Source organism: Dipodomys merriami, unplaced genomic scaffold, assembly GCF_024711535.1.
Source record: "Dipodomys merriami isolate MVZ:Mamm:240054 unplaced genomic scaffold, mDipMer1.0.p SCAF_19, whole genome shotgun sequence".
Taxonomy (NCBI): domain Eukaryota; kingdom Metazoa; phylum Chordata; class Mammalia; order Rodentia; family Heteromyidae; genus Dipodomys; species Dipodomys merriami.
The window spans coordinates 14,748,117-15,277,500 of record NW_027203270.1 but is presented as its reverse complement, the minus strand read 5'-3'; the positions used below and the strand labels follow the sequence as shown (position 1 = coordinate 15,277,500).

The following is a 529,384-nucleotide window of genomic DNA, read 5'->3' as shown; positions in this document are numbered from 1 at the left end:
TCAGGAGCCTGCTTCTGCTGCCACTTGTATGTGTGTGGAGGACCCAGAGGCAGTGCTGATAATGGGTCTGCTTGGCAGAGCTGTGGTAACGTGGGAGGTGACCAACACATGAGGAAGTGTGACCATCCGGGTCCCCCAGGGACGTTGTGACAGCAGCCCAGAGCAAGCCAGGCGCAGATGGCAGGGCGCTCAGGCAGCTACCCGCCTGAGTGCCAGCCACCCACTCTTAGGCGCACTCATGGGCCTGTGGCGGGGGCCCTCTGGCAAAGCTGTTTGCAGCACAAATCCAAACTGCAAGGAACGGGAGGACCAGGAGACAACCAGCACGGAGAGACAGATGGCTGCCTACAGCAAGCACAAGCTGCCCACCCAGGAGGCAGGTGCCAAGGATGCTGGACTTGATTGGCATGGATGGCTGGTTCCCATTGGAGACTGGCTGGGAAGGAGGGAACCTCTGATTCTCCCTCACCTTTTGCAGGTCCAGGGGTGTTATTGGTCACCTCCAGCATGGGTGTGCTGGTGATAAAAGCCATTCACATATTCCTTCCAGTCAATCAACAAGCAGAAGGCAGGGTGCAGGTGGAAGGACTCTAGACCCATCCCCAGTAGACAGAGGTGGGTCACCAGCCAGGATCCTTTGGGATAAGACTTGGGAAAAATCAAAGACTCCCTGGTGGGAAAAGGTTCTAAAGTGATCAGAGCAAAGACATTTCTTTGCCAATTTCTCTTTCCATCAACAAACAATTCCTGAGCACCTGTATATGCAGAACGCTGCAGGGGAAGCAGTAAGTGTTGGCTGAAGCCCGACCTCTGCTGAGTTATAATCATGGATGACGGTGAATCTGGGAATGCAAAGCAAAGGCTGAACAGAGGGGAAAGGAGGCTCTAATTGTATTAATCAGCTTTCAATTACTTACAAATTGGTCTTTACCCCTGCCTAGCTCGGCTCCCCCACACCCCCTGGCCAGATAACAAAGCCTTCATTCTCAGAAGCCTTTTAAGACACTGCTACCTGTTAAAGGCTGGGGGAGTGACTGATTTTGAGAATCCGGAGGAATCTAGATTCCAATTAACCTTTCTACTGATTGCAGGACAACCTGGAGTGAGTCACTCTAATGTGTGGGTTTTTTTCTTTTTCTTATAGATGAGGAAGAAAGGTTAAACAATAAAGGAATGAGTTTATAGTTTGCAATGCTGGCTTAGAAGCCATCATTGCAATTTCTCCAAACCTCAAGTGACACCCCCATGAATGCAGGTGAAAGATATTGAAAAACTCAAATGCAGAAGGATGGCAAAGTTGAGTCTATAGTGTCATGGCCCACCCAGGCTTGCTGGCCTTCCAGGGGGCAGAGGACAAAGTCTCATGCCTGCTGAGCAGCTTTCCTGACCTAGCAGGGCTGTAGGTTTCAGGTATCACACATCCTTTCTTCATCTCTTCTCCAATCGTGTCACCATCTCCAAGAGACATGACTCCTGGACACAACCAGGGTATCCAGGAGAGGTACAAGAGGGAAGGTGACTTTCCCTAGGTCAGGCTCTGTACAGGAAAACAGAAAATAGGGCTGAAGAGATAGCAGAGCCAGGAGCTGAAGTCTTTCACAACTTCCCCAAGGGCTCTTGAGGACCAGCACTCAGGAAAGGTGGACATGCCTTCTCCCAGGTACCAGATGTCCCACATTAAAAACACCATACACAGAGAAAGGGCTAGGAGAGATTTTCCTATCACCTCCTGGTCATCCTCATCTTCTATGCACTCTGCATCTGAAGATGGATGAATGGAGTTGGGGAAGACTGAGTCTGGGAATATAGTCCATAGAAGTTGTGGGGGGGCCTGTGCAGTGGCTCATGCCTGTCATCTTAGTTACCTGGGGGACAGATTTGGGGGGATTACAGTTTGAAGCCAGCCTAGGCAAAAAGTTTGTGAGACCTCCATTTCAATCAATAAAGCCAGGTATAGTGGCTCATGACTGTCATTGTCATCCCAGCTGTGCAGGTGGCTGGTGCTGGGAGGATCATGGTCTGAGACCAGCCCTGGATAAAAAGATGAAATTGTACCTGAAAACTAACTAATAAGCAAAAGAGGCTGGAGGGCATGGCTGAAGTGGCAGAGTTCCTGCCTGGCAAGTGTAAAGCCCTCAGTTCAATACACACACACACACACACAGAGAGAGAGAGAGAGAGAGAGAGAGAGAGAGAGAGAGAGAGAGAGAGAGAGAGACAGAGAGACAGAGAGACAGAGAGACAGAGAGAGAGAGAGAGAGAGAGAGAGAGAGAGAGAGAGAGAGAGAGAGAGAGAGAGAGAGAGAGAGAGATAGGAGGGTTAATACCCCTCAGAAGACTTAGAAGTGTGAGTGAATATGCATGCCAGGCTTCAGGGACAATTAGACAATTGTTTGGTGTCTGGAAAGATAAAGACTGGTCTTCTCTGAAATACAGACAAGAGAAGAAAACAAGCAGAATGAGGAAAGAATGAAGGATTGCAAGGAAACCAGAGAGGAGAGGCAGCAGCCAAACTCAGCCTGGGTGCCAGAGAGAGCAGAGGGGACCTCAGAGAAGGTGAAGAGGCTGGAGAGGACAGGTCCACCTGTGGTCACAGGAGCTTCAGATGGTATAGCAACCTTGGAAAATGAGAAAGTGTCTCGGCCCCAGAGGAACTCCCTCAGACATTTCTACAGAAATGCTCATGTGTTCCAGGTGACATACCTGGTTAGAGAACACTCACCAAAACCATCTAGCATCTAGAGCAGAATGGTAATCATGGAAGTAGAGGGAAGAGGGGAGTCACTAGAAGAGAACAGGTACAGCAGTAAAAGCAAGGGGATGGTGAATTTCAAAATCACAATGTTGAATAAAAGAACCAAGTGCATGGGCTGGGAAGATGGCTCAGTGGTAGAGCACTTGCCTTGCATGCATGAGGCCCTGGGTTCGATTCCTCAGCACCACATAAGCAAAAAGAAAAAAGCTGGAAGTGGCACTGTAGCTTAAGTGGTAGAGCGCTAGCCTTGAGCTGAAGAGCTGAGGGACAGTGCCCAGGCCCAGAGTTCAGGCCCCATGACCGGACCCAAAAAAAAAAAAAAAAAAAAAGAACCAAGTGCAGAAAAATGCACAGGGTTCCATCTTAATGCTTTAAAAGGTAGGCATATATTCAAAGACAGACATGGTGATGATCTATATCGTGGCTCAGGTGGTGGCTAGTTGCTGTTCATTAACATTGTGTGTGAGAGAGATGGAACCTATACACAAGCCATGTTATGATTCTCTAAACTGTATTCACACATCTTTTGCTTTTGAAAAGGATGGAGGGAAGTCTTGCAATGTTGCTCAGGCTGGGCTTAAGCAATTCTCCTACATCAGTGTCCTGAGTAGCTGGACTATAGAGGTATGTCACCATGCCCAGCTTACACAAATACTTTTCAAGACACTTTCCCATTTAGGCTATAAACACACATAAATACACTCCCACCAAGATAAAACTCAGCAAGCTACCTAAGTCATACAAAACAAAATCAGTTATATGGAAGAAAAACTTCTAAGATTTTTTTTTTCCAGAATGGAGGGAATTTTTTTCAGAATGGAATAGAAGAAGATGAAGACTACAGAAGGCAGAGGATGGAAACACAACCTTGCCAAGACCAAAATACCAACATCTGGGGCCAAAGCAATGTGCTAGAGCACACTAAGAAGCTTTCTTGGGTTAAACACAGAAACGTTGTATGTTTGTTCTGGATGAAAAGTCAATGAAAATGGCCCCTGTACATCCAGACAAAAATGTTCATTTCCAATAGGCAAAGAGCCCCAACAGATTTATCTTTTTTTTTTTTTTTTGGTCAGTTCTGGGGCCTGAACTCTGGCCTGGGTGCTGTCCCTCAGCTCTTCAGCTCAAGGCCAACATTCTACCACTTGAGCCACAGTGCTACTTCCAGCTTTTTCTGCTTATGTGGTGCTGAGGAATTGAACCCAGGGCCTCGTGCATGCAAGGCAAACACTCTACCACTGAGCCACCTTTCCAGCCCCTAACAGATGATTTAAAGCAGGATAAAAGTGGCAGACTTCTCTAGCATGTCTCTGTCGTTGCCTTTGACACGTCCTGTCATGTCTCACACAAGATTCACCCCTTCCCTTCCTCTCCTCTGTGACTTCATACACTGCTCTGCTTGGACTTCTATGCTGTGTGCTGAAACTGTCATCCAGTTTCCATGTTCTTTCCTGGGTAATCCTGACTTTTGGCAGTACTGGGGTTTGGCCTCAAGGCCTTGTTACTTGCTAGATAGGTCTCTTTCACTCGAGCTACACCCCCTGCCCTTTTCAGCTTTAGTTATTTTTTTAGATAGGGTCTTGCATTTTTTTTGCCTGGGTCTAGCTTGGGCTGTGATCCTCTGACCTAAAATCTCTCACAAAGCTGAGATGACAGGTGTGGATCACTAGGCCTAGCTGAAATACTATTTAGCCAGCCTATTGAAGAAAGGTTTCTTTAAAGCTTAAACATGCTGGGCGTCAGTGGCTCATGCCTGCAATCCTAGCTACTCAGGAGGCTGAGATCTGAGGATCACAGAGTAAGAAGCCAGCCCAGGCAGAAAAGTTCAGAAAAGTTTGTGAGACTCTTATCTCCAATAAACTACTCAGAAAAAGCAGGAAGTAGCACTGTGGCTCAAGCAGTAGAGCGCTAGCCTTGAGCACAAAGAGACCCAGGGACAGTGCCCAGGCCCTGAGTTGAAGCCCCAGGACTGGCAAAAATAAATAAATAAATAGCTTGAACACATGTCAGTTTATTAATCCACCAGCAAACTGACTAGCTAAGTGACTAAGGAGTGTTCCAGTCCTCAGACAGAGTAGAGAGGAGGAGGTCTGTAGAGTGGGAAAATGAAATGCTGGTGAGAAGCTAAAGATAAGGGAACACTGGCGGCCATTACTAGAAATGACAGGGCTCACTGCTCCAAGAAATGATGGAAGAAGTATAACTCAATTGACTTTTTACAATTCACTGATGGTGTTTCTCATTTGAAGAAAGGAAAAATGGTTCCTTTGGTTCTTCTTCAAGTTTTCCTGGACAATTTTCAAAGGTCCTGTATGTCCAATTTGGCTTCTCTTACAAGTTTTAATTAAATAATTATAAAAGTACCCTTATCTACAGTCTCTTTCTCTATTTTCCTATTATGGTTCATTCCCTGGGTACCAATGCTTCTAATTGTCATGTCTGCTGGCTCTTCCTGGCACTGTTGCTTTTCTTTCTGTGGTTGGTAGACAAAGAGGGTAAGACCCACTGCACTGTCAGTGTGAAAGATCACTATCAGTTGTATTCTCAGTCAAGTTGTCTTTCTGCATAAAGGCAACAATTATCAGCAAGGAACTCAGAAAGCAGACTATCGCAAGCCCTTGTTTTTAAAAATTGCACTGAATTATATACTAGCTAATGATGAGATAAATGAGAATAATAACAAGGGTCTATAAGAAAGGAAATCAGTGCTGACATTTCCTTTTGGCTTCTAGGACTGTCTTCTGAGGCTAGAACAGAAGAGGCAGGCAAGGGGTGTGGGTGGGAGGAGTGGAAGGCTTAGTGTTTCCCATGGGGAAATAAATCAGGGTGCCTGGAAAGTGTGCATGAGGCCCTGGGTTCCAGTCTCAGCACTGCACAAATAAATAAATAGAATGAATAAATAAGGCCACATAAAGTGTAGACAAAGAGGGGCTGGGAAGGTGGCTCAGTGGTAGAGCGCTTGCCTTGCATGCATGAGGCCCTGGGTTTGATTCCTCAGCACCACATAAGCAAAAAGAAAAAAAGCCAGAAGTGGCGCTGTGGCTCAGGTGGTAGAGCGCTAGCCTTGAGCTGAAGAGCTGAGGGATAGTGTCCAGACCCAGAGTTCAGGCCCCACGACCAGACCCCCCCCCCCAAAAAAAAAAAGTGTAGACAAAGAGCTATAATAAGAGGAAGAAATGGAAAGAATGTCCTCCATAAGTATCAAGTTCATATGACAGAATATCACTGAGATGATATTTGTATCATTTTTTTATATTTGGCTGTTTGGTTCTGTTTTGGCAGTACTGGGCTTTGAACTCAGGGCCTCAAGTCAGCTAGGCAGGTGCTCTACCACTACAGCCATGACTGTCAGCCCTTTTTGCTTTGCTTATTTTTCAGATAGGGTATCATGTTTTTATCTGGGGATAGCCTCAGATCATGATCCTCCTATATAAGTTTCCAGCCTAGCTGCAATTACAGATGTGAGTTGCCTTACTTGGCTTATTGAAATGATGGTCTCATTAACATTTTTCCCAGGCTATCCTCAAATCACAAATCTTCTGATTTCTACCTCCTGAGTTGTTGGCATGAGCCATCGTGCCTGGCCCTTAAAGAAAATAAAAACGGGCTGGGAAGGTGGCTCAGTGGTAGACTGCTTGCCTCATATGCATGAGGCCCTGGGTTCGATTCCTCAGCACTACATAAACAGAAAAAGCCGGAAGTGGTGCTGTGGTCCAACTGGTAGAGCACTAGCCTTGAGCTGAATTGTTGAGGAACAGTGCCCAGGCCCAGAGTTCAGGCCCCATGACCGGCAAAAAAAGAAAGAAAGAAAATAAAAACTAAGTGTAGCAACATCCAGAAACATAGATATCCAGGCAACTTTAAATATGATAATAAAACATTACCCCTGGCTCTGATTTTTTTTTATTTTTTATTTTTTGTCGGTTGTGGGGCTTGAACTCTGGGCCTGAGCGCTGTCCCTCAGCTCTTCAGCTCAAGGCTGTCGCTCTACCGCTTGAGCCACAGCGCCACTTCCGATTTTCAGGTGGTTAATTAGAGATAAGAGTCTCACAGACTTTCCTGCCGGGGCTGGCTTTGAACCATGATCTTCAGATCTCAGCCTCCTGAGTAGTTAGGATTATAGGCGTGAGCCACCAGTGCCTGGCTCCTGGCTCTGATATTATAGTGTATAATTTATTCTCAACACAGTAACCAGAATTTCTTTAAAAGACTCTTCCAAAGGCTTCTCATTTTACTAAGTATAAAATCTAAAGTTCGGGCTGGGAAGGTGGCTCAGTGGTGGAGCACTTGCCTTGCATGCCTGAGGTCCTGGGTTTGATTCCTCAGCACCACATAAGCAAAAAGAAAAGAGCCAGAAGTGGCGCTGTGGCTCAAGTGATAGAGCGCTAGCCTTGAACTGAAGCGCTGAGGGACAGCACCCAGACCGAGTTCAGACCCCACGACCGGACTCAAAAAAAAAAAAAAAAAATCCAAAGTTCTTACAATGGTGCACATGGACCACCATGGTCTGATTTTGTCCCCAGCCCTGACATTTTTCCAGCTACACTTGGTTTCCTTGTTTTTACTAGAACCTACCAATTGCAACCCTGCCTTAGGTCCTTTGCACTTGCCATAGCCCCTCTACTTTCCTTCCATAGTGTGCTTTGGATCTCTAAATATTATTTTAGCAAATGAGTCCCTTCACTTGTTCCCAGGACCCTTTCCCTGCTATGCCTTGAATAGTTTTTCAGTATCTATGGAGGAAGTTGCCTTACAGTTGACCCTTCTGTGTTTTCAGTCTATTAGGAGAGCTGTCTTTCCAGGGACACAGAGGATACTCAATAAATCTGTGAATTCCCAAATGAACAAATGCATTAGACTAGAAACTCCCCAGGCACAGCGCAACAGAGACTCATATCACTCAATCGTGTATGTGCCTAAAACAGGAACCTATGCCAGCTCAACAGCACCAGGAACATTTCCCTTGCATCCAACTCACTCCCGAAAAGCTACTTGCAATGACAGCAGGGCTGGTGGCAGGAAAGCACTGGCAGGAGAGGGAGATAAGAGTTCTCGGCACAAAGTGCAGGAAAGTTTCCAGCAGAAAACTCAAGCTCTTCCGTTAGGATCTGCCTTTTGCAATGTGGACCTAACTCCAAGTTCTTATCTCACAATCAGCTACACGTACCACACTGTGAGTGGTACTTAAAACCTGACATTTTCAATGCCCTTTCTGTTTACTTTTCTCTTTATTATGATTAGATAATTTTCTAAGAGAAAAATGGCATCAGGAAACCAATTTCCCTGCCCCATCCAAAAGCAGACAGGAAACGTCAGTGCCTGGGCATCATACCCATTGATTTAGGTACCACATACACCGCTTATAGGGCAGCTATACTAAATGCCTGTGGAATGCCTGGTGCTGCCAGAGCTAGCGTCTCCATCTTGCTAAGCTTTATCAGTGCCTAAGAATTCAAGGGCAAACTGATAGCATAATGGAAAGACTCATATTCTTGGCCTTGGGAAAGATAAGAAAACACATCCAAAGCTATTTCAGACTTTTCTGGGCACAGGAGTGCTCTGCCGGATGTTTCCCTGGTGCAGCAGGTCAGGACTGTTAAGCACTGTGTGAGCAGCTTGTGATGAGGTGGACAGGGCAGCTGCTCCCCATTGATTCCATTGGGATCCACACTGTCCTCCATCCACTTCCTTTATTTTGATGGCTCCTTGACCTCTGACCTCACAAAAATATTTGAAGGAATTTCCCCCCTCATGGATATTCAATATCTGCATTTTAGGGGCTGGGAAGGTGGCTCAGTGGTAGAGTGCTTGCCTCATATGCATGAGGCCCTGGGTTCAATTCCTCAGCATCACATAAACAGAAAAGGTCGGAAGTGGCGCTGTGGCTCAAGTGGGTAGAGTGCTAGTCTTGAGCTGAAGAGCTGAGGGACAATGCCCAGGCCCAGAGTTCAGGCCCCACAATGGACAAAAACAAACAAACAAAAAACAAACCAAATAAACAAAAACCTGCATTTTAAAGATGGGCCTCTAAAAGCAATAAGAACCTCATTTCAAAGGCAGATCTCCTGGTTGGGGGGTGGGGGAGAATTGGGGAGGGAAACATCAATTATATTTTGCATGCTGGATATCCTGAGCCCATGGAATTCTCATAGTAACACTACGAAGTGAGTAGTATCATCACCATTTAGGACCCAATGTGAATGCCCACTTTGAGACCCTGACATCACTATTTCAGACACACAGGTGAAATATTTTTATTTACAACGACACGTGAAACTATTTTTAAAACAAGTAAACTAATTCGTGCTCTGAAACAAAATATGCATCAGAAACCCATACCATTTGCTTTTGTTTATTTGTTTGTTTGTTTCCCTATCTGGCTCAGAGTGGCCTCAGACTCACAATCTTTCTTCCTCAGGTACATATCTATACTAAGACTACAGGCATGTACCACACCTGCCTACTTACTATTTTGAGGAGCTGAACACACTGCCTGTGGACTTGTAGGCAGGTGGTGGCAGCGAGGAGATGGGTTTTCCTGTATATGGGAATTTTAAATGTCCCATGGGAGGTGGGGGACTAGAGCCAAGACACTAAAAATGGGGCTTGTAAGGGAGTTTGCTACCTGGGAGAGGAGGGTGAAACCTTCCGAGGCCAGCCCCAAGTCAGGAATGCATCCCAGAGAGTGGGCAGGTGCCCACACAGCAGGGCCAGAGCCCGGCTCCCATGCTCTGGGAATAATCCCATTATCCCCATGGACAAGCAGCTCATCAGGAACCCAGGACACCTGGCTTCTCCCTAGGGGACTCAGGACTCAGGATGGAGCTGTGGCACCACTCTGCAAGGGGAGCAGTTAAGAGCTATTTTCCAATATGTCTTCCAGATGATGAAATGATGATAGTCAAGGTAATAGTCAAGGGTGTTATGGCTGAGAATTTTCCAGAGCTGAAAACATGGTACAGATCCTCACTTGAAAAGCACATGCCTAGTGTCAAGCAGAATACATAAAAAGACAACACAGATCTGGAGAGCTGGAGACAGAGAAGTGCACCCTCTGCCCAGCTCCTCTGTTTCTGTAGCCAGCTCCATTTGGCTCCAGTCTGATTTCAGGACAGTGAGGAAGCCCTAGGCTGAATCAACTTCCTCCCCATGCACAGGGTTAGACCTGGGATGAGCACCCTAGCACCAGGAAGGACTCTGTGGGTAGCAGCATCCCATCAGGCTATGGCTGTACTTGGTTTCCAGTACACAAAGCCGCTTAGCCTCTGTACCTCCATTTACCCATCAGGAAAAGAAAGACAGGAAGAGCTCCCACCTACAGGGTGTGTGGGGAAGAAACCTATGAACTGATGTAAGGGGCTTAGCACACACTTCAGTAGATGTCAACCCCAAGTAGGCACAACTGTTACCATAGCAACAGAAGCCAGTGTCACATACCTCACTCCGAGTGAGGGGCATCCCACCGATACCAGACACAGAATGAGGGCCCAGGACTGCCTCTGCACAGGTAGGTGGCAGGCCAGCAGTGTGTCCCTGTCACCCTTCTCTCCTGGGTGGTCCCTCTTGACCCCCAGAGAAGTACCTGACAGTGAACAACTGACCAACCCCCATGTGTGAAGCGCTCCACAGCCACCCCAGCCCACCCTGTTCCTGTGCCTGGGCTCTCCCTACCTCTCTCTGCTCACTGCAGATCTTACATAGCCACAGGGGCCGCTTCTGGCCAGGGGTGATCTCGATCCCACATTTGGTGCAGACTTTCTACAAGAAAAAGGACATGGATATGTCAGGTCTCAGCCTACTTCCTCCTCAGCTGAGGGTTGGGGACAGCAGCAGCCAGAGGACACCATCAACTTCTCAGGGGTCCGCTTTTGCTTCAGGACACAAGGACAGAACTCCCCAAAGGCAGAGATAATCTAAAACTCCTTGGCCAACTTTGGAGCAGCAAGTGGACCCCATCCATGCATCTCCATACTAATGATCCATCCACCTGCCCACTGCGCCGCCACCCCCCCCCCCCCAGTTTGTGCTGTTAGCACTACATCAAAAACCAAGCTCACTGATCTTCCCAGTTGCAGGGGTAACAGCAGGACAGAACTGAAAATGACCCAAATGCCCAATACCAGGGAAGGTGCAGAGAGACATGGTAGAGGGTGATGGCAGCCTGCACAGAGCAATCTGTGCAGCCTTCCAGAAATGTGGGCCAAAATACTGTCCTCCAGCAAAGAAATTATACACACATATACAATCATGCAACACACACACACACACACACACAACACACACACACACACACACCACCACCACCACCACCACCACCACCACCACCACCACCACCACCACCACCACCACCACCACACAGAGTGTGCCCAACAGCTCAGGAAAAATACCAGTGATATTTTGAGTTGTACTTTATGCCAGGTCCCTTCACTGAAAAAGTTCCCAGGATTCCTGGGATGATCTTGAGGATGGGGTTCAGTTTTCAGGAGGAACTCAAGGTATGGAGGACTTTGAGAATTTGCCCAAGACCAGGAGCAAGTGAAGATGGGGTTCAGGGCTGACTCTGGAACATTCTATCATTTCCTCCGCATACACAGTCAGAATGTAGATTCTATGTTTTTCCATTTGCGGAGCTGTTTAAGCTCCTGACTTCTAAACACATATTTTGCTTTCCCTAGAGGCACAGCAACAGCCTTGGTGAAGAAGGCCAGGGTAAACACACTGGGAGGCAGAGGTGGACTTGTTGGGGCTCAGCCTGGCTCTGGGCCCACCGGGGAAAGTGTGATTCAATGATGGCACCTCCTCCGAAAGGGGAGGGAGATGGGACTCGGTGCCTCGGCTCCCTGCAGGGGTGAGGACTCTCTCCTGTCCCCTGCTGAGGGACGGTGGGAATCTGTTACTTGGCCTTTTCTGCAGGCTGCCAACTGAGCAAGGCGCACACCTCTCCGAGGAGAGGGAAATGTCACCGACTTGGCTTCCCAAAGCATGTGTCACCATCCTGATTGGGAGGCTGAGCTGGGCTCTGCAGGAGAGAAGGCAGCCAGTACCCATGGAAGGGAAGCTATGACACATCCGTGGGGGCACAATTGGCTGCCATCCCAGGATCAGGTGCAAAAAATGTCACTTCTCTATTTCTCCAAGTAAAATAGGATCTGTTCCAAGCCCTGGTCCTCTAGGCTGGCAGGGAAGTTCCTCTCAGAGCCCATCATCCTGAGGCCATCCCACTGGAGAGTCTATGTGGGGCACAGCCCACTGCTATCTGCTGGTCCTTTGGGCTCTCATGGTCAACTAAAAGGCAAGGGACCCACCTCAGTGTTAGTGTTTGCTTTAGGATCTTTGCCAGGCAGAGGGGGTGTCTCAGGGACCAATCAACTGCATCCCTAGACCATAAGCTACTAACCTGCCCTTTTCCTAGGGCTGCATCTCTTCTTCTCACCCCTTGCCCTTATCCGCATTTCTAGGGCAAGACCAACCATCACTCACAAGGTCTCTCCTCCCTGGGGAAAGGAGAAAGAGGCACTGAAGCCAACTTACTTGGTCTTTCCTCTAGATGCCTAGTGGTATGTGTGAAGGTATTGTGGCCTCAGAGAGGCCAGATTTCCCTGCTATATTCTTTCTTTCTTGTTTGGTGGTACTGGGGTTTGAACTCAGGGCCTTGTACTTGCTAGGCAGGCACTCTACCACTTGAGCCATTGCCCTAACCCTTTTTTCATTTTAGTTAGTTTTCATACTTTTTTTGCTCATGTAACTCACATAGCTGGGATTACAAGTGTGTACTACCACACCTGGCTTTGTATTATACTGTTTATATATATATGGTGTTCAATGGCAGTGTAACCTAAAACACAGAGTACTCTGCCCTTCCCAAAGCCATGGAATGAGACTGTAGTCTTGAAAATCAGGTAGGAATGAAACACCAATAGCTATTATTTACTGAGCCACTAATTATAAAGGAAGGAGTGTTGAGATCCCCCCAATAATGGAGGCTCTGGTGTTATAGGCTGCTAGAGCCACACAGCTAGATAGAAACAAAGTGGGATCTTGTGAAGTTCAGAAGAGTGATCACATACTTCCCTCCTTCTATTTTTTCTGGGAAGGAGACCCATGCTGTTCTGAGTGCACCCCCCACCCCGTCCCCCCCCCCCCCCGCCGACTTAGGGATGGCTGCTCCTGTCCTAGAGGAGAAGGAAGAGGGTGAATGGTGGAAGGGAGAAGAGGCTTCGTGTCCAGAGCTTTGGATTACTGGTTCCTCAGGCTCACCCCCAGCCTGATATCTGGTTCTGTACAGGCAGGTCCCTGGGTATGGCTGAAGTCTTTCAAATAACAGCGAAAAGAAGGCCACACAGAGGATGATACAAGACCAGGGTTTGCTGGATTCAGGTGCAGCCAGAATACATTCACAGGCCTCCTGATGCTGGCTCACAGTTAGTCTGGTCTGTCCTGAGTTCTCTCAGGAAGGAAGAAATCTTTCTAGCTGTAGACTGAAAGCCCAAACTCAGCAGCCTCCATGGCAACTGTAGGCTTCCCCACAGCCTGGTGGCCACTCTCCTCTACATACACGGACAAGGGGAGGGGATGGTGCAGCCTGGGCCCCTGTCTGTATCAGCAGCCATAACGTAAGTATCCTAGATTCAAGCTGGGTGCTGGTGGCTCATGCCTGTAATCCCAGCTACTAGGGAAACTGAGATCTGAAGATCGTGGTTCAAAGCCACCTCAGGCGGGACAGTCTGTGAGACAAATGTCTCCAATTAATCACCAAAAAGCTGAAAGTGGTGCTGTGGCTCAAGTGGTAGAGTGCTAGCCTTGAGCACAAAAGCTCAGGGATAGTACCCAGGCCCGAGTCAAGTTCTAGGACTAGTATAAAGGAAAGAAAAAAGAAAAAAAAGTACCCTAGATTGAGAGGTGGAAACAACAGAACTTTTTTTTTTTCTCATTTCTGGATGTCTGAGCCCCTAATCAGGGTGTGGTGCTGGCATGGTTGGTCCTGGTTTGTGGAGAGCCACCTTGCTGTGTACTGTCATGATAGAGAGACACACTCTGGGCTCTTCCTATAAAGACATCATCCTCCCTCCCCTCCACCCCAGGCGGGGGGAGGGCACCCTCATGAGCTGTCTAACCCAAAGCAAGACCCAAAGGGCTCACCTCCAAGCATCATCCCTCAGAGGTGAGGGCTCACCATTTGGATTTCAGGGACATACATTCCATCTAGCACAGTCCTCTTCAGGACTGGGCTCTTCTTTACATCTGCAGGCTGAGGGCCCTAGAAATGGAATTATATCTATGTCATCTTTCTTTCTACTCCACTCCTGAACACTCCAGCTCCTGCTACCCAATGCTCCATCACTACCTTCATGTGCCTAAGTCCTGCTGAGGGCTCCTGCATAGGCAATGTGGCCTGGCACAGGGGCAGAGGCTTTATGCGAGGGAGACATAGGCCTGGGAAATCTGCCTGCAGCCCCTCTAAGCCTCAACTGTTCCCATCTGTAAAATGAGATATTTGTCCTCAAGGGGTGCTTTGGGGATTGACTGAGATGTACATGCAAAGCTACATAATAAACACATAATAAATGCCAAAGTTATTAGTATTATTAAATAGCCACCAGCAAAGGTGGCTATTTAAAGTGAAATCGGGTTTGGAATATAGTTGTTTAGCATGCTCAAAAGCCCTGGGTTCCTGGGCTGGGAAGGTGGCTCAGTGGTAGAGCACTTGCCTTGCATGCTCGAGGCCCTGGGTTCGATTCCTCAGCACCACATAAGAAAAAAGCCGGAAGTGGCGCTGTGGCTCAAGTGGTAGAGTGCTAGCCTTGAGCTGAAGAGCTGAGGGACAGCGCCCAGGCCCAGAGTTCAGGCCCCACGACCGGACCCAAAAAATAAATAAATAAAAATAAAAGCTTTCTCTGTCTTTAAAAAAAAAAAAAAAAAAAAAAAAAAAAGCCCTGGGTTCCATCTCTCCCATCTCAAAATGATGATGATGATGATGACAATTCAATTAAAAACACTGAGCTCATTTCAAGTACTCACAAGGCTGCCACACATGGCTGGTAGCTACGCTACGACAACAAGAGCCAAGACATCTTATCACATTCTGCTGGCCAACACTGGACTGCAGAACCCAGTGCCCAGCCTCCATGCAGGGCTCACAATCTGCCTCAATAGCCTACTCCTGAGACTCCCTAAGATGCTCTAATCCTAAGATGCTCCCAGGCATCCTGCATCTCTCTATCCCCATCTCCACTTGCCCCTGCTGGCTCACACCAACCTTCCCATTTGCTCACCCAGGTGAGCGTTGCCTGCGGGAGGCCATGCAGAGCACAGCCCTGGGCTGGAAGACAGAGATGAACAGGGCAGAGCCAGGCCTCACTGCGTCTGATCAATAGCTACAGCTCTCTCAGAGGCCGCCCTGCCAAGGGTGCGGGCTGCTCAGCTGCATCCCAGGAGGGACAGTTCAGCAGGGCTTTGAAGAATGAACACGTACACCCTTGGCTAATTCCATCTGACTGATTGAACATCTACATTGTTAGGGGCAGAAAACAAAGCAAAGAGAGAAATCACCAGTGGTACTCCCTAGACAGTGTGTTGAAAATGAACTATACAACTTGTAGGTGGGGACAGGAAGGAAAAACAGAGAGAGCAAAGGAGGGGTAACATTGTCCTACAAGAGGTGTACTTATTACCTGACTTACATAACTATAACCCCTCTGTACATGACCTTTATAATAACAATAAAAAAGAGAGAATTCACAAAAGACTAGGCAAGATGATATATGCCTATACAATTCCACCTACATGGAAGCAGAGGCAGGAGGATTGCTAAAGTTAAGGCCAGAGTAGGCAAATGCATTAAGACCCTGACTCAGAAAAGAAAAAAACAAAACAAAACAAAACAATTGATCAACCAACCAGGCTGGAGATGTAGCATTAGAGGTAGAGGTTGCTCAGCATCTATAAGGCTTTGAGTTTAATCCCTAAGAAGAGGAGAAAAAAAATGTCCTATTCTTTGCCCACAGACTCAGGGATATACAGCCACCAGCCTGGAGACAGGAGCAGCATGAACCAGTCTCCCTTCACAGGTAAGATCAAAGGCTGTAAAGCAGCTCCAGTAGGGAACCCCTACCTTCCTGGCAAGAGGGCCCAGTACTGCCGGGTCCCCAGGAGCTAATGAAAGATGGGTAGAGAAAAAGTCACTCCTGTTGCACCTTGGGCAGGAAGTGTAGCAGTCAGGGCTTTTTTTTTTTTTTTCCAATGTCCCCTCCACTTCTTGTTTTTCAGGGTACTAACAAAGTCAAGAAGGCAGCCCAGGGGCACAACCACCCTGTGTGTGCACAAGTTTATCAAGCTACATTTATATCACTGGCCAAAGGCAGAATCAGGCCCTGCTACCTCACAGTTATCTTCACTTACTGTAGCATCTTTGGCTGGCAGGGAGGACTTGGGGGCTCCTAACAGGCTAGGCCCACAAAATGATATCATGCTCTAGTTCAAATAATACACAATTGCTTCTCTATTAAATCTCAGATTAATAAGAGAATAACAAACTTTTTCCCTTTAGGGCTTGGTTTTTGTTTCTAAGTTCCAACACTGAAAATTAAGAAGCTGGTGTATTTTTTTCCCTAAAAAAACAAAATAAAAGGGCTGGGAAGGTGGCTCAGTGCGTAGAGTGTTTGCCTTGCATGCATGAGGTCCTGGGTTCGATTCCTCAGCACCACATAAGCAGAATAAGCCGGAAGTGGCGCTGTGGCTCAAGTGGTAGAGTGCTAGCCTTGAGCTGAAGAGGTGAGGAACAGCGCCCAGGCCCAGAGTTCAGGCCCCATGACTGACAACAACAACAACAAAAACAACAAAAAACAAACAAACAACAACAACAAAACTTTTGTGAAAGAGTGTGACCAGCTTTCCAACTCACAATGGAGCCTCTGACTGTCAAGAACGGCCCAGGCCCAGAGAAGCCATCTACTTCCTGCTGGATGGGCTTTCCTTGAGTAGAAGTGCTTTGGGCAACAGCACATTGGCAGTCAGGAACTATATTTGAGTGATAAACCACACTCTGCTTCTAGGATGGACTCAGAGCACAAGTGCCAACTAGGCCTTCAGACCAAACATCCCCTCCTCACTCTTGTCTCAATCTCTCCATTCATCCTTTTGCAAATGTATGTCCCAGCCTCAAGATCACAGGGAGGAGCTCCCACATGCTTAGGGCAGGATGACCCTTGAACATGGCACCTTCTCTGGGTCTTTTTTCCTCATCTGTTCATTAATGGTGACAGGGAACCTTTGCCACAGTTGGGAGATTAGGGAGATGATTCACAGAGTGCTGAGCACAATGCATGGTGAGGTCCTTTGACAGAATATCCTGTTCAGTGCCAGAAAATCCTGTTCAGTGAAAGATGCAGCTAAAGAGCCCCCTCCCAGCTATGGTCCCTGCTCTTCACTCTTTGGGTACCCAAACCATCCGAATACCCTCTGAACCTGTCATTTCCCCCTCTCCACCTCTCCCTAATCCACATTGCCACTGCCTGTGCACCATGGGACCCTAAGCAGGTGTCCCCACACCCACACTGGCTGGCCTCCAATTGATTTCAGATAAGCAGCCTGATTGATCTTTCCAAGACACAAAGACAGGATTGCATGTCATTTCTCCCATCCCTACCAGCCTAAAATCCATCAGCCTTCCCATTGCTTTTCATGGAGACCACCCCCTTCTGCATATGCATGATATATCTATTCAGACTGAACCCTATCTCCTCACTGGCTTCTGCTGATACCTAATTCCTGTTATACCGTCTTGCCTTCCACTCTCTGCCCTAGTCTTCTTCAGTCCCTGATTCTTGTTCTGCCTCTGCCACAGAACTTTCACACACACCACAATCTCTGTTTGGGATGAACCTGACCACACTGTCTCCTCATTGACTGAAGCATCCTATAGACTTCAGTTTAAAAAATACCCCTTCCCTGAGGCAGCCTTTCCTGCCTTCTTACCCAGTCAGAACTTCCATTATGGGTTGCTGCCTCTTCTTTTCCATTGTCAAGGTTGTAGTTTTGCCCTCAAGCTGTATGTGCTGGGACAACTGTCACTCCCTCCACTGGGCTGTCACACAGGGCAGAGGCCATGTCTATTTCTGTTCATCTTCCTGTTCTATGGCCTGGACTATGACTGCTTGCAGAATGAGGGAGTGAACATAAGGGACAAAGGAGAGGGGATGTTTATTTATATTTTTAGAATGGAGTCTTGCTATGTTGCTCAGGCTGGTCTCAAACTCCTCAAGAGATACTCCCACCTCAGCTTCCAAAGTAGCTGTAACTACAGGCATGCCACTGTGCCCTGCTTAAGATGAATAATTTTAAAATATTTGAGGTTTCAATTCAACAAATGCTTATTCAATACTGTATGTAAGGCATTGTTTTAGGATGCTTTTGTTTTAGTTTTGGATTAAAAAAAATATGGTAGATCATGCTGGCCATGAATTCAAGTTCCTCCTGCCTCCACTCCAATTGCTGGGGCTTACAGATATTTGTTACCATGCCCGACAGTTTAGGAATTTTGAGGATGAATAAGATATAATTCTTTTGTCCTCAGTGAGTACCCTTCTGAATGGAAAAGTTTATAAATGAGCAAAACCACCCAGCATTTTAGTACATGCCTGTAATTACAATACTAGGAAGGCTAAGGCAAGAGGATTATATTTTTGTGTGCTCAAGATGGGCCTAGACAACATAGTAAAACCCTGGCTCAGACAACCATCACTTAGCTGAAAAATAACTTCCCCAAACATTCAATAAATTAAAGTTGGTAGATGAGATGGCTGCTCTCTAGGAACGAACAATACTGCAAATGTTGACAGACAGCCAGTCACTGGTGGCTAAGGCCTGTAATCCCAACTGCTCAGGAGGCTGAGATCTAAGGATTGAGATTTGAAGCCAGCCCAGGGAGGAAAGTCCATGATTTTCTTACTTCCAATTAACCACTGAGATGTCAGAAGTGGAGCTGTCGCTCAAGTAGTAGAGTGCCAGCCTTGAGCAAAGAAGCTAAGGGATAGTGCCCAAGCTCTGAGTTCAAGCTCCAGTACTGGGCCCCCTACCCAAGAAATGTTGACAGAAGATAATTCAAATATGCTAATAAAGTAGGGAAAAGAAACAGCTGCCTATAAATGGACCCAGCACATTCATACTCAGGTATGTGCTTCATGCCCTGTACTGTGCTTTTGATGCTAGAAATCAAATCTACAAAAGGAAAACAATCTTATTATGTTTAGGTGAAAGCTATACCAACAATAAAGATGATGATATATATAGAAAAAGAGGCCAAAATATTGGCAAAGCTGAATATGCAATGAAATAGAATGATACACATGATCAGTTAAGCAAAAAAGAAGCTTGCTATAGTATGATGCTTGGCCACATACAAATGTATACATGCTGAATGGATTTGTAAGTCTTTAGACACAAAACTATCTGGGAGGAGATAGGCCAACATACTAATCAAATAATGACAAATCAAAATCCATTTGAGACTGGGCCTAGTGGTACACACCTGTAATCTCAGCTACTGGAGAGGCAGAGGTGGGAGGTTCTAGAGTTTGGGACTAACCTGAGAAAATTTAGTGAGACCCTCTTACAGAAACAAAAGAGAAACAAAAGGGCTAGCTAGGGGGCTGGGAAGATGGCTCAGTGGTAGAGCGCTTGCCTTGCATGCATGAGGCCCTGGGTTCAATTCCTCAACACCATGTAAGCAAAAAAGAAAAAAGCCGGAAGTGGCACTGTGGCTCAAGTGGTAGAGCGCTGGCCTTGAGCTGAAGAGCTGAGGGACAGTGCCCAGGCCCAGAGTTCAGGCCCCATGACTGGATCCCCCCCAAAAAAAACAAAACAAAGGGCTAGCTAGGGACATGACTCAAGTGGTAGAACACTAGTATGAGGTCCTGGGTTCAATATCCAGAATTGAATTTAAAAAAAAAAAAAAAGGAAGGAAGGAAAGCCCTGCGCTGGTGGCTCATGCCTATAATCCTAGCTGTTCAGGAGGCTGAGATCTTAGAATTGTGGTTTGATGCCAGCCCAGGCAGAAAAGTCTGTGAGACTCTTATTTCCAATTAACCACCAGAAACTCAGAAATGGCACTGTGCCCCTGCTTTCACTATATTTGATGTCAGTATAACTTGTGGAGGAGATGGGGAAAAACCAGTTGTTTAAGGATACAGGTGGACCTGTTGCAACAATGAGAAGTACAAGTTGTCATGTCCAAAACGAGCTTTACAACGTCGGTGCGGGGGGGGGGGGGGGAGAGGGGGAAGGGGGGGGAAAGGAGAAGGATTGGGATTGGGGGGGAGGGGGGAGGCTGGGAAGGGATGTGAAGGGTAAACAAAGGAGGAGGCTGCAATGCTTGGTAAGAAATCTATGCATTATCCTGCCCATGTAATTGTAACTCCTCTGTACAGTATGTTCACAAATAAAATAAAATTAAATAAAAAAAAAAAAAGAAAGAAATGGCACTGTGGCTCAAAGTGGTAGAGCACTAGCCTTGAGCAAAAAAGCTTAGGGAGGGCTGGGAAGGTGGCTCAGTGGTAGAGTGCTTGCCTTGCATGCATGAGGCCCTGGGTTCGATTCCTTAGCACCACATAAGCAAAAAGAAAAAAGCCGGAAGTGGCGCTGTGGCTCAAGTGGTAGAGTGCTAGCCTTGAGCTGAAGAGCTGAGGGACAGCGCCCAGGCCCAGAGTTAGGCCCCACAACCAGACCAAAAAAAAAAAAAAAAAAAAAAAGCTTAGGGACAAGGCCCTGAGTTCAAACTCCACACTGACAAAATAAATAAATCAATATGCAGAATTATTATTATTATTATTATTATTATTATTATTATGCAAAATGCTTTGGGCAATTATTTACCCCAAGTTCATTTTTTCCTACAAGATCTGGACTTTTGAAAGATGGACTTAAGAAACTGACAGCCTATGCCCAGACAAACAAGAGACAGGACTTATCAGATGACTTGCAGCTCAAATGAAGATAGTCAGGCCTGTGTACTCCCATCCCTCCCAGGACAGGGTCACTGGGTCACTGAGTCCTCTCAACTCAGCCCTACTCAACTGTGAGACATAGTCTGCAGCTGTGCTACCAGTCCTACAGGGAAGAGGGTTGGAGGCAGACATGCACTCAGTATGATATACACATTATAAAGATCTATTCACTATGCTTGGCACCAATGTGGATGTTTCATGTAGAATCTCATTCAATTTTCATGATGATCTGTTTTAAAATCAAGGGATAAGATGCTTATAAATAAGTAACCTGACCATGGCCGGTTTGGGGTGTGAACCTAGATTTGTCTGAACCTTAAGTATAAGCAAGGTCTGGCTGCTTCCTCTTCCTACCTGGACCCCACTTCACCCTCTGTATACCAAGTTAAGACAGGCTTGGCTCCTATTACCCCACCGTTCTCTCCATAAGCCTTGAGTGGGAGAGGGTACAGCCTGGCCCCCCTTACCATTCACTGGGACGTGGCCTGAGCAGCCAGCAAGGCTGAAAGCATGCAGGGTCTGGCCTGTTGAAGGCCTCAAGGGTCCCATCTCCAGAGGACTGCAAATGATGTCACAAACACAGCCTCAAAAGGCACAACCTTAAGAATGCCAGCCTTGCTTGGCCTGAGCTAGGAGCCAGGTGGTCACTGGAAAAGCACTGCAGAAGGAAGGCTAGTCCTACTTCACGTGCTTCTTATTCCATGCCCTGCCTAGGAGCCTCTGGCCCTCTCCCTGTTCCCTGCCAGTAGTCAGGAGAACCAGGCAGGTGGGCCAGGGCCTCCTCTCCTCATCCTGGGTTACCAAAGGCTGTGCTGCCTGCCATACTGAGCAGGTCCTTCCCCTTCCTCAGAGGAGCTACTAGTACTATGAGGACCACCTGCAAGCCCCAGACCCATGTAAGCCCTCAGCTGCCTTTCCAGTTGAAAGAAAGTCCCATCATTTCCTGCTGATTGCAGGACTAGCTTCCAACACACGCCTCCCTCCACCTGCCACTCACAGCCAGTCACCACAGCGTCCCGAGTGGAGGGGAGGGTTAAAAAAGGCAACAGCATCAGCTCGTGATTATTAACATTCACAGAGCACATAATAAGAAATCATGACTAGATGTAGCCGTGGATCATTTCTGGGCCTGTGTCTCGCTGTGTGCGTGTCTGATAGAGGAAATCAGGATACAGAGAACAAGATGAGTCCCCAGCTGGCTGGTTACTGTGGGCAGGGTAGGTGAGGGGACAGTGCCTCACCTCATTAACTCTTCCTAGCCCTGGTGAACCTGTGGGAGACTGGGCTGGGGTTTTCGGTGTATTTTCCAGAAATCCAGGGAAAAGAAGGCATATGAGCTGTTTCAACAAAGCCAAGGGGTGTGCTGGGTGGGCCAAGAACACTACAGGAAGCAATAAGTTAAAAAAAAAACAAACCCAACACACTTGAATCAGGTGTGGTAGCACATCTAATCCCAGCACTCAGGGGTCTGAGGCAGGAGAATGGAAACTTCAAAGCCAGCTCAGGCTACATAGTGAGGCTTTACCTGGAAAAGCCAAAATCTATCTATCAGTTAGTAAATCAATCAAAGAGGTTAGGGGTCACTCCATTAGAAGTTGCGGGTTTCTTTTTTTTTTTTTTTTAATCAAATTTTTTACTTTTTAGTCTTTGTGGAGCTTGCACTCAGGGCCTGGGTGCTGTCCCTGAGTTGTTTTGCTCAAGGCTATGAGCAAACAGCTTTGAGCCACAGCTCCACTTCCAGGTTGTGGGTTTAAAACAGCAAACCTGGGCTGGGTTGTGACTCAAGTGGTAGCGGGCCTGCCACCTAGCAAGCTTAAGGCTCTGAGGTCAAATCTCAGGACTATTTTTTTTTTTTAAAGTCAAAGAGCTTGTGTTTCAGGAGAACTTGTATGGTACCAAGTTATAACACATTTTCTGTGAGGGGTGAGTGATAATGGTAAATCAATATGTAAATCCACACTCACAGCTCCTGGGGTCAGCTCTATCCTGGATCCTTAACACGACTCTAATGCCTCCCAGAGCTGGTATGACGTGCAGGGCCTGGCCCTGTTCCTGAGCCAACTTGCCAATCTGCATCCTGAAATCCTCCTCAGCTCCTTCCAGCCCTAAAAGAAGCTGTCCCTTGTTCTGTACCCCACCTCTCAGCCTGGGCTTTTGGAACTGACAGGGCCTGAGCCTGGCCTGCATCCAGACTGCAGTCCTTATGTTTCCATCTGAATCACTGGGGGACTGACAATAGGTAAAGACCACCTCCATCCCACAGCAGCGGGCCACTCTCTAATTCATCTTCCTTGCCTTTGGAATCAAGCTGCCTTCAGGCGGGGAGGCAGTCAGGTCAGGAGAAGGCCCAAGTGATGGAGGAAATTGGCTCACATAAATCTTGTTCCCTGCCTCATGGTTACTTAGAATTACAACTCCTAATAACAATAATAGCCACCATTTATTGAGCACTTTTTCCATGCTTGGCACCACACTCAGCGCTCAGCACACATAATCATTATCACATTTAGTCTCGCCGACTTTCACATCAGCCCTGTGAGGGAGGCTTGATGATCTGAATGTCATGCATGAGGAATTGAAGGTTCAGCCATGCTGAGGTGCTTGGCCAAGTTCACATACAAGAGGACATGACAGAGCCAGAATGGGCATCCTAGTCCATAATATAGACGCAAGAGCTTGGGCTAGGAGAAATGGTTCATTGGTAGAGCACTTGCCTAGGATATGTGAGGTCCTGGGTTACTTCCCTAGTCCAGGGGAAGAAGATCTAAGACTAAAAAAAATAAGCTTATGTAAAGCATACTTTGTGTTAGATCCAGTGAATGTTCAACATTTACAGTGTGTTTTTAGCTTTTGCAAGAATGGCACAGTGCATAGGTGGCTTAGGGCATTGGTCAGGGGTCTTGAAAGTTAGGAAGAGGAGGGAGGGCCTCACTCCCCATCCCACCTCTTCTGCACTCCAGGACCCTCACATTTATTGAGAAGGATGCTTATAAGTGCAGAAAATGGATGCCCCTGGTTCTGAGGTTGCTAGGGAGAAAGCAGGTGGCCACAGCTGTCCCCTGAAGAGAAACAGCAGCCACTGCCTAGACAGACGCTGGTCACACTAGGAACATGAATGTAGGGAATTGAAAACCCCAGACAAAGCCAGCTCTACCTCCTCCAGCCAGGCCCTGGTTGCATAACCAACTTGTGCTTTCCCAAGGCCTCCCACAGACATTTCTCATCAAGAGGCACCTGCTGCCTGGAAGTCATCTGGCTCAGGCTCTGTTAAAGGAGTCCCATTCTCAGAGACACTGTTGAAGATTTCCATTCTTACATTCTGCACATTGAAAATATCCTGCCCCTCACAGAAGCCCCTGAGCTCATAACAACCAGTGAGTCCCCCTCCAGGAGGATGAAGAAGCCTCATCATGGAGGGAGGATGCTAGCTGTAGTCAACCTCGGCCATTCAAGGAGCTCAGGCTGGTCAGGCAGACCTTGATTCGAAAATTGTATGGTCTCTACACATCTGACCTGGAGCCTCTCTGAGGACTTATGATATTATGAATATGTAGTTAGTCATCATCTTGTTTCCTGACACATAGCTCATAATGTCCCAGGAATCTCCAGTGACAAAACTACCTTTTCGTTGTTTTTGGCCATGGCTGGTGGTTCACACCTTTAATACCAGCGGCTCAGGAGGCTGAGACTTGAGAATCACAATTGGAAGCCAACCCAGGCCGACAAAACCAAGAGACTCTTACCTCCAATTAACCAGCAAAAAGCCAGAAGTAGGGGTGTGGCTGAAGGGGTGGAGTACCAGCTGTCAAGGAACAAGCTGAGAGAAAGTGTGAAGCCGTAAGTTCAAACTCCAGTGCTGGCGTAAACATTATGCTCATGAGATGGTGACCCCTACAATAGCTAGTCACCAGAAAGACCAAGGCATGATGGGAAGTTTGGACTCATACCCCTACCCCTAAACTTAGGAGAGGGAGGGAAGAGAGTGCCCTTTCCCCTAAGGTTTGAGTAACCAACCCTGCTGATATAATGAGGCTTCTATAAAAACAAAGGGCAGGGTGTGGGGGCTTCTGGTTGGTGGGGTTCAGGGAGGTTCCCACAGGACTGTGGACTCCAGGAGACCCATGTCCCTTCCTCTGTATCTCACCCTATCCACCTTGTCATCTGGATGCTTTGTTAAATCCTTTATAATAAGCCTGAAAACTTAAGACTTTCCTGAGTTTGTGTGAACTATACAAGTGAATTAATGGAATCTCAGAACAGGGCTTTGGAGGTCTTCGATTTCTGGACAACTCATTAGCAATTCTGGAAGCCTGGGCTTGAGACCAGCAGGGCTGAGCCCATCCCTGTGGGTCAGGATGGAAAATGAGTCAGCTGAGATTTGCTGGTGAGCTGCTTGGTACTGGAGTCTGACACCCTTGGGTAATCCCAGGTCACAGCATGACTTCCTTCAGTGACAATGTACCAGTAGAAGAAAGCCCTTTGATTAACTTCTCCTATATTTTTTAGGGCCTAACCCCACATTCCCTAAAGTCAGAGCCCTGCTTTGGAAGACTTACTCTCTCCCTGGGAGGGCAAAGCAGGGGCCTCTGGTTAGCCTCTACCATCCCATCCCTGGAGTCTGGAGAGCAACCTTAGCCAAAGTCAGAGCCAATGATGTCAATGACACTCAGTCACCACTTCCTAAAACTGCTACAACCAGGCCCTGAATTGGCTAGAAGACATGGTGAGGTTTACAGGCTGCCAGGGATGATACAAACACTGATGCACAGAGAGATGGACAAACAGATGCGCACATGTTCGCGCGTGCAATGCACACGCATACACACACTTGAGAATCTCCTTGCTTGGTTCTCATGTAACTCTCCAGCCTCATCTACCTTCATCACCAAGTACTTCATGCCAGAACCATACATATTTTCTGTCTGCTCCCAAAGGCTTTTAGTGTGTGTATGTGTGCATGTGTGTGTGAGCGCGTATGCATGCGCTTGCGTGCACGTGTATGCACACGCGCTACTCCTGGGCTTGAACTCAGAGCCTGGGTGCTGGGCCTTTTTGCTCAAGGCTAATGGCTCTACCATCTGAGCCATACCTCTGTCTGTTTGCTGAAAGCTAGCATTCTACCACTTGAGCCACATCTCCACTTCTGCCTCTTTTTTTGGTGGTTAATTGGAGATAAGACTTTCACAGACTTTCAGCTTGGGCTGGCTTTGAACCATGATCCTCAGATCTCAGCCTCCTGAGTAGCTGAGATTATAGATACAAGCCACCCATACCCAGCATCCAAAACTTATTTTGCTTTCCTGTTTGGCCTACGCTGTATCTCATGCCTGGTAAACTTCTATATATACTCAAGACAAACTTGAACATCTACGTGCTCTTCCTTGATTTTTCCCAGAAAGCACCAGTGAGTCACCCTTTATATCCCACAGTGTGACATCCCTAGAGTAGGATTGTATATCTCTGTGACTACCCCTCTGAGGCCATGGTGTTTTTGTTTTGTTTTGTTTTGTTTTTGAAGCTTAGGGATCAAAGCCAGGGCCTTGCACATGCTAGGCAAGAGCTCTACTTCTGAGCTACTCCCCCCAGTCACAACATTTTTCATATTTAATGCTGCAGGTGTCCTGCACATGGCTGGCTAGAAGAGAGGAAGGGCTGAGTGACAAGTATAAGGTGCTATAGGACTTGGAATTTCTGAGGCAGGGAGGCCTGTGATAGTATGTAAGGAGAGAAAGAGACATGCTCAGACCTAGGATTCAGGAAAAGGGCCTTTGCTCAGAACATGGACCCTATTACTCTCCCAGCCAATCTTACCTTCCTTCCATACTCTTAGCAGAGGCTCTTTTCTAGAATATTCCTAAGCACCAATGGAATCCTTAGGTCCTTATGGGTTTTGGAAGGCAGGTCCTGAGTCCTTCCAAGGCCTGACCACAACATGGAGGAGTATGGGAACAACAGGACCAGGGCATCAATGGTTTTTATGCTTTTCCTGGACTCTCTTGGAAGGGTCCAGCTGCGGTTGATACACAGGGCCAGAGCCTGGGAGCAAGGCAGCATGGCACATGGTGTTACTGAGCACTGGAACTCAAGTGATGAGGGAGGACTTTGGTATCACTGTGCTTCCAGGAATAGACACATCAGGAGGTCCCAGACTCACTTGTCCTGTTCTTTGAGGTAGCTCTAAGGCCTGGCTTGTGTCTCAGAACAATTAGGTGCTCAATAAATGTTTAAGTGAAGAAAACTCTAAGAGGTACAGACCTGGGGAGCAGAGCTGGGTGGCAGTTGGATGAGGAGGTACGGCTCAGCCCTGCTTCTATAAGTCCAGTGAGAAGGGAGTAGCGAGAGGAACGGGACATGGGCCTGAGGGAGGGGCTTCTTGGGCTGGTGGGATGGGAATGTAGAAGAGGAAGGATCACTTCTGGGGCCAGGACCCAGGGGGAGGCAGGAGGGACCCAAAACTGAGTACCAGACGGTCATTCCACTGCCCAACTGAAACTGCTGGGCCACCAAGAGCAGATGAAGAGTGGGGAGTCCTGGGTGACTGCAGGATAAAATAGTGAGTCCTGGGCTCCCAGAATCCCAGTCAGCACAGACTCCCCGGCCAAAGTCAGCCCACATCCTCCAGCTCTCCTTCTGCCAATGTGGCCAGAGGCATGTGCACCCCACCCCCCTTGGTAGCCCCACTTGTCTGAGGAATGCACCACTGGTCTCTGACTTCCTGGAGTTACTGTGACTGTCACTAGGTCAGCCTCCGTGCAAACAACCTCCCCCTTCTCCATGTTCTCTCCAGTGTCGTGAATCCTCCCAGCCAGCAAACACCTGTAGGAATCATTTTGTTTTTATCTGAAAAAGAATACAGCTGACAAGATGAACACCCCCAGAGCATCTAACATTCCAGAAGCAACAGCACTCACTAGTGATTAATTAGGGAGCCCAGTGATGTGCTGGCCCAGAGCTCCAAGGAGAACCTGGGTAGATCAGGGCCGTGTAGAATTAGCACACCCAGCCAGAGAGTAGACTGAGGACCCTGGATACCATGTGGAGGCATTTTAGACTTTATCCTGCAAGCAGTAGGGAGCCACTGAAGTCTTCAGATTTCAGGGAAGGGGGAGGGATGATGTGATCAGAGAGAGCTGCACTTGAACTAAATGAACAAGCAGAGGAGCAGAGAATAAGCTGGAAAGGAAATAGGCCTCTGGCAGCAGTTAGGAGCCTGGCAGGGGGCCCTATAGTGGCAGGACTGGCAGACCCGGGAGCTCTTCCTCCCTCCCTGGAGGGCCAAACTGTCTGTGCTTGAATGTGTGGTTCTGGGTAGAAATATCTCTGGCAGATCATCACCCCTGCCAGCCTCAGTTTTTCCATCTGTAACCCTGGGAGAATCATCTCTCTGGATGATGAGGGCAAGGAAAGAATTTGGAAGGTACTAACCTGATTCTTGGTTTTGTTTGTGGTACTAGGATGAAACCCAGGGCCTTGCACATGCTAGGCAGGCGCTCTATGCTAAGCCATACCCCCAGCCCTCGCTTGATTTTTGTTTTTGTCCATTATGGGGCTTGAACTCTGGCCTGGGCACTATCCCTCAGCTCTTCAGCTCAAGGCTAGTGCTCTACCACTTGAGCCACAGCGCTACTTCTGGTTTTCCGGAGGTTTATTGGAGATAAGAGTCTCACAGACTTTCCTGACCAGGCTGGCTTTGAACTGTGATCCTCATATTTCAGCCTCCTGAGTAGCTAGGATTACAGGTGTGAGCCACCAGCACCCAGCTTGCTTGTTGGTTTTATGGTCTGATCTGCAGGGAGCCTTGAGGGGAGGGCACCTGGCCCCTACTTCCCTGGGATTCCATCAACAGGTAAGCTGAAGTCCTTCAGAGTGAATAGCAAACAGCTGTAGGGCAACAGCCCAGGTGGAAACAAAGAGGAAACGAGGGAGGAAAAAAATCACAGGTCTTTGGAAGTGTAGCAGCTGGCAGGGCAGCCAGCCAGGTGTGGCCTGCAGCCCCACGGAGGGCTGGAAATATCATTATCTGCTATTTACCACAACTGAGGACAAGAGGCTGAACAGAATTATCGTTCCCAGCAAGAGCCTTAAGCAGATTTGCCAACAATGTTTCCTACTGCCAGTTTCTCCCAGCTCTGAAATGTAAAGTCTTTGCTGTGCCAGGATGAGTGAGCCTCTCTCAGTCTCAGTTTCCCCATCTGGAAAACGACATACACACTGCCTCTTGCCTGCCTGTGTCCAGGGACACAGGCTTTACAGTGTTATCAGAGGTAGAGGAGGCTCTCAGAGCACATGCCAACCCCACATAGCTTCCTCCTCCTGCTCAGAGGACATGTGAGTTGCCCAGAAAATCCAGCCTGCTTTCTCAGAACCTGCAGAGAGGGCTGAGTTCCAGAGGTACTCCTTGATTGGAAGATGTCACTGCTGCTGGGGCTGGACTGCACCTGAGTTTCCCAGGAGGAAACCGCTGGAAAGGCCTGGGAGAGTCATTTATCCAACCATTTCCTCTTCTAGGAAGATCCAGAAGGCAGATGGAATTTTCATCCAAGGTTGTCACATGGGGAGACCACGTAACTAGCCATGACTAGGCTTGGTCTTGGGTGTGTTTTACCTATGGACTTAGGCAGCATGCTCCACCCTTTTCCACTTTACTATGTCTGTCCTCTGATTTACACAAGGACCAAGAAGGCTTCTGGGAAATAAACCTGAACCATGCCCACTGGATTTTGGACATGGTGGGAAGAGTATCTGTATATGTTGGGCAGGGAGAAGTGTGACCAGAGGGCAACAGGGGACCAAGGCCTGGGAAAGATTCAGGAAAAGGCTAGACTTAGCTGGAAACAAGATGGGAGGGTGTGGGCCCAGTCCTCTCCACTTCTACTACCCCAGAACTGCCCCGCTAAGAGGCTGTGTTGGGAATGTGGGGAAAAACTCCCTTATAACTCCTAAAAATGGGAGAAAATGGGATATATATATATATATGTATATATATATATATATATATCTCCCATATATATATATATATGGAAGGGGCGTTAGCAAGTGAAAAAAAAAGCAATGAAAAAAGACAGTCACAGAATAAGGAGTATATTACAGTCCTCTTATAAATGCTTAAAATGCTTGTGTACATTTGAAAGTGGAGACAAGTGGGGCAGAAGGGGAAAATACTGGCTGCTAAGGTCAGGAGTGGAGGGAATATTTTACTTTCATATGTACTGCTGGATATGTATAATTTTTGAGAAGTTACTAGCAACAGGAACTGTTCCTATGAACTTAGCACAAACTTCCCTCATTTCAGTCTTCACATTCACCCTCTGAGACAAAACACTTTGATTATTCTCTTTTCTAGGTAAGAAACCAAGGCAAAGAGAGGCGCAGGCAGAATACAGATGATTAAATCTCTATGCAACAGTATCACTTTTTTGTTACTATACTAAGATTCGAACTCAAGACTGTATTTGATATTCAGGTGCTCTACCACCTGAGCCATGCCAAACCCATTTTGCTTTAGGTTATTATTATTATTTTATTATTTTGGTCATAGGGGTTGAACTCTGGGCTTGGGCTCTGACCTTGAGCTCTTCAGCTCAAGGCAAGTGCTCTACCACTTGAGCCACAGTGCCACTTCTAGTTGTGTGGTAGGTTATTGCAGATAAGAGTCTCACAGACTTTCCTGCCCAGGCTGGCTTTGAACCACAATCCTCAGATATCAGCCTCCTGAGTAGCTAGGATTATAGGCATGAGCAAACAGTGCCCAGCTAGGTTATTTTTTAAAAAGATAGGATCTCAAATTTTTTTTTAACTGTATTTTTTTGTCTTTTCTTTTTTGGTACTGGGGATCGAACCCAGGACATTGCACTTGCTAGGCAAGCGCTTTGCCACTGAGCTACATCCCAGCCCAGGATCTCAAATTTTTGACTGTGCTGATCTCAGACTGAGATCCTCCTAGCTAAGACACCCACACAGCTGGGATTACAGGCAGATACCACCATACCTAGACTATTTGTTAAGATGGGACTCTCATAAACTTTTTGCCTAGGCTGACCTTGAACTATGATCTTCCCAGTCTCTACCCTCCAATTAGCTAGGGTTACAGATGTGAGCCATAGCACCTGGATGCTTGTTACTTTTTTAAACTTTAGGAAAAGAGGGGCTGAAGGTGTAGCTCAATGGTAGAGTGCTTATCTCAAATGCTTGAGCCCAGGGTTCAATCCTCAATATTAAAAATAAAATACAGAAAGAATTTGTATGAAGATAAAGGGACTCTGTCTCATTCAATTCTTTAACCTATCAGAGCCCCCAAACCACCAAAGTTGGCCCCCTTTGCCTGGTGTACACCAATAATATATAACCCAGATGGAAAGGAAGTCTTGTCCCTTCTCACTTCTGTTTTTCGCTTTGCTGGGCCTAGAACCCAGAGCCTCATGCTTGCTAAGCAAGTGCTCTACTACCTGCTACCTCCCCAGCCCTCCTTCTCATTTTTGTGTGATGGCAGGTGTCCTGAATGGGCTGATGGACTAGGACTGGGGTCACACGTTTCCCTCCAGCATTGCCTGCCTCACAGGTAGGAAAGAGAAGCACACATATCTGTTGCATCATGTTCTTAGTGAGTTCATAGCCAGACATTCTCACCTCTGATCCTGCCCTGGTTCCTGCTAATTAGGGGATTCAGTATCAGTATGTTCTCTCTAGCTCACCACAGTCCTGCTGCCAAGCCTTCCCATGGACTTTGTCCCTGAACCAAGATTCCTGTACCTGCTTGGCACCCTTGGAGGGCTCTGCTGCCCATAGGAGAAAGGCCAGACATCGCATGGGGCTTTTCCTGATACCCTGGACATTCTTTCCCTCTCTCGGTCTATGTTTGGCCCTTCATGGCCACCTTCTGCTCTCCCCCTGCTGCTTTCTCTTTCTCTTACACTGCCTTTCTTGCTCTCTCCCTAGCTGGTTCCCCCATTTGCCCAAACGACAAGTGCTGCACTTGTCTACGGAGCTACAACTACTCCATCCCTGCCCTGGCTGGTCATCCCCTCCTCCCAGGCTGGGCTAGCTCTAGCATCTGCTCCACCCTGGGGTGAGGGCCACCCCTCTTCTCTCCAGGACCTGCTCCCACCTCACTCCCTGCTTCCACTTGTATAGCCCTACCTCATAGTACACTGCATCTTTCAGCAACAGCTATGAGCTCCTGAAGGAAGGCCTGGCACCTTTACCTCCTCACCCTGGGAGCTATAGTGTCCAGAGAGCTCTAGAACTGACTCAATACAGAAAGCTAATGTCAGTCCAGCAAGCTCTAGGCTTTGCCACCAGGGGGCAGATTGGTCCCCAGCCCACCTTTTGTCCTGATGAACAACACACAGGTCTCCACCCAGGGGAGAAGAGAATGGGCTCTGAATAGCACTAAGTGGCAGTTATTTCCTCCTTTCTTTGGAGGACTAAGAGCCACTCTGCAGGCCCCAAATAAGAAAAAGAAAAAAAAAGTGTGCCTTAATGGAGATGTTCCGCTGAGCACCCTGAGCAAGGTGTATGCTCCAAGAAGCTGCACGGGTGGGTGTCTGGTCCAATCTTGCCATCCCAGCAACAGAAGCCAACTCAATTCCTACCAAACAGACCTGGTGACGGGCAAGCAGCCAGAGCAGGCCCCTCAGGGCAGGTGAATTAAGTGACTTTTTTTTCTGAGAATTTAGGAACCATCAGTAGCAGAATGAAAAAAATCCATCTCTATAATGAGGCACAAACACATGTCTTCTACATTGAATCTGGCCAAGGAGGAGAAAGAACACTGTGAGGCCAATTTGAAAGCAACTCAGATGACATGGCTATTTGCTCAAGGTAACTGCAAATGCTTCCATGCCTTCCCACCCCTACCTCCCTTGATACCCAACACACACATAGGTGGCAGCTAAAGGTTTGGAAAGGGCATGGGGAAATGAAAGCCACTAGTTGCTTTGAGCACAGCCTAATTTGGAGTGTGAGGCTGAAAACCACAGATACTTTGTAGCCCTGAGAACTAGTGGTGGGAAAGGTGTGGCCACTATGGAAAACAGTATGGTTACTCCTCAAAAAAAAAATTACCCAAAGGCTTACCAAATTATCCAGTTATTTCACTGCTAGGTATAAACACTCTGCAGGACAAAAAGTGGGTCCCAGAGAGACTTGTACACCTTATTATAGACAGCTTCATTATTCACAATAGCTGAAATCTGGGAGCCATATAGGTGTCCAACCCTGATGAATGCATGAGTCAGTCACCTTTAAAATGCCAGTCCTTTAATAGGCTCATACCTGTAACCCTAGTTACTCAGGAGGCTGAGATCTGAGGACCAAAATTCAAAGCCAGCCCACACAGGAAAGTCCTTATGATTCTTATCTCCAATTCACCACTGAAAAAGCTGAAAATGGAGCTGTAGCTCAAATGGTAGAGCACTAGCCTTGAGTGGAAAAAGCTTAGGGACAGCACCCAGACCCTGAGTTTTACACACACACACACACACACACACACACACACACACACACACACACACACACACACACACACACACACACACACACACACACACACACACACACACACACACACACACACACACACACACACACACACACACACACACACACACACACCCTGATACATGCTTCAATATGCATAAGCTTTGAAGATATTATGTCAAAGGGTCCTGAGAATTACATTTACAACAAGGATTTGGGGATGTCCATCCTGCTGGTCCTTGACCCATTCCAAGTGAGGACCTCATCAGCACCTGAATTCTCTCAACTGTTCATGCCTTCCCATCCAGGAGATCCTCTCAAGGTGTGTCCCAAACCCCAAGGACACATGTAGAGTCCTCAGGGGTCAGGACCTACAGAGAAGAACACTGTGCAGCAGGGCTAGAAGCACCACCTAAGGGTGGAGGGCTGAGCACTAGAAATGAAACTATCCTGGACAGGGCAGGGGCTCAGCCTTCTTCCATTGTCCTCTCCAATGGCAGACAGAGGGGTGGCACTGAAATTCCGTCAGCTCCTCCCTTGGCTTAGCAGACACAAGTCCCCAACTCTGAATCATGAGGCAAGCTGGGGCTTTAGGGGAAGGCTATGATTTGGGGGGAGGGGGAAATGCAGACTCTGCCCAGCCTAGGGTACTGCCAGCTTCCTGCAGGGGTTCTGGGCTGACTCTCAGCAGGACACCTTCTTAGAACAAAGTGGCCCTAAGCCAGTACAAGAGGGAGCAGGTCTGCTCCAGTGCCTTCCTTGTAGCTTTCCTCCATGATGGTCTGAGGCTATGCTACCTCATGGAGCTAGATTTGTCCTAGGGGCTTTGAAGTAAATGCAGGCTGGGCTGATCATATCCGTTCTCTATCAGGCATCAGCACACAAAACCCAGCAAACTTCTCATGACAGCTCCCCTGATCCCACGGTGTGGGGTGCATTTGGCAGAGACCAGGAAAAGATCCAACCACTTTTTTTGGAATGGTAACAATGCTATCCTAGGCTCAGACAGGTCCACAGCCCAGCCTGGCCTTCTTATGGCTGGTAAGCTGGACTCTCAATTAGTCTAAAGCTTGCCTGACTCAGATTCTGAGCAATTAGGCGCGCCAGGCCTCTTTAATTAACCATCCAGCCCCTCTCTCTTCCCACCATGGCCCTGGGATAATGAGGGCAGGCAGCCCGGGCGTGCAGGCCCAATTACAGAGGGATGTGGCTCTGAGGACCGCATCGTCTTCCACCCTCGCGCTCATTAGTGGTAGCTGCTGAATGCTGCTAGGGCTCATGCTGGGGACACATCCAGGTCCCCAGGAGCACCTGAAGAGCTGTCCTTCCCCACTAAGCCTGGCTCTGGACACTTTCCATGCTGGGATGATATCCTCAGCATCCCTCTGCAGTCTGCCAAAGGCCACACACCATTGGGGTCCTAAGACTACAGCCAGCTAGAGGTGAGGAGAAGGGGCCTGGGGGAGTACAGCTTAAGTGGTAGAGCATTTGCGTAGCAAATATAAGGCCCTGAGTTCAAGCCCTATTATCTATCTATCTATCTATCTATCTATCTATCTATCTATCTATCTATCTACTATCTCTATAGTCATGAGGGAGAAAGTAGAGACAGAAGTGAACAGAAGCTCCCCAGAACCAGGCTCCTGGCACCTCATGATCCCTCACATATACCCTGTTAGAGTTCTCTCAGCCTTCCCTATCCCCTAAGATTGCTTCCTTAACTTCTCCACTAACTGTACTTAATTATCCATAATCAACTAACCCTGCTCCACTGAAGAGGAGGGACCTGTGCCTACTTGCAGTGTGACCTAACACTGGGCATCAGTATGGTCTAAGAGGTATTTGTTGGCCTGTGGCTTGCACTTGTAATCCCTAGCTACTTAGGAAACTGAGATCTGAGGATCTCACTTCAAATCAGCCTGGGCATAAAAGTCTGTGAGCCAGCCAGGCACTGGTGGCTCACGCCTGTAATCCTATCATCTCAGGAGGCTGAGATCTGAGGATCTCGGTTCAAAGCCAGCCCAGGTAAGAAAGACTGTGAGATTCCTATCTCTAATAAACTACCAGAAAACAGAGAGTGGCGCTGTAGCTCAGGTGGTAGAATGCTTGCCTTGGGCTGAAGAGCTGACGGATAGCGCCCAGGCCCAGAGTTCAAGCCCCACAACTGAAAAAATAAAAGTCTCTAACATTCTTATATCCAATTAACCACCAGAAAGCTGGAAGTGGGACTATGGCTCAAGTAGTGCCTAGCTTTGAGCAAAAAAACCTTAGGGACAAGGCTCAAACCTTGAGTTCAAGATCCAGGACTGGCACATAGAAAAAGAAGTACTGGTTGGATGGGTGAAAGGGTGCTGTCATCCTTTTTCCTCAACCATTGTGGAGCCACTGTGAGGGCTAAGGATCTGCAGGGGGTTGTGTGTATGTCTAGCTATTTCTCCATGTGATCACTGTCTGGTGTCTGTACCTGTGATCATCTCCTGGGGCTCAGGAATCCACAGAGTACACGTTCTCTGTTCAAATAGTGTGTCCCCCACGTGACTTCTGACAAGCCCAATGTACTTTAGCTTCCCAAATCTCCCAGCTCTGCCCCATGTCTGCTGGTCCCCAGAATCTCACCCCTGGAGCTGCTAGAGCACGTTCCATCCCTCTTCCAAGGCCTCCTGTTCCAAAGCCAAATCTGCTGTCATATCTGTGTCCTCCCTCTTTCAGTGCTCAATTCTCTGTCCTCCAGCTACCAGCCTTGGCTATGGTATCTCCTCCAATCTCCTCCACGGCCCCTAACTAAATCCATGCAAACCTCCACCATGCCCTTTGCTCCCTTAAGACAGGCTCCTCCCAACAACTCTCCTCTTGTTCAGTCCTCCCCCACCCACCTTAACCATCAAGACTGAGAGAAATAACTACTTTGGATGCCTCCTCTCCTCGCTTTCCCTCACCCGAGTCATACACAAGCTAAATTAGTGACTGAGTGTTATGTGTATAAGAGCTAGTGCATGCAACTGAGGTCTTTCCCTACCAGCTCAGGACACCCAATGCTGGATAGTTAAAAAGTGTCCAGAGGCTTTTACCTAAATTTTAGAATTAAGGGATTAACTGTGGCAGCTCCAATTTTAAGTTCAGGAAAACATGAATCTTAGTAAGGCGAAATGGGGTACAATAAACTGAATTGTGCCTTTCAAAATTCTGATGTTGAAGCCCCAATCTCCAATGTGTAGTTGGAGAGAGGGTTCTTAGGGAGTATTAAAATTAAGTGAAGCCATAGGGGTAGGGCCCTAATCTAATAGTATTAGTGTATTTATAATAATAAGAGACACCAGAGCTGCAGTCCAGGAAGTCTTAGGAAAACATTGAGTTTCAGCAATCCCCAAAACCATAGGGAAATAAACAACTGTTGTTTGAGGTGATGTCATCCATAGTGTTTTGTTACAGCAGCAGGAGTTGACTAATCCTGTTGCTGGATCCATGGTGAATAGTCACTATATCAAAGATGACAACAATGACAGGATCCCTTTTTGGAGTGCTTACAACAGATCAGACACAGCAAAGAACTTCCCTGAGCAAGTGAATCTCTTCTCACACCCAGCTGGGGCTGATAGGAGCTTGGTGATCCTGATTTACAGATGAAGTGAGGGAGGCCCAGAGAAGCTAACTGACTTGTTCAAGGTCACTCTGTGGTGGCCAATCTGGATCAGTCTGGTTCTGCAGCTCTAGGTATAAATCTCTCGTGATCCTGCTGTTAGGGGGAGGGAAGCAGCCCTTCCAGGCCCTTGCAGACTCATGGAGATATTTGAACAGGAAGGACAGGGTAAGCTCCTCAGGCCTAAGCAGGAGCCCCTGGCAGCAAACTGCACTGGTGTGGGGACAGTACTTCCTGGCCACCAGGAAGTATAAGGTAGAACAAGTTGCCTCTTACCCTAGCCTCTAACAGTCCAATATTCTCCCTCTTCCCTGAGAACTTCATTCAGCCCCTCTAATTCTTCCCTATCTAATTAGAATACAATGGAGACATTGATGTTGTCTTAGCATAGTGTTTCTGTCCCAGTAATGCATTGTCCCAAACCTATCATCATCTCTCAGTGACTGTCATTACCACAAACTTGTCTCCTGCCTTTCACTTTGTGCTCTCCTGCAGTCCACTAGACATACAGCAGCCAGAGCCACTCTTAAAAACACAGAGCAAGCTGGGGGCCGGTGACCCACACCTATAATCCTAGCTACTCAGGAGGCTGAGATCTAAGGATCACGGTTCAAAGCCAGCCCAAGAAAATCTGTGAGACTCTTACCTCCAATAAACCACTAGGAAACTGGAAGTGGTGCTGTGGCTCAAGTGGTAGAGCACTCACCTTGAGTTGAAGAGTGCAGGAACAGCACCCAAGCCCAGAGTTCAAGCCCCATGACCAACAAAACAACAACAACAAAACACACACACACACACACACACACACACACACACACACACACACACACACACACACACACACACACAGAGCAAACTGGTGGCATGCATGTCATCCTAGCTATTCAGGAGGCTGAGGATGGAGTTTGAAGCCAGCCCAGGCAGAAAAGTCTGTGATGCTCTCTATCTCCAATTAACCAGCAAAATAATTGAAATTGGAGGTATGGCTTGAGTGGTAGAAAGCCAACCTTGGGGTGAAAAAGCCAAGTGAGAGCATAAGGCCTGGAGCTCCAGTCCCAGTACCAACATCGAGCAAACAAATAAACACAGAGCAGATCACATCAAACCCCTAGCACAAACATAGTGCTGGCTTCTTATTAAACTTACAATAAAATCCCAGCTCCTAACCCCTACTTAGAAAGCAATGTGGGATGTGCCAAGGTTACTTCTCTCTCCCTCTGTCCCTAACTCCATTAATTCTTAAAAGAGCCCGGCTGGTTCTGCTGCAGGGCCTCTGTGCATGCTGTTCCCTCTGCTTGTAATACTTATCCTCACAGATCTTCCTGGGACCAGTTCCTGCTTGTGTTCTGGTCTGAGCTCAGAGAAGCTCTTTCCAAGCACCTGACACATGCCAATGCATGTGTTTTAATTCAATCTAGAGCCCTTGGTGCACCTGACATGACCTTGTATTTACTCATTTACTTGTTTATCATTTCTCTTCTCTTACCCTGGATACTTTCCATGACAGGTAGGAATTGGGCTAGCACCTGGAACCAGCTTGCACACAGTGGGCCCTCCCTTTACTATGTGAAGAAAGAATGAATATGAATGAATGTCACATTTTTCTCAAGGACAGATGAAGAGAACCCTGCAAGCCTCCCATGCTGCTGGAGAACCCTACTGTCCCCTACTCCCACCTCTGCCCAGGAGCAAGTCCCCTCTAAAGGTCAAAGGGCTCCTCCACTGCCCCAAGCTGCCTTCCCAGGCTAGCACCTAGTCCTCAGCCAGCTGGCAAAATAAGAACCTCTTCAAATAGAAATGTCCTTCGGACCAGCCCAGTGCTCCAGGGCACCAGGCGGTGGGGGTGGTGAGTCTGGAAGAACATTTTCCCCACACCCCACATCCAGCTGAGGCCCTCCCCTGGGATGGCCACTGTTGCCTAGGAAATGGTTCTCCCGGGAGCCACTGGTGTTAACTCCTTGCCAGCCAGGAACAGCAGCCTGCCTCTGTGTCAGAGGCCATGGATGTTCCCAAGGGAAGAAGATATGGTAGTGCCCTTCCTCACTAAAACCTTGAAATATTTAGAGCTGTTATAGTACTGAGACAAAAGGAAGAAATAGGTAGGAAATTGTTCTCCCAGGGTAGAAGTCACAATTCATTGCCCTACCTGCCTAAGTCCTGGGAGCAAGGCATTCCCAGGTCCCTGCACCCACTCCTTAGATGGTCCATAGTCTACAGAGGAGCTGGCACACCCTGACACTCAAGCCCCCATCACACCTCCACCATGCTTAGACCAACTGATCCACATTTCCAGGACTGATTCACCACACATGACAGAGCTGGGCAGGATGACCATGTCCAGAATCCTGGCTTTCACATTTATTAATTGGGAATCCAGGTTTTGAATAACAAAGGTACCAATTACTTTATTCCAAGTCCATGTTTATTTCTCTGATATTTTCCATCTGTTATAGTCATCTCAACTCTTCCTCGGCTTCTATTACTTCATGAACTCATTTGATTATTACTTTTTAAAAACATGTCCTCACCCAAGGGCATAGCAAGAGAGAACTTTCCTTTTCCCTCTGTCTTGTTCACTGTAACAACTTCAGGCTTACAACAGTCAATGGCACATGGAAGTTACTTGAGGATGCATTCTAGCAAAACTACAGTGAAAACAGAAAAAGGTAACAAGAATAATGTCTTAATCTAAGAAGGTAGAAAAGAGAAATCTCATGAATATTACTGTGCAGCAACTAGTTTAGGCTGGAGCAGGAATAAAAATCTAGGATTTCTGCCAGGGGAAAAAAAATAAAGTAGGCTCTATGTTATAAAGAGTAAAATTGAGATGCTAAATAATCTTGAAGATTGAAAGGTCTATTATTCTCTGAGTAATAAAAAAGAAAGGCAATTAGAAACTCCAGGGAAAAAAACCTAAAAGTTATATTTTAAAAAGTCTTGGACTCAATATGAAACAATTTAATATATGGTACAATGTAATATAAGAAAAGGAGAAAATCTATTTGATTTTTCAGCAAATATCATTCTTCTTTGAATGATCAAAAGAACAGACAACAGAATAGGAACTTCAATTTTACCATACTAGTTGGCCCTGAGGAAAACAGTACTTATCTAATAACAAGTAATAACATTTATTCAGTGTCTGTATGCTGAGCAGGGTTTTGAAAGCTTTGCATTTAATATTATCTAATCCTTACAGCTCTCTTAGGTACATATTATCATTCCCCCTATTTTGCAGCAGGAAGATGAAGCTTGAAATAGATATTTTTCTGAGGTCAAATGGGTGGTATAAAGGCTGGATTCACATCCAAGCTCTGATTCAGAGGTCCATTCTCCAGAGCTGGCCACAGAGTCTAGACTACAGGCCTTCAGGCCCTGTCCTTGACAAGAGAAGCATGAACACACACACACACACACACACACACACACACACACACACACACACACACACACACACACACACACACACACACACACACACACACACACACACACACACACACACACACACACACACACACACACACACACACACACACACACACACACACACACACACACACACACACACACACACACACAGAGAGAGAGTTTCTACTCCTCTTTCTTTCTCCTCTGAGAGCTGGGATGTATGGCTGACCCAGGCTGGGCAGCTAGAATGGCAGAGTCAGAACAGGGCCTTACCTTCCTGCAGTCTTTGCAAAATACTGAGGAGCTCCCCAGGAAGCCCAGCACCTCCCCACACAGCAGACATTGGGAGAGGCCGTTCCCCATCACATTTTGCCTCATGGTCTCCAGCCGCTCCACCAGCCGCCTGCAACGTAGGACGTAGAGTCAGTGCTTCCTGTCACCAATGCAATGACTGCTCAGGCCCAGCTGCAACAGAACTCAATACTACACCAAGTCACAGGCTGTCTCCTTAACTGGTCTGTTCCCTGCCCTATCCTTTCCCCAGCTAACTCCTAATCATTCATTCCTTTGCCAACTATTGATGGAGCATTTACAATGTGACAAGACCAAGGTACTCACGTTCTATCAGGGAAGAAATCCTGAAGAAGAAATCACTTTCAGACAGGGAGAATCCCATGCCATGTATATGGTAGGAGAGTGGGTAGGGACAGGTGAGGAGCCACAGGTATGTCAGAGAGGGCCAGGGAAAACTCTGAACTGAACACATGCACTGAGAGATGAAGGACAGCAAAGACCAATCATGTGACAGAACAGCCAGGAAAGCTTCCTTCCAGGCAGCTGGGACAGCAAGCACTGTGGCTTGGGCTGGGAAACAGTTATCAGCAAGGAGGCCAGGGAGGCTACTCCCACCCCCCTCCCCCACAGCAGCAACAGGAAGATGGGGACAATGAAGGAGGGGGAAGCAAGAGAGGGTCACATGAGTTTACAGGTCACAAAATGGGGTTCTGTTTTTCTAAACTCAATCAGAAGCCACTAGAGGTTTTAAAGAAGGGAAGAGATTTGACCTCAGTGACATTCTCCAAAGCTGTGAAAAGCTGGAATTAGGAAAGCAAGAGGGAAGAAGTCAGTAAGAGGCTAAGGCCACCCTGGAAAGGACAGACCCAGGCTGCATCTCAGAGGCAGCATGGGTGGCTGGGGGGAGGGGGCGCAGGGTGACGAAGGCTTTGGGTCACAGCATCCAGGAAAGTGAGAAGCTGAAGCAGGAAAGAGAAGGGAAAGAACCCAGCTCCTGTCTGAAATGGTTCGGTTCTGGCCATCAGGAGGCTTCCCTGTACCCTGTTAAACCTGATTGACCCCTCTCCTGGGGCTCTACAGGCCTTCATCATACTGTAACCTCCACTCTGTGACAGCCTCTGGCGGAAAAACACTACAGCCTCCTCAGAACTGTTCTAATTTGTGAGTCACTATGTTTGCAGGACACAGAGGACAAGAATCTTGAAAGAATGAAGAACAACGAACAACATGCAGGCATATCATTTCATCTCCTCTGTCAGACTCCTAGTGAGGAAGATGCATTTGAAAGATTTGAAGACTGAGACTCAACAATGTGAAGCCACTTGCTGGGGTTACAAAATTCCCAAGAGGTGGACTCAGGGTCCATCCCAGGCCTGTCTAGCTCATATCCTCAGGCCGTGCAGTATTGCCACTGGAGCTGAGGGACAGCAGACTCAGCAATGACACTGCCTCTACCCATTTGTCCCTTCCATAAGGGACATAGTCCTTCATCTAGGAAACAACAGGGCCTGGGAGCAACCCCAGCTCCTACCCAGCTCCTACAAACTATTTGTTCTTGAGGGAACCTACTCCATACCTCCACACCTCATATAAACACACAAGATGCAATTCCTTCCTCTAAATGATAGATAACCTACAATACTGCTTCTGGATCATTCCATGTCCCTGTACACACATCAAAGCCAGACAACTGGATGGATGAAGGGGCCCATGAATGGTTCCATAGCACAGGGGAGCCTTCCATGAAGTTCCTGGTGGAGTTGGAGCCCCAGGATCAATCACTAGTATTTGAGGTGAGAGTTTGGCAGGGCCCTCAGGGAGTAGATCTGTAGAAAGCTGGGCCTCAGCCAGTTAAATGAAAAAAAAAAAAAAAAAAGAAAGAAAGAAAAAGAAAAGAAAAATCTCAGGAGTGTGAGGTGAGTGAGCCCTGCTTGAGCTGTTATTGAGGTACCTACCAGACATGGTGAACCAACAGCCACCAATCCATCCAAAACTGCGCTTTTACAGTCCCTGATTTACAAACACGATCATCTCACAAACAGAAAAAAGATAAGTAGAAAAAGAACAGGGAGAGCAGAACAGAATGAATTCCTGCTCCATGCCATGTGGTCTGGTCCCAATTGTGTGTTACTACTTGTGCTTTTCTGTTATTTCTCAGATTTTTTTTCTAGGAAATGTTTATTGCTTTTGTAATTCAATGACAACAAAAACAACCCTGCACCACAAAGATCATCGAACTTCTGAGTCCTGGGCAGCTCTGAATATCACAGGCTGGCAGCGCTTAGGACATGCTGGAGGATACCTCCTGCTGGGACCTGGTGGGGCGTTTCGTGTTTCGGAATCCTGCTATGGACAGGGGTGCAGCGACAAGAGGCTCAGTGTGGTTGGCTAGGACTCTGTGACCTGGGGCTCATGTCAGTCACTAACCCTGCTTACACAGAACTTGGAGGGGCTGGCTGGGTACTTGTCTATAGCAAAGAAACTGGGGTCCTCTGACTCATACCCACTGGTGACCCCGTTGTTGGACCCAGTGCACTAGCCTCTTCGCCCCCAGGATCTCTTGCAGTATCCCCCTGCCTTCCTTCCACTGCTGGCTGCTGCCCAGCCGGTCTAGCCCTTACCCGATTCTCTGCTGCTCCATGATGTCAAGCCGCTCAGCCCTCTGGATGACTTGCAGAATGGCCTCCACCTCTGCTGAACTGAGGCACTGGCTCCTCCTCTGTTTCTCTGTCTGGTAGGTATGCACGGACCAGCCTGTGTGCAGCCTGGGAGGGAATACCACCAATGGTTGTGAGGCTTTCCAGTGCAAACCTGGGTCCCTACCCTCAACATATCCATAAATCCCTTCTGAGAATGTGTGGGGACAACCCAGGTGGTATGGGACCAGAGCCCTTAATGAAGAACCATAACAAGAATTCTTAGAAGGCCTGGGAATATGTCCATCACTGAGTTTCAGCTTTACTGTAAGACAATGAGCAACCAGCTGTTCCCCTTCCAGAAAGGGAGTTTCTGGAGGGTCAGAAACTCCCTGCTCCTGCCCCTGCCCCGTCTGGTCCTGGCTGACCTCTCCATCTCCCCTTTATGCTGCTCACTCTTCACTAGAGTCACACTGGCCTCCTGTCAAGGCCTGCATGTATCATGCTCTTTCTACCTCAGGGCCTTTGTACTTGTTTTTGCTTCCTAGAACTTGCTCTGTATTCCCATTTGACCTAAGTATCACATTCAAAGGGAAGTCTCCCTAACCCCAAATTAAGTTAGTCTCCCCTCCCCCACTACTGCCAAGTATCATGGCAGCCACTATAGTAAGTATACATGTAATATCCATAAATCCTTCCATATTTCTGCTTTAAGGCATAGAACCATGCTGGTCTTGTTTGCTGCTATGCAACCAGTGCCTGGCACATGGTAGAACTTTTAATTGTGTAGACTTAGGAGCCTGCTTGTTATTCTAAGAGATTGAAACTTCAAGACTAGCATGGGCTACAAAGTGAGACCCTATATTAAAAAAAAAAGAAAAGGAAGAAAAGGAGGAGAGGGAAAAGAATGGAAGGAATGAAAAGAAAGGAAGTAGAAGAGATAAAGGGAAGAGAAGGAAAGAGAAAAAAGAAACTAGAGGCAGCTGCCAAGACGCAGGAGGCCCTACAATGGAGAGGGGCAGAGAATACCCAGGTCCTGGGGGATCCTGAGGGGTACACTCCTGCTCTGCAACCCTGGACGAGGCACTACTCTTCACAAAAGATTACAGGCAGCACACCCGGGGGAGGATATAAGAACATCCACTCTTCTGGAGGGTGCTCCTCCAGGTCTCCATGGTGAGAGCCAAGGTCAGAGAGAACTAAGGGGATGCTGGAGGGGTCAGTGAGAATCCCTTGGGCCTAGGGCAAGCTGCTGAGTTCTCCCAGTGCCTTGTGCTGGGTAGGGCATGGCATCTGCCTGGCATCACGGGCAAGGAAGATGGGCTGACCTTATCCTGGGTACTATTCCTGGAAGAGTGGGGGAAGCTGGAGGGGGCTGAGCTACCCGGGCAAAGGGGACAAAGCAACTGTGGGGCAAAGCAGCCTGCAAATCACGCATGAAGCCTCTCTTCCCGGGCGTTTCAGATTAATTTTTCCACCCCCTTTGATGTTCAGAGCTGTCCCCCTGCAGGCTCATAATATCTAATTGCAAATTTCTTAAACTTGGTCCCCGTTGGGAAATGCTGGCTCTCATAATTGGCACAGTTTGATAGACATAGGAATTTATCAGACACCAGGGACCCCCCCAGTCCTTGGAGGCCTGGGGAGGTGCTAAAAGGAAGAGAGGCATCTGAGTGCTACCCTCCCTCCTATGGGCACAGGAAGTAGTAGGGGAGGCATCAGATCTAACAGGAGCTGAGGGTCACCAGGCTGAGGGTTAACAGGAAGATTGGGATCCCAATAGGGACCACAGAAACTTGTTGGGAGCAAGAGAAAGACCTGGAAAATTTCAGCGAGGGGAAGTTCTTCATTCCTGACATAGGCTATTGCTCTGAGCCCTGAAGGTAGTGTCCACACATCAAAGGCTCCCTGCCTTAAGGGGCTTTGGAACTTTAGACTCAATGACAGAACAAGGGGCAGGTGAAGTAGTCCAGCCCTTGCAGCTTGCTGGGACAAACTGAAGGCATAAGAGTCACCTAGGCTCAGGAGTGGGTCCCAGTGAGGTGATTTACAGTTAAGGGACAAGGCCAAGGAAGTTAGTCTCACTTCCCTCATCTGAGAAATGGAGATAAATTCTACTCAGTGCATAAATGAACTAAGTGCCCAGCTCAAAGCCCAGAGGACAGCCAGCTCTACCCCCTAGGAAGGATAGGGGTAAAGCAGGAAGGAGGGAGGGATGCGAGGGAGTGAGGAGGCACTCACTTGGCTCGCAGGGCTAGTTGCCGGTCATTGGGACAAACCCACTGGTCACTGCCACTGCCGAAGATGGTGTCAGCCATGGCTTGGAGCAGCAGCCGGGGCACCAGTCACATCTGAGAAGAAGAAAAGAAAGGACAAAGTGTCACTGGCTGTGGTGCTAATGGCAGACAAGTTCTCACTGAATGCAGGCACCAGACATTTGGCACTTCCAACCCTGTATGTCCCTGACTGACACCTGGATTCCAGCAAAACATGGCTCCTGTCCAAGCTTTTGCTTCTGTGAGAAGCAACTAGGTGGGTGATGTGGCTGTGGCTCCAGTGACCGTGACTGGCTGGATATAGAAGGTGAGAATCAGCACAGAGAGAAGATTGCTTTTCATGGGAAGTGTCAACTAAGCTGGCAAGCCCTGGTGGGCACTGGACCCCTGCCCTTTTCTAGTGCCATCCATACTTTGCTCCCTAAGAGCTCCAAACCAAAGACCCAACTGCTCTCTGGAGCAGGGACAAGGACAGGGAGGCTAGTGGTAGACACGGCCTTATCACCTAGTTAATAAAAAGACAGCCAGATGTTCCTATATGTTCCTATGGCTCTTTGGTGATGTGTGCTTTTCAGAGTACATGGGGGATGTGGGGACTGACTCCCATAGACACGTAAGACAGCTGCAGAGAGAAGGGGCATCTTAGTAGCTTTGCCAGACAACATGTATTGTTCTTGGATATTGCATCACAACTCAATACATGGTAGTTTCTAAAAGACTAGTTCTCATGTGGCCTCTGAAACTTTATCCATGAACTTTCCATTTCTGTACATTGTGAGAGAAGGAGGCCAAGAGGCTTAGAATGATGGTAAAAAAAAATCACACATATACAGAGAGAGAGAGAGAGAGAGAGAGAGAGAGAGAGAGAGAGAGAGAGAGAGAGAGAGAGAGAGAGTGCAGTACTTGAACTCAGGGCCTTGAATTCTTGCTCTGCTTTCTTGCCCACAGCTGGCTCTCTACTACTTGAGCTATGTCTCTAGTCCAGCTTTCTAGTGGTTAGTTTGGAGGCACAGTCTCTGTCTTTTCTGCCTATGATCCACCAGATCTCAACCTCTGGAGTGGCTGGGATCTAGGCCTCAGCCACTGGGCCTGGAAGAAAAACAGTTTGACCTCAAGGAGTCTTGAAGTGTCACAATCTCCCCATCAACCTCTGTACTTACACTATTCTTCAAGACCAACATCCGTGATGACCAGCAGGGGGCAGTGTGCAGATGGCAGCTAACTGGCCCACAGTGGTGACCATACCCATGGCATCTAGCACCATAGTCTCTGGGTGTTCAGTACAGATTGGCACCTGTTCTCCCCAGCTGGGCCTGACATTCTACTGTAGGTCACTTCAAGAGAAAGAGGCCTGAACCATCCAAGATTCCAAAGAGCCAGATATGGGACCCTGCAGGCAGGCCTAGCCCTGGTCACAGTCACCAAGGGTCTCCATAGGTGTCACATTGGACCTTCTCACAAATGAGACTAATATATTCCCTAGGAAAACAGGTGGGCTCAACAGTGACATATTCATTAAATAATTTTAAACCTGTGCTCCATTTCTAGCCTTCAGTGCTCTGTGCTCTTTTGTTTTGTTTCTGTTTCTGTTTTCATCTTAATTTCTGTTATCTTGTGAATAGCACAGTCACACTGCTGTGGGGGTGTAAAATGTGTTACTCTGTTCAAAGTAAACATTTAAAACAATTCAGTAGCCCTGTTTCCTTTCCCTTCTCCCTCCCCCTCCCCCCTTTTTTAAAAAAAATTCTGAAAACTTCAAGAAATGGAAGGAAGGGGGTTGCTCTGGATGGCACAGGCTGTGTCCCAAGTAAAACAGGTATCCAGAAAGCAGGGTTCTACTACACAGGCGCACAGTTCCAGTCCTAACCTACAGGGGACACCATGCCCCAGGTATCCCCTCTAGCCCCCACAAAGACGATCCCAGAGCATGATGCCCAGGCTCCCTGTGGCTGGACATGCTGAGGGTAGAGCAGGGCCCTTGGATCTGTTGTGTACCCCTCAGATGCAGGAGAGTGGTGACCTGGAAGGCAAAACCAAATCAGTAAACACTGCAGTTCCTCAACAGGAGGACATCATCTTTTGTAGAAGCTTTTGAACCCCAAAGCTTGGAGCAGAGGAGCCAGGAAGGAAAAGAGGGAAAAAGGGAAGCCTGGGCCCAGATGCTGGGACTTTCACCTCCATGACAGGTGAAAGTAGAGAGGGTGGGGCAATGAACGATGAGGCTCATAGCCCCGAACCCATCTCCCCTAAATGTCTCTCTAGGGAACAAATGCCTTATCCCTTTTAGGTCACTTCCTAATGGGGACCTTTGATAATGAAACTCTCAAACTAACCGTTATCTGTCCTATGATCCACTGGGTCCTTTAAAAAATTTTTTTAACAAGCCATCAATGAAGGCCCATACCCCAGGCTCTTTTGTTCCTCTTCAGGGTGATCCTCAGACCAGCTCTGTTTTCTCTAGATCTTCTTACCTTCTACCATAAATGCAGATGGAGGAATACATGGAGGTGTGAAAGGTGGGAAGATGATCATAGGTGTCAGGCTTCCATGAAAACTTACTAGAAGTCCAGGAACAAGAAATGACTTTGCTGAGCTTCTGTCCCTCTGGAGCCTGAGACAATGGATGGAAAGATGTCATGGAGCTGTTTCTACTCCTTTATTCTAACTCAGCTGAAGGGCCTGGGGAGGCAAGGGTGGCTGGAAGAGAACTGGAGGGCAGCACTAGGCAAGAGGCCAGATGTGGATACTGGGCCCTTGCCTCAACCTTCTCCACTTAGGACGCCATACCACCCATCCTTTTCCCTGCACACTGTTAAGTGCTCAGAGACGTTGAGGGAAACAAAAGTAGTCACCTCCAGATCTGGGGGCTGTGGCATTGGCCGGGCATGTTCATCATGGATGGCCAGTTTGTGAAGCACAAAAAGGTCAACATAGACCTCAGGCCTCCACATTTGGTACTTCTGTGCCCATTTTGGGCTGTGGCTGGTTCCTTGGAAGGCACAGCTGTCCTTCCAACAGAGTAACCTCAGCACAGATCAGGGAGAAGAAGGAACTTGAGTTGGTATGTTTTAGGTAGCTGTCATCAGAGCCAGCTTGGGTTCTTTGAACCTCTTCAGCTGAGCTGGCTGCCAGTTTCCTGACTAATCAACAGACTCCTGTCCTGACCCCCAGCCTGCCCTTTCTCTGGGGGCTCCAATGCCCAACTATGTGCTTACCACCACCTGAAGTACCCTCCTGGGCTCTGTTCCCCTCACAGGGGATCAGCCCATATCTTCTTAAGATTGGGGCCTTACCCATGTATTCTCAGCTAGTTTGGAATCTATCAAGCTACATTTGGCCTTTTTTTTTTTTGGTCGGTTGTGGGGACTGAACTCTGGGCCTGGGCGCTGTCCCTCAGCTCTTCAGCTCAAGGGTAGCACCCTACCACTTGAGCCACAGCACCACTTCCAGCTTTTTCCTGCTTACGTGGTGCTGAGGAATTGAACTCAGGGCCTCATAAATGCAAGGCAAACACTCTACCACTGAGCCAACTTCCCAGCTATGGCCATAGATTTTTTAAAAAGAAGCCTTATACAAACTGTTCCCTAGAGTTTTACCATGTCCCATCTGCCTAAAAGACCCTTCTCTGAAGATCTAGGAATGTCATCCCCTTCTCTGCCCCCTCTCAACAGAGAGTAACCTGGATTGGTCATTACCCTTGTTCCCTAATGGCAATTAATTAGAGTTTCAATCCAGGAGGGGGGAATGAGGGAAAGAGGGTAACTGCTAGGTAGATATGGATAAAAACTGGCAGACATAACATATGGCAGATAGCACATGGCCCATCATGACACTTCTAGTTCCCATGGTGCCTCAAACTCCTGCTGAAATGCTTCTTCCCATTATGCCCTGGGTGTCTGCTCAACCAATGAAAATAGCCAGGGCAGCCCATGCACAAGCCATCAAGCAATCAGCGCAAAGCCCAAGGGAAGAGGTATGAGAGGAACCTCATACTATAAAAATTACCCTCTGAGAGGAATTCACTGGATTCCTCTTTAGGGCCCCTTCCAAATGTAAAGTCTCCCTACTTTCCTTCCACTTTAAAATAAACTTGTTATATTACTTTAAAAAAAAAGAAAGCAGACCTTAGGCTCAACACTGTGGTGCACACCTGTAATTCTAGCTACTCAAAGAGGCGGGATGAGAATCACAAGTTTCAGACCAGTAGTACTGACTATTGTACAGAAAAACCATTAATACTCACCCATTTCTCTCATGAAGTGATGGTGGCAAGGCTCAAGGGTAGAGCAACTCTAAGCCCTGAGTTCAATCCCCAGTACCATAAAACAAACAAGTAGGTAAGTTGAGGCCTGAAAACATCTCAAAAGCAGTGTATGTGTATTATGTGCTACATCCTTATTTTATGTAGCTTTTTTTTCCCCCAGGGCTGAGGACCAAACTCAGGGCCTTGCGTGCGCCGGGCAGGTGCCCTTCGTCTGGGCTAAACCCCCTGCCCCTACATCCTTATTTTAATAGTAATAATTAAACTGGGCAACAATGAACTTAGGGCTGGGAATTGATGGTTAATGCCTGTAATCCTAGCCACTCAAGAGGCCGAAGTCTAAGGATCACAGTTAAAGCTAGTCTAGGCAGAAAAATCTGAGATACTCTATCTCTAGTTAACCAGGAGGGGTGGCTCAAGTGGCAGAGCACCAAACATGAGTAAAAAAGCTAAGTGAGAAGCCAAGTGTTGGTGGCTCACACCTGTAATCCTAGCTACTCAGAAGGCTGAGGATCACGGTTCAAAGCCAGCCTGTGCAGGAAACTCCGTGAGACTCTTACCTCCAATAAACCACTTAGAAAATGGGAAGTGGTGCTGTGGCTCAAGTGGTAGAGCTCTCACCTTGAGCTGAAGAGCTGAGGGACAGCACCCAGGCCCAGAGTTCAAGCCCCACAACTGACAAAAATAAAAATAAAAATGAAAAAAGCCAAGTGAGAGCACAAGGCCTGTATCAGCATGTGAGCAGGCATGTATGTGTGTGCATGTGCATGTGCATGTGCGTGTGTGCGCACACACACACAAACACACACCAAAAGTACTTAGGAAGGAATAAATCAGAGCTTCCTCTTTCTATTACATGGTGGGCTCCCAGGGCTCCTCATCCCTCTCCTCTCCGTCCCTAGTGGCCAACACAGGGCTGTTGCAGCAAATATCTGTGAAGCTCAACTGTGTTGTTTCATTGCCCCTTCCCAGACAAGGAAGAAATCTGAAAACAAACAAGCCAGACTTGCAAAAGAGCAGGCAGAGTGGGGCTCTAGCCATGCTCTGTGACTTGTTGACTCATCTACATTTTGTTCCTAAATATTCCCCTGGGGCAGTCAGTCACAGGCAGTGGTGGCTCCCTGTGACAGCTTAGCTGATTCCCTGAAGGCCCTGTGTGTTCACAGAACCTCTGCAGGAAGCCACAGCCTCCTGGTACCATCTCAGCCTGGCTGAGGCCACAGCTGACACAGGCTGCACCCAGCCAGTTGCTGGGCAGACAGATATGCAGGAGTTCTGCATTACAAAGGCTAGGGAACTTGATGAAGGAACAGGGATCAGGAATGACTTGTGACAATTTCCTGAGAAAATTCCCCTGGAACAGAGGCTCACAGGCTCCTGGCAATGTGTTAACGGGATATTTAATTCTCCCTCCAAAGTTCCCTCCTCCCCACCCCTCCTCCCAAGTTCATTATCCTGGGTCATTGCAGGGAAATGCCACGGTCACAGGAGACTTGTGCCTATTGTCAAGCCATTATTCAACTTCATGTGGCCAGCTCCCCAACACTATATTGTACAAAAAAACCATCCATACTCACCCATCTCTCCCATGAACACTCTTAGCATCTTAACAGAGTTTTTCCTACCAGGTACCAGTGGCTCACATCTATAATCCTAGTTACTCAGAAGGCTGAGATCTGAGGATCAAGGTGTATATGAGCAGATAAATCAGAGAGACTCTTATCTCCAATTAAGCAGCAAAAAGCTGGAAGTGGAGGCGGGACTCAAATGGTAGAGCACTAGCCTTGAGTGAAAAAGCTAAACAAGTACGTAAGGCCCTGATTTCAAGCCCCAGTACCAGCACAAAAACAATCCTTCCCCCTCTTCCCCCCCCCCCAAGCCCACCAAAAAAAGTAGAGTTCTTCCCAATCTTCCTAGGTACATATAGATTCCAGATAAAATTGAGTCCTGATCACTTACATTATTTTGTTTTCTACCACATTGCATTTTCTTTCCCACACTATAAAAGTTCTTCAAAATTGTTTTTTAAATGTAACTTTGCATTCGGAATATATTTTACCATTCCCCCATTTGGAGCTCACAGATTGTTTCCAATTTTTTTTCTATAAACAACACTAACATGGATATCCTGAGAGATACATCTCTATGCCATCTATAATGACTTCTCTGGATAACTTCCCAAAAGGGAAAAGGAGCATGCATTTTTTGGAAATGCATTTTTGAGTCAGCTTTTCTATAGTAACACTCACAGCCACTTGAAGCTGTGAGCTGCAGGCCTCCTGCCTGCTCTATCCAAAGTATGTCTAGAATTGTCCATCAGGGAAAAATCTGCTGGAACCAGCTCTGTACTATTGGCCTAACTGTATTTTGTAATTCTGAGCTCAGAATTAAAAAAGATGGAAGAACCTATCTATAGACCTCCACTTGGTTGCTTTCAATAATGTATACAAGTCCCCCATTGCTTGCCACAAAAAAGGCCTTTTCTTCACAAAACACTCCAATCTACTTGAAAGAAGGTTCCTAAACAGATTTTGCAGGCTCTGAGTTGGGAGAGCCCGCACCAGCTTTAGTGTCTTGAGTGACCCCGGTGAGCCAAACAGGTCATGTAATGCCCTGCCAACAGAACATTCTCTTCTAAGAAGGGGTAAGAAAAGTGTAGCTCAGTAGAAGAGAGCTTGTCTAGACAAGGCCCTGAGCTCTATCCCCAGTACCACCAAAACAGAGAGGTAAGGATCTGCCCATAAATTATCATTAACCCAAGAAGACTGCTGCTGACCTTCTTCAGATGCAACAGCTGTACCAGTATGAAAACACTACCTGCCTGTATCTGTCGTTAACATATACCACACTTGGAATCCAGAATGACTGGCCCTTAGAGCAATGGTATATATGCATGGAACTGGCAGTGGCAAACAGAGCACCCAATACCAGCTGATTTGCTTGGCTAAGATGTCATGAATGTGATCTCAAAGATAGGCATTTCTCAGAGAAATATATCCCCAAGCCCAAGCATGAGGTGTGGATACACAGGACAGAACCTCTCCACAGTAAGAAGAGAAAGAAATAGTTTCTTAGAAGGCTGATACTGGGAAGATCACAGTTTAATTCCAGCCTGGGCAAAAAGCTTGTGAGAGCTCAAAAGAACAAGACGAGCATGGTGACTCATTTCTATAATACTGGCTGTAGGAGGTCGAGATAGGAGGATCCTGGTCTGAGGCCAATCCCGGGGAAAAAAGTGCAAGATTAAAGCAGAAAGGACCAGAAGCATTGCTCAGTTTGTAGAGCACCTGCCTAACAAGTGCACGGTCCTTAGTTGAAACACCAGTACCTTTAAAAAATAACTTAGAGGGGCTGGGAAGGTGGCTCAGTGGTAAAGTGCTTGCCTTGCATGCATGAGGCCCTGGGTTCGATTCCCCAGCACCACATAAGGAAAAAGAAAAAAATCTGGAAGTGGCGCTGTGGCTCAACTGGTAGAGTGCTAGCCTTGAGCTGAAGGGCTGAGGGACAGCGCCCAGGCCCAGAGTTCAGGCCCCATGACCGGACACACACACACAAAAAAAACTTTACTAAAAAATAACTTAGACAAATGGCATTTGGCAGATAAAACTATCCTGATCTCTCATCAGCCAAACCCCTCCCTAAAAGTGCTGTTTGATTTTTTTTTTACTTATAGTTGAAAAGCCAAAAAGCCCAAGCATAAGAGGAAAAGTAAGGACACAGTAGGCCAGCAAAACCCACTTCCCTTCCCAGCATGTGACACAGTCCTGATGAGTGGGGGGCAGGGAGAGCCGGCAAGCTTCATTCCGAGGGCCAAATGTGAGATGGGGCCCAGAGAGCTGGTGGCCAAAGAGGCATAGCCCATACCCAGCTTCCACAGGAAAGAATGCCAGGATAGGTTAGTGATGTCTGCCCTGATGTGGGATGGGGGAAGGCATGCACATTTGCTACTGATGAGTAGATGTGCCTAGATCAGGGAGATTAAAAAAAAAAAAATCAACGGAAGGTAGGGATGTAAAGGAGGGAGAAAAAGCGTGGACAAATAGAAAAGAATACTTGCCAGCAAGCGGGTGCTTCCCCAGGCCTCATAGGCACATGGAAGATCCCTCACTCAGCTCTACACCCGGGTATTAATATTGCAGGGAACCCTTAGCAACAGGCCCTGCCATCTGCTCTGTTACTATGAGACAGGAAACAGGATGATAGCAGTGAGATAAGGTGAGCCCAGACATCAATATTCAATATTCTCCCCTGCCTGGAAAGATTCAGACAAGCACAGGAAGCCTCTGGGGCCTGTCTGAAACCCAGAGGGAGTGGGGGGGGGGGTGGCAGAAAGAACCCACTCACTCAGAAGCTTCCCAGGCAAGACCTGAGTGGATTTAGGAGATGAAACAAGAGCCCTGGGGAAGCTAGTAGTGAACAAATGTCCCTAGAACTCTGTCTGCCATCATATATCCTGCTAGATCTGCCCACTCAGGATACCTTTCCTTCCCTTTTCCCAGTTCCGAACTCCTCATCTCTTGCTCCACCTTTGGAGCAAGAAGTCAGACTGTGTGATTCACTTGCTAGAAAACTTCCAGTGGCCCCCACTACCATGGAGGAGGGGGAGGAGAAACTCCAGCCTCTGGGACCTGGACATGTTGCAGGCAGTCTGCCTTGTCCCTCCCAATCCTCTTACCTGGGACACCTTCTTCCTCCTGTCACCCTTCAGATGCTCAGTGCAATCTCCCCTGGGAATTCTCTAGCCTTTCCCTATTCCTATTTAAACTGATGCCGGGTCCTCTCAGCACTTCAACCTGTCTGTGACCTGGGGTGGGGCCGCTTTTGTAGTCACTATAAAGACCTCAGTGTCGCTGTGTTAGCACATACCTGGAACATGAAGCATGTCTAGTCACTTTTCATGAGTCAACTGCAGCCCAGAACAGCCCAGGTCGACAGTTTGACCCTCTGCCTCCTTCATCATTGACCTCACCCCAACCCAAGCAACAAATAGCCTCACTTTCTAAACAGGCCTGGCCTATACTGTATCTAGGCCCCTCTGAAGTGGGAAATCCAGTGTGTGTGTGTGTGTGTGTGTGTGTGTGTGTGTGTGTGTGTGTGTGTGTGTGTGTGTGTGTGTGTGTGTGTGTGTGTGTGTGTGTGTGTGTGTGTGTGTGTGTGTGTGTGTGTGTGTGTGTGTGTGTGTGTGTGTGTGTGTGTGTGTGTGTGTGTGTGTGTGTGTGTGTGTGTGTGTGTGTGTGTGTGTGTGTGTGTGTGTGTGTGTGTGTGTGTGTGTGTGTGTGTTTTGGTTGTTGTTGTTTTACCAGTCATGGGGCTTGAACTCAGGGTCTGGGCACTGTCCCAGACAGTTGGCCTTTTGCTCAAGGCCAACACTCTACCATTTGAGCCAAAGTGCCACTCAGCTTTTTCTGTTTATATGGTACTTTATATGGTACTAAGGAATCAAACCGGGGCTTTATGCATGCTAGGCAAGCATTTTACCACTGAGCCACATTCCTAGCCCTAGTACTAGGGTTTGAACTCAAGACTAACTTGGCTTGCTTGGCTGGTGCTCTACCATTTGAGCCATACCTCCAGCTCAACTTCTAGCTGGTTAATTGGAGATGGGAGTCTCACAGACTTTTCTGCCTGGTCTGGCTTAGAACTGTGATCCTCAGGAATCTCAAACTCCTAGATAGCCAGGATTACAGATATGAGCCACTTGGCCAATTCTTGAGATACCACTCATCAATGGACCATCCAGGAGCAATGTCAGCGTTGATGTAAAAAATGATAAATAGGAAAAGGGCATAAAGTAAAATTAGGTACAAGAAAAAGAGGCAAGCAGTAGAAACAGGGACACATGAATCATGAAGCAGTATGGGAAAACAGAGCTCATGTGTCAGAGCAGGATTTGAGATCGAGAAAGAGTTTATTCCTTTAATCAGCTCCAGAAGAGGGCAAGGAACAAGTAAACAAGCCAGGGCCCCCACTTATCCTCATAGCTCCCACTCACATCATTCTATAGGGAACTCTGGGCCAAGCTGTGATACCAGGAAAGGGTTAAGAGGTTGAAGGCTGAAAGCTGGACCCTGGAAAAGTCAAATAGTCAAGGCAAGTCAGAGATATAAGTTACTATTCTAAATGTGTTTAAATTAGAGCTGTTTGGACACTAAAAGATCGTGGAAAATAAGATGAATATCTGTGTTATGGTTAGAATGTTTCCCCTCTGCTCACTAATGATAAGGGAGTCAATTATCACTATGTATACAAACCATACCTCATGTTAATGGTTGTAACTACAAGCTAAATTGATACCCTAGTTTTTGCATATACCCATAGTCACCTCCCCTGTACTGAACTAAATAAATAAGCTTGCTAATGGGAACTTGGGATTCAGAAGTCCTAGTGAGTGTGGGACCCCTTGGTGCCCCCTTCCCCCCCTCTCTTTTTTTTCAGTTCTTCTGCCTGATATCCTGTTGTGCTGTCCCTGGTTGAGGGTAGCAATATCCCTCCTCCCAGGTGGACTCTCAGACTCCTGTAGCCCTTTCTGCCTGTATAATTCGAGAAGCAATCAATTCTGGACATCCTATGGTGCACACCTACTAAGTCACAGAGCTAAGCATATATTGTTTTTTCGTGTTTTTTTTTGGGGGGGTCCGGTTGTGGGTCCTGAACTCTGGGCCTGGGCACTGTCCCTCAGCTCTACAGCTCAAGGCTAGCGCTCTACCACTTGAGCCACAGCGCCACTTCAGGCTTTTTTCTTTTTGGCTTATGTGGTGCTGAGGAATCAAACCCAGGGCCTCAGGCATGCAAGGCAAGCGCTCTACCACTGAGCCACCTTCCCAGCCCAGCATCTATTGTTATCCTTGGTAGATCAAGGTACAGAAACCTGTGCTCTTGCAGTATCATTCATTCAATAACCACATACTTTTTAAGTCAGGAAAGTAAATCCTCAAAACTTTCAGAGACCTAAGTGGTGCATTGCAATAGACCCCCAAGTCCCTGCCTATCTCTTTTTCTAACTTGAAGCTTTTTATCCCCTTTTTTCCCTTTCTAGGCTGAAATGCTATGCAAAGCCTCTGTCTAAAATGAGATGCAAAAACCTCAGCTCTTCCCCCTCTTCTTCAAGCTATAGGCTCTACCCACGCTCCCCAGAGGCTCAGCTTGCTTTTGTCATTTCTGAAAGGCCTGGCACAAAGCAGGTAAAACTCCCAAATCAAGAAGCAAAGGTGGTGACTCCAGGGGAAGCATCATCCCTTGATGGCACAGGAAGAGGGGGGCCTCACAGGCTGGCTGTCTGCCCCAGAGCAGCGCAGGGAACCTAGGAACACCACATAGAAGCTGTCTCCTGGGACACTGCCACAAACTACTGCACACTGGATGACTTAGGGGAAATGAACCCCAAGATAAGTATTCGAATGTTTTTTATTTTCATGTGATTGTTTCTAACATATTTATAAGATGATTTCTTTGTTGCTTTATATGTCCCTCCCCCACAGTTTAACCCCTGCTTTCACTGTGATTGATGTTGGTATAATTTGTGGAGGGGAAGGGAAAAAAACAAATTGTTTAAATAGGGATACAGGTGGACCCATTGCAATAATGAGATGTACAAGTCGCTATGTTGAAAAATGAACTTTACAACTTTGGTGGTAGGGGGGGAGAGGGGAATGGGGGGAGATGGAAGGGATGGGAAGGAGAAACAAAGGAGGAGGCAACAATGTTTGATAAGAAATGTACTCATTGCCGGGCACTGGTGGCTCACGCCTGTAATCCTAGCTACTCAGGAGGCTGAGATCTGAGGATCGCGGTTCAAAGCCAGCCCGGGCAGGAGAGACTGTGAGACTCCTATCTCCAATAAACCACCAGAAAACTGGAAGTGGCGCTGTAGCTCAAGTGGTAGAGCACTCGCCTTGAGCTGAAGAGCTGAGGGACAACGCCCAGGCTGAGTTCAAGCCCCACAACCGCCAAAAAAAAAAAAAAGAAGAAGAAATGTACTCATTATCTTGCCCATGTAACCCCTCTATGAGGTATTTTCATAATAAAAATAATAATAAACAAAAACAAAAACAAACAAACAAAAAAACCTCCCTGAAGCAGAAAATGCAAACGCAAGGTAGTAGCAGAACTAAACGCTCTCTGAGGTGAGAGAAGAATGCACACGCTCCATGCTTTCCTGTTTGTGAGCTACTGGGGCCTGCAGACCATCCTGGGCACGCCTTGGCTTTCAGCCTCCACCTCCACAATGTGCTCCTGTCTCTGCTTTTCTTCTTTTTTTCTTTTTTGAAGTGCTGAGAATATTGAACTTAGAGCCTTGCGCATGCTAGGCAAGCACTCTACCAGTGAGCTACGGCATCCCCACCCCCCCAGTCTTTGTTTTTGATCAGACAGGGTCTCATTATGTAGCTCAGGCCAGCCTCAGACTCAGGATCCTCTTTCCTCTGTCCTCCTGAGTGCTAGGATTACACCATCCTGCTCCAGAATGATCTCATCTTAATTATATCTGCAATGACTCTTTTTCCAAATAAAAGTCATATTCTGAGGTGCTGGGGGTTAATACTTCAGCATGTTCTTTTGAGAGATACAGTTCAATGTACAACACATGGGTATAATAGGACCCAGAACCCAATCTTGGAGGGTGGGAGCCACCAGGCATGGTGGACCCATTAGTCCATGTGCACAGCTGTGAAAGCTAGTCTGAGATGCCCCCGGAAGCCCTGGGGCGCTAAAGACCAAGAGAGGAATCTAAATTCTAGCACAGAGAAAAGGCACCATTGACTCAAAAAGAATGCAGAGCCAGGAATGCTGGGTCATGTTACATACCCAGTACTTGGGATGCTGAGGCACGAAGATAAGGAGTTCAAGGCCAGCCTGGGCTACATAGTGAAACTTTTTTGGTGAGGGAAGAAAAAAAAGTCTTTGGTCCCTGGTTTGCCTGTCTTGGAGATTCTTCACAGAGTAACTATCAATACTTTGGATGGGAAATACAAACATTTTCATTAACCTAGAACTGAAATTTTCTATTTCCTTTCATCATAAGTGTGGTCAATATCTAACAGTCATATTTATTGTCGGTGCCTTGATTACCAAAAGGATCAGAAACTTTCTTATCCCAGTACAGAGCTGCAGACTTCCCAAAATACTCAGGTTCACTGCTACTTCAAAATTACAGCAATAATCAGAACCACTGCAAGGCTGTTTACTTCACACAAAGGCAAAGAAGCATACTGGTTGCAATAGCACAAGCTTTAAAAATATTCCATTAACTCTAAGTTAATATAATTGGTTCCCTCTGAATCCTGTCTGTGCAGCTAAACCCATTATTTCACCATGCTGTCAAAACAGAGGTCCAAGTGAACAGATAAAAGAACAGGAAACAGAATTAGAACCTGATTCCATAGTTGGGGAAATAAGATCAAGTCATCAGGGTAAGCTAGTCTCTGCTCAGAACATGCCCAGGGCCTCCAGGGGGCTGCCCAGCACCTGGCTAGGGACATGCAGTGAGAGGCAGGCATTATGCTCTCACGGCATTTAGCCTCTTAATACAGAAATACAACCTGCTTTCATTTGTGTGATTTAATGTGGATCTTCAAAGTCACAGCCAACCCAAATTTCTGCAAAGGAAATCTGATTTTAGCTCAGATTTCTGATCATCAATTGCTTTTTAAAGGATCTCGAGAAACCTCTCCACAAAACAGTGAAACCTCTGCAAAGACAACCTTCCATCCCTTCTTACCTGTCAGGCAAAGTCCCAGTACTCAGGTTTGCTTCCAGGGCTGGCCTTCAACACCTGGGAGCAGCTTCCCTAACAGCTACCACCCTAGTGCCTTCCACAAAGCCAGGCCAGACACCAGCCCTCAGGTGGCTCTTCTGAGGGTTGCCAGGTGCTTCTCCATCCTTCTTCCGTCCAGGCTTTTGGCCCTGACTATTTGCTTAAAGCCAGCAGCCAAGGCAACCCTCAGCTGACCCAGCCTGCTATCTACGGGCCAGCTGTCCCCTCTTGTTCATGGAAACACAAACAGACGTTTCTCTGTTCCAACTCCAAGATTAAGTGCCACACAGCCTGGGTGCCAGCTGTCTGCTTCTCTGTACACTGCCTATGCCCCTGGCAGAGGCCAAGACCCCAAATAAGTGTGGCTGCCCATCCCAAATGATCATGGGATGGATTACCCAGGACTCAGGCAACAGTGGGAGGATCTAGAAGCCAGAACACGGCGTGGTACTGAGAGAAGCAAGGTACCTAGCTAGTAGCAGCAGTTTTGGTGTTTTTGTTTCTGTTTTACAAACAGCCCCCAAATTAAAAAAAAACATCTCTGCCCATATGTACATACAGGTACCTCCTTCACAAGTGTCCACAGATGACAAGGCCACCTGAAGCAAGAGGCTGAGAGACTTTGCTGTGAGGACACAGGCCTGGGGCCTGAGGAAACCATCTCCACATAAGTACATTCAGCAACTCGGGTTCAAACCAAATCAGAAAGCAGGTAGCACCCGCTGCTAGTGATTAGCTCCAAATTAATATGATGACAGATGCCTGACTGACCAAATAGGCCCCAACCTGGATCCACATTCCAGGTGTCCCTGCCAAGGAGCGGAGGAGCTCTCTTCCCAGGAGATAAAGGCACTAGTCTCAAGCTTGGGCTTTGTATCCTGGCTCTGTGAATTATTAGCTAAGTGGCCTTGGGCCATTTCATTTTTCCAAGCCTTAGTTTGGCTCATCCATAGAGAGAGTAGCTGCCTGCGGAGGCTGTTGAGAAGAAGAAATTAGGAGAGTGGTTCTGAGTCAAGCGACTGTTCCCTAACAGACACCTGGCATGTTGGAGACATTACAAGGGGTCCTCCTCATTACCCCCAGCAGGGAGAGACCAGCAATAACTGCTAAACATCCTACAGAACACAGAACAGAGAACGATCTCCATGACCAAGAAATATCTAGGTTAAACAGCAGCCTACTGAACTGGGAAGCCTGACACATGACCTGACACAGTGTGATACCTAGTGCAGGGCTGCTGTCACCATCCTCATCATCATCTCATCTATCCCATTTATCACCATCATTGTTGTCACCATCATCATCACCATTCCATTGTCATCCTCACCCTCACGATCACCATTGCCACCATTATCACCATCACCACCAAGGTTATCATCATCACCATCATCACCATCATTGTCACTACCCCCATTGCCATCAGCACCATTACCACCATCACTGTCATTCCATCATCGCTATCACAGTCACCACGAGTGAAGTCAGTATGATTGGCCTTGGAATTCCCAGCACTCAGAGCACAGGTAAGAGGCATAAATAAACACAAGGCTCATTTCTTTGGGGGCTTCCAAAACCCTCACAGCCCTCAACTCCTTGGAGGGAATCAGAGAAGCAGCTAGGGGCGAAGGAATAGAAGGAGAAAAAAAAAGAATACTGGGAAAAGGGAGGTGGGTGGAGGACACTGGGGGAAAGGGTCTAATCTAGTGACAACACCAGCTGACAATATTCTTGAACACTAAATGTGTGTGAGTTCAAGCATTTTGCATGAGTTAATTCACTTTAACCTCTCAACAACCTAGAAGAAAGTCACTCAGAATAACACATCTCCTTTCCTGCCTGATCTACCCACTGGACTTCTGCTTCCCAGGCAAGAGGGAACAGAGGCATTGCAGGACTGGCCCTTTGCCTGTGACCAGCTCTGCCACTTGTCTCCTAACTCTAATGTGGCCACTGTTTGGGTCTTCTGGGAAATGCCCACAGGGGCTCACTTCTAGGTAGGACAGAGGACTGGGGAACAGGTGTATATACCAGAACAGGAAGTAACTTAGGGGAAGGCCACAAGGCTGTCTGGGTTAGGATTGGTGGTCTGCTGGCAAGGCCACAGCAAAAAACCAACCCACAAGCACCAGTGGCTCACATCTAAAATCCTAGTTATTCAGGAGGCTGGAGATCTGAAGATTCTGGTTTGAAGCCAGCCTAGGCTTCAAACTCTAATCTCCAATTAACTACCAAAAAGCCAAACGTGAAACTGTGGCTCAAGTGGTAGAGTGCCAGCTTGAGCAAAAAAGCTCAGGGGAAAACACCCAGGCCCTGAGTTCAAGCCCCAGTACTGGTACAAATAACACCCTGAAAAAAATAATGCCATCCAACCCATCAACAAATACACACAAACATGCACATGTACACACAGAGGCTATACCATACAGTACTCAATGTTACCATTTTACTTGTCTATTCATAACACCAGTTCTCATTTTCCTCATTAAGAGTGGTATTTATGCCAAGCACAGAGAAGCAAGTGATGGAAGGCCAGGCTCTTCCGGGGCTAGGTGTCTAGCCACTGCTGGCCAAGACTGCCTGCTTCCAAGTATCTTCCACTGCTACTACCTCCTTGGAGCCTCCTGGGATGGCTGCAGGGAGGTTTCTTTTTTCTCTGTGCTTCTCCAGGGCCTGTGTTTTTGGCATAGTCCCAGCTGTGTGTGTGCGTGTGTGTGTGTGCATGTGCATGTGTGTGTGTGTGTGTGTGTGTGTGTGTGTGGCTTGAATTCAGCTTAGGTGCTGACATTTAGCTTTTTAGCTCAAGGCTGGAACTACTTAAACTACTCCTCCATTTCTAGCCTTTTTTTGGTGGTTAAGAGTCTCACGGACTTTCTTGCCCAGGCTGGCTTTGAACTGTGGTCCTCAGATCTCAACCTCCTGAGTAGCTAGGATTACAGGCGTGAACCACAGGCACCTGGCTAGCCCCAGCCTTTATTACCACCATTGTCTGGTTCATTGGGGATTCAGCTCATGCTCTGTCTCTCAGCTCAGGGTGTTCAGGGCAAACAAAATAGAGGTGACCCTTCTCTCCAGGGACCTTCTGGAGATTAACAAGTAGATAAATACATGCACGGATTCAAATTAGGATACCATATAAGCCAGGAAGAAAAAGTACTGCGTTAGTATTGTTGACCTTCTCACTCTTGCACCAGGGCCAAGTGGTGGAGACCCAGTGGACCTTACAGAAATAAATGCACACACAGACAGGCATTCCTCGGAGGGCACTGACAGAAACATTCTGAAGGATGTAGCAGTATTCCCATGTGGAGAACAAAACATTTTCCTATTGATGAAGATTGTGCTGGGTTTTTTGTTTGTTGTTTTTTTGCTCTGGGGAAAGAATTTATTTATTCAAGCCCCAATAATAAAGCTTGAATTCAGGGTCTGAGTACTGCTCTTTGGCTTTTATGCTCAAGGCTGGTGGTATTCTACCACTGTAGTCACAGCTCCAGTTTTAGTTTTTGGTGGTTCATTGTGGAGATAAGAGTCTCACAGACTTTGTTGCCCCAGACTGGCTTCAAACCTCAATTCTCAGATCTTGGCCCTGGGGAAGCACAGTGAAGGAGGAAAGGCTCCCCCTTTAGCCATCCCAGGAGGCTCAAAGGAGGAGGTGGCAGTGGAAAATACATGGAAGCAGTCAGGCCTGGCAGGTAGCGGCCAGACACCCAGTCCAGGAAGTGGCCTGGCCTCCCAGTACTTGCTTCTCCAAATGTTAGAGCTGGAAACAAACTCAGAGAACTTAGGTAGATTAGTGACTGCCCAGAGGTCCCAGCTCCTGGCACTGTTTGGGGCAGTGCTGGGGTCATCCTCTGGGGAGCTGTGAAATGTCAAAGACCACCTTGAATCCCATGCTTTCCCTGAAGTAAGAAGGCTGATAGGGAGAGAGAGCCCAGTCCCCCACAAAACATCCCTCAGGACACACACACACACACACACACACACACACACACACACACACACACACACACACACACACACACACACACACACACACACACACACACACACACACACACACACACACACACACACACACACACACACACACACACACACACACACACACACACACACACACACACACACACACACACACACACACACACACACACACAGGCTGTTAACGATTTTAAAATTGTAACAATGCTTCTCCCTGACTCTAAGTGGTAACATCTTCTAGAAAAACAGATCCTCAGGATTTTTCAGCTGGCATTTCTGTCATGCCTTATCCACAGCATGGCTCAATCGCACTACAGCACTGTTGGGATACCTTCAGCACCTGTTCTTGGCTGATGTGCCTAGCACACTGCCAAGGTGCCTTGCATACACAGAAGAATGTGACAGTGATCTACGTCACCAGACAGATGTTTTTCCCAGTCTGGCCACTCAGAAACACATATTGGCAGCCGGGTACTGGTTGCTCATGCTTGTAATCCTAGCTACTCAGGAGGCTGAGAGCTGAGGATTGAGGTTCAAAGCCAGCCCAGGCAGGAAAGTCCATGAGACTCTTATCTCCAATAAACCACTAGAAAAACCGAAGTGGCACTGTGGCTCAAGTGGTAGAGCGCTCGCCTTGAGCTGATGAGTACAGGGACAGCGTCCAAGCCCAGAGTTCAAGCCCCACGACCGACCAAAAAAAAAAAAAAGAAAAGAAACACAGACTGGCAATTTGGAGTCTTCTATAACCCAGTATGAGTACTGCTTCTTTGCACCCCATTCCTCTGTACCCCACAAGCCATTCCTCTTCTGCAGGTTCCTATAGGGGGACTCCTAGGACCAAACCTAGCATCCATACATAGTAGGCCCTCAAAGGAAAAAATGTAACAACCTGTGTTTGAAACCAAGCTGGGTTTTTGAACTCTTGATAGTAGGCTTCTCAGACAACAGTGGGGAGGGATGGGAAAGTGAGAACTAAATAAATAAGAAGTACCCCAGATGCTGACCGGCCTCACTGGAAAATGAAACCATGACTCCCCCTCCCTGTTTCCTCTCCCCCCCCTTACCCCCTCCCTCCCCCCCCCCCCCCAGCTATCAGTCAAGGCTGTTTTTGTTTTGTTTTGTTTTTAACCAACAATAGTCAGGAAATCACATTCTTCCTGCCCCAGTCAGAACTCTGGCCAGAAGAGCTGCCTTCGGCAGACTCCACCTATTTCCCCAGGAACATTCCAGAACATTCTGTGCTATGCCAGGAAGCAGGTCACTGGGCCAGTCCACTCCTTTCCTCTCAGTCCTGTGCAGGAGAGGCGGCTCCATCTTCAGGCCTCCATTGATACTCTCTGACCTCAACTCAGTCCAGCATCCATTGACTCCCAGAGTCAGACCAAGGTTTGGCTACCTATCGGACCTGCTTCTCTCTGCTGTTTCTGGGCTGCATGCCAGAGGCAGCAGGAGATGGGTTCTGTGGCTCTGGCCTTAGTTTGATCTCTTAATAATCTTTTTACTTAGGCTCCTGACTGATCATCCTGTCTCCAGTCCTGATACCCATCACAAATAAATGAGGCTCTTTATAAAGTACCACGCTGAACCACTTCCCCCCTTGAGTACCTTCAATGGCTCCCACTGCCTCTGGAATTAAATTCAAAGTGCATACCCTCCCATTGATGGTCCTCTACAGGTAGTCTAAACCCACCCTCCACTCCCTTCAGGACTTATCCACCCTGAGAAGACTGAATTGACACCAAGACTCACACCCACATTGCTGGAGCTATAAGTACACTCACCCTCCAATCTCCACTTGGCTAGATGTTCTTCCTCTCTGACCCCATCACCTCTTCTATTCCTTCTGCCATGTCGGAACTCCTCTAAGCATGCTTTTCCCGAACCTGCCTGGCTCCCACGCCATTCTCTACTCCCCATCTTCCTTTTCCTTCACTCACTCTTTTACTTAAATTTGTTTTCAGAGGAAATTTCCTATCTCCAGTATGAATAGAAAATTCTATCATGTGCATAAATAAAAGGCAAGTGGGAGAAGAAAAAAAGAGTTATGTTCTTATATATGAAAACACTCCACCCTGGGTTTGATTCCCAGCAGTGTAAAAAAAAAATCATGAAAAGAAATAATGATTCAAATGTTATAAATGCTCATCTGTAGATCACTTAAAATTCTTTCACACTACAAAAAAAAAGCTGCTTGGGCTATTTACTTCTGCCTCTGTTGTGGCCCTTGTATTTTGTTAGCTTTGTCTCTTGGCTACCTGAGGACTTTTCACAGTCTGTGCTGGTTGACCACAAACATGAGGGCCAGGGTGCCCCCGTTCCAGCCTCTGCACAGGGAGATAGGCAGTCAAGAGTTCACCAACTTGTATTAGTTCTCATTGGGGATGGGGGGGTGGTATTTGTCCCAAGCCCACCTGCTGCTCAAAACAGACAAACCCTCAACACCCCAACTTCATCCCTGTCCACTGGGACACTTGGAAGAAGGGAGTGGAAAGTGTTCAGAGTAACAGTCCTTGGCAAGAGACACTCCTGGCTTTCCTCCAACTGCCTCTTCCTCCTGCAGCAGGGCCCTGGGCAGCCAGGAAAGAAATTTCTGTCAACCATTAACTAAACACTCTCCCATAAGACCCACACTCTTTCCCATGAGTGTACAAATTTCTGGAAAAATCCCATGCAGCAACTGCACCCTGGTTCCTGGGAAAGACAGAAACATCTTCCCAGGTCTTCCGAACCACAAGACCCAGCAACACCTACCAGGAAGCAGGGGTGGCCACCAAGGCCCTGTGGAGCCCAGCCAGGAAGAGGAGGGCCTCCCTCCCACGGTTGTCAGGGGTGACCCAGGCGCTCTAGAAGAATCTCTGAATTGCTGAGACTTAAGTCAATAAGTGGCAGCCACAGGGAACGCCCAGCTGAAGCCAAACCCAGGCCTGGATTCTCCTGTGAGGATGGAAATTTGGTAAAGTCCATCCCATGGGCAGCTCTCTGGTGATCAAACCCCTCAGAGATAGTCTACTAAAACTGAACAGATGCAGGACATTGTTAAAATTTTAATCAGAGGGAGGCCCTGTGGGGGAATATGTGTGTGTATGTGTGTGTGTGTGTGTGTGTGTGTGTGTGTGTGTGTGTGTGTGTGTGTGTGGTGTGTGTGTCTGTGTCTGTGTCTGTGTCTGTGTACACACGCGCACACAGGTTTAAAAAAAAATCTGGAAACTTAGGCAAATTTCCAGGATGTTTTGTTAAAGGGGACATTTTCTGGAAAGGTCTCCAAAGATTCATTATAGGCAGTGGTGGCATAGGACTTAAATAATTAATAAAACAAAACAAACTTCCTGAGGTCTAGAGGGGAGAGGAGGGAAGGAGTATTAGGCTGTGGCTGTGGCTCATGAGAAAAAAGGTAAACAGAGGCCAGGGCAACTCGACCAGTGGGATAAACACTCCCAAAGGATGCACTGGACGAGGGTAATGAGACGTATCTGGGGAGCTCTGACACTCTTGACGTCTGCCTGCAGTGAGAAGGAAGACAACAAGATCTCCATGCTGACCTTTTCACAGTACAGACAAGCTCGAGAAGGAACAAAATGTTTTGGTGATAATAAAAACACAACACTGGCAACCTCGCTGGCTGTGGTGGGGCATGTCTGTAATCCCAGCACTCAGGAGTCTAAGGTAGGAGTATTACAAGTTCAAAGCCAATTTGGGCTACATGGAAAGAAGAAGAAGCTGAGGAAGGGAAAAAAAGAAAAAGAAAAGTCCTGAGAGGTGCTGTATCAAAGGGCAGCAGGTCGAGGCTGGGAAGGTGGCTCAGTGGTAGAGCGCTTGCTTTGCATGCATGAGGCCCTGGGTTTGATTCCTCAGCACCACATAAGCAAAAAGAAAGAAAGCCGGAAGTGGCGCTGTGGCTCAAGTGGTAGAGCACTATCCTTGAGCTGAAGAGCTGAGGGACAGCGCCCAGGCCCAGAGTTCAGGCCCCATGACCAGACCCAAAAAAAAAAAAAAAAGGCAGCAGGTGATGGGGCTGGGGCTGCTACATACTTGGGCACGCTAGGATCCAGCTGGGCCTCTGTACTCCATGTGCTAAGTTCAGCAGTGCAGAAGACAAGCCTCATCTGCCAGGGTCTAGTCTGGCCACTTTGTCTCCTGCCTGACAGAACTCAGAAACTGCAAGTGTCACCAAAATCAGATTGAAACTCATAAAGAGAGTCAATCCCCAGCTTGGGGGAGGGGGCTGATAGCTACATCAGACCCAGATTTGTAGATCCAGAGGCCAACTGGTGTTAGTGGTCAACATCCCCTTGGACTCCCTGAGACAAACAGACTAGTGAAAGGCTGCTTTCCCTGAGCTTACTACCTGCACAGGCAGCTCATTTGAGGGTCCACAGAGCCCATAATGAAAAGTTGCTTTTGTTGAGAAGCACTGACTACCTAATTTGGGCTCACAAATTAATGAAAAGTAGGGGAAAAAATCTTGGCATCTCTGCCTCCATTTTATATGCGTCTTTGCTGTAAGTCATTCTGTAATCACTCTGCTACCGCCAGGGAATCAGGAAAGACAGGACTGATCAATGACAACTTTGTGTCAAGGGACCAAAACTCTCCCTATAGAACAAGAGTGTTGTGGTGTCTCACACCTGTAATCCTAGCTACTCAGGAGGTGGGATCTAGATGGCACAGTTCAAAGCCAGCCTGCAAAGAAAGCTTGTAAGATTCTTTTTTTTTTTTTTTTTTTGGTCAGTCGTGGGGCTTGAACTCTGGGCCTGGGTGCTGTCCTTCAGCTCTTCAGCTCAAGGCGAGTGCTCTACCACTTGAGCTACAGCGCCACTTCCGGTTTTCTGGTGGTTTATTGGAGATAGGAGTCTCACGGTCTCTCCTGCCCCGGCTGGCTTTGAACCGCGATCCTCAGATCTCAGCCTCCTGAGTAGCTAGGATTACAGGCGTGAGCCACCAGCGCCCGGCGCTTGTAAGATTCTTATCTCCAATTAAGCACCAAAAAAAACAGAAGTGGAGCTGTGGCTCAAGTGGTAGAGTGCTAGCGTTGAGCAAAAAAACTCAGGGACAGCCCTCCCAGGCCCTAAATTTAAGCCCCACAATTGGCAAAAAAAAAAGCAAGAGCTCCTCAAGCTCAAGACAGACCACCCTCCAAGCAACAGTGACTTCTAATAACTACCCCAGAAGCCCTTGAGAACAAGGACTGAGCCAATGGTCAGCCCAGTGCTCTATGGTTGGCACTATTTGAACTGTTTGCACATTATGTATTCTTCTCTCCCTCTTCCCCCAGTTCTGTTTAGAGCTAAAGCTCATATCTGTACCCTGAAGATGGCTGAAGATGGGCTGGAATGCTCAGTTTGTCTCTTTCCATGGCTGCTTGAACAGTGCAATAGACTCCCTTGCTCTGCCTTTGACTATGTCTCTCCTTGGTGTCTAGGAACCAGTGGCTGGTCCTGACCTGTGAAGCTCCTGCAGTTTGGGTCTGTGGTCTAAAACTTCAGTTTCTTATAAAGAGGCCTGAGAGTTCCTACTCCACACATCTGAGAACTATATGGATGCCAGTACACTGTTACACAGACATCAACCTCCACAGCCCAGATGGTTGTATACTTGTGGGCTGGGGGGACAATTCTACTTCCAGCAAAGCAAGGCCAGAGACCTTGGCTGATTTTATATACATCTTGCCTAATTGGCATTTCTTTCTCTGGGCCAAAGTAATTATATGCAGTCCTTTGGTCCCTACTTTTTCCTCAGGGATGTTTGTGATTAGGGCTAACCAGTTAGAATATCCTCACTTCCTAGAAAATGATTGGTTTAAGACTGGCATGTAGGCCTGGGAAGGTGGCTCAGTGGTAGAGCGCTTGCCTTGCATGCCTGAGGCCCTGGGTTCGATTCCTCAGCACCACATAAGCAAAAAGAAAAAAGCCGGAAGTGGCACTGTGGCTCAAGTGGTAGAGTGCTAGCCTTGAGCTGAAGAGCTGAGGGACAGCGCCCAGGCCCAGAGTTCAGGCCCCACTACTGGACCAAAAAAAAAAGACTGGCATGTAACCCAGACCTAGCTAGGCAGAATCGTTCCTCCATGCCTGCCCAGTATTACTGAGTAATAAACTTTATGTGTAACAATAAGCTATGCAAATAATGTCAGCTTGGGATAGTCAATGCTTAGCTTGCTGCCACTCAAAACCAGCCTATCTAACAAGTGAAGCTCAGAGGAGCTGAGAAATGGAGGTAAGTAACCCACAACACATTGTCAAACATTACATGTAACCATACCTGAACCATTCTCTAAGGTTCTCAAGTTGCCAGGCTCACAAAGGAGGCTCGCTTTTACTTAAGCTAATTTGAGTTGAGTTAGTGTGTGTGTGTGTGTGTGTGTGTGAGAGAGAGAGAGAGAGAGAGAGAGAGAGAGAGAGAGAGAGAGAGAGAGAGAGAGAGAGAGAGAGAGAGAGAGAGAGAGAGAGAGAGAGAGAGAGAGAACCTGTACTGGGACTTGAAATCAGGACCTGAGCACTGTCCTGTAGCTTTTTTTTTTTGGGGGGGGGTCCAGTCGTGGGGCCTGAACTCTGGGCCTGGGCGCTGTCCCTTAGCTCCTCAGCTCAAGGCTAGCGCTATACCACTTGAGCCACAGTGCCACTTCCAGCTTTTTTCTTTTTGCTTATGTGGTGCTGAGAAATCGAACCCAGGGCCTCAGGCATGCAAGGCAAGCGCTCTACCACTGAGCCACCTTCCCAGCCCCTCCTGTAGCTTTTTTCACTCAAGGCTGGTGCTCTACCACTTGACCCATAATTCCATTTCTAGCTTTTTGGTGGTTAATCGGAGATAAGAGTCTCACAGACCTTTCTTCCCTGGCTGGCTTCAAACGAGTAATCTTAGATCTCAGCCTCCTGAGTAGCCAGTGAGCCACTGGCACCCAGCTGAGCTGGGTTCTTCTTATTTGTAATCATGAGCCCTGAGTCAGGCACCTGGCCAGGGCTAGGAAGAAGTAAGTAGGCATACTACACACTACATACTAAACTGAAGAAGCTGGACCTCTAGCAGCCCTAGAAGTGAGCTCCTGTTCTTTTTCTTTTCTTTTTTTTTTGGGGGGGGGGTCGGCCGAGGGGCCTGAACTCTGGGCCTGGGCGCTGTCCCTCAGCTCTTCAGCTCAAGGCTAGCGCTCTACCACTTGAGCCACAGCACCACTTCCGGCTTTTTTCTTTTTGCTTATGTGGTGCTGAGGAATCGAAGCCAGGGCCTCAGGCATGCAAGGCAATTGCTCTACCACTGAGCTACCTTCCCAGCCCCTCTGCTTCTGTTCTTAACTGTCCTTTGGAGCCGGGGCCTGCAGCAGCCTGGCTTAGAGACACCAAGGCAGTGGCTGTTCTCCTTCAATAACCTAGTGCTCATTCCTTCACGACTGGCTCTTCAGTAGCAGCCATGTGGCCCCTGCCCTGTGGGGTTGTGGTTTCTAGATGATGTGGCAGCTTTTTTGTCACCACCTGATCTGTTCTCTCAGCATTTACCCACTTGTTCAGGCCCCAAGCAGGTCCTGGTCCTTTCCCCATATTCCATGTTCAGGCTCCATTTCCCACCTCTGAAAATTCCTGTTGCTCTGGACTACGGCACCCAGAAGGAAGGTGGAAGGGAATACACCTCTAGTGCTGGCCTGAGAACCTGAGCATGCATGCATGTATTTACCTCTGTCCCTCCTGCACCATACTGCAGTGCAAAAATTGCCAACAACAAGATGCCACACAAGCCTGACCAGGGACATGCCTAATCAAGCCACAAGATTTGTAAGAAGGAGGAAAAGGGAGACAAACTTAATGAGCATACATGAACTATCATAATATGGCTTTTTTTTTTCCTTTAGTGGTACTGGGGTTTATACTCAAAGTCTTGCACTTGCTAAGCAGGCACCTACAATTTGAGCTACATCTCCAGCTCTCTTTTACTTTAGTTTGTTTTTCAGATAGGGTCTTTTGATTTTGCCAGGACCTGCCTCTCACTATCATCATCCTAACTCCAGCTCTTACATAGCTGGACTACAGCATGCACTACCATGCCTGGCCAAAGTACAGCAGTTTGAAAATTAATAAACATAGAAAATAAAAGGTCCCCAGCCGAGGGCTTTAAAAAGCTCAAAGGAGGAAAATGAAGAAACTAAACCATAATGGCAAAAGAAAAGTACTAAAAGAAACCACACTAAAGATAAATGCTACAGCACATTTCATTTTAAACTTTAGAAATATATTGGAAACTGTTATTCTGAGAACCAGCTGTTCTAAATACCTCTGGAGGACCAGGCCAGCGAGAGGGCAGCCTACATGGTTAGAACCACAGTCTTGGGGCTGGGAATGGGGCTCAGTGTTACAGTGCTTGCCTCGCATGCATGAAGCCCTGGGTTCGATTCCTAAGAACCACATACACAGAAAAAAGTAGGAAGTGGTGCTGTGGCTCAAGTGGTAGAGTACTAGCCTTGAACAAAAAGAAGCTCAAGGACAGTGCCCAGGCCCTGAGTTCAAACCCCAGGACTGGCAAAAAAACAAACAAACAAAGAACCACAGTCTTCTAAAGGGTGGCTCCCCAGGGCCCATGGGCAGGTAGGATTGTAAACGGAGTCTGGGGCAAATGGCTATGCATTCTCTCAGGGTAAAGCATCTACTACTTCCAGGCTAAAATCATTTCCCCAGACCTGTCCCAAATCCCTCTCACCCCACAAGCCTGCTGCCTCTCCTACTGTCCAACCAAGCCCAGAGGGACTCCTCCAGCATTGGCTGGCACCTCCTATCATGGCATAGTCACTCCTTCCCACCATGGCTAAGAGCCCTTCACCTGGGTTCTGGCTCCTCTTCCTTCTTGTTCTACCTCTCTGCTTTTGTTCCTGCTGCCCCAAAGGCCCCAGGTGCTCCTCAACTCCACCTCATCCGCAGGAGCCACCAAACAGGAGTCTACCTGAAGCCTTCCTGACTGCCCCTTCCTCCCAAAGGCCCTTCTCTTTCACCTGAAGTTCTTAATTACTGGCCTGTCCATTTTCCTCTAGCATTGAGACCTGTCACCTGACTTTTCCTTCTATATTCTGGACAGTGAGCACCAGTTTTATATTCCCACCTTCTTTATTCTTTCATTCATTCATTCATTCATCCATCCATCCACTCATTCTACAAATATTAACTGAACACCTACTATATACCAGACCCTGTGCTAGGACTGAGGAAACAATGAACAAGGCAGATGCTGTGCCGGTCATCATGAACCTCCTCTTGGAAAGGGAAAAAAAACAATAAACAAACATAAAAAATAATCCTGTGACCAGGGCTATGACAGAAAGGTGCAAGGTGATATGCATGTAAGTGCTGATTTAAATGTAAGACTCCAGACATGTGCTTCAGAAGAAATGACATTGAGCTTGGTGCACCTCAGGTGGCAGAACACTTGCATAGCGTTCATACCACACATTTTCTCCATTATTCAGGATCCCATAGATGAGGAACAGGTGAGACATTCCTTCAGCTCTATAGTCCTAGGAGTACCTTCAGTTGTCTGGTATCCATTTTCTCATGGCCTAAAGAAAGCAGGCCACTGGTATTTTTCTTCTTGCCTTGGTCATCCTTGGCCAGATCTAAGTATAATTCAAAGACAGAAACCTGGGTACTGCTATATGGCATGAATGTATATCCTCATTCTCCCCTCATTTTGACCTTGTAATTAATTTGTGTTTTTCTTGACTTCTCCTCCTCCCCCTCCACCCCTTATTGGCAGTACTAGGGATTGAACTCAGAGCCTTGAGCTTACTCTGCAGGTGATCTATAACTTGAACCCTATCACCAGCCTTTCTGATCTTATTTTTATGAGTTTCTACTTTAATTAAATATACTCATATACATATATACAAGGCAGCATAAATATGCATTTAAATATACATCAAGATAAATGTAAAGTATATCTATTAGTGTAATATATAGCACCTATTTATCTTTTTATTCATATAAATACATATAAATGCATGTATACTTATTTTCCAGCCATCCCCAGTTTCTATATGGAACATCATGGAGGACTAAATGGACAGAGGGATGGAATAGACAGACAAGAAAAACAAGGAAGAAGATTGCCTAGTCTTTGCCTAAATGGAAAAAATACAGTTGGCTTCTGGAAAGAGCTGTATAGATTAGAGATCAGAAGCCAGGAGATGTAAGTATGAAAGAAAAAAAAAATGTCATTCATCTTTACCCCCCACTCAGTGACCTGAGATATTATCAACTACTAAATGCTTCTCACACAGATGCCCCACGCCCCCTCCTTCACATTATGGCTGTGAATTATATGCAGAGGTTAGCAGCTCTGTGCACACCGCTGACAATTAGTATTGGAGGCAGCACTCTAGACAACAGCATTCGGCCATAAATAATAAGACATCAAACTGCATGGCCTCCTTATAAATGCTGAAAGAATTCAAAGCAAATGAAGCCACCAGAACCTGCATCTGTATTCAGAGTGTCCTTGTCCCCTTGAGAGAAGTGGATGATTGAAGGACTTCTTCTAGTGAGAGAGAAAGCTTCAGCCAAGATCACATGGCTCCAGAATGGAAATGCTGCCCCCAGCACAAAGGGCCTGGGCCCTTGTGGCCCTCAGTGGCCTTTGTGACCACAGAGTCCCCACAGAAAGATCAGCATAGTACGCAGCACCTGCAGGCTAGCTGAAAGAAAGGGATGACCCAGCGGGCCTGTGTAGGCAGCTGAACCTCCCACTTGCCCCCAACTGACTCCTCAGATATGTCCTGTCCCCTCCTGTCCCAACCACAAGCCAGAGCTCCAGGCACCAGAACCAGCCCCACTGAGTTACAAACAACAGGTGGAGATGACATGACAGGGACTGGGGTCCTTTCTATTTGTGAGAGAACATGAGCCAGGCCTTTCTTACTGGGAAAACTAATAGAATTCACAAAGGTAATAAGATTCTTTCTAAACTCTGGAATATTCTCTGACTAGTCAGGGACTGAAAGTGAGTGCGAAAGGGGAGGGAAGAGAGACAGTTAAAAGACTGCATTTGCGGGGCTGGAAATATGGCTTAATGGTAGAATGCTTGCCTAGCATGCATGAAGTCCTGAGTTCAATTCCCCAGTACCACAGAAAAGGCCAGAAGTGGTACTGTGGTTCAGTGGTAGATCGCTATCCTTGCATAAAAGAAGCTCAGGGACAGTGCTAAGGCCTCAAGTTCAAGCCCCAGGACTGGCAAAAAAAAGGAAAAAAAGACTGCAAATGAATTCTAATGACAAAATAATATTCAGTTAATTTATAGACACAGACTGATGGGGGCACTCAGTCATGGGGGGGGGCACTTTAAAAAAATAAGGTGACCTGGCAACACTCTCTGACAGTCGTAGCTGCCTAGACACAACAGATATGGTCCCAAGCCTGGAGTGAACCCAGGCCAAGTGGACACATTAAGGTCCCTTCCTTAGGAATCTGGGAAGTTAGAAACTGGGAGTGGGTTCAGTGGCAGAGTGCCTGCTTAGTATGCATGAGGCCCTGGGTTCCCTCTCAAGCACCAAATTTAAAACACAATCACACAGAAAAAGGAATATAGGGAAAAGGCTGACACTGAACCTCAACTCAACTGCTAAGTGGGACAGAAAGATGCAGCATTATTAACTGATTGGGGGTGGGAGGAGGGGGGTGGAGCGGCTGTTTTCACATGCCCAGTTAGGAGTTAGGGTGAGGAAGAAAAGGGGAGAGAACACAGAGATCAAAGCAGACAGACAACAGGCAGCGAGGGATTACTGGCTTCCCTTTAGTCTCAGGCCGTCTTCCCTTTCTAGGTAGTATTGGCAATAAATCCCACTGTTCAATCTATGCTGTTTGCAACCAGACTGGTCAGCTGCACATCTTTTCCTCAATAACCTGGTTAATAAAACAAGCCCTGCCCGTCACCTGGGCCAGCCCTGAGCTGATTAAAAATACCTGGGGACAATCAAGTCAGTGGCTGGGGAGAGTGAAGCCAGAGGCTGCCAGGTCTTCTCGGCTTACCAGAATGACTCTGAACAAAGTCCTCCACAATACAGGTGCCTCTCACCTCTGTTACTACTGCTACCTCCTCAGATCCCTCTCTGAACTTTTCAGTAGATCCTTGAAAATGTCACAATGAGAGCGTCAAAATGCCAGCCCTAGCATAAAACTGACCTGCCTGAAATCCCCCCATTGGTCTTCCTACTGCTCTTAGGATAAAACCAAAACTGGATCCTCTGTGTATCCCTCCAGCCTACAGGTACCCAAACACTGCCGCAGGGAAAATACTTTCCTTAACCTTCACCCCACAGCTCTTTCATCTAATTAATTCATTTAAGAAACTTTTATTAGCACCATTATTGAAATTCACAAACCATAAAACTAACCTTTCTAACGTTTCCAATTCAGTGGCTCACAGAGTTGTGAACCATTGCCACTATGGAATTTCTGAATATTTTCATCATTCTCCTTTCTACAGCCCCTGGAAACCACTGATCTACTTTCTGTCCTATGTATTTGCATATTTTAGACATTGAATATAAATGGGATCCTACAATACATGACCTTTTTATTCACTATTGCATTTTTTTTTCTGTCCTAATCTTAATTATTTCTTTCCTTCTGCTAGCTTTGGATTCAGTTTGCTGGTTTCTTTTTTTTTGGGGGGGGGGGGTTGCTAGTTTAAGGTGGTGGATGATAATGGATTTAAGATCTTCTTTGTAATATAAGCATTTACTTCTACTTCTAATCTATGGATTATTTTTCCATTTCCATTCACCTCCAAGAATTTTGTGATTTCTTCTTTGACCCATTATTTAGAAGTGAACTTACTTTTCACATATTGGTGAATTTTCCAAATTTTCTTTAGTTTTGACTTCTTTTCATTCCACTATAGTCAGAGAACATACATTGTATGACTTCAGTCCTTTTTTTTTTAGCTGGTCTTGGGGCTTGAACTCAGGGCACAGGCATTGTCCCTGAGCCTCTTTGTGCTCAAGGCCAGTGCTCTACCACTTGAACCACAGCACCACTTCTGTTTTTTTTCTGAGTAGTTTATTGAGTCTCATGGACTTTCTTGCCCAGGCTGACTTTGAATCATGATCCTCATATCTCAGCCTCCTGAATAGCTAGAATTATAGGTGAGAGCTGTTGGTACCCAGCTTTCAGTCCTCTTTTACTGAGACTTGTTTCATGGCCTGACATATGTTCTCTTCTGGGAAATGCTTCCAGTATACATGAGAACAACTTGCTATTTTGGGGTAAAGTGTTCTATAGATGTCTATTAAGCCTAACTGGATTATAGTGTTATTCAGGGCTTTTATTTACTTATTGATCCTCTGCCTATTTATTCTATCACTGTTGAAAATGAGACTTGGAAGCTGGTCTTAGTAGCATATGCCTGTAATCTTAGCACTTGGAAAGTGAGACAGAAGGACTGTGAACTCAAGGCCAGAGTGGACTGTACATTAAGTACAAACCCATCCCAGCTACATACTGAGACCCTACTTCAAAAAATACAAAAGTGCAATGAGAAGTACAAAATGTCATGTCAAAACCAGCTTTACAATGTCGGTGTGTGGGGGGGAGGGGGGTATGATTGGGTGGGGGGGAGGGGGGAGGCTGGGAAGGGAGGTGAAGGGTAAACAAAGGAGGAGGCTGCAATGCTTGGTAAGAAATGTATGCATTATCCTGCCCATGTAATTGTAACCCCTCTGTACAGTATGTTCTCAAATAAAATAAAATTAAAAAAAAAAAAAAACACAAAAGTGGGAGGTATGTGAGGATCTGTGGTCCGAGGCCAGTACCAGGCAAATAAGATCCTACTGGAAAAATAACTAAAGTAAAAAAGGCTGGGATGTGGCTCAAGCAGAGGGCCCTGAGTTCAAACCACAGGAGAAGGAGAGAGGGAGAGAGGAAAAAAAGGGAGACAGGGAGGCACGGAGGGAGGGATGGAAGGAGGAAGAGAAGAGAGGGAGAAAGGGAGAGAGAGATATTTCAAGTCTACTGTTGATACATTTCTTCCCTCACTTTTGTTAGCTTTGCTTTCTGTTTTAGAGGTCTGTTACTGGGAACACACGTTTGTTATGGTTTCCTGATTGATCCTTTTTTTGGGAGAGGGGGTCCGGTTGTGGGGCCTGAACTCTGGGCCTGGGCGCTGTCCCTCAGCTCTTCAGCTCAAGGCTAGCGCTCTACCACTTGAGCCACAGCGCCACTTCCGGCTTTTTTCTTTTTGCTTATGTGGTGCTGAGGAATCGAACCCAGGGCCTCAGGCATGCAAGGCAAGCGCTCTACCACTGAGCCACCTTCCCAGCCCCTGCCCAGATTGATCCTTTGATTATTACAAAATGTCCTTATTTGTCTTCAGTAACAATTACTGTCTTAAGGTCTATTCTATTTGAAATTTTTTTTGTATTTTTGTTTTTTTGGGTCAGGTCATAGGGCCTGAACTCTGGGCCTGGGCGCTGTCCCTCAGCTCTTCAGCTTAAGGCTAGCACTCTACCACTTGAGCCACAGCGCCACTTCTGGCTTTTTTCTTTTTGCTTATGTGGTGCTGAGGAATTGAACCCAGGGCCTTGCGGCAAGTGCTCTACCACTGAGCCACCTTCCCAGCCCTCTATTTGACATTTTATAGCTACCTCAATTTTCTTTTAGTTGCTGTTTGTATATGTTTTCCCCTATATTTTCCCTTTCTACTTAATTGTGCCTTTGAGTCTAAAACGTGCCACCTCTAGACAGAAAATAGTTTGCTTTTTCTCAATTGATTCTGCCAAACTCTTGTCTCTTTATTGGAGTGTTAAGCCCATTTGAACTTAAAATAATTACTAACGAGACAGAACTTATGTCATTTTCCTATTTTATATTTTCCATTTCTCTCTTCTTTGGTGTTAAATAGGCATTTTCTAGCATACCTTTCAATTATCTTTTAAGGGTGTGTGTGTATACACAAACACACACACATATATATATACGCATATATATATATATATATTTATGAGAGAGAGGGGGAGAGGGAGAGGGAGGCAGAGAAGAAGAATGGGATTTGAACACAGGACTAGGCTAGCGCTCTATCACTCAACCATATCTTCAGCCCTTAAGGTATTTTCTTTGTAGTTGCCTTGTATGTATGTATATATGTATGTGGTATTGGGGATCAAATTCAGGATGTTGTACATGCTATACCAGTGTTCTGTTACTGAGTTACATAGTCTCGGGCCACAAAACTAATTTTTTTTTTTTTTTTTTTTTGTCGGTCGTGGGGCTTGAACTCTGGGCCTGGGCGCTGTCCCTCAGCTCTTCAGCTCAAGGCGAGCGCTCTACCACTTGAGCTACAGCGCCACTTCCGGTTTTCTGGTGGTTTATTGGAGATCGGAGTCTCACGGTCTCTCCTGCCCGGGCTGGCTTTGAACCGCGATCCTCAGATCTCAGCCTCCTGAGTAGCTAGGATTACAGGCGTGAGCCGCCAGCGCCCGGCACAAAACTAATATTTTAATTTAAAACAACTTGGCTGGGATTAATGCTGACTTAACTTCAATAGAACAAAAAGTTTGTTCTAATATACAGTTACTTGCTGCACGATGATGTCTTAGTCCACAATGAATCACACATACAACAGTGGTCCTATAAGATTATTCACTTAGTGATGCTATGATCATCTTAGAATATGTAAGAACATTCTATGGGAACTGGAGGTATGGCTCAAGTGGAGAATGCCAGCCTCTGAGCAAACAGGACAAGCAAGCACACCAGCCCTAAGTTCAACTCCCTCACACTGGCACAAGAAAATAAAGACCAGCTGGGCACTGGAGGCTCATGCCTATAATCACAGCTACTCAGACAATTATTATTGCTGACTGCAATTGTCTTTTTAGTGGGATAGGAGAAAATTACAATCAAAGTATGTTACACTTTTTTCTTTTTTTGGTGCTGGTACTGAGGCTTAAAATCAGGACCTAGCATTCTTGCTTCGCTGGCTCTCTGTCACTTGAGCCATACCTCTACTTCTGGCTACTTGGTGGTTAATTGGAGATAAGAGTCCTGCTTTACAGGCCTGAGCCATGAGCACCCAGCTTGTTGTACCTTTAAAAGTTTCCTTGCATAGGTACAAGCCTAGTATCCTTTTATTCCAACCTGAAAGATTGACTACCTTTAATATTTCTTACAAGGCATGTCCACTAGTGAAAAATTTGCCCAATTAAAAAAAAATTTCTCCTTCAGTTTGGTAGGACTGTTGTTCTGGATATAGAACTCATGAGTGACAGTCCGTTACATTCAGCATATTGTGTCATCCCATTGCCTCTGGCTTCCGTGGCTTCTGAGAAGCCAGCAGTGAGCTTAACCTGATTATGGAAGGATTAGAATCCTTCAGCTCTGAGCTCAGCCATCCTCTTTCCCTGGGCGATGTCAGTCAGGTTCTTTGTGTCTTTGCTGCCTTGTGTTCTGTAATTCTCGTTTGTCATTATCACAAAGGCAATGAAATAATTAATGATAAAAAATAACTCTTGAGTGGGTTCTCCCACTATTAGAATACAAGCCCAGAGGCAGGCCCTCCCTCCAGAATAGCAGAACCTGGCCTGCTGCAGCAGCTCCTCAATAAATATTTACCCAGTGAATGAATGACACTCACATTTAAAGGGAGATGGATTATGGCTATCAACCCTCCATTCCTTGGAACAGCATTAAGTAGCACCCCTGTGGTAGCCTGCTGGTGGGACTGAACATGGACTACCCTACCCCTCAACTTTGAGTTGATCATGAGACTTGCTTTGACCAGTGGAATATTTGTCAGTATGATGTGAGACAAGGCTTGGCACATGCTTGTGCGAATGTACTAGCTCTCTTGCACTCCTGCCTGTCACCCTTGGGTAGTCACTGGTCCAAATGGGTTCAGTGACACATAAATCAAACTTAAACCCAACTCTGCATAAAGCCAACCAAGTCCCACTGACAGCAGCCTAATCAGTGAGACTCACCCAACCCACAGATCTGTGAGAAAGAAAAAAATACTTGCTGCCATATGCCAGTGGGTTTCAGGGAGGGTGATTACACTACAATATTGTGGCAATAGAAGACCAGGACATATGTGCTGGTGAGTCTGAAGAGGAGGAGGATGTCCTCGGGGAGGTCTCTTGTATGTCCTTCCTGTGGCCCATTATGGGATACAGTCCCATGCCTCTTCTTCTACCCTCCTCCCCACACACACTTGCATCCCTAGTCCATCCCTCTTGCCTTTGGTGTCCTTCCCTTGCATCTTCTTCCACCTCCCCCTAACTTGCTTCTACTGCTCTCCATTCCCCAGGTCCAAACTAGATCTCCACGCTGACATCCTAAGGGGATGCTCTCTAGCTGTTAGCACAGCTAACAGCAATCCTGCAATGCTATGACTGGGATACTCCCCCTTAGCAGCAGTCCAGCATGTGCTGAGCATCTAGTATGGCACCAGGCACACATGAGAGCTTGATGAGAGTAAGGCTTTGTCTTCTTTCTCCCTCCCCCTCCCCAGTTCCACCCCTGGCCCAAAAAGTTGTCTCCACAGCCAGCACACCTATATTCTTCCTCTATCATGGGGAGGTGGGAGGATCCTCCCTGACCTGTCCCAGGGCTGGTCCCTCTGTCTGCCTCAACCCATTCCCCAGACTCAGTGACCAGGAAGGGACGGGGAGCTCCTGCACCTCCTTAAATTGCAAACAGAGCCCATGTGGGATCTGGAATTTTAGTTACTCATTCCAAGTATATAACTGCTTATTTCAAAGAGGGCTGGATACAGTTTAGGGGCTAAATGCATTTTTTTTAATGCAACTTAAGGATCAAAGAGAACAGAGGCCACATTGAAAGCAGAAAAAGATGTCACTAGAAATCTGATGATTCAACTGAGCAACACACACATCTGACTGCAGCTTGGTGGCAGCCACAGAAATAAGACAGGCAGGGACTGCAGAATGAGTGCCACAGAAAATCAAAACTGGCCCTGAGTGTGAACTCCATGCACAGGCAGCAACCAGGCCTAAAGAGCATTCCGAGAAGAACACTGGGGAGACCCCTGTGCCCACAATAACAGCCATTGGCCAAGGGTGGTTCTAGCTGTTCTGTGTGATTTCCCCTTTAATCTCACAAGAATGCCATGGGCATACTCATCATTCCACTTGACAGAGGGGGAACTAAGGCTCATAGAACACCACAGAGTAGGGCAGGGGTAGCCAGGAGGAAAAAGCAGCATCTGAACCCTTAACCTGTCACCAATACAGCTTTGCTCACACTGGGCCCATCACACTCTCCAGACATAAGTGGCCGGCCTCTGGAGCTGGGTGGGCTTTTTCATGAGGCTTCATTCCCTCATTCTGAAAGATCTGTCCTGTCACTGGCCTGGCCCACTTCTCAGGACCCCATTACCTCCTGGGAGCTCACTAGTACCTTCTATGATGGGTTTCCTGGAGTCCCACCTTCCAGTCTTTGAGATGTGATTCACCTTCCTTCCTCCCTCCCTCTCACCTCCTGCACCCCAGCACATTCCCTTTGACATTGATCTGCTCCTGAGTGATGCTCCTAGCCCTTCCTGACTTGCCTCTACCTGCTGTTCACCACCCCAGCCTCTCTCAGAACGCAATGCATGCACCCCAACGTCCCTAACTCTGCCTCTGTTAACAGAGCCCAGCAGACTTCAGGGCCACATAGTGGACTCCTGGCTGCCCTCTTGCTACTGACCTCAGACCTTGATAGAGATTTTCAATTCTATAAAGGCAACTTTAATTCCACAGGTGGCCTTTTCACTCCTAAGCCTCCTCTTTTGCTAAGTTAAATCCCAATTACCTTCTTGAGGGCTACTTAACTACACTCCTACTTCCCACCCTGTGATGACAGAACCTGAGATTGGTTTGCGTGAAGCCTAAGGCCAACCCCATCTACTCTTCAGGACACATTTGTGCACAGTCAGAAGAGGTTTGCATCCACAGAAATGCTTCTCTTTTGCCTGCTTAGAAATCATTGTAATAGCTGGGCATGGTGGTGCAAACCTAGAATCCCAGCAATGAAGTAGCTTAGGAAGCTCCTGAGTTCAAGACAAGTCTGAGCTGTATACCAAGACCCAGTCTCAAACAAAGCAAAATAAAACAAAACATCAAAACAGAAATTATCTTAAACGAATAAGGTTAAAACAAGATATTTCTGGGCCAAATATGGTGGTTCATGTCTATAATCCCAGCTACCAGGGAAGCAGAGGTAGGATGATTGAGGTTGTAGGCCAGTTGGAGCAAAGTAGCTCAAAAGTCAGACATCATCATCTTATAACTGTAATCACAGCTATTTGGGAGGGAGGGATCAGAAAAATCACAGTTTGAGCCATGCAGAAAGTTTGTGAGACTCAAAAGAAAGTAGCTGGGCATGGCACATGCCTGTCATCCCAACTACAGTAGGAAGCATAAATAGGAGGATCACAGTCCAGGCAAAAAGTGAGCCCCTATCTCAAAAATAACTAGAGCAAAAAGAATGGAATGAATGGCTCAAGCAGCACTGTCCCTGCTTAACAAGTTTGAAGCCTTAATTTTTTTTGGGGGGTAGGGGGTTGGGGAGGTGTGTAAAGCCAGAAAAACCTTGAGAGTGAGAAAAAAGTCTTTGTGTTGTCTAGGTTGGGTTTAAGAGTCCCTAAAAAGTAGCTTCTAGAAATGAGAAGGTCCCCAGCAGAGCCAGAATTGGCAGGTGAAGAAAAGCCCCTGCAGAAATCAGCTCTGGACAAAAGGCTGTCTTGGAGAAGTGGGGAGCAACGAAAACTGGGAAAACAGGGGCCCCCTCTCAGGCTGTGGGACCAGCTGAGGCTGATGAGTACCAAGTGCAGGTGGAAATCATTTTACATTCATCTCTGACCTTTGCTTGGCCAGTTTTACCCAGGACACCTTCCCCTTGATCAAATACTTCCCCAGACTCTGACATTAACAAGGACAAGCACTGTGACAATTCAGAGACCCGCTGAAACTGGGACGTCTCCTGTCACTAATCTGTGTGATTCGATGACATTAAAAAAATGAAAAGAGAGCAAGAAAAAGAAACCAGAAGAGAATTCCTTTCCTTTTTTACTTTCAGATGAGGCTATACTCAGAGCAGGGCAATTTAGATGTGAACCTTGTTAGGTGAATAGTCCCTGAGGGGTGGCCAGACAGAACTTTGGATGTGTGGCTGGGAAGGTGGCTCAGGGGTAAAGTGCTTGCCTTGCATGCATGAGGCCCTGGGTTCGATTCTTCAGCACCACATAAGCAAAAAGAAAAAAGCCGGGAGTGGTGCTGTGGCTCAGGTGGTAGAGCGCTAGCCTTGAGCTGAAGAGCTGAGGGACAGTGCCCAGACCCAGAGTTCAGGCCCCCAAGACCGACAAAAAAAAAAAAAAAAAAAAAAAAAAAAAAAAAAAAGGAACTTTGGATGTAATCCTGGTTTTCTGACCACTCTACTAAATGACCTCCCCTCCTCTGGCCCCTCTATACTCCATATCAAGGGGCAAGAGGGGTGAACCTGGCTCCCCCAAATTAAGCCTAGGCAATAGCACGTATGCCTCCATTTCACCTTCTAAATTAAGCCAAGTTCTCCATTAGCTTTCCACTGGGGACTGAGAGAAAATTGTTTCAAAACTGGAAACTGAATTTAAAGTAGGGAGGAAAAAAAGCACCTCATAAAACCCAGATGTTTTGAAGTAGTTTGCTGAAAATTTTTTTTCTTTCGCTGTGGCAGGATGGAACCCAGTGCCTTAGGAATGCTAGGCAAATGCTCTACCTCGGCCTGTTGCAAACTTTTTAGGTTAACTCATAAGTGGCTGCCTGCTCTGAGAGGTCACCTTGTCTGCTCAGGAATCCAACTGTCCAAATGAGGTTATGGGGCTGGAGACTAACTCAGTGGTGAAGTGCTTGCCTAGTTCTAGTTCCATCTCCAACACCAAAAAAAAAAAAAAAAAAGCAAACAAACATAAAAAAATGGGGTCACATAAAAACTCAGAGATGTTTAAAAGCAGCTGATTTATATTCAGAGTTTCAGCAATGTAAGAGGCACACTCCATCCACTAAATGATGGATTGGGCACACTGTATTCGTCAAGGTTCTTTGGTTGTAAGCAACAAAAACCAAGTCTGGCTGATTTAAGCAGAATGGAGTTTAGTGGAGGAATAGAGTCAACGGAAAGCTATAGGTCAGAACCAATGGGAAGGATGAAGGTTCTGAGGTAAAAGGAAACAGGAACCCTGGTGGCTAAAGGAGTCTGAGCCTCAGTCTCATCAGCTCACATGGCAGGAATAAGTGCCTCCAATATCCCTTCCCTCCTGGCTTGTGTGCAAGGTTCAGCTCCCAGAATAGACAACACAGAAATGTACATCAGCACAGGCCAAGGTCCCACAATCTGGGAAATGGCTACGTAGATGGGTCCACTTTGTAGAAAGTGAGACAAGTCCTTTCTGATTTTTGCAGCTTTCAGACCTAGTAATTCCATTCCTTTCAGAGCAAGCCATATAAAGACATAACATATTTGAGGCATATGTCAACATGAAGACTTACAACATTTATGATGGCTAACAACTAAAAAAACAACCCAGTGGTCAAACAACAGGTGGATGGAAAAGCAAATTTTACATACTCACACAAAAGAATACCACGAAGCAACGAAGAAGCAATTAGTGATACAACATCATGGAAGAATTTCAAAAACATTAAGTGAAGTGAGAAGCCTTTCACAAAAAAGCACGGTTGTCTGATTCAATGTATATGAAGTTCTAGTACATGAAAATTTAACCACAAGTAAAAAAAAAAAATCAGAATAGTGGCTGATTCTGGGGGACTTGGTACAGGGAGCGACTAGAAGAAATGTGGAGGAGCGGGCTGGGAAGGTGGCTCAGTGGTAGAGCGCTTGCCTTGCATGCATGAGGCCCTGGGTTGATTCCTCAGCACCACATAAGCAAAAAAGAAAAAAGCCGGAAGTGGCGCTGTGGCTCAAGTGGTAGAGTGCTAGCCTTGAGCTGAAGAGCTGAGGGACAGCTCCCAGGCCCAGAGTTCAGGCCCACGACTGGACCCAAAAAAAAAAAATGTGGAGGAACTTTCTATAGTGAAGGTCATAGTCTTCATTTTGACAGCAGTCTCAGTTGCACAGGTCTATGAATTTATCTCAGCTCACTAAGCCAAGCATATTGGTTCATGCCCACAGTTCCAGCTATTTGGAAGTTTGAGGCAGGATCTTGAGTTTAAAGCCAATCTTGGACATATTGTGATAACCTCTCAAAAAAAAATTGTAAGGGCTGCTCTATCTGAGCTCATCAGATGCAACATGTAAGATTTGTGCACATTACCATGTATACATCTTTTTTTCAGATTTTTTTTTGTGTGTGAAGATAACATACAGAGGGGTTACAATTACATGGGCAAGATAATGAGTACATTTCTTATCAAGCATTGTTGCCTCCTCCTCCTTTGTTTCCCCTTACCATCCATTCCCATCTCCACCATCCCCCTGGTGCCCCCCCAAAGTTGTAAAGTTCGTTTTTCGACATAACGATTTGTACGTCTCATTGTTGCAATGGGTCCACCTGTATCCCTATTTAAATGATTTGTTTTTTTCCCTTCCCCTCCACAAATTATACCAATATCAAATACAGTGAACGCAGAGGTTATACCATGGGAGAGGAACATACAAAGCAACAAAGAAAAAAATTATGGAACGCTTCACAAATTTGCGTATCATCCTTGTGCAGGGACCATGCTAATCTTCTCTGTATCATTCAAATTTTAGTATATGTGCTGCCGAAGTGAACACCCATGTATACATCTTATCACAAAAGAAAAGAACCATAGGAAAAATACTGAATTTTAGCTAATGACAAGCTTGCTGAAATATCTATTCCATTCATCAAAGGATGCTTATTAAGATAGTGAAAAGTGGCTTGGCACTAGTGGTTCACACCTGTAATGCTAGCTGCTTAATAGACTGATATCTGAAGTACTGTAGTTCAAAGCCAGCTGAGGCAGAAAAATCTGTGGCACTCTATTTCCAAAATAACCAGCAAAAAGCTAGGCTATGGTTCAAATAGTAGAGCAGCAGCTGAGCAGTAAACTGAGCAAGCATGAGGCCTTAAGTTAAAACCTTAGTACTGGCCAAAAAAAATCCCAAACAAACAAAAAAACAGTGAAAAGCCACAAGTCCAAATGAGTTGCAACACAGAACAAGTATTGGATTACTGCAACATGAATGCATGTCAAAAATAATCTTGAGTCAAAAATAATCTGATAGGCCAGGCGCTGCTGGCTCACTCCTATAATCCTAGCTACTTAGGAGGCTGAGATCTGAGGCTCGCAGTTCAAAGCTAGCAGGGGCAGGAAAGTCTGTGAGACTCTTATCTTCAATTAAGCACCAGAAAACTGGAAATGGTGCTGTGGCTCAAGTGGTAGAGTGTTCGCCTTGAACTGAAGAGCTCAGGGACAATGCCCAGGCCCAGAGTTCATGCACCACAACTGACAAAAAAAAAAAAATCTAATAGGAAACAAAGGGTAAAGAAAAATACAGGCACATAACTAAGGAAACACAAATAGTCCACCAACATATTTGACCTCAATAATAACGAGCTAAATGCCCTTATGAACCACAACGACCAATCAGGTCACTTGGGCCAAGTTGGCATAACTCTAAGAAAAGTGATACTAATACAGGGAGGAAGTAAGAGCATGGGGCAGCAGGTACATGTATGCACATGTGAGCTTGTCAGTTCTAGAGCTTGAACTCAGGACCTGGGCTCTGTCCCTTAGCTTTTTTACTCAAGACTGGTGTTCTACTTCTTGAGCCACAACTCCACTTCTGGCTTTTTGCTGGTTAATTAGAGATGTCTCATGGACTTTGCTGCCCAGGCAGGTGTCAAACCATGATCCTCAGATCTCAGCCTCCTGAGTAGCTAGGGTTACAGGTATGAACCACCAGCACCCAACTGCTTTTTAGGGACACAGAGCTTCAAACTTAGAGAGGGGGGCAACAGGAGGTAAAGATGCACACAGAGCTGAGCGCTTGTGGCTCACAGCTGTAAATCCTACTCAGGAGGCTGAAATCTGAGGAGCATAGTTCAAAGCCTGGCCAGGTAGTAAAAAGTCTATGAGACTCTTATTTCCAATTAAAGCCGGCCCAGGCAAGAAAGTTCATGAGACACTTATCTCCAACTAACCAGAAAATCAGAAGTGGCACTGTGGCTTAAAGTGGTAGAGTGCTAGCCTTGAGAAAAAAAAAAAAAAAAAAAACCTCAGGGGTAACACCCAAGCCCTGAGTTCAAGCTGCACACAGCCTGCAACCTCCCATTTTCACCCCCAAGTATACATCCTAGAGAAACCTCCTCTGCAAAGGATGTTGAAAAGAGCAGAAAGAGAGAGAAACAGACACAGGTCTACCAACAAGTGCAAGGGATAAAGCAACTGGTACCTTTATGCAAGGCAGGAAAAAGTGACATGCAAACCAATGGAGCTGGTAAGAAATTGAAATACAGTATGATTCCATTTGTAAAAGTCAAATGCATGCAAAATCAAACAATGCATTAAGGCTATAAAGAACAGTAAGTTAATGAGTATAATAGCATCTCCCCTGGGGATAGAGACAGCCTGATCTGTTTAAAGAGCTACATAAAAGCAATTTCTAAAAGGCTAGAGCTACTCTATCTTTTATGCTAGCAGGGAAAAGGTCTAATTTATTAGTCTTCTTAAACTGTATTTGTGTGCTTTATATGCTCTTTTGTGTATATTTTTAACAATTAAAAACAAATCAGTTGGGCTCAGAATATGGCTTAGTGGTAGAGTGCTTGCCTAGCATGCATGAAGCCATGGGTTCCATTTCTCAGTACCACGTACACAGAAAAAGCCAGAAGTGGCACTGTGGCTCAAGTGGTAGAGTGCTAACCTTGAGCAAAGAAGCTCAGGGACAGTGCCCAGGCCCTGAGTTCAAGCCCCAGGACTGGCAAAAAAAAAAAAAAAATCAGTAACTTCCAGCCAGGAGCAGGTAGCAATGTGTCTGTGGTCAGAGCTACTCTGAGGCTGAGGCTGGGAGTTACTTGAGTCCAAGGAATTCAAGGGCTGTCTAGGTGTTACAGTGTGAATGTCAAATGTTCCCTAGAGGCTCATGTGTTGAAGGCTTGGTCCCAGGCCTAGTGCTATTGAGAGGAAGGTAGCATAAATTTTGGAGCTAAGGCCCTAGTTGGGAAAAGTAGGTCACTAGAGACTGCTTTTGAAGGTTCTTTGCAGGCCCTTTCCCCCTCCTTTCCTTCAGATAAGAGACTCCTTTGCCACATACTCCTGCCACCATTGATGTCCCACCTCATGCCACAGAAATAAACTTCGGCTGCAAAAGAACTTTCCTCTTTTAGCTGTTTGTCTCTGGTATTTTTCTTTATCTGACAGAAAACTGACAATGAATATGAATGCATAAAAGGCAGAACACGTTGGTGGCCAACACCTGTAATCCTAGCTATTCAGGAAGCTGAGATCTAAGGACGGCAGCTTGAAGCCATCCCTGGCAGCAAAGTCCATGAGACTCATCTCCAATTAACCAGCAAAAAGCTGAAAGTGGAGATAGAACTCAAGTGGTAGAGAGCCAGCCTTGAATGAAAAGCTGAGCAATAGAGCCCATGCCCTGAGTTTAAGCCCCAGTACTAACATGAAAAAAAGGGAAGAAGGGAAGGAGGGAGGGAGGGAGGGAGGGAGGGAGGGAGGGGAGGAGGGAGGGGAGGAGGGGAGGAAAGTAGGAAGGTAGGAAGGAAGGAAGGTAGGAAGGAAGGGAGGGAAGGAGGGAGGGAGGGAGGGAGGGAGGGAAGAGAGGGAAAGAAAGAAGAGAGGAAAAGAAATGAAAACTCATTGTATTCTAAACAATTCTAACAATTATAGCTTTCATTCAGAAGAATGAATAAATACACAAACATAACCAGGGAAATTTGGAAAAAGAATTTTCATGGCCATGCATTCAAATACATAAAGTCATACTAAAATGTGACAGTAGGGGAGAGAGATTAGTGAAACACCAAAATGCCTGGACATGTCTGTTACTTGCTTGCAAACTAGAATACAGCTCATACAGCAAGTCAGAAGAGAGGAGGGTCTCCCAAATCTGGCAACCTGGGTTACTGGATATGGAGGGGGGCCACGAAGGGAAGAAGGAAAAGGAAACTCTTCACCTTTTGGATGGATTTTGAACATGGTGGTCCCAAGCATTTCAGAGGACAGATACTCAACTTCAATGTATCGTCAAACAATAAATTAAATTTAAACTACAGTTTGTGGAGAAAGAAGTAAATAGAACGATCTGGGCAACCATTTGTAAAGACTTTAATCAACTTCAAGTCTTACTTCCCATCATAAACCAAAATAAATTTTGATTGAATAAAGCTGAATTTAGAGAGAACAGTCCAGAAAGGCTGAACGCAAAAAAGCTGCAGAAGCAAATACAGGGTTCTATTTATCTAACCTTGGGCTGGAGAAAATCTTTCTAACTCACAGGCAAAGGAAGAAATCATAAAACCAAAGGATTGATGAGTTTAATCATGTGCATTTATCAGCTAGGGCCCCTACCACCAAGTGGAACAGACTAGAGCTAAAACCACAGTTACTTATTTCACACAGTTCTGGAGGTAGAAAGTCAAGATCAAGGTGGCTGACTGGGTTCCTGGTAAGGGCTCTCTTCCCGGCTGGCAGACTCCACCTTCTCTCCTCCCCCATGTCCTCACACGGCCTTTCCTGGTGTTGGTGTGCTCTGGTATTGCTTCTCTAAGGACACTAATACTGCCAGATCTGGGCCCTATCCTTATCACCGTTTTCTTCCCTCCTCCCTCCCCACCTCATGCATGCCAGGCAAGTGCTCTAGAGCCACACCCAGCCCTTTATTACTCCTAATTACCCCTCTCCGGAATATACCCATCCTGAGGATTAGGGGTTCACCCTATAAATTTGGAAAAACAGTCCACAAATATTTCAAACTTCTCTATATCACAATAATTAAAGAAAAACACCAAGCTGAAGGACAAATGTTTGTTATATATATATGTCAGCCAATAACCTATGAACAGGAAATAAGCTAAATTAAAGGCAAATTGGGCAGGCCTGTGGCTCACACCTGTAATCCTAGCTACTCACAAAGGATGAGATCTGAGGATCAAAGTTCAAAACAAGCCCTGGCAGAGAAATCCCTGTAAGACTTAATGAGGCTGGGAATGTGGTGATTAACCACTTAAAAACCAGAAGTGGAGCTGTTGCTCAAAGTGGTAGAACCAGCCTGGAGCAAAAGAGTTCAGAGAAAGCACCTTGGACCTGAGTTCAAGGCCCAAAATCAACAAAAATAAATAAAATATAAAGACAAGTTGTAAAAATCCTTTTTATCATGTGATTTCAACTTTTAAACAAGAAATAGAGGTTCTCTGGCGGTAAAGAATCAGACTTTCATTTTCTTCTTTGTGCTTTCTCTATGTTCTAGTCTTTCCATGATAAACACAAATAAGTTTTATAATTTAAAAAAGTAAGCACTATGTTTTTTGGCCGTACTGGGATTTGAACTCAAGACATCCTGCTTGCTCAGCAAGCACTTTACCATTTAAGCCACAAACCCAACTCTCTTGTACTGAGGAAAAACAATATCACAGAGAAAGCTCAATTTTCTCTTGCTCCTCCTGACACACAGCTAATAGTTATTATACAAGAGCTTTTCATATTCTTTTTGTTTTCTGGCCCTTTATATGATTCTACATGTATATATGATATGTTTGTATGCAGAGCATCTCATATATATATATATGTATATATGTATAAATTTTTTTTTGCAGTGCTGTAGGTTGTATTGAAGACCTTCTGCATATTGGGTCAGTTCTACCATTAAGCTCCACCCCCAACCTACGTATGCATCTCTATAGAGAATATCATATTGCATCTACCACTTTGCAAGTTGCTTTTTTCACCTGAAAATCTTAGAGATTCATTTATGTTGGCTATATAAAGATGTAATGCCTTTCCAAGTTGCTAAGTATTCCAAGGTCTGAAACTATGTGTTCATGGGCTGGGAAGTTGGCTCAGTGGTAGAGCGCTTGCCTTGCATGCATGAGGCCCTGGGTTCGATTCCTCAGCACCACATAAGCAGGAAAAAAAAGCCAGAAGTGACGCTGTGGCTCAAGTGGTAGAATGCTAGCCTTGAGCTGAAGAGCTGAAGGACAGCACCCAGGCCCAGAGTTCAGGCCCCATGACTGGACCAAAAAAAAAAAAAAGAAAGAAAGAAATTATGTGTTCATGTGGTCCTGATAAGCACATGCTCTGCCACTGAGCCCTGTGCCAGAGTTTCTTAAGGGTTGTTCCTGAAAAGTAGAATCTGTGTCCTAAGAGAGCCAGCCACCATTTCTACTTTAACAGGTCCTGCCAAATTACATCCATATGATACTGCTTCCTAAGTCTCAGACAGACATCATAGATTTATATTTTTAACCCTATGAAATTTCTCCTTGTTGGTTACAACCTAGCATTTTAATCTACCTGGTTATCCTATGTTCCATTTTCCACTCAATATTCCCTACTATTCAAATAATTGCCAATGATGAAATGGTCCACCCTGGACACTGACAACTGCTTAAAAACCAAACAGTCTCCTGGTCACTACAGGGGACTCTGTGTGTGTGCCAGTACTGAAACTTGAAATCAGAGCTTTTGGCTCTCCCTTAGGTTTTCCTTCAAGGCCAGTACTTTACCACTTGAACAAACACCTTGATTTCTAGCTTTTTGTTGGTTAACTGGAGATAAGAGTCTCATAGAGGCTGGCAATGTGCTTAGTGGCAGAGTGCTTGCCTACCATGCATGAAGCCCTGGATTCAATTCCTCAGTACCATATAAACAGAAAAAGCTGGAAGTGGTGGTGTTGCTCAAGTGGTAGAGTGCTAGCCTTAAACAACAACAAAAAAGCTCAGGGACAGTGCCCAGGCCCTGAGTTCAAGCCCCAGTCTTGGGAAAAAGAAAAAGAGAGAAAGAGGGAAAGAGGGAAAGAGGGAACGAAAGAAAGAGAAAAAGAAAGAAAGAAAGAAGGAAGGAAGGAAGAAAGGAAGGAAGGAAGAGAGGGAGCGAGGGAGGGAGGAAGGGAGTGATGGAGGAAGGGAGAGAAGGAAGGAAGGAAGAAAGGAAGGAAGGAAGGAAAGGAGAGAAGGAAGGAGGGAAGGAGAGAGAAAAAGAGAAAGAGGAGAGGAAGGGAAGGAGGAATGGAGGGAGGAAAGGAGGAAGGAAGGAAGGAAGGACGGGAGGGAGGGAGGGAAGAAGAGAGAGAGGGAGGAAGGGAGGGAGGGAAGGAGAAATTAAAATTAAGTCTCAGATTTGTCTGCCTAAACTGGTTTCCCCACAATCCTCAGATCTTAGCTTCCTGAGTATCCTAGGATTACAGGCATGAGCCAGTGATGCCTAGCTAGAGGGGGCTCCTGAAGGATGCAGGTGGCCCTTCTAACTTCAGATTCCATCAGTAAAGAAGGGAGGGACTTAGCAGGAGGAAACTTTACAAACTCTGGTATCAGTTCAACTGTTTGGGTGGGCCAGACTCAAAAGATGAAAACATATCACCATGTCAATGAGATGTCTATGTGAGCCAGGAAGGGCTGGATACTAGTTCTCATTTAGCCTTCTCACCCAGAAAACCTACCACCAACTTCATCATGAAACCCACCATGGTCATGGCAACAGACTACTGACTGACTGTGGGGTATAAGAAGTGCTTTTATATAAGGTGCCAACGACGGGTCTGCACTCTTACATAAGGTGCTCTGGTATTTTTAGCAGCATGGAGCTGCTGTGTGAATGGAGGAGTTGTTCTTGCCGCAAATGCAGCTGCTTTCCAGGCCAGCAAGGTCCTTCAAATGCTGTTTTACAGCAGTTCTCTGCAGTTGGAGGGCTGAGGGCTATGCCAAACCTGCAGCACCAAATAATCCTGGAGTTCCTTCAGGCTGACCTGATTCCCACCACCAGCAGACAGTGAGAACATCCCTGAACTCTCTTAGTCACCCCCAGAGCTTCCCAGAACAAGACAAGGGACCAGTCCAACACAAGCTAAGTGATTTCCTACCAAAGCCAGTGGATTCCAGGGACAGGAAGAAACCAGAACTGACCTTGGTTCTACTCCCGCTCCCACATTCCCAAGTCAACCCCCTCCAGAAGCAAGGTGTCACTGCTGCCTTTCTCCCTGCTTTGGTACACTTTATTGCTGTATGGCGGATACAGAGAAGAACATATATCAAATGAACAAATTCTGGGCTAGGATTGTAACTCAGTGGTAGGATGCTGGCCTAGCATACCAGAGACTTGCACTTGAACCCCCATATTGCAAGAAAAAAAAATCAATGAGTTCTGACTATATAAACATACCTATATGATCAACATCCATATTAAAAACAAACAAGGCAGGTGTGGCAGCATGCACCTAAAGTCCCACCTAGGTGGGAGACTAAATTAGGAAGATCACTCAAGCCTAGGGGTTTGGGGCCAGCCTGGGCACTGTAGTGAGACTGTGTCTCGCTACACCGCACTGGTGGCTCACGCCTGAAATCCTAGCTACTCATAGCTACTCAGGAGGCTGAGATCTGAGGATTGTAGTTTGAAGCCAGCCAAGGTAGGAAAGTCCATGAGACTCTTATTGCCAATTAATGACAAGAAAACCAGAAGTGGCACTGTGGTTCAAAGTGGTAGAGAGCTAGCCATGAGCGAAAGAACTCAGGGACAGTGCCTAGGCACCAAGTTCAAGCCCCACAACCAACTAAAATCAAGGGAACAAACATATTAGCTTTCTAAGTCCTTTCTAAAGGCCCAGGAAACCACTACCCTAACTTCCAACACTGACTCCGCTTGCCTTTCTTGCACTTTGTATAAATGCAATCACAGTATGTGCTCTGTTACATCTGCTTCCTTTTGCTCAACAATCTGTTTGTGTGACTCATCCCTGTTATACCATGAGGCTGCAGACTTTATTCTCACTGCCACGGTGTTGTCGTCTACATTCACCAGCTTCTATGCTACTCTACCGCTCATAGATAGTGACCGATTTCCACTTCTACTGGCTATTGCAAAAAGTACTATGAACATGCTAGCTTATGTCTTTTGCTCTATGTATCCAGGCACTAGTGGCTCATGCCTGTAATCTTAGCTACTCAGGAAGGCTGAATTCTGAGGATCAAGGTTGAATGCTGTTCTGAGCAGAAAAGTCTGAGAGATTCTTATTCCTGATTAGCCAGCAGAAAGCTGCAGTAGAGGTATAGCTTAAGTGGTGAAGTACCAGCCATGAGCAAGAAAGCTGAGGGAAAATATGAGGCCTTGAGTTCAAGTTCTGGTACTGAAAAAAAAACCCACTAGTGTTTTAAGCCTCAATTCACCCTGTTATTGTTTTGGTTTTGGGGTTGTTTTTTTTGTTGTTGTTGTTGTTGGTCATGGGGCTCAAACTCTGGGCCTGGGTGCTGTCCTTCAGTTCTTCAGCTCAAGGTAAGCATTCTACCATTTGAGCCACAGTGCCATTTCAGGTTTTCTGGTGGTTAACTGGAGATAAAGTCTCATGGGCTTTCCTGCCCGGGCTAGGTTTGAACCCTGATCCTCAGATCTCAGCCTCCTGAATTGCTAGGATTACAGGCATGAGCCTGTCATTGGTTTTTGTTGTTGTTGTTGGTGGTGGTGGTCGTGGGACTTGAATTCTGGGCTTGGGTGCTGTCCCTGTGCTTTTCATCTCAAAGCAAGCGCTCTACCACTTGAGCCACAGTGTCACTTCCAGTTTTCTAGTGGTTTATTGGAGATAAGAGTCTCACAGACTTTCCTGCCCGGGCTGGCTTTGAACTGAGATTCTCAGTTCTTAGCCTCCTGAGTAGCTAGGATTACAGGCGTGAGCCTCTGGCACCCGGCAAGCCTGTCATTGTTTTAACATGGTCCTTCCACTACCCAGAGAGTACTGAGTAGGGTATTGGCCACAGGAATCACTTTTCAGGATTCTCTATATCTACTGTGTGTGTTAATAAACACTTTCCCTTCTGTATCATCAGTTTCTTGGCCTGCAAAATGGGAGCAACAGAGTTTCTAATTTCCTTGGTCAACTGTCTGTAGTGGTTAACACTCAATTCACATTAGCAGCTGAGACCACAGCCAAAGTCACCCTGTCTTTCTAAATACTTCTGAGGTGAAGCTCAGCCTGCCTTTTGCTCACTATAAGATTCATATATGTAGCCAGGCACCAGTGACTCACACCCCTGCTCCAGTGGCTCCTGCCAGGGTATCTGTGAGCAAGGCCCTTAGCGAGGAGGAAAGAGTAGCTGGCAACAAGCATCTGGAATGGTCCTCAGGGGGACCATTCCCCATCCCTTTCCCTTTCCAGCCAGGCAACTGAGATGCCTGGCAGCTGCAGTTACTGTCCTTTAATCACAAAGCATGACTTAAGTGACCTGAACCAGAAACATGGTTCTGGGGTCATTATTAATGGTGTGCCAAAAGCCTGGTCTCAACTTGCTGGGGCACCAACATTACCCAGAAGCCACTGCTTTGGGAAAAAAAAAAGAATTAATGTCTATGCAGAAGGAGAATAGAGAGCAATATTTTATTTAGGCGACAGAGATGGAAAAAGCCCCTGGAAGCGTACAGTGCACAGACCTAGGAGCAAGAGACTTGGGCCTCACACTACTGGTTGCCATGGTTACAGGATTTCACAGCAGGAGCTCATTTTCCTATGACAGTGACCGGTTGGATAAGGGAAGGACATTTCCTAAAGAAACTTAGTTGAAGGCTGTTACTATGTGGGGAGGTAAGGAGGGCTTTATAGGAATAAATAAATAAAATATTTTAAAGTACCCTAAGGAATAGAAATTACCCAAGAACCCTTGCAAAACTGTCTCTTTATCCCATAACTCTTACTTCAAGCCAGGCCTCAAAAGCATGTTTCTAAGTCCTCCTGGGTGATGTCATAGCCTTCCTGCATCACAGGTCCTACCAGTAACTATCTGTCTGCTACACAGTCTTTTCCTATAGTCCAGAAATGTCCCAAGCAGCCAAGCTACTTGCATACCTGGGCAGGTGCTGAGGAGACAAATATGGAACACATATGCCTCCCTGATAAACAGCAAATCCTAGTACCCAAGAATAGCCTTAAGAGTCAGACAAAGCTTCACTTTGCCTACCTGCAAGCTGTGTGATTTAGGCAGGGTCCTGGCCCTCTCTGAGCCTGCATCCGCGCAAGCAGAATGAGGTCAGTAGTTGTAATGCCCACCTCCATAGGTGTAAAAAGCAGCAAATGCATGGAGTAGTGAGCACACAGCCCAACTCAGGACATAGAGCAGCTGTTATGATTAAGAGCCAGAAAAGTGCATCCCCAGCTCCTAATCCAATAGGAGGCTCAGAGCAGAGAACAAAGTATTAAATTGTGTAATGCAACCAATAACCAACGAACCCAGCAGCAGATGGACTGGAATCAGCAGTGAAGTAGTCAAACGCTGAAGCCAGCAGTAGCTCAAGGACATGGGGCCACGAAAGGTGTCCCAATAGAGGTCATGGGGTAGAGGGATGCAAAGCCAAGCTTTGCCAGGAAACAGTACCTAATCAAGTACTACAGTAAGAGCAAGAGGGTGACCAGGAGAGGAAGGGAAGAAGATGCAGGACTGGAAACCGGAATGAGAACATGCAACTGGACTCTGCAGTCGAGGACCAGCTGAGCTTTGCAGAGGAGGAAATCTCTAGCTCTAAAAATTTCTCAGGGGAACAGGTCAATGCAAGGTAAAGGGCTCATCATTCTAAAGGTGACATGTGGGGTAGATTGCCGCATGGACTGGTTGACAGTGGAGAAACCAGCCAAGAAACTTCTGTACTCTGGCCTACACTGATCCAGGCCTGGAAGAGCTGGCCACAAAGGAAGAGGAGAGAGGCAAAGCACTTGAGAGACAAGTAGAACATGGAGGAGAATGAGGGAGACTCACTGCCAAGAAGTGAGGGAGGGCTGGGTACTGGTGGCTCACACCTGTGATCCTAACTACTGAAGAGGACGGTGGTTCCAAGACAATCCAGACAGAAAATTCCATGAGACTGTTATCTCCAATTAACAGCAAAATGCCGTAAGTGGAGGTGTGATTTGGGAGGCTGGGTTTGTAAGGATGCTGGGACAAGCAAGGGAGAGCAAGACTGGGTAAGGGGGAGTGGGTATTCCTTAGACGACTCCCAATAATGACTATAAAGGGACCCTGGAAAAGAACAAAACCAGGAAAGAGCAAAAAAGGCTGCAAAGTGAGCATGGACAGCTTTCCAGACAGGCCAGGGAGGCAGAACAGAAGGCCCACAAAAGAAGTGTCTGGAAACAAGATGACTCCAGGAAAATGGTTTAGCAGCTTCAGCAAAGTGGCAGGGCCAGCAGCCTGGCTGCAGGATTAGGGGGAGTGAGACGGGAGGAGGAGGTGGCAGGTGCAGAGCACTTGTGGGTAAAATGTGACACAGAAAGAAGAAGCCAAGCTTATGGTTTATGGCTCTTGCACTACCTTTTGCCTTTTTTTTTTCAGATGAGAGCCAAGTGGCTAGCAGAGGGAGAGGATGGCAGGGCTTGCAGAAGCTGGGTGTGAAGGCAGAATGATGGTGCTAGCCTTGCTGATTCTCTCACCGAAGCCTCCAGGGCTATCCCCACTGCCCTACCTCCAACGGCTGCCAGATCAAAGGCTCACTGCTGCTGCTGCTCCGGCTGTCACAGATCCTTCCTGTCCGTCCTCCTTGCTCTTATCTGAGAACACATTCCCTCCTTCCGCACCAGCGCCTCTCCTGGTGTTAGGACAGACCACCCAGGTGGATAATCAGGCCGATGGGGCCCCAGGAGCAGCCAGGCAGGAGGCAACCACCCCAGACTTTGCAGTCTTCTCTGTAGTCCCAGAGAGGCGGCTTCCGCGCAACACCTAACAGGTGGCCTGGCCGCTAGGAGTCCAGGTGGAGCCAAGCGCTTCTCCAAAACCTCGGCCTTGACAGTGAGGAGTGGGGTTAGGAGTGGGAAGGGCGCACTGGGGACTCTGGCTGACCAAGGAGCAAAGCTTCCATTGGGAAGGCAGACAGACAGACAGACAGACACGCGCGCGCACGCGCACACACACACACAGAGACAGACACACACACACACACACACACACACACACACACACACACACACACACACACACACACACACACACACGGAGCGCCAAGGCGACAGCAAGTCCAGAAGCCAAAGGTCCAAGGCCCTGAACCCCCACGGCACCCCACACGCCATCACCTGCAGGGTTGGATCCCCACCCTTACCCCCCCCACACACCCCCCAGCGCCGGCCAGGGCACGTGCAGACCCCGCAGGGCCGCCGCCTCAGCCCGCCGCACGCACGTGCGCGCCGCGCGGGCGCGGGCTCCGCCCCACACTTGTAGACCGGCGCTCGGGGGCGCGCGCCGGCGCCCCTCCCCCGCGCGCCCGCCCCGAACTCGGGGCGCACCCCGGGCTCACCTCAGGGCTCCCGCCGGGACTGCGGACCAGGCACAAACACCCCCCCGCGAGCCTGCAGGAGGAGCCCGGCCCAGGCGTTGCCCGGAACCGCGCGGACCCAAGGGCGGGCGCGGCCGGCTAGGGCAGCTCGGTGCCACAGGCCCTGCCCGCGCCCCGCAGGTTCCCCCGGGCTCGCCCCGACTCCCGCCTCGAAAGGGCTCCCGGGTCTAAGCCCTCACTCCTGGGCCACACCCGGCGCGCCCCTTTCTACCCTCCCGCCACGGAGCCAGACGCACGCCCCGGTCTCCGGAGGCCGGGCCCCGAAAACGGGGTGGCCAGCTCTGGAGCCGTAACTCACCTGAGGAACCGGCCCCGGCGCCCCGCGCGCTCCCTGGCTGCCCCCTGGCGGCGGCGGCGGGAACCGCAGGGCCCGCCCCGCCCCGCCCCGCCCCGTTCCCACCTGGAGCACCGCAGGTGCAGGTCATCAAGTAGGTACAGTCCCCCCGAACGGCCATACTGACCACGGGACGGGGCTGCGGGGTCCCTCTGTGTTACTGACTATACGAACATCACTGCCTCTAATTCTCCCGTACCCCACCTGTCAGGCCTGAATTTACAAGAAAGGACCCATTCTCATTACCCCCTGAAGCAAGAGGAAAGCTTGGTAGGGTTTCTGGAGCACCAGCTGAACCGACTCAGTATATATTTTTTGAATGAATGAGTACTGAGTTCATGGAGACTCAGACAGGGGCATCTGGCTACAGTCTTGGAAAAAGTAGTCAGAAAAAGGCTCACATCAGCCTTACCTTTGGCTCTCTCAATTTAAAACTAATTGGCTGTGCTCTCAGTGTCCACCCTGCCTAGGCCTGGGTAACTGGCAAGAGTGGTAGAGGAGCTTAAAAATTGATGGGAGAAACAATTAGGCCAAAGTTTATTTACTTTTTAATTGTGGTACTAGGGTCTGAGCTTACACTCTGTGTTAATAGTGTAAGTATTATGCCCACCTTTGGTCCTCAGGTCCACCCAGACCTGAGCTCCTCCCAGCCCTGGAGTTCCTGTCACACAGCTGGACACTCCCTCTCTCCACCCAGATCCACCTGAGCTCCCACTTAACCTCACTTCCTGCCTCCAGACTCTCCTGCTACCTGGATAGAGATAGACGCCACATAAAATATGGCTCTTCTGGGCTGGGAAGGTGGCTCAGTGGTAGAGCGCTTGCCTTGCATGCTCGAGGCCCTGGGTTCGATTCCTCAGCACCACATAAGCAAAAAGAAAAAAGCCGGAAGTGGAACTGTGGCTCAAGTGGTAGAGCGCTAGCCTTGAGCTGAAGAGCTGAGGGACAGCGCCCAGGCCCAGAGTTCAGGCCCCACAACCGGACCCAAAAAAAAAAATAAAATATGGCTCTTCTAATAAACTTTATAATAATCTTTCTCCTGTCCTTGCCTGCCTCTGTGTGGTCCCCTGGGACGGATGTGAAGGATCCTTTCAAGTAGGCCAGTGCTCTGCCTTTTGAGTACACCCAAAACCCTTTATGCTATAATTACTTTTTAGGTAGGGTCTCTGTCTTGGGGGAAGGGTTTTTTTTTTTTTTTTTTACCTAAACTAGCCTCAAACCACAATCCTACCACCTATGGCTACACAACATGCCACCACACCAGGCTTCGTGGTTGAGATATAGTCTCATTAACTTTCTGCCTCAGCTGGTCTTGAAACCACAATCCAGATTTCTACCTCCTGAGCAGCTGAGATTATAAACTTGAGACCAAACACTTTTTATAATGAAATAATTTCCTGGGATGATCCACTGTCATTCTCATAATATCATTGCCCCAAATCCCAAGGAGGCAGGAACCCCACAGACCTGTCCACAAGCTCCCCTGTAGTGGTTGTTCATACCCCAAGCTAAAGTACTCACAACTTGAGTAGGGAGCCAGCCTCTCTTTTACCCAGGACCACAAGACATCTCCTTCTTGTAGCACCTCCTCTAGTGGGAGGGGGAACTCTCCCAAACCTGGGCAAAGCTTGCTCTTTCCTTCAGGCACTATCAAAGCTGCAGAGGGCCCAGTTGCACCTCTCAATTGTGCTTTGGCTTAGACCAAGGACGCTGGCTCACAGGTCTCACTCACTTAACTCTAGTTCTCTCCACTCCCACACTGCACCAACAAAACTGCTTTTATCTGGCTGTGCCCTCGGGGCCTCTTCCCTGTGAAAGCAGATACTGCCTCCCAGCTAGCTAGGAAACTGTTTCCTCCTCTCCCCAGCCTGGGGGTGGCCTTGTCCTCTGCTCACTGTGGAGGAACACGCCATCCACACACTCATGACTACACGTGCACACCACCCTAGACCGGCCACCAACCAGCACAGCCTCTCGCTTCAAGGTCCTGGAGAGAGACTAGTGATGAGGTTGGCTTATTCTTGGCACCCTCCCCATCCACTCAACAAAACTCTCAAAATGACCTCATCCCTTTTTGCTTCTTGCTCCAAGCGAACTCATTTCTTCCTTCTAATGGATTACATATGGGGCTAGGGGTATTTCTGTAGTATAGCACTTGCCTAATATACACAAGGCCTTGAATTTACTCTCCAGCAATGAAGAAAGAAGGAAAAGGAGAGAAGGAATGCACAAAGGAAGGAGGAGAGAAAGATAAAAAGAGAGAAGGAAGCATGGTGCCAGTGGCTCACGCTGTAATCCTAGCTACTCAGGAGGCTGAGATCTGAGGATTGCAGTTCAAAGCCAGCCTGGGCAGGAAAGTCTGTGAGACTCTTATCTCAAATTAACCACAAGAAAACCAGAAGTGGTTCTGTGGCTTAAATGGTGGAGCACGCATCTTGAGCTGAAGAGCTCAGGGACAGCACCCAGGCCCAGAGTTCAAGCCCCACCACCCATGAGAGAGGGGGGAGGGAGTGAGGGAGGGAAGGAAGGAGGGAAGGGAGAGAAAGAGAGAGAGGAAGGAAGGAAGGAAGGAAGGAAAGAAGGAAGGAAGAAGGGAAGGGAGTGGTATGCCTCTGTGGCACTAGTACCAGCTACTAGGCAGGTAGAGGTAAGAATTCATGGGCCACCTGGGCAACACAATAAAAATAGACCCTATCTAAAAGGAAAAGAAAAAGGATTTCTGGGATTGTGTGTGTGTGTGTGTGTGTGTGTGTGTGTGTGTGTGTGTGTGTGTGTGTGTGTGTGTAGATATAATGTTGGGGCTATAAATCCACCTGTTCTCTGCACAACAGAATGTCTACTGTGCATTGATCTCACAGTGCACAGCTACCACATGAGGCAGCTATGGAAAAAGTGATTAGCCCCGGTCATATAGCCAGGTAATAGCAGAGCCTTAGTCTCAGCCTAGACAGCCAGACTCCAGAGCCTACTGTCTTAGCTACTAGGACTTCTGCAGCTGAATAGGACACAAGACACAGAGGCATGAACCCCGGTGTGGCAGAACACAAAAAGGGATTTTCAGAGGGAACCTGTTACAGAGATGTAAAGGATGACTAGGAGTTTGTCAGGTGGGAAGGCTGGGAAATAGCTGGAACAACAGATGCAAAGGCACAAAAAAAGCAGGAAAGGAAATGTTAAAAGATTGTTTTGTAGCAATGGTGAGGGACAGAGTGGAAAACAAGGCCAGTGGAGTAAGTTGAATGGGTTTATGAGGACCTACTATGTTCAACCTGCCAAGACTGTGGATTTTAGCAAGGCAATGGTTTCCAGCCTGTGTGATTGAATTCTGCAGCTCCATCAAGAAGAGAATATCAATGTGTGTGTGTGTGTGTGTGTGTGTGTGTGTGTGTGTGTGTGTGAGTATGTGTGTGTGTGTGTTAGAGTCTATTGAATCTATTAGACAAGGATAAATAGATATCAGATTACGTAAATTACTCCCACAGGTGGGATCTCTTCTTCACTGAAGACTTTATGAATATGCATGTTGAATGCATCCTCATTAGAGAGTTATATGCATCTGCAAGTGGCACTGATTTTAATCTGTACCATAGCTATTTCTGCCTTAGGTTCTTGCTATGTTCTTTATGGGCCCAAAGACACACTGGTAAGAATTAGTGATTAGGGGCTGGGAAGGTGGTTCAGTGGTAGAGTGCTTGCCTTGCATGCATGGGGCCCTGGGTTTGATTCCTCAGTACCACATAAGCAGAAAAAGCTAGAAGTGTGCTGTGGCTCAAGTGGTAGAGCACTAGCCTTGAGCTGAAGAGCTGAGGGATAGTGCCCAGGCCCAGAGTTCAGGCACCATGACAGGCAAAACAAAAAAACAAAAAAAAGAATTAGTGATTATACCTCAAACTCTCCTTTTCTCCAAGTACTTGGTATCTTTTTGGTCCAATAAACACCAGAACAGCACTGCTGTATGTTTCCTATGACATATCACACACATCTAGTAAGACAGTAGAAAAGGAACATCAGCAGTCTATTTTTTCATATTTCAGAAAGCCAAATGGAAACCGTGCAGTGTTCCTCTATTGGAATCTGTGGAGAGTGTATATGGATGCGGGTCTGCTGCTGTTGGGGACTTTGATCACATGTTGTGGGAGTGTTTGTTAGCGTTACCTGGCACATAGAAGCCTCTGGGAAACTTGGCTCTTCTTTCCTCCTCGTTAAGTCATTCAGTTGGTGGTTTATGTCCACATACATTCATGGATATTCATTTAATACTTTGAGTTCTAATCCAATTCGGATCTATTTTTTCCCCTTAGCTTCTTCTAGCGTGAGCACTACAATAGCTCTCTCAGTTGTCTTCATGTTGACTTCACTGTGGGGTTTGGGGGTTTCGGTGTTTGGTTTGGTGGTTGCTTCCTTCCCTCTTGACATCGTGAAATGTCTGGGACTTGTTTTGTGGATCTCCCTGCTCCAGGTGTATCATCAGCTGTGTCTCCAAGGACCTGTGACTCTTTTTGGGTTTTTTTGGTTGTTGTTGGTTTTTTTTTTTTGTCGGTCGTGGGGCTTGAACTCTGGGCCTGGGCACTGTCCCTCAGCTCTTCAGCTCAAGGCGAGCGCTCTACCACTTGAGCTACAAGCCACTTCCGGTTTTCTGGTGGTTTATTGGAGATAGGAGTCTCATGGTCTCTCCTGCCCGGGCTGGCTTTGAACCGCGATCCTCAGATCTCAGCCTCCTGAGTAGCTAGGATTACAGGCGTGAGCCACCAGCGCCCCCGGCTGTTGTTGGTTTTGTTTTGTTTTGTTTTGTTTTTGCCAGTCCTGGGGCTTGAACTCAGGGCCTGGGCACCATCCCTGAACTTCTTTTGCTGAAGGCTAGCACTCTACCACCTGAGCCACAGCACCACTCCTGGCTTTTTCTGTTTATGTGGAACCGAGGAATTGAACCTGGGGCTTCATGCATGCTAGGCAAGCACTCTACTACTAAGCCACATTCCCAACCCTGTGGACTCTTTATTGGAGAATGGCATTAGTGGTATTAACTTGGGCATCCTCTTTGCTAGTGGACCCCTTTATTTATTTATTTATTTATTTTTCTTGGCAGTGGTGGAGATTGCATCCAGGACCTGGAGCATGCTCAACACCCACTCTACCACTGAGCTACCCTCCAGCCCCTTTTGCCTTTTCTCACCAATGAACCATAGCAGGCCAAGGGATTCAGCCTCTCCCCATTAGGTGTTCTGGTCTGCTTAGGGTTCAGTGTTTGGGACCCTGGTTCCAAAAATAGCCCCTGCCTATAGAAGAGAGATAGGTAGTGTTGGGGGGATCTCAGTCCCCCGCAACTCAGAGTAATTGGCAGACCAAAGTCAAGGTCTGAGAGCCTCAGAGATGGCTAGGTAACAAACCTCCAGCCAGGGAAGGATTGTAAAGGTGCAGCCTGGAGACGTGTGAGCCCAGAAAAAAGTAAAAGTCTGAGGCAGGACTTGACAGACATCACCATGCCAGAGCTCCAGGGGCAAAGGATCATTGTGTGGGTGCTGGGTCCCAGACAGTTTCTCGTTGTGTATGTCTAAATAAAATATTCTACTTTGGCTGGGAATGTGCCTAGTGGTAGAGTGCTTGCCTTGCATGCATGAAGCCCTGGGTTCCATTCCTCAATACCACATAAACAGAAAAAGCTGGAAGTGGGGCTGTGGCTCAAGTGGTAGAGTATTAGCCTTGAGCACAGAGAGGCTTAGGCCCAGAGCCCAGGCCCAGAGTTCAAGCCCCAGGACTGGCAAAAAAAAAAAAAAAAAAAAAAATTTCTACTTTAAACCAGTCAACCTACATGTTTTCCTTTCCCTTCCCTTCTTTACTTCCCTTCTCCTTCCTTCTTTTTTCTTTCTTTCTTTTTGTTTTGTTTTGATAGGGTCCCACTATATAGCCCAGCCTGACCTTGAACTCTAGATTCTCCTGCCTCAGTCTCTCTCAAGTGCTGAGATTACAGGTCAGCACTACCACTTTTGGCTTTTAAACCAGTTTTTCAAATGTGCCCTCACAGCACACGTGGTCCAAAGCACCTGAGGGTTTATGTCTGTAGATTCCCAGTGACTACAAAATGGGAGGAGGGTTCTGTGCTGCAATCTGCATTTTAATTAGTAATTAGTTCTCCCAAGGATTCAGATGTACACTAAGGTTAACTCCTGCCGAAAAGCGTGGGCATCCAGTCAGGGTACCATAATCTGTGCTTATTTTCTTCCTTCCTTCCTTCTTTCTTTCTCTGCCCTGTTTTTATGGTAGTGGTGGTACTAGGGTACCCAAGGACTCACTTTTGCTAGGCAAGTGCTCTATCACTTGAACCATACCCTGAACCTTGTTTTGTTTTTCAGATAGAACTCTGGATTTTTTGAGCTAACTAGCCTCAGATCACAATCCTCCTATTTTAACCTCCCAACCCAGCTTGCTTTGTGTGTGTGTGTGTCCAGGTGTGTGTGTGTGCGTATATGTGTGTGTGTGTGCTACTCCTAGGGTTTGAACTCAAGGCCTAGGTGCTCTCTTTGAGCTTTTTTTTGCTCAAGGCTAGTGCTCTACCACTTGAGCCACAGCTCCACTTCCAGATTTTTGGTGGTTAATTGAAGATAATAGTCTCCCAGACTTTCCCACCCAGGCTAACTAAATACCCATCAGCAAGTCAGATGGCCTAATTACAGGGACCCCGAATTTAGCAGGATACCTAAGACTAGAAGGTGACAAAGTATATAAGTTAAATATCTATTGCTTTAGGACTATTTATTGTGTCCCCTTAGTCCAGAACAAAGCCTATCATTTATCCTTAACTGGGTGGTACACTCAAAAACAAAACAAAACAAAACTAGCTTGTGACATTTTATGACCTTGGTGGCCACATAGACTGGTCACTTGAAAGTCCAACTTGAAAGCCCATCCCCTACCCCCAAATTCCCCTCACATTTTCTACCACCTATGACCAACTGTTACCCATACTAAGGCCAAGACACCCATACTAAGGCCAAGACACCTCCACAAATGAGAATTAAGCTCAAGTCCATACTACAGTCTTGTTCCTCTGCAGCATTAGCACTGATTACCACTCCTGGTTTGTGCCGTTCATTGTCTAGCTTTGTTTTTCTGAATACTTTCCAGGAATCTTCCTGGGGAGCAGGAGCTTTGGGGCTCCATCTCTTCCTCAGAACCAGCCCCCTGCAGGACTTAGCCCATACCAAGCAGCCCACCAAGGCAAGCATTGGATGATATTGCTCAGCTGTCAAACAACAAAGCCTGGCTCTAGCTCTTAACTGTACAAAAGGTCTTGGGGTGGAGGAAGGTTTCCCTGAAGGGATCAGAGGGTAAAGCAACAACAACCACCACAGAAGAAACTTCCGGAAACAGCCTGGGGATGGTGGGGTCAAACCCAGCAATTGAAGTTCTAAAGGAAAGGCAAGTTCAAAGAAGGGGCCCAGCTCTGTGCAAACAGAGTTAGCAGGTGGATGGGTCTCAGCTTCTGGGGGCTTGCACTATGAAAGCCCACAGAAGTGGTCCAGGCAGCAACCTGAGGGGCAGTTGGTGAAATCTTGGAGCAGCCTGTATGCACCAGAACTGTGTGTGATGAACCTGTGCACAAATAGTTTCTGCACATTGTCTTATCTCAAGTTCATGAAGCCAGCTCATGAGCAGCCAACATGGTCCCCCTTTCACAGGTATGGGGAAGCAAGACTGGAAATTGCCGAGGTTACTTACCCAAAATCACAGGGTTGACCAGTAATAGGTCCAGAGTTGAAAACTACCAAATCCTTAGAGCTGGTACTCCACCTATCAACACTGCCTGCCCAGTGCTAGGCCAACCCTGAAAACACATCAGCTCCTGTTTCTTCTGCTGATCCCTTCTGAGCCCCCTTCTTCTGCCAGTCCCCTGGGTACCATGGGCCAAGCCCCCTTGTAGATTCTCTAGAAACCCAGGCTAAGGGGAGGGCAGCTGGGGAAGATAACATTCCTGCAAGGGACTCTTCTCAGAGCTATCCAGAGGATGGCAGGTACCATTCCAATGCTCCCATAGATAGATGGAGGGAAACACTCCTGGAATGGCCAGGTACCTCTTCTGGATCATCAATAGTCACCAGGTCAGTGTCTTTGCCAGGCAAGGTCCCAAGGACACCTCTGTGCTGGATGCTGGGTGCTGGGTCAGAATGCCTAAGCTGGGCGCTGGGTGTCATTGTCAATGCACAAAACATGCTGAATATTTGCTTTGCAAGGATCAAATGCCATCTCTCAGGATCAGCCAGGAGTTGAGACTGTGTCCCCACTGATTCGACACCCAGTCTACTCTGTCTTTTTTTTTTTTTGCCAGTCGTGGGGCCTGAACTCTGGGCCTGGGTACTGTCCCTCAGCTCTTCAGCTCAAGGCTAGCACTCTACCACTTGAGCCACAGCGCCACTTCTGGCTTTTTTTGCTTATGTGGTGCTGAGGAATCGAACTCAGGGCCTCATGCATGCGAGGCAAGGGCTCTACCACTGAGCTACCTTCCCAGCCCTCTACTCTGTCTTAACATGAACCAAGAAAAATAAAGCAGCACATATGCACTAGCAGCTGTGAGAAGTAGTTTTCAAATACTGACTGCTTTAAGGCTATCAACCAGCCAACGAGGTTAAGTATACTAGTTTCTAGGACCGTTTAAAAGATGAGGAAAAACCCAAAGTACAAAAAGGCCACGTAACTAGTAAATAGCAAAACTGGGATTGACCCCAAGCCATTTGCACATTACCAGGATGGCACACAGCCTCCTGGGTTGGGATGGGGCAGCTGGGAAACTTCCCAGGTAAATCCCACCAACTCCTCCCCTACACCCTTGATCAGCCAAGGATTTCTCCAGGCCCCTGGCATCTTTGCTTGTCATTTTTGGAGGGCCCAGATTCTGAAGAATGGGTTTTTAAAATGCCAAAATTGAGGGATGGGCAGGTGGCAACAGTGATCATGGTTCCTTCTATCAATGACAGACTTCCAGTCCTCCTCCTGTTTCTACGTGGCCTTTCAGTGCTCTGGGAACTAACACGGTCCAGCAGTCAATTCAGAGTACTAGGTGGAGAACAGAAGTAAAAAAGTAAAGCCTTTAGTCAGGTCATGAACAGAGAGGAGAAGGAGAAGGATAAAAGGACTTGCATTGTTTCTTGGAGAAGGCTGAGCAGTATTAGCAACAGAGCTGAACTGTCTCCTATAGTGCAGGCGTTGAAGTATGAGATCAGATGTAAACATCTCAAGTTCTTCTGAGAAAAGCCAACTTTCCTGGATTTTTTTTTCTTCTTCTTTTTCTTTTTTTTTTTTGCTTTTGTTTTTGTTGGCTGTGGGTGCCACGCCGACCCCAGTAGAGTCTGCTTAGCATGGGAAACCATCTATCAGACCATGATAGGGGCCTCGAGACCTATCTCTGAGTTTTGGGACTTCACCGAAGTCTACCTCAGAGAATGGGGCTTTACAGAAACCTATCTCCAAGTTTTGGGACTTCACCGAAGTCTACCTCGGAGAATAGGGCTTCTAAGAGGCCTACTCCTGGGAAAAGGCTGGAAAAACCTCTGGGAAAAGATGTGTTTCTGTCTTTCTTCTCCTCATAAGAGTGCCTATCAATCTTTTACTGTTTCTGCTGTTCATTGTACTTACTCATTGTCAACGTTCCCTTATTCAAAGCTCTTTCTTAAGAGTGTTGACGACTCCAATATCTGATGAGTGTCTTAAAAATATGACTAACTCACCAGAGTTAAGTGCTACCCTGAAACCCCTCTTATGAAGGCTAGTAGACAAGTTATAAGCAAATATAAAAGTATTGGGGGTTTCACAAAGTCACTCCAGCAGAAGGAATTATAAGAAATTTACAAGAAGCTGCAGGCACGGCTAGAACAAAAGGAATGTATGGCAGTTGCTGAGATAACTACTTAGGAGAAAGAACTTCCTGGTACTCTCATTTACTAAGAGACTTGCTAGATCTAGGCCTCCGTAACCTTATAATTAAGGCCTCTATAGAAATAAGGTAATGGTGAGATGGTGACAAACGTCGAAACCCATTATATTTCTTAGAGATAAGCCGGAAACAAGTGCCTTTCAGGCGACCAGCTGGTGACCACCTAAGAATGAAGCCCTGCAGCAAGATTGCGTAAACTTTTGCCCCCTTTTCTTATGAAGACTTCTGTTATAAAAGTTTGTTATCCTCTGCATTAAATCGCACTCAGCATCCACTCCTAATGTGTGTGAGTTGTCTGTTTGCCATCTCCCCATCCTATTCCAGGTTCCTCCCCTAGGTATCCTCCGTCGTCCCGACAGAACCCGGTCCGCGGCATGTGGGGCTTGAACTCAGGGCCTGGGGGCTGTCCCTGAGCTCTTTTGTTATAGGCTAGCATTCTACCACTTTGAGCTATAGTTCCACTTCTGGTTTTTGAGTGGGTAATTGAAGAAAGAATCTTGCAGGGATTTTTGTGCCCAGGCTGGCTTTGAATTGCTATCCTCAGCTCTCAGCCTCCTGAGTAGCTAGGATTACAGGCATGAGCCACTGGTGCCCAGCCCCCCCCCCCCATCCTCAGCTTTTTTTAAATTTTAGGCTGGTGTTCTACCATTTAAGCAACACTTATACTTCTGGCTTTTTGGTGGCTAATTGGTGTCCAGAAGCTGGACACTGGTAGCTCACACCTGTAATCCTAGCTACCTAGGAGGCTGAGATCTGAGAATTACCCTTCAAAGAAAGTCTCAGCAGGAAAATCTATGAGATCTTATCTCCAATTAGCCACCAGAAAACCAGTAGAGATGTTGTAGCTCAAAGTAGTAGAGCACCAGCCTACAGCTAAAGAGTGCAGGGACATTGCCCAGGCCCCGAGGTTAAGCCTGATGACCAACCAAAAAATAAAAATTAAACAGAGTCTCACAGATTTGATCCTCAGTTATCAGCTTCCTGAGTAGCTAGGATTACAGGCATGAGACACAGGCACAGGGCTTCATTTGCTTTTTGTGTCCCTTTAGTAGCACTCCAGGTGTATGCATATGAATGGCATATGTCATATGCCTTTTCTTTCTTACACATATTTGTTTCTTTGATAAATATTTTTTGAATGCTTGTTGAGTGCCAGGCACTGATTTTGGTGTTGGAAATACAACAGTGAGCAAAACATCTTGTAGATTATACTGTAGCAAAGACAAACATTATAGACACAAACAACTAGATACAGCTAAGTTGGCAATAGGTGTCATCAAGGAAACTAAGGATATCAAAAGGACATGGGAAGTAGTCAGAAGTGGCTTCTTCGAGTACTTTAGAAGGTGAGTTCTGAATGGAGAGAATCATTGGGCAAGAATGTTTTCTCGGGCTGGAAATGTGGCTTAGTGGTAGAGTGCTTGCCTAGCATGCGGGAAGCCCTGAGTTCAATTCCTCAGTACCACATACACAGAAAAAGCTGGAAGTGGTGCTGTGACTCAAGTGGTAGAGTGCTAGCCTTGTGCAAAAAAAAAAAAAAAAAAAAAAAAAGCTCAGGGACAGTACCCAGGCCTTGAGTTCAAGCCCCATGACTGGCAGAAAAAAAAAAAAAGAATGTTTTCTCAGGCCTGGGGTAAAGAGTTTGCCTAGCATAGAGTATTTCAGAACCTGCACCAAGGAGGTTCAGTGTACAGAAGGAACAAACAATACTATATGGTGAGGGATTAGTAGGGCTGTGCTGAGGGGCAGCAGTATTAGCAGCCTGCTGTTCTATCCTTCACTCCTTTCCTCTCCCAGAGCACTCTCTCTTGGCCTTATCCCATGAGCAGCCTAAGCCAAGCTGTCTCCTTTGTTAGAAGTTTCTGGTTACTACCATAGGTGGCAGTTTATCTCCCAGTGTTTGGAGTTTATTCCCCCACCCCCACCCCACCCCCCAGCTTCATTTCTGGCTTTTTGGTGGTGGTTAATTGGAGATAAGAGTTTCAAGGACTTTTGCTATTCAGGCTGTCTTTGAACTGCAATACTCAGGAAAAGAAGAGGAGGATGGGCTGGGAAGGTAGTTCAGCGGTAGAGTGCATGCCTTGCAAGCATGAGGCCCTGGGTTCGATTCCTCAGCACCACATAAACAGAAAAAGCCGGAGGGGGGGGGGGGAGGAGGAGGAGGAGGAGGAGGAGGAGGAGGAGGAGGAGGAGGAGGAGGAGGAGGAGGAGGAGGAGGAGGAGGAGGAGGAGGTGGTCATTCATTGGCTAGTGACTCAATGGCTGTAACCTAATCCTAGCTACTCAGGAGGCTGAAACCCGGAGATTCACCGTTCAAAACCAGCCTGAGCAGAAAAGTTGGCTAAACTCTGTCCAATTAATCAGTAAACAGTGGCTCAAGCACCAGCTGTGAGTAAAAAAAGTCCAGTGAGAGGTCCTAAGTTCAAGCCCCAATATAGCCTCCTCCCAAAACACACACACACACACACACACACACACACACACACACACACACACACACACACACACACACACACACACACACACACACACACACACACACACACACACACACACACACACACACACACACACACACCAAACAGCATTTTAAAAGGCACAGGTATGAACAAGCCCAGGAATTTAGAATCTCTAGCCACTCAACCTGGTTTTCAACCATCCCAATCACGCATGCGCCAACTAAGTCCCAGGCTCAGCACCTGAGAGCGGCCGCGGTCCCACCACGCATGCTCGGTGTGGGCACAGTCGCCATGGAGACGCGTGGTTCTGGCGGGGCCGTCCGTGTGCCCGCAGCCAGCTCAGCGGCAGCTCAGAGGTCTGGCTGCCCCTGCGCAGGTCGCGATCCAGCTGGCGGATGGCGGGCCACGGTGGGGCTAGGGCCGGGGAGTACGGCGCAGACGGGGAGGAGGATGATGAGGAAGGGGAGGTGTGGCCGGGCGGCGCAGCCGGCTCGCCGCCGTCGGGGTCTAGACTGCCCCCCATTGCAGGAACCACCACAGAGCTGACCAAACGGAAAGTGAAGAGGAAAAAGAAGAAGAAAAAGAAGACCAAAGGGTCTAGCAAGGGGGACGGTAAGAGGAACAGCTGGCGCAGCTGCTCCAGCTCCTATACCTGAGATCACTCTCCCGGGACATCCCCATCCCAGAGACGCCCCCCTCCCCGGAGACCACTGCCAGACCGGAATCAGAAGCTCAGCAGGCCTCGAGGCCCCCACTCCCTCCACGCCACTCAGGGTGTCACAGTGACGACCCTGTGTCCTCAGAGACCCTCCACCCAGGAGCATAGAGACCCCCTCCGACCAGATGCACTCTCCCCATACCACACGGAAACCCTACATCCTGCCCTGGGAATTCTCAATACCCAGAGTCCACAACCCCCCCCCCTCCCCAGGCCCACACTGAGACTTGGTTTGATGCAAACACCCTTTTCAGCTTCCTAGATCCTCAGCCCTAACTCACACATCCTAAACACACCTTCCCTGCAGGAATTTCAAACCCTCCTTCAGAGACACCCCCCACCTTCCACGCTTCCACACGTGGAGACTGGCCCCACTAAAAGACACTACCTGACTACACTCACTCCCATACAGAAACAAAGGCGCCTCTCCTCCCTGTCCCCTCTGTGTGTGTGAAGAACTGCTGCTTCCAGCTTCTGCGTAGACAGCACCACTGTGTAAATGCACTTAAAAGAATCCTCCCTTGTCCTCGAGACTCTAATTAACCAGCAAAACAAAACTGGACTGGAGGTAGGGCTCCAGTGGAGAGAAAAAAGAAAAAAATATAAAACGTGTGGGGGGAAAGAGGAGGAGGAGGAGAAAGAGGAGGAGGAGGAAGAAGAAGAAGAAGAAGCTTTTGGGCTGGGAATGTGGTTTCTTTTTTAGGGGGGGTCTGGTCATGGGGCCTGAACTCTGGGCCTGGGCGCTGTCCCTCCGCTCTTTAGTTCAAGGCTAGTGCTCTACCACTTGAGCCACAGCACCACTTCCGGCTTTTTTCTTTTTGCTTATGTGATGCTGAGGAATATGAACCCAGGGCCTCATTCATGCAAGGCAAGCACTCTACCACTGAGCCACCTTCCCAGCCCTGGGAATGTGGTTTCTTGGCAGAATACTTGCCTAGTATTATTCATGAAGCCCTGTGTTCAATTCCTCAGTACCACATAAACAGAAAAAGCTGGAAGTGGCACTGTGGCTCAAGTGGTAGAGTGTTAGCCTTGAGCAAAAGAAGCTCAGGGACAGTGCCCAGAGTTCAGTCCTCAGTCCTGGAAAAAAAAGAAGGAATGAAGGAAGGAAGGAAAGAAGGAAGGAAGGAAGGGAGGGAGGGAGGGAGGAAGGGAGGGAGGGAAAGAAAAAGAAAATGGGAAGGGATAGTAAGGGGAAACAAAGGAGGAGGCAACAATGCTTGATAAGAAATGTACTCATTGGGCTGGGAAGGTGGCTCAGTGGTAGAGCGCTTGCCTTGCATGCCTGAGGCCCTGGGTTCGATTCCTCAGCACCACATAAGCAAAAAGAAAAAAGCCGGAAGTGGTGCTGTGGCTCAAGTGGTAGAGCGCTAGCCTTGAGCTGAAGAGCTGAGAGACAGCGCCCAGGCCCAGAGTTCAGGCTCCACGACCAGACAAAAAAAAAAGAAAGAAAGAAAGAAAAGAAAAGAAATGTACTCATTACCTTGTAACCCCTCTGTACGGTATTTTATTTTCACAATGAAAAAAAAGAAAAGGAAAGAATCCCTTCCTGTATAGACTCCACTCACTATCCACCAAAAAGCAGCCTTGGACTTCATAGCAGTATGCCAGTCACTGCCACAATCTTTTATAATCCCTAACTCCCTTCAAAGCAGCACCGTACAATGATAGGCCACCTACTGAATGCAGCTAAGGTGCAACTTCCCTATTGTGGGTACGTACACACAGATACAACTAGATATTCACATGTCTGGATCTCCCCTCAAAAACCACCTGCTAGGACCTGGATGTTTTACCCACACAGGAATCTACAGGGGTACTCAGTCTCTCACCAATCCCTTCATAGGTATCTACACAACATGTGCCACAGACCCCATCCTTGCCCTTCACCAAGCTCCTCTCCTCCACTCTCCAAATCCCTCAGTGGAGGCCCCAAGTGCCCACTGGAGAAGAGAGTACAGCAGTGACATGGAAGGCCCTGTCCTGTATGCTGGGAGTCTTCTACTTCAGTGGCTTTGGCCTTCAGGGAAGGGGCTCTGGCATCCGGTCCTGCTAATCCTGGGTGGTGTTTGTGGCTCTTGTTGTGGCTCTTCTGTCTGGGGATGGAAGGAGCAGCCATCTTCCCCAAGTCAGCCTTGTGTTTGGGAAGGGAACAAGGACTTGGGAAGATTAGAATTGCTTCATCAGGTGGAGTCATAATAAAAAGGCAAAACAAATTTTTTAAATAAAAAAATTCTAGCGCAAAAGGCAAGCCAGAAAGTTTAGTATCTCTTGGGTGTAGCTTTAGGCTGTAGACATTACAGTGGCCATGTGGCATGTACCTCAGACTGTCAGCAGGGGACACCAAATAGTTTCAGAAAGGAGTAAGGTAAGAACATATCATGATAGGGGTTTTTCACCCTTCTTTTTCTTTTCTCTTTTCCATTCCCCCTTTTACCTGGAAGGGGTGGGGGGTCTGTCCCCTTCAGCAAAAAGAAGAAAAAGATGAACTGATGAGCGAACCACAACTTAGGGTTTCTATATATGTATCATGTGATTTTGAAGTGCCATTGATGTGAAAGAGAGAAAGGAAGGAAGAAAAGAAAAGATGGCTGGATACTGATGGCTCACACTTATAATCCTAGCTACTCAGGCGACGGAAAACTAATGACTGAGATTTGGAGCCAGCCTGGGCAGAAAAATCCGAGAGACTTTCATTTCCAATTAACCAGCAAAAAGCTGGAAGTGGCCAGGTGCCAGTGGCTCACACCTGTTAATCCTAGATACTCAGGAGGCTGAGATCTGAGGATCACAGTTCAAGGCTAGCCAGGGCAGGAAAGTCTGTGAGACTCTTATCTCCAATAAACCACCAGAAAACTAGAAGTGGTTCAGTGGCTCAAGTGGTAGAGCGCTAGCCTTGAGCTGAAGAGATGAGGGACAGTGCCTAGGCCCAGAGTTCAAGCCCCATGACCTACAAAAAAGAGCTGGAAGTGGAACTGTGGCTCAAGTGGTAGAGCACCAGCCTTGAGCAAGAAAGCTAATTGAGAACATGAGGCCCTGAGTTGAAGCCCCAGGACTGGGCACCAAAAAAAAAAAAAAAAAGGGTGGAGTGGGTGGGGGAGATGAGGGAGGTAGAAAGAGAAGGAGGGAGAGAATAAGGCATAAAGCAGAAAAAATTCCTGATTTGGCCTAGTATCCATTTCACCAGTCAGATTTAGGAAGCATTTCTCTTCTGCTTTTGTTCCGTCATAAAACGTCTAGACTGGTGGTAGAGTCATAGCCTCCTAGGCCTGGAAAGCATTTCAGTGACGTGTGGTGAGGTGGGGGGAGAGGGAGGGGCACCAGGGCACAGTGGAAAGAAAGGGCACTAGGAGCCAGGCCAGCCTTAGATTTCCCACCCCAGTGTGGCACCGACAAATTCATGATACTCTTGGGTCCTCTTGGCTGGGTTGTAATTTAGCATGCAAAAAGTAGGGGGGGAGGATGCTCCTCTTGCCCACAAACTGACAAAACCCTGCAGGCTGAGGGGTGAATGAAGCTGGAGGAAAAGAGCTATCTGTGGAGGCTTGCAGGGTGGGGGGGGGGGCATCTTCCCAGGCTGGGGGGAAGAAAGGGCCACAGACATTAACTTTCTTCTTCCTCCACTCAGCAGAGAAACACCAGAGTCAAGGCCCGAAGACTCAGACCCTTTCCTCATCCTTCCAGGACATTTTAAGTCCCAGCAAAGGCCACAGCCCCAGGGAAGAAAGCCACAGCACGACGTACCCCCAGTGTGCCGAAATAGAAAAGAACCTCCCGAACCAGGTCAACGAAAGCCTGCGCTGGGATGGAATTCTCACCGACCCAGAAGCAGAGAAAGAAAGGATTCGGATATATAAACTGAACCGGAGGAAGCGGTACCGCATTTCAGCCCACAAGGGCTTCCCTCCGGATCCCAGCCCCGAGAAGACCCCTGACAACTTACCCTACCTCTCAGACAAAGACTGCAGCCCCAACCGTGGGCAGGCCCCCTCCAAACTGGAGCCGGCGCACCCCCACTTGGACGGCAGCCCTACCACAAAGCTCACGCCCAATGATTTAGCCAGTGATCTGACAAAGTAAAATCTATTCACAAGGGCTGACCAGCTCCTGTTCCTCCTGCTCCTCCCCACCCCCTCCTCCTCTTCCTTCTCCCCACAAGTTTATGTGTTCAAAAAGGAGAAAAGGAAGACCTGTCTCTGTCCAGTGTGTGGAGGAAGCCAGCATCTAGTTGCCAATGCACATGCCTGACCATCAGCCATTTAGGAAACATGGTACTTTTACAGAACTGCTTTTTTTCTTAAATAAACTAGCATTTCTGTTTGTTATTTAATGTCTCATTATAGCTAGCTACTACCCTCCACCCCTAAGAAGAAAATATAGAGATTATATCATTTTCTTTCTTTCTTTCTTTTTATTTTTTTTGCCAGTTCTGGGGCTTGAGCCCAGCTCTGTCCCTGGCATCTCTTTGCTCAAGGATAACACTCTACCACTTGAGCCACTGTACCACTTCTGGCTTTTTCTGTTTATGTGGCACTGAAAATGGAACCCAAGGCTTCATGAATGCTAGGCAAGCACTCTACCACTAAGCCACATTCCCAGCCAATTTCTATTATTTATTTATTTATTTATTTAGGCAATAGTGAGGGTTGAACTTGGGGCCTTGTGGTTGGTAGGTAAATGCTCTATCACCACACCTCAGTGCTTTTGCTTTTAGTTTGTTCTTTCGATTGGAGTCTCATGCTTTTTTCCTGGGCTAGCCTTGGAGGACTGTGATTCCCCTACCTCCACCTCTTCACTCTTCAGTAGCTAAGACCGCTGGCATGTACCACTATACCTACTTTTTGGTTGTTTTATTTTTGTTGTTGTTTCGTTGTGTGTGTGGACGCACACACGTGCACATACACTGATACTATACTTTACTGTACTACTAATTCTAAATTTGTATTCCTCCCTTCCACAAATACTTTTATTGAGTGAGCACCGTGGATGGTCTTAGTTTGCATCTGCTCAGCTGCAGGCCCTGAGATAGGAATTCAAAGATGAGATTATTTGGGAGGTGAAGGAAGGCCAAGCCAGAGCAGAGAGCCAGCCAGGCAGCAGTGTTAATCCAGCTTTCCTACTGCACCACTTGATCCCTCAGTGAGGCATGGGAAGTAATTCAAAGCCCAGCTCTCCCCACCCCATGGCAGCTGAGGAGGGCTGGGGTATTTGGACTCGCCACAGCATTAGTGTAGAGCTGGTTAAACTAATCTCCCTAATAGGCTGTGAATATCCTTGCATTTCTTGTTTTTTTTTTTCCCCCCTAGTCCTGGGGCTTGAACTCAGGGTTTGGGCAGTGTCCCTGAGCTTTTCCGTGCTCAAGGCTAGTGCTCTTATCACTTGAGCCACTGTGCTACTGGGTCACATGCAGGAGTCTCGGGGCACACAGGAAGTGCCTTGGAAGATGAGCTGTGAATGTGCTTAGTGGTAGAGTGCTTGCCTAGCATGCATGAAGCCCTGGGTCCAATTCCTCAGCACCACATAAACAGAATAAGCCAGAAGTGGCACTGTGGCTCAAGTGGTAGAGTACTAGCCTTGAGCAAAAGAAGCTCAGGGCAGTGCTCAGGCCCTGAGTTCAAGCCCCAGCACTGGCAAAAAAAAAAAAAAAGATTGGCAATGGCTTCCATTGGTGGTGAGGTATGGAGAAGATGCCCAGGTGTGATCTTGATACCATGGAATCATGATTATAATTATGAGCTTTGATCTTAAAACCAACTTTATCTCTTCTTCACCAATCCCTTATTTTCCTCACTATTTTGTGTGGTAGAACCAAAGTGTAGTAATTTCATAAAGCATCTAGACTGGTGCCTGGCACCTGGAAAGCACTCAAGCTGTTGAGAGTTTTGACCAATGACATATTAGGTAGACATAGACCCACAACCACTGGAGAGATTGTCCTGAATGCTGGTGTGGATCTTGCTGCATGGAAGGGTGAGCTTCACAAAATAAACGTGGCTGTGGCGGGCAATCAGCAGATACAAACCACACAACAAACCTAACCTGCAATGGGAGGGGAATGAGGACATAGGAGGATATAGCAAGGGTCTGAAAAGCTGGTGGCCTGGGGGTTTAGACCAGATTGGAGCCTGAAATCAAATGGGAATCTGTGCTGAAGAAGGAAATAGAAGCAATTGGGGAAAATAATGCTCCTATAAATGCAGAAGTAGCTTCAACTTAAACTACTTTGGGTTGGAAGTTTTGGGGTTTTTGATGTTGTTGTTGTTGTTTTGGTGTGGTTTTTTTGATGCCTGCTTTAGGGTTTGAACTCAGGGTCTGGGCATTGTTCCTTTTTCATTCAAAGACTGGTGGTTTACCACTTGAGATATACCTCCATTTTTGATTTTTTGGTGGTTAATTGGAGACAAAAGTCTCATGTACTTTCTTGCTCAGGCTAGCTTCAAACTGTGATCCTCAGATCTCAGCCTCCTGAGTAGCTAGGATTACAGGTGTGAGCCACTGGAGTCCAGCTCTGAATTAGACATTTTAAGGCTTTTCTCAGATTCAGGCTGTATCCATGAGTACTTGTCCACTAGCAATGAGAAGAAAACATCATGAGAATCAGCTTATAGGCAAGCAGATTCGAAAGCCCAGTCCAGGGTTAGCTGTTGGCTTCAAGCATGGCTAGATCCAGAAGTCAATTGTGTTCTCAAAATGTCTCTGTTTGTCTGTCTCTGTCTCTCTGTCTCTCTCTCTCTCACACACACCCTCTGTATTATCTTCATCACCTCTGTCAGATTCATTTTCAGTCCAGTTCTCATCACAGGTGGCCAAGGGGGCCACTCACACCATTACAGTCCTACAAAGAAAGCACTTGCTCCTAATTTCCTCCCAACCCAGTATCCCTGCTAGTCCCAGAGCTGGTCTGTGGCCTGGTGAGGGTTATTTGCCCATCTCTGAACTAACCATAGCCGTCAAGCAAATGGATCACCTGTTAAAGGTTCACAGACCTAGAATATGGAAGGAACCCCACTGGATATATCATTTAAGCAGATTATATATTATATATAAACAGATTATATATTATATAGAATCTATATGGTCTTAGAGTGGTTCCCTAGAGACATAGGAAGTGAAAAGGCTTGCCACCAAACTCCCAAATAAAGAATATCCTGTCTCCTCTCCCCACTTTTTGCGGGGGAGAGGAGGAAGATAAGGTCTTCTCATAATAGTCCAGCCTAACTTCAAATGCACATCATCTTCCTGCCTCAGGCTCCTGAGAGTCGAGGATTACAGGTGTGTACCACCACACCCAGCTCTGAATGATTCAGTTTTGAAAGCCTGATCAAGGGTCACAGGAGTGGCTAGCTCAGGCATGAATTAATCTCAACTGATCCTGGACTGACTGGGCACTTCTCTCTGAACTACTGGTACTTGGCCAATGCCAGTAAATATATAAATATAAAAGCTGTACAATCATGGGTCCATGAGTAGTTTGGGAGCAGAAGGTATCTGACCATCCATCATCGCCCTTTTCAGTAATAATTAGGTTGATGGTTTGCACTTGGTTTGTGGAAACTGGGGTGGGGGTGGGGCGCATTCAGTTAAGCACAGCTATACTGTACCCAGTGACCAGCTTGCAAGACGCCCTGAATAAATAGACTTATGATCTTTACATACACCAGTAGTATCTTGCTAACTTTTAGTTAATTTTAAGTAGTCTCATGAACTCTTTGCCTAGACTGGCCTCAAACAATGATCCTTCCAATCTCAGCCTCCTGAGTTGATGGGATCTGTGCTACTAGACCTGGTCCTAGTACACATCAATATAAATGGGGAGGAAAAAAAATACTGAATATGTTTACTACTTGATGTACTCATTCTGGGAGTTGCATTTAGCTGTATTTCCCCTTGTTTTGACAGTACTGGGGTTTGAACTCACAATGTCAAACATGTAAAATAGGCACTGAACCACTGAACCCATGCCTCCAACTCTTTTTTCTATCATGTCAGCCTGTTCTGAGGTCTCCCTGCTTATGCTTCCTTGTGTCACTGGAGATGACAGGCATGTGTCATCTCCCCCAGACTTCCAATGAGATAAGATTATTATGGGGCTGGGAAGGTGGCTCAGTGGTAGAGCGCTTGCCTTGCATGCTTGAGGCCCTGGTTCGATTCCTCAGCACCACATAAGCAAAAAAAAAAAAAAAGCCAGAAGTGGTGCTGTGGCTCAAGTGGTAGAACGCTAGCCTTGAGCTGAAGAGCTGAGGGACAGCGCCCAGGCCCAGAGTTCAGGCCCCACGACCGGACCCAAAAAAATAAAAAAATAAAAAGATTATGCCTAGGCTAGTCTCATACTTTGATCCTCTGACCTCTGCCTCCCACCAAGCTCAGGGCTTTTTCCATGTTTTTAAAAGTTAGCATCAATTAGCTGCATAGGGGGGTTATATTTTGACATGTCCAAATATACATACAGTACCTTGATCAAACTCACCCGTCTTCACTCTACCTTATCCCTCCTCCCTTCCCAAGCCAGTCTCAACGAGCATTGTTCCATTTTCACACGTGTGTGTGTGTGTGTGTGTGTGTGTGTGTAGAGAGAGAGAGAGAGAGAGCATATTTACCCACCTTCACCCTCTCTGGTCTCCCTCTCCCCTCCCCCTCCCACACCTCCCATTAGAACCCACACCCAGACAGGATCTATTTTACATACTTTCATTCATTTGTGTGTGTGTTGTATGTGTGTGTGTGCTAATGGTTCAAAGGAGTTGCATTGTGGTATTTCACACATGCATATACAACACTTTAATCAGACTTAATCCTAGTGTGATTTATCCCCCTGAATTTACTTTTGTAAAACCTGTCTCCCACCTTAGTTATAATTGTATTATTTATGGTGTGTGTGTGTGTGTGTGTGTGTGTGTGTGTGTGTGTGTGTGTACTGCAGCTTGTACTCAGGTCCTTTGCTCAAGGCTGGTACGCTGTCATTTGAGCCATACCTCTACTTCTAGCTTTTGGCATTTAATTGGAAATAAGAGTCTCTTGGATTTGTCTGCCCAGGCTGGCTTCCAATAGCAATTCTCAGAGCTCAGCCTCCTGAGTAGCTAGGATTATAGGCATAAGCAGTGGCTCATAGCAGCCAGGAAATGTCATTATTTTTTGTTCTTACACATGTGTTGCCTGAGCAGAAGGAATGATCATTTCTCTGTCACACAACTGAGCCTTAGCCGAGGTCACTTGCTCAAATCACACAGCGCCGCAGAGGCTTCATCTAAGTTTCCCATTGTCTTCGCAGGATACTTTTGTCCAGTACCTGCTACACATACAGTTCTCTCTTGGCTGCAGACACAATTCTGATAGTAGCAATTCTATTTCTCAGACCTGTCTCCACCCAGCATGGAGTTAGTCATTTCACAAACACCGCTTCATTTCCACTGCACAGTAATCATTGAGCCGCGAGAAAGTGTTAGGATATCAATGTATCTACCAGGAAACCAGCACAGATTGGGAAAGAGACTAGCCTAAGGTCACACAAGGACTGAGGAGTGGCCACTTCCAGAGATCTTGTCCTTTTCTTGCTGCCACTGATGTCCCCAAACAGGTGGGAGGCAGGCTGCACACATTCCCATAGCCCTGCAACAGCAGACAGAGGGTATTCAAGACAGCCCAGCATCAGGCAGCCTGCATTTGGTGGTGGTTCATATTGGGTGGGTTGGGTTAGAAGCCTCAGGTCCTTTCTGGGAACTGTGGCTGCCAGAGAGACTCCCTGGCCATACTGTGTACATGTTCATGGTCAAATCCAACCTTTGGAATCACTGGTCTAGTCCCCACTTGTTGCCACTACTGAGAGCTTAGGATAGTTGGTACTAGGACTTGCACTCAGGGCTACGAGTTCTAATTTGACTTTTTTCACTTGAGGCTGGCACCCTACCTCTTGAACCACAGCTCCACTTCCAGCTTTTTGTTACCTAACTGGAGCTAAGAGTCTCATAGACTTTTCTGGACAGACTAGCTTTAACCCTCGATCCTCAGACCTTAACCTCCTGAGTAGCTAGGAATACAAGCATGAGTCACTGGCACCTGGCTCAAGCCTGGCTTTTCCCCCCCATGCTTTCTAAGAGACAGGTTATCATGTAGGTCAGGCTTCATTCCCCAAGACACCAAAGAAAAAGACTAGAAGTGGTAAAGAGCAGAGATGCACACTGCAGAGAGAGGCAAAGTCAGCTCTTCTGCCCGTCTTTCCCACACAGACATGAGCTTTAGATTTAAATAGAGGGAGAATTGGGGACAGGAAGACAAGCCTGCCTAATCAAACAGGCCCAGCCCCAATCACAGGTGCAGTCAGATTGTTCATCAATCCGAGGCCCTGCTTTGTAACCATAAAAAAAAAAGTCCTTGGAGCCTGGCAGGAGGGGGCTTCCTCTCCTAACAGTCCTTCCTGGATTAGAGATACAAAATGGAGACTGAGATGTCAACATTCTATGGCTTTTTGTTACCCCGTGGACATTGGCAGGACACAGTGTGGGGTCAGAGCTTCCCAGCCAAAGCAGCTTCTAGGTACTGGTTACAGATGCATGATGGGAATGGTCACAGCCTGCAAAGCTAACGTGGAAATGTCATTATAGTGAAACACAGACATTTGACAGGTGTCAGGGTCGGCCATGTTGGTCCCAGAAGGTTCTGGAAAGGTCTTGTTCTCCACTGTTTGATCCATCACCAGACATTCTACAGCCATGCAGCTGGCTGCCTCATGTGGCCTGGTAGGGTAAAGGTCTCCTATCCCAGACTCAGCACAGCTATTGGCCATTGTGCCTAGTGAGAGGATAATTCAGGCAAGATGTGAAACACAGTTGAAGCCATAGGAAAGTCTATTAGGAAAGGACCATGTCAGGACCAGCCATTTGCCCCTATGTGCCAAATAGAGACACAGCAAAGGGAAGACCAGCATTATTTTGTGTGTGTATTGGCCCAGGGGCTTGAACTCAGGCCCTGGGAGCTGTCCCTGAGCTGTTTTGTTCAAAGCTAGCACTTTACCACTTGAAACATAGCTCTACTTCTGGATTTTTGGTGATTAATTGGAGATAAGAGTCTCATGAACTTTTCTGCATGGGCTGGCTTGGAACCTCAATCCTCAACTCTCAGCTGGTAGTAGGAGTAGCTAGGATTACAGGTGTAGGCAGCCAGCTCCCAGCAAGAAAGAATTTTTTACATGGCCTGATGCCATGGGAAGCATTTCAGCTCACGTTTAGCCATCTTCTAGGTATAGACAGGAGCGTTAGGATTAGAGGAAGCACTGGGGGTAGAGAGCAAAGATATGCATAGAGTCTCAGTTACAGGTGTGGCCTGGCTGATCATTATCTCAGTTCCAGTTCTATTCAGGTTCTAGCAAAGTTTCTACAGCTGTCATTACTTAAGGGGAACAGTCTAGTTCCATTATATTATTTCCATCATATTATTCTATTCTATTGATTATAATTAATTATATTATATCAATTATATTGTAATTAATTATGACATTCTATTATACTTAATCTAATTATACTAATTACAATTCCCACAATATAATTCCATTATTCCCCTTATTACTAATTATGGGTAACTGTCCTTATTTGGGGGGGGTGATCTGTCCTGCAAATTGCTTAGAACAAAGACAAATACAACACGGAGGGAGAGATGCCAGGCTTTTCTCCTGCTCTTAGTGAATTTGTGGGGTACAAGTAAGGAATCAGGGTTTTGTTTATTTTCAGCAAAAGAAAGTCAGTTTAGCTGGGTGCAGGTGGCTTGCTCCTCTAATCCTAGCTACTCAGGAGGCTAAGATCTGAGGATCACAGTTCAAAGCCAGCCCAGGCAGGAAAGTCTGTAAGACTCTTTTTTTTTGGGGGGGGGGGAGGGTCCAGTCGTGGGGCCTGAACTCTGGGCCTGGGTGCTGTCCCTCAGCTCTTCAGCTCAAGGCTAGTGCTCTACCACTTGAGCCACAGCGCCACTTCTGGCTTTTTTCTTTTTGCTTATGTGGTGCTGAGGAATCGAACCCAAGGCCTCATGCATGCAAGGCAAGCACTCTACCACTGAGCCACCTTCCCAGCCCAAGTCTGTAAGACTCTTATCTCCAATAAACCACTTAGAAAACTGAAAGTGGTGCTGTGGCTCAAGTGGTAGAGCGGTTAGCCTTGAGCTGAAGAGCTCAGGGACAGTGCCCAAGCCCAGAGTTCAAATCCTATAACCAACAACAACAAAAAAAAAAAAAAAAAAAAAAGGAAAGGAAAGTCAGTTTAAGAGCCTGTCACAAATCAGGTGCTGTCTCCTAGCTACTTGGGAGGCTGAGATGTGAGATCACAGTCTGAAACTAGCCAGGGGCAGACAAATCCGTGAAACTTTTATCTCCCATTAACCAGCAAAAAGCCAGAAGTGGAGATGTAGCTCTGGTGATAGAGCACTAACCTTAAGTGGAAAAGGCCAAGCAAGAATGGGAGGCCCTGACTTCAAGCTCCAGTACTGGCGTCCACACACATCAAAATAACCTGTCCTAAAGGTACTTTCAACTGACTGAAAGCAAGTTGCTTCAGGGGTGAGCAGAGCAGTGCTTAGGGCTTAAGTATTTATGATGACCTGTGAAGATTCCCGGGATCCAGCCTGCAGGGTGGAGGTCACCTGTGAGTTGGAAAATTTTCATTACAGTACAATGCTTTTTCTCTTTGCAGCTCTTTGCTAACATGTGTGCCTTTAAGGACTTGAAGGATTTTTTCCATTTTAGGTTTCCTTCATTGCACATGGCTCTCACTACCTCAATGAAGTATTCCCTCAGTCATAGCTCCCCAGACTAGCACGCTAGGCTCTGCCCAGTACCCTTGGCCTGCAGCTATTGCCCGTTCTTAGCTTTGAGGAAGGGGTGTTTGAGGCCTGGCTGCTCAAAACACGCTCCCACAACTTGGGAGAAGGTTGGCTGTCTTGTCAACAACTCTCAGGTGTCCCCCTCCTCCCCCTCCCCTGCTGATCCCCTGAATCACAGCCTCACAAAGCTTGAATAATGCAGAATAAATTTGAGAAGCTCTGATTGTTGGAAGATCATTCTTCAGAAAAATTCTCATGTGTCTCATGTTTCAGTGTGTCAGTGGGGACAGTCACCAGACTGGTACAGCCACAAGTACTTTTATTCCAAACTATAATCTCTCTCTCTCTCTTTCTGGGCAGGTACTGGGGCTTGAACATAGCTGTTTCTGAGCTTTTTCACTCAAGGTTAACACGCTACTACTTGAGCCACAGTTCGGTTTCTGGTTTTGGTTTTTGTCTTTGTTTTTGATGATTAATTGGAGGTAAAAGTCTCACAGACTTTTAGGCCTAGGCTGGCTTCGAACCACAGTCATCAAATCTCAATCTCCTGAGTAGCTAGGATTATAGGTATGAGCCTATGTGGCTCAAATAATCTCTTTTTGTTGTTGATGATGTTGTTGTTGTGGTGGTGGTGGTGGTGGTGGTGGTGGCGGTGGTAGTGCGTGGGCTTGAATTCAGGACCTGGGCACTGTCCTTGAGCTCTTTTGCTCAAGGCTAGCACTCTACGACTTTGAGCCAAAGCGCCACTTCTGGTTTTCTGGTAGTTAATTAGAGATAAGAGTCTCACAGCCTTTTCTGCCTGGGCTGCCTTTGAACCATGATCTTCAGTTCTCAGCCTCCAGAGTAGCTAGGATTACAGGTCTGAGCTACCAGTGGCCAGGCATTCAAATAATCTTTGTATTCCTTGTGTAACAGGTGATTAAATATTGCTTTTGGCCAGAAGAGATGACTCATGCCTGGAATTCTAGCTTTTCAGGAGGCTGAGATCTGAAGATGGTGGTTCAAAGCCAATCTAGGCAGAAAAGTTTGAGATGTTCATCTCCACTTACCTACTAAAAAAGCCAGAAGTGGAACTGTGCCTCAAGTAGTAGAGCCCTAGCCTTGAGCACAAAAGCTCAGGGACAGTGCCCAGGCCCTAAGTTCAAGCCCCAAGATGCCCTCCTACTTCCTCTCCCCCCAAATTGCTTCTTACTGAAAAGCATCAATTCCCTACATGGGCCCAGGAATTAACTAAGAGTGGGAGAAAAGCTAGGCATCCTGTCTCTGTCTAAGTCATTCACTAAGGGATATTGGCAAGGAAGGATGGAGGAAACCATTCCAAAGGAAGGAAAGAGCACACACAGCCTTCCCAGAAGTAGAGATAACAACTTCTCCAGAACCTCGTCTCAAATAAGGACTGAGATAATGGTCAGCCAGGCCACACCTGAATGTTTCATCATCATGCATACCTCTTTCCCTCTACCCTCAGTTCTTCGTCTATTTCAACCCATAGCTCATGTCTGTAACTGAAGATGAATGGAGGTGTTGTCTTCCTGTGGCTGCCCATAATAAACCACTTTCTCTGTCATACTCCCTGTCTCTTTATTTGACATAGAGGGGTGAATGGCAGACCTGACATGTGGAAATCAAGAGTTTGGACCTAGGGCCTGAAACTCTGGTTTCCCATGCTCTGTCACTGTGCGCGATGGCCCAGTGTTAGTTGCCTGGAATCTCGTTACATTGCCCTGTGGAAAATGAGGCTCTGGAGCCCAGCACAAAAACACTATTGTGTTCAATACCCTACACTTTGTCTCTGATCCAAGGTTTATCTTTGAAACATGTATGAAATTATGATAGACTGTTAACTTGCCAACAGCATCAAATCATAGAACCTTCTGAGTTCTCCACCCTAGTCTCCACCTCTAGAGAAAGAGACTACCATTTAGCTTTCTTGTTTCTACACTTAAATCATCAGAAGCTGAGTGAAGCTGGGTACCAGTGGCTCACATCTGTAATTCTAGCTACTCAGGAGGCTGAAATCTGAGGATCCTGGTTCAAGGCCAGCTCAGGAATGAAAGTCTGTGAGACTCTTATCTCCAACAAACCACCAAAAAGCCAGAAGTAGAGCTATGGTTCAAGTGGTAGAGTAGGAGCCTTGAGTAGAAAAAGTAAAGGATAGTACCCAGGTCCTAAGTTCAAACCCTAGTACTATCACCAAAGGAAGGAGAGAAGGGAAAGGGAGAGAGGAGAGGAGAGAGTTGAGAGGGAGATAGATAGATAGATAGATAGATAGATAGATAGATAGATAGATAGATAGATAGATAGATAGATAGATAGATAGATAGATACGAAAAGCAGAGGGAAAACTCGGCATTTCTGCCTCCATTTTGTATTTATCTCTATTGCTCTGAGCCTGTCTCTTCCGCAATCACCTTGCATTCCAGAAAGAACATGTCTGATGAACAATCATATTGTGAGAAAGGGCTGGAAGCATGGCTCAGAGGGTAGAATGCCAGCCTTAGCAGTCTCTAGCCCTGAGTTCAAACCCCAGTACCACCACCATGCATACACACATAAATCTTGTGACCACAGTGGAATCTACCCATCCACCCCCAAGCAGGCAGCAAAGACTTTTGAAATTATTTTAATGTGTGTGTGTGTCAGTCTCTGGGCTTGAACTCAGGACCTGTCCCTGAGTTTTTGTGCTCAAAGCTAGTGCTCTACCACTTGAGCCACAGCACCACTTCTGACTTTTTGGTGGTTAATTGCAGACTCTTGCCTCATGGATTTTCCTGCCTGGACAGGCTTTGAACTACAATCCTCACATCTCAATTTCCTAAGTAGCTGAGATTATAGGCATGAGCCCCTGGTGTCTGGCTCAGCAAGGACTTTCCTATTGTGACATAGCTCACCTGACCAATCCTGACATAGCGATCCATCACAACATACTTTGACCAAGACTGGTTAGTTATGCACACTTCTTATTCCTTTTTTCTATAATCTGAAAGTTCATATGAGCACCCTCAAAACAGACTTGGGGTCTCTAAACTCTTTTATGTGTTCTTCCTGCTGTGGCTCCTTTCTCTGCTCTTCATCCCTCCTCCTTATTGTCCAGTTGGGACAGGTGACTGAGTCCCAACTTTGCATTCTCGGATGTTCAGGTGTTAACTTTTCAAAAATCACACAAGAAATGAGTGAGCATTACAAGCAAATTGGAAAATATAGGTTTAAATAAATAAAGTTTTCAGCCAGGCGCTGGTGGCTCACGCCTGTCATCCTAGCTACTCAGGAGGCTGAGATCTGAGGATCGCAGTTCAAAGCCAGCCCGGGCAGGAGAGACTGTGAGACTCCTATCTCCAATAAACCACCAGAAAACCGGAAGTGGCACTGTAGCTCAAGTGGTAGAGCGCTCGCCTTGAGCTGAAGAGCTGAGGGACAGCGCCCAGGCCCAGAGTTCAAGCCCCACGACTGACAAAAAAAAATAAAAAAATAAATAAATAAATAAATAAAGTTTTCAAACACCTGATAGTCCCAGCATTAATGCAGACAGTGAGTCTCATGGGTTTGGTATCCATTCATTACCCTCCTGATCTTTTACTATTAAGGCATCTGCATGTAAGCAAATAAAATTAATGGAGTAATAATACACATGTTGTCTTGTAATGGTTCTCTTCAAAGTATGGCATGAAGAGGGTGAGAGTGGTTGGAACATATTGTAAACATGTACGGAAATGTAACGAGGAATTCCCGGCTGTGTGATCCTTCTACCTCTCTGAACTGACCCACAAGTCACGCTTTGCAATGCCTGCCTACAGCTCCATTCACTGGACCCCATATTTGTAAACATTTAGTTGGTTTCCTCTCTTTTTCTCTGCTATTCTAAACAATTCTGAAATGAATATCCTTATATGCACATTTTAGTACAATTATCCAGTGCTCTGAATACATTCTTGGGAGTGAAATCACAAGTCAAAAGATAATTAAAGCTGAGAGCTAGTGGTTCATGCCTGTAATCCTAGCTAATCAGAAGGCTGAGGGTTGAGGATTATGGTTTAAATCTAGCTCAAGCAGACAAATCCAAGAGACGCTTATTTCCAATGAACCAGCAAAACCAAAACAAAACCTTCAAGTGGAAGTGTGGCTCAAGTGGTAGAGCCCCGGGCTTGAGTGAAAAATCCAAGCAAGAGTGCAAGACCTCAAGCTCAAGGCCCAGTACTGGCACACGCACACGTGCGCACACACACACACACACACACAGATTTGTATGCCTACTTTTTTTTGTCACTACTGGGGTTTGACTCGGGGCCTCACACTTGCTAGTCAGGCACTCTACCACTCAAGCCAGTATTTAGTCTAAGTTCTGATGGCCTTCCTCCCTTCCCTCCATTGTCCTTCACTCTGCTGTTTCTTCCCACAGTCACTCTGTCCCTTCTTGAAAGTGGACGCAAATAAACACACATGCATGGGCACACACAGGCAGGCACACTCAAAGAGTACAACAATTCATTTACACTAACCTTTCAGAGCCTTCCTTTCTAACAAGAACTCTGGTTGGGCGGGGAAGGTGTGGTGCTGACTGGGAACTTCCTGTTAATTGCACTTGTCCCACTTAATTACCTAATCAACAACAGGAGGGAGTGTAATTAGTAGCACCCAAGACTCCTGCATGGTGATTCTGTAAAACAAGCCAGCAAACATAAAGAAGAGAACCTCCCACTCTCCCTTGCTCCCCGATTGCACGCCTACACTACTTATGACAAGGCTACAAACAGTGTTTCCAAGGCTGTCACTAACAGGAACATTTTTCTGTGGTGGCCCATTGTGACAAAAGCCAGAATTCTTTTTTTTTAAATCATTTATTATTATTATTATCTGTAAGTAGTTGTCCAAAGAAGTTCCCATTCTACAAAAGAGTATATGAATACAAGATGTCTGACAACATTGTCACCGATTGCTCCTAACCCATCCCTTCTCTCACTTTTCTTTTTTATTAAGTTGAGATTAGGTGATTACATAAATTTCACATATTTCACAGTATTGTAGGATAGTGATACTTAGTTAAAGTCACAAACACATTTTAACCTTCACAAGGTAAATTGTCATTATCATGGTCTATAAAGTTTGTGAATTCTATGAGCTTTGACAATACAATTATTTCTTCCATATCAGGTGATGTTTACATTTCTTTCCTTTGCTTAGTGTAGGCTGCTCCCTCTTTCCCTCTCATTCCTCCCTTCCCATCACTGTCTCTAGTTTGCTTAGTTCTTTTTCATCTATGTCCAGTGCAGCTGATGCGCCACTTTGTTGCATGTTGTTCCATTTCCCACTTAGTCTAGTCCTCCTAGCTTCTCTCCATTGCATGCATATATACATACATATATATATATATATATATATATATATATATGGTCAAGAACATGGAGTCATTTAGCAATGATATGACAAATGAGTGGCAGTTCTTTGTTTCTCGAGTCCTGTTTACTTTGTCATATCTCCTTGCATTTTGGCTTTATCATCCACATATCAGGGAGACCATATGCTGTTTGTCTCTTGGCTTACCTGGCTCAAAATGATTTGTTGTAGTGGGGCATCTGGGTTGTTTCCATATCTTTTTTTTTTTTTTTTTTGGGGGGGGGTCTGGTCGTGGGGCCTGAACTCTGGGCCTGGGCGCTGTCCCTCAGCTCTTCAGCTCAAGGCTAGCGCTCTACCACTTTGAGCCACAGCGCCACTTCCGGCTTTTCTCTTTTTGCTTATGTGGTGCTCAGGAATCGAACCCAGGGCCTCAGGCATGCAAGGCAAGCGCTCTACCACTGAGCCACCTTCCCAGCCCTGTTTCCATATCTTGCCTACTGTGAACAGTAAAAGCCTGAGGATTGTGGTACAAAGCCAGCCCAACTCCTCCTTCCCCCCGCCCCCCAAAAAATCCTTGAGACTCTGATATCCAATTAATCACTAAAAAGCCAGAAATAGAGCTGTGGCTCAAGTGGTAGAATGCCAGCCTTGAATGAAAAAGTTAAGCAACAGCATCCAGAGGCTGAGTTCAAGCCCCAGCCCCAGCACCCCGCTAAAAAACAAACAAAAAAACAGAATAAAATGCTGCAGTTCCCCAGGATACTAGTGATGGCTTAATCTTTGGAGAGAAATTCAGTGGTTTCTATTTTTTTCGGTCTATTTTCAACTTGTTTATTGCAGTGCTGGGGAATCAAACCCAGGGTCTGGAAACATACAAATGCTTTACCTCTGTGTTAACATCTCCAATCTTTATTTACTTTGTTAAGATAGGGTCTCACTAAGTTGTCCTGGCTAGACTGTCTCTCATTGCTCTGTCCAACTCTTCACCTTCTCATGTCTCATGCTCTTTTCTTGGCTAGAAATGGACGTGTGTGTGTGTGTGCGCACGCGTGTGCGTACACATGCGCACGCGCAAACGCGCAAGCCAGATCTGTTTGAACTCAGGGTCCCACTCTCTTAGTTGGTGGTGGTGGTGGTTGAACTCTGGGCCTGGGCGCTGTCCCTCAGTTCTTCAGCTCAAGGCAAGTGCTCTATCTCTTGAGCCACAGCACCACTTCCGGTTTCCTGGTGGTTTATTGAAGAGTTTCACTGGCTCTCCTGCCCTGGCTGGCTTTGAACTGTGATCCTCAGATCTCAGCCTCCCGAGTAGCTAGGATTACAGGCGTGAGCCACCCGCACCCGGCTTCAGGGTCTCACATTCTTTTTCAGCTTAAACCATACCTTCATAGCTTTTTGCTGGTTAATTGGAAATAAGAGGCCCTCAGATTTGGTGCCTAGGTTACCTTCAAACCTTGCTTCTCAGATCTCACCTTCTGGAATAGCAAGGATTTCAGGCCTGAGTGTACAAGCACCAGGCTTTTAAGCTACATATTTTAAGCTTCAGGAAGATAAGAAAACTACAGAAGCAGGAAGTTCTCAGAACTTCTCTACCTCATTCCTTCCTTGAAGCAGGCTGTGAAAGTCAGGAATTCCTTCCTGGTATCCCTTCCTTGAGGCAGACCATAAATCTGCAGGGAGCTCCCGCTCTGCCTCTCTCCTTCCTTTTCTCTGCAGACCTGCCTGTGCCAGGTGTTCTACCCTAAATCCGGGAGGAATGGAATGTCACACAGGAATGCCAAGAAGAAAGTGAACAAACATGCCCTCCTAAGCACCTCAAACCCCAGTTTGTTACCCTTCTGTCCTCCAGTCAGACCTCTGTATGGCTTTGCAAATTAAACAGATCTCCTTTCTTTTCTTGTGCTGGTACTGGGGATTGAAGTCAAGTTGTCATGTTAAGCGAGTATTCTATCACCTGAGCCACAACCCTAGCTAGCCCCCCCCCCTCCTTTTTTTAAACTCAGGACCTGGACACTGTCACTGAGCTTCTCTTTTTTGCTCAAGGCTGGCACTCTACCACTTGAACCACAGTGTTACTTCTGGCTTTTTCTGTGTATGTGGTACTGAGGAATCAAACCCAGGGCTTCATGCATGCTAGGCAAGCACTCTACCACTAAGCTACATTCCTAGGCCTCTTGTTAGTCTTTTGCTACAGGAGTCTCAACTATAAACCTTTTGCCGGGTCCCCTATAGGACTTATCCATAGGGAAGAGGATAGCCTGAGATTGAAGAGATCCAAGTGTCCAATGAAAAGTATTATTGCTTCCACTGGCCTCCCTTTGTGAGGTACTAGAAGTGAGGACATCCCAACTCCTTGCCCCTGCTATCATAGTCCCTCCATAAAAGAATTACATGTCAGGGGCTGGGAAGGTGGCTCAGTGGTGGAGCGCTTGCCTTGCATGCATGAGGCCCTGGGTTTGATTCCTCAGTACTACATAAGCAGAAAAAGCCAGAAGTGGTAGAGTGCTCAAGTGGTAGAGTGCTAGCCTTGAGCTGAAGAGCTGAGGGACAGTGCCCAGGCCCAGAGTTCAGGTCTCAGGCCCTACCAAAAAAAAAAAAAAAAGAATTACATGTTGGACACACACAGGTGCAAACTCCTTCACGAGCTCCTGTACTGGTGTCTTCTTTTAATTGTCTAATGTCTGCAGGTTCTTCCAGTCCAAAGCCACGGACCACAATAAAATTAAGGGTGGGTTAGTGTGCATTTGTCCTGGAAAGTTGGGGGAGGGGCACACTGGAAAGGGAGGTAGAAAGAAATGACCCTACCTCCCCAATCACAGCTGCGGTCCAGGTGGATGGACTTGAGGAATGAGTGCCTATCTGTTCCAGAATCAAATTCTCTTGTGGGGAAGGGATAAGAAAGAGTAATAGAGGGCAGCTGGGTGCTAGTGGCTCACACCTGTAATCCTAGCTGCTCAGGAGGCTGAGATCTGAGGATCACAGTTCAAAGCCAGCCTGGGCAGGAAAGTCTGGGAGACTCTTCTCTCCAATTAACAACCAGAAAACTTGTGGCTAAAAGTGGTAGAACACTAGCCTTGAGCAAAAGGGTTCAGGGATGGTGCCCAGACCCTGAGTTCAAGCCCTACAACAGACAAAAAAAAAAAAAAAAGAGCAATAGAAAGGCAAATTTGATTGAAATACATTATAGGCATGCATGGGATATCACAATGAAACCCATCTGTTCAATTAATATAGACCATTAAAACAGATAAATAAAATTTCTGTGTTCAGCGCCTCAAATACCTGCGCAGTAACACTGTTTAATGTAATCATGTCTTAACATTTCTCAAAATGAGATGTTTTCTTCATTTTGCTGAGGCAGGGCATAATCATTTTAGTTTAAAGAAAGAGAGGCAGCCAGGAGCCAGGAACTGATACTTGTAATCCAACCTACTCAAGAGACTGAAATCTAAGGATCACGGTTCAAAGCTAGCCTGTGCAGAAAAATCCCCAAGACTCTTAGGTGCAATTAATCAGCAAAAGGCTGGAAATGGAACTGTGGCTCAAACGGCAGAACATCAACGTTGAGCAAAATAGCTGGACAGTGCCCAGGCCCTGTGTTAGTACCAGTAACACACACACACACACACACACACACACACACACACACACACACACACACACACACACACACACACACACACACACACACACACACACACACACACACACACACACACACACACACACACACACACACAGAAAGATAGATAAATAAAACCATCCAGTTCCCACTCCTAATCTGCATATTAACAAGATATTCTCTTCAGCCAAACATTATAATTTACTTTAAAAAGAAAGAAACATCATTCAGCTTATTATTTTTTTAAGATAATTTATTTCTAAATGACAAATCACAAAACAAAACTGGGACAGGTGTCAAGGACCTTTTCTTTTTAACACAGTTTTTGTCAAATACTATTTTGGATTTTCTAAGGTTCAAACCAGGAAAAGTGTCAAATGAAAAGATACTGGTTCACAGGAAGTCTATCTAAAAGTGTATGTGATCTGAAAGGAAAGCAAGTTTCCTCTGAAAATGCAAACCATCCTTAGGACATCAAAGCCATAACTTAAGAGATTGACCCAAAAGCCTTTTAATTAACAAAGTATCTCTCTCCTGCACACTTAGGAAATGCTTATTTTTGAATCAGTGAGTTTGAAAACAAAATCACAGCTTCTACCTTGCAAACAAAAGACTGGCTTCCGCTACCCACTGGTGACACTCGACACTTGATCGGCCATCAGAGTGCCCCGTGTCTCCCTCGCTTCCGGGTTCTAAAACTTTCAAGAAAGCAGGAGAAAATGAGAAAGAAGTACAGTGAATAACTTAACAAAATAAAGCCTGCTTTTCCACTCACAGTACACATCCACCATCGCTCGCTTACTTACTTTACAGATACAGTTCCGGCTCTTTACACACCCAGAAGGAGCCGTCTGAACTTAACACAATCCCTCAAAAAAAAAAAAAATCTTCAAGATACCACAAAACACAGCTATATTCAAAAGCCACATTCTCTCTCCTGCTACGCTGCCCACAAAGTCATTCCCAGCTTGTCTAAATGTCCCCACTGGGGCAGAGCAAAGCCTTGGGAATGCTAACGTACATTTAAAATTTACATTCACCACTAAGTGACATGACAAAATCAGATGAAAATCCACTTTTGCCAATAAAGGCTGCATAATTTGATTTTTTTTTTTTTGCAAGGCACTATTGGTTGCTGTGCACATGACTAAGGAGGCTGTGGGGTTCTGGAGTGTTCCTCTGCCCATTTTATTGGGTCCCTGCTAAGCTGAACCTGGGTAAATTGGAACCATGAAGCCAGCTATGACTCTAACAGCTTGTGTCCATTGGTCAGGGACACAACATGGCAGACGTTGTGGTCAGTGGGGAACTGAGGACAGTGTGGCCTGAGGACTCTGGCATCTTTTTTTATCCATTGTGGAACTTGAACTCGGGGCCTGTGTGCTGACCCTGAGCTTTTGTGCTCCAGGCTAGTACTCTACCACTTGAGCCATGACACCACTTCTGGCTTTCTGGGCTCTGTCACTTTTAAGTGAGAACACTTCTCATTCCACAGCTTTCTGGTAGCAAAATTCCCTGCAGTGGGTCCTGGTGACCCAGGAAGCTCTCGGCTCCACTTTCAGGACTGATGAAGCCATCACAGAAAGCCACAGATACAGCGGGAGGCTGTCCAGAATGACCTGACACTGCTTGGGTGTAGTCAAAGGACATATGTATGGTTTGTTCTTTTCAATATTGGAAGGGGGTAAAAAACAAATCCATCTGACTTTTTCTTTCCTCCAGCATCACAGGGTTGGCAGATTCTAAGAAGCATGGGCGGGGATGGGGCCAGGCCTGGGTGGTGGGGTGATGATGGGGGATAGTGGGCAGGGAGCAGCCTGGTGTGCCACAACCACTTGGCTCTGGCTGTGTTGTTGGAGCTGCGTGGTCTAACCTATACAATGGCTAGGGGACCTCATGGGTTCATGGCTGACTCTGTGATGGCCATTTCTATGTCCACGGTGGTAGAAATGTCCAAGAAGGTGAAGTTTGGATTGTGACATCATTCCACTGCATTGTGGCTTCACACGGGGGTGGGGAGAGGGGAAAGGGGACTAAACCAGATTCTTTGCCTTCTGGCTGAAACCCAATTCTCCCACCATTTGGTCACCACCCAAGCCTTAGGAATCAATCCATCCGGACTCAGTTTGTGCGGGCAACCGTGATGACTGGGTCGCGGGAGCATAGGCCACCGCCACCGCCGCCGCCTCCTCCCGAGGGCCACGGGGCTTCAGCGGGAAGTCCAGAGTGGAAACCTTCCTCATGGAGTTCCAGAAAGTGTTTTTCCAAAGCATCCTTTTAAAATGCCATTTCTCTCCAAAAGAGCCCTCCACTACATTTTGACTTAGGAAAAAAAAAAAAAAAAACTCTAGGAAAGTATTGTGAAACCCCAAAATACCTATCAAGAGAGTTCCTCCAGCCTGCGGAGACATTAACCAGATGCCAAGCACGCAAAGGCTCTTCCAGAGCCACGCCTGGAACCAGCCTAACCTGGAACCAGACAGAAGCCACCAGCTCCCAAACTGGCCATCCGGCATCTCCCCCCCTCCCCCACATCCCCACCCCCCAACCCAAAGCAGACAAGAACAGGGCGAACTTTCCTTCTTAAAAGCATCTCATATTGTGGTTTGGGCTTTTCTTTCCCCTCCCCTCTCCTTTTTTTTTTTTTTCAGTATCATGAAAATGATCTCGAGAAATTCCAAGAGTTTTGGTTAACAGGAAATTCAAATGGAAGTGGAAATAAAAATGAAATGGAATTCGGCTTTCCCCAGATTGAACACATATGGGGGTCATAGCATACTGAGTTCACTCCACTCTTGAAAGCAGCAAAGAGACCCAGGGCTGAAATTTCTTACAGTTGACTTGTTTCCACCCTGTGGCGTCTCCACTGCGGGGCTGTGTGTGCTCTTCCTCACACTCACACTGGCTGCCAGAGCGCCAGCGCACCTCCACCCTCCCTCCTCCACACAGCGCCACTGTCCTTTCCCTCTGGTCCTCATTGACTTTCCTCAATGAAGAAAGCACAGCAACCAACCAGGAAATGTACTGCTGGTAAAAAGCGATTGGAAAATGCAAAACCCAGACCGAGTCTCTCCGTAATGATAAGATGCAGTGATTTTCTTCTCCCCTCTGCCCCCCCATCGGCTGGATTTAGAGGTATCTCCAGGTTAGACTTCTGTGGGACTGGGATTGGAATAACACAAGAGCAACGCTGCCCAACTTGCCCCTGGCTGGTCTGGGGAGGGCAAGTCAGCAGTCATCCGAGAGGCCGTCGCTGCCCAGGAACTCTGCGGCCTCGAGCTCCACGCTGGACAAAAACCTCCTCAGCTTCTTGTGGCTGTTGTAATCCAGGGTGGTGGTGTAGATGGTCTTGGGGTACTTGGGGTAGATGATGGTGGTGCTGAGGAAGCGCATGGGCTTGTGGCAGGGCTCGAAGCGCACCTCGGCCTTGTAGTTACGCCATGTGCAGTTGGGGATACAGGTGACCGTCTGGCTGCAGGAGGCCACTGCCAGGCCCAAGGGCAGCTGCACGTGGTCGATGAAGTGCCGCTCAGAGTCGTACTTGACCAAGGACGTGTACCTGGAGGGGAGACACAGGCAGCATGAGGCTGCTCCTCGCAGCTAGGAAGCCCAGGGACCTGCCTGTGACTGTTTGGTTTTGTTTGTTTTGTGCCAGTACTGGAGGCTTGAACTCAGAACCTAGGTGTATTTTTTAGCTTTGTCAGGCAAAGCTGGCACACTATCACTTAAACCACAGCTCCACTTCTGGCTTTTTTGATAGTTCATTGGAGATAAAGAGTCTCGTGGAAATTCCTGTGTAGGCTGGGTTCGAACCATGACCCTCAGATCTTGGCCTCCTGAGTAGCTAGGATTACAAACGTGACCCTGTGGCTCTGGCTATGACTTTAACTCCCTCCTGGGATATAAATACCGAGCTGTGGCTATACAGAGAGAAGCAGCAGAGAGACTTTATGAAGTCTCTTATTCTGGGCCAGGCAGAATATTCTAAGCACTTTACCCAGAAGATCTAACTTAATTTCCCTCACAAAAATGGGAGCAGGAAAGGGAAATGCAGAGATGAAGGTCAGGGTGCTACGGAGTGGTAGGTCCAGGACTGATCATATGCAGTGCTGGGGATCCAACCCAAGGCCTGGCACATGCTAGGCAAATGCTCTACCACTGAGCCACACCCTTAGCCCAAAGCTGGGACAAGATTCCCACTGCAGGCTGCAGATGCTGGATTTGCTTCTGATTACATAAACCAGGAGCCTTTAAGTCAAGTGGCTTAAACTGTCCTGGCCTCAGTTTCCTCTTTCTGTAAAGGGTGCCCAATAATAAAGGGGCAGAATGTCAACACACAGCAAGTGCTGTCATCTACAACGTAACAGTGTTCTAGTTAATGATGGGCGGTGTACGGTTACATAGCCTAGTTACATCTCAGCCTTCTTAGTGTGTGTAAGAACATTCCATGCAATAATAAAAATGTCTACCTTTCCCTAACATGCCTGTGGTGGAGCAAGAATGACTGTAACCCTTGAACTCAGGGCCTGTGCTCCATCGCTGAGCTGTTTTGCTCAAGGCTAGCACTCTACCACTTTGAGACACAACGCCACTTCCAGGTTTTTGGAGGTTCATTGGTGATAAGAGTCTCACAGACTTTTCTGCCCAGGTTGGCTTTGAACTGTGAGCCTCAGCTCTCAGCCTCCTGAGTAGCTAGGATTACAGGTGTGAGCCACTGGCACCTGGAGGAGGAAAACCCCAAGACTTCTGATTGCTGGTTCTGGGAACTTGGCTATATTAGATCCCAGTATTTGGTCCAGCTTGACCTTTGCTTTAGAAACCACCAGGTACTCAGGGACCTGAGCAAAAGCTTGATTACAGTGTTGATATTCATAAAATAAGCTCCCATTTATATTTATCTATGACTTTACCTTTAAAATGTTTTTTGTTATTATAAAGATGATGTACAGAGAGGTTACAGTTACCTAAGTCAGGCAATGAGTGTATTTCTTTTCGGACAATGTCACTCCTTCCCTCGCTCTCTCCCAGTTTTTCCCTCCCATCCACACCCACTAGTTGTATAGTTCATTTTCAATATAGTGTCTAGTGAGTGCCACTGCTGCATTTGTTTACCCTTAGTCCCTCCATTTCTTTGTCTCCCCTTATACTCCCAAAATCAGATAAATAAACAAACAACACCAAAAAAATGAAAACAGCAACAAAGAAAAAAAGCCTCTTGTTTCCATTTCCTGGAGTATTATTAAATTCCTTTTTGGAGTTTTTTTTTGTCTGTCATGGGGCTTGAACTCTGGGTCTGGGCACTGTCCCTCAGCTCTTCAGCTCAAGGTGGATGCTCTACCACTTCAGCCACAGTGACACTTCTGGTTTTCTGGTGGTTTACTGTATAGTTTTGGTTTTGTTTTGTTTTGTTTTGTTTTTTTTTGGGGGGGGGGTCTGGTCGTAGGGCCTGAACTCTGGGCCTGGGCGCTGTCCCTCAGCTCTTCAGCTTCAGGCTAGCGCTCTACCACTTGAGCCACAGCGCCACTTCCATCTTTTTTCTTTTTGCTTATGTGGTGCTGAGGAATCGAACCCAGGGCCTCATTCATGCAAGGCAAGCACTCTACCACAGATGCACCTTCCCAGCCCTCTGGTGGTTTACTGTAAATAAGAGTCTCATGGACTCCTGCCCAGGTTGGCTTTGAATCATGATTCTCAGATCTCAGCCTCCTGAGTAGCTAGGATTATAGGCATGAGCCACTGGTGCCCAGCTTTTTTGGGGGGGAGGAGTAATATTTTTTATGGAAGTAAAGTGTTTACTTCTCTACATGTATTATTGTTATTATTTTTACAACTTCAAAGACACTAATATATATATATGTATTACCTAAAAAAAAAAACAAAAAAACTACCAAGCCAGGAACTGGTGGCTCTCATACCTGTAATCCTAGCTACTCAGGAAGCTAAGATCTAAGAATCCAGGTTTAAAGCCAGCCCAGGGAAGTCTATAAGACTATTATCTTCAATTAATCACACCAAAAAGCCAGAAATGGAGTGGTGGCTCAAGTACTATAGCACTAGTTTTGAGTGAAAACCTAAGGAAGAATGCCAAGCCCTGAGTTTGAGTTCAAGCCCTAGTACTGACACAAAAAATTTTTTAAAGAACTGCACCTGGCAGCCCCTGGCCATGGGTGGGAGAGCGAGGGGCAGCGTTCTCTGTGAACTGGATAGAAATGCCTCCGCTCTCCCTGGACAAGCAGCAAAGAGGCTGTTGGAACTAATGTCATGAAGTCACATCCTACTTTGTTGGAAACACAAACTTCACAAGAATCAAGGCTTAACTGCTCACCTCAGCAGAGCGACACATTTTTTACTGATCCACATCAAAGAGCCTTTTTTTGCTAACCAACTGCAACTCCTGCTTCAAAACCCCCCAGACACCAAAAGTGAAATCCTTGCTCCAAAAGTCAGATCTTTAACAGAGCCTCTCCATGACTCTTTGCCCTGAGAGTCCTGCATGAGCTCATGCCCAGAGGAAGAAGACTGGTACTTGCTCATCCACACACAGCATGAAACAGCCCACAGCACCTTGAAGAGGGGGACCCAGACAGCAACTCCTGGAAAGAGGAAGCCATATTCCACACCGGTTCTAGCATCCCAGGGCCACTGTATGTGAAGTGCCTAAGGCACTTTGCATAACTTTATGTATCCCAGGAGCTCATTTGTATTTCAAAACCAGTGTTTACATATTTAATTGGTTAGGGAAAAAATATCTACCATATGGTTAATAATCTTTGGTATATTTTCACAATGAACTAAGTTAAAAAATAATTGTCTGTTTTTTTTTTTTAAGTGAAAATGTAAGAAATCAACTCAGGGACTGCTGTATTTACCTTACTTCCTTCGGTGGTAAGGGGTTAAACTCAATTCCTTCACCAAAAGACAGGGGACAGAGCCTTGGTGAGTAGCCAGCAGCCAGGACATGGGGGAGAGATGCTGGGTTCTTCTAGGACAGAGAAGAAGGTGGTTAGAATACCTCACTTGGACCTGGGCCCCCTTATCCTGAATCCGCTGGAGTACAACTTTGAACAGCAAGCCAGGAGGTCTGTGTTCAAATGTCAGGCCCATCCTGAATGCTCAGTACCCTTAGAAGTCATGCCATGCACTGGGACCTCCTCTACACACTCTTCTGTGTGGTTTTGTGAACGGCAGAATAGAGGAAACAGACGCATGACACACCAGGATGGTGGCCAGAGCCAGGGGCCCTATGCCACAGTGACCATGCAGCCAGAGAAGCACAAACCCCAGCTTAACTCTCTGGAACCTTCCAATATACAGCATCCCCTCTGACACTGTCTCGGCAACAGTCTAGAAAGACAAACGAAAAGAAGAAAAGAAGAGGAGTGAAGGGAAGGAAAGAGAAGGGGAAGATGCCACCAGGGATTTTATTTCACTAAGGGTTCACTCCCATGAATCCTTTGCTTCTGGGGTCCTAAGAGCCCCAACCACCCTCAACAGAGAAACCCTTCCATTTGCTATGGAGCATTGAAATTTTCTTCATGTCTCCTCCACTATCCTGAAAACTCAGACACTGGGGTGCAGCCTCCTGAAGGGGGACTATCTCCAGTTTGCACTGATTCATCAGGAGACAGTTCCATCCCAGGCACCCAGTTTGCTAAACTCAGAGCTTCCGTGTTCCGGATGCGAAGCTAAGTACAATGCAGAGTAACCTCAGCAGCAGCTGGTTTTTTTTTTTAGAATCTGTTATTTTCTTTACCTAATTTGAGAGAAGGATCTACACGTGGGCCAGGGTGTAGAGGTGGCAGTCTTACCCCTAGGTCTGCCAGGACAGGAGAGGTAAGCATTTCTAGGAAGTTGGCTCTGAGACCCTCATTCTGCGAGGCCACATCAAGCGGGGCTGCAGGGTACAAATGTGCAAAAGCCAGAGAGGACCAAGAAAGGGAGAAGTGAAGAGCTGTCAAGGTTCAGCTCCTACAGTCAACAAGCCCAGGCTGGGAAGAGTGTGGGTTCAAAATAAGGTCAAGGTTGGCAGTAGTGACTCGTGTTTATAATCCTGGCTATTCAGGAAGTGAAGATCCAGAAGCTGGAGTTCAAAACCAGCTCAGGCAGAAAACTTTATGACACTCCATCTCCAAAATAACCACCAAAAAAAAAAAGCAAGACTGGAGGCATGGCCTAAGTGATCAAATACCAGCTGAGTAGCTAACCAAGCAAGCATGATGTCCAGAAGAAAAAGAAAAACAAAGCTGGGCATTGGTGGCTCATGCCTGTAATCTTAACTACTCAGGAAGCTAACATCTAAGGATGGAGGTTCAAAGCCAGCCAGGGCAGGAAAAATCCATGAGACTCTTATCTCCAATTAACTACTAAAAGATTGGAAATGGCACTGTGGCTCAAAGTGATAGAGCGCTAGCTTTGAGCACAAAAGTTCAGGAACAGTGCCCAGGCCCTGAGTTCAAGCCCCAGGACCAGCACCAAAAAAAAGTTCATAGAGAATATGTGTGTGTGTGTGTGTGTGTGTGTGTGTGTGTGTTTTAAGATGTGGGCACTGGCTGCTTACAAACCTTCTGGAAACAGTCTTCAAATACTGACAGTGGGCCCTGCTCTGCCCTTGGCTGTATGGCTGCCAGACACTCCCCAGTGGCAGAAGCACCTCCCACAGAGTCCTAATGGCTTTGGGCTGGAGGTGTCTGCTCTCTAACATGCACCCAGCAACCTTCTCCCAGGTATCCACGCAAGCATGTGCTGCCCTTGTTCTGTCTTATTTTCCCATCAGACACATCCTTGAGTGCCCACCTGGCTGCAGGTGAAAGATGGGGAAGCTTGTGTTATAACAGGATCATGTATGAGAGGCCACTGAGGAATAAAGCCATGGCTCTGGGAAGGATGCTTCCCAGAGGAGGGGATAAGAGTTGGGCATAGAAGGGCTGGAGTTGGGGTTGGAGGCAGAGCTTAGGTGGTAGAGCGAAAGCATCAGATACAGACTTTGAATCCCAGTCTTGAAGCAGGAAAAAAATGAAGGGGAAGGAGAAGGAGGAGGAGGAGGAGGACTAGAGTAAGGGGTTATGTGCCCGCCAGGTGGAAGAGGGAATGTTGGAAGCGCCCATGGTCTGAGGTCAGGGCAGGTGGAAGATGAGACTAGAAAGGGTGATTCAGGCGCTCTGAAGGCCAAGCAGAAGCCAGTAGGGTCTTGGAATGGAAACAAGAGGTAACAGTGCCTGTTGAGAGACAGCGTCAGTTGGTCATGAAGGCCAGGTACCCTCAAAGCTCCAAGGTGGGTCCTTAGGAACCTGTTGCCCCTGAACACATCACCCTAGGTGGGCGGGCAGTCCACAGCTGCCCTCAGCCCGAATGCTGCTGCGTTTTGTCTGTAGACAGGATGTGGCTTCCCCAGAACTCTACTTAAAGGCAACACAGAGTTGGTAGGTTTTTTTTTTTCTTTAAATACGTTTTATTTAAAGAAAAAAAAAAGAGTAGCATATTAAAAGTTACGGTCCTCTGAACTCTTCACCCTCCCTAATTAAGTTCAGGGTGAGTTGTTCAGGATTAGGGGAGTACAAGGAGGGGGGGATGGGGTGGGCTGGAGGCTTATGGAGTGGCTCCCCTGGGCCTAGAAGGCTGGCTGGGTTTGCTCTGAATCGGGGAGCCCAGAGCACACCCGGCTCCCGGGATGGGATCGGGCAGGAGGAGGCCGCCGGGGGGAGCGGCCGCTGGCCACGGGCAGGGCCGGAGGGCGTCGGGCCTACCGTCAGTCGTCAGCCCCGGGGGCACTGGGGTTCCCGGTCGGCGTCCCGCCCTGCCACGGCAGGAATGTGGTGGAGCCGCAGGCTGGCAGCCCCCGGTGGGGGGGAGACGGCGGCTCGCCTCTCTCCCGGGGCTCCCGCGCCTCCCAGGCGATGACAATTTTCCAGCCACCGGCTCCAGCTGGCCAGGCTCTCCCGGGCGGCGCTCCCGCCCCGGGCTCCCGGCGACAGCCACGCCAACCCGACGGGCGGGTGGCAGCGCCGACGGCGGGACCCGGAGGCGGCGGCGTGCGATGGTCTCCCCGCCCCCCCACCCTCCCGACCCCGGAGCCCCGCAGCCCGAGGGAAGGAATCACGCAGGGCCACTCACCTGGGCCGCGGAGGTCGCCGCCACGTCGGGTTCCAGCGCTCCGGGGACGGGCGCGCGGTCCCCGGTGCCGCCGCCGCCGCCGCCCGCGGCCGCCGTGAGCCCCCAGTGGCTGGGGCTGGGGCTGGGGGGCAGCCCCGAGTCCGGGCTGTCTAGGATGCCGTCTCCCTTTTTCTTCGTGTCCACCAGCTCGGGGACATCCTGCAGGCTCAGCCGGCCCACCATGGTGGTGCGAGTAGGCTGGGGCCCTCAGGCAGCCGGTACTGGGGGTCGCGGGCGATCGTGGGCAGCGAGGGCCCGCTGCCCTCCCCGCCACCCTCCCTGCCCGCAGCCCGCTCGCGGCCCGGGGACTCGGAGGCCGCTGCGCTCCGGCCCCGCCCCGGCCGTCCTGGCCCCGCCCCGTCTCCGCCTAGGCCCCGCCCCGCCCGTCCTGACCACGCCGCGGGGCCGAGCGCCAGGGGCCGCTGCGCTCCCGCCGTGCGCCGCCGAGCCCGCCCCGGGCCGCCGATCGCCCTGCGCTAGGGGCGCCGGGAGAGCCTCGCAGCTGGTGCGCCCGGCGCCCTGGCCCTACTTTCAGCCCCTCACCCCGATCGAGTGGGGGGCGTGAGGATCCTGCTCGCACCCGAGCTCGGGGGGGGGGTGGGCGCGCTTGACCTCTTACTGTCCCCGCGGTGCCCGGGAGGCGCTAATATAACTCCAGACCCGGGACGGTCCAAGAGAGCCCGAGCCGAGTCCCGGGCTGCTGAGGCCTGGGGGAGCGAGCAAACAACTGGAAATTATTAATAGTTAATGCGCTTCGTATGGCTCCAGCCGCCTGTTGGCGCGGCGGGGCGGGCTCTGGTCTGGCTCTCACGTCTGTCCCCGAGGACAGACGGCCTACTTGTAACTCCGTGAGGCTCCCGGGGACGGGACGCCAGTCGTTCCCTCGTCCCCGGTGCTTGGCTGAACAGGCTGTGGCCACATCGGGCAGGAAGTTCTGCGGGGGCGCAGACTCGGCTTCCAAGACGGTCTAGCTCAGGGGGCTGCCCACAGGCTTGCTCAAGTGCCAGGGCACCCCTCCTTCCAGTGAGGGTCACAGCTTTTCACTCACAGGAACTTTCCACCCTGTGCCCCACCCCGGCGGGAGGGGAGAAGCTGGAGACTTTCTTTAAAAAAAAAAAAAAGAAAGAAAGAAAGAAAGAAAAAGCCCTTCCTGAGCCACAACTCCATGTTTGCGGCTGTAAGGCTGAGATCTTCCCAGATCCAGTGTTCCAGGATCAACAGCAAGTGTGCAGAGTCGCCACGTGTCTTCCCCTGGAGGGAGGGGAAGGGAGAGGGTGCTCAGCTGGGGACTTAGAGCTGGTGCTTCCCCCAGATCTACACAGCAGGTACCCACTCTAAGAAGGTGTCCTACTCTGGGCCCGGGTGGAGGGGCGGGGGGGGGGGGAATGGCTTCCCTGCTAGACAAAAGGTAGGCTCTATGTCCCGCACACAATGGTAGCCCCATCCACATACTTGCAGAGATGAAGGGTATTTACCTTACTTAGGGCAGACCTGTTAAATTTAGAGCAGGCAGAAATTTAGAGCGGGCAGATTTGCTGGCAAAGTCCACTCCTTCTTCCTCTCCCCGTTTCACTTTCAGATAAGGAAACAGAGGGACTTATTCCAAGTCACATAGCTTGGAGGTAGGCACGGGCGGCTCACACCTCTAATTCTAGCTGGTTAGGAGTCTGAGATCTGAGATTCATGGTTCCAAGCCAGTCTGATTGAGAGACTCTAATTTCCAATTAACCTCCAAAAAGCCAGAAGAGGAGGTGTGACTCAAGTGATTGAGCTCCAGGCTTGAGTGGAAAAAGGTCAGTAAGCTGGTCCCGAGTTCAAGCCCTGGTACCTGTGCACACACAAGTCATAAAGCTGGTACCAGGCATCTTGTTATGAACAGGAAGCCTGGCACATCCCTTCTACAGACAATGAAGCCGGGTTGCGTGCCTGTGGCCTGGTAGGTTGTTCATTTATTTAGGACATGTGGGAATAGTTTACAAAACCCACACTGTACAGTCCTGGACAAATGGCTAGTGCAAGGACATCTATGCTGCCACACTTGCTTGTTCCTGTGAAACCCACTGTCTGCACATGCTAGGGCAAGCGTGACCCAGAGCATCACAGGAGGGATTGCTCTCTTTTCTGGGCTTGTGAAAGATAATCTGTCAACAATAGGAGACATTTCAAGGCAGATCATGAGAAATCTTTCCCCAGTCTGGTCAAAGTAGGAAAGAAAGATGGCAGCTGCTTCAAAGAAATGGCTTGTTGGATGCTGGTGACTCACGCCTGTAATCCTGGCTACTCAGGAGGCTGAGATCTGAGTATCGTGGTTAAAAGCCAGCCCAGGCAGGAAAGGCCAGGAAACTCTTATCTCCAATAAATCACCAGAAAACTGGAAGTAGTGCTGTAGCTCAAGTGGTAGAACGCTAGCCTTGAGCTGAAGAGCTGAGGGACAGCGCCCAGGCCCAGAGTTCAAGCCCCATGACCAACAACAACAAAAAAAGGAAAAGAAAAGAAAAGGCTTTTTGGTTCAAGATTCATTACCCCAGAAGAGATAGAGGGGAGATTGAGGAAATCCAGCATGCTAGCCAGAGAATCCATGGAGATATCAAAGCTGCCAACATGGGATGGAGGTGTGGCTGAAGTGGTTAGGTGCCAGCCTAGAAAGAGGGAGCCCCTGACTTCAAACCCCAGTACCACTAAAGTAAGTGAATAAATAACATCAACCAACCTAAACTATGATTGCAGGTGTGACCACCAGTGCCCAGCCACTCTACATCTTATTCCAAGCATCCAAAGGATGTTGCTTTAAAAATTCTAAGGAAGGCTTGGGGAGGCTGAGATTGAGAGGACTGTGGTTCAGGCCTTCCTAGGCAAAAAGTTACAGTTTGGAAGATCCCATTTCAACAAGACAAAGCCAGGCCAGGAAGTATAGGAAGGAAATATAAAGAGGAAAATCGTGGTCCAGACTAGCCCAAGCACAGAGCAAGATCCTATCTCAAAAATGAGAGGAAAAAGGGCTTCTGAAGGCATGACTCAAGCTGTAGAGTTCTTGCCTCACAAGCCTGAGTTCAAAACTCCAGGACTGGGGAAGAAGGGGAAACTTGTTAAAGGTGCCAGATTCTCTCACAATCCTCTCTGGCCCTTTTTGGATAGGAACAGCTGGGGTTCCCCTGGAAATCATGGATGAATTATGCAAAACAAGCAGAGCCAAGGGAGACTATGGAGCCTGAGTAAAGTCTGGCCTCTTCTCAAAGCTGTCTTTTCAGAGTAGGGCTACGGTCCCCCAGCCTGGATCATAGAGACACTGCAGGGACACAATGTCCTCAGAGGACTTGGCCTCCGGCCTGAGGCTTCTCCAGGCAGGGGCTGAGGAACGAAAACTACCTACCAATGGATGCCAATCCTTTTTTTCTGCATTGAATTAAGCTGATGCCCAAATGAGAGTTAAGTTAGTGCCTCTGCTAGGGGCTGCTTATGTTAGTAGAACAATCAGTTTCAGTAAAGCCAGCCAGCCAGTGGATTAAAAACACTCCTGGGCATAGGGTGCCAGTGGCTCACACCAGTAATCCTAGCTACTCAGGAAGCTGAGATCTGAGGATCACAGTTCAAAGCCAGCCTGGGCAGGAAAGCCTGTGAGATTCTTATCTTCAATAAACCACCAGAAAACGGGAAGTGGCACTGTGGCTCAAGTGGTAGAATGCTAGCCTTAAGCTGAAAAGCTGAGGGATAGGACCCAGGCCCAGAGTTCAAGCACCAAGACAAAAAAAAAAAAAAAAAAAAAATCCTGGGCAAAGCTTACTGGCTCCTGCCGATACCCATGGCACCTTGCAGCTCCCAGCCTCTGAGTCCCACATCTTTCTGCAGTCCATGGGTCAGAGGACTTGCCTCAGTGTTTAATCAGGTCCTGTCAACCAAAGGCTAAAAAACACAAAACAGAACTTGGCTGGGCTCTGGTGGATTATGTGCTTAATTACAGCTACTCAGGAGGCTGAGATCTGAGGATTGTGGTTAAATGTCAGCCCAGCCAGACAAATTCAAGCCTCTTATCTCCCGTTAACCAGCAAAAAACTGGAAGAGGAAGTGTGGCTTGGCTCAAGTGGCAAAGTTCCAGCCTTAAGCAGGAAAGCCAGACAAGGGCAAGAGGTCCTGATTTCAAACCCTATGACCAGCACGTATGCACATGCACGCACACAAACACAAACAAACCCCGAATCACAAAATGAAAACCCCCAAATAACCCAGAACTTCATTTTATCCCTTAAGTATTTGAAGATTAAACTTAAGATTTTTCAAAGAACATTGAAAGGGACCTGCCACATCCAATAAAGAAGGGAACCAAATAATAGTAAAAATTAAAAAAAAAGATATACTCTAACCCAGCATGGCCCACAAGAGTGGGGTGCATTCATGTTGGTAAGTTAATGACCTTGAGCCTTTGGTTCTCACAAGGGGATACCAAAATCCTTGCTTGGCAGTTTCCGACCTAAGCAAGCTAGATGCATCAAGCGGCTCCTTTTCCTGGGAGATCACCAGTTTGGTTGGAGAGATGGGGTCTGCCCAAGGCCAGTTGGCAGCACTAACCCAGTGCAGCTGATATGGGGGTCAAACCACTGTGCTCTGGCTTCCCCTCATTTGTAGGCTAAGGACTGATTCTCCCAAATGCTTCCTGCTTACACAGAGAAGGGCCTTCCTCGGCCTCTGTAAAATAAAACCAGATGGGATTTTACAAAGAGCTGGGGCACATGGCCTCTTTGGAATCGCATCAATGCACTTGTAGTCCTGGCTCCGTTCTGCATATCCAGACTGGACAGAGACTTGCAAGCCAGAAAAACAGCTTATGGTTGAGTAACTAGAGTTCAGCCTTTCTTGACTCCTTGGGTGAAAGGCATGATAGAAGGGTGTGCTGTCATTATCCCTAGAGAACAAATGGCAGGTCTGGGAGACCACACGCCAAAGGCAGTGTTGAGGGTCTCCATGGTTGCTTTAGGATTTGGGTCGCAGGGACTGCCTTGGAATGGGTGGAGAATGGGAGTCCTTGAAGCAGCCAGGCAGCGGCACAAGTGACAATTGACCTGCTATGTCCTTCCTGGGAGCTTCAGTCTCTTAGGACATTCAGTCTATTAGGACTGCCTAACTCTTCCCTGACTGCCGAGTCGAGGCAGAATTTGCACAGCAGGCTGTGTGGATTTTTATTTTTATTTTTTATTTTTGTAGCTGTGCATAGCCTGGAGCTTCTGGTTTTTGCTGAGGATACGATCACAGGTCTCTACAGATTTTTTTTTTCCAGTTTAGAGCCTTACTGAAAATTAGCTGGGGTTGGAGAAGAACTTGGCATGAAAAGCATTAACAATGAAGGGAAGACAACTGGAGTCTTCTGGTTTGGTTTTTATGCTGGTCCTGTAATCCTAGCTACTCAGGAAGATGAGATCTGAGGATCATGGTTCAAAGCCAGCTCAGGCAGGAAAGTCCATGAGACTCTTGCCTCCAATTAACCACTAGAAAACCAGAAGTGGCACTGTGGCTTAAAGTGGGAGAGTTCTAGCTTTGAGTGAAAGAGCTCAGGGACAGAACCCAGGCAAGCTCATGACCACCACCACCACCACCAAGAGTCTTGTGGATTTAGGCTGGCTTTGAATTGTGATCTCAGCTCTCAGCCTCCTGAGAAGCTAGGATTACAAGTGTAAGCCATCAGTGCCTGGCTACTGCTTGTATGTGTGTGTGTGCGCGCACATGCGTGTGTATGTGCACTAGTACTGGCGCTTGGATCCAGGGCCTCACATTCTCACTTGACTTTTTTCCACTTAAGGACGAGGCTCTATCACTTGAGCCACAGCTCTATTTCAGGTTTTTTTTTTACTGGTTATTTGGAAATGAGACTCTCATCGATTTTTCTGTCTAGGTTGGCTTCAAACTGCAATCCTCAGATCTCAGCCTCCTGAGTAGCCAGAATTATGTAGGTATGAGTCACTGACTCATGGCTCCTATTCTCTTTAAAAATGGGAAAACTGTCTTACTAACTCCACATAGCTTGTTTTACCTTCTGGTTATTGATGCATGTGGCTTTTGGGTAATTACTGCTCTAATCTGGTGTTATCTAGGAGGCTTATGTTTTGTGCTGTATACTTATGTTCTGTTCTGTATCCTAGGTTTCCCAATCTAAGATCTCCTGCAATGGTCTAGTCCTTTTACAGTTTCTGGAAACCTAAGAAGTCTTAGCAGTGAACACTGCCCACAATGGAGGGTAAGGACTCCTCATGGCTCACTGTTCCTGAGGCCTGTCTGTCTAGGCAACTGCCTCAGACAACTACTTCCTTCCTTTAGTGCCATGGAGCACAGGACTTCTCTCTCTCTCTCTCTCTCTCTCTCTCTCTCTCTCTCTCTCTCTCTCTCTCTCTTTCTGGTCTGAGATTGGGACTCCAACATAGTACCTGATGCTTTTGCTCATTGGTTAGTCCTCTACCACCAACTGAGCCATGCCTCCATCCCAAGACTTCTCTTTATATAGGGCTGCACTCTCCCAGGTTCTTAGCTGGAAGCCAAGCGATCGCTTCCACTTTAGGAGCACCCTCAAATTGGTGGGGTTTCTTTTCACACTGGAGGCACAGCCCACACTAACAGGGAACTATCAGCCTTAACATTAAAACTTAGGTGCTTTGGTTTTTCTCTCCTCCTTTTGCCTGCAGCCTGTTAAGATCAAGACACATTGTCTTTATGATGAGGACTATATGAAAAAATCTCCCAGGATTTTTTTGTGCTTAAAATTTAAAAGCAGGGGCTAAGAATGTGGCTTAGTGGTTCCTCAGTACCACATAAACAGAAAAAGCTAGAAGTGGCGCTGTGGCTCAAGTGGTAGAGTGCTAGCCTTGAGCAAAAGAAGCTCGGGGACAGTTCCCAGGCCCTGAGTTCAGGCCCCAGGACTGGCAAAAAAATATAAATAAATAAATAAAAAATCAAAGCACATGCAAGGCTTGTAATCCTAATCCTAGCTACTCTCAGGTTGAGATCTGAAGCTCTTGATATGAAGCCAACCTAGATAGCCAAATCCAAGAGCTGCCAGCCTCCAATTTACCAGCAAAAAATTGAAAGTGGAGTTGTGGTCAAGTGGTAGCGCACCAGCCTTGAGCCAAAAAACAAAGAGAAGTGTGAGGCTCCACAACCACACTGGGCATGTGTGCATGCATGTGCATGTGTACATGGGTGCACACACACACAATTTAAAGACACATGTTTAAAAATAAGAAGCAAAACCAAACTAACCCTAAACCAGACTGCTACACTCTTGTGTACACAGCTTTGGATTTCCAGACATACCTCCACTACAGAATTGCAAGAATTGACATATAAGTTCAAAAGCTATGAACTGAAGCTATTATCTCTATACTTGGAGCCTGAGGACAGTGATATAAGACTGTGAGCCTATTGCTGGAGTACAAGGAGAAGGGCTATAGTAGAAAGAACTGGAAAAATACTCCCTTTAATATCAGACTACATCAATAGGTGTAGAAAGCATGACCACTCATCCTTTGCTTTCATGAATGAGCTATGGAGCATGTTCTCTAGGAACCCTGAGTGCAAAAATGCTGTGACTCAACAGACATCGAAATAGGAAGCTTTCTTGCAAGACACAGCCCAGGTTGGGCCACATTTAGTCTTATGCAATGAAAACCAAAGGTGGAACATCTGCCCATGGGGTTTCTACAGATAGTTTGAGAAGCAGGAAGAAACTTTGTGAACAAGTGAGGAGGTGGAGAGTTGGGTTCCCACACCCTGTGAAGGAGAGCAAAACCACCTTGCAGAGTGCATTCAGGCAAGAGCTGGAATATTTTCAACGTGCATGCCCTTCCATCATTGTAAGTGGGAATATACTAACTATTTTAGGAGAGGATCCTGCAAATATATGAGCACAAATAAGCATAGTATTTACAGAAAGATTTTCACCAAGGATAGGAAACCTGTTTGCATATTGACAGGAGGCTGGCAGTCTCAGTTCGTTCATGTTGCTATAACAAAATATCCCAGGCTGGGTAATTCATTAATAACATAAATTTATTTCTCCTAGCTCTAGAGGATCAGTCCAAAATCAGACTGTTGGCAGATTGAATGTCCAGTGAGAACTGCTCACTGCTTCCAAGATGTGCCTTGTTGCCAACTGGTTATTTGCCAGAAGGCCAAGGGGCTGAACAGCTCTTTTCTGTGGTAGTACTGGAGCTTAAACTCAAGGCCTGAGCATTTCCCTTAGCTTTTTAAAATTTCTGCTCTAGGTACTGTCCCTTAGCTTTTATGCTCAAGGCTGATGTTTTATCACTTGAGCCATCGCTGGACTTCTGGCTTTTTGTGGCCAATTGGAGATAAGGGTCTCATAGCTTTTCCTGCCCCTGCTAGCTTTGTATCATAATCTTCAGATCTCAGCCTCCTGAGTAGCTAGGACTATAGGCACGAGCAACCAGTGCCTGGTATAATCTGATCTATAAAACAACATGCAGCCATTTTTTAAAAATATGGGCAAGGGAAGTAGCTTCAGTAGTAGAGCACTTGCCAAGCATATGTGGGGTCTGAGTTCTACACACATGCAAAAGAGTAGATTTGTTGCCGGGTGCCGGTGGCTCACAACTACTAAGCTACTCAGGAGGCTGAGATCTGAGGATCATGGTTCAAAGCCAGCCCCAGAAGGAAAGTCCAAGACTCTTATCTCCAATAAATCACTGGAAAACCATAAGTGCTGCTGTGGCTCAAGCGGTAGAGCGCTCACCTTGAGCTGAACAGTTGGACAGCACCTAGGCCCAGAGTTCAAGCCTTACGACCGACAAAAAAAAAAAGAAAGAAAGAAAGAAAGAAAAAGGGTAGATTTGTTGAGAACAACAATCTCCAAGTATATTGTTAGTGAAGAAAAATATGCTTAATATTGAATACTTTTGCAATGTATTATTCTCCTCCTTCTATACACAGAAAGTATAGGACAGTCAGACCTCTGTTTTTATTTATCTTTTGAGTCCTAGCATTCAAACTCATAGTCTTGTACTTGCTAGGCAGGTACTCTACCATTTGAACTATGCCCTTTGCCCTTGTTTTGTTTTCATTCTTTTTCTAATAGGGTCTCTAATTGATGCCCAGACTTGCCTGGACCATGATCTTCCTCTTTAGAATTGCCACAGCACCCACCTGAGTTACTGGGTTTGAACTGAGTTTGAACCCTGTTTGAACTGATTACTTGTCAGGTGCTCTACCACTTGAGCCATGCCTTCAGCCTCTCATCCCACTTTTTATTGGTTGAGATGGTACCTCATGAATTTTTTTGCCCAGTCTGGCCTTGAATTCGGATCTTCTCCCAATCTCCAGCCTCTCAAGTAGCTAGGATTTTAGGTGTAGGTCTCTGGAACTGAGTAATAATTTTTTTCTGTAAATGATATCATATTGGCTGACAAAAAGTGTCAAGGAATGGCTGCTTCTAAGGTGTTGAGACTTGGAGATTTAGGGAAGGCAAAAGGAGCCGGTACACCCTGAAATGCCACACAGGAATCAACGAGGATCATGCAAGTACACTGACCTCAGAAAGCAGGTTCACAACTCCTGGGATGAAGGAGGCTGGAGTGAGAACAGTAGAAGGCCTTGGCTCTGGAGGGCCTGGCCAAGGGGAAGGCACCAAAGGAAAGGAGAGAGACCAGGAAGTACTGGAGCCAGTGGAGGAAGTCTGGAGTTACAAGGAGAATGTGGGGTGGGGCAGGAGGACTCTGATATTCAGTGAGTGCAAAGGGAAAGGGAGCTTGGCCTCAAGTGCACTAGGAACTTTGAAGATTCAGGAAGGTGTTGGGATGGAAGCTGAATGAAAGGGAAGCTGGAAGGGCAGCAGGCTTCAGGAAGTATGGAAACTCCGATTCACTTCTGCAAGCTGAGGGCAAAAGGAGCTGAGGTCTGAGGAACTGGAGGAGACTCCAGGGGAGGGGAGAGGAACCTGGGGAGCTGAGAGGAGGAAGGACCAGGACAGCCAACCCTTTCATGGCAGGGAGTAAACAAATAACTTTGTCTGAGGCCTGAGTATCCCATTTCTACAATGAAGGGCTTTGACTAAAGTCCCCAAAGCAGAAAACCAACACACCACCAACCCTCTTGTTCCAATTCAGAACTTCCCCACTGGAGCACTGGGGTCTTGCTGTGGTGCTTGGCAAAGGCCTAGTTTATTGACTCTCTTACCCCCAGGCTGTAGAAGGAGGGAGAAGGTACTGGGTACCCACAATCCCCAGACCCATCTTCTCTGCCTACCAGCTCCTCCTACTGACTTGCCCCAGAGGCAACAGAAATGCCCCTTGTTGGTCTGTTTTACATCCTGAAAAGGCTAGAGAGCTTTGCACAGGTGATTGTGTGAAGCCCCAGGTGTACAGGACTTGAAGTTTGGGGGTCTCAAAGGGGGGGAGTCTGAAGGATTGGCTTGCTCCCACCAATCAGGGTACAGTATCTTAGTTCATACACTTGTAACTACCTTGCACAGTCATTACTTGGCAGAGCTCTCCCTAAACCTTCCCAGAGGCCACAAGGCCTGGGCCCAGGGTTACTTTGCATAGCATCTGGGTGACAGTTCAGGTGCTATTTTGTGGAAGGGGTGGTGTACTTCAAATGAGAGGGTGCTCCTTCCTTCCTGCTAAGGCTCCATCCACTGGGGGGAAACAGAACAGAGCTTGCTAATAACAGCCACAGTTTTCAGACTACTGGGGTGCTAGTGGGCTCACCTGGAATTCAGGGGAAAGAGCCTCTACAAAGATTATAGTCTAACTCCACATCAAGAATGTGTATCTTAGCTGTGTGCCAGTGGCTCACACCTGTAATCCTAGCTACTCAGGAGGTTGAGATATAAGGATTGAGGTTTGAAATCAACCTGTGCAGGAAAGTCCATGAGACTTTTATCTAAAGTAGTAGAGTGCCAGCCTTGAGTGAAAAAGCTAAGGACAGTACATAGGCCCCGAGTTCAGCACACAACACTCCTTCCATAACAACATGGCATCACAGCATCAAAGTACAGGTGAGCTGGTGGAGCCCCTGGGTCTCTTGGAATTTCTGTTTAATAAGCATATTTGTTTGAAAATTCTTTGCTGGACCAAATCAAGATTTTGCTATTTTTTGCAACCAAAACAAAGGGAAATAAATTGGATGCTAGGGCAGAAACAAATTATCATCCATAATCTTAAACAAAATATTCTTTACTGAAATAGTTTCGGTGTTCTCACTGACTTGCTTTAAAAGCTAAAAATACACGAATAAAATTCTCATACCTATTCTTTTTATTTTTAATGCCAATACCAGGCCTTGAATCTCAGTTGGGGGCTGGGAAAGTGGCTCAGTGGTAGAGCGCTAGCCTTGCATGCATGAGGCCCTGGGTTCGATTCCCCAGCACCATATACGCAAAAAGAAAAAAAAGCCGGAAGTGGCACTGTGGCTCAAGTGGTAGAGTGCTATCCTTGAGCTGAAGAGCTGAGGGATAGCGTCCAGGCCTAGAGTTCAGGCCCCATGACTGGACCCCCCCCCCAAAAAAAAGAATCTCAGTTGGCCTTTTTTTTGGGGGGGGGAGGGTCAAGTTTTGCATTCTACCACTGGAGCCATAGCTCCACTTTTGGCTTTTTGGTAACTGGAAAGAGTCTCACAGACTTTCCAGCCCAGGCTGGCTTCAAACATCGGTCCTCAGATCTCAGTTTTCAAGTAGCTAGGATTACAGATAGGAGCTACCAGCTTGCAGCTTATCCTGTCTACTTTGCACACGAAGGGTCCCATGTAAAATTTGGTCTCATAAATTTTGAATCTACTGGTGTAGTATAAGGAGCCCAAATACTAGAATGAGACCACCTATGTCAAGTATCCGGGAGGACATGTCACATTAGCCTTGGGTCTTACTTTCTCTCTCTGAGCCTCTAGGTCTCATCTACAAAATGCAGCCAGTCATACCTACTTAATAGGAATTTTGATCCTATGAGATAAAATAAGAAACTATAAGGTATTCTGGCCCCAATAAATAGTAACTACTTCCTTGTTCCTTACCACTCCTTTTCCTTGTGGTACCCTCCCTCCCCCAACATGTAGAGACAGCATCACCTGACCCCAGACACCCTCACAATGGAAGACTGATACCTAGGGCAAGCCAGATGTGGTTGGCTCTGCCACCAAGGCCCAGAGACAGGGATCTGCTCTGTTAAAGGAGCTCACAGCCTCACAGCCAAACCTTGTTAAGAGTTAAGCAGGGAATAAGTGAGGATCTGCAAAAGCCTAGGTATGAGGTTGTGTGTGGACAGACATTCCCTTGCTATTTTTCCACGGGCTTGATAACTCCTCCAACAGTTGCTGAGGCAGTAGCCCAGTCTTGGGGCTTTGTTTGGTGAGGAAGCCTGAGGAATGTGGCCTCAGTGGCACTGGCATTTCCCCACTCCTTTTCCATGAGCACAAAAGCTATCAGGTGGCTGGAAGCAGCCAGTCCCCTGCTGCTCTTTCACCTGGTGCCCTGGAAAACTGCTGTGCACTTTGCAAATACTTTTCTTGGCCCCGGAAGTGGAAGGAATTGGTTGAGAAGCTGTTCTTAATTTTTGAAAGATTATTCCAAACAGGAGGCACGGAAATGGTGCAAATTCCATTTGATTACAGAGCAGAAGTTACTAGTGCCCTCAGATTAAGTGAGAAACGTTCATGGAAGACAAAGTATTTAACATTAGTGGGCCTTTTTTGGTGCTGGTTCTGGGTGCTGTCCCTTAGCTTTTTCTGTTCAAGGCTGGTTTCTACCACTTTAGCCACAGATCCATGTTTGGCTTTTTAGTGGTTAACTGGAGAGTCTCATGAGTATTTCTGCCTGGGATGGCTTCTAATTTTAATCCTCAGGTCTCAGCCTCCTGAGTTGTTAGGATTATAGGCATGAGCCATGAGTTCTGGCTGTGTGTGTGTGTGTGTGTGTGTGTGTGTGTGTGTGTGTGTGTGTGTGTGTGTGTGTGTGTGTGTGTGTGTGTGTGTGTGTGTGTGTGTGTGTGTGTGTGTAAATGAACTCAGGGCCTAGCACATGTCAGGTAGGCAAGTGCTCTATTACTATGCTACATTCTTACACTATTTTTTTTTAAATAGTATCCACTTAGCCTTGAACTTGTGATCCTCCAGACTCTGTTTCCTGAGTGCCAGGATTAACAATCATATACTACTGAGCCCATCTCTACATAGTTTTTATTTCAACATTACTCAACATTTCAAAAGTCTCATTCTAGCACTTGGGTTCCTTACTCTATACCAGTAGCATTCAAATTTATATACGTGTGGAATCAACATCCCCAAAAGGGGTTGAAAGAGCCAGGTAGGAGCTTTACTTCTGAATGCAGAGATTCAGAAGGTTCCAAGAAAGGTCTATACTGCTTTGAAAGGTAGCGATACCAATATTCCAGTTTATGAACTGCAGCCTTTCCAGTTAGTACAGCCTGTCTAAAGATAATCTTGCTTAGTTTGGTGGTGGCAGTGGTGTGTGTGTTGCGGGGGGGGGGGTGGACTGTAGGTCAAAAAACAAAAACAAAGCCCCCAAAACAAAACACAACAGAAAGTGTGCAGGTAAAAATTTTATCCCCTCTCCCCACAAAAAGCATTTTACCCCTTCTAGGAGCAAATCACTGAAGAATCAAGTCTGGACCAGATGCCATAGGCAAAGAAGTTTTGCGGAGAGAAGCCTCTGCCAACCCTTTTGACTTGTTTTCAAAGGAAACATGTCCCATTTTCCACAACAGGCAGCCCAGCCCGCGGTGTGAGGAGGGAGGAAACTCTCTGTCTACAGGTTTATCCACAAGTGTTACGGAAACAGCAGCTGCTAGGGCAAAAGGGAAGACAGAATGGAGAATTTTAGAACTCTTGAGTACGATGAACCTCACAATTATGTCCTAAAAAGGCAAAGACTAGATACTCCAACGCTTGCTGTTGCGGATGCAGCCGGCACATAGCGGCAGGATATGTCACCACTTGGCCATTTGATTAAAGTCAGCCCAGGAGGACAAGCTGGCCACATGGGATTACAACACCATCCAGCTAGTTGGCCAGCCACAGCCTCTGGCCACAGCAATTGATAATGAACTCTTACCTCCCACTTCCCACTGCCTGTGGCTTATGAAGACATATTCACAATCCAACTGGGCTTGTATGACTTTCACAGCCCTAGTATGGTTGGTCCCCTTTTGTGGATGGTTAAAAACTGGGGCTCAGAGATCAGTGAAACCCCAAGGTCAAAATGCTAGAACCAGATCTGCAGAATGCAGCCTCTGTGGAAGTTTCCATTTCCAGTTGGCTTAGCTTTCTTCATGGGCTACTACTCACCAGCCTCACTCCCCATGCCTGCTTCTCTAAGTGAGGAGGTGGGAAACTGGTGGGTAAGTGATCTCACTCAGCCCTTCCCTTTTGGGTGCGTTACTCAGACTTTCTTTTCTTTTTCTTCTCCTCTTCTTTCCTCCTATTCCTCCTCCTTTTTCTTCCTTTCTTCTTCCTCTCCTTTCTCTCTCTCTCTCTCTCTCTCTCTCTCTCTCTCTCTCTCTCTCTCTCTCTCTCTCTCTCTCTCTCTCTCTCTCTCTCTCTCTTTCTATGTGCCAGTACTGGGGCTTGAACTCAGAGCCTGGGCACTGTCCTTTAACGTTTTTGTTCAAGGCTGGCACTCTACTTGAACATAGCTCCACTTTTGCTTTTTTTTTGCTGATTTTTTGGATTTGCCTGCCTGTGCTGGCTTTGAACCATAATCCTCAGATCTCAGCCTCCCAAGTAGGGAGGATTACAGGCGTGAGCCACTGGTGTCTGGCTCAGTGTTTCTTTTCTCATGAGACTGATTCCTGGCTGAGGGGGGCTGGTGACAAGGAATGGAAACTAGGTAAAGATCCCAAAGCCAAACTGATGGAAGCACTGTAGCAGATTTTTCCACCGTTGAAAGAAACATCAAAACTTCCCCCCAAAGTTTTCATTGCACAATGCCCACCCAGTTGTGAAGGAAACAGGATTAACTGACTGGGTCCAGGAGAGGAGTTGCTTGGCAGCCACATGGGAAAGCAGGCTGAGATTGGAACAGGAAGGGTAGGGAGGAGAAAGTCAACAGTGTGGAAAGTCAGTGCAAGGAGAATTCCAAATCAGAAGCAGAACACTTTACACACATTCAGAGAGGTTGCCACTGCAGCAGGCCAGACCAGGCCAGGACCTGACTCAGGACCTCATGCTTCCTTCTCCTGCATTGCCTTCTTGGGCCTTCAGGAAGTGGGTACATTTCTACCTGCCCCTTCATCAGGGAAAAGGACAGTTGCTAGAGGGATAACTCAAGGTTCATGGGCTTGCTAACTCTTTCCTATAATCCCTTCTGTTTTCTGTCAGCAATAGGGAAGGTCATTCTAGCAAGTGATATCCAGTAATGCCTTAATTAACTGCAGCATTTTCATGCTCCAAGAAATCAATTCCAGATGGGCAAAATGAGAGATATTTATATACAAAAAAAAATAATAATAATCCTGCCGGGTGCTGGTGGCTCACACCTGTAATCCTAGTCATTCAGGAGGCTGAGATCTGAGGATCGTGGTTCAAAGCCAGCCTGGGCAGGAAAGTCTGAGAGACTCTTATCTCTAATTAATCACAAAAAACCGGAAGTGGCGCTGTGGCTCAAGTGGTAGAGCACTAGCCTTGAGCTGAAGAGCTCAGGGACAGCACCCAGGTCCAGAGTTCAAGCACCATGACTGAAAAAAAAAAAAAAAAAAAAAAAAAGCAATTCTTATTTTAAAGAAATTTAGATCTCTCAAAGGTGTAAAACTCTGATGGTCCAAAAGGCTATTTGGATAGATCCAAGGATGGGTCTGGAAAATTTTATTTCACGTATAAAATGCAATGGTACTCTACATCTCCTGGCTTTTCCCGAGTCTGTTTTGGAGGCTACTGCTTCAATGGTCCAATGCACAGTTCTAATGATTTTATTTTTAGGAATCTGACTTGGAGTAGATGAGGAGTGTGGAATACTTGCCTTCACCTTCAAGCAAGACAGTTATTTTGAGAGTTCTCTTCCTTTGGAGAGGGAATAACATTTCCAGCTGTGCACTTCTGGCACTTGCCTCCACATTCTGTACACAAGGAAGGCAGCTTGTGGGTCTAACAGTGTTCTGGATGGAACTGTGTAACATCTCCTGCAGCAGGTGGCAGCCGGGCCTGCTCTCTCACCCTGCCTGCCCAGGACTGCTGTCTCCAATTCTTGTTCCTGTCTGATCTGCACTGACATCTCAGATGGGAGGAAAGTACCTCTTCAAGTGCCTTGGATACTACTAGCCTATTGTTCGGCCGGAGATGTGGGTTTTTTTTTTGTTTGCTTGTTTGTGCTGGGACTGAGGCTAAATTAAACTCAGAGCCTCATGCTCTCACTTGGCTTTTTCATTCAAGGCTGGTATACTACTATTTGAGCCATATCTTTACTTCTAGCTTTTTGGAGATTATTTGGAGATAAGAGTTTAATGGGCTTTCCTGCCCAGGCTGGCTTTGAATTATGATCCTCAGATTTCAGTTTCTTTAGTCACCAATGCCCAGCCAAGATCTTAGACTTTGGCATGGTCCTAACTACCAACACAAAATTTAAATAAAAACTCTATTTTTACAAAATAAGAAAAAAAAGTACATTTATCAAATGGGGTACAAGAATCCTTCCATACAGCAAATTTCTGTCTATTAGAATGGTTCTTAGCAAGAAGAGAACATTATACAGTTATTCCTCTGTAGGCAGGGCTCTGGATCTGTGGACTCAACCAAAGGTGATAAGGTGAAGGTGTGACTGAGTGGAAAAAGCAAATTGAGAACAAGAGGCCCCCAAGTTCAAGCTCCAATATCAAAGTGTGTGTGTGCGCGTGCATGCATGCGCACACACACACACACACACACACACACACACACACACACACACACACACAGAGCAATAGGAAGGTCAAGTGTAGTGGTTTATACCATTAATCCCAGATGTGGAGATAGGGAGAATCAAGGTTAGGGGAAAAAAGTTTGCAAGACCTGTGATTCTAGCTATAACGTAAGTATACATAAGAGGATCAAAGTCCAGAGGCCAGCCTCAGGCAAAAATTTGAGATCTATTTTAAAAAATAACTAATGGAAGGACTAGAGGCGTGGCTTAAGTGATAGAATGCATGCCTAGCGAACACAAGGTTATGAGTTCAGAACAGAGTACAGTTAAAAAAAAAGTATATGGGGGCAGCGAAGGTGGCTCAGTGGTAGAGTGCTTGCCTTGCATGCATGAGGCCCTCAGCACCACGTGAGCAGAAAAAGCTGAAAGTGGCACTGTGACTCAAGTGGTAGAACACTCGTCTTGAGCTGAAGAGTTGAGGGACAGCGCCCAGGCCCAGAGTTCAGGCCCCATGACCAAAAGAAAAAAAAAAAGTATATGGGAGAATGTGCTTAGATGACATGCAAATACAGTGCTATTTTATAAGGAATTTGAGTATCTACAAGTTTTAGTATCCAGAGGGTGGCCTGGGAGCCAGTCCTGTGTGGATACTAACAGACAACTATAATCACCTATAGAGCTTGTAAAAGTGCACATCAGGCCCCACTACAGCTGGACTGACTCAGTCTCTAGACATCTACATTTTTTCAAAGGACCCCAGTGATTCTGTTGTATCCCTCAGGTGAGAAACAGGCTCTGTCTCCACAGGATGCACACTGTGTGCAGTATGCATCAAGGAGACACTTAACATAACTCCTACTGACATCTGTTGGCTCCTTGGGGATTACTGACAATGCAATAAATCAAGAAAGCAACTTCCCTGCCTGTGACCACCAACTGGGAAAATCAGCAGCTTGACATCTCAATGCCATTATGGAGACATCCAGAAAATGGCTCTTTCATGACAAGAAGTATGGATCTATAAACATTGAGTGACAAGAACCAGGTGTAGGAGTCTCCTTGGCTTTTCTAGTTCCCCTAGGTTGATGACAGGTGACTGAATTGGCTTTGCTGCTGGGAGACAGGTCCACAGTCCCTTCTTGGCAATAGTACCTGGACACATAACCTTTTCAGGAAAGACAGGAAGACAGAGGAGCCCTCTGCTGAGCCTCCAACCCCTTTCCTACCTATAAATTTGTCATAGGGTCTTTTCCTAATTGAGTTCAACTAATGGCCATGCCTCTTTCACCATTGTTCTTCTCTGTGTACTTGAATTCGAAATACTCAATACTTGAGTCCTACTAAAGCAAGGACAAAGACTGGTGGAAGCTAAAGAAACGAGGCTCTGGAGATGGGTATGTGGCTGAGCACCAAGCCCAGGGTCTGAGAGAAAAGTTGATGGAGGAGTCAGGGGACTGCAAAAACAAGACCAAAAAAAAAATCTCTTTCTCTCTAGATAGATAGATAGATAGATAGATAGATAGACAGATAGATAGTTTTTGGAGACGGGTTTTACTATATAGCCCAGGTTGGCCCAGACTTTTGTTGTTGTTATTGTTTAGAGCTCAGTATAGTTTAATTCTCCTTCACAGAATGTTGTATTAGACAATTTAAGAAATCTAGATAATGTATGCACATGCACAAAATATGGAAGGTATGAAGGATATAGAGTTAGTAGGGAACAGTTCCTCCTCCCCCCCGAGCCAGAGATCCACAACTTACATTAGGTACTCCTGTCTCCAGTGAAGCAAGCTCAGAGTGCAGATGAATGAACAATTCTAGGAGCTGGATGCTATGCCTGCCTGCAGCTTGCAGATGGGGAAACTGAGACACAGCACAATAAAGTCACTTCAAGTCCACAATAGCACAGTCAGCATGCTTAAACACCCACCCTCTGACTCTTAGCACAGTGGAGGCTAGTGGTTGCAGTGCAAGCTTCCAAGCACCTAGGCCTTGTCCTTCAAAACAGGCTGTGACATAGAGCATGTCCTCAACAAGGGTTCACAAGGTATGTGTAGTGATACAGATATGCATATATACATGCGTATATGTATTCAGACACATGCATGGACATGCCTGAGTTTATTTCAGAGATTTATTTGTATGCAAGTGTGTGTGTGTGTGTGTGTGTGTGTGTGTGTGTGTGTGTGTGTGTGTGTGTGTGTGTGTGTGTGTGTGTGTGTGTGTATACACATTCTGTTGTATGTATATAAATGCATGTGTATATTGCCATGGGAACAAATGGCTTTGGGACACAGCCAGGCAAGTCCTTAGTCTTCCCACAGTCCTTACCTCCCACTGGGCTTCTACAGTCATTTCTAGCTGCTCTAATCCAGAACCCCTGGATCCATAATGACCCACTTTGCTGCATGTCAGGATCACCCAAGCAGCTAGGGCAAGTCCACTGAGAACTGGGTCTGAGTCCAGATTCAGGTTTTGATTCCAGACAATTAGCCTGCTTCTGGGCTTGTGGGTCCTGCAGTGTCTCCCCAGAAGAGGGTATTCCTTCCTTGGCTTGGAACTGTCAATCCTCATGACTCAGCCTTCCAAGTGCTGGGATTCTAGGCAAGTACACCACACCCAGCTGACACCCAGCTCAGGCCTGTTGGGTGTATTCTCTGCAGAGCGCTGAACCCTTCTGCTAAGTGCTGTTCTGCCTGACCAACAATTATAATGCCTGGACAAAAGCTGGTACTAAAGTGGTTACTCTGAGATGGTAGTCAGATAACTGAGCCTGAGTTTCAAGGGACTCACCTGGTCTGGAGCCTATACCCAGACTGCAGGGTAACAGACTGAAGCTGCCCTGTGGGGACATTCTCCTCTGCAGAATCTGAGGTGGGGAGCCAGGGCTCAGGGCAGGCCAGGTTCTAAGCCTGGTTGGTATGAAAGGTGAATATTGTAGCCCTAGGTACTCATGGATATGAGTCTTTCTTGTTAGTAGCACAGTGAGGTACTCTGTTCTAGAACTACCATGGTTGTTTCAAGTGACTCCAGAAAGTACTGTGGATTTGAAAATGAATGAGCAGGAAGCAGATCAAACAGCACAGGCCTATTTATTTGCTTCATCTTCAGCAAAAAGCTTTTCCGAGAGGTTTCTAGCCTCCCCATTTAGAAGGCAATCCCTTCCTTGGAAATCAGGAGCAGAGTGAAACAGGGCAAACAGACTGCTTGAGAACACAGTGATGTGTCAAGCAGAAGCCTCTAAGCCAGCTCTGGGTCTCCCTGCACACCAAGTCAGGAGCCCTATGGCTGACACGACATTGCTGCCAAGGCCTGGTGCACACATCTTGGGGAGACACAGGGGCAGCTCTCCCCTGGGAAGAACATGGGGGAGATATTTGGCCATGTCATGAAAGTTTTCAGAAGCGTGAACCAGGAAATAGTGCCTTTCGTGGAAAGTGCATGTGCTTGCATTGCCTTCATGAAGAAAGGCTGATGTCCTATTCTGCAACCTGCCTTCTCACTCAGGCCATACAGCTGCACCCAGTGACAGGGGGGAAGGGTGGGAACTAGGCTTCCTCAGTCAAGCTGCTGGCACAGGTATGCTATAAGGAACAGAACCCACGTACTGAAGGGAAGATGTATCGTGGGGGTGAGGCAACTTGAGCCAATGACAACTCAACTGTCAAGGGCAGCCTACAAACAGTGAGTACACCTGGACCTTCTCCCACTGCTGCCTCCACGTTGGGAATATCATCTATATCCTTTTTTCATAACCCTTGTAGCTTCTGCTACAAGGACAAAAAGAGAGGGTGCGGGGGAAGGGCATGAACAACCTCAATGTCCCAGGAACTTGGAGAGCTGGGCTCTGAGAGTCATGGGGGCTTCCAAGAACTGGGTACTGAAGGTTGCTGGTACCACCCTTCCCACCTCTTATAGTCTCTTTTTAATTAGTTTCTCAAGTTTGCGGATTCGAGAGGATTCCTGCTCAGGTGTGGGTGCCATGAGGGACAGTGAGCTGGAGCCCTCAGGGCCTGCCGGTGGGGTGGGGAGCCTCTGCCGCAGGAGTTCCAGCATGCTGCTCTGCTCACTCCTCTTCAGCCCCTGAGGGGGGAAGCAAGGAGAGAGACTGGTCAGAAGAAAGTGCGCCTCTGGGCCTGTAGTTGGCCAGCTGTCAACTAGCATAATTCCTCCAGCTTCCCTCCAGGGAATTAGTGGCCCTTGGTTGTGGTCTGGAAAGAAACACCAGATACAACCCAAGGTAGGAAAGAAAGGACAGGTATGGATAGAGGATAACTCTGCCGGTTTTTCTCCCCAACCCTGTCCAGAGCAGAGGCTTGCCACCGGGCAGGGAGGTGCTCAGGATTCTGTAGCTCATGTGGCCAGGATTCGACTTCTGGGAAGGCTTCTTGGAATCCTGTTGGGGGTGGGTGGCAACCTCTATTTTGAGACAGTATTAGAAGGAAGAATGCAATCCAGAGCTCACCTTCATGTCCAGTATCTTCTGGAAGGTTTCTGTGTTGCAGTCTGTAAGGAGTTTGATGTAGTTGTCAACAAATACCACCAACGGTTCATGAGGGGCCATTACCACCTATCAAGAGAGGGGACATGAGAGGGACAAATTCTGAACAGAGGATCTGAACCAGCAGCAATCCCAAACCCAGAAATGTCTCCATGGGCTATTTCAGCTTCAGACTTGATTAGAGCAATTCTAATTGCTCTAATTTCTAAGGTCTGCTGAATCATAAACATCATCTGGATTGATGTTTATTTATTCACTTACTTAATTATGATAGGGTCTCACTGGATAGCTCAGGCTTGGCTTGGAATTTGAGATCCTTCTGCCTCCATATCCCAAAGGCTGGAATTATAGGCACAGAGTCCCAGCACAACTATCCTAGATTGTTTTTGGATGCACAGATTCCTGGGTCCCTCTGAGAATTCTAATTCATTCAGTGAGCCTGTACAGGACATTTGGGACACACAGTCTACTGCTAGGATCCTTTTAGGGGTGCCTAGTCTTTTTGTTTACTCCTGAAAGATGGGAAGTAAAAGCAACTGATGTCAATGGCTATTTTCAAAATCAGAGCTTCCAAAGGTGCCTCGCTCTTTTGAGATGTACACTCTGGAGCTCAACCATCTACTAGTACATAAACTGATGCATTGCTGTCTTCAGACTCACTTCCATTTTGGATTGTGGTATATGACTTTCTCTCCTCAAGGACTGACTTGTTTTGGGTTCCTGAGAATGTACCAAAGAGTTCTAAAAGCAGTTTCCCTCCGAGTCCCCTGAAGGACTGTATGGTCTCCCCTGGGTGCTGCTTCCATTCCTTCAGGCCACAGCTCAGGTCTGTGCAGAATCCATGCCTGGCTGTGGTCCTGCAGCGTCTGTGCCATTGCTATCTTTTACTCCTGTGGTCCTTAGAGTCATTTTGTTTGTGAAATGGACAGCAGCGGCCACAGTGTCAGAGCCTGAAGGTGGGACTCAGTCAGACCATAACAGGAAAGTAACATGTGCTCTCTAGCCCCCCCCCCCCTTGACCCACCAAGCACAGGTGGCAGGCAGAGGCAGATGCTCCAGGCTGCAGACACTTTTGACATTAGTACGTTAAGCACAGTCTTTTGTCAAATGAGGCTTTAAAAACCCATTTACCAATTAGATTCAGTTACTACAACATCTGTCAGAAGTTCATTTAAAGGTGCAAAGCATGAACAGCCAAAAAGGCTTACACGGAAGGAGTATGTGGCAGCTGGGCCCGAAAGCCCTGCTGAGAAGGAAAGGGATCTCTGACTTCTACACTGATTCACTGTGACAACGCCACCTAATTCCTAGCCTTGGCTAAATCTTATTACAAGAGAATCCCATGACAACAAAGGATTCATTTGTCAGGAAGAATTACTTTCTCCCAAGTCCACAGACTTTGAATAACATCTGATAAGGCCAAACTTGAGTCTGACCAAAGAATGTGGAAAATTCTTTGGGACTGGAGGGATAGGCCCAACCCTGAGCTTTGAAAGCCTACACTCCCTGGAGTAAGGGAGCAAGCACAAGAGCAGCAGAATAACAAGAAAGACAAACCCATTACCTTGAGGATCATCTCAGCCCGGGTCATGCCTTTCACCACAATTTTGGTGTAACTGGCAGGTGCCTTCCTCACCACCTGTGAACCAATGGATGGGAGGTCGAGCAGGACCATCTTCAGGGAGTGGGTGTCCAGCAGCAGCTGGGGGGCAAAGCAGAGGGTTATAGCCACCTCACAAGATACACCACCTGGTGGATCCATGCAGATGAATCAAATTTTCCAGACTATCCATCACCTGTATACTCTCATTGCAGAAAACGTGAAACATAAACAAAACTATAAAAGAAAACTTTTTTAAATTCTCAGTGCTCAAGAAAAATAACATTAAGAAAGACAGCTCCATTGCTGCTGGTCACTATATGAGTATAAAAAACTAAATCAGTCATACCGTGTGTGTATAGTTTTATGGCCTTGTTTGTCCATTTACTATAAAGTTTTTGTATTTGGCAGTCTTAAGAATATTATGATTTTTAATAGCCTATGGTGAGTGCATAAATTTCAGATTTTAAATTATTCTCCTATTTAACTTGCACCTAGATTTTTGTTATTATTAACAAATGTTGTGCTGCAGCCTTCTACACATATTCTAGGCGTTATGGGACAGCCTAACCATAAGGACATTTTGAAGTTCCTGTTATATCTATCCAAACCTCTTTCCAAATGGAATATTACCTATTTACAGACTTGCCAGAAATGCAGAATGGGCCCTCAGCCTTGAAAACTGTTACAAAGACCTTACCTACTTACTAGGTAAAAACTGATTAACTCATTATTGCTGTATTTTTTTATGTTTCTGGATGCTCATGAAGAGATGAGAAATCTAACAAAATTTAAGTGTATCTTGGCAACAATACTAAGACATGGCTTTGAAAAGCTGTTTGTTCCAGTTATCTTAGATGCCAGTTATGTAGAAAGGTATCAACGTTCCTTGGACCACCAATTGCTAGGGATGATTTATCACATCTAGTTTCACGAAGTCCTACCCTGATGAAGGGATTTATTGTTCCCACTTGATAAAGGATGGCTTCAACATTCTAGAGCTTTAACATTTTGTTCTACTTATCTCAGAAGATGGCCAGGTTAGGTGGGGAGTCAAATGACCTTGGGCGGTTGGGGCTTAGAAGTTTAGGAGGCTTCTTCCTCTTGCTGCTATCACTGTCCTGTTGTTCCTGGTGACTAGAGGGTACAGAAATGGCTGGCTAAAGAGTGGCTTACTGGGAGAGTGTGGCCCAGCACACCTGAGGCCCTAGGCTCCATCCTCTAGCCCACAATATATGAACAATGAACAAACAAACAAGAAAATAAAGGCTATTCTGAAGGCAGAGGATAATGTGGGAAAATGGAATTACAATGCCCTTTAGAACAAGGTGCTATACTTGCCACTGTTTGCTCCTCATGGAAAGCCTTTCATAACTGGGCAAGTAGGAGGATGAGAATCTTGGGCATACTCTGCTTTTCCCTGTGCTTTGCTTTGGAGAGTGGAATGACTAAAGATTAAATAATGAGAGCATCTAGTAACTTAATGGTCAATGTGATTAGAATTTTGACAATCATATAAAGATTTAGGAAGGATACTAATGGTTTATTCAGAGTAACTCATAAATAACACTCCCCGCAAAAGGTAAGAAGGCTACCCTAAGGACAGAGTAATTTCAGGCAGAACTATGACTTTGAATCAAAGGTCTAAACTCTACAAGTCACTAAAATGCAAAGTGTTAGTGCACTTTAAATCTTTCTAGATTTCTAGACATGAAAACTCTTCAATAGGAAGTGGAGATGTGACTCAAGTGGTAGAATCTAGCCTTGAGCGAAAAAGCCAAGTAAGAGTGTGAGACACAAAATTATATATACGTGTGTGTGTGTATATATATATATATATATATATATATATATATATATATATATATATATATATGTATATATGTATAAAATCTCCTTTCTGGGTGCTGGGATCACAACTGTAATTCTAGCTACTCAGGGGGCTGAGATCTGAGGACTGGGGCTCAAAGCCAGTCTAGACAGGAAAGTCCATGAGATTTTCATCTCCAATTAACCACCCAAAAAGCTGTTAAGTAGAGCTATGACTCAAGTAGTAGAGTGCAAGTCTTGAGCAAGAGAGCCAAGGAAGAGCACAAGGCCCTGAGTTCAAGCCCTGGTACTGGCACAACAAAACAAAACAACAGCAAGAACACAGGATTATTTTGGATCAGTTTCAGAATGCTTGGCCCGTGTGTATATGCAGAACCAATGGAACAAACTTGAGGCCCAGGAGTTTCTTCACCTCCCTGCCACAGGAAGCAGAGAGGACACCAAAAGGGCCAGGGCAGGACAAGGCCTCAGTGACCTACTCCCTCCAACTGTATCTACGTCCCCAAATAGCGCCACCAGCTGGGTCCTAATGTTAACACAGAAGCCTGTGTGGGACATTTCATATTCAAACCCTAACACCCATGTAAAAATGTTCCCTGAATCCACAGTTTGCAAAAGCAAAAGATTGGAAACAATCTAAGAGTCCATAAAAAATAGAATGAATAAACAAATGTTGGCATATTTATGCAATGGAAAAGGAGACTGGAGCTAAAATGAGTGAACACAAATGACACATATCAACATGAGTAAATCTCAAAAGGCATTCAATGAGCGAAAAATGCAAGAGAGGAAATGATACGTACAGTACGATTTATATAGAGCTTAGAAATAAGCAAAACACAACCATGTATCATTTGGGAATACATATACATATAAAATGCCAAACACATATGGGAATGTAAAAATCAAAATCAGAATAGTGTTTACCTCTGGGCTCAAAGAGAGAAGAATGGGATCTACAGGGGCTTCCGTAATTACTGTAACTGTTTACTTTATGTAAAGAAGATCTAAAGCAAACGTGGGAACATGTCACAGATTTTACTGAGCCGAGTGTTGGTGCTGGTGTTCTTTACATTATTTTCTGTATTACTATTAACTGGAAATACTTTTGCTTTTTCTTTCTTAAAAAGCATGCCTTTTGAGTCTTGGCAAGGATTCAATTTTGTCTTCCATGTGGCAAATTTTAAGACCCTTGTCAAAATCAAAGCCATGTTTTAGCATTCATTTGTTGGTAGAAAAAAATCCAATGATTATGTTTTAAAACATATGGGAATACATATGTCTTAAAGTACTTCCTACATTTTCTACTTCTCAGAGATATATTATATGCATAAATAATTGTATAGTTTTAAGTAACAGGAGGAATTCTGAATGAACCATACATAATTCTCCAGTGTTCTGTGTCTTTGGGAGATATGACACTTTCATTCCCTGGCCAGTCACAATAAAAATCTGCCCACCAGACAGCTGAAGAGATGAAAACCTCTGTCTCAGAATTTTAGAAAAGCAACGCAGTCAGAAAAGATGGGAACAAATGAGCAACAGAAAACAAACTTTGTTTTTTGTTTTTGTTTTTCCTGTGCCGATCCTGAGGCTTTAAAGTCAGGGCCTGGGCAATATCCCGGAGTTCTTTTGCTCAAGGCTAGAGCTCTACCACTTGAGACACAGCTCCACTTTCAGCTTTTGTTCTAGTTAATTAGAGATAGAGTCTTACAAACTTTCCTTCCAGGGCTGGCTTTGAACTGTGGTCCTTAATCTCAGCTCCCTGAGTAGCTAGGATTACAGGTGTGAGCCACCAGGACCTGGCCTTAAACTGACTCTGTTGAGGGAGATGGGTTATCAAGGGGGTTGGGCTAACATGGAGAGTGAATAAGGATGAGTACGGTTGAAGCAGTTTACTGGCAATTATGAAAATAGAACAATGAAATTGTTTTAAGAAGGTGTAGTAGATGGAAGGAGAGAGTGACTGAAATAGAATTTGTCCATGTGTGAGAATGTCACAATGAAACTCTGCTTGTACAACTTATGTATGCTAATTTTTTTTCACTTAGCAATTACAGTTTATTATTTTGGCTTCTTCAACACAGATTTATCTCCCTAACATGGCTAGCTGGTAACAAGCAGTACAGATAATACTTACAACTGAAGTAAATAAAGCAAATAATTCCAGGAAATATTAATACACAATACCAAATACGTTCTAATTAAAAAGAAAAGTGTGAAGCTGGGCACCTGTGGCTTACAGCTGTAATTCTAGGAAGATACGATCTGATGATTGCAGTTGGAAGTCAGTCAAGACTTATTTAATTAACTATAAATTTATAAAAGCTAGAAATGGAGCTGTGGTTCAAATGGTAGAGTGCCAGCCTTTAGCACAAGAGCTAAGGAAAAGTACTCAGGCTGTGAGTTCAAGCCCTAGTACCAGCACACACACACATAAGGAAGGAAGGAAGGAAGGAAGGAAGGAAGGAAGGAAGGAAGGAAGGAAGGAAGGAAGGAAGGAAGGAAGGAAGGAAGGAAGGAGGGAAGGAAGGAGGGAAGGAGGGAAGGAGGGAAGGAAAGAGGGAGGGAGGAAGGAAAGAAGGAATTAGTGAGAGACAGAGCAGCTGTCTGAGGAAGTAAAAAAAAAAAAAAGGTCGCATGTATCATGAAAATCTGCTGGCTTTCACCTTTGAAAACCGCTGTTCATTTCTTTAAGGCAGGGGACACTGGAAAGAGGTGGCAATGACCAAATTTGTTTGCACTTAGGAGATAAATTTTGGGATAGTGTTGGCTGGTTTACATTGCTGTTGGGCTAAAGGTTAACCAATAGCTGTACCTATGAAAGTTCATCACCCAGCAGTGGACACCTTTGAAAGGATTACAGGCATGTGGCTACCATGCCGAGACCCTTACTTCTTAAAGAACCTCCTGCAATTTTGGGGAGGTCACCACGCTACCAGCAGAGATGAAACATCTTGAATAGACAAGAGAAAGCAAAGGGGAAAAAAACCCTCAAAAAAACCAACCAAACAAAAAAAACCCCCAAGAAAAAACCACGTACACGTGTGCACACACGCACGCCCACTGAGTTCTTTAGTCTGGCAGCACAGGGAGATAGTGAGATGAGAAGAAAGGATGGACCAAGGTCAAGATATGCCCAGTTTCTTATCTTTCCTCTTTTTGTTTCTTATTTGGGAGATTAAACTCAGGGTCTCTGGCATTCTAGCCCAGAGCTCTACTATTGAGTTACACTCCCAGCCCCCTTCCTGCCTTTAAAAAAAATTAGGTGTGATAGTGTATGCCTATAATCCCAGCTACTCAGGAAGTGAAGGTAGGATCAGAGTTTATGGCTATCTGGGGAATCCTTAGTACGGGGGGAAAAATTAGGTTTGACTTGTACACATTAAAGTACATGAATCCCCAGCATACAGTTCAATAACCTTTTATGTATGCTCATGCTCAACTCCTGACTGAAGGAAGGCACAGGACATTTCTGGCCTCCTTGAAGGCTCCTTGTGATCTCTTCTGGGTTATATTCTCCTCTTCTTTCAACAAAGGTCACCACTCCATTGCCCTCAATCTCTGTACATTGGTTTACTGCTCATAAACATGCTCTGAACATTCCTGTACAGGTCTTTTAGTGCTCATAATTCCTTATTTTTTTTGTGGTACTAAGGTTTGAACTAAGGGCTTTGTACATACTAGACTGACTCTCTACTACTTGAGCAATGCCTCCAGCCCTTTTTGCCTTAGTTATTATTTTTGGGGGGGAGAGGTACTAGGGGTTTGAACTCAGGGCCTCATGCATACCAGGTTGGCGAAATACTACCAGACATGGCTGAGGTAGGCATCCAGCTCTGTTTTTTATTTTGTGCTGGTTCCAGGACTTCAACTCAGATCCTGAGTGCTGTCCCTTAACTTTTTTGCTCAAGGCTCATGCTCTACCATTTGAACCACAGCCCTATTTCTGGCTTTTTGGTGGTTCATTGGAGATAGGGTCTCAGGGCTTTCCTGCCTGGGCTTTGAATTGTGATCTTCAGATGTCAGCCTCCTGAGTAGTTAGGATTATGGGCATGAGCCACAGGTACTCAACTGGAGCTTTTGTTAGATATTTTTATTCACAATCACATTTTCTGAAAAACCACAGGTTTTCTTTATAATCTGTATAATTTTCTTTAAATTTTTTTTTATTTTTGCTTTTGCTGCCCTCAGTAGGAGTTCAAGGGCAATGTAGGATAGAAATGGTGATAGCAGACACTCTAGTCTTATTTGTAATCTTGAGATAATAGTATGGCTAGCCCCTAAACATGATGTTTATGGTAATCTTTTCTATTACTTGGTTCATTTATTTCACATGCTTGTTTAGTGCTGGCGGGTCCCTTCAGTTCCTTGGCTGTGCACCGTGGGGTATGGTTGGGGCTACTTCCTACATTTGTATGGCACAAAGTGAGGACTCTTAATTGAGTGATAGGAGAGGCTGTAGCTCACAGTGGGAAGGATGGCTTCATAGATGTCAAGATGGGCCAGTGCTTAATAAAAAGAGGAGGAACTAGAGAGCGTGGGTAGGTAAAACCTTCAAAAGACTATTTAGAAAAAAAAAAGTGTCAAAGGCAGAGGCTCTACTTCCTGAGCAGGAGCATACATGCCTAAGAGAGGAGGGAGGAAGCTTAGTTCTTCTGCAATCAGAAAATCTGGAAGCAGGGGGTGGAGGAATTGCTTACAAGCATGTGCAGGGCCTTGGGTTTGATCCATAGCACTGGAAAAAAAAATCTGGAAAGGAACTAGTTTAATTCCAGGAAGTATGGAATTGTGTATCAATTCCCCAAGTAAAATCTTCCTTTGGATTACACATGAGTTGGTATATGTGGGGGAAGAACACTTTTTAAAGCCTTGTTATGGGGAATTTTAAACATATGTGAACTAAACAGACTGGTCTCAGGAGCCCTTAAGCACCCAGGACTCAGCTCAACAACTAAAACAATCCTGTCACTTTCATGTCATCTGTCTTGAATCCAGAGGGGTTCAAATAGGGGTGGTTTTGCTTCCCACCTCCACTCCCAGAAACATCTGGCGATGCCTGGAGACACCCTTGGTAATTATACCTGGCATTCCAGTGTCCCTGCCATCTAGTGGGGAGAAGTAACACACACAGCCTAATGTGCTCCACAACAATGGAATCTCTGGCCTAAAGTGCTGGCAGTATAAGCACTAAGAAACCTGGCTGTATTCACTCCCTGTACACCAAAAGGCACAATTCTCTCCCCTCCCATTCGCCTCTTTTCAGTACTTCGGATTTGAACCATGTGGAAAAGGACAAATACTGTCTGATTCCATGCATATAAGGTACCTAGAGCAGTCACATTCAGAGACAGAAAGTAAAGTGTAACTGTTAGGGGCTACAGGGAAGAGGTGAGTTGAAGGTAGAGAGGTTTGGTTTGGAAAGATAAACGTGCCTGGAGCTTCTGGGTGCCAGTGGCTCATGCCTAGCTAAGCTACTTAGGAGGCTGAGATCTGAGGATCATGGTTCGAAGCCAGCCCAGGCAGGGAAGTCCATGAGATTCTTACTTCCAATCAATCACAGAGAAAGCCAGAAGTGGAGGTGTGGCTCACGTGGTAGAGTGCTGACCTTGAGCAAAAAGGAGCCCAGGGACAGCTTCCAGGCCCGGAGTTCAAGCCCTAGGACTGGCAAAAAAAAAAAAAAAAAAGTCTGGAGCTGATATTCCAAAGTATTTTAGACTCTACATATGATAGACTTGAAGGAGTTTTTGAGAGCTCCTGATTCAGGATTTTGATTTACAAAGGAGGTACCTGAGCCCAAAGCAGGGAGGCAGCTGACAAGGACCACTGACAGCAGAGAGGAATGGACCCCAGGTCTCCTTTCTCTATACCACACTGTGCTTCTTTCTCTATTGTAAGTGTGAGTGAGTGAATGCCATTTGAGCTGTATGCTCAGTTACAGGGAGTCATAAGACTAATTAATGACCCTGTAAACCCTACAAGGTTCTCTGAAAAAATAAATCACAAATTAGCCAGAAGCATTATGAATATTGGAGTAGTTCATCCATGAGCCCTTGTAATTGCTCAAGAGGCCTTTGGGGCCCCAAAGATAAATACCTCACTTTATGTCATCATCAGGACAAGAAGGAAGAGCCTCCACTGCCATCTTTGGGATCAGCATTGAGGCGTGGCTTCAGTTTAGGATGTAGCACCTTGTGGCATAGTGGACACAGCTCAAAGGAGGCTAGACGGTAGCCTTGACTTTCACAGCTTCTTTTAAAGCTTAGATTATAGCTATTCCCTGACTTGAGGGAGAATCTCCTCAGCTCATGTACATCTCTGTGTTCACTTCTTACCTAAGTGAGCAGATCTCCAGCTACATGTTGGTTTGGATTTCTGAGCCCAGATGCTCACAGCAAGTCTTTGTTCAGTGAACCTGAACTTCATGTGGCATCCCTCAAGAACTACATTGAGACACCCCAGGATGAGCCTGTGGAGTCCACCTCCCCTTTATCCACTTGTCTTTGCCTAGGGCCTGTGAAATAAATCTCCAGTTCGAGCAGATAGGTTTTTCACCCACATCACAAAAACAAACTGAGATTGTTCTGCAGATCCTGGCTTTCAGTCTGAGCTGATTATTCTAATATTCTTCAAAGAAGAGAAAAATCAGAGGAAAATCGACATGAAATGGGATTCTTGTGACAAAAGGAAAACATCATGGTTATTAGACAACGAATGAGTTTGCAAGGCTGAGACAAAAACTACAAACTCATGAAAACACAAGGAGTTCCCAGTGAGTCAGCCCTGTGCTCCAGGGGGATCATCAAGTCTGTAGACAGAAACGTAAGTGAGGAGTCTAAAGTTTCTCCTAGATACAGATTTTAATCACTCCCTGTCCTCTCAGCTCACACACAGCAGTGAGAGAGAAGAACAGAATGAATCCCAGCAAACATGTGCTAGGAAACCGGAGACAGCATGCTGGGGCATTAGTGTGCTGCTTCTGATGGAGAGAATGAGTTCTGCGCTTATGACATGCGAAGCTCAAGGATTTCAGAACACAGACTGCTGCAGTCAGGCCCAGGGAGATCTGTGTCTGGATCTGTGCAACCTCCCAGAGAGTTTTCCCAAACAACATTTTTGACCCAGCTAAAGCTGGTTAGCCAGTCAGCCAACAGCAAGCAGACAGTGGCAAGCACTGACTAGATGCTTCTATGCTGGCTGCATGTGCAAGACGTAGTAGGGAAAATGGGCAATGAAAACAGAAATGAGGTCACGTCCCTGGGCTTAGGAAGGTTAAAATGAGGGCTGGCCACATGGCACTGTATTTTATTCTTTCTTTTCTTTTTTTTTTTGAGACAGGTTCTGGTTAGATAGCCCAGGTTGGCCTTGAACTTGAAATTGCTGAGATTATAAGTAAGCACCACCAATTCCTGGCCCATTGTCTTGCTTGATCTTCCCTGTTTTATGGATGAGAAAATGGGAGTGCTGCTAGATTAAGTAACTTGTGCAAACACAGGATTCAGCCTTTAACCTTTGTGATTCTAAAGCCCACAACCTGAATTTCATACTGTCCGTGCCTTTTTTATAAACCAGGGGTCTGTTTGCTAACACGAACAGATGAAAACTGCACTGTAACATTTACCAGAGCTTGCTATACCCACATGTTATGTATCTAGTCTGGTTCTCTGCATGAGAGACCACAGCGTACTACACACAACATATACTAACTCAGCATCTTACTGGTGTAGGCCTGGGACCAGCCCAATGGACTGTGACACAGCTGAACTAGTACAACATTTCATTTGCTAGAAGAGAAGGATTTATGGAAATGTCTTGAACTATATAATCATCTTACGTATTTTCTAAGTGTTCACAAGAGAGGTCTAGAAAGGAGTCATTTTAATAAATATGAGCAGCATTTTTGATTAGCACATGAATAGTTTGTATTTAAGTGGTGTTTTGAAAGAATTAGGGGTATTGTCTTTTTGAAGTAGGTAAAAGTGCTCCCTGAACTTAAAATGCTCAAATTTCAGCTAGTCTAAAAACGTTGGAGCAGAAAAGAGGCAACTTTGCTATAGCACCGAACTCAACTCACCAGGGCCATTGTGATATAAACTAAGAATTAGTTTTTTTTTTGTTTTTTGGTTTTTTTTGGTAGGTAGTGGGGCTTGAACTCTGGGCCTGGGCGTTGAGCCACAGTACTACTTCCAGTTTTCTAGTGGTTTATTGGAGATAGGAGTCTCACGGTCTTTCCTGCCAGGCTGGCTTTGAACCGAGATCCTCAGATCTTAGCCTCCTGAGTAGCTAGGATTACAGGCGTGAGCCACCGGTGCCTGGCTGTGTTTTTTTTTGAGACAGTGTCTTGCTATATATATAGCTCATAATGGTCTCAAACTCCCTATCCTTCTGCTTCTACCTTCCAAGTGCTGGGATTACAAATGTGTAACACCATGCTTGGCAGAAGAGTTGTCTTCAAGCACAGAATTGAAGAGGGCAGAGGGGAGATGATCAAAGGAGCTTCTTGGGATCAGCCTCTTAGTTAAGCCTCTCTTTGCTTGGACTCAAAAGGGGTCTCTGCTTTGGCCTCTGTGGATTCAAAACCTCAGAGCTTTTGCTGCTTCCTCTACTTGAAACATTTTCTATAGGCCTCAACAGAACCTTCCTGACCACCTCATGATTACACCCCAAGTAGTAACCCCAAGATACTTTCAGGTACCCTTCTTTTATACTCTTTAGCACACTTCTCTGAGATTGACATTGTCTTCTAACTCATCTGCCAACTTACATAGTATCAATCTTTTCCTACCAAAATGGGAGTGTCGCAAAAGAAAGGCCTTTTCCATTTGGTTCACTGGGCAGACACTGTACCTAGAACCACACTTGGTTCCTAGCAGATGTTCCACAAATAATTTTACATAGATGGGTGAATGAATTAAGAAGCAGTAGTCATAGTGCAGGGGTTAGACTAATGACAAAAGCTGTAAGGCAAAGTGTGAAGTTCATCTCACCTGCTCTGCTCCCACCATGCTAATTGGCTTGCACTTGAAGAGGTGGGTGATGAATTTGGGAATGAAGGAGCTGTGGATACAAACACAGGTAAGAATTAGGCTTACTCTTTCCAGTAAAGAAACGTGTGTGTGTGTGTGTGTGTGTGTGTGTGTGTGTGTGTGTGTGTGTGTGTGTGTGTGTGTGTGTGTGTGTGTGTGTGTGTGTGTGTGTGTGTGTGTGTGTGTGTGTGTGTGTGTGTGTGTGTGTGTGTGTGTGTGTGTGTGTGTGTGTGTGTGTGTGTGTGTGTGTGTGTGTGTGTGTGTGTGTGTGTGTGTGTCCTGGGGCTTGGACTCTGAGACGATGCTATCCTTGAGTTTTTATGCTCAAGCTAGTGTAAGCCTCTTGGAATTTTCCTGCCAGGCTGGCTTCAGACTGTGATCCTCTGATCGCAGTCTTCTGAGTAGTTAGGATTTAGGCATGAGCTACCTGCAGCCAGCATGCAGAAACCTTTTCAAGGTTCTACTCCTTCCCATACAAACTTTGAGTAGAGGGAGATACTATTGCTGCCCATCAGCATCTACTGCTGTCTCTTTCCTTCCAACCAAAGCTGTGGTTTTATTTAGATAAACATGATCTTGGAAGGCTGGGAAAAATTTTCCTATACTTTAGGAGGTCGGTTGTGGGACTTAAACTGTGGGCTTGTGCACTGTCCCTGCGCTCTTCACCTGAAGGCGAGCGCTCTACCGCTTGAGCCACAGTGCCACTTCTGGTTTTCTAGTGGTTTATTGGAGATAAGAGTCTCATGGACTTTCCTGCCCAGGCTGGCTTTGAACCGTGATCCTCAGATCTCAGCCTCCTGAGTAGCTAGTAGTACAGGCGTGAGCCACCGGTGCCGGGCTTCCATGAGACTCTTATATTCCAATAAACCACTAGAAAACCAGAAGTGGTGCTGTGGCTCAAGCCATAGAGCACTCACCCTGAGCTGAAGAGCTGAGGGACAGCGCCCAAGCCCAGAGTTCAATCCCCATGACCAACCAAAAAAAAAAAAAGAAACAAAATACAAGTTCTTCCAAAAATACGCTGAAAACTAGATAGCAACCTAGACAGGAGGGTGACTGATGGCTATGTGAGAGAAAGGAAGAGTGAGATTGTATCAGGTCAGAAGAGCTTTATAGAAAAAGCTGCAAAGTCTGAATCCAGAAAGCTGGGCATATGTAGAAAGTCCACGATCAAGGCAAGATCTAGAATGAGCTGATTAGGAAGTACCCAGAACCCCCAGAGGAAGAGTAGTCTCAGAACAAGACCTGAAGGTTTGGATAGAGTCTGGCTGCCACCCCACCTCACTCCTCTGATGAAGCCCCCAGATTCCAGTCCTGCCCCTCCTTATTCAACCTCTACACGTTGTTTCCTACATGCTTGCACTCACTTGAATAGCTAAGGACTTACTGAACTATTCTTTCACTTCTGTGTCTATGTGTGCATGTGTGCGCCAATACTGAGTCTTGAACTCAGGGCTCTCTTACCTTTTTTATTCAAGGCTAGAGCTTTGCTACTTGAGTTAAACTTCCACTTAACAGCTTTTTGGTGGTTACTTGGAGATAAATGTCTCAATAATTTTTCTTCTCTGTCTGGCTTTGAACTATGATCCTCAGTTCTCAGACTCTTAAGTGGCTAGGATTATAGGCATGATCTTCCAAGCTGGACATCTTAATGAGCCACCAGAACCTCAACTACAGCAAACACTTAGACTCAGCTCATCCTGGCCTCCAAGCTCAAGGACTAGATTTTGCTCAGTAAACAAGTCACCAAGTCAGGAATGGGGATTCCAACATCCAGTTAGCTTCCAGTTCTTCCTTAGAGCTCTCAGATTTTTCCCTCCTGATTACTGCCATGCCCATCACTTGAACACATTTCAATTGTTTCTTATGGGGTCTTCCTGCCTTTGGCCTCATTTCTCTAGCAATTTCAAAAGCAAACTTGACCAAGTTTCTTCCTTAATTAAAACTCCTCAATAGCTGCAAATAAGATCTTATTATCTTTCTCTCTCTTTCCTCCTCCTTTCTTCCCTCCTATCTTCTTTTCTTCTTTCTTTATTTTATTTTTTAAAACAGAGTTTCCCTAGGTGGTCCAGAACAAACTTGAAATACTGGGCTCCAATGATATCCTGCTAAAGCATCTCAGGTCCCTTGGACTACAGACAGTACTTCAGTGGCTATTACTCTCTTCATCTGAATACTCTGTTCTCAGCCTCAGCATGCTGAGTGCTGGCTCATTTGTTAAGCCACAGATCTCTTGGTTCTATAGGTAGCCAATGCCTCTGGGCTTTGGCTTACTCTGTTCCCTCTGCCTGGAATGCCCTTTCCCAGAGTCCTGGAGGTCAGTAGTTATGTATTTCTCTGTCCTTGCTCTTCTCCAGAGCCTTTCTTCCACCATATTCTCAGAGTCCTCAGGCCTCTAATGTCTAATCTATTTTATTATACTTATTTGTATATGCCTATTTCCCTTCACAGTTGACTTAGGCAAATGAAGATAGGGATTGTGACAACTGAGGCAAATCAGCCCTGAGTATGGGACACAGCTCCTGTGAATGTGTGTTGAATAAATAATAAATGTTCTAAGAATGTAGCAGCAAAAAAAAAAAAAAAAAAAAAAAAAGGAATGTAGCAGCAACCTTTTGCATATGTATGTTTGTATGCCGACACTCAGGGCCTGGGTGCTATTGTTTACCTTTTTTGCTCAAGGCTGGCACTCTACCACTTGAGCCTCACCTCTACTTCCAAGTTTTTAGTGACTAATTAGCAATAAAGAGTCTCATCGACTTTCCTGCCTGAGCTGACTTCAAACCATGATCCTCAGATCTCAGCCTCCTGAGTAGGTAGGATTACAGTAATGACTACTGTTTGAGTGTAGTGCAAGACCAGTACTTCCTGCATCAGTGCAGGAAGTTCACAGGTGACTTCTCATTTTATCTCCCAATCAACAGTAACAGATGTGTCTTATCATCTCCATTACTGAACAAGCATCGGCTGTCATGTGATACAAATTGCTGTTTCAACCAGGGGTATTTAACCAGGAAGGCTGTCTTGGATGCAGACATCCAATGGAGGCAAATGAGCCAGGCAGGGAATTGTACTGGGGAGGTCTGGTCCAATGGCATGCCTACTGCTCAGAAGGGTGTGCCAACAAGGCACTATTTGGAAGGGTTTCCTCAGAGCTAAAAACCAGAGCCAGACAAGCAATGTGAGGCTAAATTCTTGACTAGTCCCTGTGCAATGTTTATAACCTAAGTTACTTCACATTGGAGTAGCTGTGGTTGTGGCTGAACTGGCTGCGTACGCTGAACCACAGGGGCTGGGTTGAGGGAAACCTGGGACCAGACACATCTTTGGGGGAAGACATCTCAGCAAAGTGATGGGAAGTTGCCAAGGGCTTCTCCAGGCCATCAGCATGGTAGTGGCTACTGCTCTTGGCTGGGAAGGGTCCCCTCACAGTCCTTACTTCTAAAGCTTCTAGAGTTAGGCTGGGGTTTTTCAAGGGTGAAAGGGCACCACAGATTAAAAGAGAAATATTCTCTAGATCTGAGGCTGAACCTGGCCACGTGTGTGAGATTGGTCTCCTATTCCTAGTTCACTCAGTGTTAACTTAGTTATAAAACTAAAGGGCTAGCCGGGCACTGGTGGCTCACGCCTGTAATCCTAGCTACTCAGGAGGCTGAGATCTGAGGATTGCGGTTCAAAGCCAGCCCGGGCAGGAAAGACCGTGAGACTCCTATCTCCAATAAACCACCAGAAAACCGGAAGTGGCGCTGTAGCTCAAGTGGTAGAGTGCTCGCCTTGAGCTGAAGAGCTGAGGGACAGCGCCCAGGCCCAGAGTTCAAGCCCCACGACCGACAAAAAAAAAAAACAAAAAAAACTAAAGGGCTGTGAGAGAAAAAGTAAGGTGATGCTTGGACTAGGTGATCAATGGACTCCTTATTCACTTCAACATAAGCTCAATCAGACCCCTGAGCGGCCCCACTGGAGATTTCTAGCCACAGTAAATTTTTACAGAGACACTTCTAGCAGTAGTTATGGGGAGTGTCATAATGTGATTTATCAGCAATGCTTTTAATGTACATTAATGAGCACCTAGAGAGAGAAGGGAATGTCAAGTCCTGGTCCATCTGCTACACTGCAAACAGGAATGTCTCCCTGGGGAACCAACTCTAGCCTTTCTTGACAAGGTAGAAACTAGTTAACTCTACAAGCCACTGTTATGGTTATTCTTTAGGGATTTGTGTCTGACAGGGAAAGCCCTAATTGAATACAAACTGGGAGAGATATGGAAAAGACAGAAACTTGGAGTCCTGAATCATCAGTTGGGACCTGGATAAGAACAGCCTAAATACAGTAGCTTAGACAGGGCTGACCTTCCTGTAGGCCTTCCCAGAAGTTTGCCAAAATGCATATTTGATAATTGGTCACAGGAGACCCTGGCCCTCATCATTGCCTGGTCTCATGGGAAACAGTACTGCAGCCAGATGCTGATTGGCAAAGGACCAACTATTTTCTTGCTTCAAAACTCAAGCTAGAAATGGCCACACACGAGGACTTAACAGGAAGACATGCAGTTCAGGCCTCTCCATCTACCTTGGCAATGGAGCTCCCTGACTTGATCTTCCCAATTTCTAGTATCTTCCCTGGACATCCACAAGTTGATAAATTTAGCAGCCACAGTAATAAGTATTGAAGAAGGAAGAAGAAATACAACTAAGGATTCCTACCCTTGGAATGTTTATAATCTGGGCTTGCAGTGTGGCTCAAATGGTAAAGTGCCTATCTAGCAAATGTGAGGTGCTGAGTCCAAATCCTAATATCTAAAAAAAAAAAAAAGGTTTATAGCTAGGTGCCTGTGGCTCATGCCTGTAATCCTAGCTACTTAGGAGGATTATGGTTTGAGGCCAACCCAGGCAAAAAGTTTGTGAGACTCCATCTCAATCAATAGCTGGCCATGGTAGTATATGCCTGTCACCTTAGTGATGGGAGAGCCTGGGTGAAAAAGTTTCTGAGAGCAAAAAGCTAGGCTTCTGGCATGTACCTGTTATCCAGCTAAGGCAGGAAGCATAAACAGGAGGACTGTAGCCCAGGCCAACCAGGTAAAATAACTAGAAAAATTTCTCAAAAAGAACTAGGACCCGGGCTGGGAAGGTGGCTCAGTGGTAGAGTGCTTGTCTCACATGCATGAGGCCCTGGGTTTGATTCCTCAGCACCACATAAGCAGAAAAAGCCGGAAGTGGTGCTGTGGCTCAAGTGGTAGGGCGCTAACCTTGAGCTGAAGAGCTGAGGGACAGTGCCCAGGCCCAGAGTTCAGGCCCCGCCCCATGACCAGCAAAAAAAAAGAACTAGAACCCAAAGGACTGGAGGCATGCGTGGCTTAAGTGGTAGAATGCTTGACTAGCAAGCATAAGGCCCTGAGTTCTAACCCCAGTACCATAAAAAAAGGATAAAAACAAAACAAAAAACAGAAGAAATAACAACAACAAAAAGCTACTCAGGAGGCTGAACTCTGAGGACTGTGGTTTGAAACCAGCCTGGGAAGGAAAGTCTATGAGACTTTTATCTCCATTATCTCTAATAAACTTCAATAAAGTGGGCTGTGGCTTAACAGGTAGAGTGCTAGATTTGCCCCAGGATGGTACACACACGCGCGCGCGCGCGCACACACACACACACACACACACACACACACACACACACACACACACACACTCTTTATAATTTAGTCAGATAAAATGCATACGCCAGATTATTGAAAAACGAATCTTAATTACTTCAATTGGACAATGGGTGGTTATGTCCCATAGTGAGTGAGTGTGTGTGTGTAAGGATTTCCCCCACTCATTTTTGTTTGTCTAGGTGGTTGGTATTTGTGCTGCTGTCACTGCATATACAACTTTAAGTAGCACATCTGGTTTCTTTTTTGGCACAGATTAGTATTAATATTGGCCTGCAGGGACTAGAATGAGGACTGATTGGGCAGAACATATGCATGGTGAGCATGTTGGGTGGTGATCACAGCATTAAAGTAACCCACTGAGTATGATACCGTAATGGTAGATATACCACTGTAGCCCTCTGCCCAACCCACAGCGATACACCAGCAAGGAATCCTCAGAGAAGTCCTAGGTTTTCAGTGACAGTGTGCCAGCATAGGCAGAGACAAATTTCATGAAGGCTGATATGGAGGAGTCTGGATGTGAGGATGGGGATGCAAGGAACAGAGAGTTATGAAATTATCCTGTGAAACTACAACTGTTCTAAAACATGAAGTTTCTTAAGAAAAAATCCTACAACTCAGTGATGAGACTGGGACTTACTTTGCAAATTTAATGCAGAACTGAGTGAAGTATTTCCGCGTGGAAGCCAGGTTGTCACGGATGATGGGAACATTCTGCTTGATGTGAAGAATGACAGAGGTGACATAGGGGCTCTGGTCACCAACGTGCTCCACATTCTGCCACTGCATCTGAAATAGAGTCAGGATATAACCAGGCTGAGACCCTTCACAGGGAAACTATCACATGTTATTTGGACAGCAAAATTAGTTAATTGCTAATTAGCTCATCTTAGGGAATCTGCACTACCTGTTCTGCGTCATGGTGGCTGATTACGAATAAACACCTTGTCCTTGACAGTGGAGTGGAACTCAGCCATCTTTCCTGCACCTACTGGTTCCTGACATGCTCCCAACAGACTTCCTTTCCTGTCTAAGTTACCACTTGCCATAGAACCCTCACAGGCAGAGGAATGAGGTTCTATCCTTCTGGCAGTGGCTCTACTTGCAGAAATGGAAGAACAGGGGAGGAACAACTATGTCCAAGCACATGTTGTTTGAGAAACTGGAGAGGACTGGCCTAATGCAGGAAAGCCTAGAAGAGAATTATTTAATATCTCTCTTTTTTCTCAAGTCAATTGGAAGGTGTTTGAGATTCTTACAAGAATCATATTCAGAAATAATGTGACATTCATTTTGAAATAATCTGGAATTGGAGGGAGAGGATGGGTATATATGATGGTGAAGTTGGGTGACAGGTACACAGGGCTCACTAGTCTGTTCTCTCTCATTTTGAATGTATTTGAAATTTTCCACAATAAAACATCCTTTCCTCCGCCCCGCCCTCCCCCCCCCCCCCCGGTTGGTTGTGGGGCTTGAACTCAGGATCTGGGCACCATCCCTGAGCTTTTCTGCTCAAGGCTAGTGCTCTACCACTTTGAGTCACTGGTGCCCAGCTAATAAAAACATTCTTAAAGGTCTGCATAGAATGTTATGGTTCTAAAATCTTTGGGATTATGATGGGACTTCAATTGAGGAAAGGAAGTAAGATGTCTGGCAAACACTAGTGTGGATCAAATGGCAACAGGGGACAAGACAGGAAACATCATAGGGACTGTAGAGGAGGGAGGATGGGGAGAAGAACATAACAGAACTAATATGGTCTTTGGCAATGAACCAAAAATAGCTCAAGCTATACTCTGAGGAGAATTGGGGACACACTCTGGACAACAGAAAGAAGTAACTATAGTGTCTCTTTCTTCTTGGGAATGCAAAGGGGGCGAAGGCAGCACTGGCTTGCAGCCTGTCCCAGCTGGTAAGGAGAGGGCACTAGTATTCTGCCAAGGGTAGGAAGGTGCATCTTTTTTTTGGGGGGGTCCGGTCGTGGGGCCTGAACTCTGGGCCTGGGCGCTTTCCCTCAGCTTTTCAGCTAAAGGCTAGCGCTCTACCACTTGAGCCACAGCGCCACTTCCGGCTTTTTTTATTTTTGCTTATGTGGTGCTGAGAAATCGAACCCAGGGCCTCATGCATGCAAGGCAAGCGCTCTACCACTGAGCCACCTTCCCAGCCCATGGAAGGTGCATATTTGATGGTAAGTCAAGTAACCCAGAGGCACTGTTCAAAGCATAGGTCGGCAGTTCTGATGTTTAATGCCTTTGGTAAAAAGACACTAGGTTTATAGAACTCCTGGGGAAAGAATCCTTTTGCATATGGTGATTATAGTGCAAAGGACTCTGCTTTGTTCTGAGGTCAGCAGATAGGATAGTTCTAAAAGCTTTAGGCATGTATAAACACAAGACATAGACAAACACATTCATTTTCAGGTAGGGAAACAAGGCCCAGAGACAAATTGTCTTGTGCAAGGTTTCAAAACCAGGTTCTAGAGATAGGTGTGGTGGTGGTGCACATCTGTAAACCTAGCATTTGGGAGACTAAGATAGGAGGATCCTGAGTTTCAAACTAGCCTGGGCTATTAGCAACATACTGTCCAGATAGGAAAAGGCAAAATAGAAAAAAAAAATTGAGATGGGGTCTTGCTATGTTGCCTAGAATGATCTTGAACATCTGTGTCAAGTGATTTTCTCATCTCTGCCTACAGAGTAGCTGGGACACTGGCATGTACCACCTTTCCTGGCAGGAAAAGTAATTGTTTTTAACTTAGAAAAAACAAATACATAACAGAGAAACAATTGAAGCTCTCATATGAACAGCCTTTATATTGACTGCTTTGGTTATGTGTTAGATTTTCCTCATTATCTTATTTGAGAGGTGGTTTTTCCATCTCAGATTAAAGATCTGACCCTTCCAAACAATGAGCATCTTAGGTGATTTTCAGTGAGCTCATAGGGCGAGGCCCAAACTGACAGGTGTGGTAAGTCACTTCACCTTGCATTCCTCAGCTCTGCAGCAAGACCTGGAACAGAATGCTCTGGGTAAACATGGCTAGCTGGGCAGGGCTTCATAACCTCACATCTAACAAACATGAAACTCTTCACAGAAATGACAATTGCTTTCCATAGTGGCAGCACTGTCTAAGATTTTGAAAACAGTTCCTATAGTTATTTAAACATTACAGTTCTCCATTCATATAAGATGAACGTAAGGGGAAGCGGTGACATGTTCTGTCATTGGCTACCAAGAAGCTCTGAAGCAAGACAGAGTCCAGGATATGCATTTTATTCAGGTTCCTCCTGGTGAGTTGTGTGTTCATCACCCAAGTCCTCTTGATAACCACTGGCCAAGCTAGGCATGTTCATGGTGGAATATATGTGCTAAGATTGGATAGACATTCTAGTTTAGCCAGTTAGAATCAAATCCAAAGCACAAGTGGATTCATGATACTGAATTTGAATCAGCTTAGTGAAAAAAATGATTTAAATTATTACAAAGTAATTGTTTTTACTTTCTTTTTACTTTTTTTTTTTTTTTGTGGTGCTAGGGACAGACCCCAGAGCCTTGTATATGCTAGGCAAGTGCTCTACCAACTGAGTTACCGCTACCATATGAGCCTCTGCTCTTATTTATTTATGTTTTACTGTTATTATAAAGGTGATGTACAGAAGGGTTAAAGTCTAGTAATGAATACGTTTATTCCTCTCTCTGTCTCTCTCCTTTGTTTGTTTTGAAATGGGGCTTGAACTCAGGGCCTGGGTGCTCTTGCTGAGTTTTTTTATTCAAGGTAGCACTCTACTACTTTGAGCCACAGTGCCACTTCTGGTTTTCTGGTGGCTAATTGGAGATAAGAGTCTCATAGCCTTTTCTGCCTCGGCTGGCTTCAAACATGATCCTCAGATCTCAGCCCCTTGAGTAGCTAGGATTAAAGGTGTAAGCCACTGGTGCCCAGCACAAGTACATTTCTTTTTGGACAATGTCATCCCTTCTCTAGTGTTCTCGCAGTTTGCTTTTATTTTTTATTTATTTTTATTTTTTAATAATAACTTTTTAAATGTGAAAATATTGTACAGGGGGGTTACAGTTACATGAGCAAGGTAATGAGTACATTTCTTATCAAGCATTGTTGCCTCCTCCTTTGTTTTTTCCCTACCATCCCTTCCCTTCCACCTCCTCAACTACATTTCCTCCTCCACCTCCCCCGTCCCTTATTTTTTATTTTTACTTTTTGTTGGTCATGGTGCCTGAACTCTGGGCCTGGATACTATCCTTCAGCTCTTTAGCTCAAGGTGAGTGCTCTATCACTTGAGCGACAGTGCCACTTCTGGCTTTTTCTGCTTATTCCTCAGCTGAGGAATCAAATCCAGAGCCTCATGCATACAAGGCAATCACTCTACCACTGAGCTACCTTCCCGGCCCTGCTTTTATTTTTTTTAAGTACAAAATATAGTTAGTCATGATTCTGTCCAGACATTGCTTTGGATGGCTGGTGCGTGCTGTCAACCATCTAGATGACTTGGAGTTTATTTAGGTGGTAATGGGAATTGTTTAAAAACTTGTACTAGAGCTGGACACCAGTGGCTCATGCCTGTAATCCTAGCTACACAGGAGGCTGAGCTCTGAGGATTATGGTTCAAAGCTAGCCCAGGCAGGAAAGTCCATGAAACTTTTTTTTTTTTTTTTTTTGGCAGAGGGGTCTGGTCGTGGGGCCTGAACTCTGGGCCTGGGCGCTATCCCTCAGCTCTTCACCTCAAGGCTAGCGCTCTACCACTTGAGCCACAGTGTCACTTCCGGATTTTTTTTTTCTGCTTATGTAGTACTGAGGAATCGAACCCAGGGCCTCATGCATGCAAGGCAAGTGCTCTGCCACTGAGCCACCTTCCCAGCCCCATGAAACTCTTATCTCCAATTAACTACTAGAAAACTGAAAGTGGAACTATGGCTCAAAATGGTAGAACACTCCATGGAAAAGCTCAGGGACAGCGCCCATGTACTGAGTTTAAGTGTCATGATTAAAAAAAAAAAAAGACCAAAAACACAAAACCTGTATTAGGTCCTACCACATGTACAGTGCTTTCCTGGCACCCATACACATCATTTCACTTACTATGCACACATGTTCTCATTTAGTCCTGAAAACAATTTTGTCAATGAGGAAACTCATTGTAACATACCCAAGTTTACAAAGCTGGTAAATGACAGAGTTGGGACAACCAGGTCTGTCTGAAGCCCAAGCACTATACAAGGCTGCTTGCCAATCACTTGTTAAAATACAAAACAAAACAAAACATGGAAAATATTTAAATGGGATAGTTCAAGGTCAGCCCTGCTTCTCAAGAGAAGCTAATGAAATATGCAGTGATCAAATAAAGGTCTCGTTCTGAAAGGAAGCAAACAGTCCACACTGGAAGAACAAGCATCATGCAATGATACCAATAGACATAAGCAATTCCAGGTCAACTTTGCATTTGGTATTTAAAAGTTACTCCTGGGGCTGGGAAGGTGGCTCAGTGGTAGAGTGCTTGCCTTGCATGCATGAGGCCCTGGGTTCGATTCCTCAGCACCACATAAGCAAAAAGAAAAAAGCCGGAAGTGGCGCTGTGGCTCAAGTGGTAGAGCACTTGCCTTGAGCTGAAGAGCTGAGGGACAGCGCCCAGGCCCAGAGTTCAGGCCCCACGACTGGACCCAAAAAACAAACAAACAAAAAAAAAACATAAAAGTTACTCCTCTGCCATGTAAAGGGTTTCCTTCTGTGCTTTTTGACTGTGGGGATATGGGATGGAATGGATTCAACTCCCAGACAGTATTCAACCTGTACTACATGAACAAAAAGAAACAGTTGGCAGAAGAAATATATACCTCAGATGCAGGGCTGACAAAAACAGCAGGCAAGGAAATGGAGATAATAACCATCAGTACCCCAGGATCCTGTATTCAGCTGCAAGAGACAATATGGGGTCCAGAGCATCCCCACTGCTCTACTTCTGCTGCGTCAAGTGTGTGGTCCATGTTGACACTTCCCAGGGAAGGCTGAGATAATAATGATTCCCAGAGCTATCCTCTGTAGCAGACAATTCTGACTAACCCACTGAAGGAAGAATCTAGCTCCACAGCTAGCTTACTATAGAACTGGGTTTTGTTTTCTATTGGAATATAAAGATTAGGAAGAAATCTGAGAAATTAATTTTGCACAATCAAAAATTGAAACTCCTGCTTACTAATTTAGACTACTGAATTAGCATGATACAGAGCATGGTTGGTCTCAGACATCTAGACTCTGGGGTCTAGTGTTGTGGTTTAGGCTGCTGAACCATGGGTCAAAGGTAGGCTCACATATTCACTGCTGCACTCTTTCATGCTTGTCTTGGTTCCTGTGGCTTCTACAACAAGCATTTGCTTTATTTGGTAACAAATTTCTGCGGGCCCTACACTGAACCAGAGGGGAAGGAAACTTTATTACCAGCTACTGTGTAGTGACATGAACTTACTGCTCACGGTGATATAGCAGAGGTTGTAGTACAAGTCCTGCTTTACAGATGGGGAGAGAGGCTCGAGACAATGGGGGACTTGTCTGGTAAGGCATAAGCAGCCAGTTACCAGATCCAGACACTGGTTGTCTAACTCCAAAGCCCTTGTTCTTTCCACAATACTGTTATCTCCCAAAAGAAGGCTTACCACCTTACATGAACTTGAAAGTAGGTGGGGAACTGGAACCAGCAAAATCTCTGTCTAGACTGAGGATGAGATCTATAGATGATATAGGAAGGTGATGGTGGTGAGAGGAAGAGGAAGCAATGACTCATTTTAACTCTTTGCTGGAGGATACATGCTTCTGAGTCTCAGGGGAAAGGTCAAGATCACCCAGAATAGAAAGTGAAGGAAACAGCAAAGGGTTTAGGACGATATGTACATATGTATGTATGTGTATACTCCCTTGTATTCACTACTGGGCCAATGGAAAAGTGATTTTATATACATAATTTTTTCTCCCTTCCTTCCTTCCTTCCTTCCTTCCTTCCTTCCTTCCTTCCTTCCTTCCTTCCTTCCTTCCTTCCTTCCTTCCTTCCTTCCTTCCCTTCCTTCCTTCCCTTCCTTCTTTCTCCTTCCTCCCTCCCTCTCCCCCACCTCTTTCTTTTGTGCTGGCAATGGAGCTTGAGTTCAGGGTCTTGTGCTCTCACTTGGCTCTTTCTGTTCTCATAGCTGGAGCTCTACCACTTGAGCCATGCCTCTAGTTCTGGATTTTTGGTGATAAATTGGGGAAAATCTCTCATAGTTGTCTGCTTGAGCTAGCTTTGAACAAGATTCTCAAATCTAGCCTCCTGGATAGTTAGGACTACAGGCCTGAGCCACTGACATCTATCTCATAATAAAGTAATTTTATTATAAAGTTAAAAATGAATAAAATACTTAAAATAAATATTCATTTGTGGAAATAGAAAAATTTGTCTTGATTAGAAGTGGAAAGTAAACGTGTAGATTTTTTTTATCCATGGTGTTCTGTGGCCTTCTGAAATAGATCTGCATTTTAATGACTGAGGAAAATGAGAACAGATTTGAGGACTGTTCTAGCTATTTCAAAATGTCTTTGGGGGATAGTAAAGCAGTTTCCTAAATTAGTACATGTTCACATCTTGAAACCTAATAGAAATTACATGCCAGACTGTAAGGAAATTTAATTTATTTAGTTTCTTTTTTTTTCCTTTCTAAAACTGCTATTAATGGGAAAAAAAGCTAAGTGTGTTTGATTTTGGCGAGAGACTCAGATTCTTTTGATCTAGTGAGTGACCTTAGTAAAGATGACATAGTGAGAGGGGACCATGGGACCAATGCTCCTTTTAAGGAGTCCATAGATTTTTAAAATCCTGCTTTTAAGGCCATAATTGAACATACTAATTCCTAAGAATTTGCAGAATTTATATTTAAAAGACAAACTCTTCATATTCCCACCCACACATGCCAGATAATTCTCTTCTCAAGAATCAGGAGGCTCAGTTTTATTTCTGGCTTTGCTACCCTAAGCACATGCTTTGGGTATTAAAATGAGAAGAAAATCACATAAACAAATATATATATAAGAAGGGCAATTCATTAATTTTCTGGAGAAAATTACAAAGCTGACTAGAATACTTACTTAGGTTGCTTAATACATTTTCTTCCTTGTAGGAACATCACTGTGTCTGAGCAGAAAAAAAAGCTGAAGTCGGGTACTGAAGTCGGCCAGTTAATCCCAGATACTCAGAAATCTTAGCTACTTAGGAGATAAACGTTGGGAGAACCGAGGTTCAAGGACAGCTTCTCTCCTGTTGGGATGCAGTCTCATAGACTGCATCAGTCTCCCAAGTAGCAAGGTAACAGGCATAAGCCACTGGTGCCTGGTTCTGTATGAACCTACTTATGTGAAATGTCTAGGACAGACACATCTAAAGAGATAGAAAGTAGATTAATGGGGCTAAGAATGTGGCTTAGTGGAAGAGTGCTTGCCTAACATGCAGGAAGCCCTGAGTTTGATTCCTCAGTACCACATAAACAGAAAAAACTGGAAGTGGCACTGTGGTTCAAGTGGTATAGTGGAGAGTACTAGCCTTGAGCACAGAGAGACTCAGGGACTCAGTCCAGGCCCTGAGTTCAAGACCTAGGACTGGTACAAAAAAAAAAAGGAAGTAGATTAATGGCTGTAAGGGGGATGGGGGAATAATTGCTAATAAATATAGAGCTTCTTTTTTAGGATGATGAAGATGTTCTGGACTTAGATGGTAATGACTGCATGACCCACTGAACTGTCCACTCTAAAGGGAGTGAATTGTGTTATAAAAACTGAGTTATAACTCAGTTTTTAAAAAGGAATAAATATTTGAACTGAACCTTACAAGAATGTGCTTGTTGGTACACAACTGTGGGAAGAGAATTCTAGACAGAAAGAATAGGATGAGGAAAAACAAGCCAGACCTGGCTCATACCTGTAATCTTTGTTACTCAGGAGGCTGAAATCAGAACTGTGGTGCAAGTCCAGGTGGGGCAAAGAGTGTGTGAGATCCCTATCTTAATCAACAAAAAGAAGCTTGATGTGGTGATAAATGCCTGTCATCCTAGCTACATGGAAAGAATAAATAGGTGCACTGAGATCCAAGCTGGTCCTGGCAAAAAGAGAGACCCTATTAAAAAAAATAATGAGAGCAAGAAATCTAACTGGGGGCTGGGATGTAGCTCAGTGGCAAAGCGCTTGCCTAGCAAGTGCAACGTCCTGGGTTCGATCCCCAGTACCAAAAAAGAAAAGACAAAAAAAAATACAGTTAAAAAAAAAAAAAGAAATTTAACTGGTAGAGGACCTGCCTACCAAGAGCAAGTCTCTAAGTTCAAATCCAAACCCTACTACTAAAAAAAAAAAGGGGGGGAAGGCAAAAAAAAAGGAAATACATACTCAACAGGCACAACAGTTCAGAGGCTGGACTAGTCTAGGGTATATGCTCAGTAGGGGCAAAAACTGACCTAAGAGCCAGATGCTGATTGCTTATGCCTACCTGGCACTCAGGAGGCTGAGCTATCTGAGGACTCTGATTCCTAACCAGTGTAGTTGAGACTCTTATCTCCAATTAACCACCAACAATCCAGAAGTGGTACAGTGCTAGCCTTGAACTAAAATGTAAAAGGACAGCTCCTAGGCTCTGAGTTCAAGCCTTCAGTACTACCCCAGCCCCAACCCAACAACAGAACCAGACATTGAGCTAACAAGGTAAGAAAGAACAAATGACGTGACCTCTGTCCATCTTGTGAAGGAACCTTCCTGCATCTAATTCACAATCAAAGAACTCTATTACATCTTGGCAAGCCCAACTCACCTTTTTCTCACTAATACAAAACATATTCATTAATATTATTGGTTATTTTGCTTCTTCTTCTCCAAAGAGTACACACTCCTTGAGGGTAGCCTTATCTAAATACAAAGCATTCTGTTGGAATTCCTACCATCATAGCCCTTTGCTCACACTCTCACCCTGTTTGGAATGGCCTCTTAATCACATATTCAATAATTATAAATTCATTTGAAATAAAGAGATTATTCCTTAAGCTCCTGGACCATACCTTATATCACCTTCTGTCTCTCATGTCTCGAATATAGAGCTTGGTACTTATAAAATAGTACTGATCTCTGTATTGTGTTATTACAGTGATCTGGGCATCCCTCTCACCTCTACATATCTTGCCCCTCAACCATTAGGATCCAAGCACCTGAGAATAATGTCTATGCCTTTCCCAGCCTTGCAACTCCAAGCACTATGCTAGCTGAACTGTTCAGCAAATAATAAAAGTGATAGGATCAAGCCAGGCAAGGTGGCTCAAGTGGTAGAGTTCCTGCCTAGCAAAGTCAAACCCAGTGACACAGAAAATAAAAAAGAGGGAGAAAGAGGGGAGGGAGGGAGAGAGAGGAGGAGGAGGAAGAAGAAGAGGAGGAAAAGGAGGAGAAGGTTACACAGAAATAGTCATTTTAAAAATCCTAGAAGAAACTACATGAAACAGGATGCAGGCACAAATAACAGAGGGTGTATGTTGAATCAATTTGTGACTACTTGGCATGTTTATTTTCATCACATGGATTTCATTTTGCTAGAACTCCAGAAGACTCAGACAAAAAGTAATGATCTCCCAGCTGCTGTGTTCCCAAGTCTGTGGTTTTTCCTAGGATATAAACAAAAGATTCTGGAGGTATGGTTAATGTTTGCTAGTGTGGGTCTGGGGGAGAAATAGACAATGGGGTAGTGAATGCTTGAGGGAAATCTACCTAATGAACTGACAGTTCGTATAAGCAACACCTGGAGTGTTAAGCCCACTCCAACTGTTATTTTACTGGGGGAAAAAATGCACTCTTCCTTTGGTCAATGAAAATTCTTTCAGCAGCTGCATTCCAGGCTAAAGTGTAGCAGTTCAGGAGAGATGGCAGCTGGAACAGATCACATTCAGGGTAAAGAGAATGCTCACCAGCAGCTAGGGACAATCAGAGCCTACAGCGCAAAATCTCACAGCCATGTTCTTTGCAGAAACTGCATCAGCCTCTGCCTCATTGCTCAGTGTGCTGAGCAAGAATCAGCAAGAACACTGAGCATACTTATCTGTTTCTGATCATGGAAAGGGCCAGTTCTGTCATAAGGAACTTTATGTGTGCCTACTCCTTAAAACTCCAAAGCCTAAATTCTTTGGTTTTAATACCATTTCTGTTATAGTCTACTCCAAAACCAAATTCAGAATCCTTAAACTTGGCTATTCCTCTTGAGAAGAGGGAAAGTGTTAACACTCCTGAGCACTTATTACGTGACTGGTACCAGCCAGGCCCTGTCATGTTACATCCTTACATCAAGTCTGGGAGTTGACAGCCATATTTCACATACAAAGAAGGCAATGGGCTTGGACAGGTTAAGTCAGTTGCTCACTACCCTCAAAAAAAAAACCTGGAAGAGTTAGGTCTATCTGAGTCAGGTCCTTTCCACTGCCCTATACTACTAGTTAGTATGCCCTAGAAAAATTCTCCAAAATTTATAAGAATGCTGTAAGAGTCCATGATTCTTGGTACTAGCAACTGTTTCTATAAGGAAACAGGTAATAAATGTTTTTGCTTTGCCCATTGGAATTAACCCAGTTCTATGGTTACAACAAAAAAAACAACCATAGAAAGCAGGCAAATGAATCAATGTGGCTGTGTTTCAATAAAACTTTATTCACAAATTCAGGTAGTGGGCCACACTTAGCCTGCCTGCTCTAAGGTTCTAGAGTGGGTGGCTTCATGTTAATTAGGCTTAGAAATAAAAAAAATTTTTTTTTAAAGATCATTTTCAACTTAAGCAACATGGGTGTCTTCAATATTCAAGACAATAAAAGATACAGAGCATGGTACAAGACATGGTCTATCCACTTCTTTTTCTTATTTTTGAGACAGGGCTCAGGCTGGCCTTGAACTCATGATCTTCCTGCCTCCGCCACCAAGAATTGGGATTACAGACATGTACCAGCCCATCAGGAATGTACATTCGTCTGGAGAAAGAAAAGGCACAGACACATAGATTCCAAAAACAGCAAGGGGAGGTAGCATGTGGTAGATGCCAAAGGAGGAGTGGGCTGACTGATAGGCCAACAGGGTATTAGAAAACCAGAGTCCAAAAGCTGATCAAATAGTCTTATATTGGCACCAGAACTCAGAAAGAGTCAGAAAAAAATCTCTCAGTGAGCAAGAATGAAGCATGAGTCAGAGACTACTGCTTTAGCACTAACAGAAATACCCCTTCTGGTGAGACCACATGAAGATTTTTAGCATGTGTCAGACCCTAATCAAAGACTCACCAATCACATGTGCTCGCTGTCTCATTCTTTTTATTTTTTTTTGCCAGTCCTGGGGCTTGAACTCAGGACCTGGGTACTGTTCCTGAGCCTCTCTGTGTTCAAGGTTAGAGCTCTACCATTTGAGCCACTGAGCTACTTCTGGCTTTTTCTGTTTATGTGGTACTGAGGAATTGAACCCAGGGCTTCATGCATGCTAGGCAAACACTCTTCTACTAAGCCACATAACCAGTCCCTCCTGTCTCATTCTTTTTTTTTTTTTTTTTTTTTGTCGGTCGTGGGGCTTGAACTCTGGGCCTGGGCACTGTCCCTCAGCTCTTCAGCTCAAGGCAAGCGCTCTACCACTTGAGCTACAGCACCACTTCCGGTTTTCTGGTGGTTTATTGGAGATAGGAGTCTCACGGTCTTTCCTGCCCGGGCTGGCTTTGAACCGCGATCCTCAGATCTCAGCCTCCTGAGTAGCTAGGATTACAGGCGTGAGCCACCAGCGCCCGGCTCCTGTCTCATTCTTAAAGGACAAGCAATGACCTAAGAAGCAAGATGAAGTGAGTGCTTTGAGGGAAATCAGAGGAGGTCTTGCCATTGTCCTCTCAGCTGTCAGTGTCCATGACACTGAGCCACAGGCCAGACCAAGGCTAAGGAAAACTATCTTTGTCAATTGTCAGAAATCTAGTATAGAGTCAGACCTAAACCATACCTTGCTCATAGCTGTCAGGGCAGGGTCGCAAGCTGCGTCTAGGTCCTGTACCAACAACTGGATACTGCTGGAGATGACACTGCAAATCAAAAAATTGTTGGAGTGACTAACACAACCCTTCTGATGTTTTAGGCCTCTGTGTACAATTTACATTCATTTCATCCAAAAGCTCAAGTTTTTTCTTTTTCTTTTTTTTTTTTTTTGGGTCTGTCGTAGGGCTTGAACTCTGGGCCTGGGCACTGTCCCTGAACTCTTCAGTCAAGGCTAGTGCTCTATCACTTCAGCCACACTGCCACTTCTGGTTTTATGGTGGTTTATTGGAGATAAGAGTTTCACAGACTGCCGGGCGCTGGTGGCTCACGCCTGTAATCCTAGCTACTCAGGAGGCTGAGATCTGAGGATCGCAGTTCAAAGCCAGCCCGGGCAGGAGAGACCGTGAGACTCCTATCTCCAATAAAACCACCAGAAAACCGGAAGTGGCGCTGTAGCTCAAGTGGTAGAGCGCTCGCTTTGAGCTGAAGAGCTGAGGGACAGCGCCCAGGCCCAGAGTTCAAGCCCCACGACCGACAAAAAAAAAAAAAAGAGTTTCACAGACTTTCCTGCCCAGGTTGGCTTTGAACTGCGATCCTCAGCTCTCAGCTTCCTGAGTAGCTAGGAAGTAGAGATTACAGGCATGAGCCACTGGTGCCCTGCTCAAGTTTTTTCTTTTTTCTCTTTTGCAGTACTGGGGCTTGAGCTCAGGGCCTTGTACCTGTTAGGTAGAAGCTCTACACTTGAGCCATCCCTTCAGCAAAACCTGGAATTTCAGTTAAAGCACACATGCAATGGTACATGCTAAACTCCAACCATTTATGCTTTTTATTCTAAAACACAGCAGGTAGAAAGCCTGGAACTTGACCTTCCTGTAGGGATGGTCAGGGAATGATGGGGTAATGATAAAGACCCACCCCACAATCTGTAAGCTAAAAGAAATGCACTGAGGGAGAGGCAGGGGAGGCAGCTGCTTCTAGTGCCAGTAGAGAACAATCCCAATCCAAGAAGAAGGTCCTAGAATCCTGTTAGGTTCTGTGGTACTAAAGCCAACAGCCTGATACTTGCTGCTTCATGAAAGAGAAAGAACAGGCCTGGGGCAAACACCAGCTAGGTACATACGTGCTGAATGTGTCCATTTCTCCTGTCAGATTGATTCGTTCAATCAGACTTACGTCAACCTTTTCTTTGAGTTTTTCTTCTAGCTGTTAGAAAAAAGAGAAACAGAAAAATGTTTAATAATTAGCAAAAGGAGTTTCAGAATAATAGTTAACATTTACTAAGTTTGATGAATCAGATACAACTCTAGACATTTTGTGTGGCTCAGTTAATTCTCACAACTCTAGACAGCCCACGATAACCCTCTTTACAGATGAGAAACTGGAGAGGTCTACCGGAGATAGTAAGCAGTGGGCCTGAAATAAACTTCCTCAGAAGCACATGTAATCTTTAGCCCTGTGTTACACCTCTCTTGAATTACACTGGTAATTCACAGGATTAATTTTGAAAATGTCCCAATTTGAAGATACTCCCTGGCTCATGAACGACTTGCCAATCAGAATCAGAAGCTTTCATAGAAGATTCACTGAAGCCAGGTACTGGTGGTTCATGCCTGTTATCCTAGCTACTCAAGAGGCTGATATCTGATGATCACCATTTGAAGCCAGCCTGCGTAGGAAACTCCATGAGACTCGTATCTCTAATAAACTACTCAAAAAAGCTGGAAGTGGTGTTGTGGCTCAAGTGGTGGCACTCATCTTAAGCAAAAGAAGCTCAGGGACAGCAGCCAAAAAAAAAAAAAAAAAAAAAAAAAGGATTCACTGAACATTATGATAAGCTATGTGCCTTATCAACATGTTGGAGACCAAGTGACTAAACCCACAGAACACTCTTCACTTTTATTAGCCTACAGTAGCCTGGGATACAAATATATGAAGCTGGAATCTGAGGTTCTCAGTTTGAAGCCAGCTTGAGCAGAAAAGTCAGTAAGACTCTTGCCTGCAAGACCGGTTAGCAAGAGGCTGAAAATAGAGCTGTGGCACAAGTGATAGAGCACCACCCTTGAAAAGAAAACATCAAGTGAAAGCTTGAGGCCTAGTATTGGAAAGAATCAAACCAAACCACACAACTATCCCAACAAAACCCTCACATGCTCCTAGAGCCTTGGAGAAAATACAGTTGCCCAGGACAGGGACTATCTGAAGACATCCCTGAGTTTTTGTTAATCTAGTGCTCCTAACCTGCCATACTTATACTCCAATGATAATGTATGCTTTGTGTTCAACTTAAAAGTGCTTTAGGGATGGGTGTTACCTTTATGGGAGGCAATGTATTTAAGTAAAAATTTAAATATACAAATTTTTAATCTAGAAGTTCACATCTAGAAATAATGTTCAATGATATAAAGAGAATGTACAGAGGCATGCACACATTCTTGGCAGCATTCATCATTTTAGTCAAAATTTCCTGGAAGATTACCTTGTGCCAGCCTATTTAACCAAGAGATGGAATTACTCAGTGAATGCTGTTCTCAAAAAGCTCACAGTCTCGTGTTAGTTAAGATTATGGAAAACCTGGATGCATTCTATGCATAGGTTTCAGTGAGGGGAGAATGAAACGGATTGTGGCAGAGGCTTGTGCTTACAAGGCTTCTTTTGCTATTATACTGAAAATAAACCCCAAACTTCTAATCATGACTTGGGTTCTGTCCAGCTCTCTGGCCCCATCTTGCTACTTTCCGTCCTGCCTGCTAGGGTTTGGTTACACTGGCCTCTGAAGTTTTGAGGACACTTGCATACTAGGGTCTCTCTTCCTCAGGGCCTTTATCCCAACATTTATACTTCCTCCCCCTGAAATATCTGAGCCGCCCCTCCCAACCAGCTGGTTGCCTTGGAGTATTCCCACTCCCACTCTCTCCAAGCTTCTCACTTGGCATCTGTTTCCTCTCTAACACATATCATGAAATAGAAGCTAAATCTGGGATGACCTACTTATTATCTGTCTTCCCATCATTTCTAAAGATTCCTGATGGAAAGACACTTGTCCAGTCTATTCACTGCTGTTCATTAACACCTGTCATAGTATCTGAGAAATAATAAGTGCTAAAGAAAGATTTTTTTTTCTCACTAGTCCAGGGCCCCTCACTGAACTTATTTTGCTCAAGGCTAGCACTCTACTAGTTAGGCCAGAGTGCCACTTCTGGCTTTTTCTGTTTATGTGGTATTGGGGGAATCAAGCACTCTACCACTAAGCCACATCCCAGACCCAAGAAAGACTTTTTTTTTCTTTTGAGGAATGGGAGAATAAATGGAATACTCAGTACAAGTGATAAAAAAACAAACAACACTGACATGGAAAGATGTCCATGACTCAGTTACAGACAAAACAATGCTGCTTCATTGTACAGTAATAATGTAGGGTATGGGCCTATTCTTATGCATAAAATTTGGGTGCTGGTGGCTCACACCTGTAATCCTAGCTACTCAGGATGTTGTATTCTAAAGGCTGCAGTTCAAAGCGAGCCCGGGCAGGAAAGTCCATGAGACTCTTATCTCCAATTAACCACCAGAAAACTAGAAGTGGCCCTGTGGCTCAAAGTGGTAGAGTGCTTGCCTTGAGCTGAAGAACTCAGGGACAGTGCCTGGCCCAGAGTTCAAGATTTGCAACCAACAGCAACAACAAAAAAAAGATACATAAAAATTGTTTGGGAGGATATACTACTATCCAGTACACATCAGAATAGCTGCCCCAAGAGTGAGATTATGGGGATGTTTCATCTATTATTTATGTCCCTATAATATTTGAAACTTTACATAGCCAGTCTTGCTTACTGTACTCTCACTGGTCTCTCCATCCTTTGACTTGTTCTCAAGCAAATCCTAGACAGTCTATCATTTCCTCTTTAGATATTTCAAAAACAAAAGTCTCATTCCTAAAAAGTTACCAACTCTTTTAACAGCAAATACTTCTTATCTTGTTTAAGGTTGACATTTTCCTCACTGCTTACAATTTTAAAATACTATGAAACACCAGGCATTGGTAACTCATACCTGTAATTCTAGCTACTCAGAAGGTTGAGATCTGAGGATTGTGATTTGAAGCCAGCCCAGGCAGAAAAGTCCCTGGGTAAGACTCTTATCTCCAATTAACCACTCAAAAACAGGAAGTAGTGCGGTGGCTCAAGTAATAGAGAGATAGCCTTGTGCACAAAGAGGCTCAGGGATAGTGCCTAGGCCCTGAGTTCAAGCCCCACAACCGACAAAAAGAGAAACCAAAAATACTATGAATCAAGATCCAAATAAAGTTGGGATTGGTAATTTATGCCTGTAATCTGAGCACTTGTGAGGCAGAGATGTGAGCTACATATAGTGAGAAAAAAAAGTTTTAAGACAAAAGTCAAACCGAATGCCAGTGGCATTCTAGCCTGGGCAGGGAAGTTCGTGAAACTCATATCTCCAACTAATCAGCAAAAATTACAAAGTGGAGTTGTGGCTCACCTTGTAGAGTGGTAACTTTGAGTGAAAAATCTAAGGGAGATCACCTAGGCCCTGAGTTAACCCCCAGTTCTGGTATTCACACACACACTTGAGCACACACATACACACAATCAGAAAACTGTTTCATGGTGGTACTGTGTACTTACATCAGGAAACACAGTTTTATTCCCTCACCTCTTTTTTGAGGTGGTGATGGGGTTTGAACTTAGGTCCTTACGCATGCTAAGCAAGTACTGTGTTGCAACCTTGAGCCTTTTTCTCATATCAGCAGCCAGTGATGCTCAATGACCAGATCCACTATCCATTAGACTGATCTCCCTTTTCTTCTTCATTATTACCTAAACTTCTGCTGTACAGGTATGACTATCAATGATTTGGTGGATCAGATAGAAAAGGCAGGTAAAAGCTTTCTCTTAATTCACTAGTTTTGATTCATACCTATGGTGCTTAACCTCTTCAAATGCAAGAAATGAATCTTAATACAATCATTATAACCAAATTGAGTTAAACACATTTGTTGTTTTCAATTCCTTGCTATTAAAATTCTAACTGATGTAAACTGGTGTTGGTGTGTTCTATCTCTTGACAGTAGAGCTCTTGAAGGCTGGCTCCCACATTAGTTTCCTATGGCTGTTATGACAAATTATCATTAACTTAGTAGCTTAAAGACAACAGGCATTTATTGTGGAGACCAGAAGCTTAAAATCAGCTGAGAGCAGGGCTGATTTCTTCTAGACATTCTCAAGGAGGCCTCTCTTCTAGTTTTTGGTGCTTGCTGGCAACCTGTGGTGCTCATGGCTAGTTAGATGTAACCTTCCAGTCATGCCTCTATCTTCTCATGGCCCTCACTGCATCTTTAGATCTATGGCCTTAAATATCTCTCATTGTCATTGTATTAGTGCCTACCTTATGTCCAGGATGAGCTTGTCTTTAGGTACTTGTATTGCAAACCCAGCATTTTCCAAATAGGCCATATTTGAATGTACTATGAATTAAGACTTATTTTTGATGGCATATTCAGTCCCATCTGAGTCCTTTGGAGATGACACTAATGGTCTTTTGTTATTTTTCTTGCTTTTATATTACTTGTCCTAATTTCATCTCTATACTTTCTGCTGCACATCTGGAATTAGTTCTTTCTCCAGGAATTTCTATTTTGTTTTAATGAAAAATGGTGTGTACAAATTTCAGTAGAGGTGGCCAAGAAGGAGTTTACTTTTATAATCAGTAAAAAAAATGTTCACTACATTAAAAAGAAATTTGCCACATGTATCAAGAATTATCAAAATGGTTTTTGATCTAATACTTTTAAAATGCCAAAGAATTTGTTCAAGAGAATAACATAGCCAGGAGCTGGTGGCTCAGAGTTGTAACTCTAGCTACTCAGGAGACTGAGATCTAAGGATTATGGTTCGAAGCCAGTCTGGGCAAGAAAAGTCTGTGAGATTCTTATCTCCAATTAACCTCCAGAAAATCGGAAGTGATACTGTGGCTCAAAGTGGTAGAGCACTGGCCTCAAGTGAAAAAGCTCAGGGAGAGCATCCAGGTGCAGAGTTCAAGCACAGAGTTCAGGTGGAGTTCAAAACTGACAGACACAGACCCAGACAGACAGACAGACAGACAGACAGACAGACAGACAGACAGACAGACAGACACAGACACAGACACAGACACACAGACACACAGACACACACACAGACACACACACACACACACACACACACACACAAACTTATGTGTGCACATAAAAGAATGTAAAACATTTAAGACACTATGTTCAGAAAGATGCTCTTTGTAGAATTGTTTATAGCAAATATTTGAAGCAGCATAAATAATTATCAGGAATACTATAAAATAATAGTATTTCTTAATGGAAGATTATATAGCCATAAACGATGATAGTATAAAAGACATTTTAGTAACAGGAGAAATGTTACTATTAAGACACAAATGATAATAAAAGGATATAAAATGAATTAAGACAAGCATAAAAAACTATGTTCATAAAAAACAATTGGAAAAAAATAACCTAAGTTGCTTAGATGACTATTTGAATGTGATACAATTAAGAGTAATTTTTTAATTATTCCTTTTTGTGGACTATGGCTATTTATCTAAAAATACTATATGTGTTGTGTATGTTTTTCTTTCTGCACACACACTAAATGCTTAAAAGTGTTTACCAAAGAACTTGGGGACCTCTGTTTTGAAAGTTCTCTCAGATACTGATGTCCTGCCCTGGGGTTATCTGGCACTAAATGGGTTGCTCTCTCAAGTTCCAAGACCAAACTTTTACAGATCATTCCCTGTGTAACCCAAAGTGCCCCAAGCAGTGATGCTGCTTCCTCTGTCTGCCTGGCTGGCCCTAAATGGTTGGAGTCTTTGTGGGAATATTCTGAATTCATGCCCTGGCCCACAGGAGCTTGAAACTGGAATGTCTGAAGTATCATTTACGACTGTCTTTCTATGATCTAGACATGTGTAAATAATAAATACAAGGAGGTGGAACAGCAGAACCCTCCCCAATCACTCTCGTTCTCTTAGCCTGAGGTGGATCCCAGAGCAAATGAGAAAAAGAACTCCTAATCCCATGCCTTAAGGCTGCATGGAAAGTTACTCTGGCTCTTCCTTTTGCTAAATCAGTTTGCTGAACTTCTGCCACTTAGGGGCTCCTATTGAGGGAGGCATCACCCACCCCTTCCTGCTTCACAGTTCCTGAACGTCAACACCTCAAACAATAGTTATTTGTTTCAACATACTGAAAATACTATAAAATTTCAGGAGACATATCAAAGCCCAAAGGACTGTGCTTTGCTGAGAATGGATTAAATGAGTGACTCATCACCACCAAAGGCTGGGTCCTGGTACCACTAAGTTTATTACTGCTTTTCTCACAAGAGAAACAGTGCTACTGACCTACTTTTAAGAGGTCATGCCCGTTAGGTGGCTTACACAACTATAGGGAGGAGACTGGTCATACTTTCTTGTCTAGTTTCCTTTTAATAGCCCTCTGTAAAATGGCTGCCTGGGCAGTCTTCTGGCTGAACAGTGAATTTTCCTCTCTGGGAGGCCAACTGGTTTGCCCACATAGTAGTATGCAGCCTTGTTGGGATCATCCTCCTCCAGCTCTGCAGCCTGGATGGTTCAGGAGAGGAGGTGGTGTGTGGCACCTGGCTCACCTGCTGGGTGGTGGCTAGACAGTATTCAGCTGTGCTCAAGATGCTGCAGATGAGGCAGAGCTCCTCGAGTGTGAACTTGGCTGTTTCGGAGCCCTCCTTTTCCTTGAGGAGGCTGCTGATGGTTAGTCCTCCACTGCTGCTGGTGGTTCTGAAGAAAAGGAACAGGAACTGGTCAGGTTAGAACTTCTAATTTGCTTCCTGAACTGGATACTGCCTATTTTAAGACAAAGAAAAAAGGGAAGGAAAGGCTGGCTGTGGTTCAAATAAATTCACGTACAATGAGTCCTTTTCCTCCTGACCTTACCTTGACTGTCATCTGTTAGATTCTCTTACCATCAGGAATAGGAAAAGACAATTCCAAAAATGAGCCAGGACTGATTAGTCCTGCTAGCTACAATCATCCGATACTTGCAGAGGAGGCTGCTCGGCTGCCTTGCACTTTAGCTTGGCATTTCCTGATATGTAGAACTCATTTAGCTTCCCCAACTGTTTGTCTCAGTTATAAGAAAATTCTGCAATGGAATGTACATGTTGTACTTGTGGAGGAGTACAGAAAGGAATGTTAAGACACAGTTCCTGCCACAGTTCTGAATGCTTCAAGAGACAGAAAAGGAGTTCATGAAACCCCTTGTGCAGCCTCCATTCCTGGGTGGCTTCTAAAGTAGCAACCACTAATCACTGGTATATAGATGCTTCAGATTCTTCCACTTCCTTTTACCTTGCCCAGTCCCTGGAAGCGGAGTTAGTATTAACAAAACCCCAGCTGAGTGTCACTTGTTCCAGCTGTGATACTAACACTCATGAGAAAACACTTCCAGTAGGGCATAAGACTAGCTGCCGTACAGTCTCAACTCTGTTAGACACACAACACATGCACATCCCACGGCATATACACATGGATGAAACATGGAAAAAAATGTCTGACAAAGAGTGAAATGGGTTCTCTTTAGATGGTGAGACCATAGGTCTTTATTTTCTTATGCTTCTCTGTGTTTTCTAAGCTATAATGAGTTAATAGTATCTTGATCAACAGAGATGAAATTACTTTAAAAATCTCAAAATAACTCTTATTTCAAAGAAGTCTCATTAGTAACTATACCTGACTCCTCAAATCTGTAGAGCCCACGAGTCTATTCTTTTTCATCCAAGTAATAAAATTCTCATACTCAAAAATATCTTAGTGACAATGACAGAAACTGGCTCAACAAATGTTAATTAATCATGGGGATGATTTGTAAATATTAAATTCTGAAGTATTATGCTAGGTCACATTCTATTACAGTAGAAATTTCTATGTAACTAAAAGATCTCTAAAACCCTTGCTGAATGATCCACTTATTTGAAGTGATTCACAATATAACAATTCTTAAATGTTTCAGAATACAGGGGAATGAATGGAATTAGGAGCTATGCTGTGTAATCCCCTCACCACCATCAGACTCTTGAGCATCAAAAGAGGAATATACCACTATAGAGACTTTGGAACCCATCAGACAGAGGGAAAGTTGGATGCATGTCTCCTACCTATCACTCCAGGGCATAATTATGTTGAATGTGACTATTTAATAGCTATTTCCATCATTTCACTTTTCTTGCCAAGTAATTATTGTTGAATCCACATTCATGAAATACATACGTATCTACATTAGGACTGACTCACCAGTGTCCACCACTGTGGTGTGACCAACACTGGCAGCCAGAGTGAGCATCTCTGCTAAAGGTCTCAATCAGCTATGGAATGTTGTTAGGGTGAAAATAGTGTTGGCCCCTAGGGAACTCAAGCAAGACTGTTTTTTCCTTTGACACATAGCAATTCAGTAAACAACTTCAGAGTGGGTTCCCTTGCAGATTCCCATATTTAGGAATACTTAGAATCCTGCTTCATCACTCAGAATGTGAAGAATGGGACTCACTTGGGCAGGTTGCCAGAGAGGATTTTCCAGGCATACTCTCGAAGGTACTTCTGGAAGATGGTGGTCAGGGCTATCATCGGTTCCCCTGTACTGAGCTGTGAGCACTGCACCATGCACTTCTTGTAGTAGACAAAGAGGTCAGCACAGCTGGGGAGTACAGCACCCCCTTCATCTGTATTGGGCTTGGGGGGTCCCTGGGCTTTGAAATCAGCCACAAACCTATCTATCAGCTCTCCAAGGTTCCTAGGAGGAAGAAAAACCTAAGATGTTATTTTGCTTTGAGAAAGATATAGCAAATGTGTTTTGTTTGCAATGTATATAAGCTGTTCCCACAAATAATTATTCCTGATGATGCTTCTTGTGGTTACTGAGGACTGAACTCAAGGCTTTGTGTTTGATAGGCAGGCACACTACTGCATTGAGCCAAACCTCCAGCTCTGAAGCTTTCTAAAATTGGGTCTTTTTTTTGGTGCTGGTCATGGGGCTTGAACATAGGATCTGAGTGCTGTCCTTCAGCCTCCTGAGTAGCTAGGATTATAGATGTGAGCCACCAGTACCTGGTTCGGGTCCATTTTTATCAACAACATGAATAATCACCACCACCACCACCATCCCAACCCCTATAATAATGGTAGCTTCATAGCTTCATACTTTTCAGGGTACCTCATGATCACATTTGGCCTGATGATTGGATATTGTTGGCCCCTCTAGAAGATGAGAAATTAAGACTTAAGAAGTCTGTCACAAAACTTAAGTGGCAGAGCTGTGTTTAAAATCCATTTAAGTAAGTACACTGGTGTTACTATATTTAGTACCATTTCCCCTTTCTACAAATGAAATCCTTAAATAATAATGATAGCGATTAATTTCCAAAGACTTGTAATATACTTGTACATATCAGGGTGGTACTTTATAACCATTATTTCATTGAGCTTTATTTGTTCTTTGCAATAACTTATGAAGTAGGCACTACTGCTGCATTCCTTTTCAAGTTAAGTCCACAAGAGTTAAGTACCTTGTCCAAGGTTATATGGCAAGAAGTGGAGGAACCAAGATTCAAAACCAAGCAGCTTGGCTCCAAGCTATATGCTTTTAACTACTCTGCTTTATAAATAAGGTTATAGTGTCAGCCAAGATTTGGACACATGGACCTAAATGAATCCCAAGGGTGAATGCTGTTAAAAAAAAGAAAGAAAGAAAGAGAGAGAGAGAGAAAGAAAGAAAGAAAGAAAGAAAGAAAGAAAGAAAGAAAGAAAGAAAGAAAGAAAGAAAGAAAGGAAGGAAGGAAGAAAGAAAGGAAGGAAGGAAGAAAGAAAGGAAGGAAGAAAGAAAGGAAGGAAGGAAGAAGGAAAGAAAGAAGGAAGGAAAGAAAAAAAGAAAGAAAGGAAGGAAGGAAGAAAGGAAGGAAGCAAGCAAAGAAAGCAAAGAAAGGAAGAGAGAAAGGAAGAGAGAAAGAAAGAAAAGAGAGAGAGAGAGAGAAAAGAAAACCTAATGCTTTCTTCTTTAATGCACTTCTCAGTTTTTCTTAGATCTTCCAGAATCAGAGATGTAATGAAATATTGGGAGAAGAGAGTAGCTAGGAGCAGCTCTAAGATGCCCTGTTACGGTGATGGAGGTTGTGATCTCTCTCATTTCCCAGTCAAACATCCTTGAGTTTGCCTGGGTTACCCTGAGTTGCTATAAGCACAAATCCAGCAAGGCCATAACCATTTCCTCTGCACAGTTGTGCTGTGTGGACAATAGGAGGTCTCACTCTTGACATGTGGTATCTTTTTAGGCTGCTGGCTAATGCTACAGGGATCCAGCTGTGTTTTTAAAATATATTTATATAATCGGGAGAAAAAGACAAGAACCACACACAGCACCAATTAGCAGGAATAGGAAAAAACTGACATTTTACTCAAGTGCTTTTGTTATTCAGAGTTTACTATATCCAGATGTGGCCACTCTGCCCTCAAAGAGCTTAGGGCTGAGAGGGTAGGTCTTTGTCTGTGGGAGAGTCAGCAAGCTGAGAAGGACCTCATTAGTTGACCTTGGAAAGATCCATAGTCAGCACCCTGATTCCTCACAACCTCTTATGCTACTTTTCCATCTATCCTTCCACTTCTCTTCCAATAGATCTTTCTGCCAGTCACCTCTCTGTGGCCTCTACTCTGCTTCTTCCCACCTAACTGCTTCTTAGCCAAAGTGTTCTCCCTCTTCCTCAACTCCTCAGACCTCATCTGAACAACTCCAATTCAATCCTATCCTCTCTAAACTGGAACTTCTATCTGCTACTTTATTTTTTTAAAATAATTTATTATGTAGTATAAGGACGCCAAAAATTCAAGAACTGTGACAAGCTTCTCCTACTCTGGGCCCATGGGGGGTTGATACTAATCAACACCAGCTCTTTTTCACTAATCCTCAATAAAATGGAGTTGGAATTTGAACTTGGGTTTGCCTGACTCCAATTGTGTCTATTATACCATAAGTACCGATACATGATACTACTGTTGTTACTTTCTCCCTAGCTTAGAGAAACATAGCATTGGTATGTTGTTTCTTCTATCCTCACCCTTGAAGCTTGGGCTTTGTGCCCAAGAACTATGCAAGTCTTTGAGGTTATCATATGACACTCTTTTCTGGGAGTTCCACTGATATGTTAAATGCCCTCAGAATAAAGACCATTGCAGAGCAACATCCATACAGGGACAGATTAAAACAGGAGGAGCGGGCTGGGAATGTGGCTTAGTGTTAAGAGTGCTTGCCTAGCATGCATGAAACCCTGGGTCCAATTCTTCAGTACCACATAAACAGAAAAGGCTGGAAGTGATGCTCTGGCTGAAGTGGTAGAGTGCTAGCCTTGAGCAAAAGAAGCTCATGGCAGTCCCTGAGTTCAAGCCCCAAAACAGGCAAACAACAACAACAACAACAACACACACACACACACCCCATAAAACCAGAGGAGAAATAAAGTCATCTGATTTCAGACTGAGACAAGCTAGAAGAAAAAAAAAACTTTTCTGATAGATGTTTATAGACAGTATTCAGAGAAATGATATTCAAATTGAAATGTCACACAGCAGTGACACTGGGAGAAGATGGTTGTTGAAGAGATGGCCAGGGAAGCAGGCAAGCAGCTTGAAATCCCATACTAGAGAACTTGCTCACTAAAACCTCCTCCAACATATGCACCCCTTATGCATCCTTTGTGCTCGGACTAGGAGGTGGTTCTAGGATGGGCAGTGAGGTTGGAGCACCAAGATTTGGTTTGAGCATGTCTGGAGATGGGTTACATAAAGGCAAACAGAGCCAGTAAGCATACTGAGGATGTTGGGAGCCAAGGTCCTTGCCGTCATGGATGGCTTTACCAACTGCATGGGATGGGTCTTGGATCTGCATTTAAAAACATGGTTGGGACAATGGTAAGGTAGAGTGTGGTATATGGATTAAATTATTCATATCAATATAAATTCCTGATCTTGATGATTGTACTATAGTTACATACATTATATCCTTGTGGGAAGGGGAGGCTGAAATAACCCCTGTGGCGTTAGAAGTCTCAGAATAAGCTCAAGGGCTTTAACACATACATATGCACATGTATGTAATTACACATACATTATTTCAAGCACAAAGCCCTGAATTTAAATAACAGTACTGACTCCCCAAATTTCAAGGTCATGAAAGATTAAGATACTGTTAGTTCATTGGAGTGAAGGATATCAAAGAGACAAATCTGTGGTCCTAGGATAGATCTTGAATAACTTACAAAACATGATTGGGACAACTGTTGAGATGAAATGGGGTCTATGGATTAAATGGTGACTGACATATATATATTATATATATATATATATTTCATATATATATGTGTGTGTGTATATATATATATATATATATATAATATATATGATACACATACATGTTAGTGTGAGTTTCCTGATTACTGTACTGTAGTTATATAGATTGTGTCCTTGCCTATAGAAATGCATATTAATATGGGTCATCTTATCTGCAACATGATATATGATAATTGAATAGTTCAGAAAAAATTTCCATATGAGTGTACATATGAGTGTGTGAGAGAGAGAAAAGAGAAAAAGAGAAAGAGAAAAAGATGAGTGTTAACTGAAAAGTCTGAGTGAAAGACAGAAGCTCTTATGAACAATTCTTGTCACTCCATGAACAATTCTTGTCACTTCTTTGTAAACTGAGATCAATTCAAAATAAAATACAAGTGTACTAGTTATAGAAAGACTCTAGGCTTCTTAATAGCAGTAATGGGGTGAGATGGGCTGTGTTTTTCTTGTTGCTGTTGTTTTGTTTTTTGTTTTTTGTTGGACGTGGGGCTTGAATTCTGGGCTAAGGCATTGTCCCTGAGCTCTTCAGCTCAAGGTGAGCGCTCTACTACTTGAGCTACAGCACCACTTCTGGTTTTCTGGTGGTTAATTGGAGAGAAGAGTCTCATAGACTTTCTTGCCTGAGCTGATTTTGAACAGTGATCCTTAGATCTCAGCTTCCTGTGTAGCTAGGATTACAAGCATGAGCTACTGGTGCCCGGCAGGACTTTGTTTTAACAGAATAGTTATGATAGAGAACTTAAGAGAATAGGAAGAAATGGAGTCAGCATTAACTTCTCTGACTATGAATATCACAGGATGAAGTAAAGACAGGGCTAATGTAGAAAATCTCTTCTGCAAGAGTCAGTTAGAAGAAATCACTACATATTCCTGCGTAGGAGATAAACTCATATCTTCCTTGAAAAACAAACATGGAGAAATCCACTGAAAGCATGTAAGGACAGCTTAACCCAACTTGCACTGGAGGTGGCTACAGGGACCCCCATTTCTTGCTTTCTTCCTAAGTACTGGCTCTACAAGTCTCCTGCAGGGTGCTGCCAAAATGTTCCCTGGGCAGGTGGAGGCTTGAGGCCAGGAGGTTGCAGGTAGCCTTTAATACTGATGAAGCCACCCACACAGGAATCCTGCACAAGATCACAGGGAGGAAGGGTTAGACCCAGTTCCTGAGCACCAGAGAATGCCACGGCCACTATGTCATCTCTTCCACCCCACCATAAAGCCTATGACGAGGTCATTATTAACTTCACTGCAGAAGAGGACAAAGTAGACTAGGAATTAAGTCATAAGCATGAAGCTGATTTAAATTGAGTTTTACCTGGCCCCCAGATCCTCCCTCTTTCCATTGTATTTTCAATAACTCCGAGAGTTACAGATAAAATAAACAGTAACATTTAAAAGATACAAAAATGTCATTAATGAGCTTACAAGAAATATGCTGAGTTCCTCATCTCTCCTTCAGCTTCTAAAAGGAGCCATCTCCCTTGTAAGAACCTATCATGACCAGAAGGGCAGACAACAGAAAAGTCTGTCACTTACTTGTCCTGGGACTCAATGTAGACATAGAGATGAGGCTCAAAACATTTGGAAACAATGCCATGAAATGGATTATCTGGGGCTTTAGGCTTCTTAGGCTGTAAATGAAAAAGAGAAAGAAGGGAGTGGGGGGTGGGTAAAAAAGAAATACTGTATTTGAGCAATCTTTGCAAATTTCCAAGCAATTTCAAAGAAAACATCATTCCAATTCATTCTCAGCTCACAGATAAGAGAGCACGCTGTAACAAGAGTGGGCCCCGGTCCTGCACAATGATTCACCTGAGCCTGTGAATAAGATGCCAGCTTCGTTAGCATCATTTACTTTCTGTGTATGATCAAAGATCTTCTGCTACTTTGATAATATGTACATTTTGTATTTTGAAGTTAGTCAGTATCTGACTGATGTTTTAAAAATCTGTACAGTGAGCTGGGTGCCAGTGGCTCACACCTGTATCCTAGCTACTCAGGAGGCTGAGATCTGAGGATCACAGTTCAAAGCCAGCCTGGGCAGGAAAGTCTGTGAGACTCTTATCTCTAATAAACCACCAGAAAACCAGAGGTGGTGCTCTAGCTCAAGTGGTAGAGCACTCACATTCAACTGAAGGGACAGTACCCAGGCCCAGATTTCAAGCTCATGACTGACATAAATAAATAAATAAATAAATAAATAAATAAATAAATAAATAAATAAATACTACAGTGCTTTAGAATTTGAAACATGCTTTCACACGACCTTATTCTGGTAGCCTACATTACTGTTGCTACTGTGTTTCAAGCATTTTGATGCTGTGTATCCCTCACAATAACCCTTCATGTACAGCTACTATATTTAGATATCTTTCTAATAATTAAAATATAAGTATAATTACACTTTAATTAGTTCTTGTGTGTGTATATGCGCATGCGCACAACACGTGTGCATGGACATGTGTTTGAGATAGGGTCTTGCCATATCCTCAAGGCTGGTTTCAAACTTACTATGTAGCTCAGGCTAACCTCAAATTCGCCATCCTCCTACCTCTCCAGGCCTCCAGAGAGCTGGGATTACAGGTGTTCATTATCACTCCTGGCTTATTATTCCTTTCATTTAAAATTCTTTTTTTCCTTTGAAGGAAATTACTCTGCTGAATAATTTCTGATTTGTGAAAGTTTACATAATATAACATGTTCTCTGATTTAAAATTAACATGTACATTTATAATTGTCTTTACTTATGATTTTGTGTGCACTCTCTCAAATATTGACAATGTTTTCATTTATCACTTTGAAATAACTACATTGTGAAATAGGAAAAAAAGTATATAAATTAGAGAACAGAACTGTACTGAGTTACATTGTCTGATCTGATTTTCCTGTGTGGGGGCCAGAAGCATGGCACAGCAGTAGAGCACCAGATGAACAAATAGGATGCCTTGAGTTCAAACCCTAGCGCTGCCAATACAACAGCAAAACCATTGATTTTCCTCTGTGGGATTGTAAGTGAATATCTTTCTTAGGAAATACATACTTCCAACTTGTTCTGAAGTGACAGGCAGTAGGAAGAACCAGGAGGAAATAGTAAAGTAAATGTAGCAAAATGTTAACAGTTGCTGGCTCTAGGTGAAAGGTATTTGGGATTCCTTGTAATAATCTTACCATTTCTTTTTTAAGTGTGAATTTATTTTTTAAAGGTAAGAATAACAACAAAGAAACTTGGGAAATGCTGCCAATGGCCTGGAGGAAAAAAATCACAGACAATAGTGGGGCATTCTTTAAAAAGGCCTTCACAGGCTGGGAATGTGGCTTAGTGGTAGAGTGCTTGCTTAGCATGTACATAAACAGAACAGGCCAGAAGTGGCGCTGTGACTCAAGTAAAAGAGTGCTATCCTTTGGCAAAAAGCTCAGGGACAGTGCCCAGGCCCTGAGTTCAAGCCTTAGGACTGGCAAGAAAAAAAAAAAAAAAAGCCTTATCAAGCTAGGCATAGTGGTGCATGCCTCCTAGCTATTAGAGAAATCAAGGCAAGAGCATCATGAGTTTGAGGCTAACCCAGGCAAAGCTAAATGAGATTCTTTCAACAAGCTAAATTAAAAAAAAAAAAAAAAAAGGCTGGAAGTATTGCTCCAATGGTGGCCCTGGGTTCTACCTCCTGTAACACATGCACATGAGCATGCACATATATACACATACACACACATGCATGCCATCCAGAGTCTATGGCCCAGAAAATAACTGTGTGGGAACACCATTCCAGGCCTAAGTACAAAGGGGTTTGAATCTGTTTCCTGTGGTTTTGTCAGCTGTCATCACTGGGGAGGATAAAGAGGTTCATAGTTAATGAGGCTATAATTAGCTCAATACTCACACATACATACACACACACACAAACACACACACACACACTCACACACATTTGCTTTTGAATCAGGGTCTGTCTTCTTTCTCCCTCTCCCTCTTTTCTTCCCTCATCCTCCTGTTCCCTCTCTCTTTCTTTCTTTCCAATGCACATAATGGTGCTTAAACTCAAGACCTCTTGCTCTTGCTTTTTTCACTCAAAGCTGGTGCTCTACCACTTGAGCCACACCTCCATTTCTGGCTTTCTACTAAGTAATTGGAGATAAGAGTTTCTTGGATTTATCTGCTTGGGCTGGCTTTGAACTGAGATTGCCAGATATCAGCCTCCTGGGGAGCTGGGATTACAGGAATGAACCATGGGTGTCTGGGCTACTACTGTCTTGAACATCTGAGCTCAAGGGATTCTCCTGCCTCAGACTCCAGAGTAGTTAAGACTACATGTGTTTCGCACTATGCTTGGCAAAACAGATATTTTTGTGTGTGCCAGCCCTAGGTACTGTTCCTGAGCCTTTTGGCTCAAGGCTTACACTTTACCACTAAAACCACAGCTCTACTTTCAGCAATTTGGTGGTTAATTAGTGGTTAATTGGAGATAAAGAGTCTCACAGACTTCCCTGCCCAGCCTGGCTTTGAACTTCTCAGATCCCAGCCTCCTGAATAGGTAGGATTATAGATGCAAGCCATTGGTGCCCAGCCAAAACAGTTTGTTTTTTTTTTGGGTCCGGTCGTGGGGCCTGAACTCTGGGCCTGGGCGCTGTCCCTCAGCTCTTCAGCTCAAGGCTAGCGTTCTACCACTTGAGCCACAGCACCACTTCTGGCTTTTTTTCTTTTTGCTTATGTGGTGCTGAGGAATCGAACCCAGGGCCTTGAGCATGCAAGGCAAGCGCTCTACCACTGAGCCATCTTCCCAGCCCCCCAAACAGTTTTTTAACAAGTGATTCCAAAGGCCTGGACTCCGCATGCTAGGAAATTTTAGGCATATTTAAAATCTATTTATTTTGCTTATATTTTACTTTATATATATACTACACTACAAATAATACATGATAAAAAATCCAAATACGTTTGAAAGACTTGATTGGTAAATATAAGATACAGACTATGTGACAAAGAGAATGATTCATGTAATGATAACAAACTCATCCAGATCGGATCTCATGGGTCCTGTGCTTGATGAGACTTTCAGCACTGCATCAGCTTTCAGAGATCTTCATAGTAGACAGAGCTGGTGCCCCAGCCTAATTTTTCACCTGTTTCATCCCACCTCTGCCCAAAAGTGTCAAGAGGCTGCTTGGTGCTCTTGCAGCACTTTTCAGCACGAGTTAAAGTAAGATGGGGGTGTGGTGGGCTAATAAGACAGCCTGCCTAAGGTTTACTTTTTTCTTACTCCTTCCCCAGGCTGCCTCCTGCCTGTAGCTGCTTTATGGATGTGCTCATGTTTAGCTAGTAGGTGCTGGAATTTCAGCACAGTTCGGTGTCTCCCTTTGCACTATACAGCTTCCCCAAGGGTTGATGCTCAGCTTAAAGAACACACTAAGTCATTTAGCAGTAGCATTCAGGCTGGATTTCTGAGTGTGTGAATTCTGTCCAAAAGCTGCAGATGTTTAAGCTATTTCCTCCTGGAGCTTGATGGAATAATAAAAGGTTACTGTTGTCACAGTAAGGAGGTCTGCAGCTGGGCCCATTTCCTTTTATTACTATCCAATGTAAACAGATTAAATCTAACTGCCCGGATCACCAAAAGGGTACATTTTAAAACCAGAAATTCCTGATTTCTTCTCCCTTTCAGTACCCTTGGTCGCCTCTCAGGTATCATTTTTTTAATCACTTGACATACCTTGGCAGCTAATTGTTCAAGCCATCTTAGAAACTGAATGCTGCTTTTCAAGCAACTCTCCCTTCCCTGCAGCCAGGCATAAACTACAGTAGAAGCTGAACCTGACATTAAGGCCTACTGACTGCAGTTGAGCAATGATGTGAGTAAAGCAGGGACCCCTGGCTGGTCCCTACTATATCCTGTGTATTCCCTCCTATTACACTACAAGGGTCCTTTCTTCCTATGCCCCCAACTCCAGAAGCCAACAGGATGCTGATAAAAGGGAGTTCCTGGAACTCATCTCATTGAGCCAGAGAGACAAGTGCTGACAAGGCAGTGGGGAGGGGGTGTTGGGGACCACGTGTGGGGAGGCATTAGTCACTGGTGTGTATTTGATAACTAATTAGGATTTTTTTCACTTCAGTTTAAGGTTTTATTATGTTGTTATTGTGGTGTGTGTGTGTGCTGGTACTGGAGTGTGTGTGTGTGTGTGTGTGTGTGTGTGTGTGTGTGTGTGTGTGTGTGTGTGTGTGTGTGTGTGTGTGTGTGTGTGTGTGTGTGTGTGTGTGTGTGTGTGTGTGTGTGTGTGTGTGTGTGTGTGTGTGTGTGTGTGTGTGTGTGTGTGTATGTGTGTGTGTGTTGGTACTGGAGCCTGAATTCTGGGCCTCACACTCTTTTTTCATTCAAGGCTGGTGGTGTTCTACCAACTGACTCATGCTTCTACTTCTGTTTGTGTTTAATTGGAGCTACGAGTTTTCTGGACTTTTCTGCTCAGGCTGGCCCCAAATTTTTATCCTTGGATCTCAGCCTCCTCAGTAGCAAGGATTATAGGCATCAACAACTAGTGCCAGCTATATATATTTTTTCTTTTTAAAAGAAATAAAGCTGGGGGCTGGTGGCTCACGCCTGTAATCCTAGCTACTCAGGAGGCTGAGATCTGAGGATATCAGTTCAAAGCCAGCATGGGCAGAAAAGTCCGTGAGACTCTTATCTCCAATAAACCACTAGAAAACTGGAAGTGGTGCTGTGGCTCAAGCGGTAGAGTGCTCGCCTTGAGCTGAAGAGCGCAGGGACAGCGCCCAAGCCCAGAGTTCAAGCCCCACAAGCGATAAATAAATAAATAAATAAATAAATAAATAAATAAATAAAAGAAATAGGGGTCTGGGAAGTTGGCTCAGTGGTAGAGTGCTTGCCTTGCATGCATGAGGACCCGGGTTCAATACCTCAGCACCATATAAGCAGAAATAAAGCTGGAAGTGGAGCTGTGGCTCAAATGGTAGGGTGCTAGCCTTGAGCTGAGGAGCTAAGGAACACTGCCTAGGCCCAGAGTTCAGCCCCCATGACCGACAAAAAACAAAAACAAAAACAAAAACAAAAAAGAAATAAAACCTCAGAGTCAAGAGATTTTGCCTGGAAGTGCACAATACAAAGGGACTCGCAATAGAACTGCTCTGACTACAAGAATCTAAACCACTACTCTCTCCTTTTCTTTTCTTTTTCCTTTTTTTTGCCAGTCCTGGGCTTGAACTCAGGGCCTAGGCACTGATCCTGAGCCTCTTTTGCTCATGGCTAGCACTCTACCACTTGAGCCACAGCACCATTTCCAGCTTTTTCTGTTTATGTGGTACTGAGGAATCAAACCCAGGGCTTCATGCATGCAAGGCAAGCACTCTGCCACTAAGCCACATTCTCAGCCCCTCTCCTAACTCTTCATTGTGATATCTAAAGAGCCATTGGGAATACAATTTGAAAACCACTAACCTTCTCTAAAGATGAAAAATCAGGAAGGTCTAAAGAAAGGATATGACCTATCTAAGCTTACACGGTTGGTTAAGGGCAAACCAGGAGAAAGCATTTTCTCCACCACAGGAGCCTGCAGTTCTATGTGTTGTCTGATGTCAGTGCTCTGTTTCTTTAGAATAGCCTTCCATTTACAATAATCACTTTAACCTTTCACAATGGGTAGGACATTTCTGGAGAAACTGATTCTTGGCAAAACTGATTTAATAGGTAACAAGAGGCTCTATCATAATTGTCATGACATCCAGATATGACCAGCTACAGGGATGGCTTTTCATTGCAGCACAAGAAGCACTTAAGTGTTCAAATCTGACCCGGCAATGGCAGCCATTGGCTATAGGGAGATAGGAGTACCCCACTGGGTGCTCCTGCATAACACAAGTCCCCAGGGTAGGTGGCCCAGCAAAGATACAGGATACAGCATAACAATGACAGCCCTCCCCTCCAACCTGAGCCCTTACTCATATGATGTGAGAACTATACTTCTGTAGAGGTCTTTTATCCTCTCGTGCTAGCCTATTATGAGATGGCTTTTAGTCACCTCCATTTATTCCCACACATCACTGGGATATAGCCTTAAGATAATCCCTCGGCTTCATTCATTCATTTTGGTTCATAAGCTTTACTTCTATAGCTTCCACTTTTGTTTGTTCATTGATTCATTTATTTACTTTCAAAGTCAGGTTGCTCTCAAAGTTGCAATTCTCTTGCTTCAGCCTCCTGAATGCAGAGACTACAGGCATATGACACTATGCATAATTTGGCTTCTACTTTTCTTTCTTTTTGGGGGGGTCCGGTTTGGGGCCTGAACTCTGGGCCTGGGCGCTGTCCCTCAGCTCTTCAGTTCAAGGCTAGCACTCTACCACTTGAGCCATAGCACCACTTCTAGTTTTTTTATTTTCTGCTTATGTGGTGCTGAGGAATTGAACCCAGGGCCTCAAGCATGCAAGGCAAGCGCTCTACCATTGAGCCACCTTCCCAGCCCGGCTTCTACTTTTCTTATAGCACTAGAAATCACACTGAGGGTCTTATGCCTGCTAGACAATTGTTCTGCCCCTGACCTATATCTCTGGTCCCTAGCTTCCACTTTTTCTTTCTTTTTGTCTATACTGAGGCTTGAATTCAGTACCTAGTACTCTAGCTTGGCTTTTTCACTCTACCACATGAGGCAAACCTTCACCTCTGACTTTTTGCTGTTTAACTGGAAATAAGTTTGAAGGATTTGTCTATCCAGGATAGCTTTGAACCTCAATCCACAGATTCTGATTCCTGAGTAGCTAGGTGTGACCCACCAGAGACCAGCTTGCTTCCACTTTTTTTTTTGGGGGGGGGGTGCTGTTCTAGGGCACTGACCCTGAGCTTTTTGCATCCTACCATTTGAGCCATGGCTCTACTTCCGAGCTTTTTGGTGGCTAAGTGGTGATTAAGAATCTCACAGACTTTCATGCCCAGGCTGACTTTGCATTGCAATCCTCAGATCTCAGTCTCCCAAGTTGCTAGGATTACAGGCATAAGCCATTAATGCCTGGCTTGCTTATTATCTGCCCGTCTCTCCCCCCCCCCCCTTCCCCCCTGTCCTGCGGTTTGAACTCCAGGCCTCAGCGCTGTTCCTGAGCCTCTTTGTGCTCAAGGCTAAAGCTCTACAACTTGAGCCACAGAACCACTTCCCGCTTTTTTTGAGTAGTTTATTGGAGATAAGAGTCTCACCGTCTTTTTTGCTCTGGTTGGCTTCAAACCATGATCCTTAGATCTCAGCCTCCTCCGCAGCTAGGATTACAGGCATAAGCCACTAGTGCCTGGCTTTTGCTACTACTTTTTAATGTCATGAAAGTATTAAAGGAATTCTAGCTTCTGACTTTAGAGCTGGCATTCCATCTTAGTTGTTCCACTTGCAAACTATGAAACCCTGGGCAAGTCTTTCAGCCTCTCAGATCTGCAATCCCATCACTATAAACCAGGAGGCTAGGAGCTGCAAAGGCCAATATAAAGTCAAACTTGTAGAAGATTTTTATAAAGCATGATAAAAATGTAAGGTATCCATGTCATCACAATTATTTAATCAATGGACCAAGACACTGAATGAACTGTTATGGGAATTCTGGTTTCTTGGCTCCTGTAGCCTTCTGCCCTCACCATGCCAGGGACTCAAAGTTAGCTATGAAGTCTGCTTACAGGTTTCCTAAAACTGGTCTTCCTAGTCACCTCCCTCTTGGGGGTGTCTGGAGCAAACACCACCATAATTTCCTAGTAGTGAAGTATAAAATAAAAAAGGATCATTAATCCAGAAAGGAAGTAGGTCAATTTGTTGCTCTAACATGTCTTGTCATAAAATGGCAGTGAAACAAAACACTGTTCTGTAGGAGGGAGAGGAAATCTAGTGTTAGATGGAAAAATCTGAAGGAAATTAAAAATGCTAATATGCCCTGAAAAGTAACTCCCCAAAGATGCTATTGGTCACCTCTGGACAAGGGTTTCCATACCTAATGGGATCAGCATACATTGCATGAAGTATCTCTCATCCCATGACACTTCCTGGGACACTTCCATGAGACTTTCCTGGGATTTTTCAGCCTTTCATATGTCATCATGGTACCAGAGGGGAATGCAGTGGAAAGTTATGCTGCTGAGCCCAGGACAGGATGAATGAGGCACAGCAGGATTCTGCTAGCCCTGCCACATGGATGGATGAAGCCTGTGCTAAATGCTGGGGTGGGAAGGCTGTTCGGGAGCAGAACTATTCTTCCTCTGTTGTTTGTACTTTCACATAAAGGTCCTCTCTAAAGCCCACCACCGCTGTAATCTCTGGATGCGGTCCACAGTCACAAGACAGCATCTAAAGCGAGCCAAACCATTTGCACAAAGAAACAACAGGGAAGTCACAGGTGGCCAGCCACAGAGATCGGATGGACTTACTTGGTCTAACTCTCCTTTGTCCATCGCCAGCTCTTCCATCTCTGGTGTGGCCTCATCTTCCAGGAAGGGATTGGTAGACGGTGGTGGGGACTCCAGTTTTTTCTATTAAGGAAACATAAAACAATACCTTCTGAGCATATTTGATAGCCTTCCTGGTACTCTCCTTTTTCAAAGTCTCCCCAACAGCTCAGCCATGAACTCTGGAGTGACTCTTAAACCAAGAACAGAGGGAATATGAACCGCATTCTCATCCCCAGTCCTTCACATTGATTTCTCATCCTCTAGAACCTTTATTGTCCAACCTTCTTCAATTGGATTCTGGCTAAAACTGTTGCTTAGCTGTCAGTGCTCAACTTTTGGGAAGCCTTCCTCATCTGTCAGGTATATGTTAGAAATCTCTCCATGTGATCTGCCCTACCTTACCTAGGTATTTATTACAACTGTCCATTTGTCTTCTCTCCTAAGATTCCATGATGGTAGATATCATGTCAGCCTTATTCCCCTCCCTTATCTTTGGTGTCTAGCATATAACCAATATTCAATAAATAAGAATGAATCCCAACGATGCAAGGGGTTGAACTGAAATTACAAAGCTAATGTCATGTGTTCTGGATTACAGACAGAAGTCTCTTCCCAAGTAAGTTCCATTACAATGACCATAACAGAAACCTTCTTCAGCAAAATGCCTTCCATCTCTGAATGTGATCACTAGTTCAAAATATATCAGAGTAGGACCACAGACTAGTGGGAAAGCTGGGGGCAGGAGACATGGGTTTTGGCTCCAACACTGCTGTGCTGGCCAAACCACCCAGCTTCATCTACTGGATGAGGCTGGAAGAGTCACAGGACTACAAGAAGGATCAAATGTAATAAACTGCGTGAAACTCTAGACAAAACACATGATCCACACAAAGGTCACTGATGAGGTTAATTCAATATAAACCAGTTTATAAATTTTTCACCTAGAGATGCTGTTTATATGTGGGTGTTAGGAATTTCAGGAGAGAAGTCAGATGACAAACAGGATAGAAGTTTGGTTGCTGCTGGGATGAGGTGACCAGCAAGGAATGGCTGCCTAGAGACAAGAAGCTAAGTGGTGATGGAGTTTGGAAGTGTATGAATGTGCTCGTAATATTTTAGCAAGTATCAGTGGAGCAAGCTGGACCAACCCACCTGTAAGCTAGGAGAGACAGCAGATAGTCTATAGGATGAATGACTGCCAAGTGCCAGGATACCATTAGAAGGTATTCCAAACAAACAAACAAAAAAAGCAGAATTTGAACACACACACAAAAAAAAGATGCAATGGGTCTGGTTTGGCCTTCTAAGGTAACTCTATTAAAATTCCTTTAAACTATTTAATTCTTGTCCAGAACACTAGGATGTTCAGCCTCAGGGATGGAGTTCAAATTCAGTACCTTGCACTTATCTACTAAGAGCTACAATTTTACAGAGCTCTGCTTTTTTAATAGCTGAGATCACAGGCATGAGCTACTGTACCTCACCTCTAATAAGAATTTTAAATATATCCAATGCTATGGGAAAATGGCCTATAACAGAAACAGGAAGACGAGTTTGTGAGCCAATGTATTGTTCCAGGCAGGGGCAGATAGGGAGCATGTTCTATGCTAGTGATGTGAAGACAGAAAAGTAGCCAGAGGGGCTGGGAAAAATGGCTCAGTGGTAGAGCACTTGCCTTGCATGCCTGAGGCCCTGGGTTCGATTCCTCAGCACCACATAAACAAAAAGAAAAAAAGCCTTAAGTGGCGCTGTGGCTCAAGTGGTAGAGCGCTAGCCTTGAGCTGAAGAGCTGAGGGACAGCACCCAGGCCTAGAGTTCAGGCCCCACGACTGGACTCCCCCCCCCCAAAAAAAAAGAAAATTAGCCAGATTGGGGACAGATTTAGAAAAGAGAAATAGGTGCTGGTGGCTCACGCCTGTAATCCTAGCTACTCAAGAGGCTAAGACCTGAGGACTGCGGTTCAAAGCCAGCCCAGGCAGGAAACTTCGTGAGACTCTTATCTCTAATTAACCACCAGAAAACTGGAAGTGGTGCTGTGGCTCCAGTGGTGAAGTACTTGCTGAAAGGCTTGAGCTGAAGAGCTCAGGGACTGTGTCCAGGCCCAGATTTCAAGCCCCATGACTGACCAAAAAAAAAAAAAGGAGAAATGGGCTGGGAATGTGGCTTATTGGTAGAATGCTTGCCTAGCATACATGAAGCCCTGGATTCGATTCCTCAGAACTACATAAACAGAAAAAGCTGGAAGTACTGTGGCTCAAGTGGCAGAGTGCTGGCTCAGGGATAGTGTCTAGGCCCTCAGTTCAAGCCCCAAAACTGAAAAAAAAAAAAAAAAGATTTAAGAAAGAGAGAAAAAGGGGGGAGGTGGCACACATCAAGAAGACTTGCTAAGAAAGGAAAAAAGGAAGAAAATGAGTCAAAGATCATTCATTAGCCTGAGCCACTGTGTGACTAGTGCTGTCTTTAACTGAAATGAGGTTCCTTATGCAATAATGAGGACCAGAGTTCAAGACCAGGCCTTGCCACTTAAGAGTGTTACTTAACTTCTTCGACATTCAGAGCTTTTTGTTTGTTTATTTTTTTCTCCTATACCTGCCTGACTATTGTGCCTCTCTTAATAAAGCAACTCAGAGAAAAGAAAAGTACAAACTCTGGGTTTAATGTCTTTTTAACCACCCCAAGTGACATCCTGTCTCATTATCTTGTCTCTTTGGCTCTCTCCAGGAAATGAAAGCCCTTCAACTTACAAGTGCAAAAGCACAGCGCAGGGCTGGGAAGGTGGCTCAGTGGTAGAGCGCTTGCCTTGCATGCATGAAGCCCTGGGTTCGATTCCTCAGCACCCCATAAGCAGAAAGAAAAAAGCCGGAAGTGGTGCTGTGGCTCAAGTGGTAGAGCGCTAGCCTTGAGCTGAAGAGCTGAGGGACAGCGCCCAGGCCCAGAGTTCAGGCCCCACAACCGGACCCAAAAAAAAAAAAAAAGCGCAGCGCAGCTCCTTCTTTCTCTAGCTATTGTCCTGTATATAGTAATGTTATGATATATGATATAAAACCCAAGGGGTGAATGTCACCTCTGATATTAAGGGGGCTGTGCTGCTGCTCATATTAATTTGCTGTAGTAAAAGAACAAGTCTTTGTTCACAGTGGCCACCGGCATGATGGCCCTAGGTGCAAAAGCCACACTTCTCCTTCCTGTCTTTCAGCTGTTATAGACCATTGAGAACTACTAGCTTGTGTTTAGATTTTCAAGTACTCAGGTGACATCTTCCATGAATTGCTGCACAACTACATGAAACCAAAAATTAGCCAAGAACTGAATGAATTTCCAGTTTTAAAAGAATCCATTCTTTTGACTATGATAACTGTTGATCTCAAGTCTACACAGGATAAAATTCCTTATAGAGCAGGTTAATCCCACTGATTAAATCACATGGGATTCTAGCTCCTCCAAAACAGTAAGGGCTGTAGGATGGCCAAAGCTGTCTTACTGTGAGGAGAGTCTGGCTTTGGTCAGGCACATTTCTGAATCAGGTGCATTCCTGCCTGCACAAATCCCTCTTTCAGGCCCTTGCAGGACATACCACATTAACAAAGAAGAAATTCTGAAAATGAAGACTAATCGTCTTCCTTTCCCTGGAGGCAAAATGCTTAACTGTGTTTGCCTTAAAGAGCTGAAGGCTTTGGCTGACAGTTCAGCTCACAGGCTCAGGGCTGCACACCTGCTTTTACTATCCACCCCCATCCCCCCACCCCAACTCCTGCCACCACACGTTGGAACATAAACTACAGTTCTCTGCCTACAACAGCATGTACACCTGTCTGTTTCAATTTCCCACCTTCATGCCTCTGCATACAGAGGGAGCTTGAGAAATATTTGTGAATGAATGCTGCTAAGATGAGAAGTACTCAAGATATCCTTTTCAGAAACAAGGGCCCTGTTCTCCCTGTTCTGTAAACAGAATAAAAGTCTTGTGCACTAGTGCTTGCCTGGGAGTATCAAAAGCATGCTCTGGAATATGGACTGAGGATACCTCTTGGATCTTTCTTGCTTTTTTTTTTTTTTTTTTTCCTTATGTGGTACTGAGGAATTGAACCCAGGGCTTCATGCATGCTAGGCAAGCACTCTACCATAAGCCACATTCCCAGCCCTGGATCTTTCTTTTTAAATATTTTCCTTTCTTTGATTTTTTTTTTCAAGAGCAGATATTACTTCTGGCTTTTGTTTTTTGTTTGTTTTTGGTAGATAGGATATATATCTGAAGAATAATGATTTCTAACTCAAAGCCTACAGTATTCTGTAAAATCCTGAAGTTGCAGTTTAGCACATAACAAAATTCACCAGTTAAAAGTGATTTACAATTCAGTGGTTTTAGTATATGTACAAGTTCTTGAACCACCGCTACTATCTAATTCCAGAACATTCTCACTCCCTCAAGAAATCCCATAGCCACTAAATGTTGGTTCACAATCCTCCCCTTTCCAAATCTTTCTGTCTTCACAGACTTGCTCATACACTTCAGTAAAAGACTTCTTGTGCTGGCTTCTTTTCTTTAGATTAGCAGTACAAAGTTCACTTGTGTTGCAGTACGTATTAGTTTTTAAGGCTAGATAATATTCCATTGTATGGACAGATCATTTTTGGCCATGAACTGACTTTTGGGTTGTTTCCAGCTTTTGGCTGTGAATAGCGCTGCCAGGAACATTCATATACAAGTGCTTACTTTTTTAAAAACACATCTTTTCAGTTTTCTTAGGTGTACAATTAGGAGTAGACACTGATAGTTTAAAAAATATTCAAGCCAGGTATGATGGTACAAGTATACAATCCCAGCACTCAGGAGGCTAGGGCAAGAGGATCCTAAGTTCAATCCTAGACTGTGTTACATAGGGAGATCCAGGACATTTTGGGCTACAACCTATCCCCAAAACACTAAAATAAAAGCCAAATAACCCCTAGTATCAAGAATCAGTGCTGGGCGAAACATCTATTGCATTCGTAAGAATCTATAAGAATTTAGAAAGTAGTACAGCACAGAGGCAGTATGAAATTTGGTAATGCCTTACAATCTACTTGTATTGTCAGAAAACAATCTCAAATGTGAACAAACACTTGCTCACAAAAATGTTGATATGGTTTTACTTATAAAAGCAAAATCAATATATTAAGGCCCACAGTTCTTCATAAAAAGTAAGCAGTCTGTGTGTCAAAGGACACTACCCAGAGGGTGAAAAGAAAACCCAGAGAGCTAGGCACTGGTGTTCATGCCTATAATCTGAGCTACTCAGAAAACTGTGATCTGAGGATCACAACTCCAAACTGGCCCAGGCAGCAAAGTCTGCAAGATCCTATTTCCAAAATAACCAGCAAAAAGCCAGACTGGAGGCATGTCTCAAGTGGTAGAGAAATAGCCCGGGAGTATAAAAAGCCAAAGGAGAAGGCCTTGAGTTTAAGCCCTGGTATCAGTCCAAAAAAAGGAAAAAAGGAAGCCCAGAGAGTCAGAACCAATATTTGCAAATTAGATGTGTGGTATATAATATTTAAAGAACTCCTATATTTCATAAATATAAAGACAACTCAAATAGATGAACAGGTCCTAAGCTATAGCAGGACAGGATAGGTTCTAACACACCACTGCACTGGAGGAAATGATGAACCATAATGTACCATGTATTTGAAAAGCTAGGAGAAAGAAGTGAATTTTTTTTTTTTTATGCTTTTTTTTTTTTAGGTAAGGGGTAGGTTTATTCAGTAGTCCTGCTTGGACCAGGCAAGGGTGGCACTCCACGTGGCTGGGAAGGGCCTGGGAATGAGAGAGAGCTGGGAAGAGAGGAAAGAGAGAGAAAAGAGCAGAGAGAGGGGTAAGAACAGTAGCACTCACGCGGTATTCAGGTAAGGGGTAGACCTGCTGGGACCAGGCAAGGTTGGCACTCCACGTGGCTGAGAAAGAGAGAGAGCAAGAGAGCAAGAAAAGAGCAGCAAGAGCTAGAAACGAACAGAGAGAGAAAAGAGAAGAAGTGAACTTTTTAAAATTTTATTTTATATTTTGGTGCCAGTCCTAGAGCTTGAATCCAGGGACTGCACCCTGTCCCTGAGTCTTTTTATTCAAAACTGACACTCTATCATTTGAGCTGCAGCTCCACTTCCAGCTTTTTGGTAGTGAACTGGAGGTAAGAGTCTTACAGACTTTCCTGCCTGGGCTGGCTTTGAACTGTGATTCTCAGACTTCAGCCTCCTAAGTAACTAGGATTACAGGTGAGAGCCACGAGCACTGGATGATTGAATATTTTCACAATGGAGAAGTGACAAGAGTTGACAGACACGTTAACCCTGATTCAAGCACTTAACAGTATATATAAATATGGAGACTTTATATGGTGCCTCTTAGAGACCCAATTTTTCTGTTTTTCTGTTATCAGGTAAAAATTAAATTTTATGCCTGTATTCCTATCTATTTTGGAGATGGGGACAGGAAGATTGTGGTTCAAGGGCAGCCTGGGAAAAAAGTCAGTGAGATCTATCTTAAAAATATACCAGAACTGAGTGCTGGTGGCTCACACCTGTAATCCTATCTACTCAGGAGGCTGAGATCTAAGGATTGTGGTTTAAAGAAAGTTTGTAAGACTCTTATCTCCAATTAACCATCAGAAAACCAGAAGTGGAGTTGTGGCTCAGAGTGGTAGACTGCTAGCCTTGAGCGAAAAAGCTCAGGGACAGTACCCAGGGCTGGAGTTTAAGGTCCACACCAAAAAAAAAAAAAAAAAGCCAGAGTTCATTTCAGCAGCACATTTGGAACAATACAGGGAAAATTAACATGGCTCCTGCACAAGGATGACATGCAAATCCATGAGGCATTTCTCATAATGAAACAAAGCAGGGCACTGGTGACTCACACCTGCAATTCTAGCTACTCATAGTTCAAAACCAGCCTACCAGAAAACTGGAAGTGGAGCTGTGGCTCAAAGAGGTAGAACACTAGCTTTGAGCTCAAGGCTCAGGGACAGTACCCAGGCCCTGCTTTCAAGCCCCACAACTGAAAAGAAAAAAAAAAAAGAAAATAGCTGGACGTTCAAGCAGGAAAGTTCATAAGATTCTTATTTCCAATTAATCACCAAAAAGCTGCAAGTCAAGCTGTGGCTCAAGTGGTACAACACTAGCCTTAAGGAAAAGAGCTCAAGGACAGCACCTAAGCCCTGAGTTCAAGCCCCAGGACAAAAAAAAAAAAAAAAAAAAAGGCCAGCCTTGGTGGAGCATACCTATAGTACCAGCTATATGAGAGGCCTAAATAGAGGGACTGGAGTTCAAGGTTAGTGCAGGCAAAGTTAATGTAAGACCCTACGTGAAAGACAGACTAAAAAGAAAAAGACTAAGGGCATGGTTCACGTGATATTGTACTTATCTTAGTTCAGTCCCTAGCACTGCAATGAATCCATCAGTAAATAAATGATCGAATGAATAAAAACAATTTTAAAAAATGGGCTAGGAGCTTGATGAATACTCTATTGACCAAGCATGCACAAATGACCCACTCATATGAAGAGATGTTCAGTGTCACAGATCATTAGGAAAAAGCAAACTAATATCCCAGTGAGATACTACTTTACATGATGAGCATAGCTGTAACTTAAGAAGAGGAAAATAACAAGTGTTGTTAAGAATGTGGAGAAACTGGAATTCAACTGTTTTGCAGGTAGGAATGTACAAAAGTGTTGCAGTTCCTCAAAAAGTTAATCCTAGAGTTGTCATATTACACTCTGAGGTATAACCTCACAAAACATGTTTACCTAAAAACATATGCACTAACATTTGCAGTAGTTAAGAAGTAGAAACAACTAGACATGGTAGCATATACCTGTAATCTTAACACCGAGGAAGTAGAGGCTGGAGGATTGTGAATTTGAAGTCAACCTGGGCTATACAGGGAGCTCCTGTCTCAAAACAAAAACAAAGCAAACCAAACCAAACCAACAAAAAAGTGGGAATAATCCAACTGTTCACTAGCTGATAAAGAGATAAAATGTGGCATATCCATTTGATAGGCTATTATTCAGCCATAAAAAGGAATGAGGTATTGACAAATAACAAAACACAGTCTTCGAAAAAACACTGTACTCAGTGATGGAGGCCAGGTACAAAAGACACACATGGTATAATTCCACTTATGTGACATATCCAGAACAGGTAAAACTGGATTAAAAAATAGGGCAGTGGTTTCCCAGAGATAGAGGAAGCAACTGTTACGGGGAACTTCTTTTTGATTAATGGAAATGTCCTGGGATTATACTGTTGACATGAGGGCATAACCTTGTAAATATACTAAAATCCCTACATTGTACACTTGAAAACATGTGATTTTTGTATGTGAAATTTTGTTATGGAAATTATATCTCAACTTAAAAATTAAAACAAGTTCAGGAAAAATGTATTTAAAATACAATGTCTAAGCTTGGAAAGCCTCAAGCAGTAGACTGCCTGTCCAGCAGGCATGGGGCCTTGAGTTCAAACCCCAACTGTCTAAAATGTATTAAAAAACAAAACAAAATCCTCATTTCTAATAGGAAAACAAATGCCCTTTTTTCCTGCTTCTCTATTTTTGCCTATAATTTTTCAAATTTTTCTTTCTTAACTATGGATTGCTTTCTCATTAGGAAAAAAATAGAAGTTAATTTTCCCTTAGAAAAATAAAATAAGAAATTCCTTTAGCATCAAAAAGCCATTTATAAAATATTTCACACTGGCCAGTTCATGCCTTTAATCCCAGCTACAAAGGAAGTGGGAATCAGGAGGATATCAGTTCCAGGCCAGCCTGAACAAAAAGTAAGCAAGACCCTCATCTTGATAAATAACTTGGGCATGGTGATGCATATCTGTAATCCCAGCTATACAGGAGACATAGATAGGAGAATGGAGATCTGAGACTGGCCTCAAAAAAAGGTTTGCTCAAGTGGTAGAGAACTTACCTACCAAGTGTGAGACCTTGAGCTCAAACTTCAGTACTATCCCCACCTCCCCCTAAAAAAAAATCCCACTTATAGGAAATTCAATGGGTAAGGGAGAGATATTCCTTTATTCAAAACAGAAGTCTTGGGAAAGTCCCACTTCTTTTTTATTTATTTATTTTTAATTTATTTATTTTTTGCTGGTCATGGGGCCTGAACTCTGGGCCTGGGAGCTGTCCCTGAGCCCTTCAGCTCAAGGATAGCACTCTACCACTTGAGCCACAGCACCACTTCTGGCTTTTTTTTCTGCTTATGTGGTGCTGAGGAATTGAACCAGGGCCTCATGCATGCAAGGCAAGCACTCTACCACTGAGCCACCTTCCCAGCCCCTCTTTTTTTTGTTTTATTTTATTTATTTATTTATTTATTTTTGGGTCCGGTTGTGGGGCCTGAACTCTGGGCCTGGGTGCTGTCCCTCAGCACTTCAGCTCAAGGCAAGCGCTCTACCACTGAGCCACCTTCGCAGCCCTTTTTTTTTTTTTTTTTAAACCATTACCCTAATGTATTTGCTGAGTGGGTAAGATAACTGAGGTATGGGGTGAGATGCTCTGTGCAGGCTTTCATAAGTAAATGTTCTTGTGCTTAAATTGCATGGTTGGGAACTGTAAACTGGGGATGGCAGCATTTGCCTGTAGTTCTAAGCACTCAGGAGATTGAAGCAGGAGGATTACAAGTTTGAGGCCAGCTTGGGCTATATAGAAAGATCTTGTCTCAAAAACAAAACAAAACAAAACAAAATTGCTCTTGTAGCTTCTCTATAATTTTTAAAACCAGGCTAGTAGCCAACATTGGTAGTTCACCTCTATAATCCTAGCTACTCAGGAGACTGAGATTTGAGGATCATGGTGCAAAGCAGGAAAGTCTGTGAGACTCATCTCCAATCAATCACCAGAAAACCAGAAGTGGAGCTGTGGCTCAAAGTAATAGAGCACTAGTCTTGAGTGAAAGAGCTCAAGGACATTGCCCAGACCCTGAGTTCAAGCCCCATGACTGACAAAAATAAATAAATAAAAACCAGGCTAGTAAACATGAATATTAAGATGATCTCTTTAAGTCCAATGACAATTCTGTTTGGACAGGAAACCTGTGCACTGGCCAAGAGGAAAGAAAATTCCATAGCATACAATGGGAAAAAATTGTTCTATTAAAAAAAGGGGGGGTGAAATAAAAAAAAAAACCCTCTCAAGTTCAGTAAGGCAGTCTTAAAAACCTAACCTCATCTACTCTACTTTCAGCAGAAGGTTGAATATAATTTATTCACCTTCAATCTAATCATCAAGTCACTCAAAATGCACATGGATATAGTTAAATCACATCCAGACATTTGCTTTTAATTTCAAAGCATTTGAATTTTCAGACTACCTTGAATCCTGCCTACAGGGTCAGGAGTTGAGGAAACAGGAAGAAGCACTGGCAGGTCCCTCTCTCTCTCCTTCCCTCCCTCAATGTTGGACATGGAGGATGTGCTGTAACTTGACAGCACTGGTACAACAAAGACAATGCAAGCCTGTCCTTAAGTCTAAAGTGCAACTCTCAAGAAAGAGCAAAGACAATGCTTCACAGCCCTTGGATGGAAGAAGCTGGGCTGTGGCAAGAGCTTCTGGTGAGTTAGCCACTTTCAAGATTATTGTCTCTGTTCCACTGTCTAAGACCTCAGGGCTTAAAAGGTCCTGTGTGACACAGGGAAGCTGGCAAGAGAGAGTAGTGCTGAGGGCAGGTATTGGCCAGGGAAGAAGCAACAAGGCAGGATCTCTGGCCAACTTGGCTTCCTGGCTGACTTATTGCCGGATTCATTTGCTAGCTTTCTATAAAATGTGGCATATATTAAAGTATATCAAGTTATAACTTGGTTCATGTCACAGGCAATTCTGAAGCCCTAACAAAATGGTGGCCAAAAAATGTTTTTAAAGTCTATCCTGGATGTAATGAGCATAGGAGAAGGCAAGGGGCCAGAAAGAAGCAAGTCTTTAGCTGGGTGCTGGCAGCTAGACTGGGAATCCAGTGACCTCTTCCTCATGTTCTGCTGTACACTTGGTCCATGGATATGACTGATGCTCCATGGCCTTCCACTGAGAGTTGTGACCCCTAGCAGCCCAGACTGAGGTGACAGCAGGATCAAGTTCAGGTGAACCTCAGCTATAGTAAAAACCTGAACATCTCCCACAGCCAGACCAGACTGCCTAGTTGAAGAGGCCATAGTGGTTCTACTGTCTTTACAGAGACACATCCCTTAAGGAAAATCCTTGAAGGCCATGGGGTACCCACTGTCAGAAGCTGGTACTCAGACTGGAGGCAGATCATAACATCTGGATATAGAAGTCTGGGGAAGAGTCCGAACTTCCTTAGAAAAGTGAATGATTGGGAGAAGACAGATGACAAATGAGTGAGGTGAAAAGACAGAGCTGAGCTCAATAGGATTTCCCCATCAAGGATTTATAATCTGCAATTCTCTTACAAACGTGACAGGAGAAGAGACAGCATCTGAATGACTGGAAGGGAGATTTACAAATGTTCTGCTAGAGAATTTCAAACAGAAGACCAGACAGGAAAGGACTGAGGAGAAAGGTTCAAGGGTTCCTGGCTGACCAGGAACCACTAACCATTGCAGAGCAGAGCAGCTGCTGGGATACCTGTACCTGGTGTAAGGAGTTAAAATGAACAGGGGCCCTGCTGCCCTGAGAAACAAACACTTCCCACTCTGCCCCTTGAGAAAAAGGGAGTTTGACAATCAGGCAACTGCTACTGTGACAATGCCTTACCTGTTTTCCACAAAAGAACATTGTCTTTGCAAACTAAAGCAAAGTTCACATCAGTTTTTCATGGTCTCTGCCCTTGTCAACAGAGGCCTCTACTGCCCATACTACTTTAGTATTTTCAACCTCTGGGGGATTTCTTGGGCAGGTGAGAACTCCAGTGTGTCTCAGAACAGACCCAAGTTGTAACTACTTGATTCATCATATACAACAGTACCACTTGTTTGCCTGTGATCTTGGAGCTCCAAAGGACAGAAATAAAGGCCAGCCACCCAGACATTGATTTTCTATCCAGCTACTTCAGGAAGGTCTTACCAGGGTTCCATCGGCTAGGGTACAGCCAGAGAAACGTTTTGCAAGAAACCCCTCAAAGTTAGTTGTTCTCTGAATTGCAAAAAGAAGCAACTTCACTTCAATTTCCTTAGCTCTGGTACGCATGATCTTGGAAAGTTCTGCCCTTCAAAATAAAAAGATAAGAACATTTCAAACAAACTGATCATTCATGTAAAATAAGACAAAATAAATAGGTGACATGTAGACACAGTCCATGCTTGAAACCATGAAAACACATCAGATTCCACAAGTACTACGTTTTTTTCCTGTATATGAATTTATCTATGGTAACTGTCATTTATAAGCATTTTAGGAGAATAGCAACAATAGCTCAGAATAAAATAGAACAATTATAATAACATACTATGATGGATGTTATCTTAAAATGTATGGACTGTTTATTTGTAGAATTCTGCCCTGGAAATGAAACAATAGATAAGGGATAATTATTATACATGTAGTAAATAAGAATTTTAAGCTGGGCGCTGGTGGCTTACACCTGTAATCCTACTCAGGAGAATGAGATCTGAAGATCCCAGTTTGAAGCTTGCCTGGATAGTAAAGTCCATAAAACACTTACCTCCAATTAACTACCAAAAAGCAAGAAATAGAGCTGTGGCTCAAGTGGCATAATGCTAGCCTTGAGCAAAAAAGCTCAGGGACAGGGCCCAGGCCCTGAGTACAAGCCCTAGGACTAGTGGGGAGAGGGGGGAGAGGAATGGGAGAAGTAAAAACTTAAGGTAAAATTATGTACCAGTTAAAAAGGGATTTTCATGTTAATTTGATAACATGGTAACTACTACATTTATATCTTCAAACTTTTCAGTAATTTATTGATGATATACATGAAGCACTTATTTTAAAATATTTATGTCTTATATAATTTCACAAATTGTAAGTTTCTGAAGGACAAAATCCTACATCTTCCAGAGTTCAATCAGCATCTTCTCCCCTGGAATTGGGACTCTAGACATACCCATGAACAATAGAATGTCCATTCAAAAGTCGACATGTAGATGGTTGGCCACTATGGAGGTGTTCTGTTTTAGAATGTAGGTTATTAGGGAACAGTGACAAGGTTGAGTTATTGGTAAGTACTAAGCTGTCATCATCTTCCCACACAAATAAAAAGCAAAATCAAACAAAGAGCCTCTAAGTTTATCTGAGAGTGATGTATCTGTAGGACGTGAGCCAAAATTCTAACAATAAAAGCTTGGCAGCAACACTGCTGGAGAAAAAAGCAGGTCCTGGAGCTCACAGGGATCACTGGCTGGCTTTGGAAACCTCCAGTCTCCTGCAGCCTGAATTCTCACATGCCTGTTGGCAAGTCTAAAACTAAAGAGAATGAGTAAACACGTTCTTAAGGAATCCACTTTTCCTTTGCTAACTGGGATTTAGAAAGTGACAACTACAATTAACTGAATAAATACTCATAAAATACTATATAGAGAATCTGAGTCTAAGATAGCAAATGTTATTTCTTAAAACAATAGCTACTTAGAAGGCACAATATCAAAAGTGAATCCTAATGTAAACTATGGGCTCAGAGTGAAGGTTTTACAATAACAAATAAGTAAAGGAGGAAGGCATTGTGTGTAGCAGCAGCTGTCTGCCCAATTTAGAAATTACTCTAAAATTGCTCTAAACAGTCAAGTCTGTTTTTTTTAAAAAAAATAAAGCCAATATCACTTAAAACGTATTATCCCTTATGTGTTTAAAACATGCAAGTTGAAGGTACTTTAAGTGATTTGGTGGAAGACTTGAGGTGGGGTATATAGCTCAGTGGTAGACAGCTACCTAGTCTACCTGAAGCTCTGGGCTTATTATCCTAGAATCAAATGTAACTGTATCAAATGTAACTGCACACACACACACACACACACACACACACACACACACACACACGCACGCACGCACGCACGCACTCGCGCACGCACGCATGCATGCACGCACGCACGCACGCACGCACGAGTTTGGTTCCAGCACCACTTGTCATAGATACATTGATTTCATCTTGCTGGGCTGTAATGTTCTAATACAAAGAGACTGTGTGACTGGGCTATACTCACCGATACTTCAGAAAAGATGAATGAGAGAAGGACTTTAAAATGATTAGAAAGGCTAGATACAGTAGCTGATGTCTGTTCTTCCAGCTACTTGAGAGGTGGAGATCAGGAATTGCACAGTTCAAGGTCAGCTTGGGCAAAAAGTTAGCAAGACTTCATCCTAACAAATATACTGATATATGCTGGGCACTAGTGGCTCATGCCTGAAATTCTAGCTACTAAGGAGGCTGAAACCTGGGGGATTGCAATTTAAAGCTAGCCAGCCAGAAGAAAAGTCCATGAAACTTTTTCCAAAGTAACCAGCAAAAGCTGGGTTAGTGGTATGAGTGGTGGTAGAGAGCCAGGCATGAGTAAACAAGTCAAGAGATTGCAAGGCCCCTAAATTCAAGCCCTGCTATCAGCAAAAAAATAAAAACAAATGTGGTAGTACATATCTGTGGTACCAGCTACTCCAGAAGCCATAGATAGGAGGACTCCAGGCAAAAACATGAGGCCCTATTCAAATAACTAAAGCAAGGAAGGACTGGGCCATGGCTCAAGTGAAAGCTACCTGCCTAGCTAATAGAAGGCCCTTAGTTCGAAGCCCAGTACCAATAATAAGTTAAATAAATAAATAAATATCTGAATTCAGATACCAACATTTTAAAATGATTTCTAAAAATCATTATTAGGGCTGGGAAAGTGGCTCAGTGGTAGAGTGCTTGCCTTGCATGCATGAGGCCCTGGGTTCAATTCCTCAGCACCACATAAACAGAAAAAGCCAGAAGTGGCACTATGGCTCAAGTGGTAGAGGCTCGCCTTGAGCTGAAGAGCTCAGGGGCAGTGCCCAGGTCCAGAGTTAAAGCCCAGGACTAGCAAAAAAATATAAATAAAATAAAAATCATTATTATAAAAATGACATACAGCACAGTTACAGTACATAAGTAAGGTAAAGAGTACATTCCTTCTTACAGGTGGCTCACACCTGTAATCCTAGCTACTCAGGAGGCTGAGATCTGAGGATCACGGTTCAAAGCCAGCCTGGGAAGGAAAGTCTGTGAGACTCCAATAAACCACTAGAAAACCAGAAGTGGCACTATGGCTCAAGTGGTAGAGCGCTTGCCTTGAGCTGAAGAGCACAGGGACAATGCCCAAGCCCAGAGTTCAAGCCCTACAACCCACAAAAAAATAGTCTCATAGATGTTCCTGACTGGGCTGGCTTTGAATAACAACAAAAAAAAAAAGAGTATATTTCTTTTTGGACAATATCACTCATCACTCCTTCTCTTGCTCTCTCCCAGTTTTTCCCTCCTACAAGTTGTATGGTTCATTTTCAACATAGTGTCTAGTGAGTATCACTGCTCCATTCGTTCACCCTTTGTCCCTCTGTTCTTGTAACCCCTCTTGCCCTTCCCCCAAAAGAAAGAAAATAAAAACGGCAACAAAGAAAAAGACCTCATTTCCATTTCCTGGAGTTCATTTCAATAAACATTATTTTATATAATCAGATGCATATAGGCAATTACACCTTTGTGTTCCTCTCCAAAAAATATCCTCTTTGAGATACCAACATTTGTAATGTGTAATAATTTAATATTCTCATATTAAGGAAATTTACCCAACCAATATTTCCTGAGTGTCTGAGTAGAAACCCCTGTCTCTACAAAATAAGGGTGGGTTACACACACACACACACACACACACACACACAAACACACACACACACACACACACACAAACACACACACACTCACTCACAGTGACATACTCAATACAGATGCAGGGGAATATAGGAAAGATACATCATTACTGGTTGGTTGTTAAAGTAAGCCATAAGGAAGTCTGGAGCCAAGCAGGGAACCAAAGTTGGGTGTACAGTTGGTATGAGGTAAAGAGGTAGAATTTCATGCAATCTGGTAGTGGTGTCCAATCTACAGGAAATGGTAGAACCAGAAGACTGATTCTGAAACCTTAATCAGCACCAGAACCAACAGTGAGTTGCAATTTACCTTGTCACATGGCAAAATTCTACGGCAATTCTCTCAGTCATGTACCACTCCCGTGGAAACATCCGGCCATATTTCTCTTCATAATCCACAAGCTGGCGTTTCACCCAGGCATATCGTCTATCAATTTTGTCTAGCCAGGCGACCTCAGGAAGGTAGGGAATGAAAACCACCCCAGTATTTAGAAATAGCGATGATGGTTTAGTCAAACAAGCAAAAAACATAGACCAAGAAAAAGCTACCCTTATTTACTTGAACCAGAGGTTTTTTTGTTTTTTTGGGTTGTTTTTTTTTTGGGTCCAGTAGTGGGGCCTGAACTCTGGGCCTGGGCACTGTCCCTCAGCTCTTCAGCTCAAGGCTAGTGCTCTACCACTTGAGCCACAGCGCCACTTCCGGCTTTTTTCTTTTTGCTTATGTGGGGCTGAGGAATCGAACCCAGGGCCTCATGTGTGCAAGGCAAGCGCTCTACCACTGAGCCACTTCCCAGCCCCAAACCAGAGGTTTTTAACCTAGGATCTAACATTGGTCTATAAATTTCCAGAAAAGGTTTATGTATAGGTGCACTTTGCTGGGCAGGAGATTTTTTTCCAAAAGGACAGTGATCTCAACATGGTTCAGAAGCACTGACCTGTAACTATAGCCCCTACAATTCACTGTTTAACAATTAGCATTATCACTCAGTTGTAGTAACAAAGCATAGACCAGTAGGTTTGAAAGCATTTGTTTCTCAATAAAATTCAAGTGCTACATCAGACCTCATCTGGTCAGTACTTACATCTTGGTTTTCTTGAAAAAGTACCAGATACTCTGACAGATGCTGTTTAATAAACTTTTTGATGATTTCTTGTTTGATTCTGGGGTCCAAAATATTAGCAACCAAACACGCATCTCGCAGGACATTGCTGGGTCCACCTGGCCTCTAGTAAAATAAACAACACACACCAGTTCAAACATCAGAAATGACCTTTAAATATCACAGTTTCTGACAGCTGCTGCTTCTTATTTTTCTCTTATTGTTATTACTCCCTCTCCCTGGACACTCATTCTTTCTACTGTATATGGATATTTTAGTTACTTGCTCCTTAGTGAAAGAATATTAAAATAGTCTCACAGTAGCCAACATAAAATTACTCTGTGATTAGCAGTGAGACATTGTAGAAAACAGGACCAACTAGGATCACAGAAAATCTTGCCATCTGAATAGCAAAAATGAGAGAGGCTTAAAAAAGCAGAGCGCTAGAAGCAGTGTTAGAAACTCTGTTGTACCACTTTCCCTAACAAACTCTACCTTTCTTGTTCTTAAAAGCTCAAACAAGGTGGTTAGCTTTAAAACAAAACCAGACTGGAGACTAGTGACTCATTCTACCTGCAATCCAAGCTAATCAGGAGGTTGGGGATCTGAGAATCACAGTTGGAAGCCAGCCCAGGCAGGAAAGTCTATGATTACCAATTAAACTACCAAAACAGCCAGAAGTGGAACTATGGCTCAAGCGGTAGAGTACTAGCCTTAGGCAAAGAAGCGAAGAGACAGTGCCCAAGATTTGAGTTCAAGCCCAAGGATTGGCACACACAAAAGAACAAAATAAACAAAGCAAAAACCAGATGCTCACACATCAGCCTGTTTCACTGATAGTCAACAACCCAGCTGACCAAAGTTGTAATACTGAAAAGAACAGTGGTAGAGAACTGGGGCTGCAAGGATGCATCATGATGGAAGTCTCTGTTACAACCAAAGATAATTCCATCTCACTGAGCCTTTCTGTATGTTAAGTGAACAAATGAACAAATGTGGTGAATGAGGTCTTGCTGATACAAAGAACATCTGGAATTTATTCATGACTGAGCTAAATAGTCCCCTAGCTTTGGAGAAGTTGCTCAATATCATCTGAAAAATAATGGGATTGAATTAGGATATGGTTCTTCTGGATCTTCAATATTATTATTAATTTTGGCCAATTCTGGCTAATGTTACCTACCTAAATTAAAGCCCAAGTGTTTCACAAGTGTCTGGTCAGCTGCTGGAGACCTTAACTGTTAACATGCAACCTGTTCCAGACTGAGTAGACCTTAGGCTACCACAATGGCTGCTCAGCTCTGGAATCTGGATGCATTTGTTTGATCTGATAGAGAAGGCATGGAGGCCAAATCCTACAAATTTAAAAAATTTCATTTACGAAGCCAGGTACCAATGGCTCATGCCTGTAATCCTAGCTACTCAGGAGGCTGAGATCTGAGGATTGCAGTTCAAAGTCAGCCTGGGCAGGAAAGTCTGTTGAGATTCTCATCTCCAATTAGCCACCAGAAAATGGGAAGTGGCTCTGTGGCTTAAGTGGTAGAGCACTGGCCTAGAGCTGAAGAGCTGAGGGACAGTGCCCAGGCCCAGAGTTCAAGCCCCATGACCGACCAAAAAAAAAATTCATTTATGAAAAAGATGGAAATATATTTTGAGCATCTTGATTCCATTTGCAAACAGAAACACAAAACCTTTAAGAAAAGTTAACAGCAATAACAATAAAGTCAGTCACTGAGCCAGAGAAAGGGGAAGTGGGTAGGGGAGTCAAGAGCGGAGAGGGAAAGCAGAGGAAAATGAGGGAGGGAGTAACACTATTCAAAAAGAAATGTACTCATTATCTTACTTATGTAACTGTAACCCCTGTGTATATCATCTTTACAACTTTTTTTTAAAAAAGGGAAGTAGAGCATTAAAGAACAGTATTTAACTTCACCTGACTTGGTGGAATCTGGGAGAAAACTTATAAAGTAGGCCATGGTTAAATAATGAAAGATGGTCTTCATTCACATCTTCTGAAACTTTCTGAAGTGGTCTGGGATAGTAGAGCATAGGAAAGCAGATTGGTCTAGAAAGAGCCTAATGTTCACAATCAGACTTACAATAAATACTTCCTTATTTTTCTGACCTTGGTTTTCTCTGTGGCCAAAAAAAATAATGGTTTTCCAACAGATACTCCCTCCCTGAGGTACACCAGGGACTTAGGAAGATGAGATTCTTAAAAAAAAAAAGTACTAGCCGGGCGCTGGTGGCTCACGCCTGTAATCCTAGCTACTCAGGAGGCTGAGATCTGAGGATCGCGGTTCAAAGCCAGCCCGGGCAAGAAAGACCATGAGACTCCTATCTCCAATAAACCACCAGAAAACCGGAAGTGGCGCTGTAGCTCAAGTGGTAGAGCGCTCGCCTTGAGCTGAAGAGCTGAGGGACAGCGCCCAGGCCCAGAGTTCAAGCCCCACGACCGACAAAAAAAAAAAAAAAAAAAAAAAAGTACTTCACAAATAAATTCCTGCTTATTAGCAATCAGCCACAAAATAAGAAGACATTAAAATCAGGAGCAAGTTTCCTATAGAACATAATCTCCCAGCTGGGTGCTAGGACTCTTATCTCCAATTAACTACCAAAAAGCCAGAAGCAGAGCTATGGCTCAAGTTGTAAAGCGCTAGCCATAAGTGAAAAAAGAAGAAGAAGAAGAAGCAACTCAAGGACAGTGTCCAGGCTCTGAGTTCAAGCCACAGGACTGGTAAAATTTTAAAAAAGAAAGAAAGAAAGAAAGTAATCTCCTGAACCTAGAGCAACCACCAACAACAACTTCCTACGTTTCTTTTAGTTGAAAATATTTCCAGTTATTGAATTATAGAGCAGATCCAGGAAATGAGCCTTGGCTCCTAAGTGAATATATATCCTCATCTCCACCCACAAAACAGAGTGAGGAATGCTGCTGACCTGGATGCTTCAATTCACCTCTACCTTCAAGGGTTCTCTTTATTGAAATAGCTTGATGAATAGAGAAGAAACTCTTCTGAGCTTTCTGCCCACACTGACACATGAGAAGGATTAGAATGACATCTGCTACAAGGCTGTGAAAGATGGAGTTAATAGCAGTTGCCCAGCACAGTGACAGCCAAGAGAGAGAGAGTAGAGATGTGACAAGTAGAAACAACAGCTCACAAATGAAAGCTTTGAGGCTTTGCGAACAAACACAAATAGCCATACCACAAGTGATCAAAGTAGGCATTAATTTTGAAGACCAGGATTTTGATCACTAAAAATGAGTTTCTCCTGTGGATCTGAGAGTTACATAAGCCCCCGATACTCTTCCCAGTAGTTTTCACCAAACTGAAACCAGTAAGTTATATAACAATCCTAAAAAAACATTGTGGCTTGAAGACTTTTGAAAAATTTAAATATAGCCGTGTTAAAATAAAAAGACGACTTTACAGGACAGACAGAATATAAGGTTTGACATATATAAATTAAACCAAAACAATTCCTTATTTTTCGATGCTGAGATGACATTGTTTTGGGATATTTAAAATAAAGGGTGGTCTCATTAACTTCAACTGTCAGGAAACAGATTTGCCACTGCCAGCAAACTTTTGGAATATGCTTAAAGGACTACTGTAGTGACCATGAACCATGGAGAAGATGGGGATAATATCTAAAGCCTGCAGGGAAAATGCAAAACAATACCTTGGTGCCCTGGGAAGGAAAAGCTTCTTCAAAATCTGCCAAGATTTGCTGTCCTAACTCTGTCTGAGCAGCCTTCACTCTGTGTGGAAAAGGGAACATATTAATGCTCAAAATAATTTTCGAATATGTACATATAAAGGGGTTGGAAATGTTTAAGTCTTTAGAGATCAGCCAGGCCATCACCTACAGCTGTACAGCTAGATAAAGAAAGTCACACACTAGATAGTAGCAGATTTAGGACTAGGATCCTAGACTCTGATTTATTCTCAGCATAAATTTTCTGTTGTTGTTGGTGGTAGTTGTTTTATTTTTCTTTTTTGTGCCAGTCCTGGGGCTTGAACTCAGGGTCTGGGTGCTATCCCTGGGCTTTTTTGCTAAAGCTAGCACTCTACCACTTGAGCCATAGCTCCCCTTCCAGTTTTTTGGTGGTAAATTAGAGGCAAGAGTTTCATGGACTTTCTTGCCCAATCTGGCTTCAAATAGCAATCCTCAGATCACAGGTACCTGGCTTTTCTAATCCTCATAGTTCTAGACTACTCCTCGCCTGCTGTGATATCTATCTATCTATCTATCTATCTATCTATCTATCTATCTATCTATCTATCTATATGTTAATCTCTACAAAATTTCATTGAGGGGAAGTGGTGCTGTGGCTCAAGTGGTAGAGCGCTAGCCTTGAGCTGAAGAGCTGAAGGACAGCGCCCAGGCCCAGAGTTCAAGACCCAGAACTGACCCCCCCGCCAAAAAAAAAAATTCATTGAGAAACTGGGAATGTGGCTTAGTGATAGAATGCTTGTCTAACATGTATGAAGCCCTGGGTTTGATTCCTCAGTACCACATAAATAGAAAAAGCTGGAAATGGTGCTGTGGCTCAAGTGGTAGAGTGCTAGCCATGAGCAAAAGCAGCTCAGGGACAGTGCCCAGGCCCTGAGTTCAAGGCCCAGGACTGGCAAATAAAAAGTTTGTTTTTTTGTCTTTTTTTTTTTTTTTTTTTTATTGAGCATAGTTAAGTTTCACTGAGCTTCAGGAAAATGTTGTACAGCAGCACCCGATCAAACATCAATCCGTTCTGGATTACAGGTATAAAACTACTTTCCTACTCCACAGGATACAGAATAGGAAGAGGGTAACAGATTGCTTCATGGTGGAATTGTTTTTTTTTGTGTGTGTGTTTTAACCCAGAAACCAAACACAGGACCATAAATTAGCCTTTAAGCAAATGAACAAAAAGAATGCTCTCTATTTTTTTTTTTTTTTTTGTCTGTCATAGGACTTGAACTCTGGGCTTGGGGACTGTCCCTCAGCTCATGGTTCAAAGCCAGCCCAGGCAGGAAAATCTGTGAGACTCTTTTTGTTGTTTTGTTTTATTTGGGGTCCGGTCGTGGGCCTGAACTCTAAGCCTGGGTGCTGCCCCTCAGCTCTTCAGCTCAAGGCTAGCACCCTACCACTTGAGCCACTACACCACTTCCAATTTTCTAGTGGTTTTTATTGGAGCTAAGTGTCTCACAGGGCTGGGAAGGTGGCTCAGTGGTAAAGCGCTTGCCTTGCATGCTTGAGGCCATGGGTTCAATTCCTCAGCACCCATAAGCAAAAAAAAAAAAAAAAAAAAAAAAAAAGCCGTAAGTGGCACTGTGACTCAGGTGGTCGAGTGCTAGCCTTGAGCTGAAGAGCTGAGGGGCAGTGCCCAGGCTTAGAGTTCAGGCCCACGACTGGACCCCAAATAAAACAAAACAAAAAAGTCTCACAGATTTTCCTGCCTGGGCTGGCTTTGAACCATGATCCTCAGATCTCAGCCTGAGTAACTAAGATTACAGGTGTGAGCCACCGATGCCCGGCTTCTAAATTATTTTTAAAGCACCCAATGATCAAAGGAATGAACTGTTCATCAAGAAGAAAGGCCACTAAATAAAGATTTAAGTTCAAGAGACTGTGAACAGGAAGACTGAATTGCAAGAACAACTAGTTAGCAAAGAGAGGATAATATTTAATGGTAGTCTACACAGGTACTCAGAAATATTTGTTGGCTTGAATGAGAGAGAAGAAGCAGCTAGAAGTACATAACACGCCTGCAACTCGTCAGTTCTGTCCTTCAAGTTCTCCTCCAGCTGCCCACCCAGCTCTGAGGCAGCTGGTAATTTTCTGATCCTGAGGCAAATACTTACCTTTGCTAAAAGCACCACAAAATAGCATGCTTCCTAGGTTGGTCTCCACCCTGCTATTTCTGGATTAACTTTATGAAGTTTCTAGAAATAGCGAACAACTCAAAACCACAATTTCTTTGGCTACTACAGAATACCTGGCAACCTGATAGGATTTTGTTAGTGAGGGGATAGGCATGACCTAGAACAATATGTTTTATCCTGTTATAATTATGCTTTATTCCAAATACTTTCCAGGATTTTTCCACTACCTGCAAAACGTTTTCAAGTACTTTATATAGTTGTGTTTACATCCCCTTAAGCCAGTTTTCAAGATAAAACTGTGCTAGAATAGTCCCTACCCCATCAGAATCAGGGCTGCCCACCCCAATACATTCAACAGACAATGAATGGGAAACTCCCCTTCACTATGAATTCTTTTGTTTGTTTGTTTTTTGGTCATGGGACTTGAACTCAGGGTCTGAGCACTGTTCCTAAGCTCTTCTTGAGGCTAGTGCTCTACCGCCTCAAGCCACAGCTCCACTTCTGATTGTCTGGTGGTTAACTGGAGATAAGAGTCTTGCTGACTTGGATGGGTCTGAACCACGATCCTCCTATCAGCCTCCTGATTACAGGCATGAACCACCAGTACCCCACCAGTATGAATTCTGATGGAGAAAAGAATGTGCTTCCATAAAACTTTACCTCAGGCATCTTGCAACTCCCAAAGAATGAGCCAGCAGCTATGTCCCATGATAATACCATGTTGCTTCCACAGGCTCAGGCCCTCAGATCCTACCCTGTTCTTGGAAACTTATAGAGTATCAGCTCTTTCTCAGCCAGGGGAACTATTCCTACAGAAAAGGTGTCAGCCCTGGCTAGAAGTAGTCAGTCATGTACTCAGGGCTGCTGACCACCGCAATGACTTCAGTGAGCCCAGCTCTGTCTCTGTCACCTCCATGCCTCTTCCACCACTCCCAATCTCTATGATATTGCTCAAGTCTGACACTGAGGACTGAGAGAACAACCAGAACCCACAATAAGGCTTGGTGCTGTCTTCGTACAAAAGGCAGGGAATTACCAGGCTCCGATTTATAAGGTCTTCAGCTTATGTTCAGAATCCTTATTGTGACAGGCTAGATGTAGCTATATCGTCAGTGAACCGCATGTAATGTCACTTCATTTTTATGGGCCACAACTAAGAACTGTTGTGAAACACACAAGGGTGAGGACAGAGGCCTGTTCTAGATGTCTTTCAGTGTCCTTTCTGGCAGTGATTATTCCCCAACACTCAAGTTCTTCTGTTAGCTGGCAACAGCATTCATCTTTACAGGTAGCCCCAAGTAGGATGTATAATTGCTGGGACAGAATAATAAGTTGTGCCTATAAAGGCTTCCAGTAGTATACTGTTTCTCATGGAGACCCATGAGAAAGAACAACCACAGGCTGGGAAGGTGGCTCAGTGGTAGAGCGCTTGCCTTGCATGCATGAGGCCCTGGGTTCGATTCCTTAGCACCACATAAACAAAAAGAAAAAAGCCGGAAGTGGCGCTGTGACTCAAGTGGTAGAGCGCTAGCCTTGAGCTGAAGAGCTGAGGGACATCGCCCAGACCCAGAGTTCAGGCCCCACGTCCGGACCCCCCCAAAAAAAACAAAAAACAAAAAAACAACAAAAAAAAGAACAACCACTCCCTTGTACATATTACGGCTGGTATCTATCAACACAAACCACAGGAATTTTCAGGATGGCATATCAACTATAGGTTTTACAACTATTGGCTTAGATATAAAGTATCTCCCTAAAAAGCTCATGTGTTAAAAGCTTGGTCCCCAGCTGGTGGTACTCTTGAGAGGTGACTGGATCTTGTGGGCACTTAGTTTCTCAATGAATTAATTTGTGGATGGATTCATAATCTGCTGGCCTAATGGGAAGAAGCTGACCACAGGAGAAGGCATTCCCTGGAAGGGTATATTTTGTCCTGGACCCTTCAACCCTCCTCTACTCCCCACATCCTGTCATTTTTTAGTGCCTACCTATGCTCCCTGAAGTGATGTCCGTTTGACAATACATGGGCCCAGCCAGAAGTGACAGCTCAGTGGCCATTGCCTGAAACCTCTGAAACTTTAAGCCAAAGTAAATCCTCATCCTTTTTTTTTTTTTTTTTCCTTGCTGGTCCTGGGCCTTGAACTCTAGCCTGCGCACAGTCCCTAAGCTCCTTTTGCTCAAGTTTAGCACTCCACCACTTGAGCTATAGCAATACTTCCAGATTAATTGGAGATAAGAGTCTCCTGCACTTTCAGGCCTGGGCTGGCTTCCAACTGTGATCCTCAGATCACAGAGAGTAGCTAGGATTACAGGTGTAAGGCATTAGCACCCAGCTAATTCTTCCTCTTTTTTTTTTTTTTGGCCAGTCCTGGGCTTGAACTCAGGGCCTAGGCACTCTCCCTGAGCTTCTTTTGCTCAAGGCTAGCACTCTACCACTTGAGCCACAGGGCTGTTTCCAGCTTTTTCTGTTTATGTGGTACTAAGGAATTGAACCTAGAGCTTCGTGCATGCTAAGCAAGCACTCTACCACTAAGCCACATTCCCAGTCCCTCTTCCTTTTAAGTAGTTTTGTTTTTCCCTCAGATATTTTATCACAGTGATAAAAACTAAGACAACAATCAATAGCCTAAACAGGATGCTAGAAATAGGTCAAGAGACTTAAAAGAATATTTATCAGTTCTTATTCTTCCCTGGTTTAGAACTTCTAACAAAGAAAAGGCCCTACTGCAAAGAGATGACAGATCAAAGAAGACTTTCAGCAGAGCAAATACATGAGTTAAAATACCACGATTTCCTAGTTATTCCACAATTAAAAGAGAACAGAAGAGATTTAAGTATTTTTCCTTCAGGGTATGGCTCAAGTAGTAAAGTCTGCCTAGCAAGTACAATATCCTGAGTTCAAATCATGAAAAAAAAAATTCTCCTAGCATCCAAAGAAGGTCCGTCTGTTCTGTTGTATGATAGTTACCCAAAGTTGGTTAGTCCTAGTAAAAGTAGATTCATTTCCCTGCCCAGAAAACAAAAGTGGTCTCTGGTATCCTCAGTCCTATATGACATCAGGGTTTGTCTAAAGATGCCTTTCCCTCAATTTGTTATTGGTTTTTCATAAGGAATAGTGGCAGAGGGACACTAAATTGTGGAAAATATCTTGGCATTTATAAGCAAGTAACCCTGACACTTGGTCTTGTGAGTGACAATCCCAAAGGAAATACCCTCAACAGTTTCCAAATAAATAACTGAACTTCCAAATACACAGTCCATGCTGAACAGAATGACTATGTAGCCAGCCAGGTATGGAATTTCCAACAGACATTATAAAGAACCTCAGCCTAAAAACTTGGAGCATTCTGAGGGATGCTTTTAATTTGGAGGATTCCAAAGAATGCTTTTGAGATCACCAAAGATAGGAGAGTTCTCACAGTTTAAACTGAAAAAGAGGCCAAGAAAGAACTTGTCAAGCAGCCAGATAGGCCTGTCCATTCTCTAGTTCAGCTTTTTTTTCACTACTCCATATGACCACCATTCCTCCCTCCCCCAACTTCTCCTACCCACCCACCTCAACCTGCCAAGCTTCTCTCCCTTTTGAGACGTTAGGCATAGTTCTGAAAAATACATTTTAGTTCAAGGTTTTCAAAATAAATCACTGCAAAATATTCCATTCTTTCTCAGGAAATACTAACTGACTAGAAACATTTGCTTTCATGAACATGCTTAAGCCAAGAGGATTTGAAATATAAAGATACTAAAGAAAAAAAATCTTTCCTTCAATGCTACATTAAACATTTAAGCACTGCCAGAGGGTAGTTGGAAGAAATAGCCAATCAAGACCCATGAACTTCGTATTTCAAATGTGCAGGCAAAGACTTTAAAATGCAACTTTCCTTGTGACTTCTACAATTTATAGACAGCAAGATATTAGGTTAAACTGCAGCAATGCATAGGGCGTAACTCTCCTGCCTTTCTCCTCCCTCCATGCAAACAACTCTCCCTATCACTTCCAGATGGTTCTACCATTGCTATGTAAACAGGGAGGAAAATTCACCAGAAATGATGCTAAAAATAAGAAGTCTGGACATTTCTCAAACTTTTAGCACCTCTAAAAACTATTGTAGTCAAACACTGAAAATAAGCTTTCTCATCTTGCATTCTTTTTTTGGATCGGTCATGGGGCTTGAACACTGAGCCTCGGTGCTGTCCCTCAGCTCTTCAGCTCAAAGTTAGCACTCTACCACTTGAGCCACAGCACCACTTCTGGTTTTCTGGTGGTTTATTGGAGATAAGAGTCTCACAGACTTTCCTGCCATGGCTGGCCTTAAACTTCGATCCTCAGATCTCAGCCTCCTGAGTAGTTAGGATTACAGGTGTGAGACACCAGCGCCCGGTACATTCTTTTTGAGTACTACTTAAGGAGCAGATTCTGAGTAAAACTTAAAAAAATGTATTGCAAAGAAGGTGTGAACTAAAAAAGTAAATCCTCATGCATTTTCAGCTCTACATGTTAATGTATGTTTGTACTCCACATGTAATATATGTTTGGAGGACTCGATATTGAGAGGATACTGTGTTCTCTTATTTTAAATGGACTGTCATTCTAACTCTGATCATAAAGTTTCTTCAAATTTATAAAAGTCTATCTTTGGAAAATGTTATTTAAAAAAAGGTAAAGAGCACACAAGAAGCACAGGGAGCAAAAGTAAAATAAACCAGTGCAACCACATCACACGAAAAAGTTTCTGCATAGCAAAGAAAATAATCCCCCAAATAAAAGGGGGCAAAATATTTGGGAACCATATCTGAAAAAGTGTGAATGTCCAACCCACCATAAAAGGAACTCACATAACTCAACAGCACAAAAAAAAATTAAGTGGGCAAAAGACATGAATAGACATTTTCCCCAAACAGGGCTAAAAAAGACTGAAAGAATATGTGAAAAAAAATCATCAGGGAAATGTAAATAAAAGCTCCAATCAGATATTACTTGATACTCATTAGGATAACTATTAAAAAGACAAAAGGTGGGGCTGGAAAGGTGGCTCAGTGGTAGAGCGCTTGCCTTGCATGCCTGAGGCCCTGGGTTCGAGTCCTTAGCACCACATAAGCAAAAAGAAATAAGCCAGAAGTGGCGCTGTAAATCAAGTGGTAGAGCGCTAACCTTGAGCTGAAGAGCTGAGGGACAGCGCCCAGCTTTCCCTCAAAAAAAAAAAAAAACCAAAAAAAAAAGTAAAAAAAATAAAAAGACAAAAGGTAAGTGTTAATAGAGTATAGGGATTAGAACACTTGTATACCACTGATAGGAATGTAAATTGATGCAGCCATTATGGGAAAATAGTAAATTAAAAGCAAAAGAACTATAGGACCCACCAATCCCTTCTTCAGGTCTATACCTAAAGGAAATGAAAGCAACACCCAGAATCACAGATTTCTGCCCTCCCAGGTTCATAACAATACTGTTCACAATAGCCAAGATGCAGACACAACCTAAGCGCCCACTGATAGACGAATGGGTTAAAGAAATTACACCTATAGGTCTCTATTAATCACATCAACTGTGGATCAAAAAACATTTGAAAAGACAAGTGTCTAATGGGACTGAGGATGTAGCTCAGGGAAAGAGAATGAGTGCTTAGTATTCACAGAGGACTTGGGTTCTATCTCCATTTGCCTTCCAAAATGGCTATTATCTATCAATCATACCATCTATATCATACGTGAGTTCTTAGTTGTTCATACGCTTCACAGACTTGATACCGTCAGTTTTCATTTTTATCAATCAGGTGGAAGGAAAGGGATGTATACAGTTCTTTAAAATTTTCATTTTCTTGGGAACTAGTGAGATTTGCATTCTGTTTGATGATTAGCCATTTGTGTTTCCTATGAAGTACCTATTTATGTGCCTGACCTATTGGTCTGTTGAGTTATTCATTCTTTTCTTACTGATTTGTAGGAAATCTCTATATATTCTGAATATCAATCCTGTTACCAGGGGCTGGTGGCTCACGCCTGTAATTCTAGCTACTCAGGAGGCTGAGATCTGAGGATCATGGCTCAAAGCCAGCCTGGCAGGAAAGTCCATAAGACTCTGAACTACAATAAACCACCAGAAAACCAGAAGTGGCACTGTGGCTCAAGTGGTAGAGCACTCACCTTGAGCTGAAGAACTGAGGGACAGTGCCCAGGCCCAGAGTTCAAGCCCCACGACAAAAAAAAAAAAAAAAAAAAAAGCTGTGAGATGGTGGCTCGTGCCTGCAATCCTAGCTATCAGGAGGCTGAGATCTGAGGATCACGGTTCAACACCACCTCAGGCAGGAAAGCCCATGAGACTCTTATCTCCAATAAACCACTCAGAAAACTGGAAGTGGCACTGTGGCCCAAGTGGTAGAGTGCTAGCCTTGAACTGAAGAGCTCAGGGACAGCGCCCAGCCCCAGAGTTCAAACCCCACAAGCGACAAAAAAAAAAAAAAAAAAAAAAAAAAAAATATATATATATATATATATATATATATATATATATATAATTTATCAGTCCTCTTGTGAGAGCTGAGTAGATCTTTTCTATAACTGTATTGCCTATTTTAGAGGCAAGTCTTTGACTATCCTTTCAACTTAATAAGTTCCTGTTAGGACATTCTATTCTTTCTTCTCTATCCAAAAATTGTGACTCTTTACTCTTATTTACCTTTATACCTTTATGCCTTCAGTTCCCCAGCACAGAGCCTAGGATATAGAAAGTACATAGTAAATGCCTGTTAGATAGATGAAGGGAAGACTCAATGAATGGGGAAAACAGGCCATCTCTGCCTTCCTCATTCTTCCCCACTCATGGAGAGCAGGTCTGCCTTCTCCATCCAAGTGTCTTTCTTTCTTATAACTCATAAAGTGCTATGCGTGGGCTTTCTTGGCTGCTTTCTTCCCATTCTGATATGGCAACAAGCCAGCTCTAAGTGTGAAGGGGTTAGGAAGGATGAGGGAAAGGGTGGTGATTTCCTAATACTCTGCCAAGACATTCCTTATAGGTCCTTGGCAGATTGAGCTCATGTTGCAACCTTCTTTTCTGGCTTCAAACAAAACAAACAAAACAAAAAACACATACCAAAAAACCACCTGAGTTAAAGTCCAAAACCAGGTAAGAAAAAAGGTAGTAGACTAGACACTCTGAGGACTCCTTAAAGAAGGAAATCAATGCTTAAGAAAGCTTCCCAAAAAGGAAAGGCATGGAGTGATGAATACCAGGAGCAGGAAGGGTCCTGGGGCTCACCCCTGCCACAAGGGTACCTAAGCCACTATCGACATCTGCATCTTTACCTTGCATGCTCACTCACTCAGTGAGTATGGGCTCTTTGTTCTGAGAACCTCAGCATTAGATAGAGGTGCCAACAACATTCAAGACTCCCAAGTCCAGAAGATCAGTCTCTGGCACACCTACCTGGTAGCCTACCTTTCTTCAGAAGTGTGTGACAAACAACTCTAATCCCAGAATTTATGAGGTTGAGGCAGGACTGCAAATCAAGGGCAGGTTGGGCTACAAAACAAAACCTTGTCTCAAGAGAAAAAAAAATATCTGTGCGGCATACTTAGCTAAGCTCTATATCCCACTTTTTCCCCATTAGCAGATGGCAGTAAAGTGTATTTCTGATGAGACTAACAGAGAAGGTTAAAGATAAAAAATAAGTTGTTAATTGAGAATCACAAAGCATGTACAGAATGCTATTTCCAAGAGAGACACAATGTGCAACAAACTAAAGACCGTACATCAAAAGATAGACAAACAGGCAAATAAACACAAACAATTTACATTCTCTGAAAGATGCAGAGAGTATTATTATGACCTGGAAGAATCAGCTAAAAATCCTAGAAATTAAAAAACTGGATTGTTAAATAAAAGTTCAACAGATGGGCCAAATAGCAGAATGGGCACAAGGGACAAATAAATTAAAACAGGAAAACTGAGTTGAGGAATTCTTTCAGAATTCAGTCTAAAAGGATAAAGAGGCGGAAAATATTTTTCCTTAAAAAAATAAGAAGATGGCAGCAGACTTAGAAGTTCCAATATTCATGTAACAGGAATTCTACAAGGAGAAACTAGGGAAAAAATATTACAAAGACAACTCAAAGGAAAATAAAGAGAACTCTTTCTTACAATTTAAAAAACTCTTTAGGTCAAAAACACAATAAGAACAGAGCAACACCAATAAAAAAGACATCCTATAAATGCCATCTTCCAGCCCTGAATCTCAAAATGTTTTCAGTGCAAAAGAAAATTAAATGAAAATAGATCAGCTCATCTGCTTCTTTCTTTTAGTAGACAGCAATAATACAATGCCACAGATTTGCCTATTTTGCAATACAGTAGATAAAGGTGGCATCAACCAAGTCTCTATCAACAGGCAAACAGATAAAGCCTGTGGAATATACATACAATGAAACACTCAGCCTTAAAAGGAATGGAATTTGGACACATGTAAAACATGAATGAATCTGAAAACAGCATTTTAAGTGAAATAAGCCAGAAACAAAAGGACGAAATACTATTTGATTGTATTTATATAAGGTAATGAGAATAGGCAAATTCATAGAGACAGAAAAAGAAACAAATGAGGAGTTAATGCTTAATTGGTACCTAGTTTGTTTGGAATGATGAAAAAGCTCCAGAAATAGATAGTAGTGATGGCTGTACAATATGATGTACTTAATTGCCACTGAACAGCACTCTTCAAATCTTTTTTTTTTGGTTGGTCATGGGGCTTGAACTCTGGGCCTGGATACTGTCCCTGAGCTCTTCAGCTCAAGGCCAGCAGCCTACCACTTGAGCCACAGCACCATTTCCTGAACTGCACTCTTATAAGTGGTTAAAATGTGGCTGAGGATATAGCTCAGTGGCAAAGCATATGTTTTCTTTTTTCTTTGTCAGTCGTGGGCTTGAACACTGGGCCTGGGTGCTATCCCTGAGCTCTTCAGCTCAAGGTGAGCCACAGTGCCACTTCCCATTTTCTGGTAGTTAATTAGAGATAAGAGTCTCCTAAGCTGAGCGCTGGTGGCTCACGCCTGTAATCCTAGCTACTTAGGAGGCTGGGATCTGAGGATCCAGGTGCAAAGCCAGCCTGAGCAAGAAAGGCCGTGAGACTCTTATCTCCAATAAACCACTCAGAAAAACCTGAGGTGGTGCTGTGGATCAGGTGGTAGAGTGCTAGCCTTGAGCTGAAGAGCTGAAGGACAGCACCCAGGCCCAGAGTTCAAGCCCCACAACCCACAAAAAAAAGTCTCATAGATGTTCCTGCCCCGGCTGGCTTTGAACCGTGATCCTCAGGTCTCAGCCTCCTGAGTAGCTAGGATTATAGGGGTGAGCCACCTGCACCTGGCTAAATCATATATTTTTTGTGTGCAAGGTCCAGTGCCAAAAAATGAACAAACAAAAATGGTTATTATAAGGAATCTGATTCACCACAACTTTTAAGATTAAAAAAAAAGAAAGTAGAACTCTATCATAAAGTAAGTTGAAAGGGTAGTCAAGACCTGTCTCTAAATAGATAATACAGTTACAAGAAAGATGTACTCAGATCTGACAAGAGAATTCATATCCAGAATATATAGAGATTTCCTATCAGTAAGAAAGGGATAAATAACTCAACAGACTAATAAGCCAGGATATAAACAGACACTTCACACAGAAAATGTAAATGGCTAATCATCAAATGGAAAGAACGAAAATCTCATTAGTTCCTAAGCAAATGAAAATTTAAAAGAACTATATATTCCTTTCCTTCCAACTAATTGATAAAAAAAAACTGTTGGCTCAAGTCTGTGATCCTAGCTACTCAGAAGACTGAGATCTGAGGATTCCTGCCCATCCAGGCAGACAAACTGAAAGACTTATCTCCAATTAACCAGCAAAAAGCCAGCAGCAGAGCTATGGATCAAGTGCTAGAGAACCAACCATGGGTGAAAAAATACCAAGGAGAGCTCGTGGTCCTAAATTCAAGCCCCAATACTAGCATAAAACAAACAACAGAAAATTTTACGAAAAGAATTGACAATATCAAATCTGTTGAGAGTAAGGGGAAATAGACACTTACATGCTATACAGATAGTACAATAAGTATATATCTCTATTTTGAAGGCAAATGGGTAATTCTTATATTAAAATTTTCTTTCTTTTTTTTTTTTTTTGTAGGTCATGGGGTTTGAATTCTGGGCCTGGGCATTTTCCCTGTGCTCTTCAGCTCAAGGCGAGTGCTCTACCGCTTGAGCCACAGCTCAAGCTTGGTTTACTGGAGATAATAGTCTCACAGAGTTTCCTGCCCGGGTTGGCTTTGAACTGTGATCCTCAGATCTCAGCCTCCTGAGTAGCTAGGATTATAGGCGTGAGCCACCGGTGCCTGACTATCAAAATTTTCAATACACATAAGTCTTTAATAGAGAATATACCCTAGAGAAAATATTTCTATATGTGTAAAAAGAGGTATACTTTTAAAATTAGAAATAAATGTCCTGGTATATGAAAATGACCAATCTGTGAGGTTTGCAGTATGACAGTCTATGCATAGAATGAGGTAGATCCTTGCTTATCACCTTGATTAGATTGATAAGGCACATATCTGGGTATTTGAGAGCATTAACTAGGGAGAAGACTTATTGTGAATGGGGCCCAGAATAACTAAAGGAGGAAGGAGGAGAAAGCCAGCTAGTATAGGCATTCTTCTGCTTCCTGGTTGCCATGAGGTAAGCAACTCTGCGCTACTATGTGGTTCCTGCCATTATGTTCTGCCTCACCATGGGCCTAGAATGAATGAAGACCAGGGATCATGAGCTGAAACCATGAGCCAAAATAAACCCTTTCTCCTTTAAGTTGTTTCTCTCAAAAATTTGTCACAGTGACAAAAACCTAACACAAAGTCTATAAATACTGATGTGGAAAAAAAGCCCTAAAATACATTATGAGGTTGAAAACAAAAAGCAGTATCAGAAGAACATATCATAACAGAACTACAGATTTATAAAAGTGCAGATTATAACATCTAGAGGGATATCCATTACATTAATGATAGTTACTACATCTAGGAAGAATAATGGAATTTAAGGAAATGTTTTATCTGCATATTGGACTTTTTTAAATAAAAGGAAGTGTTTATATGTATTACTTGTATAGTACAAAAAAATTTTTTTTAGATTAGAAGCCTATAGCAGTCAGGCCTTCCTAAGAAGACAGGATTAAAAAACAAGTGCTGTTAAAGGCCACCTCTTCATACGTACTGTGCTTCAAGAAAGGTAGTGATGGACTGGGAAGGTAGCTCAGTGGTAGTGCCTGCCTTGGATGCAATAGCAGAAAAAGCAGTAAGTGGCACTGTGGCTCAAGTGGTAGAGCACTAGCCTTGAGTTGAAGAGCTGAGGGACAGTGTCCAGGCCCAGAGTTCAGGCCCTACGACCAACCAAAAAAAAGAAAGGTAATGATTTGTCCATCATTGTATCATATTCTGGTGCTCTTTCTACTACTACTACTAATAGAAATAGGCACTGTGTTTCCAATACATCCCCTTTTAGGATCCTCATCTTTCTTCTCTCTACACATCTACTTTTCTTTCCATTGGATCTGAATCCAGGATAAAAACTCAACCATGGTGTAAAGAATAACGTTAGGGAGAAAGTCATCATTTTGTCATCTCTGAAGTTCGAGAGGCACAAAGCATCTTCTAAAAATAGGCACAGTCATATATCCCTTCCCACATACTCTTTTTACCAATTTGACTTTACATCCTTTCATTAGGGAGGGTAGGGGAAGACACATTCTTTCCTCCTGAATCTTGATTATCTTGTGACTATGGCAGAAATGAAACTATGTGACTTGCAAGCCAGTCTCTTTGGATGCTCATTCTTGGAACCTAGCCATCCTGGCATGAGAAAGTTCAAAAATCCCATGGAAGAAAATAGGATCTGAGTTCATAGACTAGCTGAGCCCCTACATGATAGTGTGCACAAGATGCCAGGCATGGGAGTGCGACAGGCCCCACTTCATTTGCCTTACTGATGCTGCATGGAGCATAGACTAACTGTTCACACTAAGCCAGTCCCACGTCCCTAAGCAAAGTAACTGTTTTAGACTAACACATGTTGTGGTAGTTTGTTGCAAGGAACTCACAGAAACAGTTTCCTTCACAAGTGGAAAACTGAGAGTCAAATACACATACAACTGCAACTATCTGACACAGTAAAGAAGCCAGTGTAAAGTAAGACCAGAGAACACTGAGCTGCTTCCTAGAAAGAACTCTACAATGAACAAACTGAGTTAAGTGACAAAGCACAGCCTAGAACCATCTTTCCTTTAAGAAAGACAATTTTCTCCAACGATGTTTTACCTTTCAGAAAGTTGCCGGATCTGTGGGATTCCCATATATTTATGGAAGTGTTCCAGAACATTCATTACACCCTGAAGGAGATTAGCAACTTCTCCATACTGTCTGCGTCTGGTCATGGCTCTGCAAGGAAATATGAAGTTGAAAACTAGAAAAACACTAAGGATACAAGATGCAGATGTAGAAAAATCTATTCTGGCTCTAAAAGACATCAATTTGATTTAATAAACACTTACCAAATGCTGATAAATATTGTGCTGTGTTCACTGGGGGAGAAAGTAAATAAGACTGGGCCCAGGTCCCAAGGTAACTACACCCATTAGTGGAGAGAATCCAGTATGTATCTAACGACAGTGGGTTGAATTAAACTGTCAATAAAAATATGAGTTATGTGATATGGGGTTATAAAAGAACGTGTGGGTGATGGATCTTCATTGGGTGGGAGAGGGGAATCTGGGTAGCCTGGATTTGGATTGGGTAGTATAGGACTAGTGGACTTTCAAAGACCAACCAGCATAATGATGTTACTCTCTGACAACAACAGCATTTTTCTAGAAAACAACAAGGGACATTTGTATGCATTCTACGTATTAAATGTGTAGGTTTTGAGCCAATGACAGTAATTTTATGTCATAGATGTCTACTTGCCCTATTGCTTAGGTTAGTGAAGTTTAAATAAATGATGTGAATAAATTCAACAGTTACATACAGCCAAGGAAGTACAAACTATTAGGTCTAAATTTTATTAAGGTTGGGTTTTGCATTAAAAGGCATTTGGAGAGAGGTGCAAGTTCAAGCCAAGGTGGTGTTATGTTGCTACCATTATCTGCTAACACAGAATACTCTTCCATTCTCCCTGGCCTACTGTCCTGACTGATCACTTTTTTTTTGGGGGGGGGGGTTCAGTCATGGGGCCTGAACTTTGGGCCTGGGCGCTGTTCCTCAGCTCTTCGGCTCAAGGCTAGCGCTCTACCACTTGAGGCACAGCACCACTTCCAGCTTTTTTCTTTTTGCTTATGTGGTGCTGAGTAATTGAACCCAGGGCCTTATGCATGCAAGGCAAGAGCTCTACCACTGAGTCACCTTCCCAGCCCCCTGACTGATCACTTCTTGCAGAATAGACCATGACCCCCCTGCTACCCAGGCAACTGTCTATAGAAGAACTTAGGAAAGAGTCTGCTGCTCCTCCTCTTTGGTTCAGCTTGCTCCTCCACTCTTGCCATATTTATATTTCTTTGAAGATGCTGTTTCTCTGTCCACATGCAGAACCACACTAAGACTGGGGTAGACCACAGAGATGAACTAGAATGTTGGTAAAGGAGGCTTTGGATTACTACTCAGTAGTTAATAACTAGCAGCTTCTTTTGATACTATTTCTATTGTGTTTAGGTATCATTCTCTCTATAAGCCAAACTGGAAGCTATTATTCTTTGAGTTTTTTATTTTTTAGAGGGTTGAGGGATACATCAAAAGTCTATTTTCAAGTGATTTCTGGTTACAGTGTAACTCAGCCTAAGAGAAGCAGGAAAACTTCCCAGGACAGAGGCTGTGGGGAAGGATTTTGGGCCTGGTCACCTTGTCTGACTTAATGGTCTAGATCAATCACATGTAAATGACATATTTCTTGGGGTCACTTTCTTGTGTCTTCTAGGTTCTTCTTAGATTAATACCACCTCACTTTTTTGTTAAGTTTTGAATTCTAGAGGGCATAATGAAAAAAAAAAGACTGAAGACTTGTGGCCTATTTGTTAAAAGTAGGGTAGGACAGTAAGGCTTTCCTGGGCTAGAAAGTGAACAACCTATGAAGCTGTTTTCATGATGTATGTGATAGATTTCCTGTGGGCCCAACAAAGAATTACTTACTCAAGGGAATCGACACCACCAGCCAGCATGTGTAGGTGGTTCAGTGTTGTGATTGATGTGGTCAAATGGCGTTTGGCATGGTCCAACTGCTTAATATCACGGGTGATTTCCTTTACCTAAATATTGAAAAACAACAGAAGATAAAGGAGGATAGTTAACAAAGATAAAACCAAGAGTTGCTCTATAAGAATGCAAATGAGCCGGGCGCTGGTGGCTCACGCCTGTAATCCTAGCTACTCAGGAGGCTGAGATCTGAGGATCGCGGTTCAAAGCCAGCCCGGGCAGGAGAGACCGTGAGACTCCTATCTCCAATAAACCACCAGAAAACCGGAAGTGGCGCTGTAGCTCAAGTGGTAGAGCGCTCGCCTTGAGCTGAAGAGCTGAGGGACAGCGCTCAGGCCCAGAGTTCAAGCCCCACGACCGACAAAAAAAAAAAAAAAAAAAGAATGCAAATGAGATCTGTGAATGTGGCTTAGTGCTTGCCTAGCATGCATGAAGCCCTGGATTCGATTCCTCAGTACCACATAAACAGAAAAAGCCAGAAGTGGTGCTGTGGCTCGAGTGGTAGAGTGCTAGCCTTGAGCAAAAGAAGCTCAAGGACAGTGCCCAGGCCCTGATTCTAAGCCCCAGGACTGGCAAAAAAAAAAAAAAAAGCACATGAAGCAACACACACACACACACACACACACACACACACACACACACACACACGCACGCACGCACGCACGCACGCACGCACGCACGCGCGCGCGCTAGGTTTACCCTGCTGTCCACGAAAAACCCAAACCATTCTTACAACAATCACAATAATTTCCGATCAAACCCTCCAAATTTAATTTGAGCATAGAGGTGCACACCTGTAATCCCAAATTGGAAATGTTTAGGCATGAGGATTGCAAGTTCAAGGTCAGCTAGGACTACACAATGAATTTGAAGCCAGCCTATGCTACACAGAACTGTCAAACCCTATCTCAGAAAGAAAGAAAAAAAGGAGAGATGGAGGGAGGAGGGAGGAAAGAAAAGAAGGAAGGAAGGAAGAAGGAAGGAAGGAATTAAGAAAAGGAACAGGGTGGGTTGAAGGGGGGTGAGAATGTTTAAGGGGATTATGTATTGCATTCATAAACTGCTTTGTTAAATGGTACTTCCTTTATACAACTTAAAGATAATAAAAATGGCTGGGAATATGGCTTAGTGGTGGTACATTGCTTGTCTAGCATGCATAAAGCCCTGGGTTTGATTCCTTAGTACCACATAAACAGCAAAAGCCAGAGGTAGCACTATGGCTCAAGTGGCAGAGTGCTAGCCTTGAGCAAAAGAAGCTCAGGGACAGTGCCCAGGCCCTGAGTTCAAGCCCCAGGACTGGCAAAACAAACAAACAAACAAACAATTAATTAATTAAAAGAAAACTTTTTTTTCTGTGATACTTAAACTCAGGGCCTAGGTGCTGTCCTTGAGCGCTTTTGCTCAAGGCTAGTACTCTAACATTTTGAGACACAGGTCCACTTCTGGCTTTCTGGTAGGTTAATTGGAGTCCCACCGACATTCCTTCACAATGGCTTAAACCATAATCCTCAGATCTCAGCCTTCAGATTGGCTTGGATTACAGGTATGAGCCACAAGCCCCCCACTAGAAAACTCGTTTTACTTTAGCATATCTTCAGATTTGACCCAGGGTCACAAAACCTCCAGTTATAAGAAAGAAATAAACTTCATTTATTCACTCTCAATAGTAATGTAACGTAGAGCACAGAGGATATAAGAACCAAGTTCAGCACATCTCCTCCTTGATAAGGTTAGAAAAGTCTAGACTAATGCAGTGGCTCAGGCCTGTAATCCTAGCTTCCTGGGAGGCAGAGATTAGGACATCATGGTTCAAAGTCAGCCTAGGAAAAAAATTTAGGAGATTCATTTCAACCAATAGATAGGCATGGTAGCACATGCCTATCATTCTAGCTACAAGGGAAATACAATGGCTGGGTGCAGTGTGAATGTCATTCCCAGTGAAACAAGGAAGCAAAAGCAGGAAGATCATTGTCCGGATTGGCTTGGGCATAAAGACAGACCATACTTCAAAAATAACCAATGCAAAGTCAGGTGCCAGTGGTTCAGGTCTGAATCCTTGCTACTCAAAAGGATGAGATCTGAGGATAGAAGTTTGAAGCCAACCCAGGCAGACAAATCAGAGAAACTTTTGTCTCCAACTAACCAGCAAAAAAGCTAGAAATGAAGGTGTGGCTCAAGTGATAGAGTGCCATCCTTGAGCAAAAAAGCTAAGCCCAAGCCTTGAGTTCAAGCACCATACTGGCCAAAAAATTAAAAATAAAGATAAAAATAAATAAATAAAACATTAAAAGCAGGACTTCAAGTATAGGACAGGAATGATGAATCTTCACCAGCAGCTCCACTTGATCAGGAATGGGCTCCCAGGGTTGTCTAGAAAGTGGATGACTGTAGCTGGCCAGAAGTGGGAGGAAAAAGCCCATTAATTGCAATGACTAGATGAGAAACTAACACTAGCTATTGAAGTACAAAAAAGTTTGGAAAACACACTCACCATTTGCTCTGATTTTTCTGCCTTGTCTTTGATATCTTTGATTTTTCCAAAGAGTTGCTGAATAGCTTTCTGGGCCTCTTCAAGTGCCTAGAGTAAGAGAAATAAAGTGAAAAATGAGAAGCTATGTAGAACAGTACCAATCACTACACTGTAATCAATTCCAGCCTCCAAAAGTTCTGTTGATTCACTGCACTTAGGCTGACAATTATATTGTACCAAAATAGTAGTGAGGGAGAGCAAGAGTCAAGCATTTGGAACCAAGTTAATAATACTAGGGACTCCCAATTTGCATCATAAAGTTTTACAGTAAGAACTAAACTATTTCCTTATCAGTGATTATTACATATATTATTGATGTCAAAAATAAAAAGGACAAACACATCTGTCTCCGTATTTGTGCTCAGTTACCATCAAAGTCTGTGGATAGGTGACTTTGTTGGGGTAGCTTTGGGTTTGAAAGTTGTTGTTTTTTTGTCGGTTGTGGAGCTTGAACTCTGGGCTTGGGCACTATCCCTCAGCTCTTCAGCTCAAGATGAGCGCTCTACTGCTTGAGCCACAACACCACTTCCAGTTTTCTAGTGGTTTATTGGAGATAAGAGTCTCACAGACTTTCCTGCCCAGGCTGGCTTTGAACCTCGATCCTTAGATTTCAGTCTCCTGAGTAGCTAGGATTACAGGCGTGAGCCACCAGTGCCGGGCTGAAAGTTCTTAAAGATTTCACTATCAAAAAAAAGTCAGCACTGTGTATGGGGCCTCCAAATTTGTGGCAAATCTTGAAGACATTTATAGTATCCCACTTGGGAACCAATGAAATCAAATCAGAAAGGAATACTTGGAGCTAATAGTGAGCCAAATATCTCTATGGAAATAAAAACCTACAGAGATGGATGTTACACATTTTAAGAATTACAACCCACGTTATTTTCAGAAAGTAGGGGCAGCAGTAGAAGAGGAGTAACAAGTGCTAAAGGTATACACAAGTAGGACACTGGTACTTCCTAGTCCTGTGACTGAAGATGACCTATAGTCCAACTGCTGCCTTGAATTCCTTTAGTAATCAAGAGTGTTAGCCACGCCAATCAGGATTTCATTCATTCTTTCCATTACACAAGTAATATACCTAATACATGCCATATACCTGGGGAGGAGAAGGGAGGGAAGGAAAACAGAAGAGAGAAAAGAAGGAGAGGAGGCCCAGAGTTGAGCCTTCAGCCACTCTAACATGACTGCTTATCACAAAACCAACATGACTGTTGGAAAGAGGCAAGTGATTATGTCTTACAGTATATAAATTCATTTAAAAAAGTGTTTTTGAATTGTTGGATATATAAGTATTAGCAGTCTATAGGGATTATATGTATGCTTTAGAATAAGTACCAAGGACAGAAGGTTTTCTTTTATGCCCTATGGTTAAATCAACCAGCCTTGCTGGGTTACAGGCAGTATTTGATTACTATCTCAGTATCAATACTTGCTCTGTGATACTCTCAAAAGTGATTGGCCAGGCACTGTTGACTCACATCTGTATTCCTAGCTACTCAGTTCAAAGTCAGCCCCGACAGGAAAGTCCACAAGACTATTATTAACCAGCAAAAAGCCAAAAGTGGAGCTGTGACTCAAGTAGTAGAGCACCATCCTTGAGCAAAAAAGCTAAGGGATAGCACTCAGGTCCTGAGTTCGAGCCCAGTACTGGCACATATACACAAAAAAAAGTCATTTTGCTGATATGTGTATCTTTATCTATAGCACGTGGCCAAACCTAAACCACAGCTGGAATTCAACAATCACTGCCAATGGATTAAAAACACCAGGGTGCATAAATGGGTGGAAGCACTGAGACCAGGCTCTGCATGAGGTGAGCTAACAATCCTGGTACAATCACAAGTAGTATGTAGTTCAAAAGCTCAGCATCACATTCTAGCAATACTATTTGGCTAACATGTGATCTAATGCCAGAAATGTTGCATGAAGGTAAGTGAGTCCTAAATCCACTGGAGGTTTCTAAAACACATTTTATTATGGTATGAAAAAGCACCAAAGAGGAGTTTTGGAGGCAGCTGACCACTAGAATGGATTGGCTTTTGGGCACAGCTTGCACGGAATTCGGACATGTAGGTCATGTTATGACACAGTGACAAACACCCTAAAACATATGCTACTCAGTTAGCAAGGCAAAAAGGGTCATGTTCAGTACTGAGATCTAAATCTGCAGATGTTTGTCTCATCCTTTCTGAGAGAAAAGGTTCCTTCCTACTCTAGCTTTGTCTTCTCAAGTTGGCATCCTACCAGAACTGTCTCTACTGAAGCTACCATTTCTTTCTTCCAGAAAACAAATAAGATTCACACAAGCTTACATTTCACAGTCTTCAAGAAAGATAAACTGTCTGCCAGAATTTTTTTTAGGTTGAAATACTTTGGCTTATTATAATAATGTATGAAAGTTGGTGAATGTAATGTAATTCATTTTCCAGAGTCAAAACTCTTCTTCTGAAACAGCCACTCTATCAAGCAAGTCCACTGTCAACCTATACCCTAAATATTTGCTACCTAATCTCTAATAACCGATAACACAGACGGAAGAGTTTTTTGACATTACAATAACCATAAGACCAACCAAAGGATTTTATTTTTTAAGAACTACAAGAATACTTTTACTACCAGAAAATGTACTCAAAGAAAGAATCTGGCACTGTCCCTAGACACTCTTTAAAATAGAATGTGGCTACTTTTCCATTCCAAACTGCATGTGGATTAAAAACAGCATTAATCACTCTGAAATGCCTGCTTTCAATCCATGTTGAGCTTTTTCCTCTGCCTGGAGTCTGACTTGAAACAAGAATGTGGTTCTAATGATGTTATTAGGCAGTAGTTACTAATGTGTCTGTCTTTAATAATTAGAAATCTCTAATTAGAAGATTCAAAGCATCTCATGAGACAGCCTTCCAAACTTAACAAAACCTATTAGAATATCTGGGTATTTATACAACCATTACTCTAAATTTCCCTTGCCCTCTGAAGTAGACCATGAATAGGCTCGAAAAGCCATAGCAGGTCATGGACATAGAAGATAAGCAGCATGGGATCTGGCACTCATTCTACTTCTTCTTTCTCTTTGTTTCCTTTCCTTTTCTTTTTCCAGACCTGTTGTCTGCTACCTGTGTCCACAAAGGAATGACCCAATGGAAATGCCTTGAGAAATAAACATTCCTTCTGGCTCTAGGATGCATCTAATTTTATAATTTGCTCTATCAGAGAATTATATTGAATTTATCCTATAGCCCTCAGGCAGTCTTGGAGATTTTAAGCTAAGATTCCATTTGCTGCCAATGCAGGAAAGAGGAAAGGTTGTTGATTTCAGAAGAACTGGCATAGCTTTAGACTACTCTCTGAAAAAATAAGGTGCTAAGGATCACAGTTACTGGGAAGAAAATTAGATTTTTCTACCATTCTGCTATTATTGTCACTTTCCACTTTCCATTTTATACCTATTTGCTGGTTCCCTTTTCCTTTCTATTGCATGAAAAAGCAAACTACTATCAGTGAAAAGCAAGGATTTTTGTACCAGCAGACTGAGATTTGAGGCTTGGCTTTGTCACTTAACTGTGTGAACTCTGTCTGGCCACTTGACCTCTAAGAGGGATTGTGCCACAATTTCCAGACTAGAAATACTACCACCTATCTCAAAGATTTATAGGTAAGAAGGAACACTGGGTTCAGCAGTGAACATCTGGGAATTGCTGACCTAGTCTTTTTCCCATCTGTCAATCTTCCCTCATGGTATTCTTACAGTCAGCTGTTCAAACTGGGATGATCAGAGGTTTCCTGTGAATTCTCCAGAACTGGATAGAATTGGGAATTAATTCATCTTTCTGGTGAGGTAAGTTTCAAGATATGAGACTGAGTTAGACAGTAGTGAGGCTCCCCAGTAAGGGAGGAAACTCAAACTAGGAATGTGGCTCCATTGGTGGAGCACTTGCCTAGAAAGTACAAAGCCCCGAATTCAAACACCAATACCACCCAAAAAAGGGGAGAGAGATGAGTGGGGAATGTAAGGTCCACTCCTGGATGGCGAGCAGACTCCACCCTCCTCACTGCAAAGTCTCCACCCAGCACCTGCGTTACCTAGGCAACTGGGACACCTGGAAGAGGTCACATCTGTATCCGCTGAGGTCACATCTGAATTTGATGTGGCCACACCTTTCTCCGCCCATACCCTAGATAAGGCCTAGCCCAGGCCCAGATGCCCTCTCTCTGTACTCTCTCTGTGCTCTCTCTGCTCTTTTCTAGCTCTTTCCTCTCTTTTTTCTAGCTCCCTTCTCTTTCCTAGCTCTCTTTCCCACCTTTCCCAGACACGCTCTCTCTCTGCTCTTTTCTAGCTCTTTTCTCTCTTTTCTCTCTTTCCCAGCTCTCGCTCTTTCCCAGGCCTTTCCCAGCCACATGGAGTGCCAACCTTGCCTGGTCCCAGCAGGTCTACTGAATAAACCTACCCCTTACCTGAATACCACATGCATGGTGCAGTTCTTACTTGGCTACCTCTTTTTAAAAACCTAACAGGGAAAGGTGATCTGTAAGAAGAAATGAAGCCAATATATGAAGAGTCACAGAAACAGAATGACACAGAGTGCCATTCTAATCCTGGGCTTCAGCTATTTGACAAGCCCAGTTTGTCTTCCCTCAATCAGATTGTTCAACTTCCTTCAAAACAAGACACAGCTGGATCCTTCCAAATAATCTCCTGTTTTCTGTAACACAGTGTAAACTGGGATTCTGTCTTCAGATCTGGAAAGGGCTGACTAAATGGCAGCTATTAATATAAATCCCTGACCTCTCTCTTAGATGCAATACAGTATTTCACAAAATACTATCTTTCTAATTGCCAGAGACTGTTGATCCATCTTTCTGTAAAAGAACTTTGTAAATAAACTGGCAATATTCAATACCTGACAGTATTTCAGAAGAATAATTTGTGGATCAAGAAGATGTCATTTTGAATCATGTTGCAAATAAAACATGCTTCAAAAAAAGTTTAAATTTTTGTTCATTCCTTCAATAAAATGGAGTGCTTGTTAAAACACAGTGGTATATACCTATAATCCCAGAATTTTGGAGGCCAAGGCAGAAATAAAGAACCATTCAGCATCATTTCCTAAGTAAGCAACTTCTCAAGAAAGCAGAAATTGCTGAGGGCTACATCTGATGAGTCCTAAACAAGCCTAGACAATATCTGTTGAAGGTAGACACCTAAGCTTAAGTAGCTTCTATTAATGGAAAGTCCCTCTGATATTGATGGCTATCCTGGCACCACTGAGAGCTGTTGCTGTGGAAACAGGGTATCCCCAGCCGGGGAAGAGGTACTTTAAGAAGGCTCAGCAAAAATACAATGCTGCCCATTCCCCATGATGATGTTTAACAGTAGCCGAGGCTCAGGCCTTTTGCAGCCACAGATGGCTGTGTGTATACAGCACCATGCTTCCTTGCATCCAACAACACCCCATGCTCCTTCTAGGACTGGCAGCCCTGGTCAGATGCCAGGTTGATGCCCATTGGATGATTATTGTTAACAATGGTTCCTCTATTCAGAAGCCTAGAATATAAAAAAGGTTTTATTTAAAGAATGGCTTCTTTCCAAGTTTGTGAACCAAAAAAAATGTAAGGAGCAAAGGGAATAATTCTCACCTTATTTTTTTCAAAGGTTCCACCTAAGTTACTTTTATTTATGATTTCTGTACACCATAGTCACTGAAAATGTGAACCAAAGAGCTCTTTTTTTTTTTATTGTTTTTAGGAGACAAGCCAGAAGTTAACATCACAAGATGAGGCTGTGACACACATTTAGCAGTGCCCAAACAAGACTAAACATTTACATTATAAAGTTCTGCCTATATCTATTATCACCCATAGCTCAAAATCTGTTGGCCATGGAATAACTGGGAGCAGAGGAGACATGAAAGCATTGTCACAGCTTCCCTGGTAAAATGTAACCCTGAGGATGAGGATATTTAAAGCAGCTAGTCTAAATGGTGGAAGAAGGAAATCTTTAAGCAAAAGCCTCAGCTGCTTTTGCTGAATAAAAGGTACAGAAATTCAATGCTTTTAGGAAATGAGGCACATTTAAAGAAATAACTTGTCCAAGTTTAAAAGAGGTCAACTTCCCTCAAAAAGCTATGACTTCTAACTGCCAAGTTAGAGGTTACTGACTTCATTCTAATTTCCCATTTCTACTAGTACTTCTAATTGGTATCATTTAGTAACTCTCATCTGTATTATGGGTCTTCATTCAGGAGAAACAATCCTTTTAGTGTCACCTGGATGTCTCTTGCAGCTGAGTTTTAGAGACACCTTCTGTTCCAAATGTTCTTTTGAAATGGACTCTCTTGGGACTTCATTTAATGATCTGTTCTCTTTCAGTTTAATTCATTCTCATCAGAACTCAATGACTCCTATGTTTTCAGTCCACACATATACTTCTTCTTTTATCCTCAGGTCCTTTGCTCAGTGCAGTTTCTGGGAGAAACCAGCTGATGAATGGAGCCATGATCACTCCTGGATCCCTTGAGGAATCAGAAAAAAGTGATTCCCAAATCTCTTTTTAAGCATCTGTCATCACTGCTTATAAAGAGAATTTGGGGCCAAGGATGTAGGTCAGTGATATGGAGCTTGCCTAGCAAGCTTGAGGCCTTGGGTTTCTTCCATTCCTAGCTCCCAGAAACTAACAAATAAACAACAGTGAATTTTGTACAGACAAAAATTCAGAATACTAAGAATAAGAAAACCTGGGGGCTGGGATGTAGCTCAGTGGCAAAGCGCTTGCCTAGCAAGTGCAACGTCCTGGGTTCGATCCCCAGTACCAAAAAAGAAAAGACAAAAAAAATACAGTTAAAAAAAAAGAAAACCTGGATCTAGCCAGGCATGGTAGCTCATGTCTATATCTTAGTTTCTTGGGATGCAGAAATTGGGAGGATTATAGTTCAAGGACAGCCTAGGCGAAAACAACAACAACAACAAAAACCCTCACAAGACCCCATTTCAACCAATAAAAAGCGACATACAGTAGTGTATGCCTGCTGGGTGCTAGTGGCTCACACCTGTAATCCTAGCTACTCAGGAGGCTGAGATCTGAGCATCGATGTTCAAAACCAGCCCAGGCAGGAAAGACTGTGAGACTTCTATCTCCAATAAACCACTAGAAAACCGGAAATGGCGCTGTAGCTCAAGTAGTAGAGCACTCGCCTTGAGCTGAAGAGCTGAGGGACAGTGCTCAGGCCCAGAGTTCAAGCCCCATGACCGGCAAAAAAAAAAAAAAGTAGTGCATGCCTGTCCTCTCAGACACAAAAGCATAAATAGGAGGATCACAATTCAGGCCATAATAGAATAACTGCCTGGCAAGCACAAGACCTTAAAGGAAAGGGAGGGGAGATGGGTAGGGGAGAGGAAGGGGAGGGGAGAAGAAAGAAGAGAGGATAGGGAGGGGAAAGGAAGAAAATATGGATCCATGGTTAGACACATTGTCTAAGCCTGTTTCTTCATCTGCAGTGTAGGAAGGACAACTTTTACATGGCCTAATTCACATCTTTGTGAGGATCTAATAACATATATATCAACATTTGGGACAATGTAAGACAAGCATTTATATCATAATAAAACATTAGGAATACAGATTCAAAAGATTTTATATGTTCTGCCAAACAACTCAAAATGTATCTTTGTTTATCGTAATTCAACCACAAGACATATTAGTCTTATAACAGTACATTCCTGATTCTAGAGATCTGGAAAGGTACAGGATGGATAAATAGCCCAGGTATCTGTGCACACAAGGCTGATTTAGTCACAGAAATCTCCTAAGGTCGCTGGGTGCTGGTGGCTCACGCCTGTAATCCTAGCTACTCAGGAGGCTGAGATCTGAGCATCGCGGTTCAAAGCCAGCCTGGGCAGGAGAGACCGTGAGACTCCTATCTCCAATAAACCACCAGAAAACCGGAAGTGGCACTGTAGTTCAAGTGGTAGAGCACTCGCCTTGAGCTGAAGAGCTGAGGGACAGCACCCAGGCCCAGAGTTCAAGCCCCACGACCGACCAAAAAAAAAAAAAAAAGAAAGAAATCTCCTAAGATCAAGTAGTCAATGAAAAATAGAGAAAGTGTCCACTTCTGCCTTAACAGAAGCAGTACTTATGCTATCAATGCTAAAGGACTACATAAGCTCTCATTCCAGAAACAAACAAATGAAAAACATGAAAAAGGGGCTGGGAAGGTAGCTCAGCCGTAGAGTGCATGCCTTGCAAGCATGAGGCCCTGGGTTCGATTCCTCAGCACCACATAAACAGAAAAAAGAAAAGCCAGAAGTGGCGCTGTGGCTCTAGTGGTAGAGCGCTAGCCTTGAGCTGAAGAGCTGAGGGACAGTGCCCAGGCCCAGAGTTCAGGCCCCATGACTGGCAAAAAAAAAAAAAAAAAACATGAAAAAGAAGGGTTAGTAAAGACACTTTAATTTGCATATTCTCTTGCTTTATAAAAGACAGGATTTGGAACATCAAATTGTCAATAGGTACAAGTACAGAAGTAATCTCTTCCTTTTAACTGGGAGCTGTTCCGAAAGTAGCCCTAATAAATTTTGCCGAACACCCCTATTATAAGTGTCACAACAATATCTAAAAAACTAATGAATCTATTCAGAGTCTATCTACAACAGAAAACAGAATCCTTCCTGGCATGTGATCCAATATTAGAGGATGAAAACTTTCTTATAAAGCTTTAATAAAGATGAGTGTAGAACACCAAACCAAAATGACTTAAAAAGCATTGTCTGTGGTTTTACAAAATTAATCTCTTTCCAGAGGAAACCTGAGAGCCTGAATGGATGCAAAGAAAATTCTATAGCTTCATTACAGACTCCTGAACATAGGGAGCTATTAATGGAAATGCTGACAGGACAACCACAGCCCTGAATTCATCCTCTAAACACTTGATTTCCATGAATCATAGAGGGAAAAGGAAAAAAAAAAAGGCCAATTTCTTATGCAAAGGAAGAGTTTCAAATTCTTACCCATTGTTAATAACATATCTGAATATCTGTGTCAAGGGCTTGAAAAGCTTTGCCCTGTCAGCAGATATATTGCAATTTTTCAAATGCACAACCTGAAACGGAGGATGGAATTTTCCTTAACAAAGCTCTGACTACCAGCAATCAAAAGCAAGTGTGACCTGGGAAAGAACCAGAGCAGTTATAGTGAAGAATGCCATTTTCCTCTTTAGATGCACAGAGTCCAGTTTAAACTAATGCATACCTTTAACATGGACACAGGGAGATGGAGAAGTACACTTGACCTTCCTTTCCTGGCTCCTGGAGAGTGCCAATGGAGATGGAGATGGCTCAGAAAAATAACAAACCTCAGTGTTCCTTCTTGGCACACATTTGCCTAAACCTGTTTTAAATAATCATGTTGCAGACAAGTAGGACTTATGTTTCTTAAGTCAGGAAGGAAATAGCCCAACTTCAGGACTTGTTAACTAAATAAAAGAAAAACTACGGGTGGTTTTATTTGGTGTAGGGAAAGCCATCTCTATTATTAGGCATTGAATTCAAAGCTTAAGAATTTACAGTCTCTTTTAAACATAGTTTGTATGGAATGAATGAAGAGAAAGGAAGAAACATTCTTATGTTAACATATTTTGTTTACCTAAAAATGTAAGTATATATTATTAAAGTTCACCACAGTACGGAAACAATGTTTCCAATAGTTTAAATTTAAAAATCCTTTAAAATTACCATATGATCTAGTAATTCTACTCCTTGAAAGAGGGATCGAATGGTTATTTGTATGCCAATGTTCATAGCAAGGTTTTATACTACCTGAAAGCAGGAAACAATCCATGTATCCACAAACTGGTAAACAGAAAAACAAAAGGAGGAAGAGCCATACAGTGGAATATTATTCAGCCATAAAAAGGAATAAAGTTCTGATACATGCTACAATATAGATAAACCTTAAAGTCATTGTAAATTAAATTCAGTAGAACCAAAAGGCCCAAAATTGTTACATTCCACTTATATGCAGTACACAGAATAGGCAAATTCATACGGATAGGGAGGAAATTAAAGGTTACATGAAACTAGAAGAGCTATTTCTTAATGTTCACAAATTTTCTGTGGGAATAATAAATCAGAAAGAGACATAGTGATAAACCAGGCACTGACAGCTTACCCCTACTGGCACCCTTGTGTTTTTTTAAAACTAATGTTGCTAAGTGCTGTGGCTCACATTTGTAACCCTAGAAGAAACTCAGGAGGCTGGGATCTGAGGATCTTAGCAAGCACAGGCAGAAAAGTTTGTGAGACTCTTATCTCCAACTAACCAGCCAGATTGTATAGCTGTGGTTTAAGTAGTAGAGCTTCATCCTTGACTGAAGAAGCTAAGCAAAAGCACAAGGCCTTGAAAACAAAAACAATAAGACAACATTTAAACAATAAGCCCCAGTGCCTAATGCCATTATTTACTTTCATTTCTATCAACTAATGTGTTTCATTTCCTTCCCAAGAGAAGATGACAAAAAGAATACATTTAAAGTGATAGAGTGTAAGAACACAAAGCTTCTTGCTAGTGAGCTAATAATAAATTCATGCTCTCATATAATAGAGATCATGACAACAGTGTGAGGTCCCACCACCTACCTACTTCAGGCCAGGAGAATGCTATTTGTGTTCTTGAATGCTTGAATGAGATGATGTGCTAATTTACATGATGAAAAGCAGTGAATTCTATCTCTCTAGAAGTCATATGCTTTACTAATTTAGTTCCTTTCCTGGGGAAAACTGAAACAGAAAGATACGAAAATACTGCCCTGGACAAAAGAAATTGTTTTTTACACAGGCATTTCATTGATGATGAGGAAGAGAAGAATAGGAAAGCACTAATGGCATGCCACAGAGCTCTGAACCCAAACTGATCTTCCATTCTTTCCATTTATAACTTGAATGAAGACATCCAGGGTACGTCTGGGATATCTGCTAGAGATAAAATTGGGAGGTCCTTGAGATTCCAACAGGCCAATAGGTTGGAACCATCAAGCAAATTTAACAAGATAAAACCAAGGCTGAGACACATGAAGCCTGGCACTTAATTTTAAAGAATCTCTCACACAAATAAAGGAGGAGAAAGTTTAAATGGAGTTCACATAAAAAAGACTTAGGGCAGTATTGAAAACTGCTGGCCCATGATATGTTTTGTTTGGCCTTTGCAGTGTTTATGAAAATACTAAGCCAACATTTGAAAACTGAGAAAGGTACATAAGATTTCTGGTTTCTCTTGAAAAGCTGATAGATCTGGCAACACCACGTCTGCATTCAGATATGACAACAGTTGAGTTAGATTGATGTGTGACTTCAGGAAGGATATTCACTCCCCCAGAAGGTGGGTATGGATCACTTACTAGCCTGCTAAAGCCATTTAGGTTGCTTTCTTATCTCTGGGGAATCTATCTACCACTCTGTCTTTACCTGAGGGTTGCAGATGACTGCCAGCTCAATAGAAGGTAATAGTGTGATACGGCTGCCAAAAATTCTACCAAATGCTAGGGAATAGAAGAACAGTGTCTAAACAAGTGGCTTTGAACTTCGGAAGAATTGCAGACTCCTTAGAGAATCTAGAAAAATCAATGAGCTTTCTTTCCAGAAACATTTATATACATACAAAAATTTATAATTCAGCTGGGTGCTGGTGGCTTAAACCTAGATCCTAGCTACTCAGGAGGCTGAGATCTGAGGATTGTGGTTCAAAGCCAGCCTGGGCAGGAAAGTCTGTGAAATTCTTATCTCCAATCACCAGAAAATGGGTAATGAAGCCATGGCTCAAAGTGGAAAAGCATTGGGCTGGGAATGTGGCTCAGTAGAGTCCTTGCTTAGCATTCATGAAGCCCTGGATTCGATTCCTCAGTACCACATAAACAGAAAAAGCCAGAGACAGTGCCCCAGTTCTGGGTTCAACCCTATGACTGGGGGGGGAAAAAAAAGTGGCAGAGCAAAAAAGCTTAGGGACAGTGCCCAAGACTGACCAAAAAATGTAACAGCAAGCTGGGCGCTGGTGGCTCATGCCTGTAATCCTAGCTACTTAGGAGGCTGAGCTCTCAGAATCAAGGTTCAAAGACAGCCTGAGCAGGAAAGCCCGTGAGACTCTTATCTCCAATAAACCACTAGAAAACCAGAAGTGGTGCTGTGGCTCAAGCAGTAGAGTGCTCGCCTGGAGCTGAAAATGCAGGGACAGTGCCCAAGCCCAGAGTTCAAGCCCCATGACTGACCAATGATAATAATTTTTCATGTGTTTCAAGGAGTTGGCAGATCCTCTGAAAGAACCCTACTTGTTCTTAAAAAGTAGGTGAATTGTCCTTCTTCTTTTTTTTTTTTTTTTGGGTCCGGTCCTGGGGCCTGAACTCTGGGCCTGGGCGCTGTCCCTCAGCTCTTCAGCTCAAGCCTAGCACTCTACCACTTGAGCCACAGCGCCACTTCTGGCTTTTTTCCTTTTGCTTATGTGGTGCTGAGGAATCAAACTGAGGGCCTCATGCATGCAAGGCAAGCACTCTACCACTGAGCTACCTTCCCAGCCCCGGTGAATTGTCCTTCTGTCTGTCATATAGTATGTTAATTCCTGGGAAACATTTTAAGGGGGAGATGCTAACAAACTGCTAACAGAAAATTGTATCAGAAAATTAAGGAAACTTAAAATGTCAGGTTAAAAAAAGAACGTTACAAAGGAACATAATAACTACTTTAAATTTCAGAAGCTGTGATAAGGAAGAGGAATTAGACCTAAGTACAGTGGCTTAACTGGCAGAATCAAGATCAAGAACAGTTTCAAAGAAGTCTATTTCACTATTTCCAGTCAGTCTAAAAAAGAAGTCTCTTACAATTAAAGCTGTACAAACATGTTCTAGGGGTTAATAAAGTAGTGAGCTAGTTTACCACTGCTGTAACTATCCATGTTTCTACTGGATGATGAATTGTCTGAGAAGTTATCTAAAGAATTCCTGAACTGGGTGGAAGCCTACTCGACAATTATCCAATGCGTCTTCCAAATTAAAGTTTAGTGAGCAGAACCTGAGAGGGAAATAATTCTCTTCTCCTCCCAAACCTTGTACAATCCCTTATCAAAGAAATGATCACAATGCAGCCAAGATCCACTGAAGAAACAGAAACCTAGTGGCTGAGCTACTATAACAATGCTATTCTACTACAGACAGAAGAAACATTTCATCTACAGCACGGAGCCAAGGGCACAAGGCTAAGCTTCGGTATGGATACAGCACTAGAGGAGACAAAAATTAGTAATGTAGATGGAAGCCTAAAAAGGCAATCTTGGTGATTCACAGTAAACTTACTGGAAATTGATCAAGGTCTAACCAGTCTTGATATTTTACATGCCAGCTTCTTCCCCTTTTAACTGGCTCCTCTGTTCACAGCTCTTTCTACTTACTTTCCAGCTGTCCATTTTAATTCTTGAGAAGCTGTGTGAATTTCATAGTGCCAGATCATATACTTGTTTGGTTGAACTGACTCATTTTATCCACAAAATTTCAAACATATGGTCATTAATTAAAGTTTTGGACTGATGATTTCAATAGATAAAAGTGAAGAGAAGCCGGGCACTAGTAGCTCATACTTGTAATCCTAGCTACTCAGGAGGCTGAGATCTGAGGATCACAGTTCAAAGCCAGCCTAGGCAGGAAAGTCTGTGAGATTCTTATCTCCAATTAACCACCTGAAAACAGGAAGTGGCGATGTGGCTCAAGTGGCAGTGCACTCACCTTGAGCTAAAGAGCTAAGGGACAGTGCCCAGGCCCAGAGTTCAAGCCCTACAACCAACAAAAAAAAAAAAAAAAAAAAAAAAGTAGAGAGGACACTGAGAGCCAGCAGCTAGCTTATGCCTGTAATCCTAGCTAGGATTATATGATCTAAGGATCATACAAAGCTAGCCCAGGCAGAAAAGTCTATGAGTCTCTTTATCTCCAATTAACCACTAAAAAGCCAGTAGTTGAGCTAAAAAGCTCAGGGACAAGGCCCAGGCCCAGGTTCAAGCCCCAGGACCAGTACACATTCACACACATGTGCACATACATGCACATGCACAAGCACGCACATACACACACACACACACACACACACACACACACACACACACACACAGAGGACTTGGTGCCATATAATCCTCCAGGATTAGATCATTTCAAAGTTGGCACACATAGGACATTCAAAAACTATAAAATGGTTAGCAGAGTACTAACCAGGCAGCTTGCATTTCAGGAATTTCAAGAGATGGCCACATAGTATCTTCAATTTCTAAACTACCTCCTCTCTCTTAATTTTTAACAGAAGTTTTCTGCTAAAAATGTCTTTTAAACTGGGTGCTGATGGCTCACACCTGTAATCCTAGCTACTCAGGAGACTAAGATCTGAGGATCACAGTTCAAAGCCAGCCTGGGCAGGAAAGGCAGTGAAATTCTTATCTCCAATAAAAACCACCAGAAAATCAGAAGTGGCACTGTGGCTCAAGTGGTAGAGTGTTAGCCTTGAGCTGAAGAACAGTGGTCAGGCCAGAGTTCAAGCCCCATAACCGACAAAAAAAAAAAAAGTCTTTTAAGACAACATCAATACAAAGTAAGCATGTTTCCTTATTCAAACAGACTAAAATTCACATCTGTTTATGAGAAAACTTCCTTTTGTCCATATTACCACTCTCCTCCTGAGGTTGCCCAGAAGCTGAGGAAGCAAGTTCTGAAAACAAATTTTTCCTGTGTTACAGGGAACAGGGGAACATGGGCCTCTTGACCTATAAAACTCAGTATTTTGGAACATCCATAATTCTCCCAAGACTGTGCCAGTCAAAAAGAGACTCCCTTAGTAAACCACCAGCCAGAGTAAAGCTTTTAACCCTAGGAGCTGACAAGGACAGGGCCCAAAGCTCCCTGGAAAAAAAAAAAAGCCTCCACTTCAGCTTTACAAACTGTTGGAAAAGACAGATGGAGAAGATGACAGGAAAAGCAATTATTTCTTCTGGGCTTCCTTTCTGTCTGGGTTCTAAGGAGACGAATACAAAATTCCATCACAGATTGAAATGCTATCTAAACATTCTTGAAAATGTGGTCTTGCTCTCTGAAATATGACCTGCCCTGCAGCAGCAACCTGTAACCCATTACCATGTGAAGGTGGACATTCTTGAAGCCTGCCGGACCATTTCTAGGCTGACTGATTTCTCCAATACTGCTACTCTGTGACCAATGTTAAAATGCAAGCAACCAAGGTTGTTTGTTTGTTTGCTAGTCCTGGATCTTGAACTTGAACTTGAACCTGGGTGCTGGTCCCTGATATCTGTCTGTCTGCCTGTCTGTCCATCTGTCTATGTGTCGCATGACCCAACCAAAAAAATCTGATGAGTCATTCACTATTAACAACTGGGACTTTTTGCTAGGTGATGGTGGCTCATACCTATAATCCTAGCTGCTCAGGAAACTGAGATTGAGGATCATGGCTCAAAGCCAGCCTGAGCAGGAAAAGTCCATGAGACTCTTTTTTCTAGTTAAATACCAAAAATGCCAGAGTAAAGCTGTGACTCATATGGAGAGTGCTAGCCTTGAGCACAAAAGCACAGGGACAGAACCCGGGCCTTGAGTTCAAGCCCCAGGGCCAGCACATACATAAACAAAAGAATAAAACTCTGAGATTCTCATAAATGTTTTAAAGTTTCTAGTCAGCCAATCTAAGTGTAGGCTGATGCACACTAAAAAGTAATAGTACTTTATTGCAGAGAGAAGAAACATTCCAGGTAGAAAGCACAGAGCATGGGAGCAAAGGCACAGCATGCATGTAGCACACTCAGCTTTCAGTGTGGATACAAGACAAAAGGAGCAAAAATCAGTTTTATAGGTGGGATAAGCCAGCAAGTGAAAGAACCCATATGATGTCACTGATATGCCAGGAGACAGTGAAGTTTCTGAGGAGGTTGATGATGTGATCAGACATGTATTAGGAAAAGTAAATCAGCAGAATGAGGAGCTCTGCAGGCACAGTATTATCTCTAAGGGACATGTTTACATGGGTTCATCAGCCAGAAATACAGTGCTTCTAGACTCCGTAGATGAGAATAAAACAAAAAACTAAAGACCACGCAGAGTTCAGGAAATACTTCAAGAAATTAACCTGTGTATAAATAAACGCATAGGTGCTAACCAAGAAGATAGATTACTTATTAGTTAGTAGGACAATAGGACTATTAAGAGTGAAACAAAGTCATATAATGTAGGAAAAATAGATAAATCTGAAAATGAAAAAGAAACTTGTAACACCTGCATCCATTAGCAAAGGAAAAACGGTATAGTCTGCTTCCCTGCATCTAAGCAGCATAATGAACATTTCAGAAGTTAGCTCTACTAGCAAATGTCAGAAGACAAATAACAGTACTGAAGCACTCACAACAGTGCACTCTGCCCCTTACTGAATCTGTATTGAAGGGAGAACCAGACACCAGAGAGGAAAGGCTTGCTCAGCATTTCTGTTATAACAGCAATTTCTGAAATATGACACCTAACAAGAAGAACTGAATCCAAATAAAAAAGAAAATGGCTAATAGATAACATCTGGCCTTTTAGTCACTGAGGACTATCCTCTCATGTGCTTCTTTGTCCCTCTATTCCTTCACAACAGCCCTAGAACTGGAAAGAACCTTAAAACTCTGAAAGGAATCCAGTTGCCTGTTGGCCAAAGAAGCTAGGTATAAAGAACTGTAGCTGTTAGCTATACTGTCTTTTGTGGCAGAAAAGTAATGGCAAAACTCCCAACAACTTAGCTGACAGACAAAAGCAGTAATTTGATTTAGCCATAGAACACAAAATAAAGGAAGGCACAAGAGACTTCTGACACTAAGATTAAAGAAAAAGACACTTCAGTTAATTTACTGTAGCTGTTAAGCCCCAGCCCATATAACCCTAGTCTGGAGGACATGGAATGGGACTCATGCCTGGCATAGGTAGCCTACTGCTCCTATGCAGGTGTCCATGCTATACATGGATAGATCAGTAAAATGTTTGGCAAATGCTCTGCCACCTTGCCGTTGGTGTCTTCAAAAATTAGGGGAGGGCTGGGAATGTGGCTTAGTAGTAGAATACTTGCCTGGCATGCATGAAGCCCTGGGTTTGATTCCTCAGTCCCACGTAAACAGAAAAAGCCAGTAGTGGTACTGTGGCTCAAGTAGTAGAGTGCTAGCCTTAAACAAAAGAAGCTCAGAGACAGTGCCTAGCCCCTGAGTTCAAGCCCCAGGAGTGGAGAAAAGAAAAAAGAATTAGGGGAATGTAGTTAGTATGGAGGAATACGTTACTTACTTGCCTTCCATCCTGTCCCACATTTGTCTGACCTCTTACAACAGTTCGAATATTGTCATCCAGTCTCCTAGCAAAACAAGTTAAAAGATACAAATCATTCAAATAATCTCTACCGTAGGTAGACCAAAAAAAAATATTTATCTAAAATTTCTGCAGACTGTAACTATTTATCCCTAACACCAGACCTGAGCGATTTGAGAATGAGGCCTCAGACCCAGGGGGCAGCAAAAGCAGTCTAAGAAGCTAAGTCCAGTGCAGACTGATGAATCAACTTTTGTCTTTAAAAAAAAAAAAATGGCAGTTTTTATTCAATATTCAGAGCTGTCCGGAAGGACAAATAAAACTTTAGTGTTCTTCATGGAGTAAATCAGAAATGACACAGTTGCACAAGTTTTACAGGAATAAGCCAGAGAATTCAAATTACCCCCAACAAAATCCTTCCTCCATAACCTTAGAAGGAGCCAGGATGATGTATGAAATCAGCACTTAGTCTCTGGAGTAAGTGCTCATACACATGCAATGTGTATGAGACCCACTTCTGGCTTCCAGATCCTCTTTTCCCTGTGGCTCAACATAGACCATTGAATGGCACCTCAACCAGAGGAATGTGTGTCAGTCAGTTTCATTATTCACTTGATGAATCCATTCATGATATGGTAGTGAAAAGGTAGAAAAGATCACAAGTGATCTTTGAATCATCAAGGAATTTCCCTTCTCTAAGCATACCCTGGAACTGAGGACTGAGGTCTCACAAGAACTGTTATAGCTAAAGTCCAACAAAACAATAAGGAAGCTTCTTTCTTTCTTTCTTTCTTTCTTTTTTTCTTTTTTTTTGGGGGGGAAGGGTGGTTCTAGAGTTTGAATTTAGGGCCTCATTCTTACTAGGCAGGTGCTATACAGCTCAATCATACTTCCAGTCCTGTTTTTGGCTGGTTTACTTTTGAGATAGAAGGTCTCATATCCTGCCTGGCATATGCCTGGGCACTATTCTCTATATTAGGTTTCTCATTGTGCCTAAGATAACAGATACATGCCTCTGGGCCCACCTTTTGGTTAAGAAGGAATCTTGTGAACTTTTTTGCCTGGGCTATCATTTAACTGCAGTCTTCAAAATCTTTTCTGCTACTTAATGCACCAATGGAACAAAACATTCCTGGGCAGAGGCCTACACTAAAAGACCCAAAGATTATAGGGAAAAAACTCATTTCCTGGATTCAAAATGGATGTTTTCCCACATTAAAAGTTAAAAGCAGGCTGGGAACTGGTGGCTCATGCCTGTAATCCTAGCTATCACAATGTTTAATCCCAGACTATCATCCAGGTCAACCAATAGATTACCTAGTAGGTAACCAACAGATGGACAATCTAAATTCAGCTCCATAATTGCTCCTTGGGAATACAAAAAAGGTAAAGCCACTAGGGAAATAAAGCCATTAAAAATATTGTTTTTGTCTCCTTTTATAGCTAACTGTTTTGAACAGAAGCTTTCTTCCTTTTTAATGAATAATTGAAGACTAGTCAAAGAACCAAGTGGCTTACCACAGGATTCATTTGGAAACCAGCATAACAAGGTTATTGCATGTTATTTTGTTGTTTTGTGTTGCTGAGACTAGCACCCATGCCTCAGGCATGGTAGACAAATGCTCTAGCATTGAGCTATAGTCTTTTTTTTTTTTTTGGGTCTGGTCGTGGGGCCTGAACTCTGGGCCTGGGCGCTGTCCCTCAGCTCTTCAGCTCAAGGCTAGTGCTCTACCACTTGAGCCACAGCGCCACTTCCAGCTTTTTCCTTTTTTGCTTATGTGGTGCTGAGGAATCGAACCCAGGGCCTCATGCATGCAAGGCAAGTGCTCTACCACTGAGCCACCTTCCCAGCCCTTGAGGTATATTCCTAGACCTTGTTTATCAGGGATAGGGTCTGGCTGTCCTTGAACCTGAGATTCTCCTCTTAACATCCTGAGGATTATAGGCTTATACCCTCATACTTGATGATTGTTCATTTTCATTTGAGATTTCAGTGTTCTCATAGAATACTGTAATTCAGCAAGTGATTAACTAAACAAACAATGTTTCCTTAATTAACAATCATATGAAAATACTTACCTTATTTTCAGTCTAATTTTGTTCACGACATCATCTATATTTGCCAGAGACTAAGATAAAGAAAAGAATACAAAGCTGTTATATCACCTAAAATTCTTTTTCTTTCCTTCCTTCTTCTTCTCTTTCCTCTCACTCCCCCACTTCCTTCCTTTCTTTTCTTTTCTATTGGTGCCAGTACTGGGGCTTGAACTCAAGGCCCCAAACTCTCACTTGGCTTTTTCTACCAAAGAATGTACTCTACCACTTGAGCCATAGCTCCACTTCCAGCTGTTTGCTGGTTAGCTGAATATAAGAGTCTCACGGGAGCTGGGCACCGATGGCTCACATCTGTAATCCTAGCTACTCAGGAGGCTGAGATCTGAGGATCATGGTTCAAAGCCAGACCAGGCAGGAAACTCCCTGAGACTCTTATCTCCAATAAACCATTAGAAAACCAGAAGTGGCACTATGGCTCAAGTGGTAGTGCGCTAGTCTTGAGCTGAAGAGCATAGGGACAGTGCCCAAGCCCAGAGTTCAAGCCCCATGACCGACCAAAAAAAAAAAAAAAGTCTCACAGACTTATGCGCCCAGGGTAGCTTCAAACATTGATTCTCAGATCTCAGGCTTCTGAGTATCTAGGATTATAGGTGTGAGCTACCGACACCAACCTAGGTAGAATTATTCTATTTATGAAATTTAAAAAGTTTAATTTCACAGTATGATCCCATGTTGGTTTTTTTTTTTTTAAAGAAAAGCAATAGTTGGCAACTACTACCAGATCTATTTTTTGTGAAGTTTAACTGAAATAACGAACACAGCCATGTCCATTCTCTTACACACTGTTGATGGCTATTTTTGAGCTTCAAAAGCGAAGCTGGAGTCAAGACGATACTGCATGGCTACCAAGCCTAAGGTATTTAATATCTGGATTTTCACAGAAAGTTTGCCAACCCCTTGTATACAGGATTATGACAAATTCATATAACAAAATTAGTAGATAAAATGTGTGAACTATTATGACACATACACGAATAAATCTTACTAAAGAAAAGAGCCAGAATCAAGAGTATATACTATATGATTACATTTACAGTTCAGAAATAGTTAGAACTACTCTTTCATGTTAGAAGGCAAAACAGTGGTTATGGTTAGGAGTAAAAATGATTGTGAAAAGGCAAGAAAGGCCTGCTGAAGATACTTATGGTGCTCATAAGGCTGCTTTCACTTCCTGAAAAGTTATCAAGTTATTCACTTAAGATTTTTATTTTTTTGCTCAAATCAAGGGTGCAGGTAAGACTGCAGGGGGATGGATCCACGAGATCCCAAAACCCAAGACCCCTAAGTGTCAAGCTCTGGTGCATGACGGTTGGCATGCATACCCACAAGCCGTCTCCTCAAAAAACATGCCAAGGCCTGTAAAACTCCCCTCCCCGAGTGAGGACGCTCGCTCGGGAATGGAGAAAAACCCTGGCCCCTTAGAGGAACAGAGCCTCTGTCACCCCCTTAAAAAGAGCAGCCAACAATTGATGGTCAATTTTCTAAATAAGAAAGGGGGAGATGTTGGGAGCCAAAAGTTAAGTCTCTCATACTTGATAGGCTTAACTATCTCACTGGAACAACCTGAGGCTGAGTTTACAGAATCCCACCTTTTCACCCCGCCCTAAATCTACTAACCACCACCTTTGCACCACGCCCTAAGTCCAAGCATATAAATACCCTTGTGTGAAAAATAAAAATTGGCAGCTTGATCAAAGAAAAAAAAATTTTTTTTTATTTTTTGCCAGCGCCAGTGGCTCATGCCTGTAATCCTAGCTACTTAGGAGGCTGAGGATCACGGTTCAAAGCCAGACCGGGCAGGAAAGTCTGTGAGACTCTTATCTCCAATAAACCACTCGAAAACCCGAAGTGGCACTGTACTCAAGCGGTAGAGCGCTTGCCTTCAGCTGAAGAACGCAGGGACAGTGCCCAAGCCCAGAGTTCAAGCCCCACGACCGACAAAAAAAAAAAAAAAAAAAAAAAATTATTTTTTGACTGGGTGTTGGTAGCTCACAACTATAATTCTAGCTATTCAGAAGGCTAGAATTCATTTTTCTTTTTTTGGGGGCGGGGGCGTCTGGTCGTGGGGCCTGAACTCTGGGCCTGGGCGCTGTCCCTCAGCTCTTCAGCTCAAGGCTAGCACTCTACCACTTGAGCCACAGCACCACTTCAGCTTTTTTCTTTTTGCTTACGTGGTGCTGAGGAATCGAACCCAGGGCCTCCTGTATGCAAGGCAAGCGCTCTACCACTGAGCCACTTTCCCAGCCCCAGGAGGCTAGAATTCAGAGGGCTGCAATTCAAAGCCATCTTGGGCAGAAAGTCTATAATACTCCTTCTCCAAAAGAAGTAGCAAAATCTGGGCTGGAGGCCTGGTTCAAGTGGTAGAATGTTAATTGAGCAAGCAAGCCAAGGAAGTGCATGGCTCTGGGTTCAAACCCCAGTATTGGAAAAAAAAATTAAGTTATATGAGTAAACATGGTACTGATAGCTAATGTCTGTAATCTTAGCTACTTAGGAGACTGAGATTTGGAGAATCACAGTTCAAGACCAGCCTGGACAGAAAAGTTTTCAAAAGTCTTTCACAATGGAGAAAGGGTTTGGTGATGTGTGCCTATTATCCTGAGCTAGCTACAATGAGACATTTAAAACAGGCAGATTACAGTTCAGTCATGTGCCAGAGCAGGAAGGAAGATCCTATCTCAAAAATAACCAGCACAGGGCTGGGAAGGTGGCTCAGTGGTAGAGCGCTTGCCTTGCACACATGAGGCCCTGGGTTCGATTCCTCTGCACCACATAAGCAAAAAGAAAAAAGCCGGAAGTGGCGCTGTGGCTCAAGTGGTAGAGTGCTAGCCTTGAGCTGAAGAGCTGAGGGACAGCACCCAGGCCCAGAGTTCAGGCCCCACGACCGGACCCCCCAAAAAATAAAAATAAAAATAAATAACCAGCACAAAAGTGGGCTGAAACTGTGGTTTAATAGTAGAGTTCTTGCCTAGCTTGAGGCCCTAAATTCAAACCCTATAACCAAACAAAAAAAAATCCTAATTCAAGCCAAGTGTGGTAGTACCTGCATATCCCAACACTCAGGAATCTAAGGAAGAATGAAAATACAGATCCAGCCTGGGTTACATAAGACCTTGTCTCAAAGAAAAGAAAAAGATTATGGCATGTTATACCTCAACCACCAAATAACTTTATTTTTTAAGTTATGTAGATCTACTAGGGGGAAAAAGTCTGGAAGGTTACATCCTAATGATGTAATACTAATGGTCATCATCTATGAAACCAGTAGTTTTACTATATAAAAAGTTTTTCTCCTTTTTTCTATGGTTGCTTTTAATTATTATACACTGATTACGCACTGTACTGAAATTACAATAAAGGTTTTCTTGTTAAGATGACAAAAACAGACCATTTCTAACCTTAGAAATGGGAAAATGTGAGGAAATGGTGCCCTCTACTGGAGGATAGAGACTACAACTCTGGAGGAGAGAAAGAAGCATTTCAACTCAAAAAGTTTTCAAAATATAATTTTGTAAATCCTCTTTCCCTCTCCTCTAACAGATATTCCACCTCAAAAAGAACTGGAGATGATATGGGAAGTGTGGTTTTAAATGGCTCCTGTCTAGCGGCCCACACCTATAATCTTAGCTACTCAGGAGGCTGAGATCTGAGGATCTCAGCTTGAAGCCTGCTTGTGAACAAAAGTCCATGAGACTCTATTTCCAATAAACCAGCAGAAATTCAGAAGTAAAACTCTGGTTCAAATGGTAGAGGGCTATCCTTGTGAACAAGAGCTCAGGGACAGAGCCCAAGCCAGGCTCTGAGTTCAAGACCCAGGACTGGCACCAAAATAAATACACATAAACATACATACAAAAGAAATAAAGAAATAAATAGCTCCCAGCTCCCTCTGCTGGTGTGAGGAGTACAGAAGCCTTCTAGGAGCAGTTTTGGTAAGAGAAACAGGGGTATCTGAGATGTCATAATGAGCTGTTCATATCTCATCACTGGAGCAAGCTACAACTCCTCACAATTTTCAGATATCAAACCATTGTCTGAAAGAGAGATAAATCTCAGAAAGAAAGAAGTTACTTTCATTTGAAAACTATAATTCAACTTGATTCAATCCAATCTGATGGTGTCAAATCTGGACTGCAGGTAACTGAAATCCCCACCATACATGTAAACAGCAGTTGTGTCATCAGTTTGGCTCACCTCTGCCATTTCTAATGCAGAATTTGAGGGCAATCTCTGAGTTCTTATTTCCTCATATGCAAACAGACATAACAGTCCATGGCCCCTATCTCTGCTGGATAGAATCCATTCTTCCTCCCCTTCCCCTTTCAAGACCTGAATGCAGGCCTTGTGTTCCTGTTTGGCCTTTTCAGTTATGGCTGGTATTCTACTTGAGCCATACCTCCAGTTCTAGCTTTTTGCTTGTTAATTGGAGATAAGAGTCTTTTGAACTTTTCTGCTTGGCTGGCTTCATCTATCCTCAGATCTCAGCCTTATATGTAGCTAGAATTACAGGTATGAACCACGACATCCAATTTCCTCTTCTTTCTCAGTAGCCTCTGTGTTAAAGGTATCTCCCTAGGAGTACAACACCATTGTTTTTCATGTCACAGTGTAACTTGGAGATCATTGTATATCAGTCAATAGTGGTACTTACTATAACCATTTCTTCAATTTAAAAATCCATAGACATGGTCTCAATCCATGATAATTTTTAAGACCTGGAGACAACCAAAAGTCCCCTAAATAGAAAAATCAAATAAATCAGGCCATACTATTGGATGATTTATTGACCCTCCTGCCACTTGTAAAGACACTGGTCAAGGAAGTTAACAAAGAAAGGACAGCTTTGATACCATGCTAACAAATAGAAAGCATTTATGCCAGGCGCCTGTAATCCTAGCTTGACTCAGGAGGCTGAGATCTGAGGATCACGGTTCAAAGCCAGCCCTGGCAGAACAGTCCAATAAACCACCAGAAAACCGGAAGTGGCACTGTAACTCAAGTGGTAGAGCACTAGCCTTGAGTTGAAGAGCTGAGGGACAGCACTCAGGCCCAGAGTTCAAGCCCCATGACTGACAACAAAAAAAAAAAAAGGAAAAAAAGAAGCATTTCAAAAACTCTTAGGGGGACTGGGAAGGTGGTTCAGTGGTAGAGCGCTTGCCTTGCATGCATGAGGCCCTGGGTTCGATTCCTCAGCACCACGTAAGAAAAAAGCCGGAAGTGGCACTGTGGCTCAAGTGGTAGAGCACTAGCCTTGGGCTGAATTGCTGAGGGACAGCACCCAGGCCCAGAGTTCAAGCCCCATGACTGGGAAAAAAAAAAAAAAAAACCTCTTAGAAGGGTTGGGAAAGTGGCTCAGTGGTAGAGTGCTTGCCTTGCATGCATGAGGCCCTGGATTCGATTCCTCAGCACCACATAAGCAGGAAAAAAAAGCCAGAAGTGGTGCTGTGGCTCAAGTGGTAGAGCGCTAGCCTTGAGCTGAAGAGCTGAGGGACAGCGCCTAGGCCCAGAGTTCAGGCCCCACAACTGGACACCCCCCCAAAAAAAAAAACTCTTAGAAACTCCATAAATTAGATTATTAAAAGAACAAGAAATATCCTATTATTCCAGTGCTTGATCAGCAGTTAGGCAGACCCTGTGGGGACTGCTTTCTATTTTCCAGATTTTCTTCTGGGGAAGACAAATGGAAAAGTGCTAACATTTAAGGTGGGTTCATTTGGCAGCACTGTTCTAGACAGTGGGCAGAAATATTTCCCATGCCAAGCACTGGTGGCTCGCACGCACAATCCTAGCTACTCAGGAGTCTGTGATCTGAGAATCTTGGTTCAAAGTCAGACTGGGCAAACAAACTGAGAGACTCATCTCCAATTAACCATCAAAAAACTGGAAGAAGAGATATGGCTCTAGTGATAGAGTGTCAGCCCTTAGCAAAAATGCCAAGTGAGAGTGAGAGGCTGAGTTCAAACTGCACCACTAGCACAAAAGAGAAAGGAAAAGGAAAAAGAAATTATGTTTCTTAATCCTCTCATTCATCTGAGGCATACCATTCATCCTCTTCCAAGCTGGGATTTGAGAAGTATACTCTTGAAGGCTGACTAGCTGCCCACACAGTGAGTCAGTGGGAGTTTGTATGATTCAAGTCTCTGCCCCGGTCAGTGGTGGCTCACGTCTGTAATCCCAACTACTCAGGAGGCTGAGATTGGAGGATCACAGTTCAAAGCCAGCCCAGACAGGAAAGTCCAGGAGACTCTTATCTCCAATTAACCACCTGAAAACTGGAAGTGGTGCTGTGGTTCAAGTGGTAAAACTCTCCTTGAGCTGAAGAGTTCAGGAACAGTGCCCAGGCCCAGAGTTCAAGCCCTATGACCGACAGAAGTGTCTGCTCTTACTCTTCCATACAATGTTACTCCTTGTATAATGATTTCTTTCTTTCTTTCTTGTGTGTGTGATATGAGGTTTGAACTCAGGGGCCCCAACCTGCTAGGCAAGTGCTCTACCACTCACCACTCTCTCAGCCCTTTTTGCTGTATTTTTCAAATAAGGTATTGGGTTTTTTTTGCCTAGTCCAGTGGGAACCATGAACTATTTACACTTCCCTTGTAAGCTAGAGTGACAGGAATATACCACCATGCCCAGCTCTTTATTGGTTGGGGTAGGGTCCCGCAAACTTTTTGCCTGGGTTGGCCTCACACCATGAACCTCCTGAACTCTGCCTCCTGAGTAGCTTGGATTACAGGCACAAGTCATACAACAGTTGTTGGCTTACTTGTTCTGCATTCCAAAACATCTGACAAGACACGTTTTCTGGCTCCTTGTGACAAGAATGCTCAAGTGTAGAACAGGGCTACTCTGGAATTGGGGGCCAGCTTTGTGGGACTCTGGATGGGCTACCTAGGGGGAAGTGGTATATCCTCTCTGTGAGATTCACTCTTCTGGCTTAATTGTAATGGAATCATACAATTGGATACATTTTAAATGTTTTTATTACTGACAAACATTGCCCTGATTTTAATGATGACTCAGACTGGTTAGAAAAAATTCAGTAATAAAATCATCTTGTGCCACCAGAAGATAATTACTAGTAGTACTTTTTTTTTTGTATGAAAATATATGGCTTTTTAAAAACTAAAATGGGTTGGGCACCGGCAGCTCATGTGGTAATCCTAGCTACTGAGGAAGCTGAGATCTGAGAATCATGATTCAGAGCCAGCCCAGTCAGGAAAGTCGGTGAGACTCTTTTTTTGGTTGGTACTAGGGCTTAAACTCTGGGCTTGGGCGCTGTCCTTGCACTCTTCAGCTCAAGGCAAGCGCTCTACCACTTGAGTCATAGCACCACTTCCAGTTTTCTAGTGGTTTATTGGAGATAAGAGTCTCACAGACTTTCCTGCCCAGGCTGGCTTTGAATTGTGATCTCCTCAGATCTCAGCCTCCCGAGTAGCTACTATTACAGGCGTAAATCACCAGTGCCCGGCTTCTGTGAGACTCTTATCTCCAATAAACCACTAAGAAAACTGGAAGTGGCACTGTGGCTCAAGAGTTAGAGTGCTTGCTTTGAGCTGAAGAGCTGAGGGACAGTGTCCAGGCCCAGAGTTCAAGCCCTACAACCGACAATAAAAACAAAAAACAAAAATGGATTGAAAGTAATTTCATACCTAGGGCTTTTTCCCTACATAATAATATAGATTTAGAGCATTCTGAAGGTTATTAGAAATACTATTAAAATGCTCCATATATCACCAGATGCTGATGGCTCACCCCTGTAATTCTAGCTACTCAAGAGGCTAAGATTTGAGGATTGAGGTCTGAAGGAGGCATGGCTCAAGTGGTAGAGTACCAGCCATGAATGATAAAACCAATTAAGAACAAGAGGTCTTGAGTTCAAACCTTGATACCAGCGTGCGCACATGCACGCGCACGCACACACACACACACACACACACACAACAAAACTCTCTCTATGTATGTTTCAAAACATACATAGAGCAAGACTGGGGCTTAACCTTGGTACCTAACACTCTGCTCATTGGCTAGAGGTCTACCAACTGAGCCATGCTGCCAACCCTGTTGCAAAATTCTTTTTTTTTTTGTTGGTCATGGGGCTTGAACTCTGGGCTTGGGTGCTGTCCCTGTGCTCTTCAGCTCAAGGCGAGCACTCTTAAAGCTTGAGCCACAGCACCACTTCCAGTTTTCTAGCGCATTTATTGGAAATAAGAGTCTCACAAACTTTCCTGCCCAGGCTGGCTTTGAACCGTGATCCTCAGATCTCAGCCTCCTGAGTAGCTAGGATTACAGACATGAGCCACCGGCACCCGGCTTGTTGCAAAATTCTTAATTGTACTATTTTCTTTTCATTTCTCTCTCCTTCCTTCTTTCCTTTCTCCCTTCCTTTTTTCCTTCCTTCCCTCTTTCCTTTCTTTCAAAACCCTTCATTGTACTATTTTCTTTTCGCCTGCCTGCCTGCCGGCCTTCCTTCCTTCCTTTCCTTCCTTCCTTCCTTCCTTCCTTCCTTCCTTCCCTCTTTCCCTTCCTTCCTTTCCTTCTCTCTCTCTCTCTCTCTCTCTCTCTCTCTCTCTCTCTCTCTTTCTTTTTGATACTAGAGTCTCTGTTGCCCAGGCTGTTCCTAAACTCCTTGGCTCAAATAATCATCCTGTGTATTTAGCTCTTGAATGCTAGGATTATACTATATTTTTACAAGTTTTCATTTAGTTTCTTCTAATCAAATTTCCAATAAAAACATGACAAATGATTATCTTCAATTTACTCCTAAGAAATTAAAAAATATTTTATCCAACCTGGCTACTCTTCAGCACCCTGTGGGAGCTCTGGTGAACAAAGAAGGCTAAACTTAGAAGGCTAACCTTCCCTCAAAAACCCCTCCCTCACCCCTTACCAGAACCTGGTAAAAGAGACATCCAAGAATGTGCTTTAGGGCCCCATTCCAGTCTCCAGCAACCACAGACACCCACACCTGCCACTTAACAGAAGTACCTCCACATTCTTCTTAGAGTGACAATAAACCACACATTCTTGATATGCAGACGTCTTTTACACAACTTACTTACCCTCATTTATTGGCAATCTATGGGATAGGCTGTGACCAAGATTTAGCAATAGTTAAAAGAAATGGCAAGTTAGGATATTATTTTCTATTACTTTTTCATGAAGGTCTATGGGAATATAGGTTGGTAGATGAACTATATGTAAAGTGTAATTGGAGCAAGGAAAACAGAAACCATCCTGAGTCATACATACACTTTCAATGATAATCTAAGAAACCACACTACACACAATCAGAAACATGAAGGCATATTTAGATAAGCTATATAACTGAATCTTTGAAATAACCAAAGTCTTGTGTTTTCTTCCACAATTTAAAAACCAATTAGATACACAATTGTTTCAGAAAAAGGTGAAAACAAGGTAGTTTCCTATGGAATTTTCCATCTAATACTTCTTTTTTGTTTAGTTGAGTCAGGGTTCTTGACAAGGTAAGGTAAGTGAAACATTGACATGGACAGATTTGCTATCTTTCCTTATGTGAGTTGTTACCATGTATCTGTGTCTAGTAATTCCTAAAGTTCCCTTCACGGAAAATGTTGAACTATAAAGGCTGCTAATGAAATCTCCAAAAAGACAATCACACAGTACATAATTTTTAAAGCTTTATTTAAAAATTAATATGTTCATTAGAAAAGTTCAGGAAGAGGATGCAGCTTGACAGCAGGAATAACTTCTAATGTATGTTTTACAGCGCCAGCAGGATCACTGTTGTTAGTAACAATTATTTGTATATTTCAATATAGAATTAAGAGAAAATTCTGAATGCTTCCAATACAAATAAATGATAAATATTTGAGGCAACAGAGATATCAATCACCCTGACCAGACCAAAATACATTGAATATATGTGCTGACACAATGCACCCCATAAATATGTACTATTACTGTGTGTCAGTTAAAATAAAAATGTGTGTGTGTGTGTGCGTGTGTGTGTGTGTGTGTGTGTGTGTGTGTGCGCGCGCGCACGCACGCACACTCTGATACTGGGACTTGAACTCAGGTCCTGGACCCTGTACCTTAGCTTTTTTGTTCAAGGCTGACTCACGACTACTTGAGCTATAGCTCCATTTCCAGCTCTTCAGTGGTTAACTGGAAATAAGTCTCACAGACTTTGTTGCCTGGCTGGCTTTGAATTTTAGAACTATGATTTTCAGCCTCCTGAATAGCTAGGATTACAGGTCTGAGCTATCCATGCCTAGCAAAAATGCATTTTAAAAAGCTAGACTAGGGGCTGGGGATATGGCGCAAGTGACAAAGTGCCTGAAAGCATGAGGCCCTGAATTCAAACAAGGGCTGGGAAGGTAGTTCAATTAAAAACAAAACAAATAGAAAACAGGCAAAAAAAAAAGATATTTTGAATTCAAAAGAAGAAAAGTTTGAAAGGATGTATGCCACTATATTAATAATGACGGGCTACATATACAAGTTTTCAACTACACATTTCCACTAGGATGAATAAACATACGCAAAATGTGCTCATGTTTCTACCTTCCTCTGACTCTACCTCTCACTGAAACCTGCTTTTCCTCTTACTCTCAATAAATAGTGGGTAAAGGTGTCAACAACACCTACCCCGTCTGCCAGGCTAGAAATCAAAGTTCAAAATCTCTAACTGGGCCTGTCAAGTCCGCCACACTACCATTTCCCCAGCAAAGCCTCTTTGGATTCCCTAGGCTGCTCTTACTGGGACCAGTATACTTCCTTCCTGGTAACTCTGCTGCACCCCAGCTGAGTGTTCCTCATCTCTGTACACTTCATTATTCTCACTGCAAACAAGGGTGACAAGTGAGTAGAGAATAATGACTGGTGCATAGTAAACATCCAAAATATGTTAACTGTTGTGATTGTTATAGTAAAGGAACAAGAATTTACCCATTATCTATAAATGGTATAATTGTTATGCTAGACTACAAGCTCTGTCTTGTTTGCTCCTTTATCCCAGAATTTTTTCCCCTTATTTTCCCTCCCTTCCCTCCCTCCGCACCCCACCCCAACTGCCCCTCCATTCTCTTTTCTGCAAGGGACTGAATTTAGGGCTTCCAGAATGCTAAGTGGGTACTCTACCACTGACAGCATCCCTAGCCCCACTGAATTTCTTACAGAGGTAGACAGAGTAGATCTCTCTCTCTCTTTTTTAATTAAGTAAATGAAATTTAGATTCTAGATGAACCTTTATCTTCATCCTACAGTACCAAATTGGATAAGTTTTGTCTCCTAAGAAGTTCTCAGACTGTAGTAACCTATTGCATTAACCTCCTAACTGGGCTTTCTGCCTCCTCTGATCACAATGACCCTCTTCCCTCAAATACCCGGAAGATGTACCTAACTGATGTTCCACCTAGAATAATATTCCACCAGACTGCCACAAGCCTGGCTCCTTCATATCTATCAGGTCTCAGCTTAACCAGAACAGTGGCAGAGAGACCCTCCCTTTAGGATCTTTTATTTTTGTTTTTCTTAATTGAAAGGATTCTCTTACCCAGGTCACTGTACTGTAAGACTACATGTGCTTTCCAGCAAATCATTTCCTGACTTCCTGTCTATTCATTTTTCTTTCTCCCTTGCCCCATTCCAGGCTTAGCTTCTTACTCATGGCTGGTACTTTACCAATTGAGTCACACCTTTAGCCCAGCTTTTCCTGGTTGATTGGAGATGGGGGAGAAGGGGCTTGAGCTCAGGTCCTGACACTGTACCTTAGCTTTTTTGCTCAAGGATGATTCATGTCTACTTGAGCTACAGCTCCACTTCCAGCTCTTCAGTGGTTAACTGGAAATAAGTCTCACAGACTTTGTTGCCCATCTGGTTTCAAACTTATAACTACGATCCTCAGATTTCGGCCTCCTGAATAGCTAGGATTACATGCGTGAGCCACCAGCACCTAGCCCAGGCTGGCTTCAAACCACAATCCTCCAGACCCCAACCTCTTGAGTAACTAGGATTACAGATATGAGCCATGAATATTCAGTAATTTATTTCTTGTCTTCCTCTCCACACGAGACCCCCTACCACTAAGAACTACCCTATTATGGATACCATTTTCATTTCTTGCCCATTTCTAAAACAACGCCTGGTACTTAGTGGACATGTCATAAATAATTGCTAAGATTGACTGACTGACTAAATAAGTAAATCTTTCAAGATCTGCCACAAGATTATCTGAGGTTTAGATTTTCATAGGCAGAATTATTCTTTTGTCCCTTACTGTATTGTTCCATATCTCTCCCATAGCATGGGAGATCATGTACCTCTAGAGCAAGAATGGGGTTTCATTCATCTTTGTAACCTCAGAGCCCAGGGCAATGACTGACGTGATAGGTATCCACTGCATATTTGTTAAATAAACAAATGAAAAACTGAAAACTTTAGCTGCCCTTCTCCCAACTCGGCTGCTACTAATTCTGGTCTACTGTGAAAAAAGAAAAAAAAAATCTGCCTAGGCAAAGGACCAAACAAAACAATACAAGACAAAAAAGATAAAAATTTAGTTTTTGAAATAGGAATGAAAGTTGGTTCACGACTCATGCTTATCCAGCCTGCCTCATAAACTTTGGTGGGAGGGGATCCTTACCACCTGATTTTTAATAATATGCTTACTAACCAAAGAGTTCTACTTTACCACAGTTAGCTTGACTTGATTTGAACTCACATTTACTTGTTCATCAATGGCCTTTAGATTTTGTAGTAGAATACAACAACTATACCCCTAGAATGAGCCAGAAGCCACTGAAATGAAAGAAACCTACAACTCAATACTTACTTGCTCTGTTGGGAACAGGGTATTGATGTACTCAACAGCATTGAAGTCTGCTCGATCTAGAGGATCCTGGCTTGGAAATACCTACATAAAAACATGGCAAAACATCATGTTGAACATCATAAATAGCAATTATTTTTATGATTAAAAGAGAATTTTTTGCTGGGCACTGGTGGCTCATGTCTGTAATCCTAGCTACTCAGGTGGGTGAGATCTGAAGATTGCGGTTTGAAGCCAGCCCAGGCAGGAAAGGCTGTGACACTCTTCTCTGCAAAAATCTATTCAGAAAAAGCTGGAAGTGACACTATAGCTCAAGTGGTAGTTTCTTGGAGATAAGAATACTAGCCTTAAACAAAAATGTTCGGGGACAGAGCCCAGGCCCTATATTCAAGCCCCAGGACCAGCACAAAAAACAAAACAAAACATCAACAATTTTTTTAAATAGGAGATTAAATAACTGTGACTTTCTACCTTATTTTATATATTTTTCCTTTCTCCTGCTAGATAGTAAATGGCCTGAAGACATTTTTTTCACCTTATAATGCTTCACACATAATAAATACTCCACAAAATATCTACTGAGGCAAATCTTTAATTTTTAACATTTGTAGTGTTCACATTTTAGTAAAGTGAACAGAATGCAAATGTAAAAAGTTCCACAGATATCAATAAAATTTCAGATAAGGACATGTCAGCAGTCTACTAGTAGACTAAGCCAAATGATAATATCTTGTATTAAGAAAGTCTTGATAATAGACTTATACAATGACTCAGTGATGTGTCAGAGTAAAATTCATTATGCATTTAGGTAGGTGAATTTTTTGTTGTGTTTTTTTTGTTTTTGCAATACTGGAGTTTGAACTCAGAGCTTTGAAATTACAGGCACTCTGACATTTGATCCAAGTCTCTAACCTTTCTTGCCTTAGGTATGTTTCAAACAGGGTCTCTCATTTATATCCAAACCTGCCTGGACTGCATTCCTTTTAGTTATGCTTCCTGAATAGCTGGGATGATAGGCTCAGTCCACCATACCTAGCTTTATTGGTTGAAATGGGATTGGAGGTTCTTCAGGAATTTTTTGCCAGGACTGGACTTAAACCATCCACCTTCAGAGTAGAATTAAAGGTATGAGCCACCTGTTTGTTTGTTTGTTTAATGGTGCTAGTCCAATATATGTTTTTGCTCATATGTGGTAATTAGAACAAGAAGACAGGAGAGGAGAAAGAAAAGAGTAGAAGGAAAAAAGAAAGATGGAGGATGAACAACTTGAAAATACATGATCTTCCTCAAAAGACTCCACACAGAGCTCCCCTATGACCCAGCAATCCCACTTGTGGGCATTTACCCAAATGATCACATACTAAAGCTACCGGCACAACTATGTTTATTGCAGCATTATATGGAACCAACCCAGATGCCCCTCAATAGATGAATGGGTCAAGAAAATGTGGTATATATACACAATGGAATTCTATGCCTCTATCAGAAAAAATGGCATTGCCCCATTTGTTAGGAAATGGAAAGACTTGGAAAAAATTATATTAAGTGAAGTAAGCCAGGCTCAAAGAAACATAGGTCCCATGGTTTCCCTTATTTGCAATAACTAGTATATGTCTGAAACAAGCAGAAAAGGTCAGATAAGTTGAAGTTAGGTGAAATGAACCCCAAGATAAGTATTCAACTGATTTTTCTTCCTTGCGATTGTTTCTAACATATTTATAAGATGATTTCTTGGGCTGGGAAGGTGGCTCAGTGGTAGAGTGCTTGCCTTGCAGGCATGAGGCTCTGGGTTCGATTCCTGGGCACCACATAACAGAAAAAACTGGAAGTGGCGTTGAGGCTCAAGTGGTAGAGTGCTAGCCTTTAGCTGAAGAGCCAAGGGACAGCGCCCAGGCCCAGAGTTCAGGCCATGACCGGCCAAAAAAAAAGATGATTTCTTTGTTGCTTTGTATGTCCCTCCCCCATAGTATAACCCCTGCTTTCATTGTATTTGATGTTGGTATAATTTGTGGAGGGGAAGGGCAAAAACAAATAGTTTAAATAGGGATACAGGTGAACCCATTGCAACAATGAGATGTACTAGTCCTTATGTCGAAAAACAAACTTTACAACTTTGGCAGGGAGGCGGGGGAGGGGAGAGATAAGAAGGGAAGGGGAAACAAAGGAGGAGGCAACAATGCTTGATAAGAAATGTACTCATTACCTTGCCCATGTAATTGTAACCCCTCTGTACCATATTTTCACAATTAAAAAAAAAAAAGAAAATACATGATCTATGTATGGGGGAAAAATAGTGGTAGTCTTGTACATGCCGCACAAGTGTTCTACCACTGAGCTACATCTCCAGCCTGCATTAAAGCAAATGTTATGCTTCAGACAATGTTAAAAAAGGACATCGAGGAGCCAGGCACTGGTGGCTCACACCTATGATCCTAGCTACTCAGGAGGCTAAGATCTGAGGATCAAGGTACAAAGCCAGCCCGAGCAGGAAAGTCCGTGAGACTCTTATCTCCAAGAAACAAACCACTAGAAACCTGGAAGTGTCACTGTGGCTCAAGTGGTAGAGTGCTTGCTTTGAGCTGAAGAGCACAGGGACAGTGCCCAAGCCCAGAGTTCAAGTTCCACGACCGACCAAAAAAAAAAAAAAAAAAAAATGACATTGAGGGCCAGATGTGGTAGCTCATGTCTGTAATCCCAGCTACTCTGTAAACAAGAGCTTGGTTGGACTAAGATTCAAGACCAGCCCAGGCAAGAGTTCTTGCAACCTGCCCCTCCTTACTAACTCAATCAATAAGCTGGGAATGGTGCCACACAGAGGCTATAAGTTGAAGGACATCTATGTGCGGTGGGTTCTGGGCAAAATCACCAGATCCAACTTGGAAATTGAATAAAACAAATAAAGGATGAAGGTGGCAAGCATGAGGACCTAAATTCAAACCCCAATATGGAAAGGAAAAAAAAAAAGAAGAAATGGATTGCTAGCATTCAGATTAACAGAAGAAAGCAAGTCACCTTCTAAGAAATACAGATAACCAGCTAACTACCTTCAAAAACCACAACCTAAATGAACTTGTAACAAGATGGATTATAAAAGCCGTTAAATGATCCTCTGGATCCTGAGTTTTTACCAGTCCAAGATAATTCAAATTTTAGGAAGCAACCTCTTCAGAGAAGATGCCTTCCCTAATTCATGATATGAAATATAATGCCGAACAATCAAAAATGACTCTTAAGAGAGGTAAAAGACAATTGTTAGAAATGTTTAGGGCTTCCCTGATGTCAAGGAGAGGTGAAGGAAGAAGAGGAAGGTAAGAAGAAAATAAACATTAACTCTTTTAAATGCCTAGCATTTCAGTTTCAATAACAGAAACATATGGCAGAGATATATCCCAGGTAAATATAATTTACACATTCTCAACTATATGCTCTCAGCAGAGGGAGTGATGGGAATCAGGCCTGCCATGAATCTATGCCTCAGTGTGAACATAATATAAAATATATGTTTTAAGCCAGGTGCCGGTGACTCACGCCTATAATCCTAGCTCCTCAGGAGGCTGAGATCTGAGGATCGCAGTTCAAAGCCAGCCCGGGCAGAAAAGTCCCTGAGACTCTTATCTCCAATAAACCACTAGAAAACCAGAAGTGGCGCTGTAGCTCAAGTGGTAGAGTGCTTGCCTTGAGCTGAAGAGCACAGGGACAGTGCCCAAGCTCAGAGTTCAAGCCCCACTACCAACCAAAATAAATAAATAAATAAATAAAAATAAAACATATGTTTTGCCCAATAGTTCATTTCCTTCAGCTGGTTTTCATTCATATGTGGAAACTAGACCTAAAAGACATTCATATTCATAGGAAAAGAAGAAGGAAAAAAGAAAGATGGAAGATAAATAAGCTCAAAATACACTGCAACTATATATGAAAAAAATGGTGCTAGGGCATCTTCTTACTACATCTTCTTACTGTCCCTAAGTGTTAATCCTAGGTTTTAATATGTTTTCGTATAAAAAGCCCTTTACTGAAGCCAACTACTTTATCCACTGGTAACTATAAAAAGTGTGATTGGGGGCTGGGAAGGTGGCTCAGTGGTAGAGGACTTGTCTTGCATGCATGAGGCCCTGGGTTTGATTCCTCAGCACCACATAAGCAGAAAAAATAAAAAAATAAAAAGCCGGAAGTGGCACTGTGGCTCAAGTGGTAGAGAGCTAGCCTTGAGCTGAAGAGCTCAGGGACAGTGCTCAGGCCCAAAGTTCAGGCACCATAAGCGACCAAAAAAAAAAAAAAAGAGTGATTGGCCTTAATGCTGGAGGAAAAAACTGACCATACTAGACTTATCAAAGATGTTTATGGGACTGGGGATGTAGCTCAGAAGGAGAGGCCTAGATTATCATGTGCAATGCCCTGGATTTGACCTCTATCACTTGAAGAGGAAAAAAGTCTTTTTAAAGGAGAGGAAAAAAAAAAAAGAGATAGTAATACACTGTACTTTATAAGCAACTTAAGGAATTTTAAGATTAACATGTTTGTAGGGCTTTTCACTTTATGCAATGGCTTTGAAGCTTGTCTCTGGGTAAAATGTGATCCCATTATATGAACCCTCTTAACTCCTTACACATCACTAATCTTTATAAGTTTGCTATTGTGTAATTGTTCACAGAACTTTATTCAATCAGACCACTAAAGTACAAAAAAGTTCTACATTCATCATGATGTGGGCTGGGAATGTAGCTTAGTGGTAGGTAGAGTGCTTACCTAGCATGCATGAAGCCCTGGATTCGATTCCTCAGTACCACATAAACAGAAAAAGCTGCAAGTGGCACTGTGGCTCAAGTGATAGAGTACTAGCCTTGAGCAAAAGAAGCTAAAAGACAGTGCACAGGCCCTGAGTTCAAGCCCCAGGACTGGCCAAAAAAAAAAAAAAAAGTAAAGATGTTTACTTACCAGGTAAATCTCTAGAACTCTTAAAAAACAGCAAAATTCTTTAAAACAGAAAAAAAAATAACTTTTCTGAATTTTTCTGAATTGTTTATTCCATTAGAGCCCACTTAGGTCCAAAGTATAACTGAAATGTATGTTTTTTTTGCTGCAAAAGGAAGTGGGTGGTGAAGCTGTGTGGACAAAGTTTTGCCCATCAGTCTAGTATGTAGTTCATATAATAGAGTCAAACTCTGCTGCAAACTCATATCCAAAAGTAAATAAATTGGACAATATAAATACATTACTAAGTAAAGTAGTAGAACACATTACTTAGTACAGTGGAAGAGTACATGGTATTAATGGTCAATATATGCTAAATATTAATAGAGGTAATATTTACTTAGGAAAAGTTCCCAGTGGTCATTAGTCATAACCGTCCCCCCCCCCCCGAAATCACAACCCAGGACAATTCCTTTAAGAAAGAGTTTTTCTCTTTTTTTCAGGAGCAAAATCCTGTACAAAGAGGTTAAATCATTACTTCTAATTTCCCTTAAATGTTCTTAATAAACTTGCAGAGAGCATTTAGTCAACTAAAGAGTTCCTGCAGAGAAGAGAGCACTCTTGGAAATACTCTCCAACATAACTCAAACTGCAGGAAAATTTCAACTGTTAAGTATGACAAAGGGATCATTATCCTGTGTCCCTCGGCCTACCATTCGCTCGCTTCAGCAATGGCTAATTCCGAGCGACTCACAAGAGGAATGGGAGCAATAAGCCTCACCTGGTAAATGCATGAAGCCTTACAATCCCCTAGACTCTGAGTTTGCCACTCTCGAGGGTCCCTTCTTCCAGGGTCACCCTCACGGAACACACAGCTCCTCTGCCCAAGCCCGCCACGACGTACCAGCTTCCAAAGACAATCGAGGTAGCCTAGAAAGGATGCTTCCCCTGGCTTGGCTAAGAACCTCTTCCCACCCCCACCCCCGTTCTGCGCCTGGGCCCCCGCTTTCTCCTCAAAGATACCCGCCTCCCCCAACACACATACCCGGCAGACAGCAAGTCCCAAGGCCCGGAACGGCCTCCTCAGTCCCCGTAACTTGCTCAGGCCCTCCGGGGGGGGGGGGGGGATGCTCACCTGCTCGATGGCCAGCTGCACCTCAGGCGTGAGCTGCAGCACGGCTTCTAGCTCCTCCACGAACTCCAGTTCCTCCTCCTCCATCATCCTGCCACTGGGTCCCCAGAGGGCCTCGTCCCAACCTGCCTTGAGCCTCCAAATGTCACGCTGGACCCCCAATTGCGACCCTCCAGCTGCAGCGCTACCTCCAGCCCTTGCTCTGTCAGCCAGCCCGGCACTTCCGGGGGGGGCGGCACTTCCTGGAAACGGGGCATTCTGGGATGGCGGAGGACTTGCCTCCGGAGAGACGCTCCCGTCAAGGCCCTGGAATCTCCCGGGACGCCCTTTGGAGCGCGCGGGCCTTCCTTGTCCTCAGTCCGTCCTTGAAATGTTGGGGATCCTCTTCACGTCGTGCCCCACTGACGGACGGGCCCGGACGTGGGAGAGAGCGTGGCCGCCTGGGACGCCCCAGTCAATGGCAGCCCCACCAGGGCGACGACCCAAGGACTTCTCACCCCCGTGGGCCTTGAAGCTGTCGCTCTCCGCAACTCGGGGCGCACCGCGGGCCCCCGATGGTCAGTGGCAGTAGTGTCCCTTGGCATCGAGGGTGAAATGACCCCAGCTGGTAAGTGGCAGTATCGTCAAGGACACTTAGGAGAGATAAATTTGTTCCCTGTGTGCCAAGTCACTAGAATGAGGATTTTTCTTTTTACTTTTTTGGGGTGTGTGTATGTGTGTGTGTGGAGGAACCGAAGCTCCCTGTTGAAGAGGATAAAACAAAACACACAAAAAAAGAGTATACACAGTATTTGCTTTCCGAAACTGAATCACATCAGGGTCTAAATCCCTGTCTACATTCCACTAAGTCCTGTGTGATGTTGAAAAAATTACTCGTCTGTCTTGCTTACTCTGCCCTGAATACAGAAATTTGAAGCTCGTAATACAGGAAATATTAGGGTGTCTAATATACACCACAAAGAGAGAAAGAAGCCAGATCACCCTGTGGAACCACTTTGACTCTAGACACTTAGACAATAAGGGAGTTGAAACCAATGGAAGGCTTGCTTTTCCAGTTCAACATTGGGAAACCTCAGGACGGAAGAGTCCCTGGACTAGGAGGTTATTTTTTGTTTTGTTTTGTTTCGTTTTAAGAATTTTGTCAAAATTGTGAAGGGATGACATTGTCCAGAAAAAGAAAAGAAATGTACTCATTACCTGGCTTATGAAATAGTAACCCCTATCTACAACACCTTAATGACAATAAAATTGTATTTTTTAATTCAAGCAATTATTTATAATAAGGATTGAAGCAATATAATTTGCCTTTTTAAAACTTATCTTGTGTGGTGATGGAGATTGGACTTCCCTTTTGTTTTTAATTTGACAAACTAATTGTGTAAACAATGTAATTACTAACAAAGGAGTACTTAAATATTAAGTCAGGGGACTGGTGGTATAGCCCACTGTTAAAGCACTTGCCTAGCATGCCTGATATTCTGGGTTCAGTTCCCAGAACAGGAAAAAAATACATAGATATCAAAATATAATGACATGGTAAAACATCACAAAGTAATTCAAAAAGCAAAAAATGTACAGCTGCACCCAAGTTTGATAATGAGTGTGTGTTTTGAGACTATTAAAATTATAGTAAGAAATTTTTTTTCTGTATGTTCCCAAATGTCTACAATGAACATGTAGGACTTTTATAATCAAAATATATAAATGTTATTTTTTAAAGAAAAAAGCAATTTTATGTACCTGTCTAGGATACTTTTTCTTTTTCCATTTTTGTTAGTTGTGGGGCTTGAACTCTGGGCCTGGGTGCTGTCCCTCAGCTCTTCAGCTCAAGGCTAGTACTCTACCACTTTGAGCCATAGCACCACTTCTGGTTTTCTGGTGGTTAATTGGAGATAAGAGTCTCACAAATTTTCCTGCCTGGGGTTGTCTTTGAACTGTAATCCTCAGATCTCAGCCTCCTGAATAGCTAGGATTACAAGTGTGAGCCACTGGTGCCTGGCTACTTTTTAATTTTTTTAATTAAGGTATACTTCATATAAAGTGAAATTCACCCTTTTAAGTTTACAGTGCCATGAGTTTTAATAAATACACATAGTCGTGTAACAAGCCATCACGTAGGACATTTCTATCACATCATCCTATGCCTCCACCCCTCATACCTGTTACCCCTATCCCCACCCAATGCTTCCATGCCCTATTATACCTCTGGCAACCACTAACCTAATTTTTTTTTTTTTTTGGTCAGTCATGGGGCTTGAATTCTGGGCCTGGGTGCTGTCCCTCAGCTCTTCAGCTCAAGGCCAGTGCTCTACCACTTGAGCCACAGTGCCACTTCCTGTTTTCTGTTGGTTTATTGGAGATAAGAATCTCATGGACTTTTCCTGCCCAGGCTGGCTTTGAACCTCAATCCTCAGATCTCTGCCTCCTGAGTTAGCTAGGATTACAGGTGTGAGCCATCAGTGCCCGACACTAATCTAATTTTTGTCTTCAGTTTTTACTTTTCTAGAACGCTATACAAATTCTACTTACATGAGCCATACAATATGTCACTTTTCAAAATTCTTCTCTCATTTAGCATAATTCAGTTTGTATTTCATCCACAAGTTATCTGTATCAGTACTTTGTTTCTTCTTGCTGAGCAATATTCTACTGATCCCACAGTTTGTTTGATCCATTACCTGGTTTTAAAACATCTGGCCCCTTGTTTCCACTTGTTAATTTGAATAAAGCTGCTATAAACATTCATGAGTAGATTTTTTGTGTGTGAATGTAAATTTTCATTTCACTTGGTATATACCCAAAAGTGGCACTACTAAGTACATGTACATCTTACTTTTTACTTTATTAAAAATGGCAACCTGTTTTCCAAATGGATTGCTTGTAGAGTTGTTTATTTTACCAGTACTGCGGGGGTTTGAACTCAGTGTCTCACACTTGCTTGGCTTGCTTGCTTGGCTGGAGCTCTACCAGTTGAGCCACATCCCTGGCACTGCTTTTTTTTTTAATGTCAATACTGTAGGGACTTGTGCTCTACAACTTGAGCCATGCCCCCAGTTTGGGCTGTTTATTGGTTAATTGGACATAAATGTCCGTTGGATTTGTTCAGGCTGGCTCAGAATAGCAATCTTCAGATATTAACCTCTAGGATAGTTAGGATTACAGGTATGAGCCACTGGTGCCCAGCTGACTCTACTTTTTACTGGTTATTTTGGAAATGGATCTATTGAACTTTTCTGCCCAACTTGCCATTAATTCTGATAATCTGAATCTTAGCCTTCTAGATTGCAGGCATGAGCCACTGGCATCCAGTTTTTTTTTCTAAGTTCTTTTAGGGTGTGTTTTTTTGTTTTTGTTTTTTTTTTTGCTGTGTATCTCAGGCTAATCTGGAATTCACTGTGTAGTTCACACTAGTCTCAAAGATTCTTCTGCCTTTGTCTCCCTAGTGCTGGGATTACAGATATATGCCATCACACACACTTTCATGATTTATTTTTAATTATTATAATAATATTTCCTAACCCTTATATGCCAAGCACTGTGCTAAGCATATTCCATACATTGTCCAAACAGTGACTGAGATTGGTAGTTATCATTATCCCAATTTAACAAATGAAGAAATCTCTATTGATAGATACTTGCCCAAGGTTCTATAGCTTTCTGTCATTCATTCACTCATTCAAACCTGTTTTTATTTGTGACAGGCTCTAGGCTGGTTGCTAGGAATTTAGGGATGGACAAAATAGACCAAGTCCTGCCTCTACAAAGTCATTTCCTATCTATTCATACAAATAAACATGTAATTGTGGTAGGTCCCAGTGAAAGACAATAAAAGCTTATATTGAGAGATTGTTGGGCTTGGGAACCAGATAAGGCTTCCTTGAGGAAGTGGTCTTTAAGCTGAAGCAATGGATGAGGATAGGAGATAAAGAATGACAAAAGCAATGAAACTATGTATGCAAAATCCTCGAGGATGTAAAAGGTTGGCCAGAGTGACAGGGCCTTGAAAACCAAGGAGAGAATGATACAGGAGGAGGCTGAAAAATTAGAACAGATGGTATAGTCTTGTAGAGATTGTGTTAATAAATGAAAAGCCTTGCTGGGCACGGCTTTTCAAGGTGAGCCTTGCTGGCTCACCTGTAATCCTAGCTACACAGGAGGCTAGGATCTTGGTTTGAAGATAGTCCAGGAAGAAAAGAGACTCTACATCCAATTAACCACCAAAAAGCCAGAAGTGGAGCTGTGGCCCAAGTGGTTGAACACAAGCCTTGAGTAAAAAAGCTAAGGGACAGTGCCCAGACCCTGCGTTCCAGGCCTAGGACTGGCATGCACGCGTGCGCGCACACGCATGCACACACACGCATGCACACACACACACATACACACACACACACATACACACACACACACACACACACACACACACACACACACACAGAAAGCCTAGGGAGATAATAGACCACTTGATGGCTCAGGTAGCAGCACTTGTCTAACGTGTAAAACTGTAGCACTGCAAAGTGGGAAGGAGAGCCTTTGAAGGATTGTAAGCAGAAAAGTGATGACCAGGTTCACCAGGCATGTCACCAGCCTCACTTCCTCCTTTTTCCTTTCTCTGCTTCTTATGTAGTTGTATATTATAGAGATCATGTAAGCAGACTGACCGTGTCCAGTACAAATTTGTGCTGTGTGATTATCAATGATTGTCTTCAAATGCACCCATTATCTAGGGACAATTGCATTTCCCCTAACCCCAAAACCTTGCTTTCTTTGAAGCAAGCTCCTAGTGCCATTATATCCTTCTCTCTCTATTCAGATAATATTAATGAGTTTAAGAGTGTTAAGCAGTATAAAAAGTATAGGGAGTTAAAAGAGGAGAGATATAGCTGCACTGTATGTTTTTAAAAGTACATTAGGATAAGCTATAACAAATTAGATTGATTACAGTAAACAAGGGGAATACCTTTGGGAAAACATTATACTATTTATTTTACAAATTTCTTACTAAAATATTATAAGAGGCTTGGGAATGTAATTCAGCAATAGAACATGAGGTCCTGGGCTAAATAGCACTGAAAAAAAAAAAAAAAAAAGGATTGCCTGGTGTATTCTCAGTTTATATAGCCAAAAATAACCTCTACAGATTTTCTAAGCACTCCCTAAAACTTCTCCAGTGCAATAATATGTAGCTCTTGTTGTTGCTCTATGGCAAAACTCCCAGAGCATCTTGTAGTAGAATATACTAGATCTTCATTTCTGCATGAACTCTTGCTTCCAGACTTCTCTAGGTGCTACTTTATGGACTGTTCTTACTTCGTGGTTTTTCAGGATGACTGCTACTTTAGACACTGGTATTTGCTTTGACTGACATTCGGATGGCTCTGAATGTGTGTGTATCCTAGGCATCACTTTTGTTTTGATTGGTCCTCTCTCTGTGCATGCTCATTCTTGCAAAGCAGATCATAATCTCTAAGTAGCTTCAACAGCTCCCCTGTTCCCACGGTCACTGCTGAGGCACTCAGTCAAGTATAGGTGCGGACTCCCGGGTTAAAACCCTTCCTGTTTGCAACACTGGTTCATCATATTCCCTCATCCTTTCATTTACTCAACCAAGTGATAATTATACAGGCCAAAATGGCAAGCCCTTTTGTGCAGTTCTTATATGTGACAACAACTAAAAAGACTTTATAAAATTGGTATTAGTTGTAGCATAACCATTACAGTATAGTTACCTAAAAGCCTTAAGTCTCTTAAGACTCATATGGTCACTTCAGCCCTCTTCTGGTTCTTTGGCTTTATTTCTGCCTGCTGAGTTCTGATACATTCCCTGAACTGGGTCTTTAGCTGCCACACTTCTGGTCTAGCCCAGTAGTTCTTACTTTTTTTTTAAATTCATTTTGAGCCTGAACTCCTGGAGGAACTGAACAACTCTGTATACATTCTTTCCCTCCCAGAAAAGTATAGTTGCATACTATTTGCATTCAATTTTAATAAAGGAGGTTTGTTTTTGTTTTGTTTTGTTGGTTTTTTTGTCCATTGGGGGTTTGAACTCTGAGCCTGGGCACTGTCCTTGTGCTCTTCAGCTCAAGGTGAGTGCTCTACCACTTGAACCATAGCACTACTTCTGGTTTTCTAGTGGTTCATTGGAGATAAGAATCTCACAGACTGTCCTGCCTAGGCTGGCTTTGAACAGTGATTCTCAGATCTCAGCCTCCTGTGTAGCTAGGATTATAGGCCTGAGCCACTTGCACCCAGCTTAGAGGAGGTTATTTTATTGAATGTTTCTGAACCTTTTTTAAGGTCACACCTTGTGCTAAATATAGAAGTCTTCTCACACCCAGTATTCTGAATAGAAGTATGATCCTCATCCTCTAATTTTATAATCCCTGATAAACCTCTCTTTCCCTCTCCCTCTCCTTCCCTCCATCTCTCCTTTTCTTTCTCTCTCCATCTCCATCTCCATCTCTGTCTCTGTCTCTCTGCCAGCCAAAAGTATTTTTTGCCTAGGTAATTTTTTTCTTTAGCTTAAGCAAACCAGAAAACAAGTAAAATGTGTTTATTTCATAAATGTAGAATTGCTTATAATTGTGATAGCTTCCCCTGTTCTAGTACATACCTTCCTGAGATTCATTGCTGAAAGAGACCATTTTCCCAGCCATCATTAGTTTCTAGGCCTTCTGTATCCCAAAGCTTAGACTTCTCTCCTTAGGGACAGTTACACATTCTCCACTCCTCTTCACTTTGCTTATTCAGTTCCTCTTTCTGTCTGCTGTTGCTTGAACACACTGACATGTTCTTGTTATAGTTCAGCATTTAATGAGCAGATGCAGTAACCTACTGCACCACATGATAATGAATGATTTGAGGGACAAACACTCTATAATGTTTGTTCATAGCTAAATATTTCCATGTATATTATTTTCCAGCCTTCTCTAAAGGTGAAGGACAATGTCTTTGCTCTCTCAGCTGTAACATCTTCTTTTAGTATTTCTTGGAGAAAACAAAGCAATTATTTGCCAAGTGATTCCTTGAACATTATTATTTATTTATTTTTGTTGGGCATGGGGCCTAAACTCTGGGCCTGGGTGCTGTCCCTCAACTCTTTAGCTCAAGGCTAGCGCTCTACCTCTTGAGCCACAGTGCCACTTCTGGGTTTTTCTGCTTATGTGGTGCTGACAAATTGAACCCAGGGCCTCATGCTTGCCTTAAGGCAAGCACTCTATCACTGAGCCACCTTCCCAGCCCTATTTTTTTTTTTTTGCCAGTCCTGGGGCTTCAACTGAGGGCCTGGGCACTGTCCCTGACCTTTTTTTTTTTTTTTTTTTTTTTTTTGTCATGGGGCCTGGGCTCTGGGCCTGGGCATTGTCCCTCAGCTCTTCAGCTCAAGGCTAATGCTCTACCACTTGAGCCATAGAGTCACTTCAGGCTTTTTCTGCTTATGTGGTGCTGAGGAATCGAACCCAGGGCTTCATGCATGCAAGGCAAGTACTCTACCACTTGAGCCACAATACCACTTGTGGCTTTTTCTGGTTTTTTTTGTTTTGTTGGTCATGGGGCTTGAACTCTGGGACTGGGCGCTGTCCACAGTACCACTTTTGGTTTTCTGAGTGGTTTATTGGAGATAAGAGCTTCATAGACTTTTCCTTCCCGGGCTGGCTTTGAACCGTGATCTTCAGATCTCGGCCTCCTGAGTAGCTAGGATTAAAGGCCTGAGCCACGAGTGCCTGGCTCAGGCCTTTTCTTTTTATGTGGTACTGTGGAATCGAACCCAGGGCTTCATGTATGCTAGGCAAGCACTCTTCTACTAAGCTACATTCCCAGCCCCCCAAGTGACGCTTTTATCATCCCAAACAATATAACACTAAAAACACGTTATATGCATGTGTGTTTTTAAGGGTATTACCTCACAAGCTCACACCTATAATCCTAGCTACTCAAGAGGCTGAGATCTGAGGATTTTGGTTCCAAGCTAGCACAGGCAGAAAAGTCCATGAGATTCTTATCTCCAATTAAACACCAAAAAGCCAGAGTGGAGTTGTGTTTTAAGTGGTAGAGGACTATCCTTGAGAATAAAAAGTCAGGGACAGTACTTAGGCCTTGAGTTCAAACCCCAGGACAGTTATAAAAAAAAAGGGGGGGGCTGGGAAGGTGGCCCAGTGGTAGAGTGCTTGCCTTGCATGCATGAGGCCCTGGGTTCGATTCTTCAGCACCACATAAGCAAAAAGCCGGAAGTGGCACTGTGGCTCAAGTGGTAGAGCGCCAGCCTTGAGCTGAAGAGCTGAGGGACAGCGCCCAGGCCCAGAGTTCAGGCCCCACAACCGGACCCAAAAAAAAAAAAGTTACCATTCGATAAATCACTTTATCAGTACAGTGAATCTCAATCAATGTCACTCCTTTCATCACCTAATTTTCTAATAAACCATATTTTGAAAGACACTGGTGGCTCATGTCTGTAATGATAATTACTCAAGAGCATGAGACCTGGAAGATGGTGCTTTTGAGCCACCTAGGCAAAAAAGTCTGTAAGACTCCACTTCTAATTAACTAGTGAAATGCCTACCTGAAAGCATGGTTCAAGTGGTAGAGCACCGACTGTATCCAAAGAGCTCTGAGGCCAAGTTTAAGCCATGCCCCGCCAAAATACAATGCACACAGTATTGAGTAATGTTTCACAGCATTCCACAGACTTAACAATCAGCGCCATTGCTTTCTTGGTGCTTATTATGTTCCCCTCCTACTTACGTAATAAATAATGAATCATTTTTTATTGCAAAAACGCATACACTATAGAAGAAGGAGAATACAGGTCACTATTCTCCCCATTCATCTATGCGCTGAGACAAGCACCTGCACGAATATCTAAAGGCAACAATGAATGCAATTTGGTGAAGGTTTTTTTGCTCACTGCTAGGACTGGAACCAAGGGCCCCATGCATGCTATACTCTACCATTGAGAGCCACCCTCACACTAATTCTTCTTTAAAGGTCTGTACAATGGTCTAGAATCTTTAATTACTATATCATTAGATAATTAAGTAGTTTCTAATTTTTTGCTGTCACAAACAATAAATACTATAACCTTTAAAGATATAGTCTACTAGCCCTATAAAAAGTGCCTGTGTCCTTCATTGTGAAGTACATTAGATATTATCAGTTAATTAAATGTTGTAAAGTTTTATTGATCTTGATACATTTCATCTGCGTATTTTGTTTTTATAATTTGAATAATTATCTTGAGTCATTTGTGTTTCTTAATCATTTGTAGGATCTTATAATATTCATCCTTACTCTATCATATGCTACAAGTATTTACTTTTTCTGTTTACTTGTCTTTTTAACTTAATAGTACCACTTTGGTTTGGAGGTACTGGCGATTGAACTCAGGGCTTTGTACTTGGTAGGCAGGTGCTATTTTAAAAGTAATGTCACTAGGTGCCAGTGGCTCATGCCTGTAATCCTGGCTACTCAGGAGGCTGAGATCTGAGGATCATGATTCAAAGCCATCTTGGCATGGAAGTCCATGAGACTCTTATCTCCAAAAAACCACTAAAAAACCGGAAGTGGCGCTGTGGCTCAAGTGGTAGAGCACTCGCCTTGAGTTGAAGAGCACATAAACAGTACCCAGTCCCAGAGTTCAAGCCCCGCAACTGACCAAAAAAAAAAAAGTAATGTCTTAGCTTTCATGCTTATTATTCTAGCTACTTAGGAGGCTGAGATCTGAGGACTGTGGTTCAAAGCCAGCCTGGGCAGGAAAGTCCAGGAGACTTATTTCCAATTAACCATCATAAAGTCAGAAGTGGAGCTGTGGTTCAAGTGGTAGAGCCCTACCCTTGAGCAAAAAAAGTAAAGGACAAAAAAGAACTTTACAACTTCAGTGGGAAGCCGCGGGGGGGGGGGGGGAAGGGGGTGGTGGGAGGGGGGGAATAGTTGGGGAGAGGGGGGGAAGGAAGGGATTGTAGGGGAAAAACAAAGGAGGAGGCATCAATGCTCAATAGGAAATGTACTCATAACCCCTCTGTATATTATTTTTATAATAAAAAATGTATTAAAAGAAAAAGTAAAGGACAGTGCCTAGGCCCTGAATTCAGGCCTCAGGACTGGCAAAATTTTAAAAAAGAAAAGAAAGTCTTTATGCCCTCGTTGGCCTACTTGTGTGCCCCTGTATCATGCCACTGTGCTTTTTTGCATACATGGAATGACAGAACTATTGGTGAGATGAAGTCTAGTAAACTGCCTTGAGGACCACAATCCTCCAGATCTCAGCCTTCTGAGTAGCTAGGATTATAAACATGAATGAACCACTGACACCCAGCTCGGTTTTGGATTTTTGAGATAGACTTCACTCTAGCCCAGGCTGGGCCCAAATTTATGATCTTCCTGCCTCAGCCTTTCCAGTGTCCTTAGTTCGGATATTTCTTGGTCATTTTTTAAAATTTTGTCTAATCTATGTAAGCTTTAGAAAAAGCTTATTGAGCCCATTAGGGACATGTTGGAATTTTGATTGAGACTACACTGAATATAGATCAATTTTGGGTAGTTGCTATATTTATAATATATTTATAATTTAGTATCATATTTATAATATATAGTGCTATATTTATAATATTGTATAATAGTAGCTATTTTCACATAGGTCCTGCATATTTCTTGTTAGGTCTAAAACACATGATTTTATAAATTGAAATGATCCTCTTTTTTTTTTTTTTTTTACCTGAGATGGGGATTTGAACTCAGTATCTGATGCTTTCACTCATTGGCTGGTGCTCTACCACCTGAGCCATGCCTCCAACCCTGTAAATGGTCCTCTTTTTTCATTAGATTTTTTTTTTTATAAATAAGCTTTTATTGTGAAAATACTGTACAGAGAGGTTACAATCACATGAGCAAGGTCATGAGTACATTTCTTATCAAGCATTGTTGCCTCCTCCTTTGTTTTTTTTTTTTTTTTTTTTTTGGGGTCCGGTTGTGGGGCCTGAACTCTGGGCCTGGGCACTGTCCCTCAGCTCTTCAGCTCAAGGCTAGCGCTCTACCACTTGAGCCACAGCGCCACTTCCGGCTTTTTTTCTTTTTGCTTATATGGTGCTGAGGAATCGAACCCAGGGCCTCAGGCTTGCAAGGCAAGCGCTCTACCACTGAGCCACCTTCCCAGCCCTCCTCCTTTGTTTTTTACCTACCCTCCCTTCCCTCCCATCTCCACAACTATATTCCCCCCTTCCCCTCCTCCCCCCCCCCCCCCCCCCCGTTAGATTATTTTTTTGGTGTTGTTAGTACTGGGATTTTTTAAACTAGGACTACATGCTTTCTAGGCTGGTACTTTACCACTTTAGCCACACCTTAGTCTTTTTCTTTGCTTGAGTTATTGCGCAAATTTGGGTTAGCATTTTTGCCTAGAACCAACCTGGACTGCAGTTCTCCTACTCGTACCTCCTGTATAACTGAGATTAGCATTTGCCACCAAGTCAAACTTGGTGGAGCCGGGTGCTGGTGGCTCAGGCCTGTAATCCTAGCTACTCAGGAGGCTGAGATCTGAGGACTGCGGTTCAAAGCCAGCCCGGGCAGGAGAGACCGTGAGACTCCTATCTCCAATAAACCACCAGAAAACCGGAAGTGGCGCTGTAGCTCAAGTGGTAGAGCGCTCGCCTTGAGCTGAAGAGTTGAGGGACAGGGCCTAGGCCCAGAGTTCAAGCCCCACGGCCGACCAAAAAAAAAAAAACAAAAAAAACTTGTTGGTGGAGATGGGGGAGGGGAGGAAAGTCTCACTACTTTTTGCCCAGGCTAGCCTCAAATTATAATCCTCTCAGTCTCCAACCCCTACCTCCAAAAGCTAGGATTACAGGTATATGTCACCATATCTAGCTAATTAATATTTACTGCTCATAGAAAAATATTGTATATTGGGCTGGGAAGGTGGCTCAGTGGTAGAGCGCTTGCCTTGCATGCCTGAGGCCCTGGGTTCGATTCCTCAGCATCACATAAGCAAAAAGAAAAAAAAAGCCAGTAGTGGAGCTGTGGCTCAAGTGGTAGAGGGCTAGCCTTGAGCTGAAGAGCTAAGGGACAGCGCTCAGGCCCAGAGTTCAGGCCCCACAACCGGACCCAAAAAAACCAAAAAGAAACAAAACCATAAGCCAACCAAGCCACAAATAATTCTACACAATGAAACAGTAGATTTAACATAAAATAAGGAAGGCAACAGCATCATTATGGAATGAACCTGTCCTTCATCTTGCTCAGTATTATTTAAAGTCTTCCAAATTCTTCTAAGACCTCCAGCAGGCAGATCCAGCATGTTACCTGGCAATGTGGAACTTTCCTCTACCTGTTTTGAGTATAAGAATTTTAGCTATGGGGCTGGGAAGGTGGCTCAGTGGTAGTGTGCTTGCCTTGCATGCATGAGGCCCTGGGTTCGATTCCTCAGCACCACATAAGCAGAAAAAAAAAAAGCTGGAAGTGGCACTGTGGCTCAAGTGGTAGAGTGCTTTAGCCTTGAGCTGAAAAGCTGAGGGACAGCACCCAGGCCCAGAGTTCAGGCCCCATGACTGGACCCAAAAAATAAATAAATAAGAATTTTAGCCAGGCTGGTCTCCAGTGCCTCACGCCTATAATCCTAGTTACTCAGGAGGCTGAAATCTGAGGATAACAGTTCAAAAACCAGCCCAGGCAGGAATGTCTGTGAGACTCTTATCTCCAATAAACCACCAGAAAACCAGAAATGGAGTTGTGGCTCAAGAGGTAGAGCATTCGCCTTGAACTGAAGAGCTGAAGGACAGTACCCAGGCCCCGAGTTCAAGCCCCACAACTGACAAAAAAAAAAAAAAGAAAGAAAGAAAAGAAAAGAAAAAAAAAGAATTTCAGCCTGGCTTACAGCTTAATAGTTTTCCAGTCTTTAGGCTAATCACTGATAGTTTATGAGGTCCATTAGAAATAGGTAGTGACATTTAGCTGTGATATATAGTGTGAGCTTGGGGCTGAAGTCCATTTATTATTTGTAATAAAGATTCCTTCCCAAATAAGACTTTTAAGTCTTTTTATAAAGAATCAGCTTTTGCTGTGTTGTTTTTCATTTCTCCCCACTTAGGTTTTACCTATCATCTTGTTAAGAAATAACTCTGAAGAGTTGAAATTAGCTGTGCTTAGTTAAAACCACTATAGACTTAGTTTTACAAAGAATGTCTTTTTCTTCATTTCTGAAATAAATAAGAAGTGCCTAAATAAATGCACTGTTTATTAAAGAGATTAACAGAGTACCACCTGTTCAAAGAAAAAAATAGATGCTTAAATAGCTTGGGTTTCTATAGATAGTAAGAAACAGTGCCAGTAGGGATAGAACTTTATTGTCAATATTCGAGTTAACAGAAGAGAAGGAGGCTTTGTCCATATTATTTTATGAACAAATGTGGAAACCAAGCAGGTATGGTGGTACACATATGTAATCCCAAAACTGAAGAAGCTAAGGCAGCACAGGGAAAGGAATTTGAGGCCACCCTGGACTACATAGTGGAACTCTGTCTCAAAAGAACCTAAAAAACCCAACATTAAAAAACCAGGTGCTGGTGGGGGGTTGGGGAGTATAGTTGAGGAGATGGGAGGGAAGGGATGCTAGGGGAAAAACAAAGGAGGAGGCAACAATGCTTGATAAGAAATGTACTCATTACCTTGCTCATATAACTGTAACCCCTCTGTACAGTATTTTCACAAAAAAATAAAAAATAAAAAAAAAATACTAGCCGGGCACTGGTGGCTCATGCCTGTAATCCTAGCTACTCAAGAGGCTGAGATCTGAGGATCATGGTTCAAAGCCAGCTCAGGCTGGATGTCCATGAGACTCATTTCCAATAAACCACTCAGAAAACTGGAAGTAGAGCTGTGGCTCAAGTGGTAGAGTGCTCACCTTGAGCTGAAGAGCTGAGGGACAGCACCCAGGCCCAGAGTGCAAGCCCCATGACAAAAAAGAGAGAGAGAGAGAAAAACAGGTACTCAGCTGGGTACTGGTGGCTCACACTGGTAATCCTAGCTACTCAGGAGGCTGATATCAGGGATCATGGTTCAAAGCCAGCCCAGGCAGGAAAGTCTGTGAGACTCTTAAAACAAAACAAAACAAAACAAAAACAGATGCTAGTGGCTTCTGATTATAATCCTAACTACTTAGGAGGCTGAGATCTGAGAATCATGGTTCAAAGTCAGCTTGGGTTAGGCAGGAAAGTCTACATGAGACTCATCTCCAATTAATCACCAAAAAGCCAGAAGAGGAGCCGTGGCTCAAGAGGTAGAGTGTTGGCCTTCAGTTAAAAAAAAAGAAAAACAAAAAGCTCAGGGACAGCTTCCAAGCCCTGTGTTGAAGCCCCAGGACTACACACACATAATCATAAAAGCTGAGTGCTGGCTCCAAGCTTGTAATCCTAGCTATTCAAGAGGTTGAAAGCATGCACACACATGCACATGCACACACGCGTGCGCGTGCACACACACACACACACACACACTTTTGTACTTAATGGAAATCTATTCCCTCATTGAAAGATAAAGTATGATAATAAATATCAGACTACTTATGATTTATTAGAAGTGAAGTGTAATTGAAAATACTTAGAAATTCTAAGCTGGGTGCTGGTGGCTCACATCTGTAATCCTAGCTACTCGGGAGGCTGAGATCTTAAGATCTAAGTTCAAAGGTTCACCAGTCCAGGCATGAAAGTCCATGAGACTCTTATTTCCAATTAACTGCCAAAAAGCCAGAACTGGAACTGTGGTTCAAGTAGTAGAGGACTAGGAGAGCCTTGAGGAAAAAAGCTTAGAGACAGTGCCCAGGTCGTGAGTTCAAGCAAAAAAAAAAAAAGTTCTCTTACTTGAATAAACAAATTGTTTATGAAATTACCTATGGGACATGAAACCCAACAATTACTGATCTGATAAGAAAAGCAGCTGAATTTATTCACAGGAATTTCCTGGTTCCTCTAGCGTGTTACAAAGGTAATTTCCTTAAGGGCTTACTATCCTTGAATCTTTTTTAAACCTGGGTTTGGAAATGCTTGCTTTTAGATAGGTGACTGTAAACAATCTAGTTTTTGCATTTGTCATAAAAGAAATGTGTGTATGAAAGTACTTTGAAAAATATAAAGCAGCACACAAAGGCAAGCACTATATAATCAATCCTTTATGTAAGTTATGGTTTTTATTGACAGAATCATTACCATTGTGTACAAGAGCAAAGACTTCCCTATAGTGTGCAGCTGTGGTCACTATTTGCAGAAAACCATGTGCTTGGGGTGTGGCTGTGCATCTAGACTCAGTTTGCTTTTACCGATAGTACAGTAGGAACCCGAGGAATCTACAGTCTGGAGATGGCTGATGGCAGCCAGTTTAGACTTCAGTCCAAAACATGCTGTTGTAGTAGTCAGCTTTCCTTTGCTGTGACACAATACCTGAGAAAACCAGGTATTTTGGTTCGTGGTTTCAGTCTGTGGTCATTTGGTATCATTGCTTCTAGGCCCGGGGGGGGGGGGGGGGTGCTAGGAAGGTAGCTCAGTGGTAGAGTGCTTGCCTTGCATGCATGAGGCCCTGGTTCCATTCCTCAGCACCACATAAGCAGAAAAAGCCAGAAGTGGTGCTGTGGCTCAAGTGGTAAATCACTAGCCTTGAGCTGAAGAGCTGAGGGACAATGCCCAGGCCCAGAGTTCAGGCCCCACGACCGACAAAAAAAAAAAAAAAAAAAAATCATGGCAGGAACCACTAGGTAGCAAAGCTGCGCACCACATGGCAGCCAGAAAGCAGGAGAGAAAGAGAGGAAGTGGCCAGGGATAAAACATATACCTCCAGCTGAGTCCTGGTGGCTCAGGCCTGCAATTCTAGCTCTCAGGAGGCTGACATCTGAGGATCACAGTTCAAAGCCATCCCAGGCAGAAAAGTCTGTGAAACTCTTATCCTCAATTAACTACCAAAAAAAGAAAAAAGAAAGAAAGAAAGCCAGGAATGGAGTTTAGCGACAGCATTCAAGCTCTGAATTCAAGCCTCAGGACCAGCACCAAAAAAACAAACAAACAAAACACACTCTAAGATATGCCTCGGGTGACCTATTTCCAATAGGCCCCACCTCCTAAAGTTTCCACCACCTCCCAGTAGTCCCTTAAACTATGTGGTTTAATACATTGATAAGGACAGAACCTCAACATTTAATCGCTTCCCCAAAGGCCTCACCTCTCACACTACTGCACTAGGGATTAAGCCTTTAATGTAAGAGCTTTTAAGGGACATATCATATCCAAATCATAACAATTATTGAGAAGTCTTAACAGCAAATAACTGTTGCAGGTACCCAAGATAATGATAATCTCTTGCCTGTGCCCAGCGCATAGTGTAACATGTATTTTTGAAAATGTTATTTTGCCTAAAACTCCCTCCAACTCTGTGAGGACAGGTGGAGGAACCCCCATTTTTATGATGGGTCACACAGTTTATGGGTAGTAGAGCCAGGACAGGAACTCAGGTTCTCAGATCCTGAACTCAGCTTCTTTGATCCTAACCTCAGTGCTGTCTGCCATGACTCCCAAACAATCCTTACCAAGTAGGGAGATACACATCATGCCTTTCAGTGCAGGACTGTTCAGATGTTTATAATGAGTGCAAAATGAAGGAGAAATTAAGAGGAAGTTAACATCTTGGCCACAACTTCAGCCTTAGATGCAAGTTACCTCCTTATTTGTGCCATGTTTCTTCAGATGTAGTATGCCTTTTGTTGGTGCCAGCCTAATGGATTGGTATTCATGAAAGGCTTTCAATCTGTGTATGTCTTATTTATATGCTCATTTTCCTTTGTCTTCCAGCCTGTTCCTCTTGTTCATCTGTCATGAATACCAATCTCTGATCTGTATCTCTAGCTCAGGGTAGATCTTGGTCCTTTTTCCTAAGAACTGCATGGGGGCTGAAGTGGGCCTAGGTGCTGTCCCTCAGCTCTTCAGCTCAAGGCTAGCACTCTACGACTTGAGCCACAGTGCCACTTCTGGCTTTTTTGTGCTTATATGGTGCTGAGGAATGGAACCAGGGCCTCATGCATGCAAGGCAAGCACTCCTACCACTGAGCCAACTTCCCAGCCCTATCTTGTTCTCTTTTAATGGATTATCTTTTTATGTTACATTTTTCTTTCCATGTCTCCTCCTAATATTTCATTTCTTGTTTTTCCTCTTTCCCACTCTGTCTCTTTCAATGGTCTGTCCCTGATACAGAAATGAAGTATGATCCTTCAGGATAGAGTTTCCTTTTCTTTATTAGGATTCTTTCAGTCAGTGAATGGATGGAGTTGTCTTTCAGTTCTGTACTTCACTGTGAAGCTATTTCATGTGTGCCTTTCAATCATTTTTATTTATTTTCCTATATTGGGAACCTATGTATCTTTTTTTTTTTTTTTTGGGTCCGGTCGTGGGGCCCAAACTCTGGGCCTGGGCGCTGTCCCTCAGCTCTTCAGCTCAAGGCTAGCGCTCTACCACTTGAGCCACAGCACCACCCAGCTTTTTTCTTTTTGCTTATGTGGTGCTGAGGAATCGAACCCAAGGCCCCGAGCATGCAAGGCAAGCGCTCTACCACTGAGCCACCTTCCCAGCCCCTGGAAGCCTATGTATCTTATAGAAAGCCTTTGAGAATTCTCAAATATTTCATGGGTAAATATGGTATTTAAGTGGGGAAAGCAGGAAGAAGTCATAGGGAGAGTTCCTGTATCTTGTCTCCTAAGTGGGGCTTAGAATAATGGGAGAGAGGGGACCAAATAGCAGAAGAATCTCTCATCCCTGCCAACATGAGCATTTTATAAATTCCATGTTCATGGAGAGAGACTGAATTTGGTATATGTCTTAACTTGGCATCTAGTTACCCAAGTTGCACTCTTGAACCACACAGGAGCAGCTATTTAAACTCCTTACATTCTAATATTGTAGCAGTAGTGAAATCTCCCTGCAACATGACTTAAGAAATCCCAGTTCTACCTTGAGCCTTGTCATCCATTGATGACAAGTGGCTCTCCTTCTGCACTTAGGGTTCTTCATCTGCAAACTGAAGTTCAGTCTACCTCTCCATTATTTTGAAAATTAAGTTCAGTGACATGCTTTGAAACAATATAGTTATAAATAAATGTGCAATGGTGTTAATAGCAGCATCAGAGCATACACACTCCAACCCACACATTTATACTTGCAAGGAAACAACTAGGAGCAGTGGTTAATTAATACGAAACTACATCCAGAAGGGGTCTCTCAGCTTATCAAGTGTGAGGACAATATAATCATTAAGCACACTAAAGTACTACTGAGTTCAAATTCCAGCTCTGCCACCAACAATTTGACTTGGGGCAATTTTTCATTTTTCTGGTCTGGTTCTTATTCTCTCTCTCTCTCTCTCTCTCTCTCTCTCTCTCTCTCTCTCTCTCTCACACACACACACACACACACCACACGGAGGTTAACAAGTTTGTGATCATACATGTAAAGTGTTTGATATAGTGCCTAGTATATAGTAGGTTCTGAAGAAACAGTACATTCCAAAATATTTATTGAACTTTGGAATGTTGTCCAATCTAATTGGGATACAAACGCAAATAAATACTTTTTTGTTTCAAAAGACTCAACTCATCAGGTATGGTGGTACACACCTGTTTAATTCTAGCACCTAGGAGACTGAGGCAGAAGTTCCAGTCTAGCCTGGGCTACATAACAAGACTGACTTGGGGAACAAAAAAACAAATAAAGCTAAGTTTAGTGGGGAAACTTATTAATAAAACCCAACATGCTTACTACTCAAATGCAAAGGCAGTTTAGAAAATGAATTTATAAATCCACCTAGACGAGATATAGAAACCTTCTTAGGGGAGGAAATACTTGACTCCAGATTTTAAAGGGGTTGGGGATTGGAGGTTGAGGGTAATAGCTCAGTGGCGAAGTGGATACCTATTATATGCAATCCCTGGGTTAGATATCCAGCATTGGGGGGGAAACTTTTGAGGGATATGTAGAAATTTTTCTAATGTATGGTACTACTCTGCCTCCTTAGAGTTTAGTGCTTTGACTTTATCATTTGCCGACAGGGGTTTGACTATTTGAAAAGCCAAGATTCAGGTTTATACTTGTTAGCTCTATGGTGAGTCAACTTAAACATTCTGGTGACTTCATTGATTATCATGTTGAGAACTGATCATACTTGCTGTTTTTATACATGAAACATCTTTCATTTTCATTTCATAAAAGACTCCTTAAGAACTGTACAAACAGCTCTCTGGTGTGGAGGACTGGTTAGTTTCCCACCACTTGAAATTATTAGCATATTTGTTGCATGCTGCTGATCTCTGTGCTTTGGAAGTGATGGAGTACTAGTAACCATTTGTCACTCTTTGGAAAAGCCCAATGGTGACTAGGATCCATACGGAGGGAATAGGGAGTCAAATGCAGGAAGATTTGCTTTTTGGAGAAAATGGCAAGTCTACAGATAGCTATCATTTGTCCATGTGTAGAATATAAAAACGCAGAAAGCCTCCTATCCAGTCCAAATGGACATGAATTTCTCATTTCATCAAGCATGTTATCTGGGAATTGGGGAGTTAGAAATGTTGTCCTAAATGGATGAAACTTCAGACTATTTTGGCTTTTTGCTACCTTAATAATATTGGCTAAGTCCCTATGTTAACATGTAGGAAGATGTTAAAAGCTGCCTTCACCCCAAAAGATCACAGCCTAATTAATAATAATAACAATAATAAAGGAAAATTATCTTTTGAACTTCAGAAACATTCTCAACTAAATAATTAAATACAAATTGAAACAAAAGTTGTGTTCAGCCTGGCGCTGGTGGCTCACGCCTGTAATCCTAGCTACTCAGGAGGCTGAGATCTGAGGATCGCGGTTCAAAGCCAGCCCAGGCAGGAAAGACCATGAGACTCCTATCTCCAATAAACCACCAGAAAACTGGAAGTGGCGCTGTAGCTCAAGTGGTAGAGCGCTCGCCTTGAGCTGTAAGAGCTGAGGGACAGCGCCCAGGCCCAGAGTTCAAGCCCCACGACCGACCAAAAAAAAAAAAAAAGTTGTGTTCACTCCATATAGCTTTTATACCAGTAGCTGCCATGTTATTTGTTTTTTACTGGTGTTGAATTTTAGAGGTTGGAGAATGGACAAAATTTAGAACTGGAAGAGCCTTGAAGAGTTTGTTATCCAGCCTCCTCCTCAATTCACAAATGAGGAAATATTGGCTCAAGATGGCTGAGTCCAACTACTCCAGACAAAGCCTTTGAGTAGGACTTGAGTCAGCTTTTTGCATGCTGGTGATTTGAAGAGGCCAGTAGTACCTTTTGATGGTAGTAGGTATACATGAGTTGTTTTTTTATGTAATTATTTTTGTCGGTTGTGGGGCTTGAACTCTGGGCTTGGGCGCTGTCCCTCAGCTCTTCAGCTCAAGGCTAGGGCTCTACCACTTTGAGCCACTGCGCCACTTGCTGTTTTCTTATGATTCATTGGAGATATGTCTCATGGACTTACTTGCTTAGCCTGGCTTTGACCTATGATCCTCAGATCTCAGCCTCCTGAGTAGCTAGGATTACAGGCATGACCCACAGGCACCCTGCTATGAGTTGTACATTAGTTAGGGGAGGAAGATAGAAGCTGAGAGAGAAACCAGCCCGTGTGATTGATGCTAAGTGGAAATGAAGTAGTTTCCAGTTCATTCAAGTTTAGGGAGTCTGGCCAGAGAACTTGTCAACAAGACGAGACACCGAGTACTTTCTAGACCCAAAGCTAAGAGGCAAGAAGGTGCACACAGTATAGAGGGAGAACTGCTGGAATCTGGACAGAAGTTTGTGCTTTCTGGAGACACTGCAGGAGTTGGTGGGTGTGGAGGAGGCATCTTGGACAGGCAGGAAGACCATTCCTGAGGTCTCCCATCTGGAAGCAATACGTAGGCAGATGGGGCCAGATGGGCAGCCAAGCACAAGCCCACCTGTCGTCCACTTCTTGCCTGGTTCATGGCGAGAAGGCTCGCGCGCGGGCCGCGATCACCAGCAGTGCTGAGCACCGAGGGTCCGCCCCACCTTAGCTGAGGGGTCCGGGCGGAGCCGCCCTGACCCCAGCTAGCAGCCCCCTTCGCCCAGGGTGTGGCAGAGGGGAGGGGTCCGCGGTGACGGAACAGAAGTCTTGGGAGCCCCGGCCCTCCGGCCTCGGCCTCGACCTACGCGCAGCGCCCACCAACTCGGGCAGAACCGGCGGAGGAACCCCGGGAGCTCTCGGAGTCAGGGGCGGCCGCGGCGAGACTCCGCCCCGGCCGGCGGGCCCGCGCCTATCAAGGCGGGCGCGCCTGGTCACGCGGGGAGCCGCGGGCGGGCGGCCAGGGCCCCGCGGTGCCGAGTCGCTTGGGCCGAGCCGGGCCGGGGCGGGGCGGAGGTTAGAAATAGGGACGGGCGGGCCGCGCCCGTCGCCCGTCGCCGCGCGGTGCGGAGCCGACCTGAGCCACGCCAAGCGGCGCCGAGCGAGGCGGCCGGACCGGGAGCACCCATGCTGCTGACGCTGGCCTCGGGCTCGCTCTTCTTCCCGGGGCTCTTCGCGCTCAGCACCTGGGCGCTACGCCGCTCGCGGCCCGAATGGACCTTCTCCGACTGCGTGATGATCGGTACCAGGTACCGCGCGCGGAGCCAGGCGCGGCTGTCTCCGTCCCGCCGCCCGTGCGGCCGCCCGGGGCCCAGGCCTGCGCTGGGCTGAGGGCGGAAAAGGGGGGCGACAGGAAGCGAGGGGGCCGCCTCCCTGGTCTCCCAGCCCCTCTCGGCCGTGCTGGCCAGAGCTTCCCAGAGACCCTTGGCGTGGAGGAACGAGGGACGGGGGGGGGGGGCGGCGGGGGGAGGGTGCTGGAGAGGCAGGATGGGGAGGAAAGGGCGTGTGCATCTTCCCGAGCCTGCACCCTACTTGTGCCAGCTGCTCCGGGGTCGGGGCGGGGCAGCCTCCCTACTCACTTTCCTGGGTTCGATGGAGTCAGGTTCAAATCGGCTTTGTGCTGTCTGCAGTCCTGGACTGAGCGCCCTCTTTCCTTTCTCTGTCCACGTTAGGGTGGTTTCTTCAGTGCAGGCTGTGCTGGCCACCGGGTCAGGGATCCTTATCGTCCGCTCCTGCAGCAACGTGATCTCAGACAGGTAACATCCCATCCCTGGTGGAAGAAATACAAATAACAGGGCTGAGGAGCTTTTGTGAAGGTTTCGCATATTAGCGGCTCACAGGTACTACTAGTTCCTTCTCGTGCTGTTAGGTAAATGACTGATCAATTGGGGGAAACTTAGGCATCCTCAGCAGTGGTTTCCTTTGTCCCTTGCTGCTTTTAAGCACCACCAGATTAGGAGAAAGGAAAGTGAAGAGGTGCTAGAGAGCAGGCCTGTGAGTCTGCCTTAGGGTGGTAGTGCAAGGCTGATCCAAATTCAGGGGATGGGGAGGGAAGGGGGTACTGGGTCTTGACCTGGGGCCTGGGCTTTAGCTTTTTTTAAAATCATGGTTTGTGCTCTACGAATTGAACCACAGCTCCACTTTCAGCTTTTTGGTGGTTAATTATAGATAAGATTCTCATGGATTTTCCTACCTGGGCTGGCTTTGAACCTCTATCTATCTCAGATTTCAGCCTCCTGAGAATTATTTTCATGAGGCACTTGGCACCTGGCTTCAGGTTCTTTATAAGTGTGAAATTTTATTTACAACTGGGAGTAGGGATTTTCTTTCTTGTAATGTTATCACTCTGGAACATTCACTAGCAGAGATATGTACAGTGTAATTATAGCAGGAGCCCAGCCCTCTTTGATCAGAGCCACTCTGTCCCCTTTTTCTTGCTCCTGTTTGTCCTTTGGCTTTGCTAAACCTCGTAAGAGGTTTCTTGTGCCTTCAGAAAACTGACTGGTATGTGTATTAGAGCTCAGGACAGAAGCAGGTTAGGAAATGTGCATCTGTCTGCAGGTTTAGTGCAAGAAATTAAGAGAAGAATATTCTGTTTTGTTTAATATTTACAACTTAGTGGTGTTGGCATTTTTTTTATTTTATTTATTTATTTTGGTCTGCCATGGGGCTTGAACTCTGGGCCTGAGCACTGTCCCTCAGCTCTTCAGCTCAAGGTGAGTGTTCTACCACTTGAGCTACAGCACCACTTCCGGTTTTCTGGTGGTTTATTGGAGATAAAGAGTTTCACGGACTTTCCTGCCCTGGCTGACTTTGAACCTCGATCCTCAGATCTCAACCTCCTGAGTAGCTAGGATTACAGGCGTGAGCCACCCGCACCCGGTGGCATTTTTATTTTTGTCATTTTTTCCTAACATATTTGAACTACTCTTACCTTCCAGGTGATTGATATGCAGATAAAGTTGAGCAGCCTTTTTTTTAACTCTTATGTCAATTCTGCCATGTCCTGCTTCTCACTGTTAAGATAGGAGTAAGGAGAGCCTCATTAGGGTGCCTGTTGCATTATAGTGTGTTGCCACTATCTGTATGCTTATGTCTCTGTAAATCTGTTTTATAATTATCGGGCTTAAGAGAAGATGGGCTTAGTGACTTTGATTGCATAAACCAAAGGCTAACAGCACTTACATGGCTGGGTTCAATTTTCATTTCATTTCATTTATTTATTTATTTATACAGTACTAGGGACTGATTTCTGGGCCCCTGCTCTCTACAGTGTGAGCCACTTCCCAGTCCCAAGTATTGTGTGTGTACACATGCTCATTCACACACATATGTGCCTTTCCTGGGACTTGAACTCAGGTACTGGACACTGTCCCTGAACTTTTTAGCTCAAAACTAGTACTCTACCATTTGAACCACAGTTCCACTTGTGGCTTTTTGGTGGTTATTTGGAGGTAAGAGTATTATTGACTTACCCATGCTGGCTTTGAACCAATATCCTCAGTTCTCAGCCTCCTGAATAGCAAGGATTATAGGGATGAATCACCTGCACCCAGCTCAAATTTTATTTTAATTGAACACTTTCTGGCCCTGCAGTGAGCTCTCTCACTATGCAGTGTGTTAGATTAAACTTGGAACCATCTTCTGCTAAGAGGAAATGAAGACAAATGTGACCCCACAGCCCTAGTTTGAGTTAATGAGGCAAACCCTGAGCATCTGCTCTGCATTTCAGGACAAGATGTTCAGACATGGTTAACTTACAGTTCATAACATCATGGCTGTTTTTGTCCTCAGAACCTGGGTGTTTTAGTGGCTTGAGGTAGGGGCTGGGGTAGCAAACCTGTTTGACCTTCAGATTCCTTCTTCCATGTATCTTCATATCTTATATCGTTTGGTTGCAAAGCAGAGATAGACATCACATTTCTGTTCTACCTATGCATGGGTCTACAGAGATGCACAAAGAGCACCTAGGGACTTTCAGATGGCACACCCAAATATTTTTCTATTACATGCCTTCCTATTTTATACTTTAAATAGAATATACAGATGGGAGGGGATATGTATAAATTACCCAGATTTTAGGATGAACATGGTAGAGGGCCAAGGATTTCATTAGCTTCTTCTAGTGGTACAGACACTTAAGTCATAGCTCTAGGCAGTTTCCTTAATTGAAGCATTTATATTTAGATAGTACTTCTTATAATTTAAAAGTACTTTCATCCTTTCAGGGCTTTTTGTTTGTTTGTGCCAATACGCTTAAACTCAGGGCCTCAAGCTCTTGCATCTTTTTCTACCCAAGGCTAGCACTCTACCACTTGAGCCACACCTCCACTTCTAGCATTTTTTTTGTGTGTGTGTGCTGGTCCTGGTGCTTGGACACTGGGCCTGGGCACTGTTCCTGAGCTTCCAGTGCTCAAGGCTAACACTCTGCTGTAGAGCCACAAAATCACTTCTGGTTTTTCTGAGTAGTTTATTGGAGATGAGTTTCATGGGCCTTCTTGCCCTGGTTGGCTTTGAACCATGATCCTCAGATCTTAGCCTCCTGAGTAGCTAGGATTACGGGCATCTGCCAGTGGTACCCAGTTTGCTTCTGGCTTTTTATTGGCTAATTGAAGATGTGTCTCATGGACTTTTTTGTTTGCACTGCCTTCAAGCTGAGGTCCCTAGATCTCAGCCTCCTGAGTAGGTAGGATTACAAGCATGAGCCACCAGCATCAGTACCTGGCCTTTCAGGTTTTTGGTTTTGTTTCTTCTCTACAGCATGTGTACAGCAGATGCTATACCAGTGAACCATGCCTCCTGCCTTTTAGGTTTTTTTGTCAGTCGTGGGTCTTGAACTCTGGGCCTGGTCACTGTCCCTCAGCCCATCAGCTCAAGACAAGCGCTCTACCACTTGAGCCACAGTGCCACTTCCTAGTTTTAGTTTTTTAACTCTCACAATAACTCTGTCAGGAAAGTAAAACGAGGATTAGTGTCTTCAAGAAAGTTAAGTCATAGACTATTACTAGTTAACACTGTAATCTACATTTCTTTTTTTTTTTTTTTTATCGGTCGTGGGGCTTGAACTCTGGGCCTGGGCGCTGTCCCTCAGCTCTTCAGCTCAAGGCGAGCGCTCTACCACTTGAGCTACAGCGCCACTTCCGGTTTTCTGGTGGTTAATTGGAGATAGGAGTCTCACGGTCTCTCCTGCCCGGGCTGGCTTTGAACCGCGATCCTCAGATCTCAGCCTCCTGAGTAGCTAGGATTACAGGCGTGAGCCACCAGCGCCCGGCAATCTACATTTCTTATTAATAAACCTTTTGAAAATTCTACCCGAGTCACTAATTTTAGATTTTACTGAATTGGTACTGGGTACAAAATAGTTAAACCCTAGGTTCCACTCTAGAGGAGTGGCCAGTATATTTCAGCCAATCATTTAGTAGCTCTTTGCTGTTAAGTTTACTTGGAATTACTTTAAGAAAGCGATTAAGACCATAACTAGTCAAATGGGACTAGGCTAATAACTACTAGTGTGGCTGGGTGCCCATGGCTCACACCTGTAATCCTAACTACTCAGGAGGCTATGATCTGAGGATTGTGGTCAAAGCCAGTCTGGGCAGAAAAGTCATGAGACTCTTATCTCCAGAAAAGTGGCACTGTGGCTCAAGTAGTAGAGCACTCGCCTTGAGCTGAAGAACTCAGGGACAGCACCCAGGCCCAGAGTTCAAGCCCCACGACTGACCAAAAAAGAAAAAAAATAGGGGCTGGGAAGGTGGCTCAGTGGTAGAGTGCTTGCCTAGCATGCATGAGGCCCTGAGTTCGATTCCTCAGCACCACATAAGCAGAAAAAGCCAGAAGTAGCGCTGTGGCTCAAGTGGTAGAGCGCTAGCTTTGAGCTGAAGAGCTGAGGGACAGTGCCCAGGCCCAGAGTTCAGGACCCAGGACCAGCAAAAAATAATAATAAATAATAATAATAATAATCACAAGTGTATTCAATATGCATTGCTATTTGTTTGCCTCTGTTTCATTGTATATTGTGTAGTTATGTTGTGGTGAGGGTGGAGTTATTCAGGAACAAAAACTCCAGTGATACCTACTGTATTCCCAGTGTTGCCTGCCTCCTTAGATCACTGGGTAAAGCCAGAGTGCAGATTTGAGGCCCAAGGCATTCACTTTAGAATCCTAGAGAAGTGGATCTTTCACAAGCACAGTGGGTGATTTCCTTGGTGAGGTCGTTTGAGAACTATAAAATTAGTTTCCTCTACCTAATATATGGAAGTTCCATAAAAATTTACATTGGGAATCTAAAGCTTCCCAGCATAGTACATAATTTCAATTTAGCTGTTTCTTTATATAATAGATGTTTAGTTTTTGGGAAGGATGTGTATTATCTTCATAGACATTCTAATCTAGTGTAGGTCAATCAATAATGTATCATTTTGACTCAGCAAGTCTTGATTCAATTGCATCCATAATTGCTAACTCTTGTCCCAGGCAGTCTTCTATCTAATTGCTATAATGTGATCCTTGAACTTCAGGTTCATCATCAGAAATATTTTTCTTAACAAAAGAAATTGAGGTTAGCTGTAGTATATGAAGAAAGTGGCCAGGCCTGCTTCGCAGAAACTATCTGGAATGGGGTTGTGTACAGATGCAGAAGAAAGCTCATGCATTCAAGAGTTTAGTTAGTAAATTCCCAACTGTTGAGCAATTGAGGAGCTAAACTGGAAAGATTGGATTTGTATTTGGAACACCTTCTAACTAATTTCTTGGTGGGGCTGTTGAGTTATTTATAAACTTACCTCCCCATCAAAGTCACCTTATATCACAAAATGCTAAAAATGTATTAGAGATAAAATTTTCATAGCAACTACTTAAAAAGACAGGAACAGTGAATTCCTTTCTGCCTTTCACACACATGAATTCACCTTGTAATTTAGATAAAGTTGTCCACTTTTCTTTCAGTCCCAGCATCTTCATTGTGAAAAGTTTGGGGTCAAGAACTGATTAACTACAACACTGAGGGGAATGTGTTTGAGAAGGGATTGGGTTTTAGCTTTCATAATTGATAACCACAAGTATTTCATGGACCATTCCTATGCTTTTTTTCAGGCACTGGCTTGCCCGAGAATATGTCTGGTTTCTAATTCCATACATGGTTTATGACATTTGGGCCATGTACCTTTGTGAGTGGTGCCGAACCAGCGACCAGAACCTCAGATGCACCCTCATTTTTCGAAACTTCCTGAGTCAAAACCGCCTCATGATCACTCACCATGTAGTCATTCTGTTAATCTTGGTGCCAGTTGCACAGGTATGGCCTTGCAAGACAGTGGTCTTGGTCACTCGTTTTCTCCTGGTGATCTGCATGTGTTGGCCTTTATTTAGTAGTCAAGTACCCCACTCCCTCCCTGTTTTTACTGTACTCTCCTGTACCAGGTGCCTCAGCAGTTCAGTCCCCCTGCAAATAATGGAGGAAAATCATCACATGCGTGACATTCTTGATCCTTATCAACAATTTTTAGCAATCCTCTGGCTCTGTGATTCCTTAACATTTGTCAAAGGTTCTGTCTTTAGTTTAATATAATGTAAAATATAAAATACAACTAGAATGTGAAACAGTGTGACACTGCCAGAGAGTACTGTTGAGTGTACTGTCTAGTACTCACAAAAACACTCTCTCACAGAGCACATAACTCATAATTCTCTCTAGATCAATTTGCCCATTAAAAATCCTCCCACAGGGCTAGGAAGGTGGCTCAGTGGTAGAGTGCTTACCTTGCATGCATGAGGTCCTGTGTTTGATTCCTCAGCACCACATAAGAAGAAAAGGCTGGAAGTGGCATTGTGGCTCAAGTGGTAGAGACTATCCTTGAGCTGAAGAGCTGAGGGACATTGACCAGGCCCAGAGTTCAGGCCCCAGGACAGGAAAAAAAAAAAAAATCCACAGCCCAGCGCTGGTAGCTTATGCTATAATCCTAGCTACTCAAGAGGCTGAGATCTAAAGATCCCAGTTCAAAGCCAGCCAGAACAGGAAAGTCCATAAGACTCTCTAGTTAACTACCAGAAAACTGGAAGTGGCACTGTAGCTCAAAGTGGTAGAGTACTAGCCTTGAGCAAAAAAACTCAGGAACAGTGCCCAGGCCTGGAGTCAAAGCCCAACTACTGACAAAAAAAAAACCCAAAAAACAAAACACCCACAGTTGGGCACAGTTTGTTCAAGCTTGTAATTCTAGCTACCTGAGATCAGAGGATTCTATGGTTTGACGTCAATCCAGGCAGAAAAATCTCCAATTAACTAGCAAAACACCAGACTAGAGGCATAACTCAAGTGGTAGAGCACCAGCCTTGAACAGAAAGTCAAAAAAGAGCACAAGGCCCTGAGTTCAAAGTACCAGCACAAAACCAAACTAGTAACATGTATTAAAGAAGAAACATGGTGACACAGAAAGGAAAATGGTAATTTCCTTAATTTAAAAGCTCATCACAGAAAGGAAAATGGTAATTTCCTTGATTTAAAAGCTCATAGATTGGTAAATATTAGAAATTATTATTGGCCATGTGGCATAGATGAAGAAATGGGAACTCTGAGGCTTACTTACCTCCCATAGTAGTACTGAGTGACAGTGACTATGCTAGATTGCTTTCTTGAAAAGGAAAAAGGAGAGGTAGGCCTCATTCCATCTTTTAAAGAGTCTTTCCTGATTGTGCATACTTTGTTGAGCTGAACAGGATCAGTGCCCTGGCATGACTGAGATACAGGAAAGGCCATAGAGTTCCTTCAAGCTGTCATTGAAATTCAGGTAAAGTTTGGTATGTGATGCAATAAGCTATACCTGCCTTTGCCTCTAGAGCTTGGGGATTAGACCATCAATGTGCTGTTGCCATGAAAGCAGCAGAATATGAACTGTATCCTAAAATATTATCCTCTCCCATCATAGCCTCTCTCCTGGTTACCCTTTTCAATAGCCCTAGTTAGAATTTTTCTTTAGTGGAAGGTTTCTTTACCTTTTTTCTAGCTGGGTGCCGGTGGCTCATGCCTATAATCCTAGCTACTCAGGTGGCCGAGATCTAAGGATCTTAATTCAAAGCCAGTCCAGACAGACAAATCTGGGAGACTTATCTCAAATTAACCAGCAAAAAGTAGAGGTGTGGCTCATGTCATAGAGCACAGGCTCTGAGCAAAAGTAGGTAAGCAAAAGCACTAGGCCCTGAGTTCAAGCCCCAGTACCAGCACAAAAGAAAACTAATTAATTAACCTTTTCCTTTTTTTTGTTCTCTTCCCTTTACTCATCTGCAGAAGCTCCGGGGAGACCTTGGGGACTTCTTTGTTGGCTGCATCTTCACAGCAGAACTGAGCACTCCATTTGTATCATTGGGCAGAATTCTGATTCAGGCATGTATCCATGAAGTGGCAAAAATAGGACAGAAGGGAATAGACTATTTTTCCTTTGGAGATTATGAGGTTTGGAGGAATTCCCTAATGCTAGGAATAGAATATAAAACTATTCCATGGACTTAGTTCATTATCTAAGCCAGTGGGGATGGAACCCAGGTTTTATATAGATGGTTGTATTTTTTTCCCCTAGTACCAGATCTTTTACTTCCAATCAATTGCTTCTATCAGGTGGGTGGCTTAGACCAAATTCAACATCACTACTGGAAAAACTATGACACCATATGTGTGTAGAAATCCACAATGCCTTGTAATCATTTATGTAAGTACCAGAAAACTAGGTGCCTGTCTAGGTGTCAAGGAATATGACAGCCAAGGAATGTGATTCGTACACATTTTTACCTGTCCTTTACCATTGTGACACTACCAGGATGTCCCATCCTTCTATTGACCTTGCATTCTCCTCCTCTTACAGCACAAGCAGCAGCATACCCTTCTCTTCAAGGTGAATGGAATCCTCACACTGGTTACGTTCCTTATTTGTCGGATCCTCCTTTTCCCCTTCATGTACTGGTCCTATGGCCAACAAATGGGACTAAGCCTGTTTCAAGTGCCATTCAATATCCCTTTCCACTGCAATGTGGCCAATGGCTTCCTCATGGCTCCCCAGATCTACTGGTTCTCTCTACTGTGTAAGAAGGCAGCTCGGCTCTTTGACCCTGCCCAAGCCAAAAAGAATGGTTAATTGCTCCCAGGAGGCAGGGTGCCTCCTCCTCTCAGTATTCCATGGACCAAATTGTGCCCTGGACGGCAGATGGATTTGATTTAAAAAAAAAAAATTCTTAACCTCCCTTTTCTAACCTGTCCCTCTTGCAAAAGCACTTTTTTTTCTTGGTGACAGTTATTAGACCATGCCAGACTTCCACTGGCAGCAGAGTAGTTCTTAGGCCTTATCTCAAGAGCACTGAGGTAAAAGCATGGAATGTAGAGGCTAGTGGACCAGGGTGAAGTGTGTCTCACCTAACTTTGGTGGCTACCCACCTTTCCAACACTCAGGGTACTATCCACAATACCAGGCCAGCAGAAGCAAGTGGTGACTTGGTTCTTGCAATAGTATCATCTTGTAGTGTTGGCCTGAGAAAATCATTGTGGATATATAGTTTTTGTTTACTAGATAGCCTGTTAATGGCTCCTGGCCTCATCAACGTCATCGTGTCAACAATGAACTCTCCTGTGTACTGACTTCCAGTCAGAAGATCAGAAGGCAGAGCTGGGAACTTGAAGCACTTGAATAGGTCAGGAGGCCAGCAGAGGCCAGCACCTTTACAGCTGGATAACTTGCTAAAGAAAAAGACCAAATATCAAATCTGTGAGCTTATCACAGTCACAAACACTACTCCGTTTTTAGCACAACCTCATATCCAGCTTTCCCTATTTCCGTATCATAGGATGCTTTTGCAGAACTACAGGGGCAAGTAGCTATTCACTGAGTGACCCCACGGCTAGTACTATCTTTTACAAGCAAAATGGGAATGGATTTCTGCCCTCCCAACTGTGAGATGTCTCATCCATGACACAAAGTACTTTTCCCAGAACCTCCTAAGCCAGGCCAATTCCTGTGTTGACTGCACTGCCATTTAGCCACAGAAGGCTGGAGAGCAAGAGGGCAGCTGGCTCCACCCAAAGCATGTCCCCAGGAGCAACGCCTTCCCCTATGTTTGCAAGTAGGATACTTTGGTGCCAACACTAATCATTCCTTCCCCTGTGGGAAGGCTTTGAGACACTTTTACAAGTGGTCGTAAAAAAAGCTAGAATTTTAAAAGTGCCTTAAAACTCAGTATCCATGAACTTTTAAAGGATTATACAATCATGTCTCAAATTTTGACTGTCTTTAATAGGTGCCATTTAAAAAAATATAATATGCTTTGATTTTTTACCTTTTATTGTCAATGTATCTTTGTAAGTCATCCATGTTCATTAAATTGCACTAACTTTCCATCTTGTGAAATACATCAGCACTGACTTCCTGCAACAACCATCCAAGGTTGGCTAGGAATGTGGCTTAGTGGTAGAGTGCTTGTTTAGCATATGTGAAAGCCCTAGGTTTGATTCCTCAGTACTATATAAACAGAAAAGGCCAGAAGTGGTGCTGTGGCTCAAGTAGTAGAGTACTAGCCTTGAGCAAAGGAAGCTCACCGACAGTGCCCAAGCTCTGAGTTCAAGCCCCAGGACTAGCACAAAAAAAGAACCATCCTGTGACCCAGTGTGGCTGGCTGCCCTATGCTATAGTCTGGTCTGTTTATTCGCATAGTGGCATGCTAATACCTTTAGTCTCGCTCCTGCCTTATGTTAACTCTAGGTCCCAAGAATTCATTTAAGGTGCTAAATTAAGCTGGGCACTAGTGGCTCACGCCTGTAATCCTAGCTACTCAGGAGACAGATCTGAGGATCACAGTTCAAAGCCAGCCCAGGCAGGAAAGAGACTCATCTCCAATAAACCACTTAGAAAACTGGAAGTGGAGCTCTGGCTCAAGTGGTAGAGTGCTAGCCTTGAGCTGAAGAGCTGAGGGACAGCGCCCAGGCCCAGAGTTCAAGCCCCATGACCAAAAAAAAAAAAAAAAAAAAAAAAGAACTAAATTCAAGCTCAGTGATCACAGGTCATTTTAGGTCTAGGTCTTATCATAGGTGAGTCCCAGTTAGGCATTGGGAGGGTTGAAGCCTGATCCTGAGTTACAAAGCCAATTTACTTTGGGTAGGGAGTAAACCTGAGTAGCACCCCATTTTGAATGAGGGCGTGGAAATGTATCGTACATCTTTTCCCTCCCAAAATACACCTCCCCAACCAGTTCTTAACAGTCCTGTAATAACACTCATTCTGCTTTTGCACAGCCCATTGCGATCCCACTCAGCCCCAGGCAGAATGTAATCACACCCATCCTATAAGCACACATCCATTGTTCACCACCCCTGGAGTTAGTCCTGTGTGGGCTGAGTAGTGTTAGGGTTGCCTGGCAGTCCTCCTCTCAGAACACACTCATGTTACTGGTGTTCTCTCCCCACCCAACAATTGTGTTTCTTGCTTCTATCCTCCTGTCCTACAAAGTATCCACTTCTCCAGTGTATGTCACAAGACCAATCAGCAGAACCTGGGCCCAAAGCTCTTTTTGGAGTTGTTGTCCTTTGATTCCTTGTTAGAAAAAAAAAAAAAAAAAGTTTAATACTGGAAGGACTGAAAGAACACACATCCTTTGTATATATGTATGCATGTATGTATATTTTTAAAATTTTGTTGTTGTTGGTCATGGGACTTGAACTTGGTTTGGGTGCTGTCCCTCAGCTCTTCAGCTCAAGGCTAGTGCTCTACCACTTGAGCACAGCACCACTTCTGGTTTTCTAGTGGTTTATTGGAGATAAGAATCTCACAGACTGGGGCTGGGAAGATGGCTCAGTGGTAGAGCACTTGCCTTGCATGCCTGAGGTCCTGGGTTCGATTCCTTAGCACCACATAAGCAAAAATGAAAAAAGCTGGAAGTGGCACTGTGGCTCGTGGTAGAGCGCTAGCCTTGAGCTGAAGAGCTGAAGGACAGCGCCCAGGCCCAGAGTTCGGGCCTCACGACCCACAAAAAAAAAAAAAAATCTCACAGACTTTCCTGCCTGGGCTAGCTTTGAACCGTGATCTTCAGATCTCAGCATCCTGAGTAGCTAGGATTATATGCGTAAGCCACTGTTGCCCAGCTACATCCTTTATTTTTTTTTCTCCCTGCTTTGAATAGTTCTCAGGCTCATTTGTCAAGGTCTAAGGCAGAGAATTTCATTTATGAACATGTTCTGCCCAGCTTTTTCCCCCCCTTTTGCTAGTACTGGGGTTTAAACACAAGACTTTTATACTTTTTTGCTTGGGTTGAACCATGCCTCCAGCCTAGCTTTTTGCTGGTTTCAGAAATAGTCTCATGGACTTTTCTTCCCTGGCTGGCTTCAAACCATCATCTGGATTTCAGACTTGACATTACAAGCATTAGCCAATGATGGCTCACTTCAGTTTGCTTATTTTCCATTTATTTTTGAGACAGTTCTGTGTAATACAGGCTAGCTTCAAACGTACATCCTCCTGCCTCAGCCTCCCAAATGCTAAGATTCTAGGCATGAATTATGATGCCTGGCCTGTTTTAAAGACAACTTGGTATATTTGATACCAATTTATTGCTGAGAGAGACTCAAAAGAGAAGATAAAATTCAAGAGAATTTTATTATAGTCTGTATGTTATAAATACCTAAGAAACTATTTTCTTTTACTGCTATTGCCATATACCTTCTAGCCTGTGTACAATTTCACAAAAAAGTTTGTTTCTCAACTCCAGTGTCCACAGAAGCACCACAGCGAAGCTATTTTCTGCCCCATAAAGATCAGAAGTTGCTGATCTTCTGCAACAGGGTTTGACGCCGTTCCTCAGGGCTAATGTTCTCGGCAATAGACTTTAAGAAGCGCTGCTCATTTACCTTCTGGAGCAAGGAGCTAATAGAAGGGTTAGTCTTGCTTAGGGTTTCATAGCAGGTAAGTATTTCTAAGGCCAACACGTAGAGCGGTTCACAGACCTCTTGCGGGAGCATGGCCATGATGTGCAGAACATGACAGAACATCTGGGTATAAACGAACAGGGCTTCCTGCGTCAGGTCCTGGTCTTGCCCTTGGGCCCAGGGGCCCCCCGACTGTATCAACCTAACTGAGTCCAGGAGATTGGTCAGACTGCCACAGAGGAGTTTGACCACATGGCTCCAGCCTTCCATGGGAAGCCAGTTACGACAGCTCTGGCTGCAGAGAAACTGGAAAGCTCTCAGGAAGAGGACAGAGAGCTGGAGCTCCTGGGCAAAGGGCTTCAGGTTGAGCAGTGGAACAAACTGAATGTATTCCAGGGTGTAAGGGACATGGAGGAGCTGTTTCTCTAACAGTCTCCTGGTCAGCTGATGAAGGCACTGCCATTCCTGGGGGCTGCACCAGGGCATGACTTGCACCAGGGCCACCAGAAAGCCCTTGCTGAACAATCTGACTTCCTCAGGATTGCTCACATCCACCACCAGGACTGAGAGCATCTGCTCAGAGATGCTGCTAGAAATGTAGCAGCACTCCATCCATGCAAGCAGCCCTGTCCCAGGCCCGTAGCCAGGGTGGGCCTGGGAGGTCCACTCTGCCTCAGAAAGCTTACAGATCTCAAAAAGTGTGGCTGGCACTTCACATTTGAAGTGGCCCTCAAAGAAATTCTTCAGTCTCAGGCCCACAGTCCAGTCTAGCTGCTCCAACTTCCGGTGGAGCCAGGACAGGGACTTGATCCAGGTGTCGGGGGAGAAGGTCTCTGCATTGCCTAACACGATCGCACAGAGGAGCTCCAGAATGCGGATCACTAGATCCTTTCCATCTAGAGGGAGGCTCCGCTTCTCCTGAGGGAGCTGCCAGTACTTGGTGAAGCTGTCCAGGAGCTGGCACAAACTGAAGAGGATGGGGAATGGGGAACAGGTCTGGAGCCAGTATTCCTCTAAGCCTGCATCGGCTTCAATGGTCTGGATGAAGATCTTCAGACTGAGGTCTACCACTTCGACATCCAGCATCAGGAAAGGCAGGACAAATTCCCTCAGCACCTCGTCAGGTTCCAGAAGTGCAGCGACTGGGATCCCCTGGGGCTTCACAGGACTCATCAGGCAGCTCAGGAGTTCTAAAAATTGCTTTTCTTCCTTGGGTGTAGAAAACTTTGTCCAGACGGTTTCTTTGAGGCATGACACCACGAATGTGGTGGATGAATTTGGCCCTTGCTCTTCTGTGAACCTAAGGGCAGGGAAGGCGGTGAGAATCTGAGCCAGGAACCTGTGGGTACCAAGGTTGATCACAGCCATGCTGCACATCTTCTTTACCGTGACTTCAGGGTGTAGTATTACCAGACGGGCCACAGAGGCCACAGCTTTAGCCAAGCCCTGCTCCGAGGTACTCTGTGTGAGCTGGTTAAATGTCGTATTGAGGTCTTCCTGAAAACCCTCCAAGTAATCTAGCAATCTTTCAGAGAGGCCCTTTCGTCCCCAGCAGTGCAGAACACCTGAGAGCACTTTGTTTTTGTCTGGCAGTGAGAGGTCTGTATAGCATTCTAAGATCAGGCCAATCACCTGTTTGATCTGAGACTGGGGGATGTTTCTGTCGGTCATGGTGACTTCCATTACTGTTTCCAGCAGCCTCAAAACCAAGTCTGGCTCTCGGAAGAGAGCCCTGTTACTAACAAGGCAGGCCACCCACTCATCAGAGAAGGCCCACTTCTTCTCAGAAGCAAAAATGTAACACATTTCCATATGCCGGTCCATCTTCTGCTCAATGATGGCCATGGTGATGGAGGCTGTGATGTCCTCAACGCTCTTGTTGTTCAACACCCTGCTGGTTTTCTGCAGGAAGTCTTTAACACACTCAGCCAGCTCAGAGACCACTTGCCTCTCCTCCTTGGACAAGCTGGTGGTATCCAGGTAGAGCTTCAAGTTCTGGCTGAAGGAAGTCAAACTGTCACACAACCGGTAGCTATCGTAGTTGGTGCCCTGACTGCTGTTGAGCATGACCTGTAGCTCCTCCCCCCACTCCTGCAGCAGACTGTGCATGAACTCAAACCCAACAAAAATGGTCTCGCTGGGGAGTTTGGCCAGTGAGGTCAGGCTGACATCCCGCTCTGCTTCCTTTACCTTCTCTGCCAGTGCCTGCTGATGGTATGGGTTCTGGGTGTCTGAGTTCCACACAGAGATCACTGTGGCTAGTTTGTCTAGATACATGGTTGCAGACACTTCCTGGGGATCATCGTCCATAAGGGCAAATACTGTCAGCATGTCGGCCAAGTTGGCTAGTGCACAGCACTTCATCCCAAGACACAGGATTCTCTTCTGGATTTTCTTCAGTCCATTAAGCAGCATGGCCAATAGAGGCATGGTGGGACACACGTCTGGGTCTGACTTAAATCTCTTTGGAGGATGGGAAAACTCATCTGAAGAGGGCAAGTACTTATGAGCCATTATTGTAAACTGCGATAGCAGAGGGTCTTGCTGATTGCCCTTATGTTTCATCATTTCCCACCAGACGTCTAGGAAGAAGGCCACATCCTTGGAAGAAGTGTCAACAGTCATGTGCTCCAAAAAGTGCTCTAGTTCGGTGCGGCAGATGGTGGTGGGCAGGGCCATCAGGAGTTGGATAAAGAGACCAGAAGCTTCCAGAGATTTGAGCAGCTCAAAAAGGACTGTGTGGTTGATATTTGGGATCATGTTACCCACTGAAAAGAACACATCCTCCTGCCACCGGGTTTCAGTGTCAGAAGGGCTAACGGGGTAGGGCTGAAGGATCTTGGCCCAGATGATGATCAGAGCTTTCTTCTTCCAGGCAAATGGCTGGGAATGTGCTGTTGCTGAGGAAATCTCCTTCAAGGCCTCCACAATGGGCTGCCCAACATGTTCCCAGTCAGACTTGGTCAACTGCGCCAGTGCTTTAGGGCGGAATAACTGCTCGGCCAGCAAGAAGCCCCCATGCAGAATTGTCATTTCTTCACAGATATTCAAGGGTCCTGTACAGACAGAAGTCAAATAGAAAGGTCTTCAAGATGAGCAGGGGGTGGGGGATAAGCCGATAGGTTAGTTGTCATTATCAAAGTTAGAAGAGACAGAACCATTGCAGAGAGTCATTAGGACTTGGGTGAGTAGTAAACAATGACTTCCAAGCTCTCTAGGCTGGGAACTGAGAGGATAACAGACCATTAGAAATAGGACACCAAACAGTTGAAAGGGAAGACAAGTTCATTTTGGGTTACTTGGAGCACGGAGTCAAGTAGAACATTAGATGTCTTCCAGCAATGGGAACGCACGGTTAAAACTCGGGAGGAAAGTCAGGAATGTGCCTGCCCAGAGGGGTTTACCATAACCAAGGAGGTGAATGATATCCCTCAAGAAGTATGTAAAGGAAAAGACCCAAAGTCTGCAGATGCCAGACCTGCCTGCAAATGACAAGAGTTTGGGGAGAAAGGTTTAAATGTCAAACTATAGGGACCATCCAGTATGGAGTACAGGACATGACAATTGAGCTTCTCAGTGTTGATGCAGACTAAGGAAGACACAGCCCCAAAGCCCTGCCTGCCCTTTTTTCTCATAGCCTTGCTAACAGGTTTCAAACACTTTTGTGCCTTTAGTTACAACTCACCCCATAGCTTCCTCCAGAGGATAAGCTACTCAAGGCTCTGTATCTATGGTAGGAACCAGGGAATAGATACAAGAAATACTGCACTACAGGAAAAAAGCAAAGTGTTACTTCGGTGAGCTATGAAACTAAGAAAGTTATCTTGGGAGTTTAATCAGACACAAGTTTAAATCCTAGCTCTGCCATTCAAAAGTGACACAATCACAGAGAAATTACTTCTCTAAATTTCCCTTTTCCATAAATGAGTAGAATACGTACTTTGTGGCATAACCTGAAGATTAACCAACACGCTAGTCATACCGTTGGTGTCTTCTGCTCCCTCCTTACAAGGATGGGAGGACTTGAATCTTGCTTGCTTCCCTTAGCTCATAAACATGAAAAAACATAGGTCTTGTATCAAGTGTGTCTCCTTTGGCTAAGAAATTAAAGTCAGAGCACAAACACTGCTTAATAAGTATTTCCTTACTCTCTCATTTGGAGCCTAGAGATGCTTCTCAGTCCCTCATATTCCTGAGAGCTTAATTTCCCCATCTTTCCCCCCTAACAATCCTACTTTTTAGCTATCAGAACTTTATGGAGCTGGGAAGGTGGCTCAGTGGTAGAGTGCCTGCCTTGCATGCATGAGGCCCTGGGTTCAATTCCTCAACACCACATAAACAGAAAAAGTCAGATGTGGTGCTGTGGCTCAAGTGGTAGAGTGCTAGCCTTGAGCTGAAGAGTGCAGGGACAGCGCCCAGGCCCAGAGTTCAAGCCCCATGACCAACAACAAAAAACTTTATTTACCTTCTGTGTTTTGAGAATAATGATTATCATATTGGGATATTATTAGCCTTAGTACAATTAAGGTGCTTGGTAGAGTTAACAGACTCATCAAAAAGCACTTATCAGGGGTTGGGAAGGTGGCTCAGTGGTAGAGTGCTTGCCTTGCATACCTGAGGCCTGGGTTCGATTCCTTAGTACCCCGTAAGCAAAAAGAAAAAAGCTGGAAGTGGAGCTGTGGCTCAAATGGTAGAGTGCTAGCCTTGAGCTGAAGAGCTGAGGGACAGCACCCAGGATCAGAGTTCAGGCCCCATGACTGACTGGACCTCCCCCCCCAAAAAAAAAGGATTCATCATTTTTCTGTCTTTATCATTTTTTTTTCTTTCCAATTTTCATAGGTCAGAAGAAATCAGCAGAGAAACACTGATCTCAGGAGACTAAGAAAACAACCATTTATAGCACAAAAGACCAAGGACAGGCACTTCTAGGCAATCCATTTGTGAAGCCAATCCATTTTAGCCCCTAGCAGTTGAGTGGGTTACCCAGGATCATGATGCTCTGGGAGTTAGGGGCCTTTCTTTCTGGCTCAGGCTGCTTTCCAGGAGCACAAGAATGTTCCCTCATGACTACAGATTGAATTTACTGCATTATCAGTTCAACTGAGCAGATATGTGCCTCCTCCCCAGCATATGCCTTCTAGATATGAAGTATGCACACATGCTGCTTGAAAAAGATGCAGAAGCACTGGGTGCTGGTGGCTCATGCCTACAATCCTAGCTACCCAGGAGGCTGAGATCTGAGGATCATGGTTTCAAGTCAGCCAGGGCAAGAAAGTCTGTGAGACTCTCATCTCCAATTAACCACCAAAAAGCTGGAAGTGGAGCCATGACTCAAGAGATGAATGCTAACTTTGAACAAAAAAGCTCAGAGACAGCACTCAGGCAGAATCCCAAGTCCCGGTACCTGCACAGACAAAGTTGCAGAAGCAGTAAACAGCTGGGGAAACCCCCAGTGCTTTATCACTTACGATGAGCTGGTGTCGTTGGAGCGCTTATCAAGTGCTTGCTTACTCTGGCAGGCATTGCACTGAAGGTACACCTCTAAGATCTTTTCATCTTCAAATTAATATTTTGAAGATTATGATTCCAGCTTTAGAGATAACAACAAGACCCAGACACAATGTCCTCCATGTGTCCCAACGAACAAGGTGGTAATGAGACAAACTGCCACTGAGGCAGAGCTCCCAGGTGCTGCCGTTGCGCTCCTGAGAGCTGGCTGGGGACAGGAAGCACAACACTTCACAGGCTACTCATTACTGACACGGCTCAGGGCTGTTGAGAAGACTCAACAGCCTCCCGGGTCTTACCCTGCCTTTAAAAGCACTCGGGGCAGGGCGAGGAGGCTGGGCAAAGCGCCGGCAATTTCTACCCACAACTCCTCCTCTCTTTTCCACACCTCGCCTATAAGAGCTCTGCACCAACTTGCACAGGTTCACAAAGTTATCTCCGCCGAGATGCTTCCCGCCACAACCGAGAGCTCGATGAGCCGCGCTGCGTGCGGGGCACGGTCCCGGACACAGGAGAACTCTCCCGGAGGAAGCCGGCGCAGCGCCCGGCCTCGGCGTCTCCCAGCGGAGACGCGGGAAGGGCTGGAAATGTGTTGAACAACTTGGTACACTTTGAGTGAGGGCAGCGGGCGTCCACCGAACGCGGCCTTCCTACAAGCACGTGCTCAAACCCCGTCCGCTTCCCAGGCACGCAACTGCACAACCGCCCGGGGGTTTCGCGGGGTTGGAAAGGCGCCCGAAGCGGCCCGAAGTGGGCCGCGCGGAGCCACAGGGCTGCCCGGCCACAGCTCGGCCTCCCGACCCCCGGTCTCAGTCTCCGAGGATCCCACCCCCCACCCCCAACTCCCCGAACCTCCCCCTAACCCAAACCCTTCACCCAAACCCACGCTAGCAGCGTGCGCAGCGGGAAGGCCGCGCCCAGTCTTGGAGGGCCCGTTGCTAGGCGCGATAGGGGGAAGCCCGGCACCCACCTAGGTCCATGGCGGCGACGCTGGTGGCGGCGTGGGGGCGCCCCGCCCACTCCGAGGCCGCGAGCCCCGCGCAAGCGCCACGGCACAATGGGCGGGGAGAGAGGTGGGGCCTAGGAACGTGCCTCCGGCCCCGCCCAGAATCTCCGCTCCACTGAGCAGCTTTCGGCCCGCCACTCCTCGCGCACGCGCACTCCGCACCAACGAGCTCGCGGCGCCGAGGCCGCCAGGCCCACAGCGCCCCCTCTCGGCGCCCAGCCTCCCTCCAGCGCACGGGCAGGTACCTTCGGCACCGTTCCCTTACACAGCCCGCGTCTGGGAGTCAAGGCGGCCGCTTCCTCCCTCAGCCCGGAACCCCTGGTTAACTCCGGTGCACACTTCACCCACACCGAATGCTCGTTCCCGGGCTGTCTACCACCCGGCTGGCCCGTGCCACACTCGGGGTCATCCTCTTTGCAGCGGGTCGGCGGGTCTCACGCTTTCCACCCAGCCCCCAGATGAGCACACAATCGTCCTCAACGCTCTTTATACCGCATTGCCTCCTTGGATCGCAGCGACCTTAATTTTCTAGGGTCATAGGCACCTTTGAAGCATGGATGGATAATCCTTCCCAGAAAATACAGTGGGGACAGATCCAATCCAGTGGACCTTGGTCGTTGACCATGCAACTTTAGATGGTCATCTAACTCTTCCCACAATCTCCCTTTCTTCCCAACACCCAATATCAGCCTTATGTAATTCTGTCCCTCCATCCTCCAGTTTCTAGCACCAAGCATCACCTAGAAAAGACAGAGGTACCAGCTTCGGGTACCCTAAATGTGCCAAGTGGAGTTTGAGCTGGCCTGTGCTGCGATCAAGCAGCTGAAGGGGCCCGTGAGTGACGAGGAGAAACTGCTGATATACAGCTTGTACAAACAGGCCACCCAGGGGGACTGCAACATCCCTGCCCCCCCAGCCAATGATGCGAAAGCCATGGCCAAGTGGGAGGCATGGAACATGAATAAAGGCATGTCCAAGATGGATGCCATGAGAATATACGTTGCTAAAGTGGAAGAGTTGAAGAAAAAAGACACTGGCTAGGACACTTTGGCCGACTGAAGTAGCCTGGCTTGTCTGGTAGGGAATGGGCTTCTTAGAAGAAATGTCCTGAAGGGGTAGTAGGGTTAGCTGAAGCATAAATAAAAATCACTTAAACTGCATGGAGTGGCTGTCGCTGTTGAAAAAGAGAAGCTTTGGTGACTAGAGAGTCCTGGTGAGGTATCCAAATGTACTTTTAAAAACACCTCCCAAGTGGCTAGGGTTACAGGTTTAAGCCATTGTGCCCAACTGTTCTCTCTGGATGTCATGAGGACATTATGATCCGTGTAGAATCACTATTCACAATTAAATGTGAAATGAAAAATAACATACCTTGCTCCAAAATGTAGTGGCAGTTTTGGAATTGTAGGCCTTATTGTATATGTATTTGTGTGTGTGTGCACGTGTGCGTGTGTGCGCCTGCACTAATACCGGGGCTTGAACTCAGGGTCTCAGGCTTTTGCTTGGCATTTTTGCTCAAGGCTGGAGCTCTGCCACTTGAGCCACACCTGCACTTTTGGCTTTTTGCTGGTTAATTAGAGTTGAGTTTCAAAAACTTTCTGTTCAGGCTGGCTTTAAACTGTAATCCTTAGATCTCAGCCTCTTGAACAACTAGGATTACAGGCATGAGCCACTAACACCTGGCTTTTTTCCGTGTGAGTGTGTGTGCGTGCGTGTGTGCGTGTGTGTGTGTGTGTGTGTGTGTGTGTGTGCCAGTACTGGGGCTTGAACTCAGAATCTCACACTCTCTCACTTGGCTTTTTTGCTCAAGGCTAGTGCTCTACCACTTAGTCATACTTCCACTTCAATGCCTTATCATTTTACAAATCCTTACAGAACCTGATAAGGAAATCACCATAAGCAGTACTACAAAAAGTCATATGTAACTTTTTTTAATATGTACAAATCATGCATTTATTTTATTTCATATTTCTACAACAGTACCATGGCTTTCTTATAATTTGATGTTTTACATATTTGTTACTAGTCTTATTTTGAAGTAATTATAGGTTCACTGGAAGTCACAAAGATAATACAGTGAAGTTAGGGTATCCTTCACTTAGGTTTCTCCAGTGATTATATTTATAAAATTGTATACTATCAAAAATAGGAAATGAAGGGGCTGGGAAGGTGGCTCAGTGGTAGAGCACTTGTGTTGCATGCCTGAGGCCCTGGGTTCGATTCCTCAGCCCCACATAAGCAAAAAAGAAAAAAAACGGAAGTAGTGCTGTGGCTCAAGTGGTAGAGTGCTAGCCTTGAGCTGAAGAGCTGAGGGACAGCGCCCAGGCCCACAGTTCAGGGCCCACGACAAGACCAATAAAAAACAACAAAAAAAAAAACAAAAATAGGAAATGAACATTGCTACAGTTCATATCTGTATGTTGTCATTTTCCACATATATACATTTATTTATTTCATATTTTATCATATATTATTATTGTTATGTATGGTTTACTATTGCAGGGCCAGTCTCGAAGTTAATTGGCTTCTCTAGTGTGCTGTTGGGCACACTACTGTTTCTGGGATTGTTTTGTTTGTTTTTTGTTCATCACAGGGCTTGAATTCAGGGCCTGGACACTGTCCCTGAGCTTCTTTTGCTCAAAGGTAGCACTCTACCACTTGAGCCACAGTGCCACTTCTGGCTTTTTCTGTGTATGTGGTACTGAGAAATCAAACCTAGGGCTTCATGCATGCTAGGCAAGTACTCTACCACTAAGCCACATTCCTAGGCCCTGCTCTACCATTTTGAGCCACAGTACCACTTCTGGTTTTCTCATGGTTAATTGAAGATAAAAGTCTCACAGACAGGGCTGGGAAGGTGGCTCAGTGGTAGAGTGCTTACCTCGCATCCATGAGGCCCTGGGTTTGATTCCTCAGCACCACATAAGCAGAAAAAGCCATAAGTGGTGCTATGGCTCAAGTGGTAGTGCACTCGCCTTGAGTTGAAGAGCTGAGGAACAGCGCTCAAGCCCAGAGTTCAAGCCCCAGGACCAACAACAACAACAAAAAAAAGTCTCACAGATTTTGTTACCCAGGCTGGCTTTGAACTGCAATCCTCAAATCTTAGCTTCCTGAGTAGTTAGAATTACAGAGGTGAGCCAACTGTGCCTGGCCCACTATTGACTTAAACATATATATGTAACTTTTTAAAAGGAAAAAAAAAAACTAGTGTTAATATGTAATATGCTAACATTGGTGGGTAAAGGGAGAAAATATTTCCTTAGTAAGTGGTTATCTAGAGGAGATGGGAGAATGAAACTGAAAAGAATGAGGATAAGATTATTTTGGTACATTTTGATTGTTGAACCATGTAACTCATATAAGGAAGTCTGAGGCAAGGACACTTACTATTAAAGCCAGAGTTATTTTCCTATTGATTTCTCATAGCTTAAGGGTAAGAAATCTTAGCTTTCATTCTTATGTTGGAGGTCTCCTGAAAACTCTGGCTTCTAAAGCAAAGTGGATCCATGTGACAGGAAGTTGCATCAAGAACACTTACTGACCAGGCCTTTGGTAATTCTAGCCAGATGACAGCAGACCCAGAGTGCATACAACTAACTCTTCACCTCACAGCAGGGCTATTCTAAATCTCTGATTTAAACCCCAGACACACTGACTTACAATTAGTATGTAACACCCAATTAAAAAAATGACTCGTCTAAAACACAACCCTAGGGAAGAGGAAGAGCTGCTAAATTGCTTAAAACGTCAGCTTGGAAAAAATCATATTTCTAATTACCTCATTTTTTTTTCTCCCATAAAAATCAAATTTAGAGGCTGGGAAGGTGGCTCAGTGGTAGAGTGCTTGCCTTGCATGCATGAGGGCCTGAGATTGATTTCTCAGCACCACATAAGCAGAAAAAGCTTATGGCTCAAGTGGTAGAGCACTAGCCTTGAGCTGAAGAGCTGAGGGACAGCGCCCAGGCCCAGAGTTCAGGCCCCACAGCCAACAACAACAACAAAAAAATCAAATTTATATTTCAGCAAGTTTAGCTGGATGAGAGTTTGGGGGAGGCATGCATCAATCCAATATGCAAATGAAGACTCCTCACCCATATAGTCAACGTATTTTTAATGGTTATAATAGTAAGTTTCTTTCGTTCCTTCCTTGCTCAAGGCTGGTACCCTACCACTTGAGCTTTAGCTCCATTTCTGGCTTTTTGATGGTAATTGGAGGTAAAAATCTCTCATGAAATATCCTGCTTGAGCTGGCTTTGAACAGTGATTTTCATATCATGAGCCACTGGTGCCCAGTAAGGTAGAACTCTTTTTCTTTTTTTTCTTTTTCTTTTGTCAGTCATGGTGCTTGAATTCAGGGCATGGGTGCTGTCCCTGAGGTTTTCACTCAAGGCTAGCACCCTACCACTTTGAGTCACAGCACCATTTTTTGGGTAGTTTTCGGGTAGTTAACTAGAGATAAGAGTCTCACACTCTTTCTTTCCCAGGCTGGCTTTGAACTGTGATCCTCAGATCTCCTAAGTAGCTAGGATTACAGGTGTGAGCCACCAGCACCTGGGTAGGCAGAAGTCTTGACCTAAGAAAGATCAAACTTTTGTATCACTCACTAAAAGAACAAAGTTGTGCCGGGTGCTGGTGGCTCAGGCCTATAATCCTAGCTATTCAGGAGGCTGAGATCTGAGGATCACAGTTCAAAGCCAGCCCAGGCAAGAAAGTCTGTGAAACTCATATCTCCAATAAACAACCAGAAAACCGGAAGTGGCGCTGTAGCTCAAGTGGTAGAGTGCTCGCCTTGAACTGAAGAGCTGAGGGAAAGCGCTCAGACCCAGAGTTCAAGCCCCACTACCAAAAAAAAAAAAAGATGAATGAAACTATTGTGGAGCTGGGCAAGGAATTTTTTTTTCTCCTAGTGAAGGTAAGACCATATCTATAAGAAGGTAAACTGAAACTCACCCAGAAATTCCATTCCCTACCCTGCTAGTAAAGGAGCACAGAAGTTATGATTCACCAGAAAATGTAATAGTGTAATTCTGAAACTGGTATCCTCTGAACCAATCTTTTCCAATTTGCTCAGTTTATTCTCTTAAATTTGAATTTGGCCACTATTTTTGTTTATTTATTTTTGTCAGTCATGGGGGCTTGAACTCAGTCTCTGGGCATTCTTCCTGAGCTCTTTTGATCAAAGCTAGTGTTCTACCACTTGGAGCCACAGCGCCACTTCTGGTTTTTGAGTCGTTAATTGGAGTCTCATGGGAACTTTTCTGCCCGGGCTGGCTTTGAACTAAGATCTACAGATCTCAGCTTCCTGAGTAGCTAGCTATAGGTGGCTCTTGTGAGCCACCAGAGCCCAGCTGGCCACTCTTTAAATAATGAGCTTTAAAGACTAATATAACAGCTTGGTTTCAGTAGCATAGAGTATAAAAAAAAAAATTTAGTTGGGCTACAGTGGCTCAAATCTATAATCTTACCCATTCGGGAGCCTGTGATTTGAGAACTGAGGTTAGAAGATAGTCTAAGCAGACAGCCTGAGCAAACAGATCTATAGAATCTTATCTCCAATTAATCAGCAAAATCCAAGACTGGATATATGGCCTCAAGTAGCAGAGTGCTAGCAATGAGCAAAGCAGCTAAGCTTGAGCATGAGGCCCTGAGTTCAACTTCCAGTACAAGCACACATATACACAAATTAATAATATTCATGATATAATTTTTTCTAGTGATGAGAATAAACTTTTTGTGTAACTCATATAGAAAACATATAGGTTTATTTTCAACCTGAAGAAGTCATTTAATCCATATTCTTTTCCCCAAGGATTTAAAAAATTATATAAAGAAATTAGCACAGAATCAGACAGGTAGAGACATTAAATACTTCCTGTTTGTTTTTTTTTCTGGCTACTCAGAATATGAAAGCAAGTTAAGATGGGATGGGAGTATCCAAATATTTTTGTCCAGGGAATAAAATTTCTTTTAAAAAAATTGTAACATCAAGCCTAGTAGTATTGAAATGTAATCCCAGCACTCCATAGGCTGAGGCAGGAGGATCTCCAGCTCAAAACTATTCTGGAATACTCTATTTTCTTAAATGTCAAGACCTGCTACAATAAGATATTAGAGCCGGGCGCTGGTGGCTCACGGCTGTAATCCTAGCTACTCAGGAGGCTGAGATCTGAGGATCGCGGTTCAAAGCCAGCCCGGGCAAGAGAGACCTTGAGACTCCTATCTCCAATAAACCACCAGAAAACCGGAAGTGGCGCTGTAGCTCAAGTGGTAGAGCGCTCGCCTTGAGCTGAAGAGCTGAGGGACAGCGCCCAAGCCCACAGTTCAAGCCCCATGACCGACCAAAAAAAAAAAAAAGATATTAGAACACCATATTATCATCAAGTGCTTGGAATATGACCATTATAGGCAATAGATTTGGATTTATTTAAACAGTTGCTCTGATCAAATCTACATGATTCACAGCTCATCAAAATTTCTCCCATACCTAACTAAGGTTAATATGCCTCAGAGCTGCCCATTATGGACAAATCTAATACAGTTGCATATAGATGTGCCATTCCAGAAACAGTGAAGCTTACAACAAAAATTCTCCTTTACCTAGAGTGATGATAATTCGATTTCATTTCTAAAGTATAGCAGAGGTTTTTCAAAGGTTGAAATACATGTCTTCCCCATCCAGGTCTCCTTGCTTACACAGGACATAGCAGAGTGGTAAGAGCATTTATTGTAAATTGGCACATCAGCTCTCACAGATGCTGAACAAGAAATCATTAGGGCTTGCTCCATATGAGGTATTCCATTAAGCTGAAACTTTTGGTTTCTTTCTGGTAGCAAACCACTCATCACTTTTATCTGCTGCCATTGCCTGTAGAAACACAAAAGAGGTATGCATTTGTTCCAAGTCTGAGGAACAAAGGATACAATATGCTTTGCAACTCACTTCACTGTCCACAGTGAAAAAAAATAACATCATTTCAGTGTGGAGCACCTTGTTCAACATGACAGGAGATGCTATGAGTACTGAGTCATTGCTTGGTGACAGTAAAGACTTTGCAAAGTATGCAGCTGGGAAGTGTGGGTGGCTGCTGCTAAGAGAGCAGGAACCATGTGTGCCAGGCTGTGGGTCTTTGGTAGAACAAGAATCTTTTTGTATATGTGTGTGCCAGTCCTGGGTCTTGAACTCAGGGCTTGGGTGCTATCCTTGAGCTTTCTTGCTCAAGGCTAGTGCTCTACCACTTGAGACACAGCTCCACTTCTGACTTTTTAGTGGTTAACTGGAGATAAGATTCTCACAGACTTTCCTTCCTGGGCTGGCTTTGAACTGCAACCTTCAGATCTCAGCCTCCTGAGTAGCTGGGATTACAGGTGTGAGCCACCAGTGTGACAGCTAAGAAACTCTTTAAAAAACATGTACAGGGGCTGGGAAGATGGCTCAGTGGTAGAGCGCGTGCCTTGCATGCCTGAGGCCCTGGGTTCGATTCCTCAGCACCACATAAGCAAAAAGAAAAAAGCCGGAAGTGGCGCTGTGGCTCAAGTGGTAGAGCGCTAGCTTTGAGCTGAAGAGCTGAGGGACAGTGCCCAGGCCCAGAGTTCAGGCCCCACGACTGGACCCAAAAACAAAAACAAACAAACAAAAAAAACATGTACAAGTGAAACTCTCATACACTTAAGGTATTTGCCTGTATTCTTATGAAACATGCTCAAACAACCCCTAGAGGATAACTAAATAGTATCTGTAATTTAATGCTTTCTCATTCTTAACTTTTTTGTAGAGCTGAGATAGAACCTGGACCTTACACTTGCTAGGCCAACAATGTTCCACTGAGCTACCCTGAACTACTGCTTTTGTCTCAGTACTTATCGTATGCAACAGCCAAACTAGCACAAATTCCTTTTATGTCATCAGAATTTCACAGATAGGTTTGTTCTTGTCTTTGACCTGAGCAACAACTTTATGTGACACTTTAAAATTTCCTTATTAGGTCAAGAACTTTCAAAAACTTTCTTTTAGGTGTAAAACAAGCACTATACAGCTTCTCTTTAGCATATTCAAATCACCAGTACAACTACTTTCATGTTTGGGGACTAGTATTAAGTTAGAATAAGGGTTACTTGAAATCAAGCACTGACATACCAGGACAATTAATCTAATAAGATGCCATAAACTGACTAATGGGGAAGAAGCATAGAGTATGTGTACCTTGGACAAAAAAAAAAAAAAATGACTCATGTTCCAGGTGGGGCAGAGGAGGAAAGCAGGAGATCTCATCATGCTGCTCAGAACTTAAAATGCATATGAATAATTTCCAGAATTTCAATTTAAGTATCTTGGGATGGAGTGACTGTAGATAACTGAACCACAGAAAGAGAAACTGCAGTTAGGGACTATTACAGTGTAATTACTTTCGAGAGCTGTTTGGCACTTTCATATAGAGTAAAAGCAATTCTAGTGGGTATTTACCCAAGAGACATAAAACATGTACTACAAGAAGATTTAAACAAAAATATTCAGAGCAGGGGCTAGGAAGGTGGCTCAGTGGTAGAGCGCTTGCCTTGCATGCCTGAGGCCCTGGGTTCGATTCCTCAGCACCACATAAGCAAAAAGCCGGAAGTGGCGCTGTGGCTCAAGTGGTAGAGTGCTGGCCTTGAGCTGAAGCGCTGAGGGACAGCGCCCAGGCCCAGAGTTCAGGCCCCATGACCGGACCCCCCCCCCAAAAAAAAAAGAAAAGAAAAATACTCAGAGCAGTCTTCCTTAGAATAGATAAACATCTGGAAACAACCCAAATGGTCATCATCACAACAATAAGCAAGTTTTTAATCCCATAAAAAGGAGTAACACTCAGCAAGGAAAAAATAAATACAATCTATACAATTACATGGAGGATTCTCAAAAATGTTTTTGTTCGGGGCTGGGAAGGTGGCTCAGTGGTAGAGCGCTTGCCTTGCATGCCTGAGGCCCTGGGTTCGATTCCTCAGCACCACATAAGAAAAAAGAAAAAAAAAAGCCAGAAGTGGTGCTGTGGCTCAAGCGGTAGAGCGCTAGCCCTGGGCTGAAGAGCTGAGGGACAGCGCCCAGGCCCAGAGTTCAGGCCCCACGACCAGACCCCAAAAAAAAAAAAAAAAGAAAAAAGTTTTTGTTCGGGGAAACAAGCCAGGCACAAAAAATACTTAATGAATGAGTCCATTTGTGTGAAATCCAAAAACAAAACTGACCTATGGTGCCAGAATAGCAGCTGCTTCTGGGAGAAGGTGTCATAAAGACTCAAGGAGGGACTTCTAACACTACAGGAGAGGTACTCGAAGGAGAGGCTTGTCAGTGACATGAAAGTGTGAAGGAAAGAGTCAAGCAAATTTGCCAACTGATAAAGCTTCCGATGATAAAGCTTCAAAGGGCTCTATTTTCTGTTTCCTACATTGATTAACTGAGCCTCTGTTATGCCCACAATTTTCTAGGCTTTATAAACCACACATGCCACCCCTATTTGGCCAATAATGACAGAAGTAGGGAAAGGAGACTCACATCATCCAGTAATTTGCTCCCTTCTGGATCCATCTTAGAAAGTTCTCGAAAACCTTCATCACCAACAAAGCAAATTTCATGTCCATCCTTTATCAATAAAGAGAAAAGTAATTTGGCAAAAACCATCTCTGAAGAAAGCCCTGAACAGCCTGTTCCCTTGTTAAGTAATACTCACAGGGTCAGCCAGAATGACTACTTGTACAGTTGCCTTGCCTGGGGTGTCCAGACTCACCAAAGGAGTCAGGATCTTCTGCTTCTCCCTTTTCATCAAGTCCTCTAAATCTGGCAACTTGAGGAAAGCAAGAAGACAAGGTGAGCAAGGGCCATGGATGAGTTTTATGGCATAGTCCTCATTAGCCTAAGACTATCTGGTCAGAAAGAACCAAGTTACCACTTGTTTGATTTATTATCTCAATGTTCTCGAAACAATCGTTAAACCTGATACCAAAGGCACAATCAGAATGAACCTAAGGAATGAAGGGCAAGGTTCTCAGCTAGGTTGAGCCAACAAGTGAGAGAGCCTTCGCATTTGATCAGGTTAACTAACAGTACCTCTTTCTGAGGACAAGAAAAGGCAATTCTTCCAAAGGCTGCTGCGTGATCCACTGCACCCTTGATGCCCTGAAGCTCCAGCTTACACTGAAAAGAAAAAAGAGAGTGGGCTTGGGCCTTCAGACAAGTAGTTTATGCATGTAATAAAAAAGAAAAACCAACAAAATACCAAAACCTCTCAAAGTCTGGTACTGGTGGACCATGCCTATAATCCTAGCTGCTCAGGAGGTTGAGATCTAAGGATCTTGGTTTGAGCCAACTAGCAAAGTACATGAGACTCTTATCTCTAATTATCCACTCAAAAGCCAGAAGTAAAGCTGTGGCTCAAGTAGTAGAACATTATTAGCCTTGAGCAAAAAAGTTTAGGGACAATGCCTGGTCCTGCGTTCAAACCCCAAGACTGGCACAAAACCAAAACCAAAACCAAAAAAAAAAAAAAAAACCCAAGCCAGAGACTAGTGGCTCATGCCTATAACCTAGCTACTCAGGAGGCTGAGATCTAAGGATGGAATTCAAAACCAGGCCAAGTAGAAATGTCCAAAAGACTATCTTCAATTGACCAGGGGGAAAAAAAAGCTGGGTTGGAGATGTGGCTCAACTGGTAGAGTACCATTAAGAATAAAAAAAACCCAGAGTGGGCTAGGAAGGTGGCTCAGTGGTAGAGCGCTTGCCTTATATGCATGAGGCCCTGGGTTCGATTCCTCAGCACCACATAAGCAAAAAGAAAAAAGCCGGAAGTGGTGCTGTAGCTCAAGTGGTAGAGCGCTAGCTTTGAGCTGAAGAGCTGAGGGACAGCGTCCAAGCCCAGAGTTCAGGCCCTACGACCGGACCCAAAAACAAAACAAAAAAAACCCCAGAGTATGAGGCCCTGAGTTCAAACTTAAGACCTAGCACAAAAAAAATCTAAAATAAGACTAGAGCAGGGTACCAGTGGCTTACACATGTAATATTAGCTACTCAGGAGGCCGAGATCTAAGGATCATGGTTTGAAGCCAGCCCAGGCAGGAATGTCCATGAGAGTTCCGTCTCCAATTAACCACTAGAAAACCAGAAGTGGTACTGAGATGCAAAGACCTTGATTGAAAAAGCTCAAGGACAGTACCCAGGCCCTGAGTTCGAGCCCCATAACTGACAAAAAACAAAAACACTAAAGGAATACAGTAACAATTAAGTCTCTCTCTTACTCTCATCACAGAGGCAACCATTATTTCTGTGTATCTTGCTAGACACAGTGCATGCATTTCTTTCACACAAATTCAGATATCAGCACCATTACACATAATTCCATCCCTGTTCTTCTCCACTTAATGCTACCACACAAGTAAAGACTTGCTTCAGTATTTTTGATAGCTGAAGAGTAATCCATCCTGTGAGTAAATAAAAAATTGAAATATTCCTCTAATCTAGACAGAGGTTTTTATCTTTTGCTATTATAATCAATAACTGATTAACTTATACAATAGCTAAACTTGATACCTAAGCCACTATCAAAATGAACCTAAGTATAAACTAATGCATAAGAATGATGAGTATAATCTACAACCTTGCAAAGAATAGAATTTCTGGAAAAAGTACAAGGACTAATTCAGGTTCAAATGCTAGTTATTAAAAAATATGTATGGAAATAGATGATGTATAAATCTTGTGTGTATCTCTTCTAACTAAGCAATTCCACTTTCTAGAGTTTTATGCTTGCTAGGTACATGTGGTCTACCATTTGCCCTCCCTTCTCTGCCCCTTCCTTTCTTTCCCTCCCTTCTCTTTCAGTGCTGAAGATTAAGCCCAGGTTCTCAAGCTTGCTAGCATTTAGCCATACCCTAGCCCATTCCCCTTCTAAAAGATTATATACCCATATAGAAACAAAGGTAGTTTCTAAGACTCTACCTTAGAGATTAATGTTATTACAATGTTTTATTTTCTTCTTTTTGTTTATTTGCTTAAATACTGAATCACTGTAAGGAAGCTTTGGGAACAACCTTCATGTTAACTTTATCCATAAGCTAAAATGAAAATGAGAGATGTTATTTTTATTCAAGATTACCCACCTGATTATCAGCATAGCCTAGCAAAGCCCTTTTCTTCTCCTCATCTTGTTCATAAATTTTCATTCCCAGTAGATTAGACCAATAGTTCAAGGACTTCTGAAGGTCAGACACTGCTAGAGTTACTTTTAATACTGGGTCTATAGAATAATAAAACAGCAGAAATTTGTTAGTTCAGTGGAATAAGTTTTCAAAAGGCCAAAAACAGTTTAAAACAACTACAAGAACTTAGTTTATAGGGCTAGGATATAACTTGGTGCTGGATTGTACGCCCAGAATACACAATGTCTTGGGTTTGATTTCCAGAATACATTCAGCTGGGTACAGGTGGCTCACATGTGTAAACCTAGCTCCTCAGGAGCCTGACTCTGAAGATCACAGCTCAAGGCTTTCCTGGGCAGGAAAATCCATAAGATTTTATCTCCAATTACTACCAAAAAGCTAGAAATGGAGCTGTGGCTCAAGTGGTAGAGCACTAGCTTTGGGCATAAAAGTTCAGGGACATTGCCCAGGCCCTGAGTGCAAGCTCCAGGACCAGCACAAAAACAAACAAAATAGCCAGGTGCTGGTGGCTCATACCTTTAATCCTAGCTATTCAGGAAGCTGAGATCTGGATCATGGTTCAAAGCCAATTCAGGCAGGAAAAGTTCATTGGACTCTTATTTCCAATTAACTGCCAGAAAAACAGAAATGGATCTGTGGCTCAAAGTGGTAGAATGCTAGGCTTGAGCAAAAGAGCTCAGGGACAGCACAGAAGCTCTGAGTGCAAGCCCCATGACAGACAAAAAAAAAAAAGAAAAAAAGAATACATTCAATAAATGGCAGTAAGACAATCACTTGGTGAAAAAAAGGCACATATGTGAATTAAATTAAAAAATGTATTCTTGATGGGTTAAAGGATTAAATTTTAAAATGAAATGAGAAAATACTAAATACAGGTAATCACATGATGATTTATACAAGTTTGTGTTGAAGAAAGATTTTTTTTCTTTATTTTTTTGGTGCTAGTACTGAGGCTTGAACTTAGGGCTAGGTGTTGTCTCTTAGCTTTTTCTGCTCAAAGCTAGTGCTCTACAACTTGAACCATACTTCCACTTCTGGCTTTTTGGTGATTAATTGGAGATAAGTCTCACAAACCTCTCTGCCTGGGTTTAGGCTTCAAACCATGATCCTCAGATCTCAATCTTTTGAGTAGCTAGGATTACAGGTGTAAACCACTGGCACTTAGTAGATTTTTCTTTAAATCTGACTTCAAAGCTTAAAAAACCATCAAGAACAAAACCCTGTTGGGTTAATTATACAAAATAGAAAACTCATGAATAGTCCAAAAAAAGAATTCCAGAGCTGGGCATTTAGAGCACTTGCCTAGCCATGTGCAAGGACCTGGCTTTCATTTCCAGCACTGCAAAAAATAATAAATAAAATTACGATGAAAAGTAAAGAGTAAACAAAGTAGGGGGAAAGTTTCATAACATATAGGACAAACAATATGTAAATCATGTTAAGTTCTCATAGGAAAAAGATGAAAATCCCAGAAAATTGGTAAAAGACACAAAGTGTTAATCCACACACACACAAAAAAGAAAGAGGCTGAGAAGGTGGCTCAGTGGTAGAGTGCTTGCCTTGCATGCATGAGGCCCTGGGTTCGATTCCTCAGCACTACATAAGCAGAAAAAGCCGGAAGTGGCGCTGTGGCTCAAGTGGTAGACTGCTAGCCTTGAGCTGAAGAGCTGTGGGACAGTGCCCAGGCCCAGAGTTCAGGCCCCAAGACCAACAAAATAAATAAATTAATTAATTAAATAAATAAAACAGCAAATATAAAAAAAAGAGAGAGAAACTGGAATGGTCCATGAACATAGGAATAACTATTCAGTCTGACAAATAATTTTATTGGACACAAAATTATCTTTTCATTATCAGTATTTTTTTCTCAACAAATAGTTTTAAAAGTTATGTTCACTGTTTTATTTTGTGTAGGGAAATTAATCATGTATACTGGTAGGGTGTAAACTAGTTTACTTCTGGGCAAGGATGTGATAGAATGTATCAGTAGCTTTAAAGATGGACATTGTCGAAAGAATGTATCAAAAGCTTTAAAAAATGTACATTTCTGAAATAGCAAGTCCATTTTTAGCAATTCAAAAAAATAAATGTGAATGTGTGGAGAGTTTTCAGCAGGAAGACATTCCCACAGTGTTGCCCAGAACAATGAAACACTAGGAACAACATAAACATCCAACAATACAGAATTGTTTAATTTCCCACAGCAATGGGATTCCTGTAATGGCTTAGAGAGAGAGATAGATCATTACATAGTCTGATAAAAGATTAAAAAGATATACTCTGAAAATTTCACAGTAGTTATTTCTGAGCATGTGGGTAGTATTTGTGTGTGTGTGTTTGTGCAAGAAAATATTATTTATAAAAAGAAAAACTGTTACACCCTAACATTTAGCACTAGTACTGGGATAGAGTTCAGTCATAAGCATACTTGGCATGCTTGAGGCCAAGGGTTCAATAGCCAGCTCAAAAAAAAAAAAAAAAATCCTCAAAAAATAGAATACCTGGCTAGGCCAGGTATAGTAGCTCAAGCTTATTTTTTTTTTTTTTGGTCGGTCATGGGGCTTGAACTCTGGGCTTAGGCGCTGTCCCTGCGCTCTTCAGCTCAAGGCGAGCGCTCTGCCACTTCCGGTTTTCTAGTGGTTTATTGGAGATCAGAGTCTCAAGGACTTTCCGGCCCGGGCTGGCTTTGAACCGCGATTCTCAGATCTCAGCTTCCTGAGTAGCTAGGATTATAGGTGTGAGCCACTGGCACCCGGCTGTGGCTCAAGCTTATAATTCTAGCTACTTGGGAGGTGTAAATCTGCAGAATTAAAGTTCAAGGGCAGAAAAAGAAAAAAAGCCTCACAACAACAACAACAAAAGAAAAAAAAAGAAAAGAAAAAAAAAAAGAAGGAAAAAAATCTTCATGGAATTCCATCTCAACCAATGGCTGGGCACAACTGTACATTTGTACCTATCATTCCAGCTATGAGGGGAAATACAAATGGAGGTCTATAGTCCAGGTTGAAAATGGGAAAATGAGACCCTCTTCCAAACATAACCAGTGCAAAAAGGGCTGGAGATGTGGCTGCTCAAGTGGGAAAGGGCCTGCCTAACAAGTACAAAGCTCTGAGTTCAAACCCTAGTGCTACAAATAAATAAAATTAACAGGAGGAAGCATGGATTTTGCCTACCATCCCATCCCCTGGGGAATGTCTTACATTTCTGGCTTAGAGAGAAGAGGAACTTCTAAATATCGCAGAGGATCGCTGGGTGCCAGTGGCTCACGCCTGTAATCCTAGCTACTCAGGAGGCTGAGATCTGAGGATCTTGGTTCAAAGCCAGCCCGGGCAGGAAAGTCGGTGAGACTTTTATCTTCAATAAACCACCAGAAAACTGGAAGTGGTGCTGTAGCTCAAGTGGTAGAGTGCTCACCTTGAGCTGAAGAGCTGAAGGGACAGCACTCAGGCCCAGAGTTCAAGCCCCACAATGGACCAAAAAAAAAAAAAGAAAGAAAGAAAAATCCCAGTGGACTCTAATCTCTAGGCTCTAATCTCTTTGATTTGCAAGCTTATGACCTAACATTAGGGAAAACATTTTATATTGTAAAGTGAACATATTGTAAAGTAGGGCAATGCCATAACAAGACCATGGAGTTCTCTTCAGTGTCTCCTCCTGCAGGTTCAATTTTCGTTTTCTCCACTGATTTCAAAATCAGTAAATTTCAGTTGACACAGAACCTTCAGGAGTGTGGGGACACAAATGAGAACAGGCTAAAAGTACACAGGAGGGAGTGATTGACAAATGCCAGAGAGACCACAGAACTTGCTGTATTAGATACAGGAACTTAGTCCATTCCAGAGGACAAAAACATTTTGAAGCTCTCCATTAGTCAAGTCCAGGCTGAGTATACCTCATCTGAAATTCAGGGGACCAAAGGTATCTTAGACTTTGGAAAATCTATACCGAACTCTCCATTGGCTATCCATTATCCAAAAATTCCAAAATCTGAAACTTTTTGGCAAGTGATACAGTACTGAAGGCATGCTATTTTAGGTTTGGGAGCATTTGGAATTTTTGGAATAGGGATACTTGCTTTATACTGAAGTATCAAAATTGTCCAGTGGAGTTGGTTTGAATCAAGTAAGGTTTAAAATCAGTATATAAAATAATTGCCTATCAACAACAATAACCATAAAAATCCCTGGAGTCACTAGTGAAGCATAGAAATATTCTCTCTCAGCAAGTCTAACCTCCCACATTAGAATGGATTTTTTGTGATTTTTTTTTTCTTGCTGAGTACCAGATGAAAATCAAGTAGCATTAAACACTGTTAGCAGACTCAGCATTTGAGACCTGAAGCAGAACAATGGAGGGAAGAATTTGACTTTTATGGTTCTCATCTCAGGTCTTACAGGCATACACTCCAGTGAAATAGCAGTGAGAGTTGCCCTTCCTCTTTACCGGCATTTTACTTCTTTTCTTCATTCATTCATTCATTCATGCATTTTATTACAGAGGCTGCTGGATTACCCATGATAAGATCATCTCCTCAGTGAATAAAAACATACCTTTCCAGGTTTCCCTCCTGCTCTGGGAAGCAGTCATTGTGATGCACTGACTTTGCTAGCATCCGCCAGCATTGGGGACCAGCACTGGAGTTTAGGAAACTGATCCCAGCTCAATGGATATGGCTAGCTGGTCAGGGATAAACCTAGTTCTCTTGTCAATGATCAGCTTGGAAAGTCAGATAGAAGAATTCATAAAAAATTTTCTCTGTTCTTTTAAAAGAGCAGTAAATGCTGTTAGCTCACACATATAATCCTAGCTACTCAGAGGCTGAGATCTAAGGATCACAGTTCTAGCTAGCCCAGATAGGAAAGTCTGTGAGACTCTCATGTCCAATTAAATACCAAAAAAGCTGGAAGTGGAGCTGTGGCTCAAGTGGTAGAGCACTAGCCTTGAGCAAAAAAGCTTAGGGACAGTGTCTAAGCCCTGAATTTAAGCCCCAGGACCAGCATGCATGCATGCATGCACACCAATGTGCAGGTCCACTCATACACGTGCATAAACAAGCAAGTAAGAAATAAGTTCTCTGTCTCATACCTTAAGAGAATTTGGGAGGATGTAGCCCCAACTTTTACTCCTAGCCATCCTACATTCATGACAGGACCAGGTCTAAAAGAAATATACTAAGAACAGAGAAAACCAAGAGAGAAAAATTGGGTTCTTGATACCATGGCTGAGCTGCTGAATCAATGGACCCTGAATCTTTCCTATCTGTAAATACCTATTGGGATAGTTAAAAATCTGGTTCTAGATTGAGTTAGCTTTTCTGTTATTTAGAGCTGAAAGAATCCTAAACAGACACATTATCTCTAGGGCACAACCAGTCTACATTCCCTATAGTTACACATTAACATACATTAATATGAGAGTAAAATTTCTCAGACAACAGGTAAAAGCAATAGTTTGTGAAGGACATGCCCTGTCAATATAGAAAAGTCTATAATAAACAACTCTAGTTCTTCTCTCCTTCTATCAAAGATGCCTTTATATAAGTTTTTACCAGTCCTGGTATAATTACCTGACTGAGGAAGACTTTGATTCTGCAAATAGAACTTATATCCTCCTGGGGCCTTAGTTTCAAAAACTCCTTCTTCAACTTCACTGAGGGGCCACTCCAGTTTCCTGGCATTGCTGACAGCCTGGCTAGAAGCAATTGTGATTCCCTGTAACAGACAATAAAACACCCACATAATCACAAGAGATCTTTTACACAAAAATCCCACTACCTTCAGGCTAAATCACTTAAGATTTAATTGACATTCAATCTCTCTTAATTTTTCAAGCAGGTTTTGGAAGGTTCATCTCACAAAGATAAAGACCTTTAGGGATGATAGGACAGAAGTTCAAATATCAGTGAAGTTCAATCCATTTGACACCAAAATTAATGTCTACAAATTTTCAATATGTAGCAAGTTTTCATCTTACCTTGATCTGCTAGCTGTCAGCTACTATTTAAAGTGATGTTTTTAGTTTTGCTCTGTGTGTGTGTATTGCTAGGGATGAAACGCAGAGCTGTGTGTGCTAGCCAACAGATACATCCCCAGCCCAATCTTTATATTTAAAAAAATTTAAGCCAGTTGGGAAGCACTCTAAATTTAATCAAAATACCTAATAATAAATAATGAATAAGGCAGCTTCATTTCGAACCTGGATTATTACAACCCCTTCTATTCCAGTCCTGCCAATCTCTAACCCACTCTGCAGCCACAGTAAATGTCAAAATGCAACCTACAGCCTGTTCTCAAGACAGCTGTCAATCTTGTTTAGCCTCTGCTCAAAATCCTTGATAGCTCTTTATTTTACTTGGATTGTTTATAATGGCCATTTTTTTAGACAAGTGCTAGGTAGACCAGGTTGGCCTCCAACTCAAGATCTTCTAGCCAGTGCGGGAATTATAGGCATATGTCAACACACTTAGCTCCCTGCCACTTCTGACGCATCTCTATGCTTCTCTATTCTAGCCACACTGGCTTCAAGGCACATTCTCTCTCCTCCAACACACACATGGCTACTTTCCTTACTTGCTTTGAATTTTTGCTCTAGTGTCATCTCTTTCACTGACACCCTATTCCAAATTACAATAAGCCATCTGCCAAACAAAAATTTGCTGGGAGAGTGATATTTACCATGAAGTCATTGCCAAGCTTGTAGTTGCCAATGCCATAATTGTATGTTAGTTCTGCAACAAAATGATCGTCCTCAGGCCCAAATCCTACCATTGTTTTACTCCACTTCCCATCATAAGGCCTAGATAAAGGAAAATATATGAATGCAGTAATCACAGGAAAAAATCTGCTTCAGGCTTTTCTCAGAGAACTACGGACAGAGGTGGGCAGCTACTGCTGGTCTATAGATTCTCATAGGATGAGATGACCTCAGATGGTACACTCAAAATAGTGTTCATGGGCCCAACTATAAGCCTTACCTCATCTATTTCATATCTGTTTATTTGAGGGAAAGATTTGTTTACCTTTTCTTTAAAGCAGGGAAAGGAATCCTAAAGGCAATTTTCCAATCTGACTTTATTTCTTCATATATCAATTGGTAAAAATACAAATCTCAACAGGCTTTGGAATTTTCTACTTGTTATGAATCCTAAGCCTTGAAAATTATTATTTTTTATTTATTTATTTTGTTGGTTGTGGGGCTTGAACTCTGGGCCTAGACGCTGTCCCTCAGCTCTTCAGCTCAGGGTGCCAGTGGCTCACGCGTATAATCCTAGCTACTCAGGAGGCTGAGATCTGAGGATCGAGGTTCAAAGCCAGCCGGGACAGGAAAGACTGTGAGACTCCTATCTCCAATAAACCACCAGAAAACCGGAAGTGGTGCTGTGGCTCAAGCGGTAGAGTGCTCGCCTTGAGCTGAAGAGCTGAGGGACAGCGTCCAGGCCCAGAGTTCAAGCCCCATGAACAACCAAAAAAGTAAATAAATAAAATAAATAAATAAATATATATATATATATATATATAAATACACACACACATATTTGTTCTTTGCTTATTTTTTTCCTAGAGCTCCTAAAATCTTTGCTAATAGGGTTATCTTTTGTAGTTCATAGTGATCCCTTCCCAGAGTTTATAAAGAACTGACAGAGGCCCTCTGATAGCCTTAGGATGGGGGGGTGGTTACCAGAAAGGCCAAGTGGCTAGAAGACTAGAACATCTAGCCCCAAACACCTTTGGGAAAGGAAAGTGCTGAAGATTAAGCTCTATTAATTTATGTAAAAGCTACTAAACATTGAGATTTCATGAACCTCTGAGCTGTCAAACACATGGAGGTACTAGGAAGGTGGCATACTCAGGAATAGTATGAAAGCTCTGTGGCTTCTCTCTCTCCATGCATCTGTTCTCTTTTGCCCTTCCTGACTTGTATCTGTCACAGTAAGCCAGGAAGTGTAAATAGTGTTTCCCCAAGTTCTGTGAGCTGTTCTAGCAAATAACATAAGGAAGGAGCTGTAAGAACCCCAGATTTATAGCCATTCAGTCAGAAATACAAGAGGTCTAGATTTGTGATTGGCATCTGTAATGAGGACACTCTTATGGGACTAAGCTCCTAACTCATGGGATCTGACAAGTAGATAAAGAATTGAATAAAATCCATCACCTGGTTGGTATTCAAAGGTGGAAAGTTGCTTAGTGCCTCCTTAATTTACCCCCACTGCCTTATACTCATTCTGACAAACTTCCTTCTGTTCTGGGGTATTTTTTCAGAGCCTAAAAGAGATTTTTAAGATACAAGGTATCATACCCATTACAAGTAGCTTTGCAGCCTTCTTCAAATTCTTCATGCCGAAGAACCTGAGAAGGAAATCAGTACAATTTACAAAGTTTTACTGTATTGCAAATACCACATTTAGTACAAACCAAAGGTCAAAAATATACATAGTCTTTTATAACCTTTATTAAATTTTATTTTTTTTATTATTTTTTTTTTTTGTCGGTCGTGGGGCTTGAACTCTGGGCCTGGGCCCTGTCCCTCAGTTCTTCAGCTCAAGGCGAGCGCTCTACCACTTGAGCTACAGCGCCACTTCCGGTTTTCTGGTGGTTTATTGGAGATAGGAGTCTCATGGTCTCTCCTGCTGGGGCTGGCTTTGAACCGCGATCCTCAGATTTCAGCCTCCTGAGTAGCTAGGATTACAGGTGTGAGCCACCAGCGCCCGGCTTTTATTAAAAATTTTTTTAAAAGGGAGCCGGGCGCAGGTGGCTCACGCCTGTAATCCTAACTACTCGGGAGGCTGAGATCTGAGATTATGGTTCAAAGCCAACCCAGGCATGAAAGTACGTGAGACTCTTATCTCCAATATATATATATATTTTTTTTTTTTTGGGGGGGGGGTGGTCCGGTCATGGGGCCTGAACTCTGGGCTTGGGCGCTGTCCCTTAGCTCTTAAGCTCAAGGCTTGCACTCCTACCACTTGAGCCACAGCACCACTTCCAGCTTTTTTCTTTTTGCTTATGTGGTGCTGAGGAATCCAATCCAGGGCCTCATGCATGCAAGGCAAGCGCTCTACCACTGAGCCACCTTCCCAGCCCTCTTATCTCCAATAAACCACCAGAAAACCAGAAGTGGTGCTGTGGCTCAAGTGGTAGAGCACTTGCCTTGAGCTGAAGAGCTGAGGGACAGTGCCCAGGCCCAGCAAATAAAATAAAACCAACAAATAAAATAAAAGGAAATGTATACCTTTCTCAGATGTAGTAGGGCCTGAGTGCACCTGTAATCCTAAATATTCAGAAAGCTGAGATATGAGGATCATAGTTTGAAGCCAGCCAGGGGAAAGAAAACCAGTGAATCTCTTATGTCCAACTATCAAAAAACCCAGAAGTGAAGCTGTGGCTCAAGTAGTAGAGCAGCAGACACAGGCTCTGGGAACAAGCACCAGAACCAACATAATAAATAATACATACATACATACATTAACACAAAACAGCTTGACAACAACCGGCTACCAAACAAACGGTGACATCTAAGCAGTGCTGTAGTGAAAAAAGTGTCATCCTCAGCACTGGAGAAGTATGATTTGCAGTTCTGGCTGATATGTGGTAGTGTGTATCCCTGAGTAATGTCTGAGTCTCAGTTTCCTAATATGACAGTGAACATTAATAACCTGCTCCTCATTTCCATTCTTATATGATCCTAGACCATAAGCTCTTAGGACACGTAATTTGCATCTTTGTGGCCAGAGAACAAAATAGGAACCTGAATCATAGCAGATTATTTACTTACAATGACTGCTGAACCCATGTGACTCCCTTTGAACTCCACATCTCCTGCATGGTCTCTCTATATTATCTCTCCAATAAACGGAACTCCTACTGGAAAGCCTTCCTCATTGATGTGGAGTTCCCCAATAACTTCCATTAAATGACCCCTGAAAAACCACAGGGTTGGAGACTGGCCTCGCAGTACTGGGGAGAATGGATTTCAACCATCTACTCAGATCTGGACTGTAGTAAGCAAAGAACGAGATTTTGCGTACACCCTTTGATAAATGCACTTTCTCTCGTTGTTTGTTTTGAGGTTTTCTGTTTGTTTCTGTTCCAGTACTGGGGTTTGAACTCAGGGTCGCAAGCTCAAACTCTAGCATAACCTTTTCCACTCAAAGCTGGTGCTCTACCTCTTGAGCCACACTGAGCCACACCTTCACTTCTGGCTTTTTGTTAGTTGGCGATAAGGCTCTTGGATTTGCCCAGGCTGGATTCGAACCTCGATCCTAAGATCTCAGCCTCCTGATTTACAGGCGTGAGGGATCAGCGATCAGCAATAGGTGCACTTTAAATAGGCTGATTATCTTAACGGAAAAGCTACGAACCTCGGGAGACTAGGTTATTAAGCAGAGAGCCTTACATAAGTTTTTGCATGTCTTTCTCAATAGATTGTAAGCTCCCCATGGGCAGAAGCGGGACAAAAATTTGCAAAAGAACTTAAAGAACGAGTGCACATCGCTGGCACGGGCGGACTCGCTCAGAGACTACTCAATCCGTAACCAGGGGCCCACACGTCTCCTGAAGCTAAAAACACTGCGGTGCCACAGCAGAGTTCTCGGCCTACGTCCGACACCCCACGGCTGAGGTTCACGACACACCCGTTTCGTCCCCGCTCCGCCAGGTGCAGCTCAGCACCCTTTCCCAGACTTGCGCGCCAGCCCTTGTCGGCCCAGGTCTGCACCTTCATCCCCAGGACATCCCGAAAGAAACGCGCCGTCTGGGAACGGTTTCCCACTTTGAATACGAAGTGCAGAGCTCGGTGAGCAGCCATGACTCCCACCGCCGAAGCGACCAAGCTCGTACAACGCCGCCCCGCCCACAGGTGGCGCGACTGGCCGGTGACGTCAATAGTCAGCGACGGCGCGCCTCCTTGACGCAAGGAAGATGGCGGTGCTGGCCAAGAGCTCGAGATGTGTGTTGAGACCTTTGCTGCCTTTGGTTCAGATTTGGGACCTCGACGCGCGGCGCTGGGTCCGGGCACTTCGACGAAGTCCTGTGAAAGTAATGTTTCCATCCGGAGAGGTGTTGGAGCGGAGGCGTCTTCCCAGGAAACAGCCCCACGAGTTAGCGTCCGAGGCCAAGTCCCAGGGGCAGAAACCTAAACCACCGCCTCAGATGTCCTCATCCCAGACACCTCGTTCCTGGGAAGAGACAGGGCTGCGCTACGATAAGGCCTATCCCGGCGACAAGAGGCTGAGGTGATGTACCTGACACTTGTCGACTGTTTCCATCCCCCCCCCCTTCACTGCGGGCCTATAGCCCTCTCCCTTATAGAATCCTTCCAGTAGACACTCCGCAGGTTCTTGATGTTTTTGTTTTGTATAAGAATCCCCTTTAGAATTTCTGTCTCTGAAAAGTCTGAACTAGCTGTGTCTCAATCATGATATCGGTATTCACCCATCTTTTCTTCTTTTTTTCCATTCACAGTAATGTGATGACAATAGTTAAGTCCAGACCATTTCGGGAAAAGCATGGGAAGATCCTGCTGGAAGGTCACAGGCTGATTGTCGATGCCCTCAAGGCTGGAGCTGTGCCCAGCGTTTTCTTTTTTAGCCGTCTGGAATACATCAAGGAGTTGCCAGTCGATAAGCTGAAGGGTGTCAGCCTCATTAAGGTGAAATTTGAGGATATCAAGGATTGGTCCGATGTAGTAGCACCACAAGGAATAATGGGTCAGTGATTACATAGTGTTGTCCATAGGTGTAGAAACCTGGAATTTGTTTTTCATTCTTAAAACAAATCTCACTTAAACCCAGCTCAAAATATTACTGCCCAATCTACGAAAACCTATGTATTTTAAGATACTTACAGTGGAGACTGAAGCCAATTTCTTACCATCTATAATGAATGTGTCTCTCTCTAGTCTCTAGGAAGAGCCACACTTCTTCAGACTTTGTGTTCTTAGGGGATTTGTTCCAGCCTTTAATATCAGACTAAAATTTAAAGAACTTTTTGAAAAGTTTAGCTCTCCATTTTCACAAAACTTGCATCAGTATGGTAATAACTGACCTTCCTTGAGACCATTATTTGAGAAGAAGGTATAAAGAGTGAGAACAAAGTTAGAACTTTTTTTCCCTGTTTAGACTAATGAATAGATAACTGTCTTCTAAGAGTTTTCTTTATCTGGTTGAATGAACTTAAGGTTTTATGTGACCACAGAGTCTGCTACAACTTAGGAAGCCTTTTATCCTCATCCTCTCTTTTTTAAGTTTTTTGTTTAAATAATGCTATTTCATCCTTTTTTGGGAGGGGGGGCCGGGAGGTCTGGTCGTGGGCCTGATCCCTGGGTCTGGGTGCTGTCCCTCAGCTCTTCAGCTCAAGGCTAGCACTCTACCACTTGAGCCACAGCGCCACTTCTGGCTTTTTCTTTTTGCTTATGTGGTGCTGAGGAATCGAACCAAGGGCCACATGCATGCAAGGCAAGTGCTCTACCACTGAGCCACCTTCTCAGCCCACTATTTCATCTTATTACGGAGGTGGTATGGAGCCCATGGCCTCTCACGTGCAAAGCAAGGGCTCTGCCACGGAGCTGCATTTCCCACCCCTCAAGGTGTTTTTTTGAGATTGAGTCTTGCTATGTAGTCCAGGCTGCTCTCCTCCTTCCTTTGCCTCCTTATCACAGGTATGGGTCACCACGGCCAGCTCTTTACACCTCGTTTGACATTGGCATTAAATATTTAAGATATGAGAACCAAATGGCAATAAACAAAGAGGTTTCTGAGTAAGGGATGTTGGAGGAGAAAGAGTTACTTTCAAAGTTTTCAGTTTAGGTCAGGGTCACCTCTGTCAGTTGTACAGTGTATGTTCCCTATTTGGGTTCATTGTGTGATTCCATCCTTGAACTATGCAGCCATTTACAGAGAGAAAAAATTCTAGGGGACTATCTATTCTCTTGTCCTGCAAGTCCCAGATTTTTGCCCTTCCATGTGGAGCTCTTAGTCCCAAGATGCAATACTAAAGAACTCAGGAGTTGCTTAGCTACATAACCATACTCCGATTTGATGTACCTATTTAATCCCTACTCTGTTCTTCAACTGTCACTCACTTTTACTATGTGTGCTACTTTGGGCATGTGTGCTAGCATGGCCAGCCATCTTGGACTTATGTAGCTTCCATAGTGCTAAATGATTTCATCATTTCATGTTTTTTGTAAATACATATTAATTAGCTTACCCATACAATGATATATTTTAGATCTGAGGAGGGGAGAGAGTAAGAGGAGACATAGAAACTAGCAGTATTTGTCAAACTTCAAGTTCTCTAGTAATGTAAATAGAACCTTGAGAAGAAATGGGTTCTCATCACCACAAATGTCCTAGTAAAATTAAAGGCCTAAGGTCTCCTGTTGGGTTCAATACAATATTATTTTGTTCATTTCCTAACTTATAACTTCGGTAGTAATTTGTTTACTGAAGTGACTATATAAAGCAATATGCCTATAAAATTTAAAACTACAGTTTATTTTAGCAAGTTTACAAAGGGAATTGATTTTTTATTTGATAATAAGATCTTAAAATGTGTCTGGCCTAAAAAATGTTCCATGCTATTATCACCTCTCCTACTATACTAAGATTCATAAAGAAATTTGCTGTGGCTGTGTGGCTCATCCATGGGATTAACTTCATTACACCATTGGAATTTCATATATTCAGGCCATTTTTATTTTATAGTTAGCCTTTTCTCAATTTCTTCCTTTTCTGCTAAATCATTTCCCTTTGTAAGCTAGAAGGTATAGTGTAGTGATTTTTTTGGAGGTCGGGGGGGTCCGGTCGTGGGGCCTGAACTCTGGGCCTGGGCACTGTCCCTCAGCTCTTCAGCTCAAGGCTAGCACTCTACCACTTGGGCTACAGCGCCACTTCTGGCTTTTTTCTTTTTGCTTATGTGGTGCTGAGGAATCAAACCCAGGGCCTCATGCATGCAAGGCAAGCACTACCACTGAGCCACCTTCCCATCCCTAGTGTAGTGATTATTAAGCAGAGAACTTTCATTAAGAAAGCCACTTACAGTTTTTGTTTTTCCAGCTATCCTAAGCCCCTTGAAAGAGTTTCCCCAGCTTCCAGACATTCAGCATGAGATCTCATGACTCAGTTCCTCCCTCCACTCACAGCCCCTTTATAAACTGTCCTAGATGTTGCTTCCCAGCTGGGATATTTTAAAAAGGAGTCATTACCTTGATGCTTTTTTTGCGGGGGGAGGGGTCGGTTGTGGGGCTTGAACTTGGCCTGGGCACTGTTCCTGAGCTCTTCAGCTGAAGGTGGGTGCTCTACCACTTGAGCCACAGTGCCACTTCTAGTTTTCTGGTGGTTAATTAAAGGTAAGAGTCTCACAGACTTTCCTGTCTGGGCTAGCTTTGAACCGCAATCCTCAGACCTTAGCCTCCTGAGTAGCTAGGATTACAGGCATGAGCCACCAGTTCTTGGCTACTTTGATGCATTTGAGTTCTTATTTTGTTTTTTGTCCATTGTGGGGCTTGAACTCAGGGCCTGGGTGCTGTCTCTGAGCTTTTTTACTCAAGTCTAGTGCCCTTCCACTTTGAGCCACAGTGCCACTTCCTGTTTTCTGGTAGTTAATTGGAGACTCAGCCTCTTAAGTAGCTAGGATTACAGATGTGAGCCACCAGCACCCGGCTGCATTTGAGTTTTTAAATTGAGATTCTTTTTCCCAGGAAATATGCAATGAATAAGAGAAAAAAATTAAAGGAATATAAAGGATTGATAACTGTGTTTAAATATTAAGTTCAATTAAAAAACAAACACCACCTATTGGGAAAATGGAACAAGAAACGTTTAAGGAAAGAGTGTGAAGAAACTAACAGAAAAGGGTCACAAATGATCAGTTGTATTGGGAAGATGTTCAACCTTCCTGGAAATTTGGAAAAATGCTATGTTTGTCTTCTGTTTGTTTTTTAAATGCCATTTGACAAATTGAAACAAATTTGCCCTCTGTTGACCTGGGAGACAGGTATTCATTCATGTGTTTCAGCTTGAATAAAGTAACACATTCTCTTTTGTACTCAAAAAAGAGTATACGTACACTACTTACCCATTTGCTTATGGTGTTTATCCTAGAGGGATTTTTCAGACATAGAGACAGAGTCACACAGGGATATTAATTATTATGGTTTGTAAATAATATAATTGTTAGTAGGGAAAGAGAAATGAACTGTAGTACCTTCATAATCAAACTGCAGCAGTTAGATTAAGATAGCTACAAGCATACTAGCATGGTAAGTTCTTCATACGTATTGAGTACATTATAGAATAATATTTAGGATTTTTTTTTGGTTAGGTATGGAATTAAGGGCCTTGTGCATGTTAGACAAGCAGTCTGCCATTGTGTTATGCCCCTAGTCCTTGTTGGTTGGTTGTTTTTGTGTTGGTCCTGGATCTTGGACTCAGTGCTTGGGCACTGAGCTTTTTTGCTCAAGACTAGCATTCTACCACTTAATCCACAGCTCCACTTCCAACTTTTTTTTTTTTTTGGGGGGGGGGGTCTGGTCATGGGGCCTGAACTCTGGGCCTGGGCACTGTCCCTTAGCTCTTCAGCTCAAGGTGAGCACTCTACCACTTGAGCCACAGCGCCACTTCTGACTTTTTTCTTTTTATGTGGTGCTGAGGAATCAAACCCAGGGCCTCATGCATGCAAGGCAAGCGCTCTACCACTGAGCCACCTTCCCAGCCCCACTTCCAACTTTTTGTGGGGAGTTTGTTGGAGATATGAGTCTTTTAGACTTTCCTGCCCAGTCTGGCTTTGAACCTTGATCCTCAGATCTCAGCCTCCTAAGGAACTAGGATTACAAGCATGAGCTACCAGCACTTGGCTCAGTCCTTGTTTTTTGTTTTTTGTTTTTTTTTGAGTTTTTGAGACAGGATCTCATTATGTAGCCCAGGCTGGCCTTGAGCTCATGATCCTCTTGCCTCAGCTTTCTGTGTGTTTCAATTGTAGACATGAGCCACTATGCTGGGCAAATGTGTATTTTTATGTTGAAAAAGCACCTATGTATGGCTAGGTATGCCCGTGTAGGGTAGGCACACAGTCTGAAAGGATATACTTCAAGATGGAGAAGAGACAAGACTGGGTGAGAATTGGTACTGGTAGAATTTGATGTTGGTTGAATTTTTTGTCAGAATATATTTGTATGTTTCATGTGCAAATGCATAAATAATTGTAAATAAATGAAAAGTCAATTTATTCCCAGTGCCCACATCAGACAAATTAATTTCCTGTGTTGTTTCCTCAGGGATTTTTGCCAAACCTGACCATGTTAAGATGACATATCCAGAGACACAGGTTCACAACTCACTGCCATTATTGTTGATTTGTGACAATCTCCGTGACCCTGGGAACCTGGGGACAATTCTGAGATCTGCAGCAGGGGCAGGCTGCAGCAAAGTATTGCTTACAAAAGGTAAGAACAGGGCTGTGAGTGTGGCTTAGTGGTAGAGTGCTTGCCTCACATGCATGAAACTCTTGGTTCAATTCCTCAGTACCACCTAAACAGAAAAAGCCAGAAGAGGCACTATGGCTCAAGTGGTAGAGTGCTAGCTTTGACAGTGCTTAGGCCCTGAGTTCAAGCCCCAGGACTGGCAAAAAAAAAAAAAAAAAAACCCAAAAACAAAACCAAAAAAGTAAGAATACACATGACCAGGTGGATTGGCCCACCACTTTTGTGTAAGCTAGGGCTGTGAACAGACATGTTTTGAAGATATTCCTGTTTTTTGTTTTTTTTAGTTTTTGTTATTGCTCTTGTCAGTTGTGGGCCTTGAACTCAGGGTCTGGGCACTGTTCCTGAGCCTTTATGTGTCCAAGGCTAGCGCTCTACCACTTGAACCATAGTGCCACTTCCAGTTTTGAGTGGTTAATTGGAGATAAGAGTTTCATGGGAACTTTTCTGTCTGGCTGGCTTCAAACCACAGTTCTCAGATCTCAGCCTCCTGAGTAGCTAGGATTATAGGTGTCAGCTATTGGCACCCAGCCCCTTAGTTTTATGTCCATACACAATGTTGACAAACATCAGTTCCTTCATCTGTATGACAGGAATAATAGAATCTTCTCCATATGTTCATTTTGAGCACTACTTTCCTGGCACAGTGAATACTTGAGCCAATATTGGTTGATTTTTTAAAAATTACTTTGAAACCTAAATTATTAAGAAAAGGATTTAAAATCTACCCAGGTACCAGTGGCTCAAGCCTATCATCATAGCTCAGGAAGCTAAGATCTGAAGCTCGTAGTTTGAAGCCAGCTGGACAGGAAAGTTTGTTTACTTCCAATTGGCCACCAAAAAGCCAGAAGTGGAGCTGTGCCTGAAGTGGTGTCACAAAGAAAACAAAAGAATTTTAAAATCAGAGTAAAGAAATTGATGTCTGTTTTTTGTTTTTCTTCTGGTACTGGAACAGGAACTCTGGCCTCAGGCTCACTTGGCTTGTTCGCTTACAACTGGCAGGCAGTCTGCCACTTGAACCACACTTCTACTTTCAGCTTTTTGCTGGTTAGTTGGAGATAGACTCTCACTGACTCTTCTGCTAGGATGGGTTCAAATCCAAGATCCTTCAGGTCTCAGCCTGTTGAGTAATTAGGATTACAACCATGAGTCACCAATGCCTGAGACTTTTTCTTTTATCGTATGGATGCCAGTTTTAAAACTTGGTTTTATGTCTTGTATTTAATGACCTTGAGTTCTCAAGTTGTTGAGTATATGGGACCTTCCTAATCCTTGAGGGAGAGGAATGCTGGTATCAAAGTGATTATGCTGTTGTGATACATTTCCCTTACCCTCAGGGAAATGTAGTCATACACAAATTAGCCTCATTACATTTCTCTCCTTGCCTGAAGCAGGGATTAATAGACTTGGTTACTCAGACTTGCCAAGCAGTTGGGACATGCCTAAAATGCCTGTCGCACCCTGGGAGTCGAGGAGCATATCATTCATTAGAAACACCATTAAATGTAAACTAATAGTGACAGCTATTGCTGAGACTTGCCTAAATTGCTCCTTTCAACTCTTCCTGGAAATGCCTTCGTGGAGTACAGTTCTGTGCCAGGGTGAGATCTTGGTTCTGGACTCCATTATCAGTACCCCACCCACTCCACGGATAGTAGGAATGTAATGCAAACCCTATGTTTTTCTCATTGACACTAGTGCTGGAGTGAAAGAGGAAAGAGTATACGAAATACTTGTATAGCCCAGTGTCTGGGACAGAAAGAGGAAGAGCCAAAAGCCAGTGGCTCATGCCTCTAATCCTAGCTACTCAGGAGGCTGAGATCTGAGGATCATGGCTCAAAGCTGGCCTGAGCAGGAAAGTCTATGAGGCTCTTATCTCCAAGGAATCACTCAAAACCGGAAGTGGTGCAGTAGCTTTAATGGTAGAGCACTAGTCTTTTTTTTTTTTTGTTGGTCGTGGGCTTGAACTCTTACCACTTGAGCTACAGCGCCACTTCCGGTTTTCTGGTGGTTTATTGGAGATAGGAGTTTCACGGTCTCTCCTGCCTGGGCTGGCTTTGAACCGCGATCCTCAGATCTCAGCCTCCTGAGTAGCTAGGATTACAGGCGTGAGCCACCAGCGTCCGGCTTAGAGCACTAGTCTTAAGCTGAAGAGCTGAGGGACAGTGCCCAGGCCCAGAGTTCAAGCCTCATGCCGACAAAAAAAAGGGGGGGGGGAAGCAGGAAGAGGAAGGAAGTCTTAACTTTACTCTCCACTAAGTGAAGGACCAGACTAGACAGCTAAGCCATCCTTTTTTGTTTGTTTGTTTGTTTGTTTGTTTTTGGGGGGGGTCAGGTTATGGGGCCTGAACTCTGGGCCTGGGCACTGTCCCTCAGCTCTTCAGCTCAAGGCTAGCACTCTACCACTTGAGCCACAGTGCCACTTCCGGCTTTTTTCTTTTTTGCTTATGTGGTGCTAAGGAATCGAAACCAGGGCCTCATGCATGCAAGGCAAGCGCTCTACCACTGAGCCACCTTCCCAGCCCGCCATCTTTTTTTTTTTTTGGCAGGTCCTGGGACTCGAACTCAGGGCCTGGTGCTATCCCTTAGTTTCTTTTTGTTCAAGGTTAGCGCTCTACCACTTTGAGCTACAACACCACTTCCAGCTTTTTCTGAGTAGTTTATTATAGATAAGGGTCTCATGGACTTTTCTGCCCAGGCTGGCTTTGAACCACAGTCCTCAGACCTCAGCCTCCTGAGTAGCTAATATTATAGGTGTGAACCAACAGTGTCTGGCTCTTCTCCATGTTTTATTCTCCTTTCTAAGTCTGGGAGTTAGAGGAGGATGGCAGGTGCGTGAGGTAGTCCTGGTGCAGTTCCCTGGTTAGTCATCTCTCTCAGCTTTCCCACAGTGAGAGTAGACACTGGAAAAGGTCAGGTGTCTGCAATGCAGCTAGTGTTAGATTTGACTATGCATGAGACTATTCTCCTAACCCTCTTACTGCTACATGAGAGACAAGAGATGCAGGAGAGACAGGGCTACTGCTGGGTTAAGGCTCCAACTTCTCTGTGGGTTGCTGCATTTGCTTGCTACTGATGTGCTCCAATCTAGACTGAACATTAAAGCCAGAAGGGGGTCTAAATAATAAATCAGATTGTCTGTTTTGCTTAAATATCCTTAAGTGTTATATTGTCTTCTGAAAAATAAATCCCAAATTTCTCAGTTTAGCATATTCAGCCTTCTTTAAAGAAGGCTTGTCTCCTTTTCCAGCTGGCCTATTTACCTGCTTGCTCTCCTCTTTCTCTGAGTTGTCTTCTGCCTTTATCCTTCTCCAACAAGGTCCTCTTAGCCAGGCACTGGTGGATCACACCTGTAATCCTGGCTATTCAGGAGGCTAAGATCTGAGGATCATGGTTCAAAGCCAATCCAGGCAAGAAAAGTCCGTGAAACTCTTATCTCCAATTAACCACTAGAAAACCAGAAGGGGCACTATGACTCAAAGTGGTAGAGTGTTAGCCTTGAGCAAAAGAGTGCAGGGATAGCGCCCAGGCCCTGAGTTTAAGCCCCATGACCAAAAACAACAAGATCCTCTTATTCTCTTATCACCTAGTAGCCAGACTCAAGTGACTCAAGCCTGTAATACTAGCTAATTAGGAGGTGGAGATAGGAGGATCACAGTATGCCAGACCATACAGAAAAGACTAAATTTTAACTAATAGCTGGGCAAAGTGGCACATGTCGGTTACCAAGCTATAGGAAAAGCACAAGGCTAGGCACAGCGGTTTGTGCCTGTCATACTCTGATACAGGGAAGCAAAAGAAGGATCACAGCCCAACCTGACCTCGGCATAAAGCTAGACTCCTCCTGGAAAACACCAATGCAAAAAGTTGCTGCAGGTTTAAGGTTTAAGTGGTTTAAGTGTATAGTGCCTGCCTAGCAAGTGTGAGGCTCTGAGTTCAATCTTTTGTAATCCCCCTTAAAAAAATAAAAACAAAATGGCTTAATGTCCTGTGGTCTTTTAGATGTTTAGTGTTTTTCCTAAAAGCCTATATATAGTGTTTGTTAGCCTGTTCATGCTTCTTTTACACCTGTTATTACTAATACTATAGTCACCTGATGAACTATTGTCCCATCACCCACTATGCCCTAGGAGGTGGGGGAGGCTTTTTTTTTTGTTTCTTATTGTATGATGTGTGTGTGGATAGTGTCATCTGGATGAGCAAAGTCTACTATCAGTGCTTTTGAGGAATCCTACAGTCCCTGTTAAGTCTTAGCTTAAGAAGGCTCCAATAGAAACACTTGTGCAATATCTCTTTTTTTTTTTTTTTTTTTGTCGGTCGTGGGGCTTGAACTCTGGGCCTGGGCGCTGTCCCTCAGCTCTTCAGCTCAAGGTGAGCGCTCTACCACTTGAGCTACAGCGCCACTTCCAGTTTTCTAGTGGTTTATTGGAGATAGGAGTCTCACGGTCTTTCCTGCCCGGGCTGGCTTTGAACCGCAATTCTCAGATCTCAGCCTCCTGAGTAGCTAGGATTACAGGCGTGAGCCACCAGCGCCCGGCTGTGCTATATCTCTTGATCCAGAATTTAATTCATTTACTCCACAGTCCTTTAGTATGAGAAGGTTTGTTAAATGTGTCCTCTCTTATTTTTTAGGTTGTGTGGATGCCTGGGAGCCAAAAGTGCTGCGGGCAGGCATGGGGGCCCATTTCCAGGTACCCATTATCAACAATATAGAATGGGAAACAGTGCCCAATTACTTGCCCCCAGACACTCGAGTCTATGTGGCAGACAACTGTGGGCTCTATGCCCAGGCGCAAATATCTAATAAAGCCATTGACCACAACAAAGGGGCTGATAGGCGATTCCTGAAATTTCACAAGTATGAAGAGAAGGATGTAGACACTGGAACTGACAAAGACTGGCTCCCTGAACTGGAGGTCCAGAATTATGACATGGACTGGACAGAAGCTCCAGCAGCTGTGGTGATAGGTGGGGAGACCCACGGTGTAAGTCTGGAGTCTCTTCAGTTGGCTGAAAGCACGGGGGGCAAGAGGCTGCTGATTCCTGTCGCACCTGGAGTGGATAGCTTGAACTCAGCCATGGCTGCGAGCATCCTGCTTTTCGAGGCGAAAAGGCAGCTGCGGATAAGGGCAGAACTCATGAGTAGGAATAGGAGTTTCCACTGAGAGGGGCTTAGAAGTTCTCAGATAAAGGATGCCTCCATTCCCTGCTTCCCCATATGCCTGAGGAGGTTGGCAGAGTTAGAAACTGGCTTCCTGGGCCACATAAGGGGTGGAGAGATGGAGGCATTGCTGCCATTATACAATGAATGGGAAAATAAGAATTTCTAGTAGTTTCTGCCTTTCCTCATAAGATCACATTTTTAAAACTTTTATTATTTTTTGTTTGCTGGTACTGGGGCTTGAACTCAGGGCTTTTGACTTGTGATTTGGCTTGGCTTCCTTGACCAAGGTTTGTGCTCTACCATTTGTACCATACCTCTACTTCTCTTATTGACAATGGAAGAAAGAGTCTGATCGACCCAAACTGGCTTTGAAACCTCAATCTTAGATCTCAGCCTTTTGAATAGCTAGGATTATAGGTGTCATGAGCTATCAGTGACTGGCAGAATTCTTAAGATCTTCATTTCCTCCAATTTGGGGGTTAGGCTGTGTGTGTGTGCGCGCGTGCACACACACTAGAGGTGATTTACATAGCTCTGTGCCAGTTTAATTTTGTCTATTTGGATTAATTAGGGTGTGTGGTTCAACTGGTAGAGCACCTGCCTAGCAAGTGTAAGTCTGTTCAAACCCCAGTATCCCCCCTCAAAAAATTGTCTTATTAAGGCTGGGGACATAGCTCAATTACAGCTGTGTGAATCTCTATGTTGTATCACTAGCACCTGAGGATGAGGAACATTTGCCCAGAAAGTTCCTGACGGTACTATCCTTATAGAGTAATGGTCCATCTTGGACCAGCTGGTTGGGGTGTGTTTTGGATGAAGAAGTACTGGTTATAGGTTAGCTGAGTTACCATGTCTGATCATTGACCAATGAGAAATAAACTCCTGGGAAGTATGGAACCAGCAGATTGTATTAAAAATCAGATTGTATTAAAAATGTTTCATTTAAGTGTGATCTGTAGATCTCTATCTTTTCATCTTGAGCTTAGTATGACATTGTAATACACTAATAACCCAGGCACCTGAGGGTACAGTTGTGCTAGCTTTTCTTTGGGCTTGGTTGTGTTCAGGCCTTCATTTCAGCAGGACTGTTTATATCTCTATCTCTCTGCCTGTATGTATGTATTTCCCCCTTCCCTTGCTGGGGAATAGTAGAAACAGTTAATTCACCAAGCTTGAAAGTAACTTCTTGAGGACTATGCAGAAAAGGAAGAAACTGAACTTTATCCTGCAATCTCTAGGAATGTGTTACCCTTTTTGTCTGCTTTCTGCTGGTAGCCTTAGTTTTGTAACACCTGGTTAAGTAAATGAGGTATTGACTTGGGCACATGGCATGCATACTGGTCACCCAGCAACATGGCGAAGCATAGTAATAGGATTGCAGCTCTGGCATAAAATGATATCCTACCTGGAAAATAACCAAGGCAGAAAACAGCTGGGAATGTGGCTCAAGTAGTAGAGTGCCTATAAACTCAAAGACTTGAGTTCATTCCCCAGTACCACCAAAATGAATAAATAAGGTACTTATTTACATTTGCATTTCCTGTCCCCAGGGATGGGGTGCTGTGTCAAGAGGGCTTCTCTGAAGTTAGGGTGGCTGCAGAACCATTGGACACTCTCAAGCCCCTAGGGGACCAGGGCAAGCTGATCTTTATCTACTAGGTGCCAGGGAGGCAAATGGAGAGGGTTCCAAGCACTGCTTTTCCAATCCCAGGGAACAGGGCTGGAGTCAAGGCCAAGGAGTGTGGTTGTACCACTTCCCTTACTACAGTGGCTTCAGTGGTTTGAATTTTGTGTGAGCCCAGCAGCTGTGCATTCCAGGGAGACTGAGTTGCGAGCATGCTCAAGAGCTACGGACCACCTACCTTCCCTTTCGGTTTCCATTGGCTTCCTAGGAAAACTTCATCTTAAGAGATCTATATTGACAGCCATACTGTTTTCCTAGTGCAGACACTTTGGAAGTGTTTGCCTAGTGCTCTGCACAGGTATACAATGTAGGCAGCCCACAGATTCTTGAGACTTCTGCCTGGCCAGCTTTTTAGAAAGTAGACAAACTTAACACCTTTTATGTTACTGTTGCTTACCAAGGCTGGGGCACAATCTGCAGGCAATAAGCTGAAGAGGACTGTAGTGACTCAGTCAGGCTGGGTCTGGAAGGCAGCCCAGAGAATCACACAGCTGAGTTTGCCAACAGTTAAGTTTCCCCCTCAACAGCTTAGAGAAGTGCTACGGAAACAAGTCAGTAAAAGGAAGGTCACTGGACTGGGAAGGTGGCTCAGTGGTAGAGTGCTTGCCTTGCATGCATGAGGCCCTGGCTTCAATTCCTCAGCACCACAAAAACAGAAAAAGCTGGAAGTGGCACTGTGGCTCAAGTGATAGAGTGCTAGCCTTGAGCTGAAGAGCTAAGGGACAGCACCCAAGCCCAGAATTCAGGCCCCACGACAAAAAAAAGTAAGTTCACATTCTGCATGAAACCAGTTTCCTGCGGTTTGTGTCTGTGGAATATGTTGCCACTGATTTGTTTAAAAATCAGCGGAAAAAAAACCCCCATACCTTATCCTTGAGAAAAACAGCCATGTGAAGCACTGAAAAGTTCCTCGAGCCCATTTTACCAACAGGGTAAAGGGGAAAAGGCAGCTCATACAAAGCATGAGTATAATTTAGCCCAGGGCAAGTAGAAGCACCAGAGGCAAATTATCCTTCCCTTTGACTGATTATTAAGGACAAGTGGTAGCTGATTGTTAATTTGCTGAAATTAGAAAATCCCTATCATGAATTCTCATTTGAGGCAAGTGTTTGATCTGTTACCATTTCCCCAGTAAATACAAAAGGAATAGTATATGACCAGAAAAATACTCTGGCTGCAAGAGAATCAGGAATGCTGGTTTAGTTTCTCACCTTTGCATGGCTTGTAGCAAGCACGATGGCCACAAGGTGGCAGGCTGAGCCTCAGAATCCAGTCCCAAAGTTGAAGAAAAGGTCCGACTTCCCTGGGTTTTAACTTGTTTCAAAGAGGAAAAGGAGGGACTTGAGTGTGTCTCCACCAAAGAGCATTTTCAAGCTTGGATTGTCTCATATAATCTTGGCAGAAATAAGAGGCTGAAGTAAAATTGAACCACAAAGGAGAGAAAAGGGACAGAAATGGGAAGGAGTAGAACAGGCATGGCTCTTCCCTATGAGAATATGTCTGTACTGCAGCCCTGGGTAAGGCCCCAATGTCCCAATGTAGGCAACACCTGCTGCTAGATCCTGGGGAGAATCCCATTCATTAAGGCCCATGGGGAGACATCTCTGAGACCTTCCACCACTTGCCCCAAGGATCACAGAAGCTCCAGATGTCACTGTCATCCAAGTTAGGCAGCATTGAGCTCTTTTGTCTTCCCCCACAAAGGCTCCAGAAACAGCACTACCCAAGGGTCCCTGGCTAGTGCTGAAGACCAGCTGCACCACATGGCCTGGGGCCTCTGTCAGCCCAGCTGCCCCCCAGCTGCTCAGTAAAATGGACTCCACTTATATACTCATGTCTTTTCAAGAAAGCACTCACCACTTTGAAATTCCAAGATCTTCCTTTTTTCTTGGTGAATGTACAGTGTGCTAAACTACAAAGTAGTGGATGACCAGTGTCTGGACTAAGGAGCTGTGTCACATCAGCAGTTGTGATCCCTGCTGTGAACCTAGTCCTCACCGGAAGCCTCAGGACCTGTTGATGCTCAACAGCAAGTATGAAATCTGTTCTTCCTCCTCTCAAACGTGGGATTCCCCTTGTCTAAGGGAAGAGCAGCCTTCTCATCGGGATGGTCCATTGCCAATGCTGCTTCCTCAAATTACAAGGATTAGGTTATGGTAAGGGTGCCGGTGGCTCATGCCTGTCAGCTACTCGGGAGACTGAGATATGAGGATCATGGTTCAAGCCAGCCTGGACAAGAAAGTCTGTGAGATTCTTACCTCAAATTAACTAAAAAACAAAACAAAACAAAAAAACCAGAAGTGGAGCCATAGTGAACAAAAGAAACTGAGGGACATTGGGCTGGGAAGGTGGCTCAGTGGTAGAGTGCTTGCCTTGCATGCATGAGGCCCTGGGTTCGATTCCTCAGCACCACATAAGCAGGAAAAAAAAAAGCTGGAGTGGCGCTGTGGCTCAAGTGGTAGAGTGCTAGCCTTGAGCTGAAGAGCTGAGGGACAATGCCCAGGCCCAGAGTTCAGACCCACGACTGGACCCAAAAAAACTGAGGGACAGTAGGGCCACGAGTACATACACACACACACACACACACACACACACACACACACACACACACACACACACACACACACACACACACACACACACACACACACACACACACACACACACACACACACACACACACACACACACACACACACACACACACACAGCAGGAAACAGATGAAGACAAGATGGTTACAATCACACCTGGCAGCAGGCTGCCTGGCTCCACCAAGATAGGAAGGGAGACAATGCATTGACAGCAGGCGGGACATCCACTTCCTCTGATATCCAGAGGACACTGAATTTTTGGCACTGGGTCCTAAACTCCTATCTCCTTCTGGATCCTAGTTCTAGTCTACCTGATTGTCTTGTGTGAGGTATGAGCACCCAGGAATCCTCACTCAAGGCCATCGCTGTTTTGGGCTGCACATTGGTCTAAGGGTCGACGGTGGCTTTTACAAGTTAGCACTGTATTTAATGGGAACCGAACTCTCCCTAGAATGAGTTCCACCCACATCTGTTAACCCATTTCCTAGCATGGGAAGTATTCCAAGACACTGAGGGAGTGGGCCACACTAGTGCCTTGAAAAATGAAGCATACTTACCTTCATTCTTTTACATGATCTTCATCCGTAGGCCCTATCTCTCCTATTAGAGATATCCCGGCCCAACCTTTTTTTTTCCTGAAAAATCTTTCAACCACCCCATGTACTCACAGGCTATAGACATGAATAATGAAACTCACAGTCAACAGTTTAAGGGTTTTCACTTAAGCAGCCTACTTGGAGAAAAAAGGTGCTGTTTCTTGTCCCTGTTGGCACTGGCAATGCAGGCTGTAGGAAAAGTGCTTACTTCAATATAACTTAGGGACCAACTTGAAAAATAATGGCTAAGGGTCCTCAGGTTAGTCTTGGGCTCCTAAGGCCTCAGGAGGCACCCTCTGCAGCCCCTGGACTTTGCCACCTCAATATCTGTACCACAGTGGCACTCCATCACCGTTGGGCAAATATAGGCCTTGCAAGTTGGTAAAAAAGATGGCATTGTGTCTACCCCGTGTGATGGGACCAGATGCTCACCCAAGCTGCCCCAGTGGGACAATTCTACCTGTGTATTTCTACACGTGTACATACCTATGGTTTTTTGCTTTACACTCACCAACTCAATGCCATATTGGGCCCCAGTGGCCTGTTCCAGGCCATCTTCTGCTGTCTGTCTTTGTGTGTATGTGTGTGCGTGTGCATATGTCAGTCATAGGGCTTGAACTGTGGGCCTGGGTGCTGCCTCAGCTCTTCAGCTCAAGGCGAGTGCTCTATCACTTAAGCTACAACACCACTTCTGGCCTTTTCTGTTTATATGGTGCTGAGGAATTGAACCCAGGGCCTCATGCTTGTGAGGCAAGCACTCTACCACTGAGCTATCTTCCCAGCCCCTCTGCTGTCTTATTGCTGCCCAGAGCATGGCAGCAAGATGGAGAACAGCTTTTTAGTGTCTTTAATTAGGCAACAGGAAAAAACAAAGTCATGACTGTAAATTACCACTTGAAACTTGGTTGATGCCAAAAAAGGCAGTGCTGGCTCCCTGTGTTGGGATAAGTGACAGCCACTGATTCCCAGCACACATGGTGATGGAAGGTTGGGTGATTGAGGCTACTCTTCCCTAGCATTTCCTCTCAACACAGCACCAACCTGCACAGAGCTAATCCTTTTCAGTAAAGCTGCCCAGCTGACTGCGACCCACATATCCACTTACAAAGGGGGATTCTGGGGTCAGGGAAAAAGCCCAGGACAGACCACCAAAGTCTCCCAATGGAGCTAATTTCCCCATTACAGTGATCTAAGCAATCAACTCCTCATTGGACTTCGTTCCTTCTGCCCTGTCTCCAAAGATAAGGAACTAAAACGGACTTCATTTCTTTCAAGACAATCAAAATAGGAATTTGCACATCTTCCAAGATGGGGTGGGGAACTTCAGTCTTACGCCTTTACTCACCCTACCCGCTAGAGACACGGGCAGAGAAGCCCCTGCTAGGATATGGTCGGGTTTAAGCATCCCTAGCTCTTGCTCCATTCTTCACAGGGAGATCCATGTGTGATTTTTTTGTGTTCCCCTAACAGCTTCTCCGGGTCCCAAGCGCCGAGCTCCCCTGAAAGAGGAAACTACACAAAATGCCCACAAACCTAGAATTCACCCTCCATCAAGTGCCAAGTGAAGCTAGGAGCCATGATAGCCTGACCTCCATGAAGGAAGTGCCTGACCCAATTCAAACAAGCTTCTTGGCATCAGGAAATCAAGATGATTTGGAAGCCAGGGCCTTGTGCACACATGCCTAGACAAGTGCTCTACTACTTAGCTAGCTGCTTTGCTTTATCCCCAGTCCCGGTTCTTGGGATGGCTGAAACATCGCTCTCAAGGTTTTCCATGCCCCACCACTGTCCACCCTATGAGCAAGAATCAGGTGAAAAAGATTGCTGTTATTAAGGACAGGAAAAGCCAAGTGGATGATAACATCCAGAGATGCCTGCTTTATTTCTTTCTAGGTGATTGCATTTCAGGCTGACAACATCAAATACTCTAATTACCAACTAATTTTTCACCTCTGAGCTACAAATCAACAATTCAATTCAGCATGGGACAACAGTGTCAACAGCTTATTGGAGGAAGCTATATTTTCCAAATAAATGGGTTGGCAGAGTGCTGAGTAGAGCTGAGGGCAAGGAACTGGGATTGTTTAAAGTCCCACCATCTAATTGAGACAGACTATACACCCAACACCCTGAATCCTACGGATAGACTGGTGTTTCTCTTTGTAGTCAGTTCAGCTCAAGAGACTGAGCTACTTGGGACCAACTAAGGGGATCCAAGGCCTCCAGGTAGTTGCCATACCCCCTTGTCCTCTCATTCCTGCCCGGGTCTAAGATATAGCACTTCTGTATCTTGGGAAAAGCTAGGCTTCTGGTTAAGTTCTTGTCACTTTTTTCTGTTTTGAAAAGGAATAATGACAGGTGATGAAATAGGGAAGGGTATATCAACGGAGACTTGGTGGCCTCTGGCCCAATGCTGGTTGAGACAAGTCTGTGTTGGCTGAGCAGTGCTCCTCTAGGAGCTCAGGGCCAAATTCTGGGATGATGTCTAAGGGGAAGAATTCAAAAATGAAATCCCAAGATAGTGGGAGCTGCTTGTAGGAGCAGGCAGCAACTTGGGAAAGGAAGGAAGGAAGGAAACAAAAGAAGAAATGAGAAACTAATCCCATGATAGGAACCCAACAAAAGTAAGCAATTACTATATGAATCATTTGTTTAGCTGCTTGTTTTTCTCACCATAACACCCTACATGCTTCCTTCTGGATTGGGGGCGGGAGAAGCTCCCCTGACCAAGAACCCACTGACAAGCTGCTGTTTCCCATCCAACCAAGACAAACCATGTTCCTTGCAAAAGGATGCTCTCAGATGATGCCTGTTGAGGCCATAGCGCTTTCTTTGCTCCATGGGCATCTGTAAATGTCACTGAGCAGTTCCCTTCTGCTGTCTCAGCCTCTGGGTGTGCATGCTGGCCCCACAGCCAGAGCCAGAGCCCCATTGGCTGTCCCAGCTCACTTATGGTCTTTCATGGAGAGCTAGTGACCTGGAGAGAATGCGGCAGTCCCAGTTGTGGCCAATCATGCCATCCCCACGAGCCCCAAGCAGTCTCCAAACATGATGGGTGCTGCCGCTGCTGCTGCTGTGAGGACTCACACCCTTGGGTGCTGGCTGAGGAGTAAATGCAGAAACAAGGCACCACAGAGAGGTTGGACACGGATTGTTTGATTCAGGATATGCTGGAAAAAAATCCAAGGGTGGAGGAAAGGAAGGGGAGGAGAAGACTGTCTTAAATAACATCTCCAGAGGCCGGAGTCCCACTAGATGGGCTCTGGTTTGAGTTTTTCTGCTAGGAAGTCATTCACAAAGGCCTCCACAATGGCAGGGGTGATCTCCTCCACGTCCATCACGTACTTGGCCCGGGCTGACATGTCCAGAATGGTGAGCAAGGGGGCAGCTTCAGGCAGATTGGTGTAATCTCGCAGGGAGTCAGTCATGTCATCCTAGAAGCCACCAGAAAGGAGAGGAAACATAAGGTTTTAAACAGAGAGACCCAGCCAGGCAGACAACATGGAAGAGGACAGTTCTAAGCATCCTGAAGGAGAGAGGCTCTTGGTGTAGGGAGCAGGAGACAGCCCTTCCTGGAGGTGGAAGAAGCTGGACAGGGTCCTTAAAGGCCCCCCAACCACAAGCCAGCCATCTTTATTAGCATGGATGTAACCTTAGCAGACACTGCTTTTAAATATGTGGTATGGGGGCTGGGAAGGTGGCTCAGTGGTAGAGTGCTTGCCTTGCATGCATGAAACTCTGGGTTTGATTCCTCAGCACCACTAAAGCAGAAAAGGCCGGAAGTGGCACTGTGGCTCAAGTGATAGAGTGCTAGCCTTGAGCTAAAGAGCTGAGGGACAGTACCCAGTCCCAGAGTTCAGGCAACAACCAACAAAAAATAAAAAAAAGAGGTATCAAGCTGGGTGCCATAACTGTAATCCTACTCAGGAGGCTGAGATCAGGACTGGTTCAAAGCCAGCCTGGGCATGAGACTCTTATCTCTAATTACCCACAAAAATGCAAGACATGGGGCTGTGGTTTAAGTAGTAGAGGAAAAGCCTTGAGTAAAAATACTCAAGGACAGTGCCCAGGCCCTGAAGCCCCAGGATCAGCACACACACACACACACACACAGACACACACACACACACACACACACACACACACACAGTCCTTTGACTACTTATTTTTGCAATCAACTGTCAGTTATTTGCAGCTCCACTGTGGATTAGCAATGCTAATTTGGACACCTGGAATGTTGAAAACAGAAACAACCTACTGCCTCCCACAGCCCAGATCCAAGAAAGACCGGGATGCATGAATGTTCACACCAGTTCACTGCATTTGTCTGCAATGGAAACTGGCACTGTCTTATGCATGTTTTCATATCAGAAACTGCCTTAGACATACAGAAGCAAACACAAACCTAAGAAAAAAAAAGCTTTTGTCAGAGAGCAATGATTTGAGGCTACCTTTCATGCTATCGACTCTCACTTGGTGGATAACAGAAAATTGACTTTATATTACCCATCCAGTTGAAATGCACAATATTTAAACTGAGTGGAAAAAAAAAAATCTTGAGTCATCCTGAAGAAACAAAGTTGGGTTATTCCTGGCTGTAAATGGAGATGAGCAGAACATCTACAGCTCTGAGACGAACCAACAATGACTTTCACAAAAGCCAAGGAAGACTGTTGGTGATGGTCACCCCATGCCACAGCCTTCCTGCCCCACCCACCTGCCGCCACCACACACCACCACCACCACCAACACACACAGACACACACACAGACACACACACACACACACACACACATACACACACACACACACACACACAGAGCGCATAGATTTTCCAGCATTGCTGGGTGCATCAGTATCTTTGTCACTCATTGCTTGATTCAAGCACTCCACATGGGTTAGTAAAAGCTTCATGATAAATAAGAGAGACACCTGGACAAACACTGTACATGTTGTTCCTACCAGGAGGCCTAGACGAAGCCAAGCACCCCACTGCCTCCCCTCCTGCGCTTCCACTGTGCAAACCACAGGGAGATGGCTTTAATGTCCATTAAGATGTCAGATGGGATAACTTCTGTTTGCCCAGGGATGGAATCAAGACTAAAAGAAGGGGTCCTCCTTTGCCCTGGGCCCGAGTCCTGGGCTCAGTCAATGCCATGTTCCAGCCTAGCTCCTTTCCGTGGTGCCTTAGACAGGGAACTGGCCCGAGAAAGCCGGGTGAAGTGTACACGAAGCACTGCAGGTGGGGGCTGGAGCAGTGAAGCACAGAGGGGCCTCTGTCTGGCTTTCTGCCCCTTCCTGTTCCCTTCCATCTACTCATGAGTGGGTCTGTGTGTTGGAGCACTGCTCCCAGAGTCACACTGACCTCCCATCAGCCCCCTCTGCTCCTTACTTCCTGCGTGACCTTAGCCAGGCACTTCTTGGAGCCGAGGTCCCGTCCTTTGTCAGCAGACTTAACAGCAGCTCCTAGCACATGGGGATGCTGTGGAGGTGAGCAACTGGCCAGCACTCCAGCCCTGCCAGGGAGGGAGCCTCACTTTTCTCCCAGTGAAGCAGGACAATGAGAAGTGAGGTACAAAAGAGAGGAGTAGGTGAAGCACTTGGCTGAGTGCCTGGGATACAGAAAACCTGCAAATGCTTCTTTTCAGGCAGGCTTCTAAAGCACCGCCCTACCCAGAGCTCAGCCTTTCTTTTCTGCACCCATCTTTTCTTCAGCGCCATTCTCCAGGGGTTAGAGTTTAATAAATGCAGAACAGCCTCACTACTTTGTGTGCAGCGTCTGGTGAGCCCCAGACAGGGCCTGTGAACCCTCTTTGTTTCCCTCCACCCCAGGGCTGGGCAGGGTCATTGGGGCTGTCTCCAAGGGGCCCAGCAGGGCCTCCCAGGGCGGCTATTCAGGAGGTGATGAATGGGTGGCTCAGGGTGTCTGGCCCCTGCCTGTATTTCAGTGCCTCTCCTGGGCTTTAAACAGCATGAAAGGAGCACAGGTCCTACCAACTAACTAGAGGCACAGCCCAAAAGGGCCAAGGGCAGGGATGGCTTCAGTGTCTGTCAGTGCTGGTGAGCATGCGCAGAAGTGTGTATTCTAGGGGGAGTGAGGAAAGCGCCTGCGCCACTGAACACAGCCATCTTGTGGAACATGGGTGTCTGCACGACACAGGTTATCATGCGGCAGGGTAGCCAGGGGCCTGTGCAGGGACCGCCGCTTCACGTCCTGCATTTTTTCACACTGTGAGATATCACTGGACAAATGAGAGGAGAGGAGAGAGGAGAGAAGATAGAGAGACAGAGACATAGAGGGAGAGAGGGAGAGAGAGAGAGAGAAACCTTGTATATAAGAGACTGAGAAAGCTGCAATCTCCAACTTCACATTCCTTGAGCTGGCTGGATGAATGCAGGTCCCAGTGATGACCCAAGCCAAGATCCCTGTAATGTCCAAGCCTTTTTTTCAGGCTGGTGCAGAGGGACTAGCCAGCTTAGTACTCTGTAAAGAATCCAGGGTCTGGTTCTAACCAGTCCCATGTAAGCTTATAAGGACAGACTGGGGGTGTTTGTGGCTGCAGCTGGGATGGGTAGCGGCTCTGGGAGGGCTTCCTCCTGCTCTGAGGCTGCCGAGTGAGAAGGAAGAGAAGAGGAAGGAGCAGGGGAGGAAATGGTTTTCCATGGTTAAATGACACACCTTTCCTTCCTCATGTGTCTGTAGCTGAATCAACACAGACCCAGAGGTCCCTTCAAACCTTCTGCAGCCCGGTATTACTGACCTGCCAGACCAAATCCTTCCTCCACACTCACCTCCCCGGCAACAAAGAACAAAAGAGGTGCCTCTTCCTCTTTGGCTTTGTAGTTGGCAATGATTTTCTCAGCTATTGGCTGAATCAGCTGTTTGGCTGCCTCAGACTCTCCATCATCCTCAGAATCTGTGAGGGGAAAAGAGAAAAGATACTAGGTTGTGAAAAGGTGGGACCCCATCCACCCAAATAAGCCTGAGCAGCAGAAATGCCCATCTGAGCTGCACCAGAACGCAAGTGAACTTCCTTAGGCACAGCATCTTCCTGCACACAGCTGAGTGGACACGCATGTACAAGCAGCAAAGCAAGCAGTACATGGCTGGCATGCTCACCTGCTGAGTAGTCCTAATGTCCCCCAGTAGACAGCCTTTACCAGTGAAATCTTCACAAATGCACCCTAGAAACTGGGCTTTCCCCATGTCAGAACCTGAGGTCCCTGGTAGCTTTTCTGTCGATCATAGACTAAGGAGTCATGACTTGGGATTTCTGGTTTCCACTGGGAATGGCAGAAGAACTGGAAGGGTGAGGACTGGTTTGGCTGGCAATGGTGGTGATGGGAGAGCCACAGATGTTCAAATGCCACCTTCACAGCTGGCAGCCAAACCATCTGGACTGGGGAAGGCTAACTGCAGAGAACGTGGATCTGGCACACCCAGAGAAGCAGCCACACCCAGAATACCAGGTTCATACTACTGAAACCTGTAGCCAAGATCTAGGGTCACGCCCAAGGGACAAAAGCAGGAGAGGGGAGAGCAGGCTCCAGCAGATTCTACCCTGAATATTATAATGCTCAAGAGGCCTGTGGTGTACACAGACAGGGAACACACTCCAGAATTCTCAGGGCATTGTAATCCTAGTAACCCTAGTTACTCAGGAGAGATCAGAAGATAGTAGTTTAAAGCCAGCCAGGCAGCCAAGTTCACTAGGCTCCATCTCCAAAATAATCAGAAAAAAAACAGGCTGAAGGCATGGCTCAAGTGGTAGAGTACCAGTAGTGAGTAGAAAAGCCAAGCAAGAGCACAAAACTCTGAGTTCAAGCCATGACACTGGCATGGGGGGAAAAGTTCCTTTGGGCCTGCTTATTGGCAACCCTGCTCCCAAAAGACCTCAGAGAATGGGCTGATATGCTGCACCTAGTCCTCTCTGAAGCTGGCATGGTGCATCTTATTCACAGTCTGAGTATAGCCATTCAGCTGGAAGGGAGAAGTCCCAGGGCAAAGGGCAAGGTGGCTCTTGGCCAGCAAAAGCAGCCCGTGGGCTGTCGACTCTAGGCTGAGCACGCCCACCCAGCTGAGAGGTAAACTTGGCCACTGAGGCGGGGAAGAGCCAGGCATGTGGCCTAAGCCAGTGCTGGCAGCCACTAAGGCAGTTCAGGAGAGCACAGGGGAGGGCAGAAGCAGCAGGGTGAGCATTGGCCAGAGGGGGTCCAGCTTCCAGCAGCTGCGAGGTGAGCAGGCCCACTCCTTTCAACAATGACTCTGTTCATGGGGGTTAGGGGCATCCTCCAGCCCTGACCTATTCGGCCCAGCTGGCAGTCAGGAGCAACAAGGAAGGAAAGCAGGGCAGCGCAGCTCCCAGACCACCTCCCACAGGGGGAGATCCATGAATAAATCATTGGGGTCAAAAGCAAGGCTGAAAAGGAGACAAAGGCCCAGGCTTAGCTTTGTGAGTGGCTGGAGGCTGTGGGACAGACACACTGGTGAGGTCTATCCTGGATGTCTTCCCCCCCCATCCCCCCTCCCCCGCAGAGGACCCTGTTGGGCTCCATACCTACAAAAAGGACGAGGCAGGGGCCCTCATTGAGCTGCACTGCGTTGGAGTCGGAGAGCTCTAGCACAGGCTTGGGGTGCCACGGGAACTCCCTGCAGTCCTCATCATTGAGCACCTCCACCCGCCCCTGCCGCGTGATCACCTCCCCCTGTGGGTCCAGCACAATGAGCGTGGGGATGCCTGCAAAAGAGACAGAGAGAGAGCTTGGCTGCTGGCCTAGGGGAGGTGAGAGGCAAGAGGCAGCCAGCAGGGACACATCATCAATGAGGAAACCAGGCCTGGAGTCTGAAAGTCCTGGGCTGGATCCAGGCTGAACCGTGGATGGACTAGTGATGGAACTGGCTGAGGTGTGCATGGCACCCTGCAAGTCACTCCACCTGCATGGGCCTTAGTGTCTTCAGGTGCACTGTGGAGGTACTGTAGTTTGCACCCTTACCCACTCCATGGAGAGCACAGTAGCTGGGGGCTAGCTCAGTGGTAGAGTGCTTAGCATGCACAGAGCCCTAGGCTCCATTCCTTCCCCACTCCTGCTGCCCCCACCCACGGTGATGTAACACACACACAGATGTGCCCACCGAGTACTTGCTGCCTCATCAGCAACAGATTCTAGGTGGAACTCACAGGGGCACAAGACCCACCACCAACAGTAAGACAGCCTGGGGCGAAGCCAACAGGAAGGCAGGGGAGGAGGCCAGCTGGCTGCCAGAGAGCAGTAGGCAGGCCCTGTGCAGTCCCCATCACTGTCCCACCAGCGATGTGTGGTGTGGGGAGACCACACACACACACACACACACACACACACACACACGCACACACGCACACACGCACACACGGGGACAAGTCCTCAGAGAGAGCATGTGCAAACCCCATGCGACTCCAAAGAGCAACCTGAGAAAAACTCCATCCTGGGTTCGGGTGCATCTGAATTTGCAGCCAGGGCTGCCCTCGATCGAGCAGAGTCAGCCTCGGCCCCGCCCTTTGGGGACACCTGTCTCTCCACTGGCAGCAGGTCCCTACTTCCCCCAGTCATCTTAGAACTATCCAGGCACCTCTCCTTTGGGGCAGACCAGAGCCTGAATTTTATATGAAAGCCAAGGCAATTTAATATTTATAGATTCCAAAGTATTCGGTCAGTAATTTGCTCCACTGACATTTTACTTCTCCATGGGGGAGGACACCGAGGTACCAGAAATATGGCCCTGGAGCTTTGTAACCTGCCGAGGCAGCCAACCCAGCAGGCATGTGGTGGTGGGCCAGTCTTCAAAAGGAATAAACGAATCCATTATGTTCACAGCTATTAGAAGAAGTGGCTGGACGTGTCAGGAACAGGTTGAGGGAAATGGGCTCCTGAGGACTGCCATTCCCTCACCACATCTCTCACATCTCTCACATCTCTCTCTCTCTCTCTCTCTCTCTCTCTCTCTCTCTCTCTCTCTCTCTCACACACACACACACACACACACACACACACACACACACACACACACACACACACACACACACACACACGAGCCTGCACACCCCTGGGGCTTTAAAAGATGTGTGTGGCAATGAACAGGTCACCTGAGGACTTGCAGTCCTAGCCATTCTGGTCCCCTAGAGGCCTAAGCCCACATCGAGTGTGTCTCCTTCCTAAGATCAGGGGCTGGACTAGAGTATGTGGCCTGAAGAGAGCACGGAGCAGGAGACATCAAAGCCAGCTAGGGGCACATCCCAACCTCCAAAAACCTTTGATAGATGCTGGGCACCAATGGCTCACACCTGTAATCCTAGAAATTTAGGAGACTAAGATCTGAGGATCATGGTACAAAGCTGGCCCAGAGAGGAAAGTCCATGAGACGTTTATCTCCAATAAACCACCAGAAAACCAGAAGTGGAGCACATTTTTGCACTGTTTATTTTTGAGATAGGGTTTTGCTTGCTGCCTAGGAGCATGCCTGGCCCATGATCCACTTATTTTAGGTTTCCTGAAATGACAGATTCCTACCACTGTGTGTAACATGAATTGAGAAAGGGGTCTTGGGAACTTTTCTGACCATGTTGTCCTTGAATCACTAGTCTTCTGATTCCAGCTTCCCAAGTAGCTAGGATTACAGGTGGGAGACACCAGTATCTGGTTTTTGTTTTTTTTCTAAAAAGTCACCTGTAATCCAGGCACCAGTGACTCACATCCATAATCCTAGCTACTCAAGAGGATAACATCTAAGGATCATGGTTCAAAGCCAGCCCAGGCACAAAGTCTGTGAGACTTATCTCCAATTAACCATCAAAAAGCCAGAAGTAGAGCTATGGCTCAAGTGGTAGAACTCTAGCCTTGAGTAAAAAGGTTCAGGGAAGCCAGGTGCTAGTGGCTCACACCTGTAATCCTAGCTACTCAGGAGGCTGAGATCTGAGGATCATGGTTCAAAGCCAGCCCAGACAGGAAAGGCCGTGAGACTCTTATCTGCAGTAAACTACCAGAAAACTGGAAGTGGCACTGTGGCTCAAATGGTGGAGCACTAACCTTGAGCTGAAGAGCTGAGGGACAGCGCCCAGGCCCAGAGTTCAAGCCCCATGAAGACACACACATAAAAAAAAGAAGTTCAGGGACAGGACTGGTACAAAGAAAATAAAAGTCCCCTGTGAGCTGACAATGTGACTCATGAGAAGGCAGAAAATAAAGACTGGGGCTTTGTTCTATTGAAAGTGACAAAAACTCTGGGTGGGCTGGAAGACATTAGCTAATACTAAGGGAGAGACAAGGAAAGTCCTAGGAGGGTGCTGCCTGCCAAATGTGGGTCTTGCACTTGCTAGCCAAGCACTCTACCATATGAACCATACTACGAGCCCTTCTGGTTTTAGTTTATTTTTCAGACAGAATCTCAGGGTAACTTTTCCCAGGCTGGGCTCTGATTGCTATCATCCTACCTTAGTCTTCCAAGTTTTTGCGACCACAGGTGTGAACCACCATGCCCAGCTTGTTTTTGAGATAAAGTCTCAGTAACTTTACTTGGGCTCTCCTCTGAAATCCTCCTGACTCTGCTTCCTGAGCAGCTGGGATTACAGATGTGTACCACACCTGCACTGGGCTGGTGTACTTTTACCTGTGTCATTTTTTCACTTTTGGGCTTAGATCATATATTCTATGTCCCCAGAAAGGGCTCAGCCAAAGCCCCAGGCTCTGGGAAACTGAGCTGGCCCTAAAATGATACCTCAGAATCCTCTCTATTACCATCTCCCTCAAAGCACAAAGAAGAGAGAATAAGGCCTCTGCAGTCAGTTCCAAACCTTCCTCCTGGGGTCCAGGAACCTATCTGTGAGTATGTGTGGCAGTAACATGTTCTGAGACATCGCCTGGTTTAGTTTGGTTGTTTCTCTAATGCTAGGGAAATGGCTGTGTAGCGATGTGACGGGAGTGAGTTGGTTACAGCAAAGAAGCTAAAATTGTCCAGGGTCTAGGGGAGGGGAGGAAAGATCCAGGTAGAGCTGTAGCCAGATCTCTGTGCATGTGGATCCTGTATGATCTGAAGAGGCTGGGAACCATTTCCCAAAGATTGCTGGGAGCTGGAAAGAGAACTGGGAGGAACGATAGATCCTAGAAAAGCAAGTGCAGGACAATATTATGTCATCATGAAAACGATCATGAAAGACTGTGGCCATATGCAAATGGGCTTCAGTATACATTTTTTGTCTTTTAACTCAGCAGGGCGTAGTATATTATTAAGGAAGTGGTGCAGAGTTCAGTGCTATGCATACATTACAACCATGTGTGAGCATGTATGCATATGGACAGAGACAAAAGGAACTCAGAAAGTGGAAGCAATGGTGCAGGTAAGGCAGGAATGTTGGTAAGACAAAATACAAATAAACTTGGATTTTTTGGGGGTGGTAAAACTGGAACTTGAATTCAGGACCTCAACTTGGTGGACGTGCACTTATTACTTAAATCACTCTCACAGTTATTTTCACTTCAGTTATTTTTCAGATAGGATCTTGCATTTTTGTCCAGGCCAGCCTGGACTGCAATCCTCCTACTTCAACCTACTTCAACTACAGGTTATGAAGGTACTTCAAAGCCTCCCACATACCTGGATGACAGGTGTGTACCACTCTGCCTACCTAGATGTTCCTAAGTGTTGTCAAACACAGGGATTAACATAAAATGCGGGAGTGAAGAGCAGTAGATCTGGGGGTACAGATGACAAATACACAACAATAAAGTCAGGTCTCAGCCCATCTATTGCCAGTCCCATTCATTAGATTACTTCTCCCCTTTTGCCTCTTCCTTTTCCAGCTGAGGAAGAAACCATCTGGTTGGGTGAAGAAATTCAGAGAAACCCAAGAGAGGTCAAAAGAATAGGTCTGGACCTCTGAACTGGCCAGCAAACCTGTGTCAGGAGATAGGCACGAACACATGTACAGCCATATTCTTATGAATTCAGAACCCATCACTGTCTATCAACAGTGGAACAGTTAAGGCGACTGGTACAGTCATACAATGGAATGTTTTCCACCTCTAAAAAGAAATTAAGATAGAAGTAAATATCAACAAGGATAAACCTAAAAAAACATAACAGTGGGAAAAGCAAGTTGCAAAATGGTATTCATTACAACATGACAGCATTTTACGAATGCTTCTAAAAGACACATTGAACAAAACTATATATTATTCATAGATTCATATATATGCAGGGAAATGTGGAAACAGGTTATGAAGTTACATATTAAATGTATGGTGGTGTCCTCAGGCAAGAGGTAGGAGGAGGGCAGGTGAGGAAATGGCTCTCATCTTTGTCTGTCATGCTCCCGTTCACTTATATTTGTCTTTGTGTCTTTTCTTTATTTTGTGGGAGGGGGTGGGGGGATGGTTCTGGGGATTGAACACAGGGCCTAGTGCTTATTTGATTATATATATGTATATACAGGTATATATGTACATATGTGTGTGTGTATATGTAGTGGAGGGCATGGGTACTGGGGCTTGAACTCAGAGACCGTGTGCTGTCTCACTCAAGGCTGGCACTCTCCAGTTCTGTTTTCTTGCTGGAGTCTCACAGACTTTCCTTTCTGGACTGGCTTCGAACCATGATCCTCAGATCCCGGCCTTCTAAGTAGCTAGAATTACAGGTGTGAACCACCAGCACCTAGCTTTGATTACATTTTAAATATCTGAGCACAAATGTAAATTCTGGGTGTGAAGTTACATGGATGTTTATTACATTATTCTGTTACTTCTTGCTTTTTTTTCTTTCACGTTTTCACAATTAAATGCAACACACAAAATAAAACTCCAAGGTCCCTCAGTAGATTCTCAGGCAGCCCAAGGCTGCCCTCACCGGCCAGCAGGGCCAGCTCCACATAGCCTATGCCATGACCTTGAATACTGAGATTTGGTCACAGAAACAGCCAGAATCAGTCAGTTGATCTGTACTGACTGAAAATTGCAAGCTCCAGAAGTCTCGTTTTCACCGATTTTCTACTGATGCTGTATCAAATCCCTTTTTTGAAAGAGTCAAGAAAGAGGGCAAAGAAATGGAGAGGAATGGGAAAAGGGAAGGGGACAGGAAAGAGTGGAAGAAGGACAGAACAAGACGGAAAGAGAAACAGAGCAGATGCTGGCGTAAAGGCCCCACACTATGGTCTCCCAGCCATCAGGCCAAAGCCTCTGCTTCCAAAGACTGGGGCAGGGAAAGAAAGGAGAACAAAACCTTCCAGGGACTCCTAGCTTGAGGGAAAGGGCGCTAGGCCTCCCTGCAAAGAACAGGGTGTTCTCTGACAGCCAGGATGGCTTAGACTATGGCTGATGGGATTATTTTTGCCAAGTGTGTCTAAGTGGTCTCCCTAGAAAGGCATTTTTAACCAGCTTATAGGGCTGTAAATTCCCCAGCGTGCACAAAGCACTGGGAGGAGAAAGGCTCTGTGACCAGGATAAGCCAACTTCACCCTGGGGGGTGTCTAAGGAGATGGATGGAAGTCAAATGTCAGGTCCTGGGTGAGTGTAGCCCCCCCCCCCCTCCGATCCCTCCATAAGAACTGCTCTTTTAGTCCTTTCAGCCTGAGGCAAACTCATCCTCCAGGCCTGCAGCAGCTGCTGCCGCCCTGTAAAAGAAGTGACTGGAAAGGCACAGCCTCAAGGGCGTCATCCCCCCAGGATACCTCAACATGCTGTGAGCATTTGGGAAGCCATGTTGTGTGGTGACACTACAATCTAAGGACACTCTAAGCTCTGCTCTCAACAGGCTCAGCGGAGGGCAGGTTCCTCTGGTATTATGTATTTTCATCCAAGCCTGCTAGGACACACACCAGGAAGCCATGAGCAAGTATCTAGTCAGATATCTTCCACTCTGGGAGGTGCAAACAGGCCAGGTGGAGGCATCTAAGCTTGGGTGCAGGCTAAAGAGCACTCTGGTACTGTTCTGTAAAGCAACTTTGTCAAAACAGATGCTAGAGTCTACCCTGAACAACAGGAACCAATATACAAGGGCACGTGCACCTCCATGTTTATTGCAGCACTGTTCACACTAGCTAGGATATGGAAACAACCCAGATGCCCCACCACAGATGAATGGATCCAAAAATTGTGGTATCTATACACAATGGAATATTATGCAGCCATTAGAAAGGACAAAATAATGGCATTTGCAGGGAAATGGATAGAGCTAGAAGAAATCATTTTGAGCGAGGTAAGCCAAGAGCTAAGAGACAAACGGTACATGGTCTCCCTGATAAGTGGATGCTAAATCCAAAATGTTAGGTGATACGACAAAACTAACAGGACTCAAGAAACAAAGAACTCCCACTCATCTGGTCGAGCCACTACTAAATAACCCCATGCTGCTGATCACATGTATGGTATATTTGTGTACACCGTTGTATGTTATAGACTGTGATAGACAATTTGCTCCAGGAAAGTTAGAATGAACTTGTGACGTTAAATTCCACAATACTGTGAAATTCGGGAAATTATGTAATCACTTAATCACAATCAAAAAAAAAAAAAAAAAAAAACCTCGGGGAAGGTAGGGAGGGAAAGGATGGTAGGGGGAAAACAACGGAGGGGGTAACAATGCTCAATACGCAGTGTACTCATTACCTTACTCATGTAACTGTAACCCTCTGTATAGTATCTTTACAATAAAAAATAAAAAAATATTAAAAAAAAAGAACAGATGCTAGAGGCCAAAGTGGAGGCAGTGCCCTGTACACAGGAACATGGCCAGAAGACACATAACCCCATGGACCACACACTCAAGACTGTGTGTGTGTGGGGGGGGGGGGGGGGAAGGGTGCGTGCACACACAATGGCTTTGGAAACTTTTTTTGAATGGCTTTGGAAACTTTCCTTCCTTCCTTCCTTCCTTCCTTCCTTCCTTCCTTCCTTCCTTCCTTCCTTCCTTCCTTCCTTCCTTCCTTTCTTTTTTGGGTCATGGGGCTTGAACTCTGGGCCTGGGCACTGTCCCTCAGCTCTTCAGTTCAAGGCTAGTGCTCTACCACTTAAGCCATAGAGCCACTTCTGGCTTTTTCTGTGTATGTGGTGCTGAGGAATTGAACTCAGGGCCTCATGCATGCAAGGCAAGCACTCTACCACTGAGCCACCTTCCCAGCCCTGAAAACTTTTTCTTTGGGTAGTACTGGGGCTTGAACTCAGGGCCAAGGCATTGTCCTTTAGGTTTTTGTTTTGGGTTTTTTGGGTTTTTTTGCCAGTCTTGGGGCTTAAACTCTGGGCTTGGACACTGTCCCTAACCTTTTGTGCTCCAGGCTAGTGCTCTACCACTTGGGCCACAGCTCCCCTTTTGGCTTTTACTGGTTAATTGGAGATAAGAGCCTGGGCTGGTTTTAAACCGCAGTTCTCAGATCTCAGCCTCCTGAGTGGCTAGGATTACAGGTGTTAACCACCGGTGTCTACATGTCCTTAGTTTTGTTTTTTGCTCAAAGCTGGCATACTACCACTTGAGCCACGGCTTCACTTCTAGTTCTTTGATAGTTAATTGGAATCTCATGAACTTTCCTGCTAGACTGGCTTTGAACTGTGATCCTCAGCTCTCAGCCTCTAGAGTATCTAGGATTACAGGCGTGAGCCACCAGTGCCTGGCTAATTGGAAATTTTAACCAAAGAGTCACACAAAAGCTTAAGAATTCAATCAGAAGTACTTATTTTATAATGCTATGATGACTATGAAAGAATTTACAGCCCCTTCGGTTCAAAGGCAGTTTGACTAGACTAAAGACAGGTAATGATCTGTAGAGGCAAGAAAAAGCAAAATCTAATCAAGCCCTGGAGGAAGCTGCTAGCTTCCAAGACCCCAGGAAGTGCAGAAATGATAGCACTTGAGTCAGGAATGGGAGGGGCAAAATTTTGACAGTGACCAGACCCATTCTATGTATGAGCAAGGACACAGCACTATGAATAGATAGGTCACCACTGGCCTGACTGCTAGCCTTCTACAACCTGGATGTGTGGAGAAGATACTTCCAAAATAATGCAATTATTCCCTTAAAAAGTAGGGATCATTCAAACCTGAAAAAATCTAGAATTATATTTAGAAACAGAAATCAAACTCATGGCATTCACGTTTTGGAGGCACCCAGAAATCTATGCACACTTGGGGTATCTGACTTTAAGATTTAATCTGAGGGCTGAGAATGTGGCTTAGTGGTAGAGTGCTTGCCTAGCAGACATGAAGCCCTGGATTCAATTCCTCAGGACCGCATCAACAGAAAAAGCCAGAAGTAGCACTGTGGCTCAAGTGGTAGAGCGCTAGAGCAAAAGAAGCTCAGGGACAGTGCCCAGGCCCTGAGTTTAAGTCCCAAGACTAGCCAAAAAAAAAAAAAAAGATTCAGTCCGAGAGGCTAGCATTGCTTCTGCCACAAGTTTCCAGCTCAAGGCAGAGAGTACAAATGGTCAGTTACATCAGAAGACAGAATCCTTGCATTTAAATCACCTTTTATATTGTTATCTCCACTCTTCAAAAAAGAAAAAAAGTTCAGGAAGCTTAAAAATGCATGATATAATCCAATAAAAATAGATGAAAACATTGCCCTGAGGGGAAAGCAGAAGGAAAGGAACAAAGCTAGGGTCAAGGTCATGCACAGAAATGGTAAGCTTTGTAAAATTGCTAAAGGTGCTTGCAAATTCAGATGACTTTTCTAGGGGCTAAAAGCAAAGAATTGTGGCCTACAATGAAATTCAAAGTATATAAAAGATTCATACACACACACACACACACACACACACACACACACACACACACACACACACACACACACAACTAACCTGGTACTGGGTATAGCTCAGTGTATAGCACATGTTTAGCATGCATGAGGCCCTGGATTTGATCCTTAACACCAAAAAATAAAGTATGAATATAAAAAATAGGCCAGATGCCAGGCGCCGGTGGCTCACACCTGTAATCCTAGCTATTCAAGAGGCTGAGATCTGAGGATCACGGTTCAAAGCCAGCCCTGGCAGAAAAGTCCGTGAGACTCTTTTATTTATTTTTTTTGGTCCGGTTGTGGGGCCTGAACTCTGGGCCTGGGTGCTGTCGCTCAGCCATTCAGCTCAAGGCTAGCACTCTACCACTTGAGCCACAGCGCCACTTCCAGCTTTTTTCTTTTTGCTCATGTGGTGCTGAGGAATCAAACCCAGGGCCTCAGGCATGCAAGACAAGCACTCTACCACTGAGCCACCTTCCCAGCCCCCGTGAGACTCTTATCTCCAATTAACCACCAGAAAACTGGAAGTGGTGCTGTGAAGCACTCACCTTGAGCTGAAGAGCACAAGGATAGCACCCAAGCCCAGAGTTCAAGCCCCATGACCAAAAAAAAAAAAAAAAAAGGCCAGGAGTAGTGGCTCACACCTGTAACCACAGTTATCTAAGAGGCAGAGAACATTAAGTACAGCGGTTCTAAGGCCAACTCAGGCAGTAAGTTAGTAATATTCCATCTCAATAAACAAGCTGAGCACTGGTAGCATATGCCTCTGGTCCCAGCTACTTGAGAGGCATAGTTAGGAGGATCAAGGTCCAGGCTGGCTTCAAGCAAAAACAAGAGAAGAGACCCTATCTGAAAATAACTAGAAGCAAGAAAGGGCTGGCTCAAGCGGTGGAGTGCCTGTCTAGAAAGCACAAGGCCCTGCATTCACATCCTAAATAATAAGTACAGAGAGTATATAGCTGAATGGTAGAATGCTTGCCCAACATATATAAGGCCCTAGGTTTGATTTTCAGTACTGCTCCCAAAAGTAAACAAAGAAACAAACAAAATAAACCCATTACCTGCTCAGAGAAGCTTGACTTTTACTAGGTACTGTAGGTTAGTTTACCAATGATAAATTCCTTTAAGAGGGATTTCTAAATTAAGGGTTTTGAAGATTTTTAAGGCTGCTGAGGTATAGTTGCCAAATTTCTCTTACCAACAGTTGTCCTGATTCACACTCTATACCAGCAGTCTGCTCTCTTCCTTACACGGGGATGGGATGATCATTTTAAGCAAATATGACAGATGCAAATTCAGTATTTTCATCTGAAATCATGAAATTATTTATGCTGAATATTTTTCAGATCCATACTGGTAAATGTATTGGATAGATTGCCTTCATATATATATATATATTTTTTTTTTGGGTGGGGGGATCCAGTCCTGGGGCCTAAACTCTGGGCCTGGGCACTGTCCCTCAGCTCTTCAGCTCAAGGTTAGCGCTCTACCACTTGAGCCACAGCGCCACTTCCAGCTTTTTTCTTTTTGCTTATGTGGTGCTGAGGAATTGAACCCAGGACCTCAGGCATACAAGGCAAGTGTTCTACCACTGAGCCACCTTCCCAGCCCTACCTTCATATATTTTTATAAATTAGCTGTCTTTCTAAAATCCTATCTGGAAAAAGCTCTTCTTAAAGGATACTGATTCCTTTTTTTGTTGTTGTTGGTCATGGGGCTTGAATTTTGGGCCTGGGCGCTGTCTCTGAGCTCTTCAGCTCAAGGTGAGTGCTCTAACACTTGAGCCACAGTGCCACTTCTGGTTTTCTGGTGCTTAATTGGAGATAAGAGTCTCACGGACTTTCCTGCCTGGGTAGCTTTGAACAGCAATCCTCAGATCTCAGCCTCCTGAGTAGCTAGGATTACAGGTGTGAGCCACCAGCACCCGGCTTATTTTTCAAAAAGTGTAAGATCAGATTTTTCCTTTTTTTCCCCTTTCTGAGTTAGTCAACAAATATCTGTAATGTTCTTTCTCTGTGCCCAACACTGAAATGTCCAAGTTTATTGAGAAAAGAAAGCTTCAGTGACTTGCTCGAGGCCACTCAGTAGTAGGGCAGGGCCAGTGCTGAACCTATATTAAGGTGGTGGCATCAGTCATTTATGAGTGTTCCAAAGCTCAACTGCACCAGAGTCTGTTTATGCACATCTGCACACCCCTACACAGGCTGTAAGGAGAAGAAGTGTGCCCACACCATGGCCCAGGAACCTGTTAGGAGTCAGAGAGGTCACACATAAAGGACACCTGTTGGTGTGTATGATTTTTGCAAAAAGCCAGGGTGTCACAGTACTGTTAGAAGGCCAAGTGTAAAAATCCAGGTTCATCAGATGAGGCAGGGCACAGCTGCACCAAACTATGGCACCAAAGTCATATTAACACTTAGGAAAGACCTGGGGCCTAGCCAGCCATAAGCCAGCAACGGAGCCTGTGACATAGCCTGGTGGGTTAGGCTAGATGGAAGGAACTCCTTTTCCCACCGAACAGTTATGAAGGCAGCCATGTCTAAGTTATTCCAGAGTCATTTTGGGGGTGAAGAAGTGAAATCCCACACGAGAAAGGACAAAGCAAGAGGGGTGCTGGGATGGAATGTAGGCAAGCTCTCTACTATTAAATTTCTCCCTCCCCACTCCTTACACTCCTAATTTGAGTCTTACACTGGCAATTAAGTACTGCATCAAGAAAAAGCGAAGTCTGGAAAGGAGGTATTCACATAAAAAAGAAAAAGAATCTAGTTTGTTTCTCTATAATCATTATGTCTGAAGAATACCACCATTAGTATTCAAAGTCCTAGTTCTCATCATTCAGGAAGTTTCCTCCCCCGAAAGGTGATTCTTACTCAGCTCCAACCATGATGCTTTGGGAACAGGAAAAGTGTTTGTAAGGCTTGTGCTCTACCACTTTGAGCCACAGCTCCACTTCGAGTTTTTGAGTGGAGATGAGTCTCACAAGGACTTTTTCTGCTCAGGCTGGCTTCGAACTGCAATTCTCAGATTTCAGCCTCCTTACTAGCTAGGATTACAGGTATGAGCCACCAGTGCCCAGCTTCCTAGAGATTCTTTGTCAGAGGTTCATCATTCCCACTTTCCAGAGAAAGAAACTGAGGCTCAAGACTAAGTGATGGGACCAAAGATCACTCTTCGGTCCGTATGGAAGTAAGACCACTGCGACAGAGTTTTGGCCAAGTCATTTTGAAGTATATGGTCGATGCCTACGCATATCAGAAGTCACCCTGCCACAGGTGAGAAGCAGTTATCTAACCAGGAGAGTACTTAAAAACAAAACAAAAAAGCAAGCAGTTAGAATGAGGTGTAAGTTACATACCATAAAACTTATCTCAAGTAATTTTTAAGATGGTGAGGAATGTGAACACTTATGGAAATAGAAGTGTTCTTCTGCAAAAAGGAACCAAAGGTGTGATGAGTCCAGGTTATCATCTAAGAAGCCCCATGGGAGCAGGGCCTGGGATGCCTACCTTGGATTCCATAAAGCCGGTTGAGGCGTGACCGCCGGGCTTCATCGGTGTAGGGGACAGCGAGCCAGGGCATCTCACTGAAATACTGTTTGAACGACTCCTCTGATCTACAGGGAGACAGATGGAAAACAAGGCACAATTATCCAGTGTGCAACCACCACCTGGTCCTCTCACCAGTTTCCCAGGTTGCTATGTCAGAATTCCTAATTCTGGTGCTTCCTCTGATGTCAGACCATGGATGGTGCTATCCTGTCCATTCTGGTACTCACCAAGAAGCAAAGGCCTCCACATTGCAGGCAGTGCCAAAGGAAAGTGGCCAGTGAGTCATGTCCTCACCTGTGTCCAGACAACTACACTCATGCCCAACTTTCCTTTCTCAACACAGACAGGCCAACTTTTACAGTGAGCTTAGAAGTACACACTGCCCCATGCCGCATGATTTCAAATTTGCATAGGGAGCTGTGATATGTACAGGATCATACATTTAAAACCAAGTGTATGATTGCATGTGTTAGGAACTCCAGGGAAAACCAATCTACTCAAGTAATAGCCAATCAGAGCCTCCCTGGGGCTGGGCTCGAGGGTGGGGAATGATCAAGAAGGGAGTACAGAGGAACCTTGTGGGTGTTGATTACAAGGGTAGACACAGTAGATAAAACAGTTTAGTTAAAATGTATAGAATGTATGGTGTTGAAATTAGATTTCAATAAAGGTGATTTAAACTGGAAAGCTATTTAAAGCTTTCTAAAAATGTGTGTGCCATGTGGCATGCCATCAGGCTTGCGGGGGCCCACCTCCTCTCCGCCCCCACTCCCCAGGACCACAAAGTAATTAACAGCATGGGAAGTTCAACAGGACACAGTAATGGGCAAAAGGCCTCTGGTGTGCTGGCATCTCAGAGATCCTCCTGTGAACAGGGCCCTTAGGAGGCAGAAGCATCTGGCAACGAAGTCTGGATTGAGGCCAGAGTTCTGAGCTAAAGGATGCTCACTGATGAGTAAAACAGGACAGGAGGAAAGAAGTGGGTGAAACTAAGACCGAAAGGACTTGACTTCCACAGGGAAGAACATCCCCCACCCTCCACCCTTGTTTTTGTGATTATTTATCCATTCAGGTCCAAATGGTTCTAGCCAGAGTGTGTGACCAGAGCTACCAGAGCTAAGAAAATGATTGCATATCCATCCAAGATAGATGTCACATTGCATTAGTTTGTGGCTCTCTTCCATACCCCTCTATATCTTTTCCTCATGATTTAGAAATGGAATAAAATGGAAAACACATCCTAATCTCAAATAATCCAGGCTTGGACTGGGATATGTTTAGTGTTTCCAGCAGTAAGAGGTTTTTCTAGGCTCCCTTCAGACAATTAAATGAGTCTGACATGAAATGTATTGGCCCCTCTGCCAATAATCCCATCTCCTACCCTCCATGCTCCACAACAAGAAAGTAAGCAATGTGAGGCAAAAGGTATGAGTGCTAACCACATCTGGAGCAGTTACAGGACAGTCACTTCATTGGCACACATTACCTGTCTGCACTAACAAAGATGATCTCAAACTGCTGGCCTGCCTCCTTGATCTTCCGGTAGGATTCCACCAGCACCCTGGTGAGGCTTCGGCAGGGTGGGCACTGAAAGACAAGAGCAGGACCAATGATGTGCTATCAGGGGCCAGATAAGCAAGACCCAAGTAGGACTAACCTGAAGACTCAGTTCATAAGAGAAGAAAATAAGCTCATCTCTCTTCTTGGGGAGCATCCAGCCCAGGCTCTGCCCAGCCCATACGGTATGTCAGGAGGCAGCAGTTAGTATAGTTCCTTAGGGACTCTTAGAGAAGCTCATCAGAATGGGCTGGAGAAGTCATTGTCTTGCTGCTGTCATTGTTCATAAAGTGCTTATTGCCTATCAACAAGGTGCAGAGGACAAGAAGGCCAGGGAATACCTGCCAAGTGTTTACATCTCCCGAAGCCAACCATAGGAAGGCTTGGTGCATCCTTCTGCCTGAACTAGGGAGGGACCAAACACTCACCCAGTGTGCGGAGAAATAGACTCCCACGTGAGACCCCTCCAGACTGCTGCTCTCCAACGACTGCTCGTTATTTCTAAGCAAGGGCCCGGAAATGACTTCCCTGAAGGGCTTAGGTCCCCAAGGGAATTCCAGACCTGAAACAAGGCAACAGAGGGCAAGAATGTCAAGGCTCTTTGTGATAGCCTGGGACTGGGAAAGCCTTCTGGCTGCAGGTGCAACCCCATGATCAGATGACATTTGTAAAGACAGTCACAGGACCCTCAGTTAACAAGGAAACCAAAGTGGGGACTCATCCAAAGCCAAGCAAGCCCTGCTACCCTTGAAACAGTGGTCCCTGGCCTGGATGAGCACAAAACCCACCTCCTAAGGGCCATCTTGGGATGCAGAAGGAAGGCTTCAGATGTACAATGAAACAAACAGAACAGACTCCACAGGTAACTCAGAGGAGGTAAGCCAATCCCAGTCCCGGCATCTTAGTGGTTCTTAAGTCTGATTGCACACTTGAATCCACTGGGGAAACTTCAAAATAGAATGCATTTGGGGCCTGATTCCCAGAGATTTGGATCTGGGCTGGGACTTAGGGAACCAAGTAAGAACTTAAGTTTCATGAATGGTAGAGTGAAACCTTCCTATCCTCTATGCTGGACATATTCTGAGACATTTAAACTCCAGACAGGAGAGTAAATAATAGGCTCCCAGCACAACACAGCAGTATTTTCTCACTGGGTGGTCCGAGGCCCACTGCCTCAAAATTGCCCAAGGGGATGGGCAGAAGATGGAAGAGAGAGGCAGGGACCAGTTAAAAGCAGGTGGCAAGCCCACCATGAAACAAAAGAATACAAACCTCTCTGGAGCGGGGAGGAGTAGGACTGTTGTTAAAACAGTCAGAGGGGAGGGAAGACTGTATGTTAAAGGGATCAGCACTTAAACCTGCAAAGGAGTTGGTTCCATCATGCCCTGGTTTTTACAGAGGGTAAATTTTTCTACCTGGGAAGTTTTTTTGTGTTTTGTTTTTTTCTGGGGAAATGGCTGACCAGGGCTTCAGTTCTAACTCGATTGGTGGGAGAAGGGAGATCTCTTGTCACTTCAATACGCATGGACAAGAGCAGATCCTTGTCAGCCACTGGGCAGAGGTCAGAGCAGCCTCCTCAGTGTGCAGCATTGGCCAGCTGGCCAGCAAGTCTGTAGGACTTAGGCAGCACCAAGAAATAAGGTGCATTTGGCACAAAGCCAGGAGAGCCACAAAGGGACTGTGACTTTGCTGTGGTGAGACAGATGGAACACCTTTAATCCCCAATCCTCAGGTCAAAAACCTATTTTCATGTGTATTCTGCCAGCACTGGGGCTTGAACTGGCTCTCAATCAGGCTCACAATTTGTACTCTACCACTCCAGCCATACCTCTATTTCTGGCTGGCTTTTGGCTGGTTCAATCTGAGACTGATTTGTCTTCCTAGGTTGACTTTGAACCTTGATTCTGGAATCTCAGCCTCCCAAAATGGCAGGATTATAGGCTTGAGCCATCTAAAACTTCAAAAGCCACGCTAGCGCTCAAAAAGTTTTAATATTTCAGATTCCAGATTTCTCAGATGAAGGATGTTCAACTGATAGTCTCTGCAAATACTTCAAATCTGAAAAACTTCAAAATTCAAACTATTTCTTCCTTCAAGCATTTCAGATGAGTGACAGCTATATTTAAAGAGGAAAAACAAACCCTCCTCTTTGCCTGCCTCTAGCTGCCAAGTGTCAGCCACTGCTGAAACAGCACAAGAGGTCAGTGTCTGGGTTCTTGCGCTTTTCAACATACTCCTCGGCCCTCCATGCTGAACTTCCTTTTCCAGACTCCATCTGCTTCTGCCCATGAGTTAAAGGCCCCAGGAGGGACATTTGGATCCCTTTAAAAATCTTAACCATGACCAGGAGAATACCATCATTTCATCAAGACAGCATTCCCTAGCCAGCCAACTCAACCACTTATGTATATCACACTAGCATCCTCTCCACCAACAAGGAGGAGGAGGCCAGGGCTGGTAAGTGGGGGAGTCTGGGGATTAGAGCACAGAAGAACACAGCAGGGCTTTACCTTCTGGGTCATCTCGGATCACCAGGAGGCCGTTCCTGCACACAACCTTTCCAGAGGTGGCATCTAGGAAAATGAGTGATGGAATGTTGGAAATTCGGTATTTGTTCCAAAGTTTCAGCTGTAAAAAGAAAAGTTAAAGAATGTAAGTAAAGCCCAATCAAATCAACTTGTGGAGGTCTTTCAAGTTCCGTGGGCCCCAAGAAGGATGCATGAGAACGCAATGGAGTATATAAATAAAGGAATAACTGTCCCAAAGCTGGGCTGCTGGGCAAAGGAACGGGTTAACTACAATCTCACATGGTCCCTGTGGTCTGTAGAGTGCAAGTCCCACCCAGGTTCAGGTAATGACAAAGGTGATGGAGGATCATGCTTCTCCCCATCTCCCTCATGGGCATACTCTCTGAAAAGCATGAACAACATGGCTACTCCTGGGCACAGGAAGGAGAGGGCAAGGAGGTGTCCGAGGGCAACGGGCCTCAAGAGGCAGGCTGAATGAAGCAGAGGGTAAGGCATGCATGACTGTGTCACCCTAAGCAGCAAGGGAGGAGGCAGAGCACCTGCCAAGAAACAGTAGGTTTCCCTGCCTATAGATACCTGTTTCTTGGCAGGAAAGGAGGCCTGTCTCAAACTGGATGGGCCCTGGCAGACAGTTTGCAATGACTAGTACTGTCACTCCACAGAGGTGTGATTCACGATCCAGACCAAATATTCTCAAGAGAAAGATTCAACAGTAAGTAAAATTGTCCTGCCACTGGCATAAGAGCCAATAATTAGCTGTGCAAAGGAGAAGAAAAGGAAGGAGGGAGGGAGGGAGGGAGGGAGGGAGGGAGGGAAGGAAGGAAGGAAGGAAGGAAGGAAGGAAGGAAGGAAGGAAGGAAGGAAGGAAGGAAGGAAGGAAGGAAAAACTAAGATGACAACTATAATTATGGTTTAAAAATAATTCTTGAGGGGAGAGAAGTCATCATTGGAAAAAAAATAAAAACTACAGTAACTTACAAACATTACAGTAAAAAAAAAATTCTAAGTCACCCATCCATGATTCACCACTTAGGGAAAGCTTAGACCATTTTTGGCAGTCCTGGGTTTTGAACTCAAGGCCCTGTGCTTGCTAGGTAGGTGCTACATCATTGGGCTAGACCAGAGCCCAACTTAGGTTGTTTTCTGTTTCCATCAGTCCTTTCGTGTGTGTGTGTGTGTGTGTGTGTGTGTGTGTGTGTGTGTGTGTGTGTGTGTGTGTGTGTGTGTGTGTGTGTGTGTGTGTGTGTGTGTGTGTGTGTGTGTGTGTGTGTGTGTGTGTCTCCTCTGGTCAAACTCAGGGCCTGGGTTCTCTACCTACCACCTGAGCTACAGCTCCACTTAGCTGGCATGGCAGGCATACACTGTCATATTCAGTTTCTTCTGTTGCAATAGGGTCTTCCAGACTTTTCTGCTTGGGCTGGCCTGGATGGGTTGGCCTTGAGGTGTCCATTGGACATACAAGTGATTTCAAGTAGGTACGTAGGATTTATGAATCTAGACTCTGGAGAGAGGAAGGTCTGGAGATAGAAATCAAGGATCATTAGTGACTAGATGTTTTAGGAGGGGACATGACTGAGGAAGAGATCACAGGGCACAGTCAGTGACTGCAGACACCGAGGGCTGAGGGGTGCTAGAAAGGCATGGAGGGTGGAGAGAAGAGAGCAGGCAATGGTGTTAGATGCTGCTGCACAGTGTCAATGGGGTTAGGGGAAGTCAATGGTACAGGAGGAGGAATAGGCACAGTCCTTTCCAGTATGTGCCCCAAGGGGGCCTGTCCCAAACTGGAGCCCTCTTGCCAAATAGGACCCATCAAGAGGAGAACAGCAAGAAAAGCCATATATATATATATATATATATATATATATATATATATATATATATATATATATATGGCTGAAGGGGCTGAAGGAATGATCATAGACAATTTTCCTCAAGATTTTGATGTAGAAGGGCCAGATGTAGTGGGGTATGCCTGCGGTTGCAAGCTGCAACTTCAGGAGAGAGAGGTTAGGAAAATTGGGGTTTGAGGTCAGCCAAGGAAAGAAGTTACAAAGACCCCATCTCAATAGGTAAGCTGAGGGTAGTGGTCTACATCATAAGAAGTAAAGCCACTCAGGAGGCAGAGGATGAAGGATGGCAGTCCCAGGCCAGCCTGGACAAAGCTTGGGACAATATCTGAAAAACTGAAATCAAAAGAACCAGGAACACATTTGTTGCTCTAAGGTTAAATGATCTTTGCTTTCTTAGAAGAAATTTTCCTTGGTCCTGTGTATTATTCAAGGATTATTAGGATCATATCCTCCCTGGGGTTCAGACAAGTAAAAAGAACACTTTGAAGAGAATTCTTTTTGAGTAACTAAATGTTTCCTAAAGCGAACTGCAGCCTGTGAGCCTTAAATAGAAAGGTGGCAGGTACCACATGATTACAATAGGGTGGTTCGATTGTAGGCACCCAGATTACACATGCAATGTATTTATATGATTAGGGTTTGAACTCAGGGCCTTTCGCTTGCCAGACAGGTGTTCTACTATTTGAGCCATACTATACTCCCAGCCAAACAAGATTGATCTTTTCTCTCATAACCTTCTTTGGAGAACTAAGAAACTAACTTGTACAACCCTTAACTTCCCTCCTCCCTAGATGGGGTTCTTTTTTATGGGGTCTAGGATGATAGTGCGTGGGTCTTGGCATGTGTCTTATCCATCACATCTTTGTTTCCTGGTGGAGTCCCACTGATTTAGTGGAAATTTTGCATTTGGACTCAAAACTGGCACTAAAGAGTGGATCTTTTTATAGACTAACCCATCATGCGGTAACTTTATATGACCATGATTTATTTAGGAACTTATTCATCAGTGAGCTCTGTTCATGATTGACATGGACTTTTTCAGGCTGCAGCATCAAGGTTACTCGGCTCCAAAACAGTGGATGGCACAGAATGATCACTGTGGCTTGTGGCCCTGCAGGTTTCAGTGCCTGTGTCAGAAAGCGCCCTTTAGGATGGAGAAATCATGGAGGTCTGTCCTGAGGATCTTCTTATTCTGACTGGACATGGGAAAATCTTGAGCTTAAAGAATGACTCACCTCTGTGCCTTAGGGTAAAAGATGCCAAGTCTACCAATGGTTCAAAAAAGCCTCAAAAACAGGGGCTTCACAACCATTTGGGGGTCACTTTTGAAGATAGAGCTCTGGATATTTTTTACCAGAGTAAAAGGCACACACACGTGCGTGCGTGCATGCGTGCGTGAGTGTGAGTGTGTGTGTGTGTGTGTGTGTGTGTGTGTGTGTGTGTGTGTGTGTAACTTCCCAGAGCTCATGTGACTGCCTTGAAGCCTGTCAGTGGGACTTGCTTGACTGCATGCTGTCCTGGGCCCCAGATAATGCCCCCCACCCTTGTGTTAAGAGTTCATTTTAGTGCAGATCTTGACCTTGACATTGACCTTGACTGGCAAGAGCTATAATCATGTTCCATCTTTACTCACACAATTAAAATCTCCTGCAATACAATACAATACAGCATGTGTTTGAAATCTAAGATATTGGCAGAATGAAAAGTGAGCAATAAAATCCCACCATCCCACTGCTGCTGGGGACCTGCTGGCTTCAGAGTTGTCGAGTGTCAGCAGGGTCCAGTCCACCCTTTCTTTATCTTTGGGTTGGTAATATCAAAGCACCCAGGGCTGAGAGCTAAACTGCACCTGTCTTTAAAGCATCCCCAAGAAACAAATTCATGTTCCTCCTTGGTATCACATTAGAGCTAGGCTGGCCCTCTACCAGTGATCTACCTGCCTCCCTCAACAACCCCATTAGAGTATTTAACCACTAAAATGCTTCCTTACCATCTTAGAGGTCTCTCTCGGGAGAAAACATGGTAGGGTTGGAAACAGGCTTCAAGGGGCTGGGCCATCACTCTGGCCCTACACCTTACTAGCTATCAGTGGGGAAAGAAGAACCAGATTTCAGGCAGTTTTCATCCCCACCTAGCTCAGTCACATCCATGTGGCAAGATAAGCATGAGAGTGAGAAGAGGCCATGTGAGTGGAGACACTAAGCTCCTAAAAACACTGCACACATGGGACACATCATTAACACTGGAATCTATGCTTATTTCTCTCCTTTTGTCAGTCCCCTCAAAAACCATTTCTCTGGCAACAATATTTTACAGCAAATCAATCAACTGTGCAGTTAGTAGGCTGTAAATGAAACGACTTGGGAAATGGGTATTTCCTTCTGAACAAATGGTGTTTTTCCACAATACAAAGATACTTGGGGGCCTGTTTTATGGGATCTGTTCGCTGCTCTCTTCTTTCTTTATTGCCTTCCTCTCCTTTGTAGATTTCCAGATTTTAAAGGAACACCCATTCTCCTTTGTAGATTTCCAGATTTTAAAGGAACAGGCAATTTTATTTTATTTATTTTATTTTAGTCTTTGGAGACAAGGTCTTGCTATGTTGAACTTGGCAGGCTCCACTTAAAACTACTGAGTTCAAGTGACCCTCCTGCCTCATCAACCTGAGTAGCTGGGACTTCATACAGCTGGCCATGCCTGGACTAACTGGAAGTTTTTTTTTTTTAATTGCCTCTGTAGCTTTTGCTTTCCGCTCTACCTAAGAGAATTCAGACACGACATGTAACTCTGGAAAGAATTTCTTTTTGGTTTCCTCACTTCTGGCTCAATGACTAAAGCGTGAAATACAACACAGTGTAGTGCAGCAGGGCAGGCGTGGGAGGAAAAGGAGCTGAGTCAGGTTCTTCCCATCCCCACTGCCTTTGAATCTGAACTCAGAGACTGAATTGAGGGCAAGAGCTCATGTTCCACTGGATTGGGGAAGAGTTTCAAAAAAGGCCAAAGGTATCGTAAGCCCCTTATGAGGGCTATAGTACTGTTGGGAAAGCCAAGTGACTTATACACCTCACATTTGCTTTTATCTCTGCAAAAAAGTTCCACCTAACTAAGGCTCATTTTAATGATCTCTTTGACTCATTGTACCTACTTCTTCCAAGCTACCCAAAGATCAGGTGACCCCAATAGAATATATCCTAGGAAAACCCTGACCCAGAAATCTAAGTATGGATGATTACTAAGCCAAATTTGGAAGCAAGTCAACAAAGATGACAGAGAAGAGAAACAAAGCAACTACAATATTCGCTCAATTTGGCAGAACTCAAAAAGGATGACAAAATGGGCCATGCAGGTTTTCATTCCTGGGCCTGGAGGCTATTTCAGATTCCAAGGTTGTGGTTGGAACACTCATCCTTGGGATGCTGGCCAGAAGAGCCTTTGTATAGTGGCCACAAAACAATGAAGCAAGTATCACAATGGATGGGATTTGGGAGCAGAGGAGAAAGCTGAGCCAACATGCAGGCCGGGTGGGATTAGTCAGCACCCACAGATGCCACAGGGAAACAGACTGGTGATTTCTGAGAAGGCCCCGCTCTTGACAACGACACAGGATCTGCCTCTCGGGCCGAGGACTGAGGCTTGCACTTGACGGAGAAGCTTAGCTTTGATTTCTCAACAGCTGCTGCAGATCTGTGTGATGAAGCCAAAGCTAACACAGATGGAGGGTTAATCAGCGAACTTCTTGGCCAGGTCAGCTGGAGCCTTCTCAGGCAAACTATCCCTGCCCTTCCACCCAGTGCTGACCCAACAGTCAAAACCACCCTTTCTTTCTGTGAGCAGCACTGAAAAACAGAACCTTAAGTGTCCCCACGTTTCCTAAGCAAACAGGGCCAAAGCCCATTACGGACACACCAGAGGGAAAGTACCTCTGTCCCACCTCTAATGTCATTAGCATATTCTGTAGCTTGACTGCCTGGGTCTGAGTCAGCTCTCACCACCTCATAGCTGGTAATCTCAGGCAATCTACTGAACGTCTCTCTGCTTCTTCATCTGCAAAAGTGGGATAACAGAACCTTCTCTCATTGGGCTGTTATGAGGATGAGTTACATTAAGTGTTCAGGCAAAGGCCTCGCACAGGGCAGGTGCTATATAATACATATGTGTTGTGCTATTGTTCATATAGGTATAGTTGTCACCCTGGCATCCTCTTCCAAATTGTCCCTACGGCTTTATCCTTACACCAGCAGAGATCAGGCCAACATTTTGATCTCCATGTTCCTGTAACACGATTCCCAGTGTGCGGAAATTTTCATAGACTGGTAGAGTTGAATGGCCAAACACAAGACCTAGAACACTATGTGTTCAATCAATAAACGATAAGTAATTAATGCAAGGAGGAGGAAGGGACAGCGGGAGGGAACACTGTCCTACACCGCCTAGATGAGACATTTGTCTAAGTAACCAGGTTCAACTATTTAAATGGCTTCTTTTCCTAGATCCTTGGGGGACCAGAATGTTCTTTAAAGTGCACTCCTTCTATGGAGTTATACATAAGTGCCAGTAGAATCAGGGCTCTTCTCTCATTACCTAACAGTGCCTCTGACCTCTGGACCCTACACACTTCCCCATCCCTCTGCTTGGAACTGACATGGGAAATCAGCCTGTGAGGGTAAGGAGCCGATGCAGTGGGCTGGGCCAGGCTGGCCACAATCATCAAGAATTCAAAATCCTCCCAGTGGATTTGCAATAATGACACTGGATTTTTTTTAAAGACAAGATCTTGCTAATGTAATTCAGGTTGGCCTTTTAACTCTCAATCCTCCTGCCTCAGCCTCCTGAGTGCTGGGATTACAGGAGTATAGCACCATGCCCAGTGGACCCTGAATTGTGTGTGGCATGCTTTTCCTGGGGCTTGAACTCAGAGCTTGGGTACTGTCCCTAAGCTTTTTTGCTCAAGGCTAGCACTCTAACATTTCAGGTCACACATGTAAACACAAGAAGGTAAAAAAAAAAAAAAATACTAAAGTGAAGCCAGGTATAGTGACATATGTGTGTAATCTTAGCTACTTAGAAGACAGAGGTAGGAGGACCATAGTTTTGAAACTGGCCCAGGCAAAAAGTATGAGACCTGGGCTGGGAAGGTGGCTCAGTGGTAGAGCGCTTGCCTTGCATGCCTGAGGCCCTGGGTTCGATTCCTCAGCACCACATAAGCAAAAAGAAAAAAGCCGGAAGTGGCGCTGTGGCTCAAGTGGTAGAGTGCTAGCCTTGAGCTGAAGAGCTGAGGGACAGCGCCCAGGCCCAGAGTTCAGGCCCCACGACCGGACCCCCCCAAAAAAAGTATGAGACCTAATTTGAAAAATAAACTAAAAGCAAAAGGATTGGGTTTGTGGTTCAGATGATATAGTGGTTGTGCAAGGACATGGGTTCAAACCCCCAAAACTACAAATAACCAAAACTAACCACAACTGAAAGAAATACTATGGGGGAGAAGGATGAAAGGGGTGAACTTGATCAAGATACATTGTATACATAAACTGCTTCCTTGAATGGCAGCTCCTTTGTACAACTAAAGATAACTTAAAAAAAAAAAAAAAAGCCAAACCAGAAGCAATGTTCCTTGTGGCTCAGAGGCCTGTGTCTGGCCACTAGCACTAACAGTGGGGTACAGTTTTGTTACCTGGTAGTGAAGGCTACAGTAGAATACTGGTGAGGATGGAACGTGAAGTTGGGGAAGAGACTGTTTCCCAAGTGTGGCCAGTGTTGGAAAGCAGAGGAAACTAAAGGAAGATATTCGGAGACTCCTCCTGCCTTTTTAGAAAGCAACTTAGCTACTAAGCTCCTTTCAGAAAGCCTCACCTGCACATCAATTGCCATCATCAGCAATTATAAATGAAAAAGATGAAAGGAGTGGAGCCGTGGCCACAAATACAAAGGCAAATGTGTACACGTTTTCTTCCCATCCTTTCAAAAGTGCTACAGTGCAAAGCATCTCTGAATTCCTCCACGTCACAGCTGGCTTGCAGAGCCAGGCTCCCTAACACTTGGAAGTTGGTATCATTTGTAACACCCATTAAGAGATTCATTTGCTAAGCCATGCAACTTCCTGTCCTAATGACTCCCCCAGCCAGGAGATGAGCAGTTTGCTGGAAGTACAAAGTAGCATATGGCCACCACATTCTTCCCAGCCAGCACCGGAGACAAGGGGAAGGCGGCTGGGTTTCCCCACGCTGCAGTTCTCACAAGCTGACAGAGGGATTTCCTACAGCCCATCTGCTCCCAAAACCTCCACTGGGCAGAGTGGTTTGGAACAGAGGGGTGCCTTGTAATAACAGGCTACAAATAGGGAAGATCCAAAGAAGTGACTGGGAGTTTTCCTATGAGAGGGGGATAAAGAGCTAGAGTGGAGCTGGACTCTGAGAGACGTGTCCCAGCCCTGAAGGCAATCACTTCAGTGGGGAGTCAGGGTTTCTGTGGCTCCGGTCGCTGTGCATACTTCTGCTGACGGGACTCGATGGGAGAGGGTTCAAATGTGTTCACATTCACTGTGAGCAGTGCCTTTTTTCCTTGAACACTGGGGACCTTGATCTACAACCTTCTTTGAGAGACATGTCACCACCCAACCCAGAAGATTAAGGTCATACTGATGAACAACAAATTCTGAGTGTTTTCACATGAGATCTTTACAGGGCCAGGAGGTTAAAACAACGCTGAAAGGCGGAGAAGAAGTGTAGGTATAAACCATGAGAGCGGGGAGGAGGAGGGCCAGCTGCCCCTGCTTAGCTGAAAGATGGTGGTAGATGTTATTAACCTGCCCCAAACAATCCATCCCCTCAGTACTAAATTTAAGGTGACTGAATTTGGTATTTGACCACAGCTGAAAGGAGTGTACACACACGCACACGTGTGTGTGTGTATCCATATATATGGATATACACATGTATCTGTCTTCTCTGCTAATTAAAAAAAAAAAAGCTGAGTATGGTGGTTCACACATACAATTTCAGCTACTCAAGAGGCAGAGATAGGAGAATCTCTGCCCAAGACTGGCTCTGGGCAAAAACAACAAACCCTGTCTGAAACAAATTAAAGCAAAAAGGCCTGGGGGCATGAGTCAACCGGCAGAGTTCTCTCCCATCTATTATATGTAAGGCCCAGAGTTCAAAACACAGTACAACTATAAAAAAGAAAAAAAATAAATTATACTGTTTTCTTTGTCTAAAAATAGCTATACCAGCTCCCCCAGGAAAAAGTATTCAGAACAGACTCCTGGGGACAGGACAACAGGGCCCCCAGCCGCCTCAGGTCTAGCTGGGATGACAAGCCACTTCCTCACAGCAGCAGGCTCAAATGCAGCACTTGGAGGCCACATCCAGCATGGACACCTTGCACACAAGCACCAGGAGCTACAGTGAAACAGGACCAAGGAGGGAGGGGGAGAGACATTGCCCAAAGAGAGAGAGAGACAGACAGAGAGAGAGACAGAGGAGACAGAGAGACAGAGAGAATGAGAATGCGTGCATGCACTACTAGGGCTTGAACTCAGGACCTGGATGCTGTCTAAGCTTTTTTGCTCAAGGCTAGAGCTCTACCACTTGAGTCACAGCTCCACTTCTGGCTTTTTACTGGTTAATGGGAAACAAGGGTCCTATGGACTTTCCTGCCTGGGCTGGCTTTGAACCATGATTCTCAGATCTCAGCCTCCTATGTAGTTAGGATCTCAGGCTTGAGCTACTGGTGCCCAGCTTGATAAGGAGTTTTTAGATGTGAGCCACCAGATCAATAGCAAGAGAGAACTCTAATCTTCTAGAATCCCATGGTCATCATCTTTACTGGACTTGAAAGCAAAGCCTATCTCAGTCTCCCTCACTGGATGAAGGCCTGCAGGGAACCAAACCTTATGCTGCCTGGCATCCCCAGTTCCTTACAAGGTAGGCATTCAGTAATGCCCATGGAAATGCCTTCGGGCTGAGAATGTGCTAGCAGCTTCTCACATGTGACTCTGAAGACAAAAGCATGAGAGACCAGCGAGCCACTGGCGTGTTTTCACACACATTCATTGTGGTTCCTAAGCAGCTACTCGCTAAGTTGCCATCCAAAAAAGAAATCAGGCAAATAGTCTCAAAATGCTGTGCGGCTTCCAGGAGATCAGGAATGTGATTGCATAACGCCTCCCAAACCAAATGCTATAAATTACAAGTCAGCGGGCTGAGCTTTTCCATGTCCACTCTCCAAAATGAAAATAAGAGCAGGAAGTGCGGTTTGTGAGAACGGCGGCAATGTTTATCATCTCAGCGCCACCCGTACCTGTTCCACCATGGAGCCATTAGCACTCAGCACAGCACTCTTTCCAATTTCCTAGCTGATTGTTATTTCATCAGGGTTTTTGCACCCCGCTGCATAGAAAGCTCTGTTTCTTGGCAGAACTTTCTGAGTGCCCAGTTATAAACCCCTTGTTACCACTTTCCTGCTTCAGGAAGTCCCCACTGAGTCCCAGCCAAATGACAAGGAGAGGAAAGGAAACATTTACAATGATGTGAGAAATTCCCCTGGTGGGGAGGGGAAAGGGAAGCGGGGAGGGGGGATCAAAGGAGACAGTTGTAAAGGGTTGATTTGGACTAGATTGGTCCAAGACAGTAACATCACCACATCACCTCACTAGGAACCCAGAAAACTAGGCACCTCTTCGACTCTGAAAATGGTACCCAGCACACTGCTACAGGCCAGCTGTGTCCAGAGTGAAAGGAATGGAATCTCATACTAAGAAGCTGTGATTACCACATACCAAGATGCCTTTCTACAGAAATGAACTGGGGCTTGCATTGTCCCCTCCACCAACTCTTGAAATGAAAGGATTCCACAGCACAATGAAATAAGTAACAGCAGGGAGGAAGAGAGAGGGAGGTGGATTGTTTGGAAAGTAGAAGACAGAGTGAAAAGATGAAATTCAAGACAGATGTGTCAGAGTCACAAACATATGTCCTTGAATTTATGCATTCAAGTGATTCATGTAGAATAAGGGGGAAAAAAAGAGCTACTCAATATAGAAAGAAACACAAGCGTAAACAGAACAGAATGGCACACTCTTCTTTCTTGCCTGATCTTACAAAGAAATGTGAATTAATACCTCTCTTTTTGCTAAATAAAGTTACTATAAAACAGGGTGTGTGACTGTTTCAAGATGAAATACTGGAAATTAAGCAGCGGTTCCCTAGGGTCCCCATCATGCTCAACAGGATGTCAACCACCAACAATTTATGTCCAGTTACTGAATGTTGGTTTCTTATCTCCAAAGGAGGCTGCTGCTGCTGAGTATCAGCAGAATTTCACAAATAGTAGCATTTGTCAGGTTCATGCCTGGCCATTAAAAAATAAATAAAGCAGGAAATTTGCATGGGTGTTTCCATCGAAACACAAGTCCAAGACTGTGGCCAGAAGAGACATTTTTTTTACAACATAGTATCAGTGTTGTTTTACTTCTAAACAGCAAACCCAAAGGAGCCACCACACAATTGGTTCCAAATACCTCATACTGAGGAAAAACACAGACGGCCTGCTTCACTGGTCAACTCCTCTCAGTTTGAGACTTTCAAAGGAGACAAGTACTAAGAACAGCAGGAATGTCCCCAGACGCCAGGATGTGCTAGAGAGAAGGTAAGGCAGAGTCCAAGGACATAGCGCAGAAGATGAGGAGGTCACTGAGTTTTCCGGGACAGGTCAAGTGTCACATTCAGAACCACTGCTCAACAGAACAGATCCACACTATGCACATATCTGGTCTCTTGTCATCAATAGGCATTTAATGAACACCCGCCACTTAGCTAAATATTCATGTCAGATGGCATAGGGACAGAGATTAAGACAGGACACTCTGCCTTCCAGAGATGAAAGGAGCCTAGTAAATAAGCAAACTTGCTTCCTCTCCAGTGATGCTACCCTTCCCTGCCCACACCCCATATCCATGAACCTAGAGCCATGAGTGATAGAAGTAGATATAGACCTTTGATCCAAGACAAAATATATTCTCTCCTGGAAGTGTAGAACTACATATACAAGATATGTTCAGCAAGATCAAAGGTGCAAGCTGGCTACTGGAAGGAGTCATATTGACCCTTCTCATGAAGCCCCTCTCCCTCCAAGTTATTAACCTCAGTGCCCAGATGCTATCTATGCTCGTTTATCCCCACATACAGTGACTCAGCTAAGTGTGGCAGAGATATGAATGGGTAGAGGAGGGCTGTTAGTGGTGGTGGGAACCTGGCACTTTATAGCCTTGAGGGACAAACAATGAGAGTTGACACACAGTACGAGTGACCGAAGAGAAGCAGAGAACAGAGAGAAGCAAATGGCAGAAACCATAGCCCTAAGAAGGGCAAGGGGATCTGCTTCTGCAATCCTGTGTCTGGGCCCTCTTGTCTCCCAGCTGGTCTCTATTTCCTGGATCTGGATGCCCATGGGATTAACAACTATATTCTGAGAGCCCAACCCAATTTACATATGCCAGCATGAGTGAATTTCTGTTCTCTGTGAACAACTTATAACTAAGACAGACATGTGGGTACGTGTGTATGCTGAGAGCCCATGTTTACCTCAAAGACCTCTACCTCTTACAATGCCAGCAAAGGAGCAGCAGAATTAGTCAACACTCGGAACCCTTTCAAATCTCCCTTTCCATCAGCAGGATACATGTCCCCCAGCCCATGGATGCCTGAAGCCAAGACAGTCCCAAATTCTTCAGAGAGTATGTTTTTTTCTGACACACAAAGTTGATGCCTTTTCCCTCTTAACTAAATTCTCACATGATTTTTCTACAACTTTTGTGTTTTAAGTTGCAAAAGCAAAACTAGTTCTGCTTCTTTTTCCTTCTTCACAATTTCACATCCATTCTGATGATAGATTTTAGCAACTTCACCCTATTATTGTTTTTCCTTCCTTAGTAGGTAAAAAAATCTTTTCACCTTTAAAAAAAAAAAGCATTTTACATCTTCTCTTTGGTATCACTGAATTGTCAGTATCACTACTCTAGTGCTTTGGGGTCATTATTGCGAAAAAGAATAATTACTTGAACGTAAGTACTGCCATACCCCCAACAATCAAACTGGTAACAAAAATGGTTACCAAGAGATTAATGGGATGGTAGTGTATACAATGTGGATAATGAGAAACAAAGAAATGACTCCCATCCCAGGAGGGACAGGGTGAGACAGGATTTCACCACGTTGCTCAGAACAGCATACGTGTACTGTAAAACCTATGAACTGCCTATTTGGGGAACTTTCCACATAATATTTTCAATCACAGACAACAGAAACCATGGAGGGTAACAGTTTGGATAAGAGGAGTATCATTCTTTCTACCCTTTCCCTGATCCCTTTTCTACCCTGACCCCAAGAAATAAACCCTTTGTGGGGTAGGGATGCACAGACTGAAGCAAGATGAGTTGCCTAATATGACAGAGCAAATTAGTCCCAACATGTCTTCACTGCCTGCCAGCAGACAGTTCTAGAAAGACTTGCAGGTTTTGTTTGTCTTTTCTTTTTTGGTACTGGGGATTGAACCCAGGATGTTGAACTTGCTAGGCAAGCACTTTGTCCCAGCCTATAACTTGATAATTTTTTTTTTTGAGGTGGTCCTGGGGCTTGAACCCAGGGCTTAGGCCCTGTCCCTGAGCCAATTTGTGTTCAAGGCTAGCTCTCTACCACTTGAACCACAGTTCCACTTCTCAGTACTTGTTAAATGTAAGCCTCAAATACAATGGACATCTCACATATGTGCAGATGCAAGAAAAAAAAAATCAGTCTGCTTCTCTGACACATGGGTCCAAGTTAAGGTGACTGTGAATAAACTCCCTGCCTCACCAAGAAAAGCCCTTTGAGTTTCCAGCCTGTGGCTGCCCTTCAAGGAGTCTCTCTGTACTCTTGTCTCCAGGGGGCACTGCCTTAAGCTAAGTCAGGAGGGAAGAATGTCTACGATTTTTCCACAGACAAGATGAGTAGATGCTTAAAAATAATGTAACTAGCCCCAGAGGTTTTTGTTTGTTTGGGTTTATTATTTTTGCAATGCTGGGGCTAAACCTTGAACCCTGTACATTGTAGACAAGTACTCTACCACTGAGCTACTCCCTAGCCCAGCAGATTGCCCAGGTATGACAGCTCAGAAGACATAGCAAGACATAACTGGGAAGGTGGCTCAGTAGTAGAGTGCTTGCCTTGCATGCATGAGGCCCTGGGCTTGATTACTCAGCACCACATAAGCAGAAAAAGCTGGAAGAGAAGAGAAGAGGAGGAGGAGGAGGAGGAGGAGGAGGAGGAGGAGGAGAAGAAGAAAGAAGAAGAAAGAAGAAGAAAGAAGAAGGAAGAAGAAGAAGGAAGAAGAAGAAGGAAGAAGAAGAAGGAAGAAGGAAGAAGGAAGAAGGAAGAAGGAGAAGAAGAAGAAGAAGAAGAAGAAGAAGAAGAAGAAGAAGAAGAAGAAGAAGAAGAAGAAGAAGAAGAAGAAGAAGAAGAAGAAGAAGAAGACATAGCAAGTGTTCTTCTGTTAGTATCCAATATGGCTCATGGACACTATAGGCCAAGTGTGCCAGCACCTTCCTGTAAGCTGGTTCCAGAAGCTATGGGTGCCACTGGACAAAAATGGCAGAGTATAAAGTTTCCAAAGTTGGGATGGGCTTAACTTTCTCTTCCAGAACAGAAATGTCCCAGTGAATCAGACCTTGGAAATGCCACTAATCACTTGCTTAAGAAACTTAAACGGCTCTGGCCTTCTGAGCAGAAACCACACGCAAATGAGTTCTCCATGAGGAGCTCGGGTTTTCTGGGACACGCTGGCCATTTTAAAGAGCACAATAATTCTGTCAACCTTCGGCAGAACCGAACTGTTAAATGTCAACACGTTTTAAACTGGGCTCCAGACCACCCGTAGATGAAGCTTGTGTCCAAAAGCAGGGAGAAAAGCCGGGTTTCGGCACCTTTGAGCTCCATTCTTGGCTCAGCAACAGGGAGCACCAGCATATCCCAGGCTGGGATGGATGGAGACACCCCTGCTTGCCCTTCTTGGTCAGTGTCAGGCTGCGGGCCCAGGGACAGTGCCCAGAAAACTGGGGTGGGGAGAGGAGAAAGGCAGCTCGGGGTATGGAGGAAATGAGTACTGCCTTGCTCCCCCCTTCTCCATGAAGGGCAGACTAGAAGACACCATGTGAAGCTGGCCAGGCTGTGATGTCATTCACTTCCCTTTAAACTGGGAAAATCATCATCCCTGACACACAGGCTTGCCAAGAGATTAACCCAGATGTGAAATCCAGATGCTTCTTCAGTCACCCACATTACCCAGCTTAGTCATTCAAATGTATCAGTTATTTGTGCCCAACTCTCACTCTCATTTACTTATTTTGCTTTAACTAGATTCTTTTTTTTTGTCGGCTGTGGGGCTTGAACTCTGGGCCTGGGCGCTGTCCCTCAGCTCTTCAGCTCAAGGCAAGCGCTCTACCACTTGAGCTATAGCGCCACTTCTGGTTTTCTGGTGGTTTATTGGAGATAGGAGACTCACGGTCTCTCCTGCCCGAGCTGGCTTTGAACCGCGATCCTCATATATCTCAGCCTCCTGAGTAGCTAGGATTACAGGCGTGAGCCACCAGCGCCCAGCTTCTTTAACTAGATTCTTAAAAGATGTATTCTGGAAGAAAAAGTACTGCTTATCCTAAATAGAGGGTAAGTGTCCAAATTAAAACAGAGAAGAGGGACTGGGAAGGTGGCTCAGTGGTAGAGCACTTGCCTTGCATGCTCAAGGCCCTGGGTTCGATTCCTCAGCACCACATAAGAAAAAAGCCGGAAGTGGCGCTGTGGCTCAAGTGGTAGAGCGCTAGCCTTGAGCTGAATAGCTGAGGGACAGCACCCAGGCCCAGAGTTCAGGCCCCACAACCGGACCCCCAAAAAAAAAAAACCAAACCAGAGAAGATAAAATGATTGAATCTGATCCCGCCCCAGTTGCCTGCAGGAGGCTTTGGGGTTGGTTTTCTGTAAGGAAAGGAAGGTGGGTGAGTTATTCCGTGATTTGAAGATGAAGCCCCATATCGAGACTTTTCTGCTGATAGAACAAAAGACTTGGAATTGGAGAATGGAAAAAAGTATGATGTAGATCAGTCAGGAGTGCCAATCTTGGCAACAGCCTGCCATCCTAAACTCCCGAGGTCTGGTGCCAGCAGAGGCAGTGGCCAGAAAAGGGATCGAGAACCTGGTGGCTGGTGTGCAGCGGGCCCCACAGCCTTGGGAAAGCTCTTTCTTTGTCAAGGAGGGAATACTGTGGGTTCAGACTGTTTCTTCTGCTTTCTGAGGCACTGCAATGCCTCATCCCATGCCCTATCACTGAGAACCCACCTCAGCCGTGTCCAGGGACATCACCATCAAGGGACCTCATGAAGTCCCCACTGACCAGGAAGCAGGCTACACTTGCCCAGCCTCTCTCCTGCCCACAGTGGCGTTTTGCTCACTTTCCAGAAAAAGCCAGGAGGGAATAAGTAGACAGACTTGTATCTAAATGTTCATATTGGTGTCCAGGGAGTTTAAGGGAAAAACTCCACTTCCCTTCCTTCTTCACCTGGTTCCTACAGCCAGAATTAGTATCAGATTTTGGCCCCTGGAAATATGTGGGAACCGAAAGTAGGGTGGGCGGGGGGGGGGGTGAGAAGGAAGAAGAGAGGGAAGGGGAAGGGAAGAAAGGACTGCATAGGCTGTTCCTTCAGGCAGCCCTGGACACAGGATTGGCGGTCAGGTCTCCCGGAACAGGTGGAGTTTTGCTATGCCAAACCCAGCGAAGATTCCCCTGGTAGAGGAGGCCTCTACCAGAATTGCAAAGTATAAGAAAAGTTTCATAGCAATGCTTACTGCAATATTCCCCAGGACCACCTGCACCCGCCCCCAGGAGGTGCAGATTTCTAGGCATTAACCCACTGTATCTAATTCTCTGGTAGGCAAATCTCAACAATGTAAATGTTAACAGCATTCCTAGGTGCCTCTCAGGCCCGCTGATTTTTGAGTCACACATGCTCTATGCACGTCCCTTTGCTGGCACTGCTCTCTCTATGTCTGTTAAATTCTCACATATCCTGTTCATCTCAGGTCAGATAGCCTTTCCTCAACCCTTCCTTCTCCAAGGGTTACTTACTACCCCAAGTCCTTTCCCAGTCTCCTCATTACATGTCCTGTTCTTATCATCAGTGCTTATCACAGTTTTCATCACATACTACATGTGTATGACTTGTCAAAATAATGTGTGGACTACAGAGCTCCATGAGAGCAGGAGGAGTTTTGGCTCACCCAGGTACCTTCCAGCATAGTTGCTGGAACTAAGGAGATGTGCAATATTATTCAGCACACATCTATAATCCCAGCTTCCTACCTACTACACCTGTAGGTCAGAAGGCTAGCCCTAGCAAAAGCATGAGACTCTATCTGAAAAAAACAAAAACAAAACAAAAAAACAAAACAAAACAACAACAACAAAAAAAACCACAAAGGAGTTTGGGAGGGGCTGGGAAGGTGACTTAGTGGTAGAGTCCCTGCCTACCACACCTGAAGCAGTACCACATAAACAGAAAAAAAGCCAGAAGTGGTGCTGTGACTCAAGTGGTAGAATGCTAACCTTGAGCAAAAAGAAACGCAGGGACAGTGTCAAGACCCTGAGTTCAAGCCCAGGAGTGACCAAAAAAAAAAAAAGAGTTTGGGGATGTGGCTCAAGTGGTAGAGTGCCTACCTAGCAAATTAAACATCCTGAGTTCAAACCTCAGTAACCACTCCCCCCAAAAAACAAAAAAGAGAAAAATCTGGAACATCTATGTCTAATTCTCATTTCTTACCATACTCTACTATTCTCATATAGGCTCTTTAGATGTTCTGAAGTCCTGTGTCAGGTTCTGGTAAGAGGGATCTGCCACTGGGTTAGTTTTGAGTTACAGAGACTTTAAATGATCCCACTATTCACATGAGTAGAGTCTTAAGGGTTTATTTATATACTAACAGAATAAAAAGGTGGCAGCCTTTGAGTCTCTCAGGCCTGATCATGCCCTAAGGGCTTCAGGGCATCAATACTCAGGGTCTCAGGCAGAGGGAAGTGAACATTCTCTACCCAGATTCAGATACCTTACCTTTGCCAAGACTAGTAAAAACGTGTCTGCTATCCCAGTGTTGAAATGTGGGCAAAAATCTTCCCCGGCTCCCTCACGTTCTACTGGTAAATATAATTGTTCAAAGTCTTGTTTGATTTAGTACCTTTCGCCCTCCCTTTCTCTCCAGCAAGTACAGACCTGGTCCCATTTCATCTACCACCATTGGTTCTGGCAGCCGAAATGCCCACAAATGTTTAGCTCTGCCACGGGATATGTAGAATAAATTAAGTTGGGGGGGAGGGGGAATCATAAAACAAGCCTCTGCATCTAAAGACTGTGTGTACCTTGGCAGGGGGAATGTGTATGTTACAACAAATCCTATGCAGTATGCCAGAGAACTCAATCAAAACCCGAGAAAGTGATCCTGTCACAGAGACGGTTTCACAGCAGCTCCAATCTCACCTGTCTCTGCCACAATCCCCCATGATGGCCAAGGAAACAAAAGCTCTGAAAATGTCAGTTAAGAGGAGATGGACATCCTATAATTATGGCCTTACAAGCAGGAGACCCTTAGGTAAATTTTCTCCTGAAGGCATTTACCTGAGTGTGTGTGTGTGTTTGGGGGGGAGGGGGAGAGGAGGGGAGGAGGCTGTGGTGGTAGTGATATTGCTGGGGTTTTAATGCAGGACCTTGGGCTTACTAGGCTGGTACTCTACTGATTGCACCATGCCCTTAGTCTACACTTCTGGGATACTCATTGGATGTGTTCTGGTGGGAGAAGAATCTCACTCCACGGAAGGGCAGAATGTAAGATGGGAAACTATCAGGACTTAAAAGTATGGCTCCATTGGGCTTGTGAAGTACATGTCTTTCACTAAAAGAATGTCCTATGTCTGTGGCTAAGCCTGCCCCGCACCCAGATGGCCAAGTTAACGAGCTAGTTAATATATAAAGTACAGCCATGTTATCCACAGAACAGCAGCACTTCACTACTGACAAGAGCCTCTCTTGGCAAAAGACATATAGAGTACCAATTAGTTACTTTGCTTAATACGTGTAGGTTTTATATGCTGGCAGGCCACCTCCACTCTTGTGATCTTGTTACCATGCATGAGAAACCCACCAGCAACAACTGATAATCTGTGGCTTTTGTGGACTTGTGCTCTGTTCAGGCAAGAAAAGGTCCTAAGCCAAAAGCATGAACTCAACTCAAGCTACTGAAGCATGTTTAGATTCTGTGTTAATAGTTCTGTAAAAGTCTCAATCAGAAGTGTTATCCTGGGGGAGCAAATTCAGAGTCAGGCAGGCTTCCATTCTGGTCTTCTTTGAACTTTGTTCTTAATGATCCAGTAACTAGCATCACTTTTGGATGAGCTGGGCACATGCCACACAGCAACAACTGAGAGGCCTGCGTTTACTACTAGTACTGCAAGTTTATCCTCTCTCACTGATCTAGCTAATTAACTGTGGCCACAAGGACTCCACACTAACTATTCTAAAGCCAAGGTTACTACTTTGGGTAGAAGCCTTCCCAGCTTTTAGTTGATTTGGGTCACTTAATTTGTAAATCAAGTAACAATTCTATATGATAAGCCACTTTGTTATGATAATAATTTACCTTGGAGGGTTCCTTAGGAGCCAGGATCAAAGCTAGGCAGTTTATCGAGGGTTTCCTTGGCCAAGGTAACCAAATAAGTTTTACACACTCTGTATTTTGTTCATTCTGAAACCATGTCATACTGAGCAACTTGGGAGCATGTGGCAGAGCAAAACCACTTACTCCCTGACTGGGAAGCAAAACAGGGAGGGAGGAAAGGATTGGAGTCCTCCAATCTCCTTCAAGGGCATGGGAAGAGCTTCTTTACTGAGAAGTTTGCTACTCAAAAAATGATTGGCCAGCTTAGCCAGGCACCAGTGGCTCACACCTATAATCCTTGCTACTCTTGGGAGACTGATATCTGAGGGTTGTGATTTGAAATCAGACAGGGCAGGAAAGTTCTTAAGACCCTTATCTCAGAGAGAGAGAGAGAGAGAGAGAGAGAGAGAGAGAGAGAGAGAGAGAGAGAGAGAGAGAGAGAGAGAGAGAGAGAGAGAGAGAGAGAGAGAGAGAGAGAGAGAGAGAGAGAGAGAGAGAGAGAGAGAGAGAGAGAGAGAGAGAGAGAACACAAGAGTGCACACAGAAGTGGAGCTGTGGCTCAAGTGGTATAGTGTTAAGACTTGAGGGGAAAAAAATAGCTTAAGGATAGCATCCAGGCTCTGAGTTCAAGCCCCAGGACTAGCACCAAAAAAAAAAAAAAAAGAACAAAGACCAAGTTTTTCCAAGAAATAATTGCAGATCCAGTTTCCTGTCTAGCTATAGTTTTAAGAGTAAGTCTAACCCCAAAATACATTTAATGGAACCCATTCGACGAGTTTATCCACATTGACTAATATTTGCAAGCTATCATTTGAAAGTGGGAACAAGAGTCACTCCTTAAATATGCCAAAGGAGTTGAGACCAAGAATACTGGAGAGATTCCTAGGGAGGTCATTTGGAGTTTAGGGGAATTTTTGGTTTGGGTTTTCTTCCAGTTAATTGCTTATAAGAGCTCCTAAATGTCAAGTCAAAAACAACAACAACAAATGTGAGAAGTTAACTTCCCTAATGTGTTTATTTAGAAGAAATCAGTTTGTTCCCTGCAACTCTTATGGAGGAAGGGATTAAAACTTAAGACTGAAAAGGCATAGGAAGCCCAAATCACTCAAGCACAAAACAACAGCTGCTGGTGGGAGGCGGGGAAAGATAAGGAACCCCACTGGCTCCTGGGATTCTGCTGGCCAGGGCTGAACCACCCAGCTTTCCTGGGTGTGCACAATAGACAGAACAGGGCCCAATACCACAGGGATTGGTTACTTTTGCGACAGGGAAGTAACCAATGACCATGGTTACTTCAGGCAAAGGAAGCAAGACCTCTTACAGCTTATTTTTCACTATGTTTTGACTTTTAGACTTCATAGATATTTTATGTATTAGAACAAAAACAAATAAAAAAGCATGAGGAGCAAATAAGGAAGCCGAGTAAGAACAGAAACATATGAACCTAACAAACTGTAGATGAAAATTATGCAGTCCTTCAAGTTCTGTATTCATCCTTACTTGGATAGAGTTGGAAGGCAAACAAAACTAAAAGAAATCTTGAGCTTTAACTTGGTAGGGCTTTCATTGACCACCACATTGGCATTGTACAAGTGTCTCACTGTGAGACAAAATGAACAGAAACACAGGATGACAACAGTAAGGAAGACAGCATGGATGCTAGCTCCAAACTGAACATCTCAAGATGAACTTCTAGAAATGTGTCTTCACTCATTCTGCTGAAAGTGTTGAGAAGCAATGACACATCTAGCAAAAAGTGCATTTCATGCTCCATTCTCAGTTTCTAAGACTATGGGGTGACGCTCAAGTGATAGGAGTGTCTGCCTAGCAAGCACAAGGCCATGGATTCAATCCCCAGTAGTGCCAAAAAAGAAGGCCCGCTGGAAGGAAGGAAGGATTTCTCCACCATAGCAAGAATTCTTTTCTTAGAAAAAGAGCTGATTCCAAAGACTGAAGACCAGATAAACTGAGTCTACACATCTCATTCTGTGCAGAACAAGTAAATGCTTAAGGACTGCTGGAAGCAAGCTAAAAGGATCCAAGGGCCACTCTGAAAAGATTTCCAGGGCTGGGAATGTGGCTTAGTGGTAGAGTACTTGCCTAACATGCATGAAGCCCTGGGTTCGATTCCTCAATAACACATAAACAGAAAATGCCAGAAGTGGTGCTGTGGCTCAAGTGGTAGAGTGCTTCTTTTGAGCAAAGTTCAGGGACAGTGCCCAGGCCCTGAGTTCAAGCCCCAGGATTGGGGGGAAAACAATTCCACCTACCAAATTTGGGATAATTAGAGAATTAAAATATAAGGTTAATGGGCAATTCAATTTAATGAAACAAAACAAGAACAAACTATGACTCAAAGTACAACCAAAAAGAGGATATAGGAGGCTCAGAAAGGACCCATGGAGATGGGGAGAGACTCTTCTTTGTAGAAGAATGCATGTGTCTAAATGTAGAAGAGAGAATTTGAAATGAACATTCTGCAGTGATCATTGTAAAAACAAAACAAAACAAAACAAAAAAAGTCAGGAAACAATCATCCACAAACCAATGGATGCTGTATCCACTGGGTAATAAGATAATGGGAACAAAATATTCCTATGATGCCAAAAAAACAAATCACTAATTGCTTGTTAAAAGGAGACACTACTGTTACAAGGTAGAGATCAAGTGTTTCAACTCCATATCAATAATGATACAGACTTATTATGTCCTTGGTGAGATAAAACAGGAAGGCATATTTGCCTCTTTTTGAAGCTAACCTGATCAGGAAAGTCTATGAATCTTACCTCCAGTTAACCACCAAAAAAGCTCAAGGCAGAGCTGTGGCCTAAGTGGTAGAGCATCTGCCTAGCAAACATGATGCCCTAAATTCCCCGGTACTGCCAAAACAGACATCAACCTTGAAGGTATAACTGCATGGAAAGAAACAAGCCAGAGAAAGAAACCACCAGGGTCTTTGGGCCAGACTTTCCACTGACGATCATTTTAACAGAAATCTTAATCACTCCATCTCTCACCCAAGGCCCTGCTAATTAACGGGTTGCCTAAAGGAGCAAAGAAGAAGCTCAGTCTGCCAAGCTACCATGCAATCTCCTGAAAACGTAGATATCCTAGAACTGCCCACGTTTGTCCACTGCCCCAGGGAAAGTCCAAATGCCCAACCTTCTCACCTCATTTAATGCTGGTGAAAAGATAAAGAACCTGAAAATTAAAGAGCTGATCTGGCATATTATTTCCTGTTCATGCCTCTCACAAAGGCCAGGCTCCTGAGTCCCAGACCTAGAAGCATACCTGGGTTAATTTAAATTACATGATGGAATTAACAGATCATCTTGTCCACATTTACTGAGCAGATGAGAAAACCAAGGATGGAGAAGTCCTGCCTTAGCAAATATCATCCATGCTCCATATCCTGTGCTTCCTTACTATTATGATGTGTTTGCTTGGATCTTTCTGCATTGGGGAGCAATGTTTTCTAGGCAAAGGAATGAGCAGCATCTTAGGCTGGCTGTCAGAGTTACGTTTTCTATAAAGCAATCTTACTCTGTCCCCTGCAAGAAGAACTTTGACACTATCTTTCCAAATCAACAATATTCAATTCTAGAAAGGTATTCTACAGATATGTATGCCTGGCTATGTAAAAATGTTTGTTGTAGCATCATTTGGAATAGCAACAGTCTAAAGAAGGAATGGAACACACTGAGAGAGTACTGGCTATTGAATTATGTTATATCCATTCAATGAAATACAATGCTGGTATTATAAAGACTGAAGCAGGACAAGTCAGCATATGCTGAGAGGGAAAGATCAGCAACATATATTAATAAGTTGTTTTTAAGATCAAGGCTGGGGGCTGGGAAGGTGGCTCAGTGGTAGAATGCATGCCTTGCATGCATGAGGCCCTGGGTTCGATTCCTCAGCACCACCTAAGCAGAAAAAGCTGGAAGTGGCGCTATGGCTCAAGTGGTAGAGTACTCGCTGTGAGCTAAAGAGCTGAGGGACAGTGCCCAGTCCGAGTTCAGTCCCCATAACCAACAAAAATAAATAAATAATAAAGGCTGGGAGCACGGAAGAGCACTTGCCTAACATAGCAAAGGCCCTGGGTTCTATTCCTAGCACTGAAGAGAGAAATATGGGTATTTTTATTTAAAAAAGAAAAACAGAAAAGTCAGGAATTACCAATGTACATGTTCACAGATTAAAATCTGAGGAGTGAAACTTGATATTTCTTTCAGTATAGCTTTCTTTTCTAGACAACGTTTTGCTGAGGCTGGCCTCAAGCTTGGTGTATAGCCTAGGCTGGGTCTCAAACTCCTGATCCTCTTGCCTCAACTGCCCTAGTGCTGTTTATTTTATTTTATTTTTTATTTTTTGGTCATGGGGCTTGAACTCTGGGCCTGGGCGCTGTCCCTCAGCTCTTCAGCTCAAGGCTAGTGCTCTACCACTTGAGCCACAGCGCCACTTCCGGCTTTTTTCTTTTTTTTTTTTTTGCTTATGTGGTGCTGAGGAATCGAACCCAGGGCCTCATGCATGCAAGGCAAGCGCTCTACCACTGAGCCACCTTTCCAGCCCATGCGGTTAAAATTTTAACCAAGTGTCTGTAGTTCTGATTTTACAATTGAAGAAAAGAAGGAGGAGTCTCTTCTTCAGGAAAAGCCTGGCAGCCTCTAATGTGGCTCGCTTTCAGTCCAGGCCCTAACAAGTAAAGACTTTTGTGCTGAATCAGTAACTCAATGGCTAAATGTGAACTAATCTGAGTTTGCTATCTTAGAATTCATGTTCTTAGTGAAACAAATGATTTGAGCCTGGGTCAGGGCAAGGCCAACATTGACACACTGCGTTGCTGAACACCCTCTGCTCTGCCAGCCTTGGGCTGGGGCTGCTGTCAGACACTGGAGTAGAAATACTTTACAGCAAGGAAAACCAATGCAGGCTTTGTCAGCAAGTTCCCCCAGCTGCCTCAAGAAAATGCCTGCCAGTCCCCCCTCAGTTACACTCAGCACAGGGCTTTGCACAGCCACCAAAGTACAGCTGCACAGCTAAGTGACACTGAGGGGTGTTCTCTTAGCCTGGGAGAAGAGAAGAACAGTTTACTCTTCTAGTGAATCCCAAGGCTGTGACTCATAGAGGAAGAAAGGCAGCTGGGGAGACTCAAAAGCCCAAGGAAATGTATTAGTAGCTGATTAACTGGCAAATGGTGTTCAGAACCTGCTAAGATACAATGTCGTAAATGCCTTGCCTGGTCACTAATGACCTGCAGACTTCTAGGAACCGGACTCTTTCTGGAGGACACAGTGGAGACCTGTGCTATACACTGGGCAGGGCTTGAGGAGCTTCCCAGCTGGGGCCCCACAAGAGCCTCAGAGTGACCACCATTCTAGAGCCCACTCACCAGCCTTGATCCTTTGAATAGGTGATTCCCTCCACCTGGGACAACTCTCCCTGCCCTGTTGCCCAACTCCTGCTCCTTCCAGAACTTGATGGGCACCTCGGGCAATAGCAGACTAAGGAAGCCCCTCCTTTGCTCTCCAGGGAGAGCTCGGAACCCTCGACTCCCCCCCCCCCACACACACACACACTCGGGCAGGGTTGTTGTAGCCCTCACAGCCATGCAGTTCACCTTGGGAGGCGTAAATGAGCAAAGGGAACGGTCAGGAAGGGCTAAGGTACTTTCCTTCAGGTCTGTGACTGCAGCAGCACACAGAGGCCTGAGTGCTGGTGCTTCACATGGCCAGGGGTAGGAAGCCCTTCCAAAGCTGGTGCTATCACCCCAGAAGCAAGGTGTCAATGGTGGTAGCACAGTCGCCCTGTCTCAGCCTATATGAAGTCTGGCCTCCTCACAGATAACCTCTGGACTTGGGAGGAACTCATCCATCACATGGTTTCTTTTCTCTCATTTCTTTTCCATTTCATTATTTGTTAGCACACATCTGCTTCTCTTTAAGGGGTGGGAAGTCAGGAGGCACAGGGGTTACATCAAAGGCCAGAGGCCACCAGACAGACAAGGGCAGCTGCCCCTGCAGCTCCTGACACTAACCCAGGAGGGACTCACCAGGCACTGGCTCTTGCTCTATGATCAGGGAGCTCAGGGTAAGGCTCCAGGGGGCTGCCCAATGCATCCCCACTCTCCCTCAACAAGGGCTGGACAGTGATTTGACCGGGGTAGGGGGTGGGGCTCTAAAATGCCTGAGCTGCCAATAGGGCATCTGCTCAAGGTGTTCTGCCCAAAGCTCATGTCCCTGTGTACATCCATGTAGTTTAGACTCTTGAGTACTGTTTCTGCAGCTTTTACCCTTCAAACTTGAGCTTAATGCTCTAAAAGCCACTGGTGCATGCAGCTCTCAATACAAACACTTAGGAAGCAGCTCTACCCGCTTAGGAGGCAGCACCTCCTTCTGTGGATTTCCTGGAGACGTGAGTGGAAAGGAAAATAGAATATGCTAAATAGGTGGAATTCTGACATTGTTTTTTATTTCCTCTGGTCTTCAGTATTCTGTAGACAATTAACTACTCAACCCTGCCAATTCTCCTTCTGTGTGGGCAAGGGACTCTTCCTCTTTTCCCTGATCTCAACCACAAGTGGCAGAAGTGTGCCCTAGTGTCCAGGCAGCCATGCACAGATGCCCCTAGGAAGAGGTAATCCAGAGGGACTTCATGCTTGCGTTAGCCGGCAGTTCTCAACTGGGGTGATTTTGTGTCCCAGGGCGGGGGGACATATAGCAATGTCCGAGGACATTTTTTGGTTGTCACAACTAGAGACAGATGTAGAAGTTGGGGATGTTATTGAATATTCTACAGGCCAGGCACAGAGGCTCACACCTGTAATCTCAGCTACGAGAGAGGTAGAGGAGATCAGATGACTATAGTTTGAGGCCAATCCTGCAAAAAATCCTCCCCATCTCAATTAGTAACCCTGGCATGTTAGTGTGTACCTGTAATCCCAGGTACACAGGAGGCCTATACAAGAGGTGATCCAAGACCAGGCCTCAGCAAAAAGGCAAAACCCTTCCTGAAAAGTAACTAAAAGCAAAAAAGAGCTGGGGACATGGTTCAAGTGATAGAGGGGCCTGCCTAGAAAGCATGAGGCCCTGAGTTCAAGCCCCAGTACTGCTAAAACAAAACAAAAACAACAACATTCTGCAAGAGTCAGCCCCTCCACAATGAAGAGTGATCTGGCTCAAAGTGCTAAGGTCAAAAAACACTAGGCCTCTCTGCTGAATTTCTTTGGTTTCCACTGAGCCCCAATTACTTCCCAATTCCAATTCTCCAGTACAGAAATGGAGTAATGGGTTAATGAGACAAAAAGGAAGTTAACTCAGTACAGGCTAGTTCTAGGTGGGTAGTAATGAATGTCCTCTGTGATTCCAAGATTCACGGGCAGCATTACAGATCTTGTTGTTATTCTCTGGTGGAAGCAACAAGGAGCAGGAAGAATGAATGAAGACCTCTGTGCCCACAAACATTAATGGTTTGGAGCCGCCATACTGGCAGGGTCACACACTTTTTTTGTGTGTGCATGTGTCGGTTGTTGGGCTTGAACTCTGGGCCTGGATGCTGTCCCTCAGCTCTTCAGCTCAAGGCGAGTGCTCCACTGCTTGAGCCACAGCGCCACATCCGGCGTTCTAGTGGTTTATTGGAGATAGGAATTTCGCAGACTTTACTGCTGGGCTGGCTTTGAACCATGATCCTCAGATCTCAGCCTCCTGAGTAGCTAGGATTACAGGGGTGAGCCACGGGTGCCCGGCTTTTTGTTTTTTTTTTTTTGTTTTTTTTTTTTTAAATCATGGTGATCTCTACAGCTGGAGCCATGTTTGGGACTGGTATTCCCCAACAATACACATCTGACAGGCCATCTGCAGTACCCATGCAAAGACCAGTCTAGTATAAGGAGATAAATAAGCGATCCTTTCCTCCTACCATGTAAAGAGAAGTTGGCAAATCATTTGGTCTTCAGTTATGAATTGTAGCAAATGTATTTGCCTTCCACCCGCTTCCTGATTGGGAAAAGTAGATGGTGTGCTAGCTAAGAGGGAAGTACACATTTCTCCATCCCAGCCTGGCTGTGCTGTGCTGCTGATGAACAGCACTTAGTCACTCCCAAGCCTGTAAAGTGCTCTTAACAATGACATGCCATACCATGATGCATCTGTGGTGCGGCTTGCTGGATTTCCTGGGAAACTTGGGGGTGGGGAATGGGGGAGGAACGGGACAATTTGGACATGCTTGTAAAAGTATGTTATGCATGGAATTTCACATACCATATGTGCTGTGGCAAATAAATAAAAACTAAAGAAAAAGAAAAGAAAGTTGAGAGTTGTGGTTCTAATGCAAAACAAAGAAGGCCTGAAGTGATACCAGCTGTAAGTGGAAGATGGGGAGAATGGAAGGTTCCAGTACTGAGCTGAGTCTTTCAGCCAGGCTAACAAACATAGGCCAGGATATTGAAGCAGAGGGGAGAAAAAATGAATCAGATTCCCACAGTTTCAGGACTTAGTCCTTAACACTGACCACCAGTCCTCAACACTGACACTCCCCCTCCCCCCTCCCCCCTCCCCCCCCCCCCCCCCCCCCGCCCCAAAGCCTTCACCACTGCTAGATGCCAATCAACAAACCCAGGTATAGTTGCCTATGCTTTTCTAACTGGCTACAATTCGGAGTTCCAGGAAGTTCACACCTTGGGCTTGATTACTAGCTTGAGTGATTCTTGAACTCAGGTGAATTAGTATTGTTTTTTAAAGATGGCATTATAGACCAGTCTCAAGCATGAAAACTACAAAGCAGTGAAGAGGAACCTGGAGGAGAAGCACTGGGTGAGCTGCAGGGATATGGAGGGGCTAGAGATAAGAAATGAATGCCCGAGTAAACAGACTCCCAAAGTAAAGGTTAAGATGTGAAATAACATCCATTGTCAAAAAGAGAACTACTGAAATTTTATACCAGTCAGATCTAGTAAAAGTGGGACTGGACAAAGACAATGCAGATTGTAATTTAAGCAACACTTGTTTGCTTGAGGTGCTGGGGATTGAATCTAAGGGTCCGCCAAATGCTAGGCAAGTGTACTGCTGAGCTATAATCTCAGCCCTTTAATTTGGTTTCCAATCATACCTCAGAGCTGCTGTGTCTTCTGCAACTCTCTCTCTCTCTCTCTCTCTCTCTCTCTCTCTCTCTCTCTCTCTCTCTCTCTCCTTCGCTTGCTAGCTCACTAGTACAGGGTCTTGAACTTGGGATCTAGGTACTGTCCCTGAGCTTTCTCACTCAAGGCTGGCACTATACCACTTGAGCCACAGCTCCACTTCCAGCTTTTTACTGGTTAAATGGGAATAAGAATCTCAGACATTTCTGCCCAGGCGAGCTCTGAACCATGATCCTCAGATCTCAGTCTCCGGAGCAGCTAGGATTACAGGTGTGAACTGATTTACAAATCTGTTAAGGGCTGGGAAGGTGGCTCAGTGGTAGAGCGCTTGCCTTGCATGCCTGAGGCCCTGGGTTCGATTCCTCAGCACCACATAAGCAAAAAGAAAAAAGCTGGAAGTGGCGCTGTGGCCCAAGTGGTAGAGCGCTAGCCTTGAGCTGAAAAGCTGAGAGATAGTGCCCAGGCCCAGAGTTCAGGCCCCACGACCAGACCCAAAATAAATAAATAAATAAATAACAAATCTCTGTTAAGCCCAGGAACCCAATTCCCTGTCAGCAACACAACACTATCTATTGATGATTCTTTTCATAACAAAGTCGTATTTGCTCCTTATTTATATGGAATAATTCCAGCTCATGGCACATTCTAAGCAATCAAAAGTAATTCTTAATATATTAAACAAACATATTCTTAGTATGTTAAACAATTACTGGGTGAACAGTGATTATGTTTTTAAAATAGCTAAATTTACCAAGCATTACTGGGTTCCTTCCACATGTGAAGGAAGCTCTGTGCTAAAGGCTGTGGATATAGAGACAACTTATACCTGGCCTTGACCTTGAGAGTCTGATCCATAAGAACACGTTCACAAACTATTATACAGGATAATACAAGTACAAAAACTGGCTTAGAAGAAAGAGAAGTTAATATATGTAAAATACTTAGAACAGTGCCTGGGGCTTGTACTTCCTGTCATATAAGCACCAGCTATTTCATTATTTAATCCCATTGCAAATCGGAGCAAATGATAAGGAAAGAAGCCACAGCACCTGAGCTGCTTTTAGAAGAATGAATTGGAGGGCTGGGAAGGTGGCTCAGTGGTAGAGCGCTTGCCTTGCATACATGAGGCCCTGGGTTCAATTCCTCAGCACCACATAAGCAAAAAGAAAAAAGCCGGAAGTGACGCTGTGGCTCAAGAGGTAGAGCGATATCCTTGAGCTGAAGAGCTGAGGGACAGCGTCCAGGCCCAGAGTTCAGGCCCCACGACTAGACCCCCCCCCAAAAAAAAAAGAAGAATGAACTGGAGTTGATGGAACAGATCAGGAGTGGGGTGGGGAAAAGTGTCCAAGATGGATTAAGAGGTAGATAAAGCCCAGTGCCTTTGAGAAACTGCAGAATACAAAGCCTTGGAGCTGTTGAGGAGCACAGTGAGGCTGAATCCTGGAGGGCTAACTAGTATGACTCTAGTTTATGACATCTTTGATACAATCTATAGGATAGGAGGCTAGACCTAAGTACAAGCAGGTAAGGCTATCCCTGGCTAGCTGATGAGTCTAACCTAAAAACCTCATCTGAAGCCAGTACTAGTGGCTGATGCCCGTAATCCTAGTTATCTAGGAGACTGAGATCTGATTATTGTGATTTGAGGTCAGCCCTGGCTGAGAGTCTTATCTCCAATTCACCACCTAAACACCAGAAGTGAAGCTGTGGCTCAAGTGGCAGAGCACTAGCCTTGAGCAAAAAAAACTCAGGGATAGTGCCCAGGCCCTGAGTGCAAGCCCTGGGACCGGCACACAGACAGACAGACAGACACAAACACACACACACACACACACACAGATACACACACAAAAATACAAAGACACAGAGATACACAGACACAGACACACACAGACAGACAGATAGACAGACACACACACAGACACACACACACACACACAGACACACACAGACACACACACAGACACACAGACACACAGACACACTCTCTCTCTCTCTCTCCTCTCTCTCTCTCTCTCTCTCTCTCTCTCTCTCTCTCTCACCAGAACTGAACTCAGCCTTTCTGCATCTGGAAAGAGCCAGTGGGGAGAACCTTTTTCTTCTATGGGTGTCTGTTTCTGGCCACCAACAGAGGGCAGCAAAAAAGGATGATTCAGGAAGAAAGAACCTGCCTAAGTATGTGTGGTTCAAGCCAAAAGTCTCTGGAAACTTCTCTCACAGGTATGGAATTCAACCACAGCATCCACTGTGGTAAAGCATCGTATTGGCTTAGGAAGCGAGTGACGAACAAAAGGACATTGACCCTGCAAGGAGAACCTCTCGGTTGTGTTTTGTTTGGGTAAGGATGGAAGCTACTTTTATTCTAAGCAAATCTTACAAAGCATCAATTTCAGGAGTAAGGTTTCACTGAAATACTTTTTTTTAAATAGTGAGATTGAAGTGATTTTGTGTGTGTGTGTCAGTGTGATGGTTAGAGCCCAGGGCCTCATGCTCGTCTGTATGTGGTATTGTATCACTGAGATATATCCCCAAGAAATGATTCTCTCAATAAAAAACAAAATGTTCTTTATCTTCATTCAGACTACATGCCCTGGTCAGGGTCTCCAAAGCCAACACACACACCCTTAAGCAAGCTCTTTTTTTGAAGGGAAAGGAGAGCGAATTGCCTTTCCATTTCCTCATATATAAAATCAAAGAATTTAATTAAATAACTTTGAACTAACCACCAGATCTGAGGTTTATGATAAAGCTATGATTAGGGCACATAAAAGGAGAAAACATCCTAATAAGTATTTCTTTGTTGTCTGTTTGAGCCTTTCTTAGTTAACTAATGAGTTATACTTTTCCTGGAGAGAAAATCTTGGAAAAGACCCATTTCCCCAACAGGACAGCATTTCCTGCAGTTCACATGTGGTAGAGTATTTTTTTTTCTTTTTTTTCTTTTTTTATTGTAAAGATACTATACAGAGGGTTACAGTTACATGAGTGAGGTAATGAGTACACTTCCTCTTGAACATTGTTACCCCCTCGTGGTAGAGTATTTTTAAAAAATAAAATAAAAATAAAAAAGAACGATTGAACCTAGCTCAGTTAGGCAGGAAAAAAAAATTAAAAATAAGATTTATTTTTTATGATTTAAACTAAACGATCAGACCCAAAATAGAGAGACCACAAAAACCTCACAGTTTGTCAAGTGGCTATGTGAGCAAGTATACTCAAGACACTGAGAAGGAAAAGGAGCAGGAAGAAAAGAGGGACTGTCCCCTCCATCAAAGGGAGGAACTAAGATCTATCACTCAAATTCCTTACACATGGTTAGGAGCAGAGCATCTTTTCTGCCCAGGAAATAATCTATGCCAGGCGTACAACTGTAATTTCAACACTTGGGAGGCTGAGGCAGGAGAATCACAAGTTTAAGGCCAGCCATATCAAGACTCTAGCAGCAGCTGCAGCAGCAACATCTGACCATGAAGTTTACATAACTTTAAGGTGGCACTTGGTCTGATGATAAAATCAACTATCGATGAGGTTCTCCTTCACCAATCTTATAGTCTAGGCCTCAGTGCCAACAGCGTGCTCAGACCAGTCTCTGGGGACTCAAACTTCTGTAAAGTTCCCCAACCAATGCCAGGGAACTAACCCCTGACCTATGCTCTGGACATACACACTTTAGGTCATCAAAAAGCATTACATATTGGGGCCAGGAGCTGGGACAAAGAGTACAGCCTGGATCTGAACAACAGCTTTATCTGTGACTGGTCATGAGCTGTCTTCCTGGGAAAAGTGAGATTGAAAGTTGGTCTGTTTATGTTCCTACATAAATAAACCTTGCAGGACATAAAGAAACCTATGTGCTATGTAGGATGGCCAGTTGGACACCAGTTGTCCAAACACACTGAACAGAGCACTTCAGAGATTAGCACTTTATCACAGTAAATTATATCTTAAACATTCATGCACAAACAGAGGAAAGAATATCATTTGTTCCTCCATCTTCAAGGGGTAAAGGTAATTGAAAAATTCAGAGTGAATGAATGCAGACAGGGAAGGGTGCTTGCCTACTAGATGTGTCCACCTTTCTGCAGGGACACCTCTCCCCCTCCCTGACATTGTCTATTATTGTTCTGTCTCAGTGACCCACTTCAACTTCCTTCTACCCAATTTCCTAAGCCAGAGAACTGGGATTCCTTCCACATGCTTCCCTCATCCTCACTTCTCAGTCATGTCCCAAACAGCTCCTGAACCTACTCCTCTCATCTCCACCCCAAATCCAAAGCCAGAGCCTGTGTCCAAGTTGCTACACCTGTTTCCTGACCAATTCTAATCTGGCTCCATTCCAATCTGACTTTTTTTTGGGGGGAAGGGGTGGCTACACTTAGTCACAGCTCCACTTCTGGCTTTTTTAGTTGCTTAACTGGAAATGAGTGTCTCTTAGACTTTCCTACCCCAGCTGGCTTTGAACTGTGATACTCTCAGATCTCAGCCTCCCAAGTAAGTAGGATTATAGGCAAGGGCCACCAGCTCCAGGCTTCAATATCTCTTTACACAATGATCAAAACCTCCATTTAAAAATTCAACAGGACTTGTGGCTTCAGGAAAGAGGAGATGCAGGACTGGGATGACAGCTGCTTGCTCCTTCTTACCATGTGATATCCCTTCACCAGACGCAGAGCAGAAGCCAGCTTCATGCTCTTGGACGTCCCAGCCTTTAAGACCATGGAACCAAAGAACATCTGCAGTACTGGGTTTTGAATTTAGGGCTTTATACTTGCTAGGCTAGGCCATGCCTCTCGCCCTTAAATGTCTATTCTTTACATATTATTCAATGTTGGGTATTTTGGTACTTTAACAGGAGACTCAGCAAGAAACCAAAACTCATATGACTCTAGTTTCATTGAAGCAGGGAGGGAGACATGGGGTCCACATGGACAGAGAGCTGCTGGAGGACAAGAGGACAAGACAGAACAACAGCCCACCTGTCCTGCTCAAGCAAGCCACAAGAGTCCACAAGCCACCTGGTACCTGCTCAAACCTATTCTGTAGCTGAGAGTTAAAATGCATAGTGAAGAATATAACATCTGGAATTCTCAAAGTATGAAAAAGGATCACAATATGGTTGTCTCTAATGGTTCTGGATTAAAATAGCAAAAATCTTAAGAACCAAACCCTTCAGTGGGGCACTGGTGGCTCACACGTGTAATCCTAGCTACTCAGGAGGCTAAGATTTGAGGATTGTGGTTCAAAGCCAGCCTAGGCAGGAAAGGCCAAGAGACTTTTATCTCCAATTAACCACCAGAAAACTGGAATTGGAGCTGTGACTCAAAGTGGTAGAGTAGCCTTGAGCAAAAAAGCTCAGGGACAGCACCCAGACCCTGAGTTCAAGCCCCATGATCAAAAACAACCACAGGGCTTAGTGGTAGAGGGCTTTCCTAGCATGTATGAAGCCCTGGGTTCGATTTCTCAGTACCAAATAAACAGAAAAAGCTAGAAGTGGGCCTGTGCCTTAAGTGGTAGAGTGCTAGCTTTAATCAAAAGTGCACAGGCCCTAAGTTCAAGCCCCAGGACTGGCAAAAAATTCACAAAGCAAAACTGAGAAGAGAATGCAGGGACAGGCATGTATATGGTCTAGAGGCCACTGTACAAAGAAAAATTGCAAGGCACTAGGTCTCAAAGACACTGCAGGAAGCTGTTAGCAAGACTGGGCTGTGGCCAGCCCTCTGGACACAAGGAGGTCATCACCTCCTCAGAGATGAGGGGGAGGTCTGAGCTGATAGAAGTCAATCCCCAGGGGAACAGAGCCTGAGAACCTGTGGGAATGCAAGGAAAGTGACCCGGACTCTTCCTGGCTGTTGATACCACGGGATGGAAGCCAACGGGGTCTCCAGGGCCATGGAGTACTAGGAGAAGCTGGAGGGTGGGTGGTGGCCTCTCCTGAGGAAGGGCGGAGGAAGCATAAAGTTGCTACTCCCTCTTCCTCCCTATTGTGTGGTCCTAACAAATCTATAGAATTGGAAACTTGCCATTAGAAGTGGAAAGGACCAAAACATAAAATAAAAGCCCTGTGTGGATCTGTCGTACCTTCCTTTCCAATGCCTTCTTTCTCCACACCAACACGGGCAAGACTGTGCCAAGACCTGTGCAACTTGTGGGTACGGACAGGAGGGAAAAACTGGGAGAGAAGGAAGGATTGATGCTGTCCAAAAAGAACTGTACTCATTACCTGACTTATGAAATGGTAACCCTTCTGTACAACACTTTTATAATAACACTTAAAAAAAAAAAAGAACTGTGCTAAGTTGGCCCAGAGGAAGAAGATGAAGGAAAGTGATTTGTTCTCACTAAATCCTAGCTTCTGAAGCACCAGGACCTTGAATGCAGACACACTGCCAGACAGAGGCCTTCCCTCTGCCTGGGTCCCCCTTAATACCCAGGCAGAACTCCTTATGGACTATGACAGAAGTAGTCTTTGTTCTTGGAATTTAACCAGCACAGGCCTCAAATTTCCATTACAACCCCAGCTCTAAATTCCTCCAGCACCACCTTCATGACCTCAGGCTAAAGAAAGAAAAGAGGCAACCCAGAAACATCCCCCTCCCCCCTGGCTAAGGAACTCTTGCTGTTCTCCAGAGAGATCATCTGTGGGCGAAGCTCTGCTGTGTGTGCTTGCTTTCCACAAGCCAGGCCCAGCACAGGGCATCCAGGAAGGGCCACAGACTTGGAAGCTCACTTGGCAAGGACTTAAGGAGGGCCTGTCCCTTGAAGATCTAATACAGAAATGGGGGCAGGCAGGCTGTGAGACCTTGACCTGATCTGTGCATGAGCACCCTTGAGACAAACTGGGTACTGTGGTTAACAGTGAGTGGTGGGTATGATCAGAAAAAGGCAACACGTGCCAGGACTCACACAGACAAGTTGTGGAGCTGCGTCTGGCACTATCCAGGAAAAGGTGAAGTTCTAGATGGTCTCTGGAGAGTTATGCAGGAGACAGGCTTTGCTTCCTTTCTTCCCTGCTTCCCTCCCTTCCTCCTCTCCTCCCTTCCTGAGTAGTGCTGGGGATTAAACCTAGGCCTCATAAATACTAGACCCATCTATCTAGCTTTAAAAAAAAAAAAAGTTTTCTAATTTTGGTTTTTCTAGCCACCAAAGAGGAAAACTCATTTAGACACTAGAAAAGGGATGAATAGTCCATTGTGAATTAATAACCAAACTGAAGGGATATCTAACTCCCGCGTATCTTGGATGTCCAAATACAATAATTTTCTAGAATGTGAACTCTTGAAAGACTGATAATTCCAATTACTAAGCTAGAACTTATATGAAACAAGGGCAAGTTTGGGGCATTTCTCCAGGTATTTAGCTGAGGAAACACTTGAAAAAGTTTGCAAGAGAAAACTGAAAAGAGAATCTTCTTGTAGGAGCCCTCTCACTTAAGATCAAAAGAGACATCAAATTCCAAGCAACCCAGGGCCAGGCCTCCTCCTGAGTGGCATGAAAGGTATAAGGGAGCATTCCATGAACAGGCAAGGTTTTGATGGAGACTACATGAGCAAGATATGCATGGGTGTGTGTGTGTGTGTGTGTGTGTGTGTGTGTGTGAGAGAGAGAGAGAGAGAGAGAGAGAGAGAGAGAGAGAGAGAGAGAGAGAGAGAGAGAGAGAGAAAGAGAGAGATGATGATGATGATGATGATGATGATGATGATTATGATGATGATGATGGGGATGGAACCCAGGGCTTCAAGAGCTTCTCACATACTAAGCAAGTGCTCTGTACTGGGCTATACCCCCAACCCTGGGTATATTTAAACATAGCAGAAGGTAGGCTCTAGAAAGGGTTAAGTACTTCGCACTTCATCTCCTACTTCCCATCTCTGTTTCTCCAATTCCCCACCAATTAGCCACCAACAGTCTCTGAAAGAGAACTGTTTCCTTTTTTTTCTTTTCTTTTTGCACATGCTCCATTCTGAAGAAAAGGCTCCAAACTCATCAAGGAACAGCAGGACTTGCTTTTGATGTTTTTAGACAGTTCTAAACAAAGGCTACAAATATAGTTCAAAACCCTGGCACAGAACCACATTAACAGCAGATGGAGGTTGGGGTGACGTCTCTGCATTTAGGACTCATCCCATCCAATCATGGTGCTGGATTCCTCAACCAAAGCAGCTTCTGGTCCCCAGTGTCAGGCAGCCTGGACTGTACTCAGGAAAGCTAGGCAAGGCTATGTTCTTGTACAGAATCTCTCTAACATTATTCTTGGCTCTCCTGACATTCCTTTGGCTTTAAAAAGTCAATAAATAAAGCAAGTAGAAGATTCCCTGACATCCAGGCTGGACTAAAGGAGTGGGCCTTTACCAAGCCAAGGGGAATATTCAGTCCAAGGAGAATATTCAATCCACTCTGCTGGACACCTGACACTTTCACATGATTTCTCCAGGGGAGGCCAGCAGTATGGAGGGAGGCTCTGCTATAGGAGAATCAATGTTGCTAAGCTACCAGAAGACACTGTAGTGAAGGAATAACCTGGGACACTAAGCATGAAAAAATATCAGCAACAAAAAAGGAAGGAAGGGACAAGGAAAAAAAATCCCAATTGGACAATGACTTTAAAGATTGTGAAGGGAAATTGCTGACTCCTTAAAGTTTGAGTTCCAGAAGCTATATGAAACCCTTTCCAAGAACCACGATAGAATACATACAGAAGCATAGGAATAATAGCTCATGGCCTGATGTGTGCAGCTTCACAGTAGAGAATTTGCCTAGCATGCAGGAAGCGCTGGCTTCTATCCCTAGAACTGAAAATAAGACAAGAGAAGAGATGAGGGGAAGGGAAGGCAGGGAAGGGAGGTAGGCAAGCTTATGTTACTACTCTGGATGAAAACCAAATAGGGAAATGTCTTCATTTCATTCTATTAGTTATTTTAATATTTTTACCTGGCAATCTGTGTGCAAATATTTAATTTTTTTTGGGGGGGAGTCATTTGTGGGGCCTGAACTCTGGGCCTGGGCGCTGTCCCTCAGCTCTTCAGCTCTACCACTTGAGCCACAGCTCCACTTCGGCTTTTTCTGCTTATGTGGTACTGAGAAATCGAACTCAGGGCCTCATGCATGCAAGGCAAGCACTCTACCACTGAACCACCTTCCCAGCCAAAGACTTAATTTTTTATCTAAGAGTCTAATAAGTAACATGCCAATTGACCTGGCCAGGACTCTCCCAAGGAAGAGACCACAGTAAGGAAGGTGGGAAGGTGGGGGAGAGGGGAGGGAGTGGTGGGAGACTGCATACCAAGTTCTGCAGTTAGTCACAAGGTAGTATCTGTCTGAGTGGATCCAGGAAGCGGCCATTCATACCCTCTGGTCACCTCAGCCAACAAGAAGGAAATCTTCGGCACCACCTATTTGGAGATTTTCCAAATCCCAGACATTTTCAGGCCTTTATTTCTTGCAGTGAAACCATTCAGCTTACTTCTCCCATGTGAAGAGGCCAAGAAAAGAATCCCTTTTATTTGTCAGAACTAGCCATAAGGTAAACAAACACAATGAAAGAGTGTGCAGGCCAATTAAACAGGAATGCAGGCTCTGGCAGCTATGTGACCCACTTTTTCCACTCACTGCCTGGGAGTAACCGCCCTTACACAGTGGCCTCTATGGCTTGGGAGGTTGGAGGGCTTTCTGTGTGTTTCTACAAGCCTGCTCCACCTCTTTTCCTTAAGAGAAAAAGTAAAATTCTCACCTAATTCCCATTCAATGGAAAGGAAGCAGGACTGGAAGAACCTGTCTTTTAACATCCTAGAGGCCTAGGTTTGAACCCTTGTATGCTATGAACTTCAGAGTGATACCTTACACAGAGCAAATAGAGTGAGCCTCACCAGGCCTCACTCCCTCAATCACAAGCCAGAGATGTCTGCAACCCTAACATGGGTCACTGAGATGACCAGAGGGAAGCCTCCCTGATCAGACAGCTGGTGGAGGTTGCAAGGGGCTCTGCCCTTTAACTTAGGCTCAGGCTACACTCAAGGGAAGGGTACAAGTACCTTAGAGGTACAGAAAAGGCTAGAAGGCTAAACTGAAGGAACTTTACAATTAACAGAATAATCTAGATCTCAGAATGGGGTAGAACAAGTTTTAATTTTTAAAATTTAAAACACACACACACACACACACTAACAGAATAATCTACATCTCAGAATAGGGGTAGAACAAGTTTTAATTTTTTAAAATTTAAAACACACACACAGACACAGACAGACACAGACACAGACAGACACAGACACAGACAGACACAGACACAGACAGACACAGACACAGAGAGACACAGACACAGACACAGACACAGACACACAGACACACAGACACACACAGACACAGACACACACACACACACACACACACACACACACACACACACACACACACACACACACACACACACACACACACACACATCAAAGGAAACCTTCAAGGAAACTACCAGCCCTAATGAACAAATCCATGAAATGCCAGAGGGGTTTTTAGCTGCATTAGGACCTGTGCATAAACATGGAGACATTTCATACACAAATCACAAAAACCAGGAAGCTGGACATTCTTTCAAGCCTTTTAGCACAAAGAGCCTTGTGGTTAATGAATTCATTCTGGTCAGGAAATAGGTTCAAATCTCTACTCCCCCACCCACCAACTAGGTGACCCTTGACTTCCCGGGAGGATTAAGTGAGAAGATAGAGCACCGAGGCAGGCCCTGCGTGTGATCAATGCTTAATAAGTGATGAAGTTACCATTGTGGCACCGCCCCCAGACACTGTGAGCCTGACACCTGGAGTGATCTGCAATTTAAGGCAAAAAGCAGACTGGAGGAAAGGAGAGATAAAAGAGAAACAGTCTGACTAATCTTGGAGGGCTGCAGAATGCAAACTGAAGGTGGTGCCTGTGGTCTCCAGTCTCAGGCAGGGACTGTTTCAAAGTTCGGTGTGAGGAGCCACACTCCAGTGCTTTGTCTCTGCTCCCCAGGACATATGATACACAATGTCCCTCCCACTCACAAAGAACAGGCAAGAACACAGACAGGGCCCTATCCTTCCCACTAAGCAAAATGCCCCAGACCCAAACTGAGGAAAACACTAACTTCAAAACAACAAAAGCCGACACCTCATGTGTAAAGTATCTTAATTAAACAGTGTCCAACTTGCAAATGTGAACTCAGTGTCTGGACCTACTTATTAGGAACTGAACTTGATTAAGAGTAAATCCCTTTTAAGAAGAGCAAAGAACCCAGCAATTCTTCAGCACATCAAATGCTATTCTCAATTATCCTTTTTCCTGTGAAGTTCACACAGTACCAGCAGGTGGGAGATAATTAAAGTTTTTATAAAACTTGTTTTACATGCCTCCATTGGAAAGCTTTTTTGTTCCACAAAGCTTTTCCTTATCCAGCCCAAGGATGGACACATCAAGGAAAACTTTTTTTTTTCCCCTTTTCCTCCCCAAAAGAATATAGTTCTGTGCCAGGCACAGTAGTTTACACTTGTAATCCTAACTGCTCAAGAAGCTGAGATCTAGAGGATCTTGGTTCAAAGCCAGCAAAGCAGGAAAGTCTTTAAGATCCCATCTCCAAAATAACTTAGAAAAGGTTGGCTGGAAGTGTGACTCAATTGGTAGAGCACTAGCCAAGTAAGGACAGGCTCTGAGTTCAAACCCTGATACAAAATGATAATGTTTTTCTCCTTGCATCTGGGGTTTGATGGCTAGAGACAGATAAGCATGAAGAAAGTAACTGACGAAAAGAACTATTTCTCTTTATTCATGCTTACATTTTATAAGGGAGTGAGTTTGGTTTATGTATTCTCCTCCCATGCCTATTAGGGGAATAGAATCTGTTTCCATTTGACAAGATTTATGTAACAAAGACAATCTGAGGAGCTCATACTGGCTACACCCCACAGCATCACAAACCCTCCACCTGCCAGAAGTGCTGACTTGGAAAGTTTGTATTTTTCCCTGTAAATCTCTTTAACTGCAGTCACCTGATAGCTCACCACCCTGCTCACACATGTGACATCCACAGAAGTCCTTTCCAGTGTACAAATGTTTCCTTTCCCTTCTTAGGTAGTTTTTTGTTTTGTTTAGTTTTGGTCAGTCCTGGGGCCTGAACTCTGGGCCTGGGCACTGTCCCTCAGCTCTTCAGCTCAAGGCTAGTGCTCTACCACTTGAGCCACAGCACCACTTCTGGCTTTTTCTGCTTATGTGGTGCTGAGGAATTGAACCCAGGACCTCATGCATGCAAGGCAAGCACTCTACCACTAAGCCACCTTCCCAGCCCCCTTCTTAGGTAGTTTAATTAATCAAGTCTTCCAGGGTCCATTCTGCTGCCTCTAACAAGCCTGGCATCAAACAGCTAATGGTCCTATGCCATGGATATCAACCAAGAAGATGCTCTGTCTATATGGAGATGAGGACAATGGTGTTTCTTTTCAGAAAGGGGCATGGAGGCCAGGCATGAGTTGTAGCCCTGTGTTCAATCCCAAAATAAAGAAAAATAGGAAGAGAAGGGGAATGAGAGAGATGGAGGGAGAGAAGAAAGGAAGGAAGGAGGAAAGAAGGAAGGAAGAGGCAATGTGGTAGTGAGAGAATAACTAGGATGTTTAAACACAAGAGACTCAAATTTAAGAGTTGGTCTTTTGCTTCTACATAGTTGGGAGACTACCATGCACAACCCACTAATTGTAAGTTTGGACATTTTAAATGGACTCAACTTTCAGGTTTGACTTTAAGAGGGAGAAAGTTAATGTAAGTGTGGGTTATGACTGAAATGTTACAGTTACTATCTCTTGAGCATTTCCCAAATTTTCCCTGTGAGCTCTTCTGCCACTGCGTGGCCAGGGCTTCCTAACCCAAACACAATCTAGCCCTGAAGCCTCACAACCTTCATTTCCCCAGAGGAAGACCTAGATAGCCCTCTGGGCAAGAGTCTGCTTAGCAGGTCTCCTAGTCTCTGCTCTGTGGAAGTATTGTCCTGTACATTACAGAATGTTTAACATCTACTCAGGACATATCAGTAATGTGACAATCAAAAACGTCTCCAAAAGTCAAGCACTGATGGCTTATGCCTGTAATCCTAGCCACTTAAGAGGCTGAGATCTGAGAATTGTGGTTTGAAGCTAGCTGGGTCAGAAAAAGAAAAGTCCCTGAGACTCTTATCACCAATAAACTTTGAAGAAAAAAAAAAAAAAAAGGAAGGGGAACTGTGGATCAAGTGATAGAGTGTAGAGTACTAGCCTTCAGCAAAAGAAGCTCAGGGAAAGTGCCTAGGTCCCCGGAACCAGCACAAAAACAAACAAACAGGGCCAATGCCCAGTCCCAGTACAAACAACAGAGACAGGGCCCAGGCCCTGAGTTTAAGCCCCAAGATGGCACAAAAACAAAAATGTCTGCAGAGCACAGTGGCACATTTTTATAGCAGTGTAACTCTATGCATGGTAACATTATGTCATTCTGTGGTAGTTATTTTTCTGCTGCTGAAACAAAATATCTGTGATAATCAACATTAAAAGAGGAAAGGTTGGGGCTGGGAAGGTGGCTCAGTGGTAGAGCACTTGCTTTGCATGCCTGAGGCCCTGGGTTCAATTCCTCAGCACCACATAAGCAAAAAGAAAAAAAAGCCGGAAGTGGCGCTGTGGCTCAAGTGGTAGAGCGCTAGCCTTGAGCTGAAGAGCTGAGGGACAGCGCCCAGGCCCAGAGTTTAGGCCCCACGACTGGACCCAAAAAAAAAAAAAAAAAAAAAGAGGAAAGGTTTATTCTGGCTTAGGATTTTGGAAATTTCAGTCTATGGCTGGTTAGCCCTAATGCTTTCGTCCTGTGAGAGTCTGTGCCACACAAAGGAAATGCATGACAGATGATCACTTTGTGGTGGCTGGGAAGACAAAGAGGAAAGAGAAAGGGTAAGTTAAGTACTACCCACTATTCCCTTTAAGGGCACCCCTTTGCTTCTAATGGCCAGAAGGACTCTCAAGGTCTTAAAGGGAAAACCCTTAAAGGTTCACCACCTCCCAACAGTGCTAATCTGGGGACTATGACTTTAACAAATAGGCCATTAGGGAACATTCCAGATGCAAATGGTAGAGGTAATGTGTAGCTCAATGGTACAGTATGTGTCTAGCATGTACAAGGGCCTGGATTTGAACCATAGCCACACACAAAGCCAACTCACATCAACAGTGTGTACAACAAGCCCTAATGTAAACTGTAGGCTTTAGCTAGTAATGTACCAATGTTGGCTCATCAACGGTAACATTAGTGTTCCACTAATACCAGATGGTAATGACAGGAGGAGCTATCTGAAAACTTGCTGCTCATTTTTCTGAAGATTCAAAACTGTTCTAAAAATAGTTGATTAATTTTTTAAAGTCTCCATATGTCCCTACAGGGTAAAATTGTTCTGTTCACTCACTGCCATAGAGTAGGAGCTGTGGTGCTCCCATTCAGGCAAAGAACATGGCATCAAAGTGGTCTCCTTGTTTTCTCAAGTTTATCAGCACCATGAATCCAGAGGCTACCTTCACAGCTTTGCCTCTGTGTTCTGAGCTCTTCTGGGGAACCTCTGCTTTACAGGACTGTGCAAACATACTCCCTTCTAATACATAATTGAGGTGTTATTGCAGCAAGTTCAAATCTGTCTGCAGAAAGCACAGCACAGCACATGAACACGGGAACTGTGAGGAAACCCAGATCCCTGCTGGATGCCAACAGGTCACCTTCGGGGTCTCCTTGATTCCTGGCTCTCCCTTTTACCTGTGGCCTGATTTCTTTTTCCTTTCCCCAGTGCCCTTGATAATTCATCTTCTCTAAAGGAAGGAGAAGAAAGAGGCTCCCTGAAGAAGCAGAGAAATGAAAGATGATAATATAAATCAGAAGAGACTGAGGACCGCTACCACAACACAAGCCAAGGTGTGAGGATAAAACACAAGTACATCTCCAAAAAATAAAATAAAAAATCTTCCTAGCTTGCCATGGTATTTCTCTTAATTGTCAACATGAAGAGACTAGGAAGCACATTTCTGGGGGTTTCTCTGAGGGCATTTCCAGACAAGATGAACTGAGGGGGTATGACCTGCCAGGAGTGTGACTGGCACCATCCCATCCAGGGGTAGAGAATGTCTGCCCTCAAGGACAAACGAAACCCCTTTTAATAGAATTAGCTTACATTAGTTGTACAGTGGGGGACTTTCCACACATGTTTACAATATATTCCACTCAATCTCACCCCATGAAATCATTTTTTACATGACAGGGCAGACACGTATGCTTCTCGCTGTTGGCAGCCCTCAGTGGCCTGTCTGTTTGTATTGATAATTTTGTATGTCCTGGAATGATGTTATAGATATCCAAATGGCCCTTGGCAGAAAAAAAGTTTCCCCACCCCTGCATGGGCCTGGATGGATTAAGAGGGGGACAAAGTCCCTCAGCACAGGCTCCTGCCCGCCACTTCCTGGCTACTATGAGTGAGCAGCTTTCCTCTCCCATGCCCGCCTCCATGCTTAGCCTTACCACATACCAGAAACACAGAGCCAGCTGCCTATGGACTGAAACCTCTGAAGCTGTGAACCAAGCCAAATCTTCCCTCCCTTCTAACAAGCTCAAAAAGAGGCTCAAAAAGAGCTCATCTTCCCTGGGTTGGCTATTTTTTTCCTCAACAATGTCACTATCTTCTAGTGAAGGACTCTTAGGGAAAAGAGCCTGTGTGGATTGTTCCTAAACCTCCCAGGGCTTCTGGGAGGACAAGTTGGCTCAGGTATACAGAGCTCTTAACATGGAGCCTGGCACGGGACATGCTTACCAGATGGTTTTAGCTGTTATCTTTGAGTTTCAACTTCACTTTAGACGAAAATCTAAACAGTCATTAAACTCCAACCCCTGGCCCCCTGCTCCCCATTTCTCCTGTCACTAATACAAGCCCAAAGAATTTTTCGTGGAACTGACATTGTGTTCACAGGCAAAGCTATTCCTGGTAATGGAATCTTCTCATCTAGTTCCAAACTCCCTTACACCTTCTCCAACACCAGTTCGGAGACAAAAGGATTAAGCAGACCTGACTTTGAGTCCCCTGCTAACTCTCACTTCTCCACGGCTGCAGCTCACACCAAATATTCTTCCTTTCCTTTCAAACCTATCCCTTTCTAAGCCTGTCTGTTCCGGCTTTCACCTCGCATCACAAAGTCCCTGCAGCCGATAAACACAGGATCAGCAATGGAAACTCCAGCCTGTTCAACAATAGTGCCACTGTCATACACACGTGAGCTTTCGTGAAAGCCAGGGATTGGCAACTCAGGGCTGCCATGCCCAGGAAAATTATTTCCTGTGGGAGAAAGAAAACAACCTTCAGCTAGTTCCTGGCAGGTCCCAGGCAAACCCAAGCCAGGCTCACTGCAGAATGTGAATGTTCCATCTTTGGGAAAGAGAGGTAGAGGTGAGGGCTGTTCCCATTCTCAGTCTTTCCAAGGGGAAGGCAGTTGGGGAACAGAAGGGGGGATCAAACCTAAAGCATCATGCTGAGGATGTATCTCAGTGGTAGAGCACTTGCCTAGCATGAGCTGAGTTTAATCCCTAGTATTGCAAATGGGGGGGGGGGGGGGGAGGTTGTGTATCCAGGCCCAGCTTTTTCAACACTACATAGGAGACAATCAATTAGCAAGATAGATTGTGTGGATGAGAGACAAAAAAAAAAAAAAGAGGAAACTCAATTTCTTTCTGAAAGTACCTTTCAGGGTCAGATGGATTTTTACCCCATCAGTCAGTACAGAAAGGCAATCACTTAAATCTAATAAGGGAAGGAAAATGCTGGGCAGCCTGGTTGACATCCTGCGTGTTCTGCTATTACTGAAAGGAAATAGAGAAATTACAGACAGCATAACCTATTAGCTTCTTAATGCCGGGTCCCCTGGCAATCAGCAAAGATTTCTTCAGTATGGTGGGCTCTTCAGCTCAATGCTAAATGAATTCTTGGTTTAAGGAGGACTTGACACTCTGTGCCTAGTAGTTCTCCAGGTACTGAACTGGCTGGCAATATTTCATTTTCAAGTAACTACCCACACCTTCTGGTGTGAGTATCTTCCCTCCCCTCCCAGCTAGGCATTTTTTGTGCCTCCCTGGGTCCTTCCCTAGGCTCTCCAAGGTGGCAATTTGCCTTGCTAAGGGCTCTGAATTTCTCAAGTTCAGCACTAGGGGCTGGATCATAACTTGTGGGGGTGGGGGGACTGTTCAGTGTATCACAGGGTATTTAGCAGCACTTCTGTCTCTTATCCCCCTGCCTTCCCATGACTGGACCAATATCCCCTAGGAACAAAACTGACCCCAGCTGAGAACCTCTGTTCTGAGCATCGTGTCCTCTCAAGAAGTACTCCTCTTCACCTCCCACTGACTGGAACATCTTTGATCCCATCTTGGCCACCTAACTCCTACTCTATTGTCAGGAACCAGTCTGGATGTCACCACCTCTGAAAAACTACTTTTATTCCCCCATCCTCTGCCAAAACAAAACAAAACAGGTAGGGCTGGGATGTCTCCTCTGCCTGCCCTCCTCCCTCTGTGCATGCTTTTTCTCACAGTTCTGACATGATGGTGTTGCAACCGTCTCCTTCCTTCCTTTAATAGCCCATCTAGCCACTCACTAACTTAACAAACAGGGCTGGGGGCCCTTACATTCTAATAAAGAATGACAGTCAAATAATAATTAACAAGTGGTAGTTATCATTAAGAGCTATAAAGAAAATATTGTCTGTGTCTGGTAGTGCATTCCCTATAATCCCAGCTATTTAGAGGGCAGAAGTAGTAGAATCTTGGTTCCAGGCTAATGAAGGCAAAGCTAGTGAGAACTGATCTTAAAAACAAACAAAAAAAAGGGCTTGGTAGAGTTCAAGGGATATGTGGAGTGGCTCAAGTGGTGGAGTACTTGCCTAGCATGTTTAAGGCCCTGGGTTCAATTCCTACCACAATAACAAAAACTATCTGTGTGTGTGTGTGTGTGTGTGTGTGTGTGTGTGTGTGTATATATATATGTATGTATGTATGTATGTATATGTATACAGATTCTTATCTCTAATTAACTACCAAAAAAGCTGAAAGTGGATCTGTGTCTCAAGATACTAGCCTTGAGGGGCTGGGAAGGTGGCTCAGTGGTAGAGCACTTGTCTTGCATGCTTGAGGCCCTGGGTTTGATTCCGCAGCACTACATAAGAAAAAAGCCGGAAGTGGCGCTGTGGCTCAAGTGGTAGAGTGCTAGCCTTGAGCTGAAGAGCTGAGGGACAGTGCCTAGGCCCAGAGTTCAGGCCCCACAACCGGACCCCCCCCCCCCAAAAAAAAAGATAGTAGCCTTGAGCAAAAAAGCTCAGGGACAGCACCTAGGTCCCAGGACACACACACACACACACACACACACACACACACACACACACACACACACACACACACACACACACACACACACACACACACACACACACACACACACACCACTTTGCTCTCTTCTCTCCAGGCACACACACAGACACACACACACACACACACACACAGACACACACACACACACACACACACACACACACACACACACACACCACTTTGCTCTCTTCTCTCCAGGACTAAGTCATTTTCTGATTTCTTTATGAAGAATTAGGTACACGTTTCTCACTTAGAAAACAGCAGCTTCTCTCACAATAAAAAATAAATTAAAAAAAAAGAAAAGAAAAAACAGCAGCTTCTAGTAGAAAGGAACTGGCCCAACTGATTACACTTCATAAAGTATAAATCAGAGGGTTTTGGGTAAGGTAAAGGATATCTTCAAGTTATAGCTTTTTTTTTTTTTTTTTTTTTTTTTTGTCGGTCGTGGGGCTTGAACTCTGGGCCTGGGCGAAGTTATAGCTTTTAATGCTATCATGTCATTAGAGATATATTCAAAAAGCCTAGGAAGATCCTTTATAATTGGGGGAAACTGAGGCTCAGGTCAGTGAGTGATTTTCCCAAGGCCATAGAATCAGTGAATTAGGAAACTCCAGGATCCATGTTCTTCTTCCCTATTGATGACTGTCCCTTGTAGGAACAGATACAGATGAGGTGAAAATGTCAGGAGAAAATCTCTGAAGACTGTTGGCAAGCCACAGCTAGCACTCAGGAGCCACTTGGGGTGGAAAAAGGAAAGGTGGTGAGTTTATTTACAAGAAAAATGAATCTGCTGGTTCAAGGAGGGGAAAAAATGGCATCAATCTTTCAAATTCTTTACCCCTGGGACTGGGCCTAAACTTTAGCACTTTATTAGCAAGGCCAAAAATCACTCAAAACTGATGCCTGCTAAGAAGGCAGCCAACAATGTTTGCCTTTTCTTGTATTTTTTTCTTTGAAAGGGAAGTTTGCAATATTTAAAAGCTCTGGCTTATTCTGCTGGTTTAGAAGCATCTTCTCAGAAGCACGGGTGGGGAAATTGTGAACTTCAAGAAAAGACTATCTATAGCCGGGCGCTGGTGGCTCACGCCTGTAATCCTAGCTACTCAGGAGGCTGAGATCTGAGGATCGCGGTTCAAAGCCAGCCCGGGCAGGAGAGACCGTGAGACTCCTATCTCCAATAAACCACCAGGAAACCGGAAGTGGCGCTGTAGCTCAAGTGGCAGAGCGCTCGCCTTGAGCTGAAGAGCTGAGGGACAGCACCCAAGCCCAGAGTTCAAACCCCACGACTGACCAAAAAAAAAAAAAGAAAAGACTATCTACATTCTGGTTTTCATCTATTCGACCTCTTTAAGCCTCAATATCACCATCTGCAATATGAAGGGCACAGGTATGGGATGATATTTAAATTAAATGGAGACAAAGGCTCTTGCACAGAAATGGATATGTAGTCAATGTTGGATCTCCTTTTCCTTCTGAAGTTTATTGCAGGGAAGAATCTTGGCTTGGAAACAAAGAGATGTGGTGTCAATTCCCAGCTCTGCTCAATGTGATTCTAGTACTTCAGCTGCCCTCACCTTAGCTTCCTTACTATTAAACTGCAGAGAGCATGTGGCTCAGCAGGACAATGTTTGCCAGGCAAAGTACAAACCACAGTACTGGCATAAATAAATAAATACATAAATAAATAAGAAAAGGGGTGGTGGTGAATGAAATGTTGAATACAACTCTTCCTTGTAACAGTAATCACTGAATTAAAGGCCATGTTACATGGGAAAACAGCATGTTGCCTGGCAAGGGGTAGGTACCCTAAAATGGTTAGCTAAGGCTATGGATATAACTCAGTGGTTGAACACTTACTTGTCTAGCATGTGAAAGGTTCTGAGTTTAATTCCTAGCACCATAAACACACAAGAGACTAATTAATCAACTTGCTACTTCAATGTGGCCCAATGCAGTTGAACCCATCCAGAAGCTGGATAGCGATACCAGGCAATGATTCCAGCTATCCATGGCTAGCTACCTAAAACACCCAAGAGTGTTGAGGTTGAACCTGAAACTGGAGAAAAGTTTGTCTCCCATCAACCCTTTCACCAACTTTTATCGATTATTAACAGCTCCCACATGTTCACAGGACAAATATCTATAATCCATTCCTGATATTAAAGTCAATGCTAGCTGAATCACTTAGAAACTCTAGCAGTAATAGAAAAAAATATGGTTTTGACAATGTTGGGGATTGAACCCGGGGCCTCACACATGCTAGCTATGCAAGTACTCTACTCCTGAGATACATTCCTAACCGCTTGCTTACACAGACACAGATACAGACAAATACATACACACACACACACACACACACACACACACACACACACACACACACACACACACACACACACAGACTTAATGTCAGTAGCAACGTTTTGTATGCATAAGGTTGATACTTCAAGCAGGAGACACCAGACTGTCTTTCTGAATGCTGAAAATCATACTAAAGGGCTTCAGGATACAAAGAACAAGGGGGAGAGCCATGGAGGACAGATGCTTCCTCCCTGGGCTGTCTTCCCTGTCACTCCCTCAAAGGGGTGAACAAGAAAGCTCCCTGGAGGCAACTGTCATGCTCAAGCAAAGCTATTGGCTGTCCAGAACTTGTTAGCTTTCCCTCAAACCTGTGTGCAAAGGAGAAAAGAGGGAGGAAGGGAAAGGTCACAGAACATGAGTACCACCATTCCAGCCTTCTACACCATTCTGCCTACATGTGCTACCCAGCATGCCTCAGTACAACGAATGACCATAGTAAAAGCAGTAACAAAAAACAGCCAACAGTTGCTAGGTCAGTCCCCATTTCTTCTATTCTCCTATAAGTTCTCTATAAAGTAGTAGCTCATTTAAGTATTACTCTTCCCATTTTCCAATCAGCAAATGGTTTCAAGAGGCTAAGGAGCCCGCCTGGTGATCTGAAAAGTGAAGCTCAGTAGGAGAGCACCTTGCCTCGTACATGCAAAGCCCTGAGTTCCATACATACTCCTGAGCAAGAAGAAAAAGGACTCATCTGAAGTCACACTCATTCGTCATGGGTGACTTGACAGTTTGTTTCTCTCCATAGTCAAACAGCCTGATGAGAATAACTTTCTCCTTGAGTGGGCCTCTGAGGAAGTTCTTACTAACATTCATGTCCTTTTGTAGAAAAAGCCAGTGGTCTGTGGACAGGAAAGCGTTAAGGTTACATGTATGGACGTGTACCTCTAGGTTCTCAGTGTTGTGGGCTCAAGTCAGACTTGTAGCATTCACTTTAATGTAAATTTTTTTCTGGAGGTGATTCATGTAGAATTCCTGCCAAGAATTTTAATAATTAGACTGAATTAGATCAAGCTCTGTCCATGCATGCCTAACAACATCTGCTGATTTGTCAGGGATCCTGATGGCCTGCCAAGGCCGGGGAAGGGCAGGCTGGACCTCACCATTGTTCAGGCTCTGTGTGGGGCTCTTTAGTGGAGAAAGGTACAGGCCTGCTCCCATCTGCTCAATACATTCCCCTCCACCCTGCTAACACCTGCCCTGCTCATATCCTCTCCAAGAGCTGCCAGGGACCAAAGGAAGGAATGTAGAAATTAGCAATGGCTCAGAAAATAAATAAACCTTTCCACTTTAAGCTACAGATAGAAAGTATCTCTGTGTTTCTCTCTGATGTGGCCATTTTTAGCTTTTTCCCCCTGCTCTGGCACAACATATTCCCATCAGTAACAAGGAAAGCTTCTCCCACATGGTGGTATGTCTTTAAGAAGAGGGCCAGCACAGTTTGGCGAAGTCCGGGGAGAATCTGTTTCCTATCTTCCTCTCTTCCTGTCCTTGGGTCACACAAAAGCAGACGCAGACCCAGACAGACAGACAGACAGACAGACAGACAGACAGACACACACACACACACACACACACACACACACACACACACACACACACACACACACACACACACACACACACACAAAATGGATCTAACATAGAATCCCAGACACAGATAATCAAATTTCTCCTGGTTGGCTGTGTCATTCAAATCACAGAAATTATATCAAAATTATGAAGAATGGGCTGGGGATGTAGCTGAGTGATATAACACTTGATAGAGTGATAGAGCAAAATAGGATGGGAAAGTACTCTATTCATCATTCAACTACATTCCCCAACTCCTTAGAAAAGAATCCAAATAGGTGCAAGACACACATGCACATGCACACTCAAGACTTTAGAACAAAAGATGTTTTGGGTTTAAAGCCATTTACTACTAAATGGCTTTACCTTCAGCAGCATCAAATGTAAAGGAATTTGGAAAACTGCCAAGCCAACTTCCTTCACAGAGACATCCTCACAGGATCGTCTATCTTAATGCGTAGGGAGTTATTTTGTATGGTGCTCTGCACTAGCTAATTGTTATTACAGCTATTTTTAAGAGAACAGATCATCCTTACAGATGAATAGCATTCCTCTCTTTGGGTCTATAAGCATTTTGCAAACACCTGTCTTTCCTTCCTGGAGGCAATAACACAGGCAGAAATGTATATTAGTGTTTCCTTAGTGCTGTTACCATATCACAAGTCAGAAACCTACACAAAAACTCCCACCACAATTTCTGATATTTAAACTGTTCTGTTAAATAGATATTTGGTACACATAAATGCCTTGCTTGAAAAATACATCACTGTTCATGGTCAGCAAGTTCTGGAGGGAGCTAGCCTTCCCAAGAGAATCTGACAAAGCAAAGGACTCATCCTGGCCCAGGAAAGATGGAGACCAGCTACTCCCACCTCCCAACCCTACCCCAGCTGTTCCCTTCTTCCAGTCTCCAACTCCTAAGAGATTTATCAAATTACCTCTGATAAAGTTATATATCACCTAAATGGTAATTGTTCTTGTCTGAAATATTTTAGAATTGAGAATCAATGTCTAAATATTTCTCAACAGTTGAACAAAAGCCCTATTATAACCCCCATCTGTTATGGTAATTGAGACAATAATACTTTGGGTAGTGATTAAGTGAATAAGTGAGTAGTAATTATTTCATGAAGAGTGACTTAAAGAGAAAAGAAAGCATTCATTGTACCCAAGAACAAATCCTTTCTTCCAAACCCATCTGAGGTACTTGGCATTGGATACCTGCCATGGAGACACTCAGGAGGAGGCCTTTGAGGCCATCAATGATGACATACCCTCACTTTACAACCAAACACAACGCTATCACATTTCTGAAATCCAGATTCTATCTAAACTTGGCCTTTCCAAAAGTGTGCTCCCCGTGATGTCTATAGCCCTTTCACAAAGGGGAGGAAGAATATGCAGGTGTTCCATAGGCAAATGAGTTGAGGAAAGCCTGAATCAACACAAATTCTCCAGGTTCTTCTATAGAGGTACAGCTCAGAAACGGTAACAAATGCTTGCAGGGAAAGAGGGTGTCTAACATGAGCTGGTTCTTTATTGCAAATGTCAGAACTGTGGTTTGCTTAAGTTGACATGGGCATATCTTTAAGTTGACATTTTAGCTCTTCATAAATGGCCTCATATTCACTGGCTGGCAAGGGAATATTGAAGGCAGGGCTGTTTAGCTTCCAGTTTCAGCTTCCTCCTGGAACTATATGTCAGAGCCAACACCATCACTACCCTCAGCACAGTGCTTTGGCCATTAGCCTGTGAGTTCTCTATTCTGCCTCCCAGGTATCCCCAAGCCTCACTCCACTTTCATGAATGCCTGTGGTCTCTAGTCAAAGGCATTCCTGCTTTTATACTTAAAAGTAGTAATTAACAAAAAAAGACACCATAACTCTTCTTTTTGTCTTCACTGAGAGTTCCTAAGATTATTCAGGATAAGTATGCACTAGAAAGGAAAATCAAGCTCCTTTATTCTGACCCCTGAGTTTTCTCTTCTAGAGCCCAATACAGCTATTTTTCTTTTTTGTTATGGTTTGGAGACGAAGTGTCCCCTGGGGACTCCTGTGTTGCAGGCTTGGTCCCAGATGAACAGTGTTGAGGTGATTAGATCATTAGAGCGCTCATCTTATTAGTAGATCAATCTGTTGATGGATTCATGGCTTAATGAGCTGTTGGCAGGTGGTGGAAATGAGGGGCAGCCTAGTTGGAAGAAGTGGGTCCTTAAGGTCTCTATCGTATTTCCTACTCTTTCCTGTCCCAGTCTGCTTCCTAGTTGCCATGAGATAAGTGGGACACCGTATTCACCAGAGAAGAGTGCCAGTAGACACGAAGACAGGACACAGAACACAAGGCATGGAGTAATGGTGCCTGAGCTGATACAGGCCTAAATAGGGTCAGGTCAGGGGACAGGGTCACAGGGAGCTTGAGAGAGAGTTCCTGACCCAGACTGACAGGTCCAGTAACCTATTGTCCCAAGTCCCAGCCCTTGCCTCTAGGAATTTAGCACACCCATCAACTGGGAAGTAGGACTTCCCTGCCTCTACCATGAAGACAAGATGGCCAGTTAAACCCAATACCCTATCATCCATCACGTGGCAAAGATGGCATCGGTTAGATTCAGCATCCCTATTTCACACCAAAACCATGAACAAAAATAAACCTTTCATTTAAGGCATTAATGTCCTATTTTGTCCTAGCAATGAAAAGCTGATTAACACACCTTTGGAGTGATGCCATTATGGCTAAATGTGAACAAAGTATGGTAATAGTTCTGAAATATGGTCCCAGGGCCTCTTGAGGAGGACTGTGGGGTCAGCACTAAGGTTCTTTGATCTGCACTAGCACCAGGCACTGTCAGCAGGCCAAAAACTCACTAGCATAACTGCCATCACAAAACCCTTAGGTGTGAACTGATCCTTACATTTAAAAAACTGGAAGATTTTAATAACTATCCCACCCTGCCCGTAAGCAATCTGTGAATCCTACTCACAAAAGAACTTATCTCCAAATCTGCTTGTAAGTTATAGAATAATGAATTCAATGACACATGGCTTAGGTTTTGTTTTTTCTGTTTTAATCCCATAAGACATGGCAAAACCAGAAATTACAGATGTTTTCAAACTCAAACTTTACATAGCTATCCTCGATAAAATTCTAAAATCCCTAAAATTTTCCATTGCTTGACCTGAAGCAAATTAGAAGATTTTATATTTAATTTTCAGTGACACCAAATGGAAGGTGTTACTTGGAAGCCTTAGAATAATCTTAGCTGGGAGCTGGTGGCTCACCAGCTACTCCTACTCAAGAGGAGATCTAAGGATCACAGTTTGAAGCCAGCCAGGGCAGAAGTCTGTGAGACTCTTATCTCCAATTAATCATAGAAAAAGCTGAAAGTAGCACTGCAGCACAAGTGGTATAGTGTTAGCCTTGAGCAAAAAGGAGCTTAGGACAGCGCCAGGCCCAGAGTTCAAGCCTCAGGACTGGCCAAAAAAAAGAATGATCTCAGAAGAATATTTTCACAGACATGCACTGATTAGAAAAACAATAAAGTCACCAAAACCCTGGCCTGACATCTGACTATACATAAAAGACAGCCTTTCTTTAGTTTTGCAGGAATGAAAAATGGAGGAAATGAATCTTAAACAACTACTGAGTGAGGGTCATGAACTGGACTAACGGGAAACAGCATGCAATCAATGACACACATCTAAGAAATGTTAGCAACTGATATATCCTCCTTAATATCTATGGCTATCCACGATAGCTATTGCATAAGAATCATCACAAAATATTTCTATGTAAAGACAGTCTATTTGTCAAGAGAAAAATCTCGTATGTCACTTTTACCTATTCATAGCAAAGAGTTCATGAAGACTTAACAAAAGCAATTGTTTTTCTTCTCAAAATTCCAGTTATAGATTGCAGCAACATGTCACGCCCTTTAAATCAAACAACCTGTGACTCAAATTCTAATCTTTATAAGTGGCATAGAGAGATGATAAAAATGTTTTCCAAATGCTGTGGGAATTTCTTTATAGCTCCCAAAGCACAATTCTGTCTGTTTCTTTTTAAAGGAATTTATCATTGGTTCCAAGTTAGAGTTCAGTTGCTACAAATACTCAGAACTGATGATCTTTTTTTAAAAAAAAAAGCACTTTCTACATACAGCATTATTGCTTCAATGAAATAATGCCAACAAATGTGGTCAGTATTGTTTCCAGACCCTTCAAACAATTACATTGCTTTTGACGGTCAACCCAATTCTGTCTGTCCATGATCATCTAATTTTCAGTCATTTGCAAAACTCAGAATGACTTTTCAAAGTGATAAACTTTTCACAGTGCAGCTGTGGGCACACCTAGGCCAGTTTGATCAGAATAGAACACGTAACGTGGGCACTGTTTGCAGATCTTCCCACAGCCTTCTTAACTCAAAATAGACCAGGGAAAGAAAGAATTCCCTCACTATCTGAGCAGCCTTTGGGAAGGAACACCCTCCTTTTCTTGTAGGACTGCAGACTTTAAAAGTCCTTGTTCTTGCTTATCTGTTTTAGCTTTTCTTTCTTAAAGTAGAGTTTGCTGATTAACTGCATTCTGCCTATTCTCTCAAAGGACTCCAAGTTCCCACAGTACATATGTATTCAATTTTACTGCTTTGCACTTGATATATTGCTTTGTAACTGTTCAAGGCATTTTTTTGTGAACATTATGTTTCTGTCTCCCAAACTATACTCTAAGCTTCTTAACAATAAAAAAACAACAATAACAAAAAAGCCCTGCCCTTTCTTCCCCCCACCCCATCAACTGGGATTCTTTTTAAACCATGACTGCAGTAAGTCTATAAACTAATTTCAAAGAAACATCTTGATAATATTTCACATTTTTAGCTAGAAACAGTCTGTTTCTCCATTAGTGCAAGGCTTTTTTTTTTTAATGTCTAACCAAAGTTTTGTAGTCTTCTCCAACTTTAAATACAAAATAAGCACATAGTAAAAAATTTTAAGTGAGGGGCTGGGAAGGTGGCTCAGTGGTAGAGTGCTTGCTTTGCATGCCTGAGGCCCTGGGCTCGATTCCTCAGCACCACGTAAAGAAAAAAGCCGGAAGTGGTGCTGTGGCTCAAGTGGTAGAACAAAAAAAAAAAAAAAAAAAAAGTGGTAGGACAAAAAAAAAAAATTTTTTAAGTGAATCTTTCTGCTTCCCCAGATTGCTCAGAGGTTAATTCTCTGCCTCTCCATTGATTTCTTACTAGCTGTCCATGCAAATACATAGACATATAAACATATACATATATCTACACAAATACATAAGATATATATATATATATATATCCATAACTATCATCCTACCCTTCACTGTATCTTCCTTTCCTTTTCCCTTCCTTCCTTCCTTCCTTCCTTCCTTCCTTCCTTCCTTCCTTCCTTCCTTCCTTCCTTCCTTCCTTCCTTCCTCTCTCCTTTCTTCCTCTCTCCTTCCTTCCTTCCTTCCTTCCTTTCTTTCTTTCTTTCTTTCTTTCTCTCTCTCTTTCTTCCTTTCTTCCTTTCTTTCTTTTGTTTTCCTTTCTTTTGTTGGTCCTGTGGCTTGACCTCTGGGCCTGGGCACTGTCCCTCAGCTCTTCAACTCAACGCAAGCACCTTACCACCTGAGCCACAGTCCCACTTCCAGTTTTCTGGTGGTTTATTGGAGATCAGAGTCTCACAGACTTTCCTGACCAGGCTGGCTTTGAACCACAATCCTAAGATTTCAGCCTCCTGAGTAGCTAGGCTTACAGGTGTGAGCCACTGGTGCCTGGTTTTCTTTTTTTTTTTTTTTTTTCCTTAATGCTTTATACCATTTGACTCTTTCCCTTACCTTTACTTTTGTTTTTTTTTTTTGGGGGGGGGGGTCCGTTCCTGGGGCCTGAACTCTGGGCTTGGGCGCTGTCCCTCAGCTCTTCAGGTCAAGGTTAGCGCTCTACCACTTAAGCCACAGCAGCACTTCCAGCTTTTTTCTTTTTGCTTATGTGGTGCTGAGGAGTCGAACCCAGGGTCTCAGGCATGCAAGGCAAGCGCTCTACCACTGAGCCACTTCCCAGCCCTTACCTTTACTTTTTTTTTTTTTTTGGGGGGGGGTCTGGTCGTGGGGCCTGAACTCTGGGCCTGGGCGCTGTCCCTCAGCTCTTCAGCTCAAGGTTAGCGCTCTACCACTTCAGCCACAGCACCACTTCCAACTTTTTTCTTTTTGCTTATGTGGTGCTGAGGAATCGAACCCAGGGCCTCAGGCATGCAAGGCAAGCGCTCTACCACTGAGCCACCTTCTAAGCCCCTTACCTTTACTTTTAAAAAGCGGTGCAATTATCAATTTATATATATATATGGCACATATATATATATATATATATATATATATATATATATATATATATATATATATATATATATGGCATAGATGAATTTTCACTAGCCAGGCAACAAAAGGTAAATTTTGAACAGAAAGGTAGTGAGAGCTTCATATCCCTAGAAATTAAATATCAGTATATTACACATGACACAAACCACAAATCTTTTTGATGGCTGAACACGATTCCCCAGGGAGAATAAATCATCATTTACCTTGCCAGCCTTTCTTTCACACTTCAGACTGTTACAGTTTGGTTTCAGAAAACTGCAAAAATTGCTACAATAAACATCTTTGAACATTCTCCATCTAGGAACATTGCTCCAAGTCTCTTTGCTGATATTTGTAAGATCTGCTGGATAAACTCCTAGAAACTAGACTGATAAGACAAAGATGAAATACTTTATTATTATTATTACTTTGAGTGGCACTGCTACAGAAATGGCATCAGTTTTCACTCACTCTATGTGAGCCCACTTTTCTACACCCTTGCCAGCATTGCAAGTTATGAAGACCTCAAATATAGTACTTCATCAGGTCACTTTTTTCGCCGGAAGTGGAACCAAGTATCCTTTCAAGCTTATATACCTATTTATATTCATTTTCCTGTTCAAATTCTTTGCCCAAAATGGTTTTAAAAGCTTTTTCTGCCTTAAGAAAAATAATAGTTCTAATCTCTGTGATACATGTTGGAAATATCTTTTCCCAATCTATGGTTTAACATTTGATCTGATTTCTGGTATTTCGAACCATGTATAAGTTTTTTTATTGGAGTCATTTCTTTTACAGTCATCAGTGGAATCTAGTGTAATTTTCTGAACACAAATACAGCCATCCCTTGTTATTCATAGAGAACTGGATCAGAGACCCCCAGGGATACCCAAACTGCAGATGCTCCAGTCCTTCATATAAAATGGCACCACATTTTCATATAACCCAAACACATTCTCCCATATACTCTAACTCATCTTTAGATTACTTATAATATTTAATTGCTTATAAGACAATATAAGTGCCACATAAGTAGTTGTATTATTTGAGAAATAATGATAAAGAAAAAAGTCTATTCAGAGCTGGGCACCAGTGGCTCCTGCCTATAAGCCTAGCTACTCAGGAAGCTGAGATCTGAGAACTGTGGTTTAAAGCCAGCCCAGGCAGGAAGGTCTGTGAAACTAACCACCAAAAAGCTGAAAGTAGAGCATTCAAGCCCCAGGATCTGCGTGTACACACACACACACACACACACACACACACACACACACACACACACACACACACACACACACACACACACACACACACACACGCGCGCGCGCGCGCGCGCTCACACAACACAGAGACAGAGAGAGAGAGACAGAGAGACAGAGAGAGAGAGAGAGGAAAAAAGAAAGAAAACCCAGAAGGATTACAGAGAAAAATTTCAGCCCTTGCCCTGCCTGACACTGCAGATACAGCACAACCAACCAGTTCAACAGGCTCAGAAAGGAGAGTTGGGCAATTTTCCAGAGATACCACAACCCAACAGGAGACTCCTCTATGGTCACACCATCCCCAGGAAGTGAGCAAATGTTCACAGAAGATTTTTCTGTCCTGGTACCTTCTCTCCCTTATCCTTCCCAGTAAAAGAACAAACCAAAACATTTTAAAATGGTTTTTCTTTTCACCAGCTATGGCATAAAATCTCTTACATTACAATGGTTTGAATGGCACACCCTCCCTAACTCAGGGCAGATTTCAACTGAGTTTTATTTGTTCTTGGTTTTAGAACTCAATGGCACTAAATTCCATGTTTGTGCAAAGTTTTGGAATGGGAAGACTATTTAATTAATAAACATCTCTTGAAAACCTGCTATTTATCTGGATCTGTAGATAACAGAGCCCTTGCCTTTCAGAAAACAAAGTATGAGAGACCAAAACACAGAGAACAATGACTGCAGTAACCCTTCCTTCCTTCCTCTTTCCTTCCTTCTTCCTTCCTTCCTTTTTTCCTTCCTTCTTCCTTCCTTCCTTGCTTTCTTTCTTTCTTTCTTCCATCCTTCCTTTTTTCTTCTCTTCCTTCCTTTCTTTTCTCTTCTTTCTCTCTTCCTTTCTCTCCTCTCCTCTCTTCCTTTCTCTTTTCTTTTCTTTTCCATTCTTTCCATGATACTGGGGATCAAAACCAAAGCCTTACAAATGCTAGGCAAGAGCTCTACCACAGAGCTACATCTCTAAGTCATTAATTTTTTGATAGAAGGTCTTACTACATATCCCAAGATAATCTTCAACTCTTAATCTTCCTTCCTTGACCACCCAAATGCTGGGCTTACAAGCATACTCCACCATGCTCAGTCTTTGCATTAGAGAATTCACCTATTGCTAAGGAAAAACAGTGAGCAATCAGAAGTCTGGGGAAAGCCCTTAGTAGAATGAATGTGTGAACTACTTCACTGAGAAGCCCAGAAATAAAAAGGAGAATAAGGAGATAGGAGTGCAAGGGGTTTTTAAGGAAGAGAAAAGATTATTTAAAAACAAACAAACAAAAAAAAAAACCAGAAGTTACACAATGACATCTCGAGACAAACACAGGAGTTCATCTTTGGTAAAGCAAGCAGGATTCCTCAAGGAGACAGAAATATATACAATTCAGCAAATGTTTATTAAATGCTACCTTGTGCCAGGCATTGGACTGGGTGCAGACATCTGTATACAGATGAGTACAGAGCTCCAGACCACTGAGTGAGGTAACTGAGAAGACAGGCAAGTTAACAGAGGGAAGATTATGAGCTGAGGAGAATGAGGTTAGGTTAGGGACACTTAAGCCATCCTTGAGGAATTAGGATTCCTGGAGGAACTGGAATAAAAGGCCAAAGAAGGGTTTTCTTCGGGCACCCCAAAATATGAGAAGGGGTGAGATGGGTGAGAGGGAGTCATATTAGAAAAAAATTTAGGGCTGGGAAGGTGGCTCAGTGGTAGAGCGCTTGCCTTGCATGCATGAGGCCCTGGGTTCGATTCCTCAGCACCATATAAGCAGAAAAAAAAAAAAGCCAGAAGTGGTACTATGGCTCAAGAGGTAGTGCGCTAGCCTTGAGCTGAAGAGCTGAGGGACAGTTCCCAGGCCCAGAGTTCAGGCCCCACGACCGGACCAAAAAAAAAAGAAAAGAAAAAATTTTACAGTTGAACCAGGTACAAGTGGTTCATAGCTATATGCCTAGCCTCTCAGAAAGCTTAAGTTGGAAGGTAGAAGTTCAAAGTCAATCTGGACAGAACTCTCCTCAAGGTACCATGTCCAATTAACCAGCAAAAGACCAGGTTGGATGTATGGCTCAAGGGTCAAATAAGCAAGCCAAACAAATGCAAGAAGGCTCTGAGTCCAAACCCCAATACAAAAAAAAAAAAAAAAAAGAAAGAAAGAAAGAAAAAAGAAAAAATATTAGAGTGGAGGATAAGTGAGATTATGATTAGGACACAGAGTACAAAAAAGATAAAATTCTGGCATAAAAGGGAGAATGGGGCTATAGGTCAGGTTTCAGGCCTGTAATCTCAGCATTCAGGACACTGAGGGAGGAGGATTGCAAGTTCAAGGCCAACTAGGGCCAATAACAAAACTGCCTCAAACTACAAAACAAGAAAAAAAACATGCAAATGAATTAATGTGGAGTGTAACAGTCAGCAGTATTAATGAGGAACAGAGAAAGTATTTAGCCAGGATACCTCAGGATTGGAACCTGGCATGGTGCTAAACTAACAAGCTAAAGGAGACAGGTCCTGAGAAGAGGAAGTGCAATACAAATGCAAGACCCTTCCTAGGATCAAAACAGGGCTTCCAGGGTTCCCTTTCCTCTAGTTTCTCTTTTCCTTGTCCCTAGAGTTCTTGGCTCCAAGCAATCCGTTCTGTATTTTTATTTCTGTGCTCCATTTTAAGCCACATTTTTAAAAAGTACTTCTTGAAAGGCAAAGATTGGGAGAAAAATACTGAAACTCTTAAGAGCCCCTGTCTAGCTGCCAAAGCATTGTTTTAGTCAAATGTCAAATGAAAAGGGAGAAGCTGAACGATGATTTTATTTGAATTGCTTCCAAAGAAAAGTAACCTCCAGCAAAACTCTAGGCCTACTTTGCTGGAAATCCTGGCATGTCGACAACAGAAATGGAAGCAGAAAATTGCATCTTCCAGAAAGCACGGTATCAAATAGGGGAAAAAAAACCACAAGGAGCGATAAGCTCTGAGGTTCCTATGGCTCAGGATCCACTTATCCTTTCCTACATTTTTCCCTGCTGAAAATGCAATTACTTAAAACACATTTTTTCCCTTGCGGAGGGCTTAAGGAGACAATGAAAGGTCAAATCTTTTGTTTTAGGTAAAACTAACATGCTAAAATTTAAATTTACTGAACCAAAAAAATAAGCAATGAAAATAAATATAAATATCTTCTCAGACTCTAAAATTAAGAAGGGCTGGGTAGAGGCTGGGAATGTGGCTTAGTGGTAGAGTGCTGCCTAGCATGCATAAAGCCCTGGGTTCGATTCCTCAGGATCACATAAACAGAAAAAGCCGGAAGTGGTGTTGTGGCTCAAGTGGTAAAGTGCTAGCCTCGAGCAAAAAGAATCTCAGGGACAGTATCCAGGCCCTAGGTTCTAGCCCTAGGACAAGCCAAAAGAAGAAGAGGAGGAGGAGAAGGAGCAGAAGGAGGAGGAGGAAGAGGAGGAAGAGGAGGAAGAGGAGTAAGAAGATTACAGGTGACAGTCCCTCCTGGTGAAACATGAAATTGCACCCCTGCTGGATTAGCTACTGTAAATATCCAAGGAAACAAACTTTTCAGTTTAGGGATTCCCAGCAGAGTATGAAGAGCCTTAACATCATGCTCATAAATTACAGCAGCCAACAGGCTTCCAGGCCGGTCACCACTTTAATCTCTTCCTCAGAAATGTTCAAACTAAGTTGAAGGCAGATATTTCCAATGGTCTTTATCTTCGTTCATTAATCACATTTATTAGACACTCCTGTGTCTAATAATCAAATACAGATTAAAAGACTGCTTGTTCTTACTGTCAACGCAGATACGGCACGTTCTATGCCTATGACTTCTTGTTTTACTCATGAGTCTGACTGGACACAAAAGACATTGTCATTTGTGGCAACTGTTCCAGATCCTCCTGGATTCTTCTCAACCTGCTCCCACTCTCATCATGCTGCTGACCCTGTCTTCATTTCCTATTCCAGATTTTCCATCCTTTCTGAACTTAGCATTAATGTCTACGTGCTCATTGGCTTGACTTCCACCTCTTTCTCAAGGACTTGGCGGAGACCCTCATCCTCCATCCTCCATCAGAAGGCCTTGCCTATTCCATCCACTGTCCTCCAGGCCAACCCCAGGTCCAGGCTCTATAAGAGGCTGATACAAAGCACCTCAATAGTGCAGCAGGAAGGAGCAGCTCACAGTACCTTTGCAGAAATCTCTGCATAGGAATGATAGTTGATCCATGTCTCAGAGATGCTCCGAGTAGACCAGGGTGAGACTCACATTTCAAACAAAGGGAATGGCATGTGAGGGAAAGAAAATATGCTTCACAGTCAGCTTTGTTGACAAGAACCCCTAATGGATAATAAAATGTTTACTGAGCTCTTACTTTATGGAAAACGCATGGCCCAGGACAGGGCCTGGCATGTAACAGGAACTCACTAAGTATTTGTAGCATAAGTGAAATATCAGTTTCATTAAAAACAAAATAAAGCTGTGTGTCTAAATCAGAAAATAACCTCAAGGAAGATGGACCCAAATCAAACAAACCACCAAAAAGTCACTATCACCTCTTCCAAAACAACAGAACCTTTTCTTACTGTAATCAAAGAATGACAAGTGAGGTTATGCCAGACCTGGTCATTTGTGCCAGAAACACAGCCACCAAATGCAGGGCCAGAAGGGTCTGGTCTTGATTAAAATTGTTTTCCTTTATAATGTTCAGTATGGAGGAGAAAGAAAGCCAAGTGAAGGATGGGAGTTAAGCACCCTGCACCGTTTGCCATGATGATCATGACCCTGGGCTACACCCAGTTGGACAACTGCACCTATCTGCTCTCAACGATCCTCCCAGTCCCACAGAAGTCATTGTATCGCTCACCTGGAGGCCTCACAGCAAGTCCACTGCTTGTTTCCAATCTACTTTGCCACCTCAAAGCACTGCCTGCCCTCCCCACAACCCCTTCCTTGTCTCTCCTGGCTCTTCAGCATCTGAGTTTGTCCTTCTCCATCTGATACCAGTCCCTGTGCTTGCCCTTAAATGCTGAGGCTTTCTCCTGGTCTTCTCAGGTAAGTCACCTGCTCCCCAACCTGAATGACACCTGGGATGCTCATGACCTCATCTGCTGAGCTGGCTCTGGCTACTGCCTCTACCTAGTCATCCAAGAGACCCTGAAAGTCAATGCTTCAAAACTCGAGGTTATTATTGTTTTTCCCAAACTTGCTTCTTCCTCAGTGCCTTCCTTCCATAACTTAAGGCACGTTAAGGTAGGCCTCCAGTTTTACTCATTAGGTTTGTACCCTCAGGGGCTAGGGCACTTTAACAGTGTCTAGCAAGAAAAATCACAACCATTTAGTGAGCACGAAGGCTTTCCCAGCACTATCTCATTTAATCACAAGAATTCTCAGAGGCACTACTGGTCACATCGTGTATGAGCTGGGGTGGTTGGCAGCACCTGCTCTTCAACTGTCAGCAGATTTGAAAGGTAAACACCCTTAAAGAGACTCTCAACAAGACCAGTGCTATCCAGAAGGCCCAACTCTAGGCCATCTCATATATGACTTAAAGCCTTGATGCACCCTGGCAACTCCTCCTAGATCCTCAGGGTCCTCTATATGTAGTGTGCATGATATAGCCTTACCTTTTGCTGCCCCTACCTAGAAATCAGGTTTCTGCCTCATCAGAGGCCTGTGGTAGCATGAGGAAAACCATGATCATTTTTCCTTCCTAGATTGGTGAAGGCTGGGAACTCAGCATAAAATCTCTCCTCAGAAACTGCATTGACAATTCATTTAAGGCGAGTATTCACTCTGAATACTCATGGAAGAAAATATAAAAAAGCCAAAAACTAACAAGAAGGAAGAGAAATGATGACAAAACATCTACATATTCTTGTCAAAATGGTCAGCTGCCCAACAAGACCTTCGGATCAGACATAAGCAATGTCTTTCAGACATCTTCCACAGCCCAGAAAATGAGAGTTGTTGGATGACCTTTCTTTTCAATATTCTTTTCTATGTTTTCTGAGACTCTACAGTGAATATGTATTATTTTAATAATTAGAAGTATGGCATTCATAAGGAAATGGAAAGATTTGGAAAAAATTATAGTAAGTGAAGTAAGCCAGACCCAAAGAAATATAGGTTGCATGGTTTCATAATATGTGGTAATTACAATGTGCTTATAAATCTACAAGTAAACACACTGGATGGGTTTAAAAAAAAAAAAAAGCTGGGCACTGGTGGTGGCTCATGTCTATAAACCTAGCTACTCAGGAGGCTGAGATCTGAGGATTGTGGTTCAAAGCCAGCCCAGGCAGGAAAGTCTGTGAGACTCTTATCCTCCAATTAACAACCAGAAAACCAGAAGTGGTGCTGTGGATCAAGAGGTAAAGTGCTTGCCTTGAGCTGAAGAGCTCAGGGACAGCGCCCAGGACCAGAGTTCACGCCCCATAACTGTCAAAAGAAAAAAAAAAACAGACCAGGACATGATAAAGTATACAAGTCTTTAGGCACTCATAAGTGGACCAAAGGAAGATATTCTTAGGAAAGCATCACAAAGGCACAATAGCTATGTACATCTAATCATATAAAATAATACTTATCAAAATGAACTCTAGGAAATGGAACCTAGAGGGTTTTGTTATTGTTGTTTCTGTTTTTGTTTTCTTTTTCTTTTGTCTTGTTTGTTCATTTATCTGTCTTTGGGAGGAAAAGGGGGGCACAGAAATGGTGGAACAAAGAGTAAACAAATGCAGCAGTTATACTCACTAGACACTATGTTGAAAATGAACTGTATAACTTCTGGGTGTGGATGGTAAGGAAACACTGAGAAAGCAAGGGAAGAGGTAACACTGTTCTGACCTAAGAGGTCAGAGAGGAAGGGAGATTAAATCCTTCCATCCATGATGCTACCTTTCTCCTTCTTCAAAAGAGGCCAAAGCCATGAAAAGTAAGAAAATATGTCCCAGGGTTGGGCACTGGTAACTCATGCCTATAATCCTAGCTACTCAAGAAACTGAGATTGAGGATCGTGGTTTGAAGACAGACTAGTCAGGAAAGTCTGAGAGACTCTTATCTCCAATTAACTATCAAAAAGCCTGAAGTGGAGTGTGGCTCAAGTGGTAGAGCAATAGCCTTGAGCAAAAATGCACAAGGAAGCTGGGCGCTGGTGGCTCATGCTTGCAATTCTAGCTACCCAGAAGGCTGAGATCTGGGGACAACGGTTTGAAGCCAGCTCAGGAAGTAAAGTCTACAATATTCTCCTCTCCAATTAACTTCTAAAAAACTGGAAGTGGCACTGTGGCTCAAAGTGACAGATCACTAATCTTGAGCAAAAGAGCGCAGAGACAGCACCCAGGCCCTGAGTTCAAGCCCTACTACCAACAACAACAACAACAACAAAAAGGTTGAGCAAGAGTCTGACACCCTTAGTTCAAGCTCCAACAGAGGCAAAAAAAAAAAGGGGGGGGGAAGACACATGAAACAGTTAACCTATCCAACTTTCAGGGATTTTTATAGTTAATTGATTCTTTGACTATATTATTTTTAAAGACATGTAACTTTACCTAGAGAGTTGAAATAAGGAAATACTTATGGATTTGTATAAATTTTCATGTAAACAATATCTTATCTGAGCAAAAATTAGGAAATGAGCTGTTCAATGATGTATTCATCAAATCACTATGATTCTCTAGACACCAGGTGATGTGTCTGGGATGAAACAGCACACTCCCACACACAGTATCTATCTTCATGGAGTCCATGTTCTCATGAGCAGACAGACATCAATCATCTCCAAATAGATATAATTAGAAATCCTGGTAAGTGATATGAAAGAGTTCTACGGGAGACAATGACAGCGCATCCAGACTGGGAAGAGGAACTTATCTATGGCCAGAAATGGGAACCAAGCAACTGTTTAATGATGTGCTGAATGAATAGTTGATAAAACAGGTAGTACTTATGACAGAGCAAATGAAAACATATACTACAATCTGTTATACTTTAACCTTGCTTTGTTCAGTTGTTGTTTTTCCCAAAGAGAATTGCTATATACTGGGAATTAGCACATGCCTATAATCCCAACTCTCCAGGAAGCTGAGGCTCGAGGATCACAAGGCTACCTGGTCTATCTCACAAGTTCAAAGCCAACCTGGTAAGCCAGAAGCTGGTGGCTCACACCTATAATCCTAGCTACTCAGGAAGCTGAGATCTGAGAATGGTGGTTCAAAGCCAGCCTAGGCAGAAAAGTCCCTGAGACTCTTATCTCCAATTAACCACCAGAAAACCAGTGATAAAGAGTGCTCACTTTGAGCTGAAGAACTCTGGGATGGCGCCCAGGCCCAGAGTTCAACTCCAAGACCAACAACAACCACCAAAAAAGCCAACCTGGGTAAATTAGAAATTTTGTATTTTGCCTCAAAAGTAAAAATTTAAAAAGAGGGATGTAGATCAATGGTAAAGTGCTAAGTTCAAACTCTAATACCAGAAAGAAGTGGGAAAAAAAAGATAGGAGGGAAGGAGGGAGGGAGGGGGCGAGGGAAGGAGGGAAGGAGGGAAGGAGTAACAAAGAACGAACCTGAAGTATGAATCTGAAATGTTTCCCATGTTAAAGGTTTGGTCCTCAGACTGACACTCCAGGGGAGGGCCTTGTAGGAGGTCCTAGGTCACTGAAGGCACGCCCTTGAAGGGGACTGTAGGACTCTGGTTCTTCTCTTTGCTTCCCAGTCTTCCACTGGTGAGCAGCTTCCTCCATGACACACTCCTGCTGTGATGTGCTGCCTTGTCTCAGGCCCAAAAGCAACAGGGCCAACCGACCATGGCCTAAAACCACTAAAACTATGAGCCAAAATAAACCTTTCCTTTTTTAAGTTGATTTATCTCAGGTATATGTTACAGTGCTGGAAAGTTGACTGACACAGTGCTATGACTAGAACCAGAAACAAACAGAATTAAGTGTAAGATGTTAGCAGTGAGTTGATTTATGACTCCTTTATTCTTGGTCTCTTTGTGTTGTTCAAATTCTCTCAAAAATATTCTATTACTTGTATGATACTCTTCGTATTTAAGAAGCCTAATTTTGTTTGTCTTGGTTTTTGAGACAGGGACTCACTAACGTTTTGCCCAGGCTCACCTTGAATTGTAATCCTCTTTTTTTTTTTTTTTTGGGGGGGGGGGAGGGAGGATCCGGTCATGGGGCCTGAACTCTGGGCCAGAGCACTGTCCCTCAGCTCTTCAGCTCAAGGCTAGCGCTCTACCACTTGAGCCACAGCACCACGTCCAGCTTTTTTCTTTTTGCTTATGTGGTGCTGAGGAATTGAACCCAGGTCCTCAGGCATGCAAGGCAAGCTCTCTACCACTGAGCCACCTTCCCAGCCCAAATTGTGATCTTCTTACTCCACCAAGTAGCTAGGACTACAGCCACCATGCCTGGTTCAAAGTCTTATTTGATTTTACTTTGTGTGCGTGCATGCACACATGTGCATATGCACTCCAGTCTTGGGGCTTGAACTCAGGACCTGGGCATTGTCCCTGAGCTTTTCTGTGCTCAAAGCTAGTCCTCTACCACTGTGAGCCACAGCTTTACTTCTAGCCTTTTTTGGGGGGGGGATGGAGGTGGGGGTCAGTAGTGGGGCCTGAAATCTGAGCCTGAGCGCTGTCCCTCAGCTCTTCAGCTCAAGGCTAGCACTCTACCACTTGAGCCACAGCACCCCTTCCAGCTTTTTCTGCTTATGTGGTACTGGAGGAATCGAACCCAGGCCTCATGGATACAAGGCAAGCACTCTACCACTGAGCCACCTTCCCAGCCCCAACTTCCAGCTTTTTGATGGCTAATTGGAGATGAGAGTCTTTCCTGTCCAGGCTGGCTTCAAACTTCAATCCTCAGATCTCAGCCTCCTGAGTAGCTAGGATTGTGGGCATGAACCATGGGCACCCAGCTATCTTCATCATTTTTCGGTGCACAGTTCAGCAGTATTCTCACTGCTGTTACAACGATTACCACCAGCAGCTCCAAACTTTGTCATCTTCCCAAACTGAAATTCTGTACCCAGAAAACACTAACTCCACATTCCGCAGCTTCCCAGCTCCTGGCAACCCTCAAACCTCACTTGATATTAAAATGCAAACACTCAAAGATCAAGCCTCATTCACACCTTAGGCATAAATTACTTTCATCTGCTAAGCTCATATCACTCAAAAGAAGATTGCTTGAGCCAATCAGGCAGGACTAGTGACATAGAACTGAAGACAGGCGAAGGTGGCCATTCTGGTTTTAAACAAGAGCTGGGAAGGCAAAGTAACTCCCTGTCTGTCTGCTTTGAAGTTTTGCCCAGGCCCTGTTTAGGTGTAAGGAAGAGCACACTATAGACTTCTGCCTCTCTTCAGTTCAACACTATTTTCTTGGCTGCTGAGAGGCACCAAAGGGAAAGGGGGAATCTAGGAATGTAGCTCAGTGGTAGGGCCTTTCCTAGCATGTGCCAGACCCTGGGTTACATTGCCAGCAACACACGCACGCACACACACACAGACATACAGAGCAAACCAGAAGCCAGTATGGTAAGGAAGAGATACAGAAACTTAACCATTAATGAATAAGGTCTCCCAGAACCTCAAGGCAAGAAGTGTCCTCACAATACTGACAGCTTCCATGAAGCACCTGCCTGGACATGTCCAATGACAGGGTAGGCAGGGCCTGGCATTCCAGAGAAGTCCATTCAGATAGTTTTAAGTTCCCAAGCCTAAACATATACAGAGAAGGTTGTGGAGACTCCTAGCATTCTCCTGATATTTTCTTTTTCCCTCCAGCCCCACTCCCACCATTGTTGGGGTTTGTTGTTGTTTTGATTTATTTTTAGTGTCTCATCTCTTATTATAAGTCAATTCCCTTTGCAACTTTCTCCAGAACTATCTTACATGAACAAATTTTGCCCTGGCTCAAGACATAAGAATATCCCTTAGTATCTCTGTCTCCCTCACTTACTACCCCCACCCCTCCACACACAGTGTACGTAAAGATGGCCTTATTCCCAGCACAGCAAAATCCATCATTCTAATCTTTAATGTATCCCAAACTCCCTTTTTCTGGCTAAGACCTATCACTTCTTTGGACATCTTTACTTCTTCTCTAACATTGTGAATACTAGCAGTTGATGCTCTTTTCAAAGAGCCATTTTTCACAAAGAAAGTTTTAATTGCTTAGGAGTTCCAACAGGGCTGAAATTCAAATCTGTCTCAGCAAAATTGCAAATGACTACCTGTCAGGAATCTTCAGGATTGCTTGAGGCTCCCAAAGAGTGAAGACAGTGTTCGTCTGCAAAATCTAAGTATCTACTGTCTATTGTGCACTTTATTTCCCCTCCCCCTTCTCTGAATTATGGGTAGTATCCTACATATTTTTGGGATTTCAGAGTATGGGGCAGGAAAGGGTCTGCTGGTAGAGACTTGCCCATTCCCCATAGAGCACAGCAGGAAAATTGCCCACAGCAACTGCAGGGGGTGTACATAGGTGCTAACAGAAGGCTGATGGGAGGCTGGGCGGTAGAGGGGTGGAGGGGGGAAAGATACAAAAGGCAGCTAGCAATAAACAGGCTGCTTCTATGGGAGAAGCTGTACCAGTTGGAAGACACTGTGCTCTTGGAGGCGAAGAACAAAAGGAAGGTAAAAGGGAAACATGAGGTAAAAAGAAAAGGGAAGATCATTTCAAAATAACTCCTAGAACATGCAGGAGATGCTTGGTTCAATGACAAGCACAAGAAATAAAACAATTGAAATAACACCATGCTGGATGTGGTGGTGAATGCCTGTTATCCCAGCACTCAGGAAGCTGAGGCAGGAGAATCTCACGTTTGGGATACATATGGAGACTCTTTCGAAAACCATATAAAAGCCTAGAGGCTGCCCTGCCCCATCCCTCACCAGCTGTCTTTTAACTACTCACAACTGTATGTAATGTTCCTTCTGCTACCTAGAACCTCACCAACTCCATCCACCTGTGTTAGCAAAGCCAACTTCTCTGAGAAGCTGAGCTTGTGGTAATCATACAAGAGAGGAGAGGATAAACATCAAGGTAAAGGAAAACCACAGATTGTTAGCTTGCAGTGGACTCTGGCCAAAACTCTGGAAGAATGAATTCACAGGATGGTGGTAAAGGAGCTAATGCAGAGGGGGTTTCAGCACAGAAAGGTGACACAAATGTATTACTATAAAAGAGCATGTCTGTGAACACTGCCTTTAGAAGAGAGCTCTCCATGATGAACACTTCTGCAAAGAGTGATATCCAGCTAACTTCCTATCATATACTGAAAGAGGGGAAACTCAGTACTCTAAGATGTCCGTAAGGGAAGTCAGCAATGTGATTCTGAGGGATCTCCATGAGAACGATAGAGCGCAATAAGGTAGCTAAGGTGATCTGGTAACCAGCTGTGCACATGTGAAGATGAGGTTATCCAATAACCAGTAACAGAGGGAACTTTCCCCTGTATTATAAAGGGGTTCCATTCTGGACATATGTAGCTCATCATTGGCTGGGGGGGGGCAGTTCTGGGACTTAAATTCAGGGCCTCACATGCTCAGCTTTTTCTGCTTATAGCTGGTGCTATACCATGTGAGCCAAACCTCTGGCCTGTTTTTTTTTTTTTTGCTGGTTGATTAAGAACCTCAGAGACTTTTCATTCATGTTGGCTTCAAATCATGATATTCAGATTTCAGCCTCCTGCATAGGTAGGATTACAGGCATGAGCCACTGGTGCCCAGTTCAACATCATTCCTAATCACTTTGAGAAAAGCCATGAGATGTGTAAATTACATGTGCAGAAATCACAAAACTCGGAGATGAGCAAATTACTTTAACACTATAATCAGCTGTGTAAATGCAATACTTAGAGTAATTTTTATGAGCTGTTTGCAATTTCCACTTAATTCCCACATAGTACAGCAGAGTCTTTAAACTGGTGAACTGTATATGTGCTTGCCCTAGCTAGCCCAATGCCAAGAAAATATTAACCTAGTTAACAGCACATAAAAATTAACTGGTTTTGTATAAAATCCAGATTAAAATCTGCTTTAGAAAAAAAAAAGTCAGCCGGGCGCTGGTGGCTTACACCTGTAATCCTAGCTACTCAGGAGGCTAAGATCTGAGGATCATGGTTCAAGGCCAGCTTGGGCACAAAAGTCTGTGAGACTCTTATCTCCAATAAACCACCAGAAAACCAGAAGTGGTGCTGTGGCTCAGTGGTAGAACACTCATCTTGAGCTGAAGAGCTGAGGGACAGCGTCCAGGCCCAGAGTTCAAGTCCCACAAGTAACCAAAAAAAAAAAAAAAAAAACGAGGTGACAGCACTGGACCCTCAGCTAGAGGTATGCATTGAAAAGGGCTCCTCTCTCAGACTGGCTTTGACGCATGTCTTCACACGTGTGCACACATACTCTATTTATGTACCAAACTCCAGTTCAATCTTATCTCACTTTCTTTTACTGATTTTGATTTTATGAGAGTCAGCATCTCATCATAACTTTACAGTGGTAGTGTAGTTGGTACACAGAATGTCCTAAACTTCCTATGTATCTTCCCATCTTTTGGGTTAATTGAAATCATACTACTAGGAAGGCTGAGCTTATTATATGTTATGTAAGGGAGGTCAATCATCTAATAGGAACCAAAGCCAAGATTTCAACATAGGATTTGGGTTAATCTTGACCTAGCCATCCCCCACCCCTTCCACCTTCAAAACCAGCTGTGAATCCAGGCCAATGTAAGTCAAAAGAACAAATATGGACTGCAAAGCACCTGGGCAGTTCTGGAAAAAAAGATAGAATTTAGAATCCTTGCTTTATTTCCAATGTTTTGGTTTCTTTTCTTTTTTCTTTTTTTGTTGTCAAATGTGGGGCTTGGACTTCGGGCCTGGCTACTGTCTCTGAGCATTTTTGCTCAAGGTTAGTACACTATAGTGGTTAATTGGAGATAAGAGTATCATGGACTTTCCTGCCTGGCTGGCTTTGAATCACAGTCGTCAAAGTCAAACTCAGTCTCCTGAGTAGCTAGGATTACAGGTGTGAGCCATAGACTCCTAGCTTATTTCCATTTTTAAACTTATATAAAAGCCCGTGTCAAAGTGTTTCATCCAAAGACAGTTGATTCTCATTTACACCTAATCTCGCTGAACCCATGTAGTAAAACTCAAAGTTTTGCTCACAAAAATGTATCTTGCTTCTTAAGGTCACCTTGGTAACATACTAATTGTTATCTGAGTTATGAGGGGTTAGGGGAAGAGTTGGTTTGGAACCAATCAGTGGCTGGATAATAGAATAAGATCCCATTGGAAATCCAACTTTAAGTACTCAAGAAAAAGTTGCAGGATGACAGCTGGGTGGCAGATCCAAAGAACAACCTGTCCAAAATGGAGGAAGATGGAAAGTCCCAGGAAAGAAGGAGGAGGAGGGGGAGGGGGAGGGGGAGGGGGAGGGGGAAGGGGGAGGGGGAAGGGGGAGGGGAGGGGGGAGGGGGAGGGGGGGGAGGAGGAGGAGGAGGAGGAGGAGGAGGAGGAGGAGGAGGAGAGGAGATGGAGGGAGGAATCAGTAAAATACCTGATTGAAAGTCCTGAGGGGAAAAATAACACAAGGAGGGGAAGAAAGGAAGGCAATTAGAAACCTCAGGAAAAGAAAAGGCTACACAAAACTATTTTCAGAACAAATCACTTGAATTTGCTATGAAGTTTTCCTTGTTGGTAATGGGGTTTTTTTTTTTTTTGGTGCTAAGGATGCTAGAAAAACAGTCTACCACTGAGCCACCCCTACACAATGAATAATATTTGCAGAAACAATAATTCCATTATTGATTGATTGGCTGATTTTCAACTACATACAAGGCATGATTTCAAAGCATGAATTAGTGATAGAAAGAATATAAATATTACCAACCTTGACAAAGGAAAGATACAAAAGACAGGAAGGAGAAGGGCCTGAGAACTAAAGGAGAAAAAAATAGAGAGACAACAACATCACATCGTCAGCCAAATCTTCAGTAGAGACAAGGATTAAAGGCATAAGCATGCTATTTAAAGTTAAAGGTATAAGGTTAGAGACAAAAGCTCAAGGTGTAAGGTCAGTAGTAGAGCACTTGCCTGACACAAAGCAAGCCTTTGTGCATGCCAGTACCACAAAAACATCCAAAGTACTACCAAGAAAACTGTAACATAGTCAAATGACATAGTCATATCAAGAAGACAAGAAGTAAGTTTGATTTCAGTGAGCTAAACAGTCATCAGTACGAGCAGAAAGGCAACAGACAAAACTGAGAAAGAACTGACAGAAAAACAGCAGCAAGAACATGCATTATTTAGAGACACAAACATAATTCCCGAGATAAAAGGGGGAAAAAAGGCACAGTCCTAAAAAGTGGATTTGGGGAATGAGAATAAGCAGAAAGCTAACACTTTATTATAAACCTATTATACTACTTAATTGTGTTTTACCCACAAGCAAAATTATTTTATTTAAAATACTTTTAAGCCAGGTGTATGGTGGTACACATCTATCGTTTCAGCTACTCAGAAGACTGGGCAGGAAGACTGCTTATGCCTAGGAATTCAACCTAGAAAACATAGCAAAACCCTGTCTCAAAACAAGCAGCTGGGCACAGGAGGCTCATGCCTGAAATTCCAGCTACTGACAAGGCAGAAATTGGGACGATCAAGGTTCAAGGCTGGCCCAGGCAAAAAAGTTAGCAAGACCCCATTCTCAACCAATTAGCCAACATGGTAATGGACACCGGTAATCCCAGCTACTTGGAAAGTATATATAGGAGAACTGAAATATGAAGACATCCCAGGCAAAAACACAAGATCATGCCTGAAAAATAACTGAAAGTGGTATTATACCTTCCTACCAAGCTCAAGGCCCAGTATCAGAGCAAACAAATACAATATATTTTTAATCTATTGGGAAGCCTAGAAGAAGAAGAAAAAGAAAAAACAAAAACCTAAGGCACAGCTCATCAGAAAGCTCATCAATTTAGCTAACACTTCAAAGCAAGCAGGAGCCTGAGAAGTGGATCTTAAAGTCTGTTGCCTGGGTCAATCTCAACAGCACCTAAGAACCTGTCGGAGCCAAAGCCGGGTGGCTCACACCTGTAATCCTAGCTACTCAGGAGGCTCAGATCTGAGGATCGCAGTTCAAAGCCAGCAGGAAACTCCGTGGGACTCTTATCTTCAATTAACCACCAGAAAACTGGAAGTGGCACTATGGCTCAAGTAGTAGAGCACTAGCCTTGAGCAGAAGAGCTCAGGGACAGTGCCCAGCCCCAGAGTTCAAGCCCCACCACTGACAAAAACCAAAACCAAAAAAAAAAAAAAAATCTGTCAGAATTGAAACCTCTTAGGTGCAGCCGGACTGTCCTGGTGATTTTTTTTCCCTGCATGCCAGGGATGGAACCTAAGGGTCTTAGACACTTTGCCACCAAGCTATACCTCCAGCCCAATTTGAAAAACATGGGTTTTGAGCAAAACTAAACTGTAAGAGGATTTCTAGTGTGATCATCCTGACCTCTGCTAAGTGCTTGCTACACATGAAGGCAGCCCCAGGTGAAGGCCAGGCCCCCTTCATAAAAATACATGAATTTTCAATCTCTAGAGTTTACCCCTCCAACATCACGACTGGAGAGAGAGGATTCCTGTTCTAATTCAAGTCTACCAGCGGAAGGGCTGGTCACAGGAAGAGGTTTCTGGGAGGGACCTGTCTGCCATAGCCCTATGTGGGCTGTCAGTGGGCCCTGTGACCCTTGGCCAAGCAGCTGAGTGGGTGGGGAGTGGCCTGTGTGGCTGGCTTTGCATAAGTCATCTGCTATTCTAAGGAAGCAAGAGGCCCTTTCCTTAAGGCCTCTGACATTCTGAACCGAGCTCTCAGATATCCTTGGGCTGTTTCTGACTTAAAATAGATGGAAACCAGAGTGGAGAAGTGGCATGAGGCCTCTACGTACACCAGGGATGGGGTGGGGGTAGGGTAGGGCACCTTTGGGGCAACGGGCTTATCAATGCTTCACTTCTGTTTCTGCCTAGAGAGAGCATGGACCCAGAGGAGCAGCCTCACATTGGGTCAGAGTTCAGGAAAGGTACGGAATAGCTGTCTCAAAATTCTTATTTCCCTGTTCAGGATGAGTGGCAGACAGAACAACCAAATAAAGCCTCAGAATCCTTCTCAACACCATTAGTGCTGGAGGCATGATGAAATTCATCACATCCAGCTTAGTAAACCTGAGCACTTTGTAACCAGCAATATCCCCGAAGAGCACAGTACCCTAGTATCTCCTGGTAGAAGCAGGTAACTGTCACTAAGGATTTATAATTTTCTGTATATTTTCCTTCTCTGGTAACAAAATTTCCTGCTTATTACCAAATACAAGAACTAGGACCCCCTTTCATGTCCCCCACATAACTTTACTAGAAAATTAGGCCCAGATTAGGATTGATGGTTTGGCCTGGCCTGTGTGCTGAACTGCCGTTAGCATCCTTATTAAGGAAAATTAAAGTCTAAAGTTGCAAAAACAATTTAGAACTGGTTTCAATCTTTTCTGAACAATCTAGTTGTTCTGTCCTAATCTTTGTCCAGATGTGCACTGAACAGGAAACAAAACCCTATCTCAAAAATAACCAGCACAAAACAAGGCTGGAGATGTAGCTCAGGGCTAGAATGCTTGCCCAGCAAACACAAAGTCTAGAGTTTAATCCCTAGTAGCAAACATACAAACAAATGATGAAAGAAAAAAACAACAACAGGGATTATATCAGTGCTCTGCCAGAATTTTGTTGCAATTGATTTGAATTGCCTGAGATCACAAAGGTTCTCTCTTAAATTCAATCTTCAAGATCACTGAAGGAGCCTGGGAGCAAGTGGCTCACACCTACAATCCAGCTACTCAGAAGGCTGAGAGCTGAGGATCAAGGTTCAAAGCCAGCTGGGCTAGGAAAGTCTGTGAGTATCTCCAATTAACCACCAAAAAGCTGGAAGTGAAGGTGTGGGGCTCAAGTAGTAGAGTACTGGTCTTGAGCAAAAAAGCTAAGAGACCATCCCAAGAGCCTGAATTCATGCCCTAGTACCTGATATAAATATATATATGTGTATACACACATACACACACACACACACACACACACACACACACACACATGTATTTAGTTGAAAGGACCAAGGTACAATGCAATGGACAACATACTAGATATTCCCATGCTCTGATACATTTTGTACTTCTAGTCTGCAGTTATTATACGAAGCCAAGATCTGCATGTCAGCACAGACCACTGTAAATGGTGAATGTGCACAACTAGGCAGAAGTAAGGGAGAGGAGTCTGGCCAAAGGAGAAAATCTGATTAATACAAAGATAAGCAGCCAAGAAATAAATGAAACAACTGCTCACAGGGAAAGCACTAAGGGAAGGGGGGAAGGGGTGGATTTGATGCCTATATTGTGAAAGGGACAGAAAAGCTTTAAGGAGAAGAATGGGGGGTAGGGAGAATTGATTTGCTAATATTAGACTTACCACATGCTCAATTCCCAAATCGCAGCCAAAATGAGGGCCCCTCAACTGCCCAGTCCTGGGCAGCCTTCTGCTTGGATATGCTTTTTACATCAGGACTAGGAAGGAATGCCAAGCAAATCCTATCCATCTCAACTCCTCACTGCAGGGCAAAATTACTCAGAGGGCTTATCTTAAAATTCCCCCTTTCATCTATGCCTCCCACTAACTTAAAACAATGCCTTTAAAACACACAAAGACCCCTACCGTAAATCCATAGGCCTATTATTCACAAAGCTCTTACTAGAAAGCTGTTTATCCTGAACTCTATGTGGTCAGCTTTCGAAAAGATGCCTTCATTTAAAAGCTGCTTTTTTTAAAAAATGAAATAAATACATGGAAGCCTCCACAAATACCAGAACACTATCAATTTGGACTAAATCCACAATTTCCAACACAGGCAGCCAAAGTCTTCAAGCCTCAAGCATAAATATCCCTTGCCTTTTATTAATTAAAAAAATAAACAGATGAAGGAGGATGGGGGTGCACATGCTTCACTGTGCAGTTTAACAAATGACTCGATGTTCTTGAGCTTCAATTAATTTTTAAGTAGGCGTTTGGTTTTGAACTTTATGATTAGAAAAGTCATAAATGCAGACTACGGGAAATTTGGGAAGTACAGTTAAGAAGAAAGCCAGGGGTCACTGCTGGAAAAGCCTTTGAATTAGTAGTGACTTCAAGTCAATAAAATCTCACATCTGGCCAAACTCCAATCCAAGCAAGAACATTCTTCTAACCTGATCCAAGCTGACTCTGGTTGGACAGCCTATTCATTTGCTGCCAATCACCAGTGCACCATTTTGCGGTGTGCTCTAAAACTGCCACAGGACTCCACCCCAATCCCCCAGTTTCTGAGGATTCTCTGACAAAAGTCACCAACTCTCCCATATAATGTGGTCTGTGTGGGCTTAAGAATACTAAGAAGTTGAGAGCTACCACCGGGTTACAAGGCCCACGGGGTGGGGGTAAACCAGAGGCTATTTGTGGCTAGGCAGTCAGGCAATGAATGAAGTTTGCAAAAGGACAGCTCTTGGAAATCCAGAGCTCTGAAACAGGGTCAGTGTATGGCCTGAGGAACACTCAACCAAGTGCCTGAACCTCCCTGGCCAGGATAGACTACAGAATAATGCAAAGTGGTAATGTTCAAAGAAGGCTGTGATAACAGAACTGGCTGTGGTTAGTGTCCTGTCAGTGAGCTCCATGATCCTCCATTCCGTATGTATTTATTATACACCTACTGTGTCTAAGACCCTGAGTTCTCAAGAATATGGTTTCAACCAACAGAGGTATAAGTGGAGGTAGTCCAGGACAGACACCTATTAATGCGATATATATCATAACCAGTTATGTCCTCCAAACTCATCCCAAATAAAACCTACAGTCCTGTGCCATGAGGCCACACTGTCCTCGATACTCCTCCTGCTATATCAATCATCCTCCAAAGGATGGCTGGATCCCTGTGTGTCCTGTTCACGTTAGGCCTAGTACTAAAGTCACATAAATCAGGTCTCAACACTGTGTAAGCACTAGGACACCAGGGTCTGGCTAGAGCCAACTTCTTCCATATACTACAAATTTCTCTTATGGTAAAGACTTTCAGTTTACCTTTGTTTTTTCTCCTCTTAGGGTGGAAGGGCTACCCTCTGTCTGGGACACTGTAGCTGTCAGTGCCTTGGCGAGTGACTGAACATGGGACAGGTACATACATCCCCTTCCATGCTGCTCATGTACCATGCATGACAAGGGCCAGCTAGAGTCCCAGGCGAAGATGGTCTTGTTAGTGGATATGCTATGTCTTGCCATGGTATGTATGGCCCAACGATTTTCTCTTTCCTCATCTTCCATTCCCCAAAAGTGGCCTGAAGCAAAGATGTTATAGTTGGAGGAATGGAACTGGATGAAAGGCACAGGCAGGATGAGACAGAAGAGAAATGGATGTTTGGCCACCTGGGGTGGACAACAGGACACTTAACTACCATGGGGTACAAATTATCCGTTAGGTACGGTGACTGTACCAGATTTCAGAATCCATGGTCTTATGAAGTTTTTGCTTTTTCTATCTTGCAAATACACACAAAATACTGTAAAAGGGCAGTATAGTTAAATTGTGATTGTTCCTATGTACCCACTAAAAAAGTTTACAATTCTATAATGTCTCCAAAAGTTCAGTACTTGTGTTCACCACGACAATACCCACTGAGAGCAATTGGTCACAGAGGACAGAGACCTGAGGCCAAGTGAGTGGCAGACCAGTGATAGACCACACATGCCAGCCATCCTTTGGAGGAAAACTGATATAAGCAGGAGCCAGAACTTTCCCTCTGATAACCATGAGCTGATCTTTGAGGGTTGTTGTAAGAATTAAATGAGCTAATTTCCAGCCTAGGCCTGGTCTGGATAAATAAGTAAAAGAAGGATTGTGATTAATCAGAATATACACATAATTTTTAAAGCTGGGGGGTTGGGGTTGCAAATATGGAAAGTGATGGCTAGATCAATATGCTTAACTATAATAATCATCTCACTATGCAAAGCCATATTGAAACATTGTTTGGGAAGCTATATGCCCAGTATTCAGAAGGCTAAAGCAGAGAGATCCAAAAAGAAATGTGTGAAATTTTAAAATGATTGGCTATTTCATGAGTATGGATTTCACATTTCTGTGAATATTAGTACTGGGTTATTCTTCAAATCCTGATCTTTATAAATACACATTTAATATTTCTGGTTCAAATGACATGCTGTCTGGGATTTGTTTCAAAATATGAGAGGGGGAATAGAATGGGGAGGATATAGATGAGACAAGATTGGCAATATATTGATCATGTTACACTGGGCATATGGGGCTTGAGGGCATTATTCTGGTATTGGTAAAATCTCATTTTTTTTCTGGTCCATTGTGAACTTGAATTTGTCAGCTTGAACTCAGGGACAGGGCGCTGTTCCTGGGCTCTTTTGCTCAAGGCTAGTGTCTACCACTTTGAGCCAGAGCTTCACTTCAGTTTTCTTGACTGGTTAATTACAGATACGAATCTCTCAGGGACTTTTCTGCATGGGCTGGCTTTGAACCATGACCTTTAGATCTCAGCCTCCTGAGTAGCTAGGATTACAGATGTGAACCACCAGCGCCAGGCTAAATCTCATATTTTGAAGCATGTCAAAATTTGGATTTTCAGATTAGGGATGCTCACCAGCAAAGTGCACATAAATACTTCAAAAGCCCTCAAAAAACAAACAACAAAAGAAAAACCTCCCCAATTTGCTCCTAAGCATATCAGATATGAGACTTTCAACTTGTATTCTAAAGTATCTATAAAAGAAAAAAAAATGTTGTTTATTTTGAAAAGGAGAAAGTGGAAGAGGGTCATGGCTAAAAAGAAGCACCCTGGCATTTCAAGAAGGAAATGGCCAGATCCAACAAAGGAATCACTATCCAACATCAACTCACAAGCCTGCTTTGAAGATCTGGAGATCATTAGCTGGTGTGGTAATCTACTCAATGACCAACCAGCACAGGCGCAGTTTAAGGGAAAATGTGGGTGGACGAAGGGCAAAAGGGAAGAAAAACTGAAATATTCCCTGCAATCAAGAATAACCACATGCTCCTCCAGGGTTACTACCAGCACAACAAGCTCCTTTCTTTCTAAATTTGTCCACAAAGTTACTGGAGGGGAGTGGGTGTCTCTTATCCCCCCTCCCCCAACACACACACATACACTCTCTCTCTCTCTCTCTCTCTCTCTCTCTCTCTCTCTCTCTCTCTCTCTCTCTCTCTCTCTCTCTCATACCAGACAATTTCATTCTTCTCTGCACAGATTCCAGGGAGGTATCCTGGAGACAGACATCAAAGGAATGAGAGCTGGCAACTCAAGACAGGTCATACTGTCATGAGGAGCTTTGGGAAACACATAAAAAGAAGATTTACAGGGTGGTATCATCATCATCATCATCACTAATTATTATTACTTAAAAAGTGACTAAAGTTTTCGTTTAAGGACAGCTACCTCTAAGGACTGGCTTTGAAGTCATATAGTCCAAAGTAGCTCTTAGTGGCAAGACAGGCAGGGGAAAAAAATGCTGTATCCAGTGGGGAAAAAAAAAAAAACCAACAAAAAAAAAATAGAAGTATCTATGCTGGTATGCCTAAAGAGTTGGCCTCTCATCACTAAATAATAACCCAGGAGATTTATGTTTGGTGTAAGAACATGAAGAAAAGAAGTGTAATTACTGCTAGACTGGTCTCATGTAGCTGGGCCCAGACTGGAAAAAGACCACTAGCTAGACTCTGGAACACAGAGCAGTGACAGTGGAGCCCAACAGTACACCCTTTCTGGAGTGGCAAGTATAGGAAGGCCAGGGTGGCTTTAGAGCTAAAAAAGGCTTAGACTGTGTAATTGCCTTAATTGCCTTTACAAGCAATATTTGGAAAGCATGGAATAGGAAGTGGGGGGATGTGGTATCTATAGGTGGGCAGCAGGAGTTGTGTGTGGTCACAGTCACAGCTCAGCATTAGCATGAAGGCCCAGTCAAACAAAAATCCCCTAGCATAAACTGACAGATCTCAGCAGTTCACACATACACACAGGAGGAGGAGGAGCACAAAGCCATTCTCTGCAAGGATGCATCTTCTCAGCTCTCATCCAGATGACTCAAGAGCTGAACTGCTGACATCAGTTTATACTAACAAAGTCAAGATCCAAAAGACGTTGGTAAGAAGGGAGAAGGAGGAGGCCCAAGTAGGAAGTCCATGCCCTGGCTACAGGCAAACACAGGATCCGACAAAATTTTCTCCATTCAGGACAGATAAACAATGAAGCATTAAACGGACAGAAACAGCCTGCAACACAGCAGTAAAATGCTGAGTTTTAGATACAATGAGGAAGCTGGGCACTGGTGGCTGCTCACACCTATAATTCTAGCTACTCAGGAGGCTGAGTAGCAGTCCGAGCTAGGGCAGTTAAGTTTATAAGACTCCTATCTCCAATAAACTATGCAAAAATCAGAAAATGAAGCTGCAGCTCAAGTGGTAGGTTGCTACTAGCCTTGAACTGAAGAGCCGAGGGACAGCACCCAGTCTCGGAGTGCAGACCCCACGACCAAAAAAAAAAAAAGTAACAGATAAAAAGTATGAGACTACTTTAAAACATATTCCACCGGGGCCAAAAGCAGCTTCTGTTCTGAGGATATGGCTAGACCAGTGCCCTCCCTGCTCGCATGGGCCCTTCCAGCCTGTCTCATTTGACATCATCCTAGAGGGTTTCTCAGAACTCCTAGAAACAGGATTCCACGGCACAGCCATAAATTCACAGCATATGTTTGCCCCTTGGATTTACTGCAGGTTAGGCAAGCCCTAGACCACATCTTCCTTCCCAGAGCCAACATACTTCACTGTTTTAAAATAACCTGTCAATTTCTCAAGGTAAATATTAGGGTTAGTTCCTTCTGAGGCAGCATAATTCTCTCTTGACAAAAGTATTCATGGATTTTTTTAATGCTTTGCCTGAGACACTTGGCCTGCGGTGACCAATTCCAGCTCTTACTATCCAAGTTCTGAGCCTCCAAGAACAGTCAATGATGGGAAAATGGAGGCTCTACCGAGTTCTACTGACCAGGGATTCTGAGACCACATGAGATGGCCTGAAAGATTCCCCCCCTAAAAAAGTAAAACCTGTTCCCCACAACAGTACATTTTCTCATGCACTTGCTCCAGTCTTCAGGCACTGAAAACAACTAACACTTTGCCATTCCATCATAGATTTTTGCTTCAAAAGATTCTTGTTAACCAAACTTAATTCATAACTTCCAGTTCTATTTTAGGGACCAAATCATCATCATCATCATCATCATCATCATCATCATCATCATCATGTTACCAAAGGAAAATCAGAGATTCATAAAAATCACTATGCAAGGAGATAGTTTAAAATTCATTTAGGTTGGTTGGGGGTACAGTTCAGCAGTAGAGTGCTTGCCTAGCATGCCTAAGATTCTGGGTTCTATTCCCCAGCATTGAAGAAAAACAAAAAATAAAAGAAAGTTATGTAGGATATTGTCATATCAGTAGATGAACAGATAAGCAAATGTAATTTATACATACAAGGGGATAGTACTTGGCCTTAAAGGGGAGGATTCTGACACAGCTACAAGGATAAACCTTGAAAACACTATGTTAAGTGATGCAAGCCAAATGCAGAAAGAGAAATGCTGTATGATCTCAGTATGTGAGAGTCTTAGAGACATCAAATTCGCATCAACATAAAGTAGAATACTGGTTGTCAGAAGCTAAAAAGAGTGAGGGTTAGCGGCAGGAGGAGGGGTAACAAATAATCACTGTTTCATTTGAATAATCTTTCTTTTTTGTTTTTGTTTTTTGTTGTTTTGTTTTGTTTTGTCAGTCGTGGGGCGCGAATTCAGGTTCTGGGTGCTATCCCTGAGCCTTTCTGTCCTCAAGACTAGTACTCTACCACTTGAGCCACGGTGCCACTTCTGGTTTTTGAGTGGTTAATTGGAGATAAAGAGTCTCATGGGGACTTTCCTGCCTGGGCTGGCTTTGAACCATGATCCTCAGATCTCAGCCTCCTGATAGCTAGGATTACAGGTGTGAGCCACTGGCACCAGCATGGAATAGACTTTCAATTTGGGAAGATGATAAGGTTCTGGAGAGCTAGGAGTATGGCTCAAGTGTCAGAGTATCTGTGAGACCCAGAGTACAAAACCTTAGTACCACCAAAAATAAATAAGAAGTTCCAGAGATGGTGGTGATGATGATTACAGAATAATATAAATGTATTAATGCCACTGAACTGCATACTTAAAAATAGTTATGATGAGCCAGGCACCAGGTGGCTCATGCCTATAATCATAGCTACTAGGGAGAATGAGGTTCCATGTTAGCCCAGGAAAGAGTCTGAGAGATCCTTCCTCAACCAATATTTGAGTACTACCACTCAGCTACACGGAAGACTGGAGATCAGGAGAATCATGGCTGTAGTCAAGCCTGGGCAAAAAAAAAAATTGCAGTACCGACCAATCATGGGTGGCTCACGCCTGTAATCCTAGCTACTCAGGAGGCTGAGATCTGAGGATCACAGTTCAAAGCCAGCCCGGGCAGGAAAGTCTGTGATGTTCTTATCTCCAATTAACCACCAGAAAACTGGAAGTGGCATTGTGGTAGAGTGCTAACCTTGAGCAAATGAGCTCAGGGACAGCACCCAGGCCATGAGTTCAAGGCCCCTTGACCAAGAAAAAAAAAACACAAAACTGCAGGATTCCATCTCAATGGAAGAAGAAGTTGAACACAGAGGTGTGTGCCTGTCATCTTAACTAAGCAGAAGCATTAACTAGGGACTGCATGGTCCAGGAACAGGCCTGGGCAAGAAGCAATACTAAATCTCAAAAATAAACAAAAAAGGTTGGAGGCATGGCTCAGCAGGAGAGCATTTATTTAACAAGTACTCTGTTCTACAACATGAACAACAAAAAATGATTAAGAGGAGCCAGGTATGCTGGTTTTACACCTCTACTCTCAGTACTTGGAGGCTGAGGCAGGAGTCCCAGGACAGCCTGGTCTTCATACGACCCTATCTTAAAATAAATAAATAAAAATAAATAAAATTATGACTCATGCCCATAATGCCAGATACTCAAGAGACTGAGATCTTAAGATTGCGGTTCAAAGCCAGCCTGGGCAGGAAAGTTTGTGAGACTCTTATCTACAACTAACTACCAAAAAGCCAGAAGTAGAACCATGGCTCTGATGGCAGAATGCCATCCTTGAGTGGAAAAAAAACTAAGGGACAGTGCCTCAGCCTTTGAGTTCTAGCTCCAGTACCAGTACATATGCATGTGTATGCACACACTTATACCACACACACAAAAAGATGGTAAACGATAGCATTATATTCTATTGCCATTTAAAAAATAATTTTAATAAGTCATTTAATGCAATAATTCTTGACCTAAACAATATTTTCCCCACTGGCTATTTGACTTCTATATGGAGATTTTGAGATCTAGCTAGGGAACTCACAATACTACCCTATCCATATTAGCCTCAAACTCTATGGGGGATCAAATATACTTCTCACTCCTAAGCTTAAGGTTTATACAGATCCGCCGGGTGCCATCCTCCAGAAAGAGTGTCTTTCACATCAGCTGCCAAGTCTGCCCTTTGTTCACACAGCAGTGGTAGCTTCTTCACCTGTTCCTGGCTTCATCCTACCGTCATGCTGGCAGCAACAGGAGGCCTCTTCCAGTTGAACAGATGGCAAAAGACCAGAAGCATGGTGGATTTTCTTGTTGTTCGTTTGTTGTAAGAAAAAAGTGACTAGAGTCTTTTTTTTTTCCTTCTTTCATCTCCAGCAAGTTATCAGGTCTGAAAAAGTTGCTGGTAAACAAGCCAGTTTGTGGAGTGGGGGGTGGGGGAGGAAGCCCCTGCTCTCATTTTCACCTCAAAACCAACAATCTTTGTTTTGGGATTCCCAGGGAGTTCCTATTCCTCATTCCTAGACAATAAACTGACAGAAAACCCAGAAAAGCTTGGGCAGAGGTCAAAATTTTTGAAATTGTGGCCAATGGGGTCAGCCATTTTCTTTCAGCTGAGGGACCCACTGGGGAAAATTTAAAAACCAGTAATAACAAACCACCTACCAACTGTGAAACACAGTGGGAGGAGAAAATTGGGTGCAAAATGGAAATGGACTTTTCAGATGCCCCTAAAGGGCTTTCATCTAGGACTATTTGGTTGTATCAATAAACAATGCACAACAGGCCAGTGATTTGTCCAAGAATGCTAAGCATTTCTCTAAAAAGCCTTGCACTCAAGCCAGTGGCCCAGTCAGAGGCCAGTCCAGTCTTTGTCACTACCCTGGCCCACACCCTCCCATTAGCTCCAAGGCTAATCTTTGCCTTTCTAATTTTTCCAACAAAATTGCACCAGAATAATTCTCCTAGAACTCCACCATTATCATCTCCTACCCTCTATTCAAAACCCTTTAATGGTTGCTTAAGTCATCCCACATTTAGCATATACTTTCCTTGCCTATTTTTAAGAGTCCCCTTCTATGAGCCCCACCCTCTGTGTGGTCTTCTAGTCCTCTACTCTTAACAAGCACCTCTTAGGACCTGGGCTCCAGCTGTAGGCTTTTTTTAACTTATGTTATAGCAGAGTTTGAGCTCAGGGCTTCAAGATCATTGGCACTCTACTTACTTGAGCTGCTCTAGTCCACCTTTTTTTTTTTTTTTTTGTCCATCATGGGGCTTGAACTCTGGGCCTGGGCACTGTCACTCAGCTCTTCAGCTCAAGGCTAGTGCTCTACCACTTGAGCCACAGCGCCACTTCCGGTTTTCTGGTGGTTTATAGGAGATGAGTCTCACAGACTTTCCTGCCCGGGCTGACTTTGAACCACGATCCTCAGATCTCAGCTTCTGGAGTAGCTAGGATCATAGATGTGAGTCACCGGTGCCCGGCCTAGTCCAGCTTTTTGCTGGTTAACTACAGATGAACTTGTAAGGACTATTCTGTCATGGCTAGCTTTGAACCATGATCTTCCAGGTCTCAGTCTTCTTTTTTTGTTTTGTTTTGTTTTTGGGTCGGGTTGTGGGGCCTGAACTCTAGGCCTGGGCGCTGTCCCTCAGCAATGTAGCTCAAGGCTAGCGCTCTACCACTTGAGTCACAGTACCACTTCCGGCTTTTTTCTTTTTTGCTTATGTGGTGCTGAGGAATCATACCCAGGGCCTCAAGCATGCAAGGCAAGCCCTCCCATTGAGCCACCTTCCCAGCCCTAGGTCTCAGTCTTCTAAGTAGCTGGGATTACAGGTGTGAGCCACTGATCACTGGCTTCCCTGAACTGTGTTACATGGTGGGCCAGAAAGTTTATGTGATGGGAAGCTGGCTGTTTTGAGACAGATAGGTCTCCTAAGGTTGAATCTCATCTTGTTACTTGCTGACTGGCATGACTTAGACAATCACCTTAATTTCTTTTCTTTTCTTTTCTTTTTTTTTGTTGGTTGTGGGGCTTGAACTCTGGGCTTGCGTGCTTTCCCTGCGCTCTTCAGCTCAAGGTGAGCGCTCTACCCCTTAAGTCACAGCACCACTTCCGGTTTTCTAGTGTTTTATTGGAGATAAGAGTCTTAGGGAGTTTCCTGCCTGGGCTGGCTTTGAACTGTGATCCTCAGATCTCACCTCCTGAGGAGCTAGGATTATAAGAGTGAGCTACCAGTGCCAGCTTAAATCACCTTAATTTCTGAAAGCCTCAATTTCCACCTTGAAAAATAAGAATTACTGGCAGGTACTGGGGGCTGGTGCTTATAATCCTGGCTACTCAGGAGGCTGAGATCTGAGGATCATGGTTCAAAGCCAGCCCAGGCAGGAAAGTCTATGAGACTCTTATCTCCAATTAACCACCAGGAAACCAGAAGTAGCACTGTGGCTCTAAGTGGTAGAGTGCCAGCTCTGAACAAAAAAATGACAGTACCCAGGCCCTGAGTTCAAGCCCATGGCCAATTTTTTTTTTTTTTAAAGAATTACTACTTTACAAGGCTGTTTAGAGGATCCTGCAGCAAAGAATATTGAAGCCACCTAGGGATTGAGGTTGGGCCTGGCATATTTAACTTTAGTCCCTCTATACAAGCTCCTCCTTTCTTGAAGATCTATTGTTGGGAATAAATATTAGTGCAAGCATTTTGAAAACAGTCAAGTTCTCTATATATGATATGTGAATGACCACTCCTGAGATCACATTGAGAATTTTCCTAAAATGCCCCCACACTTCTGGGGATCTATGTAAGAATCCTTAATTTGTTGTTGACTCCTTTGGCACCATCCAGCCAACTTCTCGTGTTTTCCATGGCTTCCCTCTGTAAACAAGCTCATGAGCTCCCAGGAAACCATGGTCAGCAATTCCTGAGTGCCCCACTGCTTCCCTGTGCAAAACTCCCATGGACACCCCAGATTTATCAGTACAAATAGCACATAGCCTTTAATGTCACAGTCGCCAACCTCAAACCCAGCACTAATACATGCCATTTGGCTAATCTAATGTTTTGCATTGGAACTGGCTGACAACACTCAGAAACCAGGAGATTTCACATCTCACCAGAACCTTCTTCAGAAAATTCCACCAATCCTGGTCTGCATTCCAACACAGATGCCTCCTAGAGACAGAGGAGGTTCTCACCAGTCTGCCACAGTTCGGGTCCCCTCCAGTCCCTGTCCCCAATTTGCTGGGATCTCACCGGCAGCTTACACAGGATAAAGACAAAGGGAATTGTCGTTCACTGCTATGTCACATTCAAAAATAAGTAAAAAAGTCACCAAGGGAGGACAGTGTGTGTCTTTAAGGAGGAGCAATTCACCCCTGTGTCTCCTAAATGTACAAAGTCTGTCCAAATGCCCCCTGTAGCTCATGCATCTGGGTGAAGCTTGCTGCCCTATCATCTGCCTACAGTCCCAAGTGCATCTTTAAAGGAACCCTGGGCAATAGGCACGTTCTCCAAACATTATACCCAGGAAAAATCAATATATACTGAGAACTTGTTTGCTTTTATATCTTTAACCCCAAACTAAAGAAAGGGGATACAGGAGGAGGGTACCAGAAAAACAGAACAGCAACAGCATGCATAGCCATCCTGATGCTTCTTCACATGTGATCTGGGATGCCTTCTCCCACTTGCTGCTGCTACAGGGCCTTCAGTCTTATCAATTCTGCCCCTCCACAAAAATGTTAACCTTTCAGAGATGATCAGCCAATCAGGAGTGCCTTTGGGTAGTCTAGAAAACCACATGCTAGGAATGTCCTTGGGGTCCTGAGACCTTGGCTGTTTTTACCCCGTTAGCTGTTCAAAGGGCTCCTTCTTTGCTGCCAGAAAAACTCCCTGGGGTAGAGGGAAAGGGTGTGTGGCTATATGGATGATGTGTGTGTGTGTGTGTGTGTGCGCATGCATGTGTTAGGAGAGCTGGGTCAACTAAAAGATAAGGGGTTGATGGTTTCTAGGTATTTGAAAGTTCAGAAGGCATTTGCATTAGTCCATTTGCTGTTGCTGTAACAAAATATCTAAAGCTTAGTATTATATAAAGAAAAAGAGCTGGGAAGGTGGTTCAGTGGTAGAGTGCTTACCTTGCATGCATGAGGCCCTGAGTTCGATTCCTCAGCACCACATAAGCAGGGAAAAAAAGCCGGAAGTGGCGCTGTGGCTCAAGTGATAGTGCGCTAGCCTTGAGCTGAAGAGCCAAGGGAGAGCGTCCAGGCCCAGAGTTCAGGCCCCACGACTGGACCCCCCCCAAAAAAAAGAAAAAGAAAAAGAACAGGCTCCAGAGGGAACACCAACAGACTGGGTAATTCTGCCATTTAGTAGCTCAGGGGGCACATTGCTTCTATCCCTCTGGTCTTCAGTTTTCTTCTCTATAAAATAGGAGTTAGCATTATTATGAATAATATCATTCTAATATTATTCATATTAGGATCCTATTCATACTAGGACACCACCTCTATAAAATCAAATCCTCCATCAGTTATTAGACAGTTCAGCAGAGCTCGTGGGCCAGAGTTCAAGTCTTGGCTCAAACAACTGGCAGTAAGATGGGGAAAAACACTCAGTCCATCAGTGGCATGGTCCAGGGCTGTATAAAGATAAACAAATGCAAAGCTCTCGGATAGCCAAACAAGGGAACAACCAGTCAAGGAAGGCCAAAAAGTTCACTTGTGCTTGGTAAGATGGTTCAGTCTCAGCATCTCCTTATGAATGAGGCTGATTCTAGGTCGCCAAGCATTAGAGGATGTAGCAGCAACTGGAACATGTGAATGCAGACAACTATCAGGACTACGGTGAGTATGAAGAGGACTCAATGTTTAACTGAGATGGAGTGGGTATGCGCGTGTGTGTGTGTATGTGTGTGTGTGTGTGTGTGTAACTAGCTATGAGTCTTATACCTTTCTAAACACTGTGAGGAGATGTAAGAGGCTCTCAGGCATTTAACTTGCTATAATTATGTGTGCAACTAAACAGTGCCAGGCACTATGCTCTATTCTGGGATGTAATAGTGAGCATGTAGACTGGGAACGTGTATTGGGGTTTATATGGGGGTTGAACTCTGGGCTTCCACTTGCTAGGCAGGCACCCAACTACTTGAGCCATACCTCCACCCCTGAGAATAGGTGCCTAAAAAAAACTCCTTAGTAGACCGTGAGCTGGGATTGAAAATCACCACTTAATATTGCCCTTGGAACAAAAACTTGAGGTAAAGAGCACAAACTGTGTCTCAAAATGGGGTTCCCCCTCCCCACCCCCTTCCACTGTGCTTTGTTGCAGAAAACTGCATTCCCAACAATCACATTACATCCATTCCTCCATATGTAGAAAAATGAGTGCAGGGAAAGACCTCCTCCTCCCTCCATTGGCCTGCTTGGCTAGCGCCCCACCTCATTCTCAGAAAAGGGCTGCCAAGCCCTGGCCTCCAATCCCCTGAAGCCTCCAGACTTGGCCTGGAACCTAAACTCCAGCTTGGTGGCTGGCTGGGGCTGGGGCTGGGGCTGGGGCTGGGGCTGGCAGATGTGATCCATCCTTCAGCTCCAGTGTCCAGGAGGGACACCGGGGGACACATGGCCATTCAGCTAGCAGCTTGGGGAAGGGAGAGGAGGGGGTGTTAATGCTTAAGGCCTCAGCAGCCAGAAGTAATTGGCCTTAAGTATCAGTCCAGCTTGGAAGCAAACAATTAGTAGGTGGATAGAAGCCTGATGCTTGAGAAATCACTTTTTTTAAAAAAAAAAAAGAAGAAAAAGAAAGGTTGTTTAAAAGCCCTTTAACTCAGAAGGTAGTCCCAACCACCTTACAAATTCAATGCCCTCTGAATCCACATCCATCTGTCACAGCGGGGAATCTTTTAACTAGCAAAAGAGCAAGAGGAGGAATTCAGATCAACATCACTGGACTCCAGCCCCTTTCCCCTGAGGCAAGAAAGAATGAAGAATTTCAAAATCTTTTTATACAATTAAAGAGAGGGATCCAGTGGGGGAGGGGGAGGGGCACAATGATGAAGACGTCTTAAAGGCTTGCTATTTTAAGCACAAAATAAATCATGATGGAAAAGGCCTAGAAGGTATGATTTTCTTTTTAAGATCTTATCTGAGGCAGGAACTGAGTCTAGTATTTGGGCAGAGGGAGGGGACTCTTATCACCCCCTCAGCCCATTCCTCAAAGCAAGAACACTTCAGTGAATATGTCTAAAATTTTACAGCCATGAATGATAGCTTTACAAATAACTCAAATTCTATTATAATGAAGTACAGCAATCACCATCAACTGGATGTAAGACACACTACAAAGAAAAAAAAAAACAGCTGGGCACCGGTGCCTCAAGCCTATAATCCTAACCATTCAGGAGGGCTGAGATCTGAGGATCACAGTTCGAACCCAGCCCTGACAGAAAAGTCCCCATAAATCTTATCTTAATTAACTACTCAAAAAACAGAAGTGGTGCTGTGACTCAAAGTGGTAGAGCACTAGCCTTGAGCAAAAGAGCTCAAGAGCAGCACCTAGGCCCTAAGTTCAAGTTCCATAACCGACAAAAAGAAAAGGGAAAGAGAAGAAAAGAAAAACAGTGAAGTAGTAGAGGAGCTGAAGAAAGAACCAAATGATATAGTAAAGTATCCCATATGACAGTGCCAATACTAAGCACCAACCAACCAAATAGAAGACAGCTCCCTAAGAATTCACATTCTGCCCCAAACTACTTTAGAATCTCTTGTTGGCAACTATTACTCTCAAATTCTACCTATTTTCAACCATTCACAAACCAAGAGTGAACAAAATGGACAGAGCCCAGTGCATTACAAAAAGCACTGCCTAGGGCTGGGATGTAGCTCAGTGGCAAAGCGCTTGCCTAGCAAGTGCAACGTCCTGGGTTCGATCCCCAGTACCAAAAAAGAAAAGACAAAAAAAAATACAGTTAAAAAAAAGCACTGCCTAGAGGAAACTAAAGGAGTCTTGCAAAGAGTACTTTATGGTAATTTCATGAACCCACACTTGTTGAGGTTCTGATCTGCCCCTTGAAGCCTAGATCTATGCTGTCTTAACTACTGACTTTTACTTAAGCACTACATGCTGGCCTGGACCTTTTGAATTTTTTTTTTTTGGGGTCCAGTTGTGGGGCCTGAACTCTGGGCCTGGACGCTGTTCCTCAGCTCTTCAGCTCAAGGCTAGCGCTCTACCACTTGAGCCACAACACCACTTCCGGCTTTTTTCTTTTTGCTTATGTGGTGCTGAGGAATGGAACCCAGGGCCTCATGCATGCAAGGCAAGCGCTCTACCACTGAGCCACCTTCCCAGCCCTGAATTTTCTTTTCTTTTTATCAATGCCATGAGAACAGTATATGTCTGCTAGTATTTGTTAAAACACACACATATATTTAGAAAGTACATCTCTTTACAAACTATCTTGAAATTTTAGAGCTTGACTAGGGATATCTTCAGTGGTAGAATACTTACCTACTACTCGTACAAGGCCTTGGGTTCAATTCCAAAACCAGGAAAAAAAAAAATCTCAGGAGGCTGGGAATGTGGCTTAGTGATAGAGTGTGTGCCTAGCATGCATGAAGCCCTGGGTTTGATTCCTCAGTACCACATAAACAGAAAAGGCTGGAAGTGGCGCTGAGGCTCAAGTGACAGAGTGCTACCGTGGAGCAAAAGCAGCTCAGGGACAGTACCCAGAACCTGAGTTCAACCCCAGGACTAGCAAAAAAAATAAAATAAAAATCTCAGGGCAAGGCTTCTTATCCACATCACATCTTTGTAAATCCCGAAGGTAGAGAGAGATCCATGTGTTATAAACACAGCATTTAGGACCAGCCTGCCATGTTATTTTGCAGCCTGTAAGATTCTGGAGTTCTCTTTTTATAGACACCTGTGGTTACAGCCAGGGTCTTTTCTCTCCACACATGTTTTACATAAGAACTAGAGGTCCTTATCCACTGTGGGGAACAACCTCCCACTGCAGGCACCCTGCAGGAGGCTGGTAAGTCCCACTACCATGTATGGAAGTGGAGGATGGCAGTAAAACCTCAGGCAGGCGTCTGGGCAGGGATGGGCTCTACGCGGCATTCCTCCCTGCATAGCCCGAACAGGCTAGACAACTGGAATCCCTTGCCTGGTCCAGGACACTTCATCAGACTGGCCACAGGGCAGAAATGAGGAGAAGTGGGAAAACAAGGGGCACTGCACAGTCAGTGCCTGAAGGAAACAGAGTCCCGTCCATGATGACCATTTGCAGAAAGGCAATGCCATGCAGGTCTTGTAAGCACAGACCTCAGCCCTCCTGGAATGCAGAACTCCCCACAATCTGCCATCCATCACCCAGAGCTGCCTCCAGCCCAGTACTAAAAGAAGAGCAGTGTCTGGTTTGGTTTGGTTTTTTTGTGGTCTGCAAAACTCAAGACGGCCACTCCACGACAGGGCACATCTGATAGTTGCTGAAAAGTCCGGTGCCAGAATCAGACATTTCAGTTACAGCCACACAAGTGCCACTGACCAAACGACTCTGAATAAGACTCTTCCCAGCTGTGGCCTCAATATTCACATCTGTAAATTGCAAACACAGTAGGGGGCCATGGGATTGTTGTCTGAATCCTGTACTGATATGCCTGGCACAAAGTAGATGTTGTGTAATATTAGTATTATTAACAATAATAGGATGGAGTTTCTTTTTTTGTTGTTTGTTTGGTCATGGGGCTTGAACTCTGGGCCTGGGCACTGTCCCTGCGCTCTTCAGCTCAAGGCAAGCACTCTTATCACTTGAGCCACAACACCACTTCCAGTTTTCTGGTGGTTAATTGGAGATAAGTCTCACGGACACTCCTGCCCAGGCTGGCTTTGAACTACAATCCTCAGATCTGAGTAGCTAGGATTATAGGTGTGAGCCACTAGCGCCAGGCAAGATGCTTTTTTTTTTTCTTTTTTTTTTTGGGGGGGGGGGTCAGTCATGGGGCCTGAATTCTGGGCTTGGGCGCTGTCCCTCAGCTCTTCAGCTCAAGGCTAGCTCCCTACCACTTGAGTAGCACTGTCCCTGTGCTCTTCAGCTTAAGGCGAGCGCTCTACCGCTTGAGCCACAGCGCCACTTCCAGTTTTCTAGTGGCTTATTGGAGATAAGAGTCTCATGGACTTTCCTGCCCGGGCTGGCTTTGAACTTGCTTTGAACTTCGATCCTTAGATCTCAGCCTCCTGAGTTGCTAGGATTATAGGCGTGAGCCACCGGCGCCTGGCTTGGAACTCTTATTCTCAGGAGTTTTCTGGATTTACATATCTTTCTAGGGCATAAACCTGCTTCTATACAGAGCTTCACCCAAGCAATTAGACAGCAAAACATTGTTAATTTGTCAAAATTGCCTTCATAAACCAATGTCCACACCACCTCCACTGTGGGTCATACCCATAGCAAACTTCACTGTCACTAACTCTTCCTCCTTCTCACTGCCAAAGCCAGAACACAGGTATTGATCATATTTCCCATTATTCTCAAATACATACCTTTTCTCCCATCCATTATTCTCAAATGCATTCCTTCTCTCCCATCCATACCCCCACTGCCCAAAGGAGGCCCTCAGCATATCATTGTTCTCTGGTCCAGAGCACACTATGCAATAAAAAATCCTTTTCATAAGAACATTAAACATTAGAAAAGAACAGGTGAAGTCAACCTTAATACTCTATTTTATTTAGCCTAAGATTATCAATTGCACATTTAGGACAAGACGGAGTCCATCTTTATGAATTTGCTACCTGTTAAAAGTTTACCCAAAACCTCAACTCATCCATTGTGACTCCTTTGTGGTCATTCTTGGACATGGCAGAGTTGTAAGAACTCTGGTTCACTCAACCCATGGGTCCCCAGCTGAGGCTGAGCAAGGCCATGCTTTCTTCTTTCAGCTTACAGACTACATGAGTTCTTTTCAGTCATGCTTTTCACATTTTGTGCTTTGTGTGTGTGTGTGTGTGTGTGTGTGCTTTCACTGTTTAAAATGGCCTCAAAGAATAGTGCTGAAGTGCTTAGTATAGAGAGCAAGATGACTGTGATGTGCCTGACAGAGAAGCTACATTCTTTAAGTTTTGTTCAAGCATGAGTTACAATGTTGTTGGCCGTAAGCTCAGCTCAGTGCTAATTAATTATATATCTGAATAGTATGAATATATTATGAGCATGAATTTTATATGTTAGTAGGTTTTACATATGTTAATGAATTATAAATGTATAAATAAAGAGATTAAACATAGACCCAGTTGTGTATTGATGAACCACTGTAAGCAGATTCCTTAGGAGCACTGTTTTGGCACTTGCTAATTTCTTGTTTGCAAAGATTTTGTAGATTATAACTACGAATTACAAGAACCAACTATAGTTTGGTTTTATAGATTGTGTGTAGAAAACTGTCAGGCAAAAAGAGAGCGATGGGAAAAAAAAATCAGTTTGCGTGTAATGCTAAGTGCAGATCTGACAGTGACAAAGGAAAGGGAGAAAATCCAGATGCCAGCTCTTGCCTGGAAGCCCAGGTGTGGAAATGCTTCTGCCCTAGCTCAAAGCTGTAGAAAACAGTATGCCATGCGTGGGACATTGACGGGTTGACGCATGTGCTGTGGGGACTGGCTGCGAGAGGTGAAAATCCCACTCCACTCACTGAGCCAGTTAGGTAACCTTTGGGGTTAGTGTTTAGGGTACAAATGAAGACAATGTAATAAGTAGTAGGGTAGCCTCCCCCACCCCTTAACCACAGAGGCTCCGTTCCAAGGCACCAGTGCGTGCTAGAAACAACAGATAACACACAGCACCCAACTGTGGTTTTTTGTTGATTTCTTTTCCCCATGTGCTCTTCAGTTCACGTAGCACCAGAGTCAATCTGTCATTCCATGTTTTATGCTCTGATGCTGCCTTTGCATCTTATTCATTGTGCTTTGGAGCCATTAATAAGTATAAATGAGCACTACTTGAACATAAGCACTAAGATAGTGATTGATGACCAAGGCAGACACTAAGTGACTGATGGGAAGGCACCCCCTACAGTGTGGATATGACGAACAGAGTGATGGTGCATACCCTGGGCAGAGTGGGAGCGTGTGTTACTCAGAATGGCACACAATTTAAAACTTATGTCTAGAATTTCCCATGTCGCATTGTCAGATCATAGCTGCCTATGGGGAACTGAAACTATGTAAAATGAAACTGTAGATGAGAAGCTTCACAAATTGTTATTAAGATCCAGTGAGATAATACATGGCCAGCCCTCAACGACATGGAACCTGGTAGGGGCTCAGTAAACAGAAGCAGTTAAAAATTTTAAACTTGTGGGGCTGGGAAGGTGGCTCAGTGGTAGAGTGCTTGCCTTGCATGCGTGAGGCCCTGAGTTTGGTTCCTTAGCATAACATAAGCAGAAAAGTGGTGCTATGGCTCAAGTGGTAGAGCACTAGCCTTGAGCTGAAGAGCTGAGGGGCAGTGCCCAGGCCCAGAGTTCAGGACCCACGACTAACCTAAAAAATAAAAATTTAAAAAACAATTTAAACTTGTGTCTATGCACACACTGCAGATCCAATCCATCTGGCATGTGCTTTATCACTTGAGCTACACCCCCATTTTTTTTTTTTGTCAGTCGTGGGGCTTGAACTCTGGGCCTGGGCGCTGTCCTTGCGCTCTTCAGCTCAAGGCGAGCACTCTACCACTCCAGCCACAGCGCCACTTCCGGTTTTCTACTGGTTTATTGGAGATAAAAGTCTCATGGAGGGGCTGGGAAGGTGGCTCAGTGGTAGAGCGCTTGCCTTGCATGCCTGAGGCCCTGGGTTCGATTCCTCAGCACCACATAAGCAAAAAGAAAAAAGCCGGAAGTGGCGCTGTGGCTCAAGTGGTAGAGCGCTAGCCTTGAGCTGAAGAGCTGAGGGACAGCGCCCAGGCCCAGAGTTCAGGCCCCACGACCGGACCCCCCCCCCCCAAAAAAAAAAAAAAAAGAGAGAGTCTCATGGAATTTCCTGCCCGGGCTGGCTTTGAACCTCGACCCTCAGATCTCAGCCTCCTGAGTAGCTAGGATTACATGCATGAGCCACCGGTGCCCGGCTTACATCCCCATTATTAATTATGATGGCATGAATATCCTAGCTCAGGAGACATTTTGGTAGCTCCCTGAAATCCAAATGAAGGAACAGGGCCCATTGCTACCATCATAAGCAGAACAAGCTATCTCCGATGCTCCCCATCCTCCAGGACACCATCTGTAAGGAATGAAAGAAGGGACTCAACCTGTGTGTGGTTTCATCCAACCCAGCAGGACAACCATGGAAACTCTCCAGCTGGACTCTGATGAGCTGTGATTGCCCTGGTGCCCATTTGAAAGAATCCAAAGTGGAGGGAGATGCAGGTGTCAGTACACGATCGTGTGGCTCCATGCTGTCTCCACTCTGTATAGTGAACTGCAAATGATACTCCAAGGAGTCCTGTGCTAGGTTCCAGAAAGTATATGAAAGCGACTAAGAACTGGCTGGAGAATCAAGTCCTACTCCTGAGTTTCAGAACATCTAATTCTCCCCCTAGAAAAGTAAAAGGCATGACCCAGTAGCCTCCTGTGAAAGCTGAAAGCTCAGGTCAAGTATGTAGTTTCTGCTCTCCTCTTACTCTGGCCTCGGTCCCTGCTCAGGTTGGAATGACCCCCTCACAGCAACAGGGCAAATACCAGTGACCCTACACCTCAAAGCTGAGTGCCAAGGGTTCACTCAGGTCACAGCTATCCTTCAACACAAAGCAGTAACTGCTGGGACAGGCTGCTGGATAATGAGGTCTCTCCATTCCCTGATGGCCAAACAGGAAAAAAATAACATGGCCATGGAGTCATCTGAATGGAATTTCTCTCCAACACTTGGGCGCCCCCTCGGCCTAGACTCACAAACCAAAGCACCTGGCTCTTTCTACATTCCTGTCTTTCCATCTCACATATTAAGGCCTAGTAATCCCCCTCCTTAAGAGCTCTGTGCTGTTGTTCAGTGTGGGAACGTGTTTGTTTTTGTAGCATGAGTTATAGCCACTTGAGGCCTTCCACATAGGAGGTCTGATACACGTCCCAGGCCTGACCCCAACCCCACCACAGGAAGACGCCCTGTGCTCAAGCAGCAGGCTCCTGGGACCAGGAAAGAAGTCCTGCTTTCTAGTGACCAGGATGCATCAAATCGCATGGGGAAAGTGGGACTGTGGCAGTTCCCTCTTTTCAGAATGTTTATCTCTCTTGTCTAAGAACAAAGTTTGGCAATGACTTACAGACATTGGTTAGACTTTTTTTTTAAGGGCTACTAGGAAAAATGCCAAGAAATACCACTGAGCTGGCAATAAAGAAGAGTCAGAGCTGGTAGCTGGTAGCTCAGGCCTGTAATCCTATCTACTCAGGAGGCTGAGATCTGAGGATCATGGTTCAAAGCCAGCCAGAGCAGGAACATCTGTGAGACTCTTATCTCCAATCAACCATAAAACCGGCCAAGTGACACTGTGGCTCAAAGTGGTAGAGCAATAGCCTTGAGCAAACTTGCCCATCCTCAGGTCTTACTGAGCAAAGGAATATGTTTAGAGTGGGGGTGGGGAGAAGAATACTAGCTTGCAGCCACCAGCTTCAAGAAAGCTTTCTGGAAAGAATAACTTGAAAGTGACCTTTCTAATGAGGGAGTGAGTAGTCCAGTGGATTAAGAAAAGAAAGATATTCTAGATATAAATAACCCTGTGGGAATGAAGGAGAAAGAGGAGAAGGAGAAAGTTCATTTGATCCAGCTGAAGAGAATATGGTATGGAGGGAGATGATGTTGTGTATGAAAGCTGGTAAATAACAAGCTGTCCATTTTTTACCTTGGACTTTTGTTTTGCTTTGTTTTGTTTAAGGAAAGCAACAATCCCTTTGGCAGATCCTCAAGAAAAGTGCATTTTGGTGATGCTGATTGCAAGGTGTGATTTCGTAGGTGGAGACTGAGGTCTGTTTGCAAGGTGACAGTGGCCTCTCTCTTGGGTTTGGGTTTGGAATAGGAAAGAAGGTCTGGATTCCAGACATGCCGCAGGATAAGAAACAGATGGTTTTTTGTACAACCGAGGCCAAAGTCAAAGAACCTTACAGTGGGCCATGTTGCAGATATGCATTTTCTATAGGCTTCTTTAACAGGTGAAGAAGAACCTCTGGGTTAATGGTCTCTGTTAACTAAAAGAAAGAAAATTCTTCTACGAATTTTCCACTATCTCATAGAATTGATGGGGGAGAGGGAGTGGTGGGAAGACTGTGAAGCTCACAAACTATAGTGTGTCAGCTTTTCATTGCTTTGTATGGGCACTGCCAAGACTCAACCACTCACACATTTTCTTTTCATCTTTTTTTTTTTTTTTTGGCCAGTCCTGGGGTTTGAACTCAGGCCTGCGCATTGTCCCTGAGCTTCTTTGGCTCAAGGCTAGCACTCTACCTGGGCTTCCAGGAGTGGAGGATTTTCTAAAAATATAGCCCAAGTTAGTAAGTAAAAATCTCTAATACAAGTTGCCTAATACTAGCTACTGCAAAAGGCCAGGCATAATACAATGCCCAGCACGAGGAGGTCTTTTATCCCTGAATGAGTCTGAATAGTCTTCCAAGCGGAGACTGACAGTCACAGTGAATAAACCTCTTAATTTATCCCCTAGCAGGGCCAGCAGTGAGAATTTCTCAGACGTTGCCTTCTCATTGCCTTTGTGTGTCCCTCGGGGAGGACAGGGATGCCTTCTAAAGTCTCCTCAGCCGGCTGCACTCCCAGTCACAAGGAGTCATTTTCCTTCTTTGTTTGGTGGTGGTTTGGAGGATTGTGTCTCTGTCTGTGTTGGGGTCATTATCAAGGCAGACATTATACAAGGTAATTCCAGGATAGCCCAGCACCTGTCAGGGCAGTCAGAAATAGGAGCAAGACCCATGTAAAGGTACATATGTGAGCATGTGCACAGAGAGCGTGCAGGTGTACCAAATGCCTTTGAGAGGACAGACATGCAACTGATGGTAGGATTTCCTTGGGGAGGCAGCCTATGATCAGCAAAGGGTGTGGGGGTTTTCCCAGCATTCCTGTCCTATCACTTCAGTTACTTTTGGTGAGGATCTGGGGGGTATGAACCAAGAGCCTTGTGCATACTAGCTATCAGCTCTACCACTGAGCTACATCCCCAGTGACTGACTGATTGATTGATATAGTGCTCGTCTTGAGTTTGAACCCAGCGCCTGGCTCTGTCCCTGAGCTTTTTCACTCAAGGCTAGTACTCAACCATTTGGGCCATTTGGTGGTTAACTGAAGATAGAATCTCACAGACTTTCCTTGCTTTGAATGGCCATCCTCAGATCTCAGCTCCCTGAGTAGCTAGGTTTTACAGGTGTGAGCCACCAGTAGCTGGCTTTCCAATTTATTTTTTAAACAGACTGCCATTCTAGAAAAAAAAATTAATTTCAAACGCCAAATTCCTTTGTGTAAAAAATATTTAAGTTCATGCATTTCTATAGGCGGTATATGCATATTTTTTCTGGACAAATATGCAGGACACTATTAGCAGTGGTTATCTTTGGAAAGAGGAATTGCTTTTACAATTAGAAAGTGAAACACTGGCTTTCTTTTGCAAATGGAAAAAACCTTCCTATGTGGAAAAACAGTGCATTAAGTATATGCTGAGTCAAGGACTATAAGTGCCTTTTAATGTAAACAGTCAGCAGGAAGGCAGGAATTTGTGCTGGATACACAGAGACAGACAAATCCCTGTCTCAGGGTGAAGGCACACCAGGCTTTTGTTCGAGGGATCTATATTTGCCTGGAAGGATTGGCTGCATGGCAGAGCCCACTGGGATGATGTCAGAAAACAAGTCCCTAATTGAACCTCCCAGGCCAGCAGCACTTCTGAAAGGGCTGCAAACCAGAGTGTTCCACCAGTCTCTGTAAATTAATACTTTTCCTAAATCCAAGTGGAAGGCAATATGTTCAAGTGGTATTAAGTAGTATTTTACTCTTAAGAACGTTTGTACAAGCTTAAAACAACGCATATCCCAGAGTTGAATCCAGGGACCTTGTGCAACTTTAGGACACTGACTTTCCCCTAGGAAAAGTGCTTGAAAACACTTTAATTCCAATTGAGCCTCATACCTAACACTTGGTCAGAACTCTTAGCTGCCAAAGTGCAATGCCAAAGTGTAACAGACTTGTGTGTCATCTTAAATAAGCAAATATACCTGGGTAAAGCAATAAATCCATTGGAAAATAAGATTTTTAAAATGTTAAACACACTGATTCATCCTAAAAAGTCAGATATGAAGAAAAATAAGCCTATCTGCAGCAAGGCACTAATCTGCTCAGTTGCTAGTTAGTATCTGCTGCTAATTCTGAAACAAAATGCCACATTTAATTAGCCAGCGGGATTCTCATCCTGCCGGTGATGGGGGAAATGGCATTAAGAAAAAGACTCCCTCAGGCTCTATTAGTGCCTTAATGAGCCAGTGAGGGGAGGGAGGCACTGGGGTCAGGGACAAGGCAGGCAGTACTGCAGGACCCGGGGCTCCTGGACAATGGGGTGCTCTCAACTCCATGCTGACTTATCAGACGTGTCTGGACAGGCTGCTCCTACAAGGTCCTCTGAAAGAAAAGCAACTGAGCAACATCACCTTTGTGCCCAGCCAAGGCAGCAATTCAACTCCTGTAAGGTTTGAATTACATCCAAGGAGGAGAAAACGTAACATAACATCACCTAGCCATTGTCAGTGATGTCATGACCTGCTACCAACAGATGGAAGGAATATTGATTTTCAAAAGCACGAAAGGGACAGAGTCGGCAAACTACAGTCTGATAAACTTGACATGAACCCTTAAACAGATCCTACAGTTTATTGAAGCTATTAAACACACACAGGAAAAGAAATGATCAGTTGGGAGCAAGCACGGGCTTCCCAAACACAAATCATTTCAAATCCTCTTTCCCAAAGGAAAAAAAAATCCGAAAGGTGATTGACAGCCATTTCAAAGATGGAACATAGTATAAAAATAAAATGATGGGGGGGAGGGAGGATTGGGTGGTGGGGTGGGGGGAGGATGGGAAGGGATGGGAAGGGGAAATAAAGGAGGAGGCTAAAATGCTTGATAAGAAATGTACTCATTATCTTGCCCATGTAATTATAACCCTTCTGTACAGTTTTCACAATAAAAAAAGACTACAAAAATAAATAAATAAAATAAAATAAAATGAAAAAGTTATGGGCTGGGAAGATGGCTCAGTGGTAGAGCACTTGCCTTGCATGCAAGAGGCCCTGGGTTCGATTCCTCAGCACCACATAAGCAAAAAGAAAAAAGCCGGAAGTGGCACTGTGGCTCAAGTGGTAGAGCGCTAGCCTTGAGCTGAAGAGCTGAGGAACAGTGCCCAGGCCCAGAGTTCAGACCCCACAACTGGACCCCAAAAAAAAAAAAATCTCTTTCCCAAAGAGGCAAACTGTTCTTAGTTATAGACTCCTATGATAAATTTGCTCCACAGATGGAAAACTATGGGCTAAATAATAGTAACACAATTAGGCAAATTTAGAATTGGCTGGATTTAAAGCTAGTTGAACAACCAGTAAGTAGACCATGATTAGCCTGAAGGAGGTCTCTAGCAGTATGTTCTAGAACTCCATTTCCAGATGTGGTCAACATTTTCATCAACTGCCTGAATAAAAATCTGAAAGAGATCACCTATAATTCAAAGCTAGGAAGGTATGTTTATTATTATGATAAGTGCATCAGCATACAAAATTACTTCATCAGACTAAAAAACCTGCTCATTATCTAAAAAAACAAAAACAAGGGGCTGGGAAGGTGGCTCAGTGGTAGAGTGCTTGCCTTGCATATATGAGGCCCTGGGTTCGATTCCTCAGCACCACATAAGCAGAAAAAGCCAAAAGTGGCACTGTGGCTCAAATGGTAGAGTGCTAGCCTTGAGCTGAAGTGCTGAGGGACAGGGCCCAGGCCCTGAGTTCAGGCCCCATGACCAGCAAAAACAAAAAACACCGCAATCTTGGAAATAAGAGGTTTATGTTCACTTGAATGATTTGCAGAGAACAGGGTTCTGTTTGACTCAACACCAAGTGGAAAAGCCTGTATGACCTCAAGGCTCTGATAAGGTAGTGTAGTTAAGAACTGAACAATGCAATCAGCTTGATTGCATTAACTTAACTCCCGTGTTTAAAACTACTATGCCAGTAGCTCATGCCTGTAATCCTAGCTACTCAGGAGGCTGATATGAGGATCACAGTTCAAAGCCAGCCTGAAAAGGAAAGTCTATGAGACTCTATTCTCTAATTAACCAGCAAAAAGCCAAGAGTAGAACTGTGCTTCAAGGGATAGTGCACTAGGCTTGAGCAAAAAAAGCTCAGACAACATACAGGCCTTGAGTTAAAACCCTAGTACTGGTATGAATGGATGGATGAGCTTAATTAATCTGTAGCCAAGTTTATGGCCAGAGTTGGGCCTGTGCTTACTCATGTTCACGCCCACTCTGAGATCTGGCCTCACATTGTTACTTTTTCCCTATTATACTGCTGTTCTGCTCAATCTTCACATTTCACATCAAACCCTGAAAAATGAGTAACAGATGAGGCAGCTGCATTCAGAGGCACCACCATCAAAAGACACTGTCTTGACCTGATGGCGTTTCAAGAGTAAAAAGGCATTGTCTTCAGCTTATAAGCAGACTAGATCCATTCCGATTTTTATCACAGGAATACTGGCCCAAAGAGACCAAAAAACTATAGATCAGAAGCATCTAGATAAAATTCTCCCAGGAAAACAAAGACAACCCTTCCTATAAAACTTACGCACCCTGCTTTGTGACTACTCAATAACAATCTAAGATAAAAGCATCATCACCAGGGGAAGTATTGTTTGAATTTGCCTGTAATTGACATCTATATGAAAACAGTATCATGCAGAGTAGGGGGAATGGGTGGCAGATTTGATAGAAAGAAGTGCTGAGTTGTCAAGCTTAAGTTGTTTTCAGAAAAAGGATTTTCTAAATGTGCAGCTCATACAAAAACTGCACTGTCTATCTTGTCTAAAACCAGCAAGCAGCAGAAAATTTACGTTTGCTTTTAATCACAGATGCCCCAGCACAAAAGTTTCCATTGCAGGGCTTCACTCTAGAATAACACCACTCAGGCAACTTTCAATTACTCTACTGCTTCCTTGTCATAAAGCAGAAAGCACATGCTTGAGATTTCACTGGAAGTCGAAACAGCCATTTCTGAAAACCTCATACAGAGGAGGACTGATTTGGTCCTAGGATCTCGGCAGGATACCTGAAGTTCAATTTTGTTTCTGAACAAAAGCTCTAAAGCAGCCTGCAGGCTTTGCATAGGATGAGGGGGGAGTTGGGGGCACTTTGGCTAACTTAAAAAAAAAAAAAAGAAGGCCAAAATGATTAAAAAGTCCCTTCTATGGGCTGCTGAGGAAAGCAGCAGCAGGAAAGGTGTGGGCTCTCCTGTCTTCCAAGTAATAGCAGATGTGTTAAGCAGTTAAACCCCTTCTATCTTAAATTTGAGTGTTCTCTGCATACCTAGTGGGTCAGTGGTTCACCCTCAGGCACCTCTGCTCAACCTCCTCCTCAGTCTTAGAGCATATCTCAGGTGAACGTTTCTTCAGACACAATTTCATGAACAGAAAAGACAGAGTCAAATTTAAGGGAGGTCAGCCAAGCTCTTTCATTCAACACAGTGACCCCAGATCTAATCATCAGTTCTCTTTGCTTCAGTTCTCCAACTCTTAACATACTTTGAAAAGTTAAAATGCTTAACATCCACTGGTTACTAGTTGCTATAAGCAGGCATCTTGAGTTCTCTGGAAGAAAGATGGTAGAAAAATGTGAAGTATTTATGAAATATAAAAGCACAGAATGACAGGTCTGTATATAAGACTATTTTCCTGGACTGAGAAAGTTTGATTTTTCAAAAAGGGGAAAGTGATTTTTTGTTTCTGTTTTTTTGGTTGTTTGTTTTTTGGTGCTGGTCCTGGGGCTTGAACTCAGGACCTGGGCAGTGCTCATAGTTAGTGCTCTACCACATTAGCCACAGCTTCACTTCCAGCTTTTTGGAAGTTTAGTGGAGATAAGATTCTCACAGACTTTTTGCCCATGCTGGCTTCAAACTCCAATCCTCATCTCTCAGCCTCCTAAATAGCTAGGATTTCAGGCATGAGCCACCAGTGCCAATTTTTTTTCTATTTTTGAACCCAATTACAGAGCAATGTAGTTACACAAGATAGCTGGGCTCTCCCAACTGAGCCATCTATTTGCTCATCTAAGTGCTTTTTAAAATGCTCATTAAAGACTAGGGTGTAGCTGGTGATAGAGTGTTTGCTTAGCAAGTGAGCAAGGCCCTTGGCTTAATCCCTAATCCCTAATAATTCAAAGAAACAGAGAAAAAAAGCTCATTAAGAAACCAAAACAAAGCACCTACAAACTGTACAGAGGATATATAATTAAAACAGTTCAATTAAGAGCCAATGCTAACATTAAATGCTAACAATCAAGCTATACAACAAGCTATACAAGTGTGTATTTCAACTCACATGATCTGAAACTACCACGTTTTCAAGTTATCAGTCTAAAGTCCCATGCCTGCTTTCCAGGATGGTTTCCAATTTCTTGGTACCTCAGCTCTGATCATCTTCTCCTCTCTTTGGCTCCTGCCTCAAGGAGCTTACAGTCTAATGAAAAAAGACCAAAGGAAATTTTGAAAATTGTCTCATGGACTCTTCAAAACATTCTACCTAGAGGGAAGAGACAGAAAATACCATACTGTATTTATAAATGTGTGGGATTGCTACCTGTCTCTGGAGAAGTATCTGAAATTAATGAAGCTCTCACAAATCTTGTTAGAAAGGTGGTTGGCTGGTCAAGATAAATATCAAGCCAGGCACTTGGTGGATCTCGTCTATAATCCTAGCTACTTAGGAGGCTGAGATCTGAGGATTACAGTTCAAAGCCAGCCCAGACAGGAAAGCCTGAAAGACTCTCATCTCCAATTAATCACCAAAAAAAGATGAAAGCGGAACTGTGGCTCAAGGGTAGAGTGCTAGCCTTGAGCAAAAAAGCTTAGGGACAGCACCTAGGCACTGAGTTCAAGTCCCAGGACCAGCACAAAAGAAAGAGAGAGAGAGAGGGGGGAGGGAGGGAAGGAGGAAGGGAGGAAGAGAGAGAGAGAGAGAGAGAGGTATAAATAACTTTTCATTAACTAATTGCTGAGCTTTTTACGTGACTCCATTTTGGGGAGCTTTTGTTTTCCTTTGGCACTAGAGAAAGAAAGCAAGAGTTTCTACCTGTTCTAGACAAGCACTCTATCACTAAGCTACACTTCCAGCCTGTATTATTCCATTCCAGAAACAGTCTAGAGCAAGGCTGCTCAAGGCAGATTCCCAAGTTCAGATTTTTGTCAGTGGTCCATAAGGGTGAGTACAAAAAACAGTGAGTAAGGGCTAGGAAGGTGGCTCAGTGGTCAGAGCGCTTGCCTTGCATGCATGATGCCCTGGCTTCGATTCCTCAACACCACATAAGCAGAAAAAGCTGGAAGTGGTACTGTGGCTCAAGTGGTAGAGCACTAGCCTTGCGCTGAAGAGCTGAGGGACAGCATCCAGGCCCAGAGTTTAGGCCCACAACCAACAACAAAAACAAAAACAAAACAGTGAGTAGATGCTTGGAAGGCTCATGACAGCACCTCAACAAAACAGCAACACCCAAACTTGCAATTGATGGGCTAGCTCATCTGGTTGAACAGGCCCATTGTTAACTGGTTGTGGGGGATCACTTGTGGCTCAAGCTGCAAACTAGCCCATATGAAGCCCATCTACATCTCAGTGTGTGATGGACTGAAAAAAAAAAATTGTTTAATGGATTCTTCCATAGACTATGTGAGATGTTCTAGTCTAGAGAACCATTCCAAGGTCAGGATTAGAAGCAGGGAGCCCAGGGGATAAAGCTGTTGTTGGTAGGCAGTGATCCAGAAGAAACCTGAACTTAAGTAATGATGATGTTAGGAATGGTAATAGAGAGCAGGGTTGAGAGCTATTAAGAAGGTCAAATTAACTATACTGTGTGCCTTCAGGGTATGGGAGGTGAAGGAGAATCCAGTATAGTTCCTAGGATCCAAGAACTCCCACTTGCTTTGAAAGTAAAGGGAAGATCTAAAACCACAGCACCTAAAAGCTTCATGAAAGTCAGATTCATAAAGACTCTAAATTCAAAGGCATTTTCTCTAAGTGCCTTTGAATAAGCACAATGGCAAATTAATGAAATACTGAAAACTAAGCACCCTGATGGTTAACACTCCACACCACTGGGAATCCAGACAGTAAAGAAAGAAAACATAATAATCTATGCCAAACCTGAACTCTCCTCCTGACATGAAATCATGTGGTTAGCCACATATAGTTCTGCTGGAGGCTAAGAACTCCCCCAATCCTATTAGAAAAAGAAAAGACACCCCAGGGACCTGTTCATCTCCTGCCCCAGCTGTATACAAGATAACAAAGCAAAACAAATATTAAATAGATATTAAAACAGACCTCCCACCAAAAGGGAGAATGAGTCAAGCACCGGTGGCTCACGCCTGTAATCCTAGCTACTCAGGAGGCTGAGATCTTAAGGTCATGGTTTGAAGGCAGAGAGGGGCAGAAAAGTCACTGTGAGACATCTCCAATTAACCACTCAAAAACCAGAAATAGAGCTGTGGCTCAAAGTGGTACAGTGCTAAATCCACTGCCTTCTTCTGTGCTCTGGTTTACATTCCAACCCACATTAAAAGAAAGGCAATTAGCAAGTGTGGTGGACAGCTGCTAACTAATTTATCCTGAAATGGCTGTAAAGGCTGTCTAGGCAAACCTATCCTATAGCTTCTATAGCTGGAAAAGAAGCAGATCCAGTAGGGGTAGGGTGGGTCTCTTCTAGAGACAAACTGTTCATCTCCCACTTTTTTTTTGGGGGGGGGGGTCAGTCATGAGGCTTGAACTTTGGTGTTGGGTGCTGTCCCTCAGCTCTTCAGCTTAAGGTAAGCGCTCTACCGATTGAGCCACAGCACCACTTCTGGTTTTCTAGTGGTTGATTGGAGGTAAGAGTCTCATGGACTTTCACGCCCAATTCTGGCTTTGAACTGTGATCCTCAGATCTCAGCCTCCTGAGTAGCTAGGATTTCAGGCGTGAACCACCAGCGCCCACCAGCGCCCGGCCATTTTTTTTTAAAGCATCCAGCCAGCCAGGGGCCTATGGCTCATACCTGTAATCCTAATCAGGAGGCAGAACTTGGCAAGATTGAGGATTGAGATATAGAGACAAGCAGGTCAAAAGTTTGTGAGGCTCCCCATCTCAAACAATAGTTGGGCATGGTAGTACACAACTGTCATCTACAGCAGTAAGTATCAATATCTTTCAGTCCAGTCTGGTCAAAAAGCAAGTGCCTACCTCCTATCCCAAAAACCAGAGCAAAAAGGGTTGGAGGTCTGGCCCAAGTGGTTGAGCACTTGTGAAGCCTTGATTTCAAATTGAAGCACTGCCAAAACAGAGGGGGCGGGGGATGGCCCTTCACCTTCCACACTGACCAAACTGAGTAACCAGGGACAGTGGAAGACATGTCTAACATATTTGGGAAGCCATCAAAGCCCACAATTTCCTTCAGGTAGGGTGCCTGGTCATCTTTAAATTGTTGCCCTTGACCAAGTCTAGGTTTCAGTGATCAGCAGCCTCATTTCACTGGCAAATAAAAACCCAGAGCTGGGGCTGGGAAGGTGGCTCAGTGGTAGAGCGCTTGCCTTGCATGCATGAGGCCCTGGGTTTGATTCCTCAGCACCACATAAGCAGAAAAAGCCGGAAGTGGAGCTGTGACTCAAGTGGTAGAGCGCTAGCCTTGAGCTGAAGAGCCAAGGGACAGTGCCCAGGCCCAGAGTTCAGGCCTCACGACCAACAACAACAACAAAAAAAACCCAGAGCTCAGTTACTATCCATTATCTCCCACAACTTTAAAAGACAGTAGTATTTTTTTTTTTTGGGGGGGGGTCCGGTCGTGGGGCCTGAACTCTGGGCCTGGGAGCTGTCCCTCAGCTCTTCAGCTCAAGGCTAGTGCTCTACCACTTGAGCCACAGCGCCACTTCCACCTTTTTTCTTTTTGCTTATATGGTGCTGAGGAATCGAACCCAGGGCCTCAGGCTTGCAAGGCAAGTGCTCTACCACTGAGCCACCTTCCCAGCCCCCGACAGTAGTATTATATATTCATTTTATATTCATCCATGGCAGCCAGCACAAGTAGCCCACACAAGGTAGCTATAGAAGGGCTCCCGCTGCTCTGTCCAAAGCAAGTAAACCCAGATCTGGGTCAGAGACTGGACTCTGCTGTCCTCCCACCCCAACTTCTCTTCCTCTTTTTGCCATGTAGGAAATTCTAGGACTACAGCAGAACTCAATAATCTGCACACCCCAAATTACCAAGTGTTTCCATCAGACACCCAGTGGAACAAAGCTAGATCCCATGGCTTTCAAACCAAAACTGCTGTTCACGTCAGTGATTCCTACATTGATTCTGGAGATGAGTCCTCCAGTTGTGACAACAGAATAACTTAATACTCACTGAAAGGAACTGGCCAAATCCCCAAAGTTCAAATCATCACCAATTGCCAACTATTCATCACATTCACTCTCTTCAGAAATCTGAATAACATCCACCAACAAACCTAACTGCCTTAAATTCAAGATTATAGGTTTCCTGACAAAACTGCTCTCATAAATGCACTCAAGTTCTATTATCATCTAATTATAATTTCTATACAGTGATATAATGATGTGTGTGTTCTGGAAGCAAAAGGGAGAAAAAAAGCATCAATTACTCTTGTACCTACCACTAAGACAAGCCGAAACAGGACAACCTTTCCACAGCAAATTACAAGGAAAAAAAAAAAAGGCTGGAATCCCTCTACTTAGGGTTTTCTCACATTTCCAGTAGAGGTAAGGGAGCCAGAAAACATGCAGAATGAACATATATGGTCATCCCCAGACTTTTCTTACTATATAAAGGAGAAATTAATAAAAGAGAAAAAAAAAGAGAAAGAAATACCACACAGCATTTTCTTTCTCTACCATAATTTTTCAATTTTCTTAGAGAAATGCCAGCCAATAACTAATTAGAACCATATCCTTTGTTATCCCAATGGGAAGACATATACAAATGGTTTTAGAGAACAAATGTTAATAAGAACTTTTTTAAAAAAAAAAAATGTAATCTGGAACTTTGGTTTCCCTTCACTGTAAAACAAAATTCCCTTCTCTAAAGCTATTTTTATGGCTGGCAAAATGGCGTGGAGAGAGTCCAACAACAAAAAGTTAAGTGTTCAGCATCCAGTGCCAAGAACTGGGGGTGCCCTGGCTTTTTTTTTTAAACCATTCTTAAGGTGAAATTAGCGTCACAAAACCACAGACTTCTATACACCCTGATTTCAAAGTGAAAGAAACAAGCAAAAGTCAGCTGTACATCTCTTCGGTTTCAAGAGGGAAAATAATTCCTTTCAAAGTGAGTATATGATTTTTGGGCTGGAGAATGTGACTCAAGTGGAAAAGCACCTGCACCACCACACACACACACACACACAATCAAATTGAGTATATAGCTTTTGTCATTTCCAATAGTATGATCCCACCAGAAAAACAGCTGGATCCCCTTTCCCCAGTGTATTTCCCCACAAATAAGAATGCTTCTATAATCCTAGCTACTCTGGAGGTTGAGATCTGAGGATCATGGTTTAAAGCCAGCCCAGGCAGAAAAGTCCCAGTAAGACTCTTATCTCCAGTTAACCACCTAAAAACCAGAAGTGGATCTGTGGCTCAAAGTGGTAGAGCACTACTGGCCTTGAGCAAATAGAGCTCAGGGATAGTGCCCCAGCCCTGAATTCAAGCCCCAAGACCAACCAAAAAATAATAATAATAATAATAATGCTTCTCAGTGGCCTATTAACTAACATCACAGGGCACAAGCCTCCTTCAAACCCAGTCTTTTTATTTCTATTTTGGTGGTGGTGGGGCCTGAACTCTGGGCCTGGGCACTGTCATTCAGCTCTTCAGCTCAAGGCTAGTGCTCTACCACTTGAGCCACAGCGTCACTTCTGCCTTTTTCTGCTTATGTGGTGCTGAGGAATCAAACCCAGGGCCTCATGCATGCAAGGCAAGCACTCTACCACCGAGCCACCTCCCCAGCCATTCTTTTTCTTTTTTTTTTTTTTTTTGGTCGGTCATGGGGCCTGAACTCTGGGCCTGGGCACTGTCCCTGAGCTCTACAGCTCAAGGCTAGCGCTCTACCACTTGAGCCACAGCGCTACTTCCCAAACCCAGGCTTTTTAGACATGTCAAAAACGAACAAAACTTTGAGCCAAGTGGTTCAGTAGTACAACACATGCTTAGCATGAACAAGATCCCTAGATTCAATCTCTAACACCACAAGAAAAAAATGTATTTTGTGTGTGCCAGTACTGGAGCTTACACTCCAGGCCTGGGTGCTGTCCCTTAGCTTTTCCTCTCAAGGTTAACAGCTCTACCACTTGAGCCAGAGCTCTACTAAAAAGACATCATGGTTTATTTAATGTGTTTAGCATTCTGAGCTCTATTTTCAAATAAGAGCCTGCACTGGTGGAATCAGCAGGCCAAGGACCAGGCCTACATAACATTTTTTTTCATGCCAAAGGACTAGCCAAGGTAGAGAGAATGAGGCATGGCCCCTGTCACAGCAAACACATTCCTTTTTTGGAAAAAGCTTTAAGCATTTCCAAAACATCTCCATATTTTTACTAACCAGTACTTTTATTTCCCCTTCTGCAAAAAACACAAAAGACAAAAAACACACAATAGGACTTAAGTCTTACAGGTTTTCAAAAGCTAGTAATCATTTGTGTTGCCCAATAGGACATTATTTTAAACAAACTTTGGGCTATAACAAAAATCTGCCATAAATTTGAAACTATTTTTTGATAAATCTCTTTCTGAACATTATTTCTTCCCCGCCCAAAAAAAAACGGTAAAAACAACCACGAAGGAAAACAAAGAATTTCCATACTTTTAAGCAAAAAGTATTAGCCATGAATATTCATACCCTGTACAGGATATAAGGCAAACACAGGCAAAATAACCCAGAGAGTAGTTAGAACTCAAAGTCTTGCTTCGGTGTGGTTAGTAAGCCCATGTCTTGGCAATGTTAGATTTACAAACTGTATTTGTTAGACTGTATTTCATACTTTGAAATCTCATGTCTGAACCTTAACACTGCTTTGGGATGGATGATTTACTGGAGACATTTGGGGTCACAGTATAAGCTTTTTGCTCTCACTAAATCTAAATCATACTTCTCAAGATTCTTTACACATGAAAGAAACACATGGCCAATGTTACCATCTCCCTAGGGGAACCTAAGTGTCCCCAGATTAGCTTTTCTCCTCAGAAAGGGAAGGGGGATGGCTTGACACGTTGCACAAACACACTAAACGAGAGCACTCCAAAACTTTTTTATCTGTTACCACTCATTACCAAAAGCCGTGAATTTGATTTATTAAGACAGACATCTTTCTCCAACAACATAACACACTCGGAAACCCAAACTAATTTCACCAAGAGAACTGGTAGGAATGAGAAGTGGACAGCGAAGTGGGACTTTCCCCAAGTCCTCCTTGTTCTGGGCAATCTGCACGTGTGGCTCAGTCTTCCATTTAAGCCTAGGGGATGGCCAGGACAACAGTTGCTCACCGAGAAACGAAGGGATGGACCAGGACGACGGGGCTGTGTGTTCCCGGGCTTAGGGGGATAGCTGGACAGCCAGACAATGAAAAGCTCCCTGGTGGCTAATAATTCAGCCACGGGGGGGGGGGGGGGCAAAGGAGGAAGAATGGGGAGAGGGACTGAGCTCCTTTCTCGCCCAAACCTATGGTCAGCAGCCGCCTCCATCGAGCGGGGCCGAGGGGCGGCCTAACCTCGAACTCGGTCCCCCCCGGAGTCCTTAAGGCACAGGAGAGGGGACCCCAGGAAAGCAGATTTCTCTGTGGAAGAAAACAAACTTCCTGGCTGGGGCCTAGGGGGCTGGCGCCCTCTCCCACAGTGTCCGCGGGGAGTCGAGTGATTGAAGGAAAAGACACCCCCACCCCCCACCCCGCACTTCTAGTTAGGGACCCCAAAGAAGAGCCCACGGCTACGCAAAGCTACTAACGTGGGGCGGAAGAGTCCCGGTTCAAACAGGACCCGGGGACCCAAAGAGAGTTCCAAGTTACCAGCGCGGGCGGCAGCCTGGCACCGGCACCCCGGAGTTGCAGCAGGCACCCCCAACTCCATGGGGGTCCTGGGATGGGGGTGCGGACGCAGAGCGGAGCGAGCGGGCGGGCTCCTGGCCAAGATGGAGAAGGTGGGCCTGGGGACCACGGGGGCCGGGAGAGGCGGCGAGGACCCGGCCCCGGGGAGCTGCCCCCCCCCACCCCGGGCCCCGGAGCGCGGCAGGCCCGCGCCGCTCACCTTCCGGTGCTTCTCCTTGTAGGGAAGCGCCAGCCACGGCATGTCCCGCACGAAGTCCTGCCACTGCTGCTGGTCCTGGTCCGAAGATACGAAGACGATCTCCAGACGGCGCCGCGGCTCGGACTCCTCGGCCGCCCCGGCCCCCGGCTCCGACCCGGCCGCGGTCCCTGGCCCGGCCGTCGCCGCCACCGCCGCCGCCGCCGCCGCCGCCGCCGCCACCGCCGCCGCCGCGTCCCCCCGCAGGCGGCCGTAGAAGGCGGCCAGGCTGGCGCTGAGCTGCGCGCAGGGGGCGCTCAGGCTGCAGCCGAAGTAGAGCCCGAGCAGCGAGATGCCGCGGGCGCTCAGCGAGTGCACGTCCACCTCCTCGCCGCCGCCCGTCACCAGCTTCTCGCCGAGCAGCTCCTCCAGGAAGCCCGACATCCTGGCCCACCGCAGCCCCGGGCAAGCGGGCGGGCGGGCGGGCGGACGGGCGGCTGCTAACCGGCTCGCAGGTCCGCGCGGCGGGCGGAGGCAACGGTGGAGGCGGGCGGCGGCGGCGGCGGCAAGCGGCAAGCGGCGGCGCGGGCGCTGGGGAAAGCAGAGCCACGCCCCCTCGCCACGCCCCTTCCAATCACGCCCCCTACGCCACGCCCTCTCCCGCCGCCCTCGCCACGCCCCCTTCGCGGCTGGCCTCGGGGGCCCCTTGGGCCGCCCAGCCAGGTCTGCTGCAGCTGCTGCCCCGGAGCCCGGGCCCTGCAGTACCCGGCCACAAAAGAAACATGACCCAAATAGTTCCGCCCTAACCAGAATGCCCAGGACTAAGTGAAGGCCGGACAGGTAGTCGCTGAGCCGGCGCTTTCTGAGGCTGACCCACGCCTGCACCCTTTCCTCTGCTCCCCTTCCCATTGTAAATTCCTTCTAGATGTCTCCAAAGAAACCCCACCCACCATCACACCGTCTATACCCCTTCTTACCACTTCATCTCCTCTATTCTCCCTACACTAAGCACAACCCCTGGGTCGCTTCCAACCCCAGGGACCTTTTTCTACGAGTTTAGTGTCTTCACCACACAATGTCACTTCATCAGGCTAGGTCTTGTCTCAGCAATCGTTTCTTTGTACATGTTTTGCGTTGTAAATCGCCTGGAGGACTCCACTTCGCTTATTTCTTACGCAGCTGCGGATAGGGTGCTAAGCACAAGAGAGAAATCATAGGTACTTGTGGGTTGATCACAGTGTAGGTTTTCAGTCCACAGGTCACTGTAGCCATACCTATGTGAACAACTTGAGTATGGCCCAGCAGGAACTTCTGCCCCCCCCCTCTCGTTCTGGCTGCTTTCCTGACCCATAGCTTATCTCAACTCGATTGATAGTTGAGAAAAGTTCTAAGGATTTCTTTTTCCTTACCCATCCAGCTAGCAAGATGCTCCCCAGTGCTTAGGGAGAACCGAGGTTTAAAGGGGGCAAGTTTCTGGCCTTCCTTCCAACCCTACTTACACACACTACAGAAAGTATACCAGGTCTACAAAGGGGATCATACGTGTGAATCAGCTTAGCTACCAACAACCCATGACAGGGAAAGAAGAGAGAGACAGGCAGGCAGAGACAGACAGAGACAGAGGCAGAGACAGACAGACAGGGAGGGAGGAAGGGAGGAAGGGAGAGAGGGAGAAGGTAAGAAATGAAGATAAAGAGAAACCTCTTGCTCTTTAGCCCACCAAAGCTTTGTAAGTTATTTCTTGAGCAACTAGCGCCATCTAATGGAAGGAGTGAAAAAATTAAAACGTTTCTATCAGAGCCAGAGGTGTGAAAAGATATGAAGGTTTAGGGACCAAGCAGAATACTTTTGTCGTTTATAGAGGTCCCTACACACACACACACACACACACACACACACACACACACACACACACACACACACACACACACACACACACACACACACATCATAAAATGTAATGTAGGAAATCATTTAAGTTTTGGAACATAACCATGAACTTGTAATGCAAATATAAACTTCAAATACCAACCCCTAGTTAAACTGCCAGTGTCATGAAAAAATTAAAGAAGAACCCCCGAGGCTGGGCACTGGTGGCTTACACGTATAATCTTAGCTACTCTTGATTCAAATCCAGCCAGGGCAGGAAAGTCTGTGAGACTCTCATCTCCAATTAACTGCCAGAAAGCTGGGAGTGGTCCTGTGGCTCAGTGGTAGAATGCTAGCCTTGAGCAAAAGAAGTTCAAGCCCAACAACAACAACAAAAGATTGATACCCTCAACCATTAATATTTAGTGAAAATGTTTTAAATGTATCAATAGACCATACATTAAGTTTTTAAGATCTTGTAAATAGGTTAAAATTCTGTTTCTTCTCATCCAGATCATATATGATTGTGTGTGTGTGTGTGTACGTGCACGCATGTGTACGTGCACGCATGCGTGCTCATGTGTGCATTGCCAGTCCTGGGTCTTGAACTCAGGGTCTGGGCTCTGTGTCAGAGCCTGTCTCTGTGCTCAAGGCTAGTGCTCTCTCACCTGAGCCATAGCACCACTTCTGGTTTTTCTGAGCAGTTTATTGAAGATAAGAGTTTCACGACTTTCCTGCCTAGGCTGGCTTTGGACTGTGATCCTCAGAACTCAGCCTCCTGAGTAGCCAGGATTACAGGCATGAGCTACCAGTAACTAGCCTAGATCATATCTGAAATACACCTGGGTAGGTATGTGGGTTAGACATGATTAAAAGCTCAGACAGGGACTGGGAATGTGACTTAATGGTAGAGTGCTTGCCTAGCATGCATGAAGCCCTAGGTTTGATTCCTTGATATCACATAAACAGAAAAAGCTGGCGCTGTGGCTCAAGTGGTAAAGTGCTAGCCTTGAGCAAAAGAGGCTCAAGAGACAGTGCTCAGACCCTGAGTTTAAACCTCAGGACTGGCAAAAAAAAAAAAAAAACACCTCAGACAATAGCCTGGTGCTGGTGACTCATGCCTAGAATCCTACTTACTCAGGAGGCTGAGATCTGAGGTTCACAATTCAAAGCCAGCTGGGGCAGAAAGAGTCCTTGAGACTTATCTTCAATTAACTGCTACACTTGTGCATACACACACACACACACAAACACACACACACAAACACACACACAAACACACACACACACACACACACACACACACACACACACACACACACACACAGAGGCCCAAAGTAAGCTGTGGCTCCTATGGTAGAGTAGTAGCTTTGAGCAAAAAAACCTCAGGGACATGCCTAGACTTTGAGTTCAAACCCCAGGACTGGCACCAAAAAGAAAAGAGAGAATTTTAAAGCAGAGGCATTTTCAAATGAACACTAAAAGAATTGAAATCAGAAGGGACTGTAAACATTTATATCCTACACGAAGGAAGTAAGTGACGAGAGAATGGTGGGGGGGGGGGGAGACTGGGAATTGGGGGTAATAGTCATTACTGGAGTACTTAGCTTTGGTACACTGAGTCCAAGTGTGATATAAAGAGGTGGTTTGTTCTGTGTTTTGCTTTCATTCATTACAGGAAAGCACTTTCTACTGGAGTGTATCCAAACCAGCATCTGGCACCTGAGAAAGTGAAAGTTCAAACATACTGCGCATGAAATATAAATAAAATTTAGAGAATTGTTGGTGCGGTAGGCCTTGATTAGAAGCCAGATCTTACAGCTGCCTTTTAAAGTGGTGTGGAAAGAGAGGATTTGTGACAGAAATGACTCCAGAATCATGATTCTAGTGGTCATTTGTTACGAGAAGAAATCCAAAGAGACTCATTTGGCTTCCTGTAAAGAAATTGCCATTATCCTTTGGCCTGTGAAAATCACTACTCTCTACTTCTGCAGTGTAAGAGACTACTTAAAGACATTGTCCCTACTGGGATTTAGCTAGTTAGGATACATTAATTGATCAGCAAACTATTATTGTTTTGAAATATGTATTAAGGAGCTACAACATGTTTGACATTGTGATGAATATATTACATTTTTCTCTTTCTTTCATTCTTTCTTTATTGTGCCAGTTCTGGGGCTTGAACTCAGGGTCTGGGCACTGTCCCTTAGCTTTATTACTCAAGTCTGGCTCTACCATTTGACCCACACCTCCACTTCTGGCTTTTTGCTGGTTAATTAGAGATAACAGGCTCACAGACTTTCCTGTCCAGACTGGCTTACAACTATGATCCTTAGATCTCAGCCTTCTGAGTAGCTAGGATTATAGGTGTGAGCCATTGTCACTCAGCATTCCATGGCCTCTTTATTCAAGGGTCTTTGGGGATATGATAGGGATGGATTCTGTTATCAACAGAACAAGTCATGCTAGCCACTTCATTAGAATTTAACTCTGCCCAGATCACTCTTTGTTGAACATTCACATGGGATACACATATCCTTTTTTTTCTTTTCTTTTTTTTGGGGGGTCCGGTCGTGGGGTCTGAACTCTGGGCCTGGGCATTGTCCCTCAGCTCTTCAGCTCAAGGCTAGCGCTCTACCACTTGAGCCACAGTGTCACTTCCGGCTTTTTTCTTTTTGCTTATGTGGTACTGAGGAATCAAACCCAGGGCCTCTTGCATGCAAGGCAAGCACTCTACCACTGAGCCACCTTCCCAGCCCCACAAATATCCTTTTTTTCTTGTTCACAGAAAAAAATTTATTTTCATCTTTTCCCAAATATCTTTGTCATCATAGCTACCACGCAGAATTGAGTCTATAATCATACATGCGGCCAGGTCCCCTTCCTAGCAAAGTGATGCAAGTGATAGAAGTTCTGCTTTTTTATTTTTTAAATATATATATATTTATTTATTTATTTATTATTTTTGTCAGTATGGGGCTTGAATTCTGGGCCTGGGCGCTGTTCCTCAGCTCTTCAGCTCAAGGGTAGCGCTCTACCACTTGAGCTGCAGCACCACTTCTGGCTTTTTTTTCTTTTTTTTGGGGGGGGGGGTCCAGTCATGGGGCCTGAACTCTGGGCCTGGGCACTGTCCCTCAGCTCTTCAGCTCAAGGCTAGCGCTCTACCACTTGAGCCACAGCGCCACTTCCGGCTTTTTTCTTTTTGCTTATGTGGTGCTGAGGAATCGAACCCAGGGCCTTATGCATGCAAGGCAAGCACTCTACCACTGAGCTACCTTCCCAGCCCCTCTCATGGACTTTTCTGTCTGGGCTGGCTTCAAACCCCAATCCTCAGATCTCAGCCTCCTGAGTAGCTAGGATTACAGGTGTGAGCCGAATGTGCCAGGCCTTTGGTTGTGTTTGTTGTTGTTATAAGTCAGGTAATGAGTACATTTCTTTTTGGACAATGTCACTCCTTCCCTCAAAGTTGTGCTCTTTGAGGGCATTTTCCTTCCCCACTGTCCTCTGGGAATGTCCTAGAAAAGGGCTGGAGTGGTTCTGCTGTCTACTTTTGGGGTCCCTGCATGTCATGTAGAACCATCAATAAGCCAAAACCCAAGTCTTGTCTTTCTGTATACTGATCACAGGGAACTCCCATGAATTCCAGGGAGAAAGAGGACAGTGCAGTCAGGCTGAAGGCCAAGGACATTTGGGCCACTTCTTCCTTGTGCCTTCAAGGCCTGCTCATTCTCTGCCATGTCCCAGCTCAGGCTGATCTTGAATTTACAGTTCCCTGTCCTGGGACTGCAGGCACCTGCCACCATATTTAGCGGTCTTTTCTGCCTTTCCTATGGTACGTGCAAAATGCTGGGGATTAAAAAAACAAACAAACAAATTTGTTGTGCATATTTTCTGCATGTGTGCTGGCTCTGGGGCTTGAACTCAGGGCCTGGGAGCTGTTCCTGAGCTTTTATGCTCAAGGCTACTACTCTATCACTTGAGCCACAGCTCCACTTCTAGCTTTTAATTAGAGCTAAGAGTCTCATGAACTTTCCAGCCCAAGCTGGCTTCAAACTGTAGTCCTCAGCTTTCCTGAGTAGCTAGGATTACAGATGTGAGCCACCAGTGCCTGGATGTATTATGTATATTTCTATTTGCCTACAGTACTGTTCAGATCTAATCTGATGCTCCCCAATGGATAATTATTACTGTGACTCTATCTCAGATACAGCCCCAGTATGTGCTCCACTTACCCAAGTCTGAAGTGGGTGCTAACAAACCACCAGACAGCCAGACGGTTTGCCTCATTTCCAACAGCTCTTGATAAACAATGCCAAAGCAATAGCACAAGAGACAGTAAGCAAATCTGGATTGTGAGTATGAGAGAATAAATAAAACTCCCAAACAGTTCTGGTGTGGAGGGAACTGGCTCCAGGAATGTAAGACCAACCAGAAACAGGCTAGAATCTCAGGATCTGTCACTGGGAATAGCACAGGAAGGGTTGGAGGGTGCTGTCAGTGGTAGAGGACTTACCTAACATGGAGGCTCTGAGTTCAAACCCCAGTGCAGGGAGGGAGGGAGGGAAGGAAGGAAGGAAGGAAGGGAAAGGAAGGAGGGAGGGAGGGAGGGATAGTACAGGTTCTCACTTTGATTATCACAGGCCAGAGTCAAAAAGAATTACGACATAATGGAACATAATTTTTCTAACATTTTACACTTAACTGAGGGTACAAGAATGACACCTAGAGCTGGGCACCCATGGCTCATGCCTATAATCCTAGCTACTCTCTGAGACCTAGAGGATTGAGATTCAAAGACACTCTGGGCAGAAAAGTCTCTTAGACTCCATTTCCAATTAATCAACAAAATGCTAGACTGGAAATATGGTTCAGGTGGTAGAGTACCAGCTGAGCAAGCAAGCTGAGAGAGTATAAGACTCTGAATTCAAGCCCTGGTACCAACACTGAAACTAAAACAAAAGTAAAGAAAAGAATAGCCAGGCGCTGGTGGCTCACTCTGGTAATCCTAGCTATTCAGGAGGTTGAGATCTGAGGATTATGGTTCAAAGCTAGCCCAGGCAGGAAAGTCTGTGAGACTCTTCAATCATCCACTTAAAAAAAGCTGGAAGTGGAATTCTGGCTCAAATAGTAGAGTGCTAGCCTTAAGCAAAAGAAGCTCAAGGGAGAGTGTGGACTGGCACACACACACACACACATACACACACACACACACACACACACACACACACATTCCAGGGTTGTAAGCATGGCTCAAATGATAGAGGGCCATGAGTATAACCCCCTGTAAAAAGAATAATTCTGGCATCAGGGTAGTGATCCATGCCTATAACCCCAAATATAAAAGAGGCAGAGACAGGAGGCTGGTGAGACACTTTTTTGTGAAAAACAAACTAAAGTACAAAAAGGAGTGCCCTTCTACAGCCCAGACTTTGATAGAGACATGATTGAATGGTAAGGATTCTTGCCTAGCCGGGTACCAGTGTTTTACACCTATAATCCTACTCAGGAGGCTGAGGATCACAGTTCAAAGCCAGCCTGGGAAGGAAAGTCCATGAAACTCTTCTCTCCAAATGGTAGAGTACCAGCCTTGAGCACTTGAGTTCAAGCCTTAGGACTGGCGTGCACACACACACACACACACACACACACACACACACACACACACACACACACACACACACACACACACACACACACAGCTTGCCTAGTAAGCATGAAGCTCTGAAGTCAAACCCCTGAACTGCCAATAAATAAATAGTAAAATAAAAAGGTCTAGGAGTGGGCTGGGAAGGTGGCTCAGTGATAAAGTGCTTGCCTTGCATGCATGAGGCCCTGGGTTTGATTCCTCAGCATCACATAAGCAGAAAAAGCTGGAAGTGGGACTGTGGCTCAAGTGGTAGAGTGCTAGCCTTGAGCTGAAGAGCTGAGGGACAGCGCCCAGGCCCACAGTTCAAGCCCCATGACAGACCAAAAGAAAAGCGGGGAGGCTAGGAGCATGGGTAGTAGTGCCTGCCTAGTAAATCTAAGGCCCTAGCTCAGTGGCCCCCATCCCCAAAATGAATATTTCAGATTCATCACTCCCAAATGCCAATGAGAAAATGGAATGTAGACAGCTGGGAATGGAAATGATGGAGTAAGAGCTAAACTTGGACTGGAGCATGATGTGTGTCTTTCCAGGCACAAGTTATGCAAGCAACACACTGGCATTTAGATTTTTGTCTTGGCATAGAGAACTTGTAGCAGTAGACGTGATAGAGTTTATACGCTAAAAGATGGATCTGTGCATGGTTTGGAAAAAAGTAAGGCCAGAGGCAAGAGAACTAAAGTAAGAGTTATTAACGGAGGGCTAGGGATGTAGCTCAGTAGTAGAGCACTTTCCAGCATGTGCCACACTCTGGCTTTGATCTCCCACAAACCAACCAACCACGACTCTGTCGATTGAGAAATGGAGGGGATTGACACGGCTGCTGTGGTAATAAGGTCTAAGAAAGTATGGTTTGAGAAATATATAAATGTGTGTGGGCAACACAGAAAGTAATATATCTAATCGATTGATCAATCGATCTATCTATCTTTGTGCCAATATTGGAGCTTGAACTCAGGGCAGTGTCCCTGAGCTTTTTTGCTCAAGGCTAACACTCTACCACTTGAGCCACAGCACCCCTTCCAGCTTTTTTTTTTAATGATCAATTGGAGATAAGCGTCTTTGGGAGTTTCATACCTGGGCTGGCTTTGAACCTTAATCCTCAAATCTCAGTGACCTGAGTAGCTAGGATTACAGGTATGAACCAGTTCTAATTTAGATCCACCCTGCAATCAGCTCGCACTGTGGGTGCAAAATAAAAGCCGCACCCAGCTGGGCACAACTCAACACGGCTTCCCTCTCTTGCTTGGAAGGCTGACTTGGGAGTCTGAGTTTGTTGGTAACTGCCCTGCCATGGGTTCTGCCTATTCTCTAAGGCCTCTCCCTTTCCCTGGAGCTCCAGATTTCAGTATAATTCACAAGTCAGAGCATTTTCTGCTAATCCCTTCAAGGATGCAGCTTCCAGCCCATCTCAGAGAGCCCACCTTGAGCCAAAACCTCTTCTTTGTATGATCAATGGTGGAGTGGAAGATGGGAAGATGGAGAGATGGGATGAGATGGAGAGAAAGGGCTAGAAGAATAGACTATGGGGAGATGGGAGGGTAGGGGATGAGGTGTAGGGAATAGGAAGATGGAGGTGGGGAGGTGAGAGATGGGAAAATGGAGATATTGGGGATGGAAGGATGAAAGTTTTTCCCTAAAACCCAGGCTGGCCTCTGGAGGCAGAGTCCTGCTCTATCCTACAAACTCTTTTCAGTCATGGGGAACAGCGATGAATAAAACACGTGCCAGTGTCCCCGGCAAGTCACTGTGCTCTCAGCTGACAGATGGCTCATCTCTGTCTAGTTGAAGAAATTGCTACTTTTTGATTCCTAGCACTACAAAACAAACAAAAAGCATAGTGAAGAGCCCTCTGCCTACTGCGCCCATATTCATCCACCCAGCCTGAGAACCTCCCTGCCATTCATTCAAAAATGAAGTCTCCATTGTGGGAGAGTGGTCAGTGATGAAATGGTATTCCTGCCATACACATGGAATAGATACAACAATCTCAAGAACACACAAAATAGCAAAAAGTAGTAACACAGTAGTTAGGTAATGATGATATATATGCACACACACATATCCTATTTTAATATAACCTAATTGTAAATGGATTAGGTATCTTTCTCTCTTTCTTTCTCTCTCTCTCTTTCTTTTTCTCTCTCTCTCTCCTCCCTCCCTCCCTCCCTCCCTCCCTCCCTCCCTCCCTCCCTCCCCCCCTCTCTCTTTCTTTGTTTTTATTTGTTGTTGTGTGAGGCATTAACTGAGGGCCTGGGCACTGACCTTGAGCTCTTTGTGCTCAAAGCTAGTATTCTACTACTTTGAGCTACAGTGTCACTTATGGTTTTTTTTTTTTTTTTTTTGGGTCCGGTCGTGGGGCCTGAACTCTGGGCCTGGGCGCTGTCCCTCAGCTCTTCAGCTCAAGGCTAGCGCTCTACCATTTGAGCCACAGCGCCACTTCCGGCTTTTTTTTTCTTTTTTTTTGCTTATGTGGTGCTGAGGAATCGAGCCCAGGGCCTCAAGCATGCAAGGCAAGCGCTCTACCACTGAGCCACCTTCCCAGCCATCATTTATGGTTTTTGAGTGGTTAACTGAAGATAAGAATCTCCCGGGAATTTCTTTCTGTTTGGGCTGGTTTTGAACTGTGATCCTCAGATCTAAGCCTCCTGAGGGGCTAGGATTACAGGTGTGCACCACCAGCACCCAGCTGGATTTAATTTTTTTTACAATCTTTTTTTTTTTGGTGTGCCAGTCCTAGGGTATGGGTGCTGTCCTGTGCTCAAGGCTACTGCTTTACCAAATTAAACTATAGTTCCATTTCTGTCCTTTTAGTAGTTAATTGGAGATAAGAGTCTCACAGACTTTCCTGCCTGGACTGGCTTTGAACTGCAATTCTTAGGTATCAGCCTCTTGAGTTGCTAGGATTACAGGCAATCCCCAGTAAACATTCCTCCTTCAAATGAGGAATGAGTCACTGTGTCCTGTGCAACTAAAAAGTTTAGGTCTGAACTAGATCTGCTAATTGGGAAGTAAGTGGGACCTCAAGAGTAGCTCATTCAGTGAGCTGGTGGGTACAGAAGCAATGGCACACTATGGGCATCTCTGCCCATAACGACTGGCCAGCCTCACCACCTTCAGTTGTCCTGCATGTTTCTCTTAGCTAAGATACCCAAATAAACTATTAGCCTGAGCTGGAGATGTAGAGCAGTGGTTAGAGCACTTGTCTAGCCTGCAAGATATCTGGCTTCCATCCATCCATATCGCTAGTTTGAATCAATATAATGGTTGGGGGGCTGGGAAGGTGGCTCAGTGGCAGAGCGCTTGTCTTGCATGCATGAGGCCCTGGGTTCGATTCCTCAGCACCACATAAGAAAAAAGAAAAAAGCTGGAAGTGGCGCTGTGGCTCAAGTGATAGAGCGCTAGCCTTCAGCTGAAGAGCTTAGGGACAGTGCCCAAGCTCAGAGTTCAGGCCCCATGACTGGACCCCCCCCCAAAAAAAAAATAATGGTTAGGATTAATCATAGTACCATAAAAACTACTGCAAAAAATGTTTTGACACTAGCTCATTCATATACTATTTCAATTTACTTTCAGGCATTGAGTTTGTAAGCTGGTAAGCAGTTCAATTGGATCCATCTAACATAAGCTTAGTTGCTTTTTTTTGTTGTTGTTGTTGATTGTGGGGCTTGAACTCTGGGCCTGGTCACTGTCCCTGAGTTCTTCAGCTCAAGGCCAGCACTCTACCACTTGAGCCACAGCGCCACTTCCGGTTTTCTGGTGATTAATTAGAGATAAGAGTCTCACAGACTTTCCTGCCCAGGCTGGCTTTGAACAGCGATCCTCAGATCTCAGCCTCCCGAGTAGCTAGGATTACAGATGTAAGTCACCGGTGCCTGGCTGCTTAGAGGCTTTTTTTTTTTGTTTTTTTCAAATTTTTTGTGATTAAGTGGTTACATAATTTCCCAAATTTCACAGTATTGTGGGATAGTGATGCTTAGTTAAAGTCACAAACATATTCTAACTTTCATGGAGCAAATTGTCTATGATGGTCTATAACATTTATGAGTTCTATGAGCTCTGCAATACAGTTATTTCTTCCACATTGGGTGATATGTACATTTCTTTTGTTTTGCATAGCATCAGCTGTTCCCTCTTTCCCACTTTGCTTAGTGGCTTTTAATGATAGTACAAATCCCATCATGAGTCCAGTTGACAAGTGGCTGGAGTAGCAGCCACAGTCTTCCCTGAGCCCAGTTACATGCATTTGCCAGAGAGGCATGGTTTTGCTTATATTTGGCTAGGGCCCCCTCCCCGCCATTTATCTATCGGTTCTGTGTCCTCAAAACATTTAAGTCTTCTTTTCACGTTTATCTACAAAGCCCCTACCATCAGTTACATTTCACACCTTCAAGAACACCCCAAATAAGCCGGCCATGGTGGTTCTCACCTGTAGTCCCAGCTACTTGAGTAAGGTTGAGAGAGGAGGATGCTTGAGCCTACTAGGCTCTAAACCAGCTCTGGCAACCAAACAAGATCCCATCTCAGCTGGGCATCAGTGGCTCACGCCTGTAATCCTAAATGACTCTGGAGACTGAGATATGAGGATTGAGGTTCAAAGCCAGCCGGAACAAGAGACAATCTTCAATTCACCGCCAAAGAAAGCCAGAAGTGGAGCTGTGGCTCAAGTGGTAGAGCTCCAGCTTTGAGCAAAAAACAAACAAAAAACTCAGGGACAAAGCCGGGCGCTGGTGGCTCACGCCTGTAATCCTAGCTACTCAGGAGGCTGAGATCTGAGGATCGCGGTTCAAAGCCAGCCCGGG

The 529,384-nt window shown here is 44.6% G+C and overlaps 9 protein-coding genes and 2 non-coding genes across 26 annotated transcripts in view; 4 read left to right on the top strand and 7 right to left on the bottom strand.

Annotated features, from left to right (window-relative positions):
• Rph3al (rabphilin 3A like (without C2 domains)) overlaps window positions 1-99,248 on the bottom strand; it is a 161,804-nt gene extending 62,556 nt beyond the window's left edge. For 4 of the 12 annotated variants that reach the window (XR_011373060.1, XR_011373059.1, XR_011373058.1 and 1 more), the window contains exons 1-5: window positions 66,227-66,338; window positions 45,451-45,560; window positions 43,195-43,338; window positions 40,553-40,682; window positions 10,427-10,513 (exon numbers count right to left, since the gene is read on the bottom strand). Coding sequence is in view for 9 of the 12 variants with exons in the window: in XM_070027440.1 (XP_069883541.1) it covers window positions 10,427-10,513; window positions 40,553-40,682; window positions 43,195-43,338; window positions 45,451-45,527 (438 nt within the window). In the remaining 3 variants the exon portion in view is untranslated. Of the gene's footprint in view, window positions 1-10,426; window positions 10,514-40,552; window positions 40,683-43,194; window positions 43,339-45,450; window positions 45,561-47,889; window positions 48,097-49,728; window positions 49,750-59,461; window positions 59,516-66,226; window positions 66,341-98,066; window positions 98,311-98,891; window positions 98,954-99,228 lie in introns of those variants that run through there. The other 8 variants (XM_070027438.1, XM_070027436.1, XM_070027434.1 and 5 more) reach the window with 8 other exon arrangements.
• Window positions 86,105-86,211, bottom strand: LOC138831222 (U6 spliceosomal RNA). Its single transcript, XR_011373169.1, has one exon. It is a non-coding gene; the product is annotated as a U6 spliceosomal RNA (small nuclear RNA).
• Window positions 99,249-111,987: 12,739 nt separating the features above from the next.
• Liat1 (ligand of ATE1) lies at window positions 111,988-116,691 on the top strand. The gene is made up of 2 exons (XM_070026763.1): window positions 111,988-112,260; window positions 115,998-116,691. Exons 1-2 carry the CDS (start codon window positions 112,044-112,046, stop codon window positions 116,444-116,446), a joined length of 666 nt encoding a protein of 221 aa, XP_069882864.1. The 5' UTR covers window positions 111,988-112,043; the 3' UTR covers window positions 116,447-116,691.
• A 20,001-nt stretch (window positions 116,692-136,692) lies between these two features.
• On the bottom strand, window positions 136,693-144,573 carry Rflnb (refilin B). 2 transcript variants are annotated; one of them, XM_070027428.1, is made up of 3 exons: window positions 144,228-144,573; window positions 140,987-141,099; window positions 136,693-137,676 (listed from the first exon to the last, which is right to left on the bottom strand). In XM_070027428.1, the coding sequence occupies exons 1-3, from the start codon at window positions 144,447-144,449 to the stop codon at window positions 137,346-137,348; spliced, it is 666 nt and encodes a 221-aa protein (XP_069883529.1). In that variant the 5' UTR covers window positions 144,450-144,573; the 3' UTR covers window positions 136,693-137,345. The 2 variants fall into 2 exon arrangements, with proteins under 2 accessions (XP_069883529.1, XP_069883530.1); XM_070027429.1 differs by having other exon boundaries at window positions 140,987-141,096.
• Window positions 144,574-164,178: 19,605 nt separating this feature from the next.
• Vps53 (VPS53 subunit of GARP complex) lies at window positions 164,179-298,724 on the bottom strand. Its single transcript, XM_070027427.1, has 22 exons — window positions 298,508-298,724; window positions 292,462-292,542; window positions 279,612-279,661; window positions 277,512-277,578; window positions 260,155-260,241; window positions 257,601-257,716; window positions 255,741-255,860; window positions 241,211-241,289; window positions 237,506-237,649; window positions 236,734-236,876; window positions 232,662-232,803; window positions 220,583-220,684; window positions 211,725-211,819; window positions 206,344-206,586; window positions 204,431-204,578; window positions 197,878-197,960; window positions 196,726-196,804; window positions 184,357-184,505; window positions 178,022-178,091; window positions 167,169-167,306; window positions 165,569-165,673; window positions 164,179-165,186 (listed from the first exon to the last, which is right to left on the bottom strand). The coding sequence occupies exons 1-22, from the start codon at window positions 298,592-298,594 to the stop codon at window positions 165,016-165,018; spliced, it is 2,499 nt and encodes an 832-aa protein (XP_069883528.1). The 5' UTR covers window positions 298,595-298,724; the 3' UTR covers window positions 164,179-165,015.
• Window positions 227,355-227,460, top strand: LOC138831241 (U6 spliceosomal RNA). Its single transcript, XR_011373187.1, has one exon. It is a non-coding gene; the product is annotated as a U6 spliceosomal RNA (small nuclear RNA).
• A 65-nt stretch (window positions 298,725-298,789) lies between the features above and the next one.
• Tlcd3a (TLC domain containing 3A) lies at window positions 298,790-330,195 on the top strand. 2 transcript variants are annotated; one of them, XM_070027426.1, is made up of 5 exons: window positions 298,790-299,111; window positions 320,557-320,640; window positions 325,976-326,177; window positions 328,164-328,259; window positions 328,735-330,195. In XM_070027426.1, the coding sequence occupies exons 3-5, from the start codon at window positions 326,019-326,021 to the stop codon at window positions 329,002-329,004; spliced, it is 525 nt and encodes a 174-aa protein (XP_069883527.1). In that variant the 5' UTR covers window positions 298,790-299,111; window positions 320,557-320,640; window positions 325,976-326,018; the 3' UTR covers window positions 329,005-330,195. The 2 variants fall into 2 exon arrangements, with proteins under 2 accessions (XP_069883527.1, XP_069883526.1); XM_070027425.1 differs by lacking the exon at window positions 298,790-299,111 and adding an exon at window positions 319,636-320,133.
• Window positions 330,196-332,367: 2,172 nt separating this feature from the next.
• Gemin4 (gem nuclear organelle associated protein 4) lies at window positions 332,368-339,299 on the bottom strand. Its single transcript, XM_070027424.1, has 2 exons — window positions 339,253-339,299; window positions 332,368-335,830 (listed from the first exon to the last, which is right to left on the bottom strand). The coding sequence occupies exons 1-2, from the start codon at window positions 339,260-339,262 to the stop codon at window positions 332,664-332,666; spliced, it is 3,177 nt and encodes a 1,058-aa protein (XP_069883525.1). The 5' UTR covers window positions 339,263-339,299; the 3' UTR covers window positions 332,368-332,663.
• Window positions 339,300-345,687: 6,388 nt separating this feature from the next.
• Window positions 345,688-362,314, bottom strand: Glod4 (glyoxalase domain containing 4). The gene is made up of 9 exons (XM_070027423.1): window positions 362,179-362,314; window positions 359,761-359,810; window positions 358,140-358,260; window positions 357,032-357,176; window positions 351,406-351,542; window positions 349,361-349,447; window positions 348,984-349,097; window positions 348,809-348,895; window positions 345,688-346,153 (listed from the first exon to the last, which is right to left on the bottom strand). The coding sequence occupies exons 1-9, from the start codon at window positions 362,266-362,268 to the stop codon at window positions 346,088-346,090; spliced, it is 897 nt and encodes a 298-aa protein (XP_069883524.1). The 5' UTR covers window positions 362,269-362,314; the 3' UTR covers window positions 345,688-346,087.
• A 67-nt stretch (window positions 362,315-362,381) lies between these two features.
• Window positions 362,382-374,056, top strand: Mrm3 (mitochondrial rRNA methyltransferase 3). Of its 2 annotated transcripts, XM_070027421.1 has the most exons (4): window positions 362,382-362,695; window positions 362,925-363,169; window positions 367,738-367,905; window positions 372,574-374,056. In XM_070027421.1, the coding sequence occupies exons 1-4, from the start codon at window positions 362,382-362,384 to the stop codon at window positions 373,104-373,106; spliced, it is 1,260 nt and encodes a 419-aa protein (XP_069883522.1). In that variant the 3' UTR covers window positions 373,107-374,056. The 2 variants fall into 2 exon arrangements, with proteins under 2 accessions (XP_069883522.1, XP_069883523.1); XM_070027422.1 differs by lacking the exon at window positions 362,382-362,695 and having other exon boundaries at window positions 363,028-363,111.
• A 5,774-nt stretch (window positions 374,057-379,830) lies between these two features.
• Window positions 379,831-517,601, bottom strand: Nxn (nucleoredoxin). 2 transcript variants are annotated; one of them, XM_070027418.1, is made up of 8 exons: window positions 517,094-517,596; window positions 403,346-403,463; window positions 401,264-401,397; window positions 400,765-400,865; window positions 399,237-399,343; window positions 386,536-386,715; window positions 384,770-384,894; window positions 379,831-381,411 (listed from the first exon to the last, which is right to left on the bottom strand). In XM_070027418.1, exons 1-8 carry the CDS (start codon window positions 517,511-517,513, stop codon window positions 381,229-381,231), a joined length of 1,368 nt encoding a protein of 455 aa, XP_069883519.1. In that variant the 5' UTR covers window positions 517,514-517,596; the 3' UTR covers window positions 379,831-381,228. The 2 variants fall into 2 exon arrangements, with proteins under 2 accessions (XP_069883519.1, XP_069883520.1); XM_070027419.1 differs by lacking the exon at window positions 386,536-386,715 and having other exon boundaries at window positions 517,094-517,601.
• Window positions 517,602-529,384: the final 11,783 nt, after the last annotated feature.

Coding starts and splice junctions, on each gene's coding strand:
- Vps53 (XM_070027427.1), bottom strand. CDS start 298,594: ATGATGGAGGAGGAGGAACTGGAGTTCGTGGAGGAGCTAGAAGCCGTG. Junction 257,717..260,154: donor CAGAAAAATCAGAGCAAATG/GTGAGTGTGTTT, acceptor TTCAATATTTAG/GTAAAGGAAATCACCCGTGA. Junction 196,805..197,877: donor GAAATGGACACATTCAGCAC/GTATGTACCTAG, acceptor TTTGATTTGCAG/TGTCATCTCCAGCAGTATCC.
- Liat1 (XM_070026763.1), top strand. CDS start 112,044: ATGGCGGGCCACGGTGGGGCTAGGGCCGGGGAGTACGGCGCAGACGGG. Junction 112,261..115,997: donor AGGGTCTAGCAAGGGGGACG/GTAAGAGGAACA, acceptor TCCACTCAGCAG/AGAAACACCAGAGTCAAGGC.
- Mrm3 (XM_070027421.1), top strand. CDS start 362,382: ATGGCGGTGCTGGCCAAGAGCTCGAGATGTGTGTTGAGACCTTTGCTG. Junction 362,696..362,924: donor CCCGGCGACAAGAGGCTGAG/GTGATGTACCTG, acceptor TTCCATTCACAG/TAATGTGATGACAATAGTTA. Junction 363,170..367,737: donor AGCACCACAAGGAATAATGG/GTCAGTGATTAC, acceptor TTGTTTCCTCAG/GGATTTTTGCCAAACCTGAC.
- Glod4 (XM_070027423.1), bottom strand. CDS start 362,268: ATGGCTGCTCACCGAGCTCTGCACTTCGTATTCAAAGTGGGAAACCGT. Junction 359,811..362,178: donor GGGATGTCCTGGGGATGAAG/GTGCAGACCTGG, acceptor TTTCCTTCTCAG/GTTCTTCGGCATGAAGAATT. Junction 358,261..359,760: donor TGCAAAGCTACTTGTAATGG/GTATGATACCTT, acceptor TCCTTTATCTAG/GCCTTATGATGGGAAGTGGA.
- Rflnb (XM_070027428.1), bottom strand. CDS start 144,449: ATGGTGGGCCGGCTGAGCCTGCAGGATGTCCCCGAGCTGGTGGACACG. Junction 141,100..144,227: donor CGGCGACCTCCGCGGCCCAG/GTGAGTGGCCCT, acceptor TCTCTGTCCTAG/AAGAACCCAGCATCTCTCCC. Junction 137,677..140,986: donor TTACCACCGAAGGAAGTAAG/GTAAATACAGCA, acceptor TCTCCCCTCCAG/GTACACGTCCTTGGTCAAGT.
- Nxn (XM_070027418.1), bottom strand. CDS start 517,513: ATGTCGGGCTTCCTGGAGGAGCTGCTCGGCGAGAAGCTGGTGACGGGC. Junction 386,716..399,236: donor CCGGCTTTATGGAATCCAAG/GTAGGCATCCCA, acceptor TCTCTTTTGCAG/GCATCCCCACGCTCATTGTG. Junction 381,412..384,769: donor TGTTCTTTGTTGCCGGGGAG/GTGAGTGTGGAG, acceptor GGTGGCTTCTAG/GATGACATGACTGACTCCCT.
- Tlcd3a (XM_070027425.1), top strand. CDS start 320,012: ATGCTGCTGACGCTGGCCTCGGGCTCGCTCTTCTTCCCGGGGCTCTTC. Junction 320,641..325,975: donor AGCAACGTGATCTCAGACAG/GTAACATCCCAT, acceptor GCTTTTTTTCAG/GCACTGGCTTGCCCGAGAAT. Junction 328,260..328,734: donor TGGGCAGAATTCTGATTCAG/GCATGTATCCAT, acceptor CTCCTCTTACAG/CACAAGCAGCAGCATACCCT.